Source organism: Antechinus flavipes, chromosome 5, assembly GCF_016432865.1.
Source record: "Antechinus flavipes isolate AdamAnt ecotype Samford, QLD, Australia chromosome 5, AdamAnt_v2, whole genome shotgun sequence".
Taxonomy (NCBI): domain Eukaryota; kingdom Metazoa; phylum Chordata; class Mammalia; order Dasyuromorphia; family Dasyuridae; genus Antechinus; species Antechinus flavipes.
The window spans coordinates 235729349-236165534 of NC_067402.1; the positions used below are offsets into that span (position 1 = coordinate 235729349).

The window sequence follows — 436186 nt, forward strand, 5'->3', positions numbered from 1 at the left end:
CTATTTTATACCAATAGGCCTCCAGAGATATGAAATTTCCCCTTATTACCGCTTTGGCTGCATCCCATACATTTTGGTATGATGTCTCATTATTATCGTTTTCTTGGGTGAAGTTATTAATTTTGTCTATGATTTGCTGTTTCACCCAATCATTCTTTAGTATGAGATTATTTAGTTTTCAATTATTTTTTGGTCTACTTTCCCCTGGCTTTTTTTGAATAATTCTTAAATTGTACCTTCTCATTATTTTTCAGGTTATTTGTTTTATAGCAAATACCTCAAATGTTTAATTTTTCAGCCTTTTAATTTTTCCAATTGCTTTATTTTCAGTCTTTTTCTCCTTAGTTCCATTTCCTCTGTTCAGTCTGAGCTTTCTTGTAGGGTTCTACTTGTAGTGATTGTGAAGATATTTTCTTGCTCTCCTCCCCCTTTATTCTTATTAGTTTTTAACATTAACTTTTATAATATTTTGATTTTCATTTGTTTTCTTCCTCCCTCCTTGGTTTCCCCTTCCCTAAGAAAGCAATCAATCCAATATAGGTTATACATGATCATATTAAACTATTTCTACATTTGTCATGTTGTGAAAACATCAGAACAAAAGAGGAAAACCACAAAAAAGAAAAAAACAAGAAATGGTATGCTTTGATTTGTATTCAGAGTCCATAGTTTTTTCTCCAGATATAGATAACATTTGCCATCATGGAACTTTTTTTGGAATTGTGAAGAGCAAAGTCTATCACACTTAATCATCAACTTTATGTTGCTGTTACTGTGTTACTGTTAATAATTTCTGAATATATGATTTTTTTTAATCATGGTTTTCAGATAGCCAGTAATTTTTAAATGATCTCTACTGGATCTGTTTTCTAGGTCAGTTGTTTTTTCAAGGAGATATTTCACATTGTCTTCTATTTTCCATTCTTTTAATTTTGTTTTATTGTTTCTTGCTTTCTCATAATATCATTAACATCCATTTGCTATATTCTAGCTTTTAAGAAATTGTTTACTGCAGTGAACTTTTGTACTTCTTCCATCTGTCCAATTCTACTTTTAAAGTCGTTTTCTTCAGTGGATTTTTTTCCCCTTTGGCCAGTTCTGCTTTTTAAGGCATTCTTCTCCTCATTGACTTTTTTTACTTCCTTTACCATTTGGCCTGGTCTGTTTGTTGTTGTTGTTGTTGTTGTTGTTTTTATTAAAGCTTTTTGGTTTCAAAACAAATGCATTGATAATTTTTCAACATTGATCCTGGAAAAACTTTGTCCCAAATTTTCCCCCCTTTCCTCCCATCTCCTCCCATAGGTGTCTAGTAATTCAATATATGTTAAACATGTTAAAAACATATGTTAAATCCAATATATGTATTTATACAAATATCTTGCTGCAGAAGAAAAATCAGATCGAGAAGGAAAAAATGAGAAAGAAAATAAAATGCAAGCAAACAATAACAAAAAGAAGGAAAATGCTATGTTATGATCCATACTCAGTTCCCACAGTCCTCCTCTCTTTGGGGTTAAATGGTTCCCTTCATCACAAGATCATTGGAACTGGCCTCAGTTATCTCATGGTTGAAAAGAGCCACATCCATCAGAATTGATCATCGTTATTGCTGTGTTCAGTGATCTCCTGATTCTGTTCATTTCACTTAACATCAGTTCATCTAAGTCTCTCCAAGCCTCTCAGAAATCATTACTGATCATTTCTTATTAACAGTAACATTCCATAACACCCATAACTTATTCAGCTATTCTCCAATTAATGGGCATTCATTCAGTTTCCATTTTCTTAATACTACAAAAAGGATTGCCACAAACATTTTAGCACATGTGGGTTCCTTTCCCTCCATCATGATATCTTTAGGATAAAAGCCCAGTAGAAACACTGCTGGGACAAAGGATATGCACAGTTTGATAGCTTTTTGAGCATAGTTGCAAATTGCTCCCTAGAATGGTCGGATTAATTCACAACTGCACCAATAATGTATTAGTGTCCCAGTTTTCCCACATCCCTTCCAGTGTTCTTCATTATCTTTTCCTGTCATCTTAGCCAATCTGACAAGTGTGTAGTGGTAACTCAGAGTTATCTTAATTTGCATTTCTCTGATCAATGGTGATGTAGAGCACCTTTTCATATGATTAGAAATGGTTTCAGTTTCTTTATCAGACAATTGTCTATTCATATTCTTTAATCATTTATCAACTGGGAAATGGCTTGAATTTTTATAAATTTTAATCAATTTCTCTGTATATTTAGAAATGAGGTCTTTACCAGGATCCTTGAATGTAAAAAATTTCCTCCGGTTTATTGTTTCCCTTCTAATCTTATCTGCGTTAGTTTTGTGTGTACAAAAACTTTTTAACTTAATATAATCAAAATTATCTATTTGTGTTCAGTAATGAATTCTAGTTCTTTGGTCATAAATTCCTTCCTTCTCTATAGATCTGAGAGGTAAACTATCCTTTGTTCTTCTTTGATGAATGATCAGAGAAATGCAGATTAACTAGAACTAAAGAACTTTTAAGCACCATGCTAAACAACCATTGTCTTTATCAATTTCACTGAGTTAGCACCTTGTAAGAATCCTTTGTTTCAAGTTCAGAGTGCTGGCCCATATCAATATTTTACATTTTCTTCTATTTTTGGGGGGGAGGGAAGGGGCACTTTGGTTCTTGAAGTCTCATTGAATTATTCACTTCCATTTTTTCAATTCTAATTTTTAGTGAATTATTTTCTTCTGTTAGCTTTTTTTCTTCCTTAGATAGCCAAGGAGACATGCATTCTAATATATTTGAGTCCAGTGATCTGCTTCCAAGTTACCAACAAATTCATTAGAGTTTGTTCTTAGAGATGCCAGTTGGCCCAGTCATTGGCCAGAGATTAAGACAGACATCTATATGTCGACATATTTTTCAATAGCAGCTAAAAAAAGTGAGTAGTACAATTATCTGGGATAAGACCTGACAAGATGTACACCTTTTATATCAATGCACAAATTAATGTATGCTGTGAAACCATTGGAGAGTGGCAAATTTTATTGGCCACAGCTCCAAATTTTACACACAGGTCCCCATTAAAGAAATCCTGGCTATTACATAATTGGCAATGGATTTTTGAAGAAAACGTTTCTAAAGTTCCTCTAAAAGGGCCTACTATCTTTACAGATGCATCCAAACACAACATTTGTGCTGTATACTCTCATGACTTAACTATATAGAGTAGTACTCTTTTTCAGTCCACTTAGCAGAATGAATTTTATGCAATCATTCTAGCTCTTACCTATTTTTCGGGAGATGTAAATATATTATCTAATTCAGCCTATTCAGTAGATGTGGTAGAAATAATTGCCACAGCCTAAATAAAACTTATAGCTTCTAATATATATCAGCTCTTTAAGGAACTTCAACAGCAAGTGAGAAAGCATCCAGATAAGATTTATATCTTATATGTGCAGTCATAGTGGACTTCCAGGTCCCATTTTTTATGGAAATTCAAAGGCAGATAGCCTTCTAACCATGTTAGCCAATATTCCTTTATTTCAGCCCAAGAATCTCATTCTAAATATCATTAGGCTGCCCGAGCTTTACATTTGCAATTTGGGATAAAAAAAGAGGAAGCTAGGAACATAGCAAAAGGTTGTACAGCTTGCCTTCCTTTCCACACGCCTGTGCTCCCTGCAGCGAATAACCCTTGTGGTTTGAGACCCAATGAAACTTGGCAAATGGATGTGACCCATTATAAACCTTTGGTCATCTATCTTTTATCCATGTTGTAGTAGACATCTTTTTAGGATTCACTTTTGCAATACCAGCAGCAAAAGAGACAGCCCGAGGGGTCATTGAATTCCTTATAAATCTTTTGCAATTATAGGTGTGCCACAAGCAATAAAAACAGATAGTGAACCTGCATATACTTCTAAACATTTTGCACACTTTTGTGCACAGTATAAGATTTTACACACCACTGGCATATCTTTTAGTCCTCAAGGATAGGCAATAGTAAAGAGGAGAAATAGATATCAAGACACTCCTCCAAAAAGAAAAGAAAGGGGGAGCCACAAATATTACTTATATTCCTTAAGTAGTGGCATGTTCCTCATTGTCATTCTTTTCAATTTAATTATTTCTATGATTTGTTCTTTGAATCACTAATTTTTCAGGATTACATTATTTAGTCCCAAATGAATTTTAATCTTTTAAAAAAGCACCATTTTATAAAAATATAATTTTTGTTGCATTGTACTCTTGACTAGATAGATATACTTGGACAAGAGAAATTAGGGATTCCACTTGAGACCCTATCTGGTAAGATGATGTTCTTCCTGTTCTTAGGTATGGTGAGCATAGGGAGGAAATTGTCTCAAATCTAATCTTATGGCTGAAATATAAGAGTAATACAGCCTCCCTCCACTCTTCTCCAAGATTCAAGAACAGAAACTGACTCAAAAAGTGATATATAGAGGAGGACTTGTTCACCAGAAGATTACATGAAAGCTCTTTAGAAAGATGACTAGGTGGAGTCCTTTAGATGTGATCATTGATAACTTCAGTAATTCCTCTGAAAAGGAACAGGAAGAAGAGGGTGAGACAAAGGAGAAAAATCCCCCTTTTCTGTGCAGGATGAAATCCCAGCTCTTCCTTTGACTATACACCTTAACTAGTTTTAGAGGACCAAAAACTGATATGAGGTGATAACTCTATTGACCTTACCTGATTTATAAAAGAACCAAATAGGTTTTGATTCTCAAGTAATAACCTTACAACCCCCAAGAGATGCTGAAGGCCCTATTCTCCATGATTATAAAGTGGCCACATGGAGGAACCTGATATTATTTTAGACTCTTAAGATATAGGAACTCAAGTTAGAGTAGTTGAGAGTGGAGAGGGACATCACCCATCATATCCCACAGTCTAGGTTTGGATTTGGCACCACCTTGTGGGAAGCCCAGGCTTCTACATGTTACTCCTTCCTTTTCCTGTCTTTGAGATGGACATTAATGGTAGTGCCAAAGAAGAGCACCTTAGGAATCAAATTTTAAAATTGACTTATTTTCTTGCATTAATGCAAGAGATGATCTCGTCCCTATAATCCTGTCTGACATTCTTAACAGTTGAGCCAATAGCTACCTATGATCACCCCATGTTGTACCCATCTCAGTGAGTAATGCAGTTGAAGTAATATCAAATTGGGCAGGGTGTGGGGTGTGTGTGTGTGTGTGTGTGTATGTGTACATGCACATGTGTGTGAAGGAAATATAACTGTGTTCATGTAGAAGTGCTAGGTGCCAAAGTCCTCAGGCAAGCCATCTCTTTAATAACCTGTCTGACTAGTACACAAAGCTCATGGAATGTAAAGTGACTACAAATTATCAATCTTCTTTGAAATCCCAGCTCTTCCTTTGACTATACACCTTAACTAGCTTTTAGAGGACCAAAAACTGATATGAGGTGATAACTATTCTGACCTTACCTGATTTATAAAAGAACCAAATAGATTTTGATTCTCAAGTAATAACCTTACAACCCCCAAGAGATGCTGAAGGCCCTATTCTCCATGATTATAAAGTGGCCACATGGAGGAACCTGATATTATTTTAGACTCTTAAGATATAGGAACTCAAGTTAGAGTAGTTGAGAGTGGAGAGGGACATCACCCATCATATCCCACAGTCTAGATTTGGATTTGGCACCACCTTCTACATGTTACTCCTTCCTTTTCCTGTTGAATCAGTGATTCCAGCTGTCCCTGTTGTTGAGACTATTACAAAAACATTGGAGGCCATCCCTGAGAATTGGTATGCTGTCGTTGATTTGGCCAATGCATTCTTTTCAATTCTTTTGGGGTATGGGAATAGGCTTAGTTTGATGTTACCTGGCTAGGCATGCAGTACAATTTTATAATCCTCTCGCACATTTTTCTTAACAGCTCTGTAATCTATGATCAGTGAGTAGAATAGATTCTGGCCAATTTAAGTTTTTGGAGCTCTTGACCAGAGCTCTGACTGGAGCCATGCCTCTTGATATATGCCTCTTGAGAAATAACTCCTTGTTTAATACTGGAACTTAATTGAAACTGAAAGATTGGCTAGAAACATCCCTATCTTTCTTGGGCCAGAAATTCTAATCTTTCAGTGGGTGCTAACCAATGCCAAATCCCATAAGGCAGGCCAAGAATAATAATCATTTATCAAATGTAAATATTATATTCAGAGGCAGGCCTACTGTGACCAATGGAGAAATCAATCCCTTATAAGATACTATTGCCAAGCAATAGGCAGCTACAGATTTTATTCCTAATAATTCTCAAGTGAAACTGTCTTTATAACCAGGAGCTCTCTTTGATGACCTTCCTGAAAGAAGACTCCTGAAAGCCTGATTCACAGCAGATGGAGTCATCTACAATGGATGCAGTGGTCAATCTGCCCAAGAAACGTCCAGGCAATTCTCCTGTTGCTGAAATAATCCACAGAAAGGAGATATTTCTCTTCACTGCTCTAAGTCTAGTGGCAATCTATATATTAGATGATCAAGTCATCACATGTCTAGGAGCCTCAATGTGGAGAAGCATCACCATTAAGCTTAACAATTAGATGTTCTAGATAATTTTTCTCTGACAGAAGAAAGGGCTCTTCTCAGAACAATGCTAGAATGATCAAGTTAACCAGACTATGGGGTGAATAGTCTCCATTATCTAGTGCATGCATGCTTAAGAAAGTTATTGACATGAGAAAACTGCAGCAATAGGTTCATAAAAGAAGACTTCACATCATCCATTAGCTCTGCCAGGAAAAATCCCCTAAAGCAAATTGACTGTATAGAACTATTGTCATTTCAAAGAGACCTTCTTCCAGCATATGCTGATAATGACCTTGGAGCCTAGTTTGCTGTCAGGAGCCAGCTTGGAAGCCCAGAGAAGCCAGGTAACTGGACTCAATCTAGAACAGGGTTTTAGACTTTGAATTGAGACTATATTCTATGGGAACTAAGCTACACCTATCAAAGTATGGGGGTTACCACATAGGATAACCTACACTGATGCTTTCTTACCAAAGAAGTCCTAGAAAAGAACATTTGCTTCTAACTGGGATATCTGGACTATACTTTCACTGATAAGGATACAGCTTTTGCAGGGACACTGATACATTGTTGGTGGAATTGTGAACACATCCAGTCATTCTGGAGAGCAATTTGGAACTATGCTCAAAAAGTTATCAAACTGTGCATACCCTTTGATCCAGCAGTGTTTCTACTGGGCTTATACCCCAAAGAGATACTAAAGAAAGGAAAGGGACCTGTATGTGCCAAAATGTTTGTGGCAGCCCTGTTTGTAGTGGCTAGAAGCTGGAAAATGAAAGGATGTCCATCAATTGTAATGGTTGAGTAAATTGTGGTATATGAATGTTATGGAATATTATTGTTCTGTAAGGAATGACCAGCAGGATGAATACAGAGAGGACTGGCGAGACTTACATGAACTGATGCTGAGTGAAATGAGCAGAACCAGGAGATCATTATATACCTCAACAACGATACTGTCTGAGGATGTATTCTGATGGAAGTGGACCTCTTCGATAAAGAGAGCCTTAATTGATCAAAGATGGACAGAAGCAGCTACACCCAGAGAAAGAACACTGGGAAATGAATATAAACTGCTTGCATTTTTGTTTTTCTTCCCGGGTTATTTATACCTTCTGAATTCAATTCTCCCTATGCAACAAGAAAACTGTTCAGTTCTGCACACATATATTGTATCTAGGATATACTGCAACCCATTCAACATGTAAAGGACTCTTGCCATCTGGGGGAAGGGGTGGAGGGAGGGAGGGGAAAAATCGGAACAGAAGTGAATGCAAGGGATAATGCTGTAAAAAATTACCCTGGCATGCGTTCTATCAATAAAAAGTTATTAAAAAATTTTTTTTAAAAAGTGCGTAAGTATATACAAAAGTATGATAATCTTAGTAAGTCAAAGATTCTAAACATTTGGGGAATAAAAATTGTCTGAAATCTAAAAAAAAAAAAAAGGATACAGCTTTTGTATCAGCAGCCACTCAGAAATAGACAAAACAGTATGTTATAACAGATGATTCTATGATTCATATCACAAGCAAGTCTCAGAAATTGTGGAAGGATGGAATAGTTGTCTCAAGCAAGTCCTATACAAAATCTGAAAGTCTTGGTTGACTGAGCAATGTTTATCTTCAACAAGCAATTCCAAGAAAGGATAGTCACTTTTTACTTAGCTCCTTGCAAAAATTCTACAGAGCAGAGGAAGAGGGAAGAACACATAAAACCAAAACTAAAACTTGTAGTCTGAAGGATATTTGTTTCTCTTTGTATAAATCTACATCCAGATTATATTTTTTCTTTTACTAAACTACAGAAAACCAGGGGGCAAATGTTGTTTTAATGAACCTCACAAGCAATGGGAGCTGGACAGCACCCATCTGAATATCCCTCTCTTCAATTTATAATCTCTCATAGGGCAGAGGTTCATAGTATCTTTTTTCTTCTCAGAGTCCAATTAATTTTTACCCAAGCACACAATTTGAAATAGGGGAATCCATAGAGATTGTGCAAATATTAGGACATCAGACCCTATCTTTCTTCTTCTACACTCAGAGATGGGCAAAGCAATATAGTGAGAAACTATCAGACCTTGCACATAAAAGACAGATGAGGAATGATAAGAGAGTCTTGAGCATCAAGCTAGATGGTGTGGGAGAATTTGGACCTGAAGGCAGGAAGATGTTAGTTCCAATCAGGCTGCAGACATTTATTAGCTGTGGGATCCTGGACAAATCATTTGATGACTGCCTGACTTATTTTCCTCAGCTGAAAAATGGAAATAATAATAGTATCTACATCCCAGGGTTGTAGTATATAATATTTGTAATGCATTTGGCACAATTTCTGGAACATAGTAGTTGGAGAAGGGAAAAGAATAAACATTTATAGGTTGCCTGGGGACATTGACTGGGGACAAACTTGGCTGAGGTTTTGAATGGGGCTTTATCACACAAACTGTAGTTAGATTGATCCAGGAAGCTCACTTAGGCCATTACCATTTACCATTTAAAAGTGCATCCTGAATCCCAAATATCTTGGCATAATTTTTGGGACAACCTTTTAGATATTTGAGACAGTGAATACCACAGATTTGTCAGGCTTTTTATATCCACCTTTATATACCCCTAAATAGGGGTATATGAGGCAAAATATAGGATCTTCAACTCATTAATCATTATATCATTTAGAGTCAATGAAAAAGATTAAGGCCATAAGTTACTAAAAAAGAAGCTGGAAAAGTAAGATGAAAAAAAAGGGAAATATCAAAAGGAAAGGAAATGAGCAAGAAACAAAAAAGAACCAACTAATCAGGGGGCAGTCTACCAAAGCCCACCACAAAGGGAGTCTGGGGCATCCTCTGTGAGGCTCTTAGGCTACTCTGACCTGGTTGCAAGAGGGTGGTGTAGCAGATTTGCTGTAAAATCATCCAGAAAGCAAATACAAAAGAAAAATTGTAAGCCACAGAGTCCCCAGAAGAATTTATGACCTGGCAGAGATTTCCCAGTGCAGAAAGTCATTAAGCAGAACTGCCTCAGGGCATATTAAAGCAGCTGTTTCCCCTTTGCCTCAAGAGCAGTTCTCAACCCTTAAAAAAAATGGGCAAAAAAAGCAAAAAGAACTCTGACCATAGACAACTTTTATGGAGAGAAAGAACAGACCTCAAACCTTGAGGTTCCTAAAGGCAAATCAACTCCAGATGAAGCTCCAAAAGGAGATACGAGCTGGTCCCCACCTCACAAGGCTTTCCTGGAAGATTTCAAAAAAGATGTTAAAAGAGAGAAGAAAAATGAGGAAAGGAAATGAGATCTTTACAAGAGGATATAGAAAAGGAAAAACAAAAATTACCTGAAGAAAACTCCTTAAAAATACAGTTGATGAAATGAGAAAAGCATATAACTCCCTACAAAATAGATTTGATAAAATGGAAAAAGCATATAACTTCTTATAAAATATATATGAAAAAGATACCAATTTGTTGAAAAACAGAATTTGTGAAATGGAAAAAACTACAATAAACAAAACAATTTAATTGGACAAGTACAAAAGGAGTTAAAGAAGGTAACTGAAGAAAAATGATACACTAAAAATTAGAATTGAACAAATGGAAGTGAATGACTCAATAAGACTTCAATAATCAGTCAAACAAAATGAAAAAAGTGAAAGAATAGAAGAAAATATGAAATACCTTCTAGGAAAAACAACTGATTGGAAAATAGATCTAGGAGAGACAATCTAAGGATTATTGGACTTGCTGAAGACCATGATAAAAAAAGAATCTAGATATTGTCTTTCAGAAAATCATAAAGGAAAACTGCCCTGATGTGTTAGAACCAAAGGGTAAAATAGACATTGAAAGAATTCAACAACCCACACTTAACACCATATACCAAGATAAGATCAAAATGGGTCCATGACCTAGGCATAAAGAATGAGATTATAAATAAATTAGAGGAACATAGGATATTATTTATAATCTCTCAGACTTGTGGAGGAGAAAGAAATTTGTGACCAAAGATGAACTAGAGACCATTACTGATCACAAAATAGAAAATTTTGATTACATCAAATTAAAAAGCCTTTGTACAAATAAAACTAATGCAAACAATATGAGAAGGGAAGCAACAAACTGGGAAAACATCTTCATAGTTGAAGGTTCTGATAAAAGCCTCATTTCCAAAATATATAGAGAACTGACTCAAATTTATAAGAAATCAAGCCATTCTCCAATTGATAAATGGTCAAAGGATATGAACAGACAATTTTCAGAGGATGAAATTGAAACTATTACCATTCATATGAAAGAGTGTTCCAAATCATTATTGATCAGAGAAATGCAAATTAAGACAACTCTGAGATACCACTACACACCTGTCAGATTGGCTAAGATGACAGGAAAAAATAATGATGAATGTTGGAGGGGATGCGGGAAAACTGGGACACTGATGCATTGTTGGTGGAGTTGTGAACGAATCCAACCATTCTGGAGAGCAATCTGGAATTATGCCCAAAAAGTTATCAAACTGTGCATACCCTTTGATCCAGCAATGCTACTACTGGGCTTGTACCCCACAGAGATACTAAAGAAGGGAAAGGGACCTGTATGTGCCAAAATGTTTGTAGCAGCCCTGTTTGTAGTGGCTAGAAACTGGAAAATGAATGGATGCCCATCAATTGGAGAATGGCTGGGTAAATTGTGGTATATGAATGTTATGGAATAATATTGTTCGGTAAGAAATGACCAGCAGGATGAATACAGAGAGGACTGGCAAGACTTACATGAACTGATGCTAAGTGAAATGAGCAGAACCAGGAGATCATTATACACTTCGACAACGATATTGTATGAGGACATATTTTGATGGAAGTGGATTTCTTTGACAAAGAGACCTAACTGAGTTTCAATTGATAAATGATGGACAGAAGCAGCTACACCCAAAGAAAGAACACTGGGAAACGAATGTGAACTATCTGCATTTTTGTTTTTCTTCCCGGGTTATTTATATCTTCTGAATCCAATTCTCCCTGTGCAACAAGAGAACTGTTCGCTTCTGCAAACATATATTGTATCTAGGATATACTGCAACATATCTAACATATATAGGACTGCTTGCCATCTAGGGGAGTGGGTGGAGGGAGGGAGGGGAAAAATCGGATAATGTTGTAAAAAAAATTACCCTGGCAGGGATTCTGTCAATATAAAGTAATTATTAAATAAAAATTAAAAAAAATAAAAATTATATATATATATATATATATATATATATATACATACATACATATATATAGATTTGATCATTTATCAATTAGAGAATTCCTTCTAGTCATAGAATTTGAATCCTTTTCTTATATATCTTGTAAAGGAGACTGAAAAACTTACTGCAAAGATCTTTTCCCAATAATCTGTTTTCCTTTTAATTATTAGTTACATCATTTTTGTTTGTGCAATTAAAACAATTACATAAAATCGAAAAAAAAAAAAAAAAAAAGAAAGAATTCAACAATTACCTCCTGAAAGAGATCCTAAAATTAAAACTCCAAGGAATGTTGTGGCTAAATTTCGGAACTATGGGACTAAGGGAAAAAATATTACAAGCAGCCAGAAAGAAACAATTCAAATACTGAAGAGTCACAATCAGGATTACCCAGGATCTAGCAACTTTCCCCTTAAAGAAGTGAAAAGCATGGAATCTGATATTCCAAAAGCAAAGGGACTTGGATTATAGTCAAGAATAAACTATCCAACTAAAATAAGCATTATCTTTCAGGAAAGAAGATGGACATTCAATGATACAGGTGAGTTTCATTTATTTCTGATGAAAAGATCAGAGCTGAAAAATTTAATCTCCAAATGCAAAACTCAAGAGAAGCATAAAAAGAGAAAAAAGAAAGAACCCTTGAGAACTATATTTCTTTTATGGGTATACTTAGAGAGTGTGGGTATAATTTGATTTTATTATGATAATATAAAAAAGAAACTCGAGGTAGAAAAGAAGTTGTACTGGAAAAAGAGGAAAATGGAAGCAAAATGAGGGAAATTACATGTCATTAAGAGGCAAAGAAGACCTATTATAACTGAGGGAAAGAAGGGAGATGAACATTGTGTGAATCTTACTCTTATCAGATTTGGCTCAAAGAGAGAATATCAAACATATTTGCTTTCACAGAGAAACTTGTCTCACCTTATAGGGAAGTGGGAGGGGAAAGGGAAAGGCTAATAGAAGGCAAAATAGAAGTAATAGGGGAAACGTGTAAGAAGAAGGGAGGGGCTTAAAGGGATAGGGTTATTTGAGGGAGGTGGTGATCAGAAGCAAAATACTGGGGAGGCAAAAAGGGGGAAAGTAAAGAGAAAAGCATAACTTGGGGTAAATGAGATGGCAGGAAACAGAATTAATTATTTTAACTGTGAATGTAAATGGGATGAACTTTCCCATAAAATGTAAGTGAATAGCAGATTGGATTAAAAATCAGAATCCTACAATATATTGTTTACAAGAAACACATTTAAAGCAGAGTGATATATACAGAGTAAAGGTAAAAGGCTGAAACAAAATTTGTTATGCTTCAGGTGAAGTAAAAAAAAGCAGGAGTAGCAATTCTTATCTCAGAAAAGCAAAAATAGATCTAATTAAAAGAGATAAGGACGGAAAGTATATCTTGTTAATGGGTATCATAGATATGCACTAAGTAGTATAGAAATCAAATTCCTAGAGGAGAAGTTAAGAGAGCTGCAAGAAGAAATAGACAGCAAAACTATACTAGTGGGGATCTTAAACTTGTTCTCTCAGAACTAGATAAATCAAACCACAAAATAAGTAAGAAAGAAACTAAGGAGGTAAATAGAGATTTTCAATCATTTATATTGAAGAAAACCAGAATGAAATAGAAAAGGTAGAGCTGAATAGAAGGGAGGACAGAAATACTAGGGAAAAATGGTAAGAAAAGGGGGAAAAGTGAGAAGGTGAATAAAAAAAACACTGCTAAGAACAGGGTGGAGAGAACAAAAGTATATACAAAAGAGAAAATAGGATGGAAGGAAATAAAAGAACTGGTAATCATAACTGTAAATATGAATGGATAAACTCTCCCATAAAATGCAGCATGAATTAAAAAGCAGACACAGCAAGATACATACAGAATAAGGATAAAAGGCTGGAGCAGAATTATATTATACTTCAGCTGAAGTTTAAAAAAAAAAATCAGTAATAATTCTGATCTCAGATAAAGTAAAAGTAAAAATAGATTAAAATAAGGAAGAAAAATATATCTTGATAAAGAATATTATATATAATGAAGTGGTAAGGATACTAACTAAATATATATGTACCAAGTGGTAGAGTAGGCAAATTCTTACTTGTGAAATTTTAAGAAGATTTTAAGGCAGTTATAGGAAGATACAGACAGTATAACTCTATTACCAGTGGAAGACCAGTTAAATAGGCAAATATATATATATATATATATATATATATATATATATATCACAAAGGATATAGCACCCTCCAAAATCTACAAAGAAATAAGGTAAATTTATGGCAGTAGGAAAAGATGTGTAAATTAATGAGCAAGGAATACAAGATAAGATGGGATACAAAATAGTGTATAGAGTAATGGTAGTGGAACAAAGTGTGTAGATTAATGGGAATAGGATAAAGAGGGAGGAATAAAGAGAAGAAGAGGAAGTGATCCATGGGTAGTAGGAGGATAAATAATAGCAAAGCAAATTATGGAGCAGAATTAAAGTAAAAGAGTTAGCTGGGATAGGAAATAAAAGATATATAGAAACACTACAACAAGGATCAGGAGTAGAATTTATTAGGAAAAAAATAGGACTATTGATCTTAGGCAAAGTCAAACTTAAAGATTCAATTAAGAGGAAAATCTACATTATATGTCAGCCCTATTATTGTTTTAGATGCATGTTTACATATGGATAAATGTATATGCATATATATGTGTCTGAGTATGTGAGTATGTATGCATGTAGGTTTATGTATGTATGTATATAAACATGTATGAGTCTAGGAAAGTGGGTAAGTGTGAATGTGTATGTATATGTATGTGTGTATATATTTATTATTATATAATATATATGTGTGTGTATGTATTATATCATAATATAAATACATATATTATGTATTTATAAATATGTTCATGCTTAATTGTAGCCTGCTTGAGAGAAGTTGGGGGGGATGAAAGAGGAAAAAAGAATAAAGTAAAAAGTGCTCAACAGAGAACAAAAGGATAACCAGCAAGAGCAAAGAAAAGATGGACATTCATGAATATAATTTCTTTTATTATTATATATGCTTTATTGAAATGGATATCTATTGTTATATATTTTGAATCTTCCCTCATGTTCTGCAAGGCACATGACAATGCATTTTTAAAAAATCTTTCTTTTCTGTATTTCTTTTTTCTTATTTTGTAGTTAGTTTAGTAAATTAAAAAAAAAAGAAAACAAAAACAACTCCTTTTAACTATTAGTTTGAAACTGATGAAATCTTTCTAGCACTTAACTATTTAAAATACTGTAAAAGTATGCATAAATTTTGCTTCTCTGTAAGTTGATCCCAATAATTCTGTCAAAGTGATGTGGTTTAAAGTTGATACAGAAAGAATTCTAAGAGATTTTCTTTTAACCATCAGGATTTTTTCAGCCATTTTATTCACATAAAAACACAGAGAGTAGAGAAAAGAGTGTAACCTATATTGGAAAATTTTGGCACTTTCCCAAGTTTTCTGATGTAACAGAACCTACATATAGGAATAGGATACAGAGCAACAATGGAGAAAGAATGTGGGTCTCTGTGACATCTAATATAGTTGCACTGTGGGCTTTATCTGGGAAAGTAATATTCTTTTTGCTGCTTATGCAAGGTTATGTTAATAATTGCTAAAAGCACATTTTGGGGGCAAAATTCAGAGACCTGTTCAGGGACCTATTTCAATGAAGGAGTTCACACTTCATGCTAGGTTTGGCTGCAATTTTACCATCAGTTTAACCCTTTTCTATGACATTAATTCTTCATAGTCTAGGACTAAGTGCTATGACAAATCAAATGAGTTGAGAAAGAGAATCACATCCCCCTTTTATTACATTTTAAAATGCTTTAATTCAGTTTAGTTAATGGAAAGATAGGGCTGGAGGCTTAAAAATATAACCGAAAGAATAAATTAGGGAGTAATTAAGGGGTAGAGAAGAGAATTCAGTTGGAGAGGGATATACCAGAAGCCATTACAAATGGTTAGTCAACAATATTTGTTACATGTCTACCATTTCCCAGGCACTGGACTAAGCACTGGTGATACAAAGCCTGGTAAAAGATAATACCTGTTCTCACGAAGCTTACCTTTAATGATGGAGACACCAATGAATTATATACAAAATAAATCGGGTACTAAAATTAAAGGAAAAACACTTCTTAAAGAAATGGGATGTTAGCTGATATTTGAAGGAAGTAGAGAAGTTAGGAAGTAGAGATAAAGAAGAGAGTTTTAGGCATAAAAGACAGCCAGTGAAAATGTCCAGCATCTGGAGATGGAATATCTCATTTGAAGAACAGAAAAGAGGCCCAGGGTCACTGGATCACAGTGTAGAAGAGATATAAGGACTAAAAGATTGGAAGGATAGAAACGGATCAGTCATAGAGAGCTTTAAAAGTCAAGATATTATATTTGATCTTGGAGGCAAATAATTAATGGGTACATGTATAAAATAATAGTAATGTTATGAGATGATTAGCTATGAATGACTTCGCTATTCTAAACAATACAATGATCCAAGAAGAGTACTCTGAAGGACTTATGATAAAAAATGCTATCCATACTCAGGAGAAAGAACTCATTGTATCTGAATACAGACTGAAGCATACTTTTTTAAAAATTATTTTTATTGAGGGTTTTGTTTTGTTTTGATTTTTGGGGTTTTGGGTTTTTTTTTTTTGCCAGGGAAGAGGGAGTTGATCTATGTTTTCTTTTGCAATATGACTTTTATGGAAATGTTTTCCACATGTCATATTTTTAATGGGGGTGAAGTGGGAATTAAAGGAAGGAATCTGGAACTTAATGTTTTAAAAGCAAATATAAAAAATTGTTTTACATGTAATTAGGGAAAACAAAAATATTGAAAACAAAAACAAAATAATCTAGGGTGGTAGCAGTACCAGCAGAGAGAGAGGGAAACATACAAGAGAACCTGCAAAAATGAAATCAACTGGTTTTGGCAATGAATTGGATATAATGTGGTGACAGATAAAGAGTAGTTAAGGATGACACCTAGTTTTTGAGCCTGAGGGATTTGTAGGATGCTGGGATCTTTGACAGTAATAGAGAAGTTGAGGGGGGGAGAGAGAATGACAGAGGGAGAGAAGAATGGAAGAAGAGAAGGATGGAGGAAGGGAGAGGGAGAGAGAGATGGGAAGAAGGGAGAGGAAAAGAGGGAAGAAAGGAGAAGAAGGAAGGGAGGAAATGAAAGAAGGAAAGAAGAAAGGGAGAGAGGGAGAGGGAAGGAAGGAGAGAGGAAAGAAGGGAGAGAAAAACAATGTTTAGTTTTGGAAATATTGAATTTAAAATCTTTATAGGACATTCATTTCAAGATGGTTGGTTGTTATCCTTTGTTCTTTGTAATATTCTTATTTGATTTTCTTGGAGGTCTTTGGGAGCAGCCTTAGTTTCAGTTCAGTAATCACCACATGAGTAGCCAGGTGTTAAAGTCCAAATCCTTTATTATTTCTTTCAAAGTCCTATCTCTTTAACTTGTGGCTCCGCTAGTTTTCTGGAGGCCTTCTGGAGTCTTGGTTTCAGTGGAGAAGTCAAGGAGGAGAGCCTGCCACCAAGGTGGTGTGAGATGAAGTGAATGAATAGTCCAAGGACTTGTGCTTCAGCCTCCAGCATTCTATCTTTTCTGGTCTCTGAATGAACCTAGCTGAGTTTGTCTGAGCTTATATGCTCTCTCATCATAGGTGTGAATCTTGTAGAACTGTATTAAGTACTAAGTACATGTACTGAACTAGAGAACTTAATAAGCACCATGCTAAACAACCATTGTCTTTATCAGTTCCACTGAGTTGGTACCTTGTAAGAATCCTTTGTAGAATCCTTATTTCAAATTCAGAGTTCTGGACCATAACAGTTCTTGAAGAGGACCAAAATGATATCACATGTAGGAGACAAACTATAGTGTGACTGATTGTGACTGATCAGATCAATATCTGTGATAGATCTTATCACACAAATAGTTCACATGAACATTAGGAGGGGAAATGTCTCTAAATATGTAAATCTTAAGGTTTCTTTTAAGCTACTGCAATTTTGCTTTACTAATAAAGCATAGTGCCTTCTTCAATCAGGGCTAGGTAGTCCTTTGCCAGTGTTTCCCATCTCACACAACTGACTCCAAAATTCTTTAGAAACACCTTGAGAGTGACTTTGTATCAATTCTTCTGACCTCACACACACTTGCCTTTAGTGAGTTTTACATAAAAAAGTGTTTCAATCAAATGAATGTTTGACAATAAAACAGTGTGGCCAGTCTATCAGTGTTGTGTTCTTAGTAGCAGAGTTTGAATGCTTAGCATTTCACCTTGAAAAAGAACCTCTCTCTTGAAATGTGATCTTAATAACTAGGACAATTTAAGTAGAAACGTATCGGTTTTCTGGTATGACACTGATATACTGTCTGAGTTTCACAGACATACAACAGTGAGATCAACAGAATGGCTCTGTAGACTTTCACTTTGGTAGGCAGTTAAGTAATACTTTTGCTTTCTCACATTTGCTTTTGGAACCCCCAAAGCTAACTCTGACAATGCATACATCTATGTGTACATCCTTAGAAAATATATGTTACCAATTAAGTGAACTTATCCATAACATTCAGTATTTCTCTACATGCTGTAACCAGTGGTTCCATGTATAGATAGTGTGGTACTGGCTGGTGGAATATCTGTATTTTTTTTTTTTTGTATCACTTGTTTGGCCAAAATTAGCACCAGTAGAGCAGATAAGATGTAAAATAGACAAAGGGTATATAAATAAACTGAAGAATCATCAGCATAGAGATAACTGAATGCATGGAAGCTAATGAGATCATCAAGAAAAATAATATAGAGAAGGAAGAAAAGAGGACCAAGATAGAGCTTTGTGGGATAACAAAAGTTAGAGGGATGAAGAACTAGTAAAGGAGACTGAGTAACAATCAGATAAATAAGAGGGAATAGAGTTCTGAAACCCTAGAAAGAGCATAATATCAAGAAGAGGGAGCAAGATCATTTTTGGGGGGGGTCTATTCATGGCATAAGGATGGAAAAGAATATCCAAAGTTGGGCCCTGGGACAGAGCTAAGAAAATAAAAATAAAGAAGGATCTGAAGCTTGGAGCATCATCCCCCACATGTCAGGATCAGAACTTGATTATAATAGTTGCTAGAAGCAAAACAAAAATGAGTAAGTAAAGAGAAAGAAATTAATTGTAAATAGCTACTACAGAGATAGAGAAGATCTGAATTCATATTCAGAGGAAAATAGTGGAGCTAAAAAAAAGACACTCTTTTTTCAATGAGAAATGTTAAATGGTCACAAACTCCTGTAGTGTTCTGGTTGATTTTCTGGAGATCTTGGGACCAGCCATTTCAGTAATCACCACAAGAATAGCCAGGTGTTAAAGTCCAAATCCTTCACAATCTAGTTTCCTTGCCTGGGGCTCGAGCTAGCTTTCTTGAGGTTCTCTGGAATGTGTCTTGGTTTCTGTGGAGGAGGCAGAAGGACCACCATGATGGTCTCTGTCTTGAAGTCTGTCTCAGTCTGAGAGCTTTTGCTCCAGCTCCCGTCTTCTGTCTTCTCCAAGTCTGTCTCCAAGCCCTTTCTGAGTCTGTGTCTGGCCCTTCTGAGTCTCTCTCTGGTTAAGACGGGCCTTGGTCTCAGTGGAGAAATGAAGGAGGACAGGCCTGCCACCACAGTGATGTGAGATGGAATGAATGAATCTGACTGAGTTTGTCCCAGCTTATATGCTCTATTTTTTGCTCTACAATTAAATCCATTCATCATACTAAGTATAAGCCAATCATTATATCACTAGGGAACTTATTTGTTGTAAGATTAAATCAGTCATACTGAACTAGAGAGCTATTAATCACCATGTGAAACTAGATAACCATTGTCTTATCAATTCCACTTAGTTAGCACCTTGTGAGAATCCTTGTTTCAAGTACAGAGTTCTGGCCCATAACAAACCCCAAAGGAACTCTTGGAAGAATTTTAAAAGAACCCTAAAATCAATAACAGAAATGGAGAAAAAAATAAGAGTAATTCAAGAAAATCAAGAAAATTATGAAAAGAAAGTCAACTAACTAGAAACAGAGAATCAAAAACTTATGAAAGAAAATAATTCCTTGAAAATTAGAATTAGGCAAGGGGAAGGTACTGACATAATAATAATAAGATACCAAGAAATACTAAAACAAATCCAAAAGAATGAAAAATAAAATAGAAGTGCATATGAAATCCCATAAGAAATACAATTGATCTGGATAACTGATTGAGGAGAGACAGTATAAGAATAATCAAAGTACTTGAAAGTTACAATTAAAAAAAAAAAAGAACCTTGATACAAGATTACAAGAAATTATTAAGGAAAATTGCCCTGAATGTCTAGAACAAAAAAGTAAAGTAGTAATATAAAAACTCTGCCAACCACCACCTGAAAGAGAGCTCAGGAGGAAAACTTAAAGGAATAACATAGTCAAGTTTCAAAATTCCCAGGTTAAGAAGAACATTTAAAAAAATTTTTTTTAAATATAACAGAGCTAGATTCAGTATTACAGAAGACCTACTAGAAACTGTGTTGAAATTTTTGGAAGATTATATTTCATAAAACAAAAGAGCTGGGGTTACAATCAAAGGTAACTTGCCCAGCAAAGTTATGTATAACTCTGAATGGGAAAAAAATGGAAATTTAATGAATTGAAAGAATATTAGATATTTGTGCCAAAAAAAAGCAGAACTTAATGGAAAATTCAACATATAAGATGTAAGAAAAACATAAGGTAAATATTAAAAAAAATTTATAAGGGTCTCAATAAGATAAAATCATTTACTTCCTTAAAAAAATTTTTTTTTTTTGCATTGAGATTAAGTGACTTGCCTAGGGTCACATAGTTAGACAGTGTTAAGTGTCCTAAGCTAGAATTTAACTCAGGTTCTCCTGATTTCAGGGCTGATCCTTTATCTACTGTGCCACCTAGATGCCCTATTTACTTCTTATAGTGAAAATGGTATTAGTACTCTTATGAATGCCATCATTATTTGAATAGTTTGAAAGAAAGGCTTTAAAGATATGTGTGTATGTGTATTGTGTATATTTGCATATATAAGTATGTACATATATACATATATAATATCTATGTCTATATATATTCTATATATTATATTCATGTTTAATTGTGGCCTTCTCTATGGTGGGGTTGGGGAGAAGAAGGGATTAAAAAAAAAAGTACACAGAAGAGACTGTTGTGCCACAGTTCCCTTTTGATGTCCTGACCTCGTTTCCCTAATTGTCCTATTTAGTTACTCTGCCTCAGATTAAAACCTTTCCCTCTTAATGTTTGATGAGATAAAGGTCTACAGCAGTTGCTTTGTCCCCAAACCCCAGACTATAATCATTCCCTCTTAAATGGTTGATGAGATAAAGGTTTTATATCTTTAGGTTATAGTCATTCCTTCTTAATGTTTGACAGGATAAAGGTTTATCCATTTTAGATGTCATTAGAATATCAGTAACCTCTCCAGTACCTCCCTCCATTGTGTCATCCTAGGTGCCTCCCCCCGATTAGGTTATCCCCATCCAGGTACCTCCCCTATTATGTCATTGTTCTTGTTATCCTATAAAAAAGCTTGCCCTCTGATACTTAGGGCTGGATTCTTTGAGATGATAGTCTCGTCCAGCCCTGGGACCAAGATCCATTTGGTCCCAATATGTCTCTCTATTTAATAAACTATTAAATTGGTTGCTAACCTCTGTCTTGCTCAGTTTCTCCGGCATTACAAGACCAAAAAAAAAAAAATGTAGAAGGAAATACAAAAAAGCTGGGTTGCATTGAAAACAATGTGGAGGAATTATTATATAGGATTTCATGAAACTAATGTTTGTTATTTTATATTGAATTCTGTCATATCCTAATGTGTACCTGAAAATGTTCTCTTTTTTCTTGTTTTATATTTAAATTAACATGAATAAAAAATTTTAAAACAAAAGAAGAGGTTGTTCAATAGTGTCAAAAGCTGCAGAGAGGGATGCAGATTGAGAAAAGGCTATTGAATTTGGCAATTAAGAGATCATTGGTAACTTTGGAGAAAGCAATTTTTGGTTGACTAATAAAACTGCAAGCCAGATTGTAGAGAGTTGAGAAGAGAGGGATAAAAGATAATGTAGAAGGCATCTATTGTAGAAGATTTTCTCAAAGCGTTTAGACAGAAAGAAGGAGAAATATGAAGTGAGAGATGAATGTATCAAGTGAGTTTCCTGAGAGTGAGAGATGTTTATAGGCAATAGGGAAGCAGCCAGCAGACAGGAATGATGAGGTGTGAGACCAGGCTCAGAGAGACTCAAGAATTCATGAACTTGAGAAGCTGTGGCAAAAAGGAAAGTTTAATTTTTTCACTAAAAAAAGAATTCTCTTAAGGGACAATCCCTTAATCAAATCAGGAGATTTGTAAGAAGTGTGTTGACAGTTTTCAGTTTTACGGGCAAATCCTGACCTGGGGCTAGGGGCAATTTGAGTTGAATATCAGACTGAGATTTCCAACTGAATTAGAGGGTGTACTAGGAATGGTCCTGGACTAATTTTCAACTCAACAGAGGGTAATCAATAGACAGTGTTGCCAGTCTCTGCCAGGATACCAGAATGAAACTTCTTATCTTGATTCCCTGGGGCAGGTCTCTCCCAGAGGAGAGCTTCTCAAGAGTTGAAGGAGAGTTTCTCCTCCTCCCCTCCTCCCCCACCAAAGTCAGGATAGTTTCAGGGTTCCCCTCATCAAACCTCAAAGCAGAGAGGATACTGAGTGATAAAGGAATACCCTGAAAGTGGCCATGTGGAACAAACATTATTCCAACTCCTTAAAATGATTGTAGCAAAGAGTAATTTTAGTTGCTCCATTGTAAGAGTAGTAAGGATCTGAGTCTAGGTAACCACAAAAACTTGGAGACAAGTAGCCACTTGAAGTGGCTCCTGGTAGCCTCCCTCCCATAAGAACCATGCTCTTCCAAGACAGAGATAGATCCTAGGACTTAGGAATCCTTCATTAATTGCTGTCAGCAGGTTGATTTTCTTCCTGTGAGGACTGGATGTATTGGCTAGGATTTCCAAGATATCTTGGAGTTACCAGCTAGATTTCTCTCTTAAGAATTATGCTTAAATCCAGATCACTCTGGCTTTTATTGACTGGCCAACAATAGGTCCCAGACCAAGGTCTTTGTTGAGCCCTTTGTTTGGCTCAGAGTAAATAGCAATTGTTTCTGACTTTGCCAGAAACGGTAAGGGTCTTCTTCTCCCAGATTGATTAGTTGGGGTTTTTTTTTTTTCTTGTTTGATTAGGTAAAAAAAGGCTATTCTTTGCTTCATTTCTTTCTTATCTGACTTTAATTACTGAATGGGTGATTATCTCATTCAAAGTGAGACTTGTTAAAGACCTTAGCTTAAACAGGCCAATCTCTCCCACTGCATTCAGGGCTATCTCCTGTCATCCTGACTAATTTATTGCAATAACTTGCAAGTGTTCATAACAATTGTATCCAGCCCTGTTGTGATTAATGAGACTTTGCTTTTTGAAGTTCCTTTTTGGGTCCCTGAACATTCTTTTTGAGCTGTTATGGTCATGTCCCTGTTTCTTCCTCTCATAGCAAATTTTGTTAATCAGGGCAAGTTAAGGTATGGTTTTTTCAATCTGAGACTAGAGTCAATATTCATTTTCAACAACTAAGTAGGTAATATATGGATTTGTCATAATGAAGAGGGGACTCTGAAACTCAAAAAATCCTTTGAAGGAGAAACTCTTCAACTCTGCCTCAATGAGGGACCCTGGCCAAAGGACAAACAGTTTCTTGTTATCTAGGTGGGGCTGGTTCAGTCCTGAAACTCACTGAATTCTATTCAAATCCCAGCCCAAGCTGATGATCCAACTTGGGCTGTCCCAGCCCCCACTAAGATACTCAATATAAAAGAGCCAAACTAAAATCTTCTCTTTGCTGTGGTTCCAAACATGCTAACTATGCCATCCTCTCTTTACCCTCACCTATTTCCTTAACCAGACTTTATGCCTCTCTGTCAGGATTTCTAAACCTTACTCCCCAATCCCTATAATTAAACTTCTTTTATCAATCTAGGTTTTCGGGTCTGTAAATTCCTTTACAGAGAATCTCTGTGCCACCAGAAGGGAGTCCCCAAAACTCTCTACCCTAGTGCAGAATCCCAAGATGGGGGCAGGGAAACCAAACCTCTCCATTTGGTTCCCTGAACCCTGAACCTGCCACTCTACTTTATCATTTAACTCCCTATCAACCAGAAACCCTAATCTCATTTTGGTTCCCTAAATCTAGACCTTATCAATCTGATTGTTACTAGTTATATATATTCCTGTATAAGACAAGATCTTTTATTATCTTACAATTGAATGGGAAGAATTAGGCAATGATGTAAGGATTTGTGAGACCAGGATATAATTCTATTATTTAGTGAGGTTAATATCATAAATGAAGAAAAGGCTATTGAATTTGGCAATTAAAAGATCATTGGTAACTTTGGAGAAAGCACTTTTAGGAAAAGAATTTCCTTGTGATTGGTTATCTTAAGAGAAAGTGATTTGTAGTCTATTTTGTGTTATCTTAAAGAAATATCCAATTTTATTTGGGGTTATTATTCATTTGAACATGATTAGTAACTAAACATGTTTTACTATAGACAACTTATTTCAAAATTGTTTTAAAATTGATTCCTCAATGTATTTATAATCCTATCCAGAACCTTTTGCTATAATTTTAAATCATATCTTTTAAATGGATTCATTTTTGTATTAGAGGTGCTCTGTTATTAGTTTCTTAGCAGAATGTCACCATCCTAAGGGGAGAATGATAAGCTAAAAGTAATTAGAGTAAATAATTAAATAGAGTGAAAATGTTGTTGTATATATTTATTGGGTGTATGTGTGTGTACATAAGATCAGATACTTATGATATAAACTGAGATCTTTTGGGGAGCCCCTGGATATAAACTGTGTCTCTGTGGGAGGATTCTTAGACTCTGGGAAAAGCCTGTAAACTCTTAGTTAAGTGATCTCATTCAATTGGAGATTTTGTTCAATCACTCTCCATTGCATTACCATAAACAACTCTCAGTGGCTCAAACTCCCAGTTAAATAATCTCATTCAATTTTAAATTGAATTGAAAATCAGTCTCTCAGGAGTTAGCCCCCATCTCTGGGCCAAAGATCAAAGTAAGTCCCAGTACATGCCCAGATATCTTTATAGAAGTCCTAAGCAGGATTATGCTTGCCAAGGAAAAGGTCTTCTTAGCAAGTGGTCCTTCCAGGACTTTTTGCCCACTGGTGAAGATATTCTCTTCTCAGGGTTATCTTCTTTGTTATCTTCCTCACAGGACCTCTTGCCCACTAAAGAAGTCTGTCTTCCTAGCAAGCTGGCTTCTCAGTGCCAATAAATCCCTTTTTGCCACACAGATTTTGGGTTTTCAAATGTTTTCTCAAGGGACTTGCACTTCCAACCAGAGGGGATTTCCCACCCCAATTCTTGCACCTCATCACAACTACCATTGTCATGGTATTTGCACCTCATCACTTATATATGCCAAATATAAAAATTGGGATCAGAATTTTTTAATTTTTCAATTGTTATTTGAATTTCTTAAACATGCCAATGTTTCTTCTAGCAGAGAAATCCTGGCAGAGAGATAAAGAGGAGTTAACACTTAGAAGAGAATATCTTCACAGCGGGCAGGGATCCTTGAAGGCAGCTATGATTCCTGCTTTTGGGCCTCTGCAAAGAAATGAGCTCCAAATTGCTCTTTAATACGAAATCAGAGACTGAAGTTTCAATTGAATGAAATTCCTTCAATGTTGTCATTGCCCCCAGGCCTAGATTTCCAATTGAATGAAATCACTTACTGGGAATGGTTAAGAGGTAATTTTCAGCTCAATAGAGATATCAGGTCCAAGATCTCCAGTTAAATGAGACCATTTAAGTTCCAGCTAAGTAGGGAGAGGTCCTGGGTCAAGCTTAATGAAACCACTTAACTGCCCTGAATAGTGGATCTCTCTCAGAGGAGAGTTTCTCAAAAATTCAAGGAGAGTTTCTCCCTCCCTCCCCCAAAGTCAGGACAGATTCAGGGTTCCCTCCATTATTAAGAGAGGATAAAGGTAGTCCTTCCTCTCAAGTTAGCTGGATCAAGAAGCTGGATCTTTATAAGAAAAAATTCATTTGGTACTTGTCTTTTTCACCATTTGTCATTCATTCCAGAACCAATTAACAATGTTAAAATAATTTTAAAAAAATTTCTAAGCATTTTTTCTGAGCTCCAAATTCTGTCTTCCTTCCCTTCCCTCCTTCTCTTTGTCCCTTTTCACCCTCTTTCCCTCCTCTCCCCACACCCCTACAAGCAGTAAGCAATCAGTTATAGGTTATACAAGTGCAATCAACATAACTTTCAATAGAAGAAAGAAAAATGGAAGAAGAGATAGTAAAGTATAAGAAGAGATTTCAGCTAACATGGTATAATGAAAAGTGTTTTGGACCCTGCAGCCGCAGTGACCTGACTTCTAAAATCCACATGTGACTTTTATATGCTGCATGACTAAGAACAAACTTTTTTTTTAATCTGCAAAATAATATAGTAAGTACCTTACTGGTGGGTTTAAGTGTTGTGCCACAGTTCTCTTTTATTGTCCTGACTCAGTTTTCCTTGTTGTCCTGGCTCAGTTTCCCTAATTGTCCTGACTCAGTTCCCCTAATTGTTCTGCCTCAATCCCCTTAGTTGCAAACACCCCCTCTGGTTCATGAAGACTGATATAACTCAGGACTATGTGCTCTAAGATTATAAGTCATCAATGTGTAAACTCAGAAAAGGGGACTCGAGACATTCTGTCTCTTGCCAGACACTTTCTTAACTCCCAGTTTGTTAGAATTTATGGTTCTACCCCCCAACCTGTCAGAGCAGAGTTGATGGTTCCTGCCTGGAGATTCTTGCTCACCAGGGTTTGGACTCCACCTCCCTGCCTTTCTTTAGCTACTGTGTATAAATGTCATTGAGAACTCGAATTGGCTGCTAGATACTGTCTGGAGGCTGGATTCTTGGAGATGATAGCCTCATTCAGTCCTACGACCAAACCATGGATCCATTTGGTCCCAGCAAATCTCTCCCTTTCAAATAAAATATTAAATACTCTCTAATCTCTATCTTGCCTCAGTTTCTCCGGCATTACATTAGGAGCAAATGACATATAGTGTATAAGAGTGTATGGCAAAACTTGAAATTCATATAAATGTCTTCTAGTATTGTGTAAGGGTGAAAGGAGAGAGGAGTGGAGGAGAGTTAGAAGTAACAAGGCAAATTGAAAGATAAAGAAATAGGGATATTGCTCAATGTGTGTTAAGTATATTTTAATTATAGTGCTGGGCAGGCACATTTCCATGTGTACATATGGTGACTCAAGGATTTTGGAATCATAGGTTTGATGATTATAGAAGACCTAGTAATGAATATTCTGCCAGCAGGGCAAGAGAAGGCACTTTTAGGTGCCAGGCAAAACTGTTTTTTCTTAAGAGTAAAAGAGTGGGTTGCAAAAAATGTCAAGGTTTTCCTTATCATGGAGTCAGTGAAGGAACTGCAGGACCCTTGTCTCACTCCCTTGAAGCCCCTTCTTAAGTTGTGCACATCTGTACAAAACCTTCAGACACCTCTCCCGCCAACTACATAGGGCCAGGCTCACTCCTCTTCTTCTTACTAGTCCTCTTTTCTTATCTTTTCCTTCCCCTTCTCTTCCTTCTCGTTTTCCCTCTCAGTTTTGTCCCCTGCTCTCTCTGTCATTTCCCCTTCCCCCCTACCACTCTCAGTCTCCTCTGCGTTGCCGCCGCCGCCCGAGACTCCTCCCACCTGCTCTGCCAGTAGCCTGAAAGAGGCCGCCTGGGGGCTGTTCAGGGAGACCAGTCCCCTTTAACCCCCTTCCTCCCTCCCTCCCTTCTTCTCTGCCTTTCTCCCATTTGTTTCCTTCCGGAAGAGAGTGGAAGGGAGGGGGCCAGGACCGCATCATTCTGCTTCGCTGCTGCAGGGCCAGAGGAGCAGGTGGAGAGGAAAGAGGAACGCTCGCGGCGGAGTGCAGAGACCGCAGTGACGCTGCCCTGAAGAGATGGCGGCCCAGCGCCTCTGAATAAGCAAAATCCCAGCCTGTTCTCCTGCTGCTGCCGGCGCAGCGCAGCACCATGGTGCACCGCTGCTGATCGGCAAAGGAGGACCAGTCCCGGCGACAAATAAATAGTGCAGCAACTGCCACCCCTTCCCAGATTTTCTTCTTTTGATTCTCCATATTCAATTTCCCTTCAAATATTCAGCCTCTGTAGTTGCTGCTGGTAGTAAAGCTTCTGAGGAAGCATTCTTCCCTTTAACTACCTCCCTCTTTATTTTCCTTCTCTTCTCATCCTAATTTCTTTTCCGGGCCCCACCCCACCCCCTGCATCTTTTCTTCCCTCCCGTGTCCACTCACCTCCTCCCCTTTCCATCCATCACAACAGCTATGGCTGCAGAGGAGGTTTTGCAGAGCTTGGATCATTATAAGACTGAGATCGAAAGGTTGACTAAGGAGCTCACTGAAACAACCCACGAAAAGATACAGGCTGCTGAATATGGCCTGGTGGTCTTGGAAGAGAAGCTCACTCTGAAACAGCAGTATGATGAGCTGGAAGCTGAATACGATGGCCTTAAGCAAGAGCTAGAGCAGCTAAAAGAGGTGAGTTTCCAGTTGCCTTTTTCCTTCTTTCAGCACTTTCAAACCTATCATTAAAAGAAACAATGAAGGGGGTATAAACGGAATGCATCAGTGGAAAGAACCTTGGCTTTGAAGTCAGAGGATCTGAGTTCAAGTTCTACTTCTGACCTTGGGCTAAGCATTTAACTTTCTGGGCCTCAGTTTCCTCATCTTCAAAATGAGAGGATTGGACTAAATGACCTCTGAAGTTTCTGTAAGCACTTGATCAATGATCCTGTCATAGCTGACTCTTCATTTTAATTCTAGCATAGTTGACCAAGTGCTATTGAAACAGTTCATTGTTTCCATGTAAGAAAAAAATGCCTAAGGAAGTGAGTGTATATTTGTATATTGGAAGCATGGAAGTAGGAGTTGTGGGGGGGAGGAGAAATTCTTTTTTCAAATAGAGATATTAGTAGTATTATTCAAATAGTAGTATCAAGAAGAGTTATTATATGGAAAGATTAAAGATAATTGAGGGTGATTAAATACAAATTTTAAAAGCTAATGTCTGGATTGCAGTAAAAATTCTTTAGATAATTAATAGATTTGAGTCTGGGGAAGTCAGTTTTAATTATTAAATTATAAATATTTTAGTCATATTTCTGAATTTTGTGTTCTTGTCATAAGGAGAAAACACAATATTGTTACTTTGCAAGGGCTTAGCATCTCTTTTGCTCCTGTCATTATTGTTATACTGTACAAAAGGAAAACAACTCTTATTGGATGATGATATACATGCCCTGTTTTCACCAGTGAGTGAAGTAGCTCTCTTCAGGTTGGACAAAGCGTCAAGGTAGAGATGAGGTCATCATGCCCAGTAAAAATTAAACTTCAGAACAGATGACCTGAAGAAATAATAAATCTTGAACTGGGATGTAACTGTGAAGTGTGGCTTTACATTTCAAATGATGTTATCAACTAGAAATAATGAATTGGTAGAGATAGAGATTGGACCTATGATTTAATTGATATAGGGAATTGCCAAAGGAGCCCTCTCTATCAACAGAAAAAGGCTCCTTCTCTGTAACTTGCCATCTCTGAGTGCTGAATAGAGCACTGAAAGAGTAAGAAATTTGTCCAATGTAACTTAACTTGCCCACTTGTCACACAAGCATTGCTCTAGAGTCGTTCTCAAAGTATGGTCTAGAGAATCCTGGGGATCTCTGAAACTCTTTTAGAGGATCTACAAATTCAGAAATAGTTTTTATTTCCAATATGGTAAATGTCTATAAATATAATCCAGATAAACAAAAACTCTTTAGAGAGCTCCTCAATCATTTTTAATAGGATAAAGATACTGAAAACAAAAGTTTGAGAACCACTGCTGAGGGTAGGTGGAATTTGACTCTTTCTCCCTTCCCCCTTAACCCCTTCATTCAAACTCTATCCACATTGCCTCATCTAAGATATCTACTTATTCCCACTGGAGTTTGTATAATTCTTGTTCTACCTAATATTTGGATGATTTTTGTTTTTATTTGTTTCATTCTAGTGTTATGGTTTCTTTGCTTATGGGTAACAATTGTGCAATTTACAGGCATAGAGAATTGCTTGGGATTAGTGTTTCAATGATTTGCCTTGCTTTAAGCAGTCTGTGGTCTAAAAGAGGGATTGATCCAAGGCCAGCTCTAGCCATTTCTCTACTTATGTCTTTTTTGGCATATTATTCTGTAATTATTCAATAAAATCTACCATGCTGAATGACAACAATAAAATATTAGTCAGGTTTTTTTTTAATCAAATCATTCAAACATCCTTAAGGTAAAATTTTTGTATTCTAGGTAAGTACTTAGTCCTTAGCTTTAGGTAAAGCTTAGTCTATGCTAAAAAAAATTTTTTTCTGGGATTTTGCTGTCTTGCTACATACATGTGTTTTCACATAGACATTTCCTAATCAATAGACATTCTTACAAGTAACATATATGTACTCACATACACACACACACATATAAAATTTATTATGTGCTGGGTATTATCCAAATATTATCTTCTTTTATCCATAACTCCAGAAAGTAGTTGTAATTATTATATCCATTTTACAGTTGAGGAAAATGAAGCAAACAGAAATTAAGTAAGTGTCTGAGGCTGCATTTAAACTCAGGTCTTTCTTATACTAGACTTAATGTTGTATAGAACACTATATCACACAGTTTTCACTTAATGAATGTTTGTTAAATTGTATTAAGAAATAAAATTTTAAAAGAATGAAGGCATAACTATGAAAAGGTAAACAAATTGATTATCTCATTTTTAACATTGACAGAAATGAGAAAAAAGGATCAGTTTAAGAGTCATTGTAAAGAAGAGTTGAACTTTATGATTTCAAAAAAAACTAATGAATGGCTATTATGGAAACATACTAACCTCCCTTCCCATATTCATTCGTAGAAATAGGAAATAATATTATGTCATTGATTTAACTTAAATTCTTTTTAGACTTAAATGAATGAAAACTCTAAAATACTTATTGTTCAAAGCTAAGCAGATAATATTCTGCCTTTTATAAATTCTTATCAAACTCTCCCCTCTTTCCAGCTCTTCTGTTACTGTTGAAGGTATTCAGCTTCTGTGTTATCCTTGACTCTTCACTCACATCCTCCCCACATATTTAAGTTTTGTCAATTCTCCTTTTTTTTTTTTTAGGTGAGGTAGTGGGGTTAAGTGACTTTCATAGGATCACACAACTAGTAAGTCTCTGAGGTCAAATTTGAACTCGGTTTCTCTCAACTTCAGGGCCAGTACTTTATCCATTGCACCATCTAGCTGCCTCTTCAGTGCCATTTTCACAACATCTCTTGTATACATCCTCTTCTTCATCTCACTGCCCCAAACCTCTTTTACTCTGATTTGTCCTCCCCTCGAATGTAAAACTTAATCTCCCTAAAACACAGATCTGACTATATTACTTTTTCCTAGATCTTCATTTTACTGTTCTTTGCACATAACATTACATGCATTTCCCAACTTTGTGGGAAAACTCTATGAAACTCCCCCTTTTTTTAAATAATTAAAGATTTTAAATTTTCATAACATATACATGAATAATTTTTCACCATTAACTGTTGTAAAGTCTTGTGTTCCAATTTTCCCCTCCTCCCCCCAACTCCTTTTCAGATTGCAAGTAATCCAATATATGTTAAACATAATAAAATATATGTTAAATCCAATGTATGCATACATATTTATACAATTATCTTGCTGCACAAAAAAAATCAAATCAAAAAAGAAAAAAATGAGAAAAAATAAAATAAAATGCAAGCAAACAATAACAAAAAGAGTGAAAATGCTATATTGTGATTCACACTCAGTTCCCACAGTCCTCTCTCTGAGTGTAGATGGCTCTTTTCATCACAAGGTCATTGGAACTGGCCTGGGTCATTTCATTGTTGAAAAGAGTTACCTCCATCAGAATTGATCATTGTATAATCTTGTTGCCATATACAATGATCTCTTAGTTCTGCTCACTTCACATATCTGGAATGTACTCCTCCACCTCTTCAATTTCCTGATTTCCTTCATGACTCACAATATGCCTCTCCTGAAAGAGGCCTTTCCTGGTTCCCATCATTGCTAGTGCCTTCCCTCTGAGTTTTTCTTCCATTTATACTCTATGTAATAATCTCTCTTGTACATAGTTATTTTCATGTTACTTACCATTTGCATACCAGGAACTCCTTGAGGGCGGAAGATATTTTTGTCTTTCTTTGTATCCTCAGTGCTTATAACTATGCTTGACCCATAGTAATTCTTAAATATATGTTGATTGTCAGGATACTCTTCATGGAAAAAGCCTGATCACGCTGGAAAAAACCTTTGAGTTTATCAATGGTAATATATAGTTTAGTTATGGTAGATAATTTTATTTTTGATGTCAGCATACAAATACTTTCACTATTCTTAATCCCCTTTGTGATAGTCTGTGTTTTATTCAACCTAATTCCTTGATACTTTAGTTCTAATATTGGAATGACACAAAATACTCAGTTCATTTATAAACCCTATAAATTGTAACTAGAAGCTATAATAGATAGAGAGATTTTCAGAAGCAAGATATATCTATTTCCCTTTGGACTTATAGAATTAATAAATTTGTTTCTGAAAGCCTTTTTCCAAATCCTGTTGATTCTACCCTTGCAGCATCTCTTCTTTGACACTGCTACCTTGGTAAAAGCCTTTATCCCTTCATAATAATATTATATTAATCTTTTAATTGGCCTCTAGTTGGTGTACTTGGTTTCCCAAGTCTTGCCCTGTTCTAGTTCATACTCCACTCCACCTTTAAAGCCATCTTCTCAAAGCTCAAGTCTGACCATATAAGCTCTATTTCATGAAGTCCTTTGCCTTTCTGTTACTTGAAATATCAAATATGTTTGATTTTTAAAGCCCTTCATAATCTGGCCCCTTTCTACCTCTTCAGGTTTCATTTCCTCTCTCTCACCTTCAAAGAAATTCTTGGTATTCCTGGAATTAGATAATTCAGAGTCTCCCCATTTCTTCCTATCTTATTCCCTTTCACATAGTGTATGATCAGTGACTAACATTTTTGATGTTCTTGACATGAGATGCTGTGTGTCTTGACTCTGTACATTTTTGCTGGTTATTCCCTGTCCTTAGGACATTCTCTCTAATTAATCATCTGTCTTTTGGGTTTTCATGGCTTATTTCAAGTCTCAGCTTTTAGATTTTATCTCACATTCTAGAAGAAGCCTTTTATTGTTTCCCTTAACATAATCCATTCCTTCTGTGATTATTTTCAGCTTATCATATCTATTTATTTAGCTTGTTGTATGTAATTGTTTGCATATTATCTCTTTCATTAGACTGTGAGCTCTTTCAGGGCAGGAATTGTTTTTAGTTTTCTTCATGACCCCAGCATTTAGCACAGGCACATAGTAGCCACTTCTCAATATAGTCCTAGGGAGTGTTCCTTCCAGGTCTAGTGCTTCCTTCTTCCATAAGGAAATGCATCTGGTCAACAGAGCTGGGAATGGTGCCTTGTTGAGGGGCTTTGGGACATCTATAAAATGAAGAGCACGTGGGTGAGCTTTTTTTTTTTTTTTTTTTTTTGGAATTAGATAAACAGAAAACACATATGGCCTGAAGCCATCACGAAACTGTTTCAATCAGACTTTGGAGAGAGTTTCCTTGGTTTTTAGGAAATCATCCGCTTAATCTATATGGCAAGGGAAGGGGAAAAACTGCCCTGAAATGTCTTGCTTACCATGTTATCTAATAATGTATCTAATGTATGTCAGTAATAGTAGTCTGAAGAAGTAAATTCTTCAGAAATAGTTCAGTAGAATAATTAAATTAGAAAAAAATTCAAATTAATTTCTTCTTGGTCTGATCTAATTTCTTTAGATTGTAGTCTATTGTTTTAACCTAGAAAGATTTGCTGGAGAACTCTTTGGACATGAAAAATTGAATGAACTTAACATGATCATAATTTCCCCCTTCTAATGATTTGGATATTGTTCAAGGTTATTAATCCACTATCTATGTTATTAGTAACATTTCTGATAACTGGAAAAGAATGTGAAATCAGTTCGTCTCAATGGACAATACTGATTTAGGAATTAGATTTCTCATTTTGACATGAACAGGCAATGTAGCATGACTTGACCTCTTAAGGTATAGAAATAGGAGACGTGTGATCTTTTTAGATTGTCTATAAGTTAGAGTTTTCCATAGGGCATCTGAAAATCAAAATCAGAAATTAGACTTTCAGCTCAGAGAATGGTATCTTGGAAACTGTTAAGTATTATATAAATGTCAGCTGCAATGATAATCAGGGAAGTATAGGACATTGACGTGTCATTTTTTGCTTGTTCCACAGGTGATAAATATGTGTGTGTGTGTATGTGTGTGTGTGTGTGTGTATTTCTATATATAGCTACATGTATATGTACATATAGACACATATACAATAGATATTGAAATTTTGGAATTGTTTTGTTCAAATGTGTGAAAAACTAATTTTATATTAAAATGTGATCATTTAAAATATTAATGTAATTATTTTAATTTGTATGTAATTTAATATGTAAATAAAAAAATATAGGCAGTTTGTAACTCACAAATTTGTGCCAGAATTTGGCTACTGCTGTAAACACAGTGTTTCTGTGCGTGGTGTTTACTTTGAGGGAGCTCTGAGAGAAACGTGCATCCAGGCCTGAGTGGGCTGTTCAGTTGTACTGATGGGACATTTTGTATTCATGTCATGATTAAATTGCTGATGACTGAAGAAAAGCCATAGTTCCTATATCATTAAGTGTGTCACTGATGGCCAGAAAAATACGTAATTGCAATTGAGTTCTATAGTTCAAAGTCCACTATCTTATCTGAAAGATCTTCAGCAAAGATCGTGATGTTCTTTGATAACCGAGTCTAGTGTTTCATATTCCTTACTGTCAAAATCTAGTTATTCTATGCTTCCTTTATATAAGAAAATTTTATATATACATATACATGTATTTCTATTAAATATTTGATAAATTAATGGGTTTTTTGGTTTATTTTGCTGAGGCAGTTGGGGTTAAGTGACTTGCCCAGGGTCACATAGCTAGGAAGTTAAATGTCTGAGGCTGGATTTGAAGACAGCTCCTCCTGACTTCAGAGCTGGTGCTCTATCCACTGCGTCACCTAGCTAACCCTTAAATTAATGTTTTATTAGATTTTACTCAACTAATAGTGAGCCTTTATTACTGGAAGCATTCATCTAACATTGGATGCCTTTTGAGAATATTTTAGAAAGGAATGCTGGTTTGGATTCTTAATTGGGCTGGATAACTTTTAAGACTTTAGGAATTATTGGAAAGTGAGGATTGGTGACAGTAATAATAGTTAATATTTATGTAGTGCTTTATAGTTTATAGAGTTTTTCCTCACAACAACCCCACAAGGCAAGTAATACAAACATATCCACTGGACTAATAAGGAAACCTAGGTACAAAGAAATTAAAGGTTATACATTTGGTTAATAAGTGGTAGAGTTGGAATATGGGTCTTCTGATTTGAAGCCTGAGACTCTTTCTACTACAACATGTAGCCTTCTTAGTTATATATTTAATTCTTTTCTATATAGATGAAATTACTCAATACTTTTTAGACAAATAACCCAACATTATTAAACAACTCATGAGGCCAAGGTATACAATGAGATACTAAATTTAGCTTTCTAGTCCAAGAAGTTGTATAATATCTGTTTTTTAAAATCTTCTTTGTCTAATTTTTATTGTTTCACTGCATGTATTTTTTTATTTTGCCAACTTTTAAAAGTTTACAAATATTTTTAAATATTTTCAAAAAAAACCTTAAAATTATTCTAACTTCAACAAGTTAATTTCTTATCTGGGTATACATTCTACTGTTTAAACATTTGGTTAAAGAAATAGATTTAGATCTGGAGGAAGTCTTTTTTCTTTTTAATATTTTATTTTTTTCCTTACATATAAAACCAATTTTTAACCTTTGCTTTTTTTTTTTTTTTTTTTTTTTTTACAATTTTGAGTTCCAAATTTTTTGAGTTATATTTTTGATTTCTAATTTTGAATTCTCTCTCATATTCTCTCCCATCTGTCCTCATTGAGAAGGCAAACAATTTAACAAAGGTTGTATATGTGCAGTCATGTAAAACATTTCCTTATTAGTCAGGATGTAAAAGAAATACAGGCAGAAAAATAAATGTAAAAAACCCCAGCATGCTTAGATCTACATTTAGATCTATCACTTTTTTCTCCAGAGATGCCTGGCATTTTTTCATTATGAGTCCTTCAGAATTGTTGTGGGTATTTCTGTTGCTGAGAATAGTTAAGTCATTTACAGTTGAGCATCATACAATGTTGCTATTAACTGTGTACAATGTTCTCTTGCTTCTGCTTACCTCATTTTGCATCAATTCATGTAAATCTTTCCAGTTTTTTTCTGAAAGCATTCTGTTCATCTTTTATTATAGCACAATCAGATTCTATCATAATCATATGCTACAACTTGTTCAGACATCCCCCAATTGATGGGCTTACCCTCAATTTCTAATTTTCAACTACAAAAAAAAAATTGCTCTAAATATTTTTATATAAATTTGCCCTTTTCTTTTCTTTTGGATCTCTTTGGGATATAGACTGCTCAGATGCCGGGTCAAAGGGGATGCACAATTTTATAGGCCTTTGGGCATAGTCTTGAATTGCTTTCCAGAATGGTGGGATCAGTTCAGAACTGATGGAAGGGATCTTAGTTCAGTTTTGTTTCTCAAGAAGCAGAGTCATACCTACCTCTACTCTGAGATACAGGATTTAGTGACGGAATGCAAACATTTGATTAAACACTCATTCACACTAAATGATAGGAGTCATGTGCTTTTGCCTCAGCCTCTTGGGTCTCAGTCTCATTAAGACAATGTTGGGAAACCAGTATTAGGAAATAAGCATTTTCCATAAAGCTCTCTTCAGAATAGACTTAGAAGCCCTAATTCTTGTGCATTTTTTAAAAAATTAAGGCAGGAAAAAATCACAAAAAACTTTAGAGCTGTGTACATCTGTAGGAATAAAGGGTAGGCAAATCCTAGGAACTTTTGGATACTTTAATATAAATGAACCAAATCAGGATATAGTGGTTTGTAGAATTCCTTAGTATTAAGGGATGCATTTATGAATTCTCCAGCTATTCTGTTTCTGTCTACTGACTTCTCTCCTTCCTCTAATAGAGAAATTATTATCTAACCAGCCTGTATCAAAGTCCTTCGGCTTTAAGGAGGGGGAAAAAAATCCCACACTGAAATGTAACTTTTATTTGTCTGCTTGCATTTTTAAATCTTAGAACTCAGAATAAGCCCACTTACATTTTAGAAGAATACATAGTAGCTGGAGGAATTTCCTTAAGAACCTTTGTTGCATGGCTTTGTGTGGGTTGGTAATACAAGGTTCAGAATGCTAGCTCTTGTTTTTTTTTCCTTTTTAAAAACTGTAGACTAATGTGAAATGAAATGCCATTCTCTCCAGAATGGCTGAATAAGTTCACAATTCCATCAACAACAAATTGGTGTTCCAATTTCTCCACATAATCTCCAATATTTGTCATTTTCCCTTTTAGTCATATTAATCAATTTGATAGGTATAAAGAGATAACTTAGAGTTATTTTAATTTGCATTTCTCTAATCAATAGTGATTTGAAGTATTTTTTCATATGACTATAGATAGCTTTGATTTCTTTGTCTAGAAAGGCCTGTTCATATCCTTTGACCATTTGTCTATTGAGGAATTACTTGTATTCTTATGAATTTGACTCAGTTCTCTATGTATTTGATAAATGAGGCTTTTGTCAAAGATTTGCTATAGTTTTTTTTCATAGTTATGATTCCTGTGTATTTCCCTCCATCCTATTTTCCTCTTGTTTATTCTACACATTCTTTCTTTCTCCTTTTACTAAAGTGTTTTGCTTTTGACTAGTGACTCTCTCAAGTTCTCTTTCTTCTATTAAGCCCATCCCTTTCTCTTATGTCCTTTTCCTCTTACTTTCCTCTAGGGTAAACACAACTGAGTAGGTTTCTCTTTTAGCCAGTTCTTATGAGAGCAAAATTCCAGCCTTCCTCCCTTATTCCCCATCTTGAAAGCCCTTTTGCATCTCTTTTATGTAAGATAACTCACTTTATTCTACTGATCTTTTCAGCAGGAATATTTGAAAATCCTCTATTTCATTGAATATCTATTTTAAATCCTGAAGGATCATACTCAGTTTTGCTGGGTAGGTGATTGTAATCCACGCTCCTTTGCTTTCCAGAATATCATATTGGAAAACCCTCTGATTCGTTAAGGTAGAAACTGCTAAATCTTATGTTATCCCAATTATTACTGTACAATATTTATGTTGTTTATTTCTGGGTGTTTTTGACCTGGGAGTCCTGGAATTTGGCTAAAATATTCCTATGAATTTTCATTTGGGGATCTCTTTCAGGAAGTGATTGGTGGATTCTTTCAATTTTTTATTTTACTTTTTTTGAAGGATAATGTCTAGTCTCTTTTTTGATCACAACTTTCAGGTAGTCCAGTAATTCTTAAATGATCTTTCCTTGATCTTTTTGCCAGGCCAATTGTTTTTTCAAGTGAAGCATTTCACATTTTCTTTTTTTTTATTCTTTTGATTTTGTTTTGTTGTTTGTTGATGTGTCTACTTGCCAATACTAATTTTTAAACAATTATATTCTTTAATGAGTTTTGTGCTTCCCCTTCTATTTGACCAATTCTACTTTTGATAGAGTTCTTTTCTTCAGTGAATTTTTGTACATTCTCTCTCCCCATATAGCCAGTTCTGTTTTTTTTAAGAAGTTCTCTTCATTGAATTTTTGTACAACTTTTTGCTTTTAGCCAATTGTTTTTTTAAATGTCATTTTCTTCCTTTTACTACACTAGTAACTCTTTTTTTCCCCCATGATTTTTCTTGGATAACTCATTTCTTTTCCCAGTTTTTCTGCTATCTGTCTTATTTGATTTTAAAAATCCATTTTGAGCTCTTCTAGGAATTTTTTTTGGGGGGGTTGGAAACCAATTCATATTTTTCTTTGACTTTGATGTTTTCTTCTGAGTTTATATTTTGATCTCTGTCACCATAGTAACTTTTTATGATCAAGTTCTTTTTTTGTTGTTTGCTTATTTTTTTTAGCCTATTTCTTGATTTTTAATTTTATGTTAAAGTTGGGCTTTGCTCCTAGCTTGATTAGGACTTTTTCAGAGCTAGTTCTTGGTTCTGTAAGTTTTCAGTTCTTCCAAAGTGGTATAATTTAGGGAAAATTTGTTAGTCTCCTGGTCTGTGCTCTGCTCTGTGAGGGACTTCAAACATTTTTTCTACCCAGAAATGTGATTAGGGTCTATAGACTCCTGTGGCCACAAATTCTGTTGTATCCATTTTTTGGATTCAGGATTATGCTTAGTTTTTCTGGGTAATAGGAATTTTGGCCACAGCCCTCCTTTTTTTTTTTTTTTTCCCCTCTTTGATATACAGTGTTCTAAAATCTGTAATCTTTTAATGTGGTTGCTGCCAAGTCTCATCTGATTTTAATTGTGGCTCCACTATATTTGATTTTTTTTTACTTATTGCTCATAAAATTTTCTTAAGCTGGGGTTTTCAGAATTTAGCTATTATGTTTCTCTAAGTTTTCCTCACAGGATCTTTTTCAAGTGGTAATTGGTGAATTTTTGTCTAGTTTTACTTTCTCCTTATGTTCTAGCATTTCAGGACAATTTTATTTAATTTTTTTTTTTGCATTTTTGTATCAAATTTCTTTTTTTGATTGTAGCTTTCAGGTAATTCAGTTATTCTTGTGTTTTCTCTTTTTGATCTGTTCTCTAGATCAAGTTGTTTTTCTTATGAGATGTCACAATTCTCTTTTATCTTTTTGTTCTTTATATTTTATTATTTCTTGGTCTTTTATAATTTTACCAACTTCCACTTACCCAATTCTAGTTTTCAAGGAATCATCGGCTTCATTAAGATGCTGTTCCTCCTTTTCTAGCTGATTAACTTTCTTTTCATAATCTTCTTGTTTATCTGGGATTATTCATTTTTTTTTAGTTGTTCCTAAATCTTCCTCATTTGGTTTTTAAAGTATGTTTTGAGTTCTTCTATGAATTCTTTTTGGGTGAGTGTCCATTGATTGTTACTCTTTGGGGTATGAGAGTTTTTTTTTTTTTTTTTTTGGTTCAGTATTCTCCTCTGAGGATAAGTCTTGTTCTTCTCAGAGTAACTTTCTCTGGTTACATTCTTTTTCCTTTGCCTACTCTTTTAAAAAAAAGTATAGCTGATTGGTTTAATGATCAATTCTAGTTCAATTCTAGACACATGAAAGCTATGTGTCACTTACCCTCCAGTTCTTCTCAGTTAAATATTTAAGACTATAAGTTACAGATAAGTTGCTGGCATATGTTAATGGAGAGAATTTCTACAGAAAGAAATAACCTACACAAAAGACACCTGTTCTGGTCAGTAAGAGGACTACTATATTTTTCTATCACTGTTTTAATATCTTTTGCATTATGACTATCTGTGTATGTGCTGTATCCTCCTACCTCATTTTAACCTTTGTAACAGCAGCAGCTGTATTTTTCACTTTTCTTTCTTCCCCATTGTTTAGTATGGTGCACATAGTAGGCACTTCACATTTGTTGATTTGATATCTCAGATAATATTTAAAACAATGATCAATTTTTTTATTTTGTGGAGAACATAATTATAAATATGGTGATCAAATAATTTAAAATGAGTTTTGATTCACTTTGAAATCATCCTTGTAGCTAGAACTCTATATTGTAAGCTTTTCTTGAATAAAGAAATACATTTTTGTGCTCGGTGGCACTGAGTTAGATATGTGATAGGTGCTTAGTATTTATTTAATGATTTGTCACCTCTGTAACTAGATTTCCCCAGCAAAATTTGCCAAGACTTTTGGAAAAAGCTGGTAGTAGAGAAGGTGACTCAAGGTCACTTCTAGATTTTTCTTAGAGGCTTCATTCCAGACTTAAGCAACAGGACCATCTGTTCTCAACTCTAAAATGGATCACAACAACCTATCCCTTTCTATATTACTTTCTTTGGAGTGTATTATTTCCTTGCTATACTGTAATTGTCAATGAGTAGGAGTTCCACACTGAAGCCAAGTCATGTGTTATATGCTGTATTATTTTGGAACAAATGATTTCTTTTCTATCAGGATCCTGATTTATCGGGGAACTATGGTTCTTTCCAAAGAGCATTATCATCTTCTGAAAACAGATAGTAGCTGAATCACATTCTGAGATTTTGAAAATGTAGAGAAACAATCCTCTTTTCCATATTTAAACAATGCTAAGATCATAGTTCTATATAATTAATTTCTTATTTCACCAGATTCTTTTTCTTTTGCAGGAAGACGTTCTATCCAACACAGAAAAACTGCATAAATGCTTATTTTGTGTAACGCTCTATGAGCTTTTGCCAGGAGCTTTAGAAAAAGGTGTCCATTTGTAGAATCTATGACTGTAATTAGCATCCATAAAATATAGCAGCTTATCATCTTGATGCTAGCAAGGGAAGAATGAGCAATTTGAGGAAAAGAGTTTTCCAGGAATAGTTGACCATTTCCTATCTGCTTTTCTATTGTAAATTCTGTATAATTAATGATTGAATTAATTTTGAAGCCAGTGGTAATTCTTTATAGGAAAAAATGCCAATAGTTTTCAAAAAAGTATTCATTATATACAATAATAAATATAGAGACCCTTGATAGTTTAACCTTGAGTTTTATGTGTGTGTTGGTATATTTTTTTGGAAAGTATTTATAGGAAATTATTTATAAAACTTGTAGAAATCCAAACACTTTGAAAGAAGTGTTTACTTCTTATCATATAGCAGTGAATACAACATTGTTCCTTGTAACTAATGGGCACTTTAAAATGCTAAGTTGGATTGAAGCCAGCCAACTATTTTGCCAGTAAAATGTAGATAAACAAATGAGATCATCCTGTATATAAAGATCATCAGTTTAATTTAAAGTTTGCTGGTATAAATCAAATCAAAATAAGTCCAAAAGTAACGAAAGCATACTCTTCCTAATTACTTTGTCCTTGGCCTGAAATCTTCCTGTGCCTAATTGTTTTATATTATTATTCCCATAATGATTAATTCCAATTAAATTAATTCCAATACTATATGGACTATTTGGGAAAATAAGCAAAAAAGGAGTCCTACCAAATTTCTTTTGTGACACAAATATAGTGCTGATACCTAAATCACATAGAACCAAAAGCACACACACAAAAAAAGTGTAGACCAATTTTCCTCATGAATATTGATACAAAAATTTTTAAATAAAATACCAGCAAAGAGACAACATCAATATATCACAAAGATTGCACTATGACTAGATGGGATTTATATCAGGATATAGGCTTGGTTCAATATTAGGGAAATTATCAGCATAATTGACTTATAGATAAGAAAAACAACAAACATATGACTAGCTCAATAGCTGCCCTGGCAAAATATGACATACTATAGAGCACAGGAATAAATAGCACTTTCCTTAAAATGCTAACTAATTAAATAAATAACCTAATTAAATCTAAAACCATCAGCAATCATTACCTGTAAGGGGATAAGCTAGAAGCCTTTCTAATAAGACTGGGGTGAAGTAATCATTATTATTCACTATTATACTCAATATGCTAGTTATAATAGTAAGAGAAGAAAAAAGAAATTGAAGGAATTAGAATAGGCAATGAGGAACCAAAACTATTACTTTTTGCAGATAATATATTATCTGCAAATGTAATGATATATTTAGAGAATCCTAAAGAATCAATAAAAACTAATTGAAATAATAGACAATTTCAGCAAAATTGAAAGATATAAAATTAATCCTCATATTACCTTAAAAGATTAGTAGAAAGAGATAGAACGAGAATATAATATAATAATATAAAATTGAGATTCTGTCTGTCAAGACAAATCCAGTAACTATAATGAATACAATTATAAAACATTTCTCACACTAATAAATCCAGATCCAAACAATTGGGGGCCACTGTGTGATGTAATGGATAGCATGCTGGGCTTGGAGTCAGGATGACTAAATTTTTTGAGTTCAAATCTTACCTGAGACACTTATTAGTTATGTGAACTAGAGAAGAAAATGGCAAACCACTCTAGAATCTTTGCCATAGAAACCCAAATTGGGGACACGAGTAAAATGAGTGAACAAGAAAAACAAACAATAGGAGAAATAATAAAAATGATCATTATACCTAAATTAACGTACTTATTCAGTGACCTACCAATTAAACTACCAAAAATTATTTTATAGAGCTATAAAAAATAATAAATTCATATAGAAGAAAAAAGGTCAAGAATATAAAAAAAAAATCAATGGGAAAAATGGGAAAGAAGGTGGCCTAAAAGTATCAGATCTCAACCAGATCAAAAATTGATACAAATCAATACTCATCAAAACAATCTAATGCTGGCTTCGAAATAGAGTGGTGGATTAGTAGAATAGATTAGGTACATAATACATGGTAGTAAGTGACCATAGTAATTTAATTTTTGATAGACCCAAAATCTATGTTGTTAGGACAAGAACTTATTTTCTGACAAACATTTCTGGGAAAGCTAAAAAAACTATTCAGCAGAAATTAGATATAGACCAACATCTTATGCCATATACCAAGGTAAGATCAAAATGAGTATATAATTAAGACATAAAGGAATTATATCAGAAGCAAATTAGCAGAGCATGGAATGGTTTATCTTTCAGATCTGTAGAGAAGGGATGAATTTATGATTAAGAAAAGAGAGAGGATTACAAAAAGTAAAAACAGATAATATTGTTTGTATTAAATTAAAAGGTTTTGCACACACAAAAATTCAATGCAGAAATGCAGAAAAGGTGGGGGGAAATTTACAGCATGTTCTCTGATAAAGGCCTCATTTCTCAAATATATGGAGAACTGAGTCAAATATGAGAATATAAGTCATTTCCCATTTGATAAGTGTTCTAAGCATATGAACAGGCATTTCAGGTAAAGAAATCAAAGCTATAATCATATGAAAAAAAAAATACTCTAAATCCCTACTGATTAAAGAAATGCAAATTAAAACAACTCAAAGCTACCTCCTCACACTTATCAGATTGGCTAATATAACCAAAAAAAAAAAAGATAAATGTTGGAGAGTATGTGGAAAAATTGGGGTATAAGTGCAATGTTAGTATTTTGAATGGATCCAACCATTCTAGAGAGCATAGTGAACCATTCTAGAGAACAATTTGGAACTCAAAATTAAAAAAAAAAAAGTTAAATATGTAATTGGGAGTTAGAGGGGAAATATTTAGCATTCCCCTCTGAGCTCATTTAAAGGTGTTATCTTTAAGTTCTGAAGCTAGCTTAAAGAATATATTGTCCCTGACTGTCTTCACATTAATATGGAAAGTCAGAAAGCCATTTTCTCCCTAACAAACTTTCTAGGTGTCAGAGAGTCTACTAAGTCTGATCCTCTAGCAAAGATCACAGAATACAATTGGATCTCATAAATCAGTCTGCATTTCTTAATGAAAGAAGAAAATGATCCCTAACTCCACATGGATATTAGCCCACATTTCTCAGAAAATCCATTCATAAAGTTCATAAGGTGATATAACTCTACTATCAATCATATTTTTTTCTGTGCTCCTCTTCTTTGTTTATAAAAAAGGGCTATTTCCTCTTCATTTTTGTCTCTGTTTTATTGAGGGAGCTATTAACCCAATTTGTCAGTAGAAGCATGTTCTACTAATAAGCTGATAATGACTGGAATTTTGTGGCTCAGTTTATCTCAATTCAATTATAACATGCGGATATCAGGACAGGAAGTGAGAGAATTACCAGTTACTTTTGTTACTTTTATAATTAAAAATGATTGAGAATGCAAGTTGCAAGATATAGTTAAAACAAAATTTCACATGATTAAATTTAAATAATTCATACTATAATAATTTATAAAATGAAAAAATCAGGTTTAATTATGTTTTTGGTTTTTTTTGTTTTGTTTTGTTTTGGTTTTTTTGGCTGATGCAATTGGGCAAGTCACTTACCCAGGATTACACAGCTAGGACAAGTTAAGTGTCTGAGACCAGATTTGCAATCAAGGGCTGATGCACTGTGCCACCTAGCTGCCCATATATATTTCTTTAACAAAATTTTGTTTGCCTTTTGGTCAAAATGAAAAGTAAATAAAATTTTGTATATAAATAAATCTCTGTTTATATCATCATCATCTTCATCTTCTTTTTCTTCTCTCAGAGAAGAATGTGTGTGTGTCTACACACACATACATTTAATAAGACAATTTTTTTTCAGTGAAAAAAAATCTATTTTATCTCTATATCATCTATCCTCTATTCTATTTACACCCCCCAAAAGAAAAAATCCAGAAAATGAAATCTTTGTAACATATGACTAATCAACAAAGCAAATTCCTACACTCACCATATAAAAATATGCCTCATTTTGCACTTTTGAATTTATTGTCTGTGTTTGGAGGTTGGTAGAATAATTCAACATCACTCTTCTGAGGTTATAGTTATAGAGTCTTTTAAAGTTAGTCTTTACAATATTTTTGTTATGATGTAAATTGTTCTGATTTTACTTATTTCATGTTATATCTGTTCATACACATATTCCCAAGTTTTGCTGAAATCATTCCTTTTTTCCTTTCTTACAGCACATGAGTGTTACATATACCATATACCATAACTTATTCAGCCATTTCCCAATTGATAATCACTCCCTTAGTTTCCAATTCTTTGTCATACCAAAAGAGCTACTATAAATATGTTTGTGAACATATGTCCTTTTCATCATTCTTTGTTTGATCTTTTGGGGCTAGAGAACTGTACAGTTAGTTTACTCTTAACTCTCTGAATTTCTTTTCATTTTGTATTATTTGTAGAATTATCTACAAGCACCTATCTTCCTGATACATCAGGGTTACTTTGAGATTTCAAATAGGCTAAATAATGTGACATTATAAAGAGTTAAACAAGTTTAAAATATTATTGGTACTTTTATTCTGTTTTCATTTATGGAAGGTTTTCATGACAATTATATATTACATATTAGCACTTTTCCTTCTGGCTGCTAAGTTTATATGCTATTATATGATTCTATCATATCATAGTTTCAAATGACTCTCCCAATCAGTTAATTTATTCATTTAGTTCCAAGGAAAAGAAAGATGCTAACAGACAACTTTCCCTGTTGTCATTTTAAAAAACTTTTACTTAAGTGCTAATTTATGCTATCTCTAGAATCCATATTGTTAAATTATAGCATTATAATGAAATTGATAGCAATGTCCTTTACATACAGAATAATTAAGTTGAACATTTAGTCTTGAAATGGTAAATCATTCTTCCAAAGTAAAATAGTTATATAATGACTGGGTCATTATGGGTCATCGTATAGGTAACGAGTCATCAACTTTTTGGCTAAAATTGCTTGTCTCCTCTGTTTATGAAAATGAATGATTATCTTATTTCATAATAAATTAAGTAGTATTTATCAAGTAACTACTGTGTGTTAGAAGCTATAAATACAAAGAATGAAAAAAATTCCAAGTCAAGAAGCTTATATTCTAATAGTAGAAACAATACATAAATGTATGACTATAAGTAGAATAAATGTAATTAAAATACAAGGTAAGTCCAGAGAATCAGTGCTAGCAATTAGGAGAAAAAGTTTCCTAATAGAACTTAGTGTTTGAAGAAAGTGATATAATTAGTGAATTCTAGGCATGAAGAAAGGAATGAAGATATGTCAATGGAATGTCATGTTGAGGAACAGAGAAAGCTCATTTGATGGGATCAGATGAGGAGTAATATATAATCAGAAGGGGAGTAATGTATAATAAAGATGAAAAGATAGGATGAGGTTATAAGCACCTTTAAAAGAGAGAAAAATTTATATTCAATTCTAGAGTCAGTAGGATAGCAGGGGAGTGATATGGTCAAATTTGCACTTAAGGGAATTCAATGAGGAGATAGCTGAAGTAGTAGGATCCTATTAAAATATAGGAGAGTTGTTGAAATACACAGGAGCCACCTGACAGTAGCTCCTGGAGATCCAACCCAGACCTGCAGAATGGATCTCCTCTTGTGAGAGGATAATACAAGAAGAATTAGAGGCAGTTGCTGTTCTCTGACCTTTCTGAGAGGCCATTGTGTTGTCTGACCTCTCTCCTCTTCCCTCTGCCTCCATTTTATCTCATTCCCAGTCCACAATACCTGGTGTCAGCAAAGGTTGCCTGCAACTCCTTCAGATGCTATGATCCACAGCTATGGAGGCTCTCAAAGAATTGACCTGCCCCTTAACAGGATCCATTAAGATATTGTTATCATTAAGAAGACAGAATCATCGATTTAGCTCTGGAAGGGAATTTTTAGGCTATTGAGTCCAAAACCCTCATTTTAAGATGAAGAAATAGAACCAAAGAGATTAAGTGACTTGCCAGAAGCCAGAATGAATGAAAAGTGGTGGCAGTTATGTATGTGGAGAGAAGAAGTCAGATCTGGGAGATGTTGGGGGTAGGAATGATAAGATTTGGCAATTGATTGGATATGTAGGCTGAGGGAGTTGAGATAACACCAAGATTGCCCATATAAGAGATTGGAATGATGATGGTGCTCTAACAGAAAGGGAAAAATTTAAAAGGGGGATAGGTTTTGAGAAAAGAACTCATTAGTTCTTATTCTTTTGGAAATATCCAAAAGGCAATTGATAATGTGGGACTGAAGCTCAGACAAAACAGAAAGAAATTTTCTGCTTTTTCTGTAGCCAGTAGCTCTCCAAATTTAGATTTGGAGAGCAGAGAAGTGATAATAATGGAACTTAGATGGGAAATGGATTGAGTTTGGTGGTTTTGCAGAGAAAATCCATACTTGTGGAAATATTCCTTTGAAAATACTTAGGTCAAACTGGTCTCTTAATGTCAAACTAGATTAACTATACTGTGAACTTTATTGGAATAAATTTTTTTTGTAAAGTTTTCATTTTCAAATTTTCTCCTTCCTTTTTTAAGATGATAGAAAATTTAACATAGGTATATATGTGCAATAATGTAAAACCTATTTCTATATTAATCATGTTGTGAAATAAGAAACAATTTTCAAAACAATTTCACTTTGCAAAAACATGAAAAAGATGAAAGTGAAAATAGTATGCTTCTATCTGCATTTAGACATTCATCAGTTCTTTCTTTGTAGGAGGATAGCATTTTTTATCATGAGTCTTTCGGAGTTGTCTTGGATCATTGTATTGCTGAGAAGAGTTAAGTCAGTCATAGTTGACCATCATATAATGTTGTTACTGTGTACAATGTTCTCCTGGATTTGCTCATTTCATTTTGTACCAGTTCATGTAAGTCTTTCCTGGTTTTTCTGAAGTCTGCCTGCTTATCATTTCTTATAATACAGTAGTATTCCACTATAGTTATATATCACAACTTGTTTAGCCATTCCCCAGTAGATGGGCATCACCTCAATTTCCAATTCTTTGCCATCACAAAAAGAGCTGCTGCAAATATTTTTTGTACAGGTGCTTTTTCCTTTGACTCTTGTATTCTTCAGGTAAACCATCTTATTATTTGTTAATAGAAATACTTTTATTTTTTTCTTTGTCTATGATTATTCCTTCCATTTCTTTTTATACACTAATCTTACTTCATTCCTTATATTATAAGAAAGGTTTCTAACTTATGATCATAATTGATAAATTAAATATTACTTAATATTTTAAGGAAATCAATTTATTTCTATGTTATCTGGTGGTGGGTTTTTTCCTAAGAAGAATGAGCATTGTATGTTGTCAAAAGATTTTCCTGCCAATGGACAAAAGATACAAAGAGGAAATTTTAGATCTGATATGAGGAAAATCTCCTTAAATGTTAAGTGTGTTACTTATCTCTCTTAATTTGAGGTTTTCAAGCAGAAACAAGATAATTGTCAAGAATGTGAAAGCAAAGATGTAAAGGCTATTTAGTTCCATTTATCTTCTAAAATTCAGTTGTTCTATAATATTTTTCCCTGAGAGAATTTCCAAGGCATTGACATTAACTAAATGGTCAATTGTGATTTTTACTTCCAATTTGCCTTTGTTGATAATCACTGTGTTGAACTGTATTGCCCAGGAAATGAATATAGAAATGGATCTACTACTGTAAATCCAAATTTCTTCTGAAGTAAAATCTGCAATGGTCAATGCAACAATACAATGTTGATTCTTACTTATAATTCCCTTTGATTTGGCAGGTGAATTAATCAATCATAATACTAAATGCATTTAAATACTTAGGTAACATCTAACTGAGATAATGTGGATGTGTACCTCTTAGGATAAATAAATAATAATTATGTATTGCTCTGTATGTATTGCACAATAATTTGAAATAAAAATATTGCAGAGACTGGTAATACATAAATAAATAGTTTATTAGAAAGATTATTGAGAAAAAAGATTTTTCTGCCTCTGTTGAAAGAATAATTTTTTTAATTGATATTTTATTATTGATATGGTGAGATAAGCCAATTTCCCTAAAATTGAACCAATCCTGTATTCTTGGTGGAAATCCAGTCTGGTGATAATGTATAATCTTTGTATATTTATGTGTATGTATATATGTATGTATGTGTATGGATATATATATATACATATATATTACATATATAAAACCTATTGTATATTATATACATATGTACATATATTCCTATATTCTTGCTATCATTCTTTTTTTTTTTTTCAAAATTATTTTTAAATGGATTTTCTCTGTCTCTTGCTTGCTGCATAAATGTATGCATATTGCATACATTGGCAATATGTAGAAATGCCCATGATTTATGAGGTTTTATTTTATATCCTGCAACTTTGCTGAGGTTATTGTTTCAGCTAGTTTTTACTTTATCTAAGTATATCATCATGTCATCTGAAAAAAGTAATAGTTTGATGTCTTCATTGCCTATTCTAATTCCTTCCATTTCTTTTTCTTCTCTTATTTCTATAGCTAGCATTTCTAGGACAATATTGAATAATAATGGTAATAATGAACATCCTTACTTTATCTTTGATCTTATTAGGAAGGCTTTTAGTTTATCCCTATTACAGATAATGCTTAGTGATGATTTTAGATCAATAGCACTTATCATTTAGGGAAAGTTCCATTTATTCCTATGTTTTCCAGTTTTTGTTTTTGTTTTTTTTTTTCCCCCCTAAGGTAATTGGGGTTAAGTGAATTGCCCAGGGTCACATAGCTAGGAAGTGTTAAGTGTCTCAGGTCAAATTTGAACTCAGGTCCTCCTGACTAAAGGGTTGGCACTCTATCCACTGAGCTATCTCGCTGCTCTCTTTTCCAGTGTTTTTAATAAGAATGAATGTCTTATTTTGTCAAAAGCTTTTTCTGCATCTATTGAGAAAATCATTTGATTTTTCTTGTTTTTCTTTGATTATATGGTCAATTATGCTGAGAGTTTTCCTAATACTTAACCAGCCCTGCATTCCTGCTATAAATCCTATCTGCTCACACTGTATGATCTTTATAATATATTGGTGTCTCCTTTGTTTGTTTAATATTTTTTAATTTGTTTGTTTAAATTTTTTTGCATCAATGTTTATTAGGGAAACTGGTCTAGTGTTTCTTTATCTGTTTTTTCTTTTTCTGATTTAGATATTACCATCATATTTGGTCATAAAAAGAATTTGTTTGGACTCCTTCTTTGCCTATTTTCCCAAAGGATGTTGGAATTAATTCATAACTATTTAGTAGAGTTGACTTGTGCATCTATCTGGCTTATGGGAATTTTTTGCTTAGGGAACTAATTGCTGACTTGTCTAATTTCTTTTTCTAAGAAAGCATCATTTAAATATTGTATTTCATCTTTTATTATTTGAACTATTTACATTTTTGTAAATGTTCATTCATGTCACTTAAATGATCAGATTTACTGATGGATAGTTGATGTTCTCTTCACTGGTATTGAATTCACCCTTTTCATTTTTGATATTGGTAATTTGATTTTCTTCTTTGTTTAAAAAAAACAAATCAACCAATTTTTAATTTTTTTCCCATAAAAACAGCTCCCTTTTTTAAAAAATTAATTTAATGGTTCTGTTACTTTTTATTTTATTAATTTCTTCTTTGATTTTCTGTATTTCCAATTTGACATTTGATTGAGGATTTTTAATTTGATCTTTTTCTTAGTTATTTGTTCTTTTTTTAAAAATCATGTGTCCAATTCATTGACCTGATCTACTCTATTTTATTGATGTAAGCATTTAGAAATAAATTTCCCACTAAATACTACTTTTGCTGCATCCCACAGATTTATCTTGTAATTGACACTTTCCTTAATGAAATTATTGATTGCTTCCTATGATTTGTTCTTGGAACCATTCATTCTTAAGCTTTAGATTATTTAGTTTCCAATTAAATTTTAATCTTTGTTTCTACAGCCTTTTATTGACTATAATTCTTATTGAATTATGATCTGAAAAGATTACACTTATGTCTGCTTTTCTTCATGTTGATTGTGAGGTTTTTACAACTTAATACATGATCAGTTTTTGTGTATGTGCCATGAATTAGTGAGAAAAAAGTACATTCCTTTCTAATCCTACTCAGTTTTCTATAGATTTATCATATTTACCTGTTTTAAAATAATAGCCTTTTATTTTCAAAATACATGCAAACATTCCAACATTCACTCTTGCAAAATCTTGTGTTCCAAATTTTTCTCCTTCCCTTCCCTCTTCTCTTCTCCCTAATCTAATGTATATTAAATATGTGCAATTTCCACATTTATCATGCTGCACAAGAAAAATAAGATTAAAAAGGGAAAAAATGGGAAAGACAAAAAAAGGAAACAAAAACAACAACAACAAAAGGTGAAAATAGTATGTTGTGATCAATATTCAGTTCCCATACTCCTCTTTTTGGATACAGATGGCTTTCTTCATCACAAGATTGGAATTGGCCTGAATCACCTCATTATTGAAGAGCCATATCCATCAAAATTGTTCATCACTTAATCTTGTTACTGGTGTGTATAGTATACTCTTGGTTCTACTCATTTCATTTAGCATCAGTTTATGTAAGTCTCTGTAGGCCCTTCTGAAATCATCCTGCTGATAGTTTCTTATAGAACAGTAATATTCCATAATATTCATATACCACAACTTATTCAGCCATTCCCCAACTGATGGGCCATACACTCAGTTTTCTTTCTTGCCATTACAAAAAGGACGAGTACAAACATCTTTGCACATGTGGGTGGGTCTTTTTCCCTTTTTAATGATCTTTTTGGGATACAGGCCCAGTAAAGACACTGCTGAATCAAAGAGTATACACAGTTTGTTAGCTCTTTTGGTATAATTCCAAATTACTCTCCAGGGTTGGATCAATTCACAACTCTACCAGAGGGAATTTAACCAGTATTCCAGTTTTCCTCCATCCCCTCCAATATTTATCATTATCATTTCCTGTCATTTTAAAGCCAATTTGAGAGGTACTTCAGAGTTGTTTTAATTTGCATTTCTCTAATTGACAGTGTCATATCTAACTTAAAAAAAATTATATTCTTTTTTTAACTTTACTCTTGTTCATTTTTTAAATATTAGATTTATTTTGTTCTGAAAGGGGAAAGTTGAGGTTCTCTACTAGTATAGTATTAGTAATACTACTAGTACTATTGCTTCCTCCTACATCTCATTTAACTTTTCTTTTAAGAATTTGGATGCCAAACCGTGGTGCCCAAATCTCCAACCCATACTCTGTATGTATCTCTCTGCTTCAGATGTGTTTCTCATAAAGAACATTTTGTAGAAAACTAATTTTTACTCCACTATGGCTAGCATTTTATTTAAAAATTTTTGTATCAATATTTATTATGGAAATATAATTTTGTTTCTTTGTTTTTACTCTCCTTGATTTAGATTTCAAAATCACATTTGTATTATATAATGAGTTTGTTTAGACTTTTCTAGCTATTTTAAATATCAGTTTATGTTGTAATAGAATTCTTGGTTTTTAGAATTCTATTATGAGTATATTTGGTTTCGGGAATTTAAAAAAAATTCACTTATGATATGTTAAATTTCTCTTTTCAAAGATTTTTTAAAAGTATTTTATTTTATTTCTCTTTCTGTTAATCTGGGAAATTTGTACTTCAAAAATATTTCATTCATTTAATTTATGTTGTTAATTTTATTGGCATATAGTTGGGCAAAATAATTTTTAATAATTGCTTTTTTTCCTTCTTCATTGGTTATGAATTTACTTTAAATTTTTGATGCTGACAGCTTAGTTTTCTCTCTTCCCTCCCCCTTTCTTCCCTTCCTCCCACCCCGCCTTTTCTTTCAACATCATCAGCTTCTAGTTTGTTTCTGTGCAGGAGGAAGTTACTGTAGTTTTTGGTTGGATTTATGGATTATTATTTGACCGAATGCAGAGTTTTGTTATAGTAGATATGTGGGATTTGAGTAATCTTCCTACTCCACGTAGCCATCTTAGATAAAAGTTTATTGCCACTATTTTGGTCCAGGTTCTCATCACTTCACACCTGGTTTACTATAAGAGCTTTCTAACAGGGCTTGATACCCCAGTCGTATTTTCCTCCAATACATTTTATATTTACTTGTCAGTTTAATGTGAAAGTATTCTGGAAAATACTTTTTAAAACATGAGTGGTATTGGAGACAGTATGTGAACAGTTTACCAGAGGGATGAATTATATATAGATAGATAGATAGATAGATAGATTTTGTAACTACCTTGATCATACCTAACAGTGCTAGAAAATAGTGGATAAAGCAGAGATGGAAGTCAAGATTTATAAATTTAGTTTTAACTTGCTTTATGAACTTGAATAAATTGACACTTCTCTGAGCCAAAGTTAGCTTAGGTTACTTTTCTTTAGATCTTCTAACTGTAAGATTATTTGATTTGCATGTTAAAAAAAAACAACTAATTGATTAAACCATCTATTCCCTGACAGAAATTCTGGGTATTATTTCTTATTATCATGTCTTCAATTAAAATATTCACACAATCCATTTTTTCCAGCATATTAATATTTTTTGTATTCCAGAGTCCATTGTGATTCAGTAGCTAAGTATCTGTAAAGTTGTTTTCTGACTTTTGTACTTCTCAGTAATTTTCACTTAATATTTACATTTTATATTTTATCCAGTGTGTTTAATGGTAGCGCGCATTTAATCACTATATAGATAGTGTGCAGACAGCATATTGGTAAACTATTTTTCAATTATATACTGTAGACCATCTGGCTTAATTCAAAAGCAGAACGAATAGTTATTTACAAACTTCATTACCCAAGGGCATTTTAGATTGTTACTGAAAAGCAGCCATCCCTGGAAATAGCCATCTGGGAATGAGAATACCATCAGGCAGAATTGGCAGGTAAAAAGTGGTCAGCTATGATTAGTTTATGCAAAGATTTATGCAAAAATATTTTATCTCTTTATCTCTCTCAATTATTCCTCAAGTTGTTTGAGGAATCTGAGGGACAGAGTAATGCAACCAACAAAATGCCATATGGAGTCAGAAAACCTAGGTTCAAATGTTGACCTCTCCTAATTATCAATAAGCTTTGAAACATCATTTTACTTCTCTAGACTTCATTGCCTTTAAAATGAAGGAATTCTTAAAGGTGACCTCTTAACGTTTTTCAAGCTCTAAATTCTGTGACTTATTTTTAAAGAAATAGAACATGTCCCATAGAATATGAAAACAGAAGTGTTATGTTTATATTGCTAATGTTCATACATCAATTCCATCTACCTTAATAAAAAAAAAGAAAAGCACTACTATATTTAAACTAAATAGAAATTCTAGAATTTGATAAAACATCTTGTGTCATAAAATTTTGGAGAATTTATAGTATAAATGATTCTGTATTGCCTTGATAGCTCTCATAACGTCATTTAAAACACTTATATACCAAATACTCTGAAGTATTATGTTACTCCAATAGAAAATATTCAATAATGACCAACAAATGCCTCAGAATCGAAGATCCTCTATCATTTATTAAGGTATCTGTCACTAAATGAATATATATATATATATAATCTTAGGCATCTCAAGCTCTACATGTCTAAGAATGATAATACCAGATCTTTCTGTGTTAAGTTTTTATTTAACAGAATTATTGTTCCAATGTCTTTCTATGCAGATTTCTATCATGCTGTGCAGACAGAAGGCAACTAGTCATTCTTTGAATGGCAAGATGAGATCATTTTTATCAATAAATTCAGTTGTGATATTTTTGCTAGAATAAGGTACAAACAAAATTTTTCTGCTGTCTGGGTTCATTCCTAAGTGATTTATACATTATTTTAGAATGTTATTATTTGGCACATAGTCATGAGCAAACTATAATTTGGGCCCAATTTGGACCTAATTTAGTGTTAATGCTAAAATATCAACCATGTTCGGAACCAAAATAAATAAAAAATAAAACAATTGTTTCTGGGAGAGATGAGACTTCCTGGGAGGGAGAATTAACAATAATTCTGTTAAATAAAAACTTAACACAGAAAGATCTGGTATTATCATTCTTAGACATGTAGAGCTTGAGATGCCTAAGATTATTTATTTATATATATATATATATAAATATATATATATACATATATATATATATATTCATTTAGTGACAGATACCTTAAAAAAATACCAAAAATATCACAACTGAATTTATTGATAAAAATGATCTCATCTTGCCATTCAAAGAATGACTAGTTGCCTTCTGTCTGCACAGCATGATAGAAATCTGCATAGAAAGACATTGGAACAATAATTCTGTTAAATAAAAACTTAACACAGAAAGATCTGGTATTATCATTCTTAGACATGTGGAGCTTGAGATGCCTAAGATTTTATATATATATTCATTTAGTGACAGATACCTTAATAAATGATAGAGGATCTTCGATTATTGATTATGTTGGGAGCTTTTTGACAAAGAAAAATCTAGATTATATATTTTTCTAATTAATCTAAAACAAATATTGTTTGCATGATATTTGAATTTGCACTGCATATTTCCATTGAACTGGAATCAGTTACCATATTTTATATAATTATATTTTGAATAGTGCAGAATGAATATATGGATTGTTTTCATGATTTATTATTCACAGTAATAGAGACTTCATTGTATTTTTCACGTAGGTATTGAGCTTGATTTAAAACAAGATGATAGTGACAGTTCATGTTTCTTTTTAAAGAGTTGTTATTCAGAAGGGTAGCTATAAATTTTTAAATAAACCAAATAGGAAATGAAAAGCTACCCCAGAATACATATGTATTTCATGATAATATATTTATTTTAGTCAACAAGAGAAAATGCTTATAAGAGCTTATCTTTGTAATTTAAAACTTAGTGATTTAGACTAAACAGTAAATAATTTTGGTACTAAGATAGGAGTGTTTATTATTCACAATAGGTTCCTCTAAATGTTTTAGTCTGTCTTCTGTCCTCCAGTTTTTTGTTTATAACAATCTATTTAGATATTTCAAATGTAATATTCCAGTAGCATCTCAAATTTTACATGTTTAAACAGAACTTAGTGATTTTTTTTCCCCAACACTTAATTCTCTTTGGAACTATTCTATTCTCTAATTCTCTTGAGGGCCCCACGATCTTCCCATCTAGTCATCTAGATTTCTAACTCAGTGTCTTACTCTACTCCTCATTCTTAATCGTTCCACATATCCAGTTGAGTTGCCAAATCTTACTGCTTTTGTATCTACATTGTCTCTTTATTGAATCTCTTTATTTCCTCTGTTGATCCACACAATTGCTACTCTGTTTCAGACTTTTTATAATTTCTTACCAAAACTATTGCATTAGTCTCCTATTTGGGCTCCCTATCTTAAATTTCTTCTGGTTCTAATCTATACTCCACTCAGCTATTTAGGTAATTTTCCCAAAGTACAGGTCTGATTATATAAGCCCCTTCCTCCTTTATTCAGTAAACTCCAGTGACTCCCTAGCTAGCATCAAATATTAGTTTCCTCCTTTTTCAATCTAACTCCTTTCTACCTTTTTAATTTAATTTTTGCTCTTTCCATATACCCTGTAATCCAGTTACACTAGCTTCTTTGCTGTTTCTCTCATATAACATTCTATATCCTCTTTACTGGCTGTCCCCCATGCCTGAAATTCTCTTCCTCATTACTTCTGACAACTAGCTTCCTTGGCTTCCTTCAAGATTCAACTCAAATTCCACATTTTTCAAAAGACTTTTCCTGCTCCCCTTGCCCTCCTCTGAGATTATCTTTATACTGCATGGTTATTTGCATGCTCTCTTCTCTAGTAAAATGTTTACTCTTAGAAATCAACAAGCAATATTTTTGCTTTTAGCACAGTGCCTAAATAACTACGTAATCACTTAATCATACATTTATTGACTGACTGATTGGTGGTCCTATACTGGCAACCTTGACCTGCCAGTGTGAGAATAGGTTGGAGCAAAGAAACCATTCCAGGATGTTGACAAGCCATGTGAAAGTCATGAAGGACTATTGTGGTGCTAGAGATACTATTTGCACAAGAAAAACTACAAATACTTTCCCCAAAAAATGTTTTTGTATTGCCAAGCAGTAGTACAAATGAGTATCTTGTAATATTAAAGATTTATATCTGTTGTTCATGTTATTGTTGTTTAGTCATTTCAGTTATGTCTTCATGACCCCATTTTGGCTTTTCTTGGCAGAGATACTGGAATGTTTGCTGTTTCCTCTCCAGCTCATTTGTCAGATGAGGAACTGAGGCAAAATAGGGTTAAGTGACCTGCCTAAGATCTAGTGAGTAGACACTAGTCTGGACAAGATTTGAATTCGGAAAGATGAATCTTCCTGACTCTAGGCCTGGCATTCAATCCATGTGCTACTTAGCTGCCCTTTGTGTCCATTATATATATTTAAATATTAAATACTAAGCTGAAAATAAATTTTGATAAATATTTTTACATTTTTACATTGTGTTCAATATTAGGAAATCCAGCATCATCTTGTGTCTTATAAACTGTTCCATTTCTTTGTAGAAACTGAAAATAATTTTAATAATATATATACATTAAATTTTATTTAAACCAATAATTCTCTGGCATGATTCATAGAAATAGTTTTGTCTTAAGCTCATGGAGGAATAACCTTTGACAAGGATTGGAAAATTATTCTTCAATCTTTACTTCCCTGTTGTAATAGTAGAACCTAAAATTTTTCCATTTTATTATTTTTGCACTGAATAAACAGTAAGATGCATAGCTTTTGAAAAGCTGATGATCTTTCAGACAGAAAACTGATATTTATTTGAGAAGTAACATACTCAAGTCCATATATTTGCAAATGTAGATAAAAAAATTTGAGGTCAAATGTTTCAATATTAAGAGCAATGCTGGTTTTAATTTTACTTCATATAGAGTAGTATTTAAAAATGCTCACTTAAACAACTTTTAAACAAATTTTAATATTTTATTATTTAATTATCAAGCATTCATTTTCTTCCTCCTCCACTTCTCTCTAACCACTGCAAAAAAGAAAGAAATATAAAACCTGTTATATAAGCATATATATAGTTAAATATTGTCATATAGAAAAATTAATTTCTTACTTTTTATATTCATTACTTTTCTTATCATGAGTTGGATAATGCTTTTTATTAGTACTTTGGAATCATGTTTGACCATTCAGTTGATCAGAGAAGATAATTTTTCAAAATAGTATGTATTATTCTGGTTCTGTTCATTTCACTCTGCATCACTTGATATGAACACTTCCATGTCTTTTTGAAATCATCCTTTTCTTCATTTCTTATAACACAATAGTATCCATTGTGGGTTAAATTATTATCTATAATGGTAATAAACTAGTATCTCTTTCAATAAAATCAGGGCAGAAACAAGCATATCCACTGTTGCTGTTGGTAATAATGGTAAATAAAAAAAAAGAAATTAAGAGAGTAAGCATAGGCAAAGAAGAAATACAGTTTTCCCTTTTTCAACTGATATGGTGATGTAGTTAAAAATAGTTGGAGAGGATACTGGGAAAATGGCATTGTGGGGCAAAAAATTACAAGTTTTCTAGATCTGTCCCACAAAGAAGACAAAATAGTGGCTCAGGGAAAACTTAGAACAGTAAAAAGAAACAACAGTCAGGACAGAACTGTGCTTCTCCTGGGACAATTTGAGATCTGAAGAAAAGTAAAAGGATTCAGATTTGGCCCTTATGAAATTTAAACACCTCCTGGCTAGTTCCAACGAAACAGTAAATGGGGAGCCCTGGGAATAGTTGGATTGGAAGGCAGTCTCAGCCCCAGAAATACTTACCTCCTGAACAGTATGGGGAGTCTGGTATTTGAGTTGTGGAAGATTGAGGGAAATTGTGTTGATAGGGCATGCCAGGCCAAACTGTGCTGCCAAGACTCAGCCCTGGGCAAGAAGTAACCAGGACATGCCTGGACAGTGTAGAAGCAGTGGGACACTACTGGCTCTGGGCACTTAGAGGAAGATGAAATTCTTGGATTCAGTTCCAGACTAGAACTGAAGGAGGATATGAGTCCAGAAGCAGCAACATTCCCCACATCCAGGACTAGAGGTGATTATTGTAACAAGCTGTATTAATTTTTTTTTAAGAGCAAGCAAAAAAGAAAGAACCCAACCATAGAATGTTACTATGGAATATAGAAACCAAAGGTTTATTTATAAAGGAGGATTCTAAAGTGAAAAAAAAAAGGCTTTCCTACTCCCCAAAATAGCATTGAAGGGTTATTTGTCCAAAGAGACTTAATAAAAGAACTCAAAAAAAGCCTTTAAAAATCAAATGAGAAAGACTGAGGAAAAACTAAAAAACAAACCTACAATCCTAGATAAATAAGAAAATTATGAAAAGAAAGTCAATCAACTAGAAAAGGAGTTACAGAGTAAGTATTTAAAAAAAAGAAAAAGAAAAAGACATAAGAAAAAAAAAACTGCTCTGGAAAACAGATCAAAAAGAAAAAAGTGTAAGAAGAATAATTGTACTATCTGAAAGCTAGGATTAAAAAAAAAGAATCTTGAAACAATAATATAAGAAATAATTAAAGAAAATTGTTCTGAAGTGTTAGAAAATGAGAGGAAAGAAGAAATAGAAAAAATTCCTGTTCACCACCCAAAAGAATGCCTGTAAGGAAAATTTACAGGAACATCATAGCCAAATTCTGAAACCCCCAGCTAAAAGAGAAAATCTGCAAGCTACAAGGAAAAAATCAATTCAAATATGGTGGAGCCAGAATTGTAATTATGTAAGACCTAACAGTGGCTATAATAAAAGAATACAGGTCTTAGAACAGAATATATCAAAGAGCAAAAGAACTGGGTTATGGCTCCCCAAATATCATACCCAGCAAAGCTAAGCATAATCCTTAGTGGAAACAAAAGATGTTCAAAGACTTGCCAAGCTTTCAGGATTGCAAAAAGACCTGAACTTGATTGTCATTAGTAATTGGGTAGTTTGAATGAAAGATTAGGGTAGAGCTGAGTTTGATGTGATTCTAAAAAGCAAAACTATGTAGGAACAGTGATTATATTATATGAATGAAATGGGAAAGAGCTGACACAGAACACTTAGATGAGGGAAGAAGGCTTGTAATTTTGGAATCTTCCTTTCATTAGGACTGGATTAAAGAGGGAATAATACATCTATTTGTCTGTCTGTCTGTCAATCTGTCTGTCTGACCGACTGTCTATTTGTCTATCTAGAAGAGTATAAAAGTCTTCTAAATTAAAAAAAAAAACAGGAAAGGGAGGGAATTGGATAAGGGAGAGTATAGACAGGTGTGTAGAGATTAATAGGAATTGGATAGAGAGGGATAAGATGGAGGGGTAGGAGCTTTGGGAAGGGGGGATGGAGATAGGTTAAGTAATAGCAAGGCAAAGTAGCAAGTAGAAATAAAGCAGAGAAATCAATAACGGTAGGAAATAAAAGATACACAGAAACATAATAATAATGTTCAGGAATAGAATTCATTAGGAAAAAATAGGGGTAGTAGTCATCAGACAAAATTAAAGCAAAAATAAATTCAATTAAAAGAGAAAAAATAAGGAAATTACACTATATGTCAGCAATATTATTCAATATTGTTTTAGACTATATAAAATAATTAAAGAATATAAGATTGGAATATTGCTATGGTGTATGAAATGATGACTTGGTGAATTTAGAAAAATATGGAAATACTTGGACATGAAGAATGATGTTATCTACCTTCAGAGGAACAAAGGACAAACAAGTATATTACAGTGTTACTTAAATGTATATAAACATATATGTGGTTTTGTGTGTGTGATTATAGGTATTTATGTTTATGTATTTATGCATATATATGTATAAATATATCCACACATAATTTTACCCATCTTTGGGGAAGTGGAGAGGGAAGAAATGGGGGAAAAATGTAAAAAGTGCAGAGCAAAGAACAAAAAACTTACAAGAAAGGAAAGAAAAAATGCAGAGCTCTGAATACGATGGGTGGTGTTTATTATGTAAGCTTTCTTGAAATGGAAATTTATTGTTTCATATTTTGAATACTCTCATGACAGTTTTTTTAAAAATTTTTCTTTTAAAAATTTTTCTATTTAAGTTTTAAATAAATTAATTAATGAAAAAAATCCAGTATATGCAACTAAAAATTAACTGAAACAGTCACTTCAGCAAATATGAAATAAATCTACTCAAATCATCAGAATTTCTGTAAAATACCAATTAAATCCAGCAAGAAAAAAATGGAGAAATTCCATTAAAAATTCTTGAGAATGTATAAAATATTTAGAAGACAAGGTACAACAACTATAAAAATACAACTGAAAAACAATCTTTACAGAAAAAGAGATAGAACTAAATAGAGAAACATTGTTTATTGGTAATTTGAGCCAATCTTGATAAAAATGACAGTACTATCCAAATTTACTTATTCAATGCTCTACCAATCAAACTATCATAGAATTACTTTATAGAACTAGAAAAAATAATGACAAAAACTGTTTGGAGGCACAAAAGGTCAAGAATATCAAGGAAATCAGTGAGGGAGAGGGGCAGGAGAGAGAACAAATGGGTCTACCATACCATATTTCAGACTATAATACAAAGAAATAATTCTCAAAATAATGTAGTATTGACTAAAAAAATTAAAAAATAGATTGATCTAAAACAACTTTTTATTAATTAATTCAGTTAGCTATTTGTTTATTTTCTGGATTGCTGAATATTTTTAATCTGCATCTGAAAATCACTAAGGATCTGATGGGTGAGAGGAAGGACATTTTAGCTCAGTCAAAAGATCACAAATTAAGTCTTGCAACAGAGTGCCAGGTGATCAGATAAAGACTTTTAGAAATGGTTATAACAAAGCAGTGAGAACATCACAGAGAGATAGAAGTGAGGGGAGTGAGGTAGTATAGACCCCTGCTATTAAAAAAAATGGTCTGGTATTTGGAACTGCCCATTTTTAGGATAGGAGCTGATGTCTACTCAGGTAACTAAGGCTAACCAGCTCTGGGGTCCTGCTGATCAATGAACTTACTTTACCTAAGGGTCTCTAAAGTCCCACTTAGCAAATTTATCTCATATCTGATGTAATAACAATCTGGGATGAAGAGAATGGAGGCACAGAATTTCTAAGTATGATCAATTTATTTAGCAAGGCTAGCAGTTACCAATAAGTTGAGAGTGGCCAGGGGGACCTTAGAGCAGCCAGCGTCATCTTTTAATCATTTAGGTAAAGTGAACAGTAGACTTACATTTAGCCTGATTTACTCGTGACAACAGACTTAATCGATATTCTCTCTGGTAAGTGCAGCGTTAAGCAACCCATGACTTATAACTGACCAGGCAGAACATCTTATGACTGCAAAGCTTCATTCCTCCCTCCTCCCATCCAGGGCTAGACTTCCAATCTATAGCTCAGAAAAGTAGGAAAGTTAAATATAAAGAAATCAAATTATCATATAGACCCTAATCTTAAGTTGTTAAATTGTCCTTTTAATCAAACTAATTCCTAAGTATTGATTTCAGTTATTAGATAAAATTTTTAATTAGTATTTAATACAGAATAGAGTATCAGCTTTCAATTTCACACTTCCCTGGTCTTCAGTTCTGAAAAGGTGATTATGTTAGATGATCAGTTTGTCAGGGTCTTAATCTATCCAGTGCAGAGACCGATCTCCAGATCTACAATGAAAGTATCTTCAGATCCTCCAGAATGATGGGAAATTACTATTCCCCATTCATTGGGTTGAACTGGCTTGTTGGTCTGTAGAAACTCAATCATGAAGTCACTCTAGTCACTTTGAGCAGGAAGCAACTGTAGGCTTTTTCATTAGAACCTTTTCAATGTGCTTATGATTGGTCACTGTGAGATAATTCCTTATTGCATGGATGTCTGAAAGTAGTAGATCTAAACTTTCTAATCATCTTTGTCAAAGGGATCTTTAATAGATACCACAGGATGGTCCTTGATGAAGAGCCTTTATAGGTCTCCATGTGCATTGGGTATAAAGTATCTGCCGGGGTTTTCAGGAGATCTGAAATCATGTCCTGGCCTGCGGGACAGAGTGTGTATAGGCCCTGAGAAGAGAGAAGAGAAAGGGCAGGACAAGAGACGCATAGAACGGAGACAAGACAGGTTTTCTGATCAAGTCTCCTTTATCAAGTCTCAAGTGGGCAAAAGTACAAGTATTTATGGTGGGTTGTAAGGGAGTGGGGGTCGTGCGAATTCAGTACAGAGGGGACCCTAGACAAAGGATTTGTTTCCCCCGAAAGAGAAATTGATCAGGGGCCTTTGATGATGTAGGAAGCTTCAGGAGGCATCTAGATGTCTGTTTATTCAAGGTTAGAGTAATCTTAGGAATGTGGCTTTATCACTTGTAGATTAGTGCCGGCTCCCCCCAGGTCCCCCTTTTTGTATTTATATAAAGAATCAAATATAGAATTTTTCATTTCCTGACCTGTGCCTGGTTTAGGTTGTCCCTGTGGGGAGAAGCCTTACCCGTCATAGGAAGGATGTACAGAAACATCTCTTCCTGGCTTAGGTTGGCTAGTCCTTGAGGAATCTTACCTGTCATTAGCTAACCAGGTCTTGATGTTTTTTGAAAATTTTTGTTGCTCATATGAGCATCAAGGGGGTCATCACCAGTCTCAAGTTGGTGATAGTGTATGTGAATGGGTTTTGCCAGTGCACTATCTATTTGGGATTTTACAAAGGATATGATTTTCCAGAAAGCCCAGGGTCCAAAGGACAAAAGTATGAGAAAGTCAATTAAAGGCCCAAGTAAGGGAAGGATATAAGGGAAGATCCCATGGAGCCCACTCCAAAGAGGATTGTCAAAGAGTTCCTTGCACTGCTTAACCAGGTCTTCCTGGAGCTTCCTAATTTTGTCTTTTACAATTCCAGATTTGTTAGCATAGAAGCAACAGCTTTCTTGGAGGGCTAAACATATCCCTCTTTGTTCTGCAGTGAGGAGGTCGAGGCCTCGTCTGTTTTGCAAGACAACTTCAGCTAAACTATCGATCTGATCCTGAAGATCATTTATAGTACTGGAGAGGGCCTGGACTCAGGTGCCAGTCCATGGCCTCATTTTAAAAACTGCTGCTCCAGGTGTGCCATGTGAAATGTGGATGTGCCATGCAGTCAAAGCTGATCAAAGCTGATCAAAGCTGATCCAGATCCCAGAAGCAAGCCAATATCTGTAATGTGACCAAAATCTAGAATAAAAAACACAAATCTAACAAAGAAAGATTAGATCAGTCTTAGATAGAAAGATTCAGTTCACCAGACTGCTGCAAAAGATGAGGAGGCCAAAATAAATTGTTTCCTATGTGAAAAGATGAGTTTGCTTTACGGGCCAGGCAAACAGCTGCAGTCTTACAGACCGTTATTAATTGTCCTCTTATCATGTAGAAACCTTAAATAAACAAAACACAAATATCCAGTAACAGACAGATGACCAGGCGAAATACTTAGTTGCCCAAGCATTTAGGATACAATGATTACATATAACCAGACTGAAAATAGCAAGGCATGACATAATTGAATTGCATTAACAGTTTCTATTGACCATTGCTCTGATCATAAAGATCAGTTACAGAAGGAAAAATGCAAGAACATAATAACATAACATAAGCAGTTAAAACTCAATCTTCAGCAGATAACCTTATAATAATAACAGAAAGAAATTTTGTCTCAGTAAGTTCACAACTTAGAACAATTATCAAATCCAGGTAGATGTTACATGAGTGAACATTATACATACAAATCATTTTACTTTTAAAATACCCAATACATAGAAAAATATCCCAAATTGCATATTGTCCATAACAGAAACATTTTCAAAAGGACAAAGAAAAAAACTATTATGTTCAGAGGCCCTTTAAATAACCTCAGGATGACCCAGTACAATCAATTTAAACTTATACAAAAGACCCAATTCCACATAAAAGAATTCAAGAAGTTTCTTAAAATAGCAATTAAACTTTTAGAAATATTCCTACCAAAGTATGGATCACATTTATGACTATATCTCTTAACCAAGAAAACATTTATGTATCAAGAAACAAATATTCAATCAATTAATCCAAAAGTAAGCATGCCCTTAAAGATTATAGTTTGCTGCACTGGCTGTAATCAGATAAGAAAAAAAGCTGCAGGAACACACTTAGAGAGGAGAGGGGAAGAGAGGATTCCATGTGGCCACCCTTCCCCACTCCTGGCCCCCTAGAAAAAAACTTCCCTCAACTTCCCTACTTAATTTCCTACATGGGGATCCTTTTCAAGATTTAGCCCATCAGTTTCCCAACATAAGGTTTCTTCCCAAATCCACCCATTTCCATCTTTCTCTTTCTTTCTGGCTACATACTTGAACAATCTCCTTAAAGAACTTTCCTACCAGATGCTCCTTTGGTAAAGTAGCAGAAGACAGTGGGGGTGGGTGGCTCCCTCCCCCACCTCTTCACCTACTCCCAAAAGTCTTTCTTTCACCTTCCTAAAACCATGCAAACCTCTAATTGCCCTGCAAATCACTCCTTCCTAAATCGCCTGCATTCCTCTTTTCTTTTTCCTTCAAAAACCTGTAAGATTCACACATGTCCAGCAGAGCTGGATTTAAAGTATAACTTATGTTAACAAATAACTCAGTATATTTCAGATGGTAACAAACTGAATCAAACTAATACAGCTGTTTTTAAAAGTTTTTTTTTTCTTTTCTTTTCCACCACTTTTCTTCTAACAGCTATTAGCATCTTATCTCCAGAGCTTTTTATTGTCCAGGCCAGGTTAAGCTTGAATTTTATTGCTCTTTATTCTAGTAGCCTTTTCCTTAAAAAAAAGTTTAAAATCACAAGAAAAATTTCCTTAATCATTGTTTTTAAAACTTAACAAAGCTCTTAAATCACCAAACAGACTAGGGGCTTTTTCCAGGACTTCACCCCGGGGGAGAATTTTGTTTCACCTTGAATTCCCTTTTTCCCTTCCAGAATCCAAAGGGGCTTCTGTGAACTTCCAAGCTCATTTAGTGCTTTTCTCTGCCTTCACAGAGAATGCTTAGATATTCCATTCAAACTTCTTTCCTTTAAATGTTAGCACACTGCTCTTCTACATACATATTTTAACTTTCTGAACTTTCAAATCCCTTTCAATCTATTTTTTTATTCATTTTTTTTTCTTTCTCTCCCTTTTCTCCCTTTTTCTCACAGGCTGCTGCAGTCAGCCAGAGACAGAAGGAGAGAGAAAGATTTTTCAAACTTCTTGATATTTTCTAAGCCTGTGTTCTATTAATGTTATATGATTTTTAAGAGAAGTTCGAATCCGCTTTTATAAATGACGCTCTCAGGCTCAGTTAAAGTAAAGGTAAAATTTAATTATACAATGCACGGGATAGAATGCTTGCAATAACAACACATACAGCAAATAATACATAAGAGGCAAAGAATAATAAGGATTATGATTAGGATAGCAGAGAAAGAGAGGGAATACATTACTCAGAACGATCGAGGGAGCTTCAACTCTAATTGGACAGCTGGGAAGCCCCGATATTTCAGCCTGTGAGTCTTGATCGGGAAAGTCCTAGGCAGATCGTCATCTCCATAGGTGAGGCTTCAAAGTGGAGAATGCTTTGCCCAATTTTTTTTAGGGGTCCAAACAAAGAAGGCTTTGGGCCAAATGAAGACCTCATCTAAAACAAGGATGTACTAATTAGGGCTCCAGGTGGTTATAATCAAATGTTGCATTGATAAGGGGGCCAGTCCTTATCAACAGCAACAGTTCCAAGGAGTGGCGAGTTCCTGGAATCATATAATTGGAGCTAAAACACCGGTGGTACATGCCTGTCTTATAATTAAAAAGGAAAGAGTTGAAATATATGTTCTTATGGGTCAAGGAACGGTCAGGTTTTCATAGGAGAAGGAGTTAAAATATATGCTCTTGGGGTGAGAGAGTAGTCAAGTCTTCACAGGGGGAGTCACATCCTTCCTCGATTGGGTTCTCATGGTTTACATGGGAATTAGGTTCATATGGGGAAAGTCACGTCCTTATAATGATTTGAAATGAACTTACTACTAATAAGGAGATTTCTTATTCAGCCTGCAACACAGAGGCTGAATTCTTATCTCTTATAAGCTTGCTAACTTTTAACACAGACACACAGAGACACACGTGGAGCTCCATTTTACTAAGCACAGTTACAACGTTGTTCTTAAAATTTTTTCAACCAACAACAAAACAGACAGACAAATCACACAGAACATAGAACACACATCACACAGTTACAACATTAAACAAACATATAACACATACCCAGAGGATATTTTCCAGCGTCCCAGAAAATACCCGTCTCAGAACTTTTAAACCATCGGGTTTTATTCTGAGACCACAGATTGCTAGCAAACAGACCAGAATAGAACCAGAAAAGAATCAAGAGGTCTACTCTCTTGTTTATCTTGCTAATTTATAACCTCAGAGCAAATAGTCCTCAGTCTTAATGGGTCAGAGGGGGAGGGGAGTTTTACAGTTTAGAGGATTGAGACAGAACAGTTAAGGAGACTGAGACAAGGGAAATTAGTGCAGGGAAACTGAGTCAGGACAGTTAAAGAGAACTGTGGCATAACATTCCACACTCTCTCTCCTAAATATTCAAACCTTTGAATATTAGCACCTTCCTCTAGATACCCAGGAGGTCTTAGCACCATAATTTTGACCAACCCAAAATAAAACTAGAAAAATGTAAGGACTCATATGGCAAGAGCAAGTCTCCCTCTGATAACCCCAGAGTTAACAGCTGTACAAAGGCTCCCTTGTTGCAAGCATGTCAGGTCCTCTACAGTTTTGGAGCACCATCTCAGCCAGAGAATCCAGTTTGAGATGGATAATTAGATCTGTGGTCATTTGTGCACTTAACTAACAGCAGGGCCCAAGGGCTCAACCCACTCCAGGGGAGAAGGGTAAGGCTTGGAATAGCTTCATCTGTCCCTGCCCAGAGCTGCTGCTACTAGAATACAGATTTCTGAGCAGATTATGCACAGTAAGACCGTCAAGGCAGGCAAACTCCAAACTTTTTAAATGCCTGATATCAAACAAGGTCCTTTGAAATGCTGAGGTACTAATTAATGAACTGGGGTTACAGGACTGAAGAAAAAAAGATCAGAGAGACTGATAGTCCCAAGTCAGGTATCTGATTTCTAAAACTTTTCTTAAAAATATAATCCCCAAAACTGAGTCTGCCAGGACAATTTTAACAAAATAAGGGATTCTAAAGCTAAACTATTCAAATCCAATCTGAACTAGTGAGATAGGGGGTGGGGCAGAAGTGCCTAAGGCAAAGTGAATAGGAGCTAGGGGTTCCCATTCTTTCAGGTATTTTGATAAAAAACACCAGTTTCTCCAATGTTCTAGCTCTTCCTTCCCCTTTTATTTTTTATTTATTATTATTATTTTTTTCTCATGGAAAGGAATTATCAAATGACTATTCCCCATATTTAAACCCCAAGAGTGAATCAAAATCCCTATACATAACAGACTTGTACAGTAACATTTCCTAAAAAGCCCTCAAACAAAACAGCAATAATTACACAGTTTTAACAAATCCCATCCCAAGTCTTAAATATACTGTAATAGATGATCCAGGCAAGGTTTAACAGTCAGTCACCAATCATTCCCAAAGTCCCTCATATCAGTCCAAAGTACACTAGATAAAGGGTCTAAAGGCTTGTTGTTTGGGGAAGTTAATGAAAAGCTGTTGAAGGGGTAGATTTTTTTCCAGTCTGTTATCTCCTTTTCATTGTTATAGGAACTTAATTCGAGCCTAGAATTGGTGTGCTTAAGGGAATCTTTTAAGAAAGAGGAACTGTCCTGAATAACTTTGTTAACATTTGTTAACATCCTCATCTTGTTGATGGGTGGCAAGTAGCCCGCTTATGCAATTCCAATAATTGAAAGCTGTGATAGGGACCTTTCAAGTCCAAAAGTTCTATAAAAATCATTAAGGCAATCTCCAACTCTTATCCACCTTTTCATATCAATGGTTCCTTCCTGCGGGAACTATGGACAAACATCTTCTAAAAACTTAAAACATTTTACAAGTTCTTTTTTTCTTAACCCTTACTCTGCTCATCCTTAATGAGTCTTTGAGACCCTCAACAAACCTATCATGTACTCTAATGTCCTGTCCCATATTAAAACCTCACTCACCTGGTCTCTATTCCCCGGGGTGGACGGACCCGTGATGACCTTATTCTTTTTATTCTCCAGGACTGCGCAGTCTTTTTGTTCAGAGGTTTGATCCAGCTGTGGCTGCTCCTTACTCCAAAATCTTTCGGAGCCCACGTTTGGGCGCCAATTGTCCCAGCCTGCGGGACAGAGTGTGTATAAGCCCTGAAAAGAGAGAAGAGACGCGTAGAACGGAGACAAGACAGGCTTTCTGATCAAGTCTCATTTATTGTGGGCAAAAGTACAAGTATTTATAGTGGGTTGTAAGGGAGTGAGGGTCGTGCGAATTCAGTACAGAGGGGACCCTAGACAAAGGATTTGTTTCCAGCCGAAAGAGGAATTGATCAGGGGCCTTTGATGATGTAGGAAGCTCCAGGAGGCGTCTAGATGTCTATTTATTCAAGGTTAGAGTAGTCTTAGGAATGTGGCTTTATCACCTGTAGATTAGTGCCGGCTCCCCACAAAATCATATTTCCAGATAGAATAATTCTGAGGCAGCAACATCCATGCAAGAGACCTTTTGCAATGCAGAGATTAACTCTAATAATGGAGTTTCCATAGAAGTTAACCATCCTTGCCCAAATCTTAATCATAGAAATGTTTAATTTATGATTGGAACTTCCTTATTTGGGTACACAGAACAGATTCTGGAGTATTAAATGAGTCTCAATCAGCTTTTTAAACAAGGAATCAATTATGTAAATGTATATATATTTTTTAAAGTATTTCTCTGGAAATAAAGTATAAACGTGGAGAATGAATATCAAGTATATTATAAGTGTTTCACTGTTTTTTTTTTTTTAATTGAAATTTTATTTTCCTCTTTTTTTTGGTTGAGGCAATTGGGGTTAAGTGACTTGTCCAGGATCACACAGCCAGGGAGTGGTAAGTGTCTGAGATCAAATTTAAGCTCAGGTTCTCCTGAATTCAGGGCTGATGCTCTATTCACTATGCCACCTAGCTGCCCCTTAAAATTTTACTTTCAAACAGATCAGATTTCTCTTTCTATTACGTCTCTCATCCTGCCATCTTTCAAGAGAGCAAGAAAAAAAATTTTGCGTGTGTGTGACTATAAGTCTATGTACCCAAGCAAAACAAAATTCTCATTGGCCATATCTAAAAAATTATATCTCAGTAAGTGTTCTGAGGCCATCACTCTATCAGGAGGTAAGCATTGTTTCGTGATGTTTCATGAGTCCCAAGGACTTATGGCTGCTTATTGTGTTAATTAGGTTATTAGACTATTACAAGATTTCTTGTAATATACATGCGCACATATACACATACAAGGAAATTTATGTGCATTTATGTAAATGTTACCAGTCAAGATACAATTTCTCACCTTCCTACCCCAATTCTCCTAGAAAAACAAAAGACATGACTCACTTGTATAGCCAGTTGTAACCAATTGTCTCATTGGCTATGTCCTGAAAAACATTTGTTTTATTCTGTACTATGAGACTTTTACCTCTATCAGGAATGGGTTAGCATGTTTCATTATTCTCTGGAATCATGGTTGGTTATTATGTTATAAGAGTTCAGCACAAAAAATGTTTATGACATCCCTTTTTGTAGTGCCTAGAAACTGGAAATTGAGTGGATGTTCATCAATTGGAGAATGGCTGAAGAAATGACCAGCAGGAGGATTTTAGAAAGACCTGGAGAGACTTACATGAACTGATGCTGATACTTCAACAACAATACTATATGATGATCAGTTCTGATGGATGTGGCTCTCTTCAACAATGAGGTGAACCAAACCAGTTCTGTTTGTTCAATAATGAATAGAACCAGGTACACCCAGCGAAAGAACTCTGGGAAATGAGTGTGAACCATTACATAGCATTTCAAATCCCTCTGTTTTTGTTTGCTTGCATTTTTGATTTCCTTCTCAGGTTAGTAAAAAATAAAAAAAGAAGAGTTCAGCACAATATTACCATCCATTCTCCAATTTGTGGACATCCTTTCAAGATTCCAATTCTTTGCTATCTTAGAAAGAACTATAAATATTTTTGTATATCCTTAGAATTTGTTTTGCTTGGAACATTTGTTATTTTACTTTCTTGTCATCTTAGCCAATCTGATAGGAGTAATATGGACCCTCGGAGTTGTCTTAATTTGCCTTTTAGTGAGGTTTTAAAAAAATTATTATAGCTTTTTATTTTCAGCATTGACAATTGCAAAATCTTTTGTTCCATTTTTTTCCTCTCCTTCCTCCCACCCCCTTCCCCAGATGGCAGGTAGACCAATACATGTTAAATATGTTAAAGTATTTTTTAAATAAAATATATGTATACACATCCATACAGTTATTTTGCTGTACAAAAAGAATCAGACTTTGAAATAGTGTACAATTAACCTGTGAAGGAAATTAAAAATGCAGGCGGACAAAAATAGAGGGATTGGGAATTCATTACTGCTCTATTGGAACTGATTTAATTCATCTCATTGTTGAATTCTGCCCATCAGAATTGATCATCATATAGTATTGTTATTGAAGTACATAATGATCTCCTGGTCCTGCTCATTTCACTCAGCATCAGTTCATGTAAATCTCTCCAGGCCTTTCTGAAATCATCCTGCTGGTCATTTCTTCCAGAACAATAATATTCCATAACATTCATATACCACAATTTATTCAGCCATCCTCTAATTGATGGGCATCCACATTGTTTCCAGTTTCTGGCACTACAAAGAAAGCTGCCACAAACCTTTTTGCAATATAGGTTCCTTTCCCTTCTTTAAGATCTCTTTGGGTCTAAGCCCAGTATTAACACTGCTGGATCAAAGGCTATGCACAGTTTGATAACTTTTTGAGCATAGTTCCAAATTGCTCTCCAGAATGGCTGGATGTATTCACAATTCCACCAATAATGTATAATCAGTAGTGTTTTAAAGCATTTTTTTCATATGACAAATAGTTGTGATTTCTTCTTCAGAAAACTGCCTATTCATATCTTTTGACTTACTTATATTCTTATAAATATGGTTCACATTTGAGAAATGATGCTTTTATCAGATATACTTAGTACTATTCTGTAAAATGTTGGGTATAACAAATGAAAGAACTGAGAACAAAAGGAATGTTAAAGAAATCACTATTCTTCAGTTAGAAATACAAACTACATTTAAAAATACAGCAATAGGACATATTATTTTCTATAATGTTATGATTGTATTTTTCATGATATCTTAATGAGAAAACAGTCTGTGTTCAATATTTTATTTTGAAAGGAAGACACTTCAAGAAGTTATATCATGCCGTTCTTCCTTTGTACTGTTAATTTGCCACTCTAGTTTTCTCTTATCAAAACAATAAACTTGACTATGCACTCAGTAATCCCTTTAATTTTTATATTATTGGTTAATTAGAGGAAACATGTTAATTGTTAATTATTATGTTCTAGACATGGTGCTTAATATTGGGAATACAATTATAAGCAAAAAGGAAGACAGTTTTTTTAAAAAATGAAGGCAATTTAGTGAAAAAATGTCATTGCAGTATAATGAATTGGGGGCTGATGTTCAAATTATGGAGATCTGAGTTCAAGTCCTTCCTTTCATAGCATATATGAGCCTGATAGGGGCCCAGCCAGTTCTCTCTCTCTCGCTCTCTCTTTTTGGCAAACACCAAATTTATATTTACATCCACATAATAATATACTTTAACAGAAGTAATATATCATAAATTAAATGAGTAATATCTACTTTTTGACAAACCTAAATTTTAAGAATTAAAAGTAAATCAAAATTGAATGAAATAAACATAAACATAAAAACAAAACCCAATAGTTAATACTGAGGGGCAAAAAACTACTTTGAAATACAGGGGTTATGGAATTATTGACATTTGTTATACATTTAAGAAATGTGGTTCATGAGGCTAAGTGAAATGAGTAAAACTAAAAGAACATTGAACACAGCAGCAAGAAGATTATGTGATGATCAACTCTACTGAACTTGGCTCTTTTCAACAGTGAGGTAATTTAGGTAAATTCCAGTACACTTATGATGTAGAAAGCCATCTGCATCCAGAAAGAGGTCTTTGGACACTGAATGTGATTCACAACATAATATTTTAATCTTTTTTGTTGTTTTCTTGCTTTTTTCCTTTCTTAAGGTTTTTCCATTTTTTATTTGATTTTTCTTGTGCAGCATGATAAATGTGGAAATATGTATAGAAGAATTGCATATGTTTAACATATTATCTGCCATCTAGGAGAGGGAAAGGAAGAGAGAAAATTTTGGAAGCTAAGGTTTTGCAAGGATAAATATTGAAAACTATCTTTGTATGTATTTTGAAAATAAAAAGCTATTATTAAAAAATAAAATAAAATAATCACACACCTTAAAAAAAGGATTGTAGTTCAAAAGGAAAAAATCTGAAAACCTCTGAAAATTGCAGCATAACATGGATTAGTTGTTTTCTCTTTTTTTCAGTTTCTTCAAATTTGTTATTTTATTTTTCATCAATTACATGTAAAAACAAATTTTTAACATTCATTTTTAAAACTTTTTACTACCAGACTCTTTCCCTTCCTCTTCCCATCCAGCCCCATTGAGAATACAAGCAATTCATTGTGGGTTATACATGTGTAGTCATGCAAAACACTTCCTTCTATAAAAGAAAACATAGAACAAATAACCAAAAAAAAAACCCCAAAAAACCAAAACACCCAACTCTCAAGAAAAATTAAATAAAAAAAGATGCTTTAATCTCCATTCAAACACTATCAATTCTTTGTTTGGCTATGGATAGCATTTTTCATAAGTTCTTTAGAGTTGTCTTGAATCATTGCATTGCCGAGAATAGTTATGTCATTGACAGCTGATCATCTTATAGTATTGCTGTTACGCTGAACACAGTACATTTCATGGAAGTCTTTCCAGGTTTTTCTAAAAAAACTTTTCTCACCCCTGCTCCTAAATTCTTATAGCACAATAGTATTCCATTATAATTATATGTCACAATTTATTCAGCCATTCTCCAATTGATGGGTATCTCCTCAATTTTCAGTTCTTTGTTTCCAGAAAAGAGCTATTATAAATATTTTTGTACACAATAGATTTTTTGTCCTATTAGTGGTATTGCTAGGTCAAAGGATATGCATGATTTTATAGTCCTTTGGGCGTAATTCCAAATTTCTCTATAGAATTGTTGAATCAGTTCACAACTCGACCAATAGCACATTAATATCTTATTTTCCCCATATACCCTACTCCTTTGTCATAATGCTTTTCTGTCCTAATAGGTCATTGGCTAGTAGCCAATCTAATAGGTATGTGATAGTACTTTAGAATTGTTCTAATTTGTGCTTCTCCAATCAATAGTGAGTTAAAACTTTTTTTTTCCCATATGACTAAAGATAGCAACAATTATTTCATCAGAAAATTATTCTTAATTTTTGATCATTTATCAATTGGGGAATGGCTCTTATTTTTATAAATTTGACTCAGTTCTCAATTATATTTAAGAAATGAGTTCTTTTTTTTAAATTATGGGATGCTTTTTTTTTTTTTTATTATAACTTTTTATTGACAGAACCCATGCCTGGGTAATTTTTTTTACAACATTATCCCTTGCACTCACTTCTGTTCTGACTTTTCCCCTCTCCCTCTTCACCCCCTCCCCCAGATGGCAAGCAGTCCTATACATGTTGAATATATCACCATATATCCTAGATACAATATATGTGGGCAGAACCGAAGTTCTCTTGTTGCATAGGAAGAATTGGATTCAGAAAGTAAAAAATAACCTGGGAAGAAAAACAAAAATGCAAACAGTTTACATTCATTTCCCAGTGTTCTTCCTTTGGGTGTAGCTGCTTCTGTCCATCCTTGATCAATTGAAACTGAGTTAGATCTCTTTGTCGAAGAAATCCACTTCATCAGAATACATCCTCATACAGTATCGTTGTTGAGATATATAATGATCTCCTGGTTCTGCTTATTTCACTTAGCATCAGTTCATGTAAGTCTCTCCAAGCCTCTCTGTATTCATCCTGCTGGTCATTTCTTACAGAACAATAATATTTCATAACATTCATATACCACAATTTACCCAACCATTCTCCAATTGATGGGCATCCTTCATTTTCCAGTTTCTGGCCACTACAAAGAGGGCTGCCACAAATATTTTGGCATATACAGGTCCCTTTCCCTTCTTTAGTATTTCTTTGGGATATAAGTCCAGTAGTAATACTACTGGATCAAAGGATATGCACAGTTTGATAACTTTTTGAGCATAGTTCCAAATTGCTCTCCAGAATGGCTGGATGTATTCACAATTAAACCAACAATGTATCAGTGTCCCTGTTTTCCCACATCCCCTCCAACATTCCACATTATCTTTCCCTGTCATTCTAGTCAATCTGATAGGTGTGTAGTGGTATCTCAGAGTTGTCTTAATTTGCATTTCTCTGATCAATAGTGATTTGGAACACTCTTTCATATGAGTGGAAATAGTTTCAATTTCATTTTCTGAAAATTGTCTGTTCATATCCTTTGACCATTTATCAATTGGAGATTGAGAGTCAGTTATATATATTATAACTTATAATTATATATTATAAATTAGAGTCAGTTCTCTATATATTTTGGAAATGAGGCCTTTATCAGAACCTTTGACTATAAAAATGTTTTCCCAATTTATTGTTTCCCTTCTAATCTTGTCTGCATAGTTTTGTTTGTAGAAAAACTTTTCAATTTGATATAATCAAAATTTTCTATTTTGTAATCAATAATGATTTCTAGTTCTTCTTTGGTCACAAATTCCTTCCTCTTCCAAGAAATGAATTCTTTATCAGAGAAACTTCCCTCAATTTTTTTCTACAATTATTCTTACTAACTGTATTTCCCTCGTTTATTTTATTCACTCTCTCCTTTTACCCTGTCCTTCCTCAAAAGTTTTTCTTCTGACTGTCCCCTGTCTAACCAGTATCCCCTCTTCTTCTTAAATATACATGTTAATTCCTCTTTGAGCCATTTCTGATGAAAGCAAATTTCATTTACTCCCCTTAAATCTTCCCCATCTTCCCCTCCATTTTTTTTTATTTTTTATTATACCTTTTTATATATAAAACTTATGCATGGGTAATTTGTCATCATTGACCCTTGCAAAATCTTCTGTTTCAACTTTGCCCCTCCTTCCCTTCACCCCTCCCCTAGAAGTCAGGTAGTCCCATATATGTTAAATATGTTAAAGTATATGGCAAATGCAATATATGTATACATATTTATACAATTATCTTGTTGCACAAGAAAGATCGGATTTAGAAAGAAGGTAAAAATAACCTGAGAAGAAAAAACAAAAATACAAGCAAACAATAACAGAAAGAGTGGAAATGTTATATTGTGGTCCATACTCATTTCCCAGTGTTCTTTCTATTCATGACAGATCAATTGGAACTAATTTGGAGCCTCTCATTGTTGAAGAGAGCCATGTCCATCAGAACTGATCATCATATAGTATTGTTGTAGAAGTGTATAGTGATCTTCTGGTTTTGCTCATTTCACTGTCATCAGTTCATGTATGTCTCTCCAAGCTTCTCTATTCATCCTGTTGGTCATTTTTTATAGAATAATAATATTCCATAACATTCATATACTACATTTTATTCAGCCATTCTCCAATCTTCTGTTCTAAATTATCCTTTCCATCTCCCCACTCCTTCCCCTGAATGTCAGGTAATCCAATATATGTTAAATATGTTAAAATATATGTTAAGTCCAATATATGTATACATATTTATATAGTTTTCTTGCTGCACCAGAAAAATCGGATCAGGAAGGGAAAAAAAAACTGGGAAAGAAAACAAAATGCAAGCAGACAATAACAGAAGTAGTAGAAACGCCATGTTGTGGTCCACACTCATTTTCCAAAGTTCTTTTGCTGGGTGAGCTGCTTCTCTTCATTACTGAACTATTGGAATTGGTTTGAAATATCTCATACCTTCAGAATAGATCATCATATAGTCTTGTTGTTGCAGTGTATAATGATCTCCTAGTTCTGCTCATTTCATTTAGCATCAGTTCATGTAAGTCTCTCAAGGCCTCTCTGAAATCATCCTGCTGGTGTTTTCTTATACAACAGTAACATTCCATAACATTCATATTTCATAATTAATTCAACTATTCTCCAATTGACAGGCATCCAGTTTCTAATTTCTTGCCACTACAAAAAGGGCTGCCACAAATATTTTTGTACATATGGGTCCCTTTCCCTCTTTTAAGATTTCTTTGGGATATAGGCCCAATAGAAACACTGCTGGGTCAAAGGGTATGCACAATTTGATAGCTTTTTGAGTATAGTTGTAGATTGCTTTCCAGAATGGCTGGATCTGTTCACAGTTCCACCAACAATGTATCAGTGTCCCAGTTTTCTCACATCCCCTCCAACATTCCGCATTATCTTTTCCTGTCATCTTAGCCAATCTGAGAGGTATGTAGTGGTATCTCAGAGTTGTCTTAATTTTCATTTCTCTGATCAATAATGATTTGGAGCATCTTTTCATATGACTAGAAATAGTTTCAATTTCTTCACCTGAAAATTGTCTATTCATATCCTTTGACCATTTATCAACTGGAGAATGGCTTGATTTCTTATAGATTAGAGTCAGTTCTCTATATATTTTGGAGATAAGGCCTTTATCAGAACCTCTGATTGTAAAAATGGTTTCCCAGTTTATTGCTTCCCTTTTAATCCTGTCTGCATTAGTTTTATTTGTACAAAAGCTTTTTAACTTAATATAATTGAAATTTTCTATTTTATGATCGATAATGACCTGTAGTTCTTCTTTGGTCACAAATTCCTTCCTCCTCCATAGATTTGAGAGGTAACGATCCTATGTTCTTCTAATTTATTTATAATCTCATAATTTATGCCTAGATCATGAACCCATTTTGATCTTAGGTTGGTGTATGGCATACCTTTTAATCCTCAAGGACAGGCAATAGTAGAAAGGAGAAACAGAGACATTAAGACACTCCTCCAAAAACAAAAGAAAGGAGGAGCCACAAGTAACCCTAGAGAACTTTTAAATCTAACCCTTTATACTATTAACTTCTTGATTTTTGACAAAGATGCACTGGCTCCGGCAGACAGATTTTATAACCCACTGGAAGGGCAGTGTCCAGTGCGAGCAACTCCACTATCTTTAGATAATTGCCAGGTGATGTGGAGAGACCCAGAAAGTGGTGAATGGAAGGGACCAGATAGGCTAACTGCTTGGGGGGAGAGGGTTTGCTTGTATCTCTACAGGTGGAGAAGGAATCAGATGGGTGCCAAGGAGCCGTATTCCTCTTGTCCATCGCAGAGAGACGGCGCAGACTCTTGAAACGAAGGAGAAGACTCAAGAAACATCGGATGGTTCTGTTGCTGATTATGCTCACCATTGAAAGAGCGTGGCAGTTATGGCATTTGACTCATGGACATAGAAAATTGTTGGACTTCAAAACCTTCAGGATTCTCTGAGACATAAGATTATTGTAGGACTTGAAAACCCTCAGGAATCATTGGATTCTTTGAGATATAAGATTTGAAAGCCCTCAGGAATTATTGGATTTTCTGAGAAATGATAAGACTGTTACAGGTAGCTGCCTTCCTTTAAAAACCAAATGGAATGACCATGGGGGAAAAAAAATACACAAAAAAGGATTGGGGGAGGGGGAGAGGGTTGTAATGAAGGAAGGGGATACAGCAGATAATCTCTTCTCAATCCCCTGTGCACAGTGGGCTATTTCTTGTTTAGAATCAGTGTGTCTACAATTAACTTCAGTGTAACTAAAATCTCAGAAATTCTGAGAGATCTTGATATAAAAATATAACATGCTGAAAGTCTTAAAATTGCTTCCCCTTATTATAGGATATTTGTAATTCTGCACTCAAATTTACAGTGTGATATGTCAATTTTTGACAGAAATTAGTTTAGTTTTATAGAAAACAAATTTAAATAAATTCTTCATATTACTATTTTTTTTTTCAGAGCAAAGGGTTCTCAGTAACTCTAAGATTATAGACAGTTGCTAATCTACTTTGGGAGGAGTGAGACTATAGTAGGAATGTCTAATACTGATACAATTTTAGTTGCAGATCCACCCCACTTTACCTCACCAACAAGGAAAAAAAATATTGGGAGTCTGTAATATTCTTCTCTAAAATATAATATTCTCAAGGGAAGCAGGTTTCTTGGGGGGCTTCTGGGAGCAGCCTTCATTTCAGTTCAATGTAATCACCCCAAATGCAGCTAGTAGTTTAAGTCCAAATACTTTATTTTCTTCTTCAAAGTCTTGTCTCTTTTCCTGGGGCCCAGTTAGCTTTAATAGAGGCTTATCTCTCTCCTTGGTATGGAGAGCTTAAGCTGCCTTCTCTGGCTTGTGAATCTCCTGGACTGAATCCTGACTTCTGAATCTCCCAGAGTCTAAAGGTTTCTGCTTCAATCTCCAGCCAGCACAAAGATGGAAGATGGAATGAATCTGTCTCCTCCTCCGAGACCTTCTAGTGGGCTTCTGTCCTAGTGGGCTTGTCCTTTAGTGGGCTTATCCGAGCTTATCAAAGCTTATCCGTCTCTTATCAAAGGTGTGAATCTTGTGGAACTCTAGTAAGTACTAAGTACATTACTGAACTAGAGAACTGTTAAGTATCAGGTTAGATTAGATAATTATTATCTCTATCAATTCCAGTGACTTAGCCTTGTAAGAATACCAACAGGAGTCCTTTTTAGTTTTCTAGGAATGATCAGGGCTAAACTATGAAAAAAATCTACCAAGAATTTGGGATCACTCAAAGTAATAGAGAAGATCTTTAAAAGGATTGTGTTTCTACACCTACAACAATTAGAGAATGATCAAATTCAATTCTTTCTAACCCCATGATAGGTCCTTCTATATTCTACCATCTCTTGAAGCTGTCCAACTTCATGTTCACTGATGCTATCTATCCATCTCAACTTCTGCAATTTTCTTTTCCTTGTACCTTCAGTCTTTCCCAACATCAGTGTCTTCTCCAATAAGTCCTGTCTTTTCATTATTAGCTAAGGTATTTAAATTTCACCTTTAGTATTTGGCCTTCCAGTGAATAGCTTGAATTAATTTTTTAAAGTATTGACTTATTTGACCTTCTTGAGATCCAAGAGATTCTCAAAAGTCTTCTGTAAAACCAGAGTTCAAAAGCATAAATTCTGTAGTGCTCAGCTTTTTTCATGTTACCCAACTAGCTAGTTCCAGTGTTGCTGAACTGGCTAGTTCCAGTTGGGTCTCCCTTGGGGCTCTCTTAAGTATGCATTGCATAGCTTTCACTATATGGACAAGGAGATGTTTCTGTTTTTTAATATGCTGTCTATATTTGCCATAACTTTTTCAAGGAATAAGCATCTTAATTTCATGGATATAGTTGCCATCTGCACTGTTTTTTAATTGAAAAGCCCCATGTTTCTATGTCTTGGAATAATTAACCAGGATCACCAATTATTTTCTTTTTCAAAATATGATTATTCTTAAAATTAGCATTATTGGCATGATAATTCAGACAATCATTTAATTTGCATTTAAGTATATTTTGACTTTCAGTAGAATAGAATGGGAGGGGAAGGGGAGGGAAACTCAGCAATAGTAATTATGAAAAGAATTCTGAAGCAAGTTTCTCTGATGAAGCCCTTGTTTCTCAAATGTATAGGAAACTGAGTCAAATTTATTTTTAAAAAATAACAGCTATTCCCCAATTGGTTAAATGACAAAAGATATGAACCATGCCCAAAAGGCTATAAAATTTTGCATATCCTTTGTCCTAACAATACCACTGCAAGGCATAAATCCAAAAAGATTTTTTTTTTAAAAAAGAAAAAACCCTATATGTACAAAAATATTTCCAGCAACTCTTTTCTCAGTGTAAAGAACTAAAAATTGAGGGGATGCCCATTAAATGGAGAATGGCTGAATAAATTGTGGTATGTGATTATGGTGGAATATTATTGTTCTATAAGAAATGATGAGCAGGATGCTATCAGAAAAATCTGGAAAGTTCTCTGTGACTTCAAACAAGGTAAAATATGCTGTTTACACAGTAATACCAAAGTTGCGGAATGATCAGTTGTGATTGACTTTCTAGTCTCAGCAATATAGTGATCCAAGTACTTATTTAAAAAATGCTATCCATACTCAAAGAAAGAACTGATTGTCTGAATACAGACTGAAACATACTTTTTTTAAAAAACTTTTTTTTCTCAAAAAAAAATTTTTTTGGGGGGGATATGTTTTCTTTTGCAACATGTGCCTTCTCAATGGGGGAATGTGAGGAGGAGGGGAGATAATCTAGAACTCAAAGTTTTAAAAACATAAAAAAGTTGTTTTACATGTAACTGGGGGCAAATACAAAGATAGTAAAATAAATCCAAAGAAAATTAATCATTGTCCCCCACAAGTTCCTACAAGTGGTGATTTACATGTCACCAACTGAAGGCTCTTTACTACATAGGTTTTCCTGTAGCACCCTAGAACTGAGCTCCATTACCCGAGACATGATTTGGATTTGATTGGAATCAAAGCTTTCTTGACTACCATAACACATTTTTGATTCCTCTTATGTTTGTAGGCTAAAACTCTCAGATCTTTTTCAGAAGACTTACTTTCTTGATATCTTGAACCTATTTTGTAACTTGTTTTATGTTATTTTAAAAAACCCATGTCTATAGACTATACAGCTAATCCTGTTTCTGCACTCACTGGACATGTGTTTGTTCCTTCTCTGCTTGTTCTGGGCAGCACATCTAGGACTGAATCTCTTATCAGCAGAGGTTTGCCTTAATCTTCCCCTGCTCAGATGTCCAACTTCACACATTGTCTGGGAGGTGAAAATTCCTGGGGCTATTCCTCTTGCTATTTCAGCAGAGCTAGCCTAAAGATATTTGCACACCAGGAGACTAAACCTCTCTCCTAGGATCTTTCTTCAGATCTTCTCTTTTTGTCCCAGGAGGACCACTGTTCTGCCCCAATTCATTTTTTTTTTCCTGCTTTCTATTCACCCAAGCTAATTTTTTTCTTGTTTGTTGGGGAAATTTGGAGAACTTGATTGAAATTTTCTGACCAATTATATTATCTTCTGAGAATTCTTTTTTTTTTTTTAAATGGTCTTATTAATAAATTACTCCACTATCCAAAGTCCAATATGATTTCTTGTTACCTGCAGAATAGAGAACAAAATTCCTTTGTGATGACTGCATTAGCACCCAGGATACTTTAGAATCAGCCAGAGTAGGATAAGCAAAAGTCCTTGATCTTTATTCTTTGTGGACGTCAACGGAATGGCAATATGAAGTGACAGAGAGTCACTCTGGCCAGGAGTCGCTCTCACTTTTTTACTCCATCCTTTTTGTCCCTCCTCCTCCTTTCTCTCTATACCAACAGATCGAACCTGCACAGAATGATGGGGTGGGCCATTTTCCAAGCAAATGCTAATAGAGTATTGTCCAACTGGTAATTAGCCTTAAATGCTCGGTTATCCAAGTGCATCTGCTGAGAGATTCAGCCCTTTACATCTCTTGCTTTCTTTTGTTTTAGAACACAGGTAGTCATGCCATGCCTGGCTTCTCAGGGAGGTGAGAACCCCCAAAGGGAGGTGATTATGCCCTCCCTGACTTCTCAAAAAAGGAGGTGAAAACACTGAAACAGAGGTGATCACACCCCCACCCCCTCCATCCCCCAACTTCTCAGGAAGGGAGGTGAAAGCACTAAAAAGGAGATGATCACACCCTCCCTGACATCTCAGGAAGGGAGATGAAAAGCACCAAAAGGAAGTGGGGATTGCTAGCAGGTTTCTGGGCTGAAGGGTCTTATTAGAAACAGGTATGCACAAACCCATTAGCATGGAAGGTACTACACAAGCACATAGCAATAATGCATAGGCTATTAGTGGTGACTCTCCCCACAGTCAGTGCAGGCTCGATATGGTGTAACAAACACGAATTGTATATGCAAGCAGTGGCATAACAAACAATATGAATCAACATGGTGTTGTAAAAGATTGCCAGAAGTCCTAGAAGGAGGGTATGTAAACAACAGTCACATATATGCCTTCTTCAGCAGCTAAGAGATAGTCAAAAACCAATCTAGTGTCCATTGCTTCATGTGTCAGGGAATCCAGTGATCCCCATAAGTTTTTGAAGTCCTCCAACAGTCTTTTCATGTGTTAGGGAATCCAATGATCCCAGCAGATTTTGAAGTCCTGCAATAGTCTTATCATTTCTCAGAAAATCCAATGATTCCTGAGGGCTTTCAAGTCCTACAAGTCTTATCATGTCTCAGAGAATCCAGTGATTCCTGAGGGTTTTCAATTCCTACAACAATCTTATCATATCTCAGAGAATCCAGTGATTCCTGAGAGTTTTGAAGTCCAACAATTTTTGATATCCATGATTCAAACGCCATAACTGCCATGCTCTTTCATTGGTGGGCACAGTCAGCAACGGAACCACCTGATATTTCTTGGGTCTTCTCCTCCGTTTCAAGAGTCTGCTCTGTCTCTCTCTGATGGACAAGGCAAATACGGCTCCTTGGCACCCATCTGATTCCTTCTCCACTTGTAGAGATACAAGCAAACCCTCTCCCCCAAGCAGTTAGCCTATCTGGTCCCTTCCATTCACCACTTTCTGGGTCTCTCCACATCACCTGGCAATTATCTAAAGATAGTGGAGCTACTCACACTGGACACTCCCCTTCCAGTGGGTTATAAAATCTGTCTGCCGGAGCCAGTGCATCTTTGTCAAAAATCAAGAAGTTAATAGTATAAAGAGCTAAATTTAGAAGTTCTCTAGGGTTATCTGTGGCTCCCCCTTTCTTTTGTTTTTGGAGGAGCATCTTAATGTCTCTGTTTCTCCTCTCTACTATTGTCTGTCCTTGAGGATTAAAAAGGTATGTCAGTGGTGTGTAAAATCTTATACTGTGGACAAAAGTGTGTAAAATGTTGAGAAGTATATGTAGGTCCATTATCTGTTTTTATTGCTTGTGGCACACCCATAATTGCAAATGCTTGGAAAAGGAAATCAGTGACTACTCAGACTGTCTCTTTTGCTGCTGGTATTTGCTGAAAAGATGTCTACCACAACATGGATAAAAGACAGGAGACCAAAAAATTTATAATGGGTCACATCCATTTGTCAAATTTCATTGAATCTCAAACCATGAAGGTTCTTCTCTGGAGGCAGTATAGGAGCGTGGAAAGGAAGGCAAGCTGTAAAGTTTTTACTATGCTCCTAGCTTCTCTTGTTATTCTAAATTGTAAATATAAAGCTCGAGCAGCCTGATGGTATTTAGAATGAGATTCCTGGGCTTCTTGAAATAAAGGAGTATTGACCAATATAGTTAGAAGGTTATCTAACTTTCAATTACCATCAAAAATAGGACCTGGAAGTCCACTATGAGAGTGGACATGCAAGATTTAATCTTAGCTGGATGGTTTCTCACTTGCTCTTGAAGTTCCTTAAAGAGCTGATATATATTAGAGGCTACAAATTTTATTTGAGCTGTGGCAATTCTTTGTACCACACCTACTGAATAGGCCGAATCAGATAATATATTTATATCTCCTGGATAATAAGTAAGAGCTAGAATGATTGCATACAATTCATTCTGCTGAGTGGACTGAAAAGGACTTCTGACTACTCTCTTTATAGTTAAGTCACAAGAGTATACAGTGCAAATATTATGTTTGGATGCATCTGTAAAGATAGTTGGTCCTTTAAGAGGAACTTTAGAGACCTTTTCTTCAAGAATCCATCGCCAATTATGTAATAGTTGGGTTATCTTTAATGGAGACCCATGTGCAAAATTTGGAGCCATGGCCAATAAAATTTGCCATTATGGGATGGTTTCACAGCACACATTAATTTGTGCATGAGTATAAAAGGTGTATATTTTGTCAGGTCTTATTCCAGATAATTATACTGCTCGCTTAATGGCCTTTAATAAAATTCTAGCCACAAGCACTGGGTAAGGAGTAAGGCTTTGTTCTGGTTGTGCTGGGAGGTTCACCCACTCTATCACACAACAGTCCTTGATGAAGGACTGCTGTGGGTGCTTCTTGTGTAGCAAAAACTGATATTTCCAAGGGTTTTTGAGTGACTCTTTCAACCATATTGGATAAAGCCAGTTTAACTTCTCTCAAAGCCTCTTGAGCTTCTTTTGTAAGCTGGCATGGTGAGTTTAAAGCACTGTCTCCTCTTAAAATATCACATAACAATTGCAATTGATAGGTAGTCAAGCCTAACACTGGACGTATCCATTGGATATCTCCTATCAATTCTGAAAGTCATTTAAGGTGTTTAGCTTCTCTGTTCTTAAGGAAAGTTTTTGTATTGTAAGTACCTTAGAATATACTTCATATCTTAAATATTGAAAAGGAGCATGTCTTTGAATTTTTTCTGGAGCTATGTGCAATTTGTAGTATCTTAGTGTTTCCATGGTCTTTTGTAGACATGCTTCTAACATTTGTTCCTCAGGTGCACATTCCAATATATCATCCATATAGTGCAGTAACATAACTTTTGGAAATGCTTTTCTTACTGAAGTAAGAGCAGCAGCAACATACATTTGACACATAGTAGGGCTGTTTTTCATTCCCTGTAGCAAAACTGTCCATTCATATCTTTTATAAGGCTCAGCTAAGTTAACGCTGGGCATTGAAAAGGCAAATCTTTTCGTATCCTCCTTATCCAGAGGGATAGAATAGAAACAATCCTTAATGTCTATAACCCAAAGAGGCCATTCTCTAGGCAATTGAGTAGGAGATGGAACTCCAGGCTGAAGAGTTCCCATAGTTTCCAGCTGTTCATTTACCTTTCTTAAATCAGTCAACATCCTCCATTTTCCAGATTTCTTTCTTATAACAAATACTGGGGAATTCCAAGACTTAGAGAAGGTTATAAGTGTCCTTGGTCAAGTTGCTCCTGTATTATATCTAATAAGGCCTGAATTTTATTGCTACCTGAGGGCCACTGTTCTGTCTCCACTGGTGTATCAGTTTTCCATTGGATAGGAACAGGTGAAAGTGTTAGCAGACCTTCAACAGCAGCCCTGCCTAAAAAAACCGAAGTACTAATTTTTAACCCTAATTGTTGTAAAACTTCTCTTCCCCACAGATTGATGGGGATTTTTTCAACTATAAAAGGAGTAAAAACTCCTGTTTGCCTTCAAAAGTCCATCTCATAGGGGCAGCACTACCTTCAGCCGCTATTGATCCTCCTACGCCAGACATGTAGGTATCTGCTTTAATCTTTGGCCAGTGACTGGGCCAGTTGGCACTCTAATGACTGTATGATCTGCACCTGTGTCTACCAATCCTTCCAATGGTAGGCCATTTATATAGATCGTGAACATAGGTTGGTCAGCTGTTACAGTTGCTGTCCAGTATATTCCTGGATTTTATGGTCTGGAGTCAAAATCTGGGTGCTTATCACCAGGTTGTTTATTAGGATTCTGTATGAGTAAATCTGATGCTACTACTCCTCCTGGGTGATGAATCACACATTGTCTACCTGTATTAGTGACTGGGATATTATCTACACATTCCCCAGTTTTGCACCTCAGTGTGTGGATGGACACTGTTTTGTATGTACTTTCAAGAGGTGAAATGACCATTCAAGCCTACTGTGTTTGGAAGCAAGATATCCATAGGCTTGTGAGGAACAGATTTTACTTCTCCAGGGGATATCTCAGTTGTCCCAGCTGCATACAACTCTGTTCTCCCCAATTGTAATCCCTTTCTCCCATTAGGTTTCTTCCTCGCTGATTGATTGTGTAATCCCTTTCTCCCATCAGATGGCTTTGTGGCTTATTGGTCATGTCTGGGTACTGGACTTCTAAGCACTCTCTGGGTGCACCATCGGCTGCCATCATGCCCTAAGTGTTTTTTGCCTGGGGTCCCGGAGCTGGCCCCCTCATCCCATTTCCTGAATCAGTCTAAATTCTGAAGCCCAATGGAAGCCTCTGTTGCATTTTGGACATGGGGTATTGGGTCTTGTTCTCCCACTCTGTTTTCTTATTCTGTCTCTATGCTAACATTGAGCTTTCAGATGCCCTACTTTACCACATTGAAAGTATTGATGAATATCCCTGGAAGTCCCTTGTCAGAAGGGACCCTGTCTTACCATGTTGGCATCTTGGGAAGTCTGCATCATAGCCTGGCTATACAAGGTATTTGTGTCCACTGTGGCACAGCGTCTTACGATTTCCTCTAAAGGAGCATCCTTGCGTAATCCTAGTATAATTCTACAACCCTCATTAGCATTTTCTTTAGCAAGTTGCCTTATCAAAATGTCTGTTATTGTATTTTTACCATTAGTTCTTGTGATAGCTGTCTGCAAACATCCCACAAAATCAGCAAAAAGTTCATTTGACCCTTGTGTTACTTTTGTGAAGGCTTCACCCTTGTCATTTGTATTGTGGATATAGGTTTGATGCTTTGATAGTACTAGCAGCAGTTTGTTCATATGCTGCTATGGAGTAATTAATCTATACCGAGATGTCTTCATAAGAACCTACAACCTATTAGTTGGTCACAGGCGATTGAAATATTAACTCCACTTTGACTATTTTGTTGGGTTTGTATCCTACAGAGCTCACTATATTCAGAAAGCCACAACAAGTTTAAGCATACCCTTGCTATAGATTTCCAGTCACTAGGGGTTAAGATTTCATAAGCCAAATTCTGTAATAACATCTTAACATAAGCTGATGTAGCCCCATAAAGAGTGCAAGCCTTTTTCAGGTCTTTGAGGATTTCTATATCAAAAGGAGCATATCTTGCTTTCTTGATCTAAAGAGTTAAACTGTTTAATCACTGGTTACATACCCAATTTCAGATCACCTATATACTTCCTTCCCTCAGTGGCCTTAAGTACTGCCTTTTGCAATCTACTCATAGGAGGGGGTGGTTTCTGGAAGGGAGATGCTGGTGGCATCACTGCCCCTCCCACTACTCCTCCTCCCTCCATCCTGGAAGGTGGAATTGATGGGATTGTGTCAATTATCTGCTCTGTAGCCGGAGTTGAAGCTGTGTAGTGAGATGGAAAGACACCACCCCTTGAACCTCACTTAAATCTCCATGGCCTGTGGGGATGGTCATTAAACTATTCTTTGTCTTTGTTCTCTTTTTCCTCACACTTTCTCATCTGACTGTTTATATATATATATATATATATATATATATATATAAATGTTTCTTTGGAAATTGACTCAGAAACATTATCATTATAATATTCACATAGTTGATCTCCTACAAGTTTCCAATTGTCTAAACCTATCTTCTTCATTGAAGAACCTAGGGGATGTACATTCTAATATATCCAGGAATCCATCAATCCCCTCCCAAGTCATAAATAAACCCTGTCTCTTTATCGTCTGAGTATGCTTCCTGCAGATCTCCTTTGGGGTAGGGGTCGGGGAGGGCCTGGGGGTAGGGGTGGGGAAGAATCTTTTCCCAATATCTGCCCCATTTCAACTAGAAAAGGTTACTAGTTTAGCCCTTAACAAAATAAGTTCCCTATTTCTCTATTAAAATACTCACTCAATTTCCTGGTCACCAGAGACACCAAATGTGATGACCGTGTTAGTACCCAGGATACTTTAGAACCAGCCAGAGTCAGGATAAGCAAAAGTCCTTGATCTTTATTCTTTATGGACGTGAACAGAATGGCGATACGAAGTGAGAGAGATGGCAACACAAATCTGGCCAGGAGTCACTCTCACTTTCTTACTCCACCCTTTTTGTCCCTCCTCCTCCTCTCTCTCTATACCAACAGATCAAGCCCACATAGAATGGTGGGGCAGGCCATTTTCCAAGCAAATTCTCATAGAGTATTGTTCAATTGGTAATTAGCCTTAAGTGCTTGGTTATCCAAGTGCATCTGCTCAGAGATTCAGCCCTTTACACTCCTTAACTTGTTTTAACGCATCTTCTCTCTTCAACTTGCTTCTGCCAGGTTCATCTCATATGCCCTAATGAACTCTATAATTCAAATTAAACTTTGTGCTGCTATCTAAACATGCCCAACATTTTCCCTACTATAATTCTTTTTTTTTTTTTTCCACACAAGCATTTATGATCCTTTGGGAAGAGGAAGAGAGGATTGAAATCCCCTGTTTGATCTTTGTGATCTTGGACATACTTCTTTTTCTTTCTATATTTTCTCATCTTTTTTTATGATGGAATTGACTTCCAGGTTCTAGTGAAGTGATTTTGAAACCCTTCTTCTCTGATTTAGATCTGGGGAGCAGGATGCTACAATGGAAAAAGTACTAACTTTGGAGTCAGGAAGGCAAAGATTCAGATCCCACCTCTGATGTTGTCAGCCTAAGCAATTGTGTGCAAGTCCTCACTAGGCTTCAGTATTCTCATCTATAAAATGAGGATATTCAACTATTGCATTATGTGATAACTGAAAAGTTTCCCCTAAGTTTTTAATCTTACCAATTTTAAGTAAAACCATACTCTATCTGAAAATTTCCCTTGTACTCTGGGAAGGAACTTATCTTTATCTCATCTTATCTCACTGAAGGACTTAATCAGCTCTTAATAATTTTTCATATTATATTTTGCTGTCATACATTTATTACATTTTGGGGGTGATGTCTTCTTAGGAATTATTCATAAAAGCAATTAAAAACTAAAATCATTACAGACTATCATTTTGTTATTTTAATATTTTGTGGATACCAGGTATATTGCCACATCTATACAAGTACTGTAGACCTCTGTAATGTATTTATCTTCGTACATGACATATCACTTGTATTACATTGTAAGCTCTTTGATGATAGAGATTGTGCTTTCTTTATCTTTGTATCTCCCCCATCACTCAGCACAGTTAATTGTATATAATAGATATTTAACAATAAATGAATGAATGGTGTATTTAATTGTCTGCCTATATTTTTGTTTCTTCAGGCATTTGGACAGTCATTTTCCATACATCGCAAAGTAGCTGAAGATGGAGAGACTCGTGAAGAAACACTCCTGCAAGAATCTGCTTCCAAGGAAGCCTATTATCTGGGAAAGATTCTGGAAATGCAGAACGAGTTGAAGCAGAACAGGACTGTGGTCACCAACATTCAAGCAGAGAATGAGAGACTCACAGCTATTGTTCAGGATCTGAAAGAGGTAACCTCAGAAGTTAACTTGGAGATTTGAAAGAAAAAAGAATAAAAGTTGCTTTAAGCAAGGGAGCTGTGTGAATCAAAAAAATAAACTGTATACATTGAATGGTTTTTTCCAACTTTTTAATGCTATAATTATGGATATGGACATACTGACAAGATCTGGATCCATTACTACAAGTTGTTGTAAATCAGGGAGAGGGGCAACTTAATATTCTTCATATGTGATGACTAGGTCAAATTGAATATGGGGGATAAATTCAACAAAATGAAAAATTAGGAAACTAGGTAAGAAAAGGGGTCTTCATTACTTGACTGGGAGAAGATTTTTGTCTCACCACCCATATGATAATAAGAAATTTTCTGTGCCTATATAATCAGAAAGGGAATTTGAACAGGGAAAACAGGTCAGAAGTACAGAGGCCAGGAAAGACTTAATTGGGAGTTTGAGGCAAGAAAAAGATGAATGTTGCTTACTTGCATCACATAGATAAGGGTTCTAAAAACTATAGGCTTTGCATCTACTTCTACAAGATGTAGACCATTAAGCTATGACATATATCTGTAAATGTTGGAAGGACTTTCACACGGAAGAGAGATTAGGCTTGTTTGTTGTTGTTAATTGAGATAGATTTAGGTTTGATGAAAGGAAAGATTTCCTAAAAACTAAAGCTATCCAGAAGTGAAATAAATTGACTACTTTGGGTGGTCAGTAAGTGAATTAGAAATTATTAATTGCCTACTATTTGCTTCACTATGCCAAGTTCTAAGTTTATAAAGAAAAGCAAAAAACAGTTCCTGTTTTTAAAGGACTCACAATATAATGGAGAAAACAATATGCAAATAGCTCTGTACAGCAAGATATATACAGGATAAATTGGAAACAAACAACAGAAGGAAGGCATTAAAATTAAGAAATATTAGGAAAAGCTTCTTGCAGAAGATAGTATACTGCTTCAAAGAAAGACTAGATGACAACTTGTTGGGTATGTTTAAAGAATTGTTCTATTATTGTTTGAATTAGATGGATTCTCTAAAGTCTTTCAACTCCTGAGATTCAAAAGTCAAACATGGTATTGATATATAGATGTATATACACACACACACACACACACACACACACATATATATATATACTAACATTTCTTGTTTCAAAATATATTTTATTTAGTTGAATAATACATATCTTGCTGCATTTGGATATGAAAATATTCTGATTTCAAAGAAAGATTTGCCTTGTGTCTTTGCCAGTCTGTTGGATACCATGTGGAAGATGCTCAGATGTTGGTAGTTTTTCTCTCTACTTCCCTTCCATCTTCCTTCCACAGGACAGCAAGCAATCTGATATAAATTATACATGTGCAAAAAGGTAAACATATTTCCACATTAGTAAAAAGAACACAAAAAAACCTTAAAGTGAAAAGCATGCTATTTAACAATCTCATAGTTCCCCTCCAGGACCTCTCTCTCTTTCCAAGAGTCATCCTGTATAGTAATAAATAGGTGGTTTTTTTGAAGTTCTTAAATAGTTTATTTATCCTCTGATGAAAATCATTATCATTGCAGATGAACATCTTTCATAGGATCTTTTACTCCTTCTTTTTGCCAGCACTAACATTTGCCTTTGTAACAATCTTGACTTTCTTTATTCTATTCTTGCATTCTTTGTTCTGCTTTCTTAATGTCTTTTTTCATATAGGCCACACTTTGCAAGTCTGTGCTTTAGTTCATTTTCTTTGCATAATCAAGGGAATCATAAGTCATGCCAAAGGCTATTGTCTTGCCACCACCAAAATGGGTTTTGAATCCAAAGACAAAAATGATGTCTGGAGTTGTCTTACACATTTTGGCTAGTTATTTTTGAATTTCAGTCCCAGGTACCGTGGCTTTTCCAGAATGAAAGACATCCATAACCATCTAATTATGCTAAAGAAATCTGTTTGAGAGTCCTAGGTAGAACCAAGATAGGGAGAGAAGCCAAGGAGTTTCCTGAGTTTTCCCGTTTTCTTCAAAAAAAAAAAAAAAAAAAAAAAAAAAGCCAACCCAAGTCTCTAAATGGATTCTGGAGTAACAGAATGTACAGAAATTTGGAGTGAAACAATTGTCAGCTTGATAACTTAGGAGGACTTCAGGAAAGATCTGTCATAAAAGAAGAGTGTAACCCAGTGTGGAAAATAACAGGAGGTTCTTAGCCACTGCACAGACCAGCAGTGGAGACCTCTTCGTCCTGGTTCAGTGGGGCAGTGACTCAGCAGGCCATGTGTGAGACTGGCAACACAAGTGCAGAAGGAAAATTGTGAGGCCTCAAGCCCAAGCACAACAGGCTTGACTAGGATAGGCTAACCCAGCATGATGGGAAAGCCGGCATCACCTTCAGCCCCAGAATGGAAAGCCCATGATGAGACCCCTGAACCCCTGTAAAAGAAGCTTGGGGCAGTCTCTTCTTTTCCCTAGAAAACTCAACTTTTGAAAATGAGCAAAAAAGCAAAAAGATCCTTGAGTATGAAGAGCTCAGATAGGGAAGATCAAAATATAAACTCAGAAGAGGACATCAGTAGCAAAATGGCTCTCTCAAAGGGGAATATGAATTGGTCTCAAGCTCATAAGATTCTTTTAGAAGAGCTCAAGAAGGATTTTAAAAATCAAATGAGAGAGATAGAAGAAAAATTGGGAAAAAAAATGAAGGCTATGCAAGAGAATTATATTTTGAAAGTCAGCAGCTTAGAAAAGGAAACACAAAGATTTACTGAAGGAAGCAACTTAAAAAATAGATTTCATAAGACAGTAGAGAGAAGTCAGAAAGTTGCCAGAGCTTTCCTCAGTTTTCTCAGAAATAATGTTAAATCAAGCCTCTAATCAGATTCTGGAGTGACAGAATCCACAAAAAGACAGAATGAAACAATTTTCCATAATATATAAAGGCATCAGAAAGGTCTGTCTCTTTTGGATAAAAGGGAGACATGGCTCAGCACAAGCTTGGTAAGGACATTCTAGCAGAAGACTCTTGGCTACAGCACAGATCAGCAGCTGAGACCTCTTGGTCCTGACTCAGCAGGCCAATGGCTCTGCAGGTCATCTATGAGACCTTCATCCCAAATGCAAAAAGACAAATGTGAGTCCCCAAATCCTAGCTTAACAGGAAGGACTAAGCCAGGTTAACCCAGTATGGTGAAAAACCCAGCAGCACCTCTAGCTCTAAGGTGGAAAGCCAGTGAGAGGCCCCTCTCCCTCAGCAAAAGAAGCTTGATATAGTCTCCCTTTTTGCCCTAGGAGAAGAATTCAACTTTTAAAAATGAGCAAAAAAAGCAAAAGACAATAGAAAACTATTATGGCAACAAGGAAGATCAGAATACAAACGCAGAAGAGAACAGCAATGACAAAATGCCTACATGTGAAGCCTCAATAATTAGACTGTGAATCACAAAGTTCTTTTGGAAGAGCTCAAAAAAGGATTTTAAAAGTCAATTAAGAGAGGTAGAAAAAAATTGGGAAAAGAAATGAGAATTATGCAGGAGAATTATGAAAAAAGAGTCAATATCTTGAAAAGCACAAAGGAATATCTTGAGGAAGCACAAAAATATGCTGAAGTGTATATATAACAAAGAAAACAACTATTTTAAAAGTATCATCAGCCAAATGGAAAAGGAGGTTTTAAAAAAGCTAAACAAATAAAATAATTTGTTAAAAATTTTAATTAAGCAAGTAGATGTGAATGACTCAATGTGACATCAAGAATCAGTTAAGCAAAATTCAAGAAATGAAATAATAGATAAAAATGTAAAAATACCTCACTGGAGAAAAAAAAAATGACCTGGAAAATAGATCCAGGAGAGATCATTTGAGCCACAATTGGAAAAAAATAGCTTGGATAAAAGAAAGAAATTATCAAAAAACCCTGCCTTTATATGTTAAAACCAGAGAGTAACATAGTCATTGAAAAACTCCACTGATCACCTTCTGAACAAAATCCCGAAATGAAAACTCCAATGTATATTGTAGCTAAATCCCAGAATTATCAGATCAAGGAGAAAATATTGCAAGTAGCCAGAAAGAAACAATTCGTATATCAAAGAGCCACAATCAGGGTTACTCAGGACATATCAGCTTCCACACTAAAGGATCTGAGGACCCAAAATATGATATTCTGGAACTCAAAGGAGCTTGAATTACAACCAAGAATCAACTACCCAGCAAAACTGAGCATGATATTTCAGGGAGGGAAATGGAATTCAATGAAATAGGAAAATTTGCAAACATTTTTGATGAAAAGACCAGAGCTAAAGAGAAAATACAAGACTCAAGAGAAGCATAAAAAGTTAAACAGGGGGAAAAAAAGTTATTTAAAGGTTAAACTGTTTATACCTCTACCTGAGAAAATTATATTTTTAATTCTTTAGAACTGCATATTTTTAGGGTAGTTAGAAGTATAAATTGATTTTGATATGATGATATTTTAAAAATTAAAGGATGGGAAAAGAATTTTACTGAGGAAAGAGGAAAAGGGAGATAAAAGAAGGAAAACCCCATCACATGAAGAGGCACAAAGCACAAAGGGAAAGAAGAGTGGGAGATGAGCATTGTTTGAACCATAATCTCACTGGATTTCACTCATGAGAAAATAACAAATACACCTCATTGAGTACAAAAATTTATCTTACACTGTAGGGAAGTTGGAGGGGGAAGGGAAAAAGAAAAAGGAAACATTGATAGAAAAGAAGGCAGAAGTAAAAGGGAAAGAGATAAGAAAGGAAAGAACACATTGAGGGAGGTGGGGGTCAGAAAAAAACACTAGTGAGATGGAAAGGGTGAAAGAAAATTTATAAAAGTGAGAAAATAGAATGGAGAGAAATAGTCAGTAATCATAACTGTGAATGGAAGCAGGATTGCAGAGTGGATTAGAAGTCAGAATCCTATAATATGAAGCAGAATATATTATGCTTCAGCTGAAGCAAAACAAAAAGGCAGTTAGTGGTGCTGATCTCAAAGAAAAGTAAAAATATTAAAAGAAATAATGAAGGAAACTACATTTTATTAAGGGGAAAGAAAGATAAATAAATGTTTTTAAAGTTTGTTTGAAAAAAAGTAAAAAATATCAACACAACCAAGCAATGCATAGAAAAAGTTCCAAACCTGTACAAAGTACAAAATTATATCCCTCTCAACTCTATGAAGAGGTGAATTGGGAAATGCCAAGTATTTGTTCTTTCCACTTACATAATAGTCATTGTGTATACTGTTTTCTTGGTTCTGATTATTTCACTGTGCGTCAGTTCATGTAGCTCTTTCCATGGTTCTCTGTATTTGCCATATATGTCATTTCTTTTTTTTTTAATTTAAAATCTATCATTTTTTTTAATTCTTTGAAATTATTTTTGTTCCAAATTCTTCTGCTCATACTCTCCTCTATCCATTAAAATGGAAAGCAATATGATATAAATTATAGATGTGTATCATATAAAACATATTAGACATGATGCAAAAAGTAAAAAAAAAAAAAAGAAAAAATTATTTTTCAATTTGTACTCAAAAGCTCAAGTTTTTCTCTCTGGAGATGGATAATATTTTTCATCATGGAAAAATTGTCTTGTATCATTGCATTGCTCAGAATAGTGAAGACTCACAGTTGATCATTATAATAATATTACTATTACTGTATATTTTGATCTCCCGGTTCAACTTATTTCACTCTGTATCAATTTACATAGGTCTGCCCACATTTTTTTTTTTTTGGTTTGTTTGCTTTTTGAAATTGATAACCTCATCAATACTCTTCCATCACAACCATATATAACTTGTTCAGCCATTCCACAATTGATAAGAATCCTTTAAATTTCCAAATTTTTGCACCACACAAAAAGAACTGCTATAAACACTTTAGTACATATGGGTCCTTTTCCTTTTCCTTTGCTCTCTTTAGTGTACAAACTTAGTAATGGTATTCTGGGCCAAACATTTGCCCAGTTTGATAGCTTTTTTTGGCATAGTTCAAATTATTCTCCAAAATGTTTGGATGGTTCAGAATTCCACCAGTGTATTAGTGCCTCTGATTTTTTCCACATCCCCTCCAACATTTGTAATTTTCTTTTTCTGGCATGTTAGTCAATCTGAGATGTTAGGTGACAGAGTTGTTTTCATTTTTATATGATTATAGATAGCTTTGATTTCCTCTTCTGAAAATTACTTGGTCATATTATTTGACTATCAATTAGGGAATGGTGCTTATTTTTATAATTTTAATCAGAGAAACTTGCTATACAAATTCTTTCTTAGTTTCTTGTTTTTCTTTTAATCTTGCTTGCATTAGTTTTATTTATACAAAACTTTTAATTTAATGTGATCAAAATTATCCATTTTACATCCTATAATGCTCTCTGTCTCTGTTCATAAAATCTTCCTTCATCAGTACATGCAACAGATAGACTATTCCTCTCTTCCCTAATATGCTTATGATATCACTCTTTATGTATAAATTATGTGTCCATTTTGATCTTATCTTGGTAATTATTTCCAATTTAACCTTTATATAGTTTGCAAACATTTTGTCATAAGTTCCTTGAGGGCAGAAAGATAGTTTCTTTTACCTTTATATCCTCAATCATTGTCACAATGCCTAGCTCTTTGTAGGTTCTTAACAAATACTGTTTGATTGAGTTCTATGAGTTGTCCTTAGGTTACATCCCAGATCTAAACTCACCCTAAGGAGATCTTTATCTTCATACTATAATCCTATACTTTTTATGCATCCTCAAAGCAGAGAAATGGTCTGTAATATGTTTTCTATGTTCATTACCACCACTTCATTGATATAATAAAATATCATAGTGAAATTTTTATGTAACTAAATAGATTTCCATAGAAATTATAGTACTATTGATTAAGTACTATTTCTTTAGAAACTGAGATTATTTTGAATAAAAACCACAGTGGGTGATTTTTACTCAAATGTTATTTCTGTAAAAGAGAGTCTAGAGCCAGTTTTCACCAATGGACATCATCTCTAGTAGTCTGACCAGCAAATCTTCCCACTACCTACAAATTAGTACAGACTAATAGTGCCCTTAACACAATTCCCTTATGCCCACACCTAATAGGTAGACTCAGGAGACATATATATAGATACAAACACACCCAAGATTAGAATTGTGGAAGGCACCTTCCACAATGAAGGAGAATTTTGACCTTAAAATGTTGTGATATTTTAGCTCTGCACTTATCCCAGTTAATCATTAGTATGATAGGCATTCCTGCTTCTCATTCTTATATATGAATAAGAAAGCATTTATTAAGCACTATGTGCTAGGTAGTGTGTTAGGTGCTGGGGATATAAAAGCTAGCAAGAAAGAAAATTCCTCCAAAGAGTTGTTATTCTAGTAGGGAAAGTCAGTACATAAAAGGGATCTAGAATTGGAAATCTAAGATGTTTGTGTAGTGCATGCATATATTGTTTTAAGATTGTCTTTTACCTTTTTTTGTATTTCCAGTGATAGCACAATGTCTGTCATATAGTGGGTGCTTATATTTATTGACTGCCTCTAGGTATATGTGTATGTGCAAAAAAAAATCTCAATTGTTAAGTGCACATGATATTTACATATAACCCTATTTCCTGTTGTATCTAAAAGGCTAAGAATCACTACATGGTTAGCAATATAAATGATCAAATACAGATGATTAAACATGGTCTGAAGTAAAATTACAAAGTAGAGAACAATAAAGGAATGACAACAGCTAAAACATGTACTTCCTAAATAGATTTTCCTTTCTCAGCTTCTTTATGCTTAATAGCTCACTTTGATAATTTTAATTACAAGGTAAGGCTAGCTTTTGCTGAGCACATGGATGGATTAATTGTTCTTAGGCCTCTGTATCCAGGAGCTTGAAGAGATTTCTCTTAGCCATGACATATTTAAGTTTTTCCTGTGAACTGAGGGAAGCATCAACTTAATTTCTTACATAGTCCAACACATACAATTAACTTTTAAGAAATAAGGCCTCATTTATTGAGTAATTCATAGATTTAATATCCTGGGGTTTTTTTAATAGTATACAGGATCAAAATGAATCTATCCAACAATATCAATAGAAGCTGTCATTAACATCCAGAGGTCATAATATCCATAGTCCTAGTGGCGATTGAAGAGGAATTAATGTACAAGATTACTTTATGAGAGCTAGGGGTAGCCAGAGAAAGAATGATTAATTATGGTGAAACTGATTTTTAAGATTGCCTGAAGCTCTTGAATTATTGTGAAAATTGGTGTGGTATTAGAGATTTAATCTCACTTCCCTTGACTTTTTCACATTTTCCTTTTGCAGAAAGTGGTATGGAGGTAGGAAGTCCAGATATGTACTTTTAGTCTAGGGGACTCCCAATGAAGTAATTCCCTCTATCAGTTCACATCAGCAACTTGTCTGTAATTTATAATCTTAGAATAGTGGTTCCTAACACTTTATGTTCTTTCAATAAAAAAGTGTAAGCTTCTGGGGTAATTTAATTATACCACTCATGATATTTTTTGAGATTTATTCAGCAAGTATTTATTATAACTTTTGTTATCAGAGAAATAATTCTTCTCTGAGTTCATGTGGTAGATAACTGCTGCCAAATAAATACAACCATTTAGAAATTATGGAGATAAAAGTCAAGGTTCAGGCCTCAGAAAAATCCTAAATATCTATGAGAATTCTGACTTATTATAGGAAAAATTATGTCAAAATAACAAAAAAATAATTAATTTACATATCAATCTTGTTTATTTGTCTCAAACCATAAAAGTTAAAGAGAAGATAAATCCTAATCCTATAGACTTCCTCCAGTGCCATAAAAGTTGAACAAACTTAAACAGTCATAATTTCATACATAGAATTATAGATTAAACTTCACTTAAAGGATTAAGAATAGGCTGATTGAGGAGGAGGATTTATATGTACCCAAGGAGTCTGGGAAAATTAAGATTCTTCTGCTTTCTTGTCTTAGGAATGTTTAAGATCTTAAGTAAATTTTCATATTCCATAGGTCAATTTTTAGTCAAGTGAGATTTAATATAATTAAGATAGACTTTAACCAAAGATTATTAGAAAAATGTATCTGAGTTATGATAAAAGTTGCCATAACATTACAATGGTAACTTCTGCCCCAAAAAGCTTCAAATAAAAAGTTATGTTACATAATTATAATGATAAAAATATTAACTACCTATAATCTTGAAAGCTAAATGTAAAATTATAAATATAAAATTAATTAGAAAATATTTAGAAATATTTGTATGGGATATTCCTTAAGAATTAAAAGAAACAATAAGATCTCATATTCTTACTGTTGTTGCCAAAGAAATTTTGTTACATATGTTGATTTTACAAATTTTGTTGAATACAAATTACATTTTTAATGAAAAAAGTGACAATTTGGAAGATGTTTAACATAATGATGTTCATATTATAATCATATATGAACTTAATTTCTTTAATGATATTTGACTTAATACTAAATCTTAAATCTGATCCATTTTGAGTTTATTTTGGGATTTTGATTTAAAACAATAATAAAGTGAAAATATTCAATCATAAAAACATATCTTAGAAAATGATGGAGGGCAGCTAGGTGGCACAGTGGATAGAGCACCAGTCCTGAACTCAGGAAGACCCTAGCTGTGTGACCCTGGACTAGTCACTTAACCCCAATTACCTCAGGGGGAAAAAAAGAAAATGATAAGAGAATTTTATAAAATCTGTGATGACCGCATTAGCACCCTGTATACCTTAGTATCAGCCGCAGTCAGGATAAGCAAAAGTCCTTAGTCTTTATTCTTGGTCTTTAGAGATAGGATTGAATGGGATGGAAGAAGAATCTCCATGACCTTCCTTCTTCGTCTCCCGCCCAGAAGTGACCCTCCCTGGCTAGTCATACTCCAGCCCCTAGTCCCTGCTACAATTTTCTGCATACACCAATTATTGAGCCAGCACAGGATAGTGGGGAGGGCCATTTTCCAAGCATGTGCTTATAGAGTATTGTCCAATCAGTAATTAGCCTTAAATGTTCAAACCAACCTCAGTGCGTCAAGTCAAGAGTTTCAGCCCTTTACAAAAATCTCTTTCTGAGATATGGAAATTGATTTTTTGTTTTTAGCCATCTCACTACTTATCTACACTAACACAGATGTTACAGATGTCACAAAACAGAGATGTATTAAATGATTAATGAACTTCAAATTCAATTGCATATATTGCATCACTTAAAACAATTTTATAGGTAAACTAGCTTTTGTAGACATGACCTTGGGACAGCTAGGTACCGCAGTGGATAGAGTACCAGCTCTGAAGTCAACAGGACCTGAGTTCAAATTTGGCCTCAGACACTTAACACTTTCTGGTTGTGTGATCCTGGGCAAGTCACTTAACCCCAATTGCCTCAGGCCCCCCCCCCCCAAAAAAAAAAGACATGACTTGGTTCTCTTCTTCCAGGGGCCATACTCTTTTTCTTTAATTGAAGTTTTTTTATTTTCATAACATATGCAAGGATAATTTTTCAACATATACCCTTGAAAAACTTTGTGTTCCAATTTTCCCATCTTTCCCCCACCCCTTCCCCAGATGGCATGTAATCTAGTGGTTGTTAAACATGGTAAAAATATATGTTAAATCCAATATAGGCATACATGTTTATGCAATTATCTTGCTGCACAAGAAAAATCAGATAAAAAAGTTTTTAAAAATGAGAAAGAAAACAAAATGCAAGCAAATAACAACAAAAAGAGTGAAAATGCTGTGTTTTGAACCACACTCAGTTCCCACTCATCTCTCTGGGTGTAGATGGCTCTCATCATCACAAGATCATTGCAATTGGACTCAGTCATCTCATTATTGAAAAGAACCACATTCTCAGAATTTATTATCATATAATCTTGTTGCTGCTGTGTACAATGATCTCCTGGTTCTGCTCATTTCACTTAGCATCAGTTCATGTAAGTTTCTCCAGGCCTCTCTGAAATCATCCTGTTGGTCATTTCTTATAGAACAATAATATTCCATTACATTCATAGACCATAATTTATTCAGCCATTCTCCAGTTGATGGGCATCCATTTAATTTCCAGTTTCTTGCCATTACAAAAAGGGCTGTCACAAACATTTTTGCACATGTGGGTGGGTCCCTTTCCCTCCTTTAAGATCTCTTTGGGATATAAGCCTAGTAGAAATAACGCTGGATCAAAGGGTATGCAGAGTTTGAACATAGTTTCAAACTGCTCTCCAGAATGGTAGGATCCATTCACAATTTCACCAACAATGTATTAGTCCCAGTTTTACCATACCCCGTCCAATATTCAACATTATCTTTTCCTGTCTTTTTAGCCAATCTGAGAGGTATGTAGTGGTATCTCAGAGTTTTTTTAATTTGCATTTCTCTGATCAATAATGATTTAAAGCACCTTTTCATATGACTAGAAATAGTTTCAATTTCTTCATCTGAAAATAGTCTGTTCATGTTCTTTGATCATTGCTCAATTGGAGAATAGCTTGAATTCTTATAAATTTGAGTTAATTCTCTATATATTTTAGAAATGAGGTCTTTATCAGAACCGTTGAACATGTTTTCCTAGTTTATTGCTTCCCTTCTAGTCTTATCTGCATTAGTTTTGTTTATATAAAAACTTTTTAATTTAATATAATCAAAATTACCTGTTTTGTGTTTAGTAATGATCTCAAGTTTTTCTTTGATCACAAATTCCTTCTCAACAGATCTAAGAAGTATGTTCTTCAAATTTGTTTATAATATCATTTTTTCTGTCTAGATCATGAACCTATTTTGACCTTATCTTGGTCTACGGTGTTAGGTGTGGGTCAATGGCTAATTTCTTCTATACTAGTTTCCAATTTTCCCAGTAGTTTTTATCAAATAGTGAGTTCTTATCCCAAAAGCTGGGGTCTTTGGGTTTGTCAAACACTAGATTACCATATTCATTGACTATTTTTTCCTGCAAACCTATCCTATTCCACTGATTGACTCCTATTTCTTAGCCAGTACCAAATGTTTTTGATGACACTGCTTTATAATATAGTTTTAGGTCTGACACAGCTAGCCCACCTTTATTTGCATTTTTTTTTCATTAATTCAGGAGCCATACTCTCACAAAAACTCTACTGAATGACTCTGCCCACCAATTTATTTTAAAATACACTATTTTGGAAAATTTCAATATTATCAGAGGATTTATTTAAATAGGGAAATAGTCTTAATAGTGGATATTAGGTCAAAGGATAGTTTTCTTTTCCATGCAAAGCCTTTTGTGATAACTTGAAATCACATTCTCAGGGATCATGGTTTTCTATCAGTCTGACATTTGTGCTGCAACATTTGTAAAAGCTGGATCATGTGATTGCATAGTTAAGGAAATACATATACAGTATAACAGAGGGAACAAGGAAACTAGTCTGGTGCATTGTACAGAATTCAAATGAGGATATGTTCATGACTGTGATAATTAATTTGTTGAACCATTGTGGCAGTTTGAAAGCAATCTTGTACATTGAGGCACTACTAGGTCATGTTGTCAGATATGGTCAGAGTTTAATATAATCACTGCATAGCCACCAAAATCATCATATGCATGATCATTACTGTTTGATATCACTGCAGAAGGAAAACTATAATGCTTCAAACATGGCAAGCCTGTTTTCACTAGTGAAAAAATTTTTCTAAGATAATTGGCCAATTATTAATTTTGTAGAGCACCAATAAAGAATTTTCAGTGTGAACTCTTTAGATCATCATGAAAAACTCCCAAGGAATCTGCAGAAAATACTAAAAATAAACTACTGTCTTAGAGAACATTTGTGATGGTTTATAAAAGTTTCAAGATTGCTTTTAATATGAATGTTCAGTTATCAAGGTGTTAAAATGCCTAACCTTTGTGAAGCAAGAATGCAATGTTTGCACTGATTGGCCAAGTAATTTTCCCTGGACCTGGTCACAAATGTAGTATTTGTCAGAGGCTGGGCATAAACTATGGTTTTCCTGATTTCAAGGCCAGACTTTTATCTATTTATTTATGATTCTTTTGAACCTTAACTCTTTTCCCAAAGAAAAATAAAACTTCATTATTACTATAAAACTAAGATTTATGAATAGTCTGTTGCCAAAAATTAGATCTTATGATTTGGGATCACCAAGACCTTATACAGATTAAAATAAAGATTTCATTTACTTAAGAATGTTCATTAAATTCTAGGATCACTAATACTCACCTTTGTATGGTATACTCACTAATATACCATGCTTCCTATTTGGTGATTGTCAGCATTGCTGAGGAAGAGGGCACTGAGCCACTCTAAGGTCAGACAGTATTATCATTCTCTTATTGTGATGAGTAAATCCACTATTAAGCTTTGGACTAAGAGAAATGCCAATGAGTTGACTAATGCTCTAAATGTGTACGTGCATATTCTCATATGTTACTACAAAATTTCAGACTCTATAGCGTTTTAAGAAAAGGATAAAATAAAGAATATTTTAATTTCATTTCAAGTTTTCCCTTTGAGGGATTAGGAAATGTCTTTACAAATAGTTTCTAGTAAATCAATTGGTTCATGTCTGAATATGTCTAGGTAAATGTTTAAGTGCTCTTTTCTTCCTAGTTATCCTCCTCATAGAAAAAGGAATGGTAGATCTATATAACTTGAGATGTATTGGATCTGGGGCTGACTTCTAAAATATGCCTGGCTCCATTACAGTATAGTCTGCCTGCATGGTTCTGAAACTTTTTTTCCTTAAGTTTTTTTGATGTGTTTTATTTTTAATGTTACAAATATTTCTGGGTTACTTACATTTCCTGAGAGGTCTGTGGTAATAAAGTAAGATAATAAATAAAACAAATAATTCGGTGACCTCATCTGAAAGTGAATTCAACAGTCCAACCTGACCCAAAGACACCTCTATTAAAAAAAAAAATTTAACAGAACTCTGTTTTCATTCCCTCTCAATCCCCACAAATTCTATCAGTGGGCTATATACAAAAATTGTTCTCCGTTTACCTCTAGGTTGATAGTAAATCTCATCATAGGTCCTTTGGGTTCATGGATAGTTGTTGTATTGATCATAGTTCCTATTGTTTTCAAAGTTGTTTGTCTATGATTTTGTTATTACTGTATAAATGATTTTGTTTGTTTCATTCTTCATTAGCTTATAAGAGTCTTTAAAATTGTTCATTTTAATAATGTTGACATAATATAGTTTGCATGATTCTATTTTACTTTGTTCTGTCAGTTCATAATTTTTTATGTTTGCATTCATCTATTTCTTTTTTGTGTGTGAAGCAATTAGAGTTAAGTGACTTGATCAAGGTCACACAGCTAGTAGTTTAGTGTCTGAGACCAGATTTGAATTTGGGTCCTCCTGATTCCAGCACTGGTACTCTATTCACCGCACCATCTAGTTGCCTCATTTCTTCATTTCTTACAGATCAATAAGATTTCATTAATTCATATCACACTATTTGTCTAGCCATTCCTCAACTGATAAACATTAAACATCCCTACAGTTTCCAGGACTTGTTCTCTGCCCTCCCCCTCCCCACCCCCCCAGAGTAATAGGTTTTTTTTTTGGCTTTATAGAACCATTTCCTCTTTCTTTTATATCTTTTCAGTATAGACTGAAGGTAGGAAGGTCAAAAGGATAACTTTTAAAACTATTTTTAAACTTTTTTGTGTAGAATTCCAAATTGCTTTCCAGAATAGTTGTACCAATTCATAGGTCCATTAAGAATGCATCACTATGCCTCTTTTCCCACAGTACTTTCAACATTAATCATTTTCCTTTTTTCCCCATGTTTGTCAATTTGATGGGTATAATAGGCCAGAACTCTGTACTTGAAACAAGGATTCTTACAAGGTGTTAACTCAGTGGTATTGATAAGACAATGGTTATCTAGTTTAGCATGGTGATTAATAGTTCTCTAGTTCAGTATGATTGAATTAATCTTACAACAAATAATGGTTCCCTAGTGATATAATCATTGGCCTATATTCAGTATGATGAATGGATTTAGTTGTAATGGAGTATTTAAGAGGTCAGAGTCAGACCTAGTGAGTATTCAGAGACAGACTCCGAGAAGAGAGAGGACTGGAGGCTGGAGCTCAAGGTCTCAGAGCCAAGGAGACTCCATCTCCCACCACCATGGTGGCTGGCCTGTCCTCCTGCCAGTGAGACCAAGGCCAGTTTTTTTTTTTTTTTTTGTATTGGTATTGACTGTAGCTTTATTTGAAATCATGATTGTTATTTTTTTGAATTCATCTGAAACATAATAGATTTGCTCTAGTAACTTATTTTAACTCTGTTTTAAGTATGTTTCTTGTAAATTTATCTAAGATTTAAATTGCCCAATGCAGGTAAAATTATGAATTCTTGACTCACAAATATTAATATTAACTCATTGATATAAGCATTTTAAGGAAAATGCTAATAATTTTTATCAATGACCATTATTTTATCCATTTTTAGGTTTTTTTTTAGTTAAATATGTTAAATATGAGCAATTCTTCCACATGTATTTTCTTTTTTTTTTTTTAATTTTTATTTAATAATTACTTTATATTGACACTCGTTTCTGTTCCAATTTTTTTTCCCTTCCTCCCTCCACCCCCTCCCCTAGATGGCAAGCAGTCCTTTATATGTTGGATATGTTGCAGTATATCCTAGATACAATATATGTTTGCAGAACCGAACAGTTCTCTTGTTGCATAGGGAGAAAACCCGGGAAGAAAAACAAAAATGCAGATAGTTCACATTCGTTTCCCAGTGTTCTTTCTTTGGGTGTAGCTGCTTTTGTCCGTCATTTATCAATTGAAACTCAGGTCTCTTTGTCAAAGAAGTCCCCTTCCATCAAAATATGTCCTCATACAATATCGTTGTCGAAGTGTATAATGATCTCCTGGTTCTGCTCATCTCACTTAGCATCAGTTCATGTAAGTCTCGCCAGTCCTCTCTGTATTCATCCTGCTGGTCATTTCTTACAGAACAGACCAAGGCCAGTTTGAAGGGCCTCCAGAAAGCTAGCCTGGGCCCCATGCAAGGAGACAGACTGTTAAGGAGACAATAAAGAATTTGGACTTTATCCCTGGCTATTCTCATGGTGATTACTCTGCTGAAACTAAGGTTGGTCCAAAGACCTCCAGAATGCTAACTAGGACATTACAGATGTGTTTGAGCTAGAATCTCAGTTGTTTTAATTTAAATTTATAAAATTAGTAGTATTTTCTTTTATATAGCTCTAGATAATCTGTTCCCTTGAAAACTTCCATTAATATCTGTAAGACCAGTTATCAATTGAGCAAAGGCTGTTATTCTTATAAATTTGAACCAGTTTCTTATATATATCTTAGAAACAAGAATTTTATCAAAGAAGTTTGGTACAAATTTCCTCCAATAAATTATTTACCTATAATCTTAGATATATTAGATTTTGTAAAATCTTTTGTTGTTGTTGTTGCATTCCTAATTCTTTGATCTGTCTTTTGTCCTTTTTATTAATATATACATTTTAATCATATAAATTTGCTCCTAATTTCTTTGCATCCCACAAATTTTGTGTTATCTCATTGTTGTCATTAGTTTTAAAGAAATTATTATTTCTGTGATTTGTTCTTGAAGTTACTCATTCTTTAGGATTAGATTATTTAGTTTCCAATTAATTTTTAAACTATCCTTCAAAGGTCTTTTATTAAATATAGTTTTATTGCATTAAGGTCAGAAAAAGATGCGTTCAATATATTTGTTTTTCTGAATTTGTAAGATTTTTATGTCCTAATACATAGTAAATTTTTATAAGTGTCATGCACAGTTGAAAAATAAGTATACTCCTTTCTGTTCCCATTCAATATTTCCCAAATGTCTATCAAATCTAACTTTTTTTAATTTTAATTTTATTTTATTTAATAATAACTTTGTATTGACAGAATCCATGCCAGGGTAATTTTTTACAACATTATCCCTTGCACTCACTTATGTTTCGTTTTTTCCCCTCCCTCCTTCCACCCCCACCCCCCAAGATGGCAAGCAGTCCTATATATGTTAAATATGTTGCAGTATATCCTAGATACAATACATATTTGCAGAACCGAACAGTTCTCCTGTTGCACAGGGAGAATTGGATTCAGAAGGTAAAAATAACTTGGGAAGAAAATCAAAAATGCAAATAGTTCACATTCGTTTCCCAGTGTTCCTTCTTTGGGTGTAGCTGTTTCTGTCCATCATTTATCCATTGAAACTCAGTTAGGTCTCTTTGTCATAGAAATCCACTTCCATCAGAATACATCCTCATACAATATCATTGTCGAAGTGTATAATGATCTCCTGGTTCTGCTCATCTCACTTAGCATCAGTCCATGTAGGTCTCTCCAAGCCTCTCTGTATTCATCCTGCTGGTCATTCCTTACAGAGCAATAATATTCCATAACATTCATATACCACAATTTACCCAGCCATTCTCCAATTGATGGGCATCCATTCATTTTCCAGTTTCTAGCCACTACAAACAGGGCTGCTACAAACATTTTGGCACATACAGGTCCCTTTCCCTTCTTTAGTATCTCTTTGGGGTATAAGCCCAATAGAAACACTGCTGGATCAAAGGGTATGCACAGTTTGATAACTTTTTGGGCATAATTCCAGATTGCTCTCCAGAATGGTTGGATTCGTTCACAACTCCACCAACAATGCATCAGTGTCCCCGTTTTCCCGCATCCCCTCCAACATTCATCATTATTTTTTCCTGTCATCTTAGCCAATCTGACAGGTGTGTAGTGATATCTCAGAGTTGTCTTAATTTGCATTTCTCTGATCAATAGTGATTTGGAACACTCTTTCATGTGAGTGGGAATAGTTTCAATTTCATCATCTGAAAATTGTCTGTTCATATCCTTTGACCATTTATCAATTTCAAATCTAACTTTTCAAAAATTCAGTTCATCCCCTTACCATATTTCTTGTTTATAGTTAAATTTCTCTAGGTCCAAGAGATAGTAAATTGAAATTTCCCACTATTATATTTTTACTATTTCCCCCTGTAACTCATTTAACTTTTTCAACAATTTGGATCCTTTGCCATTTGGTACATATATTCCATATAGATATAAATTCATTGTCCATGGTACTTTTTTTTAAAGCAAAATGTGGTTTCTATGAGTATCACTTTTAAATAGTTCTATCTTTTTTTTTACTATGTCTGAAATCATGATTGCTAACCCCCCCTTTTTTTTTACTTAAACTGAAGCATAATAGATTCTGTTACAATCTGTTATTTTAACTCTATAAATATATTTTTGTTTCAAGTATGTTTCTTGCAAATAGTTTATTGTTGTAGTCTGCTACCCTCTTCTGTTTTGTGAATGAATTCATCCCATTCATATCCACACTAATAATTGCTAATTGTGTATGTCCCTTTATCCTGTTTACTTAATACTTCTACTCACACTCTGTCTGTCTCTGTCTCTGTCTGTCTGTCTGTCTGTCTGTCTCTCTCTCTCTGACCTTGCTTCCTTTTTAAGAGTTTGTTTGCTTCTGATCTTTACCACTTTTAATCTACCTTTCCTCTTTTCCCTTTTCCCTTTCTTTTTTGCCAGGGGGCTTTTCTGCTTAGCATTTGATTTAGGTTGTGGAGGGAGTGTGTTGATTTAGCAATCCAGTTTTCTCAGAAGTTTTTGTGTTTTTTTTAATCAAAGAGTAAGTCCTTATTTCAGCAGCTGGGGTTTTTTTTTTGGAAGAAAAATTTCTTTTATGACACAGTTATAGTCCTAATATATAAACCGAGAGAGTCAAAACAGAAAAAAAAAAAAAGCTATAGAATAATATCCTAAATGAATAAGGATGCAAAAATAAAATTTAAAAATATTTTAACAACATATTGCAAATATTACACACTGTGGCCAGATTGGATTTATACTAGAAATAGAGGGTTGGCTTAATAGTAAGAAAACCATAAACTCATTAGTAACAAATACAATAAAATGATGATTACTTCAACAAATACAGAAAAAGCTTTTCATAAAGTATAATTACCCATTTCTGTTAAAACAGTAGATAACATAGTCATGAGTAAACTTTTATTTAAGATGACTGATAATATCTAGCTAAAACTAAGAGCTCTCATTATATATAATGGAGATAAATCAGAATCCTGACCAGTCAACTCAAGAGTGAGATAAGGATATATATTGCTACCATTTCTCTTTGAAATATAGTACTAGAAATTCCAATCATAACAATAACATAAAAAATGTAATTGAGAAAATCATAGGTAAATAAGAAATAAAATTGTCATTTTTTGCAAATTGTATGATGGTAAATTTAAAGAACCCTAAAGTCAACAAATACCAAAGAATTACTTTATAAAACTGGGGGAAAAATAAAATTTGTCTGGAGAAACAAAGTAACAAGAACATCAAAGGAATCAATAAATGAAAGATGGAAAATAAGGGAAATTAGCAGTTCCAGATTTCAAATTATTAATGCAAAGTTGTAATCATCAAAACAATTTGTAACTAGATAAAAAAGAATATTGACCAATGAAACAGATTAGGTACACAGAAGCAAATGAACATAGTAATCTAGTGTTTGATAAACATCCAAATCCTGGTAAAAATGGAAAATAGTTTGTCAGAAATTAGTTTGGACTATCTCACAATATTTACAAAGATAAACTTAAAATAGCTATATAAATGATTTAAACATAAAGTGTGATGTCATAAGCAAATTAATGAAAGAAGTTACTTTTCACATCTATGAATAGAGAGGAATTCATGACCAAACAAAAGATACAGAGGCTCCCAGAAGGGAAGATGGATAATTTTGATTTGTTGTTGTTTAGTTGTTTCAGTGGTGTCTGACTCTTTGTGACCCCATTTGGGGTTTTCTTGGCAAAGATATTGGACTGGTTTGCCATTTTCTTCTCTAGTTCATTTTTACAAGTAAAGGCCTGAGGCAAACAGAGTTGAATGATTTGCCCAGGGTCACACAGCTGCTACGTGTCTGAAGCCAAATTTGACCTCAGGAAAATGAGTTTTCCTGACTTTAGACCTGTTACTGTATCAACTGTACTATCTAGCTGCCCCTAATTTTGATTATATATAATTAAGAATTTCTTAAGTGTAGACAAGTTATATATCCCTTAAGAGCTTTTGTATAAACAAAACTGCTACAGCTAAAATGAGGAAAAAAAAAAAACTGGGAAACTGGATGGTGGTGGGGAATCTTAATAATAGATTTCTTTGATAAAGGTTTCATTTCTTAAATATCTAGAAAACAGCCACATTAATAATGAATCTTCTGACCCAATTGATAAAATGATCAATAATTAGAGAAAGACAAATTAAAAACTACTTCTCCTTCCACAAAACTATCAGATTGATTAAGATGACAGAAAAGATAAATTGACGTGTCCCCTTGATCTTTGGGGGGGATGGACCTTGGTTAGAGAAACCCTAAAAATCTCAAACCCCTCCTGACCTCTAGAGGGCCCCCAACCTCCTGTTCATAAAGGAAAACTCCCAGATGGTGATCTCCTCCTACAATTCAATAGAAGATTATGCCTGGGGCATATTGAGTTGAAAATTAGTACCTTAAATTCATCTGGAGATTGGTGCCTAGCTCCAGGCCACAAAACCTCAATATAATCAAAGGCTGAAACCCCCAACTTTTGCTAAAAATCCTACCAGGATTTAGCCCTGAGAAGTTGGTTCTTCTCAGTGTAATAAATCCATTTTTTTTGCCACAAACCTTGCCTTTCAGGTTGTGAATTCTTTCACAAAGAACCCTTCACACTGACCAGAGGATCTCTTAAACCCTCTTTTCTCATACCTCAACATTAGGATAAATGACTATTTTCTTTCTTGGCTAACAAATCTAAAATTATGGTTAACTAAAAGTTATCATCTTTCTAAATACATTTTCCACTTTATAATTTTAGCTCAGGTCATGTTTAATCAAGGGTATTTGTTGTTCCTCATGCAGGAATTCTTGGGAATATCAGATACAGCAGGGATAAGAATAAAAATAAAGAATGCAAGTAAATGAAGAATAACAAGAAAATTACTAGTGCATTCAACATGAGTTCAAGATTTATTTCAAGTAATCTTATTTATAACACAGATCTTGAATTCAAAAAAGTTTTTTTTTGTTTTTTTTTTGGTATAGCTGGTATGCCTTTTAATAACCTGAAGCTGCATCTCACTATAGTTTCACTTTTGAATTTACTTCCCTAACCTAAATAGTTGAACATACATCAAGATTCAACCGCTTATAAATATCAATAAGAAAATTTGGGGACCCATTTTGATCCCAAGTTTTTAATTTTCAGGGTTGTCGAGGAACCAAAGAATGTATGCATCATAAAAACAAACTTCCAAATTGTATTATCAAGTGATAGCTAGCTATAATTTAAAATATTTATCAATTGTTTATTTTGGTACAGATGACTAGAAACACAACACACACACACACACACACACACACACACACACACACACACACATAGCTCTCTACTCTTAAGAAACTTACATTCAAGTAGAGTAGGGAAAAGGAAGACAATATACAAAGATAAATATAGAATGAGAAACAGTATAGCATAGTGTAATTATTTCTATATCGTGATTCATGAACCCCTTCAAAATTCACAGTGGTCCAAGAGTGTACTTTAAAATTTTTTAAATTGTGTACTAAGACATAAATAGTTGCCAATTATTACAAATATATTTTTCTTTTATGATCACAAGCATCTGCATGTTTAAAGCATTGTAATTTGTTTCTGTAATGATTTAAAATTGCTGTGATCGTGTACACAACAATTTTTGTGGTTGTATAACAATGATATCAAACTCTTACAAATTCTGACTCAGTGGAATAGATATTGCAGTTTCTAAACCCATCATGAAATTGTTTTCAAAACATCATAAGAATTTTACAGTTGAATACAAATTAGTTGCTGGGGGATGAAACAAACCTTATATTATTCATTATGGCAATATTGAGGCTATTTTTTCAATGTAAAACTATATTCCACTTATATAACTCTTCTTATATTTGATGGATTTTCAAATTAATGTTTGGCAACTGATGTGTCAATAGTAAAAGAAAGTCATACCCAGAGGGATTCTTTTCTTACATAAACACTGTTAATTATTTTAGATCTCTCTCATTTCATTCAATTTTGTTTTTACTTGCATAGTACCTGCATTCCCCTTTTCTCTCCCCAACTGAGAAGGTAAAAAATAACAAAACTCATTACAAATAAGAAGTCATGCAAAAACATATTTCTGCATTAACCATGTTCTAAAGGGGACCAAAAAAAACACCCCATTTTTCAATCTACTTTGAGTACAACAGTTCTCTCTGGAGGTGAATAGCATTTTCTTATCATGAGATTTTTGGAATTGTGGTGGGTCATTGTGTTGATCACAGTTAATCAACTGTGAAATCTTTATAATATTGCTGTTATTGTATAAGTTGGTCTCCTGGTTCTGCTTACTTCACTTTGGACCAGTTCTTCTCAGGTTTTTCTGAAACTATTCCCTTTAATTCTTACAGCACAATAGTATTACATCAGATTTCATATACCATAATTTGTTCATAATTGTTGAAGGAGAGGTAACAAATATGCCAATTGATGGGCATCCTCTTAGTTTTTAAATTCTTCGATCTCTTTGGGGTATAAATCTGAGAGCAGTATTTTTGGATACATACAATTTGATATCCCTTGGGACAAAGTTCCTAATTGTTCTGCAGAATGGTTGGATTAGTTCACAGCATTTGTCATTTTGTTGAGGTGTGAGATATGAGGGTAAGAGATATCCAGATAGCAATGGGGTCCCCTGGTCAGTGTTTCAGGATTTGAGAAAGAATTCACAGTCCCAAAAGGTGAGGTTTATGGCAAAAATGGATTTATTACACTGAAAAGAACCAACTTCTCAGTGGGATAAATCCTGTTAGGATTTTTAGCAAAAGTTTGGGGTTTCAGCCTTTGATTATATTAGGGTTTTGTGGTCTGGAGCTAGGGACCAGTCTCCAGATGAATTTAAGGGACTAATTTTCAATTCAAAAGATGGTGATTATGCCTGAGGCCAAGATCTCTAATTGAAGAGGAAATTACCATCTGGGAGTTTTCCCCTATGAACAGGAAGGTGGGGCCCTCCCAGAGGTCAGGAGGGGTTTGGGATTTTTAGGGTTTCTCTAACCCAAGTCCATCCCCCCCAAAGACCAAAGGGACACAATTTACATCATTCCCCCCTCAATTAAATAATTCATTTGGGGCAAAGGGATGAAGGTCTCATCTTCTGAATCTGCTTCAAGTTGACAAGGGCCAAAGAGTTGTCTCTATGTTCAATGGGGGTTCAGGCCAGGAGGGGAAATGCAAGATCTGAAGATGGCAACCACAACATCTAGGGAATGTTGAGTGTCCAAGTTAGTTGTCCCATGATCTGAGACTAAACAAGTATTTGGAAGTTTATAGCTTGAAGCCTGGAGGAAACAAATCTCACAAGCAGATTAAAAGTGTGGTGGCATTCAGGATAGAGATGGTAACATTTGGGAATGGGGCCTTTGCAAATAATGCATCAGATCCCATCTGTGGGCTGCCTTGAGGATACTGATGGCCCACCCAACAATCCTGAATGCACCCACTGCCCACAGAACTCCCTAGCTGAAAGGCTAAGAAGGAGTTAACTACTGTCAGGGGCCATGGAATGACATCAAGAAAAACTGGATAGAAAATGCTAGGAGCAAAGTTCTCATGGTGAGAAAGGAAGGAAGGAGATTATAGTGAGAGAAAGAAGGACACAAACAATTTTACTCTTCTTTCTTCAGAGTGTTTTCAGAGATCTTGTGGAAGAGTAGTTTCGGATTCTCTATGGGTTCACAGGAATATTCTGAAATATCTGAAGGAGAGGTAACAGAAGCAGCATTTTTAATCCTAGAAATGTGAATCCAGCTGGGGAACCCTTCCAGTTTGACTGATGTCGGAATAGTCAGAATAATCTATTTTATGTGACTATCTGTGGGTTTAGGGAGATGCTCATTTGCATATTCAGAAAGGGCTTTCTGGACTGCACCAAGCAATGTGGAAAACTGGGTGACTAGATGGGACTAATTTTCAACTCAATAAAGGATAGTAATTATGCTCCAGACCAAGATCTCCAATTGAAATGTAGGAGGCAATTACCATCTGGGAGTTTTCCCTTATAAACAGGAGGGTGGCGCTCCTCCCAGAGGTCAGAGGGGGTTTGCAATTTTTAGGGTTTCTCTAACTCAGGTCCATCCTCCCAAAAATCAAGGGGATACAGTTTACATCATTAAAATTTTGGAAAGCAGATTTCAAAAAGTTCTTAGAAATGGTGAGTATGAACTAATACTTAAAGACTCAAAATTATCTCAAGAGAGATTGAAAGCCCTCAAAAAACAAAATTCTGAAAAATATGACCACAAGTTATTTTTAAGGATAAATAAGGCAAAGAGCCTGTAAAGATGATTGCAGTTATTTGTATATCACACATGCAAAACAAAAATAAATATGAATATAAAATAATAATACAAACTATAAGAAATATTTCTAGAAGGAACTTTTCCCCCAAAATACTTGATGCTTATGTAGCAACTCTCTGGGCTTATTGACTCTTACACATATAAAAAATCCTTAAAGTGATTGGGTTCAAGTTTAAAGTATAATGGGAGTGAAGCACACACATAGTTAATAAATATCTTCTGACTTCTGACCTTGGAATTATTTCCCTCTGTTCATGGAATTCTTATGAGATTTCCCTTAGGTATATTTCAGTGAATCAGTGCCTTTCAAGTATCCAAAACCAGAATTTCTTTATATATCTCAAAAGAGCCTAGATTTCTCAAGCTATTGATATCTTGAGAATACTCTTTTCACCTCCATGTTCATGGTCATCAGTCATGATGGCTTTGCCAGACTCTATTTCTATTCGCAGGTGCTAGTCACAATCCTGATGGCTCAATTGGATCTGAGTTTACTGATCACCTATTTTAATTCACTTAAGATCAAGGAATTATTAAACACAAGCTAGTTGGATTAGTTAAATGGGATAAAGTGACCAGCTCTTTTTAAATGCACACATCTTTTGCAGCACAAACAGTCCTTACACAGAAGCCACCAAGGAAGAGAGGACAAATTTTATACCAAGATACACAAGGATTGGTCAGATTAGACTTATGTAGCCTAGAATAGAGAAGATTTGGGGACCCTGGGGAAATAGCTATATTCAAATATTTGAATGGTAGTCATTTGGGAAAAAGAGTAGACATATTCGTCTTGGCCTGCATTCTACGGGTGGTAAGAGCAATGGAAAGTTTTATATGAACACCAGCTTCCAGTTTAGCCTCTTTTTAGTCATTGGTCTTTCTGCCTCCTCAGCAATGAAAAGACTATGTCACTACATAGTGTGAACCTTGCAGTCCCTTGATTGAAAGTAGACTCAAGTGCTTTGGAACTAGGTAGGATTTATCTGGGTATGATCCATGTAACCCTTTAGTCAATCATAGTTAATAAATATTTATCAAATGTCTATAATGTGCCAGACACTATGTTAAGTGCTGGGGACATAAATACAAAAAAGACAGTTATTCCCTGCCTTACAGGGAATACAGGAGCTTACAATATAATGAGGAAAGATAACACACCAAAGAAAAGCAGGGGAGAGAAGACAAAAGGAAATTATCTGGTACACAGGCAAATTGCAATGGTGAAAAAAATCTAAAATGAGTGTAGCCAGAAAAGCCAAAGAAATTCAAAATTAGCATAGCTAGATGAGAAATGCAAAGTTATCTAATGAGAGGGCATTAGGAAAGGCTAATTTAAACACACTCTAAACTTTGTGCCTTTATTGACCAGTTCCTACCTTCTCACACCCCAGTTATAGTTGTAAAAGATTCTAATAAAAATAAAAGAGACAAAAGAAATTCTAAGATATGCTTGGTTTAGTTTGGATGAAGATAGAAAGAGCAAAAGTAGAATCAGGTTATAGAGTACAAGTGTTACCATTTCCTCTCTGTAAAATGAGGTAAAAAGCAGAGAAATATGACTGAGATAGAAATAAAAGATAGAAATGAAGGGAAAAACATACTTAACATTTATAACCATGAAGGTGAGAAGGATGAACTGACCCATTAAATGAAAGATGATGTATTAGAATCCAACAATATGCTTATAAAAAACCACAAGAAATATAAATAATAAGAAATATAAATATGCACACAAAATTAAATTGAAGGTCTAGAGTAAAACATGCCTTCTCTAAGGCAAAAAGTAATAAAATAGCCAAAGCATTAAGTAATTTGTTAAAAAAAAAAAAAAAGATAAGCTAAATTATCATAATCATAATCAAAAATCATGATATGAAGAGAAAATAAAGGAAATTTGAGTGTTAAGATGAGATTGATTGATTTACTCAGTCATTGGACTATTATTGAAAATAAATGAAAATTCTGCCAATTTAACCAAGTGGGGAAAAAAAAAATCAATCCATTTCAACCATAGCTTCAGTTTAATTTCATCCACCCAATTGAGTGTGAAAAGTTCTTGGAATTGGGAAGGGAGTTTGGATAAATTAAGGAAATTGAATTACTAGCTAGGAGTCATCTATAAATTATTAAATAAGTTCAGAAACGAATCCTGTCAAAAAATTGGAGCATGGTATTCCAGTAAAATCCCTGAGGAGGAACTTCCTTGGTCTCAGTCTCCTTATTCTACTTTACCCACCCTCTGCACCCCCAACTTTTGTCTGGAGGAAGACCTTTTGAGTTGCAAAAAGTTTTGCCTTTCATCTTCCAGTTAGTATGTTATTGACCTAACAGGATCACATGACAACTGTATCTTTACTAGGAATTAAGGACAGACTGGTGTATATTTCCAGTTTCACAAATAGCCCAGCAAAAATCCTATATCATGCCTTTGGGGAATGTCTTGAGCTTTCCACTAATGGGAGAAAAGTATTTTAAGTATCTAGGAAATATGTTACCCTTTGTTACTTGTATTCTCAAAGTTTGAGCTTGGACTCTTATGTATTTGTGGGAGAATTTGTGAGTTGCAGACTTTTCTGGGAATTAAAAAAAAACTTATTAGACTATCTTACTAAATATTCTTTTCTAAAACTACTTAAGGCTTACTGATCAAAATTGTTCTCAATTTTTATGATCTTGGAGGAAAAGTACAACAGTAGAGACTTACGCTACAGATTAGAGAATCATCTCTAATTCATCTGTGAGAGTGGGAATTAGGACAAGGATCTTAAAATTTATATGAGTTACATTAAGAACTATTTTGTCCAATTATATGCCCACAAAACTGATAAATAAAATGGATGAATAGTTTTGAAATATTCATTCAGGATATTAAAAGATACTAAGATGATTTGATGATGAGGCAAATTAGCTGGTTCATCTTGTTTTGGACAAAATTAATTTTAATTTTAATTGTAAATTTCTAAAATATGTCCAGAGAAACAATATTCTAATAGCTTACTCTTTTCCAAAGTAATGGTGTAATAATTATAATAATGACACCAAGTAGAGCAAAAGGAATGAAAAAACTATGGATTTGGAATCAAGAGACTTGGATGCAAGTCGTATCTGAAGATTTTATATCTGTGTAATCATGTATCAATCCTTCAACTATCAGATTCTCATTTTTGTCATTGGTGAGAGATGAAATGTCTGAGGAGACAAAAATTAAGCTTCTGAGCATTTTGATTTTTTTAGGCAACGCATACTTATTGCTTAGCAAACCAAGATCAGACATCCTGTTTAGGCCTGGAACCTTAATACAGGGAGAGATAAAGTTTTATAATCAAAAACAATCAAAGAGATGAACTAATTAATAGGAAACAACAGGATACAAAGTGGGTAATATGATTTCTAATTGGATGAAAGATTAAAGACTTTCTTAGTTATGAAGGGGAAAGCAAACAGGTATAATTGCTTAAAATTAGAAAGGATGTGTCCCACTCCACCCTTTCCAAGTATCCATTCAATCTAAGGAACATGAAAACTATAACTGATTGCTCAGTATAGGGGCATTTTTTATATAAAATATATGGGTTGGTTGAGATATATAACACTGAGAAAACTCCTTCTATCAATATTTGGATCAGACTGGGTTTTTGTCAGCATAATTTAGGTCTTGGGTTAATCTTCTCTAAGCAGCAGGAAGAGTTGGTCCATGCCTGCATGGTTCAAACATTGCAATAACGTTTTCTTCCAGTTCCTAAAATTTTCTCACAAGATAGAAATCAGACTAGACCCAAATTGAATAGAAAATAAGCTAGCTACAGTGTTGTCACAAGATGGAGTTGTTTTGTTCACTCAATTCACACAATTAATTACCTGCTGTTTCCTCAATTTCCTTCTTTTGATTTATAGGCAGGTCTTCCTTGGATTATTTATCTATAATGTTTTTCATAAATTCATAATCAGAATTACATATCAGGTTACAGATCAAACTAATTAGATGACTCACAATGGATTAATTTTGAGAAGAGATTTGTATGTCACCAATGTAACCAAAAAACTTAAATATAAACATAAATGAATACTATGAAAGAAAAGGTCAAAATAATACAATAATGATCATCATATTAACTAATATCAAGTCTCCTTGTACCTTAGTAATCTTTTCCCAATGTCCATTTGATCAGCATGTTTCAGATATCATGGTCATCAGATCTCTGGATAGCTTTTCTTGGACATTCTACCATAGGTTTCTTTCTCAAAACACCTTTGATTCTCTGGTTCCAGTAACAAAACAATACATTTTAAAATAGTCTCTTAAATTTGGTTTTCCAAAGTTGAAACTTCAGAGAATTTCCATTTTTATATAGCATTTGCTATTTCTATCTTTACCCAAACCCTATAGCTGATATAAGAACCTAAGAAAAAAAATCATGAGGAACTAACTGTAAAATGAACTTTTTGTCTTTCAAAATTACCAGACCAATACTTTTAAAATGGGGAAATAATTTCTTTTTCTTTACAATTATCAATATAATTTAATGTATAAAATTCTTAATCTAGTTTTGAGAATTTATTATTAAAATTACGAATTTCCAGGTTAGATTTATTTGTCAGCCAATCATATATACATGTATATAGTTCTTAGAGGAAAAAAATCCAATCCTATTGTTTTCTCAAAATTTACTATTCCATTTAGTTAAAGAGTTTTCCATCCCATCTTTGTTTGATTATTTTTTCTAATTCTATCTTTAGAAGGCTGTCATTCCTGTATTCTAATTTGACCACAAATGTAGATTAAAATTGTAAGATTTTTCATACTTGTATCCTATTAGAGTGATTCACAGATTCCAGATTCAATCTGCTGAGTAATAGATTTAGTATTGTACTTAACAAAACTTTTGTTACTCACTTACTCTGATTATAGAAATTTGGTATGAAAGGAAAAGAAAAGGAGGAACATAGTTATAATAATTAAATATATCACAACAGGGGAAAAACTCCATTACCTCTATTTGATTCTAGGCACAAGTCATATTTGACAGAATATCAAAAGAAAGGCTCAGGATAAATTATCTGCTCAAAAAATAAATAGCACAATGGAGAAACTGAGTTAAGAAGATCCTGTTTTAGGTCATGTCAAGGTTGTCCCTTCAACTTTTTTCCCAGGGATAGTCACCTTTCACAGTTTAAAGACTGTAGCACATGCCATTTTCTACTGTTGGCTTCATGACAAGTTAGACAACCATTCCTGTAATCAAAATTAAAAATAATAGTAAATTATAGTCCCAAGAGATTTTTTTTTACTTCAAATAGTGAAATTTCATTTGAATATAGGATTTGAATATTATTAATCTTATGTTTCCCTAACACTTACATGAGCAATATGGCAATGTGACTTTATGACCTATGTTTGTTTTCCTCTTTGTGAATAGGGATAATTTCATTTATTGTAGTTGTATCCTTAGCAGCAACACAGTGTCTGGCTTATGGTAGGTTCTTAATAATAGTTGGTAATTGGGAATTAAAGATCCTTTTATCAGAAATAGAGAATTCAAATGATGAATATATGATATTTTTAAAATATTCATTAAATAATATATTTATTCATTATTTGAGATGAATTGGTAGTTATCTTTTTTTTTTTTTTTTTTTGGTAGAAGCTTACTCAGAAAAATGTTTCTGGCTTGTAAAAGCTAATTCATTTAAAAAAAAAAAACTTTGATAGATAAATATAGACTTTCCTACAGATAATGCCTTCTTGATAAAAGTAAGTAGAAAAATTATATATTAAACTATATAAATTAGATGTCACCAAAGAATCAAGGAAAACTTACATATTTTACTTGTTAATATAAATCAATTAATATTTATTAAGTACCTGCTGTGTGTAATTCCTTACACACAATATTGTGTATATATAAGGTATTGGGGATATAAACAGAGGCAAAAGACAGTCTCTGCTCTCAAAGAGTTTACAAGCTAATGGGGGGAAGGGAAGATAATATTCACACATATATAAAACATATTTGTTATTTACAGAATAAACTGAAAATGAATTTTAGAAGGAAAGCATTAGAATTAAGAGGAATTGGGTAAGCTTCCATTAAAAGATAAAATTTTTGTTGGCACTTGAAGCGACGGAAGTCAGTAAGCAAAGCCGAGGAGGGAAAGCATTTCAATCATGGTGTATAATCAGAGAAAATGATTGAAATCAAGAAATAAAATGTTATTTGTAGAACTTCCAGAAGGCTAATGTTACTGAATATAAAGAATTGGAATATGATTTTGTTGAGGCATCAATTCAATAGAAACATAAAATACAATACTAATATCTAACAATCTCTGACATTTTAAAAATCACTTGAGTCACATGACAACCTTATTTGAGTCACATATCAACCCAAAAGATAGATGTAGCACTTTTTTCAGGGTGGGGGGAGTAAAAGTGCTTGAAGCTTAAAAAGGTTATGTGATTGTTTCGAATATCATACAGCTTAGAATCTAGGAATTAAACTCAGATCTTTGTATTTAATACATTTTTTTACTCTGGCTTTTGCTATGTAATTAAGGCTTTAAAAGTTTTGCTTTATATATTATTATTAGATATGGAGATATAATATTTTATCAGCAGAATACTTATGAATTGTATTTTCTTATAAATATATCAGAAACATTCTTTTTTCTGATATTGGTGCGTAATATATAATAGAATATATAATAAAATATATTTTCTTAGTTTTGACCCCCAAACTTCATACAAACATTTATCATTTCCTAGAATCATTTTTATGACAGAATTTCAAAACTCTGATAAAAATTCTGGTCAAGAAAAATTGTACTGCTACCTTTTATATACAACTTAAAGGCCTTTTTATGAGACTCAGTTCAATACAAAGGTAATTCTTTTCCTTGAGAACTAAGAATGATCCTGTGTGTGAGAATTGTGTTCAGTAGTATGTTCAAATGAAATCTAACAATTAATTCCTTCAGCAAGAAGCCGTCATACTCTTACTTTTATTATTATTATTATTATTATTATAGCTTTTTATTTACAAGATACATGCATGGGTAATTTTTCAACCTTGACAATTGCAAAACCTTTTGTTCCAATTTTTCCCCTCCTTCCCCCGTTCCCTCCCCTAGATGGCAGGTTGACCAATACATGTTAATATGTTGAAGTAAAGTTAAATACAATATATGTATACATGTTCATACAGTTATTTTGCTGTACAAAAAGAATCAGACTTTGAAATAGTGTACAATTAACCTGTGAAGGAAATAAAAAAATGCAGGTGGACAAAAATAGAGGGATTGGGAATTCTATGTAGTGGTTCATACTCATTTCCCAGAGTTCTTTCACTGGGTGTAGCTGATTCAATTCATTACTGCTCTATTGGAACTGATTTAATTCATCTCATTGTTGAAGAGGGCTATGTCCATCAGAATTGATCATCATATACAATTGTTGTTCAAGTATATAATGATCTCCTGGTCCTGCTCATTTCACTCAGCATCAGTTCATGTAAGTCTCTCCAGGTCTTTCTGAAATCATCCTGCTGGTCATTTCTTACAGAACAATAATATTCCATAATATTCACATACCACAATTTATTCAGCCATTCTCCAATTGATGGGCATCCACTCAGTTTCCAGTTTCTGGCCACTACAAAGAGGGCTGCCACAAACATTGTTGCACATACAGGTCCCTTACCCTTTAAAATCTCTTTGGGATATAAGCCCAGTAGGAACACTGCTGGATCAAAGGATATGCACAGCTTGATAACTTTTTGAGCATAGTTCCAAATCGCTCTCCAGAATGGCTGGATGTATTCACAATTCCACCAACAATCATACTCTTACTTAACAGTGTGGTTCAGAGGTAGTATAAAATATGGGTGATAGCAACTCAACATATATTAAGTAAAACATTCCAAAATTATTTACAAGATGAGGAAAATGAAGTATGAAATCTATTGTCCCTATAATCTTGAAAATTTTAATTTTCCTCCAAATGTCACTTACTTTTCTTTGGGCCAATAAAAAATTTCCTTTAAAATTAATTGCATAGCTCTTTACTTTTCATTTTCAAGGTATTTCCAATTCTGCTTTTCCAGGAGCCCTGAATTTTATCTTTTACAACTGTAGAGAGAACTTCTCAATTTCTTCTCCTTGGAGAGTCTTACTTCATTTTGGAAAAAGTCAGCTTTTCATTAGCCCTTTATTTAAAAACACAAAATATATATTATGCTTTCTATAGATTTTCTGAAGACTTTGTGCATAATTGTTTCTTACATAAGAAAAGTAGAAACTTGTGGGGAAAAATGCTTAATAAAAAATTTTTAATTTTAAATAAATTTTAATAAAAATACTTAATAAAAAAATTTTTTTCCCCAAAAGCTATAATTATGAATTTATTTCTGAGATTCAGGTGTTTTACTTTAAAGAATATTTAGTGAGCACTAACAATTTATAAAACACTATTTAGGATAAAAAGATTGTATTTAGGATAAAAAAATTTCTTTTCAGAAAGTAATTGGACTAGATGATTTTTTGAAGTCCTTTTTAGTGATTAAGATCCTAAGAATCTGAATCAGTCCTGAGAGGAGAGGAGGAAGTTTAACAGATAGATTTTGAACAGGATGATTATGGATGACTATTAACAAGTCACTGGTCATTGAAAAATAAGGGGAAACATAAGATCAAAAGTCAGGCAAATTCATTCTCCAATTGTTAAATGGTCAAAGGATATGAACAGACAATTTTCAGATGAAGAAATTGAAACTATTTCTAGACATATGAAAAGGTGCTCTAAATCACTATTATCAGAGAAATGCAAATTAAGACAACTCTGAGAGAAGGATTTGGGGGGAGGGGAGGGCAAGAGTCAAAATGGCGGAGAGCAGACAGGACTATCTGTAACCTCCTCTAACCTTTTCTCAAACCAACAACAGATTAAGCCTCTAAACTGGTTTTGAAGTCAAAAAATCCACAAATATTTGAAGTACAATACATTTCTAGAAGAAGATACCTTGGAAGAACTTCAGAACAGGTCTGTTTCAATTGGGTAGGGGAACAATCTGCCAAAGCCAGACTGTAGCATAGGGAACCTGGAGCAGAGAGCCAGAGCATTGTAGCTTCCAGACACCTGGGAATCTTCTGTGAGCTTCTTAGGCTACTCTGTCCTGGATGCAAGCAGGTGGTTTAGTAGATTTGCCTTTTGTGAAAGGCAAATTGAAAACCACTGAGCCCCAGAAGAATGCCAGACCTAACTGTCATTACCCAGCCCTGGAAATCTATCAGTAGAACTGGTGCAAGACAAATTAAAGCAGTTGTCACTCTTTTGCATTGAATAGACCTCAAGCCCTAAAAAAAGGAACAAAAAACAAAAGAGAACTCTCACCATAAACAGATTTTATGCAGAGAGAGAAGAACAGACCTCAATTCCTGAGGTTCCTAAAGGCAAAACAACTCCAGAAGAAGTCCCAAAGCGAGACATGAGCTGGTCCCCATTTCACAAGGCTTTCTTCAAAGATTGCATAAAAGATTTTAAAAGAGAGGGGGAAAAATGGGGAAATGAAATGAGATCCTTGCAAGAAGGAATAGGAAAAATGGAAAAAGGATGCAATGAACAAAAATATTTAATTGGCCAGTTGCAAAAAGAGTTAAAAAAAGATAACTGAAGAAAATACTAAAACTAAAAATTATAATTGAACAAATGGAAGTGAATGACTCAATAAGACTTCAAGAATCAGTCAAATAAAAATGAAAAAACAGAAGAAAATATGAAATATCTCCTAGGAAAAATAACTGACCTGGAAAATGGAGAGACAATTTAAGGATTATTGGACTTCCTGAAAACCATAATGAAAAAAGAACCTAGACATTATCTTACAGGAAATCATAAAATAAAACTGCCCTGATATTTTATTTTATTTTTTTAATATTTATGATTTCTAATATTTATTTATTTATTTTTAAATAACTTTTTATTGATAGAACCCATGCCAGGGTAATTTTTTACATCATTATCCCTTGCATTCACTTCTGTTCCGATTTTTCCCCTCCTTCCCTCCACCCCCTCCCCCAGATGGCAAGCAGTCCTTTACATGTTGAATAGGTTACAGTATATCTTAGATACAATATATGGGTGCAGAACCAAACAGTTTTCTTGTTGCACAGGGAGAATTGGATTCAGAAGGTATAAATAACCCGGGAAGAAAAACAAAAATGTAAGCAGTTTATATTCATTTCCCAGTGTTCTTTCTTTGGGTGTAGCTGCTTCTGTCTATCTTTGATCAATTGAAACTGAATTAGCTCTCTTTATCGAAGAGAACCACTTCCATCAGAATACATCCTCAAACAGTATCGTTGTTGAGGTATATAATGATCTCCTGGTTCTGCTCATTTCACTTAGCATTAGTTCATGTAAGTCTCACCAGTCCTCTCTGTACTCATCCCACTGGTCATTCCTTACAGAACAGTAATATTCCATAAAGTTCATATACCACCTAGGATATACTGCAACATATCTAACATATATAGGACTGCTTGCCATCTTGGGGAGGGGGTGGAGGGAGGGAGGGGAAAAATCGGAACATAAGCGAGTGCAAGGGATAATGTTGTAAAAAAATTACCCTGGCATGGATTCTGTCAATATAAAGTTATTATTAAGTAAAATAAAATTAAAAAAAAAGTTCATATACCACAATTTACTCAACCATTCTCCAATTGATGGGCATCCATTCATTTTCCAGCTTCTAGCCACTACAAACAGGACTGCCACAAACATTTTGGCACAGTTGCAAAAAGAGTCCCTTTTCCTTCTTTAGTATCTCTTTGGGGTATAAGCCCAGTAGAAACACTGCTGGATCAAAGGGTATGCACAGTTTGATAGCTTTTTGAGCATAGTTCCAAATTGCTCTCCAGAATGGCTGGATGTGTTCACAATTCCACCAACAATGTATCAGTGTCCCTGTTTTCCCACATCCCCTCCAATATTCCACATTATCTTTCCTTGTCACTCTAGCCAATCTATCAGGTGTGTAGTGGTATCTCAGAGTTGCCTTAATTTGCATTTCTCTGATTAATAATGATTTCTGCCCTGATATTTTAGAATCAATAGTTAAAATAGCCATCAAAAGAATCCATCGATCACTTCCTGAAAGAGACCTCAAAATTTAATCCCCAAGGAATATTGTTAATTGCTAAATTTCAGCACTATCGTAACAAGGAAAAGCCAGAAAGAAACAATTTAAATACCGAGGAGCCACAATTAGGATTACCCAGGACCTAACAGCTTCTACCTTAAAGGATCAAAGGGCTTGGAATCTTATATTCCGAAAAGCAAAGGAAATGGAATTATAGCCAAGAATAAGCTATCTAGCTAAAAATGAGCATTATCTTTGAGGGAAGAAGATGGACATTCAATGGTATAGGTGAATTTTACCTTTTTCTAATGGAAAGACCAAACTGAACAAGAAATTTGATCTCCAAACACAGAATTCAAGAGAAACATAATAAGGTAAAAAGGAAAGAACTCTTCAGAAGTAATTTATGTTATGGATATACTTAGAGAATAGAGGTATAATTTGATTTTATTATGATAATATGAAAAAGGAATTAGAGGTGGAAAGGGGATCATACTGAAAGAAGAGGGAAAAGGAGGTAAAATAAGGGAAATTACATCTCACTAAGAGGCAAAGAAGACCTTTTGTAATTGAGGGAAAGAAAGGAGGAGGAAGAACACTGTGTGAATCTTACTCTAATCAGATTTGGCTCTAAGAGAATATCAGAAATATTTGGTATCATAAAGAAACCTGCCTCACCTTATAGGGAAGTTGAAGGGAAAGGGGGGGAAAGAAAGAAAAAGACTAATAGAAGAGAAAACAGAAGAATTAGGGGAAAGGTGTAAAAAAGGAGGAAAAGTTCTATAAGGGGAGGAGTGTTTGAAGGAAGTGGTCATCAAAAGCAAAATACTGGGGAGGAGGGAAGGAGGATAGAAAAGAGAAAAGCATAATCTAGGGTAAATAAGATGGCAGGAAATAGAGAATTAGTTAATTTAACTGTGAATGTGAATGGGATGAACTCCCCCATAGCAGATAGCAGACTGGATTAAAAGCCAGAATTCTTATTATGTTGTTTACAAGAAACACATTTAAAGCATAGTGATACATACAAAATGAAGGTAAAGGGTTGGAGCAGAATATTTTATGCTTCAGGTGAAGAAAAAAAAGCAGGGGTAGCAATCCTGATCTCAGCTCAAGCAAAAGCAAAGATAGATGTAATTAAAAGAGATAAGGAAGAAAACTATATCTTACTAAAGTGTAGCATAGATAATGAAGCAATATCAATACTAAACATATAGGCACCAAATGGTATAGTATGGAAATTCCTAGAGGAGAAGTTAAGAGAGATGCAAGAAGAAATAGACAGCAAAACTATACTAGTGGGGCATCTCAACCTTGCTCTCTCAAAACTAGATAAATTGGACCACAAAATAAATAAGAAAGAAGTTAAGGAGGTAAACAGAATGTTAGAAAAGTTAGGTATGATAGATCTGTGGAGAAAATGAAATAGAGACAGAAAAGAGTTGACTTTTTCCTCAGTAGTTGATGGAATTTATACAAAAATTGATCATGTATTAGGGCATAAAAACCTCAAAATCAAATGCAGAAAGGCAGATATAGTAAGTGCATTTTTTTCAGATCATGAGGCAATAAAAATCACATGTAATATAAGGCCAACAAAAAGTAGACCAAAAAGTAATTGGAAACTTAACAATATCATCCTAAAGAATAAATGGATAAAACAGCAAATCATAGACACAATTAACAATTTAATCCAAGAGAATGAAAATAATAAGACAACATACCAAAATTTGTGGGATGCAGCCAAAATGGAAATAAGGGGAAATGTTATATCTCTAGATGCTTATTTGCATAAAAAAGAGAAAATCAGTGAATTGGGCTTGCAATTAAAAAAGCTAACAAAAGAACAAATTAAAAACCCCCAACCAAATGCCAAATTTGAAATTCTAAAAATAAAGAGACATTAATAAAATAAAATAAAAAACTATTGAATTAATAAATAAAACTAAAAGTTCATTTTATGAAAAAATCAACACAAAATAAACCTTTAATAAATTTAATTAGAAAAAGAAAAGAAGAAAATCAAATTGTAGTCTTAAAAATGAAAAGGGAGAACTTTCTACCAATGAAGAGGAAAGTAGAGCATTGATTAGGATTACTTTGCTCAACTTTATGCCAATAAGTTTTATAACCTAAGTGAAATGGAGGAATACGTACAAAAATGTAGACTACCCAAATCAACAAAAGAGGAAATAAATTACTTAAAATGTCCCATTTTAGAAAAAGAAATAGAACAAGCTATTAATCAACTCCCTAAGGAAAAAATCCTCAGGACCACATGGATTTACATGTGAATTTTGCCAAATATTTAAAGAACAATGAACTCCAATAATATATAAACTATTTTAAAAAAATAGGGAATGAAGGAGTCCTACCAAATTCCTTTTATGGCACAGACATGATACTGATATCTAAACCAGGTTGAATGAAAACAGAGAAAGAAAATTATAGATTAATTTCCCTAATGAATATTGATGCAGAAATCTTAAACAAAATATTAGCAAAGAGATTACAAAAAAATTATCCCCAGGATAATACACTGGGACCAAGTAGGATTTATACCAGGAATGCAGGGCTGGTTCAATATTAGGAAAACTATTAGCATAATTGACTATAACAATAACCAAATTAACAAAAACCATATGATTATCTCAATAGATGCAGAAAAAGCATTTGATAAAATCCAACATCCATTCCTATTAAAAACTCTAGAGAATATAGGAATAAAAGGACCTTTCCTTAAAATAGTCAATAGCATCTATTTAAAACCATCAGTAAGCATCATAAAGCAATAGGGATAAACTGGAACCATTTCCAGTAAGATTAGGAGTGAACAAGCTTGCCCACTATCACCATTACTATTTAGTATTGTATTGGAAATGCAAGCTTTGGCAATAAGAGAAGAAAAATAGATTGAAGTAATTAGAGTAGGTAATGAGAAAACCAAATTGTCAGTCTTTGCAGATGATATGATGGTATATGATGATTTTAGAAAATCAGCTAAAAAACTATTAGAAATAATCCACAACTTTAGCAAAGTTGCAAGATACATATCTTTAAAAATTATCTCTCCTGGGTGTATTTTTCCAGGTGAATAGTTTTTTTCCCTTGAAATAGCTTACATTTTCTTCTTTCTTCATTTTTTAAAAATTTTATTTGACTGTTTCTTGATGTCTTATAGAATCATTAGCTTCTGCTTCTCAGATTCTAATTTTTAAGGCATTATTTCATTCAATTAGCTTTTATGTCTCCTTTTCCATTTGGCCTATTCTGATTTTAAAGGAGTTATTTTCAGTGATCTTTTCCCCCTCATGTGCCCAGTTTGATTTTTTAAGTTGTTTTCTTCAGTATATTTTGTGCTTCCTTTTCCAAACTGTTGACTCTTCACAATTTTCTTGCATAACTCTCATTTCTTTTCCCATTTTTTCATCTGCCTTTTTTATTTCATTTTCAAAATCCTTTTTAGCCCTTCCAAGAGGTCTTTTTGGATGAGACTAATTCACATTCCTCTCTGAGTCTTTTTCTAGCTTTTTTTGGTGTGTTTTGACATTGTTGTCCTCTTCTGAGTTTATATTTTGATATTTACTGTCACCATAGTAGCTTTCTATGATCAGAACTCTTTTTTTGTATTTTGCTAATTTTCTAGCCTATTTTACTTCTTTTAAAAGTTGAGTTCTGCTCCTGAAATGCTGGGGGCACTCTCTCAAGCTTTTTGTGCTGGGGCCTAGCAAACTGATTACTTATTTTCTATATTGGGGCTTCTGGGACTGGCAGCTTAACCACTTCACTGGGTTGGCCTGACTCAGGCAAGCCAATTATTTGTTCTTGCTGATACTTTAATAGAGCTTTATGCAGCCTGGGCACAAGACTGTTTCTTTTCCAATTAAAAAAAAAGAAACTATTAACAAACATTTTCAAAACCTTATATCAAAACTTTATATTGAGATTCAATATAAATCTCAAATCTATCCTCTGCAAATTCATGAAGTGCTGCGGCAGCATCTGTTTATCTGTATCAAAGTTGAGGCCACCCATGAACAACTTCCCATCCTTGATCATGGTCTAGCTGGATGCAGGAAGTGAGAAATAGTGGTGTAAGCCCATGAGAAAAAGGCCAAAAGGCCAGGAGGAAGACAGCAGTTGCCGTATTTGTGCCAGTAATTCTGGGAGTATCAGAGACTAACAGTTGAGCTACTGTGCTGATGTAGAGTCTTCAGAGCTGATTTGCTTTGCTAAAACAAGATTGTCGAGCCTCTGTTGTTGATCTTTGCTGTGGCAAAGAACCTACCTGCACCAAGCTGCATTCTTTTTTTACTCAAGGGAGGCAGACGTTTCCTACAATCCTTCTAAGTTATTATATTGGGTTGGAAAATTGTTTCACTCTATCTTTCAGTTTACCTTCTTCATAAAACATTAATGGAAGGCAATTCTTTATGTTATACATATGGTATGATTTTAATTGGTTTGAGATAATGTCAGATACATCGTTTCATTACATTTTTCTGTATTTTTAAAAAGTTTGTGAAAAATGTTATGATCAAAATGCTTCTAATTTATGACCAAAATTCTTTCTACTTTTTATTATAACAAAAGTTCATCTCAGTGGAAGGAACTATTTTATAACTGCAAATGTTAGAAATCAAAATAACTGATCAACTAAAACTTTTCACCTTGTATGTGTCCCTAATGTATGAAATATGTCAATTGATCCAACCATTCTGAAGAGCATTCTGTAACTATGCCCAGGGAACTATCAAACTATATATACTCTTTGACCCAGTAGTACCAGTACTGAGTGTGTATCCCAAGAAAATCATAAAGAAGGGGAAAGGATTCACATGTGCAAAAATCTTTATAGCACCTCTTTTTGTGGTAGCAAAGAATTGGAAAATGCGTAGATGCCTCTTAATTGGGGCTGAATAAGTTGTGATTTTGAAGATAATGAAATATTATTTTTCTATTTAAAAATTGATGAACAAGCTGATTTTGGGAAGACCTGAATTTACATGAACTGATGCTGAGCAAACAAAAAGAACCAGGAATACATTGTATACAATAACAGCAAGAATATGCAATGATCAACTATGAAAGACTTGACTCTTCTCAGTGATTCAGTGATCCAAACCAATCCTAATAGACTTTGGATAGAAAATGCCATCTGTATTCAGAAAAAGAACTATGGAGAGTGAATGTAAATTAACACATGATATGTTCACCTCTTTTTTCTATTTTTTAATTTCTCCCATGGTTTTTCCCTTTTGCTCTGATTTTTCTCTCCCAACATGATTCATAAAGCAATGTGTGTTAAAAATAAAGTGTTTTAAAAAATAAAATGTTACTTTGAAAAAAACTCTATTAACTGGGCTTTGAAATATCATATTGCCCAGTGAGGTACAGTGTCACACTTATTTGTCAACATAATGCAGCATTTTATTGATATAAACTGAAACCTATTTTTTGCCACAATGAAACTGTCCATGATTTTTGGAAGATTACATACACACACACACACGCGCACACACACACACGCACACACACACACACACACATGCATTTATATAACTGAACTATAAGCAATATTATAGAAACAATGTTCTTTTAAAAGTATTTGGATTGGGGATGAATTTATCTAACTATAACTGAATGGAAATATGTATGAATGAGAAGAATGAATGACTGTAAAAGCATTTGTTAAGTATTTGCTATGTATTAGGAACTATGCTAATCTTTGGATGTACAAAAACTCTCAAGAATTTACATTCTAAAAGGAGAAGATAACATATATTGAAAAGTAATTTCCAGGAGATTAGACTGGGAAGTCACAACAATGGTGAGTTGTTGTTTATGAAGTAAAAGAAATGGGATAGATTTCTAAAATACATAGAGAATTGACTCAAATTTATTCAAGCCATTCTCCAATTGATAAAAGGTCAAAAGATATGAATAGACAATTTTCAGATGAAGAAATTGAAACTATTTGTAGCCACATGAAAAGGTGCTCCAAATCACTATTGTTCAGAGAAATGCAAATTAAGACAACTCTGAGATACCACTATACAGATTGGCTAAGATGACAGGAAAAGATAATGACGAATGTTGGAGGAAATGTGGGAAAACTTGGACACTGATACATTGTTGGTGGAACTGTGAATGGATCCAACCATTCTGGAGAGCAGTTGGAACTATCTCAAAAAATTATCAAACTATGCATACCCTTTGATCCAGCAGTGCTTCTACTGGGTTTATAACCCAAAGAAATCTTAAAGGAGGGAAAGGGACCCACATATGCAAAAATGTTTGTAGCAACCCTCTTTGTAGTGTCAAGAAATTGGAAACTGAATGAACCCATCATTTGGAGAATGGCTGAATAAATTATGGTATATGAATGCTATGGAGTACTATTGTTCTATAAGAAACGACCAGCAGGATGATTTCAGAGAGGCTTGAAGAGATTTACATGAATTGATGCAAAGTAAAATGAACAGAACCAGGAGATCATTATACATAGCAACAAGAAGACTATAGGACAATCAATTCTAATGAACATGGCCCTCTTCAACTTTGAGATGATTCAAACCGGTTCCACTTGTGCAGTGATGAAGAGAACCATCTATACCCAGAAAGAGAAACATGGGAACAGAGTATAGAACATAACATAGCATTCTCACTCTCTCTTTTGTTATTTGCTTTCATTTTGGTTTTTTTCTCAGTTTTTCGTTTTCTTCCTTCTTGATCTGATTTTTCTTGCACAACAAGATAACTGTATAAATATGTACACATATATTGGATCTAACATGTATTTCAACATTTAACATGTATTGGACTACCTGACAGCTAGGGGAGGAGGTTGGGAGAAGGGGAAAATTTGCAGCAAAAGGTAATGCAAGGGTCAATGTTGGAACAATTACCCATGCATATGCTTTGTAAATAAAGTTTTAATAAAAAAGAGAGAGAAAGAAAGAGAGATGTGACAGTACAATGACAAGGCATCTGAATTCAGGCAGAGAGTGAGATAGCAGGAGTTCATGATTGGATGCAATATTAAGATGAATCATCTTATGTGTATAGTGTATAGGATGAGCCAGCAGCCTCTGTACCATTATTAATATTTTTCATTAAACTTAATAAACTTGACTTCCTTAATGCTTATTTATTACCAAAATCAATGAAGAAAGACAAATGAGAAGGGAAAACTGTTAGTGATAATCTATGAGTTTGAGCAATAGACAAGAGCCTTAGACACTAGCTATGTGAGAGTTTCCTCAGCTGTCAAGTGAGAGAATATTAACAGCACCCCTTTCATAGGGTTGTTGTGAAGATCAAATAATTGAATGTTATTAAAGCACTCATCATAGTGCCTGGCACATAGCAAGCATTATGTAATGCTTATTCATTCTCTCCTAGTAACTATGGGATCATTGTAGTTATTATATCGATCATAACTTATAATTGTTTTCCTTTACAACTTTTTAGTTATTGTATAAATTGTTCTCCTAGTTCTGTTAAAAAATCATTTTTTTACCAGTTCATTTCATTGGAAATCTTCTTAGCTTTATCTAAATCTGTCCCTTTCATAATTTCTTATGGCACAATAAAATTCCATTGTGGTCATATACTATAGTTAATTTAGACATCGCTAGTTAATGGACACCTTTTTTATTTCCAGTTGTTTGCTATTATGAAAAGTGAAACTAGTTTTTTGTGCATATAGATCCTATCCCTCCTTCTTTGACCTCTTTTAAGTATAAATCTAGCTATGTTCTTTCTGGTTCAAAGAGTATGCTCAATGTAATGATTTTTTTTGAATGTAGCTTCAGATTGTTTTCTGTAATAGTTGTATCAGCCTACATTTCTGCCAAAAAAGAATACATTAGTATGTCTGTCCTCTTAGAGTAGGTTTTTTTTTTTTAATCAACTGTGCCAGTCAGAATTGTTTAAAAGTACATATTATTAATTATTTGGAGTATTTCTTCATATTGTTTTTGATAGCTTGCCTTTCTTTTTTTTTCAAATCATTTTTCCCCCTGTGGCAATTGGGGTTAAATGACTTGCCCAGGGTCACACAGCTAGGAAGTATTAAATTTGAACTCAGGTTCTCCTGACTTCAGGGCTGGTGCTCTATTTACTGTGGCACCTAGCTGCCCCCAAATCATTTTTTAAGATAACATTTCACTGGGGCAGCTAGTTGGAGCAGTAGATAGAGCACTAACCGTGAAGTCAGGAGCACCTGAGTTCAAATCTGGCTTCAGACACTTAACATTTCCTGGCTGTGTGACCCTGGGACTCTAAACTTTAACCCCAATTGCCTCTGGTAAAAAAAAAAAAAAAAAAAAAAGAAAAGAAAAGAAAGAAAGAAACATTTTATTTTTTTCTCCAGTTGCATGTAAAAAACAATTTAAATATTCATTTTTTAAAAAGTTTTAAGCTCTATAGTTTAACATATTTAACATATATTGGTCAACCTGCCATCTGGGGGAAGGGGTGGGTGGAAGAGGGAAGGAGGAGAAAAGTTGGAACAAAGGGTTTTGCAATTGTCAATGCTGAAAAATTACCCATGCATATATCTTGTAAATAAAAAGCTATAATAAAAAAAAAATAAAAAAGAGAATAGGGACTGTTTTCTGGCACATAATAAGCAATAACTGATTACACATTAGTGATAGATACTGCTTCAATCATGTAACTATCACCTTAAAAATCCTCCATTTATAACTATCCATGTCATAACATTTTTTTAATCAATAGACTTTAGGAAAGTAAGGACTGCATCTTATCTAAATTCTGCATCTCAGTCAGCATATACTCTGAACATAGCAAACACTTTAAAATACTAACTTACTATAAGTTATTAATATTAATTTGATTCCTGAGCTATGAGTAAAAAAATTGGTTCCAACTTTTGGGGACAACCAGGTAGTTCAGTAGATATAGTAGTAGACCTGCAGAAAGGCAGACTTGATTTCAAATGTGATCTTATAGAGTAGTTGTGTGTGACTCTGTGCAAGTTATTTAACCTCTGTCTGATATAAAATGGAGGAAATTATAACATCTATATCTAAGGGTTATTGTGATGATAAAAGAGAAATTATATGTAAAACATTTTATAAACCTAATAGCTCTGCATAAATATCTATTATTATTATCATTATGATATATTCATAATCTATTGAGAGTTAGAATTTCTTTAAATTTCAGATTTAAAAAATGAAAATAACTTTAAAGTCTTAAACTCATCTAGCTATGTAGTATTAAAATGCAGTTTAAAATTTCCTACCCCTAACTAGCTTCAGATCTAGACTAACTTCCTTCAGATCCTTATAGGAATTGTATTGTATGGGTGCATGTATACACATTTAATATTTTTTCTATATTTGTCACTGTGTTCAAGTCTTTGCAATATAGTATGTTTTTGTTTTGATTGATAAATTACTGGAAAGTGATTTTCTCTCAATAAAAAAAAAGTTTTAACTTCAAAATTCTATCTTCCCCCTCCTTCCCATTTCCCAAGGAATCTGATATAGGTTATACATATGCAATCATGTAAATATATTTCCATATTAGTCATTTTATGGAAGAAAACTCAAATCAAAAAAGAAAGTGAAAAATTCTATTCTGGAAGTAAATAATATTTTTCATCAAGTACTTTGGAATTGTCTTGATTATTGTATTTCTGCGAATAGTTTAGTCATTCACAGTTATTCAACATACAATATTGCTGTTACTGTGTACAGTGTTCTAGTTCTAATAGCTTTGCTTTTCTTCTAAGAACTGCTTGTTCATATTCTTTGATCATATTTATCTTTAAAATAATGTCTCTTGTTCATATGTAACTATTTTAATAAATTCCCTAGAGATCTTGGATATTAGATCCTTTTCAGATAAATTTTGTGCAAAAACTTTTCCTCATGTAATTATTTCTCTTTTAATTCTATCTATAGAATCTTTGCTGGCATGAAAAGCTTTTCAGTTTTATATATCATATATATATATAATTTCCTGTGATGATTCTTTCTATGCCTTTGGTCATTTCTCTCACTTATTTTTTTAAGTGAAATTTTGTATTTCAATTGGCAAAAATCTGTCATCTCTGGTCTTCTACCCTGCTCTCTACAATTGAGAACAAAAGCAAAACAAAAATCATTTTTATAAAAATTTACAGTCAAGGAAAATAAATTTCCATTTGTATTTATTGACATATATCTGTATATATGGTATTTAAGAATCTCTGTGCATGTACACATATAAATAATTCTAATTTTCATAAAATGACAATTCACTTTTTATCATGAAAGTATCTATAATATCACCACATCATTTATTTTATTCTTTTTGTCATCCAATGAGTATTTAGAAGAGTCTCTTCTTTGGCCCACAGCCTCTCTATTATTCTTATCACACACATTCCTTTTTTTAAATTAATCTTTCTTATTAATGGCCAACCCTTTTACTGACCTATGAAATATCATGCTCCATTAAGTTTCCCAGCTGCCAGGATTCTCTTAAAGATTTGAATCTAGAATGGAAGAAGCAATATTAGCAAGACAATGCCATTTAACCAAGAGAGGTTTCATAGATTGCTTTTTGCTTAATTGACCTGATAACAGATAGAACTTAAATTTTCTTCCTGATTTTATCTCTAATTTTGTATTTCTTTTAGTGATCATTTTGGGAAAATACTTGGGTAAAATATATCTTTGAATTTTCTTTACAAATAATGTGATGTGAAGAGTATTACATAAATTTTACATATATACATATAAAGAAAATATGTGAATTTCTGGTTATGTACAAAACAGTTATGACCATTTAATATAAGGAAAAATATATTTCCCTTTGCAGGAAAAATTTAAAATTTATTATAAAATGAAGAAAGGATGTTTCTCTGTAAGTTATTTTACCTGTTTGCGTTTTCTTTCTATGAGTTATGACATTCAAAGTCAAAGTGACTCTACACTTTAAAAAATTATCATTTTAAGAAAGAGCATTTCTCACATGTTCATTAATTTGACTTTCCTCCCTCCCAACTTTTTACTTCATGAGATGTTGTATTGCCATACTAAACATAGAGGAAAGAAATCATATTCAACCTATGGGGTTTTTCCCTTCAATTTTCAGAACAATGAGGTGTTAGAGCTGCAGAGAATAAGAATGAAGGATGAAATTCGAGAATATAAGTTTCGAGAAACCCGCCTCCTTCAGGACTACACTGAATTAGAAGAGGAAAATATAACTTTACAGAAGTTAGTGTCCACATTGAAACAAAACCAGGTAGGTTTTTTTAAAAAAAAAGCTTTATTAGTTACAGTCCAGATGAAAGTATACCCTCTTTATGCTGCTTAGTAAGTGACTTTTTTCTCTCTCAAAAAATGATTTCTCAAATTTCATCATCATTTTTCTCTCCTAAAATTAACATACCCTTGCTGATCTTATTTTTGTGATTCATCATAGGGTGTTAGTAGCTATGTTTGTGAAGCACGAGCTTTGGCAGCCCTTACCAAATGAGAAGGTCTTCAGGGATTATCTTGGTGATAAACTGTAATATTTGAGAACTATGCTATTTAAGTTCAGAAAGGTTAATCATTGGAAGGATAATCACTAATTGATATATTATTCTGGCCACAGCAAAACATGAAAACATATTTAAGTAGAGAGAACACTAATGAATTATAATGGCTTTTTTTAGTTTATTGATATATTAACAAATCAAACTTAGCAAAACTCACTTTCCCTATAAAATTTATACAATGAAATTTTCTTACACTTTTCTTGCTATTATTTTTTAGTTTAAATAGTATGTTTTAATAGATTATTATGCAGGCAAAGATGCCTCAATTTGGATTTAAGTCTGTGTTATTAGAACGAAAATTCTGTTTATTGACAAGAGCTTAGCATAAGCATTAAAAGTAAAGAAGACTGAACTCTTTTGCAAACGTGTTTCTATAAACGTTTGGAATTATTTCAACCTTTTTTTTTTTTAAGGGCACTGGAGCATATGATTAGGAAAGTTAAAACATCTTTCCTTTATTATTAAAATGATTCTGATTTGTAGAACTTTTTGAGATTTAAAGAAGAACAGAATTGACAATAAAAGTTAAGATCAGAACCATTAAGAAAGAATTTTCTCTGATTATTAGAAGAAATTGTCTTCCTCATTTCTAGTTTGAAAATTTCAACTAATGCATACATATCTTAATATAATTTCTCTTCACAGGAAGCTTAGAAAACTATGTATTTGTTTTGTTGGATTAATAATGAGAGGAGCTATCTTTTTTGAAGATGCAGTTTATGAAAATGTTTATTAGTATTTGTAATTTTTGAAGGAAGAATTGTGTACTTGCTATGTACTTTAATATATAAATTCTGGTTTTGAGGAGCTAAAGTCTACTAGAACACTTCAACATACTGTGGGTATCTGGCAAACCAGGTTCTTTGATATGTGGCAAATGTGGGTACTACAGAAAGCTGCAGAAATGTCTACCACTAAAAGTACTGCTCAGCCTTTACCAATAGTACTTATTTACATATAGGTTTAAATAATTGACTTATTGTCTTTTGTTATAAATAACAAATAAATATAAATATGTTTAAATTTTTTTTAAGAAAAAAATATAATGTAAAACTTCAGAGGAAAGATTATGCCATTCAATTAACATATGCCAAGGCCTTTTAGGCTTGTGATAATTTAAAAGAGTTTAAAGTATTAGGTGCTATGGAATACTTAATGGTATGTTCCTGAGATCCAATTTTTAGTTTAATGAATGTTTTTTGTTCTATCTAATTTAGGTGGAATATGAAGGCTTAAAGCATGAAATTAAACGATTTGAGGAAGAGATGGTATTGCTAAATAGCCAGCTAGAAGATGCCATCCGGTTGAAAGAAATTGCTGAGCACCAACTAGAAGAAGTCCTGGAAACTTTAAAAAATGAAAGAGAACAAAAGAACAACCTGAGGAAGGAACTCTCCCAGTATATTAATCTTAATGAAAGTGTGTACAATAATCATATCAATATCTCAGTAGATGGACAAAAATTTGCAGAGGATATGAATGAACCAAACAATGATGACAAAATGAATGGACATATCCATGGGCCACTTGTAAAACTGAATGGAGATTATCGGACTCCAGGAAGGAAAGGAGAAACCCTACACCCTGTCTCTGACTTATTCAGTGAGCTTAACATTTCAGAAATGCAAAAACTGAAGCAGCAACTTATGCAGGTAATTGAAAAGTTGATTTTTTAAAATCTCTTTAGGGAAAACTTATAGATCCAATATTAGTTAAGTATGTATTGAACTAGAATTTCTTTCTAATAGGAATTTCTTATTCATCTTTTTTTTTTTTTTTTTTTTTTTTGCTGAGGCAATTGGGTATAAGTGATTTTCCCAGGTAGGAAGTGTTAAGTGTCTTAGATAGGATTTGAACTCAGGTCCTCCTGACTTCAGGACTGGTGCTCTATCCACTGCACTACCTAACTATCCCTCTTATTCATGTTTTAATTTCTACTTGATTGTATTCTAACTTAATGAATTTCTACTGTAATAAAGAAATGTATGAGAGCTACATATAAATTGAAGAGAATAGTTAAAGAGCTAGTTCTAAAGATTTGACTAGATAAAATTACTCAAATCACTCATTTCCCAGTGCTCCTTCTGTGGGTGTTGCTGATTCTGTCTATCATTGATCAGTTGGAACTGAATTAGATCTTCTCTTTTTCAAAGATATCCACTTCCATCAGAATATGTCCTGACACAGTATTATTGTTGAAGTATATAATGATCTCCTGGTTCTGGGGATATTGGGATAATAGTATGTATCCCATACAATAAAATTGTATCACTGAACAATAATAAAATTTACAAACTGAGTAAAGGTACTGAAGGCATGCCAATAGTGTTGAGAGAGTGAGAGATCAATTTTAGGCAGAATATATCAATTTTAGCAAAAAACATTAATAAAAATACACATACACATATAAACAGAATATAATTAGGGTATTTCTTTATTTTTTTTTTATTATTATAAATTTTTATTGACAGAACCCATGCCTGGGTAATTTTTTACATTATCCCTTGCATGCACTTCTGTTCCAACTTTTCCCTTCCCTCCCTCCATCCCCTCCCCTAGATGGCAGGCCGTCAATATATGTGTACAGAACCAGACAGTTCTCTTGTTGCACAAGAAGAGTTGGATTCAGAAAGTAAAAATAAACTGGGAAGAAAAACAAAAAATGCAAACAGTTCACACTCATTTCCCAGTGTTCTTTCTTTGGGTGTAGCTGCTTCTGTCCATCCTTGATCAATTGAAACTGAATTAGCTCTCTTTGTCGAAGATATCCACTTCCATCAGAATACGTCCTTATACAGTATTATTGTTGAAGTATATAATGATCTCCTGTTCTGCTCATTTCACTCAGCATCAGTTCATGTAAGTCTTTCCAAGCCTCTCTGTATTCATCCTACTGGTCATTTCTTACAGAACAATAATATTTCATAACATTCATATATCACAATTTACCCAACCATTCTCCAATTGATGAGCATCCATTCATTTTCCAGTGTTTAGCCACTACAAAAGGTGCTGCCACAAACATTTTGGCACATACAGGTCTAATTAGGGTATTTTCATGTCTAATGCAATAGCTTATCCTGGCATTACTGTGGGAATGTGAATATAACAGATTGTACTATATGAAAAATACTGCATAATGACTGTATTAAGAAGTTTGTGGAAATCAAACATTTTTATTAAGCAGTTATGTGTTTAATCCCTACTATATTCAAAGCACTGTGACATACTGAGAAAAATACAAATATGCTAACAAACTCAATTGCAAAAGGAACAATTTTAGCTACTTTCACATTATCCATAGAGATTTAACTATAAAAGAATTATCCTTAGACCATTTTTATCAGAAATCCATCAGACAAGATGAGGAAAGTGAAATAATGATAATAATAACAACAATAATCATCTGAGTTTTACATGGTACGTTAAAGTTTGCAAAGCCCTTCATATAATTATTTCTTTTGATCATCAATACAATAGTGCAAGGTAGATAATATAGGTATTACCAATTGCTCAAAAGTATTTACTTTTTTATATTTCTCTTAACTCCTGAGTTTTCATTTTAAAGTTACCACTCAATTCTGGTCTTTTCATCAGGAATGCTAAGAAGCCCTCTTATTCTATTAAGGATCTTTTTTGCCCCTCTGTAGAACTATATGCAGTTTTACTGGCTAAGTTATTCTTGGTTGTAAGCATTTTTTTTTTTAACTTTAGGCATTCTTTCCCATTATTTTCTTCATAACTCTCATTTTAGTGATATTAGAATTTTTAAAAAGTCTTACCTCATGTCTTCTAGGAATCCAATAGAGCTTATGGCAACTCTTTAATTTTCTTAGTGATTTTGCTTGAGTTTTTTTATTTTTTCATGTAGAAACCTCTTCTTTCTTCTTTTTTTTATTGTAGTTTTTGATTTAAAACATATGGGTGAGTAATTTTTTGAACATTGAGCCTTGCAAAACCTTCTGTTCCACATTTTTCCCTCCTTCCCCCTCACCCTCTCCTCTAGATGGCAGATAGTCCAATACATGTTAAATATGTTAAAATATATGTTAAATCCAACATGTGTGTGTGTGTATATATATGCATATACATACATATATATATACAGTTATCTTGTTGTATAAGAAAAATTGAGGTAGAAAGAAAAAAAAAAAGCCTGAGAAGGAAAACAAAAATGCAAGCAAACAATAACAGAAAGAGTGAAAATCCTATATTGTGGTCCACACTCAGTTTCCATAGTCTTCTCTCTGCATGTAAATGACTCTCTTAATTACTGAACAATTAGAACTGGTTTGAATCAACTCATTGTTGAAGAGAGCCACGTCCATCAGAATTGATCATCATATAGTCTTGTTGTTGCTGTGTATAATGATCTTCTAGTTTTGTTCATTTCACTTAGCATCAGTTTATATAAGAATCTCCAGCCCTCTCTGAAGTCATCCTGTTGGTAATTTCTTACAGAACAATAATATTCCATAACAGTCATATACTCATATACATTTTTTCAGCCATTCTCCATTTGATGGGCATCCATTCAGTTTCCAGTTTCAAGCCACTACAAAAAGAGCTGCCACAAACATTTTTGCACATGTGGGTCTCTTTCCCTCCTTTAAGATCTCTTTGGGATATAAGCCTAGTAGTAACATACTGGGTCAAAGGGTATGCACAGTTTGTTGACTTTTTGAGCATAGCTCCAAATTGCTCTCCAGAATGATTGGATTTGTTCACAGTTTCACCAACAATGTATCATTGTCCCAGTTTTCCCACATTCCCTCCAACTTTCATCATTATTTTTTCCTATCATCTTAGTCAATCTGAGTGGTATGTAGTGATATCTCAGAGTTGTCTTAATTTGCATTTCTCTGATCAATCGTGATTTGGAGCACATTTTCATATGACTAGAAATAGTTTCAATTTCTTTTTTTTTTTTAATTTTTATTTAATAATTACTTTATATTGACAGAATCCATGCCAGGGTAATTTTTTTACAACATTATCCCTTGCACTCGTTTCTGTTCCGATTTTTACCCTCCCTCCCTCCACCCCCTCCCCTAGATGGCAAGCAGTCCTATATATATTAGATATGTTGCAGTATATCCTAGATATAATATATGTTTGCAGAACTGAACAGTTCTCTTGTTGCACAGGGAGAATTGGATTCAGAAGGTATAAATAACCCGGGAAGAAAAACAAAAACGCAGATAGTTCACATTCGTTTCCCAGTGTTCTTTCTGGATGTAGCTGCTAGTTTCAATTTCTTCATCTGAAAATAGTCCGTTCATATTCTTTAACCATTTATCAGTTGGAGAATGGCTTGATTTCTTATAAATTTGACTCAGTTGGAGAATGGCTTGATTTCTTATAAATTTGACTCAATTCTCTATATATTTTAGAAACGAGGCCTTTATCAGAATCTTTGAATGCAAAAACATTTTCCCAGTTTATTGCTTCCCTTTTAATATTTTCTGCATTAGTTTTGTTTATATGAAAACTTTTTAACTTAATATAATCAAAATTATCTAATTTCTGCCATACCAGTTTACAATTTTCCCAGCAGTTTTTGTCAAATAGTGAATTCTTATCCCAAATTATTGGTCTGTAATTTTTGTTCCCTCTGTTTTCATCCTATCTCCTTTAGGTAAAGGTGGGTGTGTCATAAAAGGAATTTGGTAGGAGTCCTTCATTCCCTATTTTTTTCACATAGTTTATATAGTAGTAATGGAGTTAATTGTTCTTTAAATGTTTGGTAGAATTTACATGTAAATCCATCTGATCCTGGGGATTTTTTTCTTAGGGAGTTGATTAATAGCTTGTTCTAAATCTTTTTCTAAAATAGGACTATTTAAGCAATTTAATTCCTTCTCTATTAATCTGGGCAATCTGTATTTTTGTAGGTATTCCTCCATTTCACTTAGGTTATCAAATTTATTGTAATAAAGTTGGGCAAAGTAACTCCTAATTATTGCTCTACTTTTCTCTTCATTGGTGGAAAGTTCTCCCTTTTCATTTTTAAGATTAACAATTTGATTTTCCTCTTTTCTTTTTCTAATTAAATTTATTAAAAGTTTATCTTTTTTGTTGGTTTTCTCATAAAACCAACTCTGTAATGCCAGAGCAACTGAGCAAGACAGAGATTAGAGAAAAATTTAATAGTTTATTAAATGGAGAGATATACTGAGACCAAATGGATGAATGGTTGGTGCCAGGGCTGAATGAGACTATCTTCTCAAAGAATCCAGTACTGAGTATTAGACAACAAGATTTTTTATAGGATAACAATAACAATGACATAATGGGGGAGATGCATGGATGGGGGTAACCTAATGGGAGAGGCACTTAGGATGACATAATAGAAGGAGGTACTAGAGAGGTTACTGATATTCTAACAATGTCTAGAATGGATAGACCTTTATCCTCTCAAACATTAAGAAGGAATGATTATAGCCTAAAGATATAAAACCTTTATCTCATCAACATTAAGAGGGAAAGGTCATAACCTGAGGCAGATTAACTAAATAGGACAATGGAGAAACTGGGTCAGGACATTAAAAGGGAACTGTGACATAACAATTCTTAGTTTTATTTATTAATTCAATAGTTTTTTTTTTACTTTCAATTTTATTGATCTCTCCTTTTATTTTTAGAATGTCAAGTTTGGTTTTTGATTGGGGGGTTTAATTTACTCTTTTTCTAGCTTTTTTAGTTGCAAGCCCAATTCATTGATCTTCTTGATGCAATTAGTGGCAGTGCAGAGATTTGTGGGAATCCTCTCTTTGGTCCAATGTGAAAGAATTCATGAACCTGAAAAGTCTGACTGTCAAAAGGGGAGTTTATTGTTGTCTGAAAAGCTAGCTTTTCTAGGAAAACAAACTTCTGAGTGGCAAGAGGTCCTGGCAGAAAAATAACAAAAGGTTATCACTGAGAAGAGGATGTCTTCACAGTGAGCAAGAGTCTTGGTAGGCAGCTGTAGGAAGAGGAGAGGTCCCTTGGCAAAGCATAATTCCTACTTCGGACTTCTGCAAAGATTTGGAGTTTAAAAATGTCTTTTTATAAGAAATCTCAAGACTGAGGTTTCTATTAAATGAGATTCTTTCAATGTTGTCACTGTTCCCAGGTCTAGATTTCCAGTTGAATGAGACCACTTAAGTTATATCAGGTCCAGATCTCCAGCTAAATGAAACCACTTAAGTTCTAGCTAAGTAGGGAGTGGTCGTGGGCTAATCTTAATGAAACCACTTAACTGCCCTGAAGGGTGGGTCTCTGTCAGAGGAGAGTTTCAGAGCTCATCTCAAAAGTCAGGGAGGACAATTTCAAGGTTCACCCCCATCATTCTCTTTATTTTATGCAAGTAAGAATCTAGAGATGTAAAATTTCCTCTTATTACCACTTTGGCTGCATCCCACAAATTTTGATATGTTGTCTCATTATTGAAATTCTCTTGGATGAAATTATTAATTGTGTCTATGATTTGTTGTTCCACCCATTCATTCATTAGGATAAGATTGTGTAGTTTCCATTACTTTTTGGTCCATTTTCCCCTGGCTTTTTTTTTTAATGTAATTTTTATGCATTGTGATCTGAAAAAAGTGCATTTACTGTTTCTGCCTTTCTGCTTTGATTTTGAGGTTTTTATGTCCTACTATATGGTCAAATTTTGTATAGGTTCCATGAACTGCCAAGAAGAACGTGTACTTCTTTCTGTCTCTGTACAATTTTCTCCAAAGATCTATCATACTAACTTTTCTAGTATTCAATTTACCTCTTTAACTTCTTTCTTATTTATTTTGTGATTTGATTTATCTAGTTCTTTGAGAGCAAGATTGAGGTCTCCCCCATTATAATTTTTCTGTCTATTTCTTCTTACATCTCTTAATTTCTCTTCTAGGAATTTCCATGCTATACCACTTGGTACATATATATTTTGTATTGATATTGCTGTATTATTTATGCTACTTTTTAGCAAGTATAGTTTCCTTCCATATTTATTTTAATTAGATCAATTTTTGCTTTTGCTTGAGCTGAAATCAGGATGGCTGTCCTTGCTTTTTTTACTTCACCTAAGCATAATAGATTCTGCTCCAGCCTTTCCTCTTTATGTGCTCTTTACTCTGTATGTATTGCTCTGCTTTAAATGTGTGTCTTGTAAACAACATATTCTAGGATTCTGGCTTTTAATCCAATCTGCTAACTGCTTCCTCTTTATGGGAGAGTTCACCCCATTCACATTTACTAATTCTGTATTTCCTGCTGACTTATTATCCCCAGATTATACTTTTCTCTTTCCTTTTCCCCTTTCCTTCCTTCCCAGTATTTAACTTATAAGCACTATTTGCCTCAAGCAGCCTTTTCCCTTTAGAATCCCTCCCCCTTTCTTATACTTTTCCTCTACTATTTCTGATTTCTCTTCTATTTAGCCTACCCCTTCCCTTGTCACCTTTCCTTTCCCACTTTTCAATAAGGTGAGAGAAGTTTCTCTGTAAACCATAATATTTTCTCTTTGAGTCAAATCTGATGAAAGTAAGAGTCACACAATGTTTATACACTTCCCTTCTTTCCCTGAAATGTAATAGGTTTGCTTTGCCTCTTCGTAAGATGTAATTTCCCTCATTTTACCTCCACTTTTCCCTTTTTCTGGTATAATCCCCTTTCTACCTCTAGTTCCTTTTTTATATTATAACAGTAAAATCAAATTATACATGCACTCTTTATGTAAACCCATTACAGAAATACAGTTCTCAAGAGTTTTTTACCTTTTTGTGCTTCTCTTGAGTACTATGTTTGGAGGTCAAATTTTTTGTTTGGCTCTGGTCTTTTCATCAGAAATTAATGGAATTCACCTGTTTCATTGAATGCCCATCTTCTTCCTTGGAAGAAAATGCTCAGTTTAGAAGGGTAGTTTATTCTTGGCTGCATTTTAAGTTCCTTTGCCTTTTGAAATATCAGAGTCTAGACTCTTTGATGCTGACAAATCCTGGGTAATCCTTATTGTGGCTCTTCAGTATTTGAATTGTTTTTTTCTGGCTGCTTGTAATATTTTTTCCTTGGTCTGATTGTTATGAAATTTAGCCATGATATTCTTTAGAGTTTTAATTTTGGGGTCTCTTTTAGGAGGTGTTTAGTAAATTCTTTCATTGGCTATTTTACCTTCTGATTCTATGATATCAGGGCAGTTCTCTTTGATGAATTCCTGAAAAAAGTGTCTAGGCTCTTTTTTTCATCATGATTTTCAGGGAGTCCAATAATCCTTAGATTGTCTCTCCTAGATTTATTTTCCAGGTCTGTTGTTTTTCCAAGTAGGTATTTTACATTTTTTTCTGTTTTTTCTTTTTCTTTTTCTTTTGTTTTTTGTTTTTTGTTTTCCTTGACTGATTTTGATGTCTCATCAAGTCATTCATTTCCATTTGTTCAATTCTGATTTTTAGTGAATTATTTTCTTCATTTACTTTTTTTTACTTCTTTTTGTATTTGTCCAATTGAGTTTTTAAGTGAGTTGTTTTGTTCTGTGGAATTTTTTTCCATTTCATGAATTTTGTTTTTTAAGGAGTTATTTTCTTTTTCCACTTTACAATTTCTGTCTTCCTGGGAGTCATTTACCTTTTCCATTTCACAAATTCTATTTTTCAGGGAGTTGTTTTCTTTTTCCATTTTGTCAAATCTATCTTTTAATAAATTATATGCCTTTTCCAAACCCTCTTGCAAATTTTCCTTTCCTTTCCCCAATTTTCTTCTAGCTCTTCTTTAATATTCTTTTAAATTTCTTTTAGGAGAACCTTGTGTGATGGGGATCAGGTTATATCACCCTTTAAGGCTTTATCTGGAGACAGTCTAATTTTAGTCTCCTCAGGGTTTGAAATCTGTTCTTCTCTTTCACTGTAGAAATTATCTATGGTTAAAATTCTCTTTGCCTTTTTACTTATTTTGTAAAAACAAACAAACAAACAACAACAACAACAACAACAACAACAACAACAACAACAAACCGTTAAGGTCTGTTTTTAGGGCAAGGGATGTTTTTCAAGCTTCCTCTACAAGCCACAGCAGCTGCACTGGGATCATGCTGACTCACTCCCAGTGATGGGTGGGCATGGCCAGATCCTGTGAGACTCCAGCTCTTTCAGGATTCACTATTTATCTTTTGTGTTTGTGTTGGATGTTTTCTAACTTCTCTGCTGATCTATTGCCTTGCAATCAGGGCAGAGTAGCCGATACTGTGGTAGAATCCTCCCTGTAGATTCTCCACTGCATGGATTTTGCACTGCCCTGCGGAGACCACACCCTGCCTTAGGTCTGTACAGCATGCACTGGTGTCCTGTGCCTAGCCACCTCCCTCCATGCCCAATTGAAACAGATTTTTTTCTGGTGATCTTTTAAATTATCTTCTGCTGGTAATTTGCTGCACTCCCAATATTCATGAATTCTGCCAATCTAGAAGTAAATCAGAGGCTGAATTTGCTTATTAGTTGAGGGCCCTGGGAGAAGATCAGAAAGAAGTGTTTGTCTTCTCCACCATCTTGGTTCCATCCCCCTGATTTTACTTGTTGATAATGTGTAGTTATTCTAAATATGAAATTTGTTTCTTAAGCATCCCTGGCTCCATAATATTTCCTTATCATCAGAGCTTTCTTATATATTGCTTTCATTTTTCTAGGCTTACTTCTTAAATAAAGCTCTGTGTTCTGACCAGGCTCTGTATAAGTCTGTAAGGAATGGTGGGCCTTTCCTAGTAGTAATCTGAATTTTCTGTGGCCTAGACAATGAATTCTGTGTACTTCAGAATTCCCAGGAGTGGTAGTGCTGGGGAAATTTGTCTCTGTGAAAAGGTCTGAAAAGCTAAAGAATTCTTCATTGGAGTCCCAGTTTGGTGTTAAGGTAACACTGATATAGGCCAAAAGCCTTCATGATTAAACCTTGGTCTTAATTCCTGTCTTCCTACTTCAGCACACAGCTAGACTCTTAAGTTTTCTTGACTTGCCCTTGTTCCCCATGCAGGAAGGCCTCTGTGCACTGTGCTCCTGGATTAGGTTGGTTTGTTTCTTTGTTTTAATCTGTTTTTCTATCTATCTACCCTTTCCCTAGTGTCCAGAGTCTTCTGACTGTCTCTGAGAAGAGCTGGTCTGTTCTCCTTCTACTTATTTGAAGACAGTCTCACATGACTTGTTTCTGATAAAACCATGGTAGCTCTTTGTGATCACTGTTCACTTACTACCCCTTAATTAAGCATTATGGAATTTTGCCATTACTCAAAGTCACATTTATTATTCTACTTATATAGTTCATAGATTCTTTCTCCTCTTTGAGGAAAGTAATTACATTCATCTATCTATGCTGTGACATCCTTACAAAATTGACACACACTTAAATGGATAACTGTTGCTAGTTCAGGAATCAAAACTATAGGGCATTACAATTGATATCATAGGATGTAATTTATTGGGGACTAATGACTTGAACTCATTTAGGGCAACAAGATGTTCTCTTACTATCTCTCTAAATATTTTGAATTTCAACTCTTTTAGCTATTTTGGTTCTGACTTTTTTTAGTCCAAAAAATTCTTATCTGAACAAAACAGAAAAAAAGAATTTATTTCTTTATTTTCACTATCATCATTGCTATTATCTCTCCTCCTCTTTGACTCTTCCCTTTTTTTCTTATATACATTTTTTTTAGTTCACATTTTGTTGCCTTTAGATTTGTCAGCCTCAGCTCATTATGAGCATTAGCATTCCTGACACTGTTCTTTCAGGATCACTCTTATATTAGTCATCTGTTACTGCCCATGCTTCCTTCCATCTTTTTTATAAATACTGTAAAATCTTAGTTGTTTGATGAATCTTCTATCTATAGATTCTCTTTTTCTTCTCATCAGAATTACTTCTCTTTGTGTTGACAGAATTTCTTTTTTCCTGAATAGATACTCCTTTTAGCATATTATCTTGTAGAATTTTATATAACCTTTTTCTGAACTCTTTGAAATTTACTCTCTTCATACCCAGAGCACAATTGAATAATTGGCAACTTCCTTATCTTCTATCACAGATTCTAGGAAGGAGTAGCCCTTTTATTCCCAAGATTCCTATCAATTATTCTTCAGCAACCATACTTTATTAGTAAGAATCAGAACTATATTAGAAGTTCTCTTCATAAACTCCCTGGTATTTAAAAAAAATAATACATTTTCCTTAAGGCACCTTATGCAGGTCACTGCAAAATTCTTATTTCATTGTTTGCTTTTTTGGTGAAGTGTTTTGTTTCCAAATCAAATTACTCACAGTTGTCAAGATACTTCTTCCTTGTTCTTATTCTGTCAATAAGGAGAGGTCATGTAGTATAGTAGAAATGGTCATATCTAATTCATGCTAACATGTCCCTTTACTACTTCTGTGACTTTGGCCAAGTCACTTTGATTTTTGAAGCTTGTTTCCTCATCAGTAAGATGGAAATTTCATAGGATTTTAGAGCTGAAAGGAAATTTACAGATAACGTAGTCCAGTACTTTTATTTTATAAACCAAAAAGTCTATGCCCGGATAAGTCAAATGACTTGCCCAGATTTTTACAGGCAGGAAATAGTAGGGTGAAAATTCAAGTTGAGTCCTTTGACTCCAGATCCATTGTTTTATTTCACTGAACTACATTGTACTTTACCCACATCTACATTAATCATGTTTACTTAACTATAAATTCATTTCTTCCATCTAAATTTTTCTGTTCATCTGACATACTATTAGAGAACTTACTTGTATAATTTGTAAGCTTTCTTTTGAGAACAAATAGAACAATTTGTGTAATCTCTTATTCCTAATGAGAAATTGCTCAGGGAACTGGTGAATATGTAATTTTGGATTTTGGATTCTTCCAGGATTGTTTCCCACCAGTACACAATAATTGAGATATCATAGCAATTGTCATATATTCTAATAATTTTAAAATACAAAAATAATCATGACTGGAAAACTAATACTGTTATTAAAGACATTGAAAAGTTAGCATTAAAAGTTTTTAGTTGTATTCTCTTCTTTTAGTAAAGCGGCTCTCCCTTTTTAAGATTGAGTTACACATAAATGAGAAGGAAAAAAGAATATGTCATCAAATTTAGATTAGAAATCTCTTCTTCAGCATTATTACTAAGTTAATAATTTTTAAGAAAAAGAAATTAAATTGATAACTTGTTATGAAGTCATTTTCAGTCATATCCAACTCTTCATGACCCCACTTGGGGTTTTTTTGGCAGAGATGCTAGAATGGTTTGTCATTTCCTTTCCAATTCATATTACAAATGAGGAAACAGAAAAACAGGGTTAAGTATTTGTCTTACAGCTACTAATAGTATCTGAGGCCAGATTTCAACTTAGGAAGATGAGTCTTCCTGACTTCAGTATTGCCTCTATCATCTCACTGCCTCTCCCCGACCCCATCCCAATTGATAGCATATGTACTTAATTTAAATTACTTATTTAGTTTGACAAATTTAATTTGATTCCCTTAAAGACAATCTATTACCTATTAGAACCATAAGATTTAGAGTTGAAAAAAAACTCCTCTTTTTATTCTCCTATCCCTGAAAGATCTCCTCAGAGGAAATTGAGACTCAGATTAAGTGTCTAAAATCACAGAATATATAAGGAAGGTGATCATTGAGTATATAAGTAAATCATTCCACTCTTTTTTTAAAGTAAATGATAAGATCCTACACATAGATACATTTAACACATGAAATCCCACCTTTAGTTATTCATTAAGTGTGGAATAGACCTGTACATCTCCTTAGGAGGAAGAAATCTCAAAGATCTTAGCCATAGCCTATAGGGCCTATATAAAATCATTAAGGTAGCTAGAATTTGAGTAAGCAACAAATCAGGAAAAAGAATTCCAATCAGATCTTTAGGAAATAATGAGAGGAGAGTCCCTAAGTCTCTACCTCTTCCCTGGAGGAAGGACTTTACAAGCTTTGACAAGTTCAGAGCATTTGGACTTTTCCACTAGTGCCCCAGTGGTATCCCTAGAATAATAGCAGTTGATATCATTGTCTGACTTAAGAACCAAAAACAAATGGAACATGATGAAGGAAGGAAGATGCAAGATTTTTCAAAGAACCCAGCTAAAAGCTGAGAGGAACAGTTAGGGAGAAGAGCAAAATTACATCCCAGAGTTATAAGCACATTTGCTACATGTGCTATTTGGAGGGGGAATGTAAGTTCTTTTTAAAAAGCACTATATTATTTTTTGCCCAGTTATATGTAAAACTATTTTAGACACACAAATATGATGCATATGCCTAAATCAGAGAGAGTAAAAACAGAGAATGAATGTTTCTTTCATTCATTCATGAATAAATGAATATCAATGCAAAAAACTTTAATAAAACACCAGCAAGGGGACAGCTAAGTGGCTCAGTGGATCGAGCACCAGCCCTGAAGTCAGGAGGAGCTGAGTTCAAATCTGGCTTCATACACTTAACACTTCCTAACTGTATGATCCTGGGCAAGTCACTTAACCTCAATTGCCTCAGGAAAAATAAATGAATGAATGGATGGATAGATAGATAGATAGATAGATGAAATGCCAGCAAGTAGATTATAGGTGTATATCACAAGGATCATACACTACAACCATGTAGGATTTATATCAGGAAGCCTTCCCAATAAGATCAAGGATAGTGCTTTCCAATGACTTTACATAGGTACTACTTAGTATTTTAAGGAAAGCTCCATTTATTCCCCTCTAGTATTTTGAAAACTCTTGTCTTATATCTTCTTCAGTCAAGCTTATGACAAATCTTTTATTTGTGTCATAAAAGGAATTTGATAGAATTCTTTCTTTGCCTATTTTCCCAAATAGTTTATATAATATTAGGATTAATTGTTCTTTAAATGTTTGGTAGAATTCATTTATGAATTCATCTGGTCCTGCATTTTTTTTCCTAGGAAATTCATTGATAGGCTGTTCAATTCTATCTTTAAGATAAAGAATCCCATTTCTTTCTCTTGGAATTTATAATTTTATAAATACTCATCACTTTCACTTAGATTGTCAGATTTATTGGTATTTAATTGGCTTTAATTAATTCATTGGTAAAATAGTTCCTAAATTGCTTTAATTTCCTCTTCATTGGTGGTAAATTTACCCTTTTCATTTTCGATAGTAATAGTTTGGTTTTCTTCTTTCCTTTATTAAAATGATTAAAATAATGGTTTATTTGATTTTTTCCCCATAAAACCAACTTCTAATTTTACTTATTAGTTCAATGGTTTTCTTACTTTCAATTTATTAATCTCTCCTTTGATTTTTGGAATTTTTCAATTTGGTGTTTTACTAGAGATTTGAATTTTATTTTGAATTTTTAAAAGATTTATACTTAGTTCATTGATCTACCCTTTATTTTATTGATGTAAACATTCAGATATGAATTTTCCCCTAAATATTGATTTGGCTGTGGTCATTTTCTTTAATGAAATTATTGATTATGTCACTGATTTGCTGTTTGTCCTAATCATTGTTTGGAATTAGGTTATTTAGTCTACAATTAATTTTTTGTAAAACTTTTTATTTTCAAAATATATGCATAGTTTTCAACATTCACCCTTGCAAAATCTTGTGTTCCAAATTTTTTCTCCCTCCCTTCTCTCCATCCTTTCCCCTAGACAGCAAGTAATCCAATATATGTTAAACATGTGCAGTTCTTTTATACATATTTCCACAATTATCATGCTGCACAAGAAAAATCAGATCAAAAAAGGAAAAAAAAGAGAAAAAATGAAATGCTATCTAATTAATATTTAATATATGTTTACATGGCCCTTTAATGAATGTAATTTTTATTGCATTATGATCTGAAAATAAGGCATTTAATATTACTGATTTTCTGCATTTGTTTATGAGGTTTTTATGCCCAAATACATGATCAATTTTTTTTTTTGGTTTTATATGCCTCTGAGAAAAAGGCATATTCCTTTCTATTTCTATTCATTTCCCCCCACAGAGTTCTAACATTTCTAACTTTTCTAAAATTCTATTCATCTCCTTATTTTCTTTCTTGTTTATTTTGTGGTTAGATTTATCTAATTCTGAAAAAGGAAAGTGGAAGGGCCCTTGACTAGTGTAATTTTACTATTTTCTCCTGTAACTCATTTAACTTCTCCATAAAAATTTAGATGCTTTGAGGGCAACTAGATAGCACAGTAAATAGAGCACCAGCCTTAAAGTCAGGAGGACCTGAGTTCAAATATGACCTCAAATACTTAACACTTACTACCTGTGTAATCTTGGGCAAGCCCCCAATTGCCTCAGCCTCCCCCCTGCTCACCCCCACTCCCCCCAAAAATTAGATGGTCTGTTTTTTAGTGCATATATATTTAGTACTGATATTATTTCATTGTTTATGTTATCTTTTAGTAAGATATAATTTCCTTCTTTATATACATAAAGAATCTATTTTTTTGGCTTCTCTTTTGTCTGAGATCATAATTGATGTCCTGGCCTTTTTTACTTCAGCGGAAGTGTAATGTATTCTACTCCAGTCTCTTACTTTTACTCTGTGTGTGTCTTTCTGCTTCAAATATGTTTCTTGTAAACAGCTTATTGTTGGAGCATACTCATTTTAAATCCATTTTACTTCCAACTTTCATTTTGTGGGTGACTTTGTCCCATTCCCATTTATAGTTATGATAACTCTAACATATTTGTCCTGCTGTATGTGTTTTCTAAGTTTTCTATATATATTTTGTGGGATTGTATCACAGATTTTTTTTCTTTTAAAAATAGTAGTTATTGTTATGTTTAACACTGAAGTTGGCCATTAAAAAAAATGAACTGAGCTATCTATATGAAATGCTAGAAAGAGGAGTGAGAATCAAAAAGGGCTATATTTACAACAACCTGAAAATATGCAGAGAAAGAGGGGTTATTTGGGAAAAGGATGTGGAAAAGATACCATGAGAATAACAAGGTTAGAAAATTCCATTCAACATCCATGTATTGAACATCTACCATGTATAAAGCACTGTGTTAAGCACCAGGGCTCCAAAGATAAAAAGGTACATTTTCCACTTTTGACATGTTCCTAAATAAATATGATATAAGGTAGAATGTAATTGAAATAGAATTTGTTCTTACTTGTGTAACCATGTACTAAAAGCAGAGACCACTAGAAATGTAGAGGTTTTTTCCTTCAGCTGGAAGGTGAGATCAAATCATCCTGAGAGGGAAATGTTCATGGTCCTGCCCTGAGAATAATTAAGAGGTGATGGGTTCTGCTACCCCATAGATAACAGGAAAGCATGTGATATCTCTGATTACATTTTATTTAGCCTTCTCTTTCCTTTTCTGGGAGTATAGTCCAGTTTTAGTATAGAACAGTGAATGAGCAGTGAGATGTTTTTGTAAGCCTTAATTGGAACACCCATTCAATGGGGATAATAATATTTCATCTGAGTAAAGTGGCAGAACCAAACTTTTGTTTGGCATTGAAAGACCTTTATAATCCTTATATCTATTCCACATTTCCAGTTTTCTTAGATTATCCTCCTTACTCTTCCCCACAGAAGAGACTCCATTTTCTCACTCCAGACAATCTCTCTGGTTTTCACTCATACATGGTAATGTTCTCCCTCATCTCTGCTTCCTGACCTCTTTCAAGTTCTAACTGCCTTCTATAGGAAGCCATTCCCAATCTTTCTCAATTCGAGTGCCTTCTCTCTGTTGTATTTCCTTTTTATATTGTAAAAAAAAAAAAAAAAAAAAAAAAACTTGCTTGTATATATTTGCTTGTTTTCTCAATTAGATTGTGAACTCACAAAAATAGACTTTTTTGTGCCTATTTTTATATCCTTAGCAGAGTAAGTGCATCATAAATACTTATTATGTGACTGAGTCAGATTTGATGATCTTTTGAGATCCTTCCTCAACATACAATTACATAACCAGCAGTATTTAGTATGTTCACATATTCATAGATTTTAGACTCAAAGGAACCTTAGAAAATGTCTAGTCCAAACCTGTCTTTATACAGATGAGGAAAATGAGGTCAAGAGAATTTAAATAAATTGCTCAATGTCATACCAATGTTACATGGTAAAGAACTGTGATATCTTGATTAGTGGTATTCTTCTAGAGAATTAACTGAGATTTGCAAAATCCTGTGTGCTCCCTGTACCCAAGAAATTTATGTCTGGAGTTACAGACATAACTCTGAGTAGCACAGAAAACTGTGGAATGATTATACTATTCCTTTTTCTTTGTCCCTGATGCCAGTCATGGAACCCTGCACATGCCACTTAAACATCCTGAAACTCAAGTTTCCACATCTGCAAAATGGGGATAGGGATATATCACAGATATTTCAAACAAACTAAGCCAATGTAGTATTTACCCATAACTAATTGAGTCTGGCTCCCTAAACGATATTATTTGATAATCATAGGGGTAGTGGTGGAGCTTGAAGGCTATCCTTAGAGCCCTGAGGTATGCCTTTGTAACAACCACATTCTTGGGACCTAATTCAGTGCAAGTGGACACTGGGATTTTATTAACTTCAAATTCAATGTGATTAACACAAAATTCTCTCCAAAATATCATATTCTATCATTTTATAATACATTTAATAATGTGAATGCTCTTATTTTAAAATTTAAGGGAATTAAAAACAAGTTACATATGTATTCTATATTATTTCTTTAGCAAAGCAATCTACTATGTGCTGGAAAAAAAAAATCTCTCCTTTCTACCTCCTTCATTTTGAATACAATGAGTAAAGGCTAAAATCCCAGAGAGGATTGTAATACAGGAGATAAAATTACTATCTTTAGACTGGAGAAAATTGAGTTATCCTAGTGAATTCCGTTTGTATCTTAAAACACAAATCTGCTTTTGTGACTGGAGCTGAAACAGTTATACAGCATGTAGGTGACTTTAATCTTTAAAGTGCTTTGAAAGCACAATATATCATGAGTAGTCTAGGAACTTACTTTCTGAGGTTAAATTACTCTTTTAAAGAACTATATTTCAGTATTTAAATCCAAATGTAATATTAAGTACTTCATAGCTGTATATCAGAATAGATCATCTTTATTTCATTTTGCCTGGTCATTGTCAAGACTATCTGAAAACATCATTTGCAGAATTCACTTCTCATGCTTTACTATATTTATAAATTCTAATAGGTTTAGACTGCAAATTCATTTTAGAAATGGAAGGCTCCACTGTTCCATATGTTTCAACTGGGAATAAGGACCAGATTCTCAGACCAAACTCATTTGAGGACCATTATCTCATGACCACAATGACCACTTGTCATATAGGCTAACATCTTGTATTTATTTAGCAATTTTCTACTCTGTAGGTTTTCTTTTTACACAAGCATCTTTTATGTAAGTCCTCTATTAGAAACAAAATTCAACATGTTTGATCAGCTTCACTAGTCAGAGGATTTGCATTTTCTGATACTGAATTCACTTGGCTTCATCTACAAAAAAAATCAGAATTCTGAAATGTCTGGTTTCATAATGCTTGTAGAAAGTATCAAATTCTTGCAGCTCTCAAATTCTGTGATTGTGTATAATAATTAAGGTATTTGTTAAGTAGTAAAATGCTAAATCATTTAGGAATGTATCTGAATTTTTTAATATGCGTGGATCTTTTTTTTTTTTCACTGCAAATAATCAGCCAATAGTGTTACTGGATCTAGAGTTAGATTGCATCTCAGAGACTTAGGATTCATAGCAATTAGAGCTAAAAGGGCCCTAAGAATACATATAGTCCAAAATCTTCATTTCACAAACAAGGAAACTGGCCCAAGTACGTCAAGTAACACACAGGTAGGAAATGTTAGAGGTGAGTTTTGAACCCATGACCTCTGACTCCAGGATTTGTGGTCTTTTCATTGTCCCACATTGCTATTTATTTGCTATATAATCTTGAGCCAATAACTTAACATCTCTGAATTTCATCTGTAAAATAAGTAATATTTACTTCACTGGGTTGTTAGAATCAAAATGAAATAGCTTATAGAAAATTATTTACAGATTCCAAAATTTTCCATAAATATTGCTATTGCTTTATTTGCTATTTATTCCATAAATTTATAAATTTGCTATTTGCTAGAAGTTTTAAGTAGATTTGTATTCAGAAATAAGAAAAATAAATTATATGAATGATGTAGATAGCCAAATTGTTTCTTACCCAAATTTTTCCTGGTCTTTAGACAAAAATTCTCTTTTACATGGGAAAAGTCCATGTAATATATAGTAATGTAGTCATTCCAATAAATTCAATATTTTATCAGTTAAAGTGATTTGGTATTATTAAGACATTCTAATTGTTTTATAGAACTGATGAACTTCTGAATATGAAAATCATTAAGATTCAGTCTACAAATCTTTTGTTTATGGAAATTTAAAATCCATATGTTTAGAAAATTCTATTAGTAACATTTATAGTAAAATCTGGAAAATACTTTGTTTTGATGGACAAAGACCTTTCTTATTAATTCTTTTGAAAATATTCTTACTTCTGTGGAGCTGTGAATGTAAAAGGGTTTTTGTTTTTATTTTGTTTTTGTTTTCTTAGTTTAGGAGAAAAAGAAAGTTATATCAATTTCCTTCCTAGCATTTATTGATCAGATTTGCAGTTGAGTATGCAATATTCCATAATCCATGGTGATTATATAAGAATTATGTCCTTGACAGATCTTTTAGTAGAGGTAGTTGCTACATCTTACTACAATGAATCTTTGACATGGCTTAAATTGTCATTGTAAAAGTGGTTTATGTTTCTCCATGTACCAGCATTGTAACTGAGGGTTTTATTCCTAAAAAAAGAACTAAATTTTAAAAGTAAACAACGTGTTATTTAAAAAAAAAATAACCCCAGGGGGCAGCTAGATAGCACAGTAGATAGAACACCACCCCTGAAGTCAAGAGGATCTGAGTTCAAATGCAGCCTCAGATACTTAACATTTCTTAGCTGTATGAGATCCTGAGAAAGTCATTTAACCCCAATTTCCTCAGCCAAAAAAAAAGTAACAACTACAAATTTCTACAAACTACAAAAATCATTTACAATAATATCAAGTTATGCTACAGAACCTCAGTTGAAAAGTATCTCTGAGTCTGTCTTGTCAAATCCGTTTTGTTTGTTTTTATTTTAGTCATGTCTGACTTTTTGTGTCCCCATTTGTGGTTTTCCAGAACATCTATGCGCTGTTCAATCAAGGTACTGCTTTTAGTTTTATTCTTAGATAACATTTCAACAGCTAGTCATCTAACTTTGGCTCATGAATGGGAGGAAGAATCCACTACTTCTCATGGAGGAAAATTCTACTTTTGCATAGCTCTAACATTTAGGATGTTTCTCCTTTCCCTCAATCATAAATTTTCTTCTTTGCAAGTTCTCAATGATTCTGGTTCTACCTCAAGAGACAACCAGAACAAATTTATTTATTTATTATTAACATGACAGACTTTAAATACTTGAAGACAACTATCATGACCCTGCTAAATCATTCTTCTTCAGATTATACCCACTTTCTTAAACCAATCAGATTATGGCATAATATGACTTTCAAAATTCTGATTGCCTTCTTTTATACCCACTCTTGCTTATCAATAGAATGTAAACAGATAAACCTTATATATCTGATGGTGTTATGCTAACACACCATAAAATGAATATATAGCACATAGAATATGACTACTGCATTTGTTTAACCTATTTAGGAGATAATGTAATAGAAAATGAAGTCAGGAAATACTGGGTTAACATCTTATGACACATAACTGGCTATAGAGCAAGCAATAAGTGCTAATCCCCATCATTGGAAATTGCTCAGAGAGATGAAATTATAGGTACAGACCAAAATAATAACTCGTATATCTTTTGTCTCTGTCTTTCTCACTTAAAGTATTTGCCATGCAACAACTCTGTGAAGTGGAAGATTTCAAGTTGAAATCTTGGCTTTAAAAATATAGAAATATGGAGCAGCAGGAGAACAGAAAAAGAGAGAAATAGAGACAAAGACACAGAGACAAAGTCAGAGAGACTGAGAGATTGAGACTAACTCAGAAACAAAGGGACAGATAGAGAGAAAGATGGAGACAGAGACAGACAAACACACAGAGAGAAACAGAGACACACAGAGAGAAACAGGTGAAATAGTATTCCATCCTCCACCACATACTTGTAACCAAAAAAAAACTGAGAACAATGGACTGAATTCAGTTTGAATGAGACAGCCTTTCAGAGATCTTCCCTTTTCTCTTCAATCCAAGCAAATAAAAAAAGCAATGATTAACTGTCTACTTATTTCTGCCATGCAAGTAGATTAACTTCACTTTCCCCTTTACATTCTAATCCATTATTCTTGATACTTAAACTATTTTATCTTGCTACTCTCAGTTATTTGATTATTTGAAGAAAGTTGGAAACAAGGAATGTAGAGGTTGTTTGGAAAAATGTAGCAGCATCTAGCTTTGATCTCTGTACAAAAGCAGGCACCAGTGGGACATAGCTGTTAAGCAATAGAGTCCCCCAGGGAATTTACCAACCATTGGGACCTGACTGCTAATAATTTTTTTAATTAGTCCAAGATTGTAACTAGAAAAGATACATATAAATCATAGAGTTGCCTTTTTTTTTTTTTTTTTTTTGCTGAGGCAGTTGGGGTTAAGTGACTTGTTCAGGGTCACATAGTTAGGAAGTGTTAAGTATCTGAGATCACATTTGAAATCAGGTCCTCCTGACTTCAGGACTGGTGCTCTATCTCCTGCATCACCTAGCTGCCCCAAGTTGCTTATTTTTAAACCCAAGTGTTTTAAGGACTATGCCTAGGTGAAGGGGCCGGTCAATTCTCCAAGAGCCTCTATAGCTGTCAATCATAACATCTGAAGGAGTTGCAAAGCAGCATTTACTGACACAGGTATTGCTTGTGGACTGGGAATGAAATAAATTGGAGGCAGAGGGAAGAGGAGAGAGGTCAGACAACGCAACTGCTTCTCAGTAGGGAGGTCAGACAACGCAACTGCCTCTCAGGCTCCTTGTGTTATCATCATCCTTTCACATGAAGAGATCCATTCATGAAGAGGAGTGAGTTAGACCTCCAGCAGCCACTGGCAGGTGGCTACCATATCGCAACATAAATTCATTCTGAACAACCTGTATACATATATTATTCCTTAATAATCCCAGTAGCAAATGACAAAAAAAAAATTATGTTGCATGAGCTTTCCTGAGTTCCTCTACTCTTATATTAAATAAAATTTATCTTTGTATCTCTTGCTGTTGGATTTTGTTAGTGATGTATAAAAATGCTGATGATTTATGTGGATTATGTAAATGCTAGGTTCTGTGATTCTCACTTTCAGTATCTTTTCCAATGAATCCCTATTATCCTGATCTCTTGGGGGACAACAGTTTTAGGAAGGACCCTAACTTGGTTTTACCTCACACATGACTGAACTCTCCAGATTTTTTCTTCTCCTCACCTACTTCCTTCCTCACTTCTCTCTCCTGCTTCACTATATTTCCCATTAGTATGTAAACCCTTTGATAATACAGTGTTATTTATTTATATTTATATGCTCACAACTTAGCAGAGTGCTTTGCACTTTGTAAGTAATTAATAAATGTTCTAATTATCTATTTATCTGCCTATTTCATTATACCCTGAGTTTACCTACCTTCATGGTATATTATTTTATGTAAAAACTTAGAAGAACAATCCCCATTCTTTTTCCTTTAACCAGACTTGTGACTTCCTTAGAACAGTGAACTCCCAAGAAAGAAACTGCATCTATTGGCATTTGCTGTGCAACTTGTATTCTTTTTAAAATTTAAATTTAATAGTTTTTTTAAAATATTGTTTTAATTAAGCAAAAATCTACTTTTCAACTTCCTGTTCCACTTGTTCCCCTGAGTGAGAATATTAGAAAAACACACTCAATTACAAACATGCCAAAAATTTTTTTTAATTGAAAAAATTTCAAAAAAATTTCCCCTTAGATCATGTCCAAAAATTTTTTGCTCATTCAGCATTTTGGATCCTTCACCTTTCTATCATAAGGTATGCAGCAAGTTTTATCAATAGTACTCTGGAATTATGGTTAGTCGTTTATGATGTTAAGAGATCAGCACAATAATTTTCCATCACATTCCTGTACCATCAACCATTCATCCATTCTCCAATTTATGAGTATTCTTTCAGATTGCCCTTCTTTGCTATCCCAAAGAGCTACAAATATTTTTATGCATCTTTAATAGTTGGTATGCATCTCTCCCTTAATCTACTCTTCCTTTCCCTGAAATGTAATTTTTTTACCCAACTCTGTGCAGGATCTCTTCCTTCTCTTTGCCACTTCAAAGAAGAATGAGATTCAAGTGTGAGCTCTCCTACTTCACCCCTTCCTACTTGTTTGTATAGATGTCTATATGCATATTCTGATTATGTGAAATCATTTTCCTTAACCTTCTCTCCTCTCCTCAACCCCTGCAATGTATTCCTCTTTTTTTCTTTTTCCATTTTTTCATAAGATCATCAAGACGGAACAGAACTACTTTCAGACCTGGTCTAATTGAACTCCCTCTATGATTTCTGATCATGATGATAATACATCATCTCGCCATATTTAAATATTTAAAGTTTTCCTCTTTTAGTTCTTTATCAGTCATTCATGGTTACTTTTTTATGTTTTTCTTCATTCTTGTGTTTAAACTTCAAGGTTTCTATTGCAATTTTGGTCTTTTCATTAGGAATGTTTATAAATCCTCCATTTCTACCCATAGTATTACAGCAGAGTCTACAAACTCTAGGCTACTGAGTATAATTTCAATTTCTGGGAAATTTTTACAACACATCATTAAAAAGGTGTTGAGTGAGTTTCTAAAAGGTAAATGGAAATTAAGTCAGCATGACTTTTATCAAGAACAGATTATGGTAATCTAATTTTCTTTTTAGACAGGGTTGCTAAACTCATAGAAGATGGGGATGCTGAGAGTATAGTTTACTGATATTTCAGCAAAGCATCTTCCGTTATTCTTGTGGAGAAGATGGAGAGATACCAATTAGGCCTTTTTGTAGTATATACGTTATGTAATCCATTAAATTGGTTTTTATTTATATCTGTATTTCCAGTATTTAGCACAGTGCCTGGCACATAGTAAGTGCTTAACAAATGTTTATTGATTTATTGAGAGATTATAAAGTTAGATCAATTCAGATTATTCTAGGTATTTGTGCATGGCCATGTGCTTTTTAATATATCAGTAACTAGATCAAAAAGAGAAATACCATTGTGATGGGAGCAATATCTTAATCCTTAATAATTTAGGCTAGTTTTTCCTAAAAAATATTAAGACATTTCTCAAGATTTGATTGTCTCAGGGGACTAAGGTCTTAGACTACTTAGCAACCATAAGGAGCATCACTTATCTGAATTAACTCAAAGTGTCCTTAGTGGCCATTCTTTTTGAATATCCTTATTCTACTATGGCTAAGTAAATGGTTTTGTTGTTGTTGTTGTTGTTGTTGTTGTTGTTGTTGTTGTTGTTGTTGTTGTTGTTGTTGTTAACTGTTGAATGAACACAACATATCATGACATTCCAATATAAAACCTAAACTGCCAAGGGACAGGCCTGAATCAGGCCCTGCTCAACACAACTTGATAATTAACTTTGCAGATGACAAAAAGCTGGAGAGAACACATAATATAATGGATGACATAGAATCTAAAAAATCTTGTCAAGAATAAATTTAATAGAATGAAATTAACAGGAATAAATGTAAAGTCTTACACTTAGTTACAAAAAGTCAGCTTAGAAAATTTGAGATTGCAGAGACATAATTAAATAGCATTTTCTTTGGAAAAGTTCCAAGTGTTTTAGTGGACTGAATATGAATTTTCAATATGAATCAGCAGTATGAGGTAGTAGCCTAAGAAGCTAATATCTTGGGTTGCATTAAAAGGAATGTAGCTTCCAGGAATAAAGGCATATTAGTACATTGCTATTACCAGATGTCATTCCAATCAATCCTGATCAATTCAAGAAGACATTGAAAAGATAGAGAGTGTCTAGGCAAACCAAGATAGTAAAATGCTTTAAGTCCATGAACTATCAACATGGGTTGAAAAACTGAGTGTGGTTAGTCTGGAAAGAAAATGTTCAAGAGGAACATAATAGTTTTCTTCAAGTATTTGAAGGGCTATCATTATGGAGGAAGGACTAATCTTGTTTCATTTTATCCTAAGAGAAAGGGTGGAAAGTACACTAGAAAATTTGAATTTGAAGTCAGGACTTCCTGATAATTAGACTTTTCCAAAAGTGGAATTATTTGCCATGAGAAGCAGTGAGTTCCTTCTTAAAGCTTCAAACAGAAGCTAGATGATTACTTAGTCAATATGTCATAGTGAGTTTTCCTTTTGTGTGTGTATGTTGGTCTAGGTAACCACTGAGGTCCTTCTAACATTCAAATTCTGTGACAGACTGAATTAGAACTTTTTATAATTTTTTGTTTCATTAAAAGAAATCGAATCATTATTTAAATATACATATATATATGTTTTAATGTGTTTATTACCAAAAATCCTCATTATTGAAAATGACAAAGAAGGATCTTTGTTTTGAGGGATATTTTTATAGAAATCAATTTTTTTATTTGTTTTACATGGAATTTTAATAACCAGTTATTTGAATAAATATATCATTCTCTTTAATAATTAAAAGTATGTTAGATGTTATTTAATCATGGATTAGAAAGTTATACTCACATTATGTTTTTTTTTTTTTTTTACTTCATTTTAACTGACTTTATTTTCACATGTTTCTTTTTTTTTATTTTTTTTTTTATTTTTTCTTTTTTATTTTATTTTTTTTTTTAATTTTTTATTTAATAATTACATTATATTGACACTCATTTCTGTTCCGATTTTTTTCCCCCTCCCTCCCTCCACCCCCTCCCCTAGATGGCAAGCAGTCCTTTATATGTTGGATATGTTGCAGTATATCCTAGATACAATATATGTTTGCAGAACCGAACAGTTCTCTTGTTGCGTAAGGAGAATTGGATTCAGAAGGTATAAATAATCCGGGAAGAAAAACAAAAATGCAGATAGTTCACATTCGTTTCCCAGTGTTCTTTCTTTGGGTGTAGCTGCTTTTGTCCGTCATTTATCAATTGAAACTCAGGTCTCTTTGTCAAAGAAATCCACTTCCATCAAAATATGTCCTCATACAATATCGTTGTCGAAGTGTATAATGATCTCCTGGTTCTGCTCATTTCACTTAGCATCAGTTCATGTAGGTCTCTCCAAGCCTCTCTGTATTCATCCTGCTGGTCATTTCTTACAGAACAATAATATTCCATAACATTCATATACCACAATTTACCCAGCCATTCTCCAATTGATGGGCATCCATTCATTTTCCAGTTTCTAGCCACTACAAACAGGGCTGCTACAAACATTTTGGCACATACAGGTCCCTTTCCCTTCTTTAGTATTTCTTTGGGATATAAGCCCAATAGAAACACTGCTGGATCAAAGGATATGCACATTTTGATAATTTTTTGGGCATAATTCCAGATTGCTCTCCAGAATGGTTGGATTCGTTCACAACTCCACCAACAATGCATTATACTCACATTATGTTAAGGACCATGCCTAATGAAGGGGCAGGTCAATTCTCTGAGAGCCTCCACAGCTGTAAATCATAACATTTGAAGGAGTTGCAAAGTAGCCTTTAATGCAGATGTTCCTTGTGGATTGGGAATGAAATAATTTGGAGGCAAGAGGGAAGAGAGAGGTCAGAGAATGTAATTGCTTCTCAGTCTCCTTGTATCATCATCATTCTCCTCCCACATGAAGAGATCCATTCTACAGGTCTGAGTTAGACCTCCAGCAGCCACTGGCAGGTGGCTACCATGTTGCAACATTAGAATTTAGAATACTGAAAGAAAATTTTATTTAAAAAATTCTTTGAGTAAAAATTAAATATACATATATATATATGAAAGTAGACAGACAAAGATTGGAGAGAGAGCTTTACCTGCCCATGAACAATAAAGATTTCTCCAATTATTTAAATCTGAAAAAAAGAGAAAATTTTATTTGATCATAAATAAAATTTTTGTTTTTTCAGATATAAATAAGCTAAGGTGATTGAACTATATTTCTAAGATCATTTCTGGATCAAAAATTAAATTATTTTAATATAGTGCTCCATTAAAGTGAATTTAGAAGTTTAGAAGATTCTAAAAAAAGCCCTATGATGATTTGTTCCTAAGAGAGATATTATTCCTGATTGGTAAAGAAATTTTCCGAGAGAAAAGCTGAGGACATATCAGAGAGGAGAAAAAGGAGAAGTAGATGTAGTGAGAGGGTAATGGATTTCAGTGAATGGGAGACAATCTCTCTGCAGAGTACAGGCATTTATGGGGAAAGCATCACCATATGTTCCATGATTATTAGTCTCAATCCCAGAGAACTGACAATCCCACAGAATTGGTGAAACCATTTTCTCCTAGGCTGAGGCAAAATTTTTATCTTTAGGCTGAGGCAAAATTTTTATCTTCTCCAAAGTCACAAAACCTCTGCCTGACTCTTATATGTCCAATTGCCCAAAATATTCTGTATATTTTCTCTGGTACAATTTGGTTGATTACTTTAAAAGCATTTGTTATTCATCCTTGGCTTTTGTCAAGATTTGGTAGAAGGAGAGCTAAACTGACCAAATGTAAGTTGGAAGGAAGTAACCTTCCCAATCTGGAAGGGACTGACTAAATTCTTCCTGAGTGCCTATTAGGCAAAGTGGCTTTTTTATCCTGAATCTCCAAAGATCATTTTACTACAAATACTTGAATTGTAATAGATATGTCTAGTCTAGTGATCCACTTGAAAGAGGAGAGAAGGATCATGTAATAGAAAAGGAAAATGACAACTGCTTGAGGAGATGTGGAAAAATTAGGTTGTTTGGGTGGAATTGTGAATTGGTCAACTATTCTGGAAAACAATTTGGAACTATGCCCAAAGGACTATGAAACCATGCATACTCTTTGATTCAACAATACCACCATTAGATATGTGTACCAGAGGAATCAAAAGAAAAGGAAATGCACCCATATTTATATCAGCTCTTTTTGTGGTGGCAAATAATTGGAAATGAGAGCTTTGACTGAAGAAGTTGCAGTGTGTGATGGAATGCTATTAGGCTATAAGAAATGAAGAAGATGGTTTCAGAAAAATCTGAGAAAACAAAGTGAAGTGACCAGAAAGAATCAAAAGAACATTACACATGGTAGCAGCAGTATTGCAGTAATAATAATCAAATATGAAAGACTTAGCTACTCTGATCAAAAAAACAGTTCATTACCAATTTTCCAAAGGAGTCATGATAAAAAATATATATATGTATATTTAAGAAATTATGAAAAAATCCCTATGATGTACAAAATTATGATTATATAATGGATACAGCATAATTCTATACCAATTTAATGTTAATATACGAAGGATTTAAGTTGATGTTACAAGTTGGGGCAAAAAAAACACTTAAGTTTAAATATTGGCACATATTCTTTGCTGTTGTTTTGGAAAACTTATAAAAGCATGAAATTCGTCACTTAGGATTTTCCATTTAAATCATTAATAGATTTACTTTTGTTATTACAGGTAGAGCGAGAAAAAGCCATTCTTCTAGCCAATCTTCAGGAGTCTCAAACTCAACTGGAACACACAAAGGGGGCACTAACAGAACAGCATGAACGGGTTCATAAGCTGACAGAACATGTCAATGCCATGAGGTGCCTACAGAGCAACAAAGAACTGAAGGGAGAGCTGGATTGTGAGAAGGGCAGGAACTCAGGGGAACAAACCCATGACTATGAAGTTGATATCAATGGCTTAGAAATTCTTGAATGCAAATATAAGGTTGCTGTTACAGAGGTGATTGATCTGAAAGCTGAAATTAAGGCCTTGAAAGAGAAATACAATAAGTATGTAGAAAACTACACAGAAGAAAAGACCAAATATGAGAGCAGGATCCAAATGTATGATGAGCAGGTGACAAATCTGGAAAAAACTACAAAAGAGAGTGGTGAGAAAATGGTCCATATAGAAAAAGAGTTGCAAAGGATGACAAGTATAGCTAATGAAAACCATAATACCCTTAATACAGCACAAGATGAACTTGTGACATTTAGTGAAGAGTTAGCTCAACTTTACCACCATGTATGTCTGTGTAACAATGAGACTCCCAATAGGGTCATGTTGGACTATTACAGGCAAAGCAGAGTAACCCGCAGTGGAAGCCTGAAAGGACCAGATGATCCCAAGGGACTCTTGTCACCACGACTCACCAGGAGAAGTATGGTGTCATCTGTAGAAACAAAAACCCAATCAGAATCAGTTTTGAAAGAAAACACAGAGGCCAATAAAGAACAAAGTCCAACTAAAACACCAACAATCTCTCCTGTCATTACTGCCCCTCCTTCATCTCCAGTGTCAGACACCAGTGATATTCGAAAAGAACCAATGAATATCTACAATCTGAATGCCATTATTAGGGATCAAATCAAACATCTACAGAAAGCAGTGGACCGGTCATTACAACTATCACGTCAACGAGCAGCTGCAAGAGAACTGGCTCCAATGATAGACAAAGACAAGGAAGCCTTAATGGAAGAGATTCTGAAATTAAAGTCACTGCTGAGTACAAAACGGGAGCAGATAGCCACATTGAGGGCAGTATTAAAAGCCAACAAACAGGTAATATTTGATATTTCTAGAAATCAGTCATTCAATAAGCATGTGTTAAATATGCCAGGCAGAGTGCTAAGCAATAGAGATGCACATTAAAAAAAAAAAAAAAAAAACAGTCATTGTACTTAAAAGAGTTATTATTCTTGCAGTGGAATGCAAACGAGAAAAGTGCTTGTAAAAGTTGTTATTTGAGCTGGGACTTAAAAGAAGCCAAGAATTCTAAATAAAAGTGAAAAGGATAAGCATTCACATATAAAGTTCAGCTAGTGTAAAGGCACAGAGACAGGAGTTAAAAATATTATATGTGAAGAACATTCAACTGGTATAATAGGTATATAAAGTATGTATAGAAGAATAACATAAAAGAAAATTGAAAAAATTAGAAGAGGTTAAATTATGAAGAACCTATAATGCATGAAAAAGGAATTCATATTGACCGTAGAATTAATAGAGAGCCACCTTGACAATTGTATGGAAAATGAATTGGAATGAAGAGAGGATTGAGGCAAGAAGAGAAATTAGAAGGCTTTTATAATAGTTCAAGTAAGAGATGATGAAGTCCTGAATTAGCAGGGTGACCGTATGAGTGAAGAGAATAGGTTATTTGCAAGAGATATAGAGATAGAAACAAGATTTGGTAACTGATTAGATATATGAGATATATAGTGGCAGTAAGGAGTTGAAATCATATCAAGTCTGTGAATTTAGGTGAGTAGGAGGATAGCAGTTTCCTCAAAAGAACAGGAAAAGTTGAGAAGAGAGGTGGATTTATAGGAAAAGATAATGAGTTTTATTTTGTAGACATTGAATATAAAATACTTATAAGATCTCCAGGTCAAAATGTCCAGTCAGAAGTTAACAGATTTGCTAGTTTAATTGAATACCACTTATGACTAATTTGTTTTTTAAATATTAGCTTTTTATTTTAAAAATATATGCAAAGATAGTTTTCAACATTCACCCTTGTAAAACCTTGTGTTCCAAATATTTTTCCCTCCCTTCTTCCCACTCTTTCCTTAGATAGCAGGTATTCCAATATATGTTAAACTTGTACAATTTTTCTAAACAAATTTCCACATTTATCATGGTGCATAAGAAAAATCAGATCAAAAAGGTGGAAAATGAGAAAGAATACAAAAAGCAAGCAAAAAACAACAAAAAAGTGAAAATACTATGTTGTAATCCACATTCAGTCCCGACAGTCCTCTTTCTAGATGTAGATGGCTGTCTCCATCATAAGTCTATTGGAATTGGTCTGAATCATCTCATTGTTGAAAAGAGCCACATCCATCAAAATTGATCATCACAGAATCTTGTTGCTGTGTACAATGTTCTCTTGGTTCTACTCACTTTACTTAGCATCAGTTCATGTAAGTCTCTCCAGGCCTTTATAGAATCATCTTGCCAATCATTTCTTATAGAACAATAATATTCAACCATTCCCCAATTGATGGACATATCCACTCAGTTTCCAGTTCTTTGCCACTACAAAAAGGGTTTCTACAAACATTTTTGTACATGTGGGTCCTTTTACCTTTTTGTGATTACTTTGGAATTCACTGCTGGATCAATCTTTGGGCATAGTTCCAAATTGCTCTCCAGAATGGTTAGATCAGTTCACAACTCCACCATCATTATCTTTTCTTCTCATCTAAGCCAATCTGAGGGTTGTGTAGTGGTATCTCAGAGTTGTCTTAGTTTGCATTTCTCTGATCAATAGTGATTTAGAGCAGTTTTTCATGTGACTAAAAATTGTTTTAATTTCTTCATCTAAAAATTGTCTGTTCATATCCTTTCCTCATTTATCATTTGGAGAATGGCTTATATTATTATAAATTTGAATCAATTCTCTAAATATATTAGAAATGAGGCCTTTATCAGAATCCTTGGATGTAAATTTTTTTTTCCAGTTTTCTGCTTGCCTTCTAATTTTGTTTGCATTGGTTTTGTTTGTATAGAACTTTTAAAATTTAATATAATCAAAATTATCCATTTTGCATTTCATAATGTGCTCTATTTCTTCTTTAGGCATGAATTCCTTCCTTCTTCACAGATCTGAGAGGTAGACTATCCTTTATTCTTCTAATGTCCTTATAGTATCACTATGTCTAAATCATGAACACATTTTGACCTTATCTTGGTATAGGGTTTTAGGTTTTGGACAATTACTAGTTTCTGCCATACTATTTTCCAATTTTCCCAACAATTTTTGTCAAATTGTGAATTCTTATCACAGAAACTGGGGTTTTTGGGTTTATCAAACACTAGATTACTGTAGTCATTAATTACTGTCATGTGAACCTAACCTATTGCATTAATCAACTACTCTATTTCTTAGCCAGTACCAAATGGTTCTGATAACCACAGCTTTATAATATATTTTAGGTCTGGTACAGCTAGGCTATCTTCATTTGCATTTTTCATTAATTCCCTGGAAATTCTTGACCTTTTGCTCTTCCAGATGAACTTTGTTATTATTTTTTCTAGCTCTGTTAAATAATTTCTTGAGTGTTTAATTTGTATGTCACTGAATAAGTAGATTAATTTAAGTAGAATTGTCATTTTTATTATGTAAGCTCCATCTACACTAGATAGTCTTCCAGTTTTTTAGATTTGCTTTTTCTGCATCCAGTGAGATCATATGATTTCTGTTAATTTCGTTACTGACATAGTCAATTATGGTAATAATTTTCCTAATATTGAATTAGCCCTGCATTCCTGGTATAAATCCTACTTGGTCATACATGGTGTATTATCCTGGTGATAACATGTTGTAATCTCTTTTCTAATATTTTATTTAAGATTTTTGCATCAATATTCATTAGGGAAATTGGTCTATAATTTTTTTTTCTCTATTTTGATCCTACCTTGTTTGGTTATCAGTACTATAAAAGGATTTGGTAGGACTCCTTCTTTCCCTATTTTTCCAAGTAGTTTGCATAGTATTGAAATTCATTGTTCTTTAAATGTTTGATAGAATGTACTTGTAAATTCATCTGGCCTTGAAGATTTTTTTTTCTACAGTTGATTGATAACTTATTCAGTTTCTTTTTTCTAAAATGGGACTATTTAAGTAATTTATTTTTTCCTTTGTTAATCTGGGCAATCTATATTTTTGTAAGTATTCATCTATTTCACATAGGTTATCACATTTATTGGCATATAGTTGAGCAAAATAACTCCTAATTATTGGTCTAATTTCCCCTTTATTAATGGAAATTTCACCCTTTTCAGTTTTTGTTAAGGATCATGCCTAAGTGAAACGGCAGGTTTCACCTTGCTGCCCCAAGTTGCTTATTTTTAAACCCAAATTTGTTAAGGACTATGCCTAGGTGAAAGAGCAGGTCAATTCTCCGAGAGCCTACACAGCTTTGAATCATAACACTTGAAGGAGCTGCAAAGCAGCCTTTACTTACGCAGATGTTCCTTCTTGGAGTGGGAATAAAATAAATTGGAGGCAAGAAGGAAGATGAGAGAAGTAGAGAATGTAACTGCCTTTCAGTGGAGAGAGAGATCAGACAATGCAACTGTCTCTCAGTCCCCTTGTATCATCATCATCCTCTCACATAAAGAGATCCATTCTACAGGTCTGAGTTAGACCTCCAGCAGCCACTGGCAGGTGGCTCCCATATTGCAACAAATTTTGGTACTAGGAATGTTATTTTATTTTATTTTTCTAATCAAATTAACTAATGGTTTATCTATTTTATTGGTTTTTTTTCATAAAACCTACTTTTAGTTTGGTTTATTAGTTTAATAGTTTTCTTACTTTCAATTTTATTAATCTTCCTGTTTATTTTCAGAATTTAAAATTTGGTATTTAATTGGTGGTTTTTAATTTAGTCTTCTAGTTTTTTAGTTGAATGCCCAATTCATTGATCTTCTCTTTCTCTATTTTATGCAAGTAAGATCTAGAGATGTAAAACTTCCCCTAACTACTTTGGTTGTATCCCATAAATTTTGGTATGTTGTATCATTATTGTCATTCTCATGGATGAAATTTTTTATTGTGTTTTTTATTTTTTGCTTCACCCACTTGTTCATTTGGATTTAGATTATTTAGTTTCCAATTAATTTTTGGTGTATTTTTCCCTGGCCCTTGATTCTGGTAATTTTTATTGCGTCATGATCTGAACATTTACTATTTCTGCCTTTCTGCATTTGATTTTGAGGTTTTTATATCCTATCACATAGTCAGATTTTTTGTGTAGTTTCCATGTACTGCTGAGAAAAAAGTATATTTCTGTCTGCCCCTATTCAATTTTCTCCAAAGGTCTATCATACCTAATATTTCTAAAATTCTATTTACCTCTTTAACTTCTTTCTTCTTTATTTTGTGGTTTGATTTATCTTATTTTATTCTGAGAGAGCAAGGTTGAAATCCCCCACTAGCATAGTTATGCTGTCTATTTCTTCTTGCAGCTCTTTTAACTTCTCTAGGAATTTGAATGCTATAATACTTGGTGTATATATGTTTAGTATTGTTATTACTTCATTATTATATATTTTAGCAAGATATAGTTTCCTTCCTTATTTCTTTTAATTAGATATATTTTTTCTTTTGCTTGATCTGAAATCAGCATCACTACCTACTTCACCTGAAGCATAATAGATTCTGCTCCAGCCTTTTACCTTTACTCTGTATCACTCTGCTTTAAGTGTGTTTCTTGTAAACAACATATTCTAGGCTTCTGGCTTTTAATCCAGTCTACTATTTGCTTCCATTTTAAGGGAGTATTCATCCCATTCGCATTCACAATCAATAAGTCTGTATTTCCTGGCATTTTATTTTCCTCAAGTTAAACTTTTGTCTTTCCTTTCTCCCTTTTCCTCCCCACCAGTATTTTGCTTCTGATTGCCATCTCCCCTCAATCTATCTTCCCCTTTTACAGCCTCTCCCCCCCTTTTTTATCCCTTTTCCCGTCTACTTTTGTTCTCCTTTCTATTAGTTTCCTCCTTTCCTTTCACTTTCTTTTTCCATTGCTTCCCTACTGGATGAAACAAGTTTCTATATCAAACTAAATATATCTGATATTCTCTCTCTCTTTTTTTTAAATTTTTATTTAATAATTACTTTATATTGACAGAATCCATGCCAGGGTAATTTTTTTTTAACCACATTATCCTTTGCACTCGTTTCTGTTCCAATTTTTTTCCCCTCCCTCCCTCCACCTCCTCCCCTAGATGGCAAGCAGTCCTTTATATGTTGGATATGTTGCAGTATATCCTAGATACAATATATGTTTGCAGAACCGAACAGTTCTCTTGTTGCATAGGGAGAATTGGATTCAGAAGGTATAAATAATCCGGGAAGAAAAACAAAAATGCAGATAGTTCACATTCGTTTCCCAGTGTTCTTTCTTTGGGTGTAGCTGCTTTTGTCCGTCATTTATCAATTGAATCTCAGTTAGGTCTCTTTGTCAAAGAAATCCACTTCCATCAAAATATGTCCTCATACAATATCGTTGTCGAAGTGTATAATGATCTCCTGGTTCTGCTCATTTCACTTAGCATCAGTTCATGTAAGTCTCGCCAGTCCTCTCTGTATTCATCCTGCTGGTCATTTCTTACAGAGCAATAATATTCCATAACATTCATATACCACAATTTACCCAGCCATTCTCCAATTGATGGGCATCCATTCATTTTCCAGTTTCTAGCCACTACAAATAGGGCTGCTACAAACATTTTGGCACATACAGGTCCCTTTCCCTTCTTTAGTATTTCTTTGGGATATAAGCCCAATAGAAACACTGCTGGATCAAAGGGTATGCACAATTTGATCATTTTTTGGGCATAATTCCAGATTGCTCTCCAGAATGGTTGGATTTGTTCACAATGCATGTGTCCCAGTTTTCCCGCATCCCCTCCAACATTCATCATTATTTTTTCCTGTCATCTTAGCCAATCTGACAGGTGTGTAGTGGTATCTGAGAGTTGTCTTAATTTGCATTTCTCTGATCAATAATGATTTGGAACACTCTTTCATATGAGTGGTAATAGTTTCAATCTCATCCTCTGAAAATTGTCTGTTCATATCCCTTGACCATCCATCAATTGGAGAATGGCTTGATTTCTTATAAATTTGAGTCAGTTCTCTATATATTTTGGAAATGAGGCCCTTATCAGAACCTTTAACTGTGAAGATGTTTTCTCAGTTTGTTGCTTCCCTTCTAATCTTGTTTGCATTAGTTTTGTTTGTACAAAGGCTTTTTAATTTGATGTAATCAAAATTTTCTATTTTGTGATCAGTAATGGTCTCTAGTTCATCTTTGGTCACAAATTTCTTTCTCCTCCACAAGTCTGAGAGATAAACTATTCTATGTTCCTCTAATTTATTTATAATCTCGTTCTTTATGCCTAGGTCATGGACCCATTTTGATCTTATCTTGGTATATGGTGTTAAGTGTGGGTCCATGCCTAATTTCTGCCATACTAATTTCCAATTATCACAGCAGTTTTTATCAAATAATGAATTCTTTTCCCAGAAGTTAGGGGCTTTGGGTTTGTCAAACACTAGATTGCTATAGTTGACTATTCTGTCTTGTGAACCTAACCTTTTCCACTGATCCACTAATCTATTTCTTAGCCAATACCAAATGGTTTTGGTGACTGCTGCTTTATAATATAATTTTAGATCAGGTACAGCTAGGCCACCTTCATTTGATTTTTTTTTTTCATTAATTCCCTTGAGATTCTCGACTTTTTATTGTTCCATATGAATTTTGTTGTTATTTTTTCTAGATCATTAAAATATTTTCTTGGAAGTCTGATTGGTATAGCACTAAATAAATAGATTAGTTTAGGGAGTATTGTCATCTTTATTATGTTCGCTCGGCCGATCCAAGAGCACTTAATATTTTTCCAATTATTTAAGTCTGACTTTATTTGTGTGGAGACTTTTTTATAATTTTGCTCATATAATTCCTGACTTTCCTTTGGTAGATAGATTCCCAAATATTTTATGGTATCAACAGTTATTCTGAATGGAATTTCTCTTTGTATCTCTTGCTGTTGGGTTTTGTTGGTGATGTATAAAAATGCTGAGGATTTATGGGGATTTATTTTGTAGCCAGCTACTTTGCTAAAATTATGAATTATTTCTAATAGCTTTTTAGTAGAATCTCTGGGGTTCTCTAGGTATACCATCATATCATCTGCAAAGGCTAGTGTTTCTAATACGATATTAAATAATAATGGTGATAGTGGGCAACCTTGCTTCACTCCAGATCTTACTGGGAAAGGTTCCAGTTTTTCCCCATTGCATATGATTCTTACTGATGGTTTTAAATATATGCTCCTGACTATTTTAAGGAAAAGTCCATTTATTCCTATGCTCTCAAGTGTTTTTATTAGGAATGGATGTTGGATTTTATCAAATGCTTTTTCTGCATCTATTGAGATGATCATATGGTTTTTGTTTGTTTGGTTATTGATATAGTCAATTATGCTAATAGTTTTCCTAATATTGAACCAGCCCTGCATTCCTGGTATAAATCCTACTTGGTCATAGTGTATTATCCTGGTGACGATTTTCTGTAATCTTTTTGCTAATATTTTATTTAAGATTTTAGCATCAATATTCATTAGGGAGATTGGTCTATAATTTTCTTTCTCTGTTTTCAGCCTACCTGGTTTAGGTATCAGTACCATGTCTGTGTCATAAAAGGAGTTTGGTAGGACTCCTTCAATCCCTATTTTTTCAAATAGTTTATTTAGCATTGGAGTTAATTGTTCTTTAAATGTTTGGTAGAATTCACATGTAAATCCATCTGGTCCTGAGGATTTTTTCTTAGGGAGTTGATTGATAGTTTGTTCTATTTCTTTTTCTGAGATGGGACTGTTTAGGATATTTACTTCTTCCTCTGTTAGTTTGGGCAAGCTATATTTTTGGAGGTATTCTTCTATTTCATTTAAGTTGTCGAATTTATTGGCATAAAGTTGGGCAAAGTAACTCCTAATTATTGCTCTAATTTCCTCTTCGTTAGTGGCGAGTTCTCCCTTTTCATTTTTAAGACTAACAATTTGATTTTCCTCTTTCCTTTTTTTAATCAGATTTACTAAGGGTTTGTCTATTTTGTTGGTTTTTTCATAGAACCAACTCTTAGTTTTATTAATTAATTCAATAGTTTTTTTACTTTCAATTTTATTGATCTCTCCTTTTATTTTTAGAATTTCAAGTTTAGTGTTTGATTGGGGGTTTTTAATTTGTTCCTTTTCTAGCATTTTTAGTTGCAAACCCAATTCATTGACCTTCTCTTTCTCTATTTTATACAAATAGGCCTCTAGAGATATGAAATTTCCCCGTATTACCGCTTTGGCTGCATCCCATACATTTTGGTATGATGTCTCATTATTATCGTTTTCTTGGGTGAAGTTATTAATTATGTCTATGATTTGCTGTTTCACCCAATCATTCTTTAGTATGACATTATTTAGTTTCCAATTATTTTTTGGTCTACTTCCCCCTGGTTTTTTGTTGAATATAATTTCCATTGCATCGTGGTCTGAAAAGGATGCATTTACTATTTCTGCCTTACTGCATTTGAGTTTGAGGTTTTTATGTCCTAATATATGGTCAATTTTTGTATAGGTTCCATGAACTGCTGAAAAGAAAGTGTATTCCTTTCTGTCTCCATTACATTTTCTCCAGAGATCTATCATATCTAACTTTTCTAGTATTCTATTTACCTCTTTGACTTCTTTCTTATTTATTTTGTGGTTTGATTTATCTAATTCTGAGAGTGCAAGGTTAAGATCTCCCACTATTATAGTTTTACTGTCTATTTCTTCTTGCAGCTCTCTTAATTTCTCTTTTAAGAATTTAGATGCTACACCACTTGGTGCATATATGTTTAATATAGATACTGCTTCATTATCCATGCTACCCTTTAGCAAGATATAGTGCCCTTCCTTATCTCTTTTAATTAGATCAACTTTTGCTTTAGCTTGATCTGAGATCAGGATGGCTACCCCTGCTTTTTTGACTTCACCTGAAGCATAGTAGATTTTGCTCCAACCTTTTACCTTTAACCTACATGTATCTCCCCGCTTCAGGTATTTTTCCTGTAAACAACATATTGTAGGATTCTGGCTTTTAATCCATTCTGCTAACCACTTCCTCTTTATGGGGGAGTTTACCCCATTCACATTTATGGTTAGAATGACCAATTCTGTATTACTTGCCATCTTGTTAACACCGATTTATGCTTTTCTCCCTTCTTTCCCCTTTCCCCCCTTCCCAGTAGTAAGCTTGTGAGCACCACTTGCTTCTCACAGCTCTCCCTTTTTAGTATCCCTCCCCCCGCCTTAGAGTTCCTCCCCCTATCTTACCCCTTTCCCTCCCAGTTTCCTATTCCATTCCGCTTAGCTTATTCCTTCCCTTTTCACTTCTCCCTTCTCACTTTTCAATGAGGTGGGAGAAGTTTCACCATAGATTGAATATGTCTTAAGATTTTTCACTTAAAGCCAATTCTGAAGGCAGTAAGATACCCACTATATTCATCCCCTTCCATTCTTTCTCTCAGATATAATAGGTTTCCTATGCCTCTTCATGAGATGTACTACCCCCACTTTACCCTTTTTCTGGTACAATGTCCTTTCCACATCAGTTTCTAGAACAAGGTATACATGTATTCTTTATACATCTATGTAGTCGAAATATAGTTCCCAAGATTAATCTTTACCTTTTTAGATTTCTCTTGAGTTCTATATTTGTAGATCAAACTTTTTGTTAAGTTCTGGCTTTTTCATCAGAAATAGATGAAATTCGCTTACTTCGTTGAATGTCCATCTTCTTCCCTGGAAAAAGATGCTCATTCTCGCTGGGCAAGTTATTTTTGGTTGCATACCAAGTTCCTTAGCCTTTCGGAATATCATATTCCAGGCCCTTCGATCTTTTAATGTGGATGCTGCCAGATCCTGGGTGATCCTTATTGTGGCTCCTTGATACTTGAATTGGGTTTTTCTAGCCGCTTTGCAATATTTTTTCCTTCGTCTGAGGGTTCTGGCATTTGGCCACTATATTCCTTGGTGTTTTGATTTTAGGATCCCTTTCAGTGGGTGATTGATGAATCCTTTCAATGTTTATTTTTTCCTCTGTTCCTATGACTTCTGGGCAGTTCTCTTTGATAATTTCCTGGAAAATAGTGTCCAGGCTCTTTTTTTCATCATGTTTTTCTGGAAGTCCAATGATTCTCAGATTATCTCTCCTGGATCTGTTTTCCAGGTCTGTTGTCTTCCCCAGAAATTATTTCACATTCTTTTCCATTGTTTGATTTTTTTGGATTTGCTTGACTGATTCTTCTTGTCTCCTCGAGTCATTCAATTCCAATTGTTCAATTCTGATTTTCAGTGAAGTATTTTCTTCACTCACTTTTTAAAAATCTTTTTCTAATTGCCCCATTGAGTTCTTTTGTTCTGTGGAATTTTTTTCCATTTCGCCAATTTTGTTTTCCAGTTCACCAATCCTATTTTTCAAGGATTTTACTTCTTTATCCACTCTCTCTTTAACTGACTTCTCCAGGTTCTTTTGCCAAGCCTCCCTCTCCTTTTCCCAAGCTTCCCTCTCCTTTTGCCAAGCCTCACTCTGCTTTTCCCATTTTTCTTCTAGCTCCCTTGTGAGAGCCTTTTTAATTACTTCTATGAGGTTCATCTGTGCTGAGGAACAGATGATCTCCTCCTTTGGGGATTCACCTGGGGACTGTCTGTTTTTAGTCTCCTCAGGATTTAGAGTCTGCTCTCTATCTGTATAGAAGCTGTCAAGGGTTAAAGTCCTCTTCAGTTTCTTGCTCATTCTGTCTAATAATCAAAGACAAACTAGCAAAGAAAAACAGAAAAAACTGGAGTCTTTCTTTGGGGGAGGGGTTGGGTGTGTTACCGAGCTTCCTCTACAGACTGTGGGGGGCAGCAGTGAGGCACTAGCCCAACTGTGCTGCGCCTGCGCTCTGAGATCCCAGAGTGTGCTGAGTCACTAGGGGGGGGGAGGGGAGGAGGGGAGGGCGGCCAGGTCCCTAGAGACTCCAGCTGTTTGGGGTTGTATTCTTCACCCCCAGTGTTTTTAGCTTCTCTGCTGGGCTGCTGACTTGCTGCTGGAGCAAAGTATCTAATCCTGTAGCGAAGCTCTCCCCGCAGAGACGGCTGAGATCACTCCCCACCCCCCCTCTCCAGTCTGCTCCCGTGCTCTCACTGCCGCTGCCCGCCGCCTGCACCCAATCTAAAACCGTCCCAGCCCTCCAATAAAGACAGACCTTTCTTGGCGAATCTCAAGGATGGCTTCTCTTGGTAACTATTTGTGGGGTTTTTTTCAGTCAAGCATTAATTCAGAGGCTTGTAATGAAATGGATAGTGAGAGAAAGCGTGGAGCTTACACAGCTGTGTGCCTCCTCTCCGCCATCTTAACCGGAAGTCTCGATATTCTCTTTTTGAGACCAGTCTAATGAGATTAAGATTCACACAATGCTCATTCTCCTTTTTTCCCTCATCTGTAATAAGTCTTTTTGTCTCTTCATATGATATAATTTATCTCATTTTACCTACTCTTCCCTCTTCTTCCTTTAAATCCCTTTTCTACCTCTAGTTTATTTTTTATATCACCTCAGTAAAATCAAATTATACCTACACTCTCTAAGTATACCTCTAACAAAGATACAGTTCTCAAGAGTCAAACCTATCATCTTCCCATAATAGAGATGTAAACATTTTAACCTTTAAAAAACATAGTTTTTTTTTTCTTTCCTTTTTAACCTTTTTTACCTTGTTCTTGAATTCTGTATTTGAAGATAAAATTTTCTGTTCATCTCTGGTCTTTTCATCAAAAATAAATGAAAATTCCTATTTCATTGACTGTCCATCTTTCCCCATGAATGATAATGCTTAATTTTGCTGAATAGTTGATTCTTGGCTGCATTCCAAGTTCCTTTGCCCTCTGGAATTTCCAGCCCTTCAGTCCTTTAAAGTGGAAGTTGCTAGCTCCTGGTAAACCTGATTGTGGCACCTTGATATTTGAATTGTTTCTTTCTGGCAGCTTGCAGTATTTTCTCCTTGTTCTGATAATTCTGGAAGTTAGCTACAATATTCTCTGGAATTTTCATTTTGGGTCTCTTTCAGTAGATGATGAGTGCATTCTTTCAGTGTCTATTTTACCCTCTGGTTCTAAGACGTCAGGGCAGTTTTCCTTTATGATTTCTTGAAATGTTATCTAGGCTCTTTTTTTTTTTTTCATTGTGTTTTTTAGGTAGTCCAATAATTCTTAGATTGTCTCTCCTGGTTCTGTTTTCCAGGTCAGGTTTTTTCTGGTAAGGTATTTTGCATTTTCTTCTATTTTTTTTTCTTTTTGTTGTTGTTTTATTTGACTGAGTCTTGATATTTCATTGAATCATTCACTTTCATTTGTTCAGTTCTAATTTTTAGTGAATTATTTTCTTCAATTAACTTTTTTTATCTCCTTTTGCACTTGGCCAATTTAACTTCTAAATGAGTTGCTTTGTTCACTGGATTTTTTTTCCATTTTCCCATTTCACAAATTCAAGGAGTTGTTTTCTTTTTCCTTTTCACCAAAACTATTTTTTAAGGAGTGCTTTTCTTCAGAAAATTTTTGTATTTCCTTTTCTAAAGCTCTCATTTCCTTTCCCTATTTTTCCTCTAACTCTCTTTTAAGATCTTTTTTTGAATTCTTCCAAGAGTACTTTTTGAGTTGGAAACCAACTCACATCATTCTGTGAGGCTTCATGTGGAGACATTTTGCCTTTAGTGTGCTCAGGGTTTGAGGTTTGCTCTTCCCTGTTTCCACAATAGCTATCTATGGTCAGAACTCTTTTTTGCTTTTTTTGTTCATTTTTAAAGATTGAGATCTGCTCTTAGGGCAAAGGGGAAATTGTCCCAAGCTTCTGCTACAAGTGATAGAGCCTTCACACTGCCCTGGGACTGTTGCTGCCTGCTTCCTTTCACTGCTGGGGCATGACCAAGTCCTATTTGTTATGCTAGGGTTCAGAGGTTCACTATTTGCTTCCTGTTGTTGGGGTCTCATAGCTAGTCTGTTGATCCACTGGCTTTTGAACCAGGACAGAAAAACCAACACAAAACAGCAGTATTTTGGTTAAAAGCTCTCCACTAGGTTCCCCTGGCATGTGAAGGCCTCTTCACCCTGGGCTTCCCTGGGCTATGCTCCACCTGTGCTGGATCATACACCTATGACTAATTTGTAGAAAATTATGTTTTCAAGATCTTATTGATTTACTTTACGTAATAAAGTGTTTTGTGAAATCTAAATGTTCATTATCATCAAGAATGGCTTAAGTTAAACTAGAGAGTATACCTCTGCATAGCCTGATGCTTTTCATCAGTGTGATATGAAACTTTATTCCTACTCCATAGCTTTATTATTTCTAGTGTCTTGAATGTAATAAGTGCTCTGTTAATATTATTGATTTATAAAATATTCTAAATTCAAAGAAAATTAGACATGTCTATTTCAAAATTAATTAGTATTAATTAATTCTGCACTCTGTTAATTTATGTAGTTAGGTGGCACAATGGATAGAGTGACAAGCTTGAAATCAAGAAAATTCATTAAATTAGCTAATACTTAAAGAAATTAATTCACGTACTCATTGGAAAGACAAATTCTAAAGCTAAAGCTTAAATATTTTAGCCACATTGTGAGACGACTGGATTCATTCATTGGGAAAGACCACACTGTTGGGAAAGATTGAAAGCAAAAGGGAATAACAGAGGATGAGATTGATCTACAAATAATAAAAGTAATGAAGAAGCATTTAGACAGACTTCCAGAGATAATAAAGACTACAAGGGCCTGAAGTACTATAATCAAAGGGATCACGGAGAGTTGAACATGGCTGAATGAACAGCAATGCTTATTATTTGGGGGAAGCGCCATACATTTCTGTGTTTTCAAAAGGATAAAATATTTTGTTAAAAAAAAACTGTAGTTGAATATGTTAAGATTTACTAGCATCCTAAAATCAAAGCTAAATATTTAAATAATATATTTTTAATACTTATAAAATGTCACTCTTTTTTGTTTTCCACTTAATAGTATTTTATTTGTTTCAGTTACATGTAGAAACAGTTTTCAACATTTGCTTTTACGAGATTTTGATTTCCATTTTTGTTTTCTTTCCTTCCTCCCTCCCCAAGACAACAAGCTATCTGATAGAGATTATAAAAATTCAATCATATTAAACATATTTTCACATTAGTCATCTTGTAAAAGAAAAACCAGAACAAAAGGAAAAAATCCATGAGAATGAAAAAATAAAAATAGTGAAAATAGTATGTTTTGATCTGCTTTTAGACTCCATAGTTCTGGTCTCTGGGTGTGGATACCATTTTCCATCATGAGTCTCTTGGAATTGTCTTACATCCCTATATTCCTGAGAAGAGCTAAGTCTATCAAAGTTGAGTATCACACAGTGTTACTCTTACTGTATAGAATATTTTCCTGGTTCTGCATACTTTCCTCAGCATCAGTTCATATAAGTCTTTCTGGGTTTTTCTGAAATAAGCTTGCTCATCATTTGTATAGAACAATAATATTGCATTACATTTGTATACTATAATTTGTTCAGCAATTCTGCAATTGATGGGAATTCCTGCAATTTGTAATTCTTCAAAGAAAGCTGCTGTAAAGATTTTTGTACATGTGTGTAGAGGGCCATAGAGAAGTCAGGGAGGGCATGACCACCTCCTTTTGGTGTTCTCAGCCTTCCTGAGAAATCAAGGAGGGCATGATCACCTGTGTTCTACTTAAAGCAAGGGATATTTATAGTAAAGAGAGGCATTTACATATCAATAGCAGGATACTTCTAGTTAGCACTTGCTCAGTGTGATATGATGATGTAATGCTATTATAGTTATCACTTGCTCAGTGTGATGTGATGATGAATAGCTCTCTAGTTGGCACATGCTTAGTGTTCTGTAATGATGTAATCATGTAATTTAATTACCTCAACTAAAAAAGTTTTACTGGATCTCTTCTCCCTTTCCTTCCCCGTTACCAAAGGAACTCTGGAAGGGTCCTACTCATGAACAGCTCTCAAGAGCTGTTGCTTCTGTATTTCTTGTGTTTCTTATGTCTCTGTTTAGTCACCATATGTTGTGCTACAGGAGCTACCTGCCAGTGGCTGCTGGAGGTCTAACTCAGACTTGTAGAATGGATCTCTTCATGTGAGAGAATGATGATGATACAAGGAAACTGAGAGGAGTTGCTGTTCTCTGACCTCTCTTCTCTTCCCTCTTGCCTCCAATTTATTTCATTCCCAATTCACAAGGAACACCTGCATCAGCAAAGGCTGCTTAGCTACTCCTTCAAGTGTTATGATCCACAGCCCCTTCATTTAGACAAGGTCCTTAACACATGTGAATCCTTTTCCTTTTTTATAAGATTCCTAGGATACAGACCTAGTAGTGCTATTGCTGGATCAGAAGATGTGTACAGTTTTATAGCCCTTTGGGAATAGCTTGAAATTGCTTTCCAGGATGGCCACTTTAGTTCATAACTCTACCAATGGTATATTAGCATTCCAATTTTCCCGCATCTCCTCCAATATTTATCATTGTCCTTTTCTGTCATATTAGCCAATCTGATAGGTATGAGGTAGTACCGCAGAGTCATTTTAATTTGCATTCTCTAATTAATAGTTATATAGAGTTTTTTCTTTTTTTTACTATGGCTAGCTTTGATTTCTTTTAAATCTACCTATTCATATCCTTTGATTATCTATTGGGGAACTTGTATTCTTTTAAAAAAAATTTTTTTAATTAAAACTTTTCATTTTCAAGATATATACATGGATAATTTTTGACATTCACCCCTACAAAAGATGTGTTCTAATTTTTTTTCCTCCTTCTCCACCCCCAGTTGGCAAGTGAGCCAATATATGTTAAACATGTGCAGTTCCTTTATACATATTTCCACATTTATCATGATGCACAAGAAAAATGAGATCAGAAAAGAAGGGAAAATGAGAAAGAAAACAAAAAGCAAGCAAACAATAACAAAAAAGGTGAAAATTCTATGTTGTTGTCCACATTCAGTTCCCACTGCCCTCTCTCTGGATGCAGATGGCTTTCTTCATCACAAGACCATTGGAACTGGTCTGAATCACCTCAGTGTTGATGAAAGTCATGTCCATCAGAACTGATCACGTATAGTCTTGTTGCTGCGTACAATGTTCTTCGTTCTTTTCCCTTCACTTAGCATCCTGCTGATCATTTCTTATAGAATGATAATATTCCATAATATTCATATCCCATAACTTGTTCAGCCCTTTTCCAATTAATGGGCATCCACTCAGTCTCCAGTTTTCTTCTACTACAAAAAGGGCTGCCACAAATATTGTTGTACATTATTGTTCCTTTCCCTTCTTTATGATCTTTTTATGATACAAGCCCAGTAGAAGCATTGCTAGATCAAAAGGTATACATAGTTCAATAGCCCTTTGGGCATAGGGGAACTTGTATTCTTATAAGTTTAACTCAGTTTCTTATATTTTTGAGAAATGAGACCATTAATCAAGTGGATGCCCACTTAGGACATATGAATGTCATGGAATATTATTGTTCTGTAAGAAATGATCAGCAGGATGCTTCAGAGGCCAGGAGAGACATGAATTGATGCTAAGTGAAGTGAATAGAATCAAGAGAACATTGTACACAGCAACAAGATTATACGATAATCTGTTCTAATGAATGTAGTTCTTTTCAACAACAAGGTGATTCAGATCATTCCAATGGTCTTGTGATGCAGACCATTGCACCCAGAGAGAGGACTGTGTGAATTGAGTGTGGATCACAACATAGTATTTTCATTTTTTTGTTGTTGTTTGCTTGCATTTTGTTTTCTTTCTCATTTTTTCCTTTTTGATCTGATTTTTCTTGTGCAGCATGATAATTGTGGAAATATAGAAGAACACATGTTTAACATATATTGAATTATTTGCTGTCTAGAGGTAGAGAAAGAGAGGGAGAAAAAAAATTGGAACTCAAAGATTGGCAAGGGTGAATGTTGAAAACTATCAGTGCACGTTTTGAAGATAAAAAGTTTTAAAATAAAAAAATAAAGAGAAATGAAGATTTTATCAGAGACTCTTGGTATAAAGATTGTTTCTCAGCTTTCTGCTTCCCATCAATTCCTGGTTATATTAGCTTTGCTTGTGCAAAGTCTTTTTAACTTAATGTAATCAAAATTATCCATTTTGCATTTCACTTTTTTTTAATCTTCTGTTTAGTCAAACATTCATCCTTCTCTATAGATCTGACAGGTATTCTTTGTTCTCCTAAATTTTTTTTATAGGATTACCCATTATGTCTAAGCCACACATCCATTTTTGACATTTTCATGGTTTAAGGTGTGAAATGTTGGTCAATGCCTACTTTGTATCATACTATTTTCCAATTTTGTATGCAGTTTTTGTCAAATAATGAATTTTTATCCTAGAAGTTGGAGTATTTGGGCTTATCAAACAGTTTGTCAAACACTATGATGATTGACAATTATATTTTGTGTACCTAACCTATTCCATTGAGCCACCATTGTATTTCTTAATCAGTACCAACTAGTACTTTATACTAGTACTGCCACTTTATAATATATTATTAGATATACTACATCTCATTTTATTAGCTGAAAAATGATTTGTAATAGTGTTTATATAATTCCTGGGATTTTCTTGGCAGATAGACTCCCAAATACTTTATATTGTCTGCAGTTATTTTAAATAAAATTTCTCTTTCCTTCTTTTGCTTCTGAGTTTTTTTTAGTAATGGAAATGCTAATGATTTATATGGATTTTTTTAATATATCTTGCAACTTTGCTCGTTATTAATTACTTCAAATAGTTTTCTAGTTGATTCTCTAGGATTTTCTAAGTGTACCATCATATCACCTGTAAAAAATGATAGTTTCATTTCCTCATTGCCTATTTTAATTCCTTTCATTTCTTTTGCTTCTCATATTGCTAAAGGTAACATTTTTAGTATTATATGGAATAATAGTTGTGATAAACCCCATTACATATGATGGTTGCTGATAGTTTTAAAATTGATAGCTGCTTATCATTTTAAGAAAAACTCCAAAACTCTACTATTTTTAATAGGAATTGGTATTGTAGTCTGTCAAATACTTTTTCTGCATCTATTGAGATAATTATATGATTTCTGTTGGGTCATTATTGATATGATCTGTTATGTTAATAGTTTTCCTAATATTGAACCAGCCATTCATTCCTGGTATAAATCCCATCTGATTCTAGTGTATTAACCTGGTGATAAATTGCTGTGATCTCGTTTCTAATATTTTATTTTTAAAATTGCACCAATACTTATTAGGGAGATTGATCTGTAATTTTCTTTCTCTCTTTTGGCTCTCTCTGGTTAAGGTATCAGCATCATATATGTGTCATAAAAGGAATTTGGCAGGACTCCTCCTATTTTTCCAAATACTTTATAGAGTATCAGAATTAAATATTCTTTTTAATGTTTGGTAGAATCCACTGGTAAATCCATCTGGCTCTGGAGACTTTTTCTTAGGGATTTCATTGATTCAATTCTATTTCTTTTTCTAAAACAGGATTAGTTAAATATTTTATTTCCTCTCCTGTTAATGTACACAATTTATAGTTTTGTAAATATTCATCCATTTCCCTTATATTGTCAGATTTATTCTATACATTTGGGCAAAATGGCTCCTTTTCATTGGTGGTGAATTATTCATTTTTGATACTGGTCATTTGTTTTTCTTGTTTCTGTTTTTTAATCAAATTAACCAAAGGGTATTTGTCTTTTCATAAAACCAGCTCTTAGTTTTATTAGTTAGTTCAATAGTTTTCTTATTTTCAAATTTATTAATCTCTCCTTTGAATTTCAAAATTTCTAATTTGACATTAGATTTTTAAATTTTTATTTTTCTAGCTTTTTTTTTAGTTGCATGCCTAATTCATTGCTCTCTTTTTCTATTTTATTCAAGTAATCACTTAGAGATATAAAATAACTGCTTTGACCGCATCTCATAAGTTTTTGAGTTTTGTCTCATTATTGTAATTTTCTTGGATGAAATTATTAATTATTTCAATGATTTGTTGTGTGACCCACTCATTCTTTAGGATTAGATTGCTTAATTTCAGATTATTTTTTAGTCTGTCTTTCCATGGCCTTTTATTGCATGTAATTTTTATTCATCATGATCTGAAATGAATGCATTTAATATTTCTGCCTTTCTGAATTTGATTGAAGCTTCAGTGCTTTAATACATGGTCACTTGTTGTGTAAGTGTCATGGTACAGCTGAGAAAAAAATATCTTTCCATCCCTATTCAATTTCTCCAAAGATCTATCATATCTGTTTTTTCTAAAATTCTATTCACCTCCTTTACTTTTTTCTTGTTTATTTTGTGATTAAAATTATCTAATTCTGAGAAGGGGATGTCGAGGTCTCCCACTATTATAGTTTTGCTATCTATTTCTTTGTACAGCTCACTTAACTTTTTAAAGAATTTGGATGCCATCCCACTTGTTGCAGATGTGTTTAGTGTTGATATTACTTCATTATCTATGATTTCTTTATAGCAAGATGCAGTTTTCTACCTTATCTCTTTAATTAGATCTATTTTTGCCTTTGTTTTGTTTGAGTTTTGGATTGCTACCCCTGATTTTTTCACTTCAACTGAGGCATAATATATTCTGCTTCAGCCTTTTGCCTTTTTTCTATGTGTATCTCTCTGCTGCTTAAAATGTATTTCTTCTAAACAATATATTGTAGGGGTCTGTTTTTTTTTTTTTTTTTTTACTTATTCTCCTATCTGGTTATATTTTATGAGAGTTCATCCCATTCACATTCACAGTTATTATTGCCAACTGTTTATTTCCCTTCATCCTCTGAGTATTTTTTTTCTCTTTTCACCTTATCCCTCACTAGTGTTTTGCTTCTGACCACTGCTTCCCTCAATCTGCTGCCCTCCCTTCTATCAACTTCCCCCTTTTCCTACCCTTTTTCTTTACTACTTTTTCCTTCCCTTCCTATCCCCTTCATTTTCTTTTGTCTTTCTCTTCCTATTTCCCTATAGGATAAGATAAATTTCTATACCCAACTGAGTGTGTATGTTAGTCTCTCTTTGAGCCAAATCCAATGAGATTAAGGTTCAAACAATGCTCAGTGCCCTCCCCTCTTTTCCTCTATTGTAATAATCTTTTTGTGTCTTTTCACATGATGTAATTTACCCTATTTTGCTTCACCTTTTTTCATCTCCCAATAAAATGCTTTTTCTGGCCACACTTCAATTTCTTTTTTATATCATCACATCAAAAAATGTATTTTGATTCATGTGTAAATTGGATTTAAGTGAGGCAGAATTGCACAAAGTTATCAGCCTCATTCTCTCTTCTAAAGCCAGTGTCCAGTGGCAGGACACCGTCAATATGACTGGTGATGATTTTCATGTCTTCAAGGTCTAACAAAACTCTAATCACTTTATAACACTGCCTTCATGGCTATACGAATAAATTGTTCTCATCCATCTATTCTACCAGAGGAAATCTTTACATGCCTGGGGTGGACACCCTTTGGTTACCCTCAACCTGGTTTAGGCCATTTGCCAAATGGCTTACTAGAGTTGGCCACTGTGCATGCTAAAACTTCTTGGAAACACAGGTGAGTGTCAGGTATATCAGGTGGACACCAAAGATAGAAAGCAGCCCTGTAGAGGGCTCAACAGCCTTCACGCCAGAAGTACAAATCCTCATTAAACATACTCTACACTTCTCATCATATCAAAGTCAGCTTATAGCCATACTCTCTGTCTATGTATATACCCCTTCTAACTGGCCTAATACAGATACAACTCTCAAGATTCCCATGTAGGGATGTAAATAGTTTAAGCTTTGAATAACATGTTATTGTTGTTTTCTCTTTCTGTGTTTCTCTTGATAAAGTTTTTGTTTTGTTCTGATCTTTTTTATCAGAAATCATTGAAAGTTCCTTATATTGACTGTTCATCTTTTCCCCTGAAAGACTATGCTGGATTTTTCTGGATAGTTGGTCCTTGGTTGTAGTCCAAGCCTTTTTGCCTTACACACTCCTCTAGTCCTTTAAGATAGAAACTGCTCAATTTTGGGTAATCCTGACTTTGGCTGCTTGAAGTATTTTCTCCTTGAACAAATATTTCTGGCATTTGGTTACAGTATTCCTTGAAAACTTCATTTTAATATCTCTTTTAGGAGATAGCCTTTGAATTTTTTCAATAATTATTTTACCTGCTGATTCTAGGATATCATGGCAGTTTTCCTTAATGATTTCTTGAAAGATGTGCTCTCTTTTTGATCATGTCTTTTAGATAGTACAATAATTCTTAAATTACTTCTCCTGGCTCTATTTTCTCAGTCAGTTGTTTTCCAGTAAGATATTTTATATTTTCTTGTACTTTTTCATTCTTTTTATTTTGTTTGATTCTTTTTTAAAATAGTATTTTATCTTTCCAAATACATTTAAAGATAGTTTTCAACATTCATTTATGTAAATCTTTGTGTTCTAAATTTTTCTCTCTTTATAGATTAAATATGTGCAGTTTTAAAAATATATTTCTATTTTTGTCATGTTGTGCAAGAAAAGTCAGACTAAGGGAAAAAACACAAGAAATAAACAAACAAAAAGGTGGGGGAAAAACTAAGCTTCAATCCACATTCAGTCTCCATAGTTCTTTCTCTGGATGTGATTGGCATTTTCCATTCTAAGTCTATCGGAATTTCCTTGAGTTATCACATTGTTGAGAACAGCCAAGTGTTTGATTCTTGATGTCTCATAAAATCATCAGTTTCCCTTAGGGTCATTAGTCATTTCAATTTATCTAATTCTACTATAATTATTTTCTTCAGTCAAGTTTTCTCCTTTCTTTTCCAAGCTGTTGCTTGCATACCTCTCATTTCTTTCCCCAATTTTTCTTCTACTTCTCTTATTTGATGTTTTGAGCTCTTCCAAAAAAAAAGTTTTTTGGGCTTAATCGGACCAATTCATATCCTTTAAAGTTTTCCATGTAAGTGTTTTGTTCTCCTCTGAATTGGCGTTTTGATTTTCTCTGTCACCATAGTAGCTTTCTATGGTCAAGGTTCTTTTTTGTGTCTCATTCATTTTGGGAGCCTATTTTATGGCTTTTAAAGTTGAATTCTGCTTCTGAGGTACAGGGAACTGTGTACCTGTTCTGGAATCCAAGGGGAAGGCCACTGGCTTTTAGTCTTGGGGCTTCAGGTGCTTGATGAATTGTTCACTGTGCTAGGGTAGCCTGACCTTGTTGTACCTATTGTTGCCTGGTATCCAGAGCTGGCAATTTTCCTTTTCTGCTAGGGCTGAAGGCTCCACCTCTCTGTATGAAGTATCACTAGTCTGTTGAGCTAGGACAGAGGGGCTCTCATTGCTGATTTCTGCTGTGGCTAAGAGTCTCTAGCTAGCTTGCCAGAACACTGCCTCATTTAGATTGCATTTTCCTTTCATCCAAATGAAGTTCTTTCAAGTCATCCTAAGCTGGAAAACTGTTTCACTCCATCTCTTTTTAGGTTCTTTTGCTCCAGATTCTGTTCAAAGGCTTGACTTAATCTTGTTTCCAAGAGGAACTTGGGAGAACTTGGTCAACTTCATGACTTCTCTACAATCTTGACTCCACCCCATCTCTAAAATGACACTCTTAGTATATACTTTTGGAACTACAAAATCAACCATATCATATTTGTTCCTAACAAAAACTCATAAAATATAAATGAAATACTGGACCCTCACATTATATTAATACTTCATCATCCCAAAGATGGAAGAGAATTGAAAGACACTTTGAGAATGTATAATTAGCAGAAGTACTTTTGGAACATGCACACATCATTTCTCCAAAGAATGGTAAAGTATAATGTACTCAGAGTTGGATTTATCCCATGCAACTGAAAATGAAAATTCTTTCAGAAGGAACACAGTAAAACAGATAATGTACAACATTGAAATTGGAATATTCCGTCATGCTTGATCTTCTTATGAACTTAGCCAACAATATGTTGTACTAGGAGTCAATTAAATGTTATTTAGATTTATGGAAATGTGTTTTATGATGATACTTTAGGACCAGGTCATTTCCACTAGAAATTATAGAAGAATTGTTCTTAAGAAACCTGGTCACACAATAACTATAGCAATCTAGTGTTTGACAAACCCAAAGATCCCAACTTTTGGGATAAGAACTGCTGGGAAAATTGGAAATTAATGTAGCAGAAACTAGGCATTGACCCACACTTAACACTGTACACCAAGATAAGATCAAAAGGAGTTCATGATCTAGGCATAAAGAATGAGATTATAAATAAATTAGAAAAACATAGGATAGTTTACCTCTCAGACCTGTTGAGGAGGAAGGCATTTGTGACCAAAAAAGAACTAGAGATCATTATTGATCACAAAATAGAAAATTTTGATTATATCAAATTTAAAGGCTTTTATACAAACAAAACTAATACAGACAAGATTAAAAGAGAAGCAGTAAACTCAGAAAACATTTTTACAGTTAAAGGTTCTGATAAAGGCCTCATTTCCAAAATATATAGAGAATTGAGAAATCAGTAAACACTACAAATCAATGCTTGTTTTATTGTTTTGTTGATTGTTTAGATCTGTGATTGGGATAAACCATTCCCACCACCAAATCCAGGCTCTATTGTTTTAGTAGGGCCCTTGAGCTAGGAATGGTTTTTTAAATAGTTTTATTGTATTTTATTTTATTATGTAAAAATCATACACAAAAACCCAGGTCATACAAAGCTGCCCAACCTAATTTGATCTTCAGGCCATAGTTTGCTGATTCCTGGTACAGATTTTAAAAAATGGTGGGGAAGATGTTAATAATGCAGATTAAATTTCAAAATGTGTTATGCATACTTATTTTTAATAATAGATTTTTATTTCCACAATACATGCAAAGATAGTTTTTAACATTTACTCTTGCAAGATCTTGTATTTCAAATTTTTCTCCCTCCCTTCCCCTCACTCTCTTCCCCTAATCCAAAATAGGTGAAACATGTGCAATTTTTCTACACATATTTCCATATTTATCATGCTGAACAAGAAAAATCAGATCAAAAGGGGAAAAAAAGAGAAAGAAAAAACAAGCATGCAACAACAATAAAAAAAAAAAAAAAGGCGAAAATACTATGTTGTGATTCCTTTTCAGTCCCCATAGTTCTCTCTCTGGATGTAGATGGCTTTCTTCATCACAAGTTTATTGATATTGGGTGGAAGGGCCTCATTGTTGAAAAGAGCAAGTATAGCTAACTTTTTGTGACCTCTTGACCTTAACGCTCCAGTCTCTTCTGTCATCTACCATTTGCTGAAGTCCAAAGTAACATAAGTTGCTTTCATGATACTCTTTATCCATCTCATCCTCTGCCATTACTTTCTTCTTTTGCCTTTAGTCTTTCCTAGCATCAAGGTCTTTTCCAATTATCTCTATCTTCCCATTATGTGGCCCAAGTATTTAAGCTTCAGCCTCAGAATTTGACCTTCTGATGAAGAGTCAGAGCTAGTATTTTTTATGTATGGACTTGCCATCCAAGAAACTCTCAAAAATTTTCTCCAGCACCACAAATTAAAAGTGTTAATTCCAACTGGCTTCAAAGTCAGGAAAACTTGGGTTTGAATCCTGTCTATCATGAATGCACTGACTATATAACTTCATTTTTTTTATTATAGCTTTTTATTTACAAAACATATGTATGCATAATTTTTCAACATTGATCCTTGCAAAACCTTATGTTCCAACTTTTCCCCTCCTTCCCCCCACTCCCTCCCCATACACATAATTTATACAGTTATCTTGCTGTTGTGCATACTTTTTTTGAGAACCAGTTGTTAAATATGTACCAGCATACCACTAGAGGTAGCCATACCAAACACTTGATTTCTTGATATTACATCTTCCATCATGTTCTCAAATCTCAAAATAGGAGATTAGGACAGAAGCAAGCAAGTTGAAATCATGGAATTTGTTTCTAATGAAATTTCAAAATGCTGAATTGGAATCAGAAATATAGAGTTAAAAGAAATCATTTAGTTCAACTCTCCATTTTATCATTAATGAAGGTAAGGATCATCAAGTATAAGTGCCATGTCAAAGGCAACACAGATGATCATTGAAGGAGCTGGACTTAGAACCTATGTTTCCTAACAGAACTGTCTAGTATATTTTCCATAATACACAGTCTAATATTTATTATCTATTATTTCCATAATACATACCATCTAGTATATTTTCCATAATACACCACAATTATTCATACACCAAATACTATAAACGTATTATATCATATCAGAGTACTGTTTCTTTAATTAATTTTTAAAAATTTTTTTCTCTTGAAAGACAATTGGGGTTAAGTGACTTGCCCAGAGTTACACCGTTAACTGAAAGAAGTGTTAAGTGTCTGAGGCTGGATTTGAATTCAGGTCCTCTTGACTCCAAGGCTAGTGCTTTATCTATTGCACCATCTAGCTGCCCCATCTTTAATTAATTTTTAACTTGTTGAATACAGAAGTATAAAACCTGACATTCTTTAAGTTTTAGCTAATTAGACAGTAACAAAATCAGTCTATCAGTTTAAAAGCACATATACATAATAGGCATTATGCTATGAAACATGGAGAAATAAAGGTAAAATAGTCCCAGCCTATAGGAACTTACATTCTAATGGAGACAACACCAAGTAAATAAAGAAAATGAGCTTCTTATGATTCTTATAATTTTTCCTGTTTCAGACAGCTGAGGTGGCCCTAGCTAACCTGAAGAATAAATACGAAAATGAAAAAACAATGGTGACTGAGACCATGACAAAACTTAGAAATGAATTGAAGGCCTTAAAAGAAGATGCAGCAACTTTCTCATCCTTGCGTGCCATGTTTGCAACCAGGTAAGGATAACTGGGTTCTGGATTTAGAATAAATGCCATCTAAGTTTTGATCAATCAATAAGTATTTATTAAGCATTTAGTATATGCAAGGCACTGTTTAAAGCAATTAGGATCTAAAGAAAAGGCAAAAAGTGTTCTTGCCTACAAAGAGTTTGCTTTTTAATAAGGGAAATTAGATAGATAGAAATATAGATAAATATAATTATAAATTTAGATCTATATTAATACATATAAGATAAATATAGACTAGATGAAAGGTAACCTTAAGAGAGGATGGCATTAATAGTTTGGAGAACAGGGCCACACTTAAGTTGAGTCTTAAAAGAAGCAAGGAATTCCAAGAGACAGAGAATTTCAGGGAGGGAGGACATTTCAAGTATGGAGAAACATCTAGTACAAAAGGAGTAGAAAATAAAGACTACTGAAAAAATAAAGAGGTTCTAGGACATGAAGAGTTTTAAATGACTAACAGCAGAATATTTAATCCTGAACTAATCAGGAGTCTCTAGAAATAACTTAGCTGGGGAATGACATGTTCAAATGTATATACTTTAGCAAAATCACTTAAATAGTTTTGTAAAGGACAGATTGGAATGAGAAGAGACCTCAGAGAGAACAATTGCAATAGTCAAAGACTTTGCATTTGTCAAGATAAAAAGTAGTGAGTGCTGAAACTAAGATAATAGCTGTGTGGGAGAAAGAAGGGGACATATGGAGAAAGAGATTACCAGATTTAGCAAATTATTTTATATGTGGAGTGAGAGATGGGAGTTAAAGAAACCAAAGTTGTAAATCCTCGTGTCTGAAGGATAGCAGTGCCATTTACAATAACAAGAAAGTTCAGAAGTGGGAGAAAGCTTGGGGAGAAACATAATGAATTGTCTTTTGTGCATGTTGAGTTTGACGTTCAGCTTGAAATATTCAACCAACAATTGGTGAGATGGATAAATAAATATATAAATTATGAATATAGCAAGGGAAAAGTACAAAGAGAAAAAAGGACCAATGGCAGAACCTTGAGGAATACCCATCGTTAATAGGCTTGACGTGGATAAAGATTTTTTTAAAAATTGAAAAGCAGCAATCAGATAGGAAGAGATCTAAGAGAGAAATAGTCACAAAATCCCAGAGAGAAAAGAGAATCAAAGAAAAAAGATCATCATAGTGTTAGATGTTGCAGAAAGAAGAAGAGGAAGTATATATATATACATATATATATATGTATGTATGTATATATGTATATATTAGGTAATTAGATATGTCAATTAAGAGGTCATTAATGAATTCAAAAGGAACAATTTCAGTTGAATGATGAGGACAGAAGTTATATTGCAGAGGGTTTAGAAAAGGGTAAGAAGAAAGGAAATGGTAGCAACTTTTTCCAAAGAGTTTACATGAAAAGGAGAGAAGTGGTAGTCATAATAATATCTAGTGAAGTTTTCTAAAGTGAGGGACAGGAAATGAGCATATTTGTAGGCAGCAGGAAAGAAGCCAGTAGTTTGGGAGAGAAAAGATGACAGAGACAAAGACACAGAGTGGAGGGGGAGGGAGAGACAGAGATAGAAAGAGAAAGAAAGAGAGAGAGAGATAAAGAGAAAGGGAGAGAGGGAGAGAGAAAGAAGGGGACAGAGAGAGAGAAGAAAGGAGACAGAAAGAGACAGAGAAGGAGAGAGAGAAACAGAGAAAGGAAGAATGCGCGCGTGCATGTGCGTGTGTGTGTGTGTGTGTGTGTGTGTGTGTGTGTGGTTTTTTTTCCTTGGCATGTAGAAGACTCACCTTATCATCAGAAGCTGGAATTGAGGAGATGGGAGCTTCAGAGTGATGTAACATAAGGAATTAAAAAAAGAGATTCTCAGCAATGGCCTCAGTTTTGAGGAGCAAAGTACATGTTGAATTCCTTAGCCAAGAATGGAAGGCAGTTGTGTGAGAGGTTTAAAGAGAGAAGAAAAAGTACTGTCTATATTTTCTCTCATATTCCCAAATCAATAGCTGCATTGGTAGAATCAGACTATTCTTTGTACTTGTTGCCATTTCCAGACCTCCTCAACCATTTTCACTGAGCAATTTCTCCTATGAGATTAATACTATTTGGGGCAGTTATACTTCTTTGCTGTGTGACTTTGGGCCAATTATTTAGCCCCAATTGCCTCAGCAAAAACAAATAAATAAGTAAATAAAAATATTATACATATTCTTTGAAAGCAGGTCTATGGTTTCTGGGCAGCTAAATGGTGCATTAGCTCTGGAGTCAGGAGGACCTGAGTTCAAATCTAGCCTCAGACACTTAACATTTACTAGCTGTGTGACCTTGGACAAGTCAACTTAACTCCAGTTGCCTCTCAAACAAAAGAAAAGAAAAAGAAAGAATTTTAAAATGAGATTAATGCTACTCATTACCAAAATGAGATGCCCATCACTCTTTATCCATCTATCCTCTGGACATTCTTCTTTCTTGATCAATGATTCAGTATCTACGTCAGAGTCTCTCTCTTTAAATACCTTAGCTTTCCAGTTCTTCAGGTGATTCAGTCCCCATGATCTACTCCTCTAATCCATCTTAACTATACACAGAGGTGTTCATACTTTTGAATTGGCATTTACCACAAATATTCCACTTGCATGTTAAACTCTGAAATTCATTTATCTGATAATAATCTTTTAAAAAATATCCCATCTTTTCCTGTGTCTTACTACCACTAACTATATTCTTCATCCTCATTGTTACTTCCATTACTTTTTGCCCTCAGTTCTTTTCCACGCTATCACCCTTACACTAATAATATTCTCTCCCCTTCCCAATACTGACCCTTTGGTGAATCAACTAAACTGTGTGCTATTTTCCAACCTTAGTGCCCTGTTTCCAGTCACCAATAATACCCTACCAATTTTGGATTATTCCTACTATCCCTCTTTTCCATTTTATTCACATGTTTGTATAGGATATAAAAGAAAATCAGAAAACTGAGCTGACTGAATTCACCACACAGGTATACTTATTAATCACAGATGAATCCTTACTATCACAAGATAAATTCCCTAATTGATTCACTATCTTCCTGTCCTCTAAATATTGTCTTCACAAGCTTTCCACAACACCAACTCCCTATCTGCCCCTCAGCTTTTCTTGAGAGAGACTAGAGACAAAGAGATCTAACAATTTCTCATACTCTTTTTTGTCATGCATTTGTGCCGGCCTTGTGTTGTTTCCAAAGTTCCTCTTCTATTCATGCCATCTGCATTATACTCCAGTTGGAATTTTGCTTGTTTCTTCTTCTGTTGATATTTACCAAAGTATTCTCCAACACTCTGTTCCCTGCTGCCTCCTGGATTTCTTCACATAACTATATTTCTTTGTTATACAGTTTCTCTCATACTCTTGTCCTTTTGCCTTTCATACTTTCTCCTAAGTCAAATTGTAGTAAATTTTATTCATGAATTCAAATTCTTCTCCTAGCACTAGAACTTCTAGCTTACTTTTCTTACTACCCACATTTGTGTTTTTGTGTATAAACACACAAAACTTTGGTTGTTACTTTTGGAAATATTGCCATATTTTTTAAATTTGCCTCCTATAAATTTCTGGGACATCTCTACTGTTATTTTTCTTTCTAAATTGAAGGCTCTCTATACTTTTCCAAAAGTCTCTTTGATTCATAGTAAAGAAAGTTATTAAGGATACTTAAGCAGTTTGACTTGTCAATTAAGATACATATAATCAAGGGTTCTTGGATAATGATTAGTCCATCATCACCTTAATATTCTAGGATCATAAAATGAGATGTTTTTCAGTATAGCAGGGAAAACACTAGTCAAAGAATATGAATTCAAATGCTGGATCTTTTACTACCTTTGTCTTTTATCCTCTCTAGGGCTTAAGCTTCTTCATTTGTAAAATGAGGGAATTAAGCTAAATGATCTATGTATCTCTATGTTTAAAAAGGAGGAATATTTTATATATATATATAATATATATTTTTTTCCCCCTGAGGCAATTATGGTTAAATGACTTCCCCGGGGTCACAAGCTAGGAGAAAGATGGAGGAATATTGTAGGTTACTTTCTGTCTTGGCTTCAAAAAGCTTTTGGACTTTTGCAAAGCTACCTCCCATGTCTGCAATGTCTTTTTTAAAAGTTTTAATGGATATTTTCTTTTTCTTACATCATTATAATTATTCTAAGTATCCCTCTCCCTTGCAAAAAGCCACTTAACAGACAGGGTTTGTTTGGTTTTTTTTTTTAAGAGGGAAAAAATTAGCACAATTGATAAACACATAGAAAAATTCCAAAATATATTTTCGATATGTCAGACCATGGATCTCCAACCTTCCATGAAGGGAATACTTGGGAATGTACTCTTGTATCTTTACTTTCAAGTGCTTGATCTATGTAATTTTATTACATTCATTCTTGGATTTGTTTCTGTTTTTTGTTGTTGTTGTTGTTGTTGTTGTTATTGTTTTTTTTGGGGGGAGAGGGGTAGTATGTAGTTTTTCCTATAGTTATTATATGTGTTGTTTTCTTGGCTCTGCTCACTTTGTTCTGCATCTGTTCTTATATATCTTTTCATACTTCTTTGTATTCATTATATAAAAATTTCTTACATAATAGCAATATTCGAGTATTGCTTGAGTGTTGATATAACTATTTTGATGTATATGGAAACTTTCTTCTTTTTAACAGCTTCCTTGAGGTATAAGCCCAATAATGGGTCAAAGAATGTGGACATTTCAGTTACTTTGTTTATATCTAATTTTAAATCTTTGCAAAATATACCAATCTTACAGCTACACCAACAATGCAATAGTGTTTCTATCATACCACAACACCTCTGACATTTAATATTGTTATTTTATGTCATCTATAAATTTTTAGAAACTATATTTTTTAATTTACTGTTTTTATTTACATTTCTTTTATTATTAGAGAGTTGGAGCATTTATTCTTGCAATTATGAATACTTTTAAATTCTTTGGAAAGTGATTTGTTAATATCTACTGGAGAATGGCTGGCATATAAATATTTTTTTAACTATTTATCTATATTGGATGCCATATCCTTATAAAAGAAATTTGTCATACTTTTCCCATTTGACCATATCTCTTCTTATTTGAGGTATTTAATTTTGTCTGTTCAAAGTTTTCAGTTTCATGTAATTAAAGTTATCTATTTTATCTTTGGTAATTGCCTCTATTTTTGGTTAAGACTACATCTATTTATAGCTGAGGTGTATAATCTGTTTTTTTATACAAAGATGTTCAATATGAATCTATATATAGGTATCCATTTAGAATGTTGTAGAAATCTGTTTTTCTCCTAATTTTTTTGTAGAAAGATCTTCAGTATGAAGATTTGGTATCCATTTAGAATGTTTTGCCTAATTTCTGACAGATTGTTTTCCAATTTTTACAAAATAAGAAGTATTTTCCTGGTTAATTGATGTTTTCACTTTATCATACACTAGATTATTGACTTATTTTGTTTTGATTCTTTCTAATCCATTCAATTCCATTGATTTATTCTTTATTCTTCAACCAATACCAAATGATTTTTATTTCTGCTATTTCAAAATATATTTTGAGTTCAGGAAATATTAATTCCCCTTTATTTATATTTCTTTTCATTATTTCTATAGTATTCTATTTATTGTGAAGTATTTCCTTGATAATTTGATTGAAATAGCATTAGAATATAAATTAAATTTGGTAGTATTATCATTTTTATTATATGGTATGACTGAGCCATGAACACTGAATATTCCTCTGGTTATTTAAGTTCTTTATTTCTTTTCTTTTCTTTTCTTTATTTATTTATTTATTTTTTTTCGGAGGCAGTTGGGGTTAAGTAACTTGCCCAGGGTGATATAGTTAGGAAGTGTTAAGTGTCTGAGACCAGATTTGAATTCAGGTCTTCCTGAATTCAGGGCTCGTGCTATTCTTTATTTCTTTAAGGAGCATTTTGTATTTTAATCTATACCAATTTTTTTATGTGCTTTGGTCAATTGATTGCCTGATATTTTATGTATTTTGAGTTACTTTCCCTTTCTACTATTGTTTCATTATTATTATATACAAATGATGTTGGCTTTTGACGCTTGATTTTATAGCCTTCAATTTTGCTGAAACTATTAAATTTTCAATTAACATCCTGCTTGCTCTGTAGGATTTTTCATTATCCATTTTATTATCATCAGGAAGAGATAGTTTTATGTCCTCTTTCAAAAGAAGTTAGAGAAACTGCTAATCTGGCCTTGATTCTTGCCAATAAGGAAAGACTGGTTGCTGAATATAAACAATAGTTTATAGAATTTTAGAATTTGTAATAGAATGAGGAGTTAAATTGGACATCATCTTCTATAAACACTAGGTGGTGACATAATTATTTCAGAGAAAGGATAGTTAGGATTCCATTGACTAAGATCCTAAAAGGTTCAAAAGTTTTGGGCAGTACTCTTTTATTATTTTCTACAATATATATCTGTAAGATTTTTTATTCTATAATGTTCTTCTGGGAGGCCTATGATTGTTGTCTCTCATTGTTTTTTCTATGAGGTAAATCATCATGTTTTTCTTGTACACTGAGCAAATTTTTTTATTTTTTTTTCCACTTTTCTTCTAAATTGTCCTTTCCTTCCATATATTTACATTCCCAATCTATTACTCTCTCTTTTGTTTATTTGGTAAGATTTGCCTTTGTAGATTCTAATTTGTCTCTTCTGACCATTTGGGTTTTTTTTTTTACTGTGCAGGCCATATATTCTGCTTTTATAATTCTCATTTCTCATTTAAACCACTCAGAAACAATGTATTATGGTTCCCAGTTCTCATAAAATGTACTTTAATAATAAAATGGTGTTTGAAATAGTTTTAGAAAGAAAACTAGAGGACAGGTAGGTGATGCAGTGGATACAGAACCAGTCCTCAAGTCAGGAGGACCTGACTTGAGTTCAAATCTAGCCTCAGACACTTAACATTTCCTAGCTTATGTGACCCTGGGCAAGTCACTTAACCCCAATTGTCTCAGCAAAAAGCCAAAAAAAAAAAAAAAAAAAGAAGAAAGGAAGAAAGAAAACCAGAACACTCCAAACAATAAAAATACAGAAGAGTAAATAAAATCCCTCTGGTTGACTTCTCTTTTAGAATTTTAATCATGGAATTCTAATTATTGTTTTTCTGCAATAGTTATGCTCATATCTTGTGTATATGGCAAAATCTGCCCAATTTAATTTCTCATTAGAATTAATTGATTCTACTTAGAATTATAAATTCTAAGATAAATTGCTCCTCAAATGTTTTGCAGTATTTATTCATAGTGTTTAAACTTGTTTACTAAATCTGGGGGGTCATATTTCTTTCTGTTGTTAATATTTTTTTATTTGCTTTTGTTCAAGGTATTTAGGTTTTCTTCTTTCTGAAATCTTTGGTAATTTCAGTGTTTTTTTTTTTTCCTCCTGATTTTCCCTGTTGCATACTTTCCAATTCTGTCCTTTCTGGCCATGATTTCCTTGAAGGCTGACTCTCAGAGCCTTTTCCCATGCTGGTCAATTCAGTCAGATCATTTTATTAGAAGAAAAATTGTCCCAATATGAACTCACAGAGATAAAGTAAGTGACACAGTAGGGAAAGATCATCTATTAGGAATCAGTAGAGCTGTGTTCAAATTTACTTCATTCTGTAATATTTCTCTTCTGTAAAATAAAGTGGTTGGATGAGATAATTTTAAAGGTCCCTTTCAGGGCTAAATTTTATGCTTCTAGAAAATTAGACTCTACCCTTTCTTCTGTTATGCATATCGATTTTGTTGTTGCTATGGTAACTATGGCAATTGCTATGAAAGCAAGATTTTTTTTTCAGGAAGGAAATATAACAAGATTTCAACCTCGGTCAACCTCTTTGGAACCTGTAGCAATTTAATAATGTAAAATCATATCTCTTACCAGTCTTTCCTAGGTGTGTTTGTATGTTAAAGCATTGTTTGCACTTGTATGTTAAAAGATTTTTTGGTAATTTATTTCCAATATTAACTTTCAGTTGAAGAATAAATCTGTTGCTTTGGTGTTAATTGAAAACAGAGAATTAATCACTATCAAATCACTGTAATTTTTTCCATACTATAAATTATTATTTCTTTTGTGATTGTTCATATTTAGAGCTTTTTAAAATGATATTTCAAATCCTATAAATGCTCTTGGAAGCAAAATAACTTGACTGTTCAGAGAACCATTATTATGTCTTTCATTATTTTTCTTAAATGGAACTTTCATTACTTTGTTATTGAAATCTAACAATTTTTTTACTATAACTTGAAAAGCAACTTTGAAAAATCATTGAAATTTGATTTATGTACTCAAATATTTTACCAACTTCTTTTCTTTTCTTTTCTTTTATCTGAAAAATTCATACTTATTCTTCCATACTATGCTTCATATTATTTTGTATCTCCTTCTGAAGATGAGAGTTATGCTCCCTTTTGGTATTTGGATCAATTTATAATCTATCCACAGCGTGGATAGATTATAAATTGATCCAGCCTTATTTCACATTACTCTTTATCACATACTACAGTCCAAGCAAACTAGTCTACTCTCTCTTTCTTAAACTTGATATTCCATCTTTTATATTCATGCTGTTGCATAGATTTTCTATTCCTGGAATGTACTTCATCATCTCTATTTTACAAGCTTCCTTTAAGGCTCAACTCAAATATTGCTTTTAACCCCCCAGGCAAGGACTTTCAGTTATTAATACTTTCTCCCTCCTAATTTTTTTTGGTATTCACGTGTAACAATAATAGTAACAACTAATATTTATATAGCACGTTATGTGCCAGACACTGTTAAATGCTTTACAGTTGTTATCTCACTTGATTATCATTATATCTCTGAGAAGTAGGTGGTATTATTATCCTGATTTATCTTATTATTCCCATAGATGGGGAAACTAGGACAAACAAAGGTTAAGTAATTTGCCCCGGATTATCCAGCTTCTAAGTATCTAAAGCTGTAGTTGAAGTTAGGTCTTCTTGACTTCTTCACTCCAGGCCCAGCACTCTCTCCACTATGCCACCTCACTGTCTTTATTTGCTTTCTTATTATATTTTCCCAACAAAACATAATGATCAAAAATGGATGATAATGACTGTTTCATTTTTGTATTGTATGTCTTAACATCTAAGTCAGTACCTTGCATAGCATATGCTTAATAAATACCTATTGAATTGAATTCCTTTCAAAACTCAAACATAAACCATATCTATATAATTTACTTTGTAGTGTAACCATCAATGATGAAAATTTTTATTTTATGAAAACAAACAAACAAACATACATAGCACAATTCCCAGATGGCATAAAGCTATCTAAGCCAATCTTCTCATTTTAAATGACTTGCCCAAGATCACTCAAGTTATAAAGATCAAATATGAGATTTAAACTCAAATCCTCTGAATCAGGAACTGGTTGCTTTTTGCACCATACCATGCTACTTCCCATTGTGTTTCTCCATCTTGATTTGACAAGACAAAAACACAACCTTTACATGTCAGATGTTTCCATTAATATCCAGGGAAAGAAAAACAAGCTAAGTCTTAGCAGTAAGGCATTTTTGCATGACAAAATCCAGTCTTGGCACTGCATTACATGAATGTATCCATAGGTATTTTGAATAGTACAGTACTAGCCAAAAAGATTAGACATCAAAACTAATAATTTCAAGTTAGCAATGTTATTTCTGTGAAACTATCTGTGCCATAACTACTGTCTACATGAAATAAATCAGTTCAAGCCTACAAGATAACTTGATCAAGACTAATTTGTAAGTAGAATAAGTAGTATCAGAAAAAAATATATATTTCTAACTTAGAAATCAAGAAGGAAAAAAAGTAGCATATAAGGGTTGTTTTGGGTTTTTTTGGTATCTCTATGGTTAAAGCCATGTAAATTCAGGCTTTTAAGATTCTATATTTATCAAGCAAGGTTCAAATATATTACCCATTATCATCTTTTATCAAACTTTTCTCATAAACATATTTTTCTTTTGACTTCAGATGTGATGAATATGTTACCCAATTGGATGAAATGCAAAGACAGCTAGCAGCTGCAGAGGATGAGAAGAAGACACTAAATTCACTCTTACGGATGGCTATTCAGCAAAAACTCGCCTTGACTCAGCGACTGGAAGACTTAGAGTTTGATCATGAGCAGTCCCGACGAAGCAAAGGCAAGCTTGGAAAGAACAAGATCGGCAGCCCTAAAGTAAGTGGGGAGGCATCAGCCACCGTGCCCACCATAGACACTTTCTTCCTGCATAGTCAGGGCCCACAGCCACCAAACATACTGGTCAGCAGTGGCACTCAGAGGAAAAGGTATGCATGCAGTGATCTTTACAGTATGGTGCAGTGGCCAGATTTAAATTAAAATTATTCAAAGCAACAATATTTTCTTGTTAGGGGAGAGAAGGGATGGGAAGTAAGAAAGTAGATGTTGGGAAATCTAAATGAAAAAAAATTCTGATTATTGTATTTCTACATTTCTCCTTTTGGCTAATCATAATATAATTTTTAACTGTCTTGTCACTTTTTTGGTTATTTCCTGTTTGCACAAATGTAACTTCCCCTCCCTAAAAAAGTTTAAAATGAGATAGCTATTTCTTTCATAAGTGAAGAAATGTGGGGCTCTAGATGTGTTGAAATCCTAAAACAAAATATACAATAGCTGAGCTACTTGGTTGTTTTCTTTTTTTTTCCTTTCTTTCTTTCTTTTTCTTTTTTTTCTTTTCTCTTCTTTTCTTTTCTTTTCTTTTTTTTTTTTTTTTTTTGAAACAAGCATATGAACTTGTTCCTTTTGAAAAGTTTTGTTCAATTGTTAAAAATGATGGCTGGCTAAAAGAGAATGTCTGTGTTCTAAGTAAAATGGAAAAGATACTTTCAGTATTCAAGCAGAATATTTTTATTTGTGTGGTAAATTTTTCATCAACAAAATTTAACTGTACATTACTTACTAAGTAGAATTTGTGATCCTCAGTTGGAGAGTCTTGAATGTAATTTTTAATCACAGTAAAAAAAAATTTCATTTTAGGGGTCATCAATACACAGTCAAATGCTAGGACTATCTTCTAATGGAGAGCCAACCTAACTTGAAATAAATCTCTTCTTTGACCCAGAAGAGCTTACAAAAAACATGGTTGTGTCCTGTACCAAAACCAAAGAAGTTAGCAAAACTACTTGTTTTACAATGAATTAAATTAAATTACAATGAAAATGATATTGTCACTCATAAGGTACTGAAAGGTAATTAAAGTAAAACTCTTTTGTTTTCTATATGTATTTTTCTTGGATCTCCTGCAAGACAATTTTCACCTTCCCTTTGTGATCAGAACCATCCCAGGACTTCAGGGGCTTTCTACCATCAGCATTTATTAAGAGTCCCCCCTGATCCCACCTCCACAGAATCATTTCTTCTGAGGGGCCCCCCTTCCCTGAGTGAATTCCTCCAAGGGTACCGGCTCAACAAGGAAAAAAAGTTAACTGTGGCACCACCAGGTAAACATTTTTTCCTTGGGTGCATGTGATACAAATGATTAGTTGAGTAGGCTAATTTCTCCTCCCATCCAAACATGCCCACTTCCACACATGCTCTGACTTAGATAAATCTTGACTCTCATCTTCAAAAGGACTACTTCATTGTAGTTTTGCATTTCCTCTGCCTTACTCATTGTCAGAATAGAACTCCCAGCAAAAGCTATTTTTAATAGCCAAGGGTAGGGGATTATAGTTGAAAAAAAAGATATATGTAAAAGGGTGTCTTTTGCTACACAATGGAATTGGTCATAGACACAAAGAAGGACACATCACTACATACCATGGGTAGTTTGGTAGCTAATGAGATAGAATTTTGATTCATTATTTTTTGTGAAAATTCAATAATAGGATGTTTCTAATCAAAAGTCTTTTTTGTTTCATATTCTTTTGTACTGAATCAAAAATTTTCTTCAAATATTGAACAAAATACAACTAAAAAATCCTAGAAAGCTCATTTATTCTCAAGATCACTTGACTTGACACAGTGCTTTTCTCTTGAAAACCCTAAAATGTTTTTTCAAAGCAAAGTCATTATTTGATGTAGGGCTACTAAAATACTCCCAGGTGATTTTAAAATTCATTATTTTAAATTTTACTTTGAATACATTCAAGAGAAGAGGCCCAAATAGGAAACATGAATGAAAGCAATACTTCGCAGAAATCTGGGAAAATGAGTAATATAGATATTTTTAAAGGAATATATTGAATGTAACTAAAATCAACTATTTGATCAAGATGTCATCTTCTGCATCAGAAAGCAAACCCATTGAAATTACATTTCATAAGCATTGTAGAGGAGAAAGAAAACTATATTTGGAGTCAGAAAAGGCAGCTTTCTCACTTTCTGTGACTCTGGGCAAGTCACTTACCCTCTCTAAACCCAATTTTCTCTTCTGTCAAATAAGGGAATTAAACTAGATGACCTCTAAGTCACTTTCCATTTCTAAATTTTTGATCCTATGATGTTATGATGTATAGTTCCTCCAGTGAAAAAGAAAAAGAAATGTGACACATCTAAAATAATGAAAGCATCTCTATTATATTACAACAAAAACGGATTCAGATTTCCAAGGAAAATTAAACTCATGTATATGCCTTAATTGGGAAACTAATGAAAATGTTAAAAGAAACTTATAGGATCATAAACTTCAATACAAATTTATAAGTAGGATATAAGGAGTTGGAAGGGACACCAGATGCCTTCAAATCTACTCATACTTAATAAGAACCCTTCCCCTAACTATAAATCTGGATTAATGATAATCCAAACTTTCTAGTGAGGAAAAACTTACTCTTAAGGTCAATTCTTCAATATTACAAATCATTAACAAGTTTTTCCTTAGATCAGATTAAAATCTGCTTCTTTGTAATGAAGTGCCCAGACAAGAGAAAATACAGGACATGTACATTTAAGAGTGTTTATTGCTAACTAGCAACTGAACCCCACTAGAACAGGGGAGTCAGTGCTAAGCGGTTTCAGAGACATATATTTGTATAAAAATCCACAAAGAAATTCCTTTCCCAGACAGGCAGTAAGATAATATTTCTTTAAGTTTTATATTTGTCAGGGTCATAAGGCAGCATATCTGGCTATGTGTGCCTGCAATTGGAAACAGAAAATACCACCTGCTTTAGGGAGTGAAGAGCTGGCAACATAGTTCTGACTGCAGACAGAGCTGAAATTGAAATAACGTTCTTACTGTCTCAGGAGTACATAAGCAGGTTAGGGACTGCGTCCATTTCAGTAACTTCCATCCATCTTTCCGACTCTTGCTAGAACAAGGCTAATCACTCTTCCATACTTTTCAAATACTTGAAGGCCATCATATCCCCTTCAAGTTTTTCTCTTCAACTAACTCCTTCCCCAGTTTCTTCAGTTGATCTTCATATGGAATGATCTTGAGACTCTACCATCTAGTAGTTCTTGACGCCCACCTACTTATTCACTGTGTTACTCAAAATTTGCCAAGTACTCCAGATAAGGTCTATTGAGGCTGAAGAAAATTATGTGTACTTTCTTTCCTATTCTGAAAGTTAAGCTTTTCTTTATACAATTTCATAGAGTATATATTTTTTTGGAAGCCATATCACACTGATGATTTCTAGCAAGCTTATAATATACCAAAATATCTAGTTCTTTTTCTGTCAAACTGCTGTCTAGCAGCCCTCATTCTGTACTTGTGGAATTAGTTTCCTAAACCCAAGATTTTATGTTGTTTCTTTTACATTTCATTCCATTAAACTTGGCTTACTTTAATGGCCTGTTATGACTCCTTTGGAATTTGACTCTAGCATACAAGATGTATCCAGAGCTAGAAGGAACCTTAGAGACTCCTCTATTCTTATTTTATATTTGAGGAAATATATACTTTGTGTATCTACAGGTTTTATAGGCATGTCTTTTGTGCTTTTAGCACAAAATTGACGCTTTTAGCATCAATTCTCTGGGGCATTTTACTTTATCAGGAAGATTTGCTTTAGTTTTCCTTTCAAGGAGCAAGCATTTTTTTTTTTTTATTTCATATCTGCAGTCATTGTCTATAGTGAACTTTTAGATGCACAATAAATATACATTAACTTCTAATTTGATAAACTCAAAGATCATAGCTATTGGAGCATGAACTCATTATTCTATAAAAATTATTTGAAAAAATGGGAAGTAGTCTGGCAGAAACTAGGTATAAACCAACATTTCATACTAGTTATCAGCATAATTTAGATATAAAGGTTATATAAGCAAATTAATGAATTATGGGAAAAGTTACCTGTTAGATTTATGGAATGGGGTTCATGGCCAAAAAAGAGATAGAGAAGGTCACAGGAAATTAAAGAGATAATTATGATTGCATAAAATTTAAAAGTTTGCACAAATAAAAGTAATATAGTTAAAATTAAAAGAAAAACAGAAAGCTAGGAGAAAAATCTTTGCAGCAAGTTTCTGTGATAATATATTTCTAAGATATATGGAGAATTGAGACAAATCTGTAAGGAAAAAAAGATATTCTTCCAATTAATAAATGGTTGTAAGTACAGTTTTTAGAGAAAGAAATCCAAATTATCAGCAGCCATCTGAAAAAATGTTCTTAATCATAAATAAATACAAATTAACACAACTCTTTCACCCATCAGATTGACTAACATGACAAGAAAAGGAAAATGACAAATTCTGGAGTGGATGTGGGCAAACAAGTACAATAATTTACTTTTGTGGATCTGTAAATTATTTGGTCCAACTGTTCTGGAAAAGTTTGAAACCATGTCATGGCTCCTCTGATTCAGTATGTCCTCTGACTCAGTAATATTGCTACTAGGTCTTTACCTCAGAGAGATCAAAGAAAGAGGAAAAGGACACCTATGTTCAAAAATCTTCATGGAAATTCTTTTTGTAATGACAAAGAATTGGAAGCTAAGATGATGCACATCAATTAGAGAATAACTAAGCAAATTATGGTATATGAATGCGATGAATACTATTATCTTACAAGGAATAATGAAAGGGATGGCTTCAGAAAAACCTGAAAAGACTTGTATGAACTTATGTAAAGTGAGTATAGCCAGAAAACCAATTTATATAATAAGAATAATATTGTTAAGATAATCAATTTGGAAAGACTAAGGATGTTTTATTAATAAAATGACAGCTCCAAAGTTGCTCATGATTAAACATGATAAACATTTAAAAGTGCACATTGAAGCATATTTTCTTTTTCTTTTCTTTTCTTTTCTTTTTTTTTTTTTTGGACAGCACTAATGTGGTCATTTATTTTGTTTCAGTTTAAGCAATTATGAGTTTTTATTTTTTTGCCTCCTTAGTGGGTTAGGGAGGGGAGGAGAGAAAGTTCAGAATTGAAAACAATATGGAATTTTTAATGAGGGGATGCTATAAATATTATAAATATATTAGGACTTTTCTATCTTTAACCTCTTTAAGATATGCGTAACAGTGTCATCTCTCTTATATTATGGACATTTTAGTCACTTTGTTAACACAATTCCAAAAAGCTTTCTTCAGTCGTTGGACCAATTGACAGCTCCACCAACAGTGGATCAACTTACCTTTCTTATTAAACCCTCCAATACCATTACCATCTTTGTCATTTTTACCAATTTGCTAGAATGAGGTGAAATCCCAGCATTACTTTGATCTTCATTTCTTTTATTATAAGTGGTCTGGAGAAATTTTCACATGAATATTAAGAGTTTAAAATTCTTCTTTTGAAGACTTTTTATTTACATTTATATATATACTCAGACATATGTATACATGTATGTGTATAAATTAAATGTGTGTTAGTTCCTTTTATAACTTGTATATCAGTTTCCTTGTTGCATTCTTTTTTCAGTGCAAAAGTTTTTATTGCATTTAGTGTAAATTATTTTATGTTTATCTTGTTTTTGGTGGGAGAGAAATATTACACAAACACCCCAGCCATAGTTGTGAAAGGTACCTGATTTAGTTTCCACTTAATTATTTTTAATATTAAGATTGGGGAATCATTTTGAGCTTATTATTGTAAATGGTATTAATTGTGCTTACCTAACCCTTATTTCTTTCAAATGACTTTTTCTTTTGCCTGATTTTCTTATCAAATAGAGAATTTTTTTTTCTTGAGTTTATGAAATAGTGAATTACTTAGTTAAATTGTTTCTGATTCTTCCTTATTTCTCTAGTCTGTTTTGTTGTCTAGTCTGCTTTTCTAGATTTTAATAAGTACCAAATAGTTTTGATGATTATTGTTTTATCATGTACTTTGAGATCTGAAGATCTTATTTCTATTATATTCCTAATTTCTTTATTTTCCTGGACATTGTAGATGTTTTGTTCCTCCAAATAAATTTTGCTATTATTTTTCTAATTATATAAAATATTTCCTTCATAGCTTGATAAATATAGTACAAAATCTATCAATCCATTTAAGTAGTATCATCATTTTTATAATATTGATTTGGCTTGTAAAAGGAGAACTTTCTACCAGTATCTCCTTACCATGAGGTCAGGGCTAGATCTTTTCCCTTTAATTAAATATTGAAACTGTCCTTAATATTTGATTTTGTTCAGGTGATTAAGGCTCAAGTGTGTGTGTGTGTGTGTGTGTGTGTGTGTGTGTGTGTGTGTGTGTGTGTGTGTAAGTTAAAATCTATATGTTAGTTCTTTATATAACTAGAAGAATAAATTCTCCACCCTCCAGTTGAGAAAATTTGGTAAGAAACTTTAATCAGATAAGCTTCTGTTTGGTGATGAGAGTGGTTAATAATATCTACCCAAGCTAAGTGCTATATTCTTGTTGGGTATTCTTTAAATGCTACAGTTGTTATTATATATATAACTATATAGCTAAGTCCTTCTATTAACTGTAAAATGTTTTCACAGATGCTAGTAGTTTCTATCAAGTTAAAAGGTTTGAGTATATAAACCTGTTGAAGGAATTATCAATTATATGAAGGCTAGTTTATCTAAATTTGATCACTGAAAAGATAGTTGCCAAGTGAGAAGACATTTTGACCAAGATTTGTGAAACTAATATATAATAAAGACTTCTTAAAATTTTTCCATTCATAACCCCTTTTCATCTAAGAAATCTTTACTTAAATTCTGATATATAGGTATAGAAAATATTTATTGATAATTTATTATAGTTTTACTAAGTCATAATTTTATGACCCCCCCCACATTCAGCTATAAGACCCCATATGAGGTCATAAATCACAGTTTAAGAAGTAATTATGTCATTACATCTATAATTACCTACAATAAATATTACAGATTTTTAAAAGAAACTACATTTACACATTTGTTTATGGTTGAAATATCTTAAGAACATCTGTATGAATTGTCTTGGACTTGGGTACTTCTTTATTTTTAATTACCTCTTCACACCTCAATTACTTTTTAGTTGCCTCTTGTCTTTGATCCTCTATATCTTTAAACATATTTGCTGGTCAAAGTATTAGCATGAAATTCTGGATGTGAAAAGTGACTGAACATCATGTTTCATAAAATTAATAATTAGCATTCAATTATGGACTGGTAGGTAAGTGTACACTTCATTAATCCTGATAAGACAAGTTCCAGATTTCATAATTGTTGAACTATTAGTTTTAAAGACTTTCCTTTCAGTTATTTTTGCAAATTTCTTTTATATATTCTGTGAGTCACCAAACTAGACTTGAATAAGATATCTGACATGCAAAATTCTCTCAAAATTAACCTTTGTGTGATACCTTCAGCCAATATGAAAAGAAATATTTAAGATTAATAACCTACCAGCGCCTTTTATCCTGTATGTATAGACCTATTTTCTTTCATTCAAATATGTACCTTCTACCTTTATAATTACTGAGTCAATAAAAAGCAACTTTCTGATCTATTGAAAGATAAAAAGTCAGTTATTTCAAGAATAGGAAACATTTTTTTTTCACAATAGCAAACATGCAAAAAAACCCAGGTCAGATATGAAAAGAATTGTAGAATTTACTAACTAGTAAGTTTACTAGGCTAGTGAACTTATCAACTAGTGATAGCATATCCTGACTATCAAATGTTTTCTTAATATACTATAGTGTCTGGCATAAATTTTTATTATTATTGTAAAAACAGGGATAGAAAACTTTTATTTTGAACACCCAACTTTTGTGAGTTTTTTTTTAAAAGTTAATCAAGCACCACACAGATACAACAACCAATTTGATATAGCTGGATATTGAATTCTTGGACAGAAAATAAAGGGAGTAGAATGAGAAAAAAATTCTATTCATCTCTTTCTTAACATTAAAAAGAATCTTAAACTTTTAATTATTATATGTAACAAATGCTTTACATATACTTCAGTTCCATATTATGGTCAATTAAAAGAAGGAAAGAAACAAGTTTAGAAGGGAAAAGTAAGAACAGACATATAAACAAACAGAAATATGCACATAGAAAAGAGAAGCTAGTCATACTTTCTTTTTTTTATTATTTATTATTTTTTCCCTGAGGCAACTGGAGTTAAGTGACTTGTCCAAGGTCACACAGCTAGGAAGTGTTAAGTGTCTGAAGTCAGCTTTTAACTCAAGTCCTCCTGACTTCAGGTTTGGTGCTCTATCCACTGTGTAACCAGCTACCCCATACTTTCATAAAGAACCTCAAATATACAAATTCATAGATAAAAAGAGTAGGAAAATAAAGAGAAAGACAAAAGTAAGAAGTTGATCCATTCTAAGTTTTAAAATTTGCTAGTTTTCTTATGCTAGCTTTTTGCATATTATATGTTTACAGATACGAAAGTTAAGGAGCTGAAAACTTAAGTCATTTGCTATGATCTCACAACTAGCAATTAAATAAAATCACAAGATCTGAAACTATTTCATTATAACCACATTGCTTCTCTATCATTTCTGGACTTTTTAAGATTTTTAAAGCTCTTTACATAGATTATTTTGACTTTTACAACGGGCATTGTTACTCAAAAGAGGCACAGAATATTCCAAAAGGTTAAATGACTTGCTCATTCTCACACAGCAAATAAATATTAGAAAAGTTAAAACTTGTCTCTTTATATAAATACACTTCTCTATCCACTAATTTTTTTTTCTAGGAAATATGATTTCTGGCAAAATTGGACATTTTCCACAATCTGAATATATGCCAGTAGCATAAGATTTTAAAATTTTCCATTTCAAATTGCTTCTATCTACTCTGTATACATTTTATATATAATTAGTTATTTATATATTGTCTCCCCTATTTGAATCTAATCTCCTTGGTGGTGAGGACTGTATTATTATTCTTATTCATTGCCTTTATTATTAGCACAGTGCCATAGTAAATGCTTATTGATTGACTAGTAATACTTACAGTTTGCATTGTTATAAAATTATAGAATACATTATAGAATATCAGAAGTAGAAACAAACTTAGAGATGATCTAGTCCAGTAGTGTCAAACTTACATAGAAACGGGTCACTGAATGGTACATGAGGATCCCTGCTGCTTAAATATCAATTTTAGAAAATTACATTGTCTATGTTCTATTGTATTTCTCACAATTTACTGGTATTAGATCATGGCATTTTTTATCTTTTTTTTGATTTTTGATTCTTATGTAGTCCAATTTCCTAATTTTATAGATGAAGGAAAGAATGAATCCCAAACAATTGTGATTTATCCAAGATCTGTCCAAAGGCAGAACTGAGATTCAGAATAGGTCATTTGACACCAAATCCATTACCCTTTCTCCCATGAATATTTCATAATATATTTAGTGCATTTGCAGGTTGTTTTCTTTCTTTCCTATCTAATTAGAGAAGCATATTCTTCTGAAATATCTGACTTTTATTAATTTTCTGCCATAGGAAAAATTAAGAAATAATCCAATAATTAGGAAATAACCCAAATATCCAAACAATTAAATCACAGAATGTTTTATACCTAAAGAGTTTCTATTTAGTTTTGGCATGTGGGAGTATAGAATGCTGAGCCTGAAATCCGGCCTTAGATGGGAGTATGTGACTCTGGGCAAGTCATTTAAGCTATTTGCATTCTCAGCTGTAGACTGATGATACCTTCTAGGGTTGTTGTGAGGATTAAATGAGATAATATATTCTTAGAAAAAGTCAAAAGCGTACTTAGAACAGTGCCTGGCACAGAATAGATGTAGAAATGTTTTTTGTCTCTTTTACTTAGACATTCTTATGGTTGAAAAGTATCTTAGAGATAATCCATCTAAACCTCACTTCATGTATGCATCCCCTCTGCAACATTCCTGATTTATGATCAGCTAAGTCTACATTTAAAGACTTTAATTGATGAGGAAATCATTTCTTCTTTATTTTAATTTTCTTTAAATTATTGCTTGTATGTTTTTGACCCTGTTCATAGAAATGCATCATCATTAACTTAATAGCTTAGCACTTAGTTTGTAAGAAGAGTTGAATTGGAATCTATTACATTCCATGAGTTGTTAATAAAATCTATGACTCAAAACAGAAAAAAAAAAATTCTCTTCTTGCTCAGATGAATTTCTTACGATACTTTTTTAAAAATTGCTTTCCTTGGGGGGGGGGGGGGGGGGAGGGAGGGGAAAAAACGAAACATAAGTGATTGCAAGGGATAATGCTGTGTAAAAATTATCCTGGCATGGATTCTGTCAATACAAAGTTATTATTAAATAAAATTAAATTTTAAAAAAAAATTGCTTTCAAATAATGAATTTCAAACTTGGTTTGTGGGCAAATTTTGTATTGCTTGCTCCCTAAGATCAAAATTGAGTTAATTCCTTAAGATAAAAAGATAAAAATGGCCCCATTTTGATTGTCATATTTCTTCAATAAAAGAATAATCATACTACAAAAGATTTTCTTTTTTAATCCTTTCCAAAAATCTACAACTTTGTTTTAAAATCCAAATTTGAAAATTATTTGAAAATGATATTAGCTGTTTTAGGTTTCTTTTATTTAGTCATCAATTTTTAACAAATTTTTTTTAAATAGTCCAGAAACTGAGGCAGCCATCCAAAATGTTTGCTGCAAGTTTGCATTTTTTTTCTGTCTTAAGCATTTCTGATTTTAATTTTAATTTAATTTAATTTAAGAAATTTTAATTCAAATTTAATTCAAATTTTTAATTCAAATTAAAAAGTTAAAATACATTTACATGATCTCTCTAAAGAGATAACTCCCTTACCTGATATCTCTAAAGAGACAAACTATTAAAATAGTTTGAAATATGATTTTATGACTTTTTTTGCAAAAGTAACTTTTTTGTGTTTTATAGTAGCACTTATCATGTATCATGGCAATGAGAAGTATCTTCTCACTACTTGTCTGGAGCAAGGACTCTACATAGATAGAGAGACTTTATTCACACAGCAATAAAACCATAGATTTGTTTTTTGTTTTTTGTTTTTTTGCTAAGGCAATTGGGGTTAAATGACTTGCTCAGGGTCACACAGCTGGGAAATGTTATGTGTCTGAGATCAGATTTGAACTCAGGTCCTCCTGTTCTATCCACTGCACCATCTAGTTGTCTCCATAGATATGCTTTTAAAAAGTTCTTCCCTATACTCTTAACTGTTAGTAAGATATATATAGGTTTGAGAGCAACATGGCATAATATGGTGGTATCAACTCAAATAGAAACAGAGATCACTTAAACATACATAAGAATGCCTACAGGATGCATATTGACTTTAAAAAATCATATATTAATATTATTTTTGTTTTATTCCATTTTTATTTATCATGTTAATTTTTTCCAATTACATTTTAATTTGATTCTGCCTCTGATGAATGTGACATAATAGAAAACCAGTCTCAGAAACCAGGAAGTTATTGTTCAGTCATTCAATTGTGCTTGCTTCATTGTGGATCATAGTTTGCCAGACTTTTATATCCTCCACCATTTCTGAAAGTTTGAACATGTTCATACTCATTGTTTCCATGCATTTCATCCTCAGTCATCCTCTTTTCCTTTTGCCTTCAGTCTTTTCTAACATTAGGTCTTTTCCTATAAGTTCTGCCTTTTCATTATGTGGCTAAAATGTTTAAGCATCAGCTTCAGTATTTGGCCTTTCAGTGAATAGTTTGAATTAATAACTTTAAATATTGACTGGTTTGATCTTTTTACTGCCCAAGAGACTCTCAAAACTCTTCTTTTAGCATCCTAATTTAAAAGCATCCATTCTGCAGTGCTCAATTTTGCTTATAGTCCAATTCTCACATACATTGATATAATGTTCTGATTAGCTTTCTGGAGGTCTTCTGGACAGGATCTTGGTTTCAGTGGAGGAATGCAGGAGTACAGGAGAGCCACCACTAGGCTGATCAAGGATGGAATCTTCTTCTTCCAGTCCTTGTTGGTCCTTATATACTCTATTACAAGTACATTATACATGACATTTGTGTCAATCTTGTACAATAGGTGTCAACTATACTAAGTACATATAAACTAGAGAATCATTATATTAATTCCACTGAGTTAACACCTTGTTTTAGGATTAAATCAATCATACTGAACTAAAGAACTATTAATCACCATACTAAACTAGATAACCATTGTATTATCAATTCCTCTGAATTAACATCTTGTTTCAAATATGCTTCTCCAGAGTTCTGTCTCCCTACATCTCCTGCTTTCTTTTGTTTTAGAACATAGGTGATCACGCCCTCCCTGATTTCTCAGGGAGGTAAGAACCCCAAAAAAGAAGCTGATCACACCCTTCCTGACTTCTCAGAAAGGGAGATGAAAACACCAAAGGGAATTGGGGAGTGAAACCAGATTAGCGGGTTTCTGAAGGGTCTCACTTGAAACAGGTTATACTTAAATCCATCAACATGGGGGATATTACACAAGCACATAGCAATATAACACAGGCTAGTAGTAATACAACAAACAACATGAATCAACAAGAGGAATTATACATGTCCATAAGTCTTAGAAATAGTCCAAAACCACTCTGTTGTCCATTACTTCATGTGTCGGGGAATCTAATGATTCCTGCAGATTTTGAAGTCCTGTATCAGTCTTATCATGTCTCAAGGAATCCAATGATTCCTGCTGGTGTTGAGGTTCTGCAACAGTCTTATCAGCAATTTTTGATGTTCATGAGTCAATTGCCATACCCATTGAGTTAATAGTCATGCTTTTTCAGTGGCACATGTAGTCAGAGATGGAACCACTTGATGTTTCTTAAGTTTTCTCCTTTGTTTCAAGATTTTTCTCTTTTTCTGTCTCTCTCTCTGATGGACAAGGTGAATACGGCTCACTGGCACCCATCTGATTCCTTCTCCATCTGTAGAAATACAAGCAAACTCTCTCCCCCAAGCAGTTAATCTATCTGGTCCCTTCCACTCACCACTTTTGGGATCTCTTCACATTATCTGGCGATTATCTAAAGAGTTGAGCTGCTCGCACTGGACACTGCTTTTCTGGTGGGTTATAAAATCTGTCTGCCAGAGCCAATGCATCTTTATCAAAAATTTAAAAATTAATGATATAGAGAGCTAAATTTGGAAGTTCTCTAGGGATACCTATGGCTCCCCCATTCTTTGTTTTTGGAGGAGCATCTTGATGTCTCTGTTTCTCCTCTCTAGTATTGCCTGTCCTTGAGGATTAAAAGGTATGCCAATGGTGTGTAAAATCTCATATGGGGCACAAAAGTGTGCAAAATGTTTAAAAGTATATGCAGGTGAATTATCTGTTTTTATTGCTTGTGGCACACCCATAATTGCAAAAGCTTGTATAAGGAATTCAGTGACCACTCGGGCAATCTCTTTTGCTGCTGATATTGCAAAAGTAAATCCTGAAAAGGTGTCTACTACAACATGGATAAAAGATAAATGGCCAAAAGATTTATAAAGGGTCACATCCATTTGCCAAGTTTCATTGGGTCTCAAACCATGAGGGTTTTTTTCCTGGAGGGAATGTAGGAGCATGGAAAGGAAGGCAATCTGTGCAGTCTTTTACTATGCTCCTAGCTTCTGCTTTTGTTATCCCAAATTGCAAAGATAAAGCTTCAGCAGCCTGATGACATTTAGAATAAGATTCCTGGACTGCCTGAAATAAAGGAGTATTGGCTAACATGGTTAAAAGGTGATCTGCCTTTGAATTTCCATCAAAAATAGAACCTGCAAGTCTACTATGCATGTGGACATTTTACCTGGATGTTTTCTCACTTGCTCTTGAAGTTCCTCAAAGAGCTTATATATATTAAAAGCAACTAATTTTATTTGAGCTGTGGCAATTCTTTGTATCACACCTACTGAATAGACTGAATTAGATATTATATTTATATTTCCTAGATAATAAGTAAGAGCTAGCATGATTGCATACAATTCATCCTGCTGAATGGATTGAAAAGGAGTTCTGACTACTCTCTTTATAGTTAAGTCATGATAATGTATAGCACAAATGTTATGTTTGGATGCATCTCTAAAGATAGTTGGTCCTTTAAGAGGAATCTTAGAAACCTTTTCTTCAAAAATCCGTTGCCAATTATGTAATAGCCAGGTTATCTTTAATAGAGAACAGTGTGTAAAATTTGGAGCTGTGGCCAATAAAATTTGCCATTCTGGGATGGTTTCACAGCATACATTAATTTGTGCATTGGTATAAAAGGTATATATCTTGTCAGGTAGTATCCCAGATAATTGTACTGCTCACTTAGTGGCCTTTAATAAAATTCTAGCCACAAGCACTGGGTAAGGAGTAAGGCTTTGTTGTGGTTGTGCCGGGAGGTTCACCCACTCTATCACACTATCTCCTTGATGAAGAACTGCTGTGGGTGCCTCTTGTGTAGGTTTTTGAGTGACTCTTTCAACCATATTGGATAAAGCCAGTTTAACTTCTCTCAAAGCCTCTTGAGTTTCTTCTGTAAGTTGGTGTGGTGAGTTTAAAGTACTGTCTCCCCCTAAAATGTCATATAATAGTTGCAATTGATAGCTAGTCAAGCCTAACACTGGACGCATCCATCTCCTATATCTTCTGAAAGTCATTTAAAGTGTTTAGCTTCTCTGTTCAACTTCTCTGTTTTTTTTTTAAATAACTTTTTATTGACAAAACCTATGCCAGGGTAATTTTTTACAACATTATCCTTTACACTCACTTCTGTTCCAATTTTTCCCCTCCTTCCTTCCACCCCCTCCCCCAGATGGCAAGCAGTCCTATACATGTTAAATAGGTTACAGTATATCCTAGATACAATATATGTATGCAGAACCGAACAGTTCTCTTGTTACACAGGGAGAATTGGATTCAGAAGGTATAAATAACCTGGGAAGAAAAACAAAAATGCGAGCAGTTTACATTCATTTCCCAGTGTTCTTTCTTTGGGGGTAGCTGCTTCTGTCCATCCTTGATCAATTGAAACTGAGTTAGATCTCTTTGTCGAAGAAATCCACTTCCATCAGAATAAATCCTCATATAGTATCATTGTTGAGGTATATAATGATCTCCTGGTTCTGCTCATTTCACTTAGCAAGAAAGCTTTTATACTGTAAACATCTTAGGATATACTTCATTTCCTAAATATTAAAAAGGAGCATGTTTTTTTAATTTTTTCTGGAGCTATATGTAATTTGTAGTTCCTTAGTGTTTCCTGTGGTCTTTTGTAGACATGCTTCTAACATTTGAGTGATGTGCACCCCAAGCTATCATGTAATAACATAACTTTTGGAAATGTTTTTCTTACTGGAGTAAGAGCAGCAGCAACATACATTTGACACATGGTAGGGCTATTTTTCATTCCCTGTGGCAAAACTGTCCGTTCATATCTTTTATAAAACTCAGCTAAATTAACGCTGAAAAGGCAAATCTTTTCATATCTTCCTTATCCAGAGGGATAGAATAGAAACAATCCATAATGTCTATAATCTAAAGAAGTCTAGGCACTTGAATAGGATATAGAAGTCCAGGCTGAAGAGTTTCCATAGTTTCCATCTGTTCATTTACTTTTCTTAAATCAGTCAACATCTTCCATTTTCCAGATTTCTTTTTTACAACAAATACAAGGGAACTCCAAGAACTTAGAGAAGGTTGTAAACAATTTAGTCAAGTTGCTCTTGTACTATATTTAAGTACTATATCTATATACTATATTCCGGACAAGCCTCCAGCTATGTGGGATGATGGAGCCAACTGTCACCTCTAATGACTGTACAATCTTCAATTGTGTCTACAAACCTCCTCATGATATTCCATTTATATAGGATAGTGAGCATAGATCAGTCATCTATAACAGCTGCAGTCCAGAATGTTCCTGGATTCTGCTGCTTGGAGTAAAAATCTGGGCAACTATCATCAGATTGCCTATTAGGAGTCTGTAACAGTAAACCTGATGATACTACTTCTCCTGGTAAGTCACACCTTGTCTACCTGTATTAGTGATTGTGATATTAGCTATACATTCCCCAGTTTCCCACATCAATGTATGGATGAACATTGTTTTGTAAACACTCTCGGGAGGTGAAATGGTCAAGCCTACTGTGCCTGAAGGCAAAGGAGCCAGACGGACTTCCTCTCCAGGGGATATCTCAGTAGTCCCAGCTGCATACCACTCTATTTTCCCTAATTGCAATCCCTTTTTCCCATCTGATTGCATCTTGGCTGATAGATCATGTAATCCCTTTCTTTTATCAGATTGCTTTTTGGCTGATTGATCATGTCTTAATATTGAACTTTAAAGACTCTCTGAGTATAGCCTTGGGGGCCCTGGAACTGGTCCCTGCCTCTTTTTTCCTTGGGTCAATCTACATTCTGATGTCCACTGGGGCCCTGCAGCTGGGCCCCACTTCCCATTTCCCTGAGTCAACCTACATTCTTAGGCCCAATGGAAGCCTCTGTTGCATTTTGGACATAGGGTTTTGGGTTTTGGGTCTTGTTCTCTCACCCTGTCTTCTCACTTTATCTCCATGCCAACATTGAGCTTTCAGATGCCCTACTTTACCACATTGAAAGCTTTGCCGAGTCTCTCTAGAAGTCCTTTGCCAAGAGAGACCCCATCTTTCCATGTTCTGCATCATATGTTCTTTATTTGGATATAGCTGCTTCTGTCCATCCTTGATCAATTGAAACTGAGTTAGAGCTCTTTGTCGAAGAAATCCACTTCCATCAGAATACATTCTCATATAGTGTCATTGTTGAGGTATATAATGATCTCCTGGTTCTGCTCATTTCACTTAGCAAGAAAGCTTTTATACTGTAAATATCTTGGGTATATAAGGCATTTGTGCCCACTGTGGCACAGTGCCTTATGATCTCCTCTAAAGGAGCATCCTTGTGTAGTCCTAGTATAATTCTTCTACAAACCTTATTAGCATTTTCTTTAGCAAGTTGTTTTATTATTATTCCTGTTGCTCCATTTTCACCAATAGTTCGTATGACAGCTGTCTGCAGACGTCCCATGAAATCAGCAAAGGGTTCATTTGGACCTTGATCTATATTCATGAAGTCTTTCCCTCTATCTTGTTTTCCTGGGAGGGTGCCCCATGCTTTTATAACAGCAAAAGCAATTTGCTTATATGCTATCAAAGAGTGTTAAAGCATCTGCATAATGACCTATACCTTCTAATTAATCAAAGGTGATTGGTATGTTACCTCCAATTTGCCTATTTAGTTGGTCTTGTATTCTACATAATTCACTATACTCTGAAAGTTACAACAAGTTTTGTCCAGATTCTAAACATGTCCTTGCTATAGATTTCCAATACTTAGGGGTTAAAATTTCATAAGCTAAATTCTCTAATACCATCTTAACATAAGATGAGGTAGCCCCATAAAGAGTGCAACCCTTTTTCAGATCTTTGATAATTTCTAGATCAAAAGGAGTGTATCTTCTCCTTTCTTGACCTGAAAAGTCAAACTCTTGAATAACAGGGTATGCTTCTATTCTTAAATCAGATATATCCTGTCCTTCTTTTTTACCTTTAACTAGTGACTTTTGTAATTGTGTCATAGGGGGTGGACAAAGTTCCGTTATGGATAGTGCTGATGTGTCACTGCCCCCTCCCCCACCCATAAAGAGTTAATTGAGGGGGGTGGGTCAGGGGATGGAGAATACCCTAATGGCTTCTGCTGTGAATCACCACATTCCTTAATTTCATCAGCATTGTACTTAACTCCTTTCTTGTCTAATTCTTCATGCTTTTCAGCTGTTTTATTAGTACCCTTCCCCTCCTGTTCTTTCTTCTTTTTCCTTATTCTAATACTTATGTAATTCCTTAAAGCCAATTGTATTAAGTTTTATATATATATTCTTTATATATATATTCTTTAGGAATTGAATATATATATATATATATATATATATATATATTCAATTCCTAAAGAAACATTTTACATATATATATATATATGTAAAATGTTTCTTTAGGAATTGAATCCAGGACCATTATTATTGTAATAGTCACTTGGTTGCTCTCCTACTAATTTCCATTTATCTGCCTCTAATTCCTTTTCCTTAGAGAATCAAGGAGATGTGTATGCTAATGTTTCTAAGAGTCCACCAATCTGCTACCAAGTTATAATCAAACCTTATTTTTTTATTAGCCTAACCATGTTTTCTACATACTTCCCTTGGGGTGGGGAAGGCTCTTTTTTAAGGATTTGTCCCATTTCAATTGAAACACTAGTTTAGCCCTCAACAAAATTTTCTGCTTGTCTATTTTTGTACACACCCTATTTCTGGGTCAGGGATGTAGGTTCTTAGTCTACATTCAGGCACCAAAATGTAGTGTTCTGGTTAGCTTTCTGGAGGTCTTCCAGAATGGATCGTGGTTTCAGTGGAGGAATGCAGGAGTGCAGGAGAGCCACTATGAGGCTGATCAAAGATAGAATGTTCCTCTTCCAGTCCTTGTTGGTCCTTATATACTCTATTACAAGTACATCATCATAAGTGTTAATCTTGTAGAATGTGAACTATACTAAGTACTAAGTATATGTAAACTAGAGAATCATTATATTAATTCCACTGAGTTAACACCTTGTTTTAGGATTAAATCAATCATACTGAACTATAGAACTATTAATCACCATGCTAAACGAGATAACCATTGTTTTATCAATTCCTCTGAGTTAACACCTTCTTTCAAGTATGCTTCTCCAAAGTTCTGGCTCTCTACACATTGCTACTGGGAAAAAACATAGGTTTTATATATGAATCTTTGTCAGCAAAGTGATATCTTTACTGTTTAGTATGTTGTCCAGATTTGCCACACCTTTCCTTTTAATGAGCAAGCATCTTTTAATTTCATAACTAGTAAACATATGCATTAAACTTTGAGCCTACAGATATAAAATGACATGCTTCCATTTCTCCTCCCTCTTTTTGTCAAGATCTTGGTTTTTTATCTTAGGCTTTAAGCCAACTTTTGCACTCTCCTCTTTCACCCTCATTTAGAAACTTATTTTCTCTTACTTTCTGCCATGAGAGTGATATCATCTGAGATTATTGATATCGCTTCCAACAAATTTAATTCTAGCTTTTGATTCATCCACATGTTGCATAATGGGGTCTGCATGTAAGTTTAAAAATAAGGTGACATTATACAGTTTTATCATTTTCATTTTCCAGTCTTAAATTAACCAGTTATTCCATTTTCAGTTCTGTTGCTTCTTGGATTGCATACAGATTCCTCAGGAGCCAAGTAAGATGTTCTAGTACTCTCTTTGAGAGTACCATATTTTGTTATAATATACAGAGTCAAAGGTTTTAGTATAATCAGCAAAAGAGAAGTAGATGTTTTTTCTGGAACTCCATTGCTTTCTCCATAATACAGTGAATGTTGTCAATTCGGTCTCTAGTTCCTCTGCCTCTTTGAAAACTGGCCTCTTTTGATAATTCTTGGTTCATAAATTGCTGAAGCTTAGCTGGCAGAATCTTAAGCATAGCAATTTTGCAATTAAAAGCTCATGACTACAGTCAGATCCAGGTTATCATATAATTGTCTAAAGCTTTTCCACCTTTGACTACAAAGTATATAATCAATTTGATTTCTATATTGACCATATGTTGATATCCATGTGTAGAGTCACTTTTTGGATTCTTGAAAAGTGTTTACTATGAGCAGTGAGTTACCTTGACAAAACTATTAGTCTCTGCCCTGCTTCGTTTTGTACTCAAAAGGCCAAACTTACCTATTATTCTAATTATCTTTTGATTTTCTACATTAGCATTCCAATCTCCTATGATGAATATGATTTTTCTTTATAGTGTTATTTCTAAAAGATTTTGTAGGTTTTCATAAAACCTATCAATCTTGACCTCTTTGACATCTGTGGCATAGACTCATATTACTGTGATGTTAATGAATATCTTGGATTTGAATAGATATTATTTCTGTCTGGCATTATATCCAGTATTGATTTTCTCAATTTTTTATTAATTATGAGGGTCACTTCATTTCTTCTGAGAGAGTCTTTCCCATAGTAGTATATGTAATTATCATCTGGATTAAATTTAATTATTCCTTTTCATTTAAGTTCACTAACATCCAAGATATTGATGTTTAATCTTCCCATATCCTGTTTGACCACACCTAGTGATATTAAACATTGGTTCATCTTATATTCTAGGTTCCTAGGCAATATTAATCTTTACAGCATCAGACTTTTCTTTCCTCACCAGATACTTCCACAGCTAACTTTTCTTAAGGCTTTGGCCCAGCTGCTTCATTACTTATAATTGGCCTCCATTCTTTCCCAGTAGTGTATTAAGATTTGAATGGCTCATCTTCCAATGCCATCTTTTTAATCATTCAAAGTTGGGATTTTCTTGGCAAAGATTCTTGAGTGATTTGCCATTTCCTTTTTCAGAGGATCATCTTTTATAAGAATTCTCCCCTATGACCTATCCATAGTGACTAACCTTGCCCAGCATAAATCTTAATTTAGCTATGCAGATCCCTCCATCATGACAATGCAATGATCTAGAAAGACCTGTGTTCAAGATCCATTATATTAGCTGTGAAAACCATAAGTCATTTAATGTTTCAGTGCCCCACACAAGTTTCTAAGAATCTAAAATCCAAAGAAGATGCATAAATTAAAATCGTTTCAATTCTGCCAGAAAGAAATAGAAAAAGTTGAGTTTTGTGAGTTCCTCACAATGAAATCCCAGGTTTTTAAAAGGATATTTTAAAAGGGTATTAAAAGTTGCATTCCTTTTATGTAGATATTCTCTTATGAATTATGGATCACAATAAGTTTCTCAAACAATATGACAATTTATTTGGTTTGTTTTTTAAATTATTTCAGAATTGTAAAAATATCCCCAATTTTAAACCTGACATGTCTAGAACAATATTTGAAATATCTTATCAGTTTTAAATAGCATAGTTTATTTAGGTAATTTTTTGAGTTATGGAAAGAATAGTAAACTTGAAAGCTATTTTTTCATTTTTCTTTCAAAGTGAATTCTGCATGTTTTCCATTAATTCTCTCCCTTCCCCCCAAAAAAATACTAGAATAGATAAAAATGTACTGAATAAGTCATTTCAATAATGATAGTTATGGCCTATCGAATACAACTAGAAAACAGGCTCTATTCAACAGCACACTTAATCAGAGAAATCAGATATTCATATTTTTGCCAGTTTTACTAGCAGATAATGAAATTATTAATATTGCATTTGCATAGTTTTAAGAAGCTTGGAGATTAAAACTTAAGCTAAGCAAATAGTAATTCATAACCAAAGTTAAGCAATTTAGTTACAGAAGAGATCAAAATTTTTAAAAGCCCTACTAAAATTAACATGTTGAAATTTTGTTTTTTCAAGTAAATATATTGACCATTTCATTTCATCTTTATGCCTTTAAGTAAAATGGTATTTGTTAGCTTTTCAGCATCATTTATCCTATTAATTTTTTAAACATTTTTATTTTCTTTAATTTTTAGTTAAAGTGGAGTATTTTTTCTGCCTTATGCAAATCACATTGCAGAATTAACAAATAACAAAAATTTTATTAATACATGCTAAGCAGAAATTATTATGACAAACAGAAAAAATAAAGTGATAGCCACAAAGGTAAAAATGCTAATTTACTGAGATGCAGTATTATTTTGTTACATTTTTCTGTGTTTCATTTGGGGATAAGGAGAAATTAAATTAATCAATATGATGAATGCACTTCAGAAAGGAGGTATTTCTAGCAAAGCATACCTAAGGCTGGGACAAACAAATGTAATCCTAGAGTGAAGTTCTAGAATAGAGAATTCAGGTTGTGGAGTGGCCAACCTCCCACCCAAATATCACCAAAACATATTTGTAGTTCTATAAAAACGAAAGAGTTAAGGTTGTAGTCTGATCTAAAGTTTGTATCTCACCTAGAAGCCAGAACACATTTAACAAATGTTTGTTAACATTTGACAAATGAATGACAGTGACATTCCCAAAAGCAGTATATATGGCTATGTGGGGAAATAGAGAAGAGCTCCTGGTTATTTGGAAGGCCACCCTCAAATGACCAGTCATCTATGCATTCTCTTTGGCACTATATTCCCTGTAGCTATTTGAAGGACTTAAAAAATACATTTGCATATGAAACACTAATAGAAAAATATTCTGGCTTCAGCAATACAGTCACTCAGTGTCAAACAAGTGTTTTTTCTCTCAGCAAAGAGATGAACAGAAGGGAAGAATAGAATAGACTTGGAAGAGTTTCTTCTCTCTTTCCTAAAGAATTCTCAGCCTACATAAATAATAAATAAATAAAAACATAATATAACGCAATAAAAACAATATTTTCCTCTAAGCCTCACCATAGAATTTAGAACTAAACAAAAATTTAGAGATGATTGATCTAATCGACCTCTCTCATTTTACAGATGAAAAAAATAAGGGTCAGGAACAGAGTTGTAGGTACCAATTTTGGCTACTGGGGCTGGCTTCACAAAAACATGTCCTTTTCAATAAGCCATGTAATAGTCCCTTAAATCAAATTTTTAAAAAAAGTTTAATTGAGAGGGGTAAGAAAAGACTCTGGAACCCAAAATCTGTGGGAAAAAGTTCCAGGATATCGTGAAGTACCTCACTCCCAGTTTGGGAGGAGCTTGTCTGTTGGGGGTGAGGGTGGGGATAGGGGTAGACACGGACATGGGAAGAATTTATATAAGTCATCTGTCATGGGCTATACTTCCTAGTTTAATTTTGTTGAAGCAGAATCCCTTGTTCAGGCAGAATACCTTGATCTTTAACATAGGATGAGTTTTTGACTATAAAAATTACTCTCATGATTATCATAAGTGAATTGTGATTGTTAATAAAAAAGAGGCACAGAACATGCTAAATTTATAAAATGTACTAATAATTTAGCTTACTTCCATCAAATGAGTTTTAAATTTATAAAGAAAAATATATCAGTATATGAATTACAACTCTACTATTTTACTATCTGTATGACTTTAAGTAAGTTACTTCTCTCAGACTCATGTGTAAAATGAGCAGATTTGAAATTCTGTGATTCTTGGCAGCATTTCTCATTCTTTCCTCCTTTTACTCTAGTCTGTGATGAAGAAGTGGCTCTTTTGCTAATAAAAGCTATTCTGTTTGTACCCTTGATCAGCAGATCATTCTCATTGTCATACCTTCTTTCTAATTTTCAGGCTCACTCACTTACTGGTTCCTTTTTTTGTTGTTTACAAATGTACTAAAGTTTTCCTAACTTAAAAAAACAAACACACCCCATGACTACTAGTTATCATCCTATATCTTTCTATTACTTCTCAAATTCCGTGAAAAAAAACATCTTTTGTTGATATTTCTATTTCTTGTCTTTGAAAACTTTAGATTGCCTACTTTTTTCTCTCTCAGTCTGTTTTACACACACACACACACACACATACACACACACACACTCTCACACTCACACTCACACACATACTCCCCCAACCCCAGATTTCAATAGTCAGTGCAGAATTATATTTAATTCTGTTTTTTTTTTTTTTTACAACTGGACCGCTTTGTCTCTCTTTAAGTAGTCTGATTAGACTTCACTTCCCAATAATCACTATCATAGTGTATGGGATGAATGCTAGACCCTCTTCCCCAGATTAACTAATCAGAGACATCTTCAGGTACAAAAAGAAAGCATTTATTTAGTCCCTACAGGGAGAGGCCCAAGCACACCTAGGAGGCATCTCAGCTACTACCATGTGCCTGACCTGGCAAGCAGGAAGTAGTAAAGCTGGGTAAATAGCAAAGACCCAAGTCTTTTCATTGGATGATTAAAAAGGAAGTAACTATTATTGACTAATGGTCACCAATGTTGTCCGATTCCTATGGGTCACATCACTTCCTGTCACTTCCTGAAGCTAACCTAGGGTCTGACCTTTAGAGACCTCTAGGGCTAGAGATCACATGTTTTCCTGTAACTTTCAGACCTCTAGGAATAGGGATCATGTGACTTAGGCCCAAGGTCTGACCTTAAACTTTTTGGGAAAACTTCACCTGATCTCACTCAGTCCTCCTTCTTCTTTTTCATACATTTCATACATTGGAAAATTTTTCACACCAATCCTGGTATATTTCTTCCACTAAGGCATCTTTGTTATCTGTAATCCACCTCTACCATTTAGAACCAACACCCATATATCAGGTTTCAGGAACCACTTTAGCTACTTCTGAATTTAGCTAAATCTTAAACTACTCTAATGATTAAATGCATATTGTTGCTTAAAACAATGAGCAGAAATCAGAGACCTCACTTCTACCAACTCCCACTTTTGGCCTTGGAAACCCTGTCATCACAGACCAACAGACTGACATCTGGCAGCCATACAACTATAGCACTGTGGAGGCCTGATTGCCTCAGGGCCATTGTCACATCATTCCCACCTTAAGCAGTCCAGACCCTGATTCATTTGGGACAAAAGTCTCATCTTCTGGAGCTGCTTCAGACTGACAAGGGGCATATAGCTATGCCCTACCTATGGGGGTCCAGACTGAGAGGGGAGACAAGTGAATTGTAGGCAGTGGCAGCAGCATCCAGTGCTGAATGTCAGAATCGGGTATCAAGTGATTTCATCTTGACCAAGTTGTTAGAATTTCATGACTTGGAGCCTGAAAGAAGCACTTTTTTTCATAAGTATATTAAAAATACAAGGACTAAATATGAGCAAAATAAAAAGAATAAACAAAAGTAGAGTTAATATGGGGGTTACTAGAGCACCCAGAAGAAGGCTGGGGAGGAGGGAAGATGAGGCTATCACAAATGATCTAATTAAATCATCTAACTAAGATAAATATTAAAGAATGTTTTCCCCAAATTCTTGCTTTATTTCCTCAAAGGAGCAGGGGCAGTGGGTAGAACCTTGTGCCCTTCAGTGAGTATGATCTCCCCCAGCAAAAACCTAGAAGACCTTTATCCAACTACTATAGCTGTCAACAAAATCAAAAGCAGTTTGAAGCCCCTGCAAGGGGACACATGTGCAGGCTTTTTTTTAACAGTCCTTTAGGGATTTACTTGTCTGAGAGCTATATGAGAGAATGTAGGAGTCAGGAGTTGGGAAATTAAAGGTGCTATGGTCAGAGGCAAACAGGCAGTAGCACAGGTAAGCTGATCTATAAGCCTGTTTCCCTTTACCTGAAGTGAATTCCCCTTCCTTTAGGAAACAAAAGAAACCTCTCTAGGTTCATAGACAGCTAGCAGTAATTGTTTTCCCTGCATACTTCATGGGGAATTGTTTCCATATGGCTCCCATGATCACACAAAACATGAAAAACTTATTTGAAGTCACTATAGATCTTTGAGAAATAAGCAAAGAGTGTAGGATAGGGTTCCAGAGACCCCTAGGACCCAGTCCTACTTTCCATCAATCCCACCTTACATCAACGGTGTAAAAGTATCTAGGCAGGAGATGAGTTTAATGTTCAGGGTCCTAAAAACCTTGGTCTGACCAGGATGTGCTAAGATTGTCTGTTTCCTCTCTCAGTGAGCAAAAGGGAAGGTGGAAGGTAGAAGGTGGCCCCAAATATTTAGGCAAAGTGGGCCTTCAGACAAAGAAACTCTAGTCCCAGACAGCAAGAGATTTTATAGCAGCAACTAGAGAATCCTCCAGAGTTGGCCTGCAAATCAGAATATCATCTATATACTCATATTGTTATCTCATATCTTCCATTGAGTACTTGCTTTGATTACAGAAATTTACTATAAAGAGGAAAAAGCAGGGACATGATTTAAATAGCATCAAAATTGATCCTTCAGGTTTTGCTAAGAGCACATACAGAATAAAGCATCCTTAATTCAGTTTTACTTCAGGTAATTGCCCCATTTTTTAATACTTCCACCTTAAGCCAGACTCAGGAATAATCAGGTGGGTTCTTATTCAAAAGAACCACCACCAGAAAATGAGTCAAAAAGATCCTACTTCCACAGAAGCCAAGGCCATTCTCAACTCTTGCTTAGATACTAACTTTCAATGTAACAATTTCTTCCGAGTACCTTGTGGCATATTCCTTTCAGATGGTGGATCACTGGCTTGATGATCTATCAAACAGTCATACCTGAATTTAAAACTTCAAATAAATATCAGCTGCAGTCCCAAGAGATTTTATCTCCAATAGCAGTTCTCATTAATCAAAGCTGCAGATGAATCTAGCTCTCAAGGATGACATGTCCTAAGTAGGTATTATGACCTTAAATTGATAACAGTAAGAAATTCATCCTAGAAAGTTCACAGCTGGCAGGCTGGATCCTGAGGGACTTGGCACCCTAAAAAGAGTTAACTATGAGAAGTGGGGTTGGAAAGAATGGTGGCGTACTTTTCTCTCTCTCTCTTTCTCCCTAATTCCAACACGCCATCTTTCCCCCTGTAACACATCCCATTTCTTTCTCCTCCCGATTCCAACACACTCCCTCTCTTTTTCCAACGTATTCTTTCCCTTTCTCTAACATACTCCTAAACCAATAACCTTTAATTTCAGGTTTCAATATTTCAACCGTGACATTCTGACTAGATGTTCTGTTCAAACTATTAATTGCTTTTGCAAATCAACCTTTCTTGTCATTTGTCTTTAAAATCATCTCTTTTTTCCCTTAAACTTTAAGATTCACAATTAAAAAACTTTGGACCAAATTTCTAAGATCTTGTGCTTAAAGTAAACCAATTCACGATTCTAGCACATAACATTTAATAGTGATTGTCTCATAATAAAATTTTTTTTCCCAAAATCAGTGCAATAGGATTACTATTATATCTCAAGTAACAAATTTCATTGAAATGATTGAGCACAGTTTCTTTCTCTCCCTCACATCCCTGCAGCAGTCAGGGAATGGGGGAAAAGAGAAGAAAAAGAAAAACTGTTTTTATACACTATCTTCCTCCAAGAAGTCTTAATTTGTTGAATTTGCTTCCAAATTACTAGACACACACACACACACACACACACACACACACACACACACACTCTTCATTTTTCTCAACATTAGCATTGTATGTTGGTCACATCTAATAATCCATGTAAGTTACTAAATATGAGGCAATTAAATCCAATAAAGAAGTTAATATTCATAGAGCATTTGCTTTATGCTAAGCACTTTGGAATCTTGTATGACCAATTGCCAAATTCCCCAAGCATTACTCTCAAAAATTTTCTTGCAGTTCTAACTTTGGCCAGAATTGGAGTCTACAGGAAAGTTAGACCTTTTTCTCTTTTTAAACGAATTCTAACTTACAGAACAGACATGATATAGACATTCTGCACAGATACAAATACAGACAAAAATTACATAGAAGAGTACCATCCTATCCCCACACACAACAGATATATCTCATGAAATGCCTTTTTTTTTTTTTTTTTTTTTTTTTTTGCTCTGAAGATTTGAATTGGACTGCTCCCTCACTTTGATGATCCCAGCCTCCTCTACTAGGGCTACTCTTTGTTGCTGGATCACCAAATGGGAAGAACATCCAATCTTATGGCTTGACCTCCTGTAATACACAGAGCCAACTTCTCAACTTGGACCATTAAGCCTGGAAGGAATCACCTACCTTCCTGGCCAACCAGGATACCCTGTTCTGTGTCCTTTTATCCCAGGCTCACTGCTGCCTAAGGACAGCCCAAGGGCACAGACTAGAGAAAGCAGCTCCACTGCCCCTTCTCCTTCTATTCCTAGATTATGCACTTATAAATTACCTGGCTGTTCACTTGCCCTCGGGCTTCTTCTTCTTCACAGACTTGTGCATCTGTTTATATCTAAGTGTCTCTTTTAGACCTATACTTCACAGAGAGGGAGGCTAAGAGTCTGATCCCAAGGAAGGTCAGGGAAAAACCCAACCTGGCACCTGCCTTGACTCAGAATCCCAGCCATCTCTCTGTAAAGTCCAGATCCTAGATCAAACCCCCATTAACTAATCAGAGACATCTTCAGGTACAAAGAGAAAGAATTTATTTAGTCCCTGCAGGGAGAGGCCCAAGCACACCCAGGAGGCATCTCAGCTATCATCTTGTGCCTGATTTGGCAAGCAGGAAGTAGTAAAGTGGGGTAAATAGCAAAGACCCAAATCTTTTCATTGGATGAACTAAAAAGAAAGTAACTATCATTGACCAATGGTCACCAATGCTGTCTGCTTCCTATGGGTCACATCACTTCCTATCACTTCCTGAAGCTAACCTAGGGTCTGACCTTTAGAGACCTCTAGGCCTAGAGATTGACTTCCTGACTTTCTGTAACCTTCCGATCTCTGGGAATAGGGATCATGTGACTTAGGCCTAAGGGCTGATCTATTCTGTCTCAGACTTTTTGAGAAAAGTCCACCTGGTCTCACTCAATAGTTTCCAACACAGTGTGAACATTTTGTCTTTACTCCTATGGTAGCTCAGAACTCTGGAAATAAGCAACCCATGAACCTCAGGCTTCCCAGCAGTAGGGACTATACGAGGGCACAAACACACAAACACCTAACCCAGTGGCCTCTTAAATACTAAATGTAAAAATCTTTTCTTTTTCTTTGCCTTTCCTTACCTTTCTGAACATTTTACACTATTGAAGACTCTCACTTCCTGAATTCTCTCTCCTTTCTGGGTTTTTGCAACATCGTTCCTTTCTAGTGCTTATCCTAATTGTATGATCACTTTTTAGCCTCCTTTGTTGAATCATCATTCAAGTCACCTCTGCTAACTAGTAGTATATCCCAAGGCACTGTTGTATGCTTTTGTTTTTTCCTTTTCTCTATTATTTGGTGACTTCATTAGCTTCCATGATTTCAGTTATTATCTTCTAAATGATTCCTAGATTTAAATAGCCAGCCTTTATCTCTGCTGAGCTTCACTCCCACATCACAAATTGCTTTTTGGAAGTTTTAAATTGATTTTCTCATAGGCAAAGTGTTATGCCACAGTTTTCTTTAACTGTCCTGACTCAGTTTCCCTGTCTCAGTTACCTTAACTGTTCTGTCTCTGACCCAGTAAAACTAAGGATTGTTCGCTCTTGGGTTATGAATTAGCAAGATAAAAGAGTAGCTCTCCTGACTCTTTTATGGATTTACAATATTCCTTTAGAATATTCCAAGACCAACCCATGATATCTTTACTACTTTGTCTCTGGAATTTTTAGGTTTTATGGCTTCCCCTCCCTGATAAAAAAACTTTCCCTCCCTTTCTTTTCTTTGTCTCCAAAAATGTATTTAAGAAGTTGTTGTTCCTCCATTCATTGCTGGAGTATGGCATCTGGCAGCTGTATGCTGGACGCTGGATTCTTTGGGTCCTCCAGCCCTGGGACCAATATGGATTCCTTGGTCCCAGTATACTTATCTCTGTCTGACTGGATAATCTGAGACGAGAGTCCTGTCCAGTCAATCTTACTCTCCCATTAATAAAATATTAAAAACTCTCTAATCTCTCTCCTGCCTCAGTTTCTCCGGCATTACAATTGCAAAGTAATATGTAGAAAAGAGAAAACATAATGTTTTCATTTTTCTTCAACCTCCCAAACCCCACTGCTCTTCTAAGTGCCCATTTTTCTGTCAAGGACAAAATTATCTCAGTCACTCAGATTCATATACTTAATGTTATCTTGGATTCCTTACTCTCATTCACTCCATATTGCCAAATTTTTACCATTTTGTAGACACATTATCTCTTGTATGTTCTGTTCTCTTCACTTATAAAGCCTTTATCCTAATTCAAGGTATCATCATTACCCATCTGGACTATTGCTTCATAATTGTATAGTTGAATCATTATTCTCTAATCCATCTTCCACATAACCTCCAAAGTGATTTTCCTAAAGCACAGGACACTTTTTGTATTACCTTTACTCAATAAACTTCAATTACTCTCTATTCTAGGATGAAATATAAACATCTCTCTTTGGCACATAGAGCTCTTCATAATCTGGGCTTGTTCCTTCCTTTCCAGTCTTATAAATTATTCCCCGTCACATGCTCTACAGATCAGTCTATTTGCTATTTCTCACAATAAACATTCTATCTTCCATCTCTATATTATTGCATTAACTCTTCCTTTTCACTTCCACTTCTTAGAACCCTTGGATTCCTTCAAGGTTCAGCTCAAACACTATCTTCAACATGAAGCCTTTCCCAATCCCTTTTATTGTCAATGATCTCCCTTCTTAAATTACCTTGTATTCATTTTGTATGCCTTTCTTATACACTTTTCTATGTACATGTTGCTTCCCTCATTAAAATAAATTTATTTTTAGAGTAAAGTATTTTTCAAGTTTGTGTTTTTATCCACAGAGCTGAGCACAGTGTTATTATTGATCAGTTGTTTTTCAATCATGTCTGACTTCATGATCTCATTGCTAGTTTTCTTAGTAAAGATACTGGAATGATTTGTCATTTCCTTCTCCAGCACATTTTACAGATGAGAAAACTGAGGCAAATAGAGTTAAGTGGCTTGCCCAGGATCATACAATTATTAAATGTTTGATATTGGATTTGAATTCATGAGGCTGTCTTCCTAATTCTAGATCCAACAGTCCATCAACTCTATTACCTACCTCAACAATGCCTAGTATACAATAGACACTTAACATTTGTTGACTGATCCAGTCTAGCACATAAGTGTTAACATCTAATTAGTGAGTCCTGATGAGATACACACTGAAAAGACAAAGAGATACAGAGACATAGAAAGAAAAGGATGTGCAGAGAGGTAGAGATTGCATACTGGCTTGTTAAATTTCTTTTATAAATCATAAGAATCATTTCTCCTGTGTTTCAGTCAACCAATAATCTTGAATTTCCTATTTCTATTTAGCAAAGTGCCAATGGGCATGTCTATACTACTACACATGAGGATATATTCCCTAGATGCTTCAGTCATGCCTTGTAATATTATTTAATTGATTAAAAGATTCATCTACCTGCCTTACATCTCTTACCTCCTATGAAAATTAAATATAGGCTTTTTAAAATAAGAAAGAACAAATAATCTACTAAGTGATCTAATCATATAAATTACATAATAAAATATAAATTACAATGTTGAAATACTAGTATTATACTCCTGTGTCTCTCTCTGTAGAAATAAATCTCACACAGCCATTTCTTTTAGTCATCTATTCACTATGTAAATCCATGCTAGCTCAGTTATTTATTTTAGTTGTTTCCCTCTGTTATAATATTTTTCAAAAATCTGAAAAGGCAGTTTTTTTCTTTCAACTTGACATTGTACTTTCTGAACTCTATTCTTTTTCCATGTTATCTGTAAATAATATTTTGAGTGACTACATTCTTTCTAGCACTTAATCATCCAACAGACAAATTCACATTCTCACAATATGAACTTACCTTGAATTCAAAAGCCATGTTGGATTTTGTCTTTTCTAAAGGATATAGACCTTTTAAATCTGGGGATATTTTTAGTTTTAGTTTCTTCTTTGTCTTTTGACTGAGCAGCTGCTTTTAAAGATTATCTATTTTTTTCAATTTTACAAGCTTTGAAACCAGAACTACTTGATACTTAACTTTCTCCAATAGAAAAGTGGACTAGGTTGTCTTAAAAGCAGTTATGTGGTGGTCAGTGTTTTAACTTTCAGGCTTTCCTGGAAAAAAAGACATACCTTTAAGTTTAATATACATTACTAACTTTTATCCATCATGTTTTAAGACTAGATAATCAATGCAATGATAAATTAATCCCAGGTTCATTGGGTTTGCTGGTTTTCAACATGTACATTCTTAGATTTGAATGATAAGCATTCCATTATTTTAAAAACTAGCTTTGAAGAAGTTTATCTAAGAGTGATAAATATTGATGGAGGGGGAAATAGTAGAATTATCATTTTGCCCAAATTTATTAACTTTGGTAGAATATCTGGAGTGAAAAACAGATGACAATAGATCTTGAACATTTCTGGTTTCCTTGCTGCAAAGAGTTGTGGACAATGACTTCTAGAAATCACAATTCCTTTGATGCCTTAAACAACTAACTCTGATCCCTTTCAAATTTTTACAGTGGTGACACTTTATTTTAAGCATTAGAAAGTGTTTACACAGTTGAATTTCTCAATGAAACTCATCACCAACTTCACATTCTGAAAATATACTAGAGATTGCTCAATTACTAACTGGGATCCTAGAATATGAAAGTAAAAGAGACCTTAGTGATTCCTTACAAAACAGTTCCCAAATCCCATTGCATTTTTCTATGAGCAAACTCTCCTTGCATGCCTATTGTTCTTTACTCTCAGCTCTTAGGAGCCTTTCTAATTCAAGATATCAAGACACATTATATGAACCCAATACAGCCAGTTAAACCAATACTTTTTTCTGTTTTAATGATCTAGTACAACTAACGTATAGCAAAACAAGATGAATAATGTTGTCTTGCTCTATGTAGTAGTATAGTCTTACATAGATCAAATTTCAGTAAATCCTATTTTTCATGCACATGGGGAGGTCATTATTGTAAATGCTTTCATAAAATCAATTATCCTTATGTAAAGTAAATAATCATCCCTTATTTTTTCTCTTTATCAATGACAAAAATAAAGTTTGCTTACAATGAGGTACATATAGTTTAATTTGCTTGTGAGGACACAAGCTTGTAAAAAATGTGTAAACACTTAAAATCTCAAAAAATTAAATTAATTAGTGTTTGGGTATTTTTATTAAAAACAAAACAAACAAACAAACAAAAACACGCAGAGTAAGGGGAGAGAAGTGTAGGAGAGGGAGGACTTCCTTAAGCTATAATTTCCAAATTCTGAATAATTTCCAGTTCTGATATTTATTTTAAGTGAAATAATATCTCAAAATGCCACTCATTTTTAATGTTGTTTTTAAAGAATATATACAATAATGATTCAATTGTCAAAAAAAAATGAAATACTTCTGGTTGAGTGGCATGTCTCATTTGTACTTTGGGTATATTTGTCTAATTCATCTCTGTGGTTTTTTTAAATTCCTTATTGGTCATTTAATTTCCCTTCATTTCTGTCTGGTGACATATCAATCCTGATATTTCAAAAGAAGTATCTGATCTTCATTTAATAGATTCAACTAATTATTTAATGAAAAAAACAGACCACTTCATATATACTTTTGATTTAAGTATGTGCCAGCTGGGTTACATTGTCCTTGAGAAAGTCATTTCTAACTCATATTATTGTTAGAAAACAACTGCTTCTAAAACAGAGGTAGAAAAATACAATTTTCCCTTTTAATGCCATTGTAAATAGTGTTTCATCCTTTTCTCTCTTTTTTTATTTCAAGTTACTATAAATCATAGTTCTGATGGATTCATTGTATACATTCATTCCAGTTAATATTTTTAAACATTGTTTAGTTCTTCTGAAGTAGAGAATTGATTGCTGATTTTTAACATTTCTCTTTTAAAAGATTTTGAAGTAAAAAAGTTTCATGAACATTGATTTGGGTTTGACCAGTTCATTTTATGATGTTTCTCAGAAAAAAACAAACTTAGAAGTTGTATGGAAATTCATGAGTAGCTTGCAAACATTACAAGAAAATATTTTGTGTTTCTTAGAATGTATTATTTTTTACTTCCATGATGTTAAATACATTTTTGGCATTTACGATCAGTATATCTTTGGTCAGTAGCCATATTAAAGCAAATGGCATGCTTTTTCACTAAGAAATATGTCATTAGGGTTTTTTTCTCCCCTGCAGGATATATTTCAAAAAGTGTTCTTGCATTAATGTAATAAATTCTACAAAACACAAGAAGACTCTTGAGAATGTGTATCATTAATCCTATCATTATCATTTTTAGAAATGTTATTGCAACTTTCTGAATGATGGCTTTTAACTAGCAGGAGAATAAAAATATTCTGTAGCATATTAATCATCATTAAATATAGGTACAAAGCTGAGACTAAAAATGTCTTTTGATATAATTTGGTAGGCTATACTTGGAAAGCCAGAAATTTTGCTTTATTCTTATCAATAATTTCATAGAAACTAACATATTAATTGGTATACTTGGCATACTTGAAAAAGATAAAGCAATAGATATCAAGCTTTTGCATATAAAATGTTACAAGCCAAAAAAAACCTAGTCATCTTTCTGAGTTTCAATGTACTTTAAACTTGTTTCCTAAAGCTAAACATTGTAATTTTACTTATTCTTAATTTTTCTTACCTGCCAATATCATTGCTAACTTAATCACTTTAATGCAAATGTTTATATTCAATCTTTGCTTATTCCTGTTTTTCTATATCCTTTATGGTTTTTAAAAATATAATTTAATGTATATCTGGAAAGGGCTTAGGACTATCTGAATATTTTAATATACTGATTGATACTCCAAAGGGAATATCTTTTTCTTCTCCCCATTAATAATTCTGTCCATTGACTAACTCAATATTAAGCATTTTTATAGGTTCAGTGAGGAATTGTTTTATATTTATAACAGTTGATACAATTTTAATATGAATAATAACAATGAAAAGCACCTGAACCAAGAGATAAAGAAGTATGTTGATAACAAAATGGTAATTAGTTATTTGTGTTACTATGTTTGTAATATTTTGATTTTTTTTAATTAGTATACATAACTTTTAACACAGAGATGTGGAATAGGAATTGATATCTTGGTCTATTGTCTAGTCTATTTTCTTCATTTTGATGATGAGTAGTTTGAGACCTGAAGACATAAAATGAGTTGCATAACTATTCAACATAAGTCCATAAGAGACTAAAAAAGATTTAGAACAATCAATCGAGAAAAAAAAAAAAAGATAATATACATCAGAAGATATACCAAAGACTATCTCAGAGATAAGATGCATATGTTCTTCAGTTTGTGATTTTGCTACCCGTTGAATAATAATAATCTTTGACTATGAAGTTAAATTAGCATTTAAAAATTGTTAAATCTTTGTATAACAGGGTTACCTTTTAAAAAATTTCTTATTGCTAGAAAATATTGCTGTGAAAATAGTCAGGCTAATAAATAAAGAGTAGACTATTCTCTAACCTAGATCTACATGCAAAAATGTTATAGTCATAGAAACCTGGAATGAGTCATTAGGTACATTAATTACATAATTAAGTGAAGATAAGAAAATTTCTAACTGGGCCTAGACAAAACTAAATATGACAAAATCCCCAAATACCATGGTGTAGTTTGCACTAATACAAACTAAAGTCTCTTCCAGTAGTTTTATGGTATATGAGGCAATATGTTTGGTACTATGAATGAAAGAATAAAAGATACAAGATATTCCTTCTTCTCAAAGACAGTATATAGTCTAATAAATGAAATAACACATATGAAAATTTAACATATGAGAGATCTATGAGTATTATAGGCATGAGGCAACATAGGAAATAGTAATCAAGTGAGAATGTATATAGTAAGGCAAAGGAGTCTGAGAAGAAAGCAAAAGAAGAGATCATAAAAAACTGTGATAGAAATTTTGCTGAAAAAACCTTGCACTGTTTTCATTATCCAGGCTTATTAAGCTCTAATGTAAGATTTTAGCTTGAAACCTTTGTCTTTGTATCTGATATCCAAGTAGAACTAGAGAATAGCACAAGTACACTATTAACAAGTTGTGTTAATTCCTGGGTTTTTGTACTTTTTACAATGCCTTTTTCACTCTTCACACCTCAAAAATAGACTGCACATTTTTTTTCTACCACAATAAGCAAGTTTCAAGATAATTATTATCTTCTTATCTCCATTTCTGCTATCCATTTTCTTTTTTTTTTTTTTTTCTACACATCTAAAATACCTGCTTCTGGAAAAGGAAGCTGTTGTCAAAAATTTAGGGAAAATTTTTCCTATATTTTAAAAAATTCTCCTTTTTTTCCCTCCACATCTTATTCCTTTTAGTTCCTTCTAGAATTATGTTTCAAAGGATACATGATCTCATCAGTAATCATCTAGTCATATCTTCCTAACTCCAAACCAGATTTACCTGCACAGAATAGTGGGCTCATCTTTATTCAAGATGTTAAAACAGAGGTCAGATGATGATTTGTTCAGTATGCTATAGCATAAATTACCTAATAGAGGATGAGTTGGATTAGATGATTGCTGGAATTCCTTCCAGCTCTTCACATTCTATGATCTTTTGCCATTGTAGATCTTCACACCAAAACCCATCCTTCACTTTCTCTTCATGTGTTAAGAATTTACCCAAACCAGTAGAAACTTTCCTCCACTTCATTTAGTATTGCATGTATAAATGTTGGGTGGACATAAGTCGTATATTAAATGATGTTTCTTTAAGTCGTCAAATTGCAGTTTTCAGAAATAATTTGGTAAGAAAGCAAACTGTATTAGATTTTAAAGATTAAGTAATCATAGTAGAACAAATGAAAATGCTTTTAAATCTCACTGTTGAGCAGCAGAAACTGCTTCAAGAGATGCAAATTGTTCTAGAGCTCCCCTTCTATCTTCCTCCTTCTGAATTTCTTCTTTTTCTTTTGCCTAATTCCTTAAAATATCAAGGATCTAATTCAGGGAAAGGAGATATGGGGAGATATGGGGAGAGGAAGGAGCAATCATCTATTCTCTTTACCTTAAAACCAAGTTAAGAGATAGCTGTGAAAATCATAATTTTCTAATGCTTATAATAACTTTATAATTATAATAGGATTCCCCTGCAGGTTTGGACTGTCTATTTCAATAATTTTTTTACGGAAAATACATTTTCAAGTATTATTTATTTCTTGCTAGTTAAAGATGGAAAATATTTTTTCTAAACTGTCATCTATTTGCAAATGATAGCAAAAGGCTCACATATAGAATTACCTTAAAAGTATTTCTTTCCATCACTTGGATTTTTGTCCCCCAGAGCTCAATTGTCTTTTGGATTTTTTTCAAATGATCCTAACAGTGCAAATCAAGGTAAGAAAATGGGAAGCTTGGGAGAAAAGAGGTCCCTCTTGCTAGAAGTTTTCAAGCAATATGGAACAAAGACACTTTTCACTTTCAGAACATGATACCTCCATTCCTCTCAATGGTTATAAATACCTTTGCTATTATTTTTGAAAGAAAAAAAATGAGGGATCTTATTCTGTTTAGCTTCTCACAATTCTTCTAAGAAGCAGAAAATCCATATTCAGAATTTTAGAAGGAAGAAGAGAACAATGCAACAATGAACAGGAAGAGACAAAAATAGTAACCAAATCAAGGAAGGTAGAAACCCAGAATTTAAAGGCATGATGCATAAGAACATTTTGTTCTCACAATGCTACTTTAAAGCTACTTTTTTATGAGTATGCCTTGTTTGTATATGGGGAAGGAGAGAAGAATCCTATATTCATGGGTGTGTGGGAAGTGTGTGTGTGTGTGTGTGAGAGAGAGAGAGAGAAACAGAGACAGAAAAACAGAAACAGAGAATGCAACATACCTATTTCTGCACTTTTCCATTGGGCTAAAACAAATTACCATGTTTTACATAATTATAACTTGTAATATTATGAATTCAAATATATGTGACCACTTCAGACCCTGAATCTTTAACAGTGTTAATAACTGACAAGATAAAATGTTGGGCTGCATCTAATAAGATGATATTTACAAATACCAGTTTATAATATCATTTTTTTTTAAATAACTTTTTATTGACAGAACCCATGCCAGGGTAATTTTTTACAGCATTATCCCTTGCACTCACTTCTGTGCCGATTTTTCCCTTCCCTCCCTTCACCCCCTCCCCTAGATGGCAAGCAGTCCTTTACATGTTAAATAGGTTACAGTATATCTTAGATACAATATATGTGTGCAGAACCGAATAGTTCTCTTGTTGCACAGGGAGAATTGGATTCAGAAGGTATAAATAACCCGGGAAGAAAAACAAAAATGCAAGCAGTTTATATTCATTTCCCATTTCTTTGGGTGTAACTGCTTCTGTCCATCCTTGATCAATTGAAACTGAATTAGCACTCTTTATCGAAGAGATCCACTTCCATCAGAATACATCCTCAAACAGTATCATTGTTGAGGTATATAATGATCTCCTGGTTCTGCTCATTTCACTTAGCATCAGTTCATATAAGTCTCACCAGTCCTCTCTGTATTCATCCTGCTGGTTATGTCTTACAGAACAATAATATTCCATAACGTTCATATATCACAATTTACTCAACCATTCTCCAATTGATGGGCATCCACTCATTTTCCAGCTTCTAGCCACTACAAACAGGAATGCCACAAACATTTTGGCACATACAGGTCCCTTTCCCTTCTTTAGTATCTCTTTGGGGTATAAGCCCAGTAGAAATATTGCTGGATCAAAGGGTATGCACAGTTTGATAACTTTTTGAGCATAGTTCCAAATTGCTCTCCAGAATGGCTGGATGTGTTCACAATTCCACCAACAATGTATCAGTGTCCCTGTTTTCCCACATCCCCTCCAACAATATCATTTATTTACAAATAAATGTAAATTTTTTTGGATTTTTTTTTTAATATTGTAAATACAGATTAGGAGAGATATAGTTAGACAATAGATATCATAAGGAAAAAAGTTGTAGAGAACTGCCAGCCCAATATGAGTCAATAGTGTGATTTAGTGGCCCCCAAAGCGGACTCCGTCTTTACAAAAAAAAAGGGTAAAGTATCCAGGACTAACAAGGTAAAAATCCCAGTTTACTCTGCACTGGTTAGATCACATCTGGAGAGAATTTTCTTCAGTTATGGGCACTACATTTTAGAAAAGACATTAAGGAAGATTAAACAAGATCGTAAAGAGCTTTGAGATTATTTCATGTAAGAATTAAAAGAACAAGGAATATTTTGTCTAGAGTATATTTGGAAAAAGAAAGGATGAGATAATATCTCGGTTTTCAAATATTTGTATAGCTAATATTTGTATATTGAAAAAGAGTTAGACTTATTTTACTTGATGCCAGAGATCTAAAACTAGATGGGATCTCAGGGACCATCCAGGTTAACTCCCTCATTTTACAGATGAGGAAACTGCTTCCAAATGAAGTTAAATGACTTGCCATGCGTCACATAAGCAAGTGTCTGGGGGAGGCCCTCTAATTTCAGAGGTTTCATAGAAATAAATTTAGGCTTTATGTAAGGAAAAACTTCTAAGCAATCCTACCTAAAAGTGGAATGGGGCTTCTTGGGAGGGAGGTTCTTTCTCATTACTAGAGGTCTTCAGACAAAAACTAGAAGACCATTTATAAAGAAGATGCTTATTCATGTTCATCTTGTAATAAATGGCCTCTAATGTCAGAGGATCATAAATTTAGAGTTGGAAGGAGCCTTAGAAGACATCCATTTTGTTTTCAGATAAAGAAATTGCATTCCAGAGAAATAAAATTATTTGTCCAAAATCTCACAGGCAGGGAAATTAAAGAGAAGAGCTGCAAATGCATGTCCTTTATCTTCAAATCCAGTATTCTATTCACATGCTATCCTTACTACTCTTGAGATTCTGTATGATTTTATATGAATTCATATATTCATATATTATTATTAGAAAGATAAAAGATATAGCTTCAGCATTTACTTCAAGTTCTTCCTCTCACACATAATGCCTTACTCACATGGCTTAACTTCTTAGTACCCAGGTAACTATCTAAGACCAAAAGAAACAGAACTGATCTGCAGTGATAGAGGACATTTCCTATTTTGGGAACTCCCTACATCAATAAATCATATGTCCAAACAATAAAAAACTCACATAATTACCTTAAATTTTTTCATCCAAATAGGGACATAAAAGGAGAAAATAAATTTTTTAAAAATCTATCTCCAGGAAAATTTATAAATAAGATTACTTCAGAAGTAGGCCATTCCCCAAAACAAAACAAGAATTAAAAAAAAAAGTATCTCTTTCTTTTTTGGATAGCATAACAAAAATAAGTTAAAGTGAGAATAATAATAAATAATAAATTCACAGAATTACCCCTAAATTCTAAAATCTTCACTTCGTTGGTACTTAGGACATTTTGTATTTGATGAGTGATATTTTTTTGTAGCTGGAAGAAAGCATTTATCTTTACTGCATATTTTCCCTTATTGCCAAGAAAACAAGCTATTTAGTAAGGATTTCATGGTTAAGATCACTATGCACTCAAGGTCTAGTAAGCTTTGCAGTTTCAAGACTAACTTTGCAGTTTTCAAGACTAACAAGTAATTGACTGAGTCCTTTGATACTAATTCACACTGACCAAACCCAAAAGGAAGAGGGTTTCTAGAAAATCTAGAATATACCTGATACACTCTTGGGAATAGTGGTGCAATGAAATAATTCCTCTAGGAATCCAAATCTATACAGGAGGTAAGAGTATACTTGAGAAGATATTTGATGAGCATAAAATTAGAGCAAAGAGAAATTTGGTTCTTGATATCTTCTCTGGATACAATTCTTGGACTAGAGACCCAGAATCAAAATACCCTCCAAATTTGCATACTACACCCCATGCAGGTGAGTCATTGACATTCTTACCCTCCTAATCAGATTCCATACAGACTTAACAAAACATCCTTATCTTATCTGATGATGGACTTATTTTAATCAGTTTATTTTGGCAGGTAGCTGACATGGTAGATAGAGTGCCAATCTGGAGTCAAGAAGACCTCAGTTCAAATCTGAACTCAGACACTTATTATCTGTGTCACGCTGGGCAAGTCAATTAACCTCGTTTGCCTAAGTTCTTCATCTGTAAAATGAGCTAGAGAAGGAAATGGCAAACCATTCCAGTATCTTTGTCAAGAAAACCCCAGATGGGATCACAAAGAACTGGATATGACTGAAACAACTGAATAACAACAATAACAAAATATATAATATTTTATATTAATCATCTCAGGTCTTTGTCTCACTGATAAATTTTTAAAGGCACCCTAGTATCATAAACTGCACATTAACATATGTATTTTTATGGTATGTTGCCGTTTGCAAAAATTTCCACAATAGTATTTTATAATTTCTCATCTTATAAATGTATATAAAATTATAATGTGCTATTTTGGAACTCTCTTAATTCTTGAAGAAGGCCAATATGTACCGACTCATATAGACAGGCTCTTTTACAAAATGTTATAGGGGAAATGCCTTTCATGTATGAGTTGGACTAAATAAACACTGATATCCCTTCAACCCTCAAATTGTTTGATTCTGATTGTCTTCTTTATGTTTCTCTCAAAATATAGGCTCTTTGAAATATGAAAATTAATACTCAGTCTCTCCTAGAACCATCAAGAAGATGCCTTCCTCCTTACTTTTTCTTTGCCCTTCCCTAGCAAGAGGGCCAGCTACCCAGATTCTATTAGTTCTACCATTTGGGAAGAACAATATGACTAGTCACACTACCTCTATGAGATAGGAATCAACCATTCAAATTCTTCTGGTAAGGATTTCCCAGCCTTATCATCTGCCTTGCCTCTATGCCTTCTAGACCCCTGACATTGTCATCTGACCACTAATACAACCTAAGAAACCCTGGGCCTTGCCCTTCACTGTTTGGCTAAGCCTTAGTAATTCCTTATGTTCCCATCTACCCTCTAGTTATCTTCTAACCATGCCTTCCCTATTCTATACTTATGATATTGATTTTTTAAAAACTAAGCTTGTAATATTATGAATTCATTGTAATCCTATTACATATTGTCCAATTAGATGCAGCCTAGCCTTCTATAATGTAAATTATTAATTAGACGTGCCCATCGATTAAGGGTCTGAAAAAAGCAAAATTGGTTTACTTTAAAATATGTCAAAATACTGATAATAAAAAGTTGAAAATATGGTTTTCTTGGCTGAATTTTTCTTGAAATCCTATGCATTTATCTATTCATTTTTGTCTCCCTACTAATTAGCCTTTCTTATAGCAAACACTTACTAATGTGTGTTGTTTTACAATATTCAGAATTTTCTGTAAAGAAGTGTACATATAAAAGCACTGAATGTTTTAAGTATTTATATATAACTATTATCAGAAATCTTTTTGACAGTCTTAAGTGGGCATATAGTTATTGTTTTTCAAAATTTGTACCCAATTAGCCATTTTATATATATACTTTTACATCAAGCTATACTTTTAAAGGAAGAAGGAATAGATAGATCTTCTATAAAGAAAAATGTCAAATTCTAAATGAAAAAATTAGTTTCTTTCACTTCTGCTTCCCCAGTACCTAAATAGAATGAATTGGACAACATAGCTGGTCATAATTAGCACTTCCAGTGATTCATCAAATAATACAAAACATTCCCCAGGGTAAAAGCCTAAAAATCATCTTCAAATCCACTTTTTAAGACAACCTCTGTTAGCTGTCCTAGGAATAATTAGAAGAAGAACTTGAACCTTGTAACACAAGACTCTTAGAAGTGAAGCAATAATTATCTCAGTAATGGGATAGTGGCTGATAAAGGCATATAATGTGGAGGCCACTGTTGAAGAGGGTGAGATGGAGAGGAAGTCAAAGCAAGCTATCTGGTAATTTCCTATTTCAACTGATTATTTTTGACAGAATTTTTCCAGTTGTTTCTTCCACTTGTTAAAGAACTGTCAATATCCTTTAGATTTTATCACCATGGGGCAAAGTCAAAGTCACACTGTTCTAGTAATGACTTTGGTGAAAGTATTAGCAATAGATATAGCAAATAAGTAAGGAGTAAGTCTCAAAGTCAAGATGAACTAGGTTCACAGACCCACCTCTGATATGTATTAGCTGTGTGATCCTGGGCTAGCCATTTAAGGTTACACTTTTGTTTTAGATCTTTTCTAGCACCCTAACCACAAGTAAAATTGGTCCCCAACCTTAAAATCAATCAACCAGTTAATCAATAAGTATTTATGCTTCCTTTATTATGTGGAAGCTTTTCTAAGAACTAAGGATACAAAAAAAGGGATAAAAATGATTCCTATCTTCCCATCATTATCTTAGCAGTGTCTGGGTGGTAGTATATACATTGGGAGCTATAGACTGGATTCAGCTTAAAGCTTACACAATTTATGAGGTAAACATAAAGAAATTGAAGACTCCCGCAAAAGGATTTTCAAGATTTCAAACATTCTCTAAGTTTGAGCCTAGTTTCTCCTATATTCAATAGGTATTGTGGGAGAGTATCACTGCTATCTGGTGGTTTGTTTCATCCTAACTATTTTTACTATAATTTCTTACTAAATAAAAGCTAATTGATTCTGGTTGACTAAAAGATTTTAATTCATAATCATGTCTAGAAGCACATTGGTTAGAGCTAATAAACTATTAGAAAAACATTAGGAAAACACCTATTTCCTCAAAACTAACTCTAAAGCCAAAGGGGGATGTAGTAGTAGTGAAAGTTAAGATCACCCAGAACAAGTACATATGTCACCTGACTCCAAATCCAGATGTTGTTTTGTTTTTTCATTGAAAGACATTCCTTTTTTCATAAAAAGACAATATCCTTTGAAAACTATTTTTAATAGTTTAAAAAACTAATTGTTTAATTATTCCCTGACATGGGGAACTTTTGAAAGGAAAAGGTTGAAGAGAAGTAGTGAAAAAGATGTAGATTATAATCAACACTAAGAATTAAGTTCTATCAGGCAGCCCAAATACCTATTATAGCAAAAACCTGAAATATGGCCCAATCAAGTAATAATCTAGAAATCCAATGAGAAAACATAGGAAATGATTTATTCCACTCTACTCAAAAAATCATGGGCTTTATAAAAAAGGAGCTACTGGCCATGCATGAACAGCTAGAGATGCATCTAACCTTATAGTCTCTGTGTCTAAAGGCAACGAGCACAGTCTTTGCTCAGAATGAGCCAGAAAAGTCAGAAGCACCAAGGTTGTCAGAAAGCCCCAGGGAATATTCATAATCAATGCTGCAAGCCAGCCCAAGTTAGGCAGCACTGAGGTTTCTGGCATTCTGTCCTCTAATCCCATGAAGAACTCTTAAAAGCCCAGCATTCTGAACCTCCAACACACAGAGGGGCCTAACTAACCCTGGGCAGTGACCCAGAGCAAGACTATATAGAATCAACTGTCACACAGTTGAGGCTACTGCCTGGTCCTGGCACAACCCCCAGTTCAGGAACTAAAACTGATGAGATAAATATACCCCTAAAGATATCAGCCAGCATAAAAAAATTATAATAGCATTAGACATAGCCAAAAATCTAGCTTAGAAGGAGAAAGTAACTTTGTAACAACTGCAACAGAGAGTCATGGGGTGGGGGGGCGGAATGGCTTTTTCACAAAGCATACATGAGAAAATTTCCAGGTTCAAAGGTCACAAGTCAAAAAGAAAGAGATCTTGGAATTAGCAGATCATGTACCATGTATTATGGCAAAGATAATATAAGCTTTTACTGTAAATAAAGAGGTCTTAGAAAATAAAGGCATATAATAGAATTAATTTCCCCTGTAAAGCTGAGTATAATTATATGAGGAAGAGAATGAATTTTTAATAAAGAACTTTGGGACATTCTTGATTAAAAAAAAAAAAAAAAGACTAGATCTGAGTAGAAACTTTGAAATACAAACCCAGGAAAAAACTAAAAAAATAAATTTATTTGAGAAATTAGAAATTGTTTTATGATGCAATGATAGCAACTTAATAAAAGAAGAAAAAAAAGAACTTTAATGTTTTCAGAAGGAATTAAATAAGAAAAACAAAAGACCTAGAGGCTCTAGTATGAAGATTTTCAGAAAGAAAAGAAAAGAGAGGATAAAAAGAATATACTATAAGGGAAGAATAGGATAGAAAAGTTTTATTTCTCATAATTGGGGTACTTAAGAAAAAAGAGTATATGATCATGGAGAAAGGTTTTGGGGGAACAGATAATGAGATGAATGTCGCTCTTATCTGAAATAAAGGAGAACTAAATACACAATTTGGCTTAAATATATGTCACACTGTATAGAGAAATGAGCAAGGATAGGGAAGGAGAATTAAACAGAAAGATAATATTGAGGAGGAAATAGCAAGATTTGGGAAGGAGGGACTGAATTTAAAAGAGAAAAACTGAAACACATAAACTAGAATCTAAGAGGATACTCATCAGTAGGGAAACAGCTGAACATATTGTGGTGTATATAGTGGAATATTAGTGCTGAGTAAGAAATGATGAAACAAAAAGATTTAAGAGAATCTTGGTACCGTATGCAGAATAAAGTGAACATAATCAAAACTATTTATAATGAGGACAGCATTATAAGTAAAAACAACTTTTAAATACTTTATTTAAATTTAAAGAATTCTTATCTGTTAGAATCCTAATGTTAACTCAATAGAATTGATAGAAACAATGCTTATGTAATTGGTTCACACATTAGAGCTCACACTTTTAAGAGGTTTACACATTAGCTCACACATTAGAGTTCACAAGTTTGGGAGATTCACAAGTCAGAAACCCACAATCCCACTCTCTCAGAGGAGGAGTCAACCTTTGGGTTCATACCTCTAAGACATCATATATAAGGAGCTCCTGGAGTCAGAAGTTAAGTCAGTTGAAGAAATGGAAAGCCAGAGTTCAGTTGGGAGATTGAGAAGCCAGGAGTCAGAGTTAAGCAAGAAGCAAAGGACTAGCAACAAGAGCATTCCGAACCAAGGAAAACCCTGCTATTTTGGAAGAGACAATAAAATACTGTAATCCCTGGCTGCATTTGAGGTGATTATTACTTGAAACTGAAACTAAGGCTGCCTCCAGAGAACCTCCCCAAGAAATCTGAACCCAAAGAGAATCATTATATTTTAAGAAAAAACAACAGCACACTTATCAATGCAGTGAGAGCCATGTCTCCAAAAGACCTTTGCTACCCATCTTCTGACAGAGAAGTCATGGATTAAAGATGCAGAAAAAAATATATTTTTAATATGGCTACCATGTTGTATTCATTTTGCATGACTATACTTATTACAAGGAATTTTCTTTTTCCTTTCTCCAATTTTTAAATTAGATGTAAGGTTAGTAAAAAGAGGAGAGGACCAGCAATAATGATGCAAAAAAAAAGAAGAACATTGAAACATTTTTTTAATGTACAGAAGGAAGCAAAAATAAATTCAAAAAAAAGCAAAGGCAATCAGGAAAGCTTTGAAAGTAACATAGAATTATTATATTTTTTAAACTGAGTTCTATGAAATGGAAATTGAATATACAATCTTTCTGTTCTTTTGTGTATATGAAAATGCTTTTTTGTATTTAACTTAAGAATAAAAATAAGTTTTTTTTAAAAAGGGATTGATTTAATTTTCCATATAATTCCAAAGAAAATCATAGTTCATTTTAATATGAAATTTTCTATAACTCTTCATAAGCAAATATGAACTTGAACATCTCAAGAATGAAAATAGTGCAGTTGAGGCTGTAGATAATCTTTTCTAATTTCATAAAACCATTAACATTGAATTTTTATTAGATGAAATTTTATAGCACTAAACTTTAAAAAGTATGGCTCTTTCCACTGTAATCTTGTGTTTTTCAACATTTTTCTTAAGCTCTCAGGAATCATTTAAGATTTTTTATTCCTAAAGAATAATATATATTCCACATGGTATAGTGTATAAAGTCAGCCATGGAGTGAAAAGATAAACGTTAAACTCCAACCTTTGAGACAAATTTTCTTTGTTTCTCTAGGCAAATTATTTAATCTTTTAGTGGTGTCCCAGATGGCTCTAAATTCATAAATTACAGAAAAGTTACCAATCTGCATTGATGAAGGTGATTTTTGACAGGAGTGTCCTACACCAATGACATCATATGAGCTTTGCCTCCTTCTTTCCTCCAAATAAAGCTGAACAGAACTTATCTATTAAATTGACCTTGGCTATTATTATCTTTGGGCAATTTAAGTAATGCAAGTAGAGAGAGTTCCAGTCTGGAGTCAGGAAGATCTTGAGTTCAAGTATGAACTCACTTATTAATTGTGTTACCCTGGGCAAATAATTTAGCCCTGTTTATCTCAGATTCTTCATTTGTAAAAATGAGCTGGAGAAAGAAATGGCAAAACACTTCAATATCTTTACCAAGAAAATCCCAAATGTGGTCATGAAAAGTCAGACATGACTGACATTGTTATGTCACAATCTCCTTGAATTTTTCTACCTCAGTTATTCTGCCCAAACCCCAAGCTATAACATCACCCTTCCTTTTTAATCATCAGCATATTTGATAAGGATAAAAGATCTTATATTTTAGAATATCAGATGTCTCTCCCCATCCCAATCTACCAGAATATCAGCTTTCCCCATCAGAATATCAGATGCCTCTCCCCAACTCCAGTGCCTCCCCCCATTATGTCATCCACATTTCTGGTACCTCTCCCCATTATGTCATTGTTCCTATCACCCTATAAAAAATCTTTGTACCCCACATTCGATATTGGATACTTGAAGACGAGAGTCTAATCCAATCAATTAATTAATTCTTCAATAAGTTAAATTATTATAACTCTCTAACCTCTATCTTGCCTCAGTTTCTCCAGCATTACAACATGAATAAAAAAATTGCCTCAAAAAGTCAGTCATCTGCTTTCTCTTATTCTTCTGATTACCACATCTCAATTTCCAAAAACTTTATATTGTTATCAGCTTTTGCCAAGCTGGAAAGGCTTCCATTATGAACTTTTCTAAGTACTAAAAGGTTTATTGTAATGTACAGGCCAGCTTCCTAGAGGGCTGAGGGTTAGCCAGAGTCAGAATAAATTGAAGTACTTGATCTTTAGGGGAAGAAGTGAAGGAGGCAGACAAACTGCCACAAGGCTTGCCAAAGATCTCTCCTGGATGCTCAAGCCCTGAGTCCAGCCTCTCTCCTCCTCTTTTTGCAGCCAAGTGATTCTCTGTCCCACTCTCTCTACTGGCCAATCCTTGACTATGATTACCAAACATTCAGCAAGCACCCAATAGTGAGAAGAGCCATTTATGCAAACATATGCTAATAGAGTCATTGTCTCACATCGAATAGGTAATTAGCCTTAAGTGCTTGGTTGTCTGATTCAGGCATATCTTTTTGGAGTTTCAGCCCTCTACAATTTATCATCAGCAGATTTGTCTTCCAAGTGGTGAATTTGGAGGGCATGGCAAGCCATGAAACTCATAAAATTTCAAAGTAGCTCTCAGTTCTGTGTGACCCCTTCTGCTTTGCAGGTGACAGGAGCAGAATATTGGAATGGGTGGCAAGGGCTACATTAATTTAACAATAAATTGTAAAGTCTTTATCCAATGGCCCATGAATTATCATAACTGGAGGAAATAAACCATATTTACAGTGATGCTTTCATTATATGCAAAACCAAGATATAAAAAAGTTGTAGCTCAATGGAAGGACAGCTTGTAAGCTATCTTTGGAAAAGCAAATAAAAAATGTATATAGGGGCACAGAATCTCAGAGTTGGAAAGGATTCCAGAAGACGTCTTGTCCAATCTGTACCTGAACAGGACTCCACTCTCCCACATATTCAACAAGTATTTTTCAAGCTTCTACTTGAGGGAACTCACTACCTCCTGAAAACTAATTTTATTTTTAAATATCTTTCATTGTTAGAAAGTTTTACCTTATCTTGAGCCAAAATCATTTAGAGAAGCAAATGGCAAGAAAACCCCACTAAGAGTCTTAAAAAGTCAGAATGACTGAATGCAGCAACAATAAGCTAATTATTTGGGTAATTACAGCACAATCCTACAACTTAGCAACAATAGAACTTGGCACTAATTAGTAAGATAACTAGTTAAAATAAGATAGTATTAAATCAGTTCCTTCCTCAACCTGTTTCCCTTCCTTCTCCCAAAAGTCTCACTAACAGCAACACTAAGTCAGTGTCCCAGAGACCCTATCTTCCCTCTGTCCTATAGAGCAATAATTTCCTTCTTCAACTGAAACTCCCTTTAATGCCATTTGCCCTAGGTTCAATTTCCTGGGCTTAAAGACTCCTCCTTATGGTTCTGCCTTTGCGTGGAACAGCAAATCACTTCTATCCAAATTGAAATCAGAGACTTTCAAGGTAGAAAAGCAAAAAATGATTTATTACTGAATCATAGAGTATATTCTAGAGGGAAAGGGCAACTCCCAAGAGACATGGTGCTGTCATTATGTAGCCCTAACACAGAATTGCCCCATTCTCTTCTAACCTTTTCTCCTATTGGCTGGAAGTTCAAGTTCATACTCTAAATGCAGAGATCTATTAAGGATCTACCTAAAAATCTACACAGAGATTAAGGACAAGAAAGCTAATGATACTAGCCAATGACACATTCATTTACTATATTAGGAACTTAATGCTGAGAAAAGGAGAAAAGGAAAGGGAGAAAGGAAATGTCTGGGGGAGAGAGTGAGGATCATAACTTTGTCCATCCCTGCCCATTTAACTTCAGATCATTTGCAAATCAAGACATCACCTTCTTGATGTCACTGATCTTTGAGAGCAAAGGATAAACAAAAATCTCTGAGTAGGAGTAACTGCTTGACCAGAGAATCCAACTGGCCTTCCTCACACTCTTTATCCTCCTCCTCTTTCTCTAATCTTCCTCTTCTCTCTTCTCCTTTTGTCCACATGGGGAATCATACCTTTACACATGGGGCTCTATCCAAAGGAATATAAATTTTGACCATTTATACTACACACAATATCTTAATGTTTGGAGCCTAGATCTTTTTTCATCCTTACTTATTTACTTTTTTATTGGGGTTTTTTTAAAAACAAATTGGGAAAATTAACTCTTTTGTCTTAAGCAGTTTTTATGTATGATTTATTGAAACAGTTCTGGTAAACCTGGCTTCGATAAAGCCCATGGGGACTCATATGGAACTATGCCAAATTACTCTGGCCAATAATAGGTCCCAGCCCAAGGTTCACCTGCTCATTGTTTGGATTTTGATGGTTCAGGGTTAATGTAAAGAACAATTGCTTCTGTTCTGGCCAGAAACTCTAAGGGCCTTCCTTTCCCAGATTGATTCTTCTAAGACAAATGAGGCCATCTTTTGCCTTGTTTCTCCTCCATTACTTCAGACAAACTGAGTCCTGAGAAAATTCCTCTTGCTGTCTATACTTTCTGAAACCAGGATCTCCCAATTTCTCTCATTATTGCTAATAGATCTTAGAGTTCATGCTCATGGCTAACCACTATAGTAAAATATATTTGCCACTCTTATCTACTATACTCTCTTGTAGATAGCTCCTGAGTGAAACTTTATGTATAGAAATTTTTCCCTCATAATCCCTCAAACTTTCTGGCTTATTCTCAGATATTAGGTTTTTTGATCAACTATTCCAAAATTAGAAAATTCCTGTCACTGTCTTAGTATTATAGATCTTCCTCATAAATTGAACTTTGAGCTGCCTCTTTTTCTTATTCCTTTAACCACTAATCATACACTTTAGATCTTACCTATTACTTGCCCTTGTTGCTGAGACTTTTCAGTTAATCTGAAAATAAATATTTTTATTATTTTAAAATGATTTTATCTTAAATCTTTAATAAATGCTGAGATTTTATCTTAAAGTAAAATTCATCCATAATAATAGTAGTTTACATTTATGTAAAACTTTATGCATGGAAAAATTTTTATCTTATTTAATTCTCATGATAATCTTGAGAGAGTATAACTGTTATTATTACAGTATTCCCATTTTACAGAAAAGGAAACAAGGTTACAGAGATTGTGACTTGCTCATAGTCACAGTTAGGAAATAGTAAGTTCAAGGTTAGCACTCCTGTCTTCTGACCCTAAGTACAGTGCTTTTTCTGTTATACCAAGAGGTCTTTACCTTTCTCCCTTTCTTACAAGACTCTTTTATTTGTTTCCTTTATTTTTTTTCCTGTTCCTAAATTGGAAACTGAAAGCATATAGTACTTGGTCTACAACTTTCATCAGTATTCAGATTTGATGGCTCTGAAACAGAAAAGGTATAATCCAAACAATTATACAGGGATTACAGAGCTGTACAAGTTAAAGGACTTTACCAAAATGATAATTTTTCATTATACCATAGATTATTAGAGAGCAGAGTATTTTAGAATTCATAAGATTACTAGATTATAGGTTTTGATTTTAAAATTGACCTCAGAATTCCTGAAGTCCAAGTCCCTCATTTTAATTAAGAGAATGGGAAGGATGTCCCTGAGAAAGGTTGAATGACTTTCCTCAAATTAGTGGGATCAAATAAATTCCTAGAGATTTTGTGAGTGGAGATTAAGGAAAGATGGAAAGATGCTGAAACTCTTCCTATCTGAAAGTTTCTGGCCTTGTGAAGTTTATTTTCCCATTTTATTTAGTCTACTTATCTAAAATCAGCATGATGAGGTTAGTGACAGTCAGAAAGTTGTTAAAATCCCTTTATGGTCAGCACACAGGTTTTTCATGAAAGAATTCATGAACCTGAATTATTAGTTGACAAAAATGAAAGTTTATTGTTGGATAGGAAGCCAGTTTTATTAAGAGACTGATTTCTTTAGTAGCAAAGTCCTATTAGGGAAATGGAGGCTGGAAGTGAGAAGAGAATGCCTTCTCAGGGGGCAGGGTCTTAGCAAGCTGCTTTGGACCTTCTGCAAAGTACAATTAGGGAAATTGCCTTTTAAAAGGAGACTTGAGGCTTCATATTTCAGAAAGTCAAAGTCCCCAGGCCTAGATGCTTATCAGTATCTGGCCCAGATCTCCTACTGGAATTAAAAACACTTCAAAAGGGATGTTTTTTGACCAAGATTTCTAATTGAATCAAAGGGTCTGGCATCCCTGAAAGATAACTTATCTGGGGAGACTCTAAAATGCATCACAGATCAAATGGGAACAGTTTCAGAGTGATAATCTTAAAGGGAACACAGTTTCAGAATGATAATCTTAAAAGGAACACAGTTTCAGTAAAGGGAACAGTCTCCCTCCCCCTTCAAGCAAAAATAGCTTTAATTCTGTATTATTAGGCTTCTTTAAAGTTACGTTACCACATTTGTCCAAATAAAGTGGAGCAGCTGAATTTCATTTTGTTCAATGAATTCAAATTTAATAAGCATTTATTGAACCTCTAGGGTCAAAACATTTACTGCTAAGAGTGATACAAAGACAAATCAAATACAATTCTGGCCCTAGAGGAGCTAACAATCTAATAGAGAAAAGAAAACGGGGGATGTATCCAAATAAGACAGTCAAGGTCAAAATACTTTGAATGGCAGGAAAGAATACTTTTGTTTTTATATTGTACAGTACATCCAAGTACTATAATCACTATTCCATTTTTATAATACTTCTAACTTATTTCTTAAAGCCATTCGTGGATGATATGTTATGTTACTAGATTTGGAAGCAAAATGTGGGTTTGACTTCTTGCTCTGTTGCTTAGTAATTCTGGGCATTTGACAAGTCAGTGAAACTTTTTGGATTTAATGCCTCATCTGTAAAATAAAGTTTTTTATACTACATGATCTTTAAGGGTCCTTCCAGTTCTAGAGCCTAAGAGGATATTTGTTATTCTGATTGCATACAAACTTTTTTTGGTTGTTTTTATTTTGTTTTGTTTTGAACCAATTATTATTGGCATATTTACCAGGAATAAGATTCTCAGAATAAATGAAGGGTTTACATTGATTCTTTATTGAATTCAAAAATAAATGGACTGTTTTGGGGGTTTTTAAATTAATATTTCAAGAAATTTATGCTGAATATAGAAGTACTTGAGAAGAGATAATTTTAACAAGTAGACTTTGGGGTGGGGTGCAGTTAAGATTCAGTATTGAGTACCAAAAAAATTTAATTCCAAACCCATCAAATATTTTAGCGATTTTTTTTTTTTTACTTATAAGAGCAGCTCTGTCCTTTTCATTGGAAATATCAAAAAGAAAAATGCTAAATAAAGATTTCTACCAGATAAGGACTCTAGCACACATTTATTCCTCACTAAATCTGATTAGCTACTTACTATTAAATTCTGTTGCTAACATCTTGCTTTGTCATCTCTTTGTATATATGTCTAATTTATCAGTTTCTTGTAGATTGTCAGCAGCCTGCTGCCTCCATATCGCCACAATGCTCACAACTAGCCAGGAGGCAAGACTGCCAGACTATCAGGTAATGTTTAGATAAAAGTTTTTTTATTCCATTTACTTTAGTTTCAGATCCATGGCTCCAATTAACCATGAGTTTACCTTAATCTTTCATATTTAATTGTATTTTTACACAATATTTACTCAAGTAGGGGCTCCTTAAACATTAAGTGAGGAAAATAGCTGGACAGGAAAAAGAATGTGGATTGCAAAACAATTTTAAAACTGCACAATAGCAGCTATAGCCACTAGGTGGCAGAATAATTCTTGACTAGGTGTCATAGAAAATTTATTTCATCAGGTTACAAAATTCCACAGTCGCTTTTGTATTACATTGTATACTATTGTGTTCGTCTATGTAAATATTAATGCTATAGATATGAACATAGTTCTTATTTTTCTGTTAGTAATATACTTCCCATAAAAACAAAGACATATAACTAATGTGATTTCTGTGACAAATTTTTAAATGTGTTGCTTCTAATTTGAACTTTGCTCTTCTTATTCATAAGACCTGAAAGCTGATAGATGATAGTAGATGTAGCACTAACATTTAACTTGACTTTCTCATTAAGTTGTAAACAATGCTGATAAACTTTCAGCCAACAGCATACTGATCAACCTTCAACAATCAGTTTGGGAGGGTGTGTGTGTGTGTGTGTGTGTGTGTGTGTGTGTGTGTGTGTGTGTGTGTGTGAAGTCTCCAGTAGATTGCCAATCTCAATTAAAGGGTTCAAGGTTCAATTGTCATAACTATGGGGAGAAGCAGAGAAGCACTTCAGGAAATCTAAAATTCCTGTGTTATTTGCCTGTGGTTTATTCCACAGCTACATTCTCCTGAATTAAAATAGAAAAATGGAACTCATTTAAAAAAAAAAAAAACCTCTGGGAAAAAGTCAAGAACAGACAGAATTAAGGGTGGGATAAAAGTAAAGGGAAACAAATAGAAATAAACTTCAACAAACCTTTTCTCATGTTGGCCTACAATATTTGAATCTCATTCTATTGCCTAGTAGAGATAATTTGTATAAAGGATTTCTTCAAAATTCAAGTATTTAGTCCCATACAATTTGCATCTTGTTGATGGTCCATTTTCAATCTTTTAAGCCAGTAGTATATCTTGGGACTTCATCTAATTTTGATTGATGAGAATGAGTAATATATGCCAAGTCATAGAGTTGAATAGAGAAAATGATACATCACAACAGGGTTCTCTTATCTTTTTAGGAAATCATTTTGTACCCAGTTAACCAGCCAAATTTTTTATATTAAGGAGACTCACTTATTATATTAATCTATTTTATTTTTTAAAAAAGATTTTTTTTTAAAGGTCAACTCAGTGTTACTTCTGAATCTATTGCCAAAAGCCTTCATTCAAGAGTCATAATAACTTGGACTATCAGACAAGAGAATTTCATTCTAAATGAAATAAAGCTTTAGAATAAAACAGGAAAGATGCAACTAATTTTTAACAAATAACTGATTTTACTAAATATGAGAAATGGATGAGCATTTGTTTTCCACAGTTATGGGAATTAAATTAGAGAAATAAAACTTAAATTGGAAAACTGAAACCCACAAGGATATCAAAGAATAATCAAGGGTGGAGTTTATCTTTCCCCAAAAGAATTTAAACTCCTTGAGGGCAGGGAGTGATTTTTGTAATTAGGGGTAGTCGCCTGAGATTGAAAAGAATCTTTTGTTCTTTGCTCCTAGCCCTTCTCTATTACCCCAGCCTCTTCTAGAATGTAAACTCCTTGGGAGCTGAGACTGGGTATTTAAGAGGGGTAGATAGTCATGTGGGGCAACTCCTGTAACATCCAATTAATGGGGAATCAGGAGAGGGACTTGTGTTTTAGAATAGAAAATAAAATGCTGCCTTTAGAATTTCAAAGGCATGTCTACTCATCTAGGCACCCATTCTTGCAAGAATGTAAAATAAATCTTTCTTACATTCATCAATGAGTAAGTGGAGTTCCTGGTAAGATATTGTTTTTTGCAATTGGGGGCTCTGTACGGTATCCAGACATTATAAGTTCAGAGTAACCCTGTTGAAGTAGGAGGAGACACATCCCATTGATTTCAACAGCCTCTCTTGGCTCAGCTCAAACTTTCCACACTCATAGATTGTCCAAAGTTCCCAAGACTACAAAATAAGGTCACTGGTTAATCCAGGAAGACAGCAAGGGAACTAGAGTAGGTTTCTCAGCAGCCAGGAAAACTCTGTGCAGAACATAGGAAAGATGTAGTATTGAGTTTGATGGCTGGGGCTATCTTATGGTGTTTGAGGTGTCAGAAAGGTGAGTAAAATAGGAAACATGGCGCCAAGGAATGGGAAGTCATGAGGTATAGTTTAGTAAATATTAGTGATCTGGGATCACTAGAGTGTGCAGGAAGGGGTACACTGAGGGGACAGGAAGGATCTGCACAAGGGAAGTTTACAGAAAACTTTAATAAAGAAAGAAATAGGGTTCCAGAAGAGAAGAGGTTCTTCTCCAGGAAGTAATAAAGGAACCAACTCTGGACTAGGCAGAAAGAAAAGGAATTTAAAAACAATTTGTGTTGGGGTGTGTATGAGTGTATTGTGTCTTCTATGTTTCTCTCAGTCAGCTGAAATACAAAGGAAGACATGGCCATTTGAGGATTTAAAAGTGCTTATTTTGTACATCTTGTTGCAAAATAACCTGAATTTTTCTTAAACTTTCAAGTTTCTCTCCCTAGAGGGGACTGAAAATGATCAGGGCTGCTGGTTGTGGTCTTATATCCAATACAGCTTCTCCAAAGATTAATAGGCTCCCCAAAACCCCATTCTCTGGAGTCAGCCTTGGTTTCTCTCTAGATGGGTCCCTATATTCCCCAACCCCTAGAGTCCCAAAACTCTTCTTAGGGTGTTGAGGAATGAGACACCCTAAAAGCCTTTGTGAGTCCCGAGGCAAATTCCCAGTCCCAATATCCAAGTGAGGTTTTGGTAAAAATAGGTTTATTGACACTGAACAGCTCTTTTTCCCAGTGGGCTCCTGATTAGAAGGTAGCAAAGATTTGGGATACAGGGTTCAGTTTTATTTAGCTTTCTATGGCCCAATGCTAGGGAGCTATCTTCTGATGAATTGAGCGACTAATTTCCAGGTCAATAATGGGTGGTGATTATTCCTGAGGCCAAATAAAAAGGGTGGGTTGAGGTTGAGATTCAGATGGGGATTATTTTAAGAGTTTCCCCAAGGTCAAGTAAAAGGGGTGTAAGGGAGGGGTTGGCAAGAAATTCAGGTTTTCTAACTCAGCCCCCCCCACACACACACACCTCTCCCTGGGCAAAGATCATGGTGATCACAGAGTCTTTATTACATCAAAAGGACTCTGGATTCTATTAAAGGATGCAGTCTATCTCCATGTGGCTTTGGGGGAAATCTAGGGAAATCCATTTTACACTTTAAAATTTTCCCCTCTTCCCAATATGAGCAGTTCATATGGGTTTAGGGAAGAGTACAAAATTTAAGGAAACTATAGGAACCTTTGCCATTTTGTCCCAGGGGCCTGTGTCTCCATCTCGGCTCTCACAGTTTATTTCAGAGATTTGGGATAATTCAAAAGAGTGGAGTTTTTGAGGGGGAAGAGGAATTTTCTCCAAAAAATGTGACCTAAATTACTGTGTGTTTAAATTTGATGGCATATAATAGAATTACTTTCAGTTGATGCATTTGGGAATAAGATCTTAAAAATATGTGTGCATTAATATTGCTACTATTGTGTTATTAATACTGCTATTAGAAGTTTAAATCCATATTTGATTTGATTTTAAGTTTAAAAAATGGTTATTAAAACAAAATTCTCTGGTAACTTACCTAAAGAGGTCACATGTTTGTATTTCCTAATTAGATAAAATATGTTGCTTTCTAAATTTTATATTGGGTAACTTGTAAAAATTATGAACTATGCTTTAAAATTTTGTCAGTTCTGCTGGACATATGTATAAGTTTTATAAAATTTGGTCCAAAATTATTTAGATCTTAACTATATTGTAAATATTAAACTTTGCAAAAAGTGGTTTTAAAACAAGAAAGATTGATTTGCAAAAATAATTGACAATGTCAAAGAAACATCCAATTAGACTCTCACAAACTAAAGTATTGATTTTTAAAATAATATTTTTTCAGTTGATGTATATGCTAAAATTAAAAACCGAAGTATACATTATATTAGATTCCTATCCATTTTTGTAATAGGTTGTTATTTCTATTTGGCTTATGAAAATTGTGAAATTGCTTATTAATTTATTTGGGGCTATTGTCATAATATTGAAAACTAAAATTGTTTTCCTTAGTGGAACTTGCCATTTGCTAGGAGAAAGGAAACATCCTTTGAAGTTGGTGCATGCCCTTGGCTGGTGACTGAATCCTGAAAGGGACTTAGCATCCTAAAATATTTAACTATAAGAAATGGGGTTGGAAAGTATAGAGGAGTTGAGAGACACCTTGTGGCATGGGAGAAAGGGAAGAAGAAAGACACCGGAGGTGGAGTGCAGGTTGACCTAAAGGAAGATAGGTAGATTTTATGGAGAGGATTTAACCTCAAGGACATGACTGGGATTCTTGACAGGGTATTAGCACTCTTAGGTTAGAGGGTTTCAAAATCATTGCTGTCTCCCCTAGAAGCTATATTACATCAAACTGTTCAGGACTTCTACAGAGGTCTCAGGAGTTTGATACAATTTGGATTTCAAACTGGACCACCTCCCCCAAAAGATAGAATATTGTGAGAAGGGTGCTAAACCCTTTTTCCCAAATTAACTAATCTTCGATATCTTCAAGTACAAAGGAAAAAAGCATTTATTTAATTCCTGTAGGGAGAGGCCCAAACACACAACTGGGAGCCATCCCAGTCCCCACCATATGCTTAGAAAGCTGATCAGCTTCCTCCTTCTCAGGTTTAAATAACAAGACTCAAGCCTTTAAATAACAAGACTCAAGCCTTTTCATTGGATAGACTAAAAGGAAATAACCATCTTTTACCAATGGTCACCAGTGTTGTCTGCCTCCTCCCACAGTTCATATCACCTCCTGTAACTCAGGGCTTGACCCTTGAGAGATCATGTGACCCTCCTCCGCAGAGCCCCTCCCAGATCGAGAGTCCAAGGCCTGATCTCCCAGCTCTGGGAAAAGGGATCATGTGACTTAGGTCTAATCTCATAAACAGAGAAATACTTCATTCAATCAGTCCCATTCTAAACCATGGAGCTAAACTGATTTCTATCAGTGTTTTTCCCTGCCTCTGGGACTCTAAGGTGAGATTGGACCTACAGGGGAGGTAGACTTCAGCCCCTGCCTCTGGTTTGTGAACTTGCCAGGTTTGGAAAACAGCTTAGTTCTGGGTGTAGAGTTTCAGTCTCTTTACCTTTAGGTTTCTGGAAGTTTTTGATTGGGATTGTGTGGGACAGGGACCCTTACCTAAGTTAAAATTAGAAACTCGCAAGATAAAAAGCAAAAAAAAAGGATTTATTACAACCTCACAAGAAAGGGCAACTCCCAACAGACAAGGTGTCAGTAGGAGTCAAAAATGCAAATTGCAAAACACAAGATTATATAGACCCTAACCAGAAGCCCCCACTCCCCCTCTGACCCTTTCTCCCGTTGACTGTAGAGTTCTAATTTACCCAGAAACTAAATATTTGCCTCAGAACACACTTTACCTATTAGATTCTTAAATGCTAATGAAAAGGGAAGGACAGGTGGGAAATATTTGTTTATCTAAGATAATAGAACACCTACAGCTTTTAGCTATAGCTCAACTAGTTATTGCAAAGTCTCAAGTCACAATTCACACACAGATCAAGGCCAGATTCTTTTTTTTTTTTTTAATAGTTTTTTATTTACAAGATATATGCATGGGTAATTTTTTTCAGCATTGACCCTCGCAAAACCTTCTGTTCTATCTTCTCCCCTCCTTCCCCCCCCCCTCCCCCAGATGGCAGATAGACCAATACATGTTAAATATGTTAAAGTATATGTTAAATACAATATATGTATACGTATCCATAGTTATTTTGCTGCAGGAGAAAAATGGACTTAGAAGTAAGTTATAATTGACCTGAGAAGGAAATCAAAAATTCAAGCAGACAAAAACAGAGGGATTGAAAATGCTATGTTGTGGTTCACACTCATTTCTCATAGTTCTTTTGCTGGGTGTAGCTGGTTCTCTTCAATATTGAATAAATGGAACTGATTTGGTTCATCTCATTGTTGAAGAGAGCCACGTCCATCAGAGTTGATCCTCATATAATATTGTTGTAGAAGTATATAATGATCTCCTGGTCCTGCTCATTTCATGTAAGTCTCTCCAAGCCTTTCTGAAATCATCCTGCTGGTCATTTCTTATAGAACAATAATATTCCATAACATTCATATACCACAATTTATTCAGCTATTCTCCAATTGATGGGCATCCACTCAGTTTCCAGTTTCTAGCAACTACAAAGAGGGCTGCCACAAACATTTTTGCACATGCAGGTCCCTTTCCCTATAAGATCTCGTTGGCATATAAGCCCAGTAGTAACACTGCTGGATCAAAGGGTATGAACAGTTTGATAACTTTTTGAACATAGTTCCAAATTGCTCTCCAGAATGGCTGGATGTATTCACAATTCCACCAACAATGCATCAGTGTCCCAGTTTTCCTACATCCCCTCCAACATTCAGCATTATCTTTTCCTGTCATCCTAGCCAATCTGAGAAGTATGTAATGGAATCTCAGAGTTGTCTTAATTTGCATTTCTCTGAGTAATAATGACTTGGAGCATCTTTTCATGTGGCTAGAAATAGTTTCAATTTCTTCATCTGAAAATCGTCTGTTCATATCCTTTGACCATTTATCAATTGGAGAATGGCTTGATTTCTTATAAATTAGAGTTAATTCTCTATATATGGAAATGAGGTCTTTATCAGAACCTTTGACTGTAAAAATGTTTTCCCAATTTATTGTTTCCCTTCTAATCTTGTCTGCATTAGTTTTGTTTCTACAAAACTTTTTGTTTGTACAATTTGATATAATCAAAATTTTCTACTTTGTGATCAATAATGATCTCTAGTTCTTCTTTGGTCACAAATTCCTTCCTCTTCCACAGGTCTGAAAGGTAAACTATCCTATATTCTTCTAATTTATTTAAAATCTCATTCTTTATGCCTAGATCATGAACCCATTTTGACCTTATCTTGGTGTATGATGTTAAATGTGGGTCAATGCCTAGTTTCTGCCATACTAATTTCCAAATTTCCCAGCAGTTTTTGTCAAACAGTGAATTCTTATGGACTAATTTTCTTCTCAACAGAGAGTGCAGCTAGTCACCACCAAGATAACAGAACGAATATCTTGATTCCCTGAAGCAAGCCCCTCCCACAGGAGAGATTCTCAGAGTTCACCCCCATGGCTTTTCCCCCCTCCATAGTCAGGGAGGACCATTTCAGGATTCCCCCCATCAAATGGACCCCAAACTATTCAGTGTTTGAGTAGGTTCCCTGTAAGGAGTCCATGCTATTCCTCTGCTGCAGTAGTATTTGGGGCATAGGATGGGAATATCATAAGGTTAAGATTTGGGTTAATATTAATGGGAAACATATCCCACAAACTAGTTTGATGCTTGTTAAAGTATAGAATTGTAGAGGCTTGACTAACCTTGACAAGAAGGTACAATTGTATTCTAATAGAGAAAGAGGATTTTATGGAAATGCCTGTTCAGTTTGGAATAATGTTTGTTTTACTACAAAGGTTGGACATTTAGAAAATGCAGATCAGAGAGTAAGTTGGTTATACATGTAATAGGTATCGATCTCTTAGGAAGTGATATACATCAATGTCTCGATAGAATTGGTAAAATATTGCGTAAAGAGTCTGAATGAAAAAGTAATTTCTATGTCTGTGCTACAGGTTGTCCCATGCTCAGATAGTACCATTCCCCTTGGGTACATCAGAACATGAGAGTGAATTCCTTCTGTTCCCAAAATAACATTCTTGGGGAGAATTACAATGCTTAATATTAGTCCCTCTCCTCTGGAGATCAGTTAGTTTGCCTCTCCTGACAGGGTGAAAGATTCCAAAATCTAGAGAGAGTGGCATGTACCTGAATCTGGAATATAACTGAGGGTAGTCTAGCAATTTTTTCGATGAGCATACCCCCAGGAAACCTTGGGTAGTACTGTGGAAGCTATAATGTTCTTTTTTGGGTTTTCTGGAGGTCTTTGGAGCAGCCTTTATTACAGCAGAGTAATCACCAAAAGAATAGCCAGGTGTTAAGTCCAAATCCTTTATTATCTCCTTCAAAGTCTTGTCTCCTTGCCTGGGGTTTCAACTAGCTTTCTTAGAGGCCTTCTGGAGTCTTGATTTCAGTGGAGAAAATGCAGGAGGACAGGCCTGCCACCACAAGGTGTGAGATGGGATGAATGAATCTGAGTCTAAGGGCTTGTGCTTCAGCCTCCAGTCTGCTTGTCTTCCCTAGTTCTCTGTATGAGTTTGGCTGAGGCTCCTAGCTTATGTGCTCTACACTGAGTGTAAACCAATCATTATATCACTTGGAAACCATTATTTGTTGTAAGATTAAATCAATCATACTGAACTAGAGAACTATTCATCACCATGCTAAACTAGATAACCATTGTCTCATCATTTTCACTGACTTAACATCTTGTAAGAATCTTTGTTTCAGAGTTTTGGCCCATAACAAGCAGTACTCTCAAACCTGTTTTGCCTGGGGACAGAGTTGGCACCTGTGCACCAACACAATTGGCTATTCCTTTTACCCTGGCATTTGATGAAGAAAGTAAAACTGAATCAGAAAAAGGATAGTGACTGATAAGTTCAAGGCTAAAAATCTAGTTCTGGATTTGCATCATTTCTACTCTGGTGAGTAAATATTATAATAAAAATCCAGAATTAGATTTTTAGTTTTGAATTAGATGCAGCATGGCATGGGAAAACAGAATGACTCTGAATAGGTTATTGGTAGGAAAAGAAGGAACGTAAATTGCATTTGGAAGTAGCTTCATTCTTTGTACAACCCTGTCAAAAGAATTAGGAGAGAATTCAGGGATTAATTATCCATTCTATGTAAAGAGATCTATGCAGGGGTTATTAGATTTTTTTATGAGGTAGAATGTAAAAATTAGCCAAATCTGAAGGGTTTGAAAAGGATGTATGTAATGTTTGGGCTAGTTTTCTGGAGGTCCTCTGGAAGGTTCTTGGTCTCAGCAGGATAGTTACCATGAGGATGGCAAGAATAGGGTCTAAAGTCTTTATTGTCTCCTTCACAATCTGTGTCTGTCATAGTCTGACCCAGTCTCAGTCTCACCCAGTCTTCTCCAGCAGCCTGCCAGTCTGCCAGTCTTAACCAGTCTCGATCTGACTTTGTTTCCAGTTCTCTAAGCCCTTAAATCCCCTATTACAAGTATATGCCCATCTAGAGTGATTACATCATTATATTAAACTAGAGTGATTTGTTTTCCACAGTTATGAGAATTAAATTAGAAAAAATGAAACTTAAATTAGAAAATTGAAACCCACAAGAACATTAAGAATGGAAGTTATCTTCCTCCAAAAGAATGTAAGCTTCTTGGGGGCAGAGATTGGGTTTTGTAATCAGGGATGGTGGCCTGAGATTTAAAAAAATCTTTTGGTTTTGTCTTTAGCCCTCCTCTGATAGCTTCTTCCTTTTAGAACATAAGCTCCTGGAGAGCTGGTACTGGCTCCTTAATGAGAAGTGGAAATTCATTTCAGACAACTTCTGTAGCATCCAATTAATCAGGGAAGAGAATAGTACTTCAGGATAAGAAATAAAATGTTGCCTTTGGAGTTTCAAAGATGTGTCTACTCACCTAGACACTCATTCTTGCAAAAATATAAAATAAATCTTTCCTTCATTCGTCAATGAATCATTGAAGTTCTTAAGAAAATATTTTGTTTCTTATATTTAATAACCAAATTTTATTCGTATTAAGTACTAATGAGGTCCTGGGTATCTGGGTGAGGTTAGCAGAGAAGGTCTGAAGTACTGATAAGATTATTCCCTGAGGCAAGTAGGGAAGGCCACTGATGGGCATCATTTCAACCTTATAGTCTCAGCCTCTTTGGAGATTTTGGGTAGCCCCCACCTTGCTGTTTCGTTAAAATTCCAAATTTTATCAATCCTGTGAGATTAAATTTCCCTATAAATCTGCCTATGGGCCATTCCATCTTTGCTGAATCCTTTTTGGTTTAGCCTGCCCCAGCATTCTGGTTTATGGTGTTGTTGAAGTTCAAAAGAATACCCCAAAGGCTAGCTATGTATATTAGTATCCCAAGGTGTCTCAAAAGAATTTGCAGACTTGAACCAGTCTCCAAGTCAAAGGATAAAGTTTATTATAATTGTCTTCAGGTTCAAAAAGGACCCCAAAAGGTTGGGGGTCACAGATTGGTGTCACAAGGTATCTCAAAAGAATTTGGAGGCTTGAACCCATCTCCAAATCAAAGGGCAAAGTTTAATGTAATTGTAATGCCAGTTGAAGCAGGCTAAATTCCAAAAGAATTTAGCAAAGAACCAAGATCAAGAGGATAGATTTATAGGATAGGTAGACTAGAGCTTCACATTACTTCTTTGCTAATTTTATGGCTTTAAGGTCAGAACAATAGCACTTTAAGGTAAGAGAGCTTCTGGATTACTAACATATCTTCCCTAAAGTCGGAGGGAAGAAATATTATTATGTTCTCAGGCTAGAAGACTTTTACAATCATTGAGAAACAGATTGTTAGAATAATAGCACTCTAAGATTGGGGGACCTTAAAATTATTGCTGTATTTCTCCTAGAAGGTATATAACATCATTTCCCCTTTCAAACAGTTTGACTCCAAAATTCATTTGGGACAAAGAGACAAAGATCTCATCTTCTGAGCTGCTTTATGCTGATAAGATGTATAGAGCTGTCCCTGCCTAGTGGAGTCCGGACTGAAGAGGGGAAGGTACATGACTTGAAGATAGCAACAATAGCATCCAAGGGGTGCTGAGTGTCAGAATCAGTAAGCTGATCATATTCAGGTTGAACAAGTAGCTGGAAGTTCATAGCTTGTAGTCTGGTGGAAACAAATTTTACAAATAGATTAAAAATGCAAGGACAAATATGAGCTAAAAAAAAAAAAGAATAATTAAAAGAGGATTTAGTATGCAAGTTACTAAGGGACAATAACTAGGAACCCCATCTAGAGGAAGACTTGAGGGAGGGGGAGAAGGTAGACAAGGTTATCATGAGTGTGTCACATCCAGATAGCTTTTTCTAGGATAATTCCCAAAGAAATCCCTGCTTTTTTCCCCTCAAAATCCCTGCTTTTGTCTCCTCATCTCTGCTCCAGTCTTCTACTTATGGGTAAAATAGTGGCATTATACAAAGTGAAAGGAGTGCTCAGGTGACCTAGGGCACAAGCACTATTATGTTTAAAAGGCATTAAGCATTGGGTAGAGAGGAGGACATGCAGAGTTGGGATAATAATTAATCTTAAATGGGTTTCATCTTTAGTAAAAACCTCTTGAGCCTTTTCAGTATTACAAAGAAAAGGTTTTACCCAATTAGTAATTGTGACAACAAAAACCAAAAGCAGTTTGAAGCCCCTAAGCGAGGGCATGTGTGTAAAATCTGTCTGCCAATCCTACCCTATACTGAATGTGTGCTCCTCCTCCATATGGGCATCAGGAGAGGTGGGATTATAACCTTTTCAGGATTTACTTGGGCACAAACTGGGCAGGCTGGACAGATCTGTTTAATTGTTTCTCCTAGTTTGTGAATAGTGAAAAGAGGTTTCACGAGGTTTTGGAGGGAATTTTTTCCTGAGTAGCTTAGTGTGGGCCAAAGAGAAGTTTCTACTGGCTGGTTTCAGCATTAGAAGTTTGAAGGAGTTTGAAAACACCTAGAAGGAAAAAGGGTGTACTCCCTTTCTTTAGCATGGGCTTGTCCTGGGAGCTATGAGAGAGTGTAAGAATGGGGGAGTTAAACATGCAATGGTCAGAGGCAAATGGGCAGCCAAATTTGAGTCTGTTTCCTTTGGCCTGAAGTGAATCCCCTTTCAATTGTCCTTTGCAAAACATGAAAGGCATATTTGGAGTCAGAATAGATGTTCATTCTCATTCCTTTCCTCAATTCAAAAACTCTGTGAAGGCAAAAATGCTTTGAACCCAGTGGGGAGTTAGAATCTCCAGTGTTGGCATAGAGTGAACTTAGAGACTTCCTCTATGGGCTGTGGCAACCCTTCTCTAAGCAGAAAGTTCACGTGAAAGACATCAAGTTTCTTTGAGAAGTAAGCAAGGAAACATATCTAACATATATAGGACTGCTTGCCATCTAGGGGAGGGGATGGAGGGAGAGAAGGGAAAAATCGGAACAGAAGCGAGTGCAAGGGATAATGTTATAAAAAAAAAAAATTACCTGGCATGGATTCTGTCAATATAAAGCTATTATTAAATAAAATTTTAAAAAAAGAGAGAGAGAAGTAAGCAAGGATTCTGGAATCAGATTCCCAGGGACTGAGGCAAGACCCCTAAGACCTGGCCTTGCCTTTCATCAACATACGGAGTAAAAGGTTTTAAGTAGAGGCTAAGGCTGGAGCAGAAATTGATTAAGCTTTCAGGGTTTTAGAAAGCCTTGGCCTGATCAGGGTCCCATTTGAGGGGAATTGTGTCAGAGTTTGGAATGGAATCATAGAGGGCCTTGGCAAAATCTAGCCATGCCCAGGAAAGTGTATAGCTGTTTCTTTGAGAAAGGTTCAGGGAGTGATAAGATTGCTTCTTCTCTGCTGTGAGCAAAAGGGACGTGGGAGTTAATTCATGGCCCAAATACTCAATAGAATGATAGGCAATGTGGGCCTTGAGACAAAGAAACTTCATAACCCTGAGGGAATCTGGAAGTTAAGGGCTTTTATAGCTATAGCCAGAGAAGCCTCTCAGGTAGGGCTGCAGATCAAGATATCCTCTACATCCAGAATAGCCAGTGCTTGTCCAAATATGTGGAAGCTGTCACAGAAGCCCTGAGCTTCCTCTGTGTTATGGACATAACTGCCCATGTTAATTGGTGGGCATTATGTTCCCCTGAATTTGCCCCTTCAAAGGCAAAAAGAAATTGTGAGTCTTTATGCAATGGTATGCAAAAAAAAGCATCTTTAAGATCTAAGGTACCAAAACATTATGACTCCTGAGATACTTGTATTGGGCTCATGGCTTCTTTTAACCGTTTGCTCTGATTATAGAAATTTGCTATTAGAGGAAAAAGCAGGGATATGCTTATAAGAGCATCAAAACAGGTCCTTCAGACCTCAGCCAGAGAGCACATACATAACAGTATAGAGCATCCTTAGATCAGTTTGACAGCCAATCATACAGTAATAATTCTACCTCATAGCCAGACCCAGGAATAATCAGGTGGGAAACAAAGAAATGGAACTGGGAAATGGAGTCAGAAGGATCTCACCTTGCCCAGATGAGATGTCATCTATAACAATAATTCAGGAAGGCATTCCTCTGAATAACTTATGGCATTTCTCTGGAATAGTTGGTTACTGATTTAATGATCAGGCAATCAAATTCAAACTCAAAAGAATATCATTTATAGTCCCAAGACATTTTATCTCTAATAACAAATTCTAATAATCACAGCTTATAGTTACATATATTATTTTTTAAAGTTTACCAGGGCTTACACACATAGGAGATTTTTTTTTATATGTTTAAACTTCTCCTGGTATTTGGCTATTGCTTAGGAAAATTCTAAAATTGTTAACTAAATTATTTGGAGTTATTTTCATCATGTTAAACCTAAAATTAGTAATTACTGTGTGGGGAACAAGAGGGATGAGGTGAAAGCCTTCTCAGTTTGCCTTCAAGTATGAAAGTATGCAGCACCCTTTTTCTCCCTTCACAGAATCGGGAGAGGTATCTAACAGCACAGCCCATGGAAAACAATAGTTGGGGTGGGCAACAGCTCAGCCCCTTCTCTGGAGTCTCTGTCAACTTCCCTTAATTTGTAAGCTTGTCAGTTTTCTTGAAAGCATCAGGGTAAGCAAGGTCATCAGCTCTGAGAAATAATACTTTTAGGAGTATCAAAGGGATATATTCCTAAAGAAGGAATGTGTCTACTAAGAATCTATAAACTTGTTTAATGATTGATCCTTTGTATATTGGCTGTGCTGTTAGATACCTCCCCCGATTCTGTGAAGGGAGAAAAAGGGTGCTGCATACTTTCATACTTGAAGACAAACTGAGAAGGCTTTCACCTCATCCCTCTTGTTCCCCACACAGTAATTACTAATTTTAGGTTTAACATGATGAAAATAACTCCAAATAATTTAGTTAACAATTTTAGAATTTTCCTAAGCAATAGCCAAATAATCTTAGCTGTAACTTCCTCTTAGTTTTCTAGCAAAGTTGAAAATTCTTAATTCCTTAGATTACATTTACAGAGCATTATAAAATGGAATTAACAAGGCTAAGTAAACTACCCACCTTCTCTTAGTTGACAGAAGTCTGACTCTTTGATAACTCAAAAGTAGGCTGTTTATTTCCAGAGTTTTTAAAGTTGTAGCAAACTGCTTTTCTGTTTTCCTAAAATTCCCAAACTCTTAAATCTTCTATTAACACTATCAGTGCAAATAGATTACAATTTACATATCCTTTTAGTGTGCTTTGATTGGAGCTCTTTTTTAAAACTGCTTTTACTATCATATCTCAAATAACAAATTTCATTGAACTGAATATATTTTCTTTCTCTTCATCTCATTCTTTTGTTTTCCTTTATATACTTATCCTTCTAATCTTGGGGGAGGGGGGGAAGTGCTTAATTTAGTTGAATTTGCTTCCAAATTACTTTACACACACATTTATCTCTATAGTGGCATTGTATATTGGTCACATCTAAAAACCCATAAAGTTATCGAATATGAAACAATTATGTGCAATAAAGCGTTTACATTCATATAGCATGTTTTAATGACAAGTACTTTTTCAGTCATGTGATCTTCACAACAACAATCATTATTTCTCTCTCAAATCAGAAAACTGGGCAGAGATAAAATAATTTGCCACAAATTACATAGCTAATATATTCCTGCAACTGAAACGGAGTAGTGGGCTTACCAAAAGTGAAGGCTGATTTTCCATCTGATAAATGGTCAAAGGATATAAACAGACAATTCTCAGATGAAGAAATTGAAACTATTTCTAGCCATATGAAAAGATGCTCCAAGTCATTATTAATTAAAGAAATGCAAATTAAGACAACTCTGAGGTACCACTACACATCTGTCAGATTGGCTAGAATGACAGGGAAAGATAATGCGGAATGTTGGAGGGGATGTGGGATGCATTGTTGGTGGAATTGTGAATACATCCAGCCATTCTGGAGAGCAATTTGGAGCTATGCTCAAAAAGCTATCAAACTGTGCATACTCTTTGACCTAGCAGTGTTACTACTGGACTTATATCCCAAAGAGATTTTAAAGAAGGGAAAGGGACGTGTATGTGCAAGAATGTTAGTGGCAGCCCTCTGTAGTGGCCAGAAACTGGAAACTGAGTGAGTGCCCATCAATTGGAGAATTGCTGAATAAATTGTGGTATATGAATATTATGGAATATTATTGTTCTATAAGAAATGACCAGCAGGATGATTTCAGAAAGGCCTGGAGAGACTTACATGAACTGATGCTTGAGTGAAATGAGCAGGACCAGAATATCATTACATACTTCAACAATACTAATATGATGATTAGTTCTGATGGCCGTGGCCCTCTTCAACAATGATATGAACCAAATCAGTTCCAATAGAGCAGTAATGAACTGAACCAGCTACATCCAGAGAAAGAACTCTGGGAGATGACTATGAATCACTACATAGAATTCCCAATCCCTCTATTTTTGTCTGCCTGCATTTTTGATTTCTTTCACAGACTAATTGTACACTATTTCAAAGTCCGATTCTTTTTATACAGCAAAATAACTGTTTGGACATGTATACATATATTGTATTTAACTTATACCTTAACATATTTAACATGTATTGGTCAACCTGCCATCTGGGGGAAGGGATGGGGGGAAGGAGAGAAAAAGTTGGAACAAAAGGATTTGCAACTGTCAATACTGAAAAATTACCTGTGCATATATCTTGTAAATAAAAAGCTATAATAATAATTTTTTTAAAATTGGACTTAAAAAAGAAGTGAAGGCTAACTGGCTTTCTCACCTCACACTGCCACTCTGGGTGGTGCCAGGGTCACCTGGATTCTTCCCAGACAGTTCCTGGGTGATTGGTTCCTTATGATGGTAGTTTCAGGTACCAGGGCTGATCATGGGGCCTGACCCCTGACTCCATCCCCATTCTTCTAATCTAGGCTGGGGAGGTGTTTGCAAGATTGTGTGGGGCCCTCAGAGTGGTTGCTTGCTTCCCTTATTTCTACAGGTAAGGCAGAATTTGGGTTACAGTATTTTAGCATTATCTTTAATTAATTTGATCTGAGATGAGAGAAGTTAACAAACAGAGAGACTTGGGCTGTACAGATCTTGTTAGCAATCTCCACAACTGAAATATTGTGAATACTCCACAACTGAAGGAGTATTGGCAAAATATTACTTTTTATGTAGTTTGGTTTTTTATCTCTTTTTTTCCAGAATAGGGTAAATTCCTGTAATTATCCCCAATGTTTCAGGAATTTTTCTTGCCATCTTAAAATGATTAATTGCCAAACTTCCTAATCATTGTTCTCAAAAGTTTGAAAATCTACTAAGATGTTATTTTAATTTTAATTATCTAACTTTGTTTCTGTAGCCCCAGCTTGGCCAAAACTAAGGTCTATAGGAAAAAATAGGCTTTTTTCCCATTTTAAGAGTCAAGGATGGGGCATCTAGGTGGTGCAGTGGATAGAGCACCAAGCTTGAAGTCAGGAAGACCTGAGTTCAATTCTGGCCTCAGACACTTTACACTTACCAGTTATGTGACCCTAGTCAAGTCACTTAACCCCAATTGCCTCTGCCAAAAAAAAAAAAAAAAAAGGTCAAGGATGTTAAGGAATTATTCCTAGCATTCTAGCTACAGTGTAAAAGTTTCTTTCTTGCTGGCTGTATTTTAAATGTTTACAGAATTTAGTTCACAGAACAAACATGACACAGACATTCTGCACAGACGCAGACACAGACAAAAAGCTAAAAATTTTGCCAAAATTTATGCCAAAAGCCATCCTATAGTGCCTCATGTCTTCTAGTGTCCCAGAGAAGGTAGAAAAGTGGCAAAGGTTCCCTAGGAACTTTGCCAAAAATTACAAGAATTTTCAACTCTGGATGGAATCAAGGAAAATTTGCTGAGTATGAATGGAGCTCACGATGACCCAGACAGGCTTTCTCCCAGTGGCTTGGGGTGTCCCAGATATAGGATTGAGGGAGGAAAAAAATGGAGGGCTTAACTTGACAAGGAAAGAATCAAGCCAGGAGAGACCAGACTCTCCCTTACTGGGTCACTAAATGTTGAGGTTCAGAAGAGATCCTCAAAAGTTGGGGGTCACAGACTGGTGTCATGAGGTATCTCAAAAGAATTTGCAGACTTGAACCCATCTTCAAATCAAGGGGCAAAGTTATTGTAATTGTAATGCCAATTAAAGCAGGCTAAGTTCCAGAAAAATTTAGTAAAGAACCAAGAGCAAGAAGACAGATATATAGGACAGTTAGACCAGAGATTCATGTTACTTTTTTGCTAATTTTAAGGCTTTCGGGTAAGTTTGAGGGGTAATCTATTCACTATTGTCTCAGGAACTTGGTTATCACTGACCAACAGATTATCTGTATGTTTTACCTCTTCATTTTTTCTATAGCCTCTTCTCCTCAATAAATGTTCTTTTTGGCAAAGAGAATGGCCATTGTGAATTTGTCACATGTTTATTTTGAACCAGGAATTGCTACCTTGACCTCATCAAATATTTTATTTTAAAAGTTATTTTTATTAATTTTAAGTTTTATTAAACAATTCAAAAACTTTTGAAATGTAACTCATTTTAATTACATATAATGTTCATTTTGTGGTTGTTGTTCAAAAATTTGACTTTCAGTGAATAGCATGCATAACATGATTTGCCCCCATAACTTCTAGAAGTTCTGCAGCACAAATTTGTTGGAAAAATAATTGTTCATTTTAATCTCAATGAGATCTTAAATTGAGAAGATATTCCACAAGCTGAAAAGTAATATGATGGAGAAAAGGCCAGTCTTAAAATCTAACAAGACCTGGGTTTAAATCCTGCCTCTTAGACTCTATGTGATTTTGGCAAGCTACAGAACCTCTCAGTGCCACAGGAAATGCTGTGTTTCAGATAAGTTGTTGATCTGCTTAAATCAAGGGAGATTTCGCTGTGGGAATTCCCTACAGTGAAGAAATTACAAGTGTAGATCACACAAGTCAACAAATCAAGTGAATATAACTCTAAGAATAAAATTACCTTTTAACTAGAAAACCAGAAATAATTCCAGTTACTCCTACCAAAAAACCATACCCAAAAAAGTTTACCTCAGATAATGAATTGAAAGGTTAGGAAGAATCTTTCCTATTATTGTCAACTAGCTTTATAAAAGTTACTCACAAGTCACTGGGCTAAATATTGACGTTATAAAGAAAGACAAAAGCCCCATTATATCTCTCCAGGAGCTCCCAATCTAATGCCAAAAAAAAATTTCATATTGCTTTCCTTATTTGCTTTTCTTTCTGAAATAAACTTTAGGATGGTTTTTATAAAAAGGTTTTGTTTCACTTTAAAGGTGGGGCTAGATGAAGGGAAACTGAAAAGGTATTTCTCTTTTCAGAGATAGTTTGACAAAGAAAAGTATAATTAGATGTAGAGCTTAAATTTTTATTTTACTTGTAGTAAAGAAAAAAAAATACTAGGGGGAAATGTACATAGTATATTGTACATCTTTTTCTTGCTAGCTCCATATCTACTTATAGTAGGAGGTAGAGTGTTTAAGTGTATTTGATGAGGTGCTAGTGGTAGAGAATTGAGGTGTGAGAATTCCCTCTGGTTAGTGCACAGGTCCAACATGAAAGAATTTGGAAACCCAAAAAGTCTGAATGGCAAAAGGGCACTGAGAAGCCAGCTTTGCTAGGAAGACAGACTTTTTAGTGGCAAGAGGTCCTGTTAGGGAAATAAAGGTTAACACTGAGTAGAGAATGTGCCAGGACTTTTGCCCTTTGTGAAGACATTCTCTGTTTTAAATGAGAACATATCAATGGAAAGTCAATTAAGTTAACTATAAGGTGTTCTTGAGCTTTTTGCCAGAAACTCAACGGACTCATATGATGGAAATATATGGCTAACTTCCACATCTATACCTTCAGTTTTCATTACCACTATATAGACAGTTAAAAACTTAATGACCTCATATCTCTCTAGGGTCAACAATGGTCTAGAAGCAGGTAAATTCTTTTTGACACAGATGTCACTCCTCTCTTTCAAATTTGGCTAATTTTTACATCACTTTTCATCACACTTCATAAAAGTCTAATAATCCCTGCAAAGATCTCCTTACACAGAATGGATAATTAATCTTTGCATTCTCTGCTAATTCTTTTGACAGATCTGTACTGAGTGAAACTACCTCCAACTATAATGTATGTTCCTCCTTTTCCTGCCAATAACCTATCTAGAGTCATTTTGTTTTCCCATGCCATTCTTCTAATAGCATCTAACTATTGTGTTATTCCCTTCAGTGCCTCTCTGGTATAACTTATCCAATAATATTTACTCACCACAGTAGGAATGACCCAAATCCAGAACTAGATTTTTAGACTTAAATTCATCAGTAACTATCCTTGACTTAATTCATCCTGATTCAGTCTTACTTTCTTCATGCCAGGGTAAAAGAAGGAGCCAATTGGGTTGGTGCACAGGGGCCTACTCAGTTTATAGGCAAAGCAGGTTTGAGATTGCTGCTTCCATAGTACCACCCAAAGTTTGCTTGGGGTATACTCATCGGAGAAATTGCCAGAGTTTTCAGATTCAGGTTCATGCCACTACAATCCCTAGGTTTTGGAATCTTTTGGCTTAATCCCTTGCAGAAAGGAAAGGTAGAACAAAGCACTGCAATTCTCCCCAGAAATAGTATTTTGAAAACATATTCTTCTAGACCCAAAGGGAATGGTACTATCTGGGCATGGGACAACCTGTATCACAAACATAGAAATTACTTCTTGTTCAGATTCTTTACAAAGTACTTTACAAATTCTACCCAGATATTGGTGTTTATCACTTGCCTTAATTTGATTCCAGATTTTCCTATTCTGTCTATTCCCTACTTAACTCTTTTAATCTGCATTTTCTAAATGTTCAGCCTTTGTCATAAACTAAACATTATTCCAAATTGGATAGGCAGTTCCATAAAATCCTCTTTCTCAATTAGGACACAAATACTTATTGTACCTACTTATCTATGGGAGTCAAGCCTCTACAATTCTATAATTTGACAAGAATCAAACAGAATTATTTGTGAGATATCCTTCCCAGTAATATTAAGTTAAATTTTGACCCAATGTCCCCATCCTAAGTCCCAAAATACTATTATTGCAGGAGAGTAGAATTAATCCTATATAACCTCCCCTCTTCACAGAATCAATGAACTCCTTATAGGGAACCCACTCAGACAATGGGTAATTTGAGGTCCATTTACCAGTCAATTCCAATTCCTTTCCAAAAAAATGGGGCCCTAAATCCTCTGAAGTATGTGGCAATGATCTCACCTTCTGAAATTACTTCCTGCTGAGAATGGGGGTTGAACTGGGTTATCCTACAGAGTTCCAGTTAAAGGGGTTTGAGTTGATTGAAGATACAGGGGGCTGAGTCACACCCCTGAATATATAATACAGTTGTCTAGTGCTGGTCATTTGAAAGTGAATTGCTCAAAGTCTATAAGAAAACAAATGGAAGAGAACTAGAGAGAGAGAGACAAAGAGAGAGAGAGAGAGAGATTGAATACAAAGAGCAGAACCTCATTCTTGGGAGGTGTGCTTATATCTATGCTAAAGATTCTGTAACTAGCTAGTTAGGCATAATCTCTTTAAATAGGGACTACTTTATAACCAAACAATTTTGAGAAAGGGGAGGAGGGGTCCCATCCAAATACCAGACGTATTCACAAAATCCTTTCTTCACAGGTTTTTTCATACAAATTATTCAAAAGAAAACATGTTGGTATCACAGAACACACTATGAAAATAAATATTATTCTCACATAAGTAGCAAACTTAAATAAAATTGACTTTCCCATTGATGTAACAGTATTCTTTTTTTTTTTTCAAAAGGAAACATAATAACTGTCTTTAATATTTAAAAGAGTATCCTAAGGACTAGGGATTGAATAGCCTATTTTGTTTGTTTTCTTAGAGCATACTTAGGCTTGATGTAAGAGAAAACGTTCTAACAATGAGATCTCTCCAAAAGTGGAATGAGCTTCTGTTCTTTTTTTTTTTTTTTTTAATAACTTTTTATTGACAGAACCCATGCCAGGCTAATTTTTTACAACATTATCCCTTGCATTCACTTTTGTTCCGATTTTTCCCCTCCCTCCCTCCACCCTCTCCCCCAGATGGCAAGCAGTCCTTTATATGTTAAAGAGGGATGTAACAATATTCCATAAATTGCATCCCTCAAAGAAAATTTGAATACACAAAAATCCTCTTCTTCAAACCTACTAAAAATGTTTCAGCTTTAGTTTCAATAATCAGTAAAATAACAATTAGATTATTTGTCTATGAACAGTTCAGATGGATGACTAGACCAGGTATTCATTTCCCTAATTTTTTAGGTAATAACTACATATTTTCAGATCAAAAACAGAAAGATCTTACATACTTTTTATTGTGCTCACTTCTACTGACTACTTGCTCTGATTGTAGAAATTTGCTACAAGAGGAAAAAACAGGGACTTGAATATAATAGCATAAAAATAGGTCCTTTAGGCTTTAGTGTGAGAGTACGTACATGACAGGATAAAGCATCCTTAGCTTTGTTTCACAATTGACAACCAATTATGCAGTAACAATTCCATCTCATTGCCAGATTCAGGAATAATCAGGTGGGAAACAAAGAAACAGAACTGGGAAACTGAGTCAAAAGAATTCCACCTTGAACATAGGTCAAGATTTCCCTCCCAGTTCTTACCCAGATAGATGTTCACTTGTGACAATTGAGGATAGCATGCCTTTGACTAACTTATGACATTTCTTTCCAATAGTGGGTTACTGACTTAATGATCAATCAATCATACCCAAATTCAAAACTCAAAAGAATATCAGTTATAGTCCCAAGAGATTTTTTTATCTAATAGCAAATCCTACTAATCATAGCTTAGGACTAGATACATTATTTTTACTCTGATGAAGTTGAAATAAGCCATAAAAGTTCATTAGAACTCACACATATAAGAAATTCTGTTTAACATCTTTAGCATGTTTTTCTTTTCTTCTTGAGTTTAAACTCATCCTGGTGAAAGGACCAATCATTAGAAAACATTTCTATATAATAAGCTTATAGATTCTGTTTTAATACCCAATTTTTAAACTTAAAGTAAATACAAACTTAAATTTCTAGTAGCTGTAGTTCAATATTAATGCAAACATTTTCTAAAATTGTATTCCCAAATGCATCAATTGAAAGTAATTCTATCACATATCATTTAAATTCAAAAACATAGTAATTTAGGTCACATTTTCTTTTTTTTTCTTTGAGAAAATCTCCTCAAAAACTTCACTCTTTTAGACTCCTCAGAATCATTGAAATGGCAGTAAACTATTTAAGACCTGAGATGGAGCCCTGGAACAAAATGGCAATGACTTCTATCTCCCTCCCCTAAATTTTATATTCTTTCTTAAGTGGACTGCAGTATTAAGAAGGGGGAAATATTTTACCATGCAAAGTGGATTTCCCTAGATTTCCTCAAGCCACATAGAGATAGACCATGCCCTTTTACAGAATCTAGAATCCTCTGGGAATAGTTTTGAGACTCTGGGGTATTGGGGGATGTAGAGACCCACATAGAGAGAAACTGAGACTGAGCATAGAGTTTTGGAGGAGCCTACCATTCTTTGGAAAGACTGGACTCAACTCAAGTCCATATGCAGCAGCCCTGAATGATGAGGTCCAAATAATGAGGTGTGAGAATAGAGGTAAAGAGATTCCCTAACAGCAATGAGATCCTCTTGGCTGGTAGCAGGCTTTGCAGAAGAATTCGGAAACCCCAATGAATACAGGTGCAAGATTTGTGGCAGAGAATGGGATTTAATTACATTAAGAAGCCAGCTTGCTAGGAAGACAGACTTTTTAGTGGGCAATGAATTTTTTTTTTTTTTTTTTGCTATATAGCAAAGATGGGTTACATTGAGAAGAGAATATCTTCAGCAGTGGGCAAGGTCCTGTTAGGACATCTGTGAAGATAGGTTTGACCAATCCTTGGTATACTGGGTAAATCTTGGCCTGGGGGTGGGGAGCAGTTTGTAGAGGACTGTTGACTATGCTTCAGACAGAGATCTCCAGTTGAATAAGCTCACTTAGTTTGAGTTTGAGTTTGAACCTAGGGACTAATTTTCAGTTCAATAGAGGGTGGTGATTATGTCCCTGGCCAAGATCTTCAATTGAATGAGATTACTTAGGATGGTTCTTTTATGGACAGAAGAGTGTGCCCCTCCCAGGGAAGAGCTTGGGACCCTGAATCACCCTTCTCTCACAGATTAAAGGGGACACTATTTACATCATGATCATTCCCAATCCCCTCTAAGGAGAGAAGCTTGAAAGTGTAACTTTTAAGAAAAATTCAGATTAGTTTGCATCAAGATGCCTTAAAATAGAGATACCAAAAAATGCTTTTAAATCCCCAAATGACCAAATCTTTTCCTTTGTAATTCCTTTGTAATTTTCATTTGTAAACAAAACATAGACTCACTCTCACACAAACTGCTTTTAAATTCCTTTTGTTTCTAATACAGAGTTGTTCCTTCCTTACTTCCTGAAGAACCTCTTCTCTTCTGGAACCCCACTTCTCTAGAGTTTCTCATAAATTTTTCTTGCACAGACCCTTCCTGCACTTCAGCATGAAAGTTTCCACACTGCGGTGATCCTAGATCACTCCTCAATTCTAGATTTCCTTATATCCTCTCTCTTCCAGTACCATATCAGAGGGGTTCCCTTGGCACCATTAAATCCCCAATCTTACCAATATTTGACACCTCAGACCTTATAAGATGGCTCCAGCAACTAAAGATAATACTATATAGTCTGCGTTCTTACCATTGGTTTGTGCACAGAGATGCCTGGCTGCTGCAAAACCTCTTCTAATTCCCTTCCTGATTTCCTGGATTCATCAGTGGCCTTACCAACCTAGTCCTGGGATCTTGAACAGTCTATGAGTGGAAGACCCAGAATTGAGCCAAGAGACCACTGAAATCCAAGGGATTCATCTCCTTGTTTTTCAACAAGGGCTACCAGCTATTGAAGGTCCATAATATCTGGATCCTGGATGGGCCCCCATTTGTTAAAAACAAAATATCTTACTCAAAACTCCACTGATTCAATGATGAATGCAGGTAAGATTTATTGTACATTCTTGCAAGAATGGGTGCCTAGGTGAGTAGACACACCTTTGAAACTCCAAAAGCAGCATTTTATTTCCCATCCTGAAGCACAAGTCCCTCCCCTGATTCCCCATTAATTGAGTGTACAGAAATTATACAACATGAATCTTACGTATTCAGTTTCTGACCTAAAGGAACTTACATTTTAGAAAGGGGAAGATAACAAGAGGGCTAAGGAGAAAACACAAAAGATTCTTTTCAAATCTCAGGCCATCACCCTTGATTACAAAAGTCAGTCCCTCAAATAGCTTACATTCTTTTGGGGGAAGGTAACCTCCACTCTTGATTTTTCTTTGATGTCCTTGTGGTTTCAGTTTTCTAATTGAAGTTTCACTTTTTCAATTTAATTTCATAACTGTGGAAACCAAATAAATGCCCATTTCTCACAATCCTCACAACAACCATGGAAGGTAGATGTTATTATTTCCATTTTACAGTTAAAGAAACTGACAGAGGTCAAGCCTTGCCTGAGTTTCATACAGTATTGTCTGAGGTAGGATTTGGACCCAGATATTCCTCATTCCAGTTCTAGCATTCTTTCCACTGCACCATATAGACATCTTTAAAATAGGCATAAAAGTTTTTATGAGACTGAAAAGAAGTAATGCAGATTAAAAAAAAAAAACTTTAGAGAAAGAAGAAAGTTTATAAAGGCTGAAACTGAAAGAGGAAAAAAAGGCTATATTTGAAGAGCAAAATAGCTTACACAAAAAATGATTTTTTTCAGCCACCTTATAGGTATCTCATAAACATATTTATTGCATCTCTCTTATTGATGACTGCTTGGCAAATTGCTGTAAGTACCAAGAAGGAAGCTAATTTGAACAGGATAGAGGATATTATTTTAAGTTAAAAAAGACTTCTAAAGACCCATCCTCACAACCAGATTGTTTTGTTAGTGAATTATTCAGAAGTTTTGGAATCCATCAGAGAAATGAGTTCTTATAAGAATTTCCTTAGCAGCTAAGTATTAGTAAATAAAAAGGGATGACTTTGAGATCATAAGTGGAGGAAAAGATTTAACTTTTTTTGCTGTGCTCCCTTTGCTTCCTTTATTAGGATTCTCAAAGGACTCAGGTTTTTTGGGCATGCTTCATATTTAAGTAGATTCCACCCCTATTGGAGATTTGACTAAAAAATGAGTAAACAACAACAAACTCCAAAGTGAAATTTCCATGGTTATTATAGAAAAAAACCATGTAAACAACATCAATTTCCTGCATTTAAAGATTTAAATATCAAATTTGTACTAAATGTGTTTATTTAAAGCATGATGTGCTATTTTTCCTTATACATTGTACATATTTCTAATTACTCTTCCATTCTGTTCTGTTTCATTTTCAGTTCTAATGTCATTCTCCCTGAAGAGCAGCCACATTCCAGTTCTCAATGTGCCCCTCTCAACTGTCTTTCTCAGCCTCCTAATCCCTAGTCTTCATCTTCAACAGACAAAAAAAAATGGAATGGAATTTGTACAACCATTATGCAGGCTACTTCCCAAGATTCAGCAGGCATTTCTGCCTGATTGGGAACATGAATAAAACTTGGTTCATTTCTACACTATTGGAAATCAAGAGAAGATTGAGAAATATACTTATAAGTACAGAGGCCAGTCTGACAGGACACTTGATGGTTTCTCTGATCATGTACAAACTTAGATAAAGAATGTTCTGTGATAAGAACTTAAAAAAAAAAAGAATGAAAAAGAAAATTTTGTTTTCAGATGCTTGGCTCTATCTCTGTAATAAGCCAATATAAAATAAATGGTAGACAAATCATAAAATCCTATAATCCTCAGTCAGCCACAGAATTCTGATTCAGATTTTTTTTCAGTCAATGGTATTTATTTTATTTTTATTTATTAGCACCACAATTTTTTTAGTAAACTATAAACCAATTGTGGAAAGGGTATATGTACATTTTAATGTTTAAATAAGGAAAATTAGCTGAATTAAGTTTGATTTTAATTATTTAAAATTGGCCTGAATTTGGCCATTTTTATTGCACAAAATAAAAAATTATGGTTCATTGGAATATTCATGTTAACTTTGTATTTGCACTGGTTTGTTTATGCATTTATTTTCTAATTAGTTATTTATTAGTTACTGATTTTATAATAATTTCCTACTGAAAACCAATTGTTAAGTCTAAGAAAGATTTTAATTATGATCATTTACTTTTATTCAATTGTTTGATTACATCCTTTTTTTTTTTTTTTTTTTTTTTTTAGGACTTTATACAAGTAGATGAACTGGTGCTGTTCCATTTTTATGTGCTAACTCATAAAGGAATGCTAAACAATTTGACAAAATCATGTGTTCATTTAATTTTTTTCTCTCAAAAATTCAAGGTCTCAATGTGAGTCTTTACCTGTGAAAAGATTATAAGTACAGATATCAAAAGATATACATGTATAAAAAACATCTTTTAAAAAATTAGTTCACTTAGGTAAGGTTGAATATTTGGAATGAAGTTGATATAAATAAGTCTGATCTTTTTTCTGCAAAACTTCCTTGCCAAAAACAATAAATAAACCTTAGTGCATTGTCAGCTTATGACAAATACTCAGGTGCCTATGATACACAGATTCTCTAGTGACAGTTCAGTGTTCCTAGTTAAGTTACAGATTCTTTTAAAGTTTCCTAGAACATAATTTAAAGTACTGAATTTACACAATTAGTCAAAAATAGCCGACTTTATTTTGCACAATAACCTGACAGACAAGGAAAATAGCTAATTGATCTATAGAATCCAAAAATTTTGGGCTTCTCATTAAATACTACTCATAAATTGTTCTTACTCCCAATTCCTTGCTCTTAGTCAGGTAGCCTTAATTTATTTAGAGAAAAAAAGGGTTTGATATTTTCATGTGACAATATCCATGACTTCTCTATAAATTCCACACTAAAAATAGTCCACATTTTTTCACAGAATCATGGATTTAGAGGTGGAAAGTAACTTTGAGATCAAATCAAATCCATCTCCCTCATTTTACATATGGACAAATCAGGCTTAGAGACTAGACTAGTTCATGTGCATACTTCTAATAAATACATGCCAGAGACAGATGAGTAATCTTCTGATGTAGTATAGGGTGATTGACAACAGAGGCTAATTTAGAATCATTCAGGAATTTAAGGGATATCAGATTCAATGGTTTTTAAATTCTAAGGCATAAAGTACTTTTTGTTTCCAGAAATGTATACCTGTCATATATCAATCAAGAAGCAACAACCATCATTTCCAAAAGCAACTAAAGAATTTACTTTCATGTATAACATGTGCAGCAGGACCACTTATTAAAAGCAAATTGAGGTAAATGGTGAGATTCTGCACAAAACAAATATTAAAGTTTAGGTTCAGAGAAATTTAAAAAACAAATCTTCAGCAAAATTGAAACAGAACAACTTTCTGTTTCTCGATGCATTACCAAGCTCATCTTATTTTGCCGTGGCCATCCAGAGTCATGCATATGTAGTGTGTACATTTTTATTACTGGTCAGTCAGCATTTTTTTTTTTATGGAAGCATGATCATGCTGTTTCCATCTTCAATGTAACATAGCTGCTACATAAATTTTTTAAATAAACACTCTTGTGCCTGAGGAAAGATTTGCCTTTAAAAAGGAGCTCAGAACACCTTCCTAGATTTACTCATTATTCTCCTTTATGGTACTGGGAATACAACAGGAAATACTATTCTTAAATTACATGTGAATGTATCAGTAATACTCTGCTACATATCTGGATATCTGGACTCAATTTATAACCCAGTGCAAAACCATTAGAAAATACAAAGACTATTTCTTCCCTCTAATTCAGACAAAAGTATTATCTCTAATTCTACAGCATATGTTTGATATTAAAAATTTGTTTTGAAATGCCAAAGGGGTGAAAAAAGGTTGCTTTGAAGCATTTACAAAATACTTATTTTAGCTAAAACTTGCTAGAATGTGAAAAGCAGTTCGTATTCATAAAATCATAGGATCTTAACCATCATCTAGGACTACTACTCTTTATAGCTGATGATACAGGTCCAAAAATTTTGCATGACTTGTCTGAAGGAATCACAATATTAGAAAGAGCCAACCTGAAAAATAGAAATAACCCACAGCAACAAATAATAAAAAATAAAAACAAAAACAAAAGCCTTGACTAAATAAAAACAGAAAAGATTTAGGGATTGCAATAGGTAAGGATGCTGTAACTGCTTTGTTGTTGTTTTAAAGAAGTGCAGTAGTAGTGTCCATTGTTAGGAGAAGATGAGACAGGAAGGGATCATAAGATAATTGTTCATTTACCGAACTACTGACTGCAATTCAGCTGGTTCTAGGCTCCAAGTCAAAAGAATTGTTCAAGATGCTAAGAAAACTAAAATCACTAAATATTGCGAAAATGCCTGCTAAGGAAGAAGGGAGATTGTTCAGGTAGTAGAAGACAAGGAAGAATCTTCAAAGAGAAGAAGAGTTTTAAACAAAGGGTAATGAACCTTTTTTTGTTTTACATCACTAAGAATAGAAGAAGAAATAAGAGGATTAACAGGTTAGTTGGGAGGTTTAAGTTAGTTAAAAATATTTTTCAAATAAACATTACATTAAAATGGATTATTATGGAAGTTTGTGGAATCTCCTTTAGAGTAGAGACACAGTTGTTTGGTATAGTTTAAATAGAGTCAGGTTACTATGCCTTAAAGTATCATAGCTCTAATAATTTTGTGAAAATCTAAAAGAAAAATATTTTAAATTCTCAGATTGGACATAAAGACACTTGGTAATCTTTGAAAAATAAGTCAATAGTCTTAGCATTTTTCCAGTGTACCTATCCAGTATTTGTTTTTTGAAGAATAGACAAGAATAGTTTCTTCCTATCAAGATAATGGGCATCCTTGTTTCACCCTCTTTCTATCAAGCAGTATTTTCTATACTATCTTTTTATAATTTTCAAAACACTGAAATTAATAGAAAAAACTACCATGATTATCAGAGGACAATAAAACAAATATGCTCAGTGATATTTAGGAAATCAATGGTGAACATTTCCCTATAAAAACCTTTAAAATCTGTCCATTTCAGAAAAGAAATTTGAGCCTACAGCCATATAAGCAGCTGTCTGGATGTGAATACATTTATTTTTTTCCATATATTGGAAAAGTTATTTCCAAATATAAATTTAACCATGGCCACATAAGGCCAATGATGAACATGTGAATCAAATGACTTGCACCAAAAAAAAAAAAAAAAAAAAAAAAAAAAAGAAAAAGAAAAAGGAAAAGAAAGAAAGAAAAAGGAAGGAAAAAAGAAAGAAAAAGAATTATAAAGTGTGAAGAAGAGGAGCAAATAAAGGAAAATATATTTTCTACTACAGTATGAATATCAATTTCCATGTTTGACTGTTCATTGCTAATCACCATAAGAAACCATATCTTTCAAAAATCTTTTCTGGATTATGAATTGGTTGAATGAAACTGCTATGTTTAAATAAGTTTGAAAAGAAATGGAAAAATAATACCTACTTCTTCAGAAAACTGCTAACTTAGAGTTGAGGGTATAACCATTACTAATAATAAGACTAACAGAGTCCTCAGTTCTTTTAATTTTTTTAAATAAATGTTCAATAGTCCTTTTGTGTCCATGATAAATTCATCTACTTCACAAAATGCTTTCTGAAAAGAACCTTTTTTTTTTTTTTTTTTTTTAAAGATGGGGACACTGATTCTGAGGAGGTGAAGTCAACTGATATTTTACTTTTGCAGCTTGATCATGTTAACACCCAAAACATTGTAGCTGTTATCATCTAGATTTTGTTCTCCTAATACACATAATAGTATATTCAGGGGTCAAAAATATTTCTTATTAATGATTTGTCCTTATTTATATTTTATCAAAAAAGTTTTTTAAAAACTACCTTAGCTTAATGGCACAGGTACTTATAAATATGCAATATCACATGTTTGCATGAGATTTTTTTTTAGTCATGTAAGTTTTCTCATAATCATCATATAAATACTTTAGAATTCTTATTTTTCCTGTGATTCCTTCTCCATGAGGAATGTGATACATGTGCTTGTTCTCCTTTACATAAAGAAATGCATGGCTTTAATCTTCAGTTCATTTTAAACTTTTTTATTGTGGAGTTATTTAAAGTTTACCTATTAAAACTGAAGACTACATAAACTGCTAGGCCAAATCACTTTTTGTGTGATTAGTATTTATTTGCTGGCTGCTAAAATTCTGATTTTTTTTTTAATTAACAGTTTTTAGAATTACCTGTTAATCACTGTTTCTTAGTGGAAACATTAGAAAATTAATCTAATAGTCCTCTCTATAAAGATATAACTTATTAAAGCAATTTTTATATATAAACATTTGACACCAGAGAACCAAAAAAAAAAAAAAAAAAAGGTAAGGAAAATGTTAAAAAGCAACTAGCCAATCTTATAGAAGAACCATTATTTGTGATACTGGTAGTTATTTAAAAAAAAAAAAAAAACAAAAATCATTCGCTTCTTTCAGTTCACAGTAATGATTGCAAAACAGATCTCCAAGGAAATAAATTACGTTTGAACTGTTGCCACAAATTTCAAACATAACTTGACTTAGTCAATTTATTGAGTCTTTGAAAATTAGTTTTATGACATTTTAATAATCTATTATGTTTTTATTTGCATGATGCTCCATATCTAATGAACCATTCAGAATTCTTTATCTTTCTTTATACTATTAACATTGGTGCAATATTTGGTAAACTTTGATTTCTATTTTGTATAATTATTACTTTAATACTTTAACTTTTCATTGAAAAAATGTTGTTTTGTCCCTTCAGAGTTAAATGATATGGAAATTTTTTAGATAGTAATAATCTTATATACTGATTAATTTCAAAACTCATATCAAAACTCTTCTTGTGTTGCAAATTGTTTTGCAATTGAATTGCAAAACTCATGAATCAAATGAACTTTGTTGTCCCGTGTATAGATTTGTTTTTAAAAAGAAAATATTTTTCATGCAAATTTATCATCCCCTGTTTTATTTAACTGTGGACAATCCTAGATGAATGTCTCGTGAAGGAGTCATACAATATGTGCTTGTTATTTGTACAGTTTTTGCTTTGAAATGGTTGGAAAAGCTGCTCTAGAATTAAGAAAATAACAGGAAGTTAATGATATTGATTCTTACCTCTTCGTTACCAGTTGAATGCAGTGTAACAACATAGCTCTTCCAACAGTAAATAAACTTGTTATCTTTTGTTCATTTCATCTGTGTTACCTTTTTATCATCTTAAGCAAATTCTCCTATGAGTCTTGTTTTGGTCTTTACTATTTTAAAATGCAAATTAATTTCCACAAGTTGAGAATTATATAGGCCAATGAATCTGATGTATTATTTATTAATATTTGAATGCTAATTAAATTAAGAATTCAGTGTAGCTACATGATACATTAGAATTACATTCAGCAGAGCTGCTAGATGGGTACAGTGGATAGAGCACTAGTCTTGAAGTCAGAAAGTTTTGAGTTCAAATTCAGCCTCAGATACTTAATGCTTTCTAGCTATGTGACTCTAGACACGTCCCTTAACCCCAACTGCCTCAACAACAACAACAAAAAAAGAATTGCATTCAGCAATCATGAGCTCATACAAAAATAGAACACTTGCTACATATAGCATTTATATATATGACAAAATATACATATAAAATACATATACAAAATTGAATCCTATAGATCAAACATATAGGTCATATATAATACATAAAAAGATAGCATCCTAAATAAAGTTTAATATAGTAACCAAATGTATAGATGGTATGCGTATTAGCAGACATAGCAAAGGAAAATATAGCAAGAATCCTGCTATATAAAAATAGATAGATTGTCTACAATCATGGCAGCAAACTAAAATAGAAATGTATCCTCACAGATTGCATATTAACTTGGAAAACCATAAATTAAAATTATATATGCTATATTATATTTTTATTTATTTTGTTAAACATTTTCCAGTTATAGTTCAATCTGTTTAGGCAGCAAGTTGAACAGCTTTGATATACAATACAGTGTTATGTTGTAGTTACCAAAAAAGCCCTTATTATAAGCCTCTAACAATGGGTACCATGGAGCTACATAGGGAACCAACCACTTTATCCATTAATAGTAAGCATAACCCTTGATTGTAAGGGTCAGTTGTATGGGACTGTCTCCTCCACACCTATGTGATGAGTAGACAAAATTATAGAGGAAAGGGGAGAAAAAAGGTCTGGTTTCCTCTGGCTTTCAGCTTTAGGACAAAGCATTCCAAATTATTTACCTCACTGAAGGGAAAGGCTGGGAAGAAGCTGTCATGTAGGACACTGATCATGTTCTCATTCCCAGATGGCTATACTTTTCGCTGAGATCTTGATTTCTCTCTTGATTAAGCTGAGATTCTACTTCCAGGAACTAAGATGGTAGAGTAAACAGTGAATTGTTGTAATTTTCCTATGCTCATCTCTGGATAACAATAAACTGCCTCCATAAGAAAGGTCCTGGAGGAGTGGAATCAGCAAGATAGGGTGAAACAATCTGTTAGTCCAGGAAAGTTGGAGGATTGAAAGGAGGGTCTATCTCACTTGGGAAAGGGGAAGCACTGTCTAGGACAGGAAGCTTCCCAGTGAGTTTTCAGCAAGCTCCACCTCAGCATAATAACAGGATATCCTGAGCCACAGGATGGTGGAGCACATGAATGCCAACACCAAGACCCTCAAGTGCCTTGATATAGCCAGGGGAGCCATCAGACTCAAATTCCAGGAACTACTTCTTTGATGCACTTTGATGCACCCCCACAATAGGTGGGCACACTCCAGTGGTAAGACCTCTATATACTTTTCCATGGGCGCCAGGTAGGGAGGCATCTTCCAGAGACTAGAGCCCTATGAGCTACCACATAGCTCTGGGTAGCTTTCCTCCAGGGACCAGACTATCACCTATGTAAATGTAGCTGTAGGAAAACATAGAAATATCCCATGAGGCCTCTGTATATGCAAATCACCACCACTAGGACTCCAGTTTGGCACTAAGTAAGCTGTTTGCTGCAGCCTCCAACAATGCTAGTCACCACCACCCCATTCCATACCCTCAGCTCAGCATCAAACATGAGGATCCCCCATGGAACTAAGGATACATCCATGCAGCACTAATTAAACAGCCGTGGCCTGAAGCCATTGATAAAAGAAGCCTGATGCAGTGCCTTTTCTTCTCTGGGAGGAAAGCTCAAAAACTAAAAGAGAAAAGCTTCCCAAAATGATGAGTAGAAAACAACAACAAAAAGCATCTGACCATAGAGACTTATTTTTTTTTCCTTAATAGTATTTTATTTTTCTAATTACATGTGAAGATTATTTTTCATTTTTATAAGATTTTTAGTTCCAAATTTTTCCCCTGTGTCCATTATCTCCTTTCTCCCCAAGACAGCAAGCAATCATGTATAATCATTTTAAACTTATTTCTATATTTGTCATGTTATGCAAGAAAAATTAGATCAAAAAATAAAACATGAGAAAGAAAAGACAAAGGTGAAAATACTATGCTTCAATCCACATTCAGTTTCCATACTTCTTTCTCTAGATTCAAATGGTACTTTCAATTCCAAGTCTATTATATTGCTAAGAGCTAAATCTATCACAATTTATCATCATTTACTCTTACTGTTACTATGTACAATGTTTTTCTGGTTCTGTTCACTTCATTTCATATAAGTCTTTCTAGGTTTTTCTGAAATCAGCCTGCTCATCATTTTTTATTTAACAATAATATTCCATTACATTCAGGTACCATAACCATTCCCCAACAGATGAGTATCCACTCAATTTCCAGTTCCTTGCCATTACAAAAAGATCTGCTATAAACATTTTCGCATGAGTGGGTCATTTTACCTCTTTTGTGATTTTTTAGGGATGCAAACCCAGTAATGACATTGCTGGACCAAAGGGTATATATATACACAGCTTTATAACTCTTTAGAAATAGTTCCAAATTGTTCTATAGAATTGCTGGATCAGTTCACAACTCTAACCAGCAATTCAGTAGTAGTATTTTCCTTGCCAACATTTATCGTTGTCTTTTCCTGCCAATCTGACAGAGTTATTTTAATTTGCATTTGTCTCACCAATAGTGATTTAGATCATATTTTCATATGAATAGAAATGCCTTTAATTTCTTTGTCTGAAAATTGTCTCTTCATATCCTTTGACCATTTATCATCTGGGGAATGGGGGTGATACTGATTTATATTCTTATAAATTTGACTCAGTTTTTAAAATATATTTTAGAAATAAGATCTTTATTAGAAACATTGGCTATAAAAATTGTTCCCCAGTTTTCTGCTTCCCTTCTAATCTTGACTGCACTGATTTTATTTGTGCAAAAATATTTTTATTGAATGTAATCAAAATTATTGTTTGGTCATAAATTTTTTCTTTCTCCAACCTCTGACTGACAAATAAGCCTTTGCTCTCCTAGTTTGCTTATAGTGATAAAAAATGATAACCCTTTATGTCTAAATCCTGGAACAATTTTGACTTTATCTTGGTGTAGGGTATGAGATGTTGATCAATGCCTAATTTCTACCATGCTATTTTCCAATTTTTCCAGCTGTTTTTGTCAAATAGTGAGTTCTTCCACAAGCTGGAATTTTCAGTTTATCAAACAATACATTACTAAAGCAATTTATCTTGTGTCTGTGTACCTAATCTATTTCACTGATCTACTACTGTACATTGGTACAGCCAGTACCAATGGTTTTGATATTCACCACTTTATAATGTCGCTTTAGGCCTGCTACAATTAGGCCATAGAAATGCCAATGATTTATGTGGGTTTATTTTATATTCTGCAATTCTGCTAAAATTGTTAAATGTTTCAAGTAGTTATTTTAATTGATTCTCTAGGATTCTCTAAATTTACTATATATCATCTGCAAAAAGTGATAGTTTTGTTTCCTCATTGCCTACTCTAATTCCTTCAATTTATTTTTCTTCTCTTATTGCTAAAATTAACATTTCTAGGACAATATTGAATAATAATGATGATGACAGGACTCCTTGTTTCATTCCCAATCTTATTAGGAAAGCTTCTAGCTTTTCCCCATTACATATAATATTGGATAATTGTTTTAGATAAACACTACTTATCACTTTAAGGAAAACTCCATTTATTCCTATGTTCTCTGGTATTTTTATTAGGAATGATTTTTCAAATGCTGTTTTCTACATCTACTGAGATAATCATATGATTTCTGTTAATTGTGCTATTGATATGGTCAATTATGGTCATATTTTTTTCCTGATACTGAACTAGCTCTGCAATCTTGGTATAAATTCCACTTTGTCATGTATATTATCCTGGTTACAAATTGCAATAATCGTTTTCTATCAATATTCATTAGGGAAATTGGCTTATAATTTTATTTCTCTGTTTTGGCTTTTTCTGATTTGGGTAGCAACCCCATATGTCTGCTAAAATTCACTGGTAAATCCATCTGGCCCTGAAGATTTTTTTTCTTAGAGAGTTCACTGATGACTTGTTCAATTTCATTTTCTAAAATAAAGTTACTTAAGTATTTTATTTCCTTTACTGTTAATCTGGGTAATCTATAGTTTTTTATATATTCATTCATTTCACTTAGAATGTCAGAATTATTGATTTACAATTGGACAAAATAGTTCCTGATTATTGTTTTATTTTCCTCTTTATTGGTGATAAGTTCACCCTTTTTCATTTTTGATACTGGTAATTTGTTTTTTTTTCTTTAATAAAATTAAGCAAAGGTTTTTCTATTTTGGGTTTTTTTTTTCATAAAACCAACTCCTATTTTTATTTATTAGTTCAATGGTTTTCTTATTTTCAATTTTATTAATCTTTCCTCTGATTTTGAGAATTTCTAATTTGATATTTAATTGAGGTTTTTAAATTTGTTCTTTTTGTAGTTTTTATAGTTGCCTACCAATTCATTGATCATCTCTTTCTCCATTTTGTTCATATAAGCACCTATAGAAATGAAATTTTTACTAAGAACTGTGTTAGCTGCATCCCAGAAGTTGTGGTATGTTATCTCATTGTCATTCTCTTGGATAAAAATATTATTTCTATGATTTGTTGTTTGGAATGAGATTGTTCTTTAGGATTAGATTATTTAATTTCTAATTAATTTTTGCTGTACTTTTCCATGGTCCTTTATTAAACATAATTTTTAGTGCAATTATGATCTGATTTCTGCCTTTTTGCAATTGATTGTAAGTTGTTTTTTTTTTAATTAAATCTTTTTATTTACAAAACATGCATGAGTAATTTTTCAACATTGATCCTTGCAAAATCTTTTGTTCCAAATTTTCCCCTCCTTCTCCTCTCCCCTCCCTTAGCTGGCAGGTAGTCCAATACATGTTAAATATGTTAAAATATATGTTAAATCCAATGTATGTATATATATTTATACAGTTATCTTGCTGCACAAGAAAAATTGGATCAAGAAGGAAGAAAAAAGCTGAGAAAGAAAACAAAATGCAAGCAAACAACAACAGAAAGAGTGAGAATGTTATGTTGTGGTCCACATTCATTTCCCATAGTCCTCTCTCTGGGTGTAGATGACTCTCTTCATCACTGAACAATTGGAACTGGTTTGAATCATCTCATTCTTGAAGAAAGCTATGTCCATCAGAATTGATCGTCATATAGTCTTGATCTCCTATTTCTGCTCATTTCCCTTAGTATCAGTTCATGTAAGTCTCTCCAGGCCTCTCTGAAATTATCCTGCTGGTTGTTTCTTACAGAACAATAAAATTCCATAACATTCATATACTATAATTTATTCACCCACTCTCCAATTGATGGGCATCCACTCAGTTTCCAGTTTCTTTCTACAAAAAGGGCTGCCACAAACATTTTTACACATATAGGTCCCTTTCCCTCCTTTAAGATCTCTTTGGGATATAATCCCAGTAGAAACATTGCTGGATCAAAGGGTATGCACAGTTTGATAACTTTTTGAGCATAGTTCTAAATTGCTTTCCAGAATGGTTGAATTCATTCACACTTCCACCAACAATGTATCAGTGTTCCAGTTTTCAATTGTAAAGTGTTTATGCTCTAATATATGGTCAATTTGTGTAGGTGCCATGTACCATTAATAAAAAGGTATATTCCTTTCTATCCCCATTCAGTTTTCTCCAGTGTTCTATCATATCTAACTTTTCTAAAATTCCATTCACCTCCATAACTTCTTTCTTGTTTATTTTGTGGTTAGATTTATCTACTTTCCATAGAGGGAGACTGGGATCCTCCATTAATATAGTTTTGCTATTTTTTCTTGCCATTCACTTAACTTTTCTAAGAATGTGGGTGCAATACCACTTGGTATACATATGTTTAGTATTGATATTACTTCATTATCTATGGTATCTTCAGCAAGATGTAGTTTCCTTCCTTATCTCTTTTATTTAAATGTATTTTTGCTTTTGCTTTTTCTGAGAGCAAGATTTCTACCACTGCTTTTTTTTTATACTTCATCTGCATCATAATGTATTCTGCTTCAGCCTTTTACTCTTACTCAATGTGTATCTCTCTGCTTCAAATGTGTTTATTGTAAATAATACATTATATACAAAAATGGTCAAAGGATATGAACAGACAATTTTCAGATGAAGTCATTTTTAGTTATATGAAAAAATGCTCTAAATCACTATTGATTAGAAAAATGCAAGTTAAGACAATTCCGAGATACCACTAACACACTTCTCAGATTGGCTAAGATGATAGGCAAAAATAATGATGAATGTTGGAGGGTATGTGGAAAAATTGAGATATTAATGCATTTTTGATGGAGTTGTGAACTGATTCAACTATTCTGGAGAACAGTTTGGAACTATCCCTAAAGAACTATCTGATTGTGCATAACCTTTGATTCAGCAGTGTCTTTACTGGGTTTATATCCCAAAGAGGTCATAAAAAAGGAAAAAGGACCTACATGTGCAAAAATGTTTATAGCAGCTCTTTTTGTAGTGTCAAAGAACTAGACATTGAATGGATGCCCATCAACTGGGGAGTGGTTAAATAAGTTATAATTGAATAAGTTATATATGAATATAATGGAATATTATTATCCTATAAGAAATGATCAGCAGGATGATTTTACAGAGGCCTGGAGAGACTTATGTGAACTGATGCTAAGTGAAATGAGCAGAACCAAGAGATAATTACTTACAGCAACAGCAAGATTATATGATGATCAATTCTGATGGACATAACTCTCATCAACAATGAGGTGATTCAGACCAGTTCCAATGGTCTTGTGATGAAGAAAGCCATCTACACTTAGAAAGAGTGTGAAGACTGAGTTATCATCCTGGATACCTTAGAATCAGTCGGAGTCAGGATAAGCAAAAATCCTTGGTCTTTATTCTTGGTTTTGGGGGTAGAAGTGAAGGGAATGGACACAGGAATCTCCACGCATTCTTTTTCTTCCTCTATCACCAAAAGTCATTCTGGCTGTCTTATTCCACCCTCTAATCCCTCTTACAATTCTCTGTATACACTAACAGATCGAGCCCGCACAGAATAATGGGAATGGCCATTTTTTCAAGCATATGCTAATAGAGTATTGTGCAATAAGTAATTAGTCTTAAGTGCTCGGTTGTCCAAGTGCATCTACTCAGAGTTTCAGCCCTTTACCAGAGAGCACTGTGGGAACTGAATGTGGACCACAACATAGTATTTTCACTTTTTGTTGTTGTTTGCTTGCATTTTGTTTTCTTTCTCATTTTTTTTTTCCTTTTGGATATAGTTTTTCTTGAGTAGCATGATATTTGTAGAAATATGTATAGAGGAATTGTATATGTTTAACATATATTGGATCACTTGCTGATTGGAGGAGAGGGGAAGGGAGGGAAAAATTTGAAAACAAGGTTTTGTAGGAGTGAATGTCAAAAATTATCCATATATTTATTTTGAAAATAACAAGCTATAATTAAAAATAAGAAAAGAAAAAGATATTTTTTTTAAAAAATGAGATTTCTGGGGGCCAAGATGACACACATTTCTCTCTGACCTTCTTTACAACCCTCACAATAATTACAAAATCCAGCCTTTGAATTAGCTCTGGACTGGCAGAACCCACAAATATTGGGAGTGCAACAAGTTATCAGCAGAAGATAATTTCAAAGATCACCAGAAACCGTCTGTTTCAATTGGAAATGGGAGGGAAGCAGCCAACTCAACCAACTGAATACAAATGCCAGCACAGACAGCTCAGAGTCCTGGGGTAGGGCAGACTTCGGGTAGCAGAGAATTGATGGGAGGAAACAGAACCGAAAAGGTCTGTTTTAATCAGAAACAGGAGAGAGGCAGCCTAACACAAACAACTGACCACAAATGCCAGTGCAGACAGCACAGAGCTTCGAGGCATTGCTGACTCCTCCACATGGCAGAGAATCTCCACAGAGCAGAATCTACAGGAATCTACAGATTCCTATACAGATACAGATACAGAGTGGCAGTGTTGGCCACTCTGCCCTGGTTGCAAGCCAGTAGATCAGCAGAGAAGTTATAAAACATGCAACACAAAGACAAAAGATCAATAGTGAATCCCAAAATGCCAGAATCTCAGGGGATCTGGACACATCCACCCAGAACCAGGAGTGAATCAGCACTGACCCTGGGCAGCTATGGTTGCTTGGAAAATCTCTCCCATCCTAAAGGCAGACCTTAACTTTTTTATTCATTTTTTTTTAAGTTAAGTTAAGAGGACTCTAACAACTGACAGCTTTTATGGTGAAAGAGAAGAACAGATTTTAAACCCTGAGGAAACTAAAGGCAGATTGTCTCCAGAGCTAGAAGAAAAATGGGGGAAGGAAATGAAAGCTTTGCAAGAGGGTTTGGAAAAGCCAATACAAAATAGACTTAGTGAAATGGAAAAAGTATATAACTCATTAAAAGATAGATTTGATAAAATGGAAAAAGAAAGTAGCTCCCAGAAAAACGGAATTTGTGAAACAGAAAAAAAAAAAAAAAACTCCTTAAAAAATAGAATTTGTGAAATGGAAAAAGAAAATAACTTCTTAAAAAACAGAATTTGTGAAATGGAAAAAAAAAATTACAAAACAACTCATCTAAAAATTTAATTGGACAAATACAAAAAGAAGTAAAAAAAAAAAAGTAAATGAAAAAATAACACACTAAAATTCAGAATTGAACAAAAATGAAAAAAAAAAAAAAACCACACTACTCTCTATGTCTGTTTTATGGGAGAGTTCATCCCATTCACATTCACAGTTCAAATTATTAACTCTATATTTCCCACTATCCTATTTTTCTACCCGCTTCTCTCATTCTTTCCTCCTTTCTTTTAGCTTCCCTTTTCTTACACCTTTCCCCATCTACTCCCCATCTTATTTCTTCCATCAGTCTCCTTATTTTCTTTCCCCTTTCCCCTCTTACTTTCCTAGAGGGTGAAACAAATTTCTACACAAAAATGAATGTTGACTCTGAGCCAAATTTGATGAAATTAATGTTCAAACAATGTTCCCACTTCTTTCATTCCCTGTATTGTAATGTCTTTTGTGCCTCTTCATGTGACATTTACCCCATTTTACCTCCCCTTTCCTCTTTTTCCAGCACAATCCTGTTTCTATTTTTTTGTTTCCTTTTTATATCATCACTTCAAAGTCAACTTATGCCCACATCCACTGTCTATATTAATCATCCTGACAAAGATATAGTTCTCAAGAGTTACAAGTTCATCTTCTTATGTAGGAATATAAGCAGTTTAACCTTTAAATAACTTTTAAAATTCTTTATCATTTACCTTTTTATGCTTTCCTTGAATCTTGTATTTAAAGATCAGTTTTTCTGTTCAACTCTGATCTTTTCATCAAAAATGATTGAAAACTCTCCTATATCATTGAATCCATCTTTTCCCCTGAAAGACAATGCTCAATTTTCTGGGTACTAAATTCTTATCATATTCCAGGCCCTTGGATCTTTTAATGTGGAACTTACATCCTGGCGAATCCTGACTATGATTCCTCAATATTTTAATTGTTTCTTTCTGGCTATTTGTAGAATATTTTCCTTGACCTGATAATTCTAGAATTTTAGCTACAATATTCCTTGAAATTTTCATTTTGGAGTCTGTAGAGGGCCACAGACAGTGGAGCAACTCTCGGTGAGGGATAAGAACCTTCAGCCCAGAAAGAACCTGCTGGTTTGGCTCTCATCTCTTTTTGGGGGCATCTCAGCTTTCCTGAGAAGTCAAAGTGTTCGACTTGAAGCAGAGATACTTGCAGTAAATAGGTATTTACGTAATAATAGCAGGGTGCTTATAGTTAGCACATGAGCAATATGCTGTGATGATGTAATGTTACTATAGTTAGCACATGCTCAGTGTGCTGTGGTGATGTAATTGTACTCAGGTATTTAAGGCTGAGAGAACTGGAAATAAACAGATTCCATATTTGACTATCCACATGGGTCCCTGCCTCATCACTCCTCCTCTAAGACCAAGGACTCATGCTGGTCCTGAGATCCTCCAGAGAGCTAGTCCCAGATGGTACATTTTGGCACCCAAACATGGGGCTCTAGAAAAATTCAGTCATTCACTTCCACTTGTCCAATTCTAATTTTTAATTAATTATTTTCTCTGGTTAGCTTTTTTAATCTCTTTTTCCATCTGACCAATTGTACTTTTAAAGGAGTTGTTTTGTTCAATGGATATTATTTTTTCCCATTTTGCCAATTCTGTTTCTTAAAGAATTGTTTTCTTCAATATATTTTTCTACTTTGCCAAATCTATTTTTAAAAGAAATTGTTTTCTTCAGTATATATATATATATATATATATATATATATATATATATATATATATATATATATTTCATTTCACCAAATCTAATTTTTTTAAGGAGTTGTTTTCTGGCCTGGAAAGATTTACATGAATTGATGCTGAACTAAACAAGCAGAACCAGGAATACATCGAACACAATAACATAATGAATGTATAATGATGAATTATGAAAGGCTTGGTTCTTCACAGAGGTTCAGTGATCTGAAGCAATCCCAATAGATTTTGGACAGAAAACAGAATCTGCATCCAGAGAAAGATCTAAGGAGACTGAATGTAAATCAACACATGCCAGGTTCACTTCTTTTTTTCTATTTTAAAAAATCTCTCCCATGTTTTTTTCTTTTTGCTCTGATTTTCCTCTTCCAACATTGTGAAAAATGTCAAGTTTAAGAGGATGACCATCTTTATATAATTAAGAAGAAAAAATGAGATAGGTGATGTAATTCAAAAAAATTAATAAAAAATGCAAATGAAGGGTCCTAGCTGTACCAGACCTAAAACTATATTATAAAGTAGTAGTCATCAAAAGCATTTGGTACTGACCAAAACATATTGTGATCTGTAATATTCTTCTCTAAAATGTAATCTTCTCTTGTTGAGGTTTCCTTGGAGAACACCTTAGTTTCAATTCAGAGTTTTGGCCCATAACACAACATGACTCATAAAGAAATGCATATTAAAAAATAAACAATACAAAAAAAAAAAAAGAGTTGTTTTCTTCAGACAATTTCTGTGTTTTCTCTTCCAAATTTTGTTCCTTCCCTCTCCCTCTCAAGCTTTCTTTCTCCTTTATAGCATTCACTTCTTTTCCCCATTTTTCTTCTCTCTTATTTGATTTTTTAAATCCTTTTTGAGCTCTTCCAAGAGAATCTTTTGAATCAAAGAGCAATGCATATCCTCTTTGAGGCTTCACATATAGGCATTTTGGCATTGCTGTTCTCTTCTAGGTTTGTGTTTTAATCTTCCCTGTCTCCATTGTAGTTTTCTATGATCAAGGCTCTTTTTGCTTTTTTGCTTATTTTCTAAAATTGAGATTTGTTCCTAGGGCACAGGGGAGATTGCCCAAGTTTTTTTTGCAAGGGTGCAGGGGACTCTTGCTGACTTTCTAGGCTGGAGCCAGCAGTGCTGCCAGTTTTACCACTGTGCTGGATTTCCTTAGTCTAGTCCTGCCTGTTATGCCAGTGTTCAAGGGCTCACAATTTGCATTCTGCAGTTGGGCTAAAGGTCTCAGAAATGGTCTGCTGAGTCACTGGCCCATCAAACCAGGCCAGAATAGCTAAAGAAGTTCTATTTTGGTTAAGAGACCCCTGCTCGATTTCTTGTGCTGTGCTTGTGCTAGGCTGCAATCCCCCTGCCCAAGTGAAACAGACCTTTACTAAAGTCCTACCAAGATACTGAAGCTGAAAAATTGTTTCACTTTGAAACTTTGTGGGTTCTGTCACTCGAAAATCCACCTGGAAACTTGATCTAGCATTGATTCTAAGGGAAACCGGGAAAACTCGAGCAGTATCCTGATTTCTTTCTGCCATCTTCATATTGTCTTTCAATATTTCACATTTTCTAATACTTTTTCATTCTTTTGAATTTGTTTTACTGTTTCTTGATGTCTTGTGGAGTCATTAGCTTTTACTTGTCCACTTAGCTAATTCTGAATTTTAATTTCTTTTCTTCAATTAATTTTTGTATCTTCTTTTTCATTTGAATTACTCTACTTTTTAAGTCATTCTTTTCTTTAGTGAATTTGTGTATGTTTGTGTGTGTGTGTCTACTATTAGGCCAATTCTGTTGTTTTTTAAAGTTATTATTTTTTTCAATATTTTTTGTATCTTTTTCATAATTTTCTTGGATCATTCTCATTTCTTTTTCCAATTTTTTCTCTATCACTATCATTATCATTATTTCATCTGTCATTATTCTTCTTTCTTTAACTCTTCCAGGAATTCTCATTAGGTTTGTGTCAAATTATCATTGTTTTTCTTTGAGGTTTTGGTTATAGCTGTTTTCACATTGCTGTTTTCTTCTAAGCTTGTGTGATGACAGTAGGCATTAAGAGCAGATTGTTGGTATAAACCCTACATCAAACTCAACAGAGGGAGTGAATAGTTTACCAGGGAAAATTAAGAGGAAGGATAATACTCAGGGAATGAAGAGCTGATAGCAAAATTAAGAAAGTTTCCTTAGATTGTTTCTGATATGTTTGGAGAATAGCTGAATAGATTGTTGTAAATGAATATATGTCATGCATATGACTTGTATTATTTTGTCATTACAAAAGAGATAATTTTAGAGAATCTCATATAGTATGAATTTAAGCAGTAAGCAGAACTAAGAGAACAATATATACAATATTACCTTTTACAATATATACAACAATATTTTGCAGTCACTTAAACTGGATCAATGGTCTCCAAGGGACCTATGATAAATTGTGTTACCTACTTTCTGAAAGAGAAGGGATGAACTCAAGATGCAGCAAGAGACATGTGTTTTTTGGACATGGCCTATATATGGATTCATCTTGCTTAACACTGCTTATTTGTTATATTAAGAAACAATTCTATCTTCCCTTCTCTTGGTTAATGCAGGAGGAGTGGAGGAAGGAGGTATGTTAGCAATAATGATCCCTACATCCTCCAAAAAGCAGGCCATAGACATATTTTCTTAAATGCATAGAAAAGAACAGGAAATTCTGAAAGAAACACAGATAAGCAGGGCTATTATGAAAGAAATATGTAGGATTTGTTAAAGGCTTTTTTTCTCTCAAAAACTAGCAATATGAAATGAAAAGTTATCATTCCATAGAGATTCCTCTTTTTGTATTCTGCTATATATATAGAAATACTCCTTTTTCTTGGAATTTAAGTTTCCAATAAAAAAATTGAAAATAACTAGAATATGTCATAACTTTTACTAACAAAAACTCAAATAGTGTGGCAATATAAGATTTCTTGATGATGGTTGCTTTTGTGATAAAAATTTTGATTTAGAATAAAACCATCAATTTTTTATGTGAATAAATATTAACTAAATAAATTTCCTTTCAGTAAATACTAATTATAGTACCTCTATTCATTTTTTTTCAACTCCCACTTAAAATAGCAGTTTGACTTCTCCTTACTGGGTTCTAGGAGTAACCAGGCAAATCTAGTATGCTCCATCATCAGCCAGATTTAATTAACCCTAAGAAAGAGGTTTACAACCTAAGTATCAACTGAAGACTTTTTCACCCCTACTCCTCTTTGTATTCAATCTCTTTCCAAGTCTATTGATTTTACCATCACAGCATCTCTTGGATACCTTCCTTTTCACCTCTCCTCATCACCATATGGCGCATTATTGTGCTAATATTAATGAGATTTAGGTTTTGGGGTTCCCTTTTGTCAAGGAATCAAATGATGAGGTCTAGATTTAGGGAACCAAAATGAGATTAGAATTCCTGGTGGTCAGGGAGTTAAATGATAAGGTCTAGTGGCAGTTTTGGGGTTCATTTGTTAATGGAGAGGTTAGGCTACCCAACATCACCTTGGATTTTGGCGCAAGGGTAGGGAGCTTTGGGGAACCCCCTTCTGGCAGCACAGAGATTCTCTGTAAAGAAATTTACAAACCTCAAAAGGCTAGACTGATAAAAGAGGTTTATTTTTGGCATTGGGAAGTCAGCTTTTACTATGCAAGAATAGAAAGGCTGAATTCCTCAGTGGAGGAGTTCTGGCAGAGAAATAAAGTTTAGAGAAATCCTGACAGAGAGAAATAAAGTCTCATTAGGGAAATAGGTGAGCGTAAAGGGAGGGTAGCACTGGAAGATGAAGTGTTCTCTTTGGTTTGGTTTTCTTGGGGTTTCTGGGAGCAGCCTTCGTTTCAGCTCAGTAATCACCACTAGAACAGCCAGATGTTAAAATCCAAATCCTTTATTATCTCCTTCCTGGGACTGCTCAGCTTTCTGGAGAGCCTTTCAGACCGGATTTGGTCTCAGTGGGGGAAGTTAGGGAGCCAGGTTAGCCACCAGGAGCCTGACTGAAGGTGAAATGAATTTCTGTCATCTTGGTTCTGAGAGATTCGAGTGCACTTGTCCTCTGGGGCTCTCAGTCCTTGCTTATATACTCTACACTGAGTATAAACCAATCATTATATCACTAGGAAACCATTATTTGTTGTAGGATTAAATCAATCATACTGAACCATGATAAACTAGATAATCAGTGTCTCCTCAATTCCACTTAGTACCTTGTAAGCATCCTTGTTTCAAGTTCAGAGTTCTGGCCCATAACAGGAAGAGAATATTATTCCAGTGGGCAGAGGTTTCCTTGGCATAACATGCCATGTTTAGGACTTCTGCAAGGTGGTGTTCCAAGTTGGCTCTTTTTATCTACAAGCTGAGTTTCAGCTATAGCTGGAATTTGAATAGAAATGAATGAGTCTCTTTAATTCAATAGGGTTGGAATTCTTTAGCTCAGGATTGAACTAACCTCATCTAGATAAACCACTTTATCTGATTCTCTGGGGCCATCTTTCACTGAGGCAGAGTTGAAGGAGATTTTCTCCTTCAAGGAGTTTTAGAGAGTTTTAGAGTCCCTTCTTCAACATTATGGTAGTTGGCCTTTTTGATTCATACATATCTCTTCCTATTTCAGCCTATCATCCATTCAATAATCAAAGTGATTTTCCTAAAACCTAGCTCTGACCTTATCATCCCAGGATCAGATTTTTAAAAAGCATATGTTTGGTTCAAGGAGTTAAAAGGAGTTTAATTCTTTGTGACCTAGACCTCTCCTATTTTTCTAATCTTATATTTTAATCTCTTTCACAGATATATTGTATGTTCCAATGATACTGGCCTCCTTGTTCTTTGCACAAAACACTCCATCTTCTAATTCAATTCATTTTTATAGGTTGTCTTGTACACCTGGAATTATCTCCCTCCACGTCTCAACCTCCTGATTTCTCTGGCTTCTTTTAAATTTCAACTAATATTTCACCTAAAATTTGTAAGAAGCTTTTCCTATTTCCCCTTAATGCTAGTGATGTGGTAAAACAGGCACCAAGAATGATTTGGGGAGAGCATAAAAGAATATTATACAAAAGTTTGCAACACGTAGCAATCCTAACAAGATATCTATCACAGGTCACTAAGGTTTTGCTATTTTATTATGTGAATAGCATACAGGAGTTAGCAAAGAAAGGGGTTTTAACAATTAATAAAAAGGAAGAAGAGTTTTCTAGTGGAACTCATAATTAATCAGAAGGAAGAAACCATTAAAGAAGTGGAAATACATTGACTGTTGAGCTAAATTCACAAGAAGTTTAGCAGACTTAATCCAAAAAGGAGTTAGCAGGGAATGGAGATTACACCATTGACTGGTGGACTAACCCTAAAAAGAAGTTAGCACCCTAAAAGAGGTATCTGAAATAAGGAGAAACATACTATAAGGCAGTAGGAATACCCCATAGGAGCAGGTTCACAATTAACCAGAAGAACAAAATCATTAAAGGGAAGTTGCTATGAGGTAGGAGAGCCAACGTCACAGTAGGCTTAATGTTAAGAAGTTAGGAAAGATCTATACAGTGTATATATTTTTACATAAATATAATCAATCTTTTATAAAGGAAATATAGTTGGTATCATAATTTGGCTTTTTGATTGGATAAGTAAGGGTGGGGTTTATAAAGAACCCCTCCCAGCTGGGATTGTAATGAAAGTTCACTTAAACAAAAGATCTACTTAAGAACAAAAGACTCACATAAGGCTGAAATCCAGGTTGCCTCAGAGAGTATTATAATCTCTATCAATGCTTCAGGCATTCTCTGCTAACTGGATATCTAGCTACTCAAGACCTCAATACTAGTACCTTCATCTATAATTATTTCAATTTATTCAATATACACAGTTTGAACATATTGTTTCCACAATTAGATTGAGTTCCTTGAGGGAAAGGACTATTTGTGACTTTTTGTTTTTTGTTTATCCAGTGCTTACCATATTGTTTGGCACCTAAGTAAGCACTTACTAAATACTTTTTAACTTGGTAAAAACAATCGTTACAAAAACATTCCTGAAAAAGTGTAGGGCATATTGTCCCAGTGACAATATGAGCTTAAACTTATATTACTCATGTGATGAATTTTAAGTGTAGGAAAACTTATTTCTTGATCACTTTCTTTATTCCTGGATTCATCATGAAGTCTCCCTTCAGTTAACTCTCTGAGTTTGGAGGGTCATTGCTCTTGTATATACCAAAGATACTTTTCCTCAGTTAGACAGTGCTCTATGTAGTTCCTAAATATTCATTTCTTTCTTTTTTAAGGAAACATAGAGCACTTACATTATTTGTGATATGAATAGCTTCTCTCAAATCCTTATGCATTGTAGATAGTATTGAGGTTGGGAAGAGACCCAAAAAGGCTGGGGTCACAGATGGGTGTTGTGAGGTGTCTCCAAAAAAATTTGCAGGTATGAACCCATTTCCAAGTCAAGGGGCAAAGCTTATTGTAATTGTAATGCCAACTGAAGCAGTCTAAATTCCAAGAGAATTTTCAAGGAAACAAGCAAGGAGACACATTTATCCAGTTGTTCATGTCATTGATATGCTAATTTTATGAGCTAGAGGTAGAACAGAGGAGTGGTCTCAAGAATTTAGTTCTCACTGACCAACAGACATTAATGTTTATAGGACTATTCTAAGGCCAGAAGACTTGAAATCATAGACAGATTGTTAGAACAATAGTCTCAGGATCACTAATATGTCTTCCCTAAAATCTAAGGGAAGAAATATTATATTCCTAGGCCAGAGGACTTTTATAATCATTGACAGAACAATAACATTCTTAAATCAGAGGGCCTCAGGATCATAGATTCCAAAGCCAGAAGATTTAGAATCACTGTTGGAACAGAAGGCCCTTAAAGTCAGGAGACCTTGAAGTTATTGCTGTCTCCTCTAGAAACTATATTATATCAATAGGATATGTTTTGTCTGCTGAACTAAAAACTATTCACCAAAGTGCTTAATCCCTTCAAGGGAGCCTAAACCTCTTTGAGCCTTTTCCTAGTTGCATAAAATACTTTTCCTGGTGAAGAGTGAATTAGGAATTGTATTTAGATTATTCTATCAAAAACTTTTATCTCCTAATTCCTTAACTTGCTTATTCTCAACTACCTGTTCCTCCACACTGCACATAAATATGATCATTTTTTTGGTCTTGCCATCACCCACAAATGCTCCAATTTATATATATGAACTTTGAAATTCTCTTATTATTCCACTGCTTTTTATGCCTCCCAATCCCAAATGCTATGATTTGTCTTTGCCATTGTCTCCAAACTTTTATTCTTCTGAAGCTATCACTCCTGAACACCTGAGAAGCTGTCCTCTCTTCCCTTCTGATCTTGGACCCCTTAGTGAACCAGTTCAGCTCTATGCTGTTTTCTTCTCTTGAATCTTTTGTTCCTTTCTCTTGTAGCCAATTTTTCCTTGCCAAAGCTAAGTCCTAGATTATGCCAATCATCTTTGTTCTTACCCATCTACTACTTAATGAAGTTGGAAAAAGAAAAATCAAGAAGTGGTATAACCTGGTTCTACTACAGACTTATGTTATGTAAACTCAACTGGGACCTCATTGCTGATAAGTAATATTTTCCCATTTCCCTAATTACCTTGCTATCTTGCTCAACACAGCATCTCTTCCAAGCCTGCACCCTCTTTCTCTGCTAGAATGTTGCCTCATCTATCACAAAAAAGAGACCATTTCTCAAAATCTTCTTCCTTCTTTTCATATCATAACACTTCACCACTAATTCTTCTTTTGTCCCTGCCTCACATGAAGAAATAATCCTTCCTTTTGCCAAGTCAAAGCCCTCCACATGTACCTATGATCCTTTTTTGTCTTTTTTAGTAGACTGTCCCACTTGTCATCTTCACTTTTTCATTTATGATCAGTTCCTTCTTGTCTATTGGCCCCTTCCCTACTGCCCACAAACCCAATTCTCAAAAAACCCTCATTTTACCTATCCATAACCACCAGCTGTCATCACATATCTTTACTCCCTTTTGTGGCTAAACTCCTTGAGAAAGCTATCTACAGTAGTATTTCCACTATCTTTCTTCTTATTCTTTCTGACTTCTACAATTTGGTTTTCAACTTCATCATTGAACTGAAAGTTGTAATGGGCTGAGGCTTGAGTTGATGCACTGAGGTCCCAAGCACATAAGGCTAAATAGTAATTGGACCATACTCTACTAATATATAAGCTTGGAGAAAGAATGGCCCCCGCCCACTCTTTGTGCAAGTCCTGATGTGTTGTATAGGAAATGACGATTTTGGTGGGTGGAGGCAGGGGAGAGGAAAAGGAAGGGGAAGGAGAGACTACTTGCATTGCCATTGTGACAGCTTTTCAGCTCAGATCCCCCTCTGTTAGCTGGCTTCCTGTCGCAGCTGCCCATATTGCTATCGCAATCCTTATTCACCTCTTCACTTCAATAAAGATTGAAGATTTTTCCCTTAACCTGAATTCCTGACTCTGGCTGATTTTAAATACGCAGTCATTACAGAAAGTTCCTTCTCTTCAAAGTTATTAATAATCCCTTAGTTCCAAAATGTTTTGTGTTAATTTGAAAAAGACAGTGTCAAACCTGAAGTTAGGAAGACAAGTTAAAATCTGGCCTCTGATGCTTACTAGCTCAGTAACCTTGGGCAAGTCAATGAATTTCTATTTGCCAGTTTCCTCAACTGTAAAGTGGGTAAAATAATAACATCTACCTCATAATGTTGTTGTGAAGATGATATGAACATACTGTAATATGCTTAGCACAGGGCCTGAAATATAGTAGGTGTTTAATAAATGTTTGCTTCCTCTCTCCCTCATTCTATCCCTTCTTTTCCTTCTTTCCCTCTTTCCTTTCTTCCTTCCTTTTTTCCATGTCTTATAGTATCTTTTTTTGTATTAGCAGAACTGGAAACTATGAGGCTGTCCATCAATTGGCAAATGAATGAATGAATGATGGTATATGAATGTATAGAATACTATCATATGTAAGAAATGAAATATCAAAGAGACAATTAAAAAAAAAAAAAAGATTTCATTCTCTGATTAGCATGATTACCATCCATGATTCCAGAGGAACAATGCCTCTACTAGCAGAGGCATAATGGACTCAGAGGGAAGGATGAGACATATTTTTTTGACATAGTAATGTAGAAATTCATTTTGCTTGGCTGTATATTTATTACTAGAGCTTTTTTTTTTCTTTTCTTATTCTTTTTTTAATTGGCATAGGAGAGAGGTTTAGAGGGAAAGAAAAAGAAATTTTTATTAATTGCAAAAATAAAATAAATATTATGGGTCTTTAGATAATGAATCATTAAAAATGGGCAATGTTCCACCACAGGAGACTGAGAAGGAATGTTCAAATAGGTAGAAGAGGATTTGTCATGAAAATCCAGGCAGAAAGAAAAGCAGTTTTGAATAATACAAAAACGGTGAGAAGGAAAAGAAAGGAGAAAGAGACCATTTGGTTAACTATAACATCATTAGTTTAGGGAGAATTTGATATGATGGTAGGACCACAGATTTATACCTAGAAGGGATCTTTTAATTCCATTTAGTCCAACCCCCTTGTTTTAGAATTGAGGAAACTATGGCCTGGAGAGAGAGATAAAGTGATTTGATTTTGAAAGGAAAGATTTTTTTTTAATTGAATAATCATCTTTTGACTGTTACAAAGTAAAATAATTTATAAAAATATCATTAAAGTATTCTGTTTCAAGAAACCGGAGTTTTAATAGATCTATAAATTGAATTATGTCTAATTTTATTTCTTAAAAAGGCACTTTTATTTAAGAGAATAGATGTTTATGGTATCTTTTAGCAAGATATTGTTTCCTTTCTTCTCTCATTACTACCCCTGCTCTTTTAATATCAGCTGAACCATAATGGATCCCGCTCCATCCCTTTACTTTTCCTCTTGTCTCTTTCCTAGTGTGTTTCTTGTAAACAACATATTGTAGGATTTTGGTTTTTGATCTATTTTACTACACATTTCTGTTTTGGGGGAGAATTCTTCCCCTTCATATTCATAATTATGATTACTACCTGTGTATTTCCCTCCATTTTATTTTTACTCCTTTTTATCCTTTCTCTCCTTTCACCCTTTCTTTTCTCACCAGGGTATTACTTCTGTTTATCTGACCTCCCCAATCTTACATTCTTTCTGTCAGTTCCACCCTTTCCTCCCTTAATTTCCTGCTTGTTTATGTTCCTGTTAGGTAAGACAGATTTCTATATTCAACTGATTGTGTATATTATTCTTTATTTTAGCTAATATTGATGAGAGTAGGGTTCAAGCAATGACCATTGACAACTCTTCCATCTTGCACTCCACTGTAACAGGTCTTATCTGTCTCTTCATGTGAAAAAATTTACTCCATTCTACATCTCCTTTCCTTCTTCACCCAACGTATTCTTCTTTCTCATCCTTTAATTATTTTTTTATAATAGCTTTTTATTTTTCCAAATATATGCTGATAGCTTTTAACACCTTTGCAAAATCTTGTGTTCCAAATTTTTCTCCCTCCATCCATTGCTCTCCCACTCTACTAGACAGCAAGCAATCCAATATAGGTTAAACACCTGGAATTCTTCTAAACATTTTCATCCTTAATTATTTTCTATGTTATTTTCTCAAATTCACTTGCTACTTATACATATTCTCTATGTCTCCAGCTGTATTACTCCTTCTAGCTGTACTATTAGTGATACAGTTTTTAAAAATGACAAACATCATCTTTCCATTTGGGACTGTTGACAGAATTTTATTGTCTTGGTCTCTAGAATGTGAATAGCTGGAGCCACACAAAGTAGATCTAGAGACAGGTTTTAGAAACCAAGTAGTGGCCTAATTAATCACTATTCAGAGTGAGAAATACAGTTTGTAAACTGGATGTTCTCCAGGGCTGGAGACCTTTTCCTGTTGTAGGAAAGGTGGAGATTTTATACACAAATCATAAGTGGGAGGAGAAGGCCTGAGTTGTTGGTTTCCCATGACAACTGCAGGATGATATGCAGATTCTGTGGGAATAGTTCTTAAGTCATTGTTTCAAATTCTGAGTCATTATTTGGTCAGGATAGGACCTTCTATGATGGGAACAGGTTCTTCAATCTTTAATTCATTTCACTTAACATATACAGAAGAACATTGTGAAGAATTGATTGACAGCTCTGACACCCAATCAGACTAGACAGCTCTGAGAAATCTAAATTATTAGTATATTTATTATATATGTTGATAATTATGAAAATTATAATTATAATTTTTTCACAGGCTACAAAAACTTTAGCTCTTTTGAGTCCCTTGTTTTCTTTCCCCCTTTTTTAAGCCCGTTTATGCTTCTCTTAGATCTTATACTGAAGATTAAATATTTAGTTTACTTTTGAAAGTTTGGAATCCTACTATTTCATTGAATGATCATTGTTTTCCCTTTATTGTATTATACTTAATTTAGCTGGGTAGCTGATTCTTGGTTGATCCTAGCTCCTTTCCCTTCTGGAATATCATGTTTCATGATCTCTGTTTCAATAATGTTGCATCTGCTAAGTCCTGATTGTGGCTCCTTAATATTTGAATTTTATTTTTTTGATCACTTTAAGTATTTTTTTTTCCTTGACCTGATAGTTCTGAAATTTGGCTACAATGTTCCTTAGAGTTTTTATTTTGTGATTTCTTTCCTATATCTATTTTGAATTCCTATTTTGCCCCCTTGGTTCCAGGATGTTAGGGAAATTTTCTTTGATAATTTTCTGAAAGGTGATCTAAAATTATATTATAAAGCAGCAGTTACTAAAACCATCTGGTATTGGCTAAGAAATAGACTGGTTGATCAATGGAATAGGTTAGGTTCAAAGGACAAAACAGCCAATAACTTTAATAATATAGTGTTTGACAAACCCAAAGACCCCAGTTTCTGAGATAAGAATGCACTATTTGACAAAAATTGTGGGAAAATTGGAAATTAGTATGGCAGAAACTAGGCATTGACCCACACTTAACACCGTACACCAAGATAAGGTCAAAATGGGTTCATGACCTAGGCATAAAGAATGAGATTATAAATAAATTGGAAGAGCATAGGATAGTTTACTTCTCAGACCTGTGGAAGAGGGAGGAATTTATGACCAAAGAAGAACTAAAGATCACTATTGACCACAAAATAGAAAATTTTGATTATATCAAATTGAAAAGTTTTTGTACAAACAAAACAAATGCAGACAAGATTAGAAGGGAAACAATAAACTGGGAAAACATTTTTACAATCAAAGGTTCTGATAAAGACCTCATTTCCAAAATATATAGAGAATTGACTCTAATTTATAAGAAATCAAACCATTCTCCAATTGATAAATGGTTAAAGGATATGAACAGATAATTCTCAGACAAAAGAAATTGAAACTATTTATAGACATATGAAAATATGCTCCAAATCATTATTAATCAGAGAAATGCAAATTAAGACAACTCTGAGATACCATTACATACCTGTCAGATTGGCTAGAGTGACAGGGAAAGATAATGTGGAATGTTGGAGGGTATGTGGGAAAACAGGGACACTGATACATTGTTGGTGGAACTGTGAATACATCCAGCCATTCAGGAGAGCAATTTGGAACTATGCTCAAAAAGTTATCAAACTGTTCATACCCTTTGATCCAGCAGTGTTTCTACTGGGCTTATACCCCAAAGAGATACTGAAGAAGGGAAAGGGACATGTATGTGCCAAAATGTTATGGAATATTATTGTTCTGTAAGGAATGACCAGCAGATGAATACAGAGAGGACTGGTGAGACTTATATGAACTGATGCTAAGTGAAATGAGCAGAACCAGGAGATCATTATATACCTCAACAATGATACTGTTTGAGGATGTATTCTGATGGAAGTGGATCTCTTCAATAAAGAGAGCTAATTCAGTTTCAATTGATCAAAGATGGGCAGAAGCAGTTACACCCAAAGAAAGAACACTGGGAGATGAATATAAACTGCTTGCATTTTTGTTTTTCTTCCCGGATTATTTATACCTTCTGAATTCAATTCTCCCTGTGCAACAAGAAAACTGTTCGGTTCTGCACACGTATATTGTATCCAGGATATACTGTAACCTATACAACATGTAAAGGATTGCTTGCCATCTGGGGGAGGGGATGGAGGGAGGGAGGGGAAAAATCAGAACAGAAGTGAATGCAAGGGATAATGTTGTAAAAAATTACCCTGGCATGAGTTCTATCAATAAAAAGTTATTTAAAAAAAAAAGATAATTTTCTGAAAGATGCTATCCAGGTCTACTTTTGATTATGGCTTTCAGATAGTCTAATGATTCTAACATTATGACTTCTGCATCTAGTTTTCAAGTCAGTTGTTTTTTCCCATGAAGTATTTCACATTTTCTATTTTTTCATTCTTTTGAATTTGTTTGATTCTTTTTTTCTTTTACATTTTCTTCCTTTTTTAAAATAAAACTTTTTTTTGTTTGTTTTTTATTGAAGTTTTTTTATTTTCAAAACATATGCCAGGATAATTTTGCCCTTGCAAAAATTTTGCGTTCCAAATTTTCCCCTCCTTCCCCCCATCTCCTCCCGTAGATGGCATGTAATCCAATATATGTTAAACATGGTAAAATATATATGTTAAATTTAATATAGGCTTACATATTTATACAATTATCTTGCTGCACAAGAAAAATCAGATCAAAAAGTTTTTAAAAAATGAGAAAGAAAATAAAATTCAAGCAAACCACAATAAAAAAAATGAAAATGCTATGTGAAATCCACCCTTGGCTCCCATAGTCCTCTCTCTGGATGTAGATGACTCTCATTATCACAAGATCATTGAAACTAGCCTGAATCATCTCACTGGTGGAAAGAGCCACATCCATCAGAATTGATTATCATATAATCTTATTGTTGCTATGTACATCTCCTGTTTCTGCTCATTTCATGATGAAATCATGAAATGCATCAGTTCATGTAACTCTTTCCAGGACTCTATGAAGTCATCCTACTGATAGTTCCTTATAGAACAATAATATTCCCTAACATTCATATATCATAACTTATTCAGCCATTCCCCAACTAATGGGCATCCCCTCAGTTTTCAGTTTCTTGCCACTACGAAAAAAGCTGCCAAAAACTTATTTTTGCACATGTGTGTCCCTTTCCATCCTTTAAGATCTTTTTAGGATATAAGCCCAGTAGAAACACCACTGGATGTTTGATGCATGCACAGTTTGATAACCCTTTGGATATAATTCCAAATTAAAGCTTTTTATTTTCAAAACATATGCAAAAATTATTTTCATCATTCACCTTTACAAATCCTTGTGTTCCAATTTTTTTTCTCCCTCTTTTTCCCCTAACTCTTCCCCTAGACGGCAAGTAATGTATTATGTTAACTCTTCTATACATATTTCCACAATTATCATTCTGCATAAGAAAAATGAGATCAAAAAGGGAAAAAAATAGAAAGAAAACAAAAAAGCAAGCAAAAAACAACAATAAAAATAAAAATACTATGTTATGATCCATACTCAGTTCCTATAGTTTTCTCTCTGGGTGCAGATAGTTCTCTCCATCACAAGACCATTGAAATTGGTCTGAATCACCTCACTGTTAAAAAGAGTCACGTCCATTAGAATTGAATACCATATAATTTTGTTGCTATGTACAATGTTCTCTTGGTTCTACTCACTTCACTTAGCATCAGTTCATGTAAGTCTCTATAGGTTTTTTTGAAAGAATCCTGCCGATCATTTCTTACACAATAATATTCCATGACATTAATATACCATAACTTAATCAGCTAATCTCCAACTATTGGGTATCCCTCAGTTTCCAGTTCTTTGTCACTACAAAAAGAGCTGCTACAAACATTTTTGCACATTTTCCCCAACTATTGGGTATCCCTCAGTTTCCAGTTCTTTGTCACTACAAAAAGAGCTGCTACAAACATTTTTGCACATTTTCCCTCTTTTATGATCTCTTTGGGATACAGGTAGACATAGTAGAGCTACTACTGGATCAAAGCTTATATACAGTTTGGTAGCCCTTTGAGCAGTTCCAAATTGTTCTCCAGAATGGCTGGGTCAGTTCATAACTCCACCAACAATGTATTAGTGTCCCAGTTTTCCACATCATCTCCAACATTCATCATTATCTTTTTCTGTAATTTTAGCCAATCTGAGAGGTATGTAGTAAAACCTCAGAGTTGTCTTTGCATTTCTTTGATCAATAGTGATTTGGAGCATTTTTTTTCATATAACAAGAAATTATTTTAACTTCATCTTAAAATTGTATGTTCATATCCTTGGATCATTTATCAATTGGAAAATGGCTTGAATTATTATAAATTTGAGTCAGTTCTTTATGTATTTTAGAATTGAGGCCTTTATCAGAACCTTTGGATGTGAAATTTTTTTCCCCTGATTACTGCTTCCCATCTAATCTTATCTGCAATGGTTTTGTTTGTACAGAAACTTTTTAATCTAATATAACCAAAATTATCTATTTTGCATTCCATAATGTACTCTAGTTCTTCTTTGGCCACAAATTCCTTTCTTCTTCACAGATCTGAGAGGTAGACTTTCCTTTGCTCTTATAATTTCCTTATATTATCACTCTTTATGGATAAATCATGAACCCATTTTGACCTTATCTTGGTAGAGGATGTTAGGTGTTGGTCACTATCTAGTTTCTGCCATACCATTTTTCATTTTTCCCAATAATTTTTATCAAATAGTGAGTTCTTATTCCAGAAGTTAGAGTGTTTGAGTTTATCAAAAACTAGATTATTATAGTTATTGACTATTGTGTCATGTGAACCTAATCTATTCCACTGATAAACTACTCTATTTCTTAACCAGTGTCAAATGGTGATGACCACTGTTTTATAATATCATTTTAGATCTGGTACAACAAGACTATCTTCACTTACATTTTTTTTCCCAATCAATTACCTTGAAATTCTTGACTTTTTGTTCTTCCAAATGAATTTTGATATAATTTTTTCTAACTCTGCAATTTCTTAGTAGTTTGATTGGTATGGTACTGAATAATTAGATTAATTGAGGTAAAATAGTAATTTCTATTAGCTTGGCCTACGCATGAACACTTAATATTCTTCCAATTATTTAGATCTGCCTTTATTTGTGTGAAAAGGATTTTGTAATTGTGTTCATACAGTTTTTGACTTTATCTTGGCAGGTAGACTCCCAAATATTTTATATCATCTAAAGTTATTTTAAATGGAATTTCTTTTTGTATCTCTTGCTGCTGGACTATGTTGGTAACATAGAAATGCTGATAGTTTCTGTGGATTTATTTTGTATCCTGCAACTGTGCTAAAGTTGTGAATTGTTTTTAGCAGGTTTTTTGATTCTTTAAGATTCTTTGAGTATATCATCACATCATCAAGTATATCATCACATCATCTACAAAGAGTAATAATTTGGTTTCCACATTACCTACTCTAATTCCTTTAATTTCTTTTTCTTCTTTTATTGTTAACATTAACATTTATAATACAGTATTGAATAGCAGGGGCAGCTAGATGGCGCAGTGGATAGAGCACCAGCCCTGAAGTCAGGAGGACCTGAGTTCAAATCTAATCTCAGACACTTAATACTTCCTAGCCTAGTGATCCTGGGCAAGTCACTTAACCCCAATTGCCTCAGCAAAGATCAAACAAAAAAAATATTGAATAGTAATGATGATGGGGACAACCCTGTGTTCATTCCTGATCTTATTGGGATTGGTTCTAGTTTATCCCTATTACAAATAATGCTTGCTGATAGTTTTTAAATACTGATCATTTTAAGGAAAACTCCATTGATTCCTATGCTCTCTAGTGTTTTTTCAATAGGAATGGGTGTAGGATTTTGCCAAATGCTTTCTTTGCATCTGCTGAAATAATCGTATGATTGTTTGATTATTGATATAATTAATTATGCCAATAATTTCCTAATATTGAATCAACCCTCCATTCCTGGTATAAATCCTACTTGGTCATGATATATTATCTTAGGAATAACTTGCTGTAGTGTCTTTTCTAATATTTTATTTAAGATTTTTGCATCAATATTCATTAGGGAAATTGGTTTATAATTTTCTTTCTCTGTGTTTGACCCTAGCTGGTTTAGGTATCAGCAGCAGATCTGTATCATAAGAGGAATTTGAGGACTCCTTCTTTCCCTATTTTTCCAAATATTTTGCATAGTACTGGAATTAATTGTTCTTTAAATGTTTGGTAGAATTCACATGTAATTTCATCTGGCCCTGGAAATTTTTTCTTCAAGAGTTGATTGTCAAATTTCTTTTTCTAAAATGGGCTATTCAAGCAACTTATTTTCTGCTCTGTTAATCTGGGCAATCTATATTTTTGTACATATTCATTCATTACACTTAGTTTATCAGATTTATTGGCAAACAATTGGGCAAAACAGTTCCTAATTATTGCTCTAATTTCCTTTTTGTTGGTGGAAAGTTTGCCCTTTTCATTTTTAATACTTACAATTTGATTTTCTTCTTTCCTTTTTCTAATCAAATTAGTTTGTTTATCTATTTTTTGTTTTTTTCATAAAATCAACTCAGTTTTATTTAATAGTTTTCTTTCAATTTTATTAATCTCCCCTTTTATTTTCAGAATTTAAAATGTGGTATTTAATTAGGGATTAAATTTTTTTTCTAACTTTTTTAGTTGCATGTTCAATTCATTGATCTACTCTTTCTCCATTTTTATGCAAGTAAATATCTAGAGATATAATACTTTCCCTAAGAACTAGTTTGGTTGCAGCCCATAAATTTTGATATGTTGTCTCATCATTTTTATTCTTTTGGATGAAATTATCGATTGTGTCTATGATTTGTTGTTTCACCCACTCATTCTTCAGGATTAGATTAGTTTCTAATTAGTTTTTGGTCTTTTTTTCCCCCCTGACCCTTTATAGTTAATTTGTTTCTGATTTATTTTGAGGTTCAATTTATCTAATTCTGATAGAGCAAGTCTGAGATCCCCTACTAGTATAGTTTTGCTTTCTATTTCTTCTTGTACCTTTCTTAACTTCTCTAAGAATTTGGATGCTATACTATTTGATGCATATATGTTTAGTATCAATATTACTTTATTATCTATGGTACCTTTTAGCAAGATGTGGTTTCCTTCCTTATCCCTTTGAATTAAATCTGTTTTTACTTTTGCTTGATCTGGGATGAGGATTGCTACCCCAGCTTTTTTTACTTCAGCTAAAACATAATAAATTTTGCTCATAATCTTTTGCATTACTCTGCTTTAAATATGTTTCTTGTAAACAACATATTATAGGATTCTGGTTTTTAATCCAGTCTGCTATCCACTTCTGCTTTATGGGGGAATTCATCCCATTCACATTTACAGTTCAAATTATTAACTGTATTTCCTGCCTGTGGTGATCTTGTTCTTTTAAAATAAATGGAATAGTTCTCTCTGGGGGAGAGGTGCAGGTTTCTCGGGGGAGGTTTTCTTGGAGGCAGCCTTAGTATCAGTTCAGATCAATAATTACCCCAAAACGCAGCCAGGTGATAAAAGTTCTTCCTGTCATTCTGGTGAAATCTGTCCAAGAGCCTCTGTCTGTTTCTTTTATACAAGAGAGAGGAATTGTGGGATACGAGAGAGAGGGATTATGGGTTTTCTCCCATAGTGCTCTCTGGCCCCAAGAACTTCAAGGGAGGTGTGAATTCACAAAGTTACACAGTTAACTTTGTGAACTCCCATACTTGTGAACTCCAATGAGTAAAGGTATGAACAGAAGCATTGTATCAATTAGTTCTACTTAGTACCTTGTTTCAGGGTATGGCCCAAAACATCTTCTTGTAAGATCAGGTCAATAATCTATCAACTCTAATGAGTTAGCAGTTTGTAAAGATTCCAACACCTGCCATCTTATATCCCTCAAGTTGCTTTTCTCTTTTCTTTTCCCTTTTCTCTTCTTCCCACTGCTTTTCTTCTGACTGCCACCTCCCTCAACTAACCCTTCCCTTTTTAGTCCCTCCCCCTTCCTTTTGCCTTTCCCCTTCTACTTCTTTTCTCCCTTCTATTAGACTCTCCCTTTCCTTTCCCCTCCTACTTCCCTATAATGTGAAGCAAGTTCCTCTATGAAACTAAATATGCCTGATTATGATTATGATGATGAAATTATGATTCATACAATGCTCATCCCCTTCCCTTCTTTCCTTCAATTGTAATAGGTCTTTTTTGCTTCTTCATGAGATATAATTTATCCCATTTTATCTCTTTTTTCCTCTTCTTCCAATACAATCCCTTTTCCACCTCTAGTTTCTTTTTTATATCATCACAATAAAATCAAATTATATCTAATACTCTAAACATATTCTAACAGAGATAGAGTTCTCAAGAGTAAAACATTTCTTCCCATTTAGAGATTTAAACTTTTTAATTTTTAAAAGAAACTTAGTTTTTGTTTTTGTTTTTTCTTTCTTTTTTTTTTTTTTTTGCCTTTTTATGCTTCTTGAGTTGTTTTGTATTTGAAGATCAAATTTTCTGTTCATCTCTGTTTTTTTCATCAAAAATAAATGAAACTCATCTATTTCACTGAAAGTCCATCATTTCTCTTCTTTAAGATCTCTTTGGAATATAAGCCCAGTAGTAACACTGCTGGATCAAAGGGTATACACAGTTTGTTAACTTTTTGAGCACAGTTCCAAGTTGCTTTCCAGAATGGTTGGATGCATTCACAATTCTACCAGCAATGTAGCAGTGTTCCAGTTTTCCCACATCACTTCCAACATTTATCATTATCTTCAAGGATTTGTTTTCTTTCTCCATTTCATCAAATCTATTTTGTAAGGAGTTAAACACTTTTTCCATTTTGCTAATTCTATTTTTTTAAAGAGTTTTCTTTCTGTATCCTTTCCCAAACTCTCCTACAAAATTCTCGTTTCTTTTCTCCATTTTTCTTCTAACTCTCTTTTAATATTTCTTTTGAATTCTTCTAAAAGAGCCTTGTGGGATGGAGAGAAATTCATATCACCCTTTGGGACTTCATCTGGAGACATTTTGCCTTTAGTGTCCTCAGGGTTTGAGGTTTGTTCTTCTCTGTCTCCATAAAAACTATATATGGTCAAAGCTCTTTTTACTTGTTTCTCATTTTTAAAGGTTGATATCTGTTTTTAGGGAAAAGGTGAGATTGTTCCAAGCTTCCTCTAGAGGTCACAGCAGTTTCACACTGCCTTAGTGATGTGCTGTTGACTTCTTTCCACTACTGGGTGGGCATGGCCAATTTCTGCTTATAATAGAGTTCAGGGGCTCACTATTTGCCTTTTGTAGTTGCCCTAGATGTGTCACAATTAGTCTGTTGATCCCCTGGCTTCTGAACTGCAATAGAGTAGCCAATGCTGCTCTATTTTGGCTAATAGCTTCCCATAGGGAGACTATAAAATTTGCACCTCAGGGTGCAGAGTCCATTTTGCCCTTGGTCTCTGTCCTGCATCTATGCTGGGCCATCTCCCCTATGTGCCTGATTGAAAGAGACCTTTCCTGAAGTTCTTCCAAAATATCTTCTGTTGGAAATTTATTACACTCTAAATATTTGTAGGTTCTGTTGTTCCAAAATCAGTTCAGAGGCTTGATTTAGTGTTGGTATGAAGGAAGTCAGGAAGAGCTCAGAAAAAGACCTGTGTACTCTCTGACATCTTGGTTGTGCCCCCTACCTCCTTTTGATTGATTCTTGATATTTTATAGTCATTAGCTTCCACTTGCCAATTCTAATTTTTAAGTTGTTTTCTTCAATTAGCTTTTGCATTCCTTTTCCATTTGGTTAATTGTATTTTTTAAAGAGTTGTTTTCTTCAATGGATTTTTGTATTTCCTTTTCCATTTGGTCAATTCTAATTTTTAAGTAGTTTTCTTTTTCTAAACTGTTGAATCTTTTTTCATAATTCTTTTGCAGCACTCTCATTTCTTTTCCCAATTTTTCTTTTATCTCTCTTATTTTTAATAACCTTTTAAAGCTGTTCTATGAGTTCTTTCTTGCTTTAAGACCAACTCCCATTCTCTTTTGGGATTTTGCCCCTAGATTTTTGGTGACCCTTTCACCATAATAATTTTTTATGATCGGCTTCTTTTTTGATTTTGCTCATCGTTTTTTAGCCCTTTTTTTCTTTTAAATTTGAGTTCTGTTCCCAGCGTGGAAGGGGCCACTGTTTCAGGCTTACTGTTCCAGTCACTACATGCTGTGGCTATTTACCTGGTCCTGCATTGATGTTGTCTTGAGGTGCATGGGAATCCTTCTCTCTGATGCTGCGGGCAGCTGTAGGGGTCTAGTAGTTTACCTGGTGCTGAGTCAGGATGATAATGCTGGTGTCTAGGTATGTGATGAAACAGGTCGGATATTTCTGTGTTTTCCCCAGGGCTACAACTGAAGCATAAGGTGCTCTGGCCACAAGAAGCTACCTGTTTGCTCAGGGCTAAAAAATGGAAGCATTTTAGTCTAATCTCTAGTAAAGCTTAGGAGATGTCTATGAGCAGTGCTTTTAGATTTACAATGCATTCTGAAAGAAAAAACTGGAGAAGTTTGGTTAATATGAAAGATGGAAAAGTAGTCCCAAATATTAGATTTCTTCTAACTCTGGATCTTTAGATTCCAATAGAATTGGAAATAACCAAATAGAGAAACGTGAGGGGAAAAGTTAAAGATTTTATTTTTCATTGACTTAATCTATCTTTATGTTATTTCTTTAAAACTTTTGCACCCTCCATTTTTCCTATGAAAAAAATGAGCTGAGAGAACAAGCTGTACTCATTTTTTAAAAAAGGGATGATTTTTACTTAATAACTCAATTGAATGATTTAAAAAAACTTAAATAATTTTTAAAGGAAGCTCTTTAATAATTTGTGCAGCATCTATTCCTTAAATCCCTTGTAATGCTGGAGAAACTATGGCAAAATAGAGATTAGAGAGTTTTTAATAATTTATTTGAAAGGGAGAGATTTACTGGGACCAAATGGAGCCATAGTTTGGTCCCAGGGTTGAATGAGACTATCATCCCCAAAAATCCAGCAGCCAATGTGAGTTCTCAATGACATATATATCCTTGGCTCCAAGCTTAGGGCTCTGAGACAAAGAGGGGTGAAGTCCAAACTCTGGTGAGCGGGAATCTACAGTCAGGGATCATCAATCCGGTTCTAACAGGTTGGGGGGGTAGGACCATAAATTCTAACAAAGTGGGAGTTAAAGATGTATCCAGTTTAGAGCCAGGAAGTCTGAAATTTAAGAGTGTGTGGAAAGGTGAAGAACTTAGAGATTAAGCACATATTGATCAGATGCTTGTTAACTAAAGTAGATCGGGCCTATAGGCCCCAGTCACGTGATTTTAGATGAGACCTGGACTGCATTCCATTGTCCAAAGAAGGAATTAAGTGACCGAAGCTGTATATCTCCTTTTCCAGTGGAATGCAAATAGGGAGATAAAGGTTTATATAACCAATCAAGCCTGTAAAGGGCGGGGTTTTGGGGGTTCTTTGTCTGAAATGTATAAAAGTTGTAAGCATCTTCAAGTAAATGACTCCTCTCCTGTGGGTATCTTTACTGTCCTTTCGGGCCCACAGGCCAGGGGTCCGCTTCTCGAGATTCTAATAAATTCTTTCTGTACATCATTTGGATTGACTCCTGAGTAGTCAGTTTGGGTAGGTGCAATTGCCCCAAACAAGAGTAATAAACAATGCCAATTAGGTATTTGAAATAGGACATCTGGACTCTTATCTTTTGGATTGTCAGATCTCCACAGCCCTAATTATCTCAGTTCTAATGGCCAGAAAAGGAGGGTTGCAACTAGGGAAACTGAGGCAGGACAATTTAGGGAAATTGAGGCAAGACAATAAAAGGGAACTGTGGCACAACTTCCTGAGTAGGATTTATATTTAAAAGGGGGTGCATTCTTGATTTATTTCTTTTTTCTCCGGAATCTCTATAATCCCTTTCAGTTCTATATCTATTATCTTAATAGTTCCCGAGTTCTACATGGGAAGTTTTCAGGTAAACTTCCTGATTCTAACAGAGTGATTCTGAGGCGGGGCTAGGCATGTGAAATAGGGAAAGAATCTGAGCTGCCATCTCTGGAACCTGCTTGCAATTTTAAGAGTTCTTGGCTCCAGTAAACCAGCACTTGGGAACCCTCAAATAGGAAGGATCCTTTGCCTTACTTTGTCAGTGTTTCCGGAAAAAAGAGAGAACGGTAGAAACTGTGGGAAAGGGTGCTAGTGAACCCTGCCTTGTGGCAACGGAGAATGCAAATGAGTTTTAAAGCCTTATCTTGGAAGCGGGCGCCAAACTGCGGCAGTTGCAACTTTTGCAGAAGGAGTTCAGAGCCAAAGTCAGAGGCTGCGGCAGCGCCTCTCTGCTCCGGGAGCGTCCTGAACGCTCTCACGTAGGAGGGAGGGAGGGAGAGTGCAGATAAAGTAGGGAATGCAGATAATCGGATTTCTTTTAGGAGCTGGTGGATCCCCCGCTTCTTTCTAGTAGTTTGACTTGTGAGGTAAACAAACCCCAGAGGCTGCAAGAAAGTAAAAGAAGTCCCAGCCATTGACTGGGGTAAGGGCGTAGCAAAGAAACTAGAAAAGGAGAGCAAATAAAGTGGAGGAAGATGAGCGCGGAAGGCAGCACTAACTTCAGGCGAATGGCGATCAGAAGGAAGTCCAACCAATCCTGTCTCCTGCCCGGGACCCCCCGCCCCTGGATCCGGCCCGCTGCTCACTCAAGGACGCCTGACTCGGCTGCCTGCGAGAACATTCCAAAGGACGCAACAGGTAACCTTAACCTTTTGTTTGTGGCACAGGGTCTACACCTTTTCCTCGTCGTATGCAGGTGTGTGTTTGGCGGGGGGGAGGAGGGAGGGAGAGACGCCGCATTGTGTGGTGATGGTGAAGAGGTGTGGGGAGAGTATATGTGGGGGTGTATGATAGTGGGAGAAGGTGAACCTTAAGCTTTTCCTAAGTCTTTGCTTGCCCTGAGGGCGCTCTCTTCACCTCCATACCTGTTCCAAGCTTTTTGGCCTTTACCTCTAAGGACCTTGAATAAAACACTATCCTAGCATCTCATGGTGAAGGAATTTAGAATTTAGGATTTTAGAATATTAGAATTTAGAAATTAGAATTAGAAAATTAGAAATTCCGGCCCGGAAGTATGCTGTATAACTTGAGACTTAAAAAGTTTAGAAAAAAATTATGTAATGAAAGAGAAAAGAAAAGAGTTTCCAAGCCTGCTCCTTGCCTTATGGCATTGGATGACCGGGGCAAGGTGGTTCTGATGAATCTTTTCAGTTTGATTTCTGTCTTGTGTCTCAGTTAATGAGCAGCATGTGGTGAAGAGCTAAGAGTCCTTCAAAAGGATCACAGAATTTAGAATTGAAAGGGACCTAAGGGACATCCTAGTTCATCCCCTTTATTTTAGAGGATGAGAAAATTAGGAATTTGAGAGATAAAATGACTTACCCAAGGTCACATAGGTGGAGTAAATATCATCCAGGATTTGCCACTGATTTTGAAAAAAAAAATTCTGATAATTTTATATTACCATTTTTCTGCTATATTACTCTGGACTTATTTCCATTAGAACCTATTTTTTGAATGCTGGTTTTGCCAATTGGTGCTATAAAATTGCATGAAATTTTTCCTTAAAAATCATTGTTAGAGCAGCTAGGTAATAGTAATAGAGCACCCGACCTGAAATTAGGAGGACCTGAATTCAAATTTGACCTCAGACATTTAACACTTCCTGGCTGTGTGACGGTAGGCAAGTCACTTAACCCCAGCTGCCTCAGCCAAAAAAAAAAAATCATTGTTAATATTAGTCTTTTGATTTTAAAAAATTATATAGTGGTGGAGGCAAGGTATCCTACAACAACTATTTAGGGCAGCATCTTGTTTTAGAAGAACATTCATAAATTTAGGTAATCTGTTGTACAATGTAAAAAATGAATGTTGGAGCTTTTTTGATCTCCCTCTTTGTTTTCATCTTCTAGTCTTTTTCCTAAATTTATGCTATAGAGAATTCAGAAGCAGTGCTTATTCTATTAACAGCAACAAAAGAGGTTAAGCTGTGAAAATACAAACAAGAAAAATATTTAAGGAGCTGTATTTTGCAGTTTCGGTTTCTATAAAATGGAGGGATTGGACTAGGTGATTTCTAAAGTCATTTCTAGATCTGATATTTTATGAAGGACAGCTATGTGGCTCAGTGGATAGAGTGAGTCTTGGGAGTCAGGTTGACCTCACCTTCCTGAGTTCAAATTTCTGATTATTAGGGAGTTTATCATTAATTAGCAATTTATATTTCTTCCATTAAAAATTAGCTGTTTGTGACTTTAGAAAGTATTTTGTAGGGATAGAGATACAGTTCCTTAAAGGTTCTAGTTGTCAGAATTTTATCTGATTATGTTTACTGAAAATGTCTAGCTAGATAAATATCAGCTGGATGGTGCAGTAGATAGAGCACCAGCTTTGAAATCAGAAGGACTCGAGTTCAAATTTGGCCTCAGACACTTAACACTGCCTGTCTGTGTGACCTGGGCAAGTCACTTGACCCCAATTGGCTTAGCCAAAAAGGATTTTTTTTCTTGAAAAATCCTTTTATAATAGTCATATCTTTTCCTTTTATTTTCCGTATTTTGTTTTATTGTTGGATAATACTTTTTCATGTTTCACAGTTGATACAAATATTAACTTTTCCAGTTTTTAGGTAGATTATCCAAGTTAGTACAGTACTTTTTGGAAGAGAATGTTTAGAAGAGGGGTGGATTTGAGGGGGAAAGATGATTTCTGGTTTTGCTTCATTGATTTTAGGATATTGCTGGGATTGAAATATCTTTGGGACGGTATGTAGGGTACCTGGAGATTGGAAAAGATCTGGAACATGGAAATAGGGCTCTAGAAGGGAAAGGACCCATATGTGCAAAAATGTTGTAGCAGCTGTTTTTGTAGTGACAAGAAACTGGAAACTGAGTAGATGTCCATCAGTTGGGGAATGACTGAATACATTATGGTATATGAATATTATGGAATATTATTGTTATTGTTCTATAACAATAACAGTACATGGCAACAGCAATATTACAATTCTGATGGATGTGGCTCTCTTCAACAATGAGATGATTCAGGCCAATTCCAATGATCTAGTTATGATGAGAACCATCTAAACTCAGAGAGAAGGCTGAGGGAACTGAGTCTGAATCACAACATAGCATTTTCATTTCTTTTGTTGTTTGCTTGAATTTTATTTTCTTTCTCATTTCCTTTCCCTTTTTGATATGATTTTTCTTATGTGGCAAGATAATTGTGTAAATATGTATGCCTATATTGGATCTACATATATATGCATATTACCATGTTTAACATGTATTAGATTACTTGCTGTCTAGGGGAAGGGTTGGGGGAAGGGAGGGAAAATTGGAACACAAGGTTTTGCAAGGGTCAATGTTGAAAAATTATTCTTGTATATGTTTTGAAAATAAAAATCTTCAATAAAAAATTAAAAAAAAAATAGAGCTGTAGCAGTCATCAGCTTTAAAATGATAAAACCATGGAAACTGATGAAGTCTTCAAGTGAGATTGTAGAGATAGCAATTCTCAAATTTTTTGGCCTCAGGATCCTGTTATACTCATGAAAATTATTGAGGACCCAAAGAACTTTTGTTTATGTGGGTGATAGCTATTGGTATTTACCATGCCAGAAATTAAAACCTATAAGATTTTAAAATATGTATTTACTAAAACTATGAATAACATTTTTTCATGAAAAAATATTTTTTAAAACAAAAGTTAGTGAGAAAAATGGCAATTTTACAGTTTTGCAATTTTTTTAAATGTCTGTCTTAATAGAAGACATATTTAGGGTTGATTAGAATCCTGTTAGGATTTGATTGCATTAATCCAGAGATAAGATTAAAATCAGACACCAGAATTATATAGGCAGAATCAACAAGACTTAGTTATCTTATGACATATTTAAGAGAAAGCATTGAGACTTAATCAAAGATGGTAGTAGTTTACATTTATATGTTACTTTAAAGCTTATAGATAGGGCTGGCATTAGTAAATTTTATAGATGAAAGAATTGGTGATTTTGTTACTTGTCTGTAGGCATACAAGTAATATTTGAATCTAGGTCTCATCTAACTTTGTCTTTAGCACATTTTCTACAATACCACACTGCTTAGATATTTCTGAAGTTCTGAGTGTAGTGATAGGAAGGATGATGGTGGCAATTAACAAAATTAGTAAAACTGGAAAGAAGAGCAGGTGATGGAAAAAAATAATTTGTTCCATGTTTGAAATAGTAGGTTTGAGGTTTCAGTTGTATATATTGAGAAATTATTGTATATATTGAGGAATCAGAGATAGAGATTTAGGGGTCATTGCCAAGCTGTGATATTTTATTGTTTACTCTTCTTTCTGGAAGAAGACCATGATATCAGGAAGGTGATATCTTGACATGCAAGTAAGTGAATTGGATTTAAGTGAGGGAAGACTGGGCAAGGTCACCTGCCTTACTTTCCCCTCCAGAGCCATTTGGGTCCAATGGATGACTGAAGATGGCCCTGGATGAAATGGGAGACATTGACCTTATTAAGCCAAGGTCTTTGTTTGACTGAGGCTGTACCTTTTTAGTGATTGAGTTTTTAGTATTGGCATTTATTGAGATGGTATAGAGAACAGTTGGCATAAAACATGAACCTGAGAAGTCTGTGTGTGTTCTCCCCCTGATTTTGTAAGCATAGAAAAAGCAGCAGCAATAGTAGTACAATGATAGTGAGGTACATGTGTAGGGAGGTGGCTAAATGATATGTGTAGTGGATAGAATGTTAGCCTTGGAGTCAGGAACATCCTGTTACAGACAGTTCTTATTTGTGGAATCCTACACAAGTCATATATGTACCTCAGTTACCTCTTATTCAAAATGAGAGGATTGATCTTACTGGCCTTTAAGATCCATTCTAACTTTACGTAAATGATCCTTCCATTCTGAAAAATGTGGCAAAAAGATAACACAATTCTTGGTATTGGAAGTCTGTTCTTAAAACGCTAGCTCATAATTGCCCCCTATCTTGTGTAATTTACTCTGTAATCCTGTCTTCTCTCCATGTGTCTCTTTCTACATATATCTGTCTACCTTTGCATATGGCTGTATGCATCATCTTCTATTAGTCAAGTCTCTCCAATGATACAATCAATAGGTGGAAGAGAAAGAAAAATCTCTTGATTCAAAAGTCAAATACTTTATGTACATTCTGGGTTGTGAGTAAGTGATTATATTAATTGAGATGATGGTGTGGTTAGAACATTTATAGTTATGAACGTTAGTAGAATCATGTAAAGAAAATATTTCTATCACTTTTTGCTCAAAGCTTTTAGATTTTTAATTAAAAATGAAGTTTCTATTGTAATGCCGGAGAAACAGAGGCAAGATAGAGATTAGAGAGTTTTTAATATTTTATTTAAAAGGGAGAGATTTACTGAGACCAAATGGATCCATGATTTGGTCCTAGGGCTGAATGAGACTATTGTTTCCAAGAATCCAGCAAACAATTGTGAGTTCTCAATGACATATAGCTCACCTACAGGGGTAAACTGAGGCAAGGGTGGAATCAGAGTGCTGAGAGCAGGAATTAACAATTCAGTTCTGACAGGGGACTAACAATCTGGTTCTGACAGAGTTGGGGGAAGCATTCTGACAAGTAAGACATCTGAGGTCATGATGTCTAAGATAGAAGGTCTTTCTCCTTATCTGGATCATCATGGTTAGGAGGGAAGGGTGTGTTACAGAACAATTAGGAACTGAGGCAGAACAATTCAAGGAAACTGAGGCTGGACAATTTAGGGAAACTGTCAGGACAATTAGGGAAACTGAATAAGGGCAATAAAAGAGAACTATGGCACAACATTCCACACTCTCTCTCTTCTGAATGTTCAAATCATTGAATTACCTTCCTCCAGATACCTGGAAGGTCTTTGCACCATAATTTTGACCAACTCTATGTGAAGCAAATAAACTGAAATAAAACTAGAAAAATGCAAGGACTTATGGCAAGGACAAGAATCTCCCTGATAACCCCAGAGCAATACAAAGGCTCCCTGAGGCAAGCATGTCAGGTCCTCTGCAGTTGGAGCATCTCAGCCAGAGAATCCAGTTTGAGGCAGTTCACTGTGAGGTGGTCTGCAGTCATTTATGCATTAACTCAGCCTCTGCTTATGGAGCAGCAGGGTTCAAAACAGTAATGCTGCCCATTCAGAGAGGCAACACTCTCCAAGGGAGAAGGGTGAGGCTTAGAGTAGCTCCACCTATCCCTGCCCAGAGGAACAGACAGAGCTGCAGAAAGGATCCAGATTTCTGAGCAGTGTATGCAAAGTTAGACCAAGGCAGGCAACCCCAAATTTTTAGAGGCCTTATACCAAACTGCAAGGTCCTTTGAGAATGCTGAACTACTAATTAAGGAACTAATTAAGGGGTTACAGGAGTGGAGAACCAGATCAGAGAGACTGCCAGTCCCAAGACAGGTATCTGATTTCTGGTTATTTCTAAAAAACAATCCCCCAAACTGAGTCTGCCAGGGCAATTCCAACAGAAGAAGGCATTTCAGAGTTAAAGCATAACCAACTAATCATAGTCCAGTAAATTTAAGCAAGGAGTAAAAATGAAAAGGATTATTTAATGGATTTCCAACTCAATCTGAACTAGTGAGATAGGGGGTGGGGCAGAAGTGCCTAAGGCAAAGTGAATAGGATTCCCCTTCTTTCCGGTATTTTGAGAAATACTATTTTTTTGAGAAAAATACATCAGTTTCCCCAATTTCCTATCTCTTCCTCCCCTTTTTTTCCTCATGGAAAGGAATGATCAAATAACCATCCCACATATAAATCCCAAGAGTGAATCAAAATTCCTATACATTAACAGACTAGTACAGTAAATTTCCTAAACATTCCTTAACCGGAACAGCAATATTTACACAGTTTTAACAATTTCCATCCCAAATCTTAAAACACACAGTAATAGATGACCCAATCAGGGTTCCCAAATTTCCCATGTAAGTCCAAAATACACTAGAAACAGGGACAATGGTCTCTCAAAAACTGCTTCATGCTGAGCATGGGCTGAGACACTCAGTCCAGGGAGGGGATGGGTGTGGTGTGCTGACGGCTACCAAAGTTTCAGATGGGCTGATCCATGTACCAGAAGCAGTTCAATAATCTATAATTTGACCAAAATCTAAAACAACAACAACAACAACCAAAAAAACAAACAAACCCACAAATTAACAAATAAAGGTTAGAACAGTTTGAGATAAAAAAGACTTGATTCACAAGTCTTGCTGCAAAATGTGAAGAGCCAACAGCTTCCTATGTGAAGAGATGAGTTTGCTTAACAGGAAGGCAAATGGCTGTCAGCTATAGTCCCAAATAAATAGCAGTTAGATCACACTGTGCTAATTGTCTTCTTATTATTTAGAAACCTTTAAAAACCTGAATGTCCACAGATACAAATATTCAGTAACAGATAGCTGACCCAGGGTAAATACTCATTTGCCTAAGTATTTAGGATATAATGATTACACACAATCAGACTGAAAATAGCAAGATATGACATAATTGAATTGCATTAACGCTTCTTATTGACCATTGTCTCTGACCAGTCACAGGAGGAAAAAAAAGCAGGGACATAACTATAACATAATTTAAATCTCAGCCTTCAGCACATAAAGGATAAAATAACTTTAATTTATTTTTACTCCAGTTACTTGTCCCACTGTTAGAGGAGGGTGGAGCTTTAAAACTCCAAAATAGCATTAACTATAAGCCCAAGAAATTTTACTTCCAATAACAAATCCCATTAACCAAAGTTTCAGATAAATCCTAAACAGATATTTACCATAATCTTATATTGATAACAGCAAGAAATTTGTCTTAGTAAGTTCATATTTAAGTAGACAATTTCATAAGTGAACATTATACATACAAACTAGTTTGCTTTAAAAATACCCAATACATAGACAAATATCCCAAATTGCATATTGCCCATAACAGAGACATTTTCAAAAGGGCAAAAGAAAAAAAAAACTGTTGGGGGCCAAATCGGGGTACAAACGGCAAAAGCAGGTCTCCTTCCTCCACAATCTAAGCCCGCCCACCTCGGACTCAGCTTCGGGCGTCCCCGGATCCCTTAAAGGGGAAATGACTAGACAGGGAGCCGGAATTTTACTGCAACTGAACATTTAAGCAAATGGAGGGGAAAAGAAAAGTCTGTTCGGTCTGCAAGTCCATGCTTCTTCCTTTTTATCTCTCAAGGCTTCTCTTCCATGGCCCCTCCTAGATCCTCCCCGAAGGTAGAGCTATGCTCCTTCTGTGCCCTCCCACCGCCCTCGGCTTAACCACGTAAGCCTTCGCCAACTTGGCAATTCCAAGTAGGCGGGGTCAGACACGGAACCGCTCACTTCTCATTCAGGAGGTCTATTCTGGAGCCCCTCACAAAAAACCTATTATTTTCAGAGGCCCTTTAGACCTCAGGATGACCCAATACAATCAATTAAAACTTAGATAGAATATCCTATACAGAATATCCTAATACCACATAAAAAAATCCAAGAGGTTCTTAAAAATATTAAATTTTTAGAAATAATCTTACTAAAACATGGATCACATTTATGACCATATTCCTTAACCAAGGAAACCATTATGTATCAAAAGAAACAAATATTCAGTCAATTAACTCAAAAGCGGGCTTATCTCTTGAAATCGTTTGCCAAAGCCAAGCCTCTGCACAAAATAGCTGGAACACACTTAGTGGGGGAGAGGGGGAAGGGTTCCACGGGACTGCCCTTCCCCCTACTCCACCTCTAAAGAGGCATCGGGGAGGGAAGGCAAGCTAAAGACAAAAGATCCCATTTCCCCCCTACTCCACCCAACTTGTTTTCCACATGCAAATTTTCCTTCCAGTCTCTCCTAAATCACCTCTGTTCTCTTTTCCTTCAAAACTTAAGATTCACAATACAATAGCTAAATGATTCCATAAAACCCACGTGTCCAGCAGAGCTGGATTTAAAACATAATTTACAATGTTGTAATCTAATATAAAAAACTACCCAATGTGTTTTAGAAGGTAACAAACTACTTAATTTAGAGGCATATGACCCCTTTTAGGCAAGTTAACAGAACTTCTCTTTTAACAAACCATTGTTCTTAAAATCTTATACTCAAAGATAATCAAATCTAACCTGCATAGGCAATAGTAAAATTATTTCCCACAATTTTAGAATCAACCTGCTTTAAGGGAAAAACTCTTCCTGCCAGTTTAAAAATAGTCAAAATTTTTCTGTTCTTACTTATAGATCAGTGCAACAGATTAAGGAGTTAGAAATCACAAGCAATTTTTATACTAAGTACAGCTGCAATATTGAAACAGCCAATTCTTTCTTTTTTTTTTTTTTAATTAAAAATGAAAATTCATTGGCCTAGATTCTATTTTCTCTCTCTCTCTCTTTTTTTTTTTTTTTAATAACTTTTTATTGATAGAACCCATGCCAGGGTAATTTGTTACAACATTATCCCTTGCACTCACTTCTGTTCCAATTTTTCCCCTCCCTCCCTCCAAGCAATCCTTTACATGTTGTATAGGTTACAGTATATCCTGGATACAATATACGTGTGCAGAACCGAACAGTTTTCTTGTTGCACAGGGAGAATTGAATTCAGAAGGTATAATTAATCCGGGAAGAAAAACAAAAATGCAAGCAGTTTATATTCATCTCCCAGTGTTCTTTCTTTGGGTGTAGCTGCTTCTGCCTATCTTTGATCAATTGAAACTGCAACCAATTCTTTCTTAATCATTATTCTTAAACCTTTAGCAGAGCTCTTTAACAGACAGACAAGTCACACAGAACACAAATTACACAGACATATACTGCACAGTTACACATGTACATGTGCATAGTTACAACCTTAAACAAAACATTTAACACATATAACCAGAGAGTACCCAAAGAGGTCTTCAGAATCAGATCAGACCAGATTTGTCTTAGAAGACACTCAAACCAGATGGGATCATCCAGCGTCCTGGAATTCTACCCTTCTCAGAATTTAATGCCAGTCAGCATTCTATTATTCTGAGAATTGCAGATGCTAGCACAGACAGACAGAACAGGTAAATAGATCAGGAAGCCTAAGACTTCCAGACTTACTTTCCAGTGGCCGAACATGAAGGTGTCCACAGTTGGGCTTGGCTTATGAAGACCCTTTCTGCATTCCATCATGAAAATCTCCACATTTCAGTTATCCCAGATCACTAATTTTTACTCAACCCTAGATTTCCTGACATCCCCACAAGAAAGATTCTTTTCAAATCCTCTGATTATAAAACCCAGTCTCTGCATATATTCTTACATTCTTTTGGGAGAGATAACCTCTACTCTTGATTATTTGATGTCCTTATAGGTTTCAGTTTTCTGATTTAAATTTCATTTCTCCAACTTAATTTTTATAACTGTGGAAACCAAATAAATGCCCATTCATTTCTCATATGAAGTTTTGTTTTGTTTTTTGCAAAGCAGTTGGGGTTAAATGATTTGCATAGGTCCAACAGGGCTAGGAACTGTTAAGTGTTTGAAGCCTGAATTCAAACTCAGGACCTTCTGACTCTAGGGCCTGTGCTCTATCCCACTATGCCTTCTTGGTGCCCCAGCAACACATCACTTTGCAAAAATGAGGTTAAAAAATAACTTTACATGTATTTGGAAATGTAAAATACTACTAAAATACGAAGAAAAAGAAAACAAGAATAATCAGGCCACCTTAATCAGACTATATCAAAAAAATAATCTTGGTAAAATAATGTAAGAAATAATTAAAGAAATTTGTCCTGAAGTATTAAAAGAGGGTGTATGGGATGAGTGCTAGACCCCCTTCCCCAAAATAACTAATCAGAGACATCTTCAGGTATAAAGAGAAAGCATTTATTTAGTCCCTGCAAGAAGAAGCCCAAGCACACTGGAAAGCATCTCAATTCCCAAAATGTGCTCGACCTGACAAGCTGGAAGCAGTTTATCTGGTTAAATAGCAGAAGACCCAAAAGACCAATGTTGTCTGCTTCCTGTGGGTCACATCACTTGCTATCACTAACCTGTAGGCCTTGAGACTTCCTGCAACCTGGGCCTAAGACCTGATCTTCCAGCTCTGCAGAGCTCTGGGAATAGGGATCATATGACTTAGGCATAGTCTCATAGATTTCTTGAGAAAGCTTCACCTATCTCACTCAAGGGTAAAGTAGAAATAGAGAAAAATCTACTGATCACAACCTGAAAGAGGTCTTATGAGGAAAACCTCCAGAAATAAGTCAAATTGTGAAATTCCTAGACACACATGCATGTGCGCATACACACACACAAATTCAAATAATGGCAGAACCACAAATAGAATCACACAAGAGCTAGCAGCTACTACACTAAAAAATCACAGGTCTTAGAATACTGTATTAAAGAGCAAAAAAAACTGGCTAAAAATAGTGGCTAAAAATATCACACAGCAAAATTAATCATAATTCTGAACAAAAAAAATGTATCTTCATTGAATTGCCAGAGTTCCAGGATTTTGTTGCAAAAAGATCTAAACTTAATAGAAAATTTGACATACAAGAATTAAGAGGAATATAAAGGTAAACATCAAGGGACTCAATAAGGACAAACTATTTTTATACGTGGAAATGTAAACCACATATCTAACATTGTCATTAGTAATGGGATAGTTTGAAAGAAAGATTGAGACAGATTTTGTGGGTATTCTAAAAGTATGATGTGATTCTGAAAGCAAAATCACTTCAGAAAACATAAAAAGAGTAATTATAAATGAGTTGCAAGAGAAAGAACTGACATAAAGCAATTAAGTAGCTGGAGGAGGAGGAAGGTAGTTTTGGAATTCTACTTTAATTAGGAATGAGTTAAAGAAATAACAATACATCTGTCTATATCTATAGATACAGCTATATCTCTGTCTCTTTAACTGTGTTTTCTAAATTCAGAAAGAAATAAGATGAAGGGATAGGGAAAAGGGGAGATAAAGAAGGGATTTTTAGAAAGGGAATCCTACTCACATTACATCTATGTTAGAGAAAACATATATTTAGAAGAGAAATAAGAGAACACTATACTTTAGAAGAATCTTCTCAACTTCTAAAAAACATAAGTGGGGGCAGCTAGGTGACGCAGTAAATAAAATACCAACCTTGAAGTCAGGAGGACCAGAGTTCAAATTCAGCCTCAGACACTAAACACTTCCTAGCTGTGTGACCCTGGGCAAATCAGTTAGCCCCAGTTGCCTCAGCAAAAAACCCCAAAAAACAAAAACAAAAACAAATAAACAAACAAACAAACAAAAAAAAAAAAAAAACAAGACATAAGTGGGTGAGGTAATAGTATAAAATGCTGGGTAGAAAAGAGTATAAAGATTAATAGGAATGGGATAAAGTAGGTAGATTAGCAGGAATGGGATAAAGGGAAAACCGTGTATTTGAAGGCTGTAAAAACCTTCTAAATTTACATAGGAAAAAGAGGGCAAGGGGAAAGGATCCTGGGTTAAATTATAAAAAAGCAAGGTAGCAGGTGAAAGTAAAACAAAGGAGTCAGGAGGTTTAGGAAATAAGAGAAACATAGAAACATAAAATAAATATCAGGAGTAGAATTTATCAGGTTAAAAAAAAGCAGGGGTAGTACTCATGATCTCTGACAAGTTAAAGCTAAAATATTTAATCAAGAGAGAAAAATAGGGAAGCTATATCATATGTCAGCCATATTATTATTATTTTAGGCTTGAAAATAACTAGATGATATAAGGTTTGAATATTTCTGTAGTACAGGATATAATGAGTTGGTAGATTTAGAAAAATATAGAAAGAATTGGATTATTGAAAGAAGATGTTACTTTCAGAACAACAAAAACAAGCATCTCAAACTCTTCACAGATGCATATGAATATATGTGATTATAGATACCTAAGTATATCTGTGTAGGTATATGTGTATATAAACATGTGTGTGTATGTGTGTATATATAGCCAAGTTTAATTGTAATCTTCTTGGGAGAAGGGGTGAAAGAAAAAGTGAAAAAAAGAATAAAGTAAAAATCGCACAGCAGAGAAGAAAAGAAAATGTATGAGACAGCTCTAAAAACAGTATATGGTATTTATTGTATAGACTTTTTTGAAATAGAATTTATTGCCTTTTATTTGATATATTTACATATATACACTCATATATATGGAGTTTTTAAAATTATTTTTTAATGAAAACTTTTTATTTTCAAAATATATAAATGGATAATTTTCAACATTCACTCTTACAAAACCTTGTGTTCCAATTTTTTTTCTCTCCTTTCCCTCCACCTCCTCCCCTAGACGGCAAGTGATCCAATATTATTAAATATCTTCTATACATAATTCCACAAATATCATGCTGCACAAGAAAAATCAGATCAAAAAGGGGAAAAAAATGAGAAAGAAAACAAATGTGTTATCTCTTTAACCCATTCCTAATTAAAGTAGAATTCCAAAACTATCAGTCCTCTTCCTCCATCTAATTGTTTTGCTTTTAGAATCACAATGCTTTATATTTTGTATTCTCTCTTATTTTCTGTTGTGTACAAGGCAACGTTTTTCTCTTCCTATTTTGTATTTAAATGTCAAATAAACACATTTTAAAATGACTTTATAGTTTGAAAATCAGACAATTTTTTCCCAATTAGAAAAACTTCAAAAACAACAACAAAGAATTCATATCAGCTTACCATCTATATTTAAGTTAAATGCCATTTTTAAATTATCTACTTACCTATAGTTCAGTGTTCAAAATATGTTTTCACCTAAGAGGTAGTGGTAAGGATAAAGAGCATTTAAGACAGGGTAAAGTCTTGTAGTCTTGTGACTACAAGATGAAGTGTCAAGTATTGAAAAAAGAGTCACTCAGTTTGTGAGCTTGGGTGATTGCAAGAATGATGTTGTCCTTGACAATAATAGTTAATTTGGAAGATAGAAGGAACTGAGAATCACCTGCATAAAGAATAGTATCATGAATTACCAGAGAGGAGAGTATCTGGGAGTAATCAGTAATGCTAGAGCCTGTAAAGAAACAAAGATAGATGAGGCTGTTAGATTTAACAATTAAGAAATAATGGGTAACTTTTGAGATAAGTGGCAGGGGGAAGGGATACCATGATATTAGGGGCAGGCCTGACTCAGGCTAGTTTCCCAGAAGTAAAAAACTCTGTTTTGGAATGAAATGAGATAGTTGTAACAGAAAGAGATGTTCTTAGTCCTAATATGGAAAGGATACTTATGGCTCCCTCTCTTCATATGGAAAAATATCTGGGGGCAGCTAAGTGGTACCTTAGTGGATAGAATACCAGCCCTGAAGGCAGGAGGACCTGAGTTCAAATCTGGCCTTAGACACTTAACACTTCCTAGCTGTGTGACCCTGGGCAAGACACTTAACTCCATTGCCTCAGCAAAAATAAGTAAATAAATAAATATGTATAGAAGAATTGAACATGTTTAACTTATTGAATAGACATATAGATTTACTTCTTAGCGAAAACAGTTTAATTCTGTTGCATTCTCAAAATTTACTATTCCATTTAATTAGAATACTTTTATATTATATCTTTGTCTTTACTTTGTATAATCATTTCCCCCTTAAGAGGATATCATCCCTATATCATAATTCAACAACAAATACAATTAAAATTTGTGATGACCGCGCCAGTACCCAGGATACCTTAGAATCAGCTGGAGTTAGGATAAGCAAAAGTCCTTAATCTTTATTCTTGGTCTTTAGGGATAGAAGTGAAGGGGATGGAAGTAGGATCTCCGCAACCGCCTTCTTCCTTGTCCAAAGCCAAAGTGACTCTGGCTAGTCTTACTCCACCCCCTACAATCCTCTGTATACACCAATAACGGAGCCAGCACAGGATAGTGGGAAGGGACATTTTCCAAGTATATTCCCATAGAGTATTGTCCAATCAGTAGTTAGCCTCAAGTGCTTGGCTGTCCTGACCTCAGTGCATCGACTCAAGAGTTTCAGCCCTTTATAAAAATTATAAGATGTTCATACTTATAGCCTATTATAGTAACTCAGAATTATTCTATCATAAAACTGTTATTTAATAGATTTAGTATTGTGCTTGCAAAACTTCTTGATCACTTGCTACAAAAAGGAGGAACATAGTAATAACAATGTCATATATCATAACAGGAGAACACTCCCTTACATTGTTTGATTCCAGGCATGAGTCATCTCCGATTGCCAATCATAGTCATAGTATGTTTAAAAAAAAAAGACTCAAGATTACAGGTAGGGAAATTTTCTTTTCAGAAAGGAAATAATACAATGAGTAAATAAAATCAAGAGGATTCTACCTTAGGCCATGTGAAGCGTTGTCTTTAAAACCTTTCCCAGGCACAGGCACCTTTAAGCAGTTCCCAAACTGCAGCACATGCAATTTTCTACTATTGACTTCATGACAGTTCTGACAAGTATCCCTATAATCAAAGCTCAAAACAATAATACAGCAAAATTTCACTATCCAAAACTTAAAGCTTCAATATCTTTCTTGATGTTTCCTTTACAATAAACACTGAAGAGTTTTCAAATAACAATTTTTTCATAATAGCTTTTTATTTTTCAAAATACATGCAAAATTTACACTCTTTCCGTTATTGTTTGCTTGTATTTTTGGGTTTTTTTCCCATGTTATTTTTACCTTCTTTCATAATCTGATTTTTCTTGTGTAGCAAGACAACTGCATAAATATGTATACATATATTATATTTAACATATACTTTAACATATTTAACATGTATGGGACTACCTGCCATCTGGGGGGAGGAGGGGAGGTGGAAAGAAGGAAGGGAAAAGTTGGAACAGAAGTTTTTGCAAGGATCAGTGTTGAAACTATCAAGTATAAACTGATAAGGTAAAGAGGGAACCAAAATGATGAAGTTTAGATTTGGAGTACCCAAATGAAAATGAGGTCTAGTGGCAGGTTCAGGGTATAGGGAGTTAAATGGAGCTCTCCTGCAACCTCTTTGGATTTGGCGCAAGGGTAGGAAGTTAAATGAGCAAGCAGTTCTCTGTAAAGGAATTTACAGACCCGGAAACCTAGATTGATAAAAGGGGTTTATTATGGAGATTGGAAATAAGGTTAAAGGCTAGTTAGTAAAAGGTGTTAGGTAAAGAGAAGAAGGCATGGGAAACAGTATTCCATTGGGCAGAGGCTCCTTGGGATGCCAAGCATGGAACCTCTGCGAAGAGAGGACTCCAGCTTGGCTCTTTTTATAATGAGAGATTTAGCTAAAGGGGCCTGTGGATGGAGTCTCAAGTTGGCTCAGATCCGGTGGGGGGCTGGGACAAGCCCAGATCTCCTATTAGAATTTAAAGGGGTGCTTTTGATCAGGATTTGTGAATCAAAGGTCCTACCTTCTTGAATTGATAATGCATCAGCTAGGAGGGGTTGGGAATCAGAAAAGAATACATCAGTCTGAAAGGACTAGTTTCTTAAAGGGACCACAATCTGCTTCATAAATCATTTGCCTTTTTTTTTCTCATCTTGGGATTACTCAGCCTTCCTTCATTGCCCTAAAACAGCAAGGCTAAATTCCTTCGGGGGAAAACAATTGACATCTACTTTGATGATTTTTATAGAATTTAATTCTTATTTTTTCTTAAAGCAAATTCTACCAAATGGACCCCCAAACTTACTATGATATTTCAAAAAGGAGTGAGTTCCTGGAATTACTCCAAATCCCAAAAGTTCTTCTCTACAATCTTAAAATGATTAATTTTTAAACTTTCAAAATCTGCTAAGATGTTTCTTAGCCATTCTACAAACTTTGATTATCTGACTTTATTTCTATAATTGCAATGTGGCCAAAACTGAAAGACAAAAAAAGTGTCTTGGAGATTTTTTTCTTTTTTCTTAATAGTTTAATCTACATGAATCTAAAGTGAGAGTTGAGTCCTATTTACTAGAACATTTGCTTCAAGTATGAAAATACATTAATCTTTACTAGTGTTCTAAATCCTTTGGCTACAACCCTTAAAATTTTTTCTTGGCTGACTGCATTTAAAATTTTTCTTGGTAACCAAATCTACCAACAACACAAATGTGACACAAGAAAAAAATTTTCTTACATATTACAAAAACACAGACAAAATGATAAGATACACATAGACAAGATAATTCTATCTGAACTTTTCTTACGGGAATCCAAATTACAAAAGCTTTCTCACTTAATGGTTTTGAGCAGCCATTTATTAAAAACATTCCATTCAGAGAATTTAATTTTCTTGCTGGCTTCACTAAAACATTTCTTTAAGGTAATTTCTTTAATCTTGATCAAAAGAACCCCAAGTTGACCAGCAATGCCAAATTATGCCAATTACTTAAGAAACTGGTTAAATATTCCTGCAGCTATATTTCTTTTAGTCCACCAGTTTTCCTATTTTACAACCAGAGGGACAAACAAAAACACAGATATGTGGTCCAAAAAGTCATTTGTTCTCAGAGTTGACAGAATATTCAGTTTATGTAAAGTATATATTTACTAAAGATATAGCTTGGATACAATTGAGTAATACTTCCTTGCTTTCACATGTTGACTCCCTGATTAGAAGCAAGAAGGAATTTCAAGAACTCCTCATATCCCTGAACCTTTTTGTGCTCAGTCAAGAAATATGAGATTTAGTCCCCTTAGCCTATGAATTCTGGGGAACAATTCCCGTGCCTTTTAAGGAAAAACTTAACTTAGTTTTTGTTGGGTAGGGCCTAAGAAAACTGCTCTTCCTATGTGGTAGGGCCTTAAGATTCTTTAGGGTCTTGCATTCATTTTGCCAGAATTCATTGCCTTTTCTCTATGATCTACTTCTTCCTCATATAAGTCTTTGAAGGTGACACCACTGTCCTAGTAATTTAGATTTGGAGCCTCAGAGTCTTCTTTAAATCTTCGATCTTCTTCCCTATACACATATATCAGTTGCCAAATCTTTTTTTTTTTCCCATGGCATCACTCAGATCAATATTTTTTTCTCCACTCACATGATCAGTCTTCTAGTTTAGATCCTTGACACATCTTATCTGAGCTTTGGAGCAGCCCCTTAATTATCATCCCTACATCCATTCTCTCTCCTTTCAAATTTTCCTTAAAGTTGCTAAATTGGTATTCCTAAAGCATAGATCTAATTTTATCATTTCCTTGCTTAAAAAGTTCCAGTGATTCTCTGTTGTCTTGGGATAAAATATATAGACTTCTATCATCATTTGAAACTCTTCTCAGTCTGGTTCTAGCAGATGTTTTCAGGTTTATTACACATAAATCCCATTCATGTATAGTATATTCCAACCAAATTGACCTGTTCATTATTATTCTCTCTACATAGCATTCCATCTCTACTTCTCTTCCTTTCTTTGCAAAGTCTTTCCTTTTTCATTCCTTAAATACTAATTCTTCCTTATCTTTGTCTTGAAATTTTTATGTCCCTTTAAGGCTTAACTCTGGAGTTTCTTTCTTTGAGGGCTTTTCTTCTATTTATTTTGTATATATTTTGTTTTAACTCCTGTATTGGCTCTTCAGCATCCCTCCATAGAATGTGGTGCCCTTGAGGGCAAAAATTGTTTTATTTTTGTGTTAGTATTTTCAGTGCTTGGCATAGTGTCTTAGTACGTAATAAAAGCTTATGTAATAAATTAAGCCCTTGACTAAGCAGCAATATGTGGAATGATAAGGGGAGTTCCCACACTGAAATAGTGGATTTTGGAAAATGCAAAGTTACCTATTGTTGTATTTGAATTTCAGCATATATTTTAAAAGTACTTAGTATTAATGCAGTATCTGAATTGATTACTTGTGATTGGAAAAGAAAAGCTAATAGTTTTTTTTAAGCAACATTGAAGTTATTTAATTGGTGCTGAATATCTGTTTAGATTATCTTTTCAATAAAAATGAGACTATATTGTTATTTGTGAGTATAATTAAGACCTGAAGTCAAATAAAATGTCTTAATCTAGGATTCCTGAATATGAGTGATGAAAGGGAAGTCAGAAAATCTAGATTTGATATTTAATTGTCTTTATCAACAATCACAACTTAACTAAATATATGTGAAAACTAGGTTTATTACAAGAGAAATAAATATGCATATGGAACCAAAGTCTTCACAGTCCATATAGAAGTTTGAATTTTTATAGCAGCAGGACAAAGGAAGAAAAAAATACAAATTTCCACCTACAGGGGATGGAGAAAAGTATCATAAAGATAGGAAAAACACTGCTCTTCTCTTCCAGAGAAGGACAAGAAAATTGCAAATGCCACATTTTTGGGAGAAATGCTAGACTATGAAGATAGGATAGTCTGCTTATCTACCAGGTCTGAGATGAACAAGCAGACTAACCCAGATTGACCGATACCTGTCTTGACTCCCAAGGACACACAGAAAGTCCATTTTGGAATGCAAACATCAAATTATGTTAGCTTGGATATTTATTGACTTACATTTAGATAGATATAGATATCTAGATACGTAGATATCTATATCCATATTTAAATATATATATGTGTGTGTGCATATGTGTATATATATATATATATATATAAAATGACCACATTTTTCAGATTGAAAATTGCAAGATCTTACATACTTGAGTTTTACTCATGATTCCTATTGATCACTTACTCTGATTATAGAAGCTTGCCATAAGAGGAAAAAGCTGGGACATAATTATAATCAAAAACTGGTTCTTCAGACCTCTGTATGAGAGCACATACATGACAGGATAAAGCATCCTTAGCACTATTTAATAATTGACAATCAATTATGCAGTAACAATTCTACCTTATAGCCACTTAGGAATAATCAGGTGGTTTCTTATTCAAAAGAACACTCCTGGGAAACTGAGTCAGAAGGATCCCACCTTAAGCAGAGGCCAAAGCTGCCCTCCCAACTCTTGTCCAGATATTAACCTCCATCTGTAACAGTTTAGGATCCCATTGCTTTGAATAGCTTGTGGCATATTTCTCTCAGATGATGAATTACTGACTTGATGATTTTGTTAGACAGTCATACCTGAATTTAAAATTCTAAACAATATCAGTGACAGTCCCAAGAGATTTTATCTCAAATATCAAGTTTCATCAATCAAAGCTTTAGGTGAATTTAGCTCTCAAGGATTACATATCCTAAATGAATATTGACTACACTTTTACATTAATAATAAAGATTCATCCTAGAAAGTTCTTGAGTCAGAAAGATTTTCTGTTGTAAATCTCCCTCCTTAGTTTTACATGTAAAGGGTTTCATGTGGAAATTACCTCCCAGTTATAATTTTGTTTGTTTGGTTTCCTTCACTTCTTTCAATTCTCTTGGTTCAAAAAGGGTTACCTTAACTTTGGTGTAATGAGTCCAACCTGGTTCAGCAATTCTTACAGCAGTCTTAGCAGAATCTGGAATGGCCCATCCTAATTAGGAAGTAACTTTTCTCCTTTCCAAGATTTTATCAGTACTTAGTTACCTGGTTTAATAGATGTACTGTGAATTCAATAGATGGAATCTGAGCAAGCAAGGAGTCCTTTCAATCAAAGTTCTGAAAGGTAAGTAGATACTACTAGTATATAGTCTCTTAAAAACCTATCCTTCTGTGAAAGGATGGAACCTCTCCTTCCCTCCCTGGATAAGGCATTCCATACAACATTTCAAAAGGAGAGAATCCTATATTCCTGCCTTGGGGTTGTTCTGACTCTGAGAAGTGTTAGTGGCAAACAATTCATCCAAGGTAACCTTGTTTCAATGATCTGTTGTTTCAAAGTTTGCTTCATTGGCTCTACTCTTCCACAGAAAAATGGATGCCAAAGAGTATGGAATTCCCATTTGGTTCCCAAACACATTTTTACATTCTGTAAATGTAAAATGGGTTCCATTGTTTGAATAACGGAGGAATAATCTATATTCAAGGAGGATTTTGCTGACCCCAGCTGCCTTAGCTGAGCTCAGAAGATAGGCTTCCAGTCATCCAATTAAGTCACCTACATTTACTAGTAAATGTTTTAAGTCTCCCAATTAGTGGCATTTCAATGAAATCTACCCTAATACATTGGAAGGGTGTAAAAAAAAATACTTTTGCTAAGAGCAAAATTTCCCTTCCTCCCTTTGTTTTCTCAGAATGTTTTTGTTAACTTTCTGGTATATCACACATCTTTCTGTGATTTGTTTTGCCACTGTATAAATCCCAATACACCCAAACTGTAAGAAATATATCATACAGTGGCTGATTCCCCAGTGACTTCTCTATTGAGGATTCCCATCAATTCTCTTGTTATCCTGTTGTTTAACATTTTTCTCCCATCTGAAAGTACTTAATCATCTTTTCTCATCTTTAATAACCCCTAATTTAGGTAACATTTCTGTTTCCCTTTGATTAAAGACAGGGATCACTTTGGGATGATCTATTTGAGGTATTAAGACTCTATTTGAGGTATTAAGACTAACAAGGGGTTTTCTCTGTCACTTAACCTAGCTTGCCTCACTTCTTCATCTGCAAACCTATTTCCCTTTTGATGACTTTTGATGTGTAATAGTAAATTTTCTAACACTTGTTTCATTAGTTCACCATGAGCCAAATCCTTTCCCTTATTATTTATGAGGCTCTATTCCTCCCAACTCTTTGCAAAAGAATAACTACCCCCTAGGCATATTTGGAATCTATATATAGTTTCTTCTTTCCCATTCAGTTTCTTAAGGGCCTGATTTAGAGCATAGAGTTCTCATTTCTATGCTGACCAATTCTTTGGCAGGTATCGAGACACTTGGACTGACCAATCTTTCCCATTTATGATTACATAACCGTTCTTTCTCTTTCCTTCAAACACTTGTGAAAACCTTTCTATAAACAACCTTTCTCTTGTTTTGAAAGGAATATCACCCAAATCTGATCTAACTTTGGTTTGGAAATCTATTTCATTGGTTCAACTATGTTCAGGTTCTCCCTGATACTTTTCTGTAGGAAGATGGCTGGATTGACACAGTTCTCAATGCTTAAAACCAAGTCATCTTTTTCCAGCAATAATGATTAATATTATAAGATTCTTGAATCAGTCAACCAACAACCTGACTTTTGGTTTACTAACTTGATGAGAAGTACTTACTATCAATGCACCCCCAAAAGTCAGTTTTTGACTTTCTGCTACCAACAAGGCAGTCGTGGTATTGCTTATATACACTCAGGCCATCCTCTTGATTCAGGATCAAGTAATTTGAATAAGAAGGCAATTGGTGGTTTTTGTCCAGCCCAAAATTAAGTTAGTAAACCTCCAATGTAGTTCCTTTATCTACAGTAACAAACAAATGGAAAGGTTTGTAAAGGGTTGGCAGCGCCAAATACTGGTGCTGTGATCAGAACCTGCTTTTATTTCTTGAAGCAGTTCCTTTTCCTCTTTTAATCATTCTAACTGCTCTGACTCTTCCTCTAATAGTTTGATCAATAACTTGGCTGCAGCCCTTTCCTTCCCTCCATTAGGATAGGATACTGTTTAACATAGGCTGTAGCCTGAAGATTCTTTAGTTTAATTTCCATTTGGATCAATCTTCATGTCCCCAGGATTTCCTTCTCCTGCCTGGTCTAATGTCTTTCCAAATGTAATCTAACAGCCAATCATTCCTATACAACTTTTATCTCTAGATCTAATTTAAGACTATTTCCCCAGCAGGTTTATTTGTGCTTCTGAGACAAATAAAAACTTGACAGTACTTTGTTATTTTCATACCAAGTAGTTGTTTCATTATCAGAATTATTAGTCTATCAATTCATACTTAGGTACAATTTGTTCTTCAATTATACATATCCCTATATACCATATTTCCTTGATTTTGTTTCTTTGTTACAAGAAGAAGGTAAGACAAACCTTAAGATTTACATTTTAAATAATTTTGGTTCAAATGTCACAAAGTTTATGCCACATATATAGCAAGGCTGTCATACAATTTTTACAAATTACCCAATATACAATCTAGAAAGTAATATGGTAGCTTAAATTTATTTCATCTAACTAGGAAATATAAACATGTGACCTTTTTAGGTAAATCACCAGAGAATTTTGTTCAATACGCCCTAAAATGTATTTTTAACTTAAAATCAAATCAAATACAGATTTAAACTTTTAGCAATACTTCAATAGGTGGAAGCTCAACTTTTCAGTATTTCACACATGTAGTTTATGTTCTAATAATATTGAGCACCTTTTCTTTTCTATTTTTTTCATGAAATGTTATTACTTTCTTGGATTTTTAAATGTATTCCTTCAGTAATATGACAGATAGAATTTATTTTCAAGAGAAACTTAGGCATAGGTAGCAAAATGTACTGAACAGAGACTTGGGTCAGGAAGATAAGGCTTCAGATCTTGCCTGTGATATATACTCATGGTGTGACCATGGGCAAGTCCCAAATGTGATATGAAGCTTATGGGCAATTTATTGTGCTGCTGTTGCTGCTACTACTACTATTACTAATGATAATAATCTTTTAAATTTCTTCAACATTTATAGTAATTACAGTGATAACCTTTGCCCCCAAAGCTTTCCAAGTTAAAATTTACACTTATAAAATATCAATTTGTATTCCATCTACAATCATGGAAACGCAAAATTTAAGAGGATAAAACTCTTATCAGAAAATAATTACAGATATTTTATGTGGGATATTCTAAATATGTAAGATACTCATATACTACAATCTGCAAGGTTTCACATTAAATTCTATTTTATAGACTTCGTTGAATATAAATAATATTTTTAATATATTACAACTTGTCCCTGAAAGTTAAGACTACAAATTGAAGTACAATACAGATTTTGATCTGCCTTGATAGTGAGTTTCTTCCCCTGGAAATCACAAGTTTATGAGTCTTCTTGACTCCTTCCAAAAGATAATCTTGAAAATATGTTGAATCCCTCTCCAGTGATTTTTATTTCTGTAAAATGTATTTTATAGATGCTATAATATAAGTTGTATGCATCTTAGTAGTTTAACTAGTGTGAGTCCATGATTTATTGATTTCTGTCCTGTTCTCAATATCAGCCTCATTTTATCCACGTTGTAGTAATGAAGAACTTTTAGTTAATCTTTCTAGGATTATACAGCTATCTTTAAGGAGAGGAAAAAAGGTGTCAAGATATTTTTACGGATAGATGTATTTTTGTTATATATTATGTAAAATATTATATAAATAATATGTAAATTATAAAATATTTTATAAATAATTATTTGGATAATATATAAAATATTATTATATCAAATAAAAGTATTTTTTGATCCGTTGTCTGTTTTCCTGCTATTTTTGGTATCTTCCTGCCAGATTACCTAATGACCTATTTTCTAGTTTGGGATACTTAGAGGACGTAGAATTGTAATAGAAAGCTCTATTATCTATTATCTAACAGAGGAAGTAGAATTGTAATAGTGAGCTCTATTATCTATTATCTAACAACAGGGAAAATTTAAATTCTCAGAATATGGTAGTCTTTAAATTGAAGTATTTCTGCTGTCATTCTTTGCCATTAAGAATTTAATATTCTTTTCTATCCTTTTATTTCTCCCATATTTAAGTTATTAATTGGATGTATATTTTGTCTATTTTCTTTGTAATGGCAGTTGACTGATATTATAGATAGGGGTTATATCTTATCTCTTATATCATATATCTTATAACTCTTGTATCATATAGATATGGGGATTATTTTTCTCTGCTGATAATGCCATTTCAGGAATATTTTAATTAGGATTTCATATATCTACCTTTTTAAATTCTTGCTATTTCCTAACACTTTTCTCTGCTTCAAGGAGATTAATTTACTTACAGTGATTGCCCATATTTTTTTCCCTCAAGTGTTGCCTTCAAGTTTCTTTTCCAACATATGTTAGATCAGTAGCGGTCAGAAAACTATTGCACAGTTCATTTAAAAATTTAGCCTTGTTTTGGTCAGATGCTTTTTCAAATGTTTAAAAAAAAAACAACACAACAGCCAGCCTACTTCCTTTAAGATTGATATGGAGGTCTCTGTAACTTGGGAAAACTGTTTAAGCATGAAAATCATTTTAAATGAAGCACAGATAAAAGAAGAAGGAAGGTGAATGAATTGAAATAAACTATACATATGATTGACAGAGTAACGCTTTTCTCATTGGAAGAAAAAATGGCAGTCCTGGGAAAAGGAAACAGTATAACACTGTGTTTTTTGATCTCCTATCTGTCAAATACAAAAGAGAACACTGAGAAAGCTTTTTATTATAAAACAGAAGCATAGATATTGTGGGGAGTTGTTTTCTAATAGTAGTTAAGAAGATTAATAAAGCACATTCTTTCTTTAGAACAATTAAATAATTTTTCAAAGGAAAAAATCTTGCTTTCCATGTAATTTATATGTTATGCTGTGCCTGTTACTTAAAAGTCTTGTCTGAAGAGGTTTTATAATGAGGAGTTGAGCAGACATAATGCAGATGAACTCCTCTTGGTCTCAAAGGCAAATTAGGGAGTAAGATTAAATGATTATTGATAGTTTAATGAAAAACTAAAGTTTTTTCTTCCTTTAAAAATCATTGTATATGATATCTTGACTTCAATATTGTGCAGATATAGTGATACCATAATTAAGAAGTTTTGTAGAAACAAAGTTTCCCCTGAGAGAGCCATAGTAGACCGCCACATCTCTAAATTGAAACAAAAATAGAGATCATCTAATTCCTTGGATCTCAATATTTTCCCCTTCAAAATGCTTATCTGTAATGTCTGGGCTAGCTTTCCAGAGGGCCTTGGGACCAGCCTTGGCCTCAGCGGGATAAACACCATGAGAATGGTTAGGGATAGAGTCCAAAATCTTTATTCTCTCCTTCAGTCTCAAAGTGTGAACCAAGTCTCAACTATAATGCAGGAGGCAGGAGAGCCACCAAGAGGCTGATCAAAAATAGAATGTCTTCCAGTACTTGTTGGCCCTTATATACCTTATTGTAATTACATCATTACAGCATACTGATTATGTGTGAACTTAGAGAACCATTACATCACCATGCTAAGTACTAAGGATATATGTGTGAACTAGAGAACAATCATCTCATCAATTCCACTGAGTTAACACCTTGTTTCAAGTATACTTCTCTGAAGTTCCACCTTCTATATCTCCCACTTTTTTTTTTTTGTTTTAGAACACAGGTGGTCACATCCTCCCTGACTTTCCAGGAAAAAAGGTGAGAACACTTTAAAAAAAAAAAAAAAAAGGAGGTGATCACACCCTCCCTGATTTCTCAGGAAGGTGAGAACACCATACCAGATATTGTTAGCAGATTTACTTTGGACTAACAGGTCTTACTTGAAACAGGTATACATAAAGCCATCAGCATGGCAAGTATTACACAAGCACATAGTAATATAACTCAGGTAGTAGTGACGTAACAGACAACATGAATCAACATGAGGAATATATACATGTCCAAAAGTCTTAGAGATAATCCAAAACCAATCTATTGTGACTTTATGTGTCAGGGAATCCAATGATTCCTGCAAGTTTTGAAGTCATGCAATAGTCTCATCATGTCAGGGAATCCAATGATTCCTGCAAGTTTTGAAGTCATGCAATAGTCTCATCATGTGTCAGAGAATCCAATGATTCCTGCAGATTTTGAAGTCCTACAACAATCTCATTATATCTCAGGAAATGCAGTAATTCCTGCTGTTTTTAGAGTCTTGCAACAGTCTCATCAACAATTTTTGATGTTCACTGTCGTGCTTTTTCAGTGGTGGGCCCAGTCAGCGATGGAACCACCCGATGTTTCTTGGGTCTTCTTTGTTTCAAGGGTCTTCTTTTTTTCTGTCTCTCCGATAGACAAGGCAAATACGGCTTGTTGGTAAATACAGTTCTCCATCTGTAGAAATACAAGCAAACCCTTTGCCCCAAGCAACTAACCTATCTGATCCCTTCGATTCAACACTTTCTGGCTCTCTCTACATCACCTGGAGATTATCTAAAGATAGTGAAGCTGCTTGCATTGGACATTGCCCTTTCTGGTGGGTTATAAAACCTGTCTACCGGAGCCAGTGCATCTTTATCAAAAATAAAAAAATTAATAGTATAGCGAATTAAATTAAAAAGTTCTTTAGGGTTACCTGTGGCTCCCCCTTTCTTTTGTTTTTGGAGGAGCATCTTCATGTCTCTGTTTCTCCTCTCTACTATTGCCTGTGCTTGAGGATTAAAAAGAATGTCAGTGATGTATAAAATTACACAAAAGTGTGCAAAATGTTTAGAAGTATATGTGGGTCCATTATCTTTTTTTATTGATTGTGGCACATAATTACAAAAGCTTATATAAGGAATTCAGGAACTATTCAGGCTCTCTTTTGCTACTGGTATTGCAAAAGTAAATCCTGAAAAGGTGTCTATTACAATATAATAAAAGACAACCAAAAGATTTATAATGGGTTACATCCATTTGCCAAATTTCATTGGGTCTCAAACCACAAGGGTTCTTCCCTGGAGGGAGTGTAGGAGCATAGAAAGGAAGGCAAGATGAATAGACTTTTACCTTCCTTTTTTGGAAGGAAAATTATATAAATTTTTACTATGCTCCTAGTTTCCTCTTTTGTAATCCCAAATTGCAAAGGTAAAGCTTAAGCAGCCTGATAATATTTAGAATGAGATTCTTGGGCTGTCGAAAATAAAGGAGTATTGGCTAACATGGTTAGAAGGTGATCTGCCTTTGAATTTTCCATGAAAAATAGGATTTGGCAATAACTTCAATAATCTAGTGTTTGACAAACCCAAAGACCCCAGCTTTTGGGATAAGAATTCACTGTTTGACAAAAACTGCTGGGAAAATTGGAAATTAGGATGGCAGAAACTAAGCATTGACCCACACTGAACACCGTACACCAAGGTAAGATCAAAATGGGTTTATGACCTAGGCATAAAGAATGAGATAATAAATAAATTAGTAGAACATAGTATAGTTTACCTCCTAGACTTGTGTAGGAGGAAGGATTTTATGACCAAAGAAGAACTAGAGATAATTATTGATCACAAAATAGAAAATTTTGATTGTATCAGACAGAAAAGTTTTTGTACAAACAAAACTAATGCAGACAAGATTAGAAGGGAAGCAATAAACTGGGAAAACATTTTTTACAGTCAAAGGTTCTGATAAAGGCCTCATTTTCAAAATACATAGAGAACTGACTCTAATTTATACGAAATCAAGTCATTCTCCAATTGATAAATGGTCAAAGGATATGAACAGACAATTCTCAGATGAAGAAATTGAAACTATTTATAGCCATATGAAAAGATGATCCAAATCATTATTAATCAGAGAAATGCAAATTAAGACAACTCTGAGATACCACTACACACCTGTCAGATTGGCTAGAATGACAGGGAAAGATAATACTGAATGTTGGAGGGGATGTGGGATAACTGGGACACTGATTGTTGGTGGAATTGAGAACACATCCAGCCATTCTGGAGAGCGATTTGGAACTATGCTCAAAAAGTTATCAAACTGTGCATACCCTTTGATCCAACAGTGTTACCACTGGGCTTATATCCCAAAGAGATCTTTAAAAATGGAAAAGGACCTGTATGTGCAAAAACGTTTGTGGCAGCTCTCTTTGTAGTGCCCAGAAACTAGAAACTGAGTGGATGCCTCTCAATTGCAGAATGGCTGAATAAATTGTGGTATATGAATGTTATGGAATATTATTGTTCGATAAGAAATGACCAACAGAATGATTTCATAAAGGCCTGGAGAGACTTACATGAACTGATGTTGAGTGAAATGAGCAGGACCAGGAGAGATTTGGCCCTCTTCAACATTGAAATGAAACAAATCAGTTCCAGTAGATCAGTAATGAATTGAACTAGCTACACCCAGCGAAAGGACTCAGGGACATGAGTGTGAACCACTACATAGAATTCCTAATCCCTCTATTTTTGTCCGCCTGCATTTTTGATTTTCTTCACAGGTTAATTGTACACTGTTTCAAAGTCCTATTCTTCTTGTGCAGCAAAATAACTATATGGACATGTATACATATATTGTATTTAACATATACTTTGACATATTTAACATATATTGGTCTCCCTGCCATCTGGGGGAGGGGGGTGGGGGGAAGGAGGGGAAAAATTGGAACAAAAGTTTTTGCAGCTGTCAATGCTGAAGAATTACCCATGCATATATCTTGTAAATAAAAAAGAAATAGGACCTGGAAGTTCACTATGAGAGTGGACATGCAAGATATGTCTTACATGCATGTTGTCCCAGTTGCTTTTGAAGTTCCTTAAGGAGCTGATATATATTAGAAGGTACACATTTTATTTGGGCTGTTAACTTTATAGTTAAGTCATGAGAGTATCCAGCACAACTGTTATGTTTGCATGCATCTGTAAAGATAAGTTGGTCCTTTAAGAGCAACGTTACAAACCTTTTTTTTCAAAAATCCATTGCCAATCATGTAATAGCTGGGATATCTTTATTAGAGACCAGTGTGTAAAATTCAAAGCTGTGGCCAATAAAATTTGCCACTCTGGGATGGTTTCACAGCATACATTAATTTGTACATTACTATAAAATGTGTATATTTTGTCAGGTCTTATCCCAGATAATTGTACTGCTGGCTTAATAGACTTTAATAAAATTCTAGCCACAAGCACTGGGTAAGGAGTACCCAGCTTTTCTATTCTTAAGGAAAGTTTTTGTACTGTAAGCACCTTAGGATATACGTCATATCCTAAATATTGAAAAGGAGCATGTCTTTGAATTTTTTCTGGAGCTATATGCAATATGTAATTCCTTAGTGTTTCTGTGGTCTTTTGTAGATATGCTTCTAACATTTATTCCTCAGGTGCACATCCCAGTATATCATCCATGCAATGTAATAACATTATTTTTGGAAATGCTTTTCTTACTGGAGTAAGAGCAGCAGCAATATACATTTGGTACATAGTAGGGCTGTTTTTCATTCCCTATGGCAAAACTGTCTATTCATATCTTTTATATTCATTTATCTTTTATAAGGTTCAGCTAAATTAATGCTGGGTACTGAAAAGGCAAATCATTTCATATCCTCCTTATCTAGAGAGATAGAATAGAAACAATTCTTAATGTCTGTAATTCAAAGAGCCATTCTTTAGGCAATTGAGTAGGAGATGGAAGTCCAGGTTGAAGAGTTACCATAGTTTCCATCTATTCATTTACTTTTCTTAAATCAGTTAACATCCTCCATTTTCCAGATTTCTTTTTTTTTTTATAACAAATCCAGGGGAATTCCAAGGACGTGGAGAAAGTTGTAAGTGTCCTTGGTCAAGTTTCTCCTATACTACATCTAATAAGGCCTGAATTTTTTTCACTTGTTAAGGGCTACTGTTCTACTTGCATTAAGTGTATCAGTTTTCCATTGAATGGGAGCAGGTGAGAGTGCAGGCAGGCCTTCAACAGCAGCTCTGCCTAAAAAGCTGAAGTACTCAATTGTAATCCTAACTGTTGTTAGATCCCCATAGGTCAATGAGGATTTTTTTTCTGCTACAAAAGGAGTAAAAACTCCTGTTTTACCTTCAAATGTCTGTCTCATAGGGGCAGCACTAACTTCAGCTGTTATTGATCCTCCTCTGCCAGATATATAGGTGTCTGTCTTAATCTTAGGCCAATGGCTGGGCCAATTGGCACCTCTAATGATTGTATGATCTGTACCTATGTCTACCAGTCCTTTCAGTGGCATGCAGTTTACATAGATAGTAAGCACTGAATGGTCAGCTTTAACAGAAGCTTTAACATCAGCACTGAACTTACTTCCTTTCTTGTCTAATTCTTCATGCTTTTCAGCTATTTTGTCCGTACCATCCTTCTCTTTCTCCTCCTCTTTCTTCTTTTTCCTTATTCTAAAACTTATGTAATTCCTTAAAGCCAATTGTATTATGTTGTATATATAGAATGTTTCTTCAGGAATTGAATCAGGCCCATTATCATTGTAATATTTGTTTAGTTGCTCTCCCCCTAGTTCCCACGTATCTGATTCTAATTTACTCCTCTTATACTATTTTGTAATCAGCCTTATCAAATATGCTTACCAAGTTTTATCAAATATACCAAGGGGGGGGGGGGATCTAATTTAGGGTTCTTTAGTTCTACATAGTTAAATGATGTTTAAAAATCAAGATTTGATATGATGTGAATTATTCTTGGTTTAAGCATAGCAAGGAATTGTGAATTATCTTTAAAAATAAAGAATAAAATGCAAGCAGGTAAAAATTTTAGCAAATATTAAAACTAATTGATGCCATGGTTTTACACATTGTCATTAGCTACAGTGATAAGATATTCTTGAATTTACGATGAGGTGGTAAACATTTTTGAGTGGTAAAATATTGTATGAGCTAAGTTTTGGGGTAAATTTATTATTGAAATATAGGATCCATCTAAGAGACATTCCTACTATTTTGAGGAATGATTATCACTAGTTTTTGTGTTTTTAGCAATTAAAAAAAAATTTCTTGCTGCATTATTATTTTGCTTACAAGGAATAATCCTTTCCCTCTAAAGTTTGCCAGCTGTCCATTTTTCTAGAGTTGTTAAGAAAGGCAGTAAGTCTTTCAGTTTCCATTGCAATATTTGTTTTAAGCCAGTGAGAAGATAAAGAAAATTTTAACAGATTAAAGTGCTTAACTATTAAGGTTATGGTCTTTTTTTTTTTTCTTTTCTTTTCTTTTTTTTTTTTTTTGGCTCTTTAGCCAACTCATAACTGATGACTCAGGACATGTTATTAATGTCTTTTCAAGAAAAGAAGACATAAGTATAGAAGTAAGTAGAAAAGATTAAACATATTAAAAAAATTAAAATACTGACTTTCCATAGGGTGAATGAAACTGTATAGGATTTACCCACTAAAAATTTATAACTTAGCTAAAATTCCCCAAATGAACCAAAAAACATAAACAACTTTTTTAAAACATACTTATCCTTTCCACAGAAGTGATTGGACTATAAGAATAATCAGTCAAGGTACTGAGGAACAGAAGGATCTGGGAAAGGACATGTGTGTGACTGTGGGCTTACATCCTTAAACCTAAGGAAACAAATCACATCCAGTTAGTGAAAGTTCTCTTCCCCACAGAAGCCACTTGGAACAGGAACTGAGACTAGTGAGAGTGAATTGCCCTGTGTGGAAAGATGATGAGTTGGCTTTAATGTGTAGCTATCATGAAAACACAAAGGAAAAGTCAAAGCCAATAATGGAGGACTCTAAGAAAAAGGTTAGGCAAGATATTAGAAGGAAGAGAATCCAGTTAAGAACCTTGAGCCCAAGCAGATAAACCAACAATAGTTATTAATAATAAAACAGAATATGACTGTCGGATCAAATGAAAGAGTCCAGGCATTTATGAAAGAGTATTTTAAGATTAAGGGAAAGCATTCTGCCTCTGATGAGGCAGAAGACCTTGTGGATTGCCAAAAAAATTTGAAACCCACAGCAGGATGTTCTTGAATCGTTTAAAAGAGAAATAAGTATTGTGAAGGCACAGTGTGTGATGTTTGTAAGCAGAAATAATAAATAGAATAAATCTTTCCAAGGAAACAAAATAAAATAACTGATTGGGAATGCAAATACATGGAAGTGAATGAAAATCTGTAACAGAAACAAAAAACAATAACACTCAAAAGAAAATATGCTTATACATGAGCAAAGTATAGATTAATTTTAAGAAACAAATTTATTCCTAATACCTAAACCAGAAAAGAATTATTGCCAATATTAGTAAAGAATATTGATTCAAAAAATCCTGACAAAGATGCTACTGTGATTCATCCAAGAAACAATTTATAATAACCAAGTTGGATTTTTACTAAAGACAGGATGGTTCACTGTTAGGAAAATAATTAACACAATTTAATCAATATTAAAAAAACAAAGCTGTCACATTGATTTATCATCTCAGATGTGGAAAAAGTCTTTGACAAAGAACATTAATCAGTGCTAAAAACTCTACTAAGTAAAATACATGGACCTTGATTTGGTCATCATTTTAAAAATAAAAATCCAACATCCAAGATGTTAATAAATCTAGAAAAATTCATTAAAAAGGATTTCTTTAAAACCTAAAGTAAGCATCATATGTAGTGAGGTTATTTGAACACTTTTCTATTAAATATGAGAATAAAGCCAGGATGCCTATTCTCCTCATTTTTGTTTGATATAGTTCTAGAAAAGATAGCAATAATAGTTACAAAAGAGAAAGACATCAAAAGTATAAAGATAGATGATCAAATAATACAACTATCTTTATTTGTTGATAATGTGATTCTTTACTTAGAAAATCCTAAATAATTAACAAAAATAGCGAAATAGTAGCTTTAGTGGTATGGCAGGCTACAAAATAAACCCTCAAAACTAGTAGAATTTTTGAATAATAATAACAGAATCCCAAAGTTAAAATAGAAAAGGAAATCCCATTATAGATAACTACAGTCTAACAAAACATACTTTTATGTAACTTGTATAAATTCATTAATAAAAGTTCCTAAAAAAATAATCAATACCTCTAATAGCTGGAGGTTCATGACTGAGCCATGGAACTATAATAAAAATAACAATATTATCAAAATTAATTTATACTCTTAATGCTGTGCTAATCAAATGATTAAAAAGATACTTTATAAAACGTAATGAAATGATACCAAAATTCATTTGGAAAAATACAAATCTAGAATTTCAAGGGAAATTATGACAAGAGTCAGGGAAAAAAGGTAAATAATACTTCTAAATCTCAATTATATTTTGAAGCAGTAGTCATCAAACTATTGGTTATGGTCTTGGTCTTGGTTTAAAAAATAGAATTCCATCAATGTGATAATGAAAAAGAATGGAACTCAATAATTTGGTGTTCAAGAAACCAGAAAATACAAATTACTTAGAAAAGAACTCTCTATTTGCTAACAGCTATTGGGAAAACTGGAAAGCAGTTGTGCAGAAATTAGTCCAATTATTATATTCCTAAGTGAATATGCAACCTTAATAATTAAAGATCATACTGCAAAAAAAAAAAATTTAGAAGAAAAGCAGATCATATACTTCTTACAACTATAGATAGAAGATATATTCTATTTTTTTTTTCCTGAGGCAATTGGAGTTAAGTGATTTGCACAGCATCACACCTAGGAAGTGTTGTGTCCAAGACCAGATTTGAACTCAGTTCTATCTGACTTCAGGCTGGTGCTCTATTTACTTAGCCAACTTAGCTGCCCCTAGAAGATATAGTCTTAACCAAGTAAGGGATAGAGGCAATTACAGAAGATGAAATAGGTGACAGATTATAAGAAACTGGAAAAACTGCTAATAACAATGCATTTAGAATAAAAAAGGAATTGGGTGAATAATGAAAAAAATTTAATAGATATAAAGCCGAAAGCCATTCCCCAATGTATAAGTGAGTTAAGTATATGGACAAATAGCTTTTAAGAGAAGAATTGCAAAGTATTCAAAGCCATATGAAAGAATGCTTTATGTCAGTAATAGTAAGAAAAATACAAATCAAAATAATACTAGGGTTTCACCTCACCTTGCAAATTGACAAAGGTGACAGAAGATAGAAATAGTTCATGTTTTAGTAGTGGGAAGATGGCACGTCGATATATTTTGGGGACATCTGGTAATCGATACAGTCATTTTGGGGAAAAAAATTGGAATTATACAAATAAAGTGACTAAAATCTCTATATCCTTTGACCCAGAGATTCTCTTACTAAACAGGCCATTTATAAAAAAGAAAGTCCTCATAGGTGTCAAAATATTTATAACATCTCTTTTTTTTTAATTAAAGTTTTTTATTTTCAAAATATATACACGTATAATTTTCAACATTCATCCGTACAAAATCTCGTGTTCTAAATTTTTTCCCTTTCTTCCCCTCATCCTCACCTGGCAAGTAATCCAGTATATATTAAACATGTGCAGTTTTTCTATACATATTTCCACAAATAGGCTACTCAAGGCAAATCAGATCAAAATGGAAAAAAAAATGAGAAAGAAAACAAAATGCAAGCAAACAACAACAAAAAGAGTGAAAATAGTATGTATGATATCTTTTTGTCATGAAAAAAAGAATTGGAAATAAATTTGATGTCCACTGATTGAGGAGTATATAAAAATAGCATGATATGATCAGATAGAAAGAAAGATATAAGGATCTCTGAACACTGATGCAGAGTGATGTAAACAAGCCAAAAAAACAAACTTGGGTCTTCCTGACTTCAAAGCTGGTTTTCTCTTTAATATCCTATATTGCTTCTTATAATAGATGTTAATAATGACATATATATTTTAAATTTCGCAAATATACTTGCTAATCAAAAAGCATATGTTAAGTACCACTATGAGTCACACAAAGAATATAAAGAGAAAAAAAACCTCAAACCCCAAAACAGTTCCTGCCTCAAGTAGCTTTTAGTGTAATACAAAAGCCAATACAGAAACATCTTTGTATTATGGACAAGCAACAGCATTATTTGAGTTCATCTCAGAGAGGAGGCACCAATATTAAGGGGAATTGGGAAAGACTTCTTGTACAAAAGGTGATTTTTGGCTGGTACTTCAGTGCAACTAGATGGTGAAGACAACGAGGGAGAGAATTCCTGACATGGAGGCCAATGAGTGGAAAATGCACACAGATCAAAGATGGAATCTCTTGTCCAAGAATAATAATGAGACCAGAGTCACTAGATCACAGAATAAATGAAGGAGAATAGGTTTTAGGAAAATCAGAAAGAAGAAAGAGCCAGATAATGAAAGGCTTTTATTTTTGACCCAAGAGGTGATTGGGAGCTATTAGAATTTATTGAATAGGGGGCGGGTTGACCTAGTCAGACCTGTGCTTTTGGGAAAATTAATTTAACAGGCAATTGAGGATAGACTGGAGGTGGGAAAGACTTGAAGCCAGGAGACTACAGCAAGAGCAAAACTGTGAGTTGAATAGGCTCAGGACCAAGGTGTGGCAAAAACAGAGACGAGAAGGTGGCTTATGTGAGATGTAGGAATGATAGAACTTGGCAGGTGATTTGGATATAGGTGGCAAGTAAGAGTAAAGAGTCAAGGATGAAATACAGGTTTCCATCCTGGGTTACTGGGAAGAGAATGGTATCACCTTAGTAATAAACCAGTTAAGAGAAAAGGGTTTTAAGGGAAAGATCAATTTCAGTTTTGGATATATTGAGTTTAAGATGCCTCTTGGACATCCAATTTGAGATGTCCAGTAGGTATTTGAATGTGCGCAGACCAGCAGAGAAGTTAGGGTTAGACAAATAGACTTGAGAATTTTCTAGATATGAATTAAGTAAAAGAATAGAGAAGAGAAGTGGGTCCAAGAAAGAGCTCTCTGGGATATATGTGATTAGGGGACAGAGTATGAACAAAGAATCATCAAAGGAGACTGAGGAGAATTCTACTAAGTGGGAGAAGAATCTGAATAGAGCATTGTCATGAAAACTTAGATACTATCAAGGAGATGAAGCCATTTTGACAGTGTTACAGAGATGTCTAGATGAGTGAAGCTGGACAAAATGCTATTAGATTTGGCAGTTAATGGAAACTGAGTAGATTCCCATCAGTTGGAGAATGGCTGAATAAATTGTGGTATATGAATATTATGGAATGTTATTATTCGATAAGAAATGACCAACAGGATGATTTCAGAAAGTCCTGGAGAGACTTACACGAACTGATGCTGAATGAAATGAGCAGGACCAGGAAATCATTATATACTTCAACAATAATATTATATGAAGATCAATTCTGATGGACTTGGCCATCTTCAGCAATGAGATGAACCAAATCAGTTCCAATGGAGCAATAATGAACTGAACCAGCTACACCCAGCAAAAGAACCCTGGGAGATGACTAAGAACCATTACCTTGAATTCCCAATCCCTGTTTTTTTGCCTGCCTGCATTTTTTATTTCCTTCACAGGCTAATTGTACAATATTTCAGAGTCTTAATTCTTTTTGTACAGCAAAATAACGGTTTAGACATGCATACTTATTTTGTATTTAATTTATACTTTAATATATTTAACATATATTGGTCATCCTGCCATCTGGCGGAGGGGGTGAAGGGAAGGAGGGGAAAAATTGGAACAAAAGGTTTGGCAATTGTCAATGCTGTAAAATTACCCATACATATAACTTGTAAATAAAAAGCTATTAAAATAAAATAAAATAAAATTGACATTTAAAAAAAAAAAAGATTTGGCAGTTAAGAGATAATTGTTGAATGATAAGGTTAGAAGCCAGACTGTAGAGACTTAAGAAAATGAGAGGGTAGGAAGGAACACCAGTTGTTGGATGGACTTCTTAAGGAGTTTAGCCAAGAAAGGGAAGTCATATTTAGAACAGATACCTGAGAGGGAGAGAGGCAGCAGGAAAACAATCAGAGATAGATAGAAGATTATTAAGCAAATGGGAGCAATGTGCTTGAGAAGATCCAGTGGTGTAGGACCATAGATATAGATATAGATGGGTTTGCCTTGACAAGGAGAAAGATCACCATGTGAAATAGGAATGGAATAGGAGGCATGTGAATGATGTGAGGAGTAGGGAAGAAGAGGGAGCTTTCAGAAAATGATCCCCAAACCTAGATTCTATTTAATAATTAATTATTAACCTAATAATTAATATAGTAATAACATAATAAAATAATCACTTCTCTCACTTGATTTCAAGACTGGTCCCTGATGCATTAGTTTTGTGACCCTAAACAAGTCACTTAATATTTTTGTACTTTTTTAAGATTTATTTAAGTTACAAGTTGCATCACATCTTCTTGTTTTTTTTTTTTTTTAATTTTTTTTAATATTTTATTTTATTTTATTTAATAATTACTTTATATTGACAGAATCCATGCCAGGGTAATTTTTTTACAACATTATCCCTTGCACTTGTTTCTGTTCTGATTTTTCCCCTCCCTCCCTCAACCCCCGCCCCTAGATGCAAGCAGTCTTATATATGTTAGATATGTTGCAGTATATCCTAGATACAATATATGTTTGCAGAACTGAACAGTTCTCTTGTTGCGCAGGGAGAATTGGATTCAGAAGGTAAAAATAACCCGGGAAGAAAAACAAAAATGCAGATAGTTCGCATTCGTTTCCCAGTGTTCTTTCTTTGGGTGTAGCTGCTTCTGTCCATCATTTATCAATTGAAACTCAGGTCTCTTTGTCAAAGAAATCCACTTCCATCAGAATATGTCCTCATACAATATCGTTGTCGAAGTGTATAATAATCTCCTGGTTCTGCTCATTTCACTTAGCATCAGTTCATGTAAGTCTCTCCAAGCCTCTTTGTATTCATCCTGCTGGTCATTTCTTACAGAACAATAATATTCCATAACGTTCATATACCACAATTTACCCAGCCATTCTCCAATTGATGGGCATCCATTCAATTTCCAGTTTCTAGCCACTACAAACAGGGCTGCCACAAACATTTTGGCACATACAGGTCCCTTTCCCTTCTTTAGTATTTCTTTGGGATATAAGCCCAATAGAAACACTGCTGGATCAAAGGGTATGCACAATTTGGTAACTTTTTGGGCATAATTCCAGATTGCTCTCCAGAATGATTGGATTCGTTCACAACTCCACTAACAATGCATCAGTGTCCCAGTTTTCCCGCATCCCCTCCAACATTCATCATTATTTTTTCCTGTCATCTTAGCCAATCTGACAGGTGTGTAGTGGTATCTCAGAGTTGTCTTAATTTGCATTTCTCTGATCAATAATGATTTGGAACACTCTTTCATATGAGTGGTAATAGTTTCAATTTCATCATCTGAAAATTGTCTGTTCATTTCCTTTGACCATTTATCAATTGGAGAATGGCTTGATTTCTTATAAATTTGAGTCAGTTCTCTATATAGTTTGGAAATGAGGCCTTTATCAGAACCTTTAATTGTGAAGATGTTTTTCCAGTTTTTTGGTTCCCTTCTAATCTTGTTTGCATTAGTTTTGTTTGTACAAAGGCTTATTTTAATTTGATGTAATCAAAATTTTCTATTTTGTGATCAGTAATGGTCTCTAGTTCATCTTTGGTCACAAATTTCTTTCTCTTCCACAAGTCTGAGAGATAAACTATCCTATGTTCCTCTAATTTATTTATAATCTCGTTCTTTATGCCTAGGTCATGGACCCATTTTGATCTTATCTTGGTATATGGTGTTAAGTGTGGGTCCATGCCAAATTTCTGCCATACTAATTTCCAATTATCCCAGCAGTTTTTATCAAATAATGAATTCTTATCCCAGAAGTTAGGATCTTTGGGTTTGTCAAACACTAGATTGCTATAGTTGACTATTCTGTCTTGTGAACCTAACCTTTTCCACTGATCCACTAATCTATTTCTTAGCCAATACCAAATGGTTTTGGTGACTGCTGCTTTATAATATAATTTTAGATCAGGTACAGCTAGGCCACCTTCATTTGATTTTTTTTTTTTCATTAATTCCCTTGAGATTCTCGACTTTTTATTGTTCCATATGAATTTTGTTGTTATTTTTTCTAGATCGTTAAAATATTTTCTTGGAAGTCTGATTGGTATAGCACTAAATAAATAGATTAGTTTAGGGAGTATTGTCATCTTTATTATATTCGCCCGGCCTATCCAAGAGCACTTAATATTTTTCCAATTATTTAAATCTGACTTTATTTGTGTGGAGACTTTTTTATAATTTTGCTCATATAATTCCTGACTTTCCTTTGGTAGATAGATTCCCAAATATTTTATGGTATCAACAGTTATTCTGAATGGAATTTCTCTTTGTATCTCTTGCTGTTGGATTTTGTTGGTGATGCACATCTTCTTGTTGAGAGGTATCACAAACAGGGAAATTTTACACTGACAAAATATTAATAATAATAATAGCTAATATTTTTCAATTGTTTTTCAGTCATCTCTGAATCTTCATGACAACATTTGAACTGAGGAAGGTGAATCTTCCTGATTCTATCATTCTAACCACTGTGCAACCTAGATGTCTTGACTAATAGCAATACATAATATCTATTATGTGTTAGGCACTGTGCTTAAAGTGCTTTATGATTATGTTTCAGCTATTCCTCATAATAACTCTGGGAGATAGAAACTAATTGAATTGATGATTTACTAATTGTTTATTACCTTCAGGAATATGCCTAACCCTGAAAAAAGGTTTATGGAAAACTTTTCTTTCAAGAGCTTCTGTTTATTTTCTTTTAGATAAATCTAAAATCTATCTATCTAAAATCATCAGCAAGCATTATATATGATGAGGATAAGCTAGAAGCATTCCCAGTAAGGTCAGGGGTGAAACAAGGATGCTCATCACCACTATTACTCAGTATTGTATGACAGATATTAGCTTTAACAATAAGCTAAATTAATAGATTTATTAATAAATTAAATAAACAAGATAAATAAGCACTAAAAAAATTGAAGGAATCAGAGTAGGCAACAAGAAAAAAAAAACTACCATTCTTTGTAGAGAAGATAGTTTATTTAGAGAATCAATCAAAAAACTATTTGAAATAATTAAAACTTTAGCAAAGTTGCAGGATATAAAATAAACCCACATAAATCAATGGCATTTCTGTATATTACCAAGAATGTCCAGCAGCAAAAAATAGAGAAATTCCATTTAAAATACCTGGAGACAATATAAAATATTTATAAGTAGACATTACAAAACACTTTTTTACACAAATAAAGTCAGATCTAAATAACTTGAAAATGTCAATTGCTTATGGGTGAGCTGAGCTCATATAATAAAAATAACAACTCTACCTAAATTGAGAATACTTATAGTGTCATATTAATCAAACTGCCAAAAAATTATTTTATAGAGTTAGAAAAAATAATTATAAAATTTATCTGGAAAAAGAAAAGTTCTAAGGAATTAATGGGAAAAAATGCAAAGGAAGGAGGTCTAGCTGTAATACACCTAAAACTATATTATAAAGCATCAGTCATCAAAACCATTTGGTTTTGGCTAAGAAATAGTGATTGATCAGTGGAATTAGGTAGGTATACAATAGATTATCTATTGATTGATAAACCAAAAGACTCCAGATTCTGGAATAAGAACTCACTATTTGACAAAAATTGCTAGGAACACTGAAATATAGTATGGTAGAAGTTAGGCATAGATCAACATCTCACATCCTATACCAAGAAAAGGTCAAAATGAGTCCTTGATTTAGACAGAAAAGATGATATCATAAACAAATTAGAAAGGCAATAGTTTGTTAGATTTATATAGAAGGAAAGAATTTATGACTAAACAGGATATAGAGAACATTAGGAAATGCAAAACAGAAACTTCTAATTACATTAAGCCAAGATTAGAAAGGAATCAGAAAGCTGGGATACAATTTTTGACAGCCTGTGTTTCTGATAAAGGTCTCATTTTCTAAAGTATATGGATAATTGAGTCAAATTTATAAGAATACAAGTTATTCCCCAATTGATAAATGATCAAAGGATATGAACAATTTTCAGATCACTATTGATTAGACAAATTTAAATTAAGGCAATTTTTAGGGACTACCTTGCATGTATCAGATTGGTTAAGATGAGAGGAAAAAATAATAATAAATATTGGAAGAGATGTGGGAAAAGTGGGACACTGATGCATTGTTGGTGGAGAGTAATTTGAAACTCTTTGATTCAGCAGTGCCACTACTGCGTCTGTGTTACAAAGAAGGAAAAGGATCCATATGCGCAAATATATCTGTATCAGTTCTTTTTTGGTGGTAAAGAATGGGAAAATGAGTAGATGCCTATCATTTGGGAAACAGCTAAATAAGTTATGGTATACGAATGTAATGGAATACTGTTGTTATTAAAAAGTGATGAACAGGCCGATTTCAGAAAAGCCTGGGAAGACATGAAATGACATTGAATGAAATGAGCAGAACCAGGAAAACATTGTACACAGCACAAGCAAGATTTATATAATGACCAACTATTGTAGGCTTGGCTCTTATCAACAGTTCAGTAATCTGAGGCAGTTCTGAAAAACTTTGGATAGAATACATTATCTGCATCCACAGAAAGAATTATGGAGACTGAATGCAGATTGAAGCATACTATTTTCACTTTTTTCTCTTTTGTTTAGTTTTTTTCTTTCTTGTGGCTTTTCCTTTTTGTTCTGATTTTTCTTCTGCAACATGACTCATATGGAAATACATTAAAAATGAATGTACATGTATAATCCCCCAAATAAAATTAAATAAAAAAATTAAAAGTAGATAAGTTTAAATGTGATATTCTAGGAATGAAGAAAAATTATTTTACAATTTTGGGATTTTTGTGGTGGAGAGAATTTTCAAATACACATACATCTTTTTTCTTTATATTGAAGTATTCTCCTTTGTTTTCTGCTAATCTCTGGAAAGGCTAAATTGTTGTCCATAATATTCTGTAAGAAATAAAAGAGAAGAAAATTTGATTTGAATCCTGAAAACAAAATCTGATCCTTGGGGCTGTGCAAAAGTGATTATATTAGGGGCTAAAAAGTGAACCTAAAAGGATTCCAGGGACATCTGTCATTAAGAATTTTTTTGTGTGTGCAGCTATTTTGAGATTGGAAATAGTGGAAGAAACAGATGGCAACCAAAATAATCTATCCTTTTGCTTATTTACTTATAACATTTATTAGGCTAACTCACATGTATTTGAAAAGTGCTTGCTGAATTTTTTAAGCACTCTACATGGGGAGAATTTTTAGTATTACTGTATTAACAAGTAATTATTCTGGTATTATGCTATGATAGTGACTTTTAAGAATTAACACAGTGGTAGAATGCATAATACAAATTTGTCTTATTGCCCTTAGAGACCCATAGATCAATTTGCATTAGATTTTTAGTCTTAAATTTTCTTTTACTTTGCTACTTTGTATTATATAGTTATCAGGACATTAAGTTGTTAGATTCCAATTTTATGCCAGAGATTGTGCTTTTGTTACTGTTTGAGTCTTTTTCTTTATAGAATATATGTATGTATATGTGTAATGTGTGTGTTTGTATATAAATACACATGTATTTCTATACAAGAGCTGACACGAGGAGGGAGATAATTAATTTTTCGCATACTAGTTTTATTTTCAATGTTTAATATTTGAGTGGCTGTGAAATGTTCTTGTTTATACAATTCCTACTCTGTTTCTCTGTCCCTTTCAATTGTCATTTATTTCTCTTGACTTTTTTCCATGTATCTTCTTTTATTTCTTCTCTCCTCATTACCCTATAGTGAGATAGGTTCAGGAGTGGGGCCATATTTATGGTGGAAGAGATCAGGATTATAGGAGGGTCATTCTTGTTGCTTTCTTCTCCATGTCAAATCATGGTTTAAACTTTAATGACACATCCTTATTATCACTACTTGTAGTAATTTTTTTGTTTTTTTTTTAAATTTAATTATAATAGTATATTATTTTCCAATTACATTTAAAGATGTTTTTCAACTTTAATTTTGAGTTCCAAAAGTTTTTTTCTACCTCCTTCTCATACATAACTTTCCTCTCTTCTCCCTATATTAGCAAGCAGTCTGACATAGGTTATACATGTATATTCATTTTAAACATATTTCCATATGAGTCATGTGGGAAGAAAAGTCAGAAAGGGAAAAACCATGATATTTAAAAAACCAAAACAAATGGGGAAACAAAAGTGACTTCCAAAAAGACTTCAATTAACATTGTCTCTTTAGTTCTCACTCTGGATGCAGATGGCATTTTCCATTCAGTTTATTGGAATTGTCTGGGATCACTGAATTGCTAAAGCTAAGTCTATAATAGTTGAACATCACACACGTTTTCCTGTTTCTGCTTGCTTCTCAGCACCGATAGTAATTTTTAAAAAAAGAAACCACTTTAGGTTTAAACACCTCTCCATGCAAATTATAATTTCAGTGATTTGATTATAAATAAAACTAGAGTATAACAGTTATTAGATCTTGGCCATCTTCTTACTTGCCTGACTTTCTTTAAATCATTCTATATGACACTTAGAACTGAAGTTTTTCTTTATCTATCTACCTGATGTTTTTTTAATAATTTATTTATAAAATCTTTGGAGTAGTTCTTAAGATCAAAATGGGTATATGTTTTACATATAAAGAGTAACTCTGTGAGCAAATTAGGTGACCTTGTAATAGTTTACCTGTCAGATATATGGATAAGGGAAGAATTTATGACCAAACAAGAGAGAGGCACAATAAGATGTAAAAATGAATAATTTTGATTATTATAAATTTGTAAGTTTTTTTTTTCAAAAAACAAAACACAAACAAACAAAACATCTAATGTAGCCAAGATTAAAAGGAAAGCAGAAAGCTGGGAAACAGTTTTCACAGGAAGTGTCTCTGATAAAGACCTCATTTCTCCGATTTATAGAGAAGTGAATCAAATTTGTAAGAATACAATTCATTCAAATTGTTAAAAGCTATAGAGATTTCTTCAGCTGAAGAAATCAGAACTGACTATAGTCATGTGAAAAATGTACTCTAAATCAGTATTGATTAGAGAATTGCAAATTAAAAGAATTCTGAGATACCACTTTACACCTTAAGTTGACTAATATGACAGAACATGAAAATGGTAAATTTTGGAGATGTGGGAAGATTCAAACACTAATGTACTGTTGGTGTGAACTGATCCATCCATTCTGGGGAGCAATTTGAAACTAAGAACTATATTATATTTCCTTTGACCCCACCATACCACTAGTAGATCTGTATGCCAAAGAGATTTTTTTTTTTTTTTTTAAGGGAAAAGTACCTGTATGTCCAGAAATATTTATAGCAGCTCTTTTTGTGATGGCAAAGAACCTCCATCAATTGTGTGTGTGTGTGGAAATCCTATCAATTGGAAAATGACAGAACAAGTTGTGTATGTGATTATAATGGAGTACTATTTGCTATAAGAAATAATGCTTTCAGAAAAACAAATAAAAACTGATGTGAAGTGAAGTGGTTTCTGGTAACAATAATATCATATGGTGATCAATTATAAATGAACCAGCAATTATGATGATCCAAGACAATTTCAAAGGATTCCTGATGAAAAATACTATTTACCTCTATAGAAAGTCTGGAGTCTGAATGCAGATTGAAATAGAATAGTTTTCATTTTCTTGATTTTTTTTCCCACAGGCTCTATTTTCTTTCACAGAATGATCAATATAAAAATATATTTTACATGTTTATATATATATAAAACCTATATTAAATTACTTATCTCAGAGAGGGAAGAGAGGAAAGGAGGGAGGAAGGGAGAAAATTTAGAACTCGAAATTTTAAAAAATGAATGTTAAATTTTTATGTGTATATATATATATATATATATATAAAATTGGGAAAATTAAATTTTATTAATACTACTTAAGTTCCAGCCCCTCTCTTCCCAAGACATCACCATTCTTTTTTTTTTTTTTTTTTTTTTAATAACTTTTTATTGATAGAACCCATGCCAGGGTAATTTTTTACAACATTATCCCTCGCACTCGTTTCTGTTCCAATTTTTCCCCTCCCTCCCTCCACCCCCTCCCCCAGATGGCAAGCAGGCCTTTACATGTTTAATAGGTTACAGTATATCCTAGATACAATATATGTGTGCAGAACCAAACAGTTTTCTTGTTGCACAGGGAGAATTGGATTCAGAAGGTATAAATAACCCGGGAAGAAAAACAAAAATGCAAGCAGTTTATATTCATTTCCCGGTGTTCTTTCTTTGGGTGTAGCTGCTTCTGTCCATCCTTGATCAATTGAAACTGAATTAGCTCTATTTATCGAAGAGATCCACTTCCATCAGACTATATCCTCAAATAGTATCATTGTTGAGGTATATAATGATCTCCTGGTTCTGCTCATTTCATTTAGCATCAGTTCATGTAAGTCTCGCCAGTCCTCTCTGTATTCATCCTGCTGGTCATTCCTTACAGAACAATAATATTCCATAACATTCATATACCACAATTTATTCAACCATTCTCCAATTGATGGGCATCCATTCATTTTCCAGCTTCTAGCCACTACAAACAGGGTTGCCACAAACATTCTGGCACATACAAGTCCCTTTCCCTTCTTCAGTATCTCTTTGGGGTATAAGCCCAGTGACATCTCCATTCTTTATTTTCATCCACAGCTATGGTAAACCTGTTGAAGATGTATTCATAGGTATTTTATAGGTTTCCATAATCTCCCTTGTACTCAACCAATTTCATATCTAATCATTTGTCAATTTTTTCATTTTTATCTCTACAACATTTCTCTTTTGCATCTTCTTTTCTCTACTCACCCTCCTGTACAGCCATCCCTGAAGGTCCTGATCTATTTTGTAACAGCTTTCTGATTTGGTCTCCTATCTCAAATCTTTTTATACTCCAATACTTTTTCTACATGCTTATATAGTGCTTTTCTGTAACCATAGGTTTGATCACATCACTCCCTTAATTAGTAAACTCTAATAACTCCTTGCTATCTGTTTCATCTTTTTCTTTGTATTCCTATTAGTTAACAGAGTAAATGGTAGGTGCTTATTAAATCAATAATAGTTGATTATTGTTTTGATAAATATAACTTTGAAATATTTATTAAGTGGCTATGATATAGGCCCTCATAGATCTTACACTCTAATGGGGGAGACAACAAATACATACAGAATAAGTAGGAATATATGGAGAGAGGTTGGAAAAGCCTTTTCGGCTTTGTGTTGAAGATGGGACTTAAAGGAAATTAGGTGGAAATGAGAAGACATAAGAAAATGCTCAGAGCTTAGAGATAGCTGGAATGTCTTGTTTATGAAAATAATGACACTAGTGTTGCTGTATCAAAGAATACCAACAGGGGAGTAAAGTGGAAAGAAATTATAAAAAATTGGAAAGTACTAGGCTATGAAGGGCTGTGAACACCAAACGGAGGATATATTTGAATTTGCTATAGTGATAGAGAACCTTTGGGATTTAATGAGTAAGAAGGTGAAAGGTTTGAACCTGAGCTTTAAGAAAATCACTTTGGCTGCTGAGTGGAGAATGGATTGGAGTGGAGAGTCATTTGAAGCAGGCAGAGCTGCTGGAAGGTTATGTTAGAATTCTTTAGAGTGATAAAGTTCTTGTGATCATTTGGTTGCTTGACCTCTTTTTATAAAACATTCTTTGGATATATGGCTGTTTATAAGATTAATGAGGGAAAGGTGTAGAGTCCAGAATAGGTACAGTATTTCAAAAAATAGAATGACCGGTATAGCGTTTAATCAGATTTATATACACATATATATATCTATATCTAACTATTTAAAGCTGTATCTATGCACAGTGGATACTGTTTTCTCACTGGCCTTGAGTGGTATTGAGATTTGGCGGCCCCCTGATGTCTGAGTAGCCTTTTTGAAGTACTATTTACCATTTGGCATGAAGAATGGGCTGGAAAAGATGCCCTAAAATTTGTCAGCTTCCCCCACCTTAGGCTAGCTTACTTTGATAGGCAAAGATTCCATTTGGTGATTTAAAAAAAAGTATACAAAAACTTGCAAAAATGATTCCACTCACCAACAGCACCAAAAAGCCAAGGAAGAAGAGAACTTGGAAGCCTCCTCAAAAGAACTACTGATGTCCAAGACGGCTACCGCTCCAAAAAGAACCATAAGGGCAAGTGACCAGAAACGCCAAAAACGTAAGAAAGAAAAGGACTTGGAAGCCTCCTCAAAAGAACTACTGATGTCCAAGACGGCTACCCCTCCAAAAAGAACCATAAGCATGAGTGACCAGGAATACCAAAAATGTAAGAAAGAAGAGGACTTGGAAGCCTCCTCAAAAGAACTACTGATGTCCAAGATGGCTACCCTTCCAAAAAGAACCATAAACCCAAGTGACTAGGAACACCAAAAAGCCAAGGAAGAAGAGAACTTGGAAGCCTCGTCAAAAGAATTACTGATGTCCAAGATGGCTACATATTTCTGAACACAAAGCACAATAGACTCTGAAATATCAATTGGCTTTCTTGTGAAAGAATTCAACATGTATCTCATTCTAAAACCAACCCTGCATGAATCAAAGTTGGCAAATGAAAGCCAACCTGACAAAGTCAGAACTATATACATGTTTTTCTGGAGTGGCATACAGACTATGTTATCATAAAGGAAGAGTCAGACCAGATGTATAGGTCTAAGTGCTGCATTGATAATAGACTTATTCTTTCTAGGTTAAATAAACAAAAATGGTGACCCCAAGACAAGGCAGTTTACAGAAGATTTAATGGCAACAGTGAAGCAGAAAAGGAGTGGGCAACTTTCAGAGATTTGGTGTGTAGCATTCCATGTACTCATCTGAGCCAGAACACTCACAAACATCAAGTTGGTTTGATGAAAATGATGGGTAAATTCAGGAGCTGTTAAGAGAAAAATGAGAACTAGGCAGGATTTAGGCAGGATTTAGGATTAACCCCATCAAAAATAAAGTGCAAGCAGAGCTTAGAGAGTTGTAGGATTCTTGGCTCAGTAAACCAAAAAAAAAAAAAAAATTGTTTTATGCTCATAGCAACAATCCAAAATGCTTTTATGATGCCTTTAAGGCTATTTATGGGCAGCTCATTTACTTAGTATTGATAAGGAAACACACTGATAAGTGATAAGGACACATCCTGAACATATGAGCTAAACACTTCCCTAGTTTTCTCAACATACCATCACTAATCAATGCTGAAGCCAGTGACCACATACCTCTAGTTGAAGTTGATCCCTATCTAACCAAACTTCTAACTGAAGAATTTTTGAATGCCATCAGTCCCTTCTCATATGATAAAGTGCCTGGTACTCTTTCTGTTCCAGCTGAGCTTTATAAGAGAAAGGATCCACTGCTCATAGAAAAGCTGACTGTAATTTTTCAGGTTAAATGACAAGAGGCTATCCCCTAGGAGTTAAAGGAAGCTTTCACTGTCCATCTCTATAAAGAAAAAGGAAATTGATTGTTCTTTGATAATCATAGGAGGGTCTTTCTTTTAGTCATTGTTGGAAAGCTTCTTACCAGAGTTCTTAATAGTCTATTCACTTGGAAGATACTCATCTACCTGAGAGCCAGTGTGGCTTCAGAAAGGGCCAAGGAATGATTTATATAGTGTTTGCTGCTTGGCAACTCCAGAACAAATGCTTGGAACAAAAGACAATGATTTTAGATCAAAACCTTTTGATACTGTCAGTCTTGAGAGCTTATGGAAAATCATGTCAAAATATGGCTGTCTAGAGAACTTGTATGTCAGTTTCATAACAAGATACATGCTTTGGTTCTGGATAATGGATTATAACACTCTCTCTTTTCAGTCACCAGTGGACTGAATGAAATAAAATAAATGGGAGGAGAGGGGAATCCATTAAATGTTTACTTTCTGCTGTGCATTGTGTAAGGTATTGGGAATAAAATATAAGTAATCATAATGGTCTCTTCCCTCAAAGAGTTTACATCCTGATGAGGAAAAATATATATGTTTTGGGGAGCAATGATTATTGAGGAGTATTTTAGACAAGAGAATGGTTGGAAACAAAAGGCCGGAATAATTATTTTTTTTGGTATTCCACCCCATCTCAGTGCCATGTATATAGTACCCTGCATGTATCACGTATTAAATAGTTTTTTTTTTTTTGAATGGATGAATGACTATAATGAATTAATTCAAGAAAAAAAGTTTATTAATTGCATTAGGAAAAACTAGGAAGTAAGATGTATTCCCCTAAGATAAACATATGGATTAAAGGAGAATGACTTAAAGCTTTCCTTATATGATATAGTAATGATTCTGTAGTGAATTGCATGATTCTTATGCCTTCAATGAAGACATCAAAGTCAACTACTGAATTGATGATAAATTCTTTGACTTGAAAAGTCTCCAAGTAAAAACTAAAGTGGAGGAAGTGTTGATTCATGATTTTTTGTCTGCAGATGATCATGCATTTTAATTCAGCCTCTTAAGCTGAGATGCACCAAAGTATGGATCTGTTCTCTGCTGGTTGTGTTAATTTTGGCCTAACAATCAACACCAAGAAAACACAGCTTCTTCACTATTCAGTACCACTCTTTCCATATGTGGAGTCATCAATTACAACAAATGGAAAAGTTTTTAATTCTGGTGATAAATTTACTTACCATGAAAAATAACATTGACACCCACATTGCCACAACTAGCTCAGAGTTTGGGAGCCTCTGAAGGAAATTGTGAAAGAGAAAAGGTATTAGGCTGCTTACTACATCCAGGGTCTATAGAGCCATCGTGCTGAGTTTATTTTTGTTTGCTTGTGACGCCTGGACAGTATACTAGTACCATTGCCAGGAAACCGAATTGCTTCCTTGGAATTGTCTTAGGAAGATTCTGAAGGTCACATGGCAAGATAAGGTACCAGACACTGAAATCCTTTCTTGACCTAAACTTCCAGGTTTACTCTTCTGCAGAGGGAGCAACTCTAATAGGCTGGCAATGTTATTGGAATGCCTAAAAGGCTATTTTATGGAGAACTCTCACAAGGCAAATGCTTACAGAGAGGTCAGAAGTGTTATGATGACACTCTCAAGGTCTCCCAGAAGAACTTTGGAATTGATTTCATGGGAGACACTGGCACAGGAGTAGCCAGCATTGTAATGTTCTCTTCTCTAATATATAATCTTCTCTGGGAACAGGTTTCTTGGAGGGCTTCTGGGAGCAGCTTTAGTTTCAGTTTAGTGTAATAATCATCTCAAATGCAGCCAGGAGTTAAAGTTCAGATCCTTTATTTTCTTTTTCCTTCACTTGGGGCTCAGCTTTCTGGAGGCCTTCAGGATCTTGGTTTCAGTGTTTTCCACAGGACAGCCTGCTACCTCTTCTCTGTCTTCCTTTGTTTTGCGCAACTGAATCCTGGCCTCTCAATCTCCCAGAGTGCTCCCAGTGGCTTGTTCTTTTATATGCTCTTTTAGAGGCATGAACTCAAAGATTGACTCCTCCTTGGAGAGTGGGATTGTGGGCTTCTCACTCGTGAATCTTCTCCACTCCTCTTTGACTTGTGACTCTCCTGGATTCCTCTCTGACTTGTGAATCTTATAGAACTCCAATGAGTTACTAAATACATTAGTGAGCTAGAGAACTATTACGGACCATGCTAAATTAGATTTAACCACTATCTCCTCAATTCCACTGACTTAGCACTTTATAAGAATTCTACCACAGCATGGTGTGCTTAATCAAAGAGAGTACAGAGTTTTGCAAGCAAAGCAGAATTACTGCAACATGAAAAATAAAAATTTAGACCCATCTCTACCCCAGATGTTCATATGGATTATCCACATGCCCAACTTGTGCAGAATCTTCTGAGCTGATATTGGTTTAGTCAGCTATAGTTAGACATACTGTACCTTGACCTCAATATAGTGATGTCATTTTGGTCTTTGAGAATGAAAGACAACAGCCAACCAACTATAAACACACACACACACATAAATACACGTAGAGTATGTTTGTACACATACACATATATGCCCACACATTTTTTTAAACTTTATATCCTTTCTGACTGTCATTTCCCAGGTTTTGTCATTTCTGTCTTTACATTTGTGCAAAGTTAGTCATCCTCCTATTATTTGGTATTTTCCCCTCATGGGGAAAGGAAGCTATCCTTGAATTAGATATCCTATATTACATTACAAAAAAGAATTGAAACTTCTGCTTCAAATTCAAAATAGTGATTAGTTTGTTTTCTCTATTGAAAGAACAGTTGTATTTATTTATGTCCACCATCATGGGATTGAAAATGAATTCCTAAAATGTTACTTTTTTTCTCTGATGTGGTAGGGAGATAAGAAAGGTATGAAAAATCAGTTTAAAAGTCATTTAAATGTTCTCTCTCTTCCATTTATCTGCTTATCCTCAATACAGCCATCCTAGGTTACTCTTTATTGCTTTAACTTTATTGCAAAAAAAATGTTGCCTTAGTTAATGAGATCTTAGACCAGTAGGGGGACAGACAAAATTCTGTTTCTGGCTTTGAGTGATTTTTGAGGAAGTGGTAAGCTTCCTCTTGACAGTTCCTTATTGCTATAGCATGCAAAAAGAGATAACAACTTTGAAAGGGTTCTAAGATGACATTGCTTTTTTAATTTGCTCTAATATCGTATACATTGAAGTACATTATGCACCAGGATCTACTTATAATAATCTTCAAATTTTATATTAATTCTTCTATAACAAATCTTGAAAAAAGGGCGTTTAATTATTTAAAACCAATTGTGAGGAAAGACTGAAGAAATTATCAGAGTATAAGTTTTTTATTTCTTTTGCTACCCAGTTAGAGAAAAAAAAAATCATAATCTTTAGATATTGACTTAATTAAAATCTTTGTTTATAAATGGTTGTACCTACACTGCTTTTATTCAACTATGTCAATTTCTAAAGTTTCTAATGTTCTATGAACCATATTTTAGGAAGGATATTGACAAATGGATTAAATTCTAGAGGTAGGTGAACCGGGGATTAGAAACCAGTCCTTGAGGACTAAGATCATCTTTTCAAAGAGAGCAGTTACGATGATCAAAAGAGCAGAGAAGGCTTTTATTTGTTTATTTGAAGAAAAAGCTTCATATTAAGGATTAAAGTATTCAAGGTATATTTAAAATATGTAAATATATAGGCTATTGCCACAGTTACACAAGACACTGTTATTACAATTTAATATCTAAAAGGAGTAGAAAAAAATTTTGTATGATATTAACTCTTAAGATACTTATAAGAGAAAACACAAATTTTTTTTAAGTTTTAAGCAATTTTGGACAGAAAATGAATTGTATATATATACAAAGCCTCAAATCACCTTTTAAATAATATATAAGATGCCTCACTTGTGTGTGAATATAATTTGGTATTATTTAATTCTTTAAAAGAAGTAGAGATTAAAAACTCTAGAAACATGAATGGAAAGAAATACCCCTTTAGATTACAAAAGAATTCTAGGACTGTATTGGAGATTTATAATTGTAGAGCATTCTTGTACTTGAGTTAATTTGTGTATGACATGACTAAAGAGAACAAAACAAAAACAACAATAGCAACAACAAATGAATCTGGAAGGGAAAAGCAATTTAGGCAGATGACAAGAGAAACTGAAACAGCCTCAAAAAGAACATCTTAGTACTCAGTTGAAATCAGAATTCTAATATAAATGTTACCTCGTTCAAAACGAGTAATCTGAGCATGGTTCACAATAAAGGACTTCTTTCTTCTGCAGCTGAAACATGGCTTATGCAAGTTGTCCCACAGATCTTAGTGCAGTTTTAAGCTTTAATATCCTAAAATCACACAGAGACCTTTGGGACACCCTGTATAATGGTTAAATATTTTGTTTGAGTAGTGGCTTTTCTGACTCTTGTCATCAGAAATATGGTACTAAGGTCATGTGACTGACTACTGTGCATTTGGTGTTACACATTATACAAGTATGGGAGTAAACTAAATCAATCAATCACCTTACCCCACTTAAACAACTAACAAGTTGGTCTACTTTTGATGCTTTTGTCAGGGGAGAACACATCTATTGACTAAAACAATGAAGGATATTAAGCTAGATAAGGAAAATCCTTAGTCAATTTGAAAAGCATGAAAATCTTCATGAAATGAAATGATGTTAAATAGAAATATATTGGGATAGGCTGAAGAGACTCAATAACATCCTCTGAGTCTTGAATAGCAAGCCATTTTAGAATTAGCAATTGAGTTTAAATATTTTTAGTTAAATCTAAAGTTGAAATTTAAAATATTTGAATATGGAGCATTCCAATAGTGAAATCAGCTTTAGCCAAGATCTTGAAAGGGGAGCCAACATAGAAAAAACAGTGCCTCTGTTTCTTCCTGTTCCCATCTCTGATTAAGGGCAGTCATAAGTTCTAAGATCAGAGTTTAGATTTCCCTCTTACATCCTAGTAGTGTCTGGCAACAATGTCTTTAGGACTCTCTACAAGAACCCTAATAGAAAACTATATTTAGTTGATAAAGGTAATGAACCACAGAAAGAAAAAATGATTTCTAGCACCCATAACCTGTAAGTTAAACTTTTGACACGTGTACTCTCTCAACCTGAGCCCATTTTCCTCCAGACTTTGTATGTACTTGTGGGAAAGAGGGAGAGATATTATTGTTATCCTTAATAGAGATTCTTTTCTCAAAGCTAATTAAATCTCTACCTGGCCAAATGAAATCAACTGATAATAAATTTCATAAGCATGCCAGTAGATCTTCATAATATTGGAAAAACACCCCTGATGGAGAGAAGTGTCAGCTTTTCTCTGCACTCAGATGACATAGACTACAGGGTTCTGAAAAGTTTAGTAGCTTGAGAGCATGTGCTATGCTGTGGAATTTGTGTTCTACTTGTTTAACCAGATGTATGACCTTGAGCAACTCAGTTAACCAATCTGAATTTGATCATCTTCACCTATAAAATGAGACTAAATAATAATTAATTCATATATAAGGCACTGGAAAGTTGGGAAAATATTTAGCTACATAATTGTTTAAGGTCCCTTCTAACTCTAAATACTCTGATTGTGGCTAACTGCATACGTTTCATCTGTATTTTTTCTTCAAAAATCCATTCCTAACTCCAGTTTTCTAGATGTTTTACTTCAATTTGAAATAGAAATGCTTCACTTGCGTAGTTCCTTTGAGCTGCATTGCTGCTAGAAGCACTGTTATGAAACACACTTCCTATTTTTTAGTTCTTTTTATGTGGTGAATGCAGGATGCTTTTTTACTTGGTGTCTAACTCAAGAATGCCTGTGGTATTGTTTTTACAAATTTGACTCTAAATAATTTGTCTCCTGGTAGAAAGTCATTCAATTTAATTAAGGAAGAATAAAGTTAACATTGGATATTATTTGGAAGGAATAATTGATGGGAGGATGTAAGTATTTTTGTGTTGTTTTATTGTCTTCACTTCTAAAATGTTTTATTGACAATTCCTAAGAGTGATATCTCATTTTTGAAATGAAGTAATATTTGTGTCAGCAGAAATTAGTTATCTATCCTTTTTAAAAAATCATCATGTTTTGTGTGTGGTCAATTTGTATAAATTACTACTGTTGGGGAATATGTCCACAAAAGTTTGTTTTTTTTCTGCATAGAATGCATTTATTTAAGACACAGGCATTTCTTTGTATGTGTTTTGAATATTTTAAGTCTTCACCAAGATTATTGCTAATTTCTCTTTTGTATTTCTTTCATTTAGTTGCCTTAGATAAAAGTCATTAGTTAATCCGATTGCTAATTGTGTTTTATTTGTATGCAGAATATACTACAGAATTATATATATATGCTCTTGAAAAAATGGCAAAACCCTGTAAAAATTATACTTTGTGATTTAAATGAGTGAAGGTTTTTTTTTTTTTAAGCCCTGTTTTAATAATTCATTCCTGTATTTGATTTTGGTTATCTTGATTATATAATAATTTTCTATCTTTGGCAGGAATAGGTTTTACAAGTTTATTGATACAGCTTCATAGTTTAAAGTCAAGAGTTTAATAATTGTAGATTTAGTTTAATTTTGATGACTGAAAACAAAACAAAGAAAAGCAAGGCATTGGAATACTCTTCAATTTGTATTTTTCAAATCAGAACAAAGTACAGAGATTTATTTTTCTTTTTTTTCTCTTAAGAGTTGCCTAGAACATTGAATGGTTAAGTGACTTGCCCAAAATCACATAGCAGCAAGTGATTTTGTCCCAGGTTAGCTTATTGCTGAAGCCAGCTCTCTTTCCACCTTACTTTGTTGCTTCTTTTTTATGTATGGAACCCTATTACTTGACATAAATATGTTATTAATAATCAAATCAGCTGATTAATTAAAAACTTTGCAAACCTTAAAGTGCTATAGAGATGCTAAAATAGTCCTCTTTAGGAAAGGATAATAATGAAAGTTGTTAGGGGATATGGGAAAACTAGGACACTAATACACTGTTGATGGAGTTTTGAACTGATCTAATCATTCTGGAAAGCAATTTGGAACTATGCTCAAAGGGGCATGTCTTTTGATCCAGCAGTGTATCCCAAAGAGTCTGAGTCTGTATCCCAAAGAGATCATAAAAAAGGAAAAATGGCCCACATGTGCAAAACTGTTTGTAAGCAACCCTTTTTTGGAGTGGCAAGGAACTTTGTGAATGGAATGGCTGAAGTTGTGGTATGTGAATGTAATGGAGTATTTCTATAAGAAACGATTAGCAGGATGATTTCAGAGAGGCCTGGAGAGACTTAAGTGATCTGTTACTGAGTGTTGTGAGTAGAATGAAGATAACATTGTACACAGTAACAAGAAGATTGTGTGATGATCAATTCTGATGGACAGGTCTCTTTTCAACTATGAGGTGATTCAGGTCAATTCCAATAGACTTGTGATGGGGAGAACCATCTGGATCCAGAAAGAGAACTATAGGGACTGAATGTGAATCACAACATAGCATTTTCACTTTTTTTGTTCTTTGATGCTTGCTTTTTTTTTCTCTCATTTTTCCCCTTTTTGTATATGTGTACAGCATGATAAATATGGAAATATTTAGAAGAATCACATGTATTTAACCTATATTAAGGGAGAAACATTTGAAACACAAGGTTTTGCAAGAGTGAATGTTTTAAAAAACTGTCTTTGCATGTATTTTGAAAATAAACAGTTACTATTAGGGAAAAAAATAGTCATCTTCCTTCGTTGTGCAGAACTGTGAATGAAGATTACAAATTAATGAAATTAAAAACAATTAAATAAACCCAAGATAATGCACGAAAGTCTTCTGCATTCTGTTCAGCAACTATCCTTTAAAAAAAAATGATGACCAATATTAAGTTAACTTGGAAAAGCTACTAAGTCTAGACCTGAGATCAAGAAGGAATAGGGAAAGTGTGCTAGATTGAAATGCAATAAGCAGTAGAAATATGGAACTAGTAAATTGGCAAGTATTTTGACTAGATTTCAAAGTACATTGGATTAGATATGACGCAATGTAAAACACAGAGAAGATCCATGATGAATGAATGGAAAAGTATTCATTAAGTACTTACCAGGTTTTGTCCATATAACAAGGATCTAAATGTTCAGTTTTCTATTTCTAGACTTGTGTCCAGTCACAATTTATGATAGTGTTTCACAAGTGTACTGTATTTATATTGTGTGATAATTATTCATATTTGTATTGAACTTTTAATTTTATAAAGGTGTAATGTTCTCTGTTTTGGTTTTCTTGGGGTCTCTGTGAGCAACCTTCCTTTCAGTTCAGTAATCACCACTTTTGTTAAAGTTCAAATCCTTTATTATTTCTTTCAAAGTCTTGTCTCCTTTCCTGGGGTCGGGTTAGCTTTCTTAGAGGCCTATCTCTCTCCTTGGTTCTGAGAGCTTGAGCTCCTGCCAACAGTCCTTTGTGTTCTCTGCCCCTGCCAGCTTTTTAAGGTCCTCTTGAATGTGTCTTGGTTTCTGTGGGGGAGTCAAGAGGACCACCACCAAGGTCTTTCAATTCTGAGAACTTAAGCTCCTGCCTCCGTCTCTGCTCTCTGAATTTCTCTGAATCAATGCTGGCTGAGGCTCCTAGTTTATATGCTCTACACTTCAGTATAAACCAATCATTATATAACTAGGAAACCATTATTTGTTGTAGGATTAAATCAATGCTAAACTAAATTTAACCATTGTCTCCTCAATTCCACTTAGTACCTTGTTTCAAGTTCTGGCCCATAACATAAAGCTCTATTTTTAAAAGGCTGAAACATACATTTTTACAGGCATTATTATTTCTGTTTTATAGATGTAGCGCTCCCCCCCCCCCCCCCCCCGCAATCAGGGATAATTGCCCAATTGCACTTAATAATATTAGATTAAAAGTAGAACATATAATAAGCTATTTTAATGTATTTAAAAGTGTGAACATGGCTATATGATACATGACATGTATCAGAAACACATTACAGAATATATTTTTTACCTCCTGTTTCTTAGACATATGATATAATTTTTTTAAAAATCAGTTTTGCATTTCTGTAGAAGTCAGATTTAAATTAACATCTGATACCTATATTTTTATTACAAATAAACTATGCAATAACATGAGGTACCAATATAATTTTTTTATGTTGTATGGCTTCTATATTTCTGTAATTTCATCAGTGTGGGAAATTATCAAAGATTAAGTTTGCTTTGTTAGTGCAGATAGACAACTGTTCTGTATATAGTCTGGAAAAAAAAATTAAATCCTCTTTATAAGAAAAAACTGCTGGATTGAGAAAAATAAAAATAATAACAACAATGTGTTTATTTTTGGTGGTGGAGATAAGTTCCTCAAATTGGATGTCTTAATCTGAAATAACCTGAATGGTGAATATCTAACCTAATCCAAAAAGTTAATTTAGGCAATAATATATATACAATATACAATATACAAAACTTCTTTCCTATAAGGTTCACCATGAGATTAGAATTACTTTTTTAAAAAATATTTTTCTCAATTATATGTAAAAATCATTTTAACATTCATTTTTCTAATGCTAAATTCTAAGTTTTTTCCCTCCTCTCTCTCCCCTATTATTATGACAAGCACTTTGACATAGGTTATATGTGTATAGTTATACAAAAAATACATTTCCTTGTAAGTCATGCTTGAGGAAAAAAAAGCAAAAAACAAAAAACCCTAAGAAAAATAAAGAAAATAAAGAAAAAGTACCTTTAATCTGCATTCAGGCTCCACCAATTTTCTCTGGAGCTCTAGGGCACCTTTCATCTTAAATCTTTTAGATTTGTCTTGGATTATTGTATTGCTGAGAATAGCTGTTATTCAATGTAAGTCATTATATAATATTGTTATTGTTGTCTACAAGGTTTACATGGTTCTGCTCATTTCACTTTGCACCAGTACATGTAAATCTTTCCACGTTTTTTTATGCAGGTATTTGTGCATATAGATTCTTGTCTTTATTGAGTTTTTTTAATTTCCTTGGGATACAGACCTAGTAGTAATATTGTTTAGTCAAAAGTGTGTGCATGGTTTTATTGTCCTTTGGGCATAGTTATGAATTGCTCTTAAGAATAGTTGAATCAGTATTCAATGTCACCAACAATGTAATAAGATTTTAATTTTTCCACATCCCCTCCAACATTTGTCATTGTCCTTTCCTATCATATTAGCCAATTTGGTAGTGTATTGTGGTAGTTCAAAGCTATTTTTGTGGTGATCTTCTTCTTTTAAAATAAGTAGAATAGTTCTCTTTGGGGGAGAAGGTAGGTTTCTCGGGGGAGGTTTTCTTGGAGGCAGCCTTAGTATCAGTTCAGATCAATAATTACCCCAAATGCAGCCAGCTGGTAAAAATACAAACGTTCATTTTCTCCTTCCAAAATAGCCTGGTTAGTTGAGGCCTATCTCTCTGCTTGGTTCCAAGAGCTCTTGCAGTTTTGTCCTTTGCTTCTGCCTCTGCTTTCTTCAGCCTTCAATCCATCTCTACTCTTATGTAACTCTGCTGAAATCTCGATTCATATCTTCTTCCTCTCAAAACTCTTCTTCCGCCACCAGCCAGCTAAGTGGAAAATATTCTCCCTTGCTTCGGAGAGAAGGCTTCTGGCGTAATTCTGCTGAAATCTGACCGAGAGCCTCTGTCTGTTTCTTTTATACAAGAGGGAAGAATTGTGGGATACGAGAGAGAGGGATTGTGGGTTTTCTCCCATAGTGCTCTCTGGCCCTAAGAGCTTCAAGGGAGGTGTGAATTCACAGAGTTACAAAGTTTACTTTGTGAAACTCCCATACTTGTGAACTCCAATGAGTAAAGGTGTGAACATAAGCTTTGTATTAATTAGTTCTACTTAGTACCTTGTTTCAGGTTCTGGCCCAAAACATCTTCTTGTAAGATCAGATCAATAATCTATCAACTCTAATGAGTTAGCAGTTTGTAAAAGATTCCAACATCTCCCCCTTTCTTTTGTTTTAGAACTCAGGGTGGTCATGACCTCCCTGATTTCTCAAGGAGGTGAGAACCTCCCAAAAAAGGTGATCACGCCTTCCCTGACACCTCAGGAAGGGAGATGAAAACACCAAAGGAAATAGGAAACCAAATCAGATTAGCGGGTTTCTGAAGGGGCTCTCTTGAAACAGGTATACATAAATCCATCAATATGGACCAGAACTTGAAACTGATATACGTGGTATACATAAATCCATCAAACTGCTAACTCATTAGAGTTGATAGATTATTGATCTGCTCTTACAAGAAGATGTTTTGGGCCAGAACCTGAAACAAGGCACTAAGTAGTTTGAATTTTCAATTCGATTCTTTTTATCAGGAATGCTTGAGGTAGTTCTTGGGAGTTACAAGTATCATATTTCCCTATGCAATAATGCAAGCAGTTTAACCTTATTGAATTCCTTATGATTTCTCTTTCTTGTTTGCATTTTTATGTTTCCTTTGAGTCTTGCATTTGAAAGTCAAATTTTCAATTCAATTCTTTTCATTAGGAATGCTTGAAAGTCTTCTATTTCATTTAATGTCTTTTCTCTCTCCTTCCCCCCCCCCCCAATATTATACTCAGTTTTGCTGGCTAGGTGATTCTTGGTTGTAATCCTCATTCTTTTGACTTCTGGAATATAATATTTAAAGCCTGGTCTTTTAATGTAAAAGATGCTAAATCATGTGTTACCCTGATTATGGCTCTAAGATTTTTGAATTGTTTTGTTTTGGTTTTTTTTTTTTTTTTTTTGGCTACATAACAATATTTTCTCCCTGATTTTGGACCTCTGGATATGGCTATAATATTTCTTGGAGTTTTCATTTGGGGATCTTCTTTAGGAGTTAATCAGTAGGTTCTTCTACTTTCTATTTTACCCTCTGGTTCTGAATATCAGTATAATTTTCTTGATAATATTTTGAAAAATACTATTTTTTAAAAAATTTTGTCTTTTAGCTAGTCCAATAACTTTTAAATTATCTCCTTTGGATCTATTTTCTAGATCAGTTGTTTTTCCAGCACAGTATTTTTTTATTTTCTTTTTTTTTATTCTTTTGAGTTTGTCTGACTGAAATTTGATGTCTTTTGAAAGTCATTAACTTCCATTTGGCCAGAATGGAAAGCTTTTCAAAGCATTCTTCTCTTCAGTGGATTTTTGTGCTTCCTTTACCATTTGGTCTATCCTATTTTTAAGGTGTTATTTACTTCAATTTTCTTGTGACTCCTTTATCAAACTGTTGTTGTTTTTTTTTTCATCATTCTCCTGCATCACTCTCATTTCTCTTTCCAGTTTTCCTTTAATTTTCTTCCTTGAGTTTCAAAGTCCTTTTTTGAGCCCTTCCTTGATCTGGGGTCAAATCATATCTTTCGAGGCTTTTGATATAGCACTTTTGTGGATTTTTTCTGAGTTTGTGTTTTGATCTTCCTGTCATCTTAGTAACTTGCTATAAGTCAGGACCTTTTTCCTGTTTTATGCTCATTGTCCAGCCTATGTCTTTACTTTTAACTGTATGCTAAAGTGAGATTCTGCTTCCAGAGTGGAGAGGACACCATCCCAAACTTCAGGTTTTTTGTACAGCTTTTTTCGGAGGTAATTCTTTGGACTTGTTAGTTTTTGGTTCTTTCAAGATATTATGATCTACTAGAAAAAATAACAACAAAATTCATATGGAACAATAAAAAGTCGAGAATCTCAAGGGAATTAATGAAAAAAAAATCAAATGAAGGTGGTCTAGCTGTACCTGATCTAAAATTATATTATAAAGCAGCAGTCACCAAAACCATTTGGTATTGCCTAAGAAATAGATTAGTTGATCAGTGGAAAAGGTTAGGTTCACAAGACAGAATAATCAACTATAGCAATCTAGTGTTTGACAAACCCAGAGATCCTAACTTTTGGGATAAGAATTCATTATTTGATAAAAACTGCTGGGATAACTGGAAATTAGTATGGCAGAAATTAGGCAAGGACCCACACTTAACACCATATACCAAGATAAAATCAAAATGGGTCCATGACCTAGGCATAAAGAACGAGATTATAAATAAATTAGAGGAACATAGGATAGTTTATCTCTCAGACTTGTGGAGGAGAAAGAAATTTGTGACCAAAGATGAACTAGAGACCATTACTGATCTCAAAATAGAAAATTTTGATTATATCAAATTAAAAAGCCTTTGTACAAACAGAACGAATGCAAACAAGATTAGCAGGGAAGCAACAAACTGGGAAAATATCTTTACAGTTAAAGGTTCTGATAAAGGCCTCATTTCCAAAATATATAGAGAACTGACCCTAATTTATAAGAAACCAAGCCATTCTCCAATTGATAAATGGTCAAAGGATATGAACAATTTTCAGATGATGAAATTGAAACTATTACCACTCATATGAAAGAGTGTTCCAAATCACTATTGATCAGAGAAATGCAAATTAAAACAACTCTGAGATATCACTACATACCTGTCAGATTGGCTAAAATGACAGGAAAAAAATAATGATGAATGTTGGAGGGGATGCGGGAAAACTGGGACACTGATGCATTGTTGGGGGAGTTGTGAATGAACCCAACCATTCTGGAGAACAATCTGGAATTATGCCCAAAAAGTTATCAAAATGTGCTTACCCTTTGATCCAGCAGTGTTTCTATTGGGCTTATACCCCAAAGAGATACTAAAAAAAGGAAAGGGACCTGTATGTGCCAAAATGTTTGTAGCAGCCCTGTTTGTAGTGGCTAGAAACTGGAAAATGAATGGATACCCATCAATTGGAGAATGGCTGGGTAAATTGTGGTATATGAATGTTATGGAATATTATTGCTCTGTAAGGAATGACCAGCAGGATGAATACAGAGAGGCTTGGAGAGACCTACATGGACTGATGCTAAGTGAGATGAGCAGAACCAGGAGATCATTATACACTTCGACAACAATATTGTATGAGGATGTATTCTGATGGAAGTTGATTTCTATGACAAAGAGACTTAACTGAGTTTCAATGGATAAATGATGGACAGAAACAGCTACACCCAAAGAAGGAACACTGGGAAACGAATGTGAACTATTTGCATTTTTGATTTTCTTCCCGAGTTATTTTTACCTTCTGAATCCAATTCTCCCTGTGCAACAGGAGAACTGTTCGGTTCTGCAAATATGTATTGTATCTAGGATATACTGCAACATATCTAAAATATATAGGACTGCTTGCCATCTTGGGGCGGAAGTGGACGGAAGGAGGGGAAAAATCGAAACATAAGCGAGTGCAAGGGATAATGTTGTAAAAAATTACCCTGGCATGGATTCCGTCAATATAAAGTTATTATTAAATAAAATAAAATAAAAAAAAAAGATATTATGATCTAGGTAGAGTTATGTTTACCCCTTTCCTTGCCTCTGCTTTGGTCTGTAAGTGACCATAAGCACTCTTTTCCATCCTGGAATTGTGACCATATTTTCTGCTCCCCTGCTTCCATAAACTCAGGTGTGCTAGTACTCCTCCTCACCCTGGTATTGAAATCTCCCTCTGCCAAACCTCCCTATCCAAATATAGGCAGTGGAATAGAATCCTACCCTTAGTTTTAGCAAACTAATTTCTGTAGTCTCCCTCTAACCAGTGTCTGACCATCTGTAGGTGGAGATATCTGAAAACTGCCTCTGCAGCCAGACTCCCAAAGGTTTATTCCTGCTTTGCTGTGGCAAGGTCTGTGCTAGTGCTGCCTGCACTGAACTGTGCTCCACATGGTACCACAGACTTTTCCTTCCAACCTTCTAAATTGTAAAATTGTTTTCACTCCATCTTTTTGTGGGTTCTTCCAGTCTAGAAAGATATTTGGAGGGAGCTCCAGCAAACCTTTGCTTTTACTCCTGTAATTTTGTTTTAATTCAATTTTAGTTTTAGTTGTACATTTTTCCCTTTTAACCTTCCTGTATTGAAAAGATATGAAAAATATAATCCATTATAAAAATGTGTAGTCAACAAATTCCCATACTGCCATGTTGTGGGGATGAAGGGAAATGAAACTATAATCCTCAGTCTGCATCTTGTATCACGTTTCTATTTAGAACTGGGGAACATGTTTTATTCTTATCCATGTTTTCAATTCCAAAGGAATCGCGGGTAGACTTTCTTGTAAGTCTTTGCAGGTTGCTCTAAAACCATGTGCTTCCTTATTTCTTATAGTATAATAGTATTCTAGCATATTTATATAATGTAATTTCTTTAGCTATTCTCTAGTTGATAGTTACTCGCTCAGTTTCTCATTCTATGCTATCACAAAAAGAGCTGCTATAAATATTTTTGTGCCAAAGATGGGAGAGAAGGCACCTGCAACTTTCTAAGTTCCTCTCATATCCTCACTAATAATTATTAAATTCAGCCTCAAAAATAGTGCTTGACTGGCAAGATTCATGAAGATTGGAAGTACAATAGCAACGAAGATTGGAAGAGGCGATCTGAAAGATCGCCAGAAAAGGTTTGTTTTGAGAGGCGGGAGTAGACCAGCGCAAGTAGGGAGATAGGCGAGTGTGATGACCGCATTAGCACCTTGGATACCTTAGAATCAGCTGGAATCAGCATAAGCAAAAGTCCTTGGTCTTTATTCTTGGTCTTTAGAGGTAGGATTGAATTGGATGGACTCAGAATCTCCACGACCTCTTTCTTCCTTGTCTACTGCCAAAGTGACTCTGGCTAGTCTTGCTCCACCCCCTAGTCCCTCCTACAATTCTTTGTATACACCAATTATCGAGCCAGCACAAGATAGTGGAAGGGCCATTTTCCAAGCATATGCTTATAGAATATTGTCCACTCAGTAATTAGCCCTAAGTGCGCGGTTGTCCGACCTCAGTGCATCAACTCAAGAGTTTCAGCCCTTTACGGGAGAGACTAGCAAATAGAGTGGACTGGGGGTGGAGCGGTCTTCATCCCTGGAAAATTTACAGGGAGGACTCTACCACAGGTTGGCTACTCTGCTTTGGTTGTAAAGCAGTAAACCAGCAGAGAAATTAAAGCCAAAGATAGAGGGTACTCTAAAAAATGCCAGAACTTAACAGGATCTGTCTATACCTACCCAAAACTGAAAATGAGTGACTCAGCATAGACCACAGCACAGCTATGCAGCCACATTCTGCAGCATGGGGCTTTCGCCTGGGGCAGTCACAAATCTACACGGCAGGGGGGCGCAGCCCCGGGCAGCCTATAATCTGCCCAGTAGGGGGCTCTGCCTGGGGCAATAGAGCTTCCACAGCCCAGACTGTGCTCCCCAGGGCAGAGACACTTCCGGTGTCATGTGGGGCTATTCGTAGGGCAACTGCTAATACTCACAGCCCCACAGCAGGCCTTTACCAGGAGTAGTGACACTTTTGCTGCTCAGCTTCTAGCCCAGGCCAGTGACTAATCTGCACAGCAGGGCTCTTTACAGGGCACTTCTGTAGCTAGACCATGCTACCCAGGCCTGACTCACTTCTGGTGCAGAACTTTTCCCAGAGCACTTCCACAGCTCAGCTGCTCTTTTCAGCCCATTGGTAGGATAGCTATTGTCCATATACCTATCCCTGCTCTTCAGAGGAAGCTGGTAACTTCCTTGCCCTGAAGGCAGACCCTCAGGGCATTGAAAAAAATGAGTAAGAAGGCCAAGTGAATGCTAACCATTGATAGCTTCTATACAGAAAGAGAGCGGGTTTTCAATCCCGCGGAGACTAATAGCAGACAGTCTCCAGACAAAACCCCAAAGAGGGATGTAACCTGGTCCCCATCACAAAAGGCTCTCCTAGAAGAAATTATTAAAAATCTTAAAAGAGAGCTAGAAGAAAAAAGGGTAAAGGAAAGAGAAGCTATGCAAGAGAGTAACAACTTCCTGAAATGTGAATTGGAAAAGATAAAGAATTCCTAGGAAGTGCAGGGAAACAGAATTTGTGGATTGGAAAAGGTAAAGAACTCTCAGGAAAGTAGGATTTGTGAATTGGAAAAGATAAAGAACTCCCAAGAAAATAGGATTTGTGAATTGGAAAAGATAAAGAACTCCCAAGAAAGTAGGATTTGTGAATTGGAAAAAGAAAATAACTCATTAAAAAAAAATTAGTGAAAAAATGCCATAGAGCAAAACAACTCATTTAAAAACTCATTTGGACATGTACAAAAAGAAGTAAATATTTTTGTACCCTGTGGATCTTTTCATTTTCCTTGATGCTTTTGGAGGCATAGATTTTGTAACCCCAGTGGTTTCTCTTAGTAAAAGATTTTTTTATACAGCTTAAGTACTTTTGGGGCATAGTGACTAGGATTACTTAAAATAATGAGTTTTATTCAAAAAAAGAAGAAAGGACCTATTTGTACAAAAATATTTGTAGTGGATCTTTTTATGGTGTCTAAGAATTAAAAATCAAAAGGATGCCCATCCATTAGGGAATAACTTAACATAATGTGCTATATGAATGTAATGGAATATTATTGTGCTATAAGAAATGACAAGTAGGACGATTTCAGAAAATCCTGAAAAGACTTATATGAATTGATGGAGTGAAGTGAATGGAAATAGGAGAACATTATATACAGTAATAGCAATATTGTACGATGAAAAACTGTGAATGATTTAGCAATATAATTGAATACAGACTGAAGTATGCTATTTTTTACTTTTTTTTTTTATTGGCATCTTTTTGTAATCCTTAGATGGTAAAACGACTAATATGGAAATGTTTTACATAATCCCACATGTATTACCTGTATTTGATTAGTTACCATCTCAGGAAGGGAGAAATAAGATCTTGAAACTTTACATAAAAATATTTTAAAAATTGGAGAAAATAAAAAAGAAGTAATGTCAAAATTAAATAGAAATGGGGCCACAGATCTGTTCAGAAGGATCTCTCAGCTGCAAATTGATTTAGCTTAAAATATATTATTATTTTAGTTGTATTATATTTTATTTATTTTGTTAAATATTTCCCATTTATGTTTTAATCTCATTTGTGGACCGTGTGCAGCCCTTAGGTCATGTGTTTGACAACTCTGGTGTAAAAGGTTATACATAAACACTATCAGAGTCACAGTCACTGTGCTGGTTTATTAACTGTTTTCCTATTTGTTGTAAAGAAAAGATAAGGATTTTGTTGTTGGTGGGGGAAATATAACTGAAAGTGAAGTATAGCACAGAAAGTGTTTTTGTAAAAACAAAAACAATAATTAAAATTTTCTGGTAATTAAAAAGAAAAAACCGAATGAGACTTAACCCTTGAAGGATAGTTTATAGCAATGTTATGAAACCAAATAGAAATGGATCCTTGTTAACCACATATCGACTTAGAAGAAATTAACTTTATGTTGTATTAAATTTTTTTTTATTTTGTTAAACATTTTCCAATGTCATTTTAATTTGGTTTAGTTTGCTCCTGGGAGTTCCACAGGCTGGGTGTTTGACACCTCTGGATAGATCAGTAATATTAAATGAATATTTTTCCACTTGATTTGGTAGACTCTTGGGGTCTGATTTACAGAATCCATAAGTGATTTTGGATTTTGGTATATATTTGGATAAAGGAAATATTCGCAAAAGTTTAGTGAATGAGAAAAAATTTGAGCCTATTTTCTTGATAAATATATATATATTTACATACCATACATAATAAAACAGTATGATATGGTGGAAAGAGTTACTGCAGTTAATCAGAAAATTGGAATTCAAGTCCATCTCCAATATTTAATCCCTCTTTACCTTGAATGAATCATTTATTTCACCCTCAATTTCTTTTACAAAATGGACCAATACTTATGTTGACTATACTACAGAATCGTGAGGAAGAACATTGAATCTTTAAAACTCTTTTTAAGGACAGTTTACCTTTATCTTTACATAATTTCCCATGTGGTACTTTAGAAAAGAAAATAATGCTAATAAAAATTTTGTTGTAGCTTCCCTAATCACATTTTGAAAAGCTTCACTAGAAGTAAATATAGACACAAACTTAACAAAAAATTTGGAGCGACTTCCAATTAAAAAGTGAAGATTAAGAATCTCTGAACTTATAATGTAAATTTCTAGGAAAATATTTTAATTTGCAAAAAATCAATTGTTTGCTTTTCAGGAATAAGTTTTACTGGATTAGAAAATAATCTATATTTAAATTCCATCATGGATTTTTGGGTAAAGTCTAAGTTATATTTAATTATTCTTTGAATAGGTTATATATTCAACTTAAATGTTATAAATTGTATTCTGATCTCTTTATAACTTTTGAAAAGAAATCTAAAAGCATTATGACAACTATATTGTTTTTGAATTGAGGTCCTCCTTTGCCTTGCAGTAATCTTTTTGGCTTATTTTATTTTGTTTTACATTTTTAATAATGGTTTTTTTTTTCAAAATACATGCAAAAATAGTTTCAGTGTTCATCCTGACATTAAGTAATCCAATATAGGTTAAACATGTTTCTACATTTATCATGCTGCCCAAGAAAAATCAGATCAAAAAGGAATAAAATAAGAGAGGAAAAAAAAGCAAGCAAACAACAACTACCTTCAAAAAGATGAAAGCACTATGTGTGATCCATGAATCCAGTCTTCTTTCCGGATGCAGATTGCTCTCTCCATCACAAGTTTATTTGAATTAGCCTGAATCACCTCATTGTTGAAAAGAGCTAAGTCCATCACAGTTGATTAGTTTAATTCTTAAAATGTCCTATATGTGGTGGAGATTTTGGACATTATAAAAATTAACCTTAGTTTGAACTTCCATCTCTTTTGTTTGGCAATAATTTCTTCTTTTCCCTCTATCCCCATTTTTATACAACTTTATTTTTTTCCCTTGTCTGTTGGCTTCTTTCCATCTGTATCCAGACATGCTCAGTTTCCAGCTCCCATTGTATTACTACTGTACTTTATGGAAAAAGTTGTTCCCTCATGAAGACTGGTATTTCCTTACCATTTAATTTCTCAGTCTCTTGCATTTTGACTCCTGTCTGTACAGTTCAACCGAACCAGCATCTTTCAAGATTGATCTTTGCCAGTGACTTCATAATTACCAAATATCATGGCTTTTTTCTCCTCCTAGTTTGCAGTTTCTTTATTTTCCTTCTCTTTTTAACAATACCCATTTCCTTCTACTTGCTGTTCTTTCCCTCTATGGCACCAGAAACAACATCAGTTTTCTTTCTTTCCCTGGCACTTCACCTTTCCAAACCTTTAAAGTGATTGCTCTCCTGAATTTCTGTATTTGCTTCTTCATATACTTTTTTTTTCTTTTGGCAATCTCACTCCCACACTTCCAAAATTCTCCTGTTCTGATACTGACTTCTCTCTTCTGATTTCCTGACCTGCATCCCATTAGTATCTAAAACCCAGCATATCTAAACCTTAGTATCAATATTTCTCTTCAAACTTATTATCGCTTCAAATCTTTCTTATTTTCCTTCTTCTGAATGAGGTAACCTCGTCGCTCATGTGCTTGAAGCATTGCTATTATCTTTGCCTCTTGCTTCTTTTGCACCTCTCATTCCATTTAGTTATCCAGTCCTGTGTTTTCTACCTTTACACCATTTCACATCTTTACCTTCTTTTCCATTCCCACCGCTCCTACTGCAGTGTAAGTTCTTGTCACCACCTTCTGTAGGAAGTAATAGTAGTTTAATCTCCTCACCTACTTCCTCACTATTGCAATTCCTTTTTTTAACCTTATAACAGTAACCTTCTTCATGGACAAATCTGTTCCTGAAGTATATACATTATACTCTGTTCATAAATCCTCATTGGCTCCAACACTGTTGCCTCCCAAATAAAGTTCAAATTCCTTTTCTTTTCTTGGTAGTTGAACCCCTCAGAATCTGGCAACATCTTCCCTTTCCAGCACTTTAACTAATTTAACTGAACTCTTCTTTACCTATACCATGCTTATGTTTTATATTCTTCCCTATACCCCTATTCCTCCTTCCTGCCTTTTGCTTGTTGAAGTCCTACCTGTTCTTTAAAATTAAACTCTAATGCTACTTCCTTCATAAAGCTTTCCTTGGTACCTCTTTCCCAGTCCTTCCTTAATCCACACACACTTATTTTTCTCTCTTAAATACATTCAATCATGTTCTGTATATTTGTACTTTTTTTTTTCTCTTCTACTAAGCTATAATCTTTAAGAAAGTAAGAAGTTATTAGCATGGCATAGGAGAGAGAATCTTGACGAAATCAGAAGGTTTGAATTTGAATCTTAGTTCTGACATTTTGTAATTGTGTGACCATGGGCAAGTCATCTTATCTCTTTAACCCTCAGTTTCTTCATATGTGAAATGCATTGTCTGTCTTACAAAAAAATTACAAAATCTCACTAAAACTTTAAGCTTATATTGCTATACCCAAGCTTCTAAAACAATGCTTACTCTGCATATGGTAGCTTGTCCCTAATAAATGTTTGTTGAATTAAGCCAGTTTAAGTTGGTTGAGATTTTAACAGTTGAAATTTTATCTTTTTCTTGAACAAAACACTGTTATCCATGTAAAATTAATACCACTTTTCCTTTGAAAAAGTATTTGAGAAGAAATATATAGTCAGCAAGACAAAATGTTGAATTGGGACTCAGGAAGACCTGAATTCAAATCCTTCCTTGGTCCCTTACAAGCTATGAACCTGGGGGAGTTAGTGAATAATCTCTTCCAGATTGTGTCCTTATTTATAAAATAGGAAAAAAATAATAATGCTAACTTTATTAGTTATCAAAAAAGATAAATTACAAAGTCCTGTGTAATTCTTAAAGTATACTTAAATGCTAGTTATTATGTAGGCTGTTTTGTCATTATTTCTATAGGATACTTTGTTTTATTATGCAAAACAAATTTTATGTTACTATTATTTTTTTGTTGTTGTTATAGATTGAAGGTTGATGAAAAGGTTGTAGCTCCATTTTTCCATATAACCTCACATTATGTTTTTATGTCACATTTTGGTAATTCTTGCAATATTTTAAACTTTTTCTTTATTATTATACATTATGGTGATCTTTAATGTTACTATTTTAATTGTGGGAACTAAGAATCATATCTATATAAGATAGAGATGTTGATATTGTGTCTGTGTGTACTTACTGTTCTACCCATCTCTTTAGACTGCCCTTTTCTCTAAGACACAAAAATATTGAAATTAGACCACTTAGTAACTCTGCAATGGCATCAAAGTGTTCGGGTGAAAGAAAGAGTTAATCAGTGTCAAATTTCATTGTTCTCTTATTTTAAGAAATTGCCACAACCACCCAAACTTTGAGCAGCCACAGGCCTGATCAGTCGCAATCATTAACACTGAGGAAATATCCTCCACCAGCAAAAAAAGATAATGACCCACTGAAGGTTCAGATGATATTTAAAATTTTTTAGCAATAAAATGTTTTTAAGGCATGTACATTTTAAAAACATAATACTCTTGCTTACTTAAATAGACAATGATATATGTAAACATAACTTTTATATGTACTGAGAAACCAGACATTTCGAGTGACTTTACTGTAATAATCACTTTATAGTGATGGTCTGGAACCAAACTTACTATCTTCAAGGTATGCCATACTGTGTATAAAACAGTTCAAGATAGGACTTTTAAGAATTTTTAAAATGTTCATTAGAAACAAATAAAAGAGATAAACATTTATATTTATTTACCAGAATTAATCAAATCAGAGTTCTCAACCCAAAAAAACCTTATCTCTAAACTTCCTGGATACTAGAACAAAAAAGGAAAATTTCAGGTACAATTGTTTTCTAACAAGAGTGAGCATATTTATATTTTGGCAAAGAAAACTTCCTCTAACAGAGAAGCTATGATTTATCATGTAGGGCCTAGTACAAGGAAGTTTAGTGACATTTATGGATGGTATCTGTAACCAGTGTTTCATTAAAGATTCAAAAACATTGTTTAAAAGTAAAATTTTTTTATAATTCTCCAGTGATAGTGGAGTGTAAAACTAAGGACTATAATGATGTAGTCCAGGTATGTTGATTTTTAAGTAACCTAATAGCTAGTTAGCATTTCTATAACATCTTATCTTTGCAAAGGTCTTTATTCTCACAACAATCTTGAAAGATAGGTGCTAAATTTGGCAGTAGTTAAAGGTATCAAACATTCTGCCATTATTTAATTTTTTATATGAAAATAAACTAGTAGGGGCAACTAGGTATGCAGTAGATAGAGCACCAGTCCTGAAGTCAGGAGGACCTGAATTCAAATCTATCTCAGACATTAACACTTTCTAGCTAACACTTTTGTGAACCTGGGCAAGTCACCTAACTCCAATCGCCTCAGCAAAGCAAATAAATAAATAAATAAAATAAACAAATAAGCACATCCATCTCATTTTTTAATATTTTGGCAAAGAAGACTTCCTCTAACAGAGAAGTTATAATTTGTCATGTAGGGCCTAGTACAAGGAATATTTAGTGACATTATAGATGGTATGTAAATTTGATTTCATCTTTAGTAAATGTTAAAATTATATGTATACCACAGAATTGGTTTAAAATATTTTTTCTTTATGATTTATTATCAGTAAATATTTGAGTTGTATACCTATTTTGTAGACCTATATATCTAGTGTCATGTAAAAATTTCTTCTGTGAAAAGGATCACAAAAGGAAGAAGTTTAAAAATGCCCTAGCATATGTGAAGGAACAAGAGAATATAGACCTATCAATAAATAGCATGCTCATTATCCCCTTCCTTATATCTCTGTGGTGCTTTAGGAAAGAAAAGAGCTAACAAGTGCTAAGTTTGTAATTTCAGAAATCAATCTTCAGACAAGTACCATATATACTCGAGTATAAGCCGACCTGAATATAAGCCGAGGCCCCTAATTTTAACCCAAAAATCTGGGAAAACTTATTATATCAGTAGATTTAGGTAGCGCACTGGTGCCTGCAGAGGAGGAGAGCGGGTGCCAGTATACGTATGAAGAGCGGTTGCCAGCATTAGTATACAGTCCGGTTACCGACTGTGATACTACAGGAACAGCCGCATCACCATAGCATAGGCCGGCCCTGTAGTATCACAGTCGGCACTCGCGCTGTATACTACACAGCAGGGGGGCATTCAAAGGAATATTTACACATGTTTTATCTAGTGACTCGAGTATAAGCCAAGGAGGGGATTTTCTGCCCAAAAATTGGGCAGAAAAACTCAGCTTATACTCGAGTATATACAGTACTATTATTGTGTAAATACTTCAGAAAGCAATTATTGTATTTTAATTGGAGAAGAAAGTTATTTGCATTACTAAACAACAGTGATGTTATAGCAAAGGTTATTTCAGTCTTGATGTCAAAGAAAACTTCCTAACAATTAGAATTGTCCAAAAATAGAATATCTTGTCTTTACACATTCCTCCTCCTTGAATATCTTTAAACAGTAGCTAGATACCACTTTTTAGATTTTAGGATATGTTTTGGGTATGGGGTAGATTAGATTGCTACTGTAGTCTTTTCCAGAATTCAATTTTTTTTTTTTGTTTCACAGTTGGTTTTGTATTCTTTTATTTTATAGAACTCTTAACAAAATGCCTAAAACGTTGACTGACATTCTCTTAAAGTTAGGATTAAGTTAAAAGTAAAAATTGAAGAAAAGATCTATTTTATAATTTAGTAGTATTTTTAGTAACTAATTAAGTCTACTTCTTCAGTTACCATGTATTCTAGTTAAAGTTATTTATATTAATAATATTATGTCCCCAATATAGACAATTGGTTAACTGACAAACAATGTTATAAAAGTTTATTTGAAAGTGAATTGTTGATTTTTAGCCAAGATGGCTATATTTAGAAAGCATATTGCACAGCTCCTTCACTACAGTGATGCTACTGTCTCTGTAGAAATGGTTAATATTAGATCCCATCTTCTGCCAAAATCTCTAGCTTCTGGCACAGTCTCTTGGTGGTTCAACTTAGGTTTCAAATTTGAATCCTTTTATGTTTCTTTTTCCTTTGCATTTGATTTTAGAAATCAATGAGAGCTACTAGATTTGATTGACTATAAAAGTGAAATTCCCTGACCTGTGGTGTATAGTTTTATCACTTTGACAACTCTGGAGGATGGATTAGAGATGGGAGAGACTTGAAGCAGGGAGCCCAATTAGGAGCATATTACAGTAGTTCAAGTTAAAAGCTGTAATGGTTGTGTGGATGGCAAGAAGATGGTAGATTTTGGATCTGTGGAGGCAACTGATTAAATATAAAGAGATGAGGGAGATTAAGTAGCTAAAGTAACATAGATGATGGTGATTAGTAGTATCAAAAGGTATCGAGAGGGAAGAGGATTTTGGGGAGATGACTAAATAAGGCTGAGTGAGAATTGCCTGGCTTTCCCAAATTCTCTCACAAATGATTTAAAATAAAAATCAGGGGTCAGGGGTGCTGACCAAATATGGCCCAGGTTGTGGCTATTGCTGTGGACCACAGAAGGAATGAGAACTTGAAATTGGTCACAGAGAGATGGGAGCCTTGCTGACTGTGGCCACTTATAGTAGGAAAGCAGAGTTCTGGTTTTCGTTTAAGAGCAGAGGGTGGGCCGAAGTTTGCAGCCATAGGAGAGATCATAGGGAGTAAGACCATTTATGGTGACAGCGTTGTTGGGGCCTTGGTCAAAGTTCAACAGTAAAGCACAGTATCTGGAATGAGTCCCCTAGTAGAGCTTAGAAAAAATGGCAAGAAAAACCTGAAACCTTAGATATTATCTGCCACACCGTAGGACTAGAGCCCAATTCTAACATAAGATTAACAAACAAGAAATAATCCACTTTAAAAAATATATATGAATATGTAAAAGAGAAAGAATTTGACCACAGATAGCTATTATGGTAATAGAGATCAGGGTTCAAACTCAGAAGACAATGAAGTCAAAACACTTTCATCTAAAGCTTCAAAGAAAAATATAGAATGGCCACAAAACTAGAAACATTTCTTGAAAGAGCTTAAAAAGGACTTTAAAGGTTAAATCACAGAAGTTGAGGGAAAAAAAATAGAAAAAGATAAGAAAAATCTAGAAAATTATGAAAGAAAATCAACCAATTGGAAAAAAGTGATTGAAAGATTTATAGAAGAAAAAATTCCTTAAAAATTTTTGGGCAGACGGAAACTAATGACTTTATAATAAAGAAATAAAATTAAATCAAATGAATGAAAAAATAGAAAAGAATGTGAAATATCTCATTACAAAAACAATTGACCTGAAAACAGATTGTGGAAAGACAATATAAGAATTATTAGCCTACCTGAAGTAATGTTAACAACAACAAGAAGAACAAAAAAGACTAGACACTATACTTCAAGACATTTTTGAGGAAAAGGCGTTTCAAAGTTTTTGAATTACAGGTTAACATAAAAATTGAAAAAAAATCAACTCATCTCTTGAAAGATCTGAAGATGAAAAATTACAGGAACATTATACTTGTTTTAAAGTTCTTAAAATTCTCAGGTCAAGAAGAAAATAATATAAGAAACTAGAAAAAACAATTTAAACATTGTGGAGCTATATATAGTTAGAATAAACTAAGACTTAGCAACTTCTACATTAAAAGAACAAAAGGCATGGAACATGATATTGCAAAGAGCAAAGGATCTGGGTTTATAACTAAAAATAACTTATGCAGCAAAGATAAGGATAATTCTGCACTTTTTATATTAAAAAAGTAGAGATGTAATTCAGTAAAGGATTTTCAGGTATTCTTGAGGAAAAGGCTAGAACTGAACAGAAATTTGACCTGTAAGAATCAGGAGAATCATAAATTAAACACAAAAACCTAATTATAAGGGATTTAATAAGAAATACCCGGTAAAAAGGATAAGATAAAAAAGGGATTCTTGGAAGGATTGTGAATTAGGGAGGCAGTGGTCAAAAAGTAAATCAGACTTGTAAAGAGGGACAGGGTAAAAAAAAGAGGAAAGAAGGATAAACAGTGAGGAAAAATGGGGTCATAGGGAATACCCAACTGGTAATTATAACTTTGAGCACAAATGGGATGAATTCACCCATTTAAATGGAAACATCAGAATGGATTAAAAACCGGAGTCCAACAATATATGGTTTACAAGAAATATATTTAAAAGTGAGAGATACACATAGAGTAAAATTAAAGTGCCAGAATAGAATTTATTATACTTCAGCTGATGTTAAAAAAAAAGGGGGGGGGAAAGAAGGCAGGAATAGCAATCATGACCCCTGACAAAGTTAATGCTTAAATAGCTGTAATTAAAAGAGATAAACAGGGAAACTACATTATGTCAAAGGGTAGCATAGATAATGAAGTGAGATACATATTTAGTAAATAGAATTTTTTTCCAATTACATGTAAAAATAATTTTCAACATCATTTTCATAAGATTTTGAGTTGCATATTTTTTCTCTGTCCTTTTCTTTCAATCTTTCTCTCTAAGAGAGTACACAATTTGATATGTTATATATGTGCAATTATGTAAACATTTTCCCACATTAGTTATGTTGTGAAAGAAAACAGAACAAAAGGAAAAAGCTACACAAAAAAACTCCAACAATAAAAAAGAAAATAATATACTGTATTCTGCATTTCAGACTTATAGTTCTTTCTATAGATATGAGTGGCTTTTTCCATCATGAGTCTTTTGGAATTTTCTCAAATCGTTACATTGTTGAGAGAAGCTAAGTCAGTAGTTGATCATCATACAATGTTGCTATTTTGTCCACAGTGTTCTCCTATTCTGCTCTCTCCCTCAATATCAGTTTATATAAGTCTGAAATCTGCCTACTCATGACTTTTATAGCCCTGTAACATTCATTATATTCATATGCCACAACCTGCTTAGCTTAATGGGCATTCCTTCAGTTTCCAATTCTTTGTCACCACAAAAAGAGCTACTATATATATTTTTGTACATGTAGATCCTTTCCCCCTTCTTTATGATCTCTTTGAGCTAAAGACCTAGTAGTGGTTTTGCTGGAACAAAGAGTATGCACAGTTTTACAGATAGTCATAGTTCCAAATTATTCTCCAGAATGGTTACATCAATTCACAACTTTTTCAATATCTCCAATATTTATCATTTTCTTTTTCTGTCATATTAGTCATTTTGGCAGGTGTGAGATGGTACCTCAGAGTTATTGTCATTTATATTTCTCTAATCAAAAGTATTTTAGAGCATTTTTTCATCTAATTACAGATATCATCAATCTCTTCATTTATTAATTGGGAAATGACTTATATTCTTATAAATTTGACTCCATTCTCTATGTATTGTAGAAATGAGATCTTTATCAGAAATAGCTGTTGTAAAAATTGTTTTTCATCTTTCTGCTTTCCTTTCAATCTTTGTTGCATTAGTTTTGTTTGTGCAAACCCTTTTTAATTTAATGTAATCAAAATTATCCATTTTGTATTTCATAGTGTTCTCCATCTCTTGTTTGGTCATAAATTCTTCCCTTCTCCATAGATCTGACAGGTAAACGAGATAATTAAGTGCTATTTTAAAACAGGTTTTGATCCATTCTGTTGTTTCCATTTGATGGATGAGTTCATCCTATTCACATAATAAACCTCTCTGTACCAAGTGCTATAGCATCCATAAATTTAAAGGAAAAGATAAATATAGTACAGATGGAAATAGATAACAAAATTATAAAGATTGAGGATTTCAAATTTTTCTCAAAACTAGATAAATCTAACCAAAAAATAAGCAAGTAAGTCAAGGAGATGAGTAAGTCTTAGATAAGCTGTATATGATAGATATCTGGAGAGAACTGAATGGGAATAGCAAGGAGCATGTCTTTTTCCAAGCAGTGTATAGTTGAGGGAAGTTTAGAAAGAATAAGATGTTGGTTGAAGTCCGTTAGCCAGAAGTTAGAAGGGGTATTTGTAGTGTACTAGAAAAATGAGAAGCAAAGAGCAGTGATTCTGGAATTGGGATGAATGGGAATAAAGAGGCTATATTTGAATCAGTGAAGTCAAAGTAAGAAGTATGAGACAATAAATTTTTCTTGTCTTTTCTTTTCTTAGATTGCTCCTTCCTATTGATCATAGTAGGTAAATGGAATTTGGAGGAGAGAAGAGGAAGAAATAAGAATCAATGTCCATCTTTCTCTTATCCTTTTTCTTAGTCCTTTTGATAAATAGCTTTTGGTATATATACATGGAAATTGGAACCAAAAGCCAAGAGTGTATCACCTCTGTTAATTTCATTAAACACAAGCAATAATGAGTTATTACTCCTGTTGTGCTATCTTTTATTATAGAGCTTGATTCATAAGAAATATTTAGAGTTTTTAATGTCAAATATCCAAATGGAATCTTTCAAGAGGTCATAGGTTCTTCATTCCTAGAAGGTAAATGATGATGGCGATAAGTATCATTATTATCATTATAACTAGTATTTATTTGCATCCAGAGAAAGGACTATGGGAAATGAGTATGGATTGCAATATAGTATTTTCTTCTTTTTTGTTATTGTTTATTTGGTTTTTGTTTTCTTTCTCTTTTTTTCTTTTTTGATCTGTTTTTTCTTATGCAGCATAATTGTGGAAATATGTATATAGGAATTGCAGATGTTTAACATATGTTGGATTACTTGCTGTCTGAAGAAGAGGTTGGGGGAAAGGGAGGGAGAAAAAAATTTGCAATACAAGGTTTTGCAAGGGTGATTGTTGAAAAGTATCTATGCATATATTTTGAAAATAAAAACTTTTTAAAAAATTGTGTCTTTCCCTTCCCTCCATAGCTCCTTTTCCCCGACTCTGCTCTGGTAGTTTAATTTTTTTTTATTTAAATTTAGAACTTTACATTTATTCTTAGTAGTTTCATCTTGTTGTTTTGGCCCATTATTTTAATTTCTCAGGATCTTTTTTGGATCCTGATTATATTATCTAATATGTTAGTAGCTACTCTACGAGCATTTGTCCTTTATTAGTCACTGGAGACCTCCCAGTGTGTGATAAAATATCAGACCTTTTAAATCAACATTTTCTCATGAGATTTTTATGGTGTACAAGTAATAAATACTTATTAAGCTACCCTTCTGCATTCCAGCATTATTGCCATACATAGGTTCCAAGTTAGAACTAATATTGGAACATTGAAAATGATACTGAACTATCATTGGGGTTTTGGTGATTAATTACAGTTCTTGCAAAATAAATTTGGAAAATTAGTTATTCCATTAGTCATGCACTCAAAACAGTTTTATGAGTTTAAAGTTCTCCCCATTGATTTTTCTTCTTCTTAATAAAAAAAAATTGAGCACTCTTGTATTTTTTAATTAATATTCCTCATGGCTCAGGCTCACTTGCAATCACAGGCATCACTTGCTATGATATATCTGACTTAAAGTCATTTTACATTCAAAAAGATTTTCTGGCTCCTGAGTCATTGTACAATAAAACACATTTATCTCTAAACAAAGCAGCTGTTCCATTGCTGAATCAGCATTTAATTTTCATGGATGCAAAAACAAATTAAACCCTGTAGAACCCCACTTAGAAAATCACAGAATTGAAATTTCCAACTGTTACTGCCAAAGTCAACAATAAATAGTTAAAATACGAATCTTATGTTTTCCTCATAACCTGTTTAGCAAAAAAAAAAAAAAAAAAAAAAAAAAAAAGATTTAACTTGATTTTAAAACTTGAATGTAATTTTGAACAAAATGTTTTTCTTTAATAGTTCTAGTTTGGATTTTGATTCTATATACCAGAGAATCTGTAATTTCATCAGTGTGTTTTGATCCTTAATTATTGCACATCACAACCCAATCATGTTTTTTAATCTTTTGTTAGCATAGATTTAAAGATGGAAATTATTTAACATTATCTAGAAATTAATCTTTCATTTTACAAATGAGAAAAATGAGGTCTATGAAGGCAGTCTTGACCAGTGTTCTTTAGTAAAGAGAGAGGGAGGGAGGAAAAGAGGGAAGGACAGAGAGAGGGAGGGAGAACTTAAAAAAATCTGCCCTAATTGATAAATATATTATATCGTTTCTTGTTGGGTTGTTTAATAGTAACTCCATGACCATTTAACTATATGGGAATAGGTGTGAATATTTCCATTAACACACAAGAGTTTTGAAAAAGATGTGATTTATTTTGTCTGTCAAGTTAACTTTTTGTGACCTTCTGCCTGAATGAGCAATACTGAGTATGAAATAATAGAACTTTGTACTAAAACAAGTTCATTCCACCAAAAAGATTTTGGTTGTACTGCATTGCCTCATTTAAATGGTAAAACATATGTTAGGCAAGCACAGTACTTATGAGTGCCTGGCTATATGTACTTTTATTTAAGGATTTACAGGATTGAAGTACAAAGAGCCATTGTTACCCAATAAGCAGTAGTCACACAATTCTACCAATAACCTCAAGAGGGCTGGTTACCATGGAATCCACCATCTGTTCACTCCCCACTGGAATGTGATTATCCTTTCTGTGCTGGGAACTGGGAAAGCAGGGTATAGTGTGCTATGTGAAATTATCTGCAATGGTTTATGTTAGTGAAAGGTTCATTTTGGCTCACTGGAAGAACAAATGAAGGGATTTTTACGTCATCAATTTGTGATAACTAAACAGGAGGAGTAAATGCAGCATTGATAAGGCAAGTAGCAGTATCTAGATTTTATATAGATGGACTATATTGTCATGTGTTCCAAAGCAAATTTTCTAGTACTGCTTTAAGTCAATAACCTTGGAAAATAGGGGAAGATTTAAAAGATTTCTCTTTATTGTAAATTTTAAGGGATTAGAATATACTTGAATACTTACGTGTTTAGATATATACTAGTTGTGATTACTGGGTTGTTTTTTACTGCTCTTAAATTTTTTGTTAAATCAAAACAAACATTGTTATCCAGTTTCAGTTATGATAATTTTCTTCCTTGGGGTGGATTATATTTTATATTTTTAAGTAAGTTAATTGTTTTTTAATCCTTAATAAAAGGTTTCATTAAATGGAAAAAATATTAAGAACCCATAGGCTTTTCTCTTCTGCCTGATGGGAGATATATATATATATATATATTTAGTTTTTAGCTTCTATTTTGAAATGTGCATTTTACACAGTTTTATTTTGAAATGCTTTTACACAAATTTCAGAGGTTGAGCATGTGGAAACAATGTGACATTGCTGTAATGGCAAGCAGAAAAGCTTTTTGATACAGGAAGAGGAAGATTAGGAAGATTTGTTTCTATTTCAAGGGCTTCCTTTGTTTTTATGTCTCAACAATCTTTTAAAATGTATTTTATATTGTAGGAGATAGTAAGAGATTTGGTTTAACAAATGGATAACTATTTTTTTCTGTATTGTTAAGGCTGTTAGTTGATTTTAACAAGGGGCTTTTATAACCTTTGTAAAGCAGTATTGTATCTTCTATCACAAAAAGATACCCTTAAAATATAGTAATGATAATATTAATGCATAAATGTTCCATGAACTATGTGTCTTTCTTTCCTCTACATTGTTTCTTTTAAACATAGCTCCAAGGGCATCTCTATTTGACTGAGAGTCTGCCATTTTTATGTGAGGAGTATAGGGAATGTGATAAAGGAACAATTTGCTTATTGCAACCTCAATCTCCCTAATTATATTGGTCTACTGTTGTCTTGTGAACTCCTGTTGTTACTAAAGATTATAGAAGAATCCATGGATAAATAATCCTCCATTTTTGTGAATATTTTTTAAAATCTCAAAATTTATCATGAAACTAATAAAATGCTTATATGTCTCTAAGAGCAAATCTTAGAACAGATTGGCATTTATTATTTAGTAGATTATGAAGAAAAATTCCTTTGAAGGCAATATGGTTATCTACATATAGTTATATGAAAAGGGTTTTTTGTTTTGTTTCTGAATAGGCAAGATATTAAGATGTTATGGTACCATTAAAGGTTAATGTTACTTTAGGATACCCCTTTGAAATAAGAATGGAATCATCATAGGAAAGCTGTCTTTCTTTGTCACTACACTTCAGTATTTTCTAGAAAATAATTAAAGCTTGTCATTTTCTACTGAATAGAAGTCCTGGGTAGGCAAAGATATATAAATCCAGAGTATTCTCAAACATATGATTACTCATATTTTCTATTCCTTATCTTATAAGTACTGAAAAACCAGTAGGGACAGAGTTGATTTTAATATGGAAGTGGCCTCTAGATTCTCAGAGAGGAGGCAGAGAGATAATTGGAAAGTGACTATTTGTTATAGATTTATCCTGAATAATTTCTTGTTTCCAAGCCCTCCAAATATTGGTTTGTTATTTTTTATTCTTACTCATTATTGAATGATTTTAAAGACCATTATAGGATTAGTCATTTATTTTTTAATGGGTTTTCAGGTCATACATCATTACAGTTAATTGTATGAGCAATGATTCTTGATTGTTTATATATGTTGTTGTAAATCTTTTAATATGCCTCCTGATTTTACTCTTGAAAGGTCTTACTAATTAATAAAGCTAAAATGGCTTCCCAAAATATGTTGAAAATTGTTGCTACTCATTAACTATAGACACAAAATTTTCTTTAAGTTTTGCATTGAATTTGAAGGGAAGTTGGAGTAGCTTTAGTGGCCCTTCCTACATATCCGCTTATATGGAAACATTGTGGATTCTCTTAAATGAGAAACAAGCCTGTACAATGCCATAGTATGTATGTATGTATCCCACTCTGTGAAGTGATTAGGTCTATTATTACTTATTCTGACAAATAACAGTTCATTTTAGTCTCTTAAAGGTAATAAACCTTATCAGAAAAAGACAGTGTCTACTGATATATCTATAGCTTCCTCCAATAATATATATTTAAGATAAATTGAACCTTTATTCTCTGTAATGAAAGATTATTCTCCAAACTTAAATTTCTTTGTCTGAAAAATAAGGGTTTGGTGGTAGGAGGTGGAGGCCAGTAAGGTTATATGTAGGCTCTTTCCAATTCTAAAATGATGTAACTATGATTATATCTATGTGTATTTGTTTGTGTGTTTGAGTATAAGTTCCCTCAGAGTAAGAATTGTTTCATTCTTTGAATTTGTTAATCTCAGCATCTGGTAGGATACTGCAATATAGTAAGAACTCAATTAAAGCTTATCATCGATTGTTCAGTATAAGTTGAATGAAAATGTATCCCAATTACTATCCCTTAGTACTCAAATCAGAATTTTTCTGATATGATTCTTTAGTGAAAATTCATCAGACAAATTTTATTATTTTTACTGAATACTTTATCATGAATATTTGTGATTGATCTTTAGTAATTTAAATTCTAAGTTAATTATTAAGCTATTGTCTGTGATTGAAGTTCTTAAGGGTCTCACTGGATAACACATAAACCCAGCAATTGTTCAGCACAAACAGTCAGTTCTTTCTGCTTTTTTCTTTTGACACATTATTCTGGAATGCTTTCTGACATGACTTGAGCCTAATGCGTTTAGTCAACTAGGCTTCAAAACTTGTGCATAGAGCATGTACGTGGTGATTTTTATTATGTTTCTCTCTTCCCTCTTTCTCCCCCCACACATTTCTGGACATTTTCTAAAATGAAAAAGAGGTAGACCAAATGCAGTAGTCCTTGCTTTGGAGGTTATGGGAGTTAAAGTTGGCGATTTTCATTTTCAGAAGTTGAGGTCAATTTATAAATATATTTTCAGAGTTGATAGAATACTAGGAGTATGAATGTGGGAGGAAAACCCTGCTAATAGTAGTGTTGTTCATGTTTATATATTTGCAAACCTAGTTTTGGATTTTGCTTACTTTTTTTTGTGCTTTTAAAAAATAAGAATGCTTGTTTTTTTCCTTTGCCTTCTCTCACAATCTTGTTCTACTGTTGCTTTTGAAATACCTTAATTTCATGTGGCAATGAGATTTTGTATTATCATACCTAGTATCTAAATATAACTTTAAATAGTCTTTGAAATGTACAATATAAATTGCAAGAACTATGTGAGAACTTTAATCAAGCATTTATCAAGCTTATTAATGTGTTCAATACCAGGCATTGTGCTAAGCAGTAGGGATATACAAGATAAAGCAAAAAATAATCCTGGATATTATACAAGATGCACTCTAAATAAATGGAAGGTAATCTCAGAAGGGGGAGAGAAGCATCTCTATGTGTCAGGTTCTGTCTTAAGAACTTTATGAATATTATCTCATTTAATCCTCACAACAATCTTGATAAGCGCTACAATTACCCCTATTTTACAGTTGGATAAACTGAGGCAGACAAAAATTAAATATTGTGTTCAGGTAATGCACCTTAGACACGCCTGAGATTTTATCTAAGGTTTTCCTGATTCCAGGCATAGAGTTTTGTACATAGCACTATCTAAGGAACTAGCAATTGGTCAGAACTGAGAAGTTTTCTACAGAAGGTAGAATTTGAACTGAGTCTTGAAGCAAGGACAGTTAGAAGTATGATTGGAGAGAGAGCATTCTAGTTGCATGGACAACCAATTGAATGGTACAGAGTTGGCAGGTGGAGTGAGTGAGTGAGTGTGTGTGTGTGTGTGTGTGTATGTGTGTGTGTAAAATAGGATATGGACCATTGTAATTTGGATTGTAGTATCTGAGTGACAGTGGCAATCATATCTTTGACAATAAAGAAAGAAAAAATGATTAAATGATTAACTGAATTTCAGGAAATGTATATACTCCTTTATCTGTGAAATGTGGCTAACAAACTGCCTGTCTCAGAGTTAAGAAGAAAGTGTTTTGTAAATCTTAGAGTATTAGTGGAAAGATAACTAATATTATTATGTGTGATTTATTCAGATGTTAGAGCTGATGTTTTATATGAATTGTATACTCTTTTAAAAATAATAAGTATTTTTCAGGTCGGGATAATGTGAGTATCCCAAAGAGTAAGATCTTTGTGCTAATCTTCTATAGAGATCTTGTGTTGGCATTTCACTTTTTTTTTTAACTTGGACAAATCACTTAATTTTTCTGAGCCTCAGTTGCCTCATATGCTTTTAAAAAAAAGACAATAATATACTATTTGTCTCTAGATTGTTATGAGGAAAGCACTCTATAAGTTTTAAAGCACTACAAAAATGTGAGGCACTTTCTCATAGGAGCAAACTACTGCTCTGTAATCAATATCTCATCTCCCTTGGTTCTTTTTCTTTCTGAATTCCTACTGCTTGTGAGAGGCTTGTCAGAGAGCACATTTATCTATCTTTTAAGAAAGAATAAAAATTTTATTAATGTATTTTTTTATAATACATCAAATTCATTTTAGAGTATCTTCATTCCATGTTCAAAATTGAACCTTTCCTTTGTGACAATAAAAGAAAAATTTAAACAAAACAGTTGAGTGACAATGTAGGTAATGTCTACCCTTATAGTTTTCCACATTTGCTAAGAGGAGGGAAATAATGTTGCAGTATCTGTTCTCTGGGACCAAAGATAACTTATTACAATTATTCAGAGTTTGACTTCCTGTTTCTTTACTTTCTTTTCATTTACCTTATGGCAAGTCAGATATATTCTAATATTTACACTTATTTTCTTCATAATCTTTGTATCATCTTCCAAATCTTCCTTGTTTCTTTTCTGAATTCCTCATATTTGTTCTCTTTACCACACAATAATATTATGTTATGTGAAAGTATCCCAGTTCACCCAGGTTTTTGCTGGCTCTAGATGGTATTGTTAGGAGTATCATGGTGTGTTGCATTTTTGTCTCTATTGTTAACATCTTGGGGTAAGCACCTTTATTCTTAAATTTTTTTCAAGCACCCCAGACCATGAAGCAAGATATTTAAATTTTATGTTGCATTATTAGCTTTCCATGCAGATGCTATCACTAAGTGATAGATGAAAGTTTCCATACTTTCACTATTGCTTATGTCTTTAGGGAATGACTCGGTTTAATGAAATTAGAAGTTGAATGAGAAAGCACTGTTGTTTTATTAACATAAATATATCTAATCTCATTAGTTTTTACTTTTGTTAAGGGTTGGAATTGATTGAATTGATCAGAGAATTTGGGGTCTGTGAACTTGATTTGATCAGGGAACTTGGGGTCTGTGAACTTGATTTTTAAAAATATTTCAACTATATTTCAATACAATTGGTATCTTTTGTATTTAACTTTATGGATTTAAAAATATTATCCCAAATATGGATTTGAAAAGTTTTACCAGACTGCCAAAGAAATGAATAACACAAAGGGAGCTTTGCAAACTTTAAAGTTCTATATAAATGTCAAGTGTTAGAAGAATGAGCTGAGACCCAGATTAGTTAAGTGCCCAGCTTAAGGCTTTTCAGTTAGTCATTGGCAGAACACTACTAATCCAAATCTCTCTCAGTCTTCTATAACAATATAAAATTATAGTTATAGAAATATATTATTCATTATAGTAATCTTTAAATTAGTCTATCATTGGAACTTTGTAATATTCTTTTAATCATTCTGTACTAGGTTTTTCATGACTAGTGCTATTAGTTCTAAGTTTAATCCTAAATATTTTCTATTTCATAAGGTCAGAATCTTACAACATAACAGAAGAGACATCAGCCTTCAATGCTTTTTCTTTAGAGGACTTGATACCAAGGGAGGTTTACCTTAGTATTAGGGCTCCTTACCTTTTGTCATTGAATTCTAGGCATTGTGATATTCTTTTTAGAAGTTAGTAACTACTACTGATATTTCTTTTTAAAAGTTAGTATACTCAGTAATAGTTAGTATTCTCTCCCTCCACATCCATATTCCCCTTTTTACCTTTTCCAAACTCACTTTCCTTTCACGACTCAGTTCAAATATCACCTTTTCTATGAACTCTTCACTGATCACCCTTTTAGACGCTCCTCTTGATTTTTTGTTTTTTTGTTTTATATGTTTCTTGATCTTATTATATATGATTCTGAATTATAGTGCTTGTGTAATTGTTGTATAGCATTGTGAATCCATATATGTGCAGTATCTTTCTTTCTAAGGCACCTTTATGGAGGAACCATGTTTTAATTATCATTATAATATACTAATATGATATTTTGATCATAGTAAATAAATAATTCAGGATGATTGAATGAATAAAGGAATGAATGCTGTCTTTGTGAGACAGCAGTGAGGTACTCAGTGGTAGTTGAATAGATGAATTAATTTTGCCTGGGGGAGGGAGAAGTTCAATTTAGTTTTTGCTATTCCTATGACACAGGAGGAAGAAAACTTAATATCTGAAATAAGAGCTCTATCTAGTTGTCTTCATTTTATGGCAACCCTAAGGTTTAGTTTTAGGATAATATCAGAGATTTAAATCTGAAAGCTATTAAGTCTAACCTCCTCTTTTTACAGACGTTGAAATCAAGTTATAGAAATTAAAGTAACTTACTTTAGTTCATGTGGCTAGTTACTATTGGAGATTTGTACTCGGGTCTTCCTGATTCAAGTATCCTTTTTACTGCACTGTGTTGCCTTTTATGATCATCTACATTATTTCTGGTTATTGTTTTTTTTTTTTTTTTTTTTTTTTTTAAGAAGTTTCAGGATAGTTATCCTTAGTTGTAGATACCAGCTTTCTTTTACTTCAGGAACCTATCATTTAACAAAACCAGTCAACCACTTATTTTTTTCTTAGAATTGGTATCTGACAAAGACACCATTCATTTGTATTTCTGATCATGAAGTTAAACCTAAAAATAATATGCTGGTCTCCCTAATATCATTCTTGAAATTATGACCTCCTCTGGAGTTAGACTGAGAATCTGAACATGAGGACCCTTGGATGATACCTACTATTTGGAATTCTATGTTAGACACTATAAGAGTAATTAAAAGGAATTAAGCAGGGGGACCCATCCTGAAAGAATAATGTGGGGAGGTATACCATATGTTAAAAGTCTTGGAGTTATCATTTCATGTAAAAGTATATGCTATAGAGAAACTGACATTAGAATGTGGAAGAGAGAAACTAATTAAAAAATAAAGAAATTCTGTGGGTTTAAGCCAGATGAGGTAAGATAAAATTTGAGCCAGGTTTAAAAAGAGGTAATATAATTCAGATAAAAGAAAAGAACAATTAAATAACCACATGTAAAGTTATGCAAAACTTTTTCATAAAATGGGCATTTCTTTAGTTTTAGCTTATGTTCATTAACTGTAGCAACTTTACACTTGATAAAATTAGTCTCAGAAATTGAGACCTAACAAAATTTTTTCTGAGTTTTTTTCTTAATGATATTTTCTTCAGATGGAAAGGGTAGAACTTGGCCATGAAAACCATAAACACCAACAACATAAGAGCTTTGTTGTCAATTTATTTCTTATTCCTTCATTATTATATGTACATATTTAACATGTATGTTAAAGCATGTCTCAATTATCTAACCAATTTGTAGCCATATGTAGCTTAGGCTACAAAATCACTATGTCTAGCAACCATTTCGTGATTATGTCTTTTTTCAAAAAGTACCTTCTGATTTTTCCATTATCCTCTAGATATTATCACTGCCAAGTTTTCTTTCTTCTCTACCCCTTGAAACTTTCCTGTCTTCTTCATAGGGTGGTGTTCTTTTTTTTCTAAAATATGATCGTTCTCTGGGAAGCAGGTTTCTTTGGGTGGTTCCTGGAGGCAGCCTTAGTTTCAGTTCCAAGTAATAATTACTTCACATGCAGCCAGGAGTTAAAATCCAATCTTTTATTGTCTCTTCCAAAATAGCCCAGTTAGTTTTCTTAGAGGCCTATGTCCTTCCTTGGTTCCAAGAGCTCTTGCAGCTTATCTGCCAGCTTCAGCCTCCAGCTCTCTCTGAATCTTGGTTCTCCTCTCAACTGACTCCAGGAGAACCTTTTATGCTCTTTTAGAGGTGTAAACTCAAAGGTTGACTCCTCCTCCGAGAGTGGGATTATAGGAGGTGTAAACTTGGATATTTCCCTACTTGTGAACTCCAATGTGTGAGCCAATGTGTAAACTCTCTTAAATGTGTGAGCTCTAATGTGTGAATTCTCCCAAAGGTGTGAACTCCAAAGGTGTAAACCCAAGCACATAAGCATTGTTTCTATCAATTCTATTGAGTTAACATTAGGATTCTAACATCAAGGCAAGATTATTTTGTGTTATTTAGGATAACGTTTACCTAATTTAGTACACTAATGTATGCTACTGAATGCTTAAGGAAATGTCTGATCTCTCTTGTTTCATTCCAGCTACTGTTGTACCTTGGAGAAGAGGTATTTTCTTTGCTCAAAGAAGCTGATCAAGAATTTGCTTTACTAGCCTCAGTGATATTCTGTATTTATTCTACATGATTTTGTTTATGAGAAATTTCTGTCTTCTTATTTTGAAATCATTATAGAAGGAATCAAATGATTAGGAGAATTTCCCATGGAAAAAGCAATCTTGATGCATAAGTATTTATTACATATGATTATGATTTTCATGTTTAAGCCAATTTGGGGACACAAAGAAGATATTTTGGGAACAAAGCTTTTTCTCAAGTCATGGTGTAGCCTATTGGAAATGTTTTCTAGGTCACCTCTTTGTCCTCTTAGTTTCCTTTTTTTTTTAAAGGTATGTAGAACATCTTCATAAGAGGGGAGAGGAGGAAAGAAGAAAAATTTGGAACTCAAAGTCTTGTAAAAATGAATACTATAATTTCACTTGACACGTAACTGGGAAAAAAATAAAATACTACAAAAATAAAGTTGGGTAGGATGAATTAGGTGATTTCTAAATGTCTTTTCTATCGATAAATCTTTAGTTCATATTATTTAGGTTAATTAAGTATGAAGTGGAGGTTCCTGTTCTACTCTATACTCTTTTGAGCTCTTAGAAAAATGCATTGCCTCCTTCCAGTTCTTGACTTATAACATCTAAACCTTATCAGTTTTCTGGTCAACCATGGGCTTTTTATCCTCCTCTGACTTCTGCTTTTAAACCATCTTGCTGCTGCTTCACAACACTGAGCCCTGTAGTTGATGCTTATCTCTTGCTCACTGGGAGGCATAAGAAGCTTATTTGCCTGAACTGGTGCTTGTTTTGTTCAAGGTACCTTTTCCTTTTGGAGACCCTTTTCCTACTAGTTTCAGACTGTTTGTTTTGACATAGAAATCGCTTATGAATTTCTTGATCATTATTTAGATTGGTATGAAGTGCAGGTTTTTGTTCAAATTGAGATAGCAGACATCTTAGTTGGTAGTCACTTTAAAGAAAACCTGAGAAGAAGGATCAGAAAAATGAAAATTATGAGAGTTCAAAGTGAGACAAGATTCCCCAAATCACTTATCATAATGGAAATGCAAAGCAAAATGACTCTGAGATTTCAAGTCACATCCAACAAAGTGGCAAAACTGACAAATTGAGAATAACAAATATTGTAAGAGTTGTGGAAATATGAGTTATGAATTGTTCCATTCATTCTGGAAAACAATTTGAAATTATGTGAAGAAAGTGGCAAAAAATTCCATATTCTTTTACCCACATTTATTTATTAGGTAGATAAATTGCCCAAGAAAATCAGATAAAAATCTAAAATACCTCTTCTCCAGGGTACAACAGTAGCTGGAATGGAACAAGAGAGACCAGACGTTTCCTTAATATTATTTTGAGTCTCATAACACTAGGAGATGGTTTTTATTATTATTATTCCCATTTTAGTATTGAGGAAAACAGAGGTTACATGACTAGAGACAGATTTAAAGTCAGATTTGAACTTAATGCTTCCCTACTCCAAGCCCTTCTATACATCCACTCTCTTCAATGCATCATTTATCTTCCTGTATAGACCCTTAGGTTCTATAATCAGTATCCTCCCTCAACTTTTCTCCATATGGAAAAATTTTAGTCAATTTTTCTAGTGCACATTGCTTTATTAATCATATTAGGACAAAAAAATCAGAGCAAAAGGAAAAAACCACGGGAGAGATGAAAAAAATAGTAAAAAGAAGTGAACATGGCCTGTGTTGATTTACATTCAGTCTCCTTAGATCTTTTTCTGGATGCAGATGGCATTTTCTGTCCAAAGTCTGTTGGGATTGCTTTGGATTACTGAACCACTGAGAAGAGTCAAGTCTTTCATAGCTGATCATTATTCATTCTTGATGTTATTATGTATAATCAATTTCTGGTTCTTCCTGTTTCACTCAGCCATCAGTTTGTGTGTGAATCTTTCCAGGATTTTCTAAAATCAACTTGTTAATTTTTCATAGAACAATAAATACTCCATTACCTTCAAATATACCATATACCTTCATATAACAATTTGTTCAACCATTCCTCAATTGATGGCCATCTACTATTTTCCAATTCTTTGCTACCACAAAAAGAGCTTCTACAGAAAATTTTACACATGTGGCTCCCTTTCCCTTCTTTATGATTTCCTTGGGATACAGATCCAGTAGAGGAACTGCTGGATTTTGACTGATATGCACAGTTTTATAGCCTTTTGGGCATAGCTCCAGATTACTCTCCAGAATGGTTGGATCATTTCACAGTTTCACCACATTGTACAGTCTTCCCACATTCTCTATGTCAGAGGGACCCTGACTTCATGAAGGTGGGATTTTTTAATTCCTTAGATAGCCAGGAAGCTGTATCAAGGGAGGCAAGAGCTCATCAGATCCTCACGACAACTTTATTGCCATTTAGGAATGTCTATTGCACATTCTCCTTTACCCCATCCTTTGAGGCTCTCTCTCAAATGTCAGCTATGCAACTTGGATCTTCATCTATTGGGAGGACTTGTCAAGAATCCCATTTTCTGTTGTTGGATTCAGAGGCTACTGCCTCTGAAATCTGATTGCATCTCCATCTCTCTCTCTCTCTCTCTCTCTCTCTCTCTCTCTCAACATGGTGGATTCTGGGATATGGGGGAAATCTCAGTCTCTAGGATAATTTCAACCTATTTGTGAAGGAATAGTGCCCTTATTGTACTAGTGCAGAAATTCCCTGTATAAGTTTTACTACTACCCCCATAGATTGGCCAGCAGTTGCTTTAAGAAAATCCATCTTTAGGAATCACATCCAAAGTTCCCTTTTTAAAAGAGTATCATTACCTTTTGCTGATCTAACAAGGTGGCAGACTCCATGCCTCTTTTATGCTATACCTCCATTCTCTGAATGCCTCTTTTTCACTGACAATAATATTTATCCAAGTCATAACAGTCCTGAATTCTTGCTCAGATTTAATCAAGTAGCCTACACCTGTAGAGTTGTGTGGCAGTATGAGACCCATAACTAAAATAGAAAGCTAGTCTGGTGGGGCTTATCCAGAAGGAGGGATCTAATTGCTTCTGATAAATTTGTCATAGATTCTGCCATGTCATGTGGGGTTACATCTGTTCATTCACTTTTCTTAAATCAGTGAGCATCCTCCATTTTCCAGATTTCTTTTTTACAACGAACACTGGGGAATTCCAAGGACTTAGAGAAGGTTGTAAATGCCCTTGTTCAAGCTGCTCCTGTACTATATCTAATAAGGCCTGAATTTTATCGCTACCTAAGGGCCACTGTTCTATCCACACTGGTGTATCAGTTTTCCATTGGATAGGAACAGGTGAAAGTGTTGGCAGGCCTTCAACAGCAGCCCTGCTTAAAAACCCGAAGTACTCATTTTTAACCCTAATTGCTGTAAAACGTCTCTTCCCCACAGATTGATGGGTATTTTTTCCACTATAAAAGGAGTAAAAACTCCTGTTTTGCCTTCAAAAGTCCATCTCATAGGGGCAGCACTAACTTCAGTTGTTATTGATCTTCCTATGCCAGACATGTAGGTGTTTCCTTTAATCTTTGGCCAGTGACTGGGCCAATTAGCACTTCTAATAACTGTACGATCTGCACCTGTGTCTACCAATCCTTCCAATGTTAGGCCATTTATATAGATCGTGAGCATAGGTCGGTCAGCTGTTACAGCTGCTGTCTACTATATTCCTGGATTTTGTGGTCTGGAGTCAGAATCTGGGTGCTTATCACCAGGTTGCTTATTAAGATTCTGTATGAGTAAACCTGATGTTACTACTTCTCCTGGGTGATAAGTCACACATTGTCTACCTGTATTACTGACTGGGATATTATCTATACATTCCCCAGTTTCCCACATCAGTGTGTGGATGAACACTGTTTTGTACGTATAAAAAGGAGGTGAAATGGTCAAACCTACTGTGCCTGGAGGTAAGGGATCCATAGGCTGGAGAGGAACAGATTTCACCTTTCCAGGGGGTATCTCAGTTGTCCCAGCTGCATACAGCTCTATTCTCCCCAATTGTAATTCCTTTCTCCCATCAGGTTGCTTCCTGTCTGGTTGACTGTGTAATCCTCTTCTCCCATCATATGGCTTTCTGGCTGATTGGGTCATGTCTGGGTATTGAACTTGTAGGCACTCCCTGGGTGCACCATTGGCTGCCATCATGCCCCAAATATTTTTTGCCTTGGGCCCTGGGGCTGGGCCCCTCATCCCGTTTCCCTGAATCTGTCTACATTCTGAGGCCCAATGGAAGCCTCTATTGCATTTTGGACATGGGGTATTGGGTCTTGTTCTCCCACCCTGTTTTCCCATTCTGTCTCTATACCAACATTGAGCTTTCAGATGCCCTACTTTTCCGCACTGAAAGCATGTATGAGTCTCTCTGGATGTCCCTTGCCAGGAGGGACTCTGTCTTCCCATGTTTGGATTTTGGGAAGTCTGCATCATAGCCTGGCTGTAAAATGCATTTGTGTTCACTATGGCACAGCATCTTATGAGCTCCTCTAAAGGAGCATCCTTGCGCAGTCCTAGTATAATTCTTCTGCAAACCTCATTAGCATTTTCCTTAGCAAGTTGCCTTATCAAAATGTTATTGCATTTTCCCCATTTGTTCTTGTGATAGCTGTCTGCAAACGTCCCACAAAATCAGCAAAGGGTTCATTTGGCCCTTGTGTTATTTTTGTGAAGGCCTCACCCTTGTCATCTTCATTGTGGAGAGAAGCCCACGCTTTGATAGCATTAGCAGCAATTTGCTCATATGCTGCTATAGAATAATTAATCTGTACTGTGACGTCTTCATAAGGACCTACACCTGTTAGTAGGTCACAGGTGATTGCAGCATGAACTCCACTTTGACTATTTTGTTGGGCTTGTATCCTACAGAGCTCACTATATTCAGAAAGCCACAAGTAGCCCTTGATCTTCTGTCAGCTTAAGCAGGCTTTCTATAGCGCCACTCCTGGGTGGGGGTTGGGGTGGGGGATGGAGAATCTTTAGCTGGGATCTGTCCCATTTCAGTTGAAAAAGGTTATACTCACCTAAGTTCCTGGTCACTGGAGACTTCTTCAGTGAAAGTAGGGTCCTTGGTTCCCACGCTTGGGCGCCAAATGTGATGACCGCGTATTTAAAATCAGCTGGAGTCAGGAATTCAGATTAAGGGAAAAATCTTCTCTTTATTGAAGTGAAGAGGTGAAAAAGGATTGCAATAGCAATATGGGCAAGAAAGATTGCAATAGCAATACGGGCAGCTGCGACAGGAAGCCAGCTAGCAGAGGGGGATTGGAGATGAAGAGGTGTCACAATGGCAATGCGAGCAGCTGTGTCAAGACGCCAGCCAGCAGTCTCTCCTTCCACTTCCCTTCCCACTCCCTTGCCTCCATCCACGTCATTTCCTATACAACACATCAGGACTTGCACAAAGAGTGGGCGGGGGCCATTCTTTCTCCAAGTATATATATTAATAGAGTATGAGCCAATTACTATTTAGCCTCATGTGTTTGGGACCTTAGTACATCAACTCAAGCCTCAGCCCATTACATAAAACAATGAGCAGGAATCAGAGACCCTGCTTACACCAAGTCCCTAGGACCCGGTCTTAACTTCCACCAGTGTACAATATAAAAGGCTCTAGGCAGGAGATATTTAATTTTCAGGGTCCTAAAAACCTTGGTCTGACCAGGATGTGTTAAGATTGTCTGCTTCCTCTCTCAAGAGCAAAAGGGAAGATGGAAGATGGCCCTAAATACTTAGGTAAAGTGGGTCTTCAGACAAAGAAACTCTATCTACAGGAAGCAAGAGATTTTATAGCAACAACCAGAGAATCCTCCAGGGCTGGGCTGCAAATCAGAATATCATCTATATACTTGTATTGTGTCTCCTACCTGACACTGGCCACTTGCTTTGAGTACAGAAATTTGCTATAAGAAGAAAAATCAGGGACATGATTTAAATAGTATTTAAATCTAGTCTTTCAGGTCTTGATTTGAGAGCATATACAGGATAAAGCATCTTTAATGCAGTTTTACTTCAGATAATTGTCCCAGTTTTTAACAATTCCACCTGAAGCCAGACTCAGGAATAATCAGGTGGGTTCTTATCCAAAAAGAACACCACTGGGAAATTGAATCAGAAGGATCCTGTCTTCTGCAGAGACCACAGATCATCCCTACTAATACATTCCTAGATACTAACTTCGACCTGTAACGTTTCTTCTGAGTAGCTTGTGGCATATTCCTTTCAGATGGTAGATTACTGGCTTGATGATCAGACACTTAAACCTGAATTTAAAACTCCAAATAAATATCACCTGGGGTTCCCAGAGATTTTATCTCTAATAGCAATCTCATTTATCAAAGCTTCAGATGAATCTAACTCTCAAGGATCACTGTAAGAGATTCACCCTAGAAATTTCATCCCGTATCTTTCATATCATGGTTAAATTCAACATTAAAATCATTTTGCTTTTAAAATGTCCAGTACATAGAAAAACTTTAAATTGGATATTGTCCATAACAGAAACATGTCATGTTCAAAGGGACAAAGGCAAAAAATTATTAATCCCAGAGTCCCCTTAAATAATGGGTACAACTTTAAGGTGAATCAATTCAATCAATTAAAACTGATACAGAATATAGAATATCTTGGAATTAACAATTTCTTCATTCTTTTTTTTGCCTGAGGCAATTGCAGTTAAGTGACTTGCCTAGAGTCACACAGCTAGGAGCAATTTCTTGATTCTTAAAAAAAAAATGTTAAGGCAGTTTCCTCCAATTGAGGAATCCCTGTAAACTTTTTGAAAATAGCCTTATCAACTTATCAAATCAGGTTAAAATTCTGCTCTAGGTACTTCAAGAAAGCTATAAATCACATTTGTTATAGTATTCCTTAAACAAGGAGACCATTATGCACTTAGATAAACATTAAATAATTTGCTAAAGACAGAAGAACATCTTAATAGAAATAAATTGCTTTCAGAAAACTCGTGGTTCTAACAAACCTCTTAGAGTAGCTATAGACTTGAAAAATAAAAATAAACCATTCCTTTATTAACACAATGTAAATGTAGGCTGTTCCTTTAAACAATATAAGCAATTCATGTTTCAACCAGCAAGGAGGGGAGATGAGCTCCAAAGAGCTGCAGTTTGTTAACAAGCAGCCACACTTAGTCCAAGATAGGGAGTTAGATCTGATCATCTAACCTAACAAGGTTCTCTTACCCTTCCCCCACTCCATGTGGCATTTCTTCCAACTCCACCATGTTTCCCAATCCCCACTTTTCACACTAATCTTTTTAAGGTGCCAAGTCCCCCAGGATCCAGCCTCCCAGCCAAACATATGCCCCAACCTTATGGGGTGTCTCCTTTCTCCTGGCAAATGGTAAGTTCCACTAGGAGCTTTCACCTTTCTGTCCAGTCTCTTGCCCCCCTATTTCCAACACCATTTTCCCCTCTCGCCATCTCTCCCCTTGTTAACACATCCCATCTCTCTCTCCTCCCGATTCCAACATACTTACTCCTTCTCCAACATACTCTTCCTTTCTCTAACATGTTCTCAAACTAATAACCCTTCTAATTAGATGCTTCCTTTAAACTATTAATTGCTTTTGTAAATCAATCTTTCTTGTCTCTTATTTTAAAATCACTTTAAAACTTTAAACTTTAAGATTCACAATAACTTCGGACCAAATTTCATGAAACTTATACATAGATCTAGCAGAGCACCATCTAATTAGGGGATACAAACATGACTTCCCCTAAGGTAAGCTACCAGAACTTTGTTTTTAATAACCCATATTTTAACTTAAAATCAAATCAAATATAACTTTAAATTTCCAATAATATAAAATTGCTTTTATGTTGAATCTGTTATTTAACAAATTTCACTAAACTGATTGAGCATAGTTTCTTTCTCTCCCTCTGCCTCTGTCTCCCCATCCCCACCGCCCCCCCCCCCCCCCCCAGGTCCCTGCTGCAGTCAGGGAATGGGTTAAAGGGGAAGAAAAAGACGATGTTTATACTATGTACTATCTTTCTCGAGAAGACCCCAATTTAATTGAATTGCTTTGCAATCTTGAAATAACCAAATTCCCTAATCATTATTCTCAACGGACTTTCCTGCAGTTCCAACTTTGGCCAGAGTTGTTAGGCCTTCCTTTTTTTTTTTTTTTTTTAAACAAATTCTACCTCATAGAACAGACATGACAAAGACATTCTGCACAAAGACACAAACAGACAAAAATTACATGGAAAAGAACCATCCCTTCCCCACACATAACAGAAATACTCAAGTGCATTTTTTTTCTTTTTTCTTTTGCTCTCAAGATTTGAGTTGGACTGTTCCCTCTCTTTGATGATCCCAGGGTCCCCTACTCGGGGCGCAATCCCTTCCCACTGGATCATCAGGACCTCCAATCTCACAGCTTGATCTCCTGTAATACACAGAGTCCACCCCTTCCTTGGTGACTCAGCAGATCAAGCCCGGAAGGAATTGCCTCTCTTCCTGGCCAACCACAGAGTGCTACTATTCTGTGTCATTAACAGAATCTCCTTCCTGGCCCACCCTACTGTATCATTTAAGGCTTGATAATACCAGGGCCCACATCACCTAAGGGCAGTCCCAGGATATTAATAGATAGTCCCCCCATGGATTACACATGCATAAGTTACCTGGCTCACTTTCACTAGGACTTCCTCAACTTTGGAAGCTTGTTATATGCTTCTGTTTGTATCTGAGTGTCTTCCTAGGCCCATTCTTCACACAGAGAGAGGCTGAGAATCTGATCTCAAGAATGGTGAGAGAAAAACCCAACCTGGCATCTGCCTTGAATCAGGATCCCAGCCATCTTTCTAGGAAACTACAGATCCTGAAGAGCCCTCAAAACTGTGGGACAGGTGCCTAGATCTCCTTTCCCAAATTAACTAAACAGACATTTTTAGGTACAAAGAGAAAGCATTTATTTAGTCCCTGCAGGGAGAGGCCCAGCATACCCAGGAGGCATCCCAGCTCCTGCCATCTAACCAGTAAGAAGTAAAACACCTGGTTAAATAGGAAAAGGCCAAGTCTTTTCATTGGATAGTGTCTGCTTCCTGTGGGTCTCAAACTGAGAAAACTTCATCCAATCAATCCCATTCACATCCCAAAATGGAGGAGCATGTTCCCTGTGGGTGAGAGACATCTCATCAATTGGCCATGTTCTTCAGGGTTCTCCTTTACAGGAGCTGGGCCCTACATGAAGAAATAAAAAGCCTGGATCTTATTTTAATAATGGGTTATTAACATAATTGAAAATAAGTTTCTCCCAGGCAGGAGAAGGAATATCTTGTTGAATCTTGATTATTCCTCATTTTTAAAGAGGACCAAAATGATATCACTATGAGTTACAGTGTGCTGACTGTGGTTGATCAGACCAATATAAGCTCCAGATGTTCTGCCATAAGTTGGATACAAATAAATAGTCCCTAAGAACATTTGGAATGGCTTCTCTAACTGGGCATCTCACATTTCTTCTGAGCTAATTGTGAGTTCTGCTTTGCTCATAGAGCGTAGCACTTCTCTGATGAGGACACACAGTGCTGGGTGGTCTTGTACCAGAGTCTCCCATGTTTTACAATCAATTCTAAAGTTCTTGAGAGATACCTTGAGAGTGTCCTTGTAGTGCTTTTTTTGACCACCTTGTGAGTGTTTGTCTTATGTAAGCTCTACATAAAATTGGAGCATTGATGGAATTGTTCCCTGGGGCAAGCAGGGAGTAGGCTCTGATAAAGATCAGTTTAGCTTCTTGGCCCCACTCTCCGAGGAGGTCATCTAGACAGAAATCCAAGTTATGTCAAACTCCTGAGACCCACCCTCTTTGGGGGTTGTGGGCAGCCTGACCCTGTGTCCTGTCAGAAATCTCAGTCATGTCCTTGACGTTAGATCTTCCCTATACATATGCTTAGGACATATGCCATCTTTATTGTATTCCTCTGATTTAGTCCACCACCATTCTTCTCCTCATTCTCAGCCTCTGCCTCTGCCTCATGTTTATCTCTCTTTACTCCTCCCCTATGCCTCATGGTGTCTCTCCTCTCAGACCCCACTTTTACTTCTTATTGCTAACTAAGACTTTTAGGGTACTAAATAACTTTTAGGATTTCTTCTGTCAGCTATGTCAGTCCTACCACAACTGATGATGGACTTGGTCTGCCAGCTAAGGACATGCTCCAGCCTCATACAATGTTTCCTTTCTCCTGGTGTCTATTGTATCTCTTCATTTTGTCTGTAATCTCTTCTCCTAAAGAAACTACCTTTTGCCAAAAAGAATGGCTATTGTGAATTCACGTGGTTGAACCCCAACATTTGGTGCCTACTGTTATCTGGTACCTAAATAACAACATTTGATGCTACTTCAGCTACATCAATAGGAGCTGCAATAAAGGTCCCCAGATACAGATAAAAATAGTATTGGACAATTTTTCATTTTAATTTCATAAAATTTTCTCAAATAGTTAAGACATTAGTTATAAACCAGCATATTACCAAATACTGCATTTCCAAGGTAAGATAGTTTATTTTGTTGTTGACAATAATGAAAAGTCTCTTTTCCTTCACTTGACTCAGAAAAAACTGGGACTACTTCTTTGGAGGAAGGGTGGTGCTCAATATGCATGGGGAGTTGTTTGAGCACTAAGTTCAGCAGTACTTAATGTACTTAATACTTGCCTGTTCTGATCTGATCTATTAGATTGAAGTTTGAAGTTTTTTTTTAAAGTGCAGTGATACTGTCTCATGGATTTTAAAACTTTAAAGCCAATTTTTTCAGTGGGCTACTAATTAAGGTAAGCAAATATGATAAAGGTAAACAACTTTCTTGTTAAAAATTTCCTTCTGGTTGGGTTTGTTTATGACAGCTTGTTAGCTCAGTGGCAGAATTTATGTAATAGACATTTGTCAAAGATACCACACATATTACATATGAGCATTTTACTGTGGTCTCAAAATACCATAAAAATGTATTATACATTGTGGTTTTAGGTTTTTCCCAAGGGAGTCTTCTGAGCTAATCAAAGATGAAAAGACTTTAATGCCTCAGAACTTGATTAATATTTTTTCCCTATTATTGTCAATGTTTGGTTTTTAGGTTTCTGGTTCCCGAAATAAGAAGGGCTTATTGGTTTGTAATGCTACTCTACTGATCATTGAAAATAATAAACAGGCCATTACTCTCAAAATTTGTTTGGAAAAATTTCATGGAAGTAAATACTAGTCATGCCTTTGTGTTTTATATGCTTTATTATAATTTCAACATACTTTGGGCTAAGACCCATTGGCTATTTATTTTTTTTTAAATAATAAAAAAAATTGTGGAAATTTTAAGATTCAAAAAATTTGCATTCTTTTTTTTTAAAGTTAAGTACAAAATAGAAAAGGTAGTCACATGCATAGCAGAACCAAGAGGAGGATTCAAAATATAAAGGAATAAATTTTTTCAAGAAAGTTTATGTGATAAGTACTACACATTGTTTTTTAATTTTAAGAAACCTTAAGATTTTTTAAAAATTTCTATCATACAGTATACTCCACTTGGGATTATTCTGAAATCTTACTTTTGTAAGAACAAAGAATACAAGAATTTCATTATATGTTTTACTGCTTCTCATAGTTCATTTCACTTAAGAAAAAATTGGTAGGTCCTGGGAATTTTTCAGCTTGTATTTCCATGAAGATGAAAAAATACATATTTTAATAAAATAGGAATTTTTTCCTTGAGTGATCATAAACTTTGATCGTGAGAAATCAGAAAAAAATCAAGATTAAAGCTTCTTTCCATTATTTTTTCTGTTTCATTACATTTAGTTTATAAATTAGTAGAAATAATTAAAGCTTTGTAATGCTTTCTGAGGGGTACTCATTTCTGTTGGTAAAGCACAATACTAAGTGCACCGGCAATTTAAAACTAAATGGCAAATGAGATCTTTGACCTGAGAGATTGCCTTCCTTATCTTTTTAAATTTGATCTGTTTTTTTAAGATGAGGATTGCTATGCCTGCTTTTTTTGTTTTTGTTTTTGTTTTTGTTTTACTTCAGCTGAAACTTAATAGATCCTGCTCTAGCTCCTTTTCTGTTTGTGTCTCACTGCTTCAAGTATGTTTCTTATAGGATTTTGGTTTTTGATCCACTTTGCTATCTACTTCTGTTTTATTTTATGGGAGGGTTCCATTCACATTCAAAGTTACAATTATTATCTGTGTATTTTCTACCATTCCATTTTTCTTCTTGTTTATTCTCTCTCCTTTCATTGTTTACTTTCACATCTGTATTTTGCTTCTGTCTTCACCACCTCCCCTTGACTTGAGAGATCCCAAACTTTCTCCTTACCTCTTAGCTTGGGAGTATGTGAGTATGGATTAAGTGGTTTATAATAAAGAAAAAGAATCTTAAAGGGCCCATGGAATTTAAACAGTAGCAAGTTTCTACTATTTTTATAATAGCTGAAATAAACTATTTTATTTCATTAGTTTCATGTCATTTCTATGAGTGTTATAAACCTTGAGGAATACTTAGACTAAACACAATAGCTTAAACTGTAAATTGCCATCACAGCTAGAATTTTCTCCTTTGTGTCACTTAATAGTAGATCAACCATGATAGTGGCAAGAATTGGTTATTGAGAACAGTGAGATACAATTAATCTTTTTGTCACTCTGTGAAATGGAGAAAAAAATCCAGGCTACTTTCACTGTCTTTCAAAGTCCTTAAAAACTCATTCATAGTACAGAAGTAGAATAGAAATGTTTGTTGCTGAGAAACTGGCTACTATATCCTAATATCCTTTACCAAAGAGTTGATTATGTTTGGAGAGCATCCAAAGTTTTTCTGAAAAACTGTTTATGATTCAGGAGTGTGGGGACTAGATTGAAATTTCTTTTCCAGTCCTTGATGCTAAGTGTTTAGGTTAAATCTGCATGAATAACATCATCCCCTCCTCACTGCTTTCTATCTGGATTCATTGATTCAATAGTCTATTTTCTTGATTCTTTACTGCTCATTAAAGGGCAGATTTCTAGTTGATTGTTTATCTGTTAACCAAGCCCTAAAAATAAAAATTCCTAATTAAACCCATAATTAGATTAGTTTAGAGTTTAAAAAGAAGAGTTTAATTTTTGTTTCACTTTTTTTTTTTTTTTTTTTTTTTTTTACATTTTAATGCATATTTATGAATCATGTTGGGAGAGAAAAATCAGAACAAAAGGGAAAAACCAAAACTTGGGGGGGGGGCGGGAAGTGAACATAACGTGTATTGATTTACATTTAATCTTCAAAAATCCTTTTTTTTGGGGGGGTAGGCAGTTAGTTTAAGTGACTTACTCAAGGTCATACAGATAGGAAGTAGGTGTCTGAGGCTGGATTTGAACTTGGGTCCTCCTGACTCCAGGTAGAGCTAATGCTCTTTTTTTTTTTTGTGCCATCTAACTGCCCTAAGAAGATGTTTTAAATGGTAATTTTTGTGTGGGAGGCAAACAACTAAGATTCTTTTTATGACTAATTGTATAATGGAATACTTTAGATTTTGTTCTGTGAAAATGTAATGTATTCCAAAAAAACGTTTTAATGAATGAAGCATTCTGCCAGGAGATTAACTTAGGTAGAACTTCTAGGAGGTAGAAGCTCACTAGGACAACATGAAGTTTCTGTGTTTCTGAAGACTGACTACTGCTGGACAAGATGACAAAGAATGGGTAGAAATGGTATATCTGCTGAAGGAAAATATATGCCCCAGGATGAAGTCATCTTCCCTAAGAATAGGGCCTGAATTAAAGAAGAGCTCACCTGTGATGCAGTTATTGGCAAGGAAAATTGGGGAAAGGATATATGTGTACTTCTAGACAGTGCTGTCAGGGCCCTGTAAATTTTAGTCCTCCAGGACTTTGCTCTATCCTCCCTGTACTAGTGGCTACTTTATATTACATTTACATTATTATATTATATTTTATTTATATTATTATAGTATATATTATTATTCTGTTACATTTATAGTATTATAAAGTTGGGAAAGGCCTTTTGAAGATAGTAGCACTTGAAGGAGCCTAGGGAAAAGGATTTTAGATACAAAGGGTACTCTGTGAAAAGACATGGCAGCTGGAGATGGATAGGCAGTTACATATAAGCATCTTGGAAAGATAGGCTTTAAGTGCTGAAGTGTGAAGTGGCAACAATTAAGCAAGAGTCCCACATATTCTGTAGGGGAAAGAATGAATTGCTCTATTTACATTGGATCACATGTCTATTTAGATTCCTGTCCATCTCAAGTGTCAGCTTTCATTGAAGAACTAATATCCAGAGGTTCTATTCATCAAGAAATCCTTGAAGGGGCTGCTAGATGATGCAGTGGATAGAGCACCAGCCATGAAATCAGGAGGACTTGAGTTCAAATCTGGCCTCAGACACTTAATAATTCTTAGCTGTGGGACCTCCTCAGCAAAAAAAAAAAAAAAAAAAGAAAAAAGAAAAAAAGAAATTCTTGGGAATTGGGTATAGGAAGGGAATTTAATTTAATTTCATTCATTTCAAGGGAAATTCCCTTTTATTCAAAATCTCACAATACCAATAGGCTTCTGAACCTTCTGTCCATTGCAAAAACTAGACAGTTTTAATATCAAGTCTAAGTTGATCCAGCTTCCCTTAAAGGTAAGATTTCTCTGTAGCTTGAGGAATCTACTTGTGATATAGAACTATAGCGGGACTCAGCACAATGGCTATACTTTCTATGGGGATGATTGGGAATTTTGGTCTTTTCAATATATATATATATATATGTATATATATATATATATATAATTTCCTTCTCTTTAGCTTCTCAAGCCAATGGCAGGGCAGGAGAAGATGACTTTGGGGGGGAGGCATCATCCAGGTGTGACTTAATGTTGATGTTTGAGTCTTCTAGAAAAGCATGTTGTGTTCAGTTGAAGCACTTTGTGTTCAGTAAGTCCTAAGTGGTCAAATTATAATTGCCTTAGAAAAAACTATCCTGTTTTTCTGACCCCACTTTGAATAGTTTGATTTTGTTTTTATTTTTCTTTGAGGACATAGGTCTGTTATTGGTATAGCTGGATCAAAGGATAATTCTCTAATTTTGAGAAATTTCTGAGGATAATACCAAATTGCTTTCCAGAATGACTGAGCCAATTCATAACACCACTACTAGTACATTAGTGTGCCTGTTTTCCCACAGATTTGCCAACATTATTATTTTCTCTTTGGTTATCTTTGCCAATATAATAAGTATGAAGTTGAACTTCAGAAATATTCTAATTTGCATTTTTCTAATTATTCATGATTTAGAACATTTCTGTGTCATTTTTGGTAGCTTGGATTTCTTCCTTTGAAAACTACTTGATAATATTATTCTTCTGACCACTATGTGAATGCTTGCCTTGTGTGACTTCTCATTTAGAGAGCACAACTCTGGTCATATTGCTGGAATACCAAACATTTGCTTGCCTAAAAGATTATTTTATGGAGACAATATGATGACACTCTCAAGGTTTTTCTTTAAAACTTTGAAATTGATTGTGTGACATGGGAGACAACTAGCAAGAACTGCTGAGCACGGTGTACCCACACCAAGAGGGTACTTTGTTCTGTAAGCAAAGCAGAGTTGCAGGAGCTCAAGAGAAACACAAGATATTCAAAATTAGAGAATTCACCCCAAATGTTCACATGGATTATTTGTGTCCAAATTCTGGTAATCTTCCAAACTCATATTGTTCTGAGGAGCTATACACAGTGTAACTTCACTCTAATCTACTGATGTCAAGAACAAAGGATAATAATCAACTATATATATCTTGAAAATGAGATCTTTAGCTCTAGTTATCTCTAATCCATCAATGGAATAAAATGGAGGGAGAGGTAAGCCATTAATTTAAGCCGTTTTCTTAAATTCCAGATCTGATTTTACCATATTTCCATTCAATAAACACCCGTGTCTTCCTGTTGCTTCTAAGATCAAATATAAAGTGCTCCATTTGGTATTCAAAGCCCTTCATAACTCAGTACCCTCCTGCTTTTCCAGTCTTCTTGCACTTTTCTCCTTACATATACTCCTGGATCTAATGATAGTGACCTCTTGCATGTTCCACAAAGAAGATAATCCATCTCTTGACTCCCTCAATTTTCTCTTGACTTTCTCTCATGCCTGGAATACTTTCCCTCCTCATCTCTGCCTACTAGCTTCTGTGGTTTCCTTAAAATCCCACTTTGTACAGGAAGTCTTTCCCAATCCCTCTTAATTCTTATCCTGTATTGTGTCTTTGTGTTGTATTTTGTTTTGTTTGTTTGTTTGTATGTGGTCTTCCTTATTAGCTTCTTGAGGGCAAGGGACTGTTTTATGCCTCTTTTTATATCCCCAGCCCTTAGCACAGTACCTGACTGTAATGTCCTGGCTAGCTCTGGTGGGCCTGGGTATCAGCCTGAGGCTTTGGGCTTACTGGGGAAGTGAAGTGAAGAAGGCAGAAGAGTCTAAGATGGAGTCTGAACTCTGATGTCTGGAGCCTGAAGTCTTCTCTGTGGCTGAAACTGCTGCGGCAGAGAGAGCCCTCTCTCTCTCTCTCTGGGACTCCCTTAAATACCCCAACTACATTATGACACCACACTGGGCATGTGCAGCTGTAGAACATCACATCATCACATTACCCTACGTATACACCAACTAGATTCATTACATTACATCATATATGTGCTTAGAGAACCACTATCTCACACAGAGTACTACAAGCATGCTTCTGTCTTAGATTCAAGTACACCCTCTTTCAGAGTTCCAGCCTGCTACACCTGGCATACAATAAATGTTTATTGATTAATTACCTGCTTCATTTAGTTTTTGTTAAATTAGGTCTGCTTCTGCAAAACTTTTTTTCATTTTACATAATCAAAATCATTCTTTCTCTCTTGATATAGTAATGAACTTTTCTCTAAGCAGTGAGAAAAATAAAGCATGAAAGAAGCAGAAGATATTTTTTACATAGTAGGTAAAGCAAGCAGGAGTGAGAAAAGGGAGGGAGGACAAATTAAAGATTTGCTTGAGTAATAGGTAGACCTATCTCCTACTTCTTTAGCTTCATCAAATGAGGGCATAACATTATGCAACAATAATAAACGAGATTTGAAGGATATTTGAATTATAGTCATTAATATGTACTGATAACTGTTAGACTAAACTGATAAACTTTAAACTATTATTATATTAGAACTTGAACATTTGTTGGCATTTAATCTGTCTGAATGACTTAATGTGAGATTCTCAGAGGACAAGGATGAATGTAAGGCTCATTCTTTTTTTTTTTTTTTTTTTAAGAACAATTTTTCACAACACAACATAAATAATTTTTCACAACACAAATAAAGTTCATTGGACAATGAATCAACAAATGTCAGTATTATTTTCAAGCAAACAAGTGTAAAGATCACCACACTTAATTAAACTTAAAAAAAAAAAAAATCAACAATACTTTTAGATCTGGGCTTTGGCTGTTCCTAAACAAATTTGACTTCTTCAAAGTTTTGAATGATCTTGTATCAACAATGACCTTTACTAATTTTCTTTTATTCCATGGAATAAAACAAAGTTCAAAAATATTATGAAATCTATTCATGGGACCATGTTTAATGGCAAAAACAGAAACATAGAGGATGTTGGTTTGCTACATATAAAGCATGCTATATATAATTCTGCAGACCACATGCAAAATACTCAGCCTTTTTCTTTTTAATCTGAATTTATCCTATCCTTCAATCTTTATTAGTTTTTTAAATAATATTTTATTATTTTTTCTAATTTTATATAAAAACTATTTTTAACTTGAGTTTCTAATTCCCTCTCTCCTCTCATCCCTCCTTGAGGTGGTAAGCAATTTGATATAGATTATGTATGTGCAAATATATAAAACATTTACATATTAGTCATGTTTTGAAGAAAACACAAAGAATGAACATCATAAAGACAAAGTGAAAAATAACATGCTTCAACCTGTATTCAGACTCCCATCAGGTCTTTCTTTGAAAGGGGATAGCATTTATCATCATTAATCCTTTGGAATTATATTGGATCATTCTATTGCTGAGAACAGCTTAGTCTTTCACAGCTGATTATACAATATTATTTTTACTGTGTACAATGTTCTTCAGACTTCATTTTGCCTCAGCTCATGAAAGTCATTGGAGGTTTTTAAAATTATCCTACTTGTCGTTTTTTATAACACAATAGTATTCTATTATTATCAACTACAACTTGTTCAGGCATTCTATAGCTGATGGACATCCACTCAATTTGCAGTTCTTTTCCATTACCAGACAAGTTACTATAAATATTTCTGTCCAAATAGATCCTTTTCCCCTTTAAAAAAAATTTTTCTTTGGGATACAAACTTAGTAGTAATAGTGCTTCATCAAAGCATATACATAGTTTTATAGCCATTTGGACATGAGTGTTGCCCAGAATGATTAGATCAATTCACAACTCTACCAATAAAGCATTAGTATCACAATTTTCTCACATCCTCTACAACATTTATTATTTTTTTCTTTTGTCATGTTAGCCAATAGATTGGATGATGCCTCAGAGTGTTTTCATTTGTATTTCTCTAATCAATAGTGATTTAGAGCATTTTTTTCATATGATTATAGATCGCTTTGATTTTGTCATCTGAAAACTGTGTGCTTCATAGCCTTTGACTATGAATTGGACAATAACTTATTCTCTTTTTTCCCCCTGAGGCAATTGGGGTTAAGTCACTTACCCAGGGTCACATAGCTAGGAAGTATTAATTATCTGAAGCCAGATTTGAACTCAGATCCTGGTGACTTCAGGGCCATTGCTCTATCCACCGTGCCATCTAGCTGCCCCAATAAGTTTTATTCTTATAAATTTGATTCCATTTTCTATATTTGAGAAATGAGGCCTTTAACTGAGATACTTTCTATAAAAAATTAGTTCCTAGATTTCTGCTTTCCTTCAAATCTTGGTTTCATGTTTGGACAAAACCTTTTAAATATAATCAAAATTTATAAATTTTACATTTCATAATAGTGTTTATTCCCTGTTTTGTCCTAAGTTCTTCCCTTCTCCATAGAATTGATAGGTAAACTATTCCATTCTCCCTTAACGTGCTTATGGTATTATCCTTTATGTTAAAATCATTTACCCATTTTGATCTTATTTCAGAATTGTAAGATGTTGGTATTTGCCAAATGGCTTTCTAGTTTTTCCAGTAGGTTTTGTCAAATAGTGAGTTTTCAATCCCCAAACCTTTAGTCTTCGTGTTTATAAAATATTAGATTACTATAAATCATTTACTATTGTGGATTGTATACATATTCTATTCCATGAATCTCCACCTCTCTGTTTTCATAGCCAGTACCATGTTGTTTTGATGATTAATGCTTTGTGATATAGCTTGAGAACTTGTATGTCTAGACCATCTTCTTTTGGATCGTTTTCATTAATTCCCTTGATAATCTTAATCTTTTGTTCTTTCAAATGAATTTTGTTATTATTTTTCTACCTTTATAAAATAATTTTGGGGGTTTGCATAGCATGATAATGAATAAGTAATTTAGATGGATTTGTCATTTTTATGTTGGTTCAGCCCACTCATGAGCAACTGATATTTTCCTAGTTATTTAGATCTGATTTTATTTGTGTGAAAACTGTTTTGTAACTGTGTTCATATAGTTCCTGGGTTTGTCTTGTCATTTTTATCTCTTGCTGGTGGACTTATTTTTAGGAATATGAAAAAATACTAATCCTTTATGTGATTTTATTTTATATCTTGCAACTTTGCTATAGTTAATCCTTTCAACTAGTTTTTTAGTTGATTCTCTAGAATTCTCTCTATATATATCTATCGGTATTTCAGTCAAATATTCCTGACTCCAAGTCCAGTGCTTTGCCATTTATAAATATATATATTTGCATATACACAAGTCTATGTGTATGTCTGTGTATATAGAGGTAGGAACTGGACCTAGGATTTTTCTGGTATTCTCAAAATTCTTTAAGATGAGAAATGAGGACACTTTTACCAAGGTAAGATTGAAACTTATTTTATAACTTTAGTCTGGGAGTTTCCTGAGGACCTTGAGAGACTGACTTGCCCAGGGTCACATTGCCAGTTTATGTCATATGGGAAGAATTGAATATAGGTCTGTCTCTCAAACCAACTCATTTATCTCACACACACACCTCTCTCTTTCTCCTCCTCTTTCTCTCTATCTCTCCAGCTAGATAGCATAGTGGATAATGTGCTGGATTAGGAAGACCTAATTCATGCCTAGCTTTAGACATGTCCTACCAGTGTAACTTTGAGCAAGTCACTTAACCCATTTTGCCTGTTTATTCATCTATTAAATGAATTGGAGAAGGAAATAACAGACCACAATATCTTTGCCAAGAAAACCTAAATGGGTTCGTATTATATATGTATGTATTTGCATTCATTTGTATATATACATATGTTATGATTCCTTATGTTTGCAAGCAAACATTTATTATTTATTATTTATTTTTGCTTTCAGAAAAGTCAGAGTAGTAGTATTCTAAGTCAGTTTCTTCTTATGGAGAGAATTCTACACATATTAGTATGTTGTTCAGAATAGAATAGGTGTTCATTTTAATCTTTTTGTTCCTAATTCAAATCAATAAACAAATCAGTGAATGCCTAAAAACAAAAATGTACTATCTAGTGCAATGGAAAGATAATTTTCTTTAGAGTCAGAAACTTAGATCTGAATTCTGGTTCTGTCACTTTGTAACACTGAGCAAATTTGCCAAATGACTGTTGTGCCCCTCAATTTCCTTATGGAAAAGGAAAAGATTGGATTAGATCAATAATATCAAACTCAAGTAGAACCAGATCCCAGTTGTCATATTGTCTTAATCTATATATGTAATCTATGTATAATCTATGCTGTTTGTTTATTTTGTTAATAATTTCCCAGTTATATTTTATTCTGTTTCTGGCTGGGAGTTTGATACTTCCTGATTAGATAACCTCTAAGGTCTCTTCGGTTATAATTGTATAAAATGTGGTTGGAAATGTTGCTTCTGCATCAGAAACACCTATATTTCAACATACTTATAAACATCTACCTGACAAAGAACATGTAACTGATTTTTTTTTTTTTTTTTTTTTTTTTGCCAATAATTCACTTATGAGCACTATGGCCAAATAAGGTATAAAGAAAGGAGAAGTGAATGACAATGAGAAAGATAATTAAGGTTACAGACTCATAGGGGAATTAAGCACTCTGGATAAGCTATAAGACAGTCATTGGGAATCAAGAGAGAGACTTGCATTTTGGGACAGGAAAAAAAAAATTATGTTTTAATGCTTTAAGTATGTGTCTACTTATGGACACATTCTTGCAAAATTCTTCTTGCAAAATTATAAATAAAAATCTTTTCCTGGCTTCATCACCAAATCTGCAAAGTTCTTGACATGGCATTTGTCTTTTATAGTAATATTCTATGTTTCAAGATTATTATAAGAGGCATTGAGATACAATAAAATAATTCTGATTTGGAGTTCAGAATATTGGTTCAAATCCTCCTCCTCTACTATTTCCAGTATAATGGTGGACATCTCTAAGCCTCAGTTTTTTCAACTGTAAAATGAAGGAGTCAGACTGGATGAGTCATTTCCAGATCACATGTGAATTATAAAATGCTCTTCATTTTTCAAAACTGTTAGGGTTCAAGGGGACCCCAAAACGGTTGGGGTTCCAGACCAGCATCGCAAAGTGTCTGAAAAGAATTTGCAGGCTTGGACCCATCTTCAAGTCAAGGGGCAAAGATTATTATAATTGTAATGCCAATTAAAGCAGGCTAAGTTCCAAAAGAAGTTAGCAAAAAATCAGGGCAGGAAGATAAATTTATTAAAGAGAGAAACCAGGTGCTTCATGTCACTGATATGCCAATTTTCTGGCTTAGAGGTGGAATTGAGGAGTGATCTGGTTCTGACTTTATGTGCTGGTACAGTACCCATAATTCTCTGAGAACCTTCCAGAGGTCTTTTTAGGCTGGACACGTCACTAGGTTAAGACACCCATCTTTGTTTTGTGCCTTTGTCAACTTTAAGCATCTATTTTTGTTGCTCAATAGTCTAGAAATCCTATTATCACTTACCAACAAGCCATTAACTGACAGCCAGCAATATTTGTAGCCATAGTATACTGGTCACATGGAGTAAGCTGGGCTAAGATGACCTAGGGGAAGAAATACATCATTTCCAACTACATCACTCCCAAGGCCAGGGGTCTTAGAGTTATTGCTACATCTTCCTTAGAATCAAAAATTATGGTCTCAGTTCTTGATAGCCACCAGTGAATCAAAAAATGTGCATTATGAAGTAGTGGTATTCCTCAGAAACCAAATGTTTAAAAAAAAATTTTAGGATGAGAAGTGACTCTTTTAGGCAACATGTGCAAAACTCATCAGTCAGTGGAACATTTCTAAGAATTATGCTCTTGGGAAGTTGTATTCTAAAACATATTAATAGGATTCTAGCTTTGGACTCAGAATAATAGAATTGAACAGAGAATTCTGTTATCCTGCTTTTTTTTTTTTTTTATTTTTTTGGCCACCTCTGGTTGGAGAAATTGAGTGAAGAATTACTACTGAGTGCCAATTCTTTTTTTTTTTTTTAATAGCTTTTTATTTACAAGATATATGCATGGGTAATTTTTCAGCATTGACAATTGCAAAACCTTTTGTTCCAACTTTTCCCCTCCTCATCCCCTAGATGGCAGGTTGACCAACACATGTTAAATATGTTAAAGTATAAGTTAAATACAATATATGTATACATGTCCAAAGAAGTGGCACTTGGTCACAAAAAAAAAAAAAAAAAAAAAAAGAATTACTACTGAATATGTTAAAAGAGGAGGAAAAAAAATCTTTTCTACCTTGAAATATGTTCATTACTATATTTCTAGTGGGAAAAACATCAAAATGATGCAAATTCTAGTCTTTAAATTTTTGAAAGTGACCATTTTCCTATGTTGTAAGAGTTGAAAATTTTCTTCAATCTAAA

At 34.2% G+C, this 436186-nt stretch overlaps 1 protein-coding gene across 8 annotated transcripts; it reads left to right on the forward strand.

The window, feature by feature from the left end:
* The first annotated feature begins 27755 nt into the window (after positions 1 to 27755).
* BICD1 (BICD cargo adaptor 1) lies at positions 27756 to 290242 on the forward strand. 8 transcript variants are annotated; one of them, XM_051962785.1, is made up of 10 exons: positions 27882 to 28567; positions 90824 to 91036; positions 137802 to 137954; positions 139470 to 139904; positions 167904 to 168998; positions 194781 to 194932; positions 204974 to 205291; positions 206274 to 206467; positions 258295 to 258370; positions 284334 to 284502. In XM_051962785.1, the coding sequence occupies exons 1-10, from the start codon at positions 28355 to 28357 to the stop codon at positions 284419 to 284421; spliced, it is 2937 nt and encodes a 978-aa protein (XP_051818745.1). In that variant the 5' UTR covers positions 27882 to 28354; the 3' UTR covers positions 284422 to 284502. The 8 variants fall into 8 exon arrangements, with proteins under 8 accessions (XP_051818744.1, XP_051818746.1, XP_051818745.1 ...); XM_051962787.1 differs by having other exon boundaries at positions 27885 to 28567; positions 204974 to 205181; positions 206302 to 206467; XM_051962784.1 differs by lacking the exon at positions 258295 to 258370 and having other exon boundaries at positions 27756 to 28567; positions 284334 to 290242.
* Positions 290243 to 436186: the final 145944 nt, after the last annotated feature.

Excerpts from the sequence above, each read along its gene's own strand:
- BICD1 (XM_051962784.1), top strand. The coding sequence starts at position 28,355 with ATGGCTGCAGAGGAGGTTTTGCAGAGCTTGGATCATTATAAGACTGAG. Across the intron at positions 28,568-90,823 it reads AGCTAGAGCAGCTAAAAGAG|GCATTTGGACAGTCATTTTC; the intron begins GTGAGTTTCCAG and ends TTGTTTCTTCAG. Across the intron at positions 168,999-194,780 it reads TATTAAAAGCCAACAAACAG|ACAGCTGAGGTGGCCCTAGC; the intron begins GTAATATTTGAT and ends TTCCTGTTTCAG.